The sequence below is a fragment of the Sorex fumeus genome, unplaced genomic scaffold (assembly GCF_029834395.1).
Source record: "Sorex fumeus unplaced genomic scaffold, SorFum_2.1 ptg000044l, whole genome shotgun sequence".
Taxonomy (NCBI): domain Eukaryota; kingdom Metazoa; phylum Chordata; class Mammalia; order Eulipotyphla; family Soricidae; genus Sorex; species Sorex fumeus.
This window is the reverse complement of record NW_026606101.1, coordinates 31,384,468-31,910,590: the sequence shown is the minus strand read 5'-3', so window position 1 is coordinate 31,910,590 and position 526,123 is coordinate 31,384,468. Positions and strand designations below refer to the sequence as shown.

At 40.4% G+C, this 526,123-nt stretch overlaps 1 protein-coding gene and 1 pseudogene across 3 annotated transcripts; one reads left to right on the top strand and one right to left on the bottom strand.

The window, feature by feature from the left end:
• The first annotated feature begins 89,276 nt into the window (after positions 1–89,276).
• TASP1 (taspase 1) lies at positions 89,277–415,528 on the top strand. Of its 3 annotated transcripts, none has more exons than XM_056121835.1 (14): positions 89,277–89,318; positions 102,779–102,995; positions 108,684–108,751; positions 112,342–112,410; positions 150,797–150,917; positions 163,255–163,339; positions 173,685–173,764; positions 198,071–198,177; positions 244,697–244,816; positions 258,610–258,688; positions 305,112–305,222; positions 352,547–352,657; positions 378,857–378,930; positions 414,539–415,528. In XM_056121835.1, the coding sequence occupies exons 2-14, from the start codon at positions 102,851–102,853 to the stop codon at positions 414,629–414,631; spliced, it is 1,263 nt and encodes a 420-aa protein (XP_055977810.1). In that variant the 5' UTR covers positions 89,277–89,318; positions 102,779–102,850; the 3' UTR covers positions 414,632–415,528. The 3 variants fall into 3 exon arrangements, 2 of the variants coding, with proteins under 2 accessions (XP_055977810.1, XP_055977809.1); XM_056121834.1 differs by having other exon boundaries at positions 352,532–352,657; XR_008793468.1 differs by lacking the exon at positions 414,539–415,528 and having other exon boundaries at positions 258,610–258,675.
• On the bottom strand, positions 219,493–219,573 carry LOC130030934 (uncharacterized; annotated as a pseudogene).
• Positions 415,529–526,123: the final 110,595 nt, after the last annotated feature.

Sequence of the window (526,123 nt, the reverse complement as noted above, 5' to 3'; positions counted from 1 at the left end):
GAAAGGGGGCCGGTACCGGCTCATCCTTCATGTCCTACTCAGGTCATGACTTGCCCCCCATGAGCGGCTCTCTGGCACTGCCATGTCTCCAGAGGCAAAAAGGACTTAGTCCAGAGCCCAGTATCTTGCGGCAGAAAAGTGAGTGGACCATGTGTTAAACTACTGCGCCATGCCTCCCCGGGACGGAAAGGGTGTTGCTCCCTTCCACCTTTTTCCCCCCCAGCAGCAAGGTGGCCGTCACCTCAGAGCTTATTGGAAAACCAGGTGTGAGTTGGCAGTGATGGGGCAACTGCAGCTTCATGGGAAGGGGGACAGTACCGACTCATCCTTGCCCCCCATGAGTGGCTCTCCAGCACAGCCATAACACCGGTTGCACAGAAACCAATCTCATAATTATCTGGCTTTTTGCAGAAATCCAAAATCACAGCCGCGTGACATGATTCTCATAACCAGCTATAGAAACAAAGTATTTCACAGTGCCTTTTCAGCAATTCTGATTGTTGGGGGGGGGGGGGGGGGGGGATTCTAAACAATAATGGTGCATCTTTTGTCGAAATAATGAATGTAATCAATGTAGAGAAGAGTTAAGTGGAAATCATCTGACTCACAGGCATTGGGAGGGATGGAAGGGGGATATATTGGGGGTTTTGGTGGTGAAAAATGAGTACTGGTGAAGGGAGAGGTGTTTGATCATTGTATGACTGAGACTTACACCTGAAAGCTTAGTAACTTTTCTCAGTGATTCAATAAATAAATATAGGAAAGAAAAAAAAAACCTCAAGTATTCCAACAGTTACCTCCCCCCTTCACCCAAACCCCCAGAATAAAAGATATAAAAATCTGGAACATCTATGTAGTGTGGGTATATAGAGTTTCTAACAGAGCAAGGAAAAATGAATATTTGGCTCATTATTACAAGGTACGAGGAATTGTGTTTATCATAAAGCATTGATGCCTTTATTTTTAAAAAAAAGTGTTTCTATGGATATGTCTATTAACTTCTCAGTATTTATATAATTAACAAAAAGATCATTAACTTCAACTACAATACTCCATTATTTCTACCCTGAATGAAAATTCTTGGCAACTACAAGAATATTCTTGGCAGCTACATGCGAGATCAGAAAAACCTGTCAACAGTTAGGGTTAGCCTTGTAAATGGTTTTATTAGATCAGTCAAGAGAAAAGTTAGCTGTGCTAAGGAATTGTAACTGAGTGAAACATGGTTGAGCCCTGTTTTCTGTTCTCTCGACCTTAGAGTAGAACTCTGGCTCAGAACAGGGCTTTCCACAGAAAGACCCAATCCAGTGTGGAAACAAAGGATTGTTTCTGGGAACCTTCCTTTGAAGCCATCAGAATTGTAAAAGTTGCCTTCTGCTTTCTTCCCTTCTTGAATTCTGCTGTCTGGAATGTAGATGTAACTTACAGCTCATGTTTCAGCAGCTGAGCCAGGGACATACCTCAAAGGGCTGGAGTACAGGCTTTGCATGTTAGAACCGCAGGTTAGATCCCTGGCACTACATGATTTCCTGAATGATCCCTAAACTGCCAGGTGTGGGCCCCCTTTCTTCCTCACCTTGCCCCCCCCCCCAAAAAAAAAAGTTTCAGCAGCTATCTTAAATTTTGAGAACAAAAGCCATCCCTATTATCTGGTGAGCTGGGAGTAGCAGTGATCCCCAAGGATTTAGGAGGATAACTCTTATCATTCCATGGGCTTCTGTGACATCTATATGACAGTAAAATAAAATACCACCTGTTTGAACCACTATCATCCCAGGTTTCTATTGTCTATATATCTTAATTACTGTATTACTGTATCACTGTCATCCCATTGATCATCGAATTACTCGAGCGGGCACCAGTAACCTCTGTCCTCCAAGCCGTAAAATTTTAGCAGCCTCTTACTCGTCTGTTCCCAACGATTGGAGGCTTTCAGGGTCAGGGGAATGAGACCTATTGTCGTTACTGTATTTGGCATATCAAATACGCCGGGGGGGGCTTACCAGACCCTGCCCATGCGGGCGGGATATTCTCAGTAGCTTGCCGGCCTCTCTGGGAGACATAAATGGGTAGGAAGTGTCTTATAATGTGTCCGGAAAGCATCCTGGAGCATGGCGGTAGTTGGACAGTGGAGGTCAGCTGCCAGGGCTGGGTCCCTTGGGGTGGGGAGGGCTCTCACCTCCCACACAGCCTGCCGCAGAGTCCTGGAGCCTCTTTTTATACTTCTGTCTGGGAGGACCATCCTGAGTTCTGGAGGGTGACGATGAGATTATCTGGTGCCAGCAGGGTGTGGCTTATGGGTGTGATCCCTGAGTCACCAGAGACTAGGGGAAGCAGGCAGAGGATCTCTGTTTCAGTCCCGTTGAGTCCAGAGTCCAAGGTCACAAAGTTCTGCATTATCTGGGTTCCGTGGGGCTTCATTCTTAAATAATACAAAGACAAATTGAATAGAATTGAGTTATAATCAGTATGGACGAAAAATAGTGAGGTTATTGCAGATGATATGTCTTTCTGATAAAGAAAGTGGTATTACATTATGGTCTGAATGCTGGCTGCTTGGCCAGCTGCCAATATAGGATGTTCAGTAATGGAAGGTTTGCAGATTTCTGGAAATGGACAAGAGAGAAGAGAAGTGAGATAACTCACTCTCCCCTTAGACGTCAACTAGAACCCTTTGTTCTATAAGCCCCATTGGCACTAGGGTTACAAACTATACTCAACATCTCTGGATTCATATTTTCACTTCCTCAAAAAGTTTATGAGATGCAGTTGCCAAAAGTAAGCCAGAATCAAGGAAAATGTGGGAAAATGAGAAGTGTGAATGAGATTCTGTCAGGCTTAGTATGGGTTCTACATCACCCAAATTTTGCCAAAATATGGGAATGAAAACTCCATGCTGTATGACAGCGCCAATACAAACACAGTCTTAACAAATTATATTGCGTTAAGGAAACTTGTAAGAAATGCCAGGTTCAGGGTTATGAGCTGTTTTTATGAATATTTTAAAAATTAAGATTGGTTCTTTATTCTTCATCATTACACTTTTTTTCCTTGAGAAGCCTGTCAGAAAATTTTAACTTTATTTACTTAACTCAGAAATTATTTAGTCGTATTCTTTAGGACCAGTAAAATATAAATTCCATTAGATTCAAAAAGCTCATCTGATGAGCAATGTATTAAAATTCTATTTTTAAAAATTGTTGAACTAAAGAAAGAAGAAGGATCTTTAAATTGGAAGGTGGTTGACCTTCCAAAAAGAGCTCAATCTAATAGCAGGTCATTCTCTGAAAACAATAACTTGATTTACATGTCCTTTTGGAGCTATTATCTTGACTTCTTCCAACTCAGTTTCAGGGTTCTTGGTGGACAACATCAAGCAGTATCAGAAGCCCCCAGGATTTGCGTGAAATCTTCAAATTTCTTTACATACAAATGAACCTCAATTCCTCTATAACTGTCTTAGGAATATTGCATGTAATACAGATTAGTTCAAACAAGCTTAACTATAAAATTTAAAAGACATAAGGGTGGATACTTACTGTAAGAGCCCATAGCCCAGATTTCAAATGCAAGAAAGTAACTAGTTTTCAGGAAGAAGCTGAAGCAAAAAGGAGAATGTCCTCAGAAGCTCTCCTTTGTTTATCTCTGTTTTCTTCTATTCATTTTGCTTTACTCACATACAACAAATAGGTCCCTCCCTGACCTAATAAGCAAGTGTTATAAGATGACCACATCAGATTTTCCAAATTTTAAGTTACAAGTTCCTTTTTCATATTATTTTTAAAAGAAGGTTTTTTTTTCCCTTCAGATTGAATTTTGAATATTCTGTTGTGGTGCTACTAAAATAAAGACAAATTGAGCATTTAAATGGCCATATAAAATGCAATGTTAATGACAGCCTAGAATTGTATGCTAGCATATATAATTTTTTAAAAGTTACCCTATTGTTTTTATGACGTTCATAGTAATTTTCTTTGAATGAACAATGACTTTGATGTTAATATGAGAAAATGGGGCCAGAGAAATGCTACAACAGGTAGGTGGGTAGGGCATTGGTCTGGCACACTGCTTAGTCAAGTTCAATATCCCTGGCACTCCATATGGCCCATATGGTCTCCTAAGCAGAGCAAGAATAAGTCCTTTTCCTTTTCTTTTTTCTCTTTTCCTTTTTCTTTTTTTTTCCCCTTTTTTTGTTTCTCCTTTCTTTGTTTCTTCCTTATTTTTTTTCAATAATTCCTGAGCACCACCAGGTGTGGGCCAAAACAAAAGACCAAGTCAGGTCAGCCATTTACTAAGAAAGTGTGTTAACCCCTGTACTAGTCAGCCCTTAAGTAAGGTGTTTTATAGTATGTTCTGCCTTCAACAGAGATTACTCTTAATAATGAAATGTGTTCAAATGTTACACAAATAAGAAGGTTGGGACTGGAGAGATAATGCATACTTGCTTTGCATGTGCTCCACCTGGGTTTGATCGCCAACATCCCATCCTGTATGACCTCCTGAGCACCACCAGGAGTAATTCCTGAGTACAGACTGGAGCAACTGCTGAGCAATGCCGGGTGGTGAGGTTCTGAATTGAATCCCTTGGCATCCCATTGTCCCTCCCCCAGTGATATTGGGGTCTCCATGGTCACTCACCAGTGCTCAAAAGACCATGTGGTGCTGGTCGTCAAACTGGGGGCTTGGTGCATGCAAGTCATCTGCTCTGAGCTATATTCCCAGCCACATCACTTCCTTCGGTCAATGAAATGTGGACAGACAAATAGATGTGTTACTACCAAACAGAAAAGTTAAGAACCAATCTGGAATGCACCGTTTTCTTCCTCCACCCTTTCCATGCTGCCTCTGGGAGCTAGAGGAATGACCAACTTTAATTATTTGTTTAGTATGAGTAAAAAAATCAACGTTGTCTTAATTGGAAGTTGTTTGTTTCTGAAGCACAATTTCACTTATTCTCATTTTCCCAACCTCACCATTCTGGGTTCAGTTTCCTGCATCCTCATCAACCGTATATATCTACAGAGGAAAGGTTCTCCCCCACCCCCAAGAATTTGATTCATGTTAAAAATTACAGTTTAACAATAACTCACATCCTTTGGACCAACTTCGGACCAACAAAAATTACATATTGCAGCACTATAGCACTGTCCTCCTGTTATTCATCGATTTGCTCAAGCAGGCACCAGTAACATCTCCATTGTGAGACTTGTTGTTACTGTTTTTGGCATATCAAATATGCCATGGAGAGTTTGCCACGCTCTCCTAGAAGGGCGGAGAAATCAAACCCAGGTCAGCCCCGTGCAAGGCAAATGCCTATCCACTGTGGTATTGCTCCAGTAATAAAATTACATATTATTATTCTTATTTATACATTTATTTACCTTGCAGGCTGGAGCAATAGCACAGCGGTTAGGGCATTCACCTTACACGCGGCCAAGTCGGCTGACCTGAGTTTGATTCCTCCACCCCTCTAGGAGAGCCCGTCAAGCTACCGAGAGTATCTCACCCACACAGCATAGCCTAACAAGATACCCATGATGTAATCGATATGTCAAACACAGTAACAAGTCTCACAATGTTACTGGACCCACTGGCAAATTGATGAACAATGGGAGGACAGTGCTGCAATGACAGTGATAATTGCCTATTTGTCTTATATCCAACACTATTGCCTCAGAAGTATCCCTCCTGTTAGTACAACTTTGCTTATAACTCGAAGGCTCCATTTATGATGAAAAGATATTGGGATATACTTCCTAGTGCTGTGTCATTGTCCGAAAATATCAAAAAGTGAGAGAAAAATAAGACATTGATCATGCCAACAGTCAGATTTTTTTTTGTTGTTTCTTTTTTTTTTTTTTACAGTTGTAGATTTACAATTTTTTGTGCTTGGGTTTTGATTATACAATGATCAGATACCCATCCCTCCACCAGTGCCCATTTTCCACCACCATGGATAATATCCCCCCACCCCCATGCCCCCATCCCCCCCTGCCTCTGTGGCAGGGCAATCCCCTGTGTTCTCTTTCTCCTTTTGGGTGTTGTGGTCTGCAAAAGAGGCATTGAGTGGCAAACATGTTCAGTCCATAGTCTACTTTCGACATGCATCTCCCCTCCTGGGAGGATCCTCCAAACACCCTTTATTTGGTGCTCCCTTCTCTATCTGAACTGCCCTTTCCTCTAGGATACCCGGCTGGCCTCTAAGTTATGGAGTAAACCTCCTGGTGCTGATCTCAGCTATTCTTGGGTATTAATCTCATGCTTTGTTACTTTATATCCCCCAGATGAATGCAATCTTTCTATGTCTATCCCTCTTTTTCTGACTCATTTCGCTTAGCATGATACTTTCCATATTGTACCACTTGTATGTAAATTTCATGACTTCATCTTTTCTAACAGCTACATAGTACTCCATTGTGTAGATGTACCAAAGTTTCTTTAACCAGTCATCTGTTCTTGGGCATTCAGGTTTCTTCCAGTTTCTGGCTATTGTAAAGAGTGCTGCAATGAACAAACAAGTGCAGATGTCACTTCGACTATACTTTTTTGCCTCTCTGGGATATATTCCCAGGAGTGGTATTGCTGGGTCAAATGGGAGCTCAATTTCTAATTTTTTGAGAATCGTCCATACTGTTTTCCAGAAGGGCTGAACCAGTCGACACTCCCACCAACAGTGAAGGAGTGTCCCTTTCTCGCCACATCCACGCCAGCATCGGTTGCTTTTGCTCTTTTGAATGTGGGCCAGTCTCTGAGGTGTGAGATGGTATCTCATTGTGGTTTTGATCTGCATCTCCCTGATGATTAATGATGTAGAGCATTTTCTCATGTGCTTTTTTGCCATTCGGATTTCTTCTTTGAGAAAGTTTCTGTTCATTTCATTGCCCCATTTTTGGATGGGGTTGGATGTTTTCTTCTTGTGGAGTTTAACCAGTATTTTGTATATCCTGGATATCAACCCCTTGTCAGATGTGTATTCGGTGAATATCCTTTCCCATTCTGTAGACTGTCTTTGTATTTTGGTCACTGTTTCTTTGGAGGTGCAGAAGCTTCTTAGTTTAAGATAGTCCCATTTATCTATCTCTGTTTTCACTTGCTTGGCCAGTGGTGTGGCATCTTTGAAGATACCATTAGCTTCAATGTCATGGAGGGTTTTGCCAACTTTATCTTCAATGTACCTTATGGTTTCTGGTCTGATGTTGAGGTCTTTAATCCATTTTGATCTTACTTTTGTACATGGTGTTAGGCAGAGTTCTGAGCCCATTTTTTTGCATGTAGCCATCCAGTGATGCCAACACAATTTATTAAAGAGGCTTTCCTTACTCCACTTCACATTACTTGCACCTTTATCAAAGATTAGATGATCATATGATTGAGGGGAGATGTCAGTGTATTCAACCCTGTTCCATTGGTCTGCAGTTCTGCCTTTGTTCCAGTACCATGCTGTTTTTTTTTTTGGGGGGGGGTTATTTTTTTTTTTATTTATTGAATCACTGTGGGAAAGGTTACAAAGCTTTCAGGTTTATGTCTCAGTCATGCAAATATCAAACACATTTCCCTTTACCAATACTTATTTTTTACCATGAAGAACCCCAATAAAATCCCACCCCCCCACCCCTCCCCGTCCCTGTGAGGCAGATGAATTCTAGTTAACACTCTATCTGCTTTGATTAGATTCATTGTTTCAATAAAAGATTCACCACTATTTTTTAGAGTTTACCCCCCCCCCAAATCAGACATGCTGAAAAAGCATTGTGAAGTGATTTGCTTTCTACAGCTGGGTTCCAGAATTAAATGTTGGTTTTGGATTTCTGCTATTTTACCTATTGACCCTGGAGGTATTTCTACTGAAAGTCAGATAGTTAAGAAATTGGTTTCTGTGTTCTGGAGTCGTGGCCGTGCTGGAGAGCCGCTCGCGGGGGGCAACCGGTGGCCTCGGTAGGGCGTGAAGGGCGGAGCGAAGCGCCCCCCCTTCCCATGAGGTTTTAGTCGCCCCCACACTCCCGGCTCATACCTGCTGTCCACAAGGCTACCATGTGGCCGCCATCTTTCTTTCCAGAGAGGAGAGGGCGAATGGGGCAACACCCTTTCCCCTCCGGCAGACTTGATGGCCTGGATCAACGCATAGTCCGTTCACTTTTCTGCTCCAAGCTGCTGGGTTCTGCGTTAAGTCCTTGTGCTTCTGGGGACCATGCTGTTTTAATTATTACTGCTTTGTAGTACAGTTTGAAGTTAGGGAGGTTGATTCCTCCCATTTTCTTTTTCGCAAGAATTGCTTTAGATATTCGTGGGGGCTTATTGTTCCATATAAATTTCAGGAGTGTTTGCTCCATTTCTTTGAAGAATGTCATGGGTATACTTATAGGGATTGCATTTAATTTATACAATGCTTTCGGTAGTATTGCCATTTTGACAATATTAAGTCTCCCAACCCCTGAGCAGAGGATATCTTTCCATTTCCTCATGTCCTCTTTTATTTCCTGAAGTAGCGTTTTGTAGTTTTCTTTGTACAGGTCCTTTACTTCCTTAGTTAAGCTGATTCCTAGGTACTTGATTTTCTGGGGCACAATTGTGAACGGGATTGTTTTTTTCATGTTGCTTTCTTCTCTCTCTCTGTTTGCGTATAGGAAAGCCATGGACTTTTGGGTATTGATTTTATAACCTGCAACTTTACTATAAGAGTCTATTGTTTCTAGGAGTTTTTTGGTGGAGGTTATTGAGTTCTCTAAGTAGAGTATCATATCATCTGCGAATAGTGAGAGCTTGATTTCTTCCTTTCCTACCTGAATGCCCTTAATATCTTTTTCTTGCCTAATCGCTATTGCAAGTACTTCCAGTACTATATTGAACAGCAGTGGAGAGAGTGGGCATCCCTATCTCATCCCTGATCTTAGAGGGAAGGCTCTCAGTTTTTCCCCATTGAGGATGATGCTTGCTGTAGGCTTGTGGTAGATGGCTTTAATTATGTTGAGGAAGGTCCCCTCTATACCCATTTTGGCTAGGGTTTTCATCATAAAGGGGTGCTGGATCTTGTCAAATGCTTTCTCTGCATCTACTGATATAATCATATGCTTTTTATCTTTTCTTTTGTTGATATGATGGATTATGTTGATTGATTTTCGAATGTTAAACCATCCTTGCATCCCTGGGATGAATCCTACTTGGTCATGGTGTATGATCTTTTTGATGAGTAGTTGGATTCTATTTGCTAGTAGTTTGTTGAGGATCTTTGCATCTGTGTTCATCAGGGATATCGATCTGTAATTCTCTTTCTTTGTGGTATCTCTGTCTGCTTTTGGTATCAGTGTGATATTTGCTTCGTAGAAACTGTTTGGAAGTGTTTTTGATATTTCAATTTCGTGGAAAAGCTTAAAGAGCATTGGGAGTAAGTCCTCTTTAAAGATTTGGAAGAATTCACTAGTGAATCCATCCGGGCCAGGACTTTTGTGCTTGGGGAGCCTTTTATTACCATTTCAATTTCCTTGATGGTGATAGGTCTGTTCAGGTGTTCCAGGTCTTCTTGGTTCAGTCTTGGGAGTCTGTAGGAGTCTAGGAATTTATCCATTTCCTCGAGGTTTTGATGTTCCGTGGCATAAAGCTTCTCAAAGTACTCCCTGAGGATCCTCTGAATTTCTGTAGTTTCTGTCGTAATGACCCCCTTTTCATTTCTGATTCGGTTTATTAGGGTTTTCTCTCTCCCTTTCTTTGTGAGTTTTGCTAAAGGCTTATCGATCTTGTTAATTTTCTCAAAGAACCAGCTCTTGGTTTCATTGATCTTTCGGATTGTTTTTTGGGTTTCCATCTCGTTAATCTCTGCTCTGAGTTTTATTATTTCCTTTCTCCTGTTCAACAGTCAGATTTAAGATCCAAAACAAATAGATGGCATTGCTACAGCCCGGCAAGCTACCGAGAGTATTTGATATGCCAGACACAGTAACAACAAAGTCTCCAATGGAGACGTTACTGGGCCTGCTCAAGCAAATCGACGATCAACGGGAGGGCCTTCTTCTTCTTATATAGAAGAAATTATCATAGTGTTTAAGAATTTGGAATTTGGAGTGAGGCCATCTGATTTCAAATCTCAGCTACAACTTACCACTAACAAATGATTTAAGGGCAGTTATTTCACCTATTCAGATCTGATTTTTCACCTTTAAGATGGTGTTACTCCTAAAAACAGTAGAGGTGTGGAGAATTGCACCACAGCTTGCAAGCAGGCCTCACATGTTGGAGAAAAAGGCAGCTGGGATAGAGAAGGGACCACTAAGTAAATAATGGTTGGAGGGATCACTCAGGATGGGAGATGTGTGCTGAAAGTAGACTGTGGACTAAATAGAACAGCCTCTTATTACCCGTATTGCAAACCATAACACCTGAGAGGAGAGAGAGAGAGTAAGAGGGAATGTACCTGCCACAGAGGTGGGGGGGGAAGGGGGGTGGAGGGAGGAATACTGGGAACATTGGTGGTGAAGAATAGGCACTGGTGGAGGGATGGGTACTCAATCACTGTATGACCGAACTGTAATCGTGGATGTTTGTAAGTCTGTACCTATCTCACAGTGACTCAATAAAAAACGTTTTAATTTAAAAAATGTTTAAAAGATGGTGTTACCCACTGGCCAAGCAAGTGAAAACAGAGATAGACAAATGAGACTATCTTAAACTAAGAAGCTTCTGCACCTCAAAAGAAATAGTGACCAAAGTACAAAGACAGTCTACAGAATGGGAAAGGATATTCACCCAATACATATCTGACAAGGGGTTGATATCATGGATATATAAAGTACTGGTTGAACTCCACAAGAAGAAAACATCTAACCCCATCAAAAAATGGGGCAACAAAATGAACAGAAACTTTCCCAAAGAAGAAATCCGAATGGCAAAAAGGCACATGAGAAAATACTCTACATCATTAATCATCAGGGAGATACAGATCAAAACCACAATGAGATATCATCTCACACCACAGAGACTGGCCCACATCCAAAAGAACAAAAGCAACTGGTGCTGGCGCGGATGTGACGAGAAAGGGACCCTCCTTCACTGCTGGTGGGAATGCCGACTGGTTCAGCCCTTTTAGAAAACAGTATGGATGATTCTCAAAAAATTAGAAATTGAGCTCCCATTTGACCCAACAATACCACTCCTGGGAATATATCCCAGAGAGGCAAAAAAGTATAGTCGAAGTGACATCTGCACTTGTTTGTTCATTACAGCACTCTTTACAATAGCCAGAATCTGGAAAAAGCCTGAGTGCCCTAGAACAGATGACTGTTCTACATCTACACAATGGAGTACTATGTAGCAGTTAGAAAAGATGAAGTCATGAAATTTACAGACAAGTGGTGCTACATGGAAAATATCATGCTAAGTGAAATGAGTCAGAAAGAGAGAGACAGACATAGAAAGATTGCATTCATCTGGGAAACACAAAGTAACAAAATAGGAGACTAACACCCAAGAATAGCCGAGATAAGTACCCGGAGGTTTACACCATGGTTTGGAGGCCAGCCACACATGCTAGGGAAAAAAGGCAGCTCAGATAGAGAAGGGAGCACCAAATAAACGGTGTTGGGAGGATCCTCCCAGGATGGGAGAAGCATGCTGAAAGTAGACTATATACAGAACATGATTGCCACTCAATGCCTCTTTTGCAAACCACAGCACCCAAAGGAGAGAGAGAACATAAGGGAATGCCCTGCCACAGAGGCAGGGTGGGACGGGGGACAGGGGGAGGGATACTGGGATCTGTGGAGGTGGGAAATGGGCACTGGTGGAGGGATGGTAGCTTGATCATTGTACAGCTGAAACCCAAGCACAAAAATTTGTAAGTCTATAACTGCACCTCATGGTGTTTCACTAATAAAAATTTTTAAAAAAGATGGTGTTACTAATAATACCTTGGTTTTGAGGACTAAATGAAATAATGCTTAAAAATTCCTTTGAACATTGCCCGACATAAAGTGATTGTTCAGGAAGCCTTAACTGTTATTCATCTTATTATTACTATCACATTTCAGAAATAATCCCCACCATAACTCATTCCATTTTGACATAAATTTGGCAAATCCTCTATTGAAGTTGCCTTTGACTTGGATCATGGTTTTTCCATTCCATTGTTCAATTTTTTGAAGTTAATTTTACATAAATCCAAATATAAAATGGTTGCTTAAACTTGTTTTAAGATTCAGTTCAATATTGTTGAATGGTCCAGAATAGAAAAAGATACTTTGTTTATAGTATAGACCTAAAATCTAGTAATTTAGATTAGATAATCACCAAGATCTTCACTGTTATAAAAGTTAATATTTTTTTAAATTTATTTATTTATTTATTGAATCACCATGGGAAAGGTTACAAAACTTTCAGGTTTAGGTCTCAGTCATGCAAATATCAAGCACATTTCCCTTTACCAAAACTTATTTTTTACCATGAAGAACCCCAATAAAACCCCACCCCCCACCCCTCCCAGTCCCTGTGGGGCAGATGAATTCTAGTTAACACTCTATCTACTCTGATTAGATTCATTGTTTCAATAAAAGATTCACCACTATTATTTAGAGTTTACCACCCCCCCCCCGCCCAAAATCAGACATGCTGACATAGCATTGTGAAGTGATTTGCTTTCTACAGCTGGGTTCAAGAATTATATGTTGGTTTTGGATTTCTGCTATTTTACTTATTGACCCTGGAAGTATTTCTACTGAGAGTCAGATAGTTAAGAAATTGGTTTCTGTGCTCTGGAGTCGTGGCCGTGCTGGAGAGCCGCTCGTGGGGGGCAACTGGTGGCCTCGGTAGGGCGTGAAGGGCGGACCGAAATGCCCCCCTTCCCATGAGGTTTTAGTCGCCCCCAGTCCCCCGGCTCATACCTGCTGTCTACAAGGCTCCCATGCGGCCGCCATCTTTCTTTCCAGAGAGGAGAAGGCGACTGGGGCAACACCCTTTCCCCTTCGGACAGACCTGATGGCCTGGATTAACGCATAGTCCATTCACTTTTCTGCTCCAAGCTGTCAGGTTCTGCATTAAGTCCTTGTGCTTCTGGGGCCGTGGCTGTGCTGGAGAGCCACTCGCGGGGGGCAACTGGTGACCTCGGTAGGGCATGAAGGACGGACCGGAACGCCCCCCTTCCCATGAGGCTTTAGTCGCCCCCACACCCCCGGCTCATACCTGCTGTCCACAAGGCTCCCATGCGGCCGCCATCTTTCTTTCCAGAGAGATAAAAGTTAATATTTTGGAAATTTGTCAAAAGCAGATTTCCTAGATCCTTTGTAGTCACACTTGACTGGTGAGATCTGGGGGGTCAGAAAAATATATTGCCATAACTGGAAGGTTCCAAAGACCTGATGGACTGTTCTGAATTCTGTTCTTTCTACTTTGTTTGCTTTGACAGAAGCACAGCTGTCTTGTTCCAGTCTTCAGATTATGCTTGATTCTAACTATCTCGACTTTGACCTCATTTCTGGGTTAGTTAAGGTTCGTGGTTTGCAAACAAATAAAAAGATTCATTGGTGACATAATGCAGAATTTATCACTTAATCACTTAATCACTTAACTTCCCGTTAGTCGTCGATTTGCTCAAGCGGGACCAGTAACTTCTCCATTTGTCCCTGTCGTGTGCTAGTGTAGCCCAATGGCATCTGTTCGCTCCGGGAACATGAAGGGCCTCAAACCAATCGTTCATGATCTACACGAAGAAGTCTGACCATCTGGTAGGTGGGCGGCCACGCGGTCTTTTGACATCCCGTGGAATCCAGTCAGTAACAGCTCTAGTCCAGCGGTCGTCTTTAAATCTCATTACGTGACCAGCCCATCTGATTTCGACACCTTGGTAAATGAGACAGCGTCCCTGATTCTTGATCGTCGACAGATGTCAGAACTCCAGATTCTTTCTCTCATTTGAGTGAAACGTGATATTCCAAGCATAGCTCTTTCTATTCTTCTTTGGGAGACCTAAATAGCGTTCTCATCTTGTTTGCGTAGGGCCCAGGTCTCTGAGGCATAAGTTAATGCAGGAAGAACAGTGGAATCAAAGAGATGTGCCCGGAGCCGGAGGTTCTTCGTCCTCTTAGCTATTTCTTCGACGTTCTTGAAGGCGTTCCAAGCCGCTCTCTTCCTCCTGCGCAGCTCGGGTGCCAGGTCATTTGTCATGTTGACCTCTCGACCTAGGTACACATAGCTGTTGCATTCGGAGATGGTTGTTCCATTGAGAGCGAATGGGGCGTCAGGAACGAGGCTGCTTCTCATAAACATTGTCTTCGTAAGATTCAGCTGTAGTCCTACCTTTCCACACTCACGGTCAAAGTCAGCCAGTATTTGTGCCCTTGGCTGATGTTTGGTGTTATTAAAACAATGTCATCAGCAAAGCAGAGGTGGTGTAGTTGCCGACCATCTATCTTCACTCCCATTCCTTCCCATTTCAGTCGTCGCATGATGTTCTCGAGGGTGGCACTGAAGAGTTTCGGTGAAATGGTATCACCCTGCCTCACCCCTCTCTTGACATCAGCGATCACTTCTTTGTAGAATGGTGAGATCCTGGTAGTGAATCCGCAATACAGCTCACAGAGGATCCTGATGTATTGGGCTTGAATGCCCTGATTGGCTAGGGCTTCAATGACCGCTTCCGTCTCAACAAAATCAAAGGCCTTCTTTAAATCAATGAACATTAAGCAGAGCGGCATCTTGAACTCCCGAGAAACCTCAATGAGCTTGGTTATCGTGTGGATGTGGTTGATGGTGCTGAATCCTTTGTGGAACCCAGCTTGCTCTCATGGTTGTCCTTCATCTAGTGTTCTGCCAATCCTATTTAGGATGACTCGAGTGAACAACTTGTAGATGACAGACCATAGGCAGATCAGGCGATAGTTGCCAATGTCATGGATGTCTCCCTTCTTGAACAGTAGTACGGTCCTGCTGGTTTTCCATTGGGACGGAACCTTGCATTCAGACAGGTAGCGAGTGAAGAGCCGAGCCAGTGTATTGATGAGTACTGACGGCAGGTTCTTCAGGCGTTCAGGTCTGACCTTGTCTGGGCTGGGTGCTGTTCGTTTCTTTACTGATGAAGTGGCGTGTCAGATATCGGAAGGGAGAATGTTGGGAACGACATATCCATCCTGTGGTATTTGGTTTGTCGGCAAGTGGACATTGCTATCGAAGAGATTTGAGTAGAAGTCATGGATAATCTTCTCCATTGCCGTTCTGGAGGATGTGATGGATCCATCAGGATGTTGGAGGGCAGTCATCTTGGTCTTGTAGTTGGCGAAGGACAGGAGGGCGTTACGAATACTTTTCCCGGCTTCTGCCGCATCTACCAGTACTTCTGCTCTTCTCTCTTTGAGGTCTTCCTTGATCAAATCTCTGCACTGCTTTGCGAGCTCGGACGTTAGCTTGCGGTTGCCTGAGGCATGCGCCAAACCACGCTGGCGAATTAGCTCAAGAGTTTTCGAAGATAGGCAATTTTTTGTGGCTATCTCTCTCTTGGCGTTCCTCGCACATTCATGGAGGTGCTGAACCAGTCGATCGTATTCCTTGTCAATGTTGTCAACAATGGCATCTTCCCAAGTTGCCGCAATAGTACCAAAGAGTTCCCAGTTGATGGTCATTCTGGGAGTTCTCTTTTTGAACTTTGCTGCCCTTTCTCCCCGCTCTGTGGAGTAGAATTTTGCACGAAGGAGACGGTGGTCCGATCCCGTTTGAAATTTTGGAACAACAGCAACATCCGTCAGGCAAAACCGTCGATTGAATATGATGTGGTCTATTTCATTGTGGAATCGTCCACCAGGAGACTCCCATGTCCATCGTTTAGATTCTGCCTTCTGGAACTGTGAGTTACCATGAATGGTCTTGGTCAACATGATGAACTCAGACAGTCTCTCACCGCCCCCTCACCCGTCACACAACGCACGTTCGTGGGGCACCTGGTGCTAAACCATTCGCAGAATTTATAGATTTAAATAAAAAGCGAGGGGATGGAGTTATAGTACAGTGGATAGGTTTGCCTTGCATGTGGCAGACCAGGGTTTGATCCTTGACATCCCATATGCCGCCCCGCCCCTGAGAATCTTCCCAGGAGTAATTCCTGAGTGCAGAGCCAGGAGTAACCCTGGAGCATCACTGGGTGTGACCAAAAAAGCCAAAAAAAAAAAAAAAGCTAAACAATTTGCCAAATGATAAAAATCTGGGTGCTTCTAGGAATTCCAAGCTACCATAGCTTGGGAAGTATGAGAAACAGTAGTTTCTGTCAAGACTGTGTTTCTATTTGTCTCAGAATCAACTGTCTTATGTACTAACACATATGTTCAAGGAATAATTTCCCGGAACAGAAAATATGGTTGGTCTAGGTTGGATTCGGTAACCGCACTTTTCTCCTTAAGTCCTACCTGCCACTGGTGGAGGAGGTTGGGTGGTTGAAGTTTGAATCTCTCCAGAAAAGAGCAGATGTATTGAGAAGACCAATCCCATAGCCACTGATTTTTTTTCCATATTTTCTTTAAGAAACAAAAAGGCCAGGGTGGTCAGCAAAGGCAAGTGAAAAAGAAAAGAAAGATGCTTCTCTTTTGTGTTTCACTGAGCCGTCTCAAAGCTATGTAATGTCTAGAGTTATTGATGCAACGCGGGAATCTTATCACAGGTGCTTGGGACAACTTGAAATACCCTCAAAATTCAGAGTTGTCATGTGACAATGAGTTCACAGGTTCTGCACAGTGTGCTTGTGCCAATAACAGACCCAGCTCTTGTCCTACAGATGTGTGGGAATATAAGACTACAGGTTAAAACCACAAGACATTTTAATGTTTTAACTGAAAGAGATGAGACAAACAGACAGGACTAGCCCCATGTGATTTCTATTACCCTTGCCTTCTAAAATTAAAAGTATTGTTTCCAATTAATTGAGACAGTTGACTTTTATATTTGCTTTATATATTTGTGGATTCCAAAAATAACTGTACTCAGCATCACTGACATATTTTAAATAATCAAGAGAACAGTAAACAAATTTACTGTAGTAATGTCCCTTTGGAGTGTCGTAGGAAATCTGTGCCTTTCCTGCTCTATATTTGGTGAAAAGAAGTGCATGAATAGTGAAGGAAAGAAGATGATCATCACGCAGTTTATTAGCTGCATATCCTGAAAATGAAAATTGGAAGTGGGAAATTGGAGAGGATTGGTCATCGAATCTTAGGTGAAAACAGGGGTAAGAGAGATTCCTAGGGGCCAGAGAAATAGCATAGCAGGTAGAGCACTTGCCTTGAACGTGGCCAACCCAGGTTCGGCCCCCAGCATATCATATGGTCTCCTGAGCACCACCAGCAGTAATTTCTGAGTATACAGCCAGGATTTACCCCTGAGCCTCGCTAGGTATGACCAAGAGACAGAGAGAGATACAGTGAGAGAAAGAGAGACCACTAATGTGAAAGGAGAAGGGAGGAGTGGGGTGGTGGGGAGGTGACACGGGAGTTACAGAAGCTCAGGAGAGATGAACCTTCCAGCATTTCCATTAGGAATGAGAGACCAAGGATAGAAGTAAGCTTGCTTCTCTGACACCTGAACAATCGTACATGGTAAATGTTGCATCAGGTATCCTGGAGGGAAAAATCAGAAACAGTCTTGATTTATAGGGCTTGCTAGTTTCCCCGGAGTATGTTTTTCCACCTACATATAAGGGGAGATGGAGAATCAGTATGACTGAATTTGCACACCACCATGCTGGAATAAAACTTCAAATGAAGACCCACAGACGATATACCTAAATATTAAGAGTTAGAAAGCAAGATTGCACGTTGTGTGCTCTGTCCTCTTGGATCACTTCTATTAGTCAAGGTTCTAATATTAGTTTTGTTTCTCAGGAAACAGCTAATAGGATGTGCAAAAATATGCAGAGAGATTTACTTCAAGAAATCAGTAGATGTGATTATGGGAGCATGTAAGTTCAAAATCTTTAGTACAGGATATCAGGTTGGAGATCCAGGGAAGAGCTAATGCTGCAGTTTCAGTCTAAAGAAATTGTGTTTCAACATACAATGTTTCCACACATCCCTTAACCATTGTCCATTTGCCTCCACCGATGCCTCCCAACCACCAGCAGGCCTGTATTGGAGGACTTTTTTCTTTTCTTTTCTTCTTTATATATGTGTGTGTGTGTGTGTGTGTGTGTGTGTGTGTGTGTGTGTGTGTGTTTTCACTGTGGTTTGCAGTTCTGTTGTTGGTAGGGTTTCATACTTAACACTTTACCACCTTTCAGTACTACCTCCTATTCTCAATTGAATGCTTTCCTCTACCATAGTCATAAGGGAGCTTACTTAGTCCAAGATCTCAATCCCCTTTTGCCCCCAGATCACATCTGGGTAGCAGCAGAGTCCAGTTCCATCCCAGCATGGAATCTAGTAGCCAAAGTACCTCTAAGGGACACTTACAGGCTCAGAACTCAGAATAGCGCCTTGGACACTGCCAGGTATGGCCCAAACCACACACCCTCTCCTGAAGATGGCAGTCCCTTTGCCTTGAATGGGGTTGACGTGACAATTCTAACTGACCCCCTCCCCCCCGACAAGGCTTAGTAATAGACTCCTGTAGTTAGCTGAGGCATTTTGGGGTTTTTGGTTTGGTTTGTAACTGTAATCTGCTACAATTTCTCTTTATAACCAATTATTCTCCACCTACAGTTGTCTTCTGAGATTGTAAGTGTCCTGCATGCAAATGTCCATTTCAGAGTCTATTCTACCTACATCACAGAGATCAGTAAATATAGCCTTTGAGTCAAAAATCCATTTCACTACTTAATTTTATAGGTAATGTTTTATTAAAACACAGCTATTTTCCACACACTGCGGGACCCTATGCTTGAAATATTTACAATCTGGCTATAATAATAATAATAATTATTATTATAAAGGCCCTCTAAAAGTTTGTTAATGCCTGTTCTACAACAACAAATATACCTTTATAAGTGCAAAGTTGAAAATATGTAAACTTTTATATAATAAAAAGCCAACTAACATTAAAGAAAACTAATTTGAAGTGATTTAAGAAACAGTAGTAATCTGATTTAATTATGCAAACTTGCCAAATTAGTCTGAGAATTTCTCAAGACTTTCTAGAAGTGTGCCTTGCCCACCTGAAAGTATTTGCTTTATCCTCTATGTGTGGAAAGCAGGGAAAGGAATATTGCCTAACCAACCACTATCAAATGAACATTCTTTTCTACTCAAATGTATTTTTTATGTCAAAAAGAAAATAAAATTGTTATTTATTTTCTCTACCAAATGATTTGTAAGTATTTATTTTTATTGAGTGTGTACCAAGTAAGTTAATATTTGTCTACAGAGTATCTCCTGAGAGAGAAAAATAATTAAGTTAATCAGTCTGACTGAAGGGTCATACAGACTCTGGCCAAAATCATTTTTGGGGATTAATTCTTAGCATGGACTGGAGCGATATCACAGCAGTAGGTCATTTGCCTTGCACCTGGCCAGCCCAGCCAAGCTGGGTTCGATTCCTCTGTTCCTCTCAGAGAGTCCAGCAAGCTACTGAGAGTATCTCGCCCACACGGCAAAGCCTGGCAAGCTACCAGAGGTGTATTGGATATGCCAAACACAGTAACAAGTCTCACAATGAAGATGTTACTGGACCCACTCCAGCAAATTGATGAACAATGAGAGGACAGTGCTACAGTACCACAGTGATTATTAGCATGGTGGCAAATAATAAGCTATTAGACAGAGACCAAAGAGAAATAAGAGGTGGAACACTCAAGGCTACAGAGATGAAGAGATAAGCCATGAGACAAATTCAGACACAGGAATAGAATGGTACCAAATTGTGTTTCCTACACAAATAGTATTATGTGAATCCACTTTCATAACAACTTTGGTGTGAATTTTACCCAAGACTTGAGATATGGAATTATTGACAGTTCTATGCTTTCACAGAAAAGATAAACAAATCATGGGTCCCAGAGATTGCTTGAGCAAACATAAGGCCACCAGCTCTATTCTGGTGCCACTATCAAACAGTCCCTGAAGCTTTGCTGTCTGGGGTTTCCCTCATGCTATTACAGAGGGTGTGTCTCTACTTAGCCTCACAACTGTGTATTTGAAACCTTCAGTCATAGCAAACAACAAAAACAAAGGGAGAAATGGCCATTCTAGAAACAGATAAAACTTTCGATTTAAGTTAATTGTCAATCTCAAACCTCCTTGGGTTGTGAAGCTAATCGAATATCCTACAACTATTTAATGCCAAAATAATAGAAAATAAAATTGAGGAATCAAATACTCTGGTTTTTACTTTGGAGCTATGACAAATAGGGCTTCTATAAACATCCTTGAATGTGACTGTGATGAACATACAGAACAGTTTCTGCTTCACACTTTCCAAGAAGGACATGCTAGGACATGGATTACATCATTAACTATATTTCTCAGAATAATGGGAGCTGATTAAGGCTGTCCCTTTAGTGTCTAGGGGCAGGTTTTTAGAGTCATACACCTTGTTCAACTCTTAAGAAAGAGGCACATGGCTACTAGAGAACAGAATTTAAACAACTTTCCCAGAAGAGGTTCAGCAATTCCAGATCTGAAATCTGTCTGCAACAACCTAAGTTCATTTCATTTCACTGGACCACATGTCAAGATTTCACCATGAGTATTTCCCATCATGTTTACTTTTTTGGCCTGGAAAATTTAGAGCTGCGTTGTTGGCTTCCAGCATTGCATTCAGTGTTTGATTTAGCCTGGGATTTTGCCCTGGAGAACAGAGACTGTTTTTTCATGATTTATACCCTTTCTGAGCTTTTTGGGTCAAGGTCCCATTAAAAACTGGGAGCTGGTAACAGAGTGTTAGACATACCTGCTCCATTAGTATTGTTGTGGGGTTCTGGAGAATCTGTGCTTCCTGTTGGCCTCCATTTTTGTCTTGATCTTTTCAAAATCCATGGGGGCATTAAGCAGTATGAATTATTCACTCCTGAATGATCTCAGAAGGCACTGATATTATTTCCATCTGAATATTTTTCCTTCAGTATGCAGCATTCATTTTGTTTTAAAAAGACTGAGAACTGTCTCAAGAGAGCACGGGCCACTGACTTTGAGTAACTCTGAAAAACAAGTAGAGGGGCCCAAGTATGTGACTCAGTGGGAAATCAATTGGCTTTTAAATGAAAGGCTATGAGTTTAGCCCCTGACACAAACCCACACCACCAAATGCAATCCAGAAGGCATTGTCATTGTGATCTCAGGCACAGCATCAAGTGTGTAACTTCTGGACACTGTTTCCTAAGGTGAGTAAGCACCACAACCAGGTCTGAGGCCCCAGAGAGCATGAAAACAGCAATTAAGGGAAGAAGGGGTGGGCGGTGGGGGGGGGGGGGTACGAAGAAAAAGGAAAAACAAGTAGAGAAAATACAAGGGTTTTCCACCCCCTTCTTATTCCCCAGGGGGAAATCTGAGACTCAGGAATTAAGTAACTTTCCCCAGGTCATGTAGAAAGTTTATAGCAGATGTGGTGTTCAAGTTAGGACACTTCTGTCTACTATATCATTGCAAAATGCTCAGCGTTTAAGCATGCTGGATCCAGAGTAGTTCACCAACTTACATAACTGAGCACAACCATTTGCCTTAAGCAATGCATTTTTGTCTACAATATTTATTAAGTTCGAACCATGGGCACCCCATTTTAATAACTGATCAAAATTTAAATCACCACAGAGTCCGTGTTCATAGTTAGAGTGTTCTTCTATCTCTCCCACTCACCAGCTGTTAGTTACGTGGGTCATAGTTTTCAGTCTAGTTCTGATGAGGTCCTATCTAGTGAATCAGAATAATTTTCCTCTAAAATATTTTAGAGGGGATCAGAGAAATAGTTCAAAGAGCTGGAATATATACATACCTGGTACACATAAGCCCCACATAGCACAAGGCCTCTAAGCACTATTAGATGTGTCTCTGATAGCTCACAGGCTGGGGGTTAGGGGTGGTGATGGAGGGTGGGTGCAGAAAATATTTTAAGGTCCTAGGTGATAGCTCAGAATTGAACTCATGTTTTGCATGTAGAATGCACAGCTTTGATCACAGGCACTGCTTGGTTCCCAAGCACCACAAGGAGCATCCCCAGATCACTGCTGGGTAGAGTCCCCAAACAGAACAAAACAAGTTTTAGAAAAATGTTCTTTAAGAGTCCTTTGGGAACGTTACTTTTGAAAGTCCTCCAGAAACATGCCACGTTTGAGATTGATGTACTCAGTATATGGATTGCAGGGCGAGTTCTTCTCCAGCCACTTCTGCTCCTTCTGTTGAGTACTACTGAAAGCAGTGACTGTTATAGGATCATATTACACAAATGTGAATTAAAATAATAGACTGTTTGTCAAGATGCTTTTCCCAAGGTAGTAAAAACAAACACCAAGAAGGGCAAGGGAAAAGGTGTTCACACTGGTGGGCAGAGCCAGCAAGCAAATCTAACCTCCCCTCTGAAACTAAGACCACTGTCAGTTTTTCTCTTTGCCATTCTAAGTGGATGTCTTAGTTAACACTCCTTAGCTATAAGTATCAGAAGTCAATGTAAGTTTAATAAGGGAAATTATAAAAGTATGTAGAGATCTGGTCAAACTAGCAAATGAACACAAAGAACATTTGTTCGTCCCCCTCCCAGCATACACTTCTTTTCTGCCCCTCACCAATAGTCAGAGTTTTCCACTTAGTGATCTGTATGGACCTAGGAGCACTGATTACAGACCTAAATCCGGGGAGACAGTGGTACAAATGACTTAACTGATCCAATAAAGATATCCCTTCCCAGTACTTACACAAATACCTTAGTGATTGATGCAGACAGGGGTCTGTGACCCAAGTTGATCTAATCATCATAGTTCATAGAAGTTTAGTGAGAGTTCTGGATCTCTTCACTTTTTCAAAAAATAAAGTAAGCAGATATTCCCGAGGGCTTGTGACAAACACTATGATGTCACAGAGAAGAAATGTTTTTAAAATAAATCTCTTTGTTTATCTCCCAGATTAAAAAAAAAAAGGACTATATTAACTAAGAAGCTTCTGTACCTCAAAGGGAATGATGACCAGAATACAAAGACAATCCACAGATTTGGTGAAAATACATATTTGATAAAAGGTTAATATGCAAGACATATAAAGCATTGGTAGAACTATACAAGAAAAAAATAAAACATACAGCCTTATCAAAAAATTGGCATAAAAGATGAACAGAAACTACCTCAAAGAAGAAATACAAATGGCCAAAAAGCTTATAAAAATTCCCTACATCACTAATAATCAGAGAAATGCAAATCAACACAATAAGATATCACCTCACACCACAAAGACTGGCACTTATCAGAAAGAATAACAACCTGTCAGTAAAAATGTGAGGGGAAAAGAAATTCTCATTCACTGCTACTGCTCATGTCAACTGGTCCAGCCTTAAATAGGTATTCCTCAGAAAAAACATAGGTATTTCTGTTGGAATGGGAACTCCTGTTGAGACAAAATAGGTATTCCTCAGAAAAAAAAACCCCTAGGAATTGAGTTTATATATAAACTAGCAATTCTACATCTGGAAATATACCCTAAGGGCCCAAAAGCACAATGCAGAAAAGACATCTTCACTTCTATGTTCATTTCAACTCTATATACAATAGCCAAAATATGGAAACAACCCAAATGTCCATGAACAGATGACTAAATAAAGAAATTATGGTACATACACACAATGGAAAAATACTTGTTTGTAAGAAAAAGTAAAGTCATGCAATTTGTTGCAATGGGATGGATCTGAAGAGTATCGTGTTGAGTGAAGTCAGTCAGAAGGCGAGAAACAGACTCAAAATCATATGCAAGATATAAAGAAACTCTTTAGGGGAATATCAAATGCTTGATGGCAATAGAAAGGAAGAGCAGGGAACTTATCTTCAGTAGGAAGTTTGCCACTAGGGGACCAGTAGGGGATTAAATTGGGGAAGGGAACACTAGAATAATGGGGAAAGAAAAAGTGCCTGCCACAGAAGCAAGCTAGAGGGCTGGAGGAAAACTGGGAAGATTGGTGGAGGGTAGTAGACACTGTTGAGGGGATTGATGTTGGAACAGTGTACACCTGAACCTTAATCAAAATTATCTTTAAAATTCACGTTGACTCAAATAAAATATGTCTCTGAAGGTACCATCGATCCCATTGGTCAAATTTCACCTGAAATGAGATTCCATAATCTTTTTGTGATCTAAGAAAATTTCTTCAGGCTGGAGCGATAGCACAGTGGGTAGGGCGTTGGCCTGCATGCAGCGGACCCAGGTTCAATTCCCAGCATCCCATATGGTCCCCTGAGCACCTCTAGGAGTAATTCCTGAGTGCACAGTCAGGAGTAAACCCTGTGCATTGCCATTATGACCCAAAAAAGCAAGAAAAAGAAAAAGAAAGAAAATTTCTTCTTCAACCATTTCTATTTCTTTTTTTTATCACCCTCTGTCCTTTCTTTTCTCTCTTCACTTTTTCCTTCTTTCTCTTTCTCTCCATCATGCCTCCCTCCCTTTTCGTTTCCCCCCTCACCTTTCTTCTCTCCTTTAACTCTTTAGATTTATGTTTATTACTCATTTAACCAACATAGTTCCTGCAAACAGCTGATAGTTCCTAAATCAGTGTAGTTCAAGTGAACACCTCAGATGGAATTTGAATGTCTTGCACCAACATCATATTTTTGATCATCAAGAATTTGATGGAGAGAAGAGTAATTGAGTGGAGTGATTTGAGAGGTAGAAGAAGATACAAACGCCCTAGTTGAGTCAGTGTCAGAGAAGAAAACTGGATAGACCTCAGATTGAATTTGTATCCTAAAAAATAGAGTTAGTCAAGAACCTCAAGACCTCAAAATGATTTGAAGGTGATAAAATCATGTTTAAATAGAAGGTAGGTTGTCAGCAGATAAATTCTCCAATTATTTGTTTTTTTCTTCACCAGAAATCAGATAAAACAATGTACTTTTGGTTAAGTGTATGTGGCGCAATATTTCACCAAGTAAACCAAAGTCATTCCTAGAAGCTTTTTGAAAATAAAATACTAAAATTCCTTTGACCACAAGAGACAAAAGACGGATGGCAGGAAGCAAATGGTGAAAGAAGAAATAAAGAGCTGCATTTGTGTTTGGGAACTCCTGTTGAGAATTGCTGCTAAAAATAATTACCCACTGACTTAGGAAAGATCTGGCCTTTAAACACGTACTTCTTCCACAAGTAAAGGGCTATGAATTTTTTTCAATCTGAAAGACTCAAAAGGCTTCTGCTTTAAGACCACATTATGATTAGCCTGTTGTGGTGGCTAACACAATTCAGGAATGTTCTGTACTTTTGTGGTACTCACCAGGGGTCCCTTCGGTGTCTGCTCACCAGGGAGCAGACTTCCCAGCCACAGCACTCACACATCCGGTTTAGCACTGGTGCTCACTGTGGGTCGTGTTCCTTTGTGGTGCCTTTTCACCCTTATTGTAGTGGAACTGGCAATTCCTTGCGACATGAAGGATCTCTGAGAACAAAGCTGTCAGGCTCTAACGGTGAGTTGCCAGGATTGTGCTCAGTGCATGTGACCAAACTGAGTATTTAAACTCATGAATTTATATCTGCAAAACATGCATTTCAATTCACTATGGTTCTTCAAGTTCCTCAAAAAATATTCCTTGGGGCCAAAGAGATAGTCAGACATGAAGACACTTCGCCTTGCACTCAGTTTGATTCCTGGCACCACGTAAGGTCCCCAGAGCTCTTCCAGGAGTGATCCCTGATCATAGAGTCAAGAGTAATTTGTGAATACTGCAGGAGATAGTCCAAAGCACCCTCCAAAATATTTCTTATGAGCAGTTTTCTCATAAATTCAAAAGTCTACATTTTGAAAGCTATATAAACTTTTGCCTTGATTTGTTTTTTTTGCAGAGTCACACACACAGTGGTGCTTGGAGGCTAATCTTAGCATGGTGGCATCCCTGGCATGGTGCTCAGGGGTCACTCCCAACAAATAGTGCTCTGGGGAGTATGTGGTGCCAGGAATGGAAGCCAGGGCTACCAAATGTATATGCCTCAGCCCTCTAAGTTATCTCCTTGGCCTGACAAAAGATATTAAAAGTTCTGTAGCAGTCAAAAATCTTTCAACTTAATAAAACCTTAATCCAGCTAATTATAAAAGGACGTTCACTTGTGTATAAGTTAGGCAAACTTCAAGCATATATTTATATTTTTAATTCATGCTCTTAATTTTTACTTTTAATTGATATTTTACCAATAGATATATGGATACATCAAGATTTGGGGTGTTATATAATACATATGCAACCACGTTCATAGCAGCTCTTCTAATACACAAAATGTGGAAAAAGGCTGAAGAGCCATTAATAGATGAATGAAGAAACAAATTGCCATGTATTTATGTAATGGAATAATATTTAGTCAAAAAAAGGGAATGAAGAAATTACACATGCCACAACTTGGATGAACCTTGAAAATAATTTGGTAAATGAAAAAAGTCAGACACAAAAGACAAGTATTAAGTGATTCCACTCTTATGAAATGTGCAGAATAGGAAAATTCATAGACAGATTGCCAAGGGACTAAAAGAAAGAGGAAATGAGGAACAACTGTAAAACTGGTATGAGGTTTCCTTTTGTGGTGATGAAATGTTTTGAAATAGATAAAGGTGGTGGTTGTACATTTTCAAAACACAAAATGCTACTAAATACCCTCACTTTAAAATGATTAGTTTTATGTGTTATGACTCTCACTTCAATAAAAATTAAAAGGAAACAAAATCCTTTTTAAAAGAATGTTAGGTGTTCTGCCCTTCAAAATAACTTTTGAGTAATTAAAAACTACTGCCAACTGTGGTAATAATTATAGTGCTCTTATAATTGTTTTATTATAGTCTTGAAATAGCATTCAGATTTAGTATAGGTTGCAAAAACAGTATAAAGAACTTTTATATATAATTTACCCACTTCCTTGATTGTTAAAAGTTTATGGGCTTTATGAACTCATGGAAAGAGAGAATAAAATGATAGTTGCTAAGAACTGGGGAGTGAATCAAACAGGAAACAGCTGTGCCAATTTCCATTTAGAAGAAGAATCACCTCTCGGTTTAGGGGTTGTCTCAGTGGCAAAAGGTTCAAGTTTCTGCTGTGAAGTGTGAGGCCCCAAGTGCAACCTCATGCGCCAGTCCCTGCAGCTCTGCTGTCTGGGAGCTCTGGTCCTGTAAGCCCAGGGCAATTTCTCTGCAATCCCTGGGACAGTTAGGATGTTTGAACATGCAACTAAAGAGTGTGACCCTGGCAAACATGGCAACAAAAGGTATGAGAGCAGCGCTGTCAGGTGTGTGAGCAGGAGTGAGAAGTCCAGTAATCTCTGGTGACTACTACAAGTAGATGGTGCAAGAGGACCTGACTCTAAATGAGTATGACCCCTGATGAGTCTGTATGCCAGTAACTCAGCTATAGCTGTAATGTGTGACCTCTAGCAAGCAGCACAATCAACTATGTGTCACTGCTAGTCATCAAGAAGAGCAACAAAGAGAAGGGGACAGGAGTGATAGTACAGGGTAGAGTGCTTGCCTTGCACATGGCTGACCCGGATTTGATCCCCAGCATCCCACATGGTGCCCCAAGCACTGCCATGAGCGATTCCTGAGGACAGAGCCAGGACTAATCCCTGAGCAACGCTGGGTGTGACCCGGACCCCACCCCTAAGAAAGGGAAGAGGGAACACAAGACTGACCTAGAGATCTAATGATTAGCACAGTGATATCATAATAATAAATACTGTCTAACCTAGTCTCAAGTTCCTAAAAGCATATCTTAAAAGTTCTCACCACAAAAAAGGAACAGTAATATGTGATGAGGCGGAGGTTTAGCCAATGTTCTGGTGGTAACCATTCTGCACATTTATATCAAATTGACGTGTTGTATAGATTAATTTATATAATGTTAAGTATCAAGATGTCTGAATCCTTTTCGGAATCCAGCTTGTTCACATGGTTGTCCTTCATCTAGTGTTCTGCTAATCCTATTCAGGATGACTCGAGTGAATAGTTTGTAGATGACAGACAATAGGCAGATTGGGCGATAGTTGCCAATGTCGTGGATGTCTCCTTTCTTGTATAGTAGTACAGTCTTGCTGGTTTTCCATTGGGATGGAACCTTGCATTCAGACAGGTAGCGTGTGACGAGTCGAGCCAATGTATTGATGAGTACTGATGGTAAGTTCTTCAGGTGTTCAGGTCTGATCTTGTCTGGGCCAGGTGCTCTTTGTTTCTTTACCGACGAGATGGCATGTTGGATTTCGGAAGGGAGAACATTGGGAACGACATATCCATCATGTGGTATGTGGTATGTGGGCAAGTGGATGTGGCTATTAAAGAGATCTGAGTAGAAGTCATGAATAATCTTCTCCATTGCCCTTCTGGAAGATGTGATAGATCCATCATGATGTCGGAGGGCAGTCATCTTGGTTTTGTAGTTGGTGAAGGACAGGCGGGCATTACGAATGTTTTTCCCAGCTTCTGCTGCATCTACCAGTACTGCTGCTCTCCTGTTTTTGAGGTCATCCTTGATGGCTTCTCTGCACTGTTTAGCCAGTTCGGACGTTTGCTTGTGGTTGCCTGAGGCACGTGCCAAGCCACATTGGTGAATAAGTTCAAGAGTGTTCGAAGAAAGACGGTTTTTTGTGGTTATCTCTCTCTTGGCATTCCTTGCACAATCATGGAGGTGCTGAATCATTCGATCGTATTCCTCATCAATGTTGTCAATGACGGCATCTTCCCATGTTGCCGCAACAGAGCCAAAGAGTTCCCAGTTGGTGGTTGTTCTGGGAGTCCTCTTCTTAAACCTTGCATTCTTTTCTCCTCGTTCTGTGAGGTAGAATTTTGCACGAAGAAGACGGTGGTCTGATCCCGTTTGGAATTTTGGGACAACAGCAACATCGGTTAGGCAAAACTGCCGATTTAATATGATGTGGTCTATTTCATTGTGGAACCGTCCATCGGGAGACTCCCATGTCCAACGTTTAGATTCAGCCTTTTGGAATTGTGAGTTACCATGGAAGGTTTTGGTTGACATGATGAACTCAGGCAGTCTGTCACCCTGTTCGTTCCATTCCAGGCCATGGGTTCCGATGTGGAGTTCATCGACTGATCTTCTTGGTCCTATCTTGGCATTAAAATCACCGACAATGATCTTGTAGAAGGTGTGATCTTTATAGAATTTCTCCAGCTCCATGTAGAATTTCTCAGTTTCTCTTTCACCATAACTGGATGTTGGTGCAGACAACAAAGATAGAAACTGCCGGTAGTGAGCCACATTTATTCAAGTGTAATCGTCCGATTCGGGTTGTTAGGCATTCAAATGAATCAATGCTCGTGACTAAGTTTGTGTTGACAAGGATACCGACACCACCGACGCCTCTTTTATCACATGTTCCAAGGAACAGTTCTTCTCCAGTGTCGAAAACAGCATGATGGGATTGATGTCTTCTCGTTTCGGTCAGACCAATGATGTCGTACTTGATCTTTCGTGCTTGTACCACAAGGTCTTCAATGGATGCAGCAGATGCCAGCGTACGAGCATTAAAAGTACAGACAATCATTTTTGTTTTTCTGCGTTTTGGTAGCCTATGTCTGCCTTGGTGTTTTATCAGCCTCTCCTTCCATATCCTTCTCGACTCTGCATATTCAGGGTTAGGGAAATGAGATCCATTTATTACTGGATTTGGCATATCAATTTGGTCTATTTGGCATAGACCACGGATAGCTTGCCAGGCTCTGCCGTGCGGGTTGGATATTTAAGGATATTTAAGGTACCCTGAAAATTTAGAGAAAAGTAAATAAATAGTCGCGCGGCCACAGGCCGCGCGCTCCCAGGAGCTTGTTATGATAATCTCTGGATCCTGGCCTTTGTTGGGGTTACACGGCAGTTGGAGGGTGTAACTGTCTAGCTACTGACAGGTCCAGTCCCAAACCGTGCAGGCTTGGAGATCTCAGCCCCGGGTCCCACACACCTGGATTCCTCTGCCAGGAACAGGATTCAGTACCATCGACCATATTCACACAGTAACCAAGCTCATTGAGGTATCTCGGGAGTTCAAGATGCCACTCTGTCTAACGTTCATTGATTTAAAGAAGGCCTTTGATTCTGTTGAGACGGAAGCGGTCATAGAAGCCCTAGCCAATCAGGGCGTACAGACTCAATACATCAGGATCCTTCGTGAGCTCTATTGCGGATTCACTACCAAGATCTCACCATTCTACAAAGAAGTGATCGTTGATGTCAAGAGAGGGGTTCGGCAGGGTGATACCATTTCACCAAAACTCTTCAGTGCCACCCTCGAGAACATCATGCGACGACTGGAATGGGAAAACATGGGAGTGAAGATAGATGGTCGGCAACTACACCACCTCCGCTTTGCTGATGACATCGTTCTAATAACACCAAACATCAACCAAGCGGCACAAATGCTGAACGACTTTGACCATGAATGTGGAAAGGTCGGACTACAGCTGAATCTTGCGAAGACAATGTTTATGAGAAACAGCCTTGTTCCTGACGCTCCATTCTCTCTCAACGGAACCACCATCTCCGAATGCAACAGTTATATATACCTAGGTCGAGAAATCAACATGATGAATGACCTGGTACCTGAGTTGCGCAGGAGGAAGAGAGCGGCTTGGAATGCCTTCAAGAGCATTGAAGAAATAACTAAAAGGACAAAGAACCTCCAGCTACGAGCACATCTCTTTGATTCCACTATTCTTCCTGCATTAACATATGCCTCAGAGACCTGGACCCTACGAAAACAGGATGAGAACACTATTCGGGTCTCTCAAAGAGGAATCAAAAGAACTATGCTTGGAATATCACGATTCACTCAAATGAGAGATAGAATCCGAAGTTCTGATCTTCGTCAACGCTCAAGAATCAGGGACGCTGTCTCATTTGCCAAGACATCAAAAATCAGATGGGCTGGACACGTAATGAGGTTTACAGACAACCGCTGGACTAGAGCCATTACTGATTGGATTCCACGAGACATCAAAAGATCACGTGGACGCCCACCTATAAGATGGTCAGACTTCTTCGTCAAGACCCTAAATGATCGGTTTGAGGCTCTACATGTTCCTAAAACGAACAGATACCATTGGGCTACGCTAGCACGCAACCGGGATGAATGGAGACGTTACTGGCACCCGCTCGAATAAATCGATGAATAACGGGGATTAAGTGATTAAGTGATCAAGATGTCAAGAAAAAGGTGGGGGCAAGTTTCATTGCATTTTCTTGATTATTATCAGTGTAGGTATCTATCATCTACTGATCTATTATGAGTCTATGTTTAAATAGATACATATTCATTTTGTTATTTTATTTCTAGAAAGACCTGTAATGCAGGGCTGGTGCAATAGCACAGCGGGTAGGGCATTTGCCTTGCACATGGCCGACCCGGGTTCAATTCTCAGCATCCTATATGGTCCCCCCCCCCCCCCCCCAAGCAGCACCAGGAGTAATTCCTGAGTGCAGAGCCTGAACATCCCTGGGTGTGACCCAACAAAACAAAACAAAACAAAAAGACCTGTAACTTAGATATTCTATGATTCTATAAATAATGGTAGTAATAGGGGAAGGAAAGCAAGTATGCATAAGGATAATCACCAATTAAACCCAGAGGCCTTTTTCTTATTATAGGTGAATCCCAGAGTCTGTGAGTTACAGCCCTGGGATGACATTGATTTGTCCTTCCTCCCTTGCCACAAGAAAATCAGGTTTATTACAGTGCTCCTGAGGCACTTCCATTCCATTGTGTTTATCTGTAAACTCTTCCCTCTCCTCCCCAACCAGTTAATCAGCTTTTTCCCCTAATCAGACTCTGTTAACTTGTAAGGTCAGATTCCTTAGAGATCTATGATTTTAAATGTATGAGAGAAATATTGCCTTTCTCCTCTCCTTATGTCTTATGAATCAGTTACTTTAATGCAATGTGCTTTTTGTACAGATACAGGAAGATGGTTAATATTATGCCTTGTAACTTAGGATTTAATTGGCTTTGAATATTATTCACTCCCAGGCATCTGCTTTCTCAACTTAAGCCTCAGTTGCCCTTAGTTCCTAGCACCCCACAAGCAGGGTCCCGATGAGGGACTGAATGGACCCAGGGCAAGCTGTGAGCTACCCTGGCATCGAAATGGGCCAGGCCAAAGTGCCATGATTCTTAACTATAAGTTAAGAGCTTGATCGTGGACAGATGCTGTCATGATCCAAAAGTAACTACGAAACTAGGACCCTGCTAGGGATAGGAAAGACTATCTGGCCTGAGCACTGTAATCTGAGATCAAGATGACCACAGGAGAGCAATTCTATCAGCTTAATGTATTTCTTACTGTGTCCATACAAAATGATTAATATTATTAATGCTTATATGTTTTTTTGGACAAGGAGAGGAGAAACACACCCATGGGATTCTGTCCTAGGGTGGGTCGACCTGCTAAATGAGAATCTGTCCCAGAAGTGGCTTTCTCCGAGGGAAAGAACTTTACCCCTACTGATTGTGACCACACCTATGTGTAAGCCCCAACCCATCTTGCTTTGGGATTTAACTAGACTGCAAGAGTGGGCTGGGGGATCAAGACTTCAGAAGGAGAAGGAGAAAGGGGATCCAGATACCAGAGCCAGAAGGAGAATGAAGGGGGATTCAGGAATAGAATGAAGTAGCATGGGGGAAGAAGAAGTAGAGGGGGAGGCAGAGGAGAGAAGGGAGAGAATGGAGAAAGGATTGGAATAAACTGAAACTGACACCAACCAGCCTGGCCCTTGTTTCCTTCCTTCACCTGCCCATCGCCATCAACCTCCCTGGGGTTGGGGAAACGGCGTGTGACTACCGAATGTGGGCAGTGGGAGAGATAGACCGCTGCTGTCTTTTTGAGTTTACAAAGAGGAGGGCTGAGAAGGTCGTGTGTGACCTTTGAAATGATTTATAATTCATGGATTATGCCAAGATGAATACAGGGACCACTAGCATGGGAAACAGCTTGATGGTATCATGGTCCCAGAGCAACACCCTAAGCTTAGAGGACCTGCTAATCAAGCCCTCAGTTCCATCTGCCCACATTTGTGGCTCATTTTTGGATTCTTTGCTGTTCTCAGCTTCTGAAGATGACACCATCAGTCATGTTCTCCAGATGAAAGAAAGAGTGTTACTGATAAAACCAGCAGGATTAATCTCCTTCTCACACTGTCGACATTTGGGGGCCATGGTTTCTACTCAAAGTCTTTATTCAAACGCAGTTTTCAGACCTATGGGTTGGCTCATAAAAAGGCATCTCATTCCTCACCCTCCCACATGCAGGAGTTTCTCTAAACCACACTAAACACTTTCACCAACAGAGTCATCATGTAGGAAAGAATTACAACTTCATTCACACTTATTTGTGCATGTAATTAATTCTATAAATGAGCACACATTTTCAGTTCTTTCTATTTATGTAGCCAGAACTGCTCAAGCTTGGTGGCACTTAGACATCACCAGGACCATTTCCAAGTAGAGCTGGGTGGGGGAACATGTGACATTGGGAATTAAACCCAGGGTCTAGCACATGCTATGCATGTGTTTTACCATTTGGGACATACCCTAGCACTCAGTAATTTATATAAATGGTCAGTGCACTTTGATATCATTTTTCAATCTGTACAGTTCCTCTAAGAGGATTTTTTTTATTAAAAAAATTTTTAATAGTGAGACATCATGAGGTACAGTTGCAGACTTACACATTTTTGTGCTTGGGTTTCAATTATACAATGATCAAATACCCATCCCTCCACCAGTGCCTATTTCCCACCACCACGGATCCCAGTATCCCTCCCACCCCCCATCCCCCCCCATCCCACCCTGTCTCTGTGGCAGGGCATTCTCCTCTGTTCTAAGAGGATATTTTCAGTCACCTTCAAAACAAATACAATTGTGCATAAATAAAAAGAGGAATATAGGGGCTGGAGCGATAGCACAGCGGGTAGGGCATTTGCCTTGTACACAGCCGACCTGGGTTCGATTCCCAGCATCCCATATAGTCCCCTGAGCACCGCCAGGGGTAATTCCTGAGCACAGAGCCAGAACTGATCCCTGTGCATTGCCAGGTGTGGCCCAAAAAGCAAAAAAAAAAAAAAAAGGAGGAAATATAAAATACTAATAATTGTTGTTTTGAGACTGGCACATAGCAAAAAAGAACAAAAACAACCAGTATTGTTGGAGATGAGGAAAAAAAGGAATCTCAACTACTGCTGTGGAACAATGTCATTTGGTCCAGTCTTTTGGGCAAACTCTAAAGTCATTCCGAAGAAACTAGAAATTGAGCTTACACATGGCCTAGAAATTTCACTTCTTGGCATCTATTTCAAGGGCCCCAAAACTCTATTTAGAAAAAACATTTGCACTTCTATGTTCATTGCAGAACTATTCACATAATCAAGAGCTGGCAATAACCTAAATGTCCAAGAACATACAATTGGATGATGAAAAGAAGGTATGTCTACACAAAGGAGTCCTACATGATTGTAAGAAAAGATAAAATCATGCAATTTGCTGCTCTGTGGATGGAATTAGAGCATATCATGCTGAGTGAAGCCAGAAAGAACAAGTCACAGAATGACCTCTTGCCTATGGGATATGAGAGAGATCAGAGTAAGGGAATAACAAATAGTCAAATGCAAAGAAGCCTGAGAACTGGTCCACAGAACTGAGCCTAGATGAGAGAAGAGCAGGAAGAGGGGCGGGATGTAAATGGAATGAGGGTCTTATTCCAGGTCCTTCAAGCACCGCCAGGAATGACTTTCAAGTACTGATCCCCAAGTACAGAGTCTTGGGGTCTGTACTTGAGAGACCCCTAACTTCTGAGCACCACCAGGTGTGGTCTCAAAACCAAAAAAAAAAAAAATATTAGTAAGAAAGTTAAATAGTGTCGGCTGAAATGTTAATATGAATAAGACTTGGTTCCAACTATTAGGTTTAAAGAACTTTAGACATAGAAAGTATGAGAGAGAGGGACAGAGAGATAGTTTAATGGGTAAGTGCTTGTGTTTTGCACATGACCAAGGCCCAGCATAGAGAGTGATTATGGGTGCTGGCCCACACCCAGTGGTGCCCAGGACTGACCATGGTGCCCATGTATACCATGATACAGTGATACATGAATAATAAAATAATGAGTGTATATATGTCTGCAAACCGTGACAAATCAGAAAATTTAATAAATTTATTCTGTGTTAAATTTAAAAATTGAATGAATGCACCTACTGAAAAAAGCAGCCAATTCAGCAGGAAATATGTTAATTCCTATTCAAGTTTTATCTAAAATATCACAATCTCTAATGTCTTTTCTTATATTTCAGCAGTAAACCAGCAGAATCTCATTCACATTCTATCTTGGTTTGTGGTTACCAAATGTCAGCAAACCCAAAGACTGTTGTTTTGCAACCATCATACTCTGTTTATTTATCCCAGACAGAAGTACTTTCCTCACACAATCCAAAAAATAGAGTTTAGGGGGGTGGAATTCAACAGGTAACTGGAAAGTGTTTCCTGAGCAAGTCTAACACAGAACAGCTAGAGTGTCCGGTTCTGGAAAATTCTGATCAAAAGAATAAGTTGTCAAATCAATTCTGGAGAAAGTGGGAGAAGCCAACAGATTGTTGGAAAATTGATGCTGTAGGAGAATAGCTGAAACAAGAATGAAAATAAGATGAAAATGGGTTCCCTCAGAAGCTGAGCCTTGAGGTTGGATTTAATGTGCTTGGTGTTCACTGGGGAATGTCCTTGGGCTCAATTCCTAAAGAGAGGAGGAATGGCAAGAAGCAAGAGTGTACAGAGGGAGACCTCAAGCTCAATGAGGAGCTGGACAGACCCAGCTAGTTCATTGATGGTCAGAAGCATAAATGAATTTTCAGAGATATTGTTCTTAGTCATGCAGAAATGGTTGAGTCTTTGGGATACAATATGGATTAGTGACTGGATGTGAGTTGCCTCTAAGTGGAATAGATGTAGAGTAAGTCATCTCCCTGTGTCTAAATGCAAATAACAGCTCCCCTACCCCCTTTCCAAAAAAAAAAATTGCAGTCTGCCACAACCAGGAAGGAATTGGTTAACAAGCTCAGTGAAGTGAGTCAGATGGAAAAGGACAAGTACTGAATGGTCTCACTCACATTTGGAGTACAAAGAAACAAAGGAAGGGATTAGCCAATCCCCAAAGGAAACCAAACCCAAGATAGGGCCAACAGAACTGCCAACTGAGCCTACAAATAGGTATATAGAGAAGAGATAATGGTGGGACAATGGTGGAGAGCCCGACTGCGGTGGTGAAGTAGCACTGCAAGTATAAAATAACATGGAAACTTTTGCAACATTACAAGAATGGAGGGAGAAATGCATCTTCTGAACTTCAGATCTCTGCCAGCAGCTGGCAACTTAACATCTTTTTCTTATCTCAGAACAGATGAAGAGAGAGACAAGAGTAGGAATTCAGAGAAAAAGATGATGATAGTGACTGCAAGAATGTCACAGGATAAAAAGGAAAGGGAAGGAGAGTTCATTAAACACCTTTTATGTTTAACCAAGCACTGAATTTTGCCCTAGAAATATCTCCATAAGAAGTAGATCCCAGGCAGAATCTCCTGACCCTGCACCAGGCTGTCTGCACCAGGGCCCCTTGGAGGGGGCAGGTTGAGTTTCCCTCCCTGCCCCAAGCAGAGCCCTGCAGCCGAAAACCTCCAGAACCCAGTCACGGTCATGCTCAAGGCCACTCTCCACATGCTTGGATGATCCTCACGCATGAAAGAACCGGCAGAGGAACCCAGGTATGCAGGACCAGTGACTGAGATCTCCAAGCCTGCTTGGATCAGGACTGGGCCTCCTACACCCAGATCCTCTATTTTCCAGTAGCTTGGCAATTGCACCCACAAACTTCCCCAGGCGCCATGTAATCTCATCAATGGCCAAGACCCAGAGACTATAAAACCAAGCTCCCGGAAGAGAGGGATACAGTATTTCCTGGAGCACACTGCCACGAAACCCCTTATACTCTAGCCCAGTGATATACCTAAAGTAGCACACATTTGTTTGGTTTTAACATCCTTGCTTGTATTCTCTTATGTACAGGTTTAAATGGCCCCAGAATGAAAAACAACAACCTTCACACACCTCCCTCTTATTGTGGTGGGAAGATGCTCACTGGTGGGGTAGGTGTTGGAAGATGCTCTCTGGTCGGGTGGGTGTTTGAATATTACATGTAATGAACTGTTGTGAACTACTTTATGAAAATAAAATGTATAAAAGAAAAGAAGTACACCCTAGGTCTTCCAACATGCCTGTGACTTTGCTCTTGCACCAACTGCCACCACCAATCACTCCCCTACCCAACAGTGCATTTTTCATACCTTGCACAGTTCTGTGAATGTTTTTTCTCTTTTGCTTTGAAAGTTGGTTTTTCTTTTATTACATAATTCATTGTTTATAAAAAGACCCTTAGGATTTAATACAAGACCACTGTAATTTAAAGATGTAAAAGCCAAAAGACTTTGGAAGAAAGAATTTCAGGCCTTCAAAATATAGATGACTGCCAACAGCTTTAGCTAGTGAGATTTTCTTGGACAGGAAAACTCTGAATTAGTGGAATGAGACTTCCTTTTCCTTCTGTCTGCGAATTGTCCCATAGGTCAAATATTGAAATAAAATAAACTTCAAATTTGATCCCCCAAACTATGATTTATCTTCAAAAATTAGAGGTAGGGAAAAACAAAGAGAAAATCTTCAGAAGAATGAAAGAGTACATTTGTGGTGTTGGAAAGAGTACAGGATAGAAAGCCAAGAGATTTGGGTTTTGTTCAGACTCTGCCACTGAAAATAGCTTTGTGACCTTGAACAAAACCTGGACGTTTTCTTGGCCTCTTCTATTAAAAAGAAGTGGTGTCTGGGCATGGTTATCTGTTAAGTATCTTTACTTTTCCTTTTGTTTCCTTTTTTAATTTTTAAAGCATTTTTTACTTGGTTCATCTTCATCCCACTAAGTTTACTCAGAGAATCTGGATTATTTCTTTTCACTGGATGAAAATTTGGGTAGCAAGAATGACTTTTCTGATGATTTAATTTCCCAGTTCTTATAATCTATGACTTTATTATTTATTTAAAGACTAGAGCAATAGTGTGCTGTTATCCATGCCAGCAATATATTTCCATATATGATTTAAAGTGTTTTAATTTAAAAACTAATCTGAGCCCCACAAATGTGAAAAGGCCTATGCTATATGCTGGGTAAATAAAGGTAGTTTTTCATTTTTGATGCATGGAAAGAAGTTTTCAGATATTTAGTTGCAGAGTATGAAGTTTCTTTCCCTCAAAAATTCTTTCCAAAATCTTAGTTCAAATTGGCACTATCAAAAATATGGGTTTGAGGGGCCAAATGTGTAGTTCAGTAGTAAAGGAAACGCAGTGCAACTGAATGCAATATTCTTTAAAAAAAAAAAAAGAGAAGGAAGGGAGTAAAAGGGAGGATGAGAAAGAGGAGAAGAAGGAGGTGGAGGAGGAGGAGAGTAAGAAGAAGAAGAAAATATGAGCTTAGGGGGCTAGGCAGATAGTTCAAGTAGAAGAACACGTTTTGTATCTGTGAGATTCTGAGTTTGACCACTGTCACCACATCTCCCCATCTCTGTCGAGAGTGGCTCATATTCAAAAGTAATTAAAAAAAAAAAAGACTCACAAATGAATCTCAGAACAGAGCAGCAGAGCAGCTCGCTACAGAGATGTCTCTGGATCTTGTACCAGGTTGATTCCACCAGGGTGCCTCAGACGGGAGCAGGCGCTGTTCCTCTGCCTGTTCCTAATGAACCCCAGTGTCCACAAACCTCCAGGACCCAATCGCCACCACTCTCATGGTTGATCTTCACAGGCTCATTTTGAGACCCCCACAAAAGAGAATGAATCCACTGAAAAACCTAGGTATACAGACAGGATCAGTGACTGAAGGTTCCAGGCCTCAAGGAGCCAGGAACAGGCTGCCCCTGCGTATCTCCCCACCCTTCCAGGGTCCAGATTGTCACATTACTAACTCCAGGTGCCATTTAAGCGCATTAATGGCCTTGATCCAGAGACTCAAAAATGAATCTCAGAACAGAGCAGCTCACTGCAGAGATGTTTCCTTACTCCAATTATTCAAAATTTTAGAATTCCAGGAGCATGTTGCCACTTTTGTGGCCAAGAAACATCACATACATTTTTTTTAACTTTTTTTGTTGAATCACTGTGAGATAGACCCTTACAGACATCTCATACTATTCATAACAAGCAATATAAAATAGTAATGGTGGTAGGAAGGTGTACTGACAGTAGGATTGGTGTTGAAATATTGAATGTAATTAATTATTGTGAACAACTTTCACTTGTAATCACTTGTCCTCCCATTGTTCATCGATTTGCTCTAGCAGGCACCAGTAATGTTTCCCTTCATCCCTGTTTTGTGCTAGGGTAGCCCAATGGCATCTGCTTACTCCAGGAACACGAAGAGCATCAAACCGATCATTCAGTCTGGAAAAAACCTGAGTGCTCGAGAACAGATGACTGGTTAAAGAAACTTTGGTACATTTACACAATGGAGTACTATGTAGCTGTTAGAAAAGATGAAGTCACGAAATTTACATACAAGTGGTACTACATGGAAAGTATCATGTTAAGCAAAATGACTCAGAAAGGGATAGACATAGAAAGATTTCATTCATCTGGGGAACATAAAGTAACAAAATAGGAGACTAACACCCAAGAATGGCTGAGATTAGTACCAGGAATTTTACTCCATGGCTTGGAGGCGAACCACACATACTAGGGGAAAAGGGAGCTCAGATAGAGAAGGGAACACCAAATAAAGGTGTTGGGAGGATCCTCCCAGGATGGGAGAAGTATGCAGAAAGTGGACTATAGACTAAACATGATTGTCACCCATTGCCTCTTTTGCAAACCACAACACCCAATAAGAGAGAGAGAACAAAAGGGAATGCCCTGCCATAGGGGCAGTGTGGGATGGGGGGTGGGAGGGATACTGGGATCCGTGGGGGTGGGAAATGGGCACTGGTGGAGGGATGGGCATTTGATCATTGTATAATTGAAACCCAAGCACAAAAATGTGTAAGTCTGCAACTGTACCTCATGATGTCTCACTATTAAAAAAAATTTTAATATAAAATAAAAACATTCATTCAGGGTTGAATTTTAATTTTTTTTAAAAAGTAATAAAAATAAAACTGAACCTCAGAGACTGAGCTGAATATTCAGGAGCTCAAATAAACACACACACACACACACACACAGGGGCCATAACATACACAGAGATCTGGGACCACCCCCTTCTCCTAGTAATATAGGCCTGATAATGTTTTGTCCAGGCTTGGGGTTACTGGGCTCCATGAGGAACATCCAGTACTGTTGTTATGGGGTAGGGGTGTGTGGTGCCAGGGACTGAACTCAGGACCTTGGCCACTTGAGCTACCTCCCATTTCAGGAAATAATTTTTTAAATGGCAACTGCCACTATTCCTTATCACCGATATCATTCGCCACATACTGAGGACTTATAGGACTAGGGACAATGTTGTAATCCAGCACTGAAAGACACTCCCTCAGCTCTCTGGCCTGCTTGCTCCCAGACTCTGTTCTTGCTGATATTTTGTATAGCTAATTTAGCACTTGAGCCTGGCTGTAACTGGATTCTGGAGGGTTTCAGCTGCAGGAGTTCTGCTTAGGGCAGGGAAGGAAACTCAACTCGCCCCCTCCGAGGGGCCCCGGTGAAGACAGCCTGGCGCAGGAGCAGCCAAAAACCTCCAGAACCCATCCACAGCCATGCTCAAGGCCACTATCCACATGCTCAGATGAGCCTCACGCATGAAGGAACTGGCAGAGGAACCCAGGTATGTGAAACCCATGGCTGAGATCTCCAGGCCTGTTTGGATCGGGACTGGGCCTCCTCCACCCAGACCCCCCATTTTCCAGTAGCTTGGAAGTCACACCCACAAACTGCCCCAGGAGCCATGTAATCTCATCAATGGCAAAGATCCAGAGACTATAAAACAAAGCTCCCAGAAGAGCACGGCCACATTTGTGGTTGTGCTACCTCTTATAGTCTAGTCCACTGATGTACCTAAAGCAGCACACATGTGTTTGGTTTTAACATACTTGCTTGTATTCTTTTATATACGAGCTTAACCTCCATCCTTCTCGGAGAGCCCAGCAAGCTACCAAGAGTATCCCACCTGCACAAGCAGAGCCTGGCAAGCTACCACTGGAGTATTCAAATGCTAAAAACATTAACAATAACAGGACTCATTCCCCTGATCCTGAAAGTGCCTCCAATATGGCAGCATTGGGAAAGATGAGTAAGGAGAGGCTGTTAAATCTCAGGATTGGCATGAATGGAGACAATATTGGCGCTGGATCTAGCAAATTGATGAACAATGGAACAACAGTGATACAGTGAATTTAGCACTTACTGAGGATCCTGTGGAATACACTCTAACGGATTCTTCTTTTCTCACACACACATATTCCCTACTCTTGTTCAGATTGTGGTGAACATAAATTAATAACTAGCTTAGTATCTATTTATCCTTATCCCATCCTAACAGCACGCAGTATGTAAGTTGGGTGACAATGGTCATACTCTTAACCCAAGAGATCTGTTACAGGCTGAGAGCAATAAGTATATAACAATATAACCATGATACCTAGGGTTAGTTATTGGGTTAATTATGACTGAGATTAGGGACTACTCAGTGATTTTCTGCATGTGGATGAGGAAGCATGTTACCCAGACATTGGTAATATTCTTACATTTTTTTTCTTTTTTGAGTCACACCCAACGATGCACATGTTCCTCCTGGCTCATGCTCTCAGGAATTACTCCTGGTGGTGCTTGGAGGACCATATGGGATGCTGGGAATTGAATCCAGGTCAGCCTCGTGCAAGGCAAACACCCTACCCGCTGTGCTATTGCTCCAGCCCCTACATCTTGTTTTTGTTTAAATTGTTTTTTGTCTTGTTTAATTGTCCTCATTTTTGGGGTAGCCATATTGTCCTCATTTTTGGGGTAGCCATATTTTGACTATAGAAAAGGGCAGCTTCCAATAAAGCCACACTGTGGGATGTAGAATTCAGGTAGGAAGATTCTGGAAGACCTAGATCAGGCCTTCCCTAAATTTCAACTTAGTTCTAAATTTCTCAGTTACTACACTGCACTATCCTCCCATTGTACATCGATTTGCTTGAGTGGGCCTTAAGTAATGTCTCCATTTTGAGACTTGTTGTTACTGTGTTTGGCATATTGAATACGTAAGAGGTAGCTTGCCAGGCTTTGCTGTGGGGGCGAGATACTCTCAGTATAAACTCTACATACATCTGTATCAAAGTGGAAATAAGGGAAGAAATAAAAAGATTCCTTGAGACTAATGATAATGAAGAAACAATTTACCAAAATATATGGAATACAGCAAAAGCAATATTTAGGGGTAAACTCACAGCAATTCAGGCCTGTATAAGGAATCAAAAATATAAAATCATATTGAATATATCACAGGTAGCTTGCCAGGCTTTGCCGTACATGCGATATACTCTCGGTAGCTTGCCGGGCTCTCCGAGAGGGGCGGAGGACTCGAAGCTGGCTCAGCCAGGCTGGCTGCACACAAGGCAAACTCCCTACTGCTGTGCTATCACTCCAGCTCTGTAACAATAAGTGTTTTCCATACTTTATATTAGTTTGAGTTTTGTTTTAGTTATTTGCAACTTATTAGACTCTACTAATTGTTTCCTTGGAAAAGATGATTGGCAGATTCAATTAACCATATCGAATTTATGGGATTACTTGCATGAGGTCTTGTTTTTCAGATTATGTCTAAACTGTAGAAGAATTTTATTGTAGAAAATTATTTTGTAGAAGAATTTTGTATATTGTATATATTGTAGAAGAATTTTATTATAGAAAGTTATTTATTTGGTATGATTTCACAATGTTTCCCCTCGAACATATGTATTCCCAAGAGTAGAATCTAAATATCCTTCTAGAATTTTGAAAAGAAAGGTGTGATAGGGGTAAGTCATTGTTTAATAACATATTCTTCAATCAGACAGACGGTAAATGTATAGTCCAGAAAAGTATTATTGTCCAAAATAATACTTTTAGGGGCTGGAATGATAGCACAGCACGTAGAGCGTTTGCCTTGCATGTGGCCGACCCGGGTTTGATTCCCAGCATCCCATATGGCCTCCTGAGCACCGCCAGGAGTAATTCCTGAGTGTATGAGCATGGAGTAACCCCTGTGCATTGCTGGGTGTGACCCCAAAAAGCAATAAAAAAAATAAATAAAAATAAAATAAAATAATACCTTTAAAAGTGTCAAGTAATACCTTTTAAACTGTCAAGAAACACAAAGAGGGGCTGGAGCAATAGCACAGCGGGTAGGGCGTTTGCCTTGCACGCAGCCAACATGACCGACACAGGTTCAATTCCCAGCACCCCATATGGTCCCCTGAGCACCGCCAGGGGCAATTCCTGAGTGCATGAGCCAGGAGTAACCCCTGAGCATCGCTGGGTGTGACCCAAAAAGCAAAAAAAAAAAAAAAAAAAGAAATACAAAGAAAGATTTAAAAAGTGTCCCATATTTAAGGAAACTAAAAAATACAATATTTGAAAGCAAAATGAGATTCTCAGGAGAAACCTAGTCCAGAAAAAGGAGATTATTGATAATTATTGTCACTGTCACTGTCCTCCCGTTGTTCATCGATTTGCTCGAGCAGGCCCAGTAACATCTCTATTGGAGACTTTGTTGTACTGTGTTTGGCATATAGAATACATCACGAGTAGCTTGCCAGGCTCTGCCCTGCGGGCGAGATACTCTCAGTAGCTTGCTGGACTCTCCGAGACGGGCGGAGGAATCGAACTCAGGTTGGCCATGTTGGCTGCGTGCAAGGCCCTACCGCTGTGCTATCGAGAATTATTATTATTGATAATAAGTGAAAGGTGAGTAAGGCCTCCAGATTAGTCCAAAGTATAGAATCAGTAATTTATTTTCTGATTCAAAACATGGTGCCAAAAAGTAATGGTGCTAAAAAAGTAAAAATCTCTCTGACTTGCTGTTACTTAAATTGACAGTATTTGGGAAAACTGGGTGAAGAATGCACAAGTATCTTCATATTATTTTTGCAATTTTTTAAAAAAATTAAAATTGTTTCAAAATGAGAGTTGAAAGTTTTTTTCATTAAAAAAGAACAAGTTTGGAGTTGTTATGAATTAGTACATTGATTAGAATGTCCACTGCAACATTTCATAAATACTGAGAGGGTAAGGGTCTGCAGAGTTTGGGTTTACAAAACTATCCAGAAATCTAGGCAGTTATGACTCAGTTCACTTTTCTGCTCTGGATGATGCCAAGCTGAAGGCAAATCTGTTTTCTTTCATGGTGCTTAATTAAAAGTTTCTGACCTGGTCTTGAAAGCATGTAAAAAATGTTTTGGTTTGAGAGTAAGACATATGTCAATCCAGAAAAATTTAAAAGCAGGCAAATGTTCAATAAGACTTTTGTTCTCAGAGTGGAAAGCAAAAGGATTTGACAGAGAAATGCAGAGGAGACTCATCTGAGAGGGTTGTTCTGGCACCCATGAATGAGCTGTAAGCCAGCCTTAGAATGGGTAAGCCTGGAAAATAGATTTGGAGGGAAAAGAAGGTGATTCACTCACCAATAATAATAATAATGATAAATACTGCTGACAAGGAACTTTTAATCAACCAATGGAAAATAAGCCCAAGACACATATGTAGAATCCCTTAGAAGTGAGGTCAGAATAAATTCTTTCAAATAACAAGAACATTTATAGTAGCTCCTGGCCCTGAAATCCATTGATCTTGTTTTTTATTTTGTTTTTCAATGTGGGAGACTTATTCCCCCCATCTCTCTCTCTTTCTCTCAGAGAAAATGTAATTACTTTCCCAATGAGTTGACATGAATATAACTCTGAAATGTATCAGAAATTTTGTGTGAGGTATATTTCTTTCTTTCTCTACCCACAAAGAATTAACTCAAGGCTTTGCAGAAAAAAAGACCAAGTTTTGACAAGTGAGTGCAATAAAAGGCCTTAGCTTGTTTGGATTGCCTGTCTTAGAACAAGCCCTTGACTGCAGTACAGGGGGCGCTCTCAGAACGCTCAGGGACGAGGGTATGGTTCTACTCGATGGATAGGCATCTACTTGAATGTCTCCCTCAGAGCAGATAATCCTGCATTAAAGAGAGAAGAGAGAGAGAGAGAGAGAGAGAGAGAGAGAGAGAGAGAGAGAGAGAGACAGAGAGACAGAGAGACAGAGAGAGAAGAAAAGAAAAGCGCATGCCATAGAGCATAGAGGCAGGCAGCAGGTCGGGGGTGAGGGTTAAGGGAAGGAACCTGCAGACACTGGTGCCGGGGAAATGAACACTGTGGAGGGATGGGTATGATTGGATAACACTGTATGATTGATGGGTATATATGGGTAACACTGTATGATTGAAACCTAATAAGAAAAAGCTTTGTAAGGGTCTATCTCACAGTGATTCAATAAAAGGTAAATATATAAATATATATTTATGTACATATATATATACTTTCAAATAAAAAAGGTAATGTTTACCAAAAAAAAAAAAAACCCCAAATAAATAAGAGGGCGGTATGTGATCTTATCTTTTCCCTACCTTCACACAGCAAATTCCTTACATTTTTTTATTCCATGAGTTCTCTCCCTCTTCCTCTTTTTTTTTTTCTGTACTTGAGGGTCCATGGCCACAATCCCCTTTGCATTTTAAGCACGAGACAAGGAATAAAATATTGGAAACGAGATCAAGTGAAAGAAAAGTATTGAATTTTCTTCCCAATAGGACTTTCCAGACCCTCCAGCTTCAAGTTCAGGTTTCAACGGGGTTTGGTGTAGCCACAGGAAATAACATTTAACTTGCTTCCATCCTCTGAGTGAGACCCCTGTGGCACATGTGTAAACATCTCAGCTAAAGGATGCCACAGCCAAAAGTGAAATTACAATAGCTGTGTCACCTCTGGTGAGCACCACAGCTAAAATGTGCCAACACTACAGAGCTGTGCATGTGTGCAGTCCCTGATCATGACAGCAGAATATCAACAACAATGAAAGGAACAGGGAGAAGGGAGACATTTAAAAAAAAAAAAAAGGAAGCTTAAATGCTAGAGATACGGGTCAGTGGAAGAGTCCATGCCTGGTATGTTGAAAACCTGGGTTAAATCTTCAGCATCACAAAACAAAACAAAAACCATTAATCCTTGAGGATTAATGCTTTTTTCCAACCCTTGGTAAGGACAAAGCCTTACTTCGCAACCTCTTTCATCCTTCTTCCCGATATTTATAATAGATTTATATATTGATGACTTTGCCAAGTGCCTTCAGTCACAAGAATAGACAGAGGCATATACACCATTCCATTGTCTTTGAACTTGATCATGTTCAAAATTTGTCATTGTGTACTTTGGCAAATGGAATGTTAATGAATATCATACAGGCAGAGATTTGAAATGTGCTTGGGTAGTTTGGCTTTGTCTCTTGTGCTTCTGCCATCTCCATGAGCTGAAGGTAACTAACTGTTGTTTCCAGAATGAGAGACATTGGAGCAGATCGAAATGAAGCAGTTCCTGGGGCTGCAGAGATAGCACAGCAGGTAGGGCGTTTGCCTTGCACGCAGCCGACCCAGGTTCGATTCCCAGCATCCCATATGGTCCCCTGAGAACCGCCAGGAGTAACTCCTGAGTGCAGAGCCAAAAAAGAAGCAAAAAAAAAAAAAAAGAAAAGAAAAGAAGCAGTTCCTAACCTGACCTGCAGTCTGCAAAGCCCAAGCGGAGCCAATCCTGACCTGAAGCAGAAGTTTACTAGCCGTTTGCATGCCAATCACAGTGAGAAGCACGTTTTGATTATTACAAACTACTTAATTTTTGTTCAATGTTTAGCATTATTTTAACACCAATTGAGGTATTCAGGGATTTCTTGTGCAAGAAGCAATTAGCATACTATCAACTTTTCCTCCAAGATGTGTCATTGTGGGGCTGGAGCAATAGCAATAGCTACCAAGAGTATCTCGCCCGCATGGCAAAGCCTGGCAATCTACCCGTGATATATTTGATATGCCAAAAACAATAACAACTCTCACAACTTGTTGTGAAATGTTACTGGTGTCCACTCGAGCAAATCAATGAACAACAAGAGGATAGCATTACAGTGCCACTTTATAAAATTTTAAGAATACATACACAAATGTTTATGGTAATTTTATTCATAATTACTAAAACTTGGACATAATGAAACCTGGTCCTTTACTGGGTTAATGGATAAAGAATCTTTGGTTATCCATATAATAAAATGGTGTTCTTTCATAATAATTAATTTATTATTAATCTACCAAAAAATTCAAGAAACTTAAAAATCACTTTGCTACAAAAAGGCTATAAAATGTATGTACTTTTTTTTTCTGTCTGTTTGGGTCACATCAGGGAATGCTCAGGAGTTATTCCTGGCTCACTGTTTCGGGTGATTGGAAGGTCATGTAGTTCCAGGGAGTAAACTTGTACCTCTCACATACAAAGCATGTGCTCTAGCCCTTAAAGACAGCTCCCTTATGTCACAGTGAAAAAAAAGATCAGTGGTTTTCCTAATATCCAAGGCCAGGGAAAACAGGGGCCAGGAGGACTGGTCAATGTTTGTAAGCTTGCCACAAGAATGTTTGGAGGGTGAAGAGCGGTTAAGATAAAGAAAGGACCAGTATGACAATAATAGTTGGAAATGACCAAATTTGGACAATGATTACTCAGGAACTGAGTGTTGGAAGTAGGTAAAGGAATATATCTGATAATATTTTCAGTATCTGTATTCAAACCCTAAGGCCAGAGAGAGAGAGAAAGAGAGAGAGAGAGAGAGAGAGAGAGAGAGAGAGAGAGGAAAAGTGCCTGCCATAAAGGAAGGTGTATGGGGGTAGGGAGGGAGGGAAACTAGGAGCATTGGTGGTGAGAAATGAACACTGGTGAAGTGAAGGGACAAGTGTTGGAACATTATATATAACTGAAGCCTAATCATGAACAAATTTGTAACTGTATCTCACTGTGATTCAATTTAAAAATAAAAATCACACACATACATACACACACACACACACACACACACACAAATCAGTGGTTTCCAGGATTTTGGTGGGGAGAGGGTAAAGAAACAAGTAAAATACATTTTCAAAGAATTATTATTATTATTTATTGAGTTACAGTGAAATACAGAGTTACAAATCTGATCATAGTCAAGTTTCAGTCATACAGTATTCCAACACCCATACCTTCACCAGTGTACATTTTCCACTAATGTTCCCAGTTTCCTTCATATCCTCCCCAACCCCCCATACACCTGTCTCTATGACAGGCACAGGCACTTTCCTTCTTCCTCTCTCTGTCTCTGTCTCTGTCTCTCTCTCTAAAATATACATATATATTTTTTATATCCATATCCACACGATAACCAAGCTCATTGAGGTTTCTCGGGAGTTCAAGATGCCGCTCTGTTTAACGTTCATTGATTTAAAGAAGGCCTTTGATTCTGTTGAGACAGAAGCGGTCATTGAAGCCCTAGCCAATCAGGGCATTCAAGCCCAATACATCAGGATCCTCCGTGAGCTGTATTGCAGATTCACTACCAGGATCTCACCATTCTACAAAGAAGTGATCGTTGATGTCAAGAGAGGGGTGCGGCAGGGTGATACCATTTCACCGAAACTCTTCAGTGCCACCCTTGAGAACATCATGTGATGACTGGAATGGGAAGGAATGGGAGTGAAGATAGATGGTTGGCAACTACACCACCTCTGCTTTGCTGATGACATTGTTTTAATAACACCAAACATTAGCCAAGCGGCACAAATGCTGGCACACTTTGACCGTGAGTGTGGAAAGGTAGGACTACAGCTGAATCTTATGAAGACAATGTTTATGAGAAACAGCCTCGTTCCTGACGCCCCATTCGCTCTCAACGGAACGACCATCTCTGAATGCAACAGCTATGTGTACCTAGGTCGAGAGGTCAACATGACAAATGAGCTGGCACCCGAGCTGCGCAGGAAGAAGATAGTGGCTTGGAACGCCTTCAAGAACGTTGAAGAAATAGCTAAGAGGACGAAGAACCTCCGGCTCCGGGCACATCTCTTTGATTCCACTGTTCTTCCTGCATTAACTTATGCCTCAGAGACCTGGGCCCTACGCAAACAAGATGAGAACGCTATTCAGGTCTCCCAAAGAAGAATAAAAAGAGCTATGCTTGGAATATCACATTTCACTCAAATGAGAGAAAGAATCCGGGTGAAGTTCTGACATCCGTCGACGATCAAGAATCAGGGACACTGTCTCATTTGCCAAGGTGTTGAAAATCAGATGGGCTGGTCACGTAATGAGATTTAGAGACGACCGCTGGACTAGAGCTGTTACTGACTGGATTCCACGGGATGTCAAAAGACCGCGTGGCCGCCCACCTACCAGATGGTCAGACTTCTTCGTCAAGATCATGAACGATCGGTTTGAGGCCCTTCATGTTCCCGGAGCGAACAGATGACATTGGGCTACACTAGCACGCGACAGGGACAAATGGAGACGTTACTGGCACCCGCTTGAGCAACTCAACGACTAACGGGAAGTTAAGTGATTAAGTGATTTTTTAAATAATTTATTTATTTATTGGATCACTGTGGGAAAAGTTACAGAGCTTTCAGGTTTAGGTCTCAGTCATGTAAATATCAAACACATTTCCCTTTACCAATACTTATTTTTTACCACAAACCCCAATAGAACCCCACCTCCCACCCCTCCCAATTCCTGTGAAGCAGATGAGTTCTAGTTAACACTCTATCTACTTTGACTAGATTCATTGTTTCGATAAAAGATGCCTCATTATTATTTGGAGTTTACCATCTGCACCCCCAATCAGACATGCTGCAAAAGCGTTGTGAAATGATTTGCTTTCTACAGCTGGGTTCAGGAATTAAATGTTGAATTAAAAGGTTTTGGATTTCTGCTATTTTACTTATTAACACTCGAAGTATTTCTATACCCCCGGCTCATACCTCCTGTCCACAAGGCTCCCATGCGGCCGCCATCTTTCTTTCCAGAGAGGAGAGGGTGAATGGGGCAACACCCTTTCCCCTCTGGGCAGGCATGATGGCACGTTTTAGTACATAGTCCATTCGCTTTTCTGCTCCAAGCTGCTGGTTTTCTGTGTTGAGTCCTTGTGCTTCTGGGGCCGTGGCCGTGCTGGAGAGTCGCTCGTGGGGGGCAACTGGTGACCTCGGTAGGGCATGAAGGACGGACCGGAACGCCCCCCTTCCCATGAGGTTTTTGTCGCCCCCGACCCCCGGCTCATACCTGCTGTCCAGAAGGCTCCCATGCGGCCGCCATCTTTCTTTCCAGAGAGGAGAGCTAAAATATATTTTTAAGGTAGTGAAAATGTTCTGTTTAGTATTGCAGTGCTGCGTATATAGCATATTATGTTTGTCAAATGTCATAGAATTTTTGACACAAAAAAATAATGTGAACTATTAATTTACTTAACAATAATGTTCAATATTCGTTCATCAATTGTAATGAACAAGAAGTAAATACTATGTTGCTTTTTTTTTATAATTGTATTTATTGAATCACCGTGAGAGCAGTTACAAAGCTTTCGGGTTTAAGTCTCGGTCATACAATGAAACACCCATACCTTCACCAGTGCCCATTCTCCACCACCAAAAACCCCAGTATACCCTCATCCCACACCCTACCCAACCTGTGGGGCAGATGATTTCCATATTAATTTATCTCTACTTTGATTACATTCAATATTTTGACACCAGACCCACCATTATTATTTGAGATTTTACCTCAACACTCAGATCTGCTGAAAAGGCAACAGTACACAAGTTGTTTTCTGTTGCTGGTTATGAACAACACACAATGGCATGTGGCTGCAGTAGTGGCCGTGCAATTTTGAAATTCCGAAATTTTAACAATTACATCTGGAAAACTTTCTGCCAAAACCTGCTGGGTTCCAAGATTTGTTCCTTAGTCTCTTGGATCATGGCTGTTAAGCAGTTTGGTCAGGAGCCAGAAAGGCCTTTCTCCTCTGGCAAAAGGCGGCCACCGAGCTGCCAAGGGGGAGCAGCAGAGGGACAGTACCTTTTCCCCCCTGGGGTGGCACGGCGACAGTATCCAAAAGCCGCTGGGTTTCGAGATTTGTTTCTGAGTCTTTGGGATCATGGCTGTTAAGCAGCTTGATCAGGAGCCAGAGAGGCCATTTGTGGGCAACAACTCAGGGTCTCGTTGGGACGGGGAGGAAAGGGCCGGTTCCATCCCCATCCTGTGAGGCCCCATGTGTCTCGTCGCTGAGGGCCCAAACCTGACTGTCCAATGGCCTCTGGAGGACGGTGGCTACCAGGCCGCCAGGAGGAACAGGTCAAGGTACAAAACCTATTCTCACCTGGGGTGGCCCAGCGCCAGTAACCTACTGCAGGGACTGTATACATTTCTGCCAAAAGCCATTGCATTTTGAGATTTGTTTCTGAGTCTCTGGGGTCATGGCCATTCAGCAGTTCAATCAGGAACTAGAGAGGCCATGCCTCCAATTATATAGCTGAGCCGGAGGTGGTTTGTGGGTGTGTTTCCCACATACCTAACTTTTGGTTGTTTACTTTCTTGGTAAACTTTTCCCCAAGTTGTTGGGGTCTGGCCAAAGTCACAGCAGCAATTTTGGGGTATCTGGAATTCTGAAGGTGCCATAAGGCTGCTGATGTACTCACCTCACAGGTACAGGTTGACCTGCTGGCGGCACCATATCCCCAAGAAGTAAATACTATGTTGAAAACTATTTGAAGTGAAGGAAAGTTGTCATGTGGGAACTCTCAGTACTTTCTAATTAATTTTTCTATGATCGTAAAACTCCTTCAAAACAATAAAATATTTTTTTAAGTCAAGACACAAACCTTATCTACATTTACTCAGGTTTTCAATATATGGCCTAGAGGAAATACTTTCATCGTTTCATCTGTCCACTGTCCACTGTCCTCTCATTGCTTATTGATTTGCTCGAGCAGGCACCAGTAACTTCTCCATTGTGAGACTTGTTGTTACTGTTTTTGTCATATCGAATATGCCACAGTAGTTTGCCAGGCTCTGCCATGTGGACAGGATACTCTTTGTAGCTTGCCAGTCTCTCCGAGAGGGATGGAGGAATCAAACCCAGGTTGGTTGCATGCAAGGCAAACTCCCTGCTCGCTGTGCTATCACTCCATCCCATCTGTTCCATAGAGTCCCTTATTAATCAAGATGAAGAAACCAGAGGCAATAATAATAGAGAAAAAGGGCTTGAAGGAGTCTGAGAGGAGAGCAATGGGCCAGTTCTTGCTGCCCACCCAAATTATTGCTGCCATAAGGCAGGGAGTTGGAAGAGCAGGGATTATTCAGTGGTATAGTACCTGCATTATAAGATGAGACCCACATGTCCTAGTGTGAGCCCAGCAGCTGTGCCCCAGGGACAATACAAAGTGAGATTTCCAGCACAACGCAACCAAATGTAGGTGAGCATCGAAATCAAGTGTGCAAACCCTTGTCATTGAAACAATAAAAAGAGAAGGGCAAGGGGAAAACTTAGTAACTAAGCTTAAAAAAAAAAAACAAACCCAACTAAGTGGTTGCTCTTCTCAAGCCTCTGTTCTCTCATGTGTAAAATAGGCATGCAAATTAGATCTGAAAAGGTTCTTAAGTCCAAGTTCTACAAATGAAAAAGAAGTGCCTGTCTGAATATATATTGACTTACCCATCTCCTCGATGAAGAAACAGGAAAAAACTCTTTATGGAAAGATTGGTGGCTACTGGCCATTTTTGGCAGAGATGAACACTGCAATAAGAGCACCAAAAAGAAATTACAAGAGTCAGGCTCCTTGAGGTTTTTGGCCTGGCCTCCAGCTAATCATGATTCCAATCACTGGCCGGCAAAACAACACAATCACATTTAGTTAGGCTTCTTTGCGATGTTATGGAACATGCGTTGGAAAGAGAAGGACGGGGATATGATGCTCCTGGGACTCCCAAGAGCGCTGCCAAAGCTCAGCCAGGAGAGACTGCTAGGGCCTTCCAATCATGTAAACTGAGTGATTATGTGAACCAAGTGTTTCTACTTGGCTGAACATCAGAACAATGGCTCAGCTCACATGGAGGTGTAAATAGTGTGCCTGCAAACTTCCACTTATCCTCAGTGACTTCTCCTGAGAAGCCCTGCCAGTCTCTTGGTAAATAATATTGTTTAAGACAGAGATTGGCTCTGCTAGCTGTTTTTGTCTTCTTGGCTGCATTCTTCCAAAATAAACCCTTCTGTATAACTACAGTAAGGAATGTTACTACAGATGAATAGATGGACTCTTAGCCCACAGTTCCCTTCTCCCGAGACTGCTGGGTTCCAGAGTAGACTCCAAGACCACAGCATCAGCATTTCCTGTCATTAGAAATGCAGACTTTCAGGTTCGATCCCAAACCCACTGAATTTGAATTTTTGGGGCCTAGCAAATCTGTTTTTTTCACAGACAGAGTTCTTTATTGAGGGGGAGGGGGCAGGTGCTGAACATCAAAGGGAGGCAGTCTAATATACAATTAACGTCTTGGGACCACTGTGGAAGACCATATCCTTTAGTATATTCAAGAAGATAACTTCAAGGCTGGGATAGAGCATTTTACATGCTTGTGTGAGCTCCTGGGTTTGATTAGTGGCACCATATTGTCCCCTGAACATAGCCAGGAGCAACCCTTAAATACCAAGCTGGGTGTAGTCCCCAAGAGCAGCCATGTGTGACCACCCACACACGCACACCCCAAAATTAAATAAAATAAATAACACACACAAAGAAGACAAGAAGACAATTTCAACAACATTTCCTTTTTCTGACACCATCAATATCTCCTTGGCTCATTCCTACCAGCACACTTACTCGTGCCACTTCTATTGTCATTGCAAAACATTCTCTTGAATTCATTTCTCTTGTTACAGCTTCATTCTTTGCTTCACTCCAATTTTGATAAACAAAACCACCCTTGAAAAGTACTGTTGGTGCTTCCCTCCCAGTTCTCTTTAAAATTTTCACAAATTGGGCTTTCCCAAAAACATCCCAAGAAAATGCTCTAATCAAAATAAAAACAATCATCTGCATGCGGCTAAATCTAATGGGCAGTTCCAGTCTGCATCTTTTTGATAACTAATTCTTCCTAAGAACACTTTCTCACTTAATTTTCAGGTCCTCATCTGCTGCCGGTTTCCCTTCTACTTTATTGATTCCTGTTCTTAGTCTTTGTGATCTTTGCCATATCACCTTGGCTTTTAATGCTATCACAGAACTGTTTTGAAACCACTTACTTATCTAAGGGCTGGAGCAATAGCACAGTGGGTAGGGTGTTTGCCTTGCACATGGCCGACCTGGGTTCAATTTCTCCATCCTTCTCGGAGAGCCTAGCAAGCTACCGAGAGTATCCTGCCTGCACAGCAGAGCCTGGCAAGTTCTCCATGCCATATTCGATATGCCAAAAACAGTAACAAGTCTCACAATGGAGACACTGGTGTCCACTTAAGCAAATCGATGAACAACGGGAGGACAGAGCTACAGTGCTACAGTGCTACTTATCTATACCTATTCTCTTCAGTGATCTCCTATTTATTCCTAAAGTATATTCCTAAAGTAAAGTAAAGTTTATTCCTTAAGTAAAAATGCATTTTTAAAAGTAAAAATGCATTTAAAATGCATCTCAAACATACATTTCCACCCAAAAATCTCACCTGAACGGTAGACTCATAGACCCCACTGCCGAGTTCATAACTCTATTTCAGTAGATGTTAGATACCTCAAAGCTTTAACATGTCCCAACTTGATCTCATCTTACCCTACTCCTAGTCTCCCACATTTAAATAATTTAAAATATTCCCCCTTCCATTTGCTAAAGCAATAAAGCTTGGAGTCATCTGGTATCTTTTCTTTTTTCCTCATATAACACACATGCAATTGAACATGAAATCATGTTGCCCTTTACTTCTAAACACGGCCAAAATCTGAACACTTCTTACCACACCCAGTACTAACATCAGTACCCACCTGCCAGCGTCTCTTACTTAAATTACTAAAATTACTTCATGAATGCTGTCTCTGTTCTCTCCATTGTTCTTCTATAGTAGATTCTCAATATCAGAACTACCCAATTTAAAACATATACCAGTGTCTGAGGACTACTGAATGATAGAGTGCGTATCTCGTAGGCATGAGTTCAATTATAGGCACTGCCCCACACGGAGAGCAATCCTGGCAACCCTGCCACTTGTGATTTCTAGAGCTGCAAAGTGCCATTTTCAGTGAACACTGCAACCACAGCATGTATAAGCACCACAGTACACGTGTGAGACATCATCTCTCCACCCTGTCGAGCAAATCTTAGTAACAGCAACAACAAAAAAGGAAGGGAAGGGGAAAAATCATCATCAAAATCATGATGTAAATTCATGTCATTTCTCCCATGATCATAAGGACACACAATGGCTCTCATGAAAAACTGACTCATAATAAATAGATACATATATATATGTGTGTGTATACATATACATGTATACATATGTTTTATACATATATGTATGTATATGTATACATTTGATCTTTATCCCCATGTCTGGCGTAGAACTCCTAACATTCTTAAAGGATAAGAGCTTTGAAATTGTCTTGTTATGTTATTGAGGTTACTTTGAGAAGAAAATACTTAAGGATTAGGAATCAGTTGCCGGGGGAAAAAGATTATTATTAGAGGGTTGGAATCATTAATTCACTCAGTTCCTAAATTCAGGAGAGGAGGAGGAGAATCAGAGATTGGGTTCAATCACAATGCTCCATGATTTAGCAATTCTTATATAATAAGTTTTGGACCAGAGAGTTTCTAGGTCAGTGCTCAAGCAGAGATTTGGAGGAAGTGGTATACTTAAAAAGGATATGAAAATTTTGTGCCATTCCCACACACTTATATATTCATTCTGAGTATTCCCAATGATATAATTTTATAATAAAATGGTGATATTGTAAGTAAAATGTTCTTCTAAGTTCTTTGAGACTTTCTACCAAGAATAAAGCCCCCAAAAGGGGTCATCAGACCTTCATTGTATGTAGCTAGTGAGGCAGAGCATAAATGAAAATCCAGATTTGTGACTGGGGTATTAGTCTTCTAGGACTAAGTCCTAAACCTGTAGGATCTGACACTATCTATAAGTAGACAGTGTTGTGACCAAGTGAAATATCCATTTAGTATTAGAAAATTGCTTGGGTGGGGTTTCCTTTTTAAAAAAATCTTTATAGCTTATTTATATTAAGACACTATGTTTTACAAAGTTGTTCATAATGGGATTATTTCAGAGGTTCTTTTTTTCTTTTAGAATTTTGAATTTCCCCTGTTGGAGAGCCTGACAAGCTACCGAGAGTATCCCGCGCACACAGAGCCGGGCAAGCTCCCCGTGGCGTATTCGATATGCCAAAAACAGTAACAACAAGTCTCACAATGGAGACGTTACTGGTGCCCGCTCGAGCAAATTGATGAACAACGGGAGGACAGTGCTACAGAGCTACAGTGCAGACAGAATTTCTGTTGAAGGTGGCCATATAATCCAGGAGATCAAACCAAGGACTTTGCATATACCCAAAAATAGCTGTTTGGTATGAGGCCTGAGAGATAGTACAGAAGTGAGGGTATTTACCTTTTTTGTCACTGGCCCTTGTTTGATCTCTGGCACTGCATGTGGTCTTCTGAACAACATTAGGGTAATCACTGAGCACACAGCCAGGAGTAGCCCCTTAATACCACCAGGTGTGGTCCAAAAACAAAACAAAATTTCTTGATATGGGGGAACCCCCCACATTATTATTTGAGTACAGTATCATAGTCCTTTAGTTCATTCAGACATAAAACTTCAGCTGTGTCTGCCTTACTTCCTAATTCACTCCCCACTTGCTCCTATTCCAGCTACTCTGATCTTGCTACTTCTTAAACCTTCAGCTTGCCCTTGATTCATAGCTATTGAACAGGGTTTTTTCTTCATAGGAAATGACCCAACCTTTCAAATTGTCTTTAAGTCTTTTTACAAAAGTCACTTTTGTAAATGAATTTTACAACTTGAATTGTAGCACTCCTACTCTGATATATTCTGCTCTTTTTTTCCTCATTATACATACGATTGGTTCATTTGTTATATTATTTGTCAATATAATTGATTGCCTGCAGTGGAGTGCTCCAGATTATAAATTGCACAAGGCCATATATCTTTGTTTACTATTATTATTGAATCACCGTGAGATACAGTTACAAAGCTTTCATGTTTGAGTTTCAGTCAGACAATGATCAAACACCCATCCCTCCACCAGTGCACATTCTCCACCATCAATGTCCCAGGTACACCCCTTTCCAACTCTCCCCCTGCCTCTATGGCAGACAATTTCCCTCATACTCTCTCTCTACTTTGGGATTTATGGTTTGCAACACAGATACTGAGAGGTTATCACATTTGGTCCTTATCTACTTTCAGCACACATCTCCCATCCCTAACAATTCCTCCAACCATCATTGTCTTTGTGATCCCTTCTCTACTCCAGTTGCCTTCTCCACACACACACACACACACTGCCCCCGTTCATGAGACAGGCTTCCAACTGTGAGGCAATATTCCTAAGACCAGATATCTTTGTTACAGATGAATTCCTAGCTCTTAGAGAAGTTCCTCACACATGGTTGGCACTCAGTAAATATTTGCTAATGTTGAACTGAATGAATAAATGAATATGAGTGTGTGAGTGCATGCATGTGGAATTATTTGGGGCCTTGGTGATACAGATGTCATCACTCTGGGGCTTTGATCTTAATGTATCTTGCCTGGGGAGTTGAAATTTTTCCTACAGATCTTCTAATTCCATATGGATTTCATTTTTTATTGCTACTATCACAGGACATCGTATCTCCAAAATCTTAAATTAAAGCTTAATAAATATGGAAGCAGTAAAGGAAGCTGAATATCCCAAACTGTGAATTGTAAGAGGTAGACAACACTCTGAAGTTTGAAAATATTCACTCTTATTGGAGTTAGTTTGTACTGAGGCCAGAAAAAAGTGATGGCATTTGAAATATGACTGCACTTGAGTTCAGTAAATGGAGAGGTGGAAAAAATACAGACTTTGGTGACAATCAAAAAGAATGAGAGGACATGTCAAATGCAGGCAGTTCACAGAGGAAGAACTGAGTAGAAACCATGAATTATGAACAAACACATCGGAAGATATTACCATTCCTCTGGCAACAGCAATGGAACTGAAAGATGTTATGTGAGCTTCCTATCACACTGTAACAAAATATCTTAGTGTGAAAATAGCTTAATAGCTGCAAACAGTACAGTTTCTTCTTAAAATTGTACAGTAAGGAAGGAGTGAGCCTCACAGGGCTAAAAGCCAAGGTATCAACAGGGTAATTCCTTTCTGGCATTGTAGAGAAAAATATTTCCCTTTATTGTTGTAAGGAAACATTTTTTTGTAAATTTTTATTAGTGAAACACCATGAGGTACAGTTGTAGACTTAAAAATTTTTGTGCTTGGGGTTCAATTATACAATGTTCGAGTACCCATCCCTCCACCAGTGCCCATTTTCCACCACCAATCATCCCAGTGTCTCTCCCACCCCCCACTCCCTTCATAAGGAAACATTTTTAATGTTCTTTTTGAGGCCGCAGCAGGCAGTGCTCAGGGCTTACTCCTGGCTCTTCACTCAGGGATCACTCCTGACAGGGCTCAAGGGACCATATGTGTTACTGGGGATTGAACCTAGGCTGGCAACATGCAAGGCAAGAGCCTTACCTCTGAAACTTAATCTCTCAGGCCCCCTCACACACTCGGTTTTGGTGCTTATACTCAGAGCTTGAGAAGTGTTGCGTACTTTTAGTTGCTGTTCTCTGAGGTTACAGTGCTCAGCAGGGATCACTGTGATAATCACCCATCACTAGTTGTGGTGCTTTCACACACCTACGCTCAGTGCTTGGAAGATAGTTTACCATCCCAGAGATTCTAAGCAGCAGGGTAACCAGGACTGAGATTGATGCCATGGAACTTGGGGACTCATGCTTGAAAGTAATTTTAGTATTCCCCAGTCTGTGGGGAAACTATTTTCTTGCTTCTTTTAGCTTTTGGAGACTGCCCCACTTTTTGACTCATGCTCCCCTTCCCCCATTCCTCCTTCAAAACCAGCTTTGGGGGGCTGGAGTAATAGCACAGCAGTTAGGGTGTTTGCCTTGCACAAGGCCGACCTGAGTTCAATTCCCAGCATCCCATATGGTCCCCTGAGCACCGCCAGGAGTAATTCCTGAGTGCAAAAGCCAGGAGTAACTCCTGAGCATCGCCAGGCGTGACCCAAAAAGAAAAAAAAAAAAACAGCTTTGGCCACTTCTCATATAGCATTAATCCAACACTTCAGATTTCCTCTTCTCCACTTAAGGACCCTTTTAGTGATAATGTGTTCACCTGGATGCAATTTTAAAGGTTTATCCTTCAAAAAATCTTTTATTTTTTTAAAATATAGCTGATTTTTAATTACATCTGCATCTTTATTTTATGGGCATCTTGGGGGGGTGGGAGTGGGCACAAAAAGTGTTATTCTACCTATCATAGATGATGTCTGTATCATAGCAGATTTTCATTTGCTCTTAAGAACTGTGTTTTAGGGGGTATGCCCCAAGTAGGTCAACCTGTACCTGAAGGGCAAGTGCATCAGCTGCAAGATGGTGACTTCAGGCTCCCTGGTACCCCAAAATTGCCTCTGTGCTTTTGGTTGGACCCCAACAACTTGGGACCAAGTTTACCAAGAAATCAAATGGCCAAATGTTAGGTATGTGGGAACCATGCCCACAAACCACCTCCAGCTCAGCTATACAAGCTCATTCACTGGCCTTATTTCAGACACCCATAAACACATCTCGAAAGAGATAAAAAGCCACAATTAATCCTAGCCCCATGCATAGCTGAACAGACTGGAGTAAATCAGAGAGGGGTGGGTTGGCCTGGAGCCCACCCAAGTAGAACTCCAGGAAGTTTTGCTCCTACAATCTAAAATCTGCACCATACCCCTGGCCTGAGATTCCACCATCTCAAGATGGACCTCACCAAGATATAATTTGCTGAAAATTTGGGTATGCATGTTTTGTGACTGAAATCTCCAGGATTTCTTGGGGTCGAGATGGGCTACCTCCCTGGACTTCCCAATACTCCTGGAAGCACTGATAGTCACCCCAAGAACCAAATCCAGAGCTACCATGTAAGCTCTACTATCGACCTTGCTTCAGAGACCCATAAATAAATCTCCAAAGAGATCACAATTAATCTCAAACCAGCACATGGCTGAACAGACTGGGGTAAATCGGAGTAAGGCAGAATGACCTGGCACCCACTCAAGAAGAGCCCCCTGCAGTTCTTGCTCCCACAACCCAAAATTGCCATCATGACCCTGGCCTGACTCCACCATTTCAGGATGGATCTCACCGAGACATAATCTTCTGAAAATTCTGGTATGAGGGATTTGTGACTGAAATCTCCAGTCAGAATGGGCTACCTTTCCCCACCTCCCTGTGCTTCTGGAAGCCTCAGCAGTCACATCCACACCCCAAAGCGGCCACCCAATTGAAAAGCTACCCAGTTTTACCATCCTGATAAAAATACTGAATGCCTGAACAAGCACCATGACCTCTTAGTATCTGTATTGCAAAGCATAATGCAAAAAAACAAGATGAGAGGGAGAGCAGGAAGGAAAGTGTCTCCCATAGAAGGAGGCGGGGATTGAAGGGTGGGGTATTGGGGGATGGTGGCAGGGAAACAGAGGACATTGGTGGTGAGAGATGTACACTGGTGAGGATGGATGCTGGATCATTAAATGACTTGAAACCCAATTATGAACAGCTTTGCACTCTATCTCACAGATAATTAAACTCTATCTCACAGATTCTTTAAAGTAATGTGGAGTTCATGCTCAATTCAATCAGCTCAATCAATGACTGAATAAATAACAGTACTCCTACTGCAGGGTCTGGAGCGATAGCACAGTGGTAGGATGTTTGCCTTGCGCACTGCCGGCCCAGCTGAGCTAGGTTCGATTCCTTCGCCCCTCTCGGAGAGCCTGGCAAGCTCTCAAGAGTATCTCACCCGCAGGGCAAAGCCTGGCAAGCTCCTCGGGATGTATTTCATATGCCAAACACAGTAACAACAAGTCTCAAAAATGGAGGCATTACTGGGCCCACTCGAGTAAATCAATGAACAATGGGAGGACAGTGCTACAGTGCTACTCCTATGTTTTTAATAAAAAAAAATGTGTTTTGGGGGCTGGAGAGACAGTACAGTGAATAGAGTGCTCGCCTTGTACACAGCCAACCAGGGATCAATTCTTGGCATCCCATATGGTCCCCTGAGCACTTTCAGGATTAATTCCTAAGTGCAGAGCCAGGAATAGCCCCTGAACATTGCTGGTTGTGACCCAAAAAGAAAAAAAAAGACATATCTCTTTATCCCTGTTTCTCACTGACAGTTAAAAGTGCTTAGTATGCAGGAGCTGTGCAAAAACAAATTGAATTTTAAATATTCATAAAATAGTAATAACAGGAATGATTAGAAACTAAAAAGAGTTTACAGCAGAGAGCAAACATTTATTTTATGTATGATTAGAAAATAGAATAGTGGGTGGTTGGAGCAATAGTACAGCTGGTAAGGTGCTTGCTTTGCACACAGCTGAACCGGGCTCCATCCCTGGCATCCCATATGGTTGGTTTCCCAAGCACTCAGGACTGATTCCTGGGTGCGAAGCTAGGAGTGACCCATGAGCATTGTTGGTTGTGCTCCCAAAAGAAGCAAACAAACAAAATAGAATGGTGGGAGGTTGAAGAGACAGTACAGCAGTTAGGGCTCTAATCTCACATGCAGCTGATCGGAGTTTGCCTCTCAGCATCTTAAATGATCCCCTGAGCCCTGCCTGGCGTGTTGCCTTATCACAGAGCCAGGTAGGTGGTCAAATATAAATAAGTGAATAAATAAATAAATACATCAATAAATAAAAATAGAATGGGTTCTGGGGAGATAACTCAAAAGATAGGAGCTCATGCTTTGCAGAGCATGGAGTTTCCCAATACTTAGCTGAGGGAAGCCTCTGAGCACCACTACACCACTATGTATGGCTCCTAAAGAAATCCCCCCTGCCAGAAAAAAATGTAGAATAGAATTAGAGGTGCTCTTACTGGCGATTTTCCATAAGAGTATTTAGAATCTCTTGGGAAAATATGAGCTATGCTTGGAGTATCACACTTCACTCAAGTGAGAGAAGGAATTCGGAGTTCCCATCTCTGTTAACAATCAAGAATCAGGGATGCTGTCTCGTTTGCCAAGGCATCAAAAATCAGATGGGCTGGACACTTAACTTTCTGATCCAATTTTGTAGGTTTTTCTCTTTCCCAATTTGATAGGTGAGAAAATATTGCTATAAATGACAAAAATTTATCACCCAAAATGATGTCTTTGCCCAAAGTTGAATTTTATGGGCTGGACCCTGAAAGTAGACTGGAGACTGAGCTTGAAAGCAGCACATATGTGAGGTTTATATTGTTATATAGGTTAATTTCTCCCTTCTTGGCTTCTCTTTCACTCTGTTCTAAGGGAAAAATAATCCCCTTAACTCCTTAATTAGAGGTGTCAGAATTAAGTCCTGTTATACTCATTTTACTGTGCTTTCTTCTATCTCCTCTCCTTTTCTCTCTCTCTCTCTCTCTCTCTCTCTCTCTCTCTCTCTCTCTCTCTCTCGACATACCCAGTGATGATCAGGACTTACTATTAGGGCGGAGCCAGGAAATGAACCTGAATAGGCCACATGCAAGGCTGTACTATCCCCAGCACCCCATATGGTCCCCAAAACACTGCCAGGAGGGATCCCTGAGTACATCACCGTGAGAAACCCCAGAGCACCACCAGTTGTGACCCAAAATGAAAAACAAAAGTAAAATTGAAGATAGGATAGAGCCAGTTAAAATAGAGCTTCTTGAAGTACCTGGCAACTGGAAACTAAGATTTCTCCTTTCCCTCCCTCCCTTCCTCCCTCCTTCCCTCTTTCCTTCCCTCCTTCCCTCCCTCCCTCCTTCCCTTCCTCCCTCCTTCCCTCCTTCCTTCCCTCCTTCCCTCCCTCCTTCCTTCCCTTCCTCCCTCCCTCCCTCCTTCCCTTCCTACCTTTCTCCTTTCTTTCCATTCCATCCGTCCTTCCCTTCCTTTCTCCCTTCTTCCCTTCCCTTCCCTTCCCTTCCCTTCCCTTCCCTTCCCTTCCCTTCCCTTCCCTTCCCTTCCCTTCCCTTCCCTTCCTTCTCTCCCACCCTTCCTTCCTTCCTTCCTTCCTTCCTTCCTTCCTTCCTTCCTTCCTTCCTTCTTTCCTTCCTTCCTTTTTATTTTGGGAGCCGTACCTGGCAACACTAAGGCCAGGCTGGAGGACTGCTTCTGGGTCAGTCCTGGAGGGGTTTAGGGTTTAGGATTTGATCCAGACTCCTGCATAGAAAGCATGAGATCTGGCCCTTTGAACCATCCCCTTGTCTCCCAGGTGCTATCTCCTGAGGGAAGGAAGCCACTCTCAGTGAAGTGAGCAAAGGGAATCCATATCCATGGGATGACCTCTGAGGAGATTCTTGGCTCTGATTGTTTCAAACAAAAACACAGAGCCAAGGCAAAAACACAGAAATGATCAAAGAAATCTGAAGGGATCCAGAAAAACCTCAACAGCACTCACCAGTTTTCTTCAATTTTAGAAATAGTGTTGTAAAATGCTCATGTGGATTGAAAAGATGTATTGTGCATTTGGAAATTTTGAGAGTCACCTTTGCTCTTGAGATTTATTTGTTTAATTATTTTTTGTTATAATTTGCTGTACTCAGGGACAACTCCTGGCTCTGTGCTCAGGTGTCATGCCAAACCCAAGGCATCTGGAATGCAAAGTATGTGCTCAGTCCTTTGAGCTATCTTTCTGGCCCACAGTTGCCTTTTACAACTATGGTTTTACTTCTAGGACATACATGAACTCTCCCCCACCACCAACCCCGCCCCCACCCTGCCAGTGGTAAATCTGATTTTAAATGACTATAGTATATGACATTTCTGCATGAAAAACCTCACTCATTTGTTCCTAGGGATATTTTGGACTCTTCTCATCCATTTCTTACCATACTTATAGTACTGGACTAGAAAGATGCAGTTGACCACATGCTAGATACGAATGTCCCCTCGATCAAACTGTATTAACTTAATATTGATATTTTGAACACTATTCATGGCATGATTAAAAAACCATAAAGAAAACTTGAACCATATGTTCTCTAACTCATTTCTGAACAAATATTTCAACAATTAAATGGGAAAAGTACTGACTATAAAAAAGCCAAAGAGGCTGATCACTTACTTCATGATCTTGGAACTACTAAGGGCAGAATCGTCCCTCGGAATATTAAGACATTTCACTTTTAAAGCTTTAAGTCAATCTGTTTTCCACTCAGGGCAGGTCAAAACGGCACTTGAAAGTAATGCAATGTGTTGGTTTTGGATTATTTTATTGCTAAAACACATATTTAAGTCATTTACACAAGATAAACTAACAATTTTTTTGGCTAAGGGCCTGTCAATTATGATGTTAAAAGAGCCGCATAAGAAGACATGAGCTGTTTGGGATATAATCTGAGCGGGTTCTTTGGACGAGCAAGATTGTGAAAGACCAACTTGTTACTGTTTAGGACCAGCTTGTTTCTTTAATTTATGGGGCTTCTGTGTGTCAGAACTACCCATGGAGGGGTGTTGTTTGTCTTTGTCTACAGAATGACAAGTAAGGTTAGTAAGACACCAATTGGCTGACAGAATTACAAATAAGAAATAATACCTAGAAACTTACAGTGGGCTTTTTATTAAGTGTATCACCTGAGCTCAGGTCACAGTGAGGATTTGTTAATAAAGGCAATGATGAGGAGGAGGAGGAGGAGGTGAGGAATAAGTTGCCAAGATGCTTTTCTGTTGCCAGAGCACCCTGGGCCTTTGTACCTGCTCCCTGTTCTACCTAAATATTGTTACTTTAATTCCTTATCTGATGTTGACATGGTTGGTTCCTTTCTTCCTTGAGTTTACAGTCTAAAAGTCACCACCTTTCTGAGGTTTTTCTAAAACTGAGCCAATGTCTAATATTTGTCTTTCTTGTATAATGACATCTTCTATGCCATTACTGTGCCTTCTTACCAGTTCTTCTCCTTATCACTCTTCACCAATAAAGCAAAGATATCCACTTCAGATTTTACTTATTTGCTGTGTGTCTTTTGTAGGCTCACTTTTCTTACATGTGACATACCCTTTAAAATAAATGGGTATCAAAATAGAGACCACTTCCTCTTTTAGTTTACAGTTCATTTCCTTTCCTGTCCCATATGTGACAGGCTGATCCTGTTCCCACACTACGAAGGGCTCTCATACATGCATGTGGACCAGCCAGCTTGCTCACTCAAATTCCACTCTACCTAGCAAGATGATTATAAAAATCAAAATATAGGAGCTGGAGGGATAGCACAGAGGGTAGGGCATTTGCCTTGCAAGCAACCAACCTGGGTTCGATTCCCAGCATCCCATATGATCCCCTGAGCACCGCCAGGAGTAACTCCTGAGTGCAGAGCCAGGAGTAACCCCTGTGCATCGCCAGGTGTGACCCCAAAAAAAGCAAAAAATAAAAAATAAAAATATAATACAGCATATAGAAAACAGGTCATAATTTATTTTAAAATTTATTTTGGGGGCTGACAACATAGTATAGGGGTTAATCTGCTTGCTGTGCATGTGGTTGACCCTAGTTTGGTCCCTAATACCACATATGGTCCCCTGAAAAGAATAACCTTGAGTGTGCATTGCTGGCTGTGGCCCCTTGAAAAACATCACAATCACGATCACGATCATCCTGTTGTTCGTTGATTGCCTCGAGCAGGCACCAGTAACGTCTCATTCTCCCTAGTCCTGAGATTTTAAAAGAGCCATAGTCAATGCTCTTTCAGGGATAGGAGAATGAGACCTATCATTGTTACTGGTATTTGGCATATTGAGTATGATACGGGAAGTTTGCCAGACTCTGCTGTGCGGGCAGGATACTTTCAGTAGCCTGCTGGGTTCTCCAAAGTAAAAACAAGAAAATAAGGCCACGCTTCTGGGAGCTGGGTTTTATAGTCTCTGGGTCTTTGCCATTGATGGGATCACCTGGCGCTGGCAGCAGCTGGTGGGTGTAACACCTACCTACTGGAAGATGGGGAATCTGGGTGGAGAGGGCCCAGACCCGGTCCGAGCAGACTTGGAGATCTCAGCCCCGGGACTCACATGCCTGGGTTCCTCTGCCGTTTCCTTCATGCATGAGCCTTGTCTGGATGTATGGAGGGTGGTCTCAACATGACTGTTGCTGGTCTGGAGGTCTTCGGCTGCTGGGGCTCTGTTCGCGGTGGAGGGAGGGAAACCCAACCCACCCCCCTCCTAGGAGCCCTGGTGAGGACAGCCAGGCGTGGGGGCAGGAGACTCTGCCCTTTAAAACATATTTTACTTTTTTGTTGCTCGCTTTGGGGGCCATACCAGTGACACTCAGAGGTTAGTCCTGACTCTGCACCAGAAATTGCTCCGGGTGGTGCTCGAGGAACCATGTGATATGATGGGGTTGAGCCCAGGTTTGACTGTGTGTAAGGCAAATATCCTACCCACTGTACTGTTTATTAAAAAAAAGTATTTTTAGGAATTTAGATGGGTTTGTGCCTGAATAGCAGACTGACTAGACGTGATAAATCTGGAGCAGTTAAATATAAGTGGTAGTGTCTAGATGGTAGCCACACAGCTGCTTTTTTATATTTTTCATTCTTTTCCCTGTGTATTTGAACTTTTTCATCATATAAAATTGGAAGAAACCCAAAGTAGTTGACAAACTAGAATGCCATAAACGATACCATTCTAGTACTTAATAGCCATGCAAACTTGTACAATTCACAAACACAGAACCAGTTTCCTAATATTAATTAAAACTAGTCTATGAATTAGTTTGACATCTTTTGGTTGGAAGTGTCAGAAAGCCATTTCAAACTAGCTGAGAGGTGGGGTAGGGTGAGGTGGAGGAGGGTGAGGAAAAGAAATTGATGCAAATAAAAGGAAGAAGGGGAACTTCAAGTCAAATCATTGGAACTTTATTTATTTATTTATTTATTTTTGGGGTGAGTGTGACCCCCACCTACTGGAAGATGGAGGATCTGGGTGGAGGATGCTCAGCCCCGATCCGAGCAGGCTTGGAGATCTCGGGACCTGCATGCCTTTGTTCCTCTGCCAGTACCTTCATGCATATGGAGAGTGGTCTCAGCATGTTTGTGGCTGGTTTTGGAGGTCTTCGGCTGCTGGAGCTCTGCTCAGGGCGGGGAGGGAAACTCAACCCGCCTCCACCCCCAAGGGGCCCAGGCAAGGACAACCAGGCGCGAGGGCAGGAGACTCTGCACTGTTCTCTTCCAGGAGCTGAGGTTTATAGTCTCTGGGTCTTGGCCATTTATGAGGTTACATAGCGCAGGGGGCAGTTGGTGGGTGTGACCCCCGTCTACTGGAAGATGGAGGATCTGGGTGGAGGATGCTCAGCCATGATCCAAGCAGGCTTGGAGATCTCAGCCCCGGGACCCACATGCCTTTGTTCCTCTGCCGGTACCTTCATGCGTGTGGAGAGTGGTCTCAGCTTGATTGTTGCTGGCTCCAACTGCCCCCCAGCACGGTGTAATCCCATCAATGGCCAAGACCCAGAAACTATAAAATCCAGCTCCCAGAACAGCGCAGAGAACAGTGCAGAGTCTCCTGCCCCCGTGCCTGGCTGTCCTTGCCAGAGCCCCTGGGAAGGAGGCGGGTTGAGTTTCCCTCCCCACCCTGAGCAGAGCTCTGGCAGCTGAAGAGCTCCAGAACCAGCCACAACCATGCTGAGACCACTTTCCACATGCATGAAGGCAGAGGAACAAAGGCATGCAGGTCCCGGGACTGAGATCTCCAAGCCTGCTCGAATCGGGGCTGAGCATCCTCCACCCAGATCCTCCATCTTCCAGTAGGCAGGGGTCATACCCACCAACTGACCCCCAGCGCTGTGTAATCTCATGAATGGCCAAGACCCAGAGACTATAAAACACAGCTCCCGGAAGTGCGCGGCCGCATTTGTGGCCGTGCAACTTCTTATTATCTCATTCTTGCTTTGAACAACCTGGTAGGCTACTGAATGTGACCTACCCACATGGCAGAGTCTGGCAAACTCCCCGTGGTCTACTAACATGCCAAATACCAGTAACAATGATGGGTCTCATTCTCCTAACCCTGAAAGAGCCTTGAATGTGGCACTGTTAAGATTCTCAGGGCTAGAACAAAGGAGATGTTACTGGTGCCTGCTCGAGGCAATCGATGAACAACAGGATGATCATGATTTTTGGGGAGGGTCACACCCAGCAATGTTCAAGGGTTACTCCTGTACTTACTGTACTCAGAAATTACTCCTGGAAGTGCTTGGGTGACCAAATGGATGCTGGGAATCGAACCCGGGTTGGTGTGGCAAACACCCTACCCACTGTGCTATTGCTCCAGCCCCAGGAACTTTATACCAATCTCTTCACAGTTTTTTTCTACTACAGGAGGACCTCTTCCAAGGCCAGAGAGTGAACTCTTGTCTAACACTCAGAAAATAAATTATTCAAGGAAATTTGAGTACTGACAAAGAAAAAGACTATTGGAAAGAGAATCTGAGCAGAAAGCAGGTAGGTAAGAGAATCCGGGGGTGCTGCTTTGCCGTGTGGCCTAACGAGTCTAGAATTTTTGAGAGGAACTTGCTTTACCCATTGCCACAGATCCAATTAACTTGTGTCCACACTTGACCTGATATGGGGTCCTTCCTGGTAGCCACAAGGAACCCTCTGGGAGAATGAATACCAGTGAGGTGACTGTTGGAGACTTTACAAGACTTATTACAGGATATTGTCTTTTTTCTAGGAAACCCCTTCTGACCAATACCCAAGCAGCTTTGGTGCTGATTGCTAGTTCAGTGTTTTCCAAATGTCCTGTTATGAGGCAACTATCTATCAGTGCTTCACTAACATTTATGTATTTACCTGACATTTTCCAACTTCAAATGGGCTTTCTCCATGAAACAGATTTTTTTACCTTTTATCAATTTAGCAGTTTCTCATATAAAAAGAGGTTAAGTTCTCCAAAAGTGTCATATAAGATTCTAGGAAGGGATTTGGATTGACTTAGAATGGGTCATAGATTTAAACTGAGTCTAACGCTGCAGGATGGCACACAGTTAACTGGGCCCGGACCAGTGCAGGAGCAGGCTGGGAGGCCTCTGTGCTCATCCACGGCTCGCAGGTTCTTCAATATCTTCAAAAGCAAAAATGCTGAGTAATAATGATGCTCAGACTCAGGAGTAAGAAAAGAGAAAAATTTATTAGGCAGTAGAAGAGAAAGAAACTCCCCAGCTGGGGAGGAACTTTGTATAGGAATATGGCTCATTTTGTGTGTGTGTGTGTGTGTGTGTGCGTGTGTGTGTGTATGTGTGTGTGTGTTTTAATAGGAAAACTGGGTCTTTGTGTTACTTGTCAAGTGAAAAGAATGTTGCAGAGAATGTAAGAATTATACAGGGTGGTCTGGCTAGTTTCGGGTTATTGATTTGGCCATGGGCCTTTAGGATTATTGATTTGGCCATGGGTCTTTGGATTATATATTGTTAGTCTTGATGCATGTAAGGTCTGGGACAGAATCTACAATCCTGGAGAATTTTTGACTTCCCATTTTCAGGAAGATGCCAGGAATTTGCAGGAATGTTTAAAATATGGAATTCCAGTAGCTTGTAAGGGGAAACTGAGGCATCCTATTTCATGATTACATGCTCATATTTACGCCAGGTTACCACGGTACTGTCACCGAAAACACAGCTGTCACTGTCACTGTCATCCTGTTATTCTTCAATTTACTCCAGCAGGCACCAATAACATCTCTATTCCTTACACCCTTGAGATTTTAGCAGGCTCTCCTTACTCATCTTTACCAATGATTGGAGGCTGTTTCAGGGTCAGGGGAATGAGACCTGTTATTGTTACTGTTTTGGGCATATTAAATATGCCACAGGGAGCTTGCCAATCTCTGCCCGTGGGGGCGGGATACTCTTGGTAGCTTGCTGGGATCTCCAAGAGGCATATATATATATATTTTTTTCTCTATGATTTGTTGCCTACTGTCTGAACCCCAACAAATATGGTGTGGTAATTCTGGAAAATGGGTAGGAAGTGTCTTATGATGTGTACGGAAAGTGTCCTGGAGCATGGCGGCAGTTGGGTAGTGGAGGTTGGCTGCCGGGGCTGGGTCTCTTGGGGTGGAAAGGGCTCTCGCTCACCCCACTCTGGGGCGCCCTGAGTGAAAACAGCCTGGCATGGAGTCTGGTGGCATGGTTATGGGTGCCTCATTTTATGCTCCCTTCCGGGGGAAGCATGAGTTCTGGAGGGTGGCCGATGAGGAGAGTATTTGGCACCAGCAGGGAGTGGCTTATAGGTGTGACTCCTGGGTTGCTGGAGACTGGGGGAAACAGGCAGAGGATCTCTGCTCCCGGGTCCTGTTGAGCCCAGAATCTAAGGTCACAAAGTTCTGCATTACCTGGGTTCCATGGGACTTCATTCATGTGTGAGTCTCAGCAAAGAAAACACAGAAAAGCCACATAAATTGGGGATGGGGATCAGTTTCCTAGTCCAAGGGAAACTGTAAGATGCTGGCAAGAGAAAAGAAAACAGATGCTGGGGCTGGAGTGATAGCACAGCAGGTAAGGCATTTGCTTTGCATATGGCCAACCCGGGTTTGATTCCCAGCATCCCATATGGTCCCCCAGCACTGCCAGGAGTAATTCCTGAGTGTGTGAGCCAGGAGTAACCCCTGTGATTTGCCGGGTGTGACCCCCCCCCAAAAAAAGAACAAAAAACAAAACAATAAAACAGCTGTCTACTATAATCTGGAATCTAAGGAGTCTTCTAATAATAATGCTCAAAAAATGTTTGCTGAAGGAAAGAATGTTTCTAAAGTCATGATGTTGTAAGAGAGTTTTGAGAGAAAGAAAAGACCATAAGCTGAGAGGCTGAATTGGGGGGTCTATTGCAGAAGCAGGTGACCAAGTGCAGGCTAGCATTCTGAAGAACTCACAGTTCTTTGTACAGCCAGAGATGTGTTTATAAAGGCAACAATCACACCCTACTCAGACAACAAATACAATGGGGAAGGGCCAGCAGAAGCTCAGACCATAAAGCAAGTTACAGAAGCAAAATAAGCTACTTAAAGGTTAAGCTGGCTTTTAGTCACAGAGAATAATTGGCATGTGGTTATGGGGGACAATCACAATTGAGTGGGGGTAATGATTCCAAGAACTGAGCAGTGTGTTTATGGGCTGTACTTGTTAATGGGTTACACCTGACCCTAAGAACAATGGATATGAATTCCCTTTCTGTTGACAGGCTGGAGGAGAAATAAAGTCCCATATGTCAGCAGTCTTTAGCTCAATGAAAGTGTCAAATTATTAGAAATATTAATAATAGAAAAGGGTTTTGGAGATTATGTAGTCTTATATTCTCATTTCACAGATAAAGGAAAATGAGAGCTGGAGAGGTTACGTGATACATTCAAGGACATCTGGTAACATCTAGAACTCAAGCATCCCAATGGCCTACACTGCCCTCTCACAAAAGGCTATCCGTTATCGAATTAATACCACCCAGGCATCCTGATAATAAAGAAAATGGAGGCTAAGTTTCACAAAGAAAAGGAAAAGAAGGAAGATTGACCCTTGTTTAAGTGTTGTTCTAATGAATTGAGTCCTGGATTCCACATGGACAGATTCTCCTAATAGGAAAGAAGACACATCTATTGGCTGCCCTTACAAGTCAGCTTGAGGATGAAAGTGTGTTTATACAGCTGGATCTGTACCCAGGGAGCCAGGACTAAACACAGGGAGTGAGCAGGCCGATGGCAGGTGACAGCTGGAAGCATCTGTTTTCTATCTGAGACACTAGGCTACAACATTACTGTCCTCTGACCCCTGCACACACTATTCCTGGAGGCCTGGGCGTATTCCCATGTCTCAAGGTGCTGACAGTCAATTCACTTGCTAATACATTCTAAGAGAAATTGTGGGTTAGAATGACTATAGCCTGTGATTTAGTGGGAGGCTGGGAGGGTGATCAGGATTCACAGGAGGTGGGTGAAGTTGTTTATGTTCAATTCCTAAAACACCATTTAATTTTGTAGCAAAATCTGTCAGAACTTGTGACTGACTCCCTTCCTATTCCTAAATCTCTCTTCCTCCCTTTCCCTTTCATAACTATTCTTTCCCTTTCATTTATTTCCTGCCTTTCCTTTTTTTTTTATAATCCCAAAGATCTGGTTCTGCTGCCACTGAAGTGTTAAGAGTTACAGCCACTAGAGAGATTTTTATTGACCACAGGCTAGCAGGATAGATGGTGGCAGACTCATGTCCTTAAAATAACCACCTTGTCTCTACAGTCACAGGAAGGGGTTTTTATAGAGAAAGAGAATAGGGAAGCATGTTTTTGAAAGTGTGGGTTGCAGATCAGTGGGCACCAGAATGAACAATAAATTTCTTCATGAGCTGGTCTTCTGCGGCACATTTCATTGCTTTTGGAAGAAGTCTACGGTAAGGACTACTGTCATCCTTAAGATTTTTTGGAAGAAATAAGATAAAGGTAGCTTTCCCTGCCTAAAGAAGTTTTCTTCTCTTTTTCTATTTTGGTGTTTGGGCCATATGCAGTAGTGCTTAGGGCTTACTACTGACTCTTTGCTAAGGGATTGCTTCCAACAGGGGTCTGGGGAATATATAAGGTGCTGCCAGGGACCAAACCTAGATTGGCCATGTGTAAAGCAAGCTCCTTACCTGCTGTAGTTGAGAACTTATCTCTCATGGTCCTGTTTTCTTGTATTAACAGATTTTTGCTCTTAATCACTGTAGGCTCCCTCCCTTCCCTTCCCCTCCCCTCCCGACACTTTCCCTCCCCTTCCCTTCCCTTGGCTCTGCACTCCTCCCCTTTCCTGTTTCTCTCCCATCTCCTCCTCTCCTTTCCCTTTCTCTACATAAAAATCCTAACATCAGGGTCTGGAAAGGAGAGATAGTACAGCAGGGAAGGCACTTGCCTTTCACATGCGGCTGACCCAGGTTTGATCCTGGGCATCCCATATGGTCCCTTAAGCACCTCCAGGACTAATTCCTGAGTGAAGAGCCTGGAGTAATCCCTGAGTATTGTGTGTGACCCAAAAAGAAAAAAAAAAGAAAAGAAACTCCCCCCAAAAGCCAACATCACTGGACTCATTTTAAAATATGGTCAGCAATGGAATAGAGTTGAATTTACTGACATCTCCTCCCAAACATATAATCATCTAATCTTCGATAAGGGGGCAAGAAAAGTGAAATGGAGCAGGGAAAGCCTCTTTAATAAATTGTGCTGGCAAAACTGGACGGCTACATGCAAAAAAGTGGGCTCAGATCTCTGCCTAACGCCATGCACATGTAAGATCCAAATGGATTTATGACCTCAACATCAGACCGGAATCCATAATGTTTATTGAAGACAAAGTTGGCAAAACTCTCCACGATATTGAAGTTAGTGGTATCTTCAAAGATGTCACGCCACTGGCCGAGCAAGTGAAAACAGAGATAGACAAATGGGACTATCTTAAACTAAGAAGCTTCTGCACCTCAAAAGAAACAGTGACCAAAATACAAAGACAGCCTACAGAATGGGAAAGAATATTCACCAAATACACATCCGACAAGGGGTTGATTTCAAGGATATACAAGGTACTGGTTAAACTACACAAGAAGAAATCACCCAACCCCATCAAAAAATGGGGCGAGGAAATGAACAGAAACTTTCGCAAAGAAGAAATCCGAATTGCAAAAAGGCACATGAGAAAATGCTCTACATCACTAATCATCAGAGAGATGCAGATCAAAACAACAATGAGATATCATTTCACACCACAGAGACTGGCCCACATCCACAAGAACAAAAGCAACAGGTGCTGGCGCGGATGTGGCGAGAAAGGGACCCTCCTTCACTGCTGGTGGGAATGCAGGCTGGTTCAACCCTTTTGGAAAACAGTATGGACGATTCTCAAAAAATTAGAATTCGATCTCCCATTTGACCCAGCTATAGTGTAAGGGACAGGCCCAAAAATGGACCACCACCAGAATTAATTTAGCTTAGCTTAATAGGAACCTGCATTGCAAAATAACTTGTTTTTCAAGGAACAGGTCTAGATAAGCTTTTTCAGATCCGCTTTATAGGAGCCTGCACTGCAAAATAGCTGGTTTTTCTGCCCCTGAGCAAGGAATTCAGATACAGGTACTCGAAGGGTGGGGGTCAGACCAGATAACCGGATGTCTCTCATAAGACCCATGTTGCAAGACCCAGGACTGCCTTAAAAACCTGTCAGTTCCTAAGCACCGACGCAAAATGCTGATCTTTAAACTATAGGCTAAGAAGTGATGTACCCTTAATTGGATTGGTTAAGAAAGCATATGTTGTTACAAATCTATTGGCTATGAAATGCGCGGGCTTTGCTGTAACGGCCAATAAAGGCCTATATAAGCGCCCCTTTGAAGAAGTTCGGGGTCTTGCCTCACCTAACTGACCTGCGTGTCTGTGTAGGCAGCTTGACCCTGGCTAGCCAGTCTTACAATAAACCTTGCTTGCTGTTTGCAGTCTCTGGAGTCTCTTTGTCGTTAAAGGGAGATCATGATCTGCGTCCTAACATTAGCACTCCTGGGAATATATCCCAGAGAGGCAAAAAGGTATATAGTCGAAGTGACATCTGCAATTGTTTGTTCATTGCAGCACTCTACAATAGCCAGAATCTGGAAAAAACCTGAGTGCCCGAGAACAGATGACTGGTTAAAGAAGCTTTGGTACATTTACACAATGGAGTACTATGTAGCTGTTAGAAAAGATGAAGTTATGAAATTTACATACAAGTGGTACTACATGGAAAGTATCATGTTAAGCGAAATGAGTCAGAAAGAGCGGGATAGACACAGAGAGATTGCATTCATCTGGGGAACATAAAGCAACAAAACGGGAGACTAACACCCAGGAAGGGCTCAGATCAGTACCAGGAATTTTGCTCCATGACTTGAAGGCCAGCCACATGTGCTAGGTGAGAAGGAAGCTCAGATAGAGAAGAGAGCACCAAATAAAGGGTGTTGTGAAGACCCTCCCAGGGTGGGAGAGACATGCTAAAAGTAGTCTATAGACCAAACATGATTGCCACTCAATGCCTCTCTGGCAAAACACAGTACCCAAAAGAAGAGAGAGAGAACAGAGGGGAATGCCCTGCCACAGCGGCAGTGTGGGACGGAGGGGGGGGTGATGGGAGGAGGGATGCTAGGACCCGTGGTGGGGGAGGATGGGCACTGGTGGAGGGATGGGTACTTGATCATTGTATAACTGAAACCCAAGCACAAAAATTTATAAGTCTATAAGTGTACTTCATGGTGTTTCACTAATAAAAAAAATGATAAAAAAAAATATGGTCAGACAATGCTCCAGGTTGCCACCTTCAAACGCCTCCTCTGGCTTCTGACCGACCATGCATACCAATCCCGGAACCCAGGGACTTCTGGCAGTAATCCCTCTAGGTTTATTACTAAGATATCAGAAATCCAAATTCAGGATTCTGGTTATCAGAAAAATGCAAATCAAACCATTGAGATTCATCACACATATGAGAACATCCTTTATAAAAAAGGCCAGAAGCAACAAGTGCTGAAGTTGATGTGGAGAAAATAGGAGTCCTCACAATTGGTGGGAATATAACCTAGGTCATCTCCATGGAAACAGAATAGAGACTTCTTTAACAATTAAAAATAGGGGCTGGTGCAATAGTACAGTGGGTATGGTGCTTTCCTTGCAGATGGCTGGCCCAAATTCGATTCCCACCACCCCACAGTGGTCCCCTGACTCAGGACAACAGAACTAAGTTTACCTAAACAGGGTAGATGGGAGTAGAAGAAAGGGTCTTTGATGATAACCAGAAAATATAACTGAATGGAGAATGCCAGTCTCATCCTGTAAACAGATCCTGAGTTCGAAGCTGAGGTGCAGGAAATTTTTGGAAGGTGGTTATAAGCAGCAGAAGTTAGAGTCTAAGAGTAATACTGATGTAGGCAGGCAGGTAGATAGGGAAGGACCCCACCCTCAAGGCAATGGCAGTGAATTTCCTGAGAAATAATAATATCAATAGGTCTGAAGTTGCAAAAAACTAACTTTGCAGAAAACAGGAACTAAGACTTGGTAAGACTTTCACCTGCCAGCAACAGACTCGAGAAGTCTGAGAAGTCTGTACCCCTCTACCACAGCTCTAACAAAAACAAAAGGCCAGGAAAGGAATTTCAAAGACCATCAACCACTCCCAATCCTACCCTCCTTGGCAACCTCCCTAGCAACAGTCAAGTGGTGGCAGGTTGGAAAAACCCTATTAAAAGCCACATTGAGCAAAACAAGGCACACATATGCTGCCCTAGCCCATGTGCTGCTTGCCTCATGTGGCTGAGCACGTGGTGCCTGAGCACATGTGTTGCCCTCATCTCCCCTCTTGAGATGTGGACTTTTCTATCTAATGCTGGGATGTGTGTAGGGGCTCATAACCCTTAGAGAAGCCCGTGCTCTCTCTTGAGCATGTTACTCTACTATCTCTTACTTTCTCTCTCTCTTCCTCTTCCTAAAAACCTCCAAACAAAATCTGTTTTTACTGCACTGCTAGTCTACTCCTGAAATTCTTTTCTGTTAGGCGAGACAAGGACCCAGTATCCCTGGGTGATCCTGGGTGGCAGAGGCGGATGAGGAGAAAATGAACATCTTTTCCCTCCCGGCCTCACATGAACTGCATGTGTCCCCCACCCACCCCCATCAATATTAAGGCAGGCAGGAAGGGAAAGACAGAGAAAGTTGCTTCCCCTACAGCTGCAGTAGGCAACCCAGGACTCAATAACTGGAAGTCTTGGGAAGTTGTCCTGGTGCCTTTCAGAATTTATCTGAAGAACAGAATGCTGAGTTGTTTAAACACCTTATACATTGAAAATTGCCACTGGAAAATTTTAATGCTCAAGGACTTCCAGCCACCACCATGCTGAGACCACTCTCCGCATGCATGAAGGTACCGGCAGGGGAACAAAGGCAAGCGGGTCCCGGGGCTGAGATCTCCAAGCCTACTAGGATCGGGGCTGAGCATCCTCCACCCAGATCCTCCGAATTCCAGTAGGCGGGGGTCACACCCACCAACTGGTCCCCTGGCCCGTGTAATCCCATCAACGGCCAAGACTCAGAGACTATAAAACCCAGCTCCGGAAGAGAACAGCGCAGTCTCCTGCCCCTGTGCCTGGCTGTCCTCGCCGGGACCCCTTGAAGGGGAGCGGGTTGAGCTTTCCTCCCCGCCCCGACCAGGGCTCCGGCAGCCGAAGACCTCCAGAACCAGCCATTCGTGGTCTCACGACATCTTATTATGACATCTTATTATCTCATTCCTACTTTGGACAAACTGGCAGGCTACCGAATGTAACCTGCCCACATGGCAGAGTCTGGCAAACTCCCCGTGGCATACCCAATATGCCAAATACCAGTAACAAAGATGGGTCTCATTCTCCTAAAGAGCCTTGAATATAGCACTTTCTTAAAAAATCTCAGGGCTATGATGAAGGAGACGTTACTGGGGCGCAATCGACGAATAACAGGATGGTTGTGATTCGTGATTCGTGAAGGACTTCCAAGCTATGCTGGGAGGGGGAATGGAATGTGGTGGGTGGGAGCTTGGGTCTAAGGCTGAGCAAGTCACTGCAGCACTGGGAATGATGGCCTTAGGCCAGGAAGTAAGGAGACAGGGTACTGACAGTGCAATTTAGAACTGCCTGCTAGGGCTGAAACCAGAGACAGCAAGGAGATGTGATAGGGACCCAAGGGGCATCTGCTCACAAAGCCAGCAGCCAGAACAAACCCAGATAAACTGTAAATCTATTAGTGAGTGAATATGATATGCCAGTATACTATCCTCTTTGTTTTACAGATCTTTGACATTTTCTGCAATATGAACTAAAAAAATATATAGCTTATATAAATTTCTCTCCTCTTTCCACACCATCCAATATGAGAAATATTGGATTAGAAATTCAAAATAGCCTCATTTTATTTTTGAATATATTATATATTATTTATGTATCAGGTACATTTAAAAAAAATTGTTTTATTAGTGAATCACTTTGAGGTACTGTTATATACTTACAAATGTTTGTGTTTGCATTTCAGTCATACAATGATCGGTTACCTATCCCTCCACCAGTGTCCATTCTCCATCACCATTGATCTCAGTATCACTCCCACCCTCCCAACCCTCTCCACTCCCCCTCCCCCACCCTCTGTGGCAGGACATTCCCTTTTGCTCTCTCTCTCCTTTTGTGTATTGTGGTTTGCAATAGAGGTATTGAGTGGCCATCCTGTTCGGTCTAATAATAGTCTATTTTCGGCAGCTCCAAATCTGAGCTGGTCCTTCCAGCACCCTTTACTTGGTGTTCTCTTCTCTGTCTGAGCTGCCTTTTTCTTCAGCATGTGAGGCTGGCTTCCAAGCTGTAGGGCAAACCTCCTGGTCCTTATCTCTACTATTCTTGGGTGTTTATCTTCTATTCTGTTACTTTATATTCCACAAATAAGTGTAATATTTCTATGTTTCTCCCTCACTTTCTGACTCATTTCACTTAACATGATACTTTCCATGTTGATCCACTTATATGCAAATTTCGGGTAGGGCATCTGCCTTGCACGCAGCCAATATGGCCGACCTGAGTTCGATTCCTCCGCCCCTCTCTGAGAGCCCGGCAAGCTACCGAGAGTATTCGATGTGCCAGACACAGTAACAACAAAGTCTCCAATGGAGACGTTACTGGGCCCGCTCGAGCAAATCAACGATCAACGGGAGGGCCTTTACTTTACATTTTTTCTAACAACTACATAATATTCCATTGTGTAGATGTACCAGAGTTTCCTTAACCAGTCATCTGTTCTTGGGCACTTTTCCAAAATCTGTTTTTTTTCCAGATTTTGCTATTGTAAATAATGGAGCAATGAACATACAAGTGCAGATGTCATTTCAACTATACATTTTTGCCTCTCCAGGGTATATTCCCAGGAGTGGTATTGCTGGGTCAAATGAGAGCTCAATTTATAATTTTTTGAGAAGTATACATACTAAACAGTCCTTTCTCCAAAAGGGCTGAACCAGTTGGTATTCCCAGAAGCAGTGAAGGAGAGTCACCTTCTCCCCACATCCACGCCAACACCAGTTGCTTTTGTTCTTTTGGATGTGGGCCAGTCTATGTGGTGTGAGATGGTATCTCATAGTTGTTTTGGTCTGCATCTCCCTGCTGATTAATGATATAGAGCATTTTCTCATGTACCTTTTAGCCATTCTGATTTCTTCTTTGAGAAAGTTTCTCTTCATTTCATTGCCTCATTTTCTGATGGGTTTGGATGTTTTCTTTTTGTGGAGTTCAACCAGTGCCTTGTATATCCTTGATATCAGTCCTTTATTAGATGGGTATTGGGTGAATAGCCTTTCCCATTCTGTGGATTGTATTTGTATTCTGGTTACAGTTTCTTTAGAGGTACAGAAACTTCTTATTTTAAGACAGACCCATTTGCTTATCACTTTTTCCACTTGTGGCAGTCTCTGCCCCCGCGCCTCGGTGTTCCTTCCCGGAGTCCCTTGGAGGGGAGCGGGTTGAGCTTTCCTCCCCGCCCCGGCCAGGGCTACGGCAGCCGGAGACCTCCAGGACCAGCCACCACCATGCTGAGACCACTCTCCGCACACCTGAAGGTACTGGCAGAGGGACAAAGCCACGCGGGTTCCGGGGCCGAGACCTCCAAGCCTACTCGAATTGGAGTCGAGCATCTTCCACCCAGATCCTCCAAATTCCAGTAGGCGGGGGTCACACCCACCACCTGGCCCCCTGGCGCCATGTAATCCCATCAGCGGCCAAGACTCAGAGACTATAAAATCCAGATCCCGGAACCGCGCGGCCGCATTTGCGGCCGCGCGACATCTTATCAAAACTTTTCTTTATGACATCTTATTATCTCATTCCTACTTTGGACAAACTTGCAGGCTATCGAATGTAGCCTGCCCACAGGGCAGAGTCTGGCAAACTCCCCGTGGCCTACCAAATATGCCAAATACCAGTAACAATGATGGGTCTCATTCTCCTAAAGAGCCGTGAATATAATCTCAGGGCTAGGATGAAAGAGACGTTACTGGGGCCTGCTCGAGGCAATCGACGATTAACAGGATGATGAAATGAAATGAAATTTTCCACTTGTCTGGTTAGTGGAGTCATCTTTGAAGATACCTGTAGCTTTGATATTGTGGAGGGTTTTGCCGACCTTGTCTTCAATGCATCTTATGGATTCTGGTCTGATGTTGAGGTCTTTAATCCATTTTGATCTGACTTTTGTGCATGGTATTAGGTAGAGGTCTGAGCCCTTTTTTTTTTTGCATGTAGCTCTCCAGTTTTGCCAACACCACGTTGAAGATTTGTTGAAGATTTCCTTGCTCCACTTCACATTTCTTGATCCCTTATCAAATATTAGATGATCATATATTTGAGGGTCATCATCCCTGGAATAAGATTAGGTCTCTGGAACGTAACTGTCAGGGAGATGGGCTGGATGTTGCAGGTCAAAACAACAACAAAAATATATATGTACTTTGTAGGTAATAGAAAATTGCTGAGTAATGCTTACTTGCCAAAATGAAAGTGTAAGAACTCTCTGAACCTAGTGCTAGGGGTCCTTGTTGAAGCCCGCTGCATTGCGCGGACACTTGGACCCCAGGTAGCTGGAACAATAAACCTCCCTACGTGATTTGCATTATCAGCTCTGTTCTCTGTCCTTGAGGGGTGGTTGACTGCAGTCTGTATGTGAACTAGCTCCCCAACTCTTGTTTTTGTCTTGTTTGTTCATTTTCCACATAGAATTTAAATTATGAGGTATTTGAAAGGTCTGGGGAGGGACAGGATGCAGAAAGGAAGAAACAGAATCCAAGAGGAGAATCAGGCCAAAATGGGTTTATTGGAAACATGCTTCTGGTTGGATCTCACAACTCCCTAGAGGCTAATGGAGATCCTGCCCTCCAGTGCTTTAGGGTGGGTTTTTATTGAAGTAAAGGAGGCCTGGGGCAGGGGAGTGGGGGTTTGGGGAGGAGGAGTTGGTTAGCTAGCACCAAGGCCAGATATGTAGTCTTTTGTGTGGGTTTCAGAGATTCTGGAGGAGTGAGCCCCCCAGCCTACCCCCCAACCCTGGTCCAGTGGCAGAACTGCATATGCAGACTTCAAAGTATCTATCGCCGGGCTGACCCAACAGTATTTATCTTTTTGAATTTGCTCAGTATTGCATGATTTCATATATTATAAAGATGAAATATCTGATCATGATTCCATTGTTTATATAAACTACATGCAAAAAGGGAACTAAATTTTAGGGAGGTGCTAAGTCCTGACCTTATATAAATTTGATATTTTATGTTCTGTGGGAGAGTACCTGTGTCACACACATGCGTGATGTTTATACTCTGCAAGCCAGGGTTAGAGACCACACTGTATCTGTGACTTTCTCTTCCCATACCTTCCACCCCTTTATCTCTCTCATCTTTGTTCTGGGTAATTTCTTTTTATATCCTTTTCAGTTTGTTTAATTTTGTCTGAAGGAGCATATAATCGATATTTAACCACTCACTGTGTGCTTTTCTCCAAATGGTTAATTATATCACTATCATTATCACACCGTTGTTCTTCAATTCGCTCAAGCGAGCCCAGTAATGTCTCCATTCAACCCTGTCACGTGCAAGTGTAGCCCGATGACATATTGGGGGCTCCTTCAGGGTCAGGGGAATGAGGACCATTCATTATTACTGTTTTTGACATATCAAGTATGCCACGGATAGCTTGTCAGGCTCTGCCGGGTTAAATATATATATATATGTATAATTAATTAAAAATATACCAAAACATTTCATGTCAGTGAGAATGGCACATATCAAAAAGTCAGGAAACAGTGTTGGCGAGATTTCAGTGAGAAAAGAACTCTCTTCCACCTTTTGCAGGAATTTCATCTAGTTCTGCCTCTAGAGAAATGGATAAATATATCCCAAAATAGGAATTGTACTCCAAAACAAGGCAGCTATGTAATTTATTCACACCTGTTCCTCAAACACAAAAACATTAATTCAAAAGGATATATGCACATCTTCATTCCTTCATTGCTGCACTTAGTACAATAGCCAAGCTATGGAAATAACACAAATGACAAAATAAGGGTGAATGGTACAAGAAGTTGTATAACACACACACACACACACACACATACACACTGGAATACTATGCAGCTCTAAAACAAAATCATTGCCACTAAATTCCTCTTTTGTAAACCACAGCACCCAAAGGGAGAGAGAGAACAAAAGGGAGTACCCTGCCACAGAGGCAGGGTGGGATGGGGGGATAGGGGGTGGGAGGAATACTGGGATTAGTGGTGGTGGAGAATGGGCACTGGTGGAGGGATGGGTATTTGATCATTGTATAACTGAAACCCAAGCAAAAAATTTGTAAGTCTACAACTGTACCTCATGGTGTTTCACTAATCACTTGATCACTTGATCCCCCGTTATTCATCGAGCGGGTGCCAGTAACGTCTCCATTCATCCCTGTTGCGTGCTAGCGTAGCCCAATGGCATCTGTTCATTCTAGGAACATGCAGAGCCTCAAACCGATCATTCAGGGTCTTGATGAAGAAGTCTGACCATCTTGTAGGTGGGCGTCCACACGATCTTTTGATGTCCCGTTGAATCCAGTCAGAAATGGCTCTAGTCCAGCGGTTGTCTGTAAACCTCATTACATGTCCAGCCCATCTGATTTTTGATGCCTTGGCAAATGAGACAGTTTCCCTGATTCTTGAGCGTTGACGAAGATCAGAACTCCGGATTCTATCTCTCATTTGAGTGAAGCGTGATATTCCAAGCATAGCTCTTTTGATTGCTCTTTGAGAGACCCGAATAGTGTTCTCATCCTGTTTTCTTAGGGCCCAGGTCTCTGAGGCATATGTTAATGCAGGAAGAATAGTGGAATCAAAGAGATGTTCTCGTAGCTGGAGGTTCTTTGTCCTCTTAGTTATTTCTTCAACGCTCTTGAAGGCATTCCAAGCCGCTCTCTTCCTCCTGAGCAACTCAGGTGCCAGGTCATTCATCATGTTGATTTCTCGACCTAGGTATATATAACTGCTGCATTCGGAGTTGGTGGTTCTGTTGAGAGTGAATGGAGCATCAGGAACGAGTCTGTTTCTCATAAACACTGTCTTCGTAAGATTCAGCTGTAGTCCGACCTTTCCACACTCACGGTCGAAGTCGGTCAGCATTTGTGCTGCTTGGCTGATGTTTGGTGTTATTAGAACGATGTCATCAGCAAAGCAGAGGTGGTGTAGTTGCTGATCATCTATCTTCACTCCCATTTCTTCCCATTCCAGTCGTCGCATGATGTTCTCGAGGGTGGCACTGAAGAGTTTTGGTGAAATGGTATCACCCTGCCAAATCGCTCTCTTGACATGAATGATTACTTCTTTGTAGGATGGTGAGATCCTGGTAGTGAATCCGTAATAGAGCTCATGGAGGATCCTGATGTATTGAGTTTGTACACCCTGATTGGCTAGGGCTTCAATGACCGCTTCAGTCTCAACAGAATCAAAGGCCTTCTTTAAATCAATGAACGTTAGACAGAGTGGCATCTTGAACTCCTGAGAAACCATCGTGTGGAGCTTAGTAATCGTGTGGATATGGTCGATGGTACTAAATCCTTTTTGGAACCTGGCTTGTTCACATGGTTGTCCTTCATCTAGTGTTCTGCTAATCCTATTCAGGATGACTCGAGTGAACAGTTTGTAGATGACAGACAATAGGCAGATTGGGCGATAGTTGCCAATGTTGTGGATGTCTCCCTTCTTGTATAGTAGTACAGACTTGCTGGTTTTCCATTGGGATGGAACCTTGCATTCAGACAGGTAGCGTGTGAATAGCTGAGCCAGTGTATTCATGAGTACTGATGGTAAGTTCTTCAGGTGTTCAGGTCCGATCTTGTCTGGGCCAGGTGCTCTTTGTTTCTTTACTGACGAGATGGCGTGTTGAATTTCGGAAGGGAGAACATTGGGAATGATATATCCATCGTGTGGAATGTGGTATGTGGGCAAGTGGACGTGGCTATTAAAGAGATCTGAGTAGAAGTCATGAATAATCTTCTCCATTGCTCTTCTGGAAGATGTGATAGATCCATCAGGATGTCGGAGAGCAGTCATCTTGGTCTTGTAGTTGGTGAAGGACAGGTGGGCATTACAAATGTTTTTCCCGGCTTCTACCGCATCTACCAGCACCGCTGTTCTCCTGTTTTTGAGATCATCCTTGATGGCTTCTCTGCATTGTTTTGCCAACTCATACGTTTGCTTGCGGTTGCCTGAGGCATGTGTCAAGCCACGTTGGCGAATAAGTTCAAGAGTGTTCGAAGAAAGGCATTTTTTTGTGGTTATCTCTCTCTTGGCATTCCTCGCACAATCATGGAAGTGCTGAATCATTCGATCGTATTCCTCATCAATGTTGTCAATGACGGCATCTTCCCATGTTGCCGCAACAGAGCCAAAGAGCTCCCAGTTGGTGGTCGTTCTGGGAGTTCTCTTCTTAAACTTTGCATTCTTTTCTCCCCATTCTATGAGGTAGAATTTTGCACGAAGGAGATGGTGGTCCAATCCTGTTTGGAATTTTGGGACAACAGCAACATCGGTTAGGCAAAACTGCCGATTGAATATGTAAGGTAAAGGTAAAGGTAAAGCCCTCCCGTTGATCGTCGATTTGCTTGAGCGGGCCCAGTAACGTCTCCATTGGAGACTTTGTTGTTACTGTGTTTGGCATATTGAATACTCTCGGTAGCTTGCTGGGCTCTCCGAGAGGGGCGGAGGAATCGAACTCGGGTCGGCCATGTTGGCCGCTTGTAAGGTGAACGCCCTATCGCTGTGCTATGTGGTCTATTTCATTGTGGAACCGTCCACCGGGAGACTCCCATGTCCAACTTTTAGATTCAGCCTTTTGGAACTGTGAGTTACCATGGAAGGTCTTGGTTGACATGATGAACTCAGACAGTCTGTCACCCTGTTCATTTCATTCTAGGCCATGGGTCCCGATGTGGAGTTCATCGGCTGATCTTCTTGGTCCTCTCTTGGCATTAAAATCACCAACAATGATCTTGTAGAAGGTGTGATCTTCTTTATTGAAATTCTCCAGCTCCATGTAGAACTTCTCAATTTCTCTTTCACCATAGTTGGATGTTGGTGCATAGACAACAATGATAGAAATTGCGGGCAGTGAGCCACATCTATTCAAGTGTAATCATCTTATTCGGGTTGTTATGCATTCGAATGAATCAATGCTCATGGCTAAGTTTGTGTTGACAAGGACACCGACACCACCGAAGCCTCTTTTGTCACATGTTCCAAGGAACAGTTCTGCTCCAGTGTCGAAAACGGCGTGATGTGATTGATGTTGTCTCGTTTCGGTCAGACCAATGATGTCGTATCTGATCTTTTGCGCTTGTACCATCAGTCATTGATGGATGCATCAGATGCCAGCATACATGCATTGAAAGTACAGACAATCATTTTTGTCTTTCTTCATTTTGGCAGCCTATTTCTGCCTTGGGATTTTATCAGCTTCTCCTTCCACATCCTTCTCGACTCTGCCGTATTCAGGGTCAGGGGAATGAGATCCATTTTTTTTTTTTTTACTGGATTTAGCATATCAAATAGACCACGGATAGCTTGCCAGGATCTGCCATGTGGGTGGGATATTTAAAGTACCCTGAAAAATTAAATAAATGCAAATAAAAAGTCGCGCGGCCGCGACTAATTCACTAATAAATATTAAAAAAAAAAAACCCCAAATCATGCAATTTGCAGCAACATGGATGGAACTAGAGGGGATCATGCTGAGTGAAGTCAGTCAGAAGGGAAGAGACAGACAGAATAATCTCTCTCATACATGGGAGTAAAGATACACAGCAAGGTAGCAACAAAGGGCTAATGGCACCACAAAGGAAGGACTAATCCACACAACTGAGTTGGTGGGAGAGGGAGTTGATAGGGAAAAGGCCTTGGAGTCCTTGTGGGAAGGAAATGTGTACTGGTGATTGGTGTGGTGTTTGAATTATGTGAGAAATCAATAACAGTAAACATAGAACCTCCATCAATAAAGATGAAAATTAAAATATTTAACAGATTTTATTTTGCGTATCTTGCTATTTTTCAGGATTCTTATTTCCTCATTTATTTAAAAATATTTAAGAAATATTTATTTCATATTATTTATCCAGTATTTCATTTATCATAATTTTATTTTAAAATAGTTTTCACTGAATGAAACTTACTGAGGAAAATGTGAGTGGGGGGAGAAAAAGAGGAAGTACAAGTTCAAGAGAGAACATGGACTTCTCAGAGAAAAAAAAGCAAGCAAATAGACAGAGATAAGTGTTGGAGGGAAAACATGGACTTGAAGAGCGGTCTCTGAGAAGTCTCAGTTTGCCAGTTATTGTTTATGGTCTACCTGAAGGTGGTTTATAATCTTCGGGCTATAAGAACTTAACCCCTAGCCTCCAGCTATCTGTAAATAGCTCAGGAGAGCTGGGCCCTTCTTAGCATTGATGTTCTACTTTACATTCTCCTTTGTTCTTTGATCTCTGGAGATAATTCTTGCCACCCCTCCATGCCTCTCAGGCTTTTTGGGTCATGCCTACTGATGCTCAGAGTTTACTCCTGGCTTTACACTCAGGAATTACTTCTGGTGGTGCTCAGAGATCAAACCTGGGTGGGTGGTGTGCAAGGCAAATGCTCTACCTGCCAGTGTATCTCTCAAGCCTCTGGTTATGTCTTTTAGATTTCAAGTCATGAATAAGAAATGTCACATCAACTTATTGGAAAAGTCTGCCCAGTCATTACTGTTCAAAATAAAATAGTAGCTGCCAAAGGTTACAGACTTAAATCCAGAGTTCACAGATTGACACAGAGCCTCCTTGATTCATTATATCACAGTCAGGTTTCTGTTCATTTATTTGTCCTATCAGTTTAGTTATTTTAGTTCCTAGAATTCAGTCTTTTTTTTAAAATTAAATAACTGTTCTTTAAAAAGTAATTGGAAGTTGCATTTTAGGCATATAGTGTTTCAACACCAATTCCACCACCTATGTCAACTTCCCTCCACCAGTGTTCCTATATTCCCTCCCCACTCCAAGCTCCCCCTCCCCATCTTTACAGGCACATTACAAAGTTTGAATGGATGCAATATAGATTTCATGTTTCAGTTGGGTTGAGTCTGTGTTTTGGATATATGACTATACTACTCACCCATATCACCAGTATAAATGAAGTCTCGATGCCTATTCACCCATTATTTCTCATCCTCTTCTTTCACCCTTTGATAACATTTTAGTCTTTTACATTTGTGTGTGTGTGATTCGCAATGCATATAATGCTTGTTTCTTCTTTCCTGCCCTTCTGTTACTTGTTCTTGTGCTTTCTCATTCTTTCATATTACCTCTTCTATATTTTCAGTTGTAAACTTGTTCTTATTGCATTTACTATAATGCCAGGATATAAATATTTATAGATAGTATGTCTATCACTCTCAAATATATACGGTCACGGCAAATGGGCTGGAGTGATACCACAGCGGTAGGGCGTTTGCCTTACAAGCGGCCAACATGGCTGACCTGAGTTCGATTCCTCTGCCCATCTCGGAGAGCCCGGCAAGCTACCGAGAGTATCTCACCCGCACGGCAGAACCTGGCAAGCTACCCGTGACATATTCGATATGCCAAACACAGTAACAAGTCTCATGATGGAGATGTTACTGGGCCCGCTCGAGCAAATCAATGAACAACGGGAGGACCGTGCTCACCGTGCTCACTCTCAAATAATACATTGATCTAAATATTACCCAGATAGGTGAAGTTAGAAAAGATTAAATAAGATGCTTGGTATTAGGTATCCAGTTCAAGAGAAGAACCTACATTTATTTCATTTTAAAGTTTTTCTAAATAGGTCAGTAGAGCAGTGCAAGGCACTTGCCTTGCACGAGGCTGACCTGGATTCCATTCCCATCACCACCCTATCTCTACAAAAGGCTGAGTAAATCCTCTTTAATCTGAAAAATCTCTTTAAATCAGTTTTGTTTTTCAAATCTAAAGTGTATTAGAAACAAGTGTTGGTTAGAATTTGCATTTGTAGTAAAAGATGAGGTGATGCTAACCTGAGAACCACATTGGGAGGAACTACTTAGTGCTCTATTCTTTCCATCTCTACTCCCACGAGAATTTGGGGTTGGGGTGGTGGGGCAGGGGGGAGAACCCAGCACTTCCCACTGGATTCATTCCCTGCAAATCAGTGCTCTACCAGCGAGTTACATCACAGGTCTCTCAAAATAGGATTGAAGGTGGAAGAAGTGAAAGGATTCATGTTAGTAGTTATAAGGAAACATAAATGGATGCTACATTAAAAATGAAAAGTCACTGGCTCTTAGATGTTAGTTTTCTTTCTTTTCTTTTCTTTTTTTAAAGGCCACCCACACCTTCCTTCTCCGGAGCCTAAGCATGTCTCTACCCTCCAGTGGAAACTGCAACGATGAAACGAAATGAAGCTGCTCTTATATGACAGCTCCGTAAATGCCGGCGACTTCCATCTCATTCCGCGTCGCTTCGCGGGTCAGCAACCTTTCCGATTGGTCCCATTCTGCAAGGTAAGAAGAGGCGGACACGTTGCTCCCGGGAACCTGGGACCCCGCCGCCAGGTGCGCCGCCCCGGGCCGAGGGCGGGGCGAGAGCGCGCGGGGGGCAGCTGCTTCCGCTTACGTCACCACACCGAGGCCCAATGGGAGAGCGCGACGTCGGCGCCGCTTTCTCACCGTGGCAACGGGTGGGCGACGACTTCCGGTGTTGTGAGGGCTCCGGGCTGACGCGGGTGAGTGTCCCTCTCTCTCACGCTGTCCGAGCGGCTGCCGGCCGCCGCCGGTGTCCTTGCCCACTCCCACCACCCCCGGCGCTGGCGGGGACGCCGCGTCCGGCAGGGGCGGGTGGCGCGCGGCACGCGCCGTGGCGGCCCTGAGGGGAGCCGGGGTGGGGTGTGCCTGCGCCCCGCGTCGCCGGTGGGGCTCGTGCCTCAGTGCCCAGCCCTGGCTCCAGCGTGGCGGCTGCGTGCCCGCCCGGCGAAGTGTGTGTGTGCGCGTGTGTTTGTGTGTGTGCGCGCGCATGTGGACGCGTACGCGCGCGTGTACATGCGTGTGTGTATATGTGTGCATATATGCGCGCGCGTATGTGCGTGCATGTGTATGTGTGCATGTGTGCGGGTGTGTGTGTGTGTGTGTGTGTGTGTGGGCGCGCGCGCGTGTGTATTAGGGGACCGCGGGAGTGCCCTGGTCGGAGCTTAGAGACCCGAGGGTCCCGCTGGGGACCGGGGCCGCCCTTCCCGGTCTGGGAGGCCGGCGGGACTTATGCATTTATTCCGGTGGCGGGAGGAGGGAGGGATGGAGAGCACCTTGGAGACCGGGAAGCTGCACCTGGAGCGGAGGTGGGAGGGAGAAGGAGCTGGGGGCGGCGCTGGGGTGGGGATGCCCTGCACAGAGAGACATTCTTATTTCCGGAAGGAAGGCGTGCGGTTTGACTCACCGGCCTGGGAGGGAAAGAAAAGGTATTTTGCGGCCCTTGGTGGCACATCCTTGAATAATGAGCCGTGGAATTGTTATACCCTTGGGCGTCTAATCATTTCCATGTTTGTTTTTAAATAAAACTTCAACCCCCCCCCCCCCCCCCCCCACACACACACTTTAAGAGCTATGTGTCATTATTAAATAGTATCAGGGAAACACAGAAATACTAAAAAAGAGAAAAAAGATATCCGTGCTGCAGTTCCACTGACCAGGCATTTCCAGTACTCACAAGTTTCCTCGCATATGCCTAGCCTCCTGGAGGCCATAGGGTATGTGTGAGACCTGATTATAAGTAATCCTGCCCTGGTAATTGTATCCGAGGTGACACTGTATCCTTGGATATTCTGTAACAGACCTCTGTAGCAGACCCTAAATACCCTGTAATATTTAAATTCCATGCAAGTCACCATCTTCACATCTTTGTTGTTATTGTTGCAATGACAGTAGTAGTTCACAAGCTGGCTTTTGAACAATGTTGCTGGCACCCGGTCTGTTAGAACTCAAGGTTTACATTTTTGGGGGGGGGGGCGAGGGGGGAGCACACCCTGCATGAGCTCCGAGGTTACTCCTGGCTCCACAGGGATCGCTCGTGGCTGGCTCGGATGCCAGGGATCAAACCTTCGTTGGCTTTGTGGAAGGCACATCTTTCCCTCTGTTGTACCTTTCCAGCCCCTAAAGCCCTTTTTTAAGTGAAGGATGAGACACAGTGCTGTTGGACATCTGTTTCAGTCTCTGGTGCTTTGCATGAATGCTCTCCTTGTAAAACACAGATTTTATATACTGCATGGAGTGGGGGAGGAAGGGGTATATTTCACATACCTTAAAGTACATTTTTGTTTTGTTTTGGGGCCATACCCTCCTGTGCTTAAGGTTTATTCCTGGCTCTGGATGTAGGGATCACTCCTAGTGGTGCTGAGGGACCATATGTGATTCTGGGAATTGAATGGGGTTGACTGCATGCAAGGCAAGCTCCTGTGCTATCTTTTTGGTCCCAAACCTATCTTCAACACCAGATGCCCGTGGTATATCCTGTGGTATATAGTCATTATGCCAAACTGTATTAGTGAAGTCACAAAGTTGCATTCCCAGGAGCATAATATATTTACAGGATGATTTATCAGAAGAAGTACTCAATTATAGTTACTTCTAAATCATCTCAATCCCTAACAGCCAATCTGATTTTTGTTTCTGGATTTTTCTATTTTGGACATTTTATGTAACCACAGTTATATAATAATGACCTTTTTTTGCATCTGCCATCTTCACTAAGCATGTCTGCAAAGTTCATCCATGTTTTATTAGGTACCAGGATTTCCTTTTTATGACCAAATGAACAAAATGACATTCTGTTGTGTAAATATGCTGTCATTCTTTTATCTTCATTATCAGTGTTTGGGTTGTTTCCTCTTTTTGATGATTATGAATAATTCTGTAAATGTCATTGTATCAGGGTTCTTTTTTTGTGGTGTATGTGTAGACTCTGTCAGTTCTCTTTGGGAATACAGATAGAAATGGAATTATTGGTTAATATGACAAAGTAACAAATCTTGTTTTTCTCTTTTTGGGTGACACCTGCTTGTGCTCAGGCTTACTCGGACTGCGCTCAGGGATCATTCCTGGCGTGGCTCTGGGGACTCTTTATAGTGCTGGGGGTCGAACCTGGGTCAGCCATCTACAAGGCAAGTATATGGCTAATCTTGAGAAACTGCCAGATTTTTTTAAAGTGACCTGCACCAGCAGGATATGAGGGTTTTGATTTCTCCATATACTTACTAACACATTATCTTTTTAATTTTAGTCATCCTAGTGCATCCTTCCCTCTTGCCTTTTTTATTTTTATGTTTTGTGTTTCTGGGGATTCAGTCCCGCCCAGCTAGGGTTTCTGATTGCTCTTTACAAGCCAGGCAAGTGCTCTACTTCTGAGCTGCACTCATGACCTCTTTAATAATTTTAATTTTATTTTTTGGGGGGGATTTGTTGGCACTCAGGGGCTTTTTGTGGCTCTGTGCTCAGGGATTTCTCCTGGTGGTACTCTGGGGACCAAAGGTGGTACAGGTATGAAACCTGGGTCAACAGCATTCAAGGCAAGCACCTTACCTTTTGTACTATATCTCCAGCCCCTTTGGTTTTATTTTATTAGAATTGACTTTTGTTTTAAAATTGTATGAGTTCTTTCTATATTATGAATACAAATCATTACAGATATGTGACATAACAGTTTTCTCAGAGTAAACTTGTAAAAGTTTCACATTTTGAGAGTTTAAATTTTTTTTTCCAGTGTTGTTTTTTGAAGTGTAAAAAGTTAGTTTTGTTGACTTCCTTTTTATATATTCTTTTGGTACATGTGCTTTAGTGTCATCTAAGTTAGGACTTAAAAACTTTTCCTGACTCTAATGATAGTTGGTAGGTAGGGTGCTTCCCTTACACATGGTATCCTGGGTCCTATCCCTGGCACCCCGTACCATTCCTTGAACACTGCCAGGAGTGATCCTTGAGTGTGGAGCTGGGAGAAAGCCCTGAACACTTGCTAGGTGTGGCCCCAAACCAAAACCAAACTGAAATAAATACCCTCCCCTCCTCAAGACATTTTCTCTTGCATTCTCTTCTCCCCTGAGAAATGCAACATAGGTGAGGATTGAAAATTCAGATTCGTTATGTTTGATTTAGAATTAAGTTGTAGTCATTGCACATTCAGAAGCCTTTTACTGTTGCCAAATAGTTCATGATCTCCCTCAAAACACGTTCAGTTACATGATCCCAGTTTAAGAAGCTAGGATCTAAAATTCTGGTGTAAGGGTCTGGAGTGCTCAGAGAGAGTACAGTGGGTAGGGTGCTTGCTTTGCACCAGTCAACATGGGTTCCATTCCCTGGCACCACATATGGTGCCCTGGGCCCTACCAGGAGTGATCCCTGGGCACATTGCCAGGAATAAGCCATGAGCACAACCAGGCATAGTCCCTAAAAAAAAAACCACTCCCTCCCCCCCACCCCCAAAAAGCAAGACTCACTGGACTAATTAAATCACTGCCAAATGCAAGATTATGAATTTTTTTTTTGAAGGGGAGAGTCAACCCAGTGCTGCTCAGGTATTACTCCTGGCTCTGCACTCAGGAATTACTGCTGGTGGTATTCTGTGGACCATATGGGATGCTAGGGATCAAGCCTGGGTTGGCTGTGTGCAATGCAAATGCCCTGCCCCCTGTACTGTTGCCCTGGCTCCCCCAAGGTGATGAATATTTATCCCCATGTTTTTGTCTGAGAGTTTTATAGTCAAACTCTGTTAAGGTCTTGATATATATTCTTTATATATTTATATATAATTTTCAAAATGTAATTTTCATATCAAGTGAGATAGGAGTCCAAGTTCTTATTTATTTATTTATTTATTTATTTGTTCTCTGGATCAAATTCAGAGTGTCAGCACATGCAAGGTAAGTGCTCTGCTGCTGAGCTATTGAGCTACATGTCTGGCCCTATCAACTTCGTTTATTTGATGTGACTATCCACTTTTTCCAGCATTGTTTGTAAGACTGTCCTTTGCCCCAGTAGAGGGTCTTTTCATTTCTGAATGAGATGACAAACCAATTGAATATAAGTGTCACTGTCAGTGTCACTGTCCTCCCGTTGTTCATCGATTTGCTCGAGTGGGCCCAGTAATGTCTCCATCGTGAGACTTGTTGTTACTGTGTTTGTCATGTTGAATACATCATGGGTAGCTTGCCAGGCTTTGCCATGTGGGCTAGATACTCTCAGTAGGTTGCTGGGCTCTCCGAGAGGGGCGGAGGAATCAAACCAGGCTCGGCCAGGCCGGCTGTGCACAAGGCAAACACCCTACCTCTGTGCTATCGCTCTTTATCTATGTTGGACATTTAGGTTGCTCTTAGATTTTATTTTTTCTAAATTATACCATTTTAAACACAGAAGACATAAAACCTTTTTAGTATTTAAAATTCAATACTAAATTTAGTATAATGGTGAAAAGTGTTCTCTATAGAGGAATTACTGGGTCAAAGATGAAATAAATAGGTCTTGGAGCTCATTTAATAAGGCATTAAACCTTTAAGATCTTAGTGTTAAGAGCAGCAAAAATACTTCTTTCTTCATCCAGTTGCTATAGCTTAAGGGCTGGATTTCTATAAAAATCTTTCTGCTTTGATCCAAGATGGATAGAGTCCATGGCTTCCTCCTTCAATTTCTAAAATAACCCAGAAAAAAAAAAACCATTAAAACTAGAGTGAAAAATGTCAGCACCAGGGGCAAACAGGGTATACGTTTTCTAAATACGTGGCAAAGAAAAAATGTGTCATCAGAAGCAGTAGAAATATAACACTTTTGGAGAGAAATGAATGTTGTCAGGTTTTGACTTTACATTTATGCTATAAAAGTCCCCTGGAGCAAACCAGCCTTTGATTCTGAGTTTCTCTTCTGGCCTAGATAATCATGATGTAATAGAAGATGACTGACTTAAGTCTTTTTACTAGATACTATTGAGTACAGAGGGCTGGAGCGATAGCACAGCGGGTAGGGCGTTTGCCTTACAAGCGGCCAACATAGCCGACCCGAGTTCGATTCCTCTGCCCCTCTCGGAGAGCCCGGCAAGCTACCGAGAGTATTGGATATGCCAAACACAGTAACAACAAAGTCTCCAATGGAGACGTTTCTGGGCCCGCTCGAGCAAATCGACGATCAACGGGAGGGCCTTTACCTTCTTATTGAGTACAGATAGAAAGCTACAAGAGAGCTCAAGGGACAGAGTGCATGCTGTGCACGCAGGAGGCTTGGATTTGATCCTGGCTCAACTGTTCCCTGAACGCCAGTGGCAGTCATCTCTTAGCACCACTTGGGTATGGCCTCAAAACTGTATGTTAGTTAATTAGGTAAATATATGATTTTGGTTTTACCTTGACCCTCAGTCTCATAGTTCCCAGATATACTGTGGTTTTGTTATTTGTAAGTCTTTAGTCAGTGGTTTTAACCAGTGCACTGGTTCAAGGACTGGTGCCAATCTGTAGGCATAAAGAGTTAGAAACTCTCTAGGGGTTAGAGAGATAGTACTGCAGGTAGGGTGCTTGCTTTGCATGCTGCCAATCAGGGTTCAGTCCCCTCCCTCCCTCCCTCCCTCCCTCCCTCCCTCCCTCCCTCCCTCCCTTCCTTCCTTCCTTCCTTTTTTTCTTTCTGAATTAAAGTCCAGGGCTTCATGCATGCGAGGTGTTATGTACGCATTACTGCTGAGCATATTTCCTTCCTGCATCCCTAATAGAGTTGTCCTTTAGGAAGTTTATTTTGGCAGACTTATGCTGAGGGTTGTTTTATGATGGTTTAGATTTGGGGAGAATAATTTTTTGGGGGTAATATTTACAGCAGGGCTGGAGCAACAGCACAGTGGGTAGGGCGTTTGCCTTGCATGCAGCCGACCCAGGTTCAATTTCTCTGTCCCTCTCAGAGAGACTGGCAAGCTTCCGAGAGTATCCCATCTGCATGGCAGAGCCTGGCAACCTCCCCGTGGCATATTTAATAGGCCAAGAACAGTAACAAGTCTCACAGTGGAGATGTTACTGGTGCCCGCTTGAGCAAATTGGTGAACAACGGGAGAACAGTGCTTCAGTGCAATATTTACAGCAAAGTCTCTTCTAGTGGTGTAGGTCCAGTGGTGTAGGGAAAAGAAAGTTAGCTTTTTTTTTTTCCTTTTTTGGGTCACACCCAGCGATGCACAGGGGTCACTCCTGGCTCTGCGCTCAGGAATTACTCCTGGCAGTGCTCAGGGGACCATATGGGATGCTGGGATTCGAACCTGGGTTGGCCGCGTGCAAGGCAAACGCCCTACCTGCTGTGCTATTGCTCCAGCCCCGAAAGTTAAATTTTTAAAAAAATTTTTTAAATTTTTTATTTTTGGGTCACACCTGGTGATGCACAGGGATTACTCCTGGTTTATGCACTCAGGAATTACTCCTGGCGGTGCTCTGGAACCATATGGAATGTTGGGAATCAAACCTGGATCGGCTGCATGCAAGGCAAGCCCTACCTGCTGTGCTATCACTCCAGCCCCAGAAAGTTAAATATTTGAGAGAGAAATTGGTCAGATTTGAAAATTGGTCCTGTCCAAGATGTCTTCAAGGCAGTTTAGGAAGGGGTGGTGTGGTTAAGAAAAATAACTAATGTGGAAACAACTAGATTTCTGGGAAATAATGAATTTGCTTTGGGCATGCTGAGGTTGAGGAGGATCCAGGTTGGGCTAACCGGGGGACTTCTGGCTAGACCACAAGAAACACAAGGTAAGAGTGAGAAATGATTTACAAAAAGGATCATTTTGAAAGATTAGCAATGGCTGAAACTCTGAAGTAGAGAATTTGAGAGAAAATGGTAATTATTTGAGAATAGGCCTATGTATGGGCGTTATTGGAGTTATATAAAATGACAAAGTTGGGCGAGATCTGAGGGGGCCATGAAGACCTAGGATAGAAGATTGACATGCTTGTAAGGAAAGCAGTGATCTAAGGCTTCGTTTCTTAAACTGGGCATTGGGTCACAGAGTTGAATGTTGGGCATCATGAAAGATGTTCAGAAATTTTTTTCCAATAAGTTTTATTATGGTTGGAACTAGTGAGTGAGAGAGCTCGAGAGCTTGAGTACATGTTTTGCATGTGGGAACTGTGGGTTCAGTCCCCAGCTCAGCATAATACCCTGAGCTCCATTGGAAACGATTTTCTAGTACTCAGCCAGGAGTAGCCTCTGAGCACTCTCTGGTATGGCCTGAAAGTAAAAGATAATTTTGCTGTATGATTTATTTTTAGTAAATATTTGATGTCTATGTCTGTTTTTATCCACCTATGTATCTGGAGTGATGAAAAAATTTCTTGGATGAAAAAGGGTCACTAACTGGAAAAGTTCAAGAAGCTCAGAATTCTAGAGCATCAGCGGTTCACAATAGGTTAAGGAAAAGCTGTTAGGCTTGGCACCTTGCAAACTATGTATCTTAAGGTAAAGGATAAAGCTTATGGAGTATAAGACTTCTTCATTCCTAACAGTTTTATTAAGATATTATTTGTCATATAATTTTCACACTAAAAGTATAAAGTGCCACTCAGTATATTGGGTGTTGGGAAGCTATCACCACAATGAATTTTAGAACTTTTTTTTTTTTGTTCCTAAAAGAAACCCTGCTTCCACTAATAATTACTCTCCATTTCCCCTCCATTCTTTCAGCCCTCAGTAACCACAGATTTATTTTCTATTTCTCTAATTTTACCTTCTCTAGATGTTTTTTTTACATATGTGGCCTTTTGTGTCTGACTTTGTTTTCAAGTTTATTCATGCATAGCATGTATCAGCATTTCATTTCTTTTTAGTACTTTAACTTATGTTTCATCATAGGGATAAGCTCCTTTGTATGTAATCATTGTCACTTCATGGAATTCTCATTGTTTCTACTTTTTGACTATTATGATTTTTTTTTTTTGACTTTTTGGGTCATACCTGGTAAGGCTGAGGGGTTGTTTCTGGCTCTGCACTCAGGAATTACTCCTGGTGGTGCTCAGGGAACCATGTGGGATACTGGGATAGAACCTGGGTTGGCCGTTTGCAAGGTAAGTGCCCTACCCACTGTAGTATCATTCTGGCTCCTATTATAACTCTGTGATAAACATTCATGTGCAAGTTTTTGTGTGGACATGTTTCCAGTTCTCTTGTGCATCTTCATACTAGCAGACATACTTGGTCATATGCTGTTTGTATAGCTATTCAAGTAACTGTTGGAGAGGATGGACTAATACTACTGCTGGAATCAAATTGCAAAATATTTATATTCAAACATATTCAGAAATAAAGGGAAGGTGATTTATAAACAACTGGGGGTTTGACTCATAGGCCTACCTTGCACATGTATATCATGTATTAAATTCTGGATTCTTTCCTTCATATTGCAAAGAACAAAACAAAATAGTTTTCTGTTGTGTAAAATTATGACATGTATCTTCTTTCATTGGAACCCAAAGTGTTGAGTATTATAAAAAAGTTTAGCTTAGTGTAAGATTTTTTTTTTTTGGGTGAATCAGTATGATGATGTAGTTAGGCCTTCTCAATTTCATATGAGGTTTATATTACAAATGTGACAAAATATTAGAGGAATTGATAATTATTTGTGGTCATGATTTGTTATTTACTGTCACAGCTGTAGGAGTCAAATATAATGATTTAGAAAATTTGGGATTATCTATCAGTTGTGTCGCAGGAGTTCATGATCAGGAAAACAAAAACAAAGCAAGAGGGGCCGGAGCAATAGTTCAGCGGGTTGGGCATTTGCCTTGTACCTGGTCAGGACCAGGAGGAAGCCTTGAGCATTGCTGGGTGTAGCCCCTAAAAGCCAATAAATAAAATTAAAAAAAAAGCAAGATACCTTGTCAGGTCAGTGTGTGTGTGTGTGTGTGTGCACATATGTGTGTGTTAATGTGCGTAAAGTAAAAGTCTTTTATAGAGAAATATAGGAGGAGAAAGAGAGAATGATAATAATAGGAACAACAAAACACTTAGATTGTGGGCTGTGATGTGAGCGACAGTCAAGGCTCCTTGGGACAGTTTTATTAGCTGTTTTTGTCTCTTTGTTTTTGTTTCTTGGCTTGGCAGGAAGGGCGTTGAGAAGGTTCAGAATGTGGTTAAAAAGCACTGGGGATGTGGGTTAGGTGGTAGAGCACTTGCCTTGCCTGTGTGAGGCCCTAGACAAAACGAAAACATCAAAAAACAAACAGAATGTGGTGCAAACCTGCCTGAACATGGACTTAACTAGTTTTCTTGTGTTTCTATAAAGAGTTAATACCAGCAGTTTTGGAGAGCGATGCATTCATATTTGTTCATCCATCATTCTGATGCTCTGGTTACATTATTTTGGTACATCCTTCCAGATTAGTTTATGCATTCGACTCTATTGTTTCTGCCTCTTTTTTTAAAACAGAATAACTTTGTTAGTCATTTTATGTTTGCATGTCAAGAACTTATTTTTTCAATGTGTGTTTTAATTTTTACTGTTTTTGGCATATGAATACATAATTGGGTAGCTTGCCGGGTTCTCCGAGAGGGATGGAGGAATCGAACCTGGGTTGGCTGCATGCAAGTCAAACGCCCTACCTGCTGTACTATGCTAAAAACAGTAACAACAGTTTTGAGGCTTGGGATTTACTCCTGGCTTTGCACTCAGGGATCCCTTCTGCTAGGACTCGGGATCATATGTGGTGCAGGGATCAAATCTGACTTGCCCACATGCAAGGCAATCCCCCTAACATGTTTTCCTTTTGATGCTTCACAAACCACAAACTTGAAACATTACATTTTAGTGTTGTTTTATGGGGGGGGGTGGGTAGGTTTGAGCCCAAACAGTTCTCAGGGGACCCTCTCCTGGTAACACTTGGCCAACTCCACTGGGTGGCTCATTCCCTGTAAGGTCCTTGCCAGTGCTGGGTCCATCTGTAATGCTCAGGGAATCCCAGGTCCTGGGCATTAGCAGAACCTATTGCAATCTTCATTCTTGATCCCACTGCTGTTTCCCTAGCCCTGTGTCTTTGGAGTAAGGTTTATCATCTTCTGATTTTTTTTAAGCTGTTATGTATTTTTTTCTGTAAACTAGGATTTGTTCCCCTTCCTTTATTTCTAGTTGTTTGTTGGAACGCTTTTTGGACAGGCCAGATTTTTAGTGGGTTTTGAATTTAACAAAAACTTATGTTGGAATAGAAGGTGCCTCATTTCTAATTGAATATAAACATTCTAATATTCTTGGGAGCTGGAGAAGATAGTTTTATATTGAATAGCATGTCTACTTAAGTTTCTCTCTCAGGCCAGCATAACTTTTAGGCCAGCATAATTTTTGGAGTGGCACTTTGGAGGAATTCACTGAGATGACATGGTTTTCTAAGTAAATATATTTCTGATACTAGTTGAGGGATGGTGAATAGCACATTCATTTTCTACATTTTATTTATTGACAGGGCTAGAGTGAGAGCACAGCGGGAAGGGCGTTTGCCTTGTACGCTGCCAACCTGGCTGGCCCGAGTTCGATTCCTCTGCCCCTCTCGGAGAGCCCGGCAAGCTACCGAGAGTATCTCGCTCGCACGACAAAGCCTGGCAAGCTACCTGTGGCGTATTCGATATGCCAAACACAGTAACAAGTCTCACAATGTTACTGGGCCTGCTCGAGCAAATCGATGAACAATGGGAGGACAGTGACAGTGATTTATTGACGGGCATATGAAACAAGTTTTAAAATCTCTTCTACATTAAAATCTTATTGTATCAAACATCCATGATGTTGGGGCTGGAGCTATAGCACGGTGGGTAGGATGTTTGCCTTGCACACAGCCGACCTGGGTTTAATTCCCAGCATCCCATATGGTCCCTTGAGCACTGCCAGGAGTAATTCCTGAGTGAAGAGCCCTGTGCATCGCTGGGAGTGACCCAAAAGCAAAAAAAATAAAATTCATGATGTTTATCAATCATATAGATACCACAATTTTTTGTTAAGAAAAGTTGCATCTAATGAAAGTGAGTCAGAATAGTTTGAAGTTTATAAACTCATATGGCTTGGATACGTATTCATTTTACTAAAGTTCTTAATTTTCCAAAATCTAAGTCTTCAGTCTACTTGCTTAGCATAGTAGAGCCAGTTCATTAAATGGCAGGACCAAATAGAATCTTTATAGGCTGGCAGATGAAAGTGCTAACCATTACAATGGACACTAGCATAAATAGTGGCCTATCTCAGGGAAATAACCAAAGTGAAGTAAATATAATTGAGGCATATCTATGTGAAGTCTCTGGAGGGAAAAATAAAGTCATATTTAGAAAAACAACCGCTACCACAAATCAAACCCTCAAACAGGCACATGATTCTAGTCCACACCTCATTCTAAACTGAGGACCATTGAGGGGAATATCTTTTTTTCCCAATATGAAAAGTAAACAGTAAAATCGGGGCCTAGCTGCATAGTTGAAGACAGCAGAATAGTAGTGTAATTTAACGTATTATCTGCAGACAGTTTTTTTATTTTGCTTTTTGGGTCACACCCAGCGATGCACAGGGGTTACTCCTGGCCCTTCACTCAGGAATTACTCCTGGCGGTGCTCGGGGGACCATATGGGGTTCTGGAAATCGAACCCGGGTTGGCCACATGCAAGGCAAACGCTCTACCCGCTGTGCTATCGCTCCAGCCCCAGACAGTTTTTCTTAAGAGATTATTGTGACACACTAATTCTTCAATTACATTTTCTTTTCTTTTTCTTTTGGTGGGTTGTGGGTACCCAGGGCTTTTATTTCTGAATCTCTTATAAAGGAATTTCTGGTGGGGACCGGTAATTGAACCCAGGCCCTCTCCCTGCAAGGTGAGCACTCTACTCATTTAGCTACAGCCCTTTAATTGCATTTTTAATAAACAATGTGTCCAACCTTTGTAATTAATTTTTATTTCCTTGTATTGCATTTTAAATTTATGAACCTTTTGTGTTTTTTGTTTGTTTGAACCTTACCTGGTGGTACTCAGGGCTTATTTCTGGCTCTGCATGCAGAGGTCAGAGGTTATTCTTAGCAGGACACAGGAGACCATGTATGATGCTGGGTTGAGCCAGAGCTGCATGCCTGAACTTTATTTTCAATCTGTGGTTCAGAGTTCTTCAGTTTTGCCTTTCTTTACATTTAAAAAAAAATGTGGCCAGTGATTGAAAAAAAAAAAAATTAGAAGATGTTCCTTTGGGGCTGGAGAGATAGGGCCATGCATGCGGTCAACCTGAGTTCAATTCCTGGATACCCCATATGATTCCCTGAGCACTGCCATGGAGTGTCCCTGGGGCCATTCCCGGTGGTACCCCTAAGTACCACTGGGGGTGGCCCCCCAAACAAAACAAACAAAAAAGATGTTTCTTTAAAGGCCAGGGCTATAACTCGTGGTAGAGTACATGCTTCATGTTTGAAGTCCTTTGTTCAGTTTCCAGCACCACTAAAAATAGTCCTTTACAACAGAGATGGTCTGAGAAACTTTACAAGTTGTATCTTAGTCTCTATTAATTCCTGGTTATAAAACTCATTTAAGCTTTATTACATAGCATTTCATTAAATAACTTAAAATTAAATAACAGCTTAATAAGCTGTTACACTGAAACATTTACATGTTTCCAGAAACCAGGAAAATTATCACAAAGGAATGCTGATGCTAATTAAATAAGAATTCACTAAGTGTCTGTCTGGGGGCCAGGAATGTAGCTCAGTAGTAGAGAACTTGCTTGCATTAAACTTACCCAGTGTCATATGTAATTATATCTCAAGGCTAGAAAAAAGTAGTAAGAAACAATATAGGCTTTATATGAAAGTTCAGTAATGGCCAGCATGCCATCACTGTAATTCTAGAATCCCAGAGATTATTAGCATTTGGTTAGAAGGGAGTAGAAATATATTTAAATTGAGGGTTTTTTTTTTTTAAAAAAATGTAGATATGTAGATATAAGAAAGATAGAGTATCTTTGGACTCATTATGAAGTCTTTTTGCAGCAGTTCTTTGTTTATTTGAGTGTAAGTAAGCACTGTCAGTGGACGGAGAGATTTAAATTTTAACTTTTTTCATATCACATTGCTCAATTAAATAACTTTAAAATCAGATTTTTGAACTTAATCTTTTTGTGAACTTACATGTCATGTGTGTTAGTGGAAAAAAAATGCATACAATCTTTGCCTGTTTTCCTTTAGGGTAATTCCTCCTGCAGTTACTTTTGGATGGAAGTATGCTCTTTTCCCAATAGAAGATGGTAATCTTGGAGAATGACCATGGAGAAGGGGATGAGTTCTGGAGAAGGGCTGCCATCCAGATCATCTCAGATTTCGGCTGTTAAAATAACAGCCAAGGACTTGGAAGCAAACCAGTCACATAAAGAGAAGCGAGGGGGCTTTGTGTTGGTGCATGCAGGTAAGCTTTGAGCGAGTTTATTGGAAGACGAAAATAATGACTATTTTTTTTGTATGTTAAAGTACACTGAATTAAATTTCACATCTGGCAGATGCAAAGGCAGAGAGGAGTTATAACCAAACAGATTAGCTTCACAGACTGAAGTTGCCTACTGAACTCCTGATCCATTCAAAGGTCTTATATTTGATTTTTGTTTTGTTTTCTTTTGGGATCACTTCCAGTGGTTCTTGAGGACTGCTTAGGAGTAGCTCCTAGCAGTGCTCAGTGGGTTCAGGGATCAAACCCAGGGTCTCCAGATGAGAAGCCTGGGCTCCAACACATTGAACTATCTCCTCATCCTGAAAGATTTTATATGGAGAACTCTTCCTATGTTATCTTCATTACTTTCCCTCAATATTTACCTTTATCTCATATATCTTATTTCATATAATAGATTTAGTATTAAAACCAAAGTAATTTTTCTTTTTTTAGAACTCTGATTTGTATTTTTAGAAGTTATGCTGCTGTTTAGGTGGAATATAGATCTGTGAGTGTGTGTGTATATATATATGTGTGTATATATGTATATATACATATATATATATATATATATAGCGCCATGTATTTAAGACACTGTATGAAGTATATAGTAGAGGCATCTGAGTATTTGTTTTAGGTGAATCTGACATGTGGCCTCCCTTCTTGAGCTTTCTGTTGGATTGTCTTCTGGCCTACCCCTTGGGCTTGGGGCAGCAACCCCAGCACAGTTCCTGTTTAGTATGTGCTCAGAGGTTTGTTGGTGTAAACCCATCTCCTGCCAGCCTATGACAATTTGAAAGTTGAGTGAGTCTTCCCGTCATTTTTTTTCTTTTCAATTTTTATTTATTTATTTATTTATTGAATCATCATGAGATACAATTACAAAGCTTTTATGTTTGAGTTCTAGTCATACAATGATTGAACACCCGCCCCTCCACCAGTACACATTTTTCACCACCTATGTCCCCAGTATCCCCCCACCCGTTCCCATACAACCTGTCCCCCTGCATCTGTGACAATTTCCCTATTTTTCTCTACTTTTGGTCTTCCCATAATTTTAGTATTGGCAGAGGTAATGAAGCTCTCTCTGTTGGGAACACAATGCTACTGAAAAAACATTAGCACTGTAATACTGTCCTCCCATTGTTCATCGATTTGCTCGAGCAGGTCCAGTAACGTCTCCATTTGGCATATGAAATACGTCACGGGTAGCTTGCCAGGCTTTGCCATGTGGGCGAGATACTCTCGGTAGCTTTTCACCCTTCTCGGAGAAATCGAACCCAGCTCCGCCAAGCTGAGCCTACCATGAGCAAGCAAACGCCCTTCCACTGTGCTATCACTCCAGCCCATTGAAAAAGCATGTTTATGTAAATTTCATGACTTCATCTTTTCTGACAGCTACATAGTGCTCCATTGTGTAGATGTACCAAAGTTTCTTTAACCAGTCATCTCATGGAAAGTATCATGCTAAGCGAAATGAGTCAGAAACAGAGGGACAGACATAGAAAGATTGCATTCATCTGGGGAACATAAAGGAACAAAGTAGGAGACCCAAGAATAGCCGAAATTAGTACCAGGAATTTTACTCCACGGCTTGGAGGCCAGCCTCACATGCTAGGGGAAAAGGCAGCTCAGATAGAGAAGGGAGCACCAAATAAAGGGTGTTAGGAGGATCCTCTCAGGATGGGAGATACATGCTGCAAGTAGACTATAGTCTGAATGTGATTTCCAATCAGTGCCTCAAGTAGACTATAGACTGAACATGATTTCCACTCAATGCCTCTTTTGCAAACCACAACACCCAAAAGGAGAGAGAGAACAAAAGTGAATGCCCTGCCACAGAGGCAGGGTAGGATGGGGGGAAAAGGGGGGTGGAGGGATACTGGGATCAGTGGTGGTGGAAAATGGGCACTGGTGGAGGTATGGGTACTCGAACATTGTATAATTGAAACCCAAGCACAAAAATTTTTAAGTCTACAACTGTACCTCATGGTGTTTCACTAATAAAAATTAAAAAAAAAGAAAAAACATTATTGATGCCTTTATTTGAATAGACCCATATTAGGATCTAACTAAGATTATAATCAGTGAGCTAGATTGCTTTTTTATTTGGTGGGGGTGTGTGTGTGTGTGTCAGACCACACTCAGGTGTTGCTCAAGGACTGTTCCTTGCTTTGTATTCAGGAGTGACTCCTGTGGTGCTTGGGATCCATACATAATGTCAGATTAGATGGATGCAAGGGCAAGCCCCTAACCCACTGTACTCTCTCTTTGGCCTTAGTTTGCCTTCTTAATATTATAATGATTAATTTAAAACCAGTATGAGGAAGAGAATTTAGCATATGACCTTGTTGGTATTAGTGCTACAACCAGGTTGAGAACCCCTTAAATGGGCTCTTCAGTCCTAGTCTAGTACTATTGCAGTGCCTCAGTTGATAATACCTACCTCAGAGGACGTGGACAGACACAGCAAGGGTTCAACCCCTGGATTCCACATCATGGAAGAGTGTTGGGTTTTATAGCACTGCAGCATCTAGGGCTATTCAGCAAGGTTTTCTTTAGTAATTTTATTACTTAAATTCAGAGTCTAAAGTTTATGCACTTTGTGGACGGAGAATGGCTGAGACTTTTTAGCTTTCCTCAGACAGCCAAGCAGGAGCAAGGGAGCAAAACTGATTTTGATTAGGGTTATGGAATGGAGTTCTTTCTGTTTGTTTATTTATTAGTGGTAGAAAGTGAATGCAGGCCTTCACACATGCAAGGCACAGTCTTGACCACTGAGTTATGTCCCCAGGAGTTGTTTCTGAAAACAAAACAACACTACAAAATCCTCAGTGGTAGAATACATACCTTGCTTGTGTGATGACTCTTGCTTTGATCCCTGGCACCAGATCACCAAACCAAAACCAGGTTTAATTTTCTTTTTCTCAAGTGATTTTCTTTTTCTTCTTTTTTCCTTTTATTTATTTATTTATTTTTTATTAGTGAAACACCATGAGGTACAGTTGTAGACTTAAAAATTTTTGTGCTTGGGTTTCAGTTATACAATGATCAAGTACCCATCCCTCCACCAGTGCCCATTCTCCACCCCCACCAATCCCAGTATCCCTCCTACCCCCTCAAGTGATTTTCAAAGAATTTAGGTAAATTGTAGACATAACCAAATTAGAAGACCTTTAGAACCTTCAGTTTCCTCACCGAGTTTCTACTCAGTGTATTGGAGGCATATCTTTTATAATAGCAAATAAGTTATACACCCCCCTCTTACTTTCTTTTTCTTCTTGGTTTTGGGATATACCTAACAAGAGTACAGGATTTACTGCTAGCTGTGTGCTCAGGGATCATTCGTGGTAGTTTGGGGGACTGTATGGGATGCTAGTCATCAGACTGGCAGAAGCATGCAAGTCAAATGCCCTACCTGCTGTACTATTACTCCGGTTTTTCCAAATGAGTTCTTTTATTCAGGATGAGTATTTTTAAAATTTATAAGAAAGGCCTAACATTTTTGACAAGCAACAACACAGAGCTTTGGATTAATTGGAAAGTTGCTTTCTGTGGTGAATAAGGTTGTACGTGACTCTCAGATATAGACTGGATGATAATGCTTTGTAGATTGAGCTGGTGCTTGTGGCTGGCAGTGTTAGGAGAAATCTGAGTTACGGTGTGAAGTTACATGAATAAAGGATGACCTCCCCCTGCTAAATTATACACTTCCAGATAAAAGGGTTGATTATAGAGAAGTATCTTTTAAGGGGCCCTTTTTTGTGTGTTCAAGGACAAAAATTCATTTCCTTTTTCAGCTTAAAGATCTTAAATCTGTGTGCTTTTGTTTTCAAGCCCTAGAGAACTAGAGCTTGAAATTTTAGTTATTTGAATAGTATGTTCTTGATATTTTCCCTCAGATCTGTTGACTGAATATATTGGTTACCTAATGTTAGATAAACTAAAGATTTTAAAAACTTGACTGTTTTTAAAAGAAACCTACTGTAACAACATATACAGAATGCTAATATAATTTGCATGAAGAGAAAGTAACTGAAGACACAGCGTAAAGAAAGTGGTATACAACACCCAAAAGGAGAGAGAGAACACAGGGGATTGCCCTGCCACAGAGACGGGGGGATGGGGGGATGGGGGTGGGAGGGATATTATCCATGGTGGTGGAAAATGGGCACTGGTGGAGGGATGTGTATCTGATCATTGTATAATTGAAACCAAAGCACAAAAAATTGTAAATCTACAACTTTAAAAAAAATAAAATAAAATAAAGGGGGAAAAAAAAAAAAAAAAAAGAAAGTGGTATAATAAAAATTTAGCTAGATCCTGTGCATATCAGTTGGTAGGTCCTGAGCCTACATTTTCTTTGTAAATTAGTGCTAACCAAAGTTAAAAACATATTGAAGCCATGCTAAGATTCTTTAAGTCTCATTCTAAGAATGATTTCTATGTTAATCCATTAATACTATTATGCATAAAGTTACCTGTTTGATAATGGTGTCCCATGTTTCCAAATTCCTACGCAAATATTAATCTATTTTAGACAGACACATTTCACAGTAATTTTCTTGAGGTTACTGCTGGGTTTTCGATTAAGAGTAGAAATAACCAGACTTTCTAATAGGCAATGGTGAGGATGTGATCACTGAGTTTTTTAAAATTATTATTATTAATTATTATTTTTATTGAATCACCATGAGCAACACTTACAAAGCTTTCATGTTTGAGTTTCAGTTGTACAATGATTGAACATCTGTCCCTCCACCAGTGTACATTTTTCACCACCAGTGTCCCCAGTATCCCCCCATCCCACCCCTTCCCTTGCCTCTATGGCAGACAGTTTCCTTCTTACTCTTGCTCTTCTTTTGGGCATTATGTTTTGCAATAAAGATATTGAGAGGCCATCATGTTTGGTCCTTTATCTACTTTCAGCACACCTCTCCCATCCCAATTAATTCCTTTAAACATCATTGACTTAGTGATCCCTTCTCTATCCCAGCTGCCTTCTTCCCCAGCTCATAAGGCAGGTTACCAACCATGGAGCAATCATCCTGGCCCTATCTCTACTGCCCTTGGGTGTTACTCTCATATTATGACATTTTATATTCCACAGATGAGTTGAGTCATTCTATGTCTGTCCCTCTCTTTCTGACTCTTTTCACTTAGCGTGATACTCTTCATGACCATGCACTTACAAGCAAATTTCATGACGTCTTTTTTCCTAACAGCTGCATAGTATTCTATTGTGTAGATTTTAAAGTTTCTTTAACCAGTCATCTGTTCTTGTGCACTTGGGTTGTTTTCAGATTGTGGCTATTGTGAACAGTGCTGCAATGAATGAACAAGTGCAGGTGTCATTTCTTCTGTTCTTTTTTTACACTCTCAGGATATATTCCCAGAAGTGGTATTGCTGGGTTAAATGGGAGCTCAGTTTCTAGTTTTTTTGAGAAACATCCATATTGTTTTCCAAAAGACTGGACCAGTCAGCATTTCCACCACCAGTGAAGGAGAATCCCTTTCCCCCACATTTTCAGGACTCCTTACGGTAAAGTCAGGGATTTTACATTCAATAGGAGAACATTAGTTTGTATGAACTATTTACAAGCATTTATAAACAAGGTTTCTGATAGTTTTCAAATAACTAACAAGTGGGTGCTTTTTTTTCTACTACAGGTGCAGGTTATCATTCTGAATCCAAAGCCAAGGAGTATAAACATGTGTGCAAACGAGCTTGTCAGAAGGTATGCACTGAATGCACATGATCGAAACATTTCTCCCAGAAAGCAGTTTATCTTGAAATTCAAAGGTTTAAGATTTGTTTCATGCTGTGACATTTGGTTTGGGCCACAGAATTTTTTTCCTCATTGTTGTGGAAAAATTTGTTTTGTTTTACTTTGTGTATTTTGCTTTTCAAATGATGCTTAAGTCTCCCCCCCTTCCAGATTTAAGTATGTAGTTTTGAAATTGTGAACACAATCATGTATCTTTTAATTTTTGCAAAGTCCTTGAACTCAATAAAATGGAGAGGGAAAAAATCTCAAAGGCAACCAATATCTTCCTGTGAAGAAAAATATAATAAAGTTAAAATGGGTTCTTAGGCAGATTATTCTGTACTGTTTCCTTCTGTTTTTCATCATATAATTTGTATCATAGCAACTTCATTGTCATTTCTGAGTTTAACTTTATCCTTACATGCATTTGTGATTTTCTTTATTTTTGGATTTTGAGGTTTTGTTAAATTGTTGAATAACTAACATGGTGGCAGAAATGGGGTCTGAACAAGTATTGTTTGTTTTAATTTTGATCCTATGTACTCTTGTAACAAGTCTTTCATTACATTTTATAAAAATAGATGCTAATTGGATATTGTATATCTAGTACATATGGACCTCTGTCCATTCTTTTATATTTCCATACCATTTATAAGAATTATGCTTTATTAGAGATCCAGACTCTTTCTTACAAATGAAATTCTATAGATAAATAAGAATATTTTGTTGTAGGGGTTTTGTTGTTTTCTTTTTGATATTTGAGTCATTTTAATATTCTAGTGCTATGCATAACATTAGCAATATTCATTGAAACCTATTACTGAAGCTGAAAATGTAATATAACAATATAATATAAAATAAAAAGTATTTGTCAATTTACTATAATAAATTTCTCCGAATAAAGTCTTATTAAGCTATTATAATGATTCTCTATTATATTTCTAACATTTCTATGTGCTTTTAACAAAATTAAAGTCTAATGTTACATAAGTGTTTATTTATTTGTTTATTTTTGCTTTTTTTTTCACACCCAAATACTTAGAGGTTACTCCTAGCTCTGCACTCAGGAATCTCTCCTGGCGGTGCTCATGGAACCATATGGGATGTCAGGGATTGAACCTTTGTTGGCAACATGTAAAGCAAACACCCTGCCCTCTTTAGTATCACCCTAGCCCCTACATAAATGTTTAGTGATTAAAAAATAAAATGGTTTAATAATAGTAGTAATCAGCATTCATACCTCAGTGATAATATTGTGATAAAAATTTAGGATTTTGTTTTAAGAAAATTATACTGTTCTTTAAGCTATTTTAAACTGTTTAAGAGAAATACTTACTTTTATGGAGTCCTTGAAATCCAGGGCATTTAAAGTATCAGTCCTTGCAGTTTATACAGTAAATGAACTATTTAAACATTTAAAGAGGAATACAGGTGTTAGTTTTTGAGTTTGTTGTTGTTTGCTAGGTTGGAGTTTTTTTTTTAAGTTGGGGATTCAGTAGTTGACTTAAAAACCACTTTCCCTGCAAGCCAATAATAAATCAGAATTCCCAAAGTGGGAAATGAATTCATCTGCTTTTTTCTCTTAATTTGTACCAAGGAAGCAATATTACTTTATAGACCTTTAGTTCTTTAGTTTATAATATAATGGAATCATTTGTTAATCTAAGTTATACCTAGACATGATACTATCAAAAATGCTTTTTAAAAAAAGTGCTTTTTAAAAGAATAAATACAGATGGCCAGAAGGCACATGAAAAAATGCTCTGTACCAATAATCATCAGGGAGATGCAAATTAAAACAACAATGAGATATCATCTCACACTACAAGACTGGCCCACATCAAACAGAAAGAGAGGAGAGTGCTGGCACGGATACAGGGAGAAAGGGACTCTTACTGATTGTTGGTGGGAATGTCAACTTACAAAAAGTCCAGTCCTTTTGGAAAACAATATGGATATTCCTCAAAAAACTAGAAATCGAGCTTTCATACGACTCAGCAATACCACTTATGGGAATAAACCCCAGGACTCCCAAAACATACTGTAGAAGAACTACCTGCATCTTTATCTTCATTACAGCACTATTCACAATAGCTAGAATCTGGAGCCAGCCAGAGTGGCTGAGAACAGATGACTGGATAAAGAAACTGTGGTACATTTACACAGTGGAATACTATGCAGCCACCAGGAAAAAATAAAGCTGTGAAATTTGCTTATAAATGGATGGACATGGAGAGTATCGTACTGAGTGAAATGAATCAGAAGGAGAGGGACAGACATAGAATGATTACACTCATTTTTGGGATATAAAAAAGATGTATGAGACTAAATACTTAAAGGACAGTAGAAAAAATGATACAGGAATATTGGCCTGTGGTTGGAAGCTAGTTGCAAGTGATGGAGGTGGGAGGGCAGTTAGGATAGAGAAGTTCACTATGACTGATAGTTGGAAATGATCACTCTGGACAAGAACTGAGTGTTGAAAGTAGGTAAAGGGATAAACACAATAACCTTTCAGTACCTGTATTGCAAATCATAATGCCCAAAAGGAAAGGGAGAAAGAGAGAGAGAGAAAGAAAATGCCTGCCACAGAGGCAGACTAGGTAGGAGGGAAACTGGGCATGTTGTTGGTGGGAAAGGTAGGCTGGTGAAGGAAAGGATGTTGGAACATTGTATGACTGAAATCCATGCAACTTTGTAAACCTGTGAACAACTTTGTAACTGTGTATCTCACAGCAGCGATTCAGTTAAAAAAAAAGTGCTTTTATCTAAGGGTTCTGAAATAACACTGTGACTTAGAGTCACTGATTTTTATAATTATAGTAACTGGAGATAAATATTCAATATTCAATTACCAATTACCTTTTTGAAATATAGATTGTCAGACTATTTATACCAGATTGCATTTTTATAACATCAACAGCTCTTTTAAATTGTCCTATGATGATGAAGCTGTTTCACCTAATACATTCCTTGCATGTTGAAGTTAGTAACTAGATATTATTCAGTTTTATTTAAAAAAAAATTAACTGAGCTATACCAGAAGTTATCCTTGCATCATTTTATTTTATTTTTTATTTATCTTTTATTTTAAGGGTAGATGCAGATTATTAAGGATTCAAAACAGCTGTTTACATCTTCTTTCTCCTCTTTTTTTTAAACTTTTTATTAGTGAGACACCATGAGGTCCTTGCATCATTTTAAACATAAAATTATACACTTACTTATTTGAAACAAGTTTCAAAATTTTATTTTAAAGTATGGAATGAAAGATCAGTTTCCTATTTCTTTTTTGATTTTTGGGCCATACTTTTTGGAGCTTTTCCTGACTTTGTGCTTGGGGATTACTCTTGGCAGTGCTTACGGGACCACGCAGTTCTAGGGATCAAACTCAGGCCTTCTGCATGCAAAGCATGTACTCAGAACTTGAGCTATTTTATTTTCCTAAAGAGCAATTTTTATTAACTCTGAGTGTCACTGACACTTTAAATCTTTGGGAAATTAATGGTATGTTTGAAAACTTGTAGTTTTTCAATGAATAATCTTCCTTGATTTCATAGGCAATTGAAAAGCTACAGGCTGGTGCTCTTGCGACAGATGCTGTGACTGCAGCTTTGGTGGAGCTTGAGGTATTTCTTTTCTTTGTTTATGCTATAGTTTAAAATATATATATATATATTTAAAAATATATATATAACCTTACAATATATATAAATTTATATATATTTGCATTTCTGTTCACTGTTCTTTAATGACATGAACTGGTTGAGTTAACCATTAGTTATATGATCCATGTGAACAAACTTATGCAGATGACAATGTTATTGTTAGGTCATTTTCACTGTAGACCTCTCTGAGCAATATAAAAATTGCTTTATTTATCTCCCCCAATTGTTTCGTTAGATTGATGACTACAAATATTCTTGGTGATTGGAAACCTACATTTTCTCAGTATTCCTGAAGTCATCACTTCCCCCAAAGTAATATATTTTCCTAACAGATATGTTTCCTGGAGCGATTCTCTCTCAAACGTGCCTTGTCCATTGTGATTGTTAGGTTGGTCTACAATTGGCTGCAGACATTGAGAAATTGAGAGAAAAGACTGTTTGCTGTAATATCTTTGTACTCCAGAGTAAAGATCTCTGGGGACTCTCAATCAAGAACCTTGAGAATATGTTTGATGCCTTGAGACTTTTGCTGCACAAAATTAAAGATGGGTTTATATTAGTCAGATTAAAAGATATTTGTATTTGTGTGTGTGGAGCAAGGTAATTTTTTTTTTTTTAAATTTGTTTAGAAAGATGTGAAGGGAGAAAAAGAGAGAAGTACCTGTTTGAGAGAGAACACAGGCTTCTCCAGAATGGAAATGAGATACTTGTGCAAGGGAGAACATGGACTTGAAGAACAAGGCATATTTGTAATTATGTTAATATCCTCTGAACAGGCTAGTAGATGACTAGCTGAGATGACTCTTGGGGAATCCTGATGTGAGGCTAACATACATTAGAACTCGAGGGAGGAGTTGATAGAATAGAACTTCCTAAAATTCACTGACTGTGGCTCTTACAGTTTTGTTCTTGTGTCATGGCTTCTCCACTTAGTTATGCAAATCCTTGCTTTTCTCTGTGAAAATTGCCCAGGCATTTCTTTAAAAGCCTAGTCATGTCTTTTTGTGTAATTCTGCTGCAGTTCTGATCATGCATTATAGATTGAAACCATACCTGTTGCCTTCAACTTGATCCTCGTGTTGTCAGGGAAGGTGAACATACACGGTGGGCGCCAGTTATATTGTAGTTTGATTCTTTTTTTTTGGGATGACGGTGGCACACATGTGATGCTCAAGGCTTACTCTTGGCTCTGAATTCAGGGATCACTCCTTGTGGGGCCTGTGAAACCGTATTGGGTGCCAGGGATCAAATGTGCAAGGCAACTGCCATACCTGCTACACTGTCCCTTTTGAGGCTTCAGATGTGGATATATGCTCCCCTTTTATTGTGACGATTACATCTTATACTTGTTTAATACCTCTGTGTGTCTCAGGGTACTTCACAACCACTTGTTGGCTTAGTCTTCTTGTTTATATGGAAATAATCATTCCTATTTCATACATTGTGATGATTAGTTGTGCTTTTTTCATATGAGAATTTCTTAGAGCAGTATGTGAAAGATAGTAACTATCCCTAATTGTTAGAAAATATTAGTACTATGAGGTCCTTTGGAGATCATGTGTATTACAAAAATATTAATGGCATAATGATAACTTATAATATTAATTATATATTGTGGGTTACAGAAGAAAGCTGATAAAAGAAGAGACTAATGAATATACTTACCACTCAGTTTTACCATTACTCAAGCGCGCTTACATAAGAAACTTCATAGAGCTTACTTCTGTTAACTGGCAATCACTGTCCTTTATGTAGAAGATGTTATTGTGAGGTTACCAATGTGTGGTATCAGTGTGGGTTTGGGGAACGAAGGTAAATGAGTAGCTGGGGGATATGGCAACTATGAATACAAAATAAAGTAAGCTTTGTTCTTTCATCTCAAAATATTTCTTTCTAGTCATTTTTTACCTTGTGTATTTAATTATGTATTTTTCCCAGATGAATTAATCCTACTTTAAATATTGATCTGTATACTTAAAATTTATTGAAAATACATTTTATAATAATAAATTATACATGAGTAAGCAAACTTTATAGTTTTAAATGGTAATCTGAGTTTTTTAAGAGTGTGGATATATGAAATAGCTTTTATTCTTTTAAATCACTGAACATTTTTTTTTTTTCTGTGTGTATTCTAGGGATCAAACCTAGGGCATCACACATACAAAGTGAGGCTCTTACACTGACCTATATGAAGTATTGTTGTTTTTTTCTTTGCTTTTTAGGTTACACCTGGCGATGCACAGGGGTTACTCCTGGCTTTGCAGTCAGGAATTACCCCTGGCAGTGCTCAGGGGACCATATGGGATGCTGGGAATTGAACCCGGGTTGGCTGCATGCAAGGCAAATTTCCTACCCGCTGTGCTATCACTCCAGCCCCTATGAAGTGGTTTTTAAACGAACTAGATGGCTCTGTGTGCAATGTAGTGCATTGGATTTCTAAACAAATTTGTTTAATTTTTGGATCACATCTAGCAGTTCTCAGGGCTTACTCCTGGATTGGCACTCAGGAATCACTTCTGGTGAGACTTGGGGGACCATATACAGTTGGATGAAGTTGGTTCTGCTGCATGCAAGCAAAGTGCCTTACCCATTGTACTATTTCTAGCTCCCCCTTTTTTTGGGGGGGGGGGAGATAATGTTATGTAGGAAATAGCATTGGATAATGTGAGTGAGTTCCCTTTTTTTTTACTAAGTCTCGGTAAGAATTTCAGTTATTAAGAATTATTTTTTATGTAGAGTCTGAAATCTGTTTTAGTAGTTTAAAGACTCAGGTACATTATCTGGAAGGATTTTCCTGAATCTTTGTTCTAAGTTATGTTTACACTGCCTCTCCATTTTCAGTTGACTTGTGTGGTTGTGAATCATTGCCTTTCAGGGAAGGTAGAAAACAGTACCCTTACTACTGCAAGGCTTTCAAATGGTGTTTTGCTCAAGTATTATAGTAGTTTGAGCCAATGGAAAGATATAAGAAAACCAGAATATTATATTCTCTGTGCTAAGTAAGTAACAATATTATACTCTTTTAGCCTACTAAAAATTTTAGAGTCTGATTTATTCTGTTATATTTAATTTTATAACATCTGTATTTAATTTGGATCAGTCTTTCTTTCAAGTTGAGCTAACTCTTATCCTTTTTATTGTATAGATATAGACAGTAATACCTTTGTATTTTGATTTTTAAAAAATGTGTACTTAAAAACAACCATCCGTTTAAAATTTGCCCGTTATATTATTTCATAGAAAGATAAAATTGGTTTGAATTCCTTGAACACTTTATTAACTGTGAACTGAAATCTATCCTTTCCCCCAACCCCCACACCTGTGCTGTGTGGTTCCTTCTGTATGGGACTCGAGGGTCAATCCTGCAGATACTAAGGGTACCAGGTTGTATTAAGGACTGAATACTGGGGCACTCATATGCAAAGCATACACTTCAGACAATTTTAATGTCCTTAACTGGCTGGAAGAGGTGCCTGACTTTTTATTTTAAAAAGTATGTGCATTTTCACTTATTTTAAATATTGAAAGAAACAGAGATCTTAACTTTATACCAAGAGAAGGAAGAGACATGGTGAAAGGGAAGGTAGAAAACAGTACCCTTACTACTGTAAGCCATATATTTATATACACATACATTGTGTGATAATATACACATAGCACTCATGCAGACCACAAATACACTTACATTTCTTCAGTTTTTTTTCTTGGGAACCAATCACTTTGTACTGTTGCATTATTCTTGTTTTCCAGACAAATGATGAGTGATATTATTGGAAGGCTTCACTTCTGTGCACAAGCAGGGGTATTTATGAAAAAAAAAGCAGGGGACATTTCCTTCACTTCGATGATGTGGAGTCTGAGTGCATAAGCTACTGCTTCTTAAACTGATCTGCCCCTCCCTTCAGGGTCTTGGGAGGGTAGGTCACCATTTAAGTGTTCTGCTCTTGTAAATAATAATGATAAGACTCCAAAGTGCAGCTTGTTTATCTCCAAAATGATGGGGAGAAAGATAGAGCTACTTATACAATATACTTTAATAATTTATTTTTAAATATTGATTTGGTCTCATTGCTTCATTAGGTATTTATAGCTTTTTATCATAGCTGAGATTATAAGTGTTGGGAAAGCATCTTCTATTTATTGGGTAACTGATTTTACTTACGTAAAGAAGATAAATGTTGGGAAGCAGTTTGATCTGTACTCCTGGGGCTATAAGGTTATTAGACAGTTTATTTTATCACTTTTTTTGAAATAATTTTGGTCTGAGTAGTGATTGTGATTGCAGATTTTCATTCGAGACCATATTGTCTGCATTGCACTTAGGATAGTCCTGGTATGAATTTTTTATAGGATATTGCATATAAATCTAGGTGAGTCAGGATGCCATTGCTAAACTACAATGTGTTTCAGGAATTCTGATAGAAAATGAACTAATTATGAAAGAGTTGTTAACACTCCTTTCATACGTTGGTATTTAAGAAAAATATGAGACCTGGTTTACAAATTATCTAATGAGAATGATAGGTACAGTATGAATAATAGACATTTTAGGGGTTATTGTGTAGTGCTGAGAGAATTGATTAATTTTAAAGATTTTGCTGAGATTCAAATTTTTTTTTAGATTTTGGTCTTTTAAAAACTGGTTGTTTGCCACCAGCAGGTCAGTCTGTACCTGTGAGGTGAGTCCATCAGCAGCCTGATGGCGCCTTCAGACTTTCAGATACCCCAAAATTGCTGCTGTGCCTTTGGCCAGATCCCAAAAACTTGGGGCAAAGTTTACCAAGAAAATAAACAGCCAAAAGTTAGATATGTGGGAAACACACCCACAAACCACCTCCGGCTCAGCTATATAATTGGAGGCATAGCCTCTTTGGTTCCTGATTAAACTGCTTAATGGCCATGATCCCAGAGACTCAGAAAGAAATCTCGAAACCCAGTGGCTTTGGGCAGAAATGCGTCTGTTCCCTGCAGTAGGTTACTGGGGCTGGGCCACTTTAGGTGGGAATAGGTTTCGTGCCTTGGCCTGTTCCCCTTGACTGCCTGGCGACTGTTATCCTTCAGAGGCCACTGGACAGTCAGGTTTGGGCCCTCAGTGACGAGACACGCAGGGCCTCATGGGATGGGGGTGGAGCTGGTCCTGTCCTCCCTGCCCCAATGAGACCCCAAGTCATTGCCCACAAATGGCCTCTCTGGCTCCTGATCAAGCTGCTTAATGGCCATGATCCCAGAGACTCAGAAAAAAAATCTAGAAATCCAGTGGCTTTTGGCAGAAATGTGTCTGAACCCCACAGTAGATTACTATCGCTGGGCCACCCCAGGAGGGGAAAGGGTGCTGTCCCTCTGCCTGCTTCCTCTTGGTGGCTCGGTGGACGCCATCCTCCAGAGGCCACTGGATAGTCAAGTTTGGGCCCGCAGTGATGAAACTTGTTGGACCTCACAGGATGGGGGTGGAGCCAGTTCTGTCCTCCCTGCCCCAATGAGACCCCAAGTCATCGCCCACGAATGGCCTCTCTGGCTCCTGATCAAGCTGCTTAACGGCCATGATCCCAGAGACTTCGAAACAAATCTCGAAACCCAGTGGCTTTTGGCAGAAATGCGTCTGGAACACACAGTAGGTTACTGTCGCTGTGCCACCGCAGGGGGGAAAGGGGGTTGTCCCTCCACCTGCTTCCCCCAGCGGCTCGGTGGCTGTCATCCTCCAGAGGCCATTGGACAGTCTGGTTTGGGCCTGCAGTGATGAAACATTTTGGGCCTCACGGGATTGGGGTGGAGTCGGTCCTATCCTCCCCACCCCAACGACACCCCAAGTCATTGTCCATGAATGCCCTTTCTGGCTCCTGATCAAGCTGCTAACGGCTATGATCCCAGAGACTCAGGAGCAAATCTCGGAACCCAGCAGGTTTTGGCATAAATCCCTGCTGATATAAGTGTTAAAATTTTGGAATTTCAAAATCGCGTGGCCACTACTGCAGCCATGCAACATCATATGTTATTCATAACCAGCAATAGAAAACAAATTGTCTACTGTTGCCTTTTCAGCAGATCTGAGTGTTGGGGTAAAATCTCAAATCATAATGGTGGGTCTGGTGTCAAAATATTGAATGTGATCAAAGTACAGAGAGAGTAATGTGGAAATCATCTGCCCCACAGGTAATGGGAGGGTGTGGGATGGGGGTATACTGGGGTTGTTGGGGGTGGAGAATGGGCACTGGTGAAGGTATGGGTGTTTCATTGTATTACCGAGATTTAGACCGGAAAGCTTTGTAACTGCTTTCATGGTGATTCAATAAATACAATTTTAAAAAATAAAAAAAAGTGAGGTGAAGTTCATGAATAATTCAATCAGCTAATCAGTGGCTGAATAAATAGCAGTACTCCTACATAAAGAAAAATAAAAACTGGTTGTTTCATTACGTAGTATATTGTGCATTGAAATATTAATAACCACAGCTTTTAAATATCATGTAGGGCAGGGCTGAGATGAAATGAGTCTTTTCTTCTTTGTTAAAAAGGTTTTATGGAGTTTGTGCTATTTGAAATGGACCCAGTCGTTCTTTCCTTTGTTGTTTGATTCATCTTCTGAGGCTCATATAGTCAGGGGAGATGTATTTTATGGTTGAAGCAGTGTGCTTTTGTCCAAATAGATTCATAAGGTTTTTTTTTTTTTCTTTCTGGGTCACACCCAGCAATGCACAGGGGTTACTCCTGGCTCATGCACTCAGGAATTACCCCTGGCAGTGCTAAGGGGACCATATGAGATGCTGGGAATCGAACCTGGGTCGACTGCGTGCAAAGCAAACACCCTACCCGCTGTGCTATCACTCCAGCCCTGTAGTTTGATAAGTTTTTATAACTACTAAAAACAGTTTGTTGTTTGAGAATTTCTATATAATTCACTGTGATGTTTATCATTTTTAGAATTACTTGAAGTAGTGATTTCTTATTCAGATGGCTATGAGTTTGGATTTTGGAGGAAAAACTAGTTACTATTATATACTTATTATCCATAATACTGCTACATATTTATCTGTATTTCTCCCTCCCTCCCTCCCTCCCTCCCTCCCTTCCTTCCTTCCTTCCTTCCTTCCTTCCTTCCTTCCTTCCTTCCTTCCTTCCTTCCTTCCCACTTTATCCTCTTTCTCTTTGTTTCTTTCCCTTTTCTTCTTCTTTCCTTTATTTTTTGAAATATGGTGCTAAGATGCAAGTGCTCCACCACTGAACTACATCCCCACCCACTAGCGTTTATTTTTTATTTGTAAAAGAATAGGAGCATCTATTCTATAACCATTTCTGTTTATTTGGGAGAGTGAATAAAGTTAAGTAAATGAACATCTTCTCACATTCCCCACCCAGAAATAATCTTTAAGCTGAGGGTGACTGAGAACTTCAGTGATCCCTGGACTCTTCCCCACCTCTCTCCCATGGGATTGAACATGTTGGAAAGACAGCTTGATACATTTAGCTCACATGTACACAAGGCCCATTAATCAGAATGTGACTGAAAAGTCTAATTTTAGACTTGCCACCCTTGAAAAGTCTCATTTTTCTCTTCCACTGGTACATCTTTTATTTTCTGTAGTTTGGGGAAAGTCCTGTTTTCATGTATGTAAAACAAGGAGTTCTGTCTTTTTCCCTTTGTAGTAGTTAAAATGTTTTCATTGCATGAGATTTGAGTTTTGGCTTTAAATACTCTACTCCCTCCCCCCCCCCAGTGAATTATCATTGTTTATTTCAATCAGAGAACCTATTTTGCCTGTTTAGCAGTATTCCCAGTGGTGCTTCAGAATTTCTGTATATTGCAGCTGTATATAGAGTCTTTATGTTTCTCTGCATTTTTTTTTGTTTTATTTTTTTGAGGTGTACACACACAGTTACACTTCATGGAGTTGCATCCTGCCAAGTCTCCATGTTCTTCTTGTGAAGAGGCAGAGAAAAGCACCTCTCCCAAGAATTTCTACCTTCTGACCAAGGGAAATGTGTCCTGAAGAGCTGTATGCAGATGGGAGGCAACTTGTTTGCATGTACTGCTGCTAGAGCATTGATTTAATTAGAAGACAGGCTGTGGGTGGCCATGTGCAGACAAAGAAGCACCAGACAACCCAGTTAGCCTGGGAGAGTCAAAGTAAGTTGCGTTTTTTAAAACACGCTTTTTGAGTACTGATGCTGATTCATGCCGTTAGTACTAAGCGGCAACTGTTAATGTTTGTATTTACACATTAGTACATCTGTTCTTTTTCTATGACCTTAGACATTAAATTAAGTATTTAACACAAAGACCCGCCTAATAGAAAAGCAGTGAATTTTTTCCTCATATATATGTATACGTGTGTGTGTGTGTGTGTGTGTGTGTGTGTGTGTGTGTGTATATATATATATATATTTATTTTAGACAAAAAGAAAAAATTCAATGATTACATTGTAGATTTATTTTACATTACATCAAAACTGTTTGATAGCTTTGGACCGGGTCAAAGCAATATAGAGCTGGTTTTTGTTTTACTTTGTATTGTTAGGAACTTAAGAATTATTTCAGATTTTTTTGCCAATTTTTTGATGAGTTATATGGACCTTATTTGTCAGATGTATTCATCATGGTGAATCTGGTAGAAGATGAGGTCCAAGAAGATAGGACTTAGCAGTTTCTTAGGAGTATGTAACATTAAGTCTGAGCCCTATTTTTGCTCTCCAAGTTGTTATTTTCTTCCAATTTAGAACTCAACTTTGAGTCAGTTAGAGCTACATTTTGTAGTGTGGTAGTATAGGTAGTAATTCTATGTTTTGTTTTTGTGACAGCAATTAAAATTTTTGTCAGTGCAAAATGTTTATTATATAATAGAGATATTACATAACAAGTATTTAATCAAATTCATCAGCTCTGAATATATAGTGTTGATTATTAAATCTGTGTGTGTGTGTGTGTGTGTGTGTGTGGTGGGGGGTGGTATGTGTATGTATGTGTGTATGTGTTTGGTTCTATATCATTTGGACATCAATTTTGTAATCTAACATCTTTTTTGTTTTTGTTTTTTTTTTCTTTTTGGGTCACACCCGGTGATGCACAGGGCTTTCTCCTGGCTCATGCACTCAGAAATTACTCCTGGCGGTGCTTGGGGGACCATATGGGATGCTGGGAATCGAACCTGGGTTGGCTGCGTACAAGGCAAATGCCCTACCCGCTGTGCTATCCCTTCAGCCCCCATCTGCTGTTTTTTGTTGTTATTTTTGGTAATGAAGAAGCCAAGCAAAGGTATTTTTGTGTTCACCAGAATCACAGGTTGATATCACAGTGATCAATCTAAAAGACTGCTTTTTTGATTTTAAGTTTTTGTAGTCTCTCAAACTCAGGTCTTTATGGAGAATCTGGAAAGGAATGAGGAAGAAACCTAAATTATGTAATTTTTAAGAATTTCATGAAGATCATATCCAAAATCCTGTTCTAAAGTAAAACAAAGCATTATTTTTTTTTAAATCATACAATTACTGAATTTATGCTTGTAGATGTAAGTTAGACCAGTGAAGCAATGCATTTCAGTATAGCAAAGCAAACATTTAAAATTGAAGCTTGGCATTCTAGTCCAAGGATGTTGTTTGTCTATTCCCATCGCCAGGACATTTTACTGGCAGTCATTCTCACTCAGGGTCTGCTTCCTGTGTGGTATATATATTTTCTGACAGTTCATGATGTGCTCATACTGTAACACAGGACTTCAGGAGGCTCAGAAAATTCATAGTGAGGAATTTTCTTAGGTCCACCCCCACTAGAGTTAGTGTAGAGGTTAACGTTTTCTAATGGTTTCTAAGTCTTTTCAGTCACCAGAGGCTTTGTTACATGTTGTATGTTAGTAAAATTTTAGTAAAGTCCCCAGCCCTCCCACTTCCAAGGATGTCCTCACCTCACATTTAATAGAAGGGTGGTTCAAGTTATAATTTTGTGGTCTGTTAGGTTGTTTTCAGCAGTACTTTCTTAGTATTTGTAAACATTGTTAAAAGGTGTAATTGTTTTGGCTGAAGAGGAGGATAAATGGATGCCCAATTTTTCTTTACGAGACAAATAGCTCTGTTTGTCTTTTCTGTTGTAGTTCATGTGGAAAGAACAATTTCAGGTACTGTGTGTGCTAACCTCTTCCTGGACATAACAAAGAATCCAACTAAAATAAAACTTAAAGCTATTTCAGATGTGCACTTCTACTGAAGCCCATATATATATTTTTTAGAGATTTTTGGTTTGACAAGTAGTTCTTTGTACTGAAGCTCTGTGACTTTGAATTAAAAAACCATGAAAATAAACTGTGGTGATGTCATTTTTCTGCATAATTATATTATGTGTTTAATAGCAAATTTGATAAATTAATATTAGGAGGTGAGTACAGACATGTAGTGCTATTGTATTTTTTTTCACTATTTTAATGAGATCACACATCTTTCTGCTACATCAGAAATAATGTGATGTAGATATTGCTCTGTTGATGCATTGAAAGTCATGATAATTTGTTATTTGCTGTTAGTTGAGTGTATTAATCTCTTCCTGTGGTGTTATTTTATAAGGAGTGCCCCCATTATTTTACTGTTATTGAGGTTATAGTAATGCTAATGTTTATGCTTTGGTGAAAAAAATTACTGTATCTCTACCAATTCCAAAGTGTCAGACATTAGGGTTCTTATGTTACTTCTTATTTTTATTAAATAAAAATTTCAATAAAATAATTTAGAGAAATGGGTCCATATTTTTTGGACAGAGCAAGATCAACAAATGTTAATGAGCAAATATTGACATGGTTATATTGGATGTAGCAAGAGATCATAAAATGTCATAGTTTCTAACGCCTGTGCTGTTCTTTGTTTTTTTAAAAAATGTTGTCTTTTGTATAATTGAACAGTTAGAAATCTGTCAGAGATATTAAAACTGGATTTTCAATATGCTGTATTTGACTTAAGTGGTTACAGAGTGTGATGCAAACAAATGTTCTCTCAACTTACATTCAGGATAGCTAAAATATTACTTTAACACATGTTAAAAGTAGAGCATTGTAACTATTTGGCTAGATATAATTCCGGGCTGTCTAAGTTGAGTAATTTCCTCAGGCATTCCAACTTTGATCAACCACAGCAAGAACTTTTAGCATGTCTGTAAAGCAGCCAGTGCATCTGTAAATATGTCCCGAGGTAGAGAGAAAAAGAAAATGCCAAAAATGAAAGAATACTTTGTCCTTAAGGAGCAGTTGCAGAATGAAAATGGAAGGCTTTTTGTTTCTCTAGGAACTCTTTTTAGATAATTGAGCCTCTGATGGCCAAGTATACCCTGTGGTTCTATTTTAATGAATGAAAAATAACTTTATTTGGACCCATTAAAATGTTTCTGGCTAATTTTACTGAAATTTATTGGATAAAGTTCAGCAATTCTTAAACTTTTCTGTTTTTATTAATTTACTATTAATTGGCTAAAAATGGAAACTTCAGTAATATATATCTCAGTAAAGCAGGTCCTAATTGATTGTAATTGAATAGTATTTGGACAGAAATATTCATTCCCTCTTTGGGGCTGGCGTGATAGTATAGCTAGTAGGGTACCTATTTTCCATGCTGTCTACCCAGCTTTGATCCCCAACATCCCAGGTGGCCTCTGGACCTGTTAGGAGTGATCCCTGAGTGAGTGCAGAGCCAGGATTAAGTCCTGGCACAGACAGGAGTGCTCCCCTCCCTCTCCTCTTCCTGACCCCCTCCCCCCCCAAAAAAAAAGAGATGAGGCATTTGCTACCACTGAGCTTTATCCCCAAGCTCTTATCCAGAGAACTTTAAAGTTTTACTGAATTACTACATGCAAACTGAATATTACAGTGACCTAGCTATGTTCTTTTCACTTTTTTTTTTTGTTGTTGTTTCATGATAAACCCCCAGTTAGTTCTAGATGTGAAAATTCTTCCTTTTGGGTTGAAGTTATACCAGTTATTTGGGAGTAGTCATCATTTTTTATGTTGTAGATCTAGTTTTTCGTATTCTCCAGTTATCATTGAAAGCAAGATTAAATAAAATTACTAGCAAATAATAAATTTATCAATTTCATCCATTTTTTTTTCAGAAATAAAAATCTTTCATTTCTTTCCAGAACTAGACAAAGAGCAGTGTAATTGATGCATACCCCTTAAGCTCAAACTTTATACCCTAAAAGAAGGTGCAGAGAATTGCAAAAGGGCAAGTTGGTTAGGAAGATGAAAGTGCAAAGCAATTGATAACCTAGTTGTTTTGTACAGAGATGGAGACTTGAGTTGATTTCTGAATTGGTTATCTTGTTGCTCTTTGTTTGCTCAGTAAACATTGGTTTTCTGAATGCCTTGACTTCTTCGACATTTAGTACTTACTTAATTTTCTGATGGGTTTCTTCGATCATGAAATTATCAAACTTCATACTCAGAACATACCCATCTTCTTATAAAAACTGGGAGTTGGGGGTAGCCAGAGACAGTACAGGAAGTGAAGTGCTTGCCTAGTATGCAGTTGATTACAGTTTAATTCCAAGCACTTTATATGGTTCGGTGAGCACCGCCAGGCATCACTTCTGAGCATAGAGCCAGGAGTTACCCCTAAGCATTGCTTGGGTGGGGCCCCCCAAGTCAGAAAGCACACACCTGTTTTAAACCATGTGGATCTGGGGAGTAATTTATGGATTGTTACTATTCTTTGTGTGATTATATCTTTATTTTTTCACATCATTTGAATACTGCCATTCCCCCTCATATGTGACTGGGTTTTTGTTTGTTTTTTTGGGTCACACCCGGCAATGCTCAGGGGTTACTCCTGGTTCATGCATTCAGGAATTACTCCTGGCGGTGCTCAGGGGACCATATGGGATGGATGCTGGGAATCGAACCTGGGTCGACCTCGTGCAAGGCAAACGCCCTACCCACTGTGCTATTGCTATCGCTCCAGCCCCAGTTACTGGGTTTTTAAAAATAAGTTCTCTAAACTACTAGCTTCAAGGAGAATACTTCATTCTCTCAGCAACTTTTTCATAATGGCAGATCACCAGTAGATAAAAGTTGTCACTACAAAGTTCAAGGGAGCTTTGGTGAAAATACATATTATTGTTCTTATAGATTCTGGGTAGAAAACTCTTATGATCAATTTCTAGAAGCCTTGAGATACAAATTTTAATTGCTTTAATTAGAATATTGACTAACAACCTGGATCTCCTTAGTATAGATAGATTGACACATGGTTTTTAGATTAATGCAGGTTACATTACCTTTTTTTGTATGTGGGCCACACCCGGTGGTGCTCAGGGCTTACTCCTGGCGTTGTGCTCCGGGATCACTCCTGGTGGGTTTGGAGTTTCAATGTGTTATGCTGTGGATTGATCCCAGGTTCGCCACTGCTTGCAAGGCAAGTACCCTGCCTGCTGTACTGTCTCTCTAGTCCCAAATGACTAATTTATTATTGTTTTTGTTTAATTTGAAGGAATTGAGAATATTTAGTATTTTAAGTAATAAACTAAGTATGACAATAAAAATCACTATCTGCTCTTAAAAACTCATGTGTTAAAGAGCTAGTTTGATTGAAATCTGTATTTTGTAGAAAACTGAAGACTTATCAAAGCTCAGACTTTGTGTTCAGAGAACTAATATACTTTTACAGGGTAACATAGGCCAGAGTTTGCAAAAAAATTTGTATGTCAGTTGGCCCACAAACTAATTCTTAAAAATGGAAATTTTTTTCCTAAGTTTTGCCAACATTCAGAAACCAGGATACTAATAAAAATCTGGTTTCCTAACATCTAGAGAAAAATGAAATCTGGCAACATGCATAATGTTTTCTCTCTGGGTTGCAGTCTTTTTGAGTATAGAAAACTGTAACTAAGACTATATTTCAATTTAAGGTCCAGCTGAAAGTAAGACTTGGGCAGAGATGCAAACTTTGACTTATTGTAAGGGTTAAGAAAGATGCATTGATAGCTTAATTGGCATTTACTTTAGTGGTTGTAAATTGTTGCAACAGGGATTTCAACTGGAATAAGCTTTTGATTTAGTTTTATAAAATTGGACTTGGACTTAAGTATTAACTTAGTATTTGGAAATGAACTTCAAATCAAACTAAAGACTTCTCAAAAAAATTTCTCATTGAAGCAATTTGAATGGGAACCAAAGTATATCACTCCAGAAAGTTTTTAGTTGGAGTTGAAGCAAATCAAAATACTCTGTGACCCAACTAAGCTTAAGCCAAGTTGTTTATTTATTTCTAGTCCCAGGAGTAAAATGTCATTTTTAGCATTTGTGGTGAGGTATGTACCAGAATGACCAGTAATAGCATATTGAACCAATTTCTAAACTTTGCCCTGCAAATCTTTTGAAGGATATTTGGCTTCCTGTGTCATTTATCTAATCTTGATTATACTACTACTTAATGCAGAACATACTGAGAAAGATTATTGATTTGCATAATATTTGTGATTGCATCTGAGATGATTACCTGGAAAACTTTTATCAGTCCTTTTACCAGTGACTCACAGTTTACTAATTTCTGTAAGTCATTCAATTTTTCTTTTTCTCTAGTTAAAACTGAATCCTGACTAGAGTGGTTACTTTTGTTTGTTAGTTTTTTAGGACTTCTCAGTCAGTGCTCTGGGGGCCTTCGGGCCATCTCTGCTGATACTCCAATGATCAGGTGAACTTTCATAGCCTCACTCTAGCACTTTGAGCTATCCCCTCAGGTCCTGAAGATTGGTTAGCTTTTGTAGCATCTCAGGGCTCATTTTTACTTTCTTATTTTACAATTTTTCCATGTTATTGTTGATGTCTTTAGAAGCCTCTCCAAGATGAGGTTTCTGGAGAAAATTTATGCATTTTTCAGGGTTGAGGGCCATACTCCAGTTGGATCATAATCACTTGGGATAGTTTATTTAAAAATATTCATGTTCTCCATTTTAATCCCGTATAACTTAAATGAGAATATCAGGACACAGGAATAATAATTTCCCCATTTTTTTCCTAACTTTATTTAAAGACTGGTTTACAAAGTTGTTCATTATGTAGTTGTTCTAATAGGCATTCAGTGTTCCAACACTTATCTCACCACTGGTAGTGACCTTCCCTCCATCATTATCTCCGGATTTCTACCCACTGCCCCAAGGCTTCCCCCCTTAGCAGGCACCTAATAATTTATTTATGTTGCTTGTCACTAAGGTAAATGGAATTATCAAAAGATAGTTCAGTGAGAGAAAATTTGTGGAAATTATTATACCTCACAATGGTGTTATTAAAGTCATTGAGGATTTTACTGAGCTGTTCGTTGCTAGTTGGGTCTTCTGTGTTACTGTTTTTGCTTAGTGGGCTTCTATGCTAATTTCCCGTCTAATTTGCTGTGCTCCTACAGGACTCTCAGGAATTGTGGAATTTGGAGGTGTCACAAGGCTGCATGTGCAGCTGCATACTCCAGGAGCTATAGACCTGGGATGATTCTTTGACTTGGCATCTCTTGAGATGAGTTGTGAAGCTGTGAAGCCTTTTATACGCTGGAGCTGTGGGGTGGAGGTGTGGTTGCTGAGACTTCCACAGGGTGGGGACCCAACCCACCCCCCCTCCTGGGAAGGCCCCCAAATTGTCATCCCAAAGACCAGTGTACCTGGGAGTTTTATTGGCTTGGCATCTTTTCTGAGATTCTCTGAGGGTTTTCTTTCTGTTACAGTTAATCTTTTCTTCCAAAACAATCCTGAAAGGCAGGTGGTTCATGAATATTTATTAAAAGTAAATGTTCACTTAAGACCTTCAGGATGCAGACTGTGGCACTCCCCTGGCCCTCTTGCCTTTGAGCAGTGGTTTGCTGGGTTATAATAAAATTTTATTTATGAGTCTTTATAGAAAACTTTTGGAGATAATTATCAAATTCACATGCAGGTATAAGAAATGTATAGAAAACCTTTGTGTCCTTTATATAGTAGAGTTAATGAAACTTGAGAGATAGTATCATGGACAGGGTGCTTGCCTTGCATGTGGTTGATCTGGGTCTGATTCCCGATACCACATATGGTTCCCCAAGCCCTGTCAGATGATCCCTGAGCACAGAGCTGAGAGAAAGCTCTGAGCATTACCAGGTTTGGCCCAATACCGCCACCTCCCCCGCCCCCCAAAGCAATGTTGAAACACATTGTAGTTAATCTTTAAAGAAGTTTACATTGCTATTTCAAAATTTATAATTAAAGTATAATAACCACATGGAAAAGAATTTTATTATTGAGACAGTTCCTTGAAATTTTTAGTGAACATAGCTTGGTATCATCAAGATCAGTTCTGCACAAGGCCCCTCATTTCATCATTCCCCATTCCAGTCACTTCAGGATAATTCCTGTTCTGAATTAGAATCATGATGATGAATTCTCTTCTGAATTTTTTTTGGTTGCTAATTTAGGTGAAATTCATGGAACCACAGATCAGTGATTTTCAACTAAACAATTCAGTGGCATTTATTTTTTTGGCCCCTCTTTTACATTTTTGAAATCTTTATATATTTTTAAAAATTTGTGGTGAATTGCTAATCTCATGGAATTTCCCATCTTAACCATTTTTTCCATTGTCTCTCTCCTCCCTTTTATTGTAGTATATCATTGTATTATAATATTAGACAGGTTTTAGTTAGGCATCATTGAGAGTCAATTATATGTGTGCTCTTTGTCCTAAATGAGGTCTTTCTCCCTGTCTCTTGCAGTAATTACTGCAAGGCAGTTCTGATGCATGCTACAACATGGAGGAACTTGGAAGATGTTATGCTAAATGAAACAAAACAGTCACAAAAGAACAAGTATTGTGGCAATTATGTGACTGCAGTCATATCCCAAAGATAGAAATAAAAAGAAGGTTGCAGGGGTTGGAGAGTGGTGGTGTTACTGTATAATGGGTACAGAGTTTCAGTTTAGTAAGAAGAAATGGGCACCGGTGGAGGGATGGATATTTGATCATTGTATAATTGAAACCCAAGCATAAAAATTTGTAAGTCTACAACTGTACCTCATGGTGTCTCACTAATAAAAATAAAAAGAAAGAAAAGTTCTACAGTTGATTACACAGGAACCTGAATGTAGCTGATGTCAGCACATTTAAACATTCACATGTAGTACTATCACCTCTGTCTCGTTCCAGAACATTTTGATTTGCCCAGAGAAAACCTTATAGCCATTATACAGCTCCCTGCCAATCCCCTTTCCCCAACCACTGAGAGCCACATTTTACTTTCTGTCTCTCTGAGTTTTTTTATTTTGTTTATTTCATACAAATGGACTCATATAATGTGGGACCTTTTGTGACTTGCATTTTGCTTGATGTTTTCAAGGTTTATTCACACTATTGCCTGTATCAGTACTTCATTTTTTTGTGAAGTATTATTTAACATTTTCACGTATTTACCACTTTTTTATACCCCTTTAATCTTTAATAAACATTTGGATTGTTTCCACTTTTAGCTACTGTGAATAGTTTTGCTCTGTACATTCTTGTACAGTAACTTTTAAAAAATTATTTTTATTTAGTGGGCTGTAAAGTTATCGAAAGATGAGTCTTAGGCACAGAATATTCTAGTACCAATCCACTAATCTCACCAAGATTGTCAGCTTCCTTCCACCCGTGATGCCATGCTCTCTTCTGCTTTCACCTCCACTCTCCCCAAACACACACACACACACACACACACACACACACACACACACACACACCAGGCACCCTCAGAAGCACATACAAATAACTTTGACAAGAATGACTCAGTTGCTGAGTAATACTGTGTTTAATATATTTTTTTTCCTCTTTGGGTCACACCTGGTGATGCACCGGGGTCACTCCTGGCTCTGCACTCAGGAATTACTACTGGCAGTGCTGGGGGACCATATGGGATGCTGGGAATCAAACTCAGTCGGCCTTGTGCAAGGCAAACGCCCTACCCGCTGTGCTAAGGCTCCAGCCCCTGTGTGTAATTTTTTAAACCACCAAACTTTCTACAACAGCTGAACCATTTTATATTACTAACAGTAGTTGTAGAATGGGTTGCAATTTTTCTTATTTTCTTGACAGGACTTCTTGTTTTTGTGATTGTAAGTGTGATGTAGGTGTAAAGGGGTTCCTCACTTTGGTTATGATTTTCATTTAGCCAAAGACTAAATGATGTTAAAATTCTTTTTATTTGTTGGTAAGTTGTTTATCTTCTTTGGTGAATTATCTTTTGTCTTTTGAAAAGTTTTAATTTTGGAGTCACACTTGAAACTGCTTAGGGCTTACTTTTGGCTTTTTGCTTAGGGATCATTCTTGGTGGATCTCAAGGGGACATGTGGGGGTGCCATGGATTGAACCCTGGTTGTCTTCATGCAAAGGAAGTGGCCTCCCTACTGTACTCTCTCTCTAGCTCCCCCCCCCCCGCCCCAGTTAATTTTGTGTGTCGCTTGTTAGTGAACATTGTAGAGATTATATATCCTGGATACTATACTACTATAGGATTTCTTTGCAAATTTGAAGTTATATCAGAATAGACACTTTTTTTTTGTGGTCTCATCTCCCCTTTCTGGCTCACTACCCAGGCCAGCTACTACTCCTGTCTCCTGCCCTGTTGCATTTTTCTCCATTTTCCTTGCTAATATGTCATCACTTGATCACTTGACTTTCTGTTAATCATCGATTTGCTTGAGCAGGCACCAGTAATGTCTCCAACCCATTGTAATTACTGGCTTTGGCATATCGAATACACAACAGATAGCTTGCCAGGTTCTGCTGTGCGGGTGGAATACTCTCAGTAGCTTGCCAGGTTCTCCAAGAGGGATAGAGACTTTTGGGGCGACCTCTAATTGCCCTTGTAGGTGTTCCCATGGTTCAAACCATATTTGAACCCTATCAAATATGGTGCGGCAATTCTGGAAGATGGGTATTAAGTGTCTTATAATGTGTCACCGGCCATGCGGTCCGGAAAGCATCCTGGAGAGTGGCGGCGGCTGGGTAGTGGAGGTAGTGGAGGTCTGCTGGTGAGGTATTTATCTGGTACTGGTAGGGGTAGGGTGAGTCTTCTGTGCGTGGTCCAATCCCTGGGTCTCTGGCGGTTGGTGGAAGCAGACAGGGCAGGGTAGGGTGGGGCTCCTGGTTTTAATCCCTTCATCACCTGTGGTTGGTGGGAGCAAGCAGAGAATCTCTTTCCCCGGGTCTGTTGAGCCTGGAGTCCAAGGTCTCAGAGTTCTGCTTATCTTGTTCTGTGGGGCTTCAGTCGTGCGTGAGTCTTGGCCTGAGTGTCCGGAAAGCATCCTGGAGCATGGCGGCGGCTGGGTAGTGGAGGTAATGGAGGTCATCTAATTCGTTTCTTGTATATCTTCCTTAGCTAAAAATGAAGCTTTCTGCAGGCAAGAATGTTTTCCTGTTTTGTTTATTGAGTGTATCCCTGTAGTTTAGGTTAAGGGTTAGTGAACTGCATGTCAAATCTGAACTGCTGCTTGTTATCAAATGACTTGCATACTAAGGATGGGCTTTACTTTATTCATTGATAGGACAAAAATTCAAAGAACAGGTGTATTTCATGGCCCCAGAAAATTTTATAAACTGAAGTGGGAGCGATAGCACAGCGGTAGGGCGTTCGCCTTACATGCGGCCAACATGGCCTACCCGAGTTCGATTCCTCCGCCCCTCTCGAAGAGCCCGGCAAGCTACCGAGAGTATTCGATATGCCAAACACAGTAACAACAAAGTCTCCAATGGAGACGTTACTGGGCCCGCTCGAGCAAATCGACGATCAGCAGGAGGGCCTTTACTTACTTTACTGAAGTGTCAAATATTTGTAAATGAAGTTCAAGCAAATTAATTAAAAAGATATTTTTTCTAATTGAGGCAACATGGTTTACAGTAACATTAACACTGCTTTATGCTTCCTGATTCAATGAACTTCTCCCACCCAGAACTGCAAGAATTACAAGTATCATCTAGCTTAATGGATTATAGTTTATAAAGACCAATTCTATCTTTATTTAGTTGTTATTAACTTTAGTCATCCTGTAAATATTGATTGCTGTGTGTCAACTTTTATTTTAGACACTGGGTTACAATACTAAAAAGACAAATTTTTGTACTTGTGGGACTAACATTCCATGGGGAAAATTAGACAAAAGTAATGTTAAGTCATAGAGAATGGTACAAACAATAATAAAGTAACATGAAGGAAATGGGTGGAAAAGATTGGGGAGGGAAGGAAAAAGAGAAAGTCATGTAAAGATTTTGGGGAAAGGATTTTTTTTTTTGTAGGAATACTGCTATTTATTTAGCCACTGATTCATGGGCCCTCCCATTGATCATCGATTTGCTTGAGCGGGCCCAGTAACGTCTCCATTGGAGACTTTGTTGTTACTGTGCTTGGCATATCGAATACGTCATGGAGAGCTTGCCAGGCTCTGCCATGCAGGCGAGATACTCTCGGTAGCTTGTCGGGCTCTCCGAGAGGGGCGGAGGAATCGAACTTGGGTCGGCCATGTTGACTGCGTGCAAGGCAAACGCCCTACCGCTGTGCTATCACTCCAGCCACTGATTAGCTGATTGAATTGGGCGTGAACTCCACCTTAATTTTTAAAAAAATTTTATTTATATTTTTTCTTTTTATATTTATTTATTGAATCACTGTGGGAAAAGTTACTAAGCTTTCAGGTTTAAGTCTCGGTCATACAATGATCAAACACCTTTCCCTTTACCAGTACTCATTTTTCACCCCCAAGAACCCCAGTATGCCCCCTCTCCCCCCCCTCCAAATGCCTGTGAGGCAGATGATTTCTACTTAACTCTTCTCTACATTGATTACATTCATTATTTCGACAAAAGATGCACCATTATTGTTTAGAATTTTCCCCCAAACAATCAGAATTGCTGAAAAGGCATTGTGAGATATTTTGTTTCTATAGCTGGTTATAAGAATCATATAATGTCACACAGCCACGATTTTGGATTTCTGCAAAGAGCCAGATAATTACGAGATTGGTTTCTGTGTGTCTGGTGTTATGGCCATGCCGGAGAGCCGCTTGTGGGGGGTAACTCGTGACCTTGGTAGGGCGTGAAGGACGTGCCAGTACCGCCGCCCCTTCCCATGAAACTGCAGTTGCCCCGTCACGGCTGGCTCATACCAGGCTTTCCTATAAGGTCTGAGGCTTCGACCACCTTGCTGCCAGGGTGGAAAAAGGTGGAAGGGAGCAACACCCTTTCCCTCCCGGGGAGGCATGCCATTGTAGTTTGGTCCATTCACGCATGGTCCATTCACTTTTCTTCTGCAAGCTGCTGGGCTCTGGACTAAGTCCTTTTGCCTCTGGAGCTATGGCCATTCCAGAGAGCCATACCTAGTTCATACCTGGCTTTCCAATAAGCTCTGAGGTGGCGGCCACCTTGCTGCCAGGGGGGAAAATGCGGAAGGGAGCAAACACCCTTTCCCTCCCGGGCAGTAATGGCGCCATAGTTTAACGCATGGTCCATTCACTTTTCTGCCGCAAGCTTCCAGGCTCTGGATTAAGTCCTTTTGCCTCTGAAGCCATAGGTGTGCCAGAGAGGCGCTTGTGGGGGCAACTCATGACCTCGGTAGGGCATAAAGGACGAGCCAGTACCGCCTTCTTCCCATGAAACTGCAGTTGCCCCGTCACCGCCGGCTCATACCTGGCTTTCCAATAAGCTCTGAGCCGGTGGCCACCTTGTATGCAGTCCAGATGCATTTCTGCGAAAAGCCGCTGGGTTTCAAGATTTGTTTCTGAGTCTCTGGTATCATGGCCATTAATCAGCTTGATCAGAAGCGAGAGAGCCTATTTGTAGGCGGCGACTGGGGATCTCATTGGGATTGGGAGAAAGAGTCAACTCCACCCCCATGTGGTGAGGCCCCGTGTGTCTCGTCAACGCAGGCCCAAACCTGTCTGTCCAGTGACCTCTGGAAGATGGTGGTCAGCAGGCCACCAGGGGGAACAGGCCAAGGCATAAAACCTATTCCCACCTGGAGTGGCCCAGCGCCAGTAACCTACTGCAGGAACAGAACGCATTTCTGCCAAAAGCCTTTGGGTTCCGAGATTCGCTTCTGAGTCTCTGGGATCATGGCCATTAAGCAGTTCGATCAGGAACCAGAGAGGCCGTGCCTCAAATTATATCGCTGAGCCGGAGGTGGTTTGTGGGTGTGTCTCCCACATACCTAACTTTTGGCCGTTTAGTTTCTTGGTAAACTTTGCCCCAAGTTTTTGGGGTCTGGCCAAAGGCACAGCAGCAATGTTGGGGTATCTGCAAGTCTGACATTGCCATCAGGCTGCTGATGCACTCACCTCACAGGTACAGATTGACCTGCTGGCGGCACCATACCCCCCAGGGAAAGGAATTTTTAATTAACAGGAAAAGTACTACATTGTTCTTTCTTACCTCATTTTCTTCTTTTCAATACTTAGAACATATCAATATTTGTACATGTGTATTTGTGTAGCAGCCTTTATTAAGCCTTTTCCCATTTCAGAATTTTGGCATTGCAGAATAATAAGTGACGTATAAAGATTCTGAAGTGGGATTTTCATCTACGTCCAGGAAATTGCAAGGGGATTAGTGTGACTGGTGCATTTTAGGGAGAGAGGGAAATGTCAGATATGTAGGGTCTCAAACCTTGAAAATTAGGCTTTTGAGTTTTTTTTTCTTTTTTCTTTTTGGTTCACACCCAGCGATGCTCAGGGGTTACTCCTGGCTCTGCACTCAGAAATCCTGGTGGTGCTTGGGGGACCACATGGGATGCTGGGGGTTGAACCTGGATCAGCTGTGTGCAAGGCAAATACCCTACCCACTGTAGTATCACTCCGGCCCAGACTTTTGAGTTCTAAGAGTGAGGGGTAAAAATCTTGTAGTTTTTTTGCATGGGTGAGTGGGTGGGGCAGGTAATAGGATATCTCAGATCTTATAAGAATTGCTGGTTGATGGCTATACATAATAGTTGCTAGTAAGAAGTTTTAGAAAAAAACTTGGGTCAGGGCCAGAGCGATAGTACTACAGTTAGTTGCCTATCTTGCACATGACCAACCAGAGTTTAATCCCCAGTACCCCATATGGTCCGTCAAGCCCACCAGAAGTGGTCCCTGAGCACAGAACCAGGAGTAAATCCTGAGCACCATCTGTGCATCTCTAACAAACAGAAAAGTTAAGGGTAAATTGGGGGATGGAGCAGTAGTATAGTATAGCAACTAGGGTACTTGCCTTGCACGCAGCCAAACTGGTTCGACTCCTGACACTCCATGTGGTTCCCTAAGCCTTTCCAGGAGTGATCCTTGAGCACAGAACCAGGAATAAGCCCCGAGTACAACTGGATGTGCCCCCAAAACTAAATAATCAAAAAAATTCAACTGGGTTAATTGGGGCATGGAGAGATAGTGCTGAAGGTAGGGCACTTGCCTTGTATGCTGCTGACACAGTTTGACCTCTGGTGCCCCATATTTTCCCCGAACCCTGCCAGAGTGATCTCTGAATTCAGAGCCAGGAGTAAGCCCTGAGCACGGATGGGTGTGCCCCCCTCCCCCGTGCCATTACCCACTCAAAACCAGAAGCCCCAAAATGAGAATCCAAAACCAGAAAAAAAAAAAGGTCAAAAATTCATGTCAAATGACCATTAAAAAAAGTTTATGTAGGGGCTGGTTCTTTCCTTGGACACGGCTGACCTGGGTTCAATCCCTGACATCCTATATTCCCCTAAACCTTGCCAGGAGTAATTCCTGAGTAGAGTCAGGACTGCTGGATGTGACCCCCAAACTCCTCCACCCCCCCAAATAAATATGTAGAGAGTAAAGAGAGGTTTCGACATTTGCCTTGCACTTTGTCCACATGGGTTCAATCCCTCTGCACTGAATATGATCCCCTGAGCATCACTAGGAGAGATTCCTGAACACAGCCAGGAGTAAGCTCTGAGCACGTGGGGTATGGCACCCAAATAAAAAAGTTAATGTAGGGATTTGAGAGAGAGCTGTGGTCATGGATGGGTGGAACTAAGTTTGGGCCAGGCAGCCACCAGCCTCCACCCCTAAAGTACTTCGTTGGAGACCCCTGAGCACTACTGGCTGAGACTCTTTTTTGGTCCCTGGCAAGACCATAAAACCAGAGCATCTTTGTATCTTTGAGCCTTTAGCACTGAACTGCCTAGACAGCTTTGTTTCACGCCCTTTCCCGCCCTCCAAAAAAAAAAGCCTACACATATATGTATGTTACTTAGAAAAGGTTATCAGGTGATCAAGTGACAATTACGCCTTCTTGTTTGTCAGTTTTTTAAAAATATAATTGATCTGCAAATGAATCGACCTCTTTTAAATGTACAATTTGTTGAATTTTGACCAATGTGTACAATCATGTGACCACCATATCAATTCAGTTATAGAACATCTGCCGTACTCCCTGAATATCTGGTTGCAGCCTATTCTCTCTTCTCAGTGACTGTTTGCTTTTTAGCATAATAAAGATTTTTCTAGAATTTGGTATTTCTAGAATCCAAAAGATTGTGGTCTTTTTGTGACTGGCTTCTTTCACTTAGTGTAATGCATTTGAGATTTGTATTGTCAGATATATCAGGAATTGGTTTCTTTTATTGCTATTTAGTATTTCATTGTATTGATAAATCACAATTTGTTTACCCATTTACTAGTTGATGGTAATTGGGATAATTTCCAGTTTCTGCCTGTTTTGATTAAAATTGATATGAGTCTTTGAATGCAAATCTTTATGTGGACATAAGTTTCCATTTTCCTTGGATACTTAGTAGGATTGCTGCGTCTGTAAGTATATGCTTAATTTTAAAGTAAATTGCCAAATTGCCATTTTTATTCTCACTGGCCCTGTTTGAGGGCTGCAGTTGTTCCACATTCTTGTCAATATTTAGTACTGTAAGCTTTTTAACTTCAGCTCTTTTTATGGTGATATCTTGTTATCTTGTGGTTTTAACTTTAATTTCCATAATGATGATACATATATTTTTATTTGTATTTGCAGATCAACACATAAAATTATTTGCTAAACACTGTGGAGTCTTTGTTTTACTAAATTTAATGGATTTTATATGCAATCTGGATCTAAATCCTTTACTTTTTTTCAGTAGTGCTTTTCTCCTAGTCTGTGACTTGAAATTTTAAATTAATTAAACTTTCAGTTTTAGAACAGTTTCAGATTTACAGAAATAAAGATAATGCTGTGAACATAATGCTGAGTTTTCCCAGATGCTCAACCCCCGATTTCTCCATTTATCAATATCTTACATAAGTATGATATAATTTTCTTCATTATGAATACATAAACATTATTAATCAAAAATCTGTATTTCACCAAAATTTCCTTTACATTTTTAAATGCAGTGTAGCAAGCTTTTCTGTTTCAAAGTGTTTTTGCCTTGGATTATTAGACCTTTTAGTTCTGGAAGTTCAATCTACTTATTTTTTTTTCTTCTTTACAAAATTTTATTTTATTTTATTTATTTATTGAATCATTGTAGGAAAAGTTACAAAGCTTTCAGGTTTAAGTCTCGGTCTGCAAATATCAAACACATTTCCCTTTACCAATACTTATTTTTCACCATGAAGAACTCCAATAAACCTCCCCCCCCACCCCAATCCTCCCAATGCCTGTGAGGCAGATGAATTCTGGTTAATACTCTATCTACTTTGATTAGATTCATTGTTTCGACAAAAGATGCACCCTTATTATTTAGAGTTTACACCCCCAAATCAGACATGCTGAAAAGGCATTGTGAAATAGTTTGTTTTCTACAGTTGGTCACAAGAATCAAATGGTGTCGCGCGGCTGCAATTGCAATAGCGGCTGCGCGATTTTGGATTTCTGGTATTTTACTTATTAAGCCTGGACGTAATTCTGCTGAGAGTCAGATAATTATGAGATTGGTTTCATAGTCCATTCGCTTTTCTGCTGCAAGCTGCCGGGCTCTGCATTAAGTCCTTGTGCTTCTGGAGCCATGACTGTGACAGAGATCTGCTCGTGGGGGACAACTCCTGACCTTGGTAGGACGTGAAGGACGAGACGGGAACGCCCCCCTTCCCATGAGGTTTCAGTTGCCCCATCACGACCGGCTCATACCTGGCTTTCCATAAAGCTCCGAAGTGGCTGCCATCTTTCTTTAATCTACTTATTTTTTGCTTCTTTTTTAAAATTAATGTAGGAGTATTGCTAGTTATTCAGCTATTGATTAAGCTGATTTAATTGGGAATGAATTCCACATTACTTTTTAAAAAATATTTTTAAATTAAGTATCTATGAGATAGACCATTACAAAGCTGTTCATAATTGGGTGTCAGTCATATAAAGATCCCACACCCGTCCCTCCACCAGTGTACATCTTCCACCACCTATGTCCCTTTTTTTCCTCCCACCACCCCACAACACCCCATCACCCACTTCCAGCCTTCCTCTATGGGAGGCATTTTTACTTATTTATTAACTGTGGCTTTTGATCTCTTGGGAGATTTATTTATGGGTCTCTGAAGCAAGGTCGGTAGTAGAGCTTATATGGTAGCTTTGGAGTTGGTTTGTGGGAGTGACTGACAGTGCTTCCAGGACTATTGGGAAATGGGGGGAGATAGCCCATCCCAACCGCTGAAAAACAGGGAGGTTTCAGTCCCAAAACCTGCATACCAGAATTCAGCAGATTATATCTTGGTGAGGTCCGTCCTGAAATGGTGGAGTTAGGCCGGGGGTGTGGCAGCAATTTCGGTTTATGGAATCAAGTGGTTGCCTGGGGCTCTGTTTGGGTGGGCACCAGACTAACCCATCCCCATCTGGTTTATCCTACTGGTCAGTCATGTGCGCAGGTCTGAGATTAACTGTGGCTTTTGACTTCTTGGGAGATTTATTTATGGGTCTCTGAAATAAGGCCAATATTTATTGAACTTGTATAGATGAGCCAGAGGTGGTTTGTGGGCATGGCTCCCACATACCTAACTTTTGACCATTTAATTTCTGGGTTTTTTTTTTTTTTTTTGCTTTTTCGGGTCACACCCAGTGATGCACAGGAGTTACTCCTGGTCCATGCACTCAGGAATCTCTCCTGGCGTTGCTCAGGGGACCATACTGGATGCTGGGAATCTAACCTGGGTTGGCCGCATGCAAGGCAAATGCCTTACCCACTGTGCTATTGCTCCAGCCCCTGGTCATTTCATTTCCAGGTTGTTAGGCTTTGGCCAAAGGCAATTTTGGGGTATCAGGAAGCCTGAAGGCACTATCAAGCTGCTAATGCACTCACCCCGTAGGTACAGGTTGACCTGCAGGTGGCACCATACCCCCTTCATTTTTCTTTTTAATCCTCATGTTTTTGTTGGCTTTTATATAGCATGTTTATGAACGCTAGTTTATCATTGTTAGCTAATAATTGTTTGTTAACTCCGCAATTTTTATTTGCTTTTATAGTGTGAGGGTGGGCTGGAGCAATAGCACAGCCAGTCCGGCCGAGCTGGGTTCGATTCTTCTGTCCCTCTTGGAGAGCCCGGCGAGCTACCGAGAGTATCTCGCCCGCACGGCAAAGCCTGGCAAGCTACCCATGATGTATTCAGTATGCCAAACACAGTAGCAACAAGTCTCAAAATGGAGCAAATTGATGAACAATGGGAGGACCGTGTGAGGGTATCTTAACTTTCTTGTATGCTTTTTGTGTATTCTTTTTTCTTTTTCTTTTGTTTTGGGGTGGAAGGCACACCTGGCTGTACTCAGGTTTTGCTCCTGGCTGTTCATTCAGGGATCACTTCTGGTGGACTCAGGGACCATATGTGGTATTGGGAATCAGACGTGGGTCAGCTGTGTGCAAGGAAAGTACCTTAGTTGCTGAATTATTTCTCTGGTCCCCTTTGTTGTGTATTTTTATGTCAAAATTAATTAACTATTTAAAACTAGTTAATTATGACTGTTGTACTGCTCAGGTCCTTAGGTGCTCGGTAGTTACCTGAATCATTCCAGTATATCCGGCAGCCTTGGAAGCTTGCACCTGGAAGTGCTAGAGGAACCTGTGGTGTCAGGGTTCAAACTGGGTTTGGCTCCATGTGAGGCAAGTGCTTTAAAACCTGTACTATATCTCCAGCTGCTAAAATGTTAGATTATGCAAGAATCATTTTCAGAATAATTTTGTTGGGTTTGTGAATTATAATTAAACTGAGAAAATTCATTTTGTACAGTTGATCACTGGATATGCTGCATTTCAAGATTCTCAAGATAGTGTTTAGGGGCTGGATTTATAGTACTGAGGGTAGGGTATTTGCCTTGCATGCAGCTAATCCAGTTTTGATCCCTGGCATCTATATGGTCCCCCAAAAGTAATTCCTGAGTGCAGAGCCAGGAGTAACTACTGGGCATTGCTGGGCATGACCCCAAAAGCCAAAAAGCCCCCCCCCAAAAAAAAAAACAGAAAGAAAGAAAAAAGAAAAGTGTATATACTGGCCAGTATTGTAATCGTATTTGGGGGAATTGCTAAATATGGATGCTATTAATGTTTTAAATATTTAATGTAGGGAAAAGTGGCATCTATTGCTACAATTCAAGGATTAAAATTAATTAGATAACAAAGTTGCGATATTAAAATCAATAGACCTAGAAAATAATGTGAACATTGTCATGTCTGATTGCAGGGTTGGTAAGCCCTTGTCTAAGAATTTATTAAGCTTTTTGTTGCTTCAGGAGGGATAGCACGCAGCGTATGTGGCAGTAAGGTTGACACTCCCAGATCTGTGGTCTGGGCCCGAGTCCACAAGGTGGCAGAGTGGGTGCTGGGTGGGCTCCTGGGGCATCCAAAGTGTGGGGAATTGATGTGGCTGGAGAGATAGCACAGGGGGTAGGTCGTTTGCCTTGCAAGCAGCCGACCTGGGTTCGATTCCCAGTATCCCATATGGTCCCCTGAGCACCGCCAGCAGTAATTCTGAGTGCAGAGCCAGGAGTAACCCCTGTGCATTGCCGGTTGTGATGCCAACCCCCCCCCCCCCCCAAAAAAAAAAACAAAAACTGTGGGAAGTTGAGGAGAGACTAGCCACACCCACCCTGAATACAACCCAGAGTTCTCAGCTGCAGCATTTGAGCCTGAAATTATTTGGAGATTGGTGTCTGCAGAGAATATGGGTGAGGCAGTGGTGTTGAGCCCTCTTGTCGCTGCAGTGGTGGGGTGGGTGTTGCTGCCCAAGCCTTGGTTGGACACCCTGTGGGTGTCCTGGGTTCTCAGCCACGGGGGCGGCAGTTCCATTAGGTTTAGTGGCTTGGTGTGCACCTCCTGGGAGATTTAGTCAGGATTTGGCGGAGTGGGACCGGTGTGTCACATGGTGGCAGACATGGGAGGTGGGGCTGCTTTTCATTTTTTATTACTTTTTGGTTTCGTTAACACATATGTTGAAGCATATAAGTAATCAGGGAGTGGAGGGTCCATAGGATTAGAAACCTTGAACGAAGGTGTTAATTTGCTGATTTGCTTATGCTTTGAGCTGGAGTGATAGCAGAGCGGGTAGAGCATTTGCCTTGTGCTGAGCCCATTCGGGTTCGATTCCTCCACTCCTCTCAGAGCCTGGCAAAGCCTGGCAAGCTCCCCGTGGCATATTTGATATGCTGAACACAGTAACAACAAGTCTTACAATGGAGACATTACTGGTGCCAGCTCAAGCAAATTGATGAACAACGGGGAAGACAGTGCTACTTATGCTTTAGAGACTTCTGACATTTTTTTTTCTTTTTGGGTTACACCCAGTGATACTCAGGTGTTACTACTGGCTTGCACTCAGGAATCACTCCTGGCAGTGCCAGGGGACCATATGGAATGCTGGGGATCGAACCCTGATTAGGCGTGTGCAAGGCAAACGCCCTACCTGCTGTACTATCGCTCTATCCCAACTTCTGACTTTTTGTTTTTGGTACTTTTCAAATTATGAGAAAATCCAGGCTGTGAATGCAAGTCTACATCTCTTTTAAGCTACAGTCTTTCTTTGGTTGTGATTTTTTTTTCTTACATATTTAGCTGTAAACTGTCTTGACAACCTTTGGATATACATATTGAAATTTAGCACTGTAGCACTGTAGCACTGTCGTCCCGTTGTTCATTGATTTGCTCGAGCAGGCCCAATAACATCTCTATTGTGAGACTTGTTGTTACTGTGTTTGGCATATCAAATATGTCATGGGTAGCTTGCCAGGTTTTGCCATGCGGTGAGATCCTCTCTCTCTGAGAGGGATGGAGGAATCAAACCCGGGTTGCCCTGGTTGGCAGTGTGTAAGGCAATCGCCCTACCCACTGTGCTATTGCTCCAGCCCAATTCCTAAATATGTAACAATTAATACAATTGTATAACACAGACTTTCTTCAAAATTGCTAAATAATAAACTTGAAGTTGGAGGAATTTCAAAACTTAGAAACTTAAAAGCTTTACAGTTTATAAAATGTTGCCTCAACATTTCATTTTGCTTTTAGTTTCCTTGCCCCAAAATGATGGGATCTTATAGAAAAGTGCTAATGATAGTTGACATTATCAAAAAATAATTTATTCAAACAATGTTGTGGCAGAAAACATAACGCAAGACAAAGTTTCTTCACCCAAGGCAAATACAAGAGTTCCTACTTGGGTGCTGGATAGTGCCAATCCCTAACAAAGGTTAGAAAAACAGGATTGCAGAAAAGGTTAGCTTAGTTAGGCCCTGTGAGATTTTAAATGTCTAAGGAGGTATCCAGAAAAGCAGATCTATGACAAAGGAGAAATTCTGGTAGTCATCAGTTATATGTAGTAGTGCCATAAGTGAAAATGCATACTCTTTCTATTACAAAATACCTTTGTTAAATGAGATTTTGCTTATCTTCTAAATTTGGATGTCCTGAGTTTTGGTACTTTCCTATCTATTTTTTTTATTTCTGTTATCATTCTATATTGTACAGTTACTATTTTAATATACTTTGTAAACTTGTACATGAGGTACTTTCTGGTTTTTGGGCCATACTTTGTGGTCCTTGAGGCTTACTCTTGGTTCTGAGCTCAGGGATCTCCCCTGGCAGACTCTGGGCCCAAAAGGGTGCCAGGGATCTGGCTGGAGATGGCTGTGTGCAGTGTAAATGCCCTACCCACTGCAGTATCGCTCCGATCCCACATAGAATGTACATTGTAAAATAGCCTCTGTCTGATCTCTGATTTCTGTTTCCTCTTTCTTTTCTTGCAATATGTGGATATCAGGGTTTGTTTCTTCAACCAATAAATGTTGTTTTAATCCTTCCTTCCTTCCTTCCTTCCTTCCTTCCTTCCTTCCTTCCTTCCTTCTTTTATTTTTTTTTTTTCTTATTGGGCCACCCAGGGTGCTCTGGCTTTGCATTTAGGAATTACTCCGAGAGTCACTCTGGTGACCATATGGAATGCCAGGGATTAAAGCAGGGTCAGCCATGTGCAAGGCCAGTGACTTACCCACTCTAACACCCCTGAAGTTTTCTTTTTTTTTTTTAATAATTTATTTCTTTATTGAATCACTGTGGGAAAAGTTACAGAGCTTTCGGGTTTAGGTCTCAGTCATGTAAGTATCAAACACATTTCCCTTTACCAATACTTATTTTTAACAGCGAACCCCAATAGAACCCCACCTCCCACCCCTCCCAATTCCTGTGAGGCAGATGAGTTCTAGTTAATACTCTATCTACTTTGACTAGATATATTGTTTCGATAGAAGATGCACAATTATTGTTTAGAGTTTACGCCCCCCCTTCCCCCCAATCAGATATGCTGAAACAGCGTTGTGAAAAGATTTGCTTTCTACAGCTGGGTTTAAGAATAAAATGATGTCGCGTGGCCGCAATAGCAGCCGCACGGTTTTGGATTTCTGCTGTTTTACTTATTAACCCTGGAAGTATTTCTATTAAAAGTTAGATAGTTAAGAGATTGGTTTCTGTGCTCCGGGCAGGCATGCTGGCGTGGTTTAACACATAGTCCATTTGCTTTTCTGTTCCAAGCGGGTGGCGTTCTGTGCTAAGTCCTTGTGCTTCCGGGGCCGTGGCCGTGCCGGAGAGCTGCTCGTGGGGGGCATCTGGCGACCTCGATCGGGCGTGAAGGACGGCCCATTACGCCCTCCTTCCTATGAGGTCCCTGCCGATCCCACCCCCGGCTCAAACCTGCTGTCCACAAGGCTCCCGTGCGGCCGCCATCTTTCTTTCCAGAGAGGAGCGGGCAAGTGGGTCAACACCCTTTCCCCTCCGGGCAGGCATGCTGGCATGGTTTAACACATAGTCCATTTGCTTTTCTGCTCCAAGTGGGTGGTGTTCTGTGCTAAGTCCTTGTGCTTCCGGGGCCGAGGCTGTGCCGGAGAGCCGCTCATGGGGGGCAGCTGGTGACCCCAGTCGGGCGTGAAGGATGGCCTAGAACGCCCCCCTTCCCATGAGGCCCCTGCACCCCCCACCCCCGGCTCAGACCTGCTGTCCACAAGGCTCCCGTGCGGCCGCCATCTTTCTTTCCAGAGAGGATTGGGCGAATGGAGCAACACCCTTTCCCCTCTGGGCAGGCATGCTGGCGCGGTTTAACACATAGTCCATTTGCTTTTCTGCTCCAAGCGGGTGGCGTTCTGTGCTAAGTCCTTGTGCTTCCGGGGCCGTGGCTGTGCCGGAGAGCCGCTCGTGGGGGGCAGCTGGTGACCTCGGTCGGGCGTGAAGGATGGCCCAGAACGCCTCCCTTCCCATGAGGCCCTGAAGTTTTCTTATACAGAAAACTTGGTTGACTTTTCACTGTCAGTCAAATCTAGATTCTGCTGAGTGATAGTAGACCATCTTCGTATTTGGTTTCTGCCAATACTTTTTTTTTTTTTTGCTTTTTGGGTCACACCCAGAAATGCTCAAAGGTTACTCCTGGCTTTGCACTCAGGAATTACTTCTGGTGGTGCTTGGGGGACCATATGGGATGCCGGGGATCAAACCCGGGTCGGCCGCGTGCAAGGCAAAAGTCCTACCTGCTGTGCTATTGCTCCAGTCCCCTCCCAACACTTTTTGCTCAATACATTTCCTGTGCCTTTCCCACAGCCTCTATTTTACTCACATCTCATCCCTTTCCCACCATTTCAGCCTCTTTGCAAATCTTTTCTGGAATTCATCCATATGACATTTTGCTTTTGTCTAATTTTTCAGGAAGCTGGCTGTTAATATCTCAATTTCATTGTTGGCCATATTCTTTTACAGAAATCAAAGTTTTTATGATCTGCTTTATATAGTTTGTTTTTAATTATACAGACATTATACAGATCTATTTTCTTATTTTCTATCTTGTGTTCTTATTTAAACATTTTTGTTGATAATTGGGTGGTCTATCTGCATTAATACAAAACTCCTACTCTACAATTCTTGGCCTCTTTGCTCAGGATATAGGTACTTATTAGGAAGGTACCTAATAAATGTAATAAATAGTCAATAAATATTATGACTGTTTATAGATCTGGCAGACATTTAGGAAATGGGATATTTATAGATGATTTGGGGCATTTAGGAAACTTTAGGTTGATTCGGAATTCCTCTAGTTTCTTAGGTAATAATTGTTTTACCTCCAAAGTTAGGTTAATGAATTCACTCAGATTTCTGGAATGTGAGTAAGAATTGTTCAAATTTTATGGTCCTCATTTTATTTTATTTTTATTTTAATTCTTATAAGTGAGTCACCATGAGGTACAGTTGTAGACTTACAAATTTTTGTGCTTGGGTTTCAATTATACAATAATCAAATACCCATCACTCCACCAGTGCCCATTTCCCACCACCACGGATCCCAGTATCCCTCCCACCCCCTATCCCCCCATCCCACCTGCCTCTGTGGCAGGGCATTCCCTTTTGTTCTCTCTCTCTCCTATTGGGTGTTGTGGTTTGCAAAAGAGGCAATGGGTGGCAATCATGTTTGGTCTGTAGTCTACTTTCGGCATGCTTCTTCCATCCTGGGATGATCCTCCGAACACCCTTTACTTGCTGTTCCCTTCTCTATCTGAGCTCCCTTTCCCCCTAGCATGTGTGACTGACCTCCAAGCCATGGAGTAAAATTCCTGGTACTAATCTCGGCCATTCTTGGGTGTTAGTCTCCTATTTTGTTACTTTATGTTCCCCAGATGAATGCAATCTTTCTATGTCTATTCCTCTCTTTCTGAGTCATTTCACTTAACATGATACTTTTCATGTAGTACCGCTTGTATGTAAATTTCATGTCTACATCTTTTCTAACTGCTACATAGTACTCCATTGTGTAAATCTACCAAAGTTTCTTTAACCAGTCATCTGTTCTCGGGCACTCAGGTTTTTTCTAGATTAGGGCTATTGTAAAGAGTGCTGCAATGAACAAACAAGTGCAGATGTCACTTCGACTATACTTTTTTGCCTCTCTGGGATATATTCCCAGGAGTGGTATTGCTGGGTCAAATGGGAGCTCAATTTCTAATTTTCTGAGAATCGTCCATACTATTTTCCAAAAGGGCTGAACCAGTTGGCATTCCCACCAGCGGTAAAGGAGTGTCCCTTTCTTGCCACATCCACGCCAGTACCGGTTGCTTTTGTTCTTGTGGATATGGGCCAGTTTCTGTGGTGTGAAATGATATCTCATTGTGGTTTTGATCTGCATCTCCCTGATGATTAATGATGTGGAGCATTTTCTCATGTGCCTTTTAGCCATTCGGTCCTCAATTATTTTAGAGTGGACTCTTTATGCAGTGACCCTAAAGAATATCGTTATAACATCATCCTGCCCATCTCTTTTCCTCACTCTCCCTCACCATTCTTTGCCCCCTCCCCATTTAAAAGAGGAGTATTTCTGGAATTTGTCCATATGGCATTTATTTTTATTATATATACTGTCTTTCATATTGTATGATCTTGATTTAAGAAAATTAATGAACTTTTTTTTTTTTTGACTTTTTGGATTACATCCGACAATGCTCAAGGGTTACTCCTGACTCTTTAGTGAGGAATCCCTCCTGGCAGTGCTTGGGGCACCATATGCTGGGGATCAAATCTGGGTTGGTCACATGCAAGGCAAATCCCCTACTTGTTGTACCGTCTCTCCCGTCCCAGATTAATGAACTTCATACACAATCTTTATTAATAAAGAAAATAAGACAGAGGTCAAAGAGACAGTACAGGGTTTTTAGGTGCATTTACAGTTCAGTCTCTAGCACTACATATAGCTCCCCAACCACTGCAAGGAATGATCCCTGAAAACAGAACTAGGAGTAATCCCTGAGCATTACTGGGTATAGCCTCCCCCGCCCCCCCCCCCAAAAAAAAATGGAAAAGTATTTTTCTTAGATTTCAGACACGTTGTTGACCTCTGGTTCTAGGCTCTCTTAATGTGTAATTTGTTAACTTGATGCATTTTTTTCTTTATGTCATTTTTGTTTTTGTTTGGGTCCATATTTGGCAGTGCTCAGAGCTTAGTCCTGACTCTATGCTCATACTTGACAGTGCTAAGGGAACCATGCAGGGTGCCAAGAATTGAACCCCAGTTGGCCACATGCTAGGCAAATACCCTACTTGTTGTATTTCTCTGGTCCCTCTATTGTCATTTTTAAGATATAAATTCATGCTTTATGGTACAACTATATGCATCGACACTTGTTTTTATTGACTGTCTTGGCTATTGTAATTATTTTTAATTTATAAAGTCATGAGATGTGAACTCTAATTTATTTTTTCTGTGAAGCAAGTTAGTTTCTATTAAAACTTATTTAGAAAGCTATGAAGGGGAGAGAGGGAATAAATGTTCAAGAGAGAGCACAGACTTCTCTCCCTTGCATACATGTAAAGATGCATAGAGATAAGCAAGTCTTGCTGAAGGGAGGACAGGTGCTTGAAGAGCAATCCTAATTTTTATTTTCAAGATCATTTTTGTGGTATTGGGTCCACTTCATTTTCATATAATTTAGAAATAGCTTGTCAGTTTCTACAAACAGGGAGCTAGACTTCGATAAGGGATTGTGGGAGTATATTCACATCTTAAAGATATTTAGTCTTCTGATCTGTACAAATTTATCTTTTCATTTATTTAGATTGTTAATATTTTTCAATATGTTGCTTTTTTTAAAAAGTATGACTCATATTCCTTGTTACTTTTCTTTGTTTTGTTTTTGGACCACACCTGATGATGCTCAGGGCTTAAGTCTGGCTTTGCACTCAGGAATTACTCCTGGTGGTGCTTGGAGGACCATATGGGATGCTAGGAATCAAACTGGGTTGGGCAAAGCAAGTGCCCTAGATGCTATGCTATTGCTCCTGTACTATCACTCAGACCCCCTTTAACACTTCTTTTGTTCATTTCTAATTTTTCCCCATGTTGCTATGGGCGGAATTGTTTCCTTTAGTTTTCCAATTCTTTATTGTTAATATATGGATACACAGTTGATTTGTATGTATCTTAACAGTTTTGTTGAGCTTGCCAATTTTCATATTTTTCAGTGGATTTTTTAGTATTTTTGTATGCAATAAGTCATCTTCAAATAGACTTTCGACTTTTCCACTTCCAACTTAGATGCTACTATTACTAATGTTGGTGAGGCTCCCAAGTGATGCTTAGGGGACTTGGGGGCCACTCCCAGGCGTTTTTTGCCCACTGTGCTGGATGGTTGTGTACTAGGCCCCAAACATGTAGTGCCCTTGGGGCCTGCATTGCCAGTAATTTTAGTGTCATATCCAGTGGTGCTTGTGTATTGCTGGAACCAGGATTTGGGTCTTTTTATTTTGCACCCCACCCCTTTCTACTATCTCCCCAGCCCTGTAAATACTTTGTCATTTGAATTTACTAAAAAAAATCTTGGTGGGATCACACCTTTTGGGACCATGTATGGTCACAGGTGAAGGTGCTCAGCGCTACAAGGGCTACATCTGGCAGTCTTTTGGGGACCATGTAGTGCCAGGGATAAACCCAGGACTTAACTCTTAAAAAACATGTTCTTTATTACTTGAAAAGCATCTTGGATGCTTGGAGATTTTTGGAAAAATATTTCTTTTGTATAATTGTGTTGTCCAGATGAGTAAAATATAGAATTAGTACATGCAAACACTACCCTGTTTATATTTGGTGAAAGCATTCTATCAGTAGTAATTATGATGCTAGATCTGGACTTTTTTGTAGATAAGCTGCTTAACAGCTTTCTTTTTTTAAAAAAATTTTGCTTTTTTTTATTTAAGGGAATTGATTTTGTCAAATGCTTTTTCTTTAGTGGTCTCTTCTGATAATATTCATCTTTTGTTCCATTATCTTAATAACATGGTCTAGTACAGTGAATTTCAGATAGTCAATCAAACTTGGTCTCCTGGAATTTGTTTTATTCTTGGTATATAATTATTTTATATTTTGCTGCATTTTTTGTCTTTTATATTATTGAGGATATATGTCAAAAATTCATCACTTGTATCACTTGTTGTCCCATTGTTCATCAATTTGCTCGAGCAGGTGCCAGTAACGTCTCCACTCATCCCTGTTGAGTACTAGCATAGCCCAATGGCAAACTGGGGGCTCTTTCAGGGTTAGGGGAATGAGGCCCATTATTGTTTCTGTTTTTGACATACTGAATACATCATGGGTAGCTTGCCAGGCTCTGCTGTGTGGGCAGGATACTCTCGGTGGCTTGCTGGGCTCTCTGAGAGGAAGAAACTGCATCCGGGAAGAAACAAATCAAGAAACTGATTTGTTTTATAGTCTCTGACTCTTGGCCGTTGATGGGATTAAATGGCGCCAGGGCAGTTTGTGGGTGTGACTGCCAAGCTGCTGGAAAATTGGGGAGTTGGGTGGATGAAGCCCGATCTGAGCAGACTTGGAGATCTCAGACCCGGGTCCCACATTCCTGGGTTCCTCTGTTGGTTCCCTCATGGGTGGCTCATCTGAGTGTGTGGAGAGTGAATTTGAGCATGGCTGTGGCTGGATTCTGGAGGTTTTCTGCTGCCGGGGTTCTGCTTGGAGCAGGGAGGGAGACTCAAGCCCCCTCCCCCCCGGGGCCCTGGTGAAGACAGCCTGGCACAGGGACAGGAGATTCTGCTAAAATTCATAAGGTATATTATTCTGTTTCCTTTCCTACTAATTTGTGTGTGTGTGTGTGTGTGTGTGTGTGTGTGTGTGTGTGCGTGCACATAATTTGAAATTATGGTACCCTAATATAACATTGAATTGAGAAGTGTACTTCACCCTCATTTTTTGTAAGAGTTATCAGGGATTAAGTTAATTATTTTAGAAAAACTAATTGTATTTCAGGGCCTGAAAGTTAGTATACTGGGTAAGGCCATTGCCTTATATGCAGCCTACCCAGGTTTGATCCTTGGCAGCATACGTGATCTCCATATCCTGTCAGGATTGATCCTTCTCCTCTCCCTCCACAAGAAACAAAAACCTAATTGTATTTTAATTTTTGTTTTTATCTTTTAGGATTCTCCTTTTACAAATGCAGGAATGGGATCTAATCTAAATCTCTTGGGTGAAATTGAATGTGATGCCAGCATAATGGATGGAAAATCTTTAAATTTTGGAGCTGTTGGAGCACTGAGTGGTATGTGAGCATTATAACACACTAACTCTTTTCTTCCTACCCTCTCACCCCTTCTTTTTTGTAGTCACTGTGTTTTATAATTCTGCATTGCTTTATGCCAATCCAAAACAAGACCCTCCACTGAGGTGCCCATTTTGCTCCACCATTGTCCTAGGTGCTCTCCCTCCCAGTCCACCTTGCCTTTGCCTCATCATACTCACCCCACTCCCCTCATCTCACTATGCTGATGAGCTATACTTGTAGACCAATTCTTTTCTTTTTCTTTTTTCTTTTTGGGTCACACCCAGTGATGCTCAGGTGTTACTCCTGACTTTGCACTCAGGAATTACTCCTGGCAGTGCATAGGGAACCCTATGGGATACCAGGTATTGAACCTGGGTTGGCCGCATTGGAAGGCAAACACCATCCCCACTGTACTATCATTCTGGCCCCTGTAGACCAATTCTTAAATTCTTAAATTAAATTGTTTTTGGCCATTTTTCAACTCTGTTCTTTAAAAAAACTATGAATATTACCATTCCATGATTCTTATTAAAGACTTAGTTCAATCTTTTTCAGCATTCTTGCTTAGAAATAGAGTTGAAATTCTTTTCTTCTATTGGATTTAAAACATGATATCTTATTTACAAATAAATTTTTAGAATTTATTTTTAAGTTTAAATTTATTTAAATTTTTTTTTTTTGGTTTTTTTTTAACTCATCATTTTTATTTATTTATTTATTTATTTTTTAAATTTATTTCTTTATTGAATCACCGTGGGAAAGGTTACAAAGATTTCAGGTTTAGGTCTCAGTCATGCAAATATCAAACACATTTCCCTTTACCAATACTTATTTTTTACCATGAAGAACCCCAATAAAACCCCACCCCCCACCCCTCCCAGTCCCTGTGGGGCAGATGAATTCTAGTTAACACTCTATCTACTCTGATTAGATTCATTGTTTCAATAAAAGATTCACCACTATTATTTAGAGTTTACCCCCCCCCCCCCCCAAATCAGACATGCTGAAAAAGCATTGTGAAGTGATTTGCTTTCTACAGCTGGGTTCAAGAATTAAATGTTGGTTTTGGATTTCTGCTATTTTACTTATTGACCCTGGAAGTATTTCTACTGAAAGTCAGATAGTTAAGAAATTGCTTTCTGTGCTCTGGAGTCGTGGCTGTGCTGAAGAGCCGCTCGTGGGGGGCAACTGGTGGCCTCAGTAGGGCATGAAGGGCGGACCGAAACGCCCCCCTTCCCATGAGGTTTTAGTCGCCCCCACTCCCCCGGCTCATACCTGCTGTCCACAAGGCTCCCATGCGGCCGCCATCCTTCTTTCCAGAGAAGAGAGGGCAAATGGGGCAACACCCTTTCCCCTCTGGCAGACTTGATGGCCTGGATTAACGCATAGTCCTTTCACTTTTCTGCTCCAAGCTGCTGGGTTCTGCATTAAGTCCTTGTGCTTCTGGGGCTGTGGCCGTGCTGGAGAGCCGCTCGCGGGGGGCAACTGGTGACCTCGGTAGGGCGTGAAGGACGGACCAGAACGCCCCCCTTCCCATGAGGTTTTTTTCGCCCCCACACCCCCGGCTCATACCTGCTGTCCACAAGGCTCCCATGTAGCCACCATCTTTCTTTCCAGAGGGAGGAGGGCGGAAGGGACCAACACCCTTTCCCCTCCGGGCAGACATGATGGCCTGGATTAACGCATAGTCCTTTCACTTTTCTGCTCCAAGCTGCTGGGTTCTGCATTAAGTCCTTGTGCTTCTGGGGCTGTGGCCGTGCTGGAGAGCCGCTCATGGGGGGCAACTGGTGACCTCAGTAGGGCGTGAAGGGCGGACCGAAACGCCCCCCCTTCCCATGAGGTTTTAGTCACCCCCACTCCCCCGGCTCATACCTGCTGTCCACAAGGCTCCCATGCGGCTGCCATCTTTCTTTCCAGAGAGGAGAAGGCGACTGGGGCAACACCCTTTCCATTCCGGACAGACCTGATGGCCTGGATTAACGCATAGTCCTTTCATTTTTCTGCTCCAAGATGCCGGGTTCTGCATTAAGTCCTTGTGCTTCTGGGGCTGTGGCCGTGCTGGAGAGCCGCTCACGGGGGGCAACTGGTGACCTTGGTAGGGCGTGAAGGATGGACCGGAACGCCCCCCTTCCCATGAGGTTTTAGTCGCCACCACTCCCCCGGCTCATACCTGCTGTCCACAAGGCTCCCATGCGGCCGCCATCCTTCTTTCCAGAGAAGAGAGGGCAAATGGGGCAACACCCTTTCCCCTCTGGCAGACTTGATGGCCTGGATTAACGCATAGTCCGTTCACTTTTCTGCTCCAAGCTGCTGGGTTCTGCATTAAATCCTTGTGTTTCTGGGGCTGTGGCCGTGCTGGAGAGCCGCTCGTGGGGGGCAACTGGTGACCTCGGTAGGGCGTGAAGGATGGACCAGAACACCCCCCTTCCCATGAGGTTTTAGTCGCCCCCACACCCCTGGCTCATACCTGCTGTCCACAAGGCCCCCATGCGGCCGCCATCCTTCTTTCCAGAGAAGAGAGGGCGAATGGGGCAACACCCTTTCCCCTCCGGACAGACATGATGGCCTGGATTAACGAATAGCCCGTTCACTTTTCTGCTCCAAGTTGCTGGGTTCTGCATTAAGTCCTTGTGTTTCTGGGGCTGTGGCCGTGCTCCAAACTTAACTCTGATTTTCACAGAGAAACGTTGGGTGGTTTACTTCCCATGGATCACTTTGTATATAGAGTCCTAGTTCCCGCATACTCGAGCTGTGCTTGTAGAGACTTCTGGTCACCGGGGTTCCATCTGGGGGAGACGGGATGGGGTACCTACCTCATCTGGGACTTCCCGATGATCTCGGCTCTTTTTGGAACCTGTTGTTTTTTTTTTTTTTTCCTTCGGGATCTGTGGATCCCGCCCTCCATGTTGTCCTTCTCTACAGCTGAATCTTTTTTGGTTTTTTGGATCACACCCAGTCGTGCTTAGAGGTTACTCCTGGCTTTGCACTCAAGATTTATTCCTAACTTTACTTGACGGACCATATCAGATGCCAGGAATCGAACCCAGGTTGGCAAACATCCTACCTACTGTACTATTGCTCCAGCCTCTTAATTTTTCTTTTTTTTTTTTTTTCCTTTTTGTGTCACACCCAGTGATGCTCAGGGGTTACTCCTGGTTTTGCACTCAGGAATCACTCCGGGCGGTGCTCCGGGGCCCATATGGGATGCTGGAAATCAAACCCAGGTCGGCTGCATGCAAGGCAAATGCCCTACCTGCTGTGCTAACGCTCCAGCCCCGATCTCTTAATTTTTAATTTAATGTAGATAAAAGCCACATTAATTGATACAATTCTGAAGTTGAAATTGATTAGATAGAAAAGCTTCAATGTTAAAATTAATGAGTATTAAATGAGCCGGGCAAGCTGCCGAGAGTATCCCGTCCGCATGACACAGGCTGGCAAGCTCCCCGTGACGTATTTGGTATGCCAAACATAGTACACAGTAACAAGTCTCACAAGGAAGACGTTACTGGGCCCGCTTGAGCAAATTGATAAACAATGGGAGGATAGTGCTATAGTGCATTAAAAATCATTTTTTATGTGAAAAGTTTTATATCTGATCACAGGATTATTAAGTCCTTGTCTAAGAATTTTTTTTTTTCTTTTTGGTTCACACACAGTGATCCACAGGGGTCACTCCTGGCTCTGTACTCAGGAATTACCCCTGGCGGTGCTCAGGGGACCTTATGGGATGCTGGGAATCGAATTAAATGCTCTACCCGCTGTGCTATTGCTCCAGCCCCTCTAAGAATTTATTAAGCTGTTTGTTACTAAGTTGAGCCTTCTGTGTTGTTATATTTGTTTGTTGAGTTAGTTAGCTTTTTATACGTTTTTAAATAAACTGTGAAAGAGCTATAATAACTTTCCTCTCTCACCTTCAGAGATTGTTTTTGTTTTATTTTGGGGCAACAACCAGTGGTGCTCAGAGATCATTCCTGGTGGGCTCCGGGGCCATATAGGGTGTAGGGGGTTGAGCCCAGGGGACTCACCTGCTGTACTATCTCTCCAGTTCCCACCTTCAAAAATTGCATTTAAAATATGAGTTAGCATATTCTATTAATGTCATAAGAATTTAAAATACAGAAATAGCACAATTCTTATTAATAAGCAATTTATATGATGTAAATTTTATCTTGGAGCTTCTAAATCTTTCCATCACTCTGGGGTGGAAACATTGGGGTGTTTCACAGACCCAATGCCCATATATATATATATATATATATTTTATTATTAGTGAGGCATATGAGGTACAGTTGTAGACTTACAAATTTCTGTGCTTGGGTTTCAATTATACAATGATCAAATGCCTATCCCTCCACCAGTGCCCATTTCCCACTACCACGGATCCCAGTATCCCTCCCACCCCCCATCCCCCCCATCCCACCCTGCCTCTGTGGCAGAGCATTCCCTTTTATTCTCTCTTATTGGGTGTTGTGGTTTGCAAAAGAGGCAATGGGTGACAATAATGTTTGGTCTATAGTCTACTTTCAGCATGCTTTTCCCATCCTGGGAGGATCCTCCCAACACCTTTATTTGGTGTTCCCTTCTCTATCTGAGCTCGCTTTTCCCCTAGCATGTGTGGTTGGCCTCCAAGCCATGGAGTAAAAATCCTGGTACTAATCTCGGCCATTCTTAAGTGTTAGTCTCCTATTTTGTTACTTTATATCCCCCAGATGAATGCAATCTTTCTATGTCTATCCCTCTCTTTCTGACTCATTTCGCTTAGCATGATACTTTCCATGTTGTAGCACTTGTATGTAAATTTCATTACTTCATCTTTTCTAACAGCTACATAGTACTCCATTGTGTAGATGTACCAAAGTTTCTTTAACCAGTCATCTGTTCTTGGGCATTCAGGTTTCTTCCAGTTTCTGGCTATTGTAAAGAGTGCTGCAATGAACAAACAAGTGCAGATGTCATTTCGACTATACTTTTTTGCCTCTCTGGAATATATTCCCAGGAGTGGTATTGCTGGGTCAAATGGGAGCTCAATTTCTAATTTTTTGAGAATCGTCCATACTGTTTTCCAAAAGGGCTGAACCAGTCAGCATTCCCATCAGCAGTGAAGGAGGGACCCTTTCTCACCACATCGGCACCAGCACCGGTTGCTTTTGTTCTTGTGGATATGAATGCCCTTATATTTTTAAGTAGTAGAAACATAAGTTAGTGTGGTTTTTGTTTATTTGTTTTGGAGCCTCTTAAGTGATGCTAGGAGGTCCTGGGTCAGCCAGGTCGGATGTTCAGTGCAAGACTCCTAGTGCTGCTTGCACTGGGCAGTGCTGAAGACTACCCAGGGCTGCCCCCTGTGATGCTCGGGGGGACCCTAGTCTCCCAGGATTGAGCCTGGGTTAGGTGCTCGCCTTAATCGCTCTATTTCCAATCCCCTAGCATGTTAATTGATTTTTATTTTTTCTTGAAGTAACTTTGCTTTATAACATATAAACTTTCTAGTGGCATGAAAATGCGGTTTTTAATTTTTTTTTTTCTTTTTTGGGCCACAACTGGCTAGTTGTGTTCAGGGACTAGTCCCAGCTAGTTGGTCAGGGTACGAGGCTGCACCAGTGGTTGGATCCTGTCCTCCCATATGGAAAATGTACATACTGCTTCCCCCCTTTTCTTTTTTCGCTTTTTGGGGTACACCTGGAAATGGTCAAGGTTTCTGACTCTGCACTCATGGATCGCTCCTTGTAGCTTAGGAGACCGTATATGGTGCTGGGTCAGACGAGTGCAAGGCAAGTGCCTTACCTACTGTATGCTGATCTACAGCTCTCAGATTAGCCCTTTTGGCCTGCTCCTCATCTCGGAGACTGCCTTTTTCCTTTAAATAGGATATGCTAGGGATTTCCACATTAATACATAAAAAATATAATTGATATTTTAAAATTTCAAGTAGAGGGGCTGGAGCAATAGCACAGCGGTAGGGCGTTTGCCTTGCACGTGGCCGACCCGAGTTCGATTCCCAGCATCCCATATTCCCAGATCCCAGCTTCCCCTGAGCAATGCCAGGGGTAATTCCTGAGTGCAGAGCCAGAAGTAACCCCTGTTCATTGCCAGGTGTGACCCAAAAAGCAAAAAAGCAAAAAATAAAAAATAAAATAAAATTTCAAGTAGAGTATAAATGAAATTCACAGATTCTTGAGCCATACCCTGATGATGTTCAGGGATTACTCCTGGGTTTGTACTCAGGTATCACTTATGGTGGGCTCTGGGGTGCTGAAGAAAGAACCCATGACAGCTGCATGCAAGGCAAGCTCCATACTTGCCGTACTATTCTTCCAGTTGCAAGCTTTATTAATTTTTAAGTGTAAAGTAGCCACCAGGACAAAACATTAAACATTTCCATGCAAAGTTTAATTTACAGTTTCATTAATTATGGATACTTATTTATGTCCACTGTACCTCACTTTCCCCCTTTACCATAGGTTGATTTTCCTGTTCCTGAATTTTGTATAAATGTACTCACATACTTAATATGTGTGCTTTCTTTTGCTTACTATTATGCCTATGAGATTAGTCTGTTTTGTTACAGTATTTAGGCAAAATTTAAAAAATTCAGTGCAATTTTGCTGCCTGAATATATCATCTTGTTTATTCTCTCAGTAGATATTCTAACGGTTTTCAGTTTTGACTGATAAATCTTTGCATACCTAAACTTAAAAGGTAGCTTTAATCTTTTTTTAACCGTCAACATTTAGCTTTGTTATCAAGCTTAGTTTAACTTTAGTATATGTGGAATAGGTATCAATCTTAATTTTTTTCACTTACGGTTTTCTAAATGGTTTATTGTAATTGTCAGTGGAAAGAACAACCCTCTCCTCACATAACTGTATTATAGCATCAAGGGGTTCTATGTGTCAAATGTTTTGTCCCTGTATGGTTGAATCTGTGTAATAGATCTGTTTATTGTGAATGCGACACTTTTGCTTTAGCTTTCTTTACATTGTTCTTCACATCTGTGAAGTATAAGACTTTCTCCTCCTCCTCTTCTTTCTCCTCCTCCATTTCCTCCTCCTCCACATCCCCTCCTCTTCTTCCTCTTCCACTCCTGCCCCCCTCTCTCCCCTCCTTTCTTTTTTACTTAAAGGTGATGTTGGCTATTTTAGGTCTTTGGCTTCATGAAATGCTTAGAATTTGTTAATGTTCATAATTAACCCTGATGGATTTTGATTGGTATTAAAGGTAAAGAATAATTTGTATTCAGCTGATATCTTAAATTGAGTCTTCCATCTTCCATCCCATGAACATGAAATATTTGCATTTATATGTGTTGTTCACTTTTAACATTTTATGGTTTTCTCTGTAATTATCTTGTACTTTCAAAAAATTTATAGTCTAAAAATTGCATTTTTGATGCTATCACTAGGTACATATATTTAAAAAATCAATATTCAGGTATTTTTGGTTGTACTTTTTAAAAAGAGGAACTATATTCCCCCCTTCCCTCTCTTGATATGTTGCAGTGACTGGGGTTTGCACAGATGTTTAACTGAGGTGCTCACAGATGCATGTACTTTTTTCAGTTGCATTGTTTGCACTTGTGCTCATCAGGGATCACACTCTTTATTTTTTATTTTTATTATTACTATGTTTTGGGTTTTTGGGTCACACCCCATGATACTCAGGGGTTACTCATGCCTCTGCACTTAGGAATTACTCCGGGTGATGCTCAGGGAACCATATGGGATGCTGGGGATTGAACCCCAAGGCAAACACCCAACCCAATGTACTTTAGCTCTGGCCTCGGATCACACTCTTTAGTTGTAGTGCACATACATATTGTAGTTTTATTGCTTGCCAGCAGTCACTCACTTTCACTTTAGTTGTTATGCTTACATACATGCTTGTTTATGTGTGCGTGTATGTGTGTGGGGGGCACACTTCTTGCCGTTCACCCATAATACATCTAGTTGGGATGCTTGCTAGAGATTGTACCATTTACTTTGGTGCTCACACATGCAATGAGACCAGATATTGCCATTGGTGCTGGCAGTTTCAGACAAGTTTTCAGTCCTAAAATGCAGAGTGCCAGGATCACACTTGGTGCATGTGGCACATCAGGGATCAAATAGGACGTCTCACACTAGCAAACCATTCTTTCCTGGTCCACAGTTTTTATATTTATTATATTTTTACCTCTATTATAAAAAGATAGTGGGTTCACCTATTGACTTTGACTGGATAGTGATTTTTGTTTGTTTGTTTTGACTTTGGGACCGCACCCAGTGGTGCTTGGAGGATCATGCAGTGCTGAGGATGGAACTTTTTTGCCTTTTGCATGCAAGCCCAGTGTGAAGTCTGCCAAGCTTTCTCTCTAGTCTGGTGTCAACGTGATGAATTTACTTATTTCAAAAATTGAAAAAGTAGGTCATTTCTAGGCTTTGTCTGGATAGGGCACATGCAGGGCAAATGCCCTACCTGCTATACTATTGCTTCAATGGCTATGATTGAAACATTTTATTTTACCTATTTTTATGTTTTATTTTGTCTTCTTTTCCATTACCATTTGTTGTTGCTGTTTCAGTGAATGAGAGTAGTTACACACTGGTTGTGGTGCTCACTGGTGGTGACATTCTTTTTTTTTTTTTTAGGCTTAACACATTAATAGTTGTGATGTTTATTAATGGTAATGTAGTTTAATTGTGTGTTTGCACATAGTTTTGATGTTCTCATTGTCAATTGTGATACAAGCCAGGGACTACATATTTTAGTGGCAGTGCTCACACTTAGTTAATTGCAGTGAATATGAGACTGCATATTTATTTATTTTTTTAGTGGTCAAGCAGAAGTCCAAAAGGTAATGCCACCTGAATTGTACTTGTCATGTTGGACTTTTCTGGAGATGAAACTCATGATCTCCTGCATGCAGAGCAGACACTAACACTAATCTATATCCCCAAACCCTCTTGGTCATGATTTTTAAATCTCTCTATATTATGCTGGACTTGATTGGTGATGTGTAATATTTTGACATTCACAGTCATGTAATAAATGGTATCTCATGTTTTTTATAAAATTATTTTCAGATTTGGGAATCGTTTCATAAAATGAGTTTGGAGGGTTCTTTGTTTCTTCTGCTCTATCCACTGAACTTGGTAAGGGTGTCAGAGCTCACTGGGAATGGTGTAGTTGTATTCTCTACCTGTGGGGTAGAGAAGTTTCTGAGTTAACTGTTGAAGTGAGAGAAGGTCGTTGTCCCTGTGTGAGCAGGAATAATCCTATGGGTCACAGATGGGTGCAGAGATCCAGAGACTGTAGGAATCAAATGTTTGAGGTGTAGCATCACCCTACAAGATGGGGTTTTGGTTCCCAGAGAGCCTCCCTATGAGACACTTGTATATATGCCTATGGGACTGAAGAGAAATTATGTGCATTTGTGACATGGGCTGGGCACAATCTAGTTCTTCCTAGGTTGTCAGTGATGCTGCTGTAGCCTGAATCAGGGGATAAACTGTATCCTGTGCGCACATAGTGCTGGAGAATATAGTGCAAGCCAAATAATGGAGAAAAACTTGGTGTTCCCCTGAAAACTGCTAGCAAGTCACCCATTCCTCCTATAGCGTGCCTCCAGTGCCCTCTGCTGACAAAACTCACCACAATGCCAGCTGGCACAGAAAGCATTTAAAGGGCCTGTATCCATTTTCAGAGCTCAGGCAAGGAAGGGTGAATTTGTAGCTGAATAGTAAGTAGTAAGCTGAGAGCTGATAGAATTTTGCCTTTTCTTATTTTTTTGAAGTATCTGTATCATGTGTTGACTATCCAAATTTGTGGGGTTTTTTTTTGTGTGTCTGAACTTTAACTTTATTCTGTTCCATTCACATATTTGGCTTATTTTTTTCCCCAAAACCAAACTCTTCTAATTACATTAGCTTTTATAAGAAGTGCGTCTTATTGATAGCTCTCTCATATCTCTTATATCTTGGGAAAACTTTTGAAGTTTAGAGGCTGTATAGATTAAATTGTTGTTAATTTGGGAGTTATTGGTGTTTTTACAATATTGAATCCTCATTTAAAAATTTTATTTACTTTTGTTATTTTGGGCCACACCTGGTGGTGCTCAGGGGTTTCTCCTGGCTTTGCATTCAGGAATTACTCCTCGCCAGTTCAGGGACCATATGGTCCCTTACTCACAGCACTCTCTCTCTAGCCCCTGAATCTTCATTTAAAAAATATATTATTTCTGGGGCTAGAGCTATAGCACAGTGGGTAAGGCATTTGCCTTACACATGGCTGACCCAGGTTTGATTCCCAGCATCCCATATGGTCCCCTGAGCACCTCCAAGAGTAATTCCTCAGTGCAGAGCCAGGAGTAACCCCTGTGCAATGCTGCGTGTGACCCAAAAAGCTATATATATATATATATATATATATATATATATATATAATTTCCTTAAAAATACAAAGATTTTTGGATTTCTTTGTTATATGAATCTGTGTATATGTGTGACAACTTTTTAGAATTTATGTTTCTAGATTTTTTTTTAAAAAAAGTCAATCAGCTGATCTTGATCTGAGTTTTTGTTTTCTCTTTATACCCCACAATTGAATTTTTAAAACTTTTTGAAAAATTGACAGTGTCTTATGAGGGTCTCTAGGTTTTTCAGAAACTAATTAGAATGGCACCTTCAACCTCTGTCAGTTGCAGAGAATGAAACAAACATGTAATGAGACAAACACAAGCTGTCTTAGGTTTAGGGTCCCCTGGGCAACCATAAGTGAGCACACGGGCTCACTGTTTATTCGATACAGTATCACTCCTCTCCCTTGGTTCCCAGCACATGAATTATTGTTTAAATTGACAGAGGCATTAAGAACACTTGGTAAGCACATCAAGCATCAGTGGGTCCATTAGAAGCCGAGACTGGAATAGTTCTCAAAGCCAGTCAGCAGGCACCTTAAAGTGTAAAGTCATGACAGTTTCCTGTTCTATTTTTGTCTATATTCTCCTCTACATCTAGAAAACCCTAAACCGTTTTATTCTTTTCTCTCCTGGGTCCATTTTTGCTGCCTGTTTATATTCTAAGACGAAGGCTGTTCTGCCCAGAATACTATACAGATCTTGGCTTATTTTTTTCCCAAAACCAAACTCTTATATCTCTTACATCTTAGAAAAGATATGGAGGAATGATCTTCCACAAGATTAATGATTAGGGAAATAGTCTCTAGATTTAGCTGCTTCTGTTAAAATATCAGTGCTCTGAAATACCTTAACTGTCTGCATGTTTTCTGACTAATCAGACAGTATTCATAAGTGTACCTGATTGAACTGAGTAATTAAAATAATCTGATATATCTAATGGATTGGTGTACACAGTATGTACTCAGTTACTCTCGCTGTTTTCTGTTATCATTGGCATCATATTTCTCAGTGTCATTCAAGCACTGATTTTCATACTTGTTATCCTGCTGGCTCTTTTTCTTCTCACTTTTTGTATAATGTTTTTCCTTCTAGAAGCAATCTGAAACTCACTTTAGGTTACAACCCTGCACACAGGTGACCTTATCTTTTTCCTTACCCAATTTGTAGGACTTCCTCTAACTTGCAGGTGATGTTTAAACATTTTTTTTTCTTTTTTTTATTAGTGAAAAACCATGAGGTACAGTTATAGGCTTACAAATTTTGTGCTTGGGTTTCATTTTGACCATTAATATTTCTTTTCAAAATACATTTGAAGCTGTTTGTAATTGTGTTTATTCATTAGAAGAATTTAATGATCTTATGATTGGTAATGCTTGAAACATTTAGAATGTAAGAGATGCTACATTTTTTTTTTCTTTTTGGGTCACATCTGGCGATACAAACGGGTTACTCCTGGCTCTACACTCAGGAATTACTCCTGGTGGTGCTCGGGGGACCATATGGGATGCTGGGAATTGAACCCGGGTCGGCCATATGCAAGGCAAACGCCTTAGCTGCTGTACTATCCAGCCCTGAGAAGCTATATTTTTAGTTAATTTCTTTTCTATTCTGAGAAGAATTAAAAAGAAACCTAATTTAAATATATATATATATATAGAGAGAGAGAGAGAGAGTTCCAGTTCAATCTGCTGCTGCAGCACATGACAAACATGCAAACATGCATTTTAATATTTTGCTTTTCTTACATTATATGTCCATGTAGTTGCTGATTTAACCCTTATTGTTTATGTGGGTAAGGGATTTCAAAGAAGAGTTTTCAATATTTTAATTTAATTTTATTTTTGGTTACATATTTAATGTAATATTTGTTTCAGTTACAAAACTGAGACGCAAACTTGTGATTTTCTGACTTCATTTTCTTCCTATTTAATCTTGCAGGAATCAAGAATCCTGTCTCAGTTGCAAACAGACTCTTGTGTGAAGGACAGAAAGGAAAGCTTTCGGCTGGCAGAATTCCTCCCTGGTAACCCCTTTGTTCTACCTGTTTTGCCCTGGGTCTTTGGTCTGTAGTGCATGCAGTGTCTGAAGCCTGTTTTATTCACAGAAGGTCGATGCTCTTGGTTACACACCAGCAATAGTTTACACACCTCTCAATTTGCTTTTGAGAGGAAGACATAATTTGTTCTTTGATTCCTTTGAACGTTTTGCACACTTGCTAGAGTTCAAGATGGAAAAGAAAATTATGGATTAAAGCAGAAAAAAGTTCAGAGTTAATTTTTGGTTTCATCCTTGATTATAGAAATGTTTTTTGCTGTTACTTTGTGCTAAACTGTCTATTGCAACTTTCAAAATGTTATGTGTTCAAAAAAAGTATCTAAATTATTAATTTTGAGAAACCCATATAATAAAAACACTTATTTTTTATCCTTTGAAAAAAATGCATTGAGATGTTACATCTTTTCCTTTCTAGCATGGCATATGATTCTTTATTAAAAACCTGAGATTTCCAGATATTTACAAGACCATAAAGAACATTGTAAAAACTTTCATGAATCTGTCATCAACTCTAATAAATAAGTGTATTTGCTCTTTATCACACATCTTAATTTTTTACTGGAATATATTAAAGCAAATACCTGACATTATATTTTAGCCATAGATTTGTAAATATGTTTGTAAAGCAAAACCATTCTGTTAAAATGCTTAAAATATCAACAAATACCCTTTAATACTCAATATGTGTTCACCATAACTGTCTGTGAAGGTTACATTAGTGTTCTGTGTTGAAAGTTGTGACAATAACATGTAGGAATTATTTTGTTATAATCTAATGTTATAGAAAATAAATATCTGTAGATTTGAAAACTCTTGAAATCTTTTATCCAATTATATATACATACATATATACATACTCTGAACATTCCCAGGAGTAATTCCTGAGTACAGAGCCAGGAGTAACCCCTGAGCATTGCCAGATATGACCCAAAAAGCCAAAAAAAAAATTATTCTTAACAATTGAAGTAGGAAAAGTGATAAAAATTCTTGCATATATGTATGTATATACCATACACATATATATGTATATCATCTACTTCTCATGTGTTTAGTTGTGGTACCAGAAACATCATTTATAAAATCTTTTTCAAAGACATAATTTTAAATTTTATGTGTTTTCAATAAAACAAGAATTAAAAAAATGGAAATCCGACTTCTTGACATTATTTTAAACAAAGTGTTTGGTTTGGGGCCAGAGCGATAGTGCATTCGGTAGGGCTAGCACATAACCAACCCGGGTTTGATCCCTGTTATTTTGTATGGTCCCCTGAGCACTGCCAGGAGTAATTCCAGAGTACAGAGCCAAGAGTAATTCCTGAGAATCATTTGGTGTGACCCAAAAAATAAAAAAAAATATTATTAGCAGTTAAAGTAAGAAAAGTGATAATAATTCTTACATATTATTTTCTCAAAAATTGTGTTAAACCCATGCTATTTTTAAGAACTGGTAAGAAATCTACGAACTCATGATTTCCTAAGTGTTTAGTATATTCAGAGTCTTACTATATCTACCTTTGAGGGAAGAAGGTACACAGAGTGTCTCAGGATTTATATTTTTTTAGTGTTGATGTAAACATGACTTTTCTTTCACCATATTTACTATAGAGCTGAATTAACCCTTCTTAAATCAATTTACTAGAGATGTACTTGGGGTAGAGCTAGCAGCAGGTAGGAAATTGTTTCATTTTGGTTGACAATAAAAATGACATAAACTCTAGAAAAAGATATCAACTTCATCTATAACTGTTTCGCAATTTCATTTGCATCACAACTCTTCACGACACATAACAAACTGATTGTTAAATTTATATAAAGGGAGAATAATAAATAAAAGCCAAGTCAGTTTTGAAATAGAACAAAGTTGATCTTAGCTAACAATGCCATGGTATACTACACTGTAAGGGGTAGAAAATATGATCAGAAGCACAGAACTGGAGATCTAGAAGCAGATTAGATACAAGGGAATTTTGTTGATTATACTTGTGTCCTGTCAAAGCATTGTGTGGAAAAATATGATGTATGAAATAAATTCTGTTGTGACAGTTTGACTTGGTGGAAAAAAGTTAAGTGAAGTTTCTATGTCGCACTACTTCAAAAAAAAAAAAAGCTTAGGGGTGGGGGAATGTGCTTTGGAATGTGTAGCCCATTCTGATACCGATACCCTGGACTTAATTCCTAGCTCTGCAAATAAATTAAATTAAAATTAATAAATAATGCTCAGTGAAGAAAAACCTTATGGCAGAGTTGGGGCTATGGGCTTGGGGTGGTGAATAGGTATGGTGTGATAATACTGTATCCCTAAAATTTACAAACATTTATATTCTTGTAAAGCATTATTATCTTAGGGGAAAAATGAAGTTCAGATGTGAAGGTGAAAAAGTATAAATATACACAAATTTTTTTGATAGTTTATATAGTATCTATAACTGACCTAAATCTGGCTGTAGTATCAAAACCTTACTTAAACTTATGAGAAGCTATTTCCAATCTTTATTTGTGCTAAGCTTTTTCATATCTTTTGGATTTGGAATTGAAAATAAGATGTTGAGGATGATAGAAACAATAAATAGCAGGAGCTTCCATAAATTTAGATTTATTATTAAGGATCAGATGAAGCATGCTCTCTCTCTCTGTCTCTCTCTCTCTCTCTCACAAGGCAAGCGTCTTGCATGCTGTCCTATCACTCTGTTCCCTCCCCCCATGACACTCTCTCAATGTATTTTTCTTATTCTTTCTTTAAATAGCATTTAGAATACATAATTTAGAATACATATTGTTTGTTCCCATTTTATAGATAAAATATTTTTAAAAATATGAGAGATTATGTTTATGACTGTGGGTTTTACAAAGCACAAATGAAGTTCTCGAGCCATTGTGTCAACTGAAGATACCATGATCAAATATTTAAAGACAGATGTCCTTTGAAATTGAGAAAATTACTTGCAGTATTGATAGAAACAAAAGATTAGTGTCCATAGTGCTTAGTAATTATAAAATCGTTGGACAGAAAGAGAGCACATTGGTTAGTGTGCTTCACTTGTCTGTGGTACAGCCATAAATTACTTTTGACTTTGGAAATGCTTAATAGCAGAACTGTCAGCCTTAAATGAGCAGAGCTGTTAATATAGTGCCTTGCGCATGTGATGTCACCGGGAGTTGAACTCTTAGCAGTACCTTTGCAGTGCAGGCACTTTAAGCCACAGCTTATTTCCTGACCTTTTGTGCTGAGGATTTTTAGTTGGAATCAGTGTTTATAATTTTAAATGCTCCTCTTCCATTGTTTTTAGAGATGATCTTACACTATTCCTTATGTAGTCAATTGATATGTGATTATTTAATTTTTGGCTACTTTTCAAATTCTATTCTGTGTCTAAAGAGACACTAACCTAATACAGTGTTGATTTTTTTTCATTTTTTTCTTTTGGTGCCTCTGGGGATCAAATGTAGGACTTTATGCATGCAAGATAAGTGCTCTATCACTGAATTACATACTCAGTAGTGTGTAGTTTTCTTGGGGGAGGGGAGAGTGTAATTTTAGAGAAATATGAGGAGGTATCAGGGGGTAGAGAGATAGAGGGAGAGAGACAGACATTGACATGTTCAAGAGAGAAAGGGGCTTTGTCAGAGGCGAGAGAGCTGAGAGTTCACATCTCAGCTTGAAATGCTGGTGCTTCCTCCAACTGGAGAATGCACCCAGCTGGTTGATTTTTGACTCTTAAAGCAACAATTGCATTTCTGTCGAATAAATCCCACTTGGTCATAATTATCCTTTTTATGCATTGATGGACCGGTTGCTAATATTTTGTATTTACATCAATATATGTTTGTGAGAAATACTGGTTTCTGTTCTTTCTTTGTTTTGGGGTTGCATCCAGCAGTACTCAGGGCTTACTCCTGACTCTGTGCTCCTGGATCACTTCTGGGGGCGCTCAGGGGACTATATGGGTTGTTTGAGATCAAACCTGGATCAGCCACATGCAAGACAAATGCCCTAGTTGCTGTTCTATTGCTCTGGCCCTCTAGATTTCTTATAATGTCTTTGGTTTGGGTTCATTTTACTTCTTGGATGTGTTAAATATACATTTAATTAAATTGGAAAATATTGACTTCAGATTTTTTTTTGATGTTTTCCTTTGTGTCTCCAGTTACATATATATCTGATCTCATGCCTACAGATCATTGATAATGTGTTACTTTTTTCTACTCATTGATAATTGTTTCATTTGGAATGGTCATAGATTTTTAAAAGTTTTCTGTGGACCGGAGCAATAGTACAGTGGGTAGGGCATTTGCCTTGCACACGGCTGACCCGGGTTCAATCCCTGCATTCAGTATGGTCCCTCTGAGCACTGCCAGGAGTAATTCCTGAGTGCAGAGTCAGGAATAACTCTTTGACCATCTCTGGGTGTGACCCACAAAAGCCAAATAATAATAAAAAATGAAACAAAAGGTTTTGTACTTTTCCGATATGAAAAATACACTAGATTAAGAAGTGAATTCCTTCTAGTTTATTTTTATATCTAACATTATAAGTTTTATTTTCAGAAGTTAATTTGTATATTAAGGTAGTCTTCCATGTTTTATTTTCAGAAGTTGATTTATATAATAAGGTAGTCCAAATACTTCCCCAATCAATAAAGTTATAATATAACTTATTAATTCTTTCATCTTGTCATTCGATGGAATAATTTCTATCTTTACTCAAGGTTACATTTTCATGTTTCTTTGCATGCTAGGTCATCTTTTATTGTGTTCAGGTTTTGAGAATTTTATCCTATTTTGTGCTCTATATTTTTGTATTTTGGTAAATGTTCTTTTGTTGTTGCTAATTTTGGGCTACACCTGGCAGCAGTGCTCAGGGATCATTAGTGGCTCTGCACTTAGGGATCACTCCTGGCAGGACTCTGGAACCAATGGGACAACAGGGATTGAACCTGGGTTGGCTGCATGCAGGGCAAACACCCTACCTGCTCAAGACCGTGATACATATCCTTGAGCCTTTTTACTAGGATGCTATTGTTTGGTTAGATTCATTCTTTTAAGCTGTGCTTTTTACTCTGTATCTTGCAATTTAATAAACATTTTCTTTTGCAGTTAGTGCAAAATCTTTCTGTATAGTAAAATAGATGCACCTAGAATAATGCATTCTTATTTTAGTGGGAGCTAGTACTGTTTCTGGCCCTCTGTGAACTTGGAGATTGTTTTCTCTAAAGATTTCCTATATCATTCTTCCCCAGACTTTAATTGATTTCTTCTTTACCTGTACACTGATATCTACTGGCTGTTAGAGTGAGAACCCTTTAGGATCTCTGGATTCCTTTCTCTGTGCAGTTTTGTCTTTGTAAACAGTGTGTATTTTGGTTTTTCTCCCTGCTTCCTCTGTCTCTTTTGCTCATGGACTTGACACAGACCCATTCCATATCCCCCAGTGCTCTTGTTGGAAAACTTTTCAGGCAGTACTAAGGTGGAGGAACTATAGGGTTTGCTGTTTCCTTTCTCTTAAGGATCACTGTCCTCTGTTACCTGTTGTCTAACATCTGAAAACTGTTCATGTGTCTGTTTTTCCACTCTCCCCTCCCTCTCCTCCCTCTTGCTTTGGCAAGAGTTTACATTTGTTCCCTATTACTTTGTCTTCAGAATCAGAAAACTCTTAGATGCCTGGAAGTGTTTCTGTGGTAGTTAAAAAAGAGTCAGTAACCAGGTTCTGTGGGTTTCCTAAATAAATATAAACAAATTGATTGTTTTAAAACTTGAATTTATAGGCTGGAGATTGTACAGCAGGTAGGGTACTTGCACCTAGGTTTAATTTTTGGCATCCTATATGGCACCCCCCCAACCCCAGTCCCTGAGCCAGGAATAAGCCCTGAGCACTTCTGGAGTGGCCGCAAAACATTGTGTAGCCTTTTTGCGTCTTCTCATAAAAAGTGTACAGTGGTTTATGAGGGTAACATCCATTGTTCACATAGTGAAGCCAAGTCCCATAGTTGATTACTCTATCTGAGAAATTTAGTTGTTCAGTGTCACATTAGAAGTGGCAAATTACAAATTAGGGAGAATAAAATTTCTTTTTGCTGTAGTAAGAAGTACATTTTCACAGCCACTTAGTGTTAAGCATTCATTTATCTATTCTCATTCATCAGGAAATATTAAGAGTAAGGTGTTACATATAAGGCGTGTTTTCTAAGAAATCTTTAAATTTAAAAAGTTTGTTTATCTGTTTAACTCATTGAAGAAATTTGGGGGAGCATATCTGTTTTTTTAACTGTATCAAAAGTTATTAGTACTTTATAAGCTCAGTGCCTTTTTTTTTTTTTAAATAACCTTCGGGAGAACCTTTGGTAGAACTGTGCTTCTATAAGCTGAAGTTAGTATATATAAAAATTTTCCAATTGTATCTTTTTTTTTTTTTTTTTTTGCTTTTTGGATCATACCTGGTGATGCACAGGGGTTACTCCTGGCTGTGCATGCAGGAGTTACTCCTGGCGGTGCTCAGGGAACCATATGGGATGCTGGGAATCGAACCTGGGTCGGCTGCATGCAAGGCAAATGCCCTACCCGCTATGCTATCTCTCCAGCCCCATCATGTTTTTTCCTAAGTAATGGAGTTTGATTAGGCTAGAAAGAGTATTTGATAATTTCAAAAACTTGGTGGTACTGCCATCTTGTAATATCACATTTCTCCAAGTTTGTAGCTTGAATCATTGTCTTTCATTTTAAGTACAACTTTGATAGCCTTACCAGCTAGAAATAAGGTTGGCAAACTATAATCTGTGATACAAACCCAGTTTATTGGTCAGTTTTGTTTTGTAAATAAAGTTTTATTCTCACAAAGCCAAACTCATTTGTATTTTTTTCTGTGACTGCTTGTGCAGTGTAAAGGGTGAACTAAGTTGTTGCAACAGACATTTTACTCAAGAGACTTAATCTATTTTTCCCTTTATAGGAAAAATTTTGCTAATTCTTAGTATTGAAGTTATAATTTTCAGAATTATGTTTTTTATGATAAGAAAGGAAAATTGTTTTTCTATTTTATGTATTGTGTAAATAAAATATAAAAAGTGCTTAGTAGGCCCTTGAAGTAAAATTAATTTTTGGTACAGTGTTTATCTTTGAATCTATTGTATTTTGTAAATTTACAAATTTTACTACTTTTACATGTGAGTGGGAAAAGAAAATGAAAAAATATGATGAATAAAGGAAATAGAAAATACTAAGCAGAAGGTATGAATTTAGTTGGACTTTTTTTATTCAAATGAGTCTAAAAAGAAAAATAATACAACAGAAAATATAGGTTACTGTTCATATTCAATATATTTGATATATTGATATATATATTTGATCTTAAAGATTTATTAATTTTTTAGATGTCATCTTGTTATATTTTCTAAAAAGTCATTTTATGAGATACTGTTCATGTGTTTACATTTAAATTATGTGATAACCTGGATTTGCTTAAAGTAATCTGGGTTTAGATATAAATAAGTTATATCAGTAATTTATTAGTTTATTAGTAATCGAAGCATGTAATACATTGGGTTCACTATACTTTTCTGTACTTTGCATGTTTAAACATTTTTGTTTTAAACTTAAAAGAAAAAGAGCTAATTTATTATTTAATTTGGTTGCTACATAGGTTATTTCCAAACATAGCACTTTCTCTATTTGTACTTTATGGTTTGTGAGCTTTAACTAACCAATTGTTCTTTTTTTCAGTTTTATGTACTTACAATGAACAGAGAAGTGATAGGTCAAATAAAAATAAGTTTTTAAACTGTTAATAAATAGCTATCAATTTCTTCTTTCTGAGCCACAATAATATATTTTGACTATTGGTGCTTTGAATGTTCTTGATAACTTAGAGCTATAAAATTATACATTTTTATAGTGATTATAGAGTCTGTTCTTTGAAAATAGGCAATTATAATTTGCATCTTTGTGTAGTCATGTATTGATCATGGGATTACTTCTGAGGAAAGTTATCGGGTCATTTTGTCAGTGTGCAGATGTCATGGAGTATAAGTAAAGAAGCTGAGGTAGTATATACTACTACTAACAACCCACCTAGGTTATGTGGAATAAGCTATTGGCTCCACAGTTATATGTGTAATTCATCGTTGACTTAAACATAGCTAAGCATCAATAAGACTGTCCAGTTAATCCTTTTGGCACCACACACAGCTCAGTTCATTGAAGAGCGTCATCACCACCTCACAGTGCCAATTACAGTAAAGTTGCTTTTGTGTTGAAACAATATAGATCTACTTTAGTATAGACGAAGGCAGTATAACACTAAGGAAAATTTGATACCCTAATTTCTTCTTCTTTTTATTTGCTTTTTTGGGTCCCTCTTGGCATTGCTTAAGACTAATTCCTGGCTCCACTTAGGTCATTCCTGGCAGTGCTCAGGTGATCATATGTGTACTGAATGAGAGTCAACCCCATGCAAGGCAAATACCTTACCCACCCCCCACTGTACTCTGTCTCTTTAACTTAATGTTTTGTGTAATATCCTACTTATGTTTATTTTTTGCTTTATAAAGGCAGGAACTATCCTAAATGCTTGGGAAATGAAAAATACAGGTCTATACACTTGCAAACTTTATAGTTTATGTGGGAGAAAAAAAGCCCAATAGATGTAATGTGTAAATAAGGTATATAACATATAAGAAAGTGGGAAAAATGTGAAAAAAAAGTAGAATGAGGAACTGACTTTACCAGGAGAGAACTGTAGTATTTTGGGTATAGTTTTAAATAGGTCTTATCAAAGAGAGAGATTTGAGATGAGAAAATTTGTCATTATGCAAGCGAGGAAGAATTTAAGAGAGAGAATAGTTAGGGGTTATGGTCCTGAGGCAGGAGTGTCTTTCTCATGCTTTGTTTATGTAAGAGGTGAGAGGAATGAGAGGTGAGGTGATGAAGTGAAAAAGATTTGGGATAGATTTGGGAGCAGATAGAGCAGATAGATTCTTATGAAGACTCTAGCTTTTACAATAGAGTTATATAAGTTTTTACAGGGCATTGAGACCAAAACTTGCATGAATTGGCTTGTATTTTATAAGGATTTCAGTGCAGATATGTGGAGAATACACTGGGTTATGGCACAAGACAAGGCAAGCCTGGAAGTGCAGAGGCTAGTGTGACAGCCCAGGTACGTTAGAATTTCTCAGGCCATGTAATGGCAGTGAAGGTGCTATGAAGTGGCCAGGTTCCAGATATAAATACAGAATCAGTGGGGATTTTGAGTTGATTAAGGTAAAATTTTTCTCTAAAGTTTTATTCTTGAAGAATCAAAAGAAAGTTTGGGAAAAATTTGTGCTCCAGACCTGTGTACAGTGCTGGGGATCAAACTAGAGTACAAAGCATGTGAGATAGCACTTAGCCCCTGAACTGTTTCTCCAGTCCCTACTTTAGGGTTTTAAAAATTTGGGGCTGGAGTAGAGCATTTGCCTTGCACGCAGCCAACCCGGATTCGATTCCCAGCATCCCATATGGTCCCCTGAGCATCGCCAGGAGTAATACCTGAGTGCATGAACCAGGAGTAACCCCTGTGCATCGCCGGGTGTGACCCCCCCCCCCCCAAAAAATATACACCATAGTGCTTTAGTCACATAAATGACTCTAAGAGTTATAAATGTATTTTTGTTTCATCCTCATGTAGAATTATAAGTACTTATAATTGTGTTTTGATATTTCTAAACATACCTACTAGTTTTGAGTAGATCTAGGTGTTATACTGGCAAAAATGACAAATGTGAAGACATTCACCTACATTTTTATGATTTTTTTTTTGAACCTGATTGTGCTCAGGGTTACTCTTTGCTCTGTTCAGAGGTCACCCTGGTGGGGCTCAGGGAACCATGTTGGGTGCTGGTGTTCTAACCCAACTTGACCAAATGCAAGGCAAGTTCCCTACTTGCTATACTATCTTTCTGGTCCCGAGGCTTTTATTCTTAGTCCTATTAGGAGATCTTACTATGATAAATCAGAACCATATAGATGCAAAATAAACCTTAAATATTTTTCTAATGAGAAATCAACTATTTTTAATACTCCTGATGTTGAAATTTATGAATTTTTGTTAGATATTGCAAATGAAATTGTATCATGTCCAATTTTGAATTTTTTAGCTTGGGGGAAAATTGAAAAATAAGTTTTCAGGTACATAATATATTATGTAGAATTAATATATTATTTTGTGATAAATCTAGAATTTTACATATATGTCAGAGTTTTTCATTAGTTGCCTTAATTACCTTATTGAATATGTACAAGGTGACACTGAATTTTTAAAAGAATACTTTTTCTGTTGTTAGCTTTTTAGTTGGAGAAGGAGCCTACAGATGGGCAGTAGATCATGGAATACCCTCTTGCCCTCCTAACATCATGACCACGAGTGAGTAAAAACTTTTCAAAATGAAGCTTCTTTGGCATATACACCTGCAAATGTTATATTGCTTTTGATTCAACAGGGCCAACATTTTAAGAAGAAAATTTGTATGTTGAATGAAGTATTTATAGTGCAACCAAATCTAGAAAGTTATCTTATTTTTAAGTCACCTTTCTTTTCTGAGATTTCTTAGTTGTTTTCCTTTTTTTACAAAAGTAGTGCTAAAAGATCCCCTTTAGATTACTTGAAGGGATTATTACTAATAAAATCACAAGAGCACTCCAAGTGAAAAAGAAACAAAAAATGAAGCATCTATTTATTTTGTCATTTTTGTTTTTGGTGCCACACCCAGGGGTGCTGGGACTTACTCCTCTCTTTGTGCTTAGGGACCACAACTGACAGACTTGTAGGATCTTGTGGGATGCTGGGGATTTAAACTGGATCAGCCGTGTGCAGGGCAAGCTACCCTACCGCTATACTATCACTCTGGCCCTTAGCCTTTGCTTGTTTTGTTTTGAGCTGAGTAGTATTTGTGTGTGTGTGTGTGTGTGTGTGTGTGTGTGTGTGTGTGTGTATGTGCTATATCTTATTAATCTACTCATCTGTTGTTAGATGTTTGGGTCGCTTTCAGATATTGGCTATTGTGAATAGTATTGCAAAGATCATACATGTGCTTCTCCCTTTTCAATGAGTGTTTTTGCTTCTTGAGTTATATATTGGAATTGTTCATCATATGGTAGTTCTATTCCTAATTTATTTTGGAAGTCTTTATACTGTTTTCTATAGAGACTGGCTAATTTATGTTTTCCACAGTAGTAAACAAGGATTTTCTTTTTTCTATATTCCTTTTTTTGTGTGTGTATGTGTATATTGGACCACACTGGGCAGTGCTTGGGGGATACTCCTGGCTCTGCACTTAGGAGTTACTTCCAGTGGTGCTCTGGGACTGTATGGGATGTCAGGAATAGAACCTGGGTTGGCTGCGTGCAAGGCAAGAGTCTTACCCACTGTGTTATCTTTCTAGCCTTCTTTTCTCTATATTCCTACTGACACTTGTTATTTCTCACGTTTTTGCTTTCAGCTATTCTAATTTTTTGTTGTTGTTGTTGTTAACTCTTAATAGACCTTTAATGACAGTGGTTTTGTGCTTTAGAACATAAAGACCGAGAGACTGAGCCTTGGAGACAAGTGACACAATCAATAAACAGGAAAGATAGTACTGGCTATAGCCACGTGGGTGCATGTAGCCCTTGTTTTTTCAGTAGTCATCCTTTTGGTCTTGGAAGTAGCCACTATATGTACCCTGATTGTGGTCAAATGCCTGCGTAACGATTATCAACCCTCATTAACGATTGTCTTGCTGATGATGGAGTGTGTGATGGGCGGGTCCAGCTGAAACTGTCAAACAGTGTCTCCATGCTGATAGAGTAGGAGCCACTGCTTTATATGAGAGATGTGTTCGCAGTGATTATTCTTGGAATTTCCTAACAAGCATAGTCTGGACTTTGTTTGCCTCAGGGAAGGGGTCCTGCTCCTTGCCATTCTTCTTTCACTGATGAAGCCGTGGCAGGTCTTCCAGTCATCCATCTTCATAGCCTTGGAAGTAGCAACCACGTGTTCCCTCATTGACTCGTGATGATATTTTCATTGTCTTGTAGTGCCAGGAATGCCATAAAACAGTGCCACCTGAATTTCAGTTGGCATTTAGGGTAGTTATGGGGATTACATTTGTTGTCTCATGTCAGCAAAGCAAAAGCTCTACAAATTACAAATTTATTAATTATTTTGTTCATTTATTTTGGGCCATACTTGACTGTGCTAAGGCTTACTCTGTGTTCAGGGATCACTTCTTTTTTTTTTTTTTTCAAATTTTATTTTCATAAGGTTGCTCACAGTAATTGATTACATTTAATATTTCAACACCAATCCCACCACCATTACACCTTCCCACCACCATTATTTCAAATTTTACTATCACCATGCCTGCCTGCCAGGGGCAGATGCTAGATAATTTTTTTTCTCTTGCTTATTATGAATATCAGAGAGGTTGTGTGGCTGCAAAAGTGGCTGCATGCTTCTGGAATTCTAAAATTGTAAATGGTTGGAGTCCAGAGACATCTCTGTAGGAAGCTAATCCATTTTGAGATTCATTTGTGAATCTTTGGATCAAGGCTGTTGATGTGCTGGGATGGTGCCTGGAGGCAGTTCGTGAGCATGACATCCAGGACCCCACGTGGTTGGACCGCCTGCTGCTGCCATGTGGCCTGGAGTCTTAGTCCCTGACCAAGTACCTGGATTTTTCTTTTGGAAGCTCGTGGGTACCAGGGTTTCATCTGGAGCGGGTGGATCGGGGATCACTTCTGGCAAGCTTGGGGACCATATGCCGTGCTGGGGATTGAATCTGGGTCATCCAAGTGCAAGGCAAGTGCCCTACCTGTTGTACTATCTCTCTAGCCCCCAAATCAGTTAATTTATTGATGGACATTCTGATTGCTTCTAGGTTTTGCCATTAACAGTAATAATTTCATTAATGTTTCTGTACATATCAGTTTAAACATCCTTTTTATTAGAATAGGTTGTGGGAAATAGAATTGCTGGCTCATACCAAATGTGGATTTGCTATTTTGCCGGCTACTGTCTGATCTCACTAATAAGAAATATTATTTCTGTCTACTTTGGAAAAGTTTTCTTTTCTAAAGTTGTTGCCTTTGATAGTCACATTGTGGTTCAGAGCATAAGTTTTTTTTTTTTTGTCTTGGGAAGTTTTCCTATTTTACACTTTGCTCAGATAGATTATGATTACCTGGTATAATATAAATGATTCTTACTCAGTTTCTAGCACATAGAAATACTCAAATGTTAACTGTTAATATTGTTCTTACTACTGTTAATGTGTTGGCTATAAAATATGATCCTCATGATATGATTTCATTAGGTATTAATTAGGTCATCTTTTTTTTGGAGGGGAAAGGGATTTTGCCCACAGGGCTTACTCCTGGTTCTGTGCTCAGGGTTCCCTCCTTGTATGTGCAGGGGACCATATCAAGTGCTGGGGATTGAATTGTTTCAGCCATATGCAAGGCAAGTGAGATAAGGTACTGAGATTAGGTACTTAGAATTAGTTTTTTTGCACAGATAAGAGGTCATTTTAGTCAGATGTACTGTTAAGTGTAATTATATGGGACATGGTTCTCAGCAATGATTCCATGTGAAAACCACTGCAAAGTTTTAAAAAAATTGAAAGCCTCACTACATTCAAAATCTGTTAAACCAGCAACCTTGTACATGTTATCTAGACATTGGTGACCTTTAAAGTTTTGTCATTTTATTTATTTTTTTTCTTTTTGGGTCACACCCAGCGATGCACAGCAGTTACTCCTGGCTCATGCACTCAGGAATTATTCCTGGCGGTGTTCGGGGGACCATATGGGATGCTGGGAATCGAACCTGGGTCAGCTGCGTGCAAGGCAAGCACCCTACCCGCTGTGCTATCGCTCCAGCCCCTAAAGTTTTGTCATTTTAAAGCTCATTTAATTTATAAGAATGCCTGTGGCTGAATTTGTACATTAAAAAATTCTTTTTTTTTTCCCTTATGTAGGAGTACTGCTATTTATTCAGCCACTGATTAGCTCATTGAATTGGGCAGGAACTCCACCTTACTGTTTTTTTCATTTTTTTATAATTTTATTTATTGAATCACCATGATAGCAGTTACAAAGCTTTCGGGTTTAAGTCTTGGTCATACAATGAAACACCCATACCTTCGCCAGTTCCCATTCTCCACCACCAAAAACCCCAGTATACCCCCATCACACACCCTCCCCCTACCTGTGGGGCTGATGATTTCCACATTACTCTCTCTCTCTACTTTGATTACATTCAATATTTTGACATGAGACCCATCATTATTATTTGGGATTTTACCCCAACACTCAGATCTGCTGAAAAGGTAACAGTAGACAATTTGTTTTCTATTGCTGGTTATGAATAACATATGATGTCACGTGGCTGCAGTAGTGACCGCACAATTTTGAAATTCTGAAATTTTAACACTTAAATCTGGGGGGATTTCTGCCAAAAGCCACTGGGTTCCGAGATTTGTTCCTCAGTCTCAGGAGTCATGGCCGTTTAACAGCTTGATCAGTCGCCAGAGAGGCCGTTTGTGGGCGGTGACTCGGGGTCTCGTTGGGACAGGAGGAAAGGGCTGGCTCCACCCCCATCCTGTGAGGCCCCACGTGTCTCATCATTGAGGGCCCAAACCTGACTGTTCAGTGGTCTCCGGAGGATTGCAGCCACCGAGCCTCTAAGGGGGAGCAGGTGGAGGGACAGCACCCTTTCCCCCTGGGGTAGCCTGGTGACAGTAACCTACTGTGGGTCCAGACGTATTTCTGCCAAAAGCCACTGGGTTCCGAGATTTGTTTCTGAGTCTCTGGGATCATGGCCATTAAGCAGCTTGATCAGGAGCCACAGAGGCCGTTTGTGGGCAGCGACTTGGGGTCTTGTTGGGATGGGGAGGAAAGGGCCGGCTCCACTCCCATCCCGTGTGACCCCACGTGTCTTGTCACTGTGGGCCCACTGACTGTCCAGTGGCCTCTGGAGGATGACGGCCACCGGGCCACCAGGGGGAACAGGCCAAGACACAAAACCAATTCCCACCTGGGGTGTCCTGGCGCCTGTAACCTTCTGCAGGGACTGTACACATTTCTGCCAAAAGCCTTTGGATTTTGAGATTTGTTTCTGAGTCTCTGGGATCATGGCCATTAAGCAGTTCAATCAGGAACCAAAGAGGCCATGCCTCCAATTATGTAGCTGAGCCGGAGGTGGTTTGTGGGTGTATTTCCCACATACCTTACTTTTGGCTTTTTACTTTCTTGGTAAACTTTGCCCCAAGTTTTTGGGGTCCGGCCCAAAGGCACAGCAGCAATTTTGGGGTATCTGAAAGTCTGAAGGTGCCATCAGGCTGCTGATGCACTCGCCTCACAGGTACAGATTGACCTGCTGGCGGCACCATACCCCTTGTACATTAAAAAATTCTTTTAGAAGATTCTATGAGTTGAAATAGAAAATAATTTTGTTACCCCTTGGTAAAGGATAACCATAAAAGATTCGTGAAAGCTTAGTATTTATTTCTTTGAATCAAGTTTTACTTATTTATCTTTTGGTTTTCAGTACTACAAACTTTTTGTAGTACAGTTTCATAGCTCTAGATATGTAGAAGACTCATTGCAACAATCACCCAAATCTCTGTGCCATCACACTAACCGATAGCTCCTGTTGCCCGTTCCTTCCACCTTTCTTCTCTTTTCCTCTTAAATCATCATATTTTTAAATAGTCTTTTTAAAATTTTTTATTTTTTATTGAATCACCTTGAGATACATTCACAAAGCTTTCATGTTTGAGTTTCAGTCATAGAATGATCAAACACCTGTCCTTCCACCAGTATATATTTTCCACCACCAATGTCCTCAGGATCCCTCCCCGCTCCTCCCACCCCACCCCCCATCCCTGCCTCTGTGGCAGACAGTTTCCCTCTTTCTCTCTCTACTTTTTGGCACTATGTTTTGCAATACAGATACTGAGAAGCCATCATGTTTGGTCCTTTATCTACTTTCAGCAGATTATCTCCCATCCCGATATATCCCTCCAACCATCATTGACTTCTCTATTCCAGCTGCCTTCTCTCCCAGCTCATGAAGCAGGCTTCCAACTGTGGAGCAGTCTTCCTGGCCCTTGTGTCTACTATCTTTGGGTGTCAGTCTCATATTATATTATTTTATATTCCACAAATGAGTGCAGTCATTCTATGTCTTCCCCCCTCTTTCTGACTCATTTCACTTAACATGATACTTTCCATGTTCATCTACTTACAAGCAAGTTTCCTGACTTCATCTTTCTTAACAGCTGCATAATATTTCATTGTGTAGATGTATCAAAGTTTCTTTAACCAGTAGTTTGTTCTTGGGCATTCAGATTGTTTCCAGATTGTGGCTATTTTGAGCAGTGCTGCAATGAACATACAGGTGCAGATGTCATTTCTACTGTGCTTTTTTGCACTCTCAGGATTTATTCCCAGAAGTGATATTGTTGGGTCATATGGAAGCTCAATTTCTAGTTTTTGAAGGAATGCCCATATTGTTTTCCAAAATGGTGGAGCAGTCGACATTTCCACCAAACAGTGAAAGAGAGTCCCTTTCTCCCCACATCCGCGCCAACACTGGTTGTTCTTGTTCTTCTTGATGTGTGCCAATCTCTGTGGTGTGAGATGATATCTCATTGTTTTGATTTGAATCTCTGTGATGATTAGCAACGTAGAGCATTTTTTACATGCCTTTTTGGCCATGGAATACTATTGAGTTATTTTTCTTGGGGCTGAGGCAATAGTACATTGGTTAGGGCATTTTCCTTGCTCTTGGCCATCTTGAGTTTGATCTCTCACACCTCATATGATCCCTCAAGGCTGCCAGCAGTGATATCTGAATGCAGAGCCAGGAGTTACCTCTCAGTGCCACCAGTGTGTCCCTCAAAGAAAAATAAAAGCCAAACATAATGTAAAAAGAGAGTAATTCTTTTGTCATCTAGTGATCTAGTTTGATTAGTTTGTTTTTGGGTCATATCTGACAGTGTTCAGGGCCTACTCCTGGCTCTGTGCTCACTTCTGGTGGTGCTTAGGTGGTGCCAGAAACCCAAGCACCCCCACATCGTCACCACTGTTCTGTCTGTCTAACCCCTACCTTCTTCCCTTATTTCACATCATGAAGGAGCTAACATTTGTCCTTCACATATTTTACTGATATTAATAGCCTTGTGACAAGAGATAGGCTAAATTTTGAGGTCCTAGGAAATAGTATGTGAGAGTAGCACATCAATCCCTGGATAGCTTTGGTGTAACAGTTACTCAGTGGTTTAAGCGAGGACACTTCTTTTGTGAGCTGCAGCAGGTGGAGCCAGTTTCCAGGGAGCTCGTATGCTAGGTGTCCAATGTGTGCTGTTCGGGACAGCCAATGCTCAGAGGCCCACTGCTTGGCTCTTGGCTCTTTGACATGTGTGCTCCCAGCAGTACTCATTGCTCCACCGATTTCTGCTTTGTTCTCTGTCCATGCATGTGTGTAAGAACTGCCCTTGATTTCTGCCAACTGTTTGCGTGGGAGTGCAGGCCAAGAAGAGGACTAGAACTGGGGAGAGATCAGCTGTATGTCTTGTTTTCCCAACTCTTAGATATTTGCATTATCTGACTGGCTACAGCCCAGACAGGTGAGATTTAAAATGACCCAGTGGATCAGGATCATCTTGAATATCTAGAGCCACCTGCAATACCCTCGACTTCTGCTGTAATAGCCTCAAAAAAGTCTTCGGTTAATTGACTTTCATTTTAAAGTATTAATACTCTAGTAATGTCTGCTACCTTAAAGCCTAGTTGATATTAATATAAAAGCTTCCATTTGTTTTGTTTAGTGTTTCCATACATTTTCCATCTTTTTCTTTTCTTCCTTTTTTTTTCTTGCTTTTTTAAGTTACACCCGGTGATGTTCAGGGATTACTTGTGGCTCTGCATTCCAAATTTACTCCTAACAGTGCTCTGGGGACCATATGGAATGCTGCGGATTGAACCAAGGTTGGCCACATGCAAGGCAACTCCCTACCTGCTGTATGTTTTTGACTTTTTGGATCACACCCGGGTCAATTCTCAGTGGTTAGTCCTGGCTCTGTACTCAGAAATTACTCCTGGCGGTGCTGAGGGGACCATATGGGATGCAGGGGGTCAAATCCGAGTCAGCCACATGCAAGTCAAATGCCCTACTGGCTGTAATATCACTCTGGCCCCCATCATTTTATTTTCAACATCTCATATTTTTATATTTAAGATATGCCTCTAAGAGACAACACACATAAAAATTGGTGAAAAGACCTATCTGTACTTTTGGTGTAGTAAATTAACTTACTTTTAATATAATTATGTATTTGGATAGGATTGTATCTTTTTGGAGGTACATGTAATAATGGAATCTATATTTCATTTTCTGTTTATCTCATGTGTTCTGCATCTCCTTCTATCCCACTTTCTATCCCATTTAGAAAGGATTATTTCTTATTTTATACTTTCCCTTCAAAGAATATTTACTTTTATCTTCTCTTACCATTTCTAGGAATTAACCTAGAGATTTAAAATGCATACTTATGAAAATCTGTGAACAGAAAACTATTTCTTTTGACAAGTTCTTAGACATTGTCAAGGTTAGAGGATACTTTAATAAGTTCCATTTAATATCTTCCTAAATTTTGGTTTTAGTATTTTAAGTACTATATATATTTAAAACACTATGAGATACTGTTTTATTATAGACATCATCTATAATGTTTATTATAGATTTACCTATATACCCTTTCCTTTCATTTAATTTACCCCCTTCTGTTTGTTTTTGAGCTTTCTCTATTATTTTCTGTTTCTAGAGAAAATCCTTTAGTGTTTTTATTTGTGCAGATCTTGCTGACGATTAATTATTCTTACTTAAACATTTTTTAACCTTTATCTTTGAAGTCATTTTTCATTGAAGTAGCATTCTCATTAATATATCTTCTGAGCATACTGCACGTAATCAGCTTACCCTCTTTTTTTCCCTCCTGTGGGAATATACCATTTTTTAAAAAATTTTCATAAAGTTGTTCACAATAATGGGTTACATTCAGTATTTCAACACCAATTCCACCACCATTACTCCTTCCCACCACCATTATTTCTAATTTTTTGACCACCGCTGAAGCCTGCCCCAGAGGTGATGCTGGATAATTTATTTTGTAATGCTTATGAATAGTATGAGATGTCGTTTGGTCACAAATGCAGGAATTCTATAATTTTAGATAATTGGGGTCTGGGGACATCTCTGCAGCCAGCTGCTCAGTTCCAAGATTCATTTTTGTGTCTCAGGATCATGGCCATTAGAGGCAGTTTGTGGGTGTGGCATCCAGGGTCCCATGGGGTGGGGTATAGATAGGAAGGAGCAGCCCATTCCCAACTCCTTGCAGCCCACCCTCTTTATTTTTTATTTATTTATTGAATCACCGTGAAAACAGTCACAAAGCCTTTCAGTTCAAGTCTCGGTCAGTCATACAGTGATCAAACACCCATCCCTTCACTAGTGCACATTTTCCACCACTAAGAACCCCAGTATACCCCCCCTTCCACCCACCCCCTGCCTGTGTGGCAGATTTCCACTTTATTTCTCTCTCTTACATTGATCACATTCAGTATTACCACAAAAGACCCAACATAGTTAATTTGGAATTTTCCCCAACATTCAGACCTGCCCCAGAGACATCATTAGATAATTAGTTTTCTATTGCTGATTATGAAAGCATATGATGTCATGTGGACACAATAACAGCCACGCAAATTTGGATTTCTGATATTCTAGTAATAAACCTAGAGTGATTACTGCCAGAAGCCCCTGGGTTCCGAGATTGGTATGTGTGCCTCTCGGTTCATGGTCAGTTAGAAGCTGGAGGAGGCATTTGAGGGTGGCAACCTGGAGCATTGTCATGGCGGGGAGCATGACTGATTCCACCCCCCATCCCATAAAGCCCCACGTGGCTTGTCAGTGCAGTCTCATACCTGGCTGTTCATTAGGCTCTAAAAGATGCAGGCCACCATGCCGCTGCCTCAAAGGGGGACAGGCGGAGGGACAGACACCCTTCCCCTCCCAGAGTGGCATAGCACCATAGTTAAATACACAGACCAGGTGCATTTTGGTTGGGCATTTTATTTTGCTCAGATTTTCCCAACACCATTCAAGCCTGTTTTTCAGGCACAAATGCTAGATCATTTACTTTCCATTGATCATTTGCATATCAGGAAATGCAAATAGTTCGGAAAATAGTCCTGGTACCCGCATGCCAGAGCCATGCTTGTAGAAGATCATGGTTCCCAGGATTCCATCTGGAGAATTCAGGGAGACAGCACCTACCCCATCTAGGACCTCCTGGTGATATCAGCTCTGAATGGAGCCTGGAGAATTCTCCAGGAGTTGTAGAGCCTTCCAGCTATTTTTTTTCTTTGCTGCTGTGTGCTGTAAGATGGCGCTGGGGATGGGTTGTGGGTGTGACTTTTGGAATCAGATGTTGCCTGGGAGCCATGGGAAGCCCACCCTCTTGAGTTTTTATTTTGCTGTTGAAAATACTGGTATCATTCTAACTGCTTACTTTTTTTTAAAAAATTTTTTTTTTATTAGTGAAACACCTTGAGGTACAGTTGTAGACTTACAAACTTTCGTGCTTGGGTTTCAGTTATGCAATGATCGAGTACCCATTCCTTCACCAGTGCCCATTCTCCACCACCACCATTGAACCCAGTAACCTTCCCTGCCCAAGCCCCCCCTCCCCCCCCCCCCCCATCACCTTTGTGGCAGGGCATTCCCTTTTGCTCTCTCTTTCCTTTAGGGAGTTGTGGTTTGCAATAGAGGTTTTGAGTGGTTCAGTCTATAGTCTACTTTCAGCATGCATCTCGCATCCTGAGTGAGTCCTCCAAACACCCTTTATTTGGTGTTTCCTTCTCTATCTGAGCTACCTTTTCCCCAGCATCTGCTGCCGGCTTAAAAGCTGTGTAGTGGACCTCCTGGTACTTATCTCAACTATTCTTGGGTATTCGTCTCCCATTCTGTTACTTTATATTCCCCAGATGAGTGCAGACTTTCTACTTCTGTCCCTCTCTTTCTGACTCATTTCACTGAGCATGATATTTTCCATGTAGAACCACTTGTATGTAAATTTTATGACTTCATCTTTTCTAACTGCTATATAGTATTCCATTGTGTAGATGTACCAAAGTTTCTTTAACCAGTCATCTGTTCTCGGGCACTCGGGTTTTTTCCAGATTTTGGCTATTGTGAACAGTGCAGCAATGAATGTACAAGTGCAGATGTCATTTCGACTATACTTTTTTGCCTCTCTGGGATATATTCCCAGGAGTGGTATTGCTGGTTCAAATGGGAGCTCAATTTCTAATTTTTTGAGAATCGTCCATACTGTTTTCCAAAAGGGCTGAACTAGTCAGCATTCTCAGCAGAAGTGAAGGAGAGTCCCTTTGTCCCCACATTCATGCCAACACCGGTTGTTTTTGTTCTTTTGGATGTGGGCCAGTCTCTGTGGTGTGAGATGATGTCTCGTTATTGTTTTGGTCTGCATCTCCTTGATGATTAGTGATGTAGAGCATTTTCTCACGTGCCTTTTAGCCATTTGGATTTCTTCTTTGACAGAGTTTCTGTTCATTTCTTCACCCCATTTTTGATGGGGTTGGATGCTTTCTTCTTGTGAAGTTCAAGCAGTGCTTCGTATGTCCATATCAACTCCTTATTGGATGGGTATTGAGTGAATATCCTTTCCCGTTCTGTAGATTGTCTTCGTATTTCGGTCACTGTATCTTTTGCAGTGTGCAGAAACTTCTTAGTTTAGTATACTCCCATTTGTTTATCTCTGTTTCCACTTGGCTGGTCAGTGTCATGTCATCTTTGAAGATACCATTAGCCTCAATATTGTGGAGGGTTTTGCCAACCTTGTCTTCAGTGTACCCATATGGATTCTGGTCTAATGTTGAGGTCTTTAATCCATTTTGATCTGACTTTTGTGCATGGTGTTAAGTTGAGGTCTAGGCCCATTTTTTTGCGTGTGGTTGTTCAGTTATGCAAGCACCATTTGTTAAAGAGGCTTTCCTTGCTCCATTTCACATTTATTGCTCTTTTATCAAAGATTAGATGTTTATACATTTGGGGTTGTGTGTAGGGATATTCCACCCTGTTCGATTGGTTTGCAGCTCTGCCTTTGTTCCAGTACCATACTGTTTTAATTGTTACCGCTTTGTAGTAGAGTTTGTGGTTGGAGAGGGTGATCCCTCCCATCGTCTTTTTCCCAAGAATTGCTTTAACTATTCGTGGACGTTTGTTGTTCCAAATGAATTTTAGAAGTACTTGATTCATTTCTTTGAAGAATTTCATTTTATAGGGATCACATTGAATCTATATAGTGCCTTGGGGTGTATTGCCATTTTGACAATATTTTTCCTTCCTATCCATGAGCATGGGATATTTTTTCCATTTCCTCATGTCCTCTTTTATTTCGTGGAGTAGCATTTTGTACTTTTCATTGTAGACGTTCTTTACCTCCTTAGTTAAGCTGATTCCGAGGTACTTGATTTTCTGGGGCATGATTTTGAACGGGATTGCTTTTTGCATGTCTCTTTCCTCTGTCTCATTTGCGTATAGTAAAGCCATGAATTTTTGGGTACTGATTTTATAACCTGTGACTTTACTGTAAAAGTCTATTGTTTCTAGGAGTTTCTTAGTAGAGGCTTTAGGATTCTCTAGATACAGTATCATATCATCTGCAGATATTGATATCTTATTTCTTCTTTCCTATCTGAATGCCCTTACTATCTTTTTTCTTGCCTAACTGCTATTGCAAGTACTTCTCTTACTATATTGAACAGAAGTGTTTAGAGTGGGCATCCTTGTCTTGTTCCTGATCTTAGAAGGAAGGTTCTTAGTTTTATGATGAGTTTATGATGAGTTTAGTTTTATGATGAGTTTTCATCATAAACGATGTTGGATTTTTTAAAAATTTATTATTTATTGAATCACTGTGGGAAAAGCTACAAAGCTTTCAGGTTTAGGTCTCAGTCATGTAAATATCAAACACATTTCTCTTTACCAATACTTATTTTTTACCACGAAGAACCCCAATAAACCCCCCCCCCCCAATGGCTGTGAGGCAGATGAATTCTAGTTAACACTCTATCTACTTTGACTAGATTTATTGTTTCGATAAAAGATGCACCATTATTATTTAGACTCCCCTCCCCCCCCAAATCAGCCATGCTGAAAAAGCATGTGAAATGAATTGCTTTCTTCAGCTGGGTTCAAGAATTAAATGATGTTGCGGCTGCGCAATTTTAGATTTCTGCTGTTCTACTTTTTAACCCTGAAAGTATTTCTACTGAAAGTCAGATAATTAAGAGATTGGTTTTTGTGCTCTGGGGCCGTGGCCGTGCCGGAGAGCCGCTCCTGGGGGGCAACTGGTGACCTCAGTAGGGCATGAGGAACCGGCCGGAACACCCCCCTTCCCATGAGGTTTTAGTCGCCCCTGTACCTCCGGCTCAGACCTGCTCTCCACAAGGCTCCCATGCAGCCGCCATCTTTCTTTCCAGAGGGGGGAGGGCGGAGGGGAGTAACACCCTTTCCCCTCTGGGCAGGCATGATGGTGTGGATTAACACATAGTCCGTTCACTTTTCTGCTCCAAACTGCTGGTTTCTACATTAAGTCCTTGTACTTCTGGGGCCGTGGCCGTGCCGGAGAGCCGCTTGTGGGGGGCAACTGGTGACCTCGGTAGGGCATGAGGAACTGGCCAGAACGCCCCCCTTCCCATGAGGTTTTAGTCGCCCCCGCACCCCCGGCTCAGACCTGCTCTCCACAGGGCTCCCATGCGGCCGCCATCTTTCTTTCCAGAGGGGGGAGGGCGGAGGGGGGATGTTGGATTTTGACAAATGCTTTCTCTGCATCTATTGATATTATCATATGGTTTTTATCTTCACTTTTGTTGATATGATGGATTATGTTGATTGATATCCAATTGTTAAACCATCCTTGCATCCCAGGGATGAATCCCACTTGGTCGTAGTGTATGATATTTTTGATGAGTTGTTGATTTTATTTACTAATATTATGTTGAGGATCTTCACATCTGTGTTCATCAGAGATACTGGCCTGTAATTTTCTTTGTTAGTGGTGTCTTTGTTTGCTTTTGGTGTTAGGGAGGTATGTGCCTCAGTGGAACTGTTTGGGAGAGTTCCTGTTTTTTCAATTTCCTGGAAAAGCTTGAGAAGAACTGGCAACAGGTCTTCTTTAAATGTTTGGAAGAATTCTCTAGTGAATCCATCTGGTTTGGGTTTTGTTTGTGGGAAGACTTTTGATTACGGGTTCAATTTCTTTGAATTAATGAGTCTATTCAGGTATTCCAAGTCTTCTTGCCTCAGTCTTGGGAGATTATAGGAATCCAGGAATTTATCCTTCTCTTCTTGGTTCTCTAGTTTAGTGGCATACAGACTCTCAAAGTAGTCTCTGATGATATTTGAATTTCATTGGTTTCTGTTGTGATTTTTTCATTTCTGATTCAGTTTACTAGCGTTTTATGTCTCTCTTTCTTTGTGAGTCTTGCTAGTGTTTTATCAATCTTGTTTATTTTCTCAAAGAACCAGCTCTTGGTTTCATTGACCTTTCAGATTGTTTTTGGGGCTTCAATGTCCTTAATTTCTGCTCTAAGTTTTATTATTTCTTTCCTTCGGCCGGGTTTGAGTTCCTTTTGTTGATCTTTACCTAGGATCTTGAGCTATGTAGTCAAGTTATCTATGTGGGCCCTTTCTTCATTCCTGAGGAATGCTTGCAAAGCTATAAATTTTCCTCTTAGCATGGCTTTAGCTGTGCCCCATAGGTTCTGGTAGCTCGTGTCTTCATTCTCATTTGTTTCCAGGTATCTTATGATTTCTTTCTTGACTTCCTTCCTGACCCACTCATAGTTCAACATTGAGTTGTTTAATTTCCAGGTGTTTGATTTGTTTCTTCGTGTTTGTGTGTGATTCGCTTATATCTTCAGTGTATTGTGGTCTGAAAATATTGTTAATACAATTTCTATCTTCTTAATTCTATTGAGGTATGTTTTTTTTTTTACAGTTAGCCTCTGATTATCTTTTTTTTTAAAATTTTTTTTAATTAATTAATTTATTTATTGAATCACCATGGGAAAGGTTACAAAGCTTTCAGGTTTAGGTCTCAGTCATGCAAATATCAAGCACATTTCCCTTTACCAAAACTTATTTTTTACCATGAAGAACCCCAATAAAACCCCACCCCCCACCCCTCCCAGTCCCTGTGGGGCAGATGAATTCTAGTTAACACTCTATCTGCTTTGATTAGATTCATTGTTTCAATAAAAGATTCACCACTATTATTTAGAGTTTACCCCCCCCCCCCCCCCCGAATCAGACATGCTGACAAAGCATTGTGAAGTGATTTGCTTTCTACAGCTGGGTTCAAGAATTAAATGTTGGTTTTGGATTTCTGCTATTTTACTTATTGACCCTGGAAGTATTTCTACTGAAAGTCAGATAGTTAAGAAATTGGTTTCTGTGCTCTGGAGTCGTGGCCGTGCTGGAGAGCCGCTAGTGGGGGGCAACTGGTGGCCTCGGTAGGGCGTGAAGGGCAGACCGAAACGCCCCCCTTCCCATGAGGTTTTAGTCGCCCCCAGTCCCCCGGCTCATACCTGCTGTCCACAAGGCTCCCATGCGGCCGCCATCTTTCTTTCCAGAGAGGAGAAGGCGACCGGGGCAACACCCTTTCCCCTCCGGACAGACCTGATGGCCTGGATTAACGCATAGTCCGTTCACTTTTCTGCTCCAAGCTGTCGGGTTCTGCATTAAGTCCTTGTGCTTCTGGGGCCGTGGCCATGCTGGAGAGCCGCTCGTGGGGGGCAACTGGTGACCTCGGTAGGGCGTGAAGGACGGACCGGAACGCCCCCCTTCCCATGAGGTTTTAGTTGCCCCCACATCCCCGGCTCATACCTGCTGTCCACAAGGCTCCCATGCGGCCGCCATCTTTCTTTCCAGAGAGGAGAAGGCGACTGGGGCAACACCCTTTCCCCTCCGGACAGACCTGATGGCCTAGATTAACGCAGTCGTTCACTTTTCTGCTCCAAGCTGCCGGGTTCTGCATTAAGTCCTTGTGCTTCTGGGGCCGTGGCCGTGCTGGAGAGCCGCTCGCGGGAGGCACCTGGTGACCTCGGTAGGGCGTGAAGGACGGACCGGAACGCCCCCCTTCCCATGAGGTTTTAGTCGCCCCCTCACCCCCGGCTCATACCTGCTGTCCACAAGGCTCCCATGTGGCCACCATCTTTCTTTCCAGAGGGAGGAGGGCGGAAGGGACCAACACCCTTTCGCCTCCGGGCAGACCTGATGGCCTGGATTAACGCATAGTCCGTTCACTTTTCTGCTCCAAGCTGTCGGGTTCTGCATTAAGTCCTTGTGCTTCTGGGGCCGTGGTCGTGCTGGAGAGCCGCTCGCGGGGGGTAAGTGGTGACCTCGGTAGGGCATGAAGGACGGACCTGAACACTCCCCTTCCCATGAGGTTTTAGTTGCCCCCACACCCCCGGCTCATTCCTGCTGTCCACAAGGCTCCCATGTGGCCGCCATCTTTCTTTCCAGAGAGGAGAGGGCAAATGGGGCAACACCCTTTCCCCTCCGGACAGTCATGATGGCCTGGATTAACGCATAGCCCGTTCACTTTTCTGCTCCAAGCTGCTGGGTTATGCATTAAGTCCTTGTGTTTCTGGAACTGTGGCCGTGCTCCAAACTTAACTATGATTTTCAGAGAGAAACGTTGGGTCATTTACTTCCCATGGATCACTTTGTATATAGAGAGATGTCGCGCGGCCGCGTGAGGGGCCGCGCGGTTTTGAGGAAAAGTCCAAGTTCCCGCATACTCGAGCTGTGGTTGTAGAGGCTTCTGGTCACCGGGGTTCCATCTGGGGGAGGCGGGATGCGGTACCTACCCCATCTGGGGCTTCCCGATGATCTCGGCTCTTTTTGGAACCTGTTTGTTTTTTTTTTTTTCCTTCGGGATCTGTGGATCCCGCCCTCCATGTTGTTCTTCTCTTCAGCTGAATGCTGTAAATATGGTGCTGGGGGGCGGGCTGTGGGCGTGACTTCCGGAATCTGAGGTTACCTGGGAGTTGCAGTCCCGGCAGATTTGAGGAAAAGTCCAAGTTCCCGCATACTCGAGCTGTGGTTGTAGAGGCTTCTGGTCACCGGGGTTCCATCTGGGGGAGGCGGGATGCAGTACCTACCCCATCTGGGGCTTCCTGATGATCTCGGCTCTTTTTGGAACCTGTTTTTTTTTTTTTTTTCTCCTTCGGGATCTGTGGATCCCACCCTCCATGTTGTTCTTCTCTTCGGCTGAATGCTGTCAATATGGCGCTGGGGGGCGGGCTGTGGGCGTGACTTCCGGAATCTGAGGTTACCTGGGAGTTGCAGTCCCGGCAGATTTGAGGAAAAGTCCAAGTTCCCGCATACTCGAGCTGTGGTTGTAGAGGCTTCTGGTCACCGGGGTTCCATCTGGGGGAGGCGGGATGCGGTACCTACCCCATCTGGGGCTTCCCGATGATCTCGGCTCTTTTTGGAACCTGTTTGTTTTTTTTTTTTTCCTTCGGGATCTGTGGATCCCGCCCTCCATGTTGTTCTTCTCTTCAGCTGAATGCTGTAAATATGGTGCTGGGGGGCGGGCTGTGGGCGTGACTTCCGGAATCTGAGGTTACCTGGGAGTTGCAGTCCCGGCAGATTTGAGGAAAAGTCCAAGTTCCCGCATACTCGAGCTGTGGTTGTAGAGGCTTCTGGTCACCGGGGTTCCATCTGGGGGAGGCGGGATGCGGTACCTACCCCATCTGGGGCTTCCCGATGATCTCGGCTCTTTTTGGAACCTGGTTTTTTTTTTTTTTTTCCCTTTGGGATCTGTGGATCCTGCCCTCCATGTTGTTCTTCTCTTCAGCTGAATGCTGTAAATATGGCGCTGGGGGGCGGGCTGTGGGCGTGACTTCCGGAATCTGAGGTTACCTGGGAGTTGCAGTCCCGGCAGATTTGAGGAAAAGTCCAAGTTCCCGCATACTCGAGCTGTGGTTGTAGAGGCTTCTGGTCACCGGGGTTCCATCTGGGGGAGGCGGGATGTGGTACCTACCCCATCTGGGGCTTCCCGATGATCTCGGCTCTTTTTCGAACCTGTTTTTTTTTTTTTCCTTCGGGATCTGTGGATCCCGCCCTCCATGTTGTTCTTCTCTTCAGCTGAATGCTGTAAATATGGCGCTGGGGGGCGGGCTGTGGGCGTGACTTCCGGAATCTGAGGTTACCTGGGAGTTGCAGTCCCGGCAGATTTGAGGAAAAGTCCAAGTTCCCGCATACTCGAGCTGTGGTTGTAGAGGCTTCTGGTCACCGGGGTTCCATCTGGGGGAGGCGGGATGCGGTACCTACCCCATCTGGGGCTTCCCGATGATCTCGGCTCTTTTTGGAACCTGTTTTTTTTTTTTCTTTTTCCTTCGGGATCTGCGGATCCCGCCCTCCATGTTGTTCTTCTCTTCAGCTGAATCTTGAGGTATGTTTTGTGACCTAGCACGTGGTCTATTTTGGAGAATGTTCCATGTGCACTGGAAAAGAATGTGTATTCTTTCTTTTTGGGGTGTAAAGCCCTGTATAGGTCTGTTAGCTATCTCTCTTCTATTTCTTCCTTCAAAGCCAATGTTTCCTTGCTGAGATTTGTTCTTGTTGATCTATTCAGAGGTGATAAGGCGATGTTGAAGTCTCTGACTACTATTGTATTGCTGGCAATGTCCTCCTTAAAATCTGTTAGCAGTTGTTTTAAGTATTTAGCTGGTCCCTTGTTAGATGCATATATATTTAAGAGTGTGATTTCTTCCTGTTTTACATATCCCTTGATAAATAGAAAATGGCCTTCACTCTCCCTTCTAATATTTTTCAACTTGAAATCTATGTTGTCGGATACTAGTATGGCCACCTCAGGTTTTTTGAGGGAGTTGTTTGCTTGCAGGATTGTTTTCCATCATTTAACTTTGAGTCTGTGTTTGTTCTGACTGTTCAGATGAGTTTCTGAATGTTGGCAGCAGAATGTGGGTTTCAGTTTCTGGATTCATTTTGCTACTCTATGTTTCTTGATTGGTGTATTTAGACCATTGACATTGAGAGAGATTATTGTCATGGGGTTTTGTGCCATCTTTCTGTAAGGGTTTGTTGTGCTTATAGGTGTTTTCCTTCTTGAATTACAGGAACTGTTTTAGTCCTTCTTTTAGGTTTGGTTTTGTGTCTGTGAAGTTCCTGAGTTGTTCATCTATAAAACGGTGTATCATTCTATCAAGGTTGAGTGAGAGTTTAGCTGGATTCTTGGTGAGGCGTTCAGTTCATTGAGTTCTTTCACTATATCCCCCATTGTCTTCGGGCTTGGAGGGTTTTCTCTGATAGGTCTGCTGTTAATCTAAGGGGTGCTCCTTTGTGATTTCCTTCTTTGACCTTGCTGCTTGCAGTATTGTGTCTCTATCCACGGCATCCATCATTCTGACCATGGCATGCCTTGGAGTGTTTTTATAAGGGTCTCTTTTAGCTGATACCCTTCTGCTCCTTGGATCTGGTTCCCTGCATTCTCTAACTTTGGGAACTTTTCAGCAATGATTTCTTTAATTGTGGCTTTTTCACTGGAGTTGCCACCCTGTTCTTTTGGTACTGTTATGATTCTAATGTTTTTCCTTTTCGAGTCATCCCCTAGCTTTCTGATTCGCCTTAGAGCTATTTTGAGGACTTTTCCCATTTTTTGTTGTTGCCTCTAAGATTTCTGCTGCTCATCTTCAAGATGAGTTTTTAATTTAATCTATCAGATCCTTTATTTATTACACTTCTTTTTGTAGCTTTCTTATTTCTGCTCTCATTTCTTCCTTTATTTTCTCGGCTCTCCCATTCTACTGTTTCTTTCATTTCTTCCTTTAATTTTCTGGATGTCTGCTCCATTGATTCTTTGAGTTCCTTGAACATCCTCAGAATTTCATCTGGAATTATTTATCAGTGAGTCATATTTGTGGGTAACTCCTGTTGAGGATTCAGGACTTTTTCTCCGTTCTCTCCTCGTAGTGGAGATTTGGGCTGTTTCCTCATGCTGTTGTGGTTGTATAGAAACCTTCAAGTTCACCAGTACTGTTCCCTGTTATTGTGGGAAAGGATTCTGAATAAGGTTGGATGATGTTGGTCACCCTTCTCCCCTTCTAGAATATGTCCTTCCTCTCAGACACTATTCTGTGGCTTATTGTAGGCATCTAGTGAAGTCTTGGAGAAGGTGGTCTTTTATATTGGTCTTGTACCGCTTTTTGGGTACACTGGTCTTTTGTTGGAATGGGAGTAGCCCCTTGGTTTATTGTCGTATTGTGTTTCAGGCATCCAGGACGTTTGCCACAGAATTAGGTGATGAAGTTTGGGATGTGATTCCAGAGTGCTAGGAGTTGGAAATTTAACTGTGGCCTCACTCGGGGCCACACCTACTTTTGAGGAGACCACGCCCCCTACAGTGGAGGCCACACCCCCAGCCAGTTGGATGCTAGTCCACAGACCTGTTGGGAGGGTCGACGGCTAGTTGAGCTGGTGCTCGCAGAGGAAGTGAAGGCAGATGCCCCTTGCCTGGGTCCGGGAGGCTGGTGTTTAGGGGCGAGGTTCTGGGTGGGTAGGGGGCATGCAGAAGCAGGTATAGACCTGTTTGGAGGGATGGTGGTTAGATGGGCTTTCGCTCACCTCTAACTGCTTACTTGAAAGATAACCTGGGCTGTAATTTTTTTCCTCTGGTTCTTTTTAGGTTCTATAACATTGCCCTTACTGTTTTCATTTAATTTCACGTAGTGAGGTTGGAGTGATAGTACAGCCAGTAGGGAGTTTGCCTTGCATGTGCCCAACCTGTGTTTGATCGCCAGCATCTCATATGCTCCTCTCAATCACTTCCAGGAGTAATTCCTGAGTGCATAGCCAGGAGTGAACCTTGGGCATTGCTGCGTGGCCCAATCTCCACCCCATCTCAAAAAAATTACATTTAGGGCTTTCATGATTTTAATTTATAAGAGTAATTTGTAGTTGTTAATGCTGCTTAAATTCTTTTGTAGAATTTTTTTTTCTTTTTTGGGTCACACCTGGCGATGCACAGGGATTACTCCTAGCTCTACACTCAGGAATTACCCCTGGTGATGCTCAAGGAACCTTATGGGATGTTGGGAATTGAACCTGGGTCGGCTGCATGCAAGGCAAACGCTCTACCACTGTGCTATTGCTCCAACCCCTGGGAGAATTCTTATCCAGTTAAAGTATATTGATTCATTTATTTTAGTCACCATGAATTACAATGCTGTTAATGATAGAGTTTCATGCTTACAATGTTCCAACAACACACCCTCTACCCGAATATCTTCTTCCACCAACTGTCCCCATTCTGACCCCCTCCGTTGCCCCTCTCTTGCCTTCCTTGGTAAGGTCAGTTCTATAGATCAACTCTTGGGTTCTGTTGCCTCTGGTTGTTATCCCTTTAATTTATTTCTTTATATCTTGCATATGATGAGAGTTATTCTGTAGCTGACAACACAGCTAACTTCACTCGACATGATACTCTACGAATCTATCCATGTAGCAGCAGACTGTATAGTTTTGTCTTTTCTCATAGCTTATTGTTTGTGTGTGTGTGTGTGTGTGTGAGAGAGAGAGAGAGAGAGAGAGAGAGAGAGAGAGAGAGAGAGAGAGAGAGAGAGAGAGAGAGATTCTTTATCCAGTCATCTGTTCTTGGACACCTGGGTTGTTCCCAGATTTGGCTATTGTGAATAATGCTTCAATGAACATAAGAGTGTGAAGTCTTTTCTGAATAAGTTTTGGGTCCTTGTGGTAGGTGCCAAGAAGTGGAATTTCTGGGCACATGAATATTCAATTCTTAGTTTTTGAGACTTGTTTCCAAAAAAGGATGGACTGATGGACTCATAGTTGACATTCCTATCCTCAGTAGATGAGGGTCACTCATAGTATAAATCTGAAAATCGAACACATACTTGATTGTGGTGCTTGTGTACTTAGTTGTGTTGTTTGGTGAAGTTGCACACCTCAGTGTACATGTAGTGCTTGCACATGTGCTTGTCAGGGTTAACCCTCCCACATTTCATGTTTGCAAATCTAATTGAGTATACCTTCAATCAATGCAGAACTTGTCAGGGATGACTTTCTCTGTCTCTCTGTCTCTGTCTCTCTTTTATTTCTGACTTTACCCATCCCTCTTTATCCTTCTTGTTCAACTTTTAATTATTATTATTATTTTTTGCTATGATCTATGACAGAAGTTCCCAAATTCCCAAACTTGTTGGCCTATAACTCCCTTTTCAGAAAAAAAAAAAGATCTCTTGTTCTCTTTCCTAGAAATTTGCCTTTTCTAAATTTTGTTGCCAGGGTTTACCCTTGACTCTGCATTTAGGGATCACTCTTGAAAGTGCTTGGGGAGCCATTGCAGTATCAGGGACTGAACTGGAGCTGACGGTATGCATGCAAGTGCCTTAGCTAACCTCCTTTTTAAGCCAACAAGTAGAAAGTATCTCCTAATTCCATCAAAGAATGCTACAACCCTCCTAGATAATTTCTGTGCCTCTTGGGTGGTGGTTGTCACACACTTTGGGGGAATACTAATTTAAGACATTCTTGCCTGAATGCACTTGGTTTTGCATAGAGAATAGAGGCGGGCCTGTTTACTTCCGAGTTGACTTACTATTTGGGTATGCCCATTCAGTCCCCAGTTTATTATGGAAAGTGTCTTCTGTAAAATTCTCACCTGTAATTAATGGTCTTGAGCTTGATATACTTTTCCTTTGAAATCACTGAACCAAATTCAAGTGGATATGTGTTGGCAAATGCTCATATTAGATTAAGAATAACTTTCATACTCCTTTTCTGGAGATAGAATCCAAGGTTTCACATACACAGAGATACTTTGTTTGTCTTAATGATAACTTCAGTTAATCTTTTGGGCTGGAGAAATAGTTTAGTGGTTAAGGGTTTTCTTATATGCAAATGACCCCTGCTTCACTTTATGGACCCCTAAGCTCTGTCAACAGTGTCCCCTAAATACATAGCTCATAATAATTTCTGAGCATATTTGGGCATAGTCTTACTCTCTGACCCTCAATATGAAGTTATTGTTCAGATCAATACTTTCAACAAAATTTTAATGATGTCAAGGTAATATTTTCCATATTCTTCAGCATTTTTGGAAATATTCAGTGGGAGAATTACTATGACTAATTTGGTCTACATATGAAAAAATTTTGGTAACATTTTCATTTTCATTGTTATATTCCAGTCTGTAATTTCTGCTTATGGGTCAAATCTGATGTGCATGAAGTTTAAAACTTTTAGTTAATCATGTTTTAAAATCATCTGTATTTTAGCAGCTATGTTTCTTTTAATCAGCCTGTGCTTCTATGTTTTATAGCTTACTTTTATTACTATGAGCTTGAGCATGCATTATATTTTCTATCTGATTATTCCCATGTTATGATCTTTCAAATCTGATTATACTTTCTGATCTTTGACTTTTATATTTTATTCTTGGTGGTGTGTTATATGGTTTAATAACTTTTTAAAAGACTGCGGATTTACATCAATTTAAGCTTGGAAATTCTTTGAGGTATTGATAAGCAAATTGTATTTTTTCAGAGACTATCTGTATTTATTTGTACTCTCTCTCTCTACATATATGCGTATATATATATGTATATATATATATTTTTTTATATTTATATGCTACTCCCGGTGGTGCACAGGGCTTATTCCTGTCTCTGTGCTAAGGGATCACTCCTGGTGTTTGGGGGAATATGGTGCCTGGGATTGAATCTGGGTCAGCCTCATGCAAGGCAAGTGCCTTACCTGCTATACTATCTCACCAGCCCTTTTGTTTAAAATTTTTTGGGGAGGCATGAGTGTATCGTGCAGTGCTTGGGCCTGTGTTGTTCTGTGACTGTTAGGGCTACCCCTGATAGTGTTCTCTACCCACAGTACTGGTGGTGGTTAGGTGGAGAGGCATGCAGTGCCAGAGTGAGCCCCAGGCTGATCACATACCACTGAGTGACGTCTGCGCTTCTATGGGTTTGGGAAGTACAGCTAGATGCAGATAAGTTTTGCATTTTTTCCTTCTCAAGAGTCAGATAATAGGAATTCACTTCTAAACTTGCTTGAATGACATTCTTATTCTTGAGTTTTCTAGAGAGAGATTTCCCTCCCTTACATTTACAATCCAGGCTAAGACTTACAGGTTTCCTGTTTCGTGGATGCTGGGCTCCAACTTTCCCTTTTACTGGGGTTATAATCCTCTGAGTGTCCTTCCATTTTACATAGCTAAACTTCAACATCTGTTTCTTAATTCTGCATTTCCCCCAGGTTTCATCCTTGTTTTTTATGCAGTGTCCTTCAGAACCAAAGCTAGCAGCAGCATGTATATTCCTCACTAGTTCTCTAAATTCCACCTTTTTCTTAATTTTTTTTCTTTTTTTTATCTTTCAGTTATTTCTCTTACTCTCCTCTTACCCCAGGGCATGTTAGAAAGACTTTTAAACCTTTTGCTGATTATTCGTAAGGACTTTGCCCTGAGATTGCTCTTTAGAATTTCTTGTCTGCCCCATGCCCTTAATGTTTTTCAAATGTTATTTATTAATGTTTCTTTTATAGGATTCAGTTTAGCTGCGTTTAAAAGGAACAAGAGGAAACTAGAGCTGGCAGAAAGGGTGGAAACAGATTTCATTCAACTAAAGAAAAGAAGACAATCAAGTGAAAAGGTCAGGAGGTGTTTGAAATATTAATAGTTAAAGTGTCATAATGATATCTTTAATCTGCTTTTAGATATATAAGCTGTAGGATAGCACTGTCCAGTGGAAATCCAACATGCACTTTGAAGTTTCTCAGAAGTTACCTTCAAAAAAGTGAAAAACAGGTGAAATTAATTCTGGTAATTATTTTATTTGAACTAATAAGTCCACAAAGTTGCTTTAAAAAATGCAATCAATGTAAATGCCATGTGTGCGAATTCTTTTCTTTTCTTTCTTTTTTTGGTATTAAACCTTTTAAACTAGCACATAATAATACTTTTATCTCAATTATGGTACTTAATTTTTATTTGAAATATTTTTACCTTAAAAATTTAACAGATTGACTGCCAGGAGTAATTTCTGAGTCCAGACCAGGAGTAACCCCTGAGCATCGCCAGGTGTGGCCCAAAAAGCTAAAGAAAAAAAACTTCAGCAGTTTGAAAATGTGGTTTTGAATAAAAATTATTGACACATACTTCAAGCTTGCAATAATGGATTTGAAAAACATTGACAATATTAATTAAAGATTAAAAATTACAAACTTATTAGACCTTGCCATATTTCAAATGCTCAAAAGCTCCATGTAGCTTTGGCCTACTCTTTTGGTTTTTGAATCCCCAGACATTGATTCATTTTTCTATTTTATGGTGGTGGCAGGTGGTGCTGGGAGCATGTTGGGAACCTTTAGCAGTCCCCAGTGATGCAGCTGCTCCAAGTATTTGTTCTGTTTGGGGCCTTACCCAGTGATGCTTAAGGCTTACTCCTGACTCTGTGCTCAGGGATCACTCCTGGCAAGGTTTGGGCGCTGGGGAGACCATATATAGTGCAACCCTGGTTGGCCTCATGCAAGGCAAGTGCTCTATCCACTGTATTATCTCTAGCCCCTGAATTTCTTGAATGATTAGTTCTTCTATAATCTTATATACTGATTCATGTTTTCTATCATAGTCTTGCATGATTTAGTCATACATAAATGCAGAGTAAATTATCTTTCATTATATATTTTTTCATGTTGCCATGAGATAGACATTATTTATTTATTAAATAAAATTTTAAGTTAAAGAATTGTGATTCACAAAGTTATTGAGAGTCGAGTTTTAGGTATCTAATACTTCAACACTAATCCCATCACCATGAGTAAGCGTCCCTTCACCAGTGTTCCTATACTCGATCCCCATGATCCCGCCCACACAGGCTCACTACAGAGTTTGGTAGTTGCAGCTTAGAGCACATGTAACTGAGTCTGTGCTTTTGGATGTATAGTTATACCACTCTCCTGCAGTACCTAAGTAAAACTGAATCTCCGACCCCTGTTCCCCCTATCACCTCGTTTTCTCGTCTTTTTTCCTTTCCTTTTTAATTCCTTTCCTTCTCTGTCCTGACAATTAGACATTTTAATCCAAGTAATTTTTATTTTTTTTCCAATCGGATAGCAGTAGGAATTTAGGAAGCAAATGAACTAATTAATGTGCACATATTGCTGAAAGTGTACTGCAGTGTATGGTTTTCTTTCTGCATTCATTGTGAATAAGGGTTTTTTAATTTTAATTTTTATTTATTTATTAAATTTTTATTAGTGAAATGCCATGAGGTATAGTTGCAGACTTACAAACTTTTGTGCTTGGGTTTCAGTTATACAATGATCAAATACCCATCCCTCCACTAGTGCTCATTCTCCACCACCACTAGTCCCAGTATCCCTCCATTCGCGACTGCGTGACATCTTATCAGAGCTTTTTTTTTTTTATGACATCTTATTGTCTCATTCCTACTTTGGACAAACTTGCAGGCTATCGAATGTAGCCTGCCCACAGGGCAGAGTCTGGCAAACTCCCCGTGGCATACCAAATATGCCAAATACCAGTAACAATGATGGGTCTCATTCTCCTAAAGAGCCTTGAATATAATCTCAGGGCTAGGATGAAAGAGACGTTACTGGGGCCTGCTCGAGGCAATCGATGAATAACAGGATGATGAATGAATGAATGAATATATATATATATATATATATATATATATATATATATATATATCCCCCTAAGATTGGTTACCTTCTACTTTAAACCTCATCAAATGTGGTGTCCTACCCTTGGTACATTAGTGGTATAAATGGTGGGATATTGCTTCAGGAATTCTAAGATTGAAAATATGGTTTTATACAGCAGATTCACTCATGGATGAGGCTCGACCCCAAGCATGTGGAGAATGGCCATGAGCATGGCAGCAATTCAGTTCTGTAGGTTTTTGGCTGCTGGGGCTGGCTCTGTTGGGGTGGGGAGGGAAATTTACCCGCCCTCCTCCAGCTTGCCCTTTATGAGACAGCCTTGTGTGGGGTCTGGAGGCATCTCTATGGGGTATCATTCTGTGCTCTCTTTCAAGAGATTTATTGCTAAGTCTCTGGATCATGGCTGTTAATGAGATTATATGGCATCAGAGGCAGTTTGTGGGTGTGACTGCCAGGTTGCCAGAAACACAGGCAGATGGGGGGGGGAGGTTGCCCATTCCTGACTCTGTTGAGCCTGGAGTTTTCAGTCACAAGTACCACATATCTGGTTTTTCTGCAGATTCACTCATGGGTGAGGCTTGTTCAAGCCTGTGGAAAGCAGCCATGAGCATGGCGGTGATTAAGTTCTGGAGTTTTTTTTTTTTTTAGGATTTTATTTATTTATTTATTTATTTACAGTTGTAGATTTACAAGTTCTGGAGTTTTTTGACTGCTGGTGCTCCGTTGGGGCGGGAGTGGCCTCATCCGCCCCACTCCAGGTTGCCCTGGATGAGGCAGCCTGGTGCATGGTCTGGAGGCATCTCTATGGCATATCCAATACAGAACATATTCTTTTGGGTATGTTTTATTTCAGAAAATGTTTTTGAAATAGTGTGTATCACTTGGTCTCAATCCATTTTGTTACTGAGTAATGTTATTTAATGGACTGTGTTTAAAACTGGATCCAGCAGACAATACTATATATATATATAGCACTGTCCTCCTGTTGTTCATCAATTTAGTCAAGTGGGCCCAGTAACGTCTCCATTGTGACAATTGTTACTTTGTTTGGCACATCGAATACACCACAGGTAGCTTGCCAGGCTAGCTTGCCAGCTCTCCGACTGGGGCAGAGGAATCGAACTCAGGTCGGCCATGTTGGCTACATGCAAGGCAAACGCCCTACCCGCTGTGCTATCGCTGCAGCCCATATATATATATATATATATAGATATATATAGATAGATATATCTATATATATATATAAAAATATGTTTCCCATCCAGGTTTGTGTTGTGACTGTGTGTACAGTTTATTTGCATAGTGACAGATGCATTTTTCAGAATGTATCCTTGCAGTTAATCAATGCATGCACATATACTATAATTTCTTTATTCATTTTCTTGTTCATGGTTATTCGGTGTGTTACTACTGTACTATTTGCCTTTTACTATTATAAATAAAAATTCTAGAAACATGCCTATAGAAATATTCTTTTCGTGACTATCAGTTCAAAATGTGTATACAGGTATCAGTTTATCTCATGGAGAATCTCTTTAGTTCGCCTTATTTAGAAGATTTTTATTCATAAAATATTTATGAAGCAGCTACTCTATACTAGGTAAGCCAGGTAGTGGATAGAGACAGAAGCATATACTGAAGTAATTTAGATAGTTGACATGATTGGTAACTTAAAGTAAAGGGAAAACACAAGATGATGTGCTATAAGAAAGAGGACTTCTTTAATTAGTGATCAACAGAGACCTCTCTGAGGGCAGAACATATTCAGCGACATCTGAAATATAAGCAGTGAATTTTATGAAGAATCTGTGGATGGGTGTTGCAGACTAAATGAACAGTGGAGAGGATGTGATATATTGGAGAGATGGAGAAGAGGGTCAGTGCTACCAAAGCTGCGAGGACGAAAGGAGAATGGATGGGATCAAATAAAGCCAGAGAGGTAGGTAGGTGGGAAATGCTAGTTTCTCTGAGATCTGGTTTTTCACAGGAAGAAATTTTAGTTTTACTTCTCTGAGAAAGACCAATGGATGAATAACAAACACATAGAAAAATGCTTATTATTAGGGAAATCCAAATCAAGATGAGAATGAAATATCATCTTATACTAGTGAGAATGGCACATATTGGCACAAAAATACAGGGAACAATCGCTTGGTGGGGACATGGTGAAAAAGGAGCCCTCCTCCTCCTCGATGGTAAGAATGTTGTCTGGCTCAACTCTTATGGAAAACAGTATGGAGGGGACTCAGTAAACTCAGAATTGAGGTCCCACATGACCCAGCAACTCCACTTTTGGTATCCATCCCCAAGACAGAAAAACGTTAATTCAAAAGAATGTATGGACACCACTGTTCATTGCAGCACTCAGTACAATAGCTAAGATTCGAAACCAACCTATATGTCCAACAACAATAAGTAGGTCATGAAGATGTGATATATAGACACAGTGGAGTACTATACAGCTACCTGTAAGGAATAATAAAATCATGTAATTTGTGCCAGCATGGATGGAACTGGAAAACATCATGTTAAATGATGTGAATTGGTTTAAGAATATAACTTAAATAAATAGATTTGTTAAATTTTGGGGGCCTCCTGGGGAGAATGTGGACTCTATGGCAGGGATTACCCATGGTTGAGGCATGATATTTACCACATAGGTGCGTCCTGGGCCCTGTCCACATTTTTTGTTACTTAGTGTGGAAGACAGTAAATGCTGTTTTGGAAGGATTGTGTAGTAGCATAAGTCAGTATCTGAAAGCTTTAAAAAATTATATATTTTACGGATATTAGCACAGTCCTCATAGAAATAAAAACAAAAGCAAGAAAATAGCTGCCTCATTTAATTAGACTATTTTTGTTTTTATCAGTCTTGACCATTTGAGTATACATTTTACTTAGTTTAAAATAAGATTTTATCTAAAGAAGTCATTTAACTGCAAACAGAAAACTGGCTTTGGCTTAGAAACTGTATGCTTGTTCTTTTTCTCCCTGACCCTTTGCCATACAATAAAAAGTTTGAAGCTGGTTAGTTGCTCTTGAATTAGCACAGATTGCCGTGTATTCTCCTGAGTTGTTTTTATGTATAATGGAGAAGAGACATAAGTGAGTAGTCCTCATTACTCTGTTACAGCTCATGGAGAAACTATTTTGCTAGTCTTTTAAGATATATGAGAGTATGAATTAAGATATAATATTAAAAGTTTAGAATATTAATTCTAGTAATGACCCACCTAAAGTTATTGGATCTCTTCTTAATGCCAGCTTATTTTTTGTAACATGGAATGACGTAATAGAGAAGAAGAAGATTACTATTTAACAGTAATAATGTTATACAAAAAATAGTTACTTTTTTTTCTGTTTCACTCCCTTCTCTGTAGATCCAACTCTTCTGTATTTTTAAAAAACACCTCCCCTATTATATACTGAAAGTCTGTACTTTGTATCATAGTGTTGGACCTTAAAAATTGAAGTTATAGCTGGGAAATGTACACTGGTGGAGGGTTGGGTGTTGGAATTCTGTATGATTGAAACCAATCATGAGCAGCTTTGTAAAGGTCTATCTCACAGTGATTCAATAAAAATTTGTAAAAAATTGAAGTTATAGCACTAGAGAGATAGTTTTCCATTTAATGTACTTGCCTTGCATTTGGAGGGCCCTGGTTCAGTCAGCATTGCCTGGTGACCTAAACACCGCTGGGAGGGACACCTGACCATAGAACAATCCTTGAGCACTGCCAGAACCAAAACCGTAAAAATTTAAAGCTGTGCTTCCTGTGTGCACTGCACCTCTATTCACAATAACAAGTTCTAGAAACAACCTTAGTGTCCAAAAAACAGATGAGTAGATTAAGAAATTGTAGTATATATAGGCAATGTAATACTACTCAACTGTAATGAAAGACAAAATCATTTAATTTGCAGCTACATGGATGGAACTAGAGGATATTCTGCTGAGTGAAGCCAGTCAGAAGGAGAGGAACAAATAAAGAATGATCTCTCTTTGTCTGGAGCGATATACAGTGGGTTGGGTAGTTTACCTTGCACGTGGCTGACCCGGGTTAGATTCTTGGCATCCCATGCCGTTCACCAAGCACTGCTAGAAGTGATTCCTGAGTAACTCCTGAGCATTGCTGGGAGGGACCAAAAGTAAAAAAAAAAAAAATAAGGTCTCAACGTTGGGCTATAAAGAAACTTAGTTAAGTTAGGCAATAAAAAATGATCAAAACCAAGAGAATCTGAGAATTAGTCTAAAGAAAAGTGCACACTCTGGTGGTAGGTGAGGTGTTAGAATACTGTATGCATAAAATTCTATTATAAATCATGGTCCTGTAATACAAATTGGAAAAAATTAAAGCTATACAATACCTCTGCAAGCTGAAACTGTGCAAAGGGCTTTTAATAGGAAAAATTTATACTTTATCATCTTTAGACGTTTTTATAAAATCATTGCAAACTGTTTTACTGTTCATAATAAATGCATACAGGAAGGGAAAAAGTAAAAAGTTAACATTTAGTACATTAAATGGTAGAAACATCAATAACTAAGTGGGGTTTCTTTTGCTTTCTATTTTGCCTTTGTTTTTGGGCTACATCCATCTTTGTTCTGGGCTTTTGACTCTGTTCAGGGATCACTCCTGGCTGTTCTTGGGGGTATTGTACGTGGTGCTGGGATTCAAATAAGAATAAAAAGAAAGACAAGCATCTGAATTCCTGTTCTGTCTCTCTAGCTCGTCAAGCATGACTTGAACGCTTTTGTCTTTGACATAATTTATATGCAGAGAGAGCATATTTTTATATTGTGATGTACTGTCAAACTCCTATTTAATTTTAGATCATCTTGAATATTTTAGCCATTGTTCTTTTCATGGTATAAAATATCTTCCAGAGTTTCATTCATGTCAGGATTTTTTTTCCTCCTATCACTTCCTCTGGATCTCTTCATCCTTTTTGTTACAACTGTATTTCTCATTTATGTTGATCAGTTTGTTTCCATTAAGTTTTATAATTGTAAGTAATTGAGTCTCAGGTCAGTGATGGCTTGCAAAGATTCTCATTGTCAGCTGTTTTCTTTCTAACTCCATTATTTTTCATTTGAATTTTACTTCCAGTATGAACCACTTTGCTTTGCTTCAGTTTTGTCTTTGTTGACCAGGTCCTTCTTCATGTTTGTATTCATGTTACTTATAAATATCATGTGGAGTTACCACTGAGAGACAAGGAGACTACATAGGTATGTACTTTGCTGTACACAGTGACCCATGAGTGACAAACTCTGAAAGAAATGACCATTAGACACTGATCATAATGGACACTTGAAGTTTGCATCATCTGCTTTCTAAAGAGTTAGCAGTGACTTTTCTATATTAAGAAGTTACTCATTCAGGGGTATGGTGCCACCAACAGGTCAACTTCTACCTGTGGGGCAAGTGCATCAGCATCCTGATGGTGCCTTCAGGCTTCCTGATAAACCAAAATTGCTGCTGTGCTTTTGGCCAGACCCCAACAACTTGGGACCAAGTTTACCAAGAAATTAAATGGCCAAAAGCTAGGTATGTGGGAGCTCTGCCCACAAACAACCTCCGGGTCAGCTATACAAGCTCATTTATTGGTCTTATTTCAGAAGTCCATAGATAAATCTTGAACGAGATCAAAAGCCGCAGTTAAGCTCGGATCCGTGCATGGCTGAACAGACTGGGGTAAATTGGAGGGCGGGGGGCGGGGGGGGGGGGCGTTGGCCTGATGGCCCGCCCAAGCAGAGGCCCCAGCAGCCACTTGCTTCTACAATCCAAAATTGCCGCCATACCCCTGGCCTGACTCCACCATCTCAGGACCGACCTCACCGACATATAATCTGCTGAAAATTCTGGCCTGTGGGTTTGGTGACTGAAATCTCCAGGGTTTCTTAGAGTTGGGGTTGGCTACCTCCCCCCACTTCCCAATACACATGGAAGCACTGGCAGTCACCCCACGAACCAACTCCAGCGCCACCCTGTAAGCTCTACTATCAGCCTTTCTTCAGAGACCCCTAAATAAATTTCAAAAGAGATCAAGAGCCGCAGTTAAGCTTGGACCCATGCATGGCTGAACAGCCCGGGGTAAATTGGAGGGGTATGGGTTGGCCTGTGTTTGCCCAAGCAAAGCCCCCAGCAGCCACTTGCTTCCACAATCCAAAATTACTACCATACCCCAGCCTCACTCCACTGTCTCAGGGTGGACCTCACCATGATATATTTTGTATATATATCTGCTGAAAATTTTGTAATGTGGATCTTATTAGCACACCAACAGCCCTGGCTTGAGACACAGCAGCAAGTCCTGAAAGATACCACAGCACTGGAGATTTCTTTGGGCCCCATACCGAGCCAGTTTCACCAGGGCACCCCAGGTGGGTGGAACAGGTGCAGTCTCCCCACCTGCTCTAGGTGGAATCCCTATGACCAAGAGCTTCCACAAGCAAGGCCCGGGTATGTGGGTTCCAGGATTATTTGCCTCTGGGCACCATCTTAGTGCACCAACAGCCCTGGCCCAGAGACACAGCAGTAAGTCTCTGAAGACACAGCAGCACCAGAGATCTCTCCAGGCCCTATACTGAGTCAGTATCACTGGGGCACCCCAGATGAAGCAGGTGCCGTCTACCTACCTACTCTGGATTAAATCCTAGTTACCAAGAGCTTCCACAAGCAAGGTCCAGGTATGCGAGTTCCAGGACTGAATCTCCAGGTCACATGATGGCAGAGGACCTGGGCTGTCCCTCCACAGTTCCCAGCAGACTGACTGTCATGCCCAGTTTGGCTCTGGGTGCCATCTTGGCGCACCAACAGTCCTAGCCCAGAGACTCCCAATTGAATCCCAAAATGGATTAGTGCCATACAGAGATCTCTCTGGCACCCAACCATTTACCCGTGCATGGCTGAACATTGTAAATTTACAATCAAGAAATTTACATTTATAATCGTGGCCACGCGAGCTCTCATGATATTCAAAATGAGCAATGGGAAATAAAATATCTAGCATCTGCCCCTGGCAGGTAGACTTGAATGGTGGTGGGAAAATTTGAGCAAAACATAATGCCCAAAATAAGAGAGAGTATTGGGGAAATTGTCTGCCATAGAAGCAGGGTGAGGACTGGGATGGGGGTGGATCCTGGGAACATTGGTGGTGGAAAATGTGCATTAGTGGAGGGATGGGTGTTCCATCATTATATGGCTGAATCTCAAACATGAAAGCTTTGTAACTCTATCTCATGGTGATACAATAAAATTAAAAAAAAAGTAATGTGGAGTTTATGCCCAATTCAATCAGCTTAATCAACGCTAAGCAAATAGCAGTACTCCTACATTATTTGAAAAAAAGTACTCATGGTAAATATTCCGGGGCAACTAAAATTTGAACCTGATAAGTAGGCAAAGTGAGGACTATTTCTTTGAAAGAATCTGAACTGTTTCCCTGTGGCAGTGTTTTTTTTTTATCCAGTGTAAATTTGGATGAACTTCTGTGACTTCATGAGTTCAGTGGGCTTCTCTGTCCTTATCAGTCTGACAGAGTCTCATTTCTTTAGCTCTTCCCAGAGAGTTGGGCCGTAGACTCCTAATGTTGTAAGAATCCTTGGTAATTTTTGTGGTATGTGTGATTGACGTATTTTAAATTTAGTTTTTACCTTGTTTTTGTATCAAAAGTCAGTTGTGTTGGTATTAATGTGTCACATATGAAAAATGGAAATTTTTCTTCCGGAATAAAGTGGTTATTCACCCACTGATCAATTGCTTGTTCTTAGCTTATGCCATAGGACTCCCTGTGTTTCTCGGTGACAGAAGGATTTGTTACAGAGAAGAGACGCTTGCACTGGGAAAGCAAACAGACTAAACTCACCCCCATGATCTCGATTTCATAAATATCACTTTCAAACCGTGAGCCCTGGATATTACTAGAAGGGACTCTTTTATTCTTACAGTATTAAAAGAGGTTGGGGGGTATTTGTTTGATCTCCACATTTTTGATGTTTCAAGCCTTTTTTTCTCTTCATTTTTTCACAAGCATATTGTTGAAATAGTTTCCATGTTCTTTTCTTTAATAACGGATTTTACAGTTGAATATACATAGAAATTCTTTGCCTCTTCCCACTGCTTTTACAAAGTAATTTAAGTTTTCAATTAATTTCATTGGCTTTTAGGTAAAGCATTACTTGTATAGGGTGGTGAAACAAAAGATAACCAGACTTATTTTTTTTTCTCATTTTATGAATCTCTTTTACTCTTTACTTTATAATGAACAAGTTTAGAAAAATTTTCAGTGCTTTATCCTATATAGTTGTTCAAAACCACTCTAAAGAGATGCTACAACTTTTAATTTTGTGTTCTTTAGCCACCACATAGGGACATCAAATTGGCCACATGTTTCAAAAAGGAAATGTTGGGCCTTGCTTTGTGCACTTCATATAAATATATTCTATTCTTTTGAAGTATATTGTGGGTAACATTTTTCCCTTTTATCCACCATCTTGAAATTATTATGTAAACGCTTAACTGTATCATACTAAATCACTGTATTTTTTGGGTGAGAGGTAGGTTAAGATCAAAGAAAATAAATGCATAGAAAAACAACATGTTTTCTTCATATTGTTCTATTTGGACTTGTGTATCTGACTGTGCATTATGTGCTCAGGGAAAGGAATAATTAGTCTTTCCTAGAAATTTACTTCATCTCGAATTTTGTTTTCTTTCTTAAGACGATAGTTCAAGGATATAGTGAAAAAAGAAATTTCCTTAACTTTATATAAAGTAAAAAAAGTGAAGTCTTTTTGTAAAATCAAAAATTTCTCATGAAAAAACATCTTCGTATAAACTGTTTCTTTGAATTCTAATATATTAAAAATTGCACTTGTCTTACCTAAGACCATCTTGATTGCAGAATCAGCCTGTAGAATTTGTGTGTAAGTTAGGGGGTATGTGGAAAAATAATTATATATAAGTAGATTATTACCAGTTTGTCCATTTGTGTATTATGGAGAGCGATGATGGAGATTCTTTAAATGTCTTTAACTTGTAATGTTTTGTGTCAACTCATAAATTTTCTGTGTTTAGAAATTTCAACTCAACATTTAGATAATTGTAGTATTTTCCTGTTTCGAGAAAACCTCTCATATTCTTTTATATTTAGTAGCTAATAGGTTGGGTTTCTTACTAGGTGTTTCTTAAGTTAATACCAAACTGTGCCTTAAATTTATAATAAATATTATTTTGTTTCATTTTGTCGGGGGGGGGGGTGGTTATTCCAAAATGGTACCTGGGAGACTTGGAGGCTCTTCTTGGTGATTCCCAGCCATTGGGGCCTTGGATGATTTGCTAACTTGGGCCCAAAGGTATATAGTCAGGAAGAGGTAATGGGGGCTTGAGGGTGTAGTATAATGCCAGTGATGGAATTGTGTTTAACTATATGCAAGTCAAGTGCTTTAACCACTGTATTATTTCTACAGCCCCTATATTGAATATTAAGATGAGGCAAGAAGTCAGGGTTAACAAACCTTAACAGCCGTTTTTGTTTTATATTGGGAGTAGTCTCTGATTTTCCAGGATAGTTGTTTATAAGTTAGCATGAACACATAAGATTTATAAATCTTCCTTCAACTTTTAGTATTCATTGTGTTTAACAGGATCTATGGAGGAAGAAAACATTCCTTCATCATCATTGAAATAGTCCCAGCTGGGGTTGTGTAGACAGTTGAAATCACTCATGTAGCTTTCCTCACAGGAATGCCTTCCAGCAAATTAAATCTCACTGGGACAGCAGGTAGAGTTTTCCTGCTTTGGAATCAGTTTGGATGATAGTGTTAAAAACATTTTAAAAAAAGATTTAAAAACTTGTTTGCATATGATATTACAGTGTACAAGTGACCTGAGTTGATTTCTCACAGATATAATTATGTTGGGCTGGAGCAATAGCACAGTGGGTAGGGCGTTTGCCTTGCACGTGTCTGACCCAGCTGGCCTGACTTTGATTCCTCTGCCCCTCTTGGAGAGCCCGGCAAGGTACCGAGAGTATCTCGCCCCCATGGCAAAGCCTGGCAAACTACCCGTGACGTATTCGATATGCCAAACACAGTAACAGTTGTCACAATGGAGACGTTACTCGGCCTGCCCGAGCAAATCGATGAACAATGGGAGGACAGTGACAGTGATAATTATGTTGTCACATGTATGACTGATAAGACCAAAAGAATAAATCAGTACATGAAAAGAAGTGTGTGTGTGTGTGTGTGTGTGTGTGTGTGTGTGTACCTGCACATGCATGCATGCTTACCTACAGAGATCAATAATAGGGATTAGGAGATAAGGACTACTACTTAATTAGGTTGAATGATTTCTGAAGTTTAAAATATTGACTGTGGGGCCAAAGAGATAGTATAGCAGGCAGGGAGCTTACATTGCATAATGTCTGACCAGGATTTGATTCCAGCACCACATATGGTCCCCTTAGCCACGCCAAGAGTTATCCCTGGGCTGGGCCTGGGACAGCAGGTTAGGCGCTTGCCTTGCACGTGAATGACCTGGGTTTGATTCCTCAGCTTCCCATGTTGTACCCTGAGAATCGTGAGAAATAATTCTTGAGCGCAAAACCAGAAGTAATTACTGAACATCGTAATGTGTGGGCTGGAGTGATAGCACAGCGGTAGGGCATTTGCCTTGCACGCAACCAATATGGCCGACCCGAGTTCGATTCCTCCGCCCCTCTCGGAGAGCCCGGCAAGCTACCGAGGGTATCTCGCTCGCACGGCAAAGCCTGGCGAGCTCCCCGTGATGTATTCGATATGCCAAACACAGTAACACGTGTCACAATGGAGATGTTACTGGGCCCGCTTGAGCAAACGATGAACAACGGGAGGACCGTGACTGTGACTGTAATGTGTAGTCTCAAACAATCAAAAAGAGTGATCTCTGAGCACAGAGGCAGAAGTAAGCCATGAGCACAGCTGCGTATGGCCTCAGAACAAAAACAAAAGATGTGAAGAGAGACTTGACTAGGCCATCTCTTTTTTAATCAACCTATAACTTTTGAACAAATCACCAGATGCCAGAAACTATTTTGAATTTAAGAACAAAGGCTGTGGTCAGAGCAATAATACAACATGTAAGGTATTTACCTTGCACATAGCAGCACACCTTGGCTCTATCTCCAGCAACCCATGGGGTTCTCTGAGCACTTACAGGAGTTATTCCAGAGTGCAAAGCCAGGAGTAACCTTTTGGCATCACTAGGTATAACTCAAAAAGAAGAACAAATAAAAAAAAAAAGGATAAAGTCTGGTCTGTCTTGAGTGAGGCAGGCAGACAGAATATTAAAATCAGAAATTCTAGACTAGGTCTGCCATTAACTAGGCCAAAAACGTGCGGCAAACACAGAACCTCTCTAGATGTGCTCAACGAGAATGTCAGCATGCTGCAGAAGAAAATTATGACTGTCTCTCTTCAGCGTAATCATTCTCCGATATGTTTTCACTGCTAATATGGAGCGTGTCCAAAACTCTTTTACTGTGTCCTTAAAAGACTAAAAAAACAAACCCTTGCATATCTTAAACCTAGCTTGCTACTAGCTTCCTCTGGTGAGTTTGAAAACTGTAGATTATGACTATTTTTAATATACTGGATCAAAATTTGCAGAGATGGATAAGGTATTGAGCTAGCATTTGAGAATCATTACTTTGCCTAAGGTTACAGTTGGCCAAGAAGAGCAGTTGCATTTTAATCATTGTTTCAACAAACAGAAAGTTCTAGAACAGTTGGAAATGAGTTGATTGTGTTTCTTTAATTTCATGTCTGCTCTTGCTCATTGAGCTCTCTTCCAGATACAATAAAACTTCTTTCCATTGGCTCCAGGTGTTGTCTTCTGGGTGCTGTCATTGTTCATCAGAGTCAGCTTCCTAGTCAGGCCCTTTGCTCTGTGTTTCCCTTGCTGAGCTTGGAATGGGTTGACAAAAACTTCCTTCCTCTTCCTTCCTTCCTCTTAGCTTTTCATGCCCCAAAGCCATTCAGTTCCTAATCACACATTTTTCACTTCTTCCACCCATCATACCCCAACTCTATATGTGGTTTTAGAATCTACCTTTACCACACTTGGATGACTGCAGTAGCATTCTGATTGATCTGTTCACAACTGCTATTGGCACTTCCAGTCTGATTTATACACAATATTATTTTAGTCATTAAAAAAATTGTAACTGGAGGGACCAGCAAGCTTTGTATAGCAGGTAGGTGCTTGTCTTGCACGTGGCCTACGTGGTTTTGATCCCTGGCACCACAGAAGATCTTCTGAGCCCTGCCAGCAAGTGATTCCTGAGTGCTGAGCCAGGAGTAAGCCCTGAGTACTGCTGGGTGTGGCCCTCAAGCCGACAAACAAAAAACATGTTACTTGATTTGTCATGCTTCTGCTCAAACTCTTTCTTCACTCTTGCATCTAGCTGATCTCAAGAATAAAGTGTAAAAGGAGAGAGAGAGAGGGAGAGAGAGAGAGAGAGAGAGAGAGAGAGAGAGAGAGAGAGAGAGAGAGAGAGAGAGAGAGAGAGAACAGGGGTGGGGAGTGACGGGAGGGAAAAGGACACTGGTGAAGGGAGTCTCTCGGAGCATTGTCACTGGAACCCAGTCATGAACAACTTTTTAACTGTTTATCTCATGGTGATTTAATTAAAAAAAAATTTAAAATGTGCAGTTTCTGTAATGGAGTTCACAGTACTATTTTAGGGTCAGGCTTCTCTCCTTGACAGTCTTTCGTTCTCTTAGCTCTGTGCTTCTCCCAGTCAGTCTGCCTCCTTGTGTTCCGGACACTAGGAATGTCGCCTCCACCCTGCTCCCCTCTGACTGTAAACCATCATATTCCTTCAACTAAAACTCTATATATATATGTGTTATTTTTAAAAATAATTTCTTTTAGAGTAAAAGTTTGAGCGCAGGTTCTAGGAAGACAAATGTATTTGTTTTAGTTACTTACCATGTCTGGTTCCCCCCTTTGGCTTGTCACATAGTGCTTGAAAAACATTTGTTAAATTAACAGTCTCATTGCTTTTTTTCCCCTTATTTTTTAATGTATTTAACAATATCAAGCTAATCTTTTCATGTTTGCTTTCTGATTAATTGCAACCTCTTCTTAATAACCCCCTCTTACTTAGACTTTCCTTGTCTTGCTTTTGTATAGTCTCAAAAGTTATATTTTGTTTTTCATTGTCAAAATGGCAATACTTCCCAAAGCACTGTATAAATTCAACGCAATCCCTATTAGGATACCCATGACATTCTTCAAAGAATTGGAGCAAACACTCCTGAAATTCATATGGAACAATAAGCCCCCACGAATAGCTAAAGCAATTCTTGGGAAAAAGAAAATGGGAGGAATCAACCTCCCTAACTTCAAACTCTACTACAAGGCAGTAATAATTAAAAAAGCATGGTACTGGAGCAAAGGCAGAGCTATAGACCAAGGGAACAGGGTTGAATATACTGACACCCCCCCCCCCCCCCAAGCATACGAGCATCTAATCTACGATAAGGGGGCAAGAAAAGTGAAGTGGAGCAGGGAAAGCCTCTTTAACAAATTATGCTGGCAAAACTGGACGGCTATATGCAAAAAAATGGGCTCAGATCTCTGCCTAACTCCATGTACAAAAGTAAGATCTAAGTGGATTAAAGACCTCAACATCAGACCGGAATCTATAAGATACATTGAGGAAAATGTTGGCAAAACCCTTCATGACATAGAAGCTAATAGTGTCTTCAAAGATGTCACACCGCTGGCCAAGCAAGTGAAAACAGAGATAGACAAATGGGACTATCTTAAACTAAGAAGCTTCTGCACCTCAAAAGAAACAGTGACCAAAATACAAAGACAGTCAACTGAATGGGAAAGGATATTCACCAACTACACATCTGATAAGGGGTTAATTTCAAGGATATACAAAATACTGGTTCAACTCCACAAAAAGAAAACATTCAACCCCATCAAAAAATGGGGAGATGAAATGAATAGAAACTTTGACAAAGAAGAAATCCGAATTGCTAAAAGACACATGAGAAAATGTTCCACATCATTAATCATCAGGGAGATGCAGATCAAAACCACAATGAGATATCACCTCACACCACAGAGACTGGCCCATATCCACAAGAACAAAAGCAACCGGTGCTGGCGCGGATGTGGTGAGAAAGGGACACTCCTTCACTGTTGGTGGGAATGCCGACTAGTTCAGCCCTTCTGGAAAACAGTATGGATGATTCTCAAAAAACTAGAAATTGAGCTCCCATTTGACCCAGCAATACCACTCCTGGGAATATATCCCAGAGAGGCAAAAAAGTATAGCCGAAGTGACATCTGCAATTGTCTGTTTATTGCAGCACTCTTTATAATAGCCAGAATCTGGAAAAAACCTGAGTGCCCGAGAACAGATGACTAGTTGAAGAAACTCTGGCACATTTACACAATGGAGTACTATGTAGTTGTTAGAAAAGACGAAGTCATGAAGTTTACATACAAGTGGTACTACATGGAAAGTATCGCGTTAAGCGAAATGACTCAGAAAGAAAGGGATAGACATAGAAAGATTGCATTCATCTGGGGAACATAAAGTAACAAAATAGGAAACTAACACCAAAGTATGGCAGAGATTAGTACCAGGAATTTTATTCAATGACCCGGAGGACAACCACACATGTTAGGGGAAGGGGGAGCTCAGAAAGAGAAGGGAACACCAAATAAAGGGTGTTGGGAGGATCCGCCCATGATGGGAGAGCATGCTGAGGGTAGACTGTCGACCAAGCATGATTGCCACTCAATGCCTCTTTTCCAGACCATGGCACTCAAAAGGAGAGAGAGGGAAATGCCCTGCCACAGAGGCAGGGTGGGATGGGGGCTGGGGGGGGAGGGGATGCTGGGATCCGTGGTGGTGGGAAATGCGCACTGGTGGAGGGATGGGTGTTTGATCATTGTATAATCGAAACCCAAGCACAAAAATGTGTAAGTCTACAACTGTACCTCATGGTGCCTCACTATTAAAATATAAATTAAAAAGAGTTATATTTTGTTTTAAAAAAGTCTAGATTGTTCTTTTTGTTGCTCTCCTAGGGAAAATTTTGATTGAATCTTTAGATTAAAACTTAAACTTTTTAGACTATGGACTGAACATGTTTGCCACTCAAAGCCTCTTTTGCAGACCACAACACCCAAAAGGAGAGAGAGAACACAGGGGATTGCCCTGCCACAGAGGCAGGGTCAGATGGGAGGGATGGGGGTGGGAGGGATATTATCCATGGTGGTGGAAAATGGGCACTGGTGGAGGGATGGGTATTTGATCATTGTATAATCGAAACCCAAGCACAAAAAATTTAAAAAAAAAAAGAATAAATCAACAGATAAGCAGGAAAAAAAAAACTTAAACTTTTTTACCCTTACTTTACAAATCTTCCTGAAACTAGGATCCAACCTACTTTTTCATTACTTTTCTTTTGCACTAATTTTTTTCTTTTGCCAAATATATTTCTCTTTCCAGTATGTCATGAATTTGCTTGTGATTCTTTGTTCATGCCTCCCCCATCAGATAAAGAGTAGTTATTTATGTAATACCAGCCACATTTCTGTCTATTGAAATTTAACATAAGTTCTTTAAGGGTTAGCTCAAATGCCACCCAGATCCTATTTATTTCTTAGAAAATAAATAAATGCTTGTTAAGTTGAGGGCGTTTTTTTTGTTTTGTTTTGTTTTGCTTTTTGGGTCACACCCAGCAATGCACAGGGGTTACTTCTGGCTCATGCACTCAGGAATTACTCCTGGCGGTGCTTGGGGGACCATCGGGGATGCTGGGAATCGAACCCAGGTTGACTGTATGCAGGGCCAATGTGCTATTGCTCCAGCCCAGTTAAGGGCCTGTTTCTTTCTGGGCTACATGTGGCTATGCTTAGGTTCTGGCGGTGTGTGGGGGACCATATGGGATGCTGAGGTTCGAACCTGGGCCATCCGCATGCAAGGAAGTGCCTTTCCAGCTGTACCATTGCTCCAACCCCAAAGGCTTGTTAAATTGAACGATCTACTTTATACAGTTGTCATTTTTATAATGGTGTATTATTGTACAATATTTGTGCTCATTGATTTCTATACTGTTGCTAGCAATGTCCTCCTTAAAATTGGTTAGCAGTTGTTTTAAATATTTAGCTGTTCCCTTATTAGGTACGTATACATTTAAGAGTGTGATTTCTTCCTGTTGTACATATCCCTTGATGAAGAGAAAATAGCCTTCACTGTCCCTTCTAACCATTTTCAACCTGAAATTTATGTTGTCGGATACTGGTATGGCCACCCCAGCTTTTTTGAGGGAGTTGTTTGCTTGCAGGATTGTTTTCCATCCTTTAACTTTGAGTCTATGTTTGCTCTGACTGTTGATGAGTTTCTTGTAGGCAGCCGAATATGGGTTCTGTCTCTGAATCCATTTTGCCATTCTCTGTCTCTTGATTGGTGAATTTAGACCATTGACGTTGAGAGAGATTATTGTTATGGGGTTTTGTGTCATCTTTCTGTAAGGGTCTTTTGTGCTTGTAGGGTTTGTCTTGTCTTATAGAAGCCCCTTTAGTCCTTCTTTTAGGTTTGGTTTTGAGTCTATGAAGTTCCTGACTGCTGTTTATCTAGAAAATAGTGTACTGTTCCTTAGAGTTTGAGTGAGAGTTTAGCCAGATAGAGTAATTTTGGTGAAGCATTCATTTCAATGATTTTTTTTCACTATATCCCACCATTGCCTTCGGGCTTGGAGGGTTTTCTCTGATAGGTCTGCTGCGAATCTAAGGGGTGCTCCTTTGTATGTGATTTCCTTCTTTGACCTTGCTGCTTGCAGTATTGTGTGTCTATTGGCGGCATCGATCATTCTAACTATGATATGTCTTGGAGTGTTTTTTGTTAGGGTCTCTTTTAGCCAGTACCCTTTGGGCTCCTTGAATCTGAATGGCTGCATTGTCGAGCTCTGGGAATTTTTCAGCAATGATTTGATTTGTTTAACCGTGACTTTTTCATTGGGATTGTTTCCCTGAGCTTCTGGTAGTCCAATGATTCTTATGTTGTTCCTCTTGGAATCATCTTCTAGGATTCTGATTCACTCTCGAGCTATTTTGAGGTCTCTTGCCATTGTTTGTTGTTGTCTGTTGGCTTGGTACAGCTGATATTCCAGCTCACTGATTCTGTCCTCAGCTGTGGTCATTCTACTGTTGAGGTCACAGACTGAGTTTTTTTTATTTCATCTACGGAATCTTATGCGTGACATTTCCGCTCTCATTTCTTCCCGTAATTTCTCGATTGTTTCTGTCATATTACTGGATATGTCTTACTGTTTCATTGAGTTCATTGAACATCTTCATGACTTCATATCTGAATTCTTTCTCAGAGAGGTCCTTTAGGTGAGTAGCACCTACTGAAGCTTCTGGCCTCTTTTCATCTTCATCCCCAGGTGGTGGGGATTTGCGTTGTTTCTTCATGTTGGTGTGTAGGTATGGGAACTGAGATGTCACACTAGATTTCTTGGTACAAGTAAACTATGTGCGGCCACATGAGCGGCCAGCTGCAGGAAATAAGGCCACGCCCACTTCTAAAGATGCTGCCGCCGCCCCCCCCGGAACCTGCTGTGTGAGGAGTACTAGCTGGGAGGGAAAGAAGACCAGCACTGTGTTGGGGACGAAGAGGAAGAGACTCAGGACTGCTTTTTTCCTAGGGTCCTAGAGGACGCCCGGGGAGCCTGCACAGCAAAAGCCAAATCCCAGGTTCGAATACTGCCGGCTTAACTGACCTGGGAGGGAAAGAAGACCAGCACTGCGTTGCGGAAGAACAGGAAGAAGCTTAGGGCTGCTTTTGTCCCAGAGTCCTAGAGGACGCCCGGGGCGCCTGCATGGTGAAAGCCAAGCCCCGGGTTCGAATACTGGCGGCTTAACTCTCTGCTCATTGATTTCTGAATTTTTTTAAATCTCTATGGTCGTGCCCAGAAACAGTGCCTTTTCACAGATAGCATTACTATTTTAAACATCTATAATGGCATTTATTTTTTTTTGCATTTTGGGTCACACCTGGCTATGCACAGGGATTACTCCTGGCTCTGCACTCAGGAATTACACCTGGCGGCGCCCAGGGAACCATATGGGTTGCTGGGAATCGAACCCGGGTCAGCCATGCGCAAGGCAAACGCCCTACCCGCTGTGCTATCACTCCAGCCCCCTATAATGGCATTTCTAATATTAATTTTGTAAAAGAGAAACTTATTTTAATTTATTGTTAATTTAATTTATTTTGATCCTTTGAGACAGCTTTGAATCTTATTTATGTGCTTTGATTATACATTAATCTAAAACAGTACTTCAGTTTTAACAATGTTTGTATTGGTGATATAATTAAATATATTATTTGAAATATACTGGATTATATAATTGTACTTACTCAATATTTTAGAGTTCTAAAGATAGCATATGAATAAGTGAGAAAATGATTGTTAGGAAATATCTTAGAAATAGCCCACAATCTTACAGAGCTATTTACAAAAAAGGCGACTCATAAAGTCCCCACAAGGGGGCGAGCTTGACCGAGTGCCTTTCCTGATAGGCAGGTAATGCAACATTTTATAATGTACTTCTTGGTTATGTCTTCCCCCATCCCTAACTGTCAACTGAAAGGAATAGACCCTAAACAAACACACACCAAAAAACCCCTACCCATTTTGTGTCACCTGTTTAGTTTTGAATGTATGATTTTCTAAGGTGGGGTAGGGGTCTTACAAAATGGACATGAGGATTGCCTTATAAGCTGACAAGTTTAACAAGAGTAAGGCTGTGCTTCTCCTAGTATTGAGAGTATTTTTATTTCTTTTTCAATTTGTACATAAGCACTGTGCTTTCCATTAGTGTCTTGATAATAGTTTCAGGAGTACGGTGTTCCAACCACACCCCTTGTCAGAGTGTCACTGTCTGTCACTCAAGGTCCCCTCCCAACTCTCCACACTATCTCTTTGGCAGACTCAATTGACGAGTATTTTTATTTTGCAAAGTGTTGTTATCTCATTGGTGATCACTTTGGTTATTCTCCCAAGGGATAGTAGTTGCCATTTCATAGATCCATTGACCTGTAGAGTACAAATTATGAGAAAAAGACCTTTGGCCACTTGAGGAGCTAACTTTGAGGATTGTGTCCACCAGAGGTCCTGGCCTTCTAGTCATGGTGAATCTCAGCGCCTCTCCTTGACCTGTTTTGTCTTGACTTCAGCATTCTTGCCACTGGACAATTATTGACAAAAGTTTACAATTAGCTAATCACGCCTCGGATAAACCTCATTGGCTACGATACTGCCACTGCACAAAGCTGGGACAGTTATTGAATGCTCTATATGTTACTTTAGGGAATAAATAGAGCTAAGTCCTGATCATTATGTAATTGGGCCAGAAGAATTAATAAAAGGAAGTCACACCATTTGTATGTGCTGTGTCACTGTATCACTGTCATCCCGTTGTTCATTGATATCCTTGAGCAGGCACCAGGAATGTCTCCATTCGTCCTAGCCATGAGATTTTAGCAAGTGCCACATTGGAGGCTCTTTCCGGATCAGGGGAATGAGACCTATCATTGTTACTGGGTTTTGGCATATCGAATATGTCACAGGGAGCTTGCCAGACTCTGCCATGCAGGCAGGATACACTCAGTAGCCTGCCGGGATCTCCAAGAGTGAGAACTAGACAATAAGAGGTTGCACAGCTGCAAATGCGGCCGTGCGTATGGGAACTGGGTTTCATTGTCTCTGTATGTGTTAGAAGAATAAAATTATTCTTTAGAAGGATGAGAAATTACTCTGTGCTTGGTAAATTTCTTATGGTAGTCTTTAATTTTTTTCATATTATTATTGAGTCACAGCGTGATGCACAATTACAAAGTTATTCATGATTGGGTTTCAATCATATAATTTTCCAACACCTGTCCTTCACCAGTGTACATTTCCCACCACCAATTAGTGTCCCCAGTTTCTCTACCCTCCACCCCACCTGCTCTATAGCACTCTCTCTCTCTCTCTCTCTCTCTCTCTCTCTCTCTCTCTCTCTCTCTCTCACTCTCTGTCTGTCTCTGTCTGTCTCTCCCCCTTTACCCCATCTCTCCTTTTGGGCATTATGGTAGTCCTAATGGAAGAAAAGTAGGTCTTGGATAAAGGGTAGAATTTAGAGTTAGGGACTAACTGGAGAAAAATAGAAAGGTTAGAAGTTTGCTAGTGAATAAACTTAGTTGTGTTGCAGAGTTTGAAGGTCCAAGGCAGATGATTTAAATGTGAGACAAAAGTGGTATATTTTAAGGTATTCAAAATCAATATGTGAAGTATCAAAAATAAACTTTACTGTTCAAACCAAACTTTGGCAGTTTCAACCTCTGATTGGGAACATGACTGTGTTAAAATCAAACTGTCCACAGATTCAGTAAACTAGAATAAGCTATTAGGAATTAAGACCATGGCAGTAGTCCTCCCTGAATATCTGTTTTTCTTGATCTCTTTCTCTGAATGAGCATTATCCACAACTTTTCCTGCTCTTTGGAGGCACTTTCTGTTTGCTTGCTTAAAGAAGGTATATATCTAGCAGGGTAATATCTTTTATGAGAAGGTGAGGATAGGCGAAATAAATATGGAACCCTTTGATTACCTGTATTTCTCTAATAAGAATTTAATCTATTATGGAAACAAAAGGTTAGATATTAAATATTTAATATTTTATTTTTATATTCTAGTTATGTGCTTAAAGTTAATAAGTACTTAAGTTAGAACTTTAAATAATAGTTTCGGTTTTTTGGATCTACTTATTATATGGTCAAATAGATGTTTCTTGTCAAATTAATTACTGTGTTTTTAAGGTCAGTATCTAATAGTTTTCTTCAACTTGAGAAGGTTGTCATTTTTTTTTAGCTTTTTATCTCTTATTCCCCACTGCTTTATGACTCAGTTCAAAGGCCAGTGGAGCTCTGGCATTTAAAAAGAAAAAGTGTAATTTTATCCAGAGAAGGTGAATGCATGCCCTGAAATGAAAGAAAGACCAGAAGCCCAGATCATCACCAGGTGTTTCGGGCCAAATTGGACAACAAAATTGAAAAAGGTTCTTGCTCTTATTAAAAAGACTGGTTGCTGTCTATGTAATTAGCAGATTCTTAACCACTTTTTGTGTTTCTGAAAATTTGTCTAGGTAATGAAGTTCATAGCTGGTATGCAATTTGTCACTGAAGCACTATGATATATGTGCTTCAGAAGTAAAACTACCAAATAAATTTGATTCTCTCTTCCCTTGGGCACGTTTTCTACCAATAGGGATTATCAGATTAAAGATGGTACAGGAGAACCTGCTCTTCAGTGGAAAAAAGCAAAGTGAAAGCTTAAATATTAGTTAAACTCTTAGCAAAGTGGTTCAGAATTGAACGAAAATTGGCTAGTCAGAAATGCGAAGAGTACATTCAGCTGTCAGATGACCTGAGAGGATAAGGGGTCAAAAAAGAAGTGTCAGGTCAAGAAAATGTTGAATGGAGGAGACTGAGCAAGATCAAGACATGTAATTCCTTTATAGATAAAGTGAGAGGTTAATGCTTGATGGCAAAAGCCTCAGAAGTTTGTTTTGAACTGTAGAACAAAGGGCGTGCAAAGCCTCCTGAACTGAAGGTCTCTTCTATATTCTGAGAAAGGCGCCTGTCTGAAGGCCAAGGAACTGGAAAGACAGTATTTTGATTGGGGCGGGGTTGATGGGTGGATTGCTGCATTAGCATTGGATGGAGTGCAAGTGCAGCCAAAACGCCCACCCTGTGTACTACTCCGTAGAGCCAAGGCAGGCCTATGCTGGAATTTAAGGCCTATGCTGGAATTTAAGTAATATACAGAGAAGACGATTTGAAACCAGTTCATCTGGCTCATCTATTGAAGTCGTTTTTATGTTTTAATCACAGCCTACTTTGTCTTTTGTGCTCTTCAATATCTCTTGCATTGGTTTTTCTTCTTGGCTACCTTCTTCTTACTCATGTTTACCTTAATCTCTTTTTAATTTTAGTTGAATATTTAGTTTCATGTTGTGGGCTTTTTTTTTCAATATCAATATTTTTTCCCTGTACCACTTTTGCTCTGTTCCATATGTTTTCAAATGTAATATTTTCATTATCCTTTTTACTTAGCAATTTTTGTTCAGAATACTTTTTTTGATCCATAAGTTAACATCTTTTTGAATTTTGAAAAATGTATGCACTTTTATTAATTCATAACTTCAGTTTATGATAGCATATTTCTTTTTTCCCCCTTTGTTTTCTTTGTGAAGAAGGCTTTCAGCCAGGTCAGTGCTTGATCAAAAATACATGGTGTGGGGCTGGAGCGATAGCACAGCGGGTAGGGAATTTGCTTTGCACACGGCCAACCCGGGTTCAATTCCCAGCATCCCATACGGTTCCCCAAGCACTGCCAGGAGAAATTCCTCAGTGCATGACCCAGGAATAACCCCTGTGCAACTCCAGGTGTGACCCAAAAAGCAAAAAAAACAAAAAACAAAATACATGCTGTGCTGCTTAGGCCTTGGGGCACCAGGGACCACCTGGCTCCCCTAACAGTGCTTGGGGGCCTTTTGGCCATATCTGGTGATGCTCTGGAGACTGTGTGGTACAGGGGATGGGACTGTCATTGCCTTGTATATGCCCCAGCCCCTGTGTTATTTCTTTGGCTCCTTCAATGGCAGGATATCACAGCAGGAAAGCTCTTGCCTTGCATGTGTCTCCCTGGAACTCCATGTGGTCCCCTGCCAGGAGCTCTGTGAACCCTGAGCACAGAGCCAAGAAGAATCCCCAAACAGTACCGGCTGGGGGACCACCTCAAAATAAAAACAAGAAAAGAAAGTTGTCTTTTGAAATCTTAACATTTACTTTACAACTTAGTATATAGTCAGTTTTTATACTTCTTCTAGGTGCTTGCAACAAATATACAGATTCTCTAATGGGAATGCAATTCTATGAATGTTAAAATATATACTTTAGTTAATTCATTAGTGTTTTCTACTTTTACAAAAATTTGGGCCACACTCTGCACTGCCCAGGGGTCCCCCCCCCAGCACCCTCCGTGCTTGGGGATTGTGCCTGGAGGTACTTGGGACACCCAAACCTCAGACCTGCAAAGTGTAGCCTCTGGTCCTATGTTTAGTTTTATCCTCCTTGTCCTCTGGCCTCTTGGTTGTCCTTGGTACTGTTGCAGTGACCAGGGAGGGGTGGGGGTGTCACACTTATGTTCAGCTGTGGGAGAGCCCCCAGTGCTCGCTGCGGCTCTCGTATCAGGCTGCAGTGCGCGTGGGCTTGACTACGGAGCTCGTTGGGAGTCGTCGTCCTTGAGTTGCAGTGGGTGCAGTGCATTTGGGGCACACATGTTCTGCTCATTATACTCACTGAGGCTTGCTGCCCTGCACACACGCGTGCTTCTCTAGGTGTTTCCTTCCTGGTAATGCTGATCAGATGTCTTCTTCATCCAACCTCTGTATGACTGGAACTCTCCTCTGGCGCTGGGACTCGCAGACACTTAACTGCTAGGGTCAAACAGCAGAGTTTAAAGGTCAAGCCTGGTGCATATAGTGCCCTGGGGATTAAGCAAGTGACCGCAGCTTGCGAGGCATGTTTTCCAAGTCACTCAGCTTATCCTTCAGGATTTAAAAAATTGTATATTTTACTAAAGAATGTTATAGGACTTCACTCAGAAGTCTTGGGGTGATACTGGGGATTGGACTCAGGGACTTTGCATTTGCTAGGCATGTGCTGTATGTAACATGTCAGCTGTTTTCCTGTCCTTCAAGGTTTTTTCTTTTAATCGATTTATTATTAGTTACCAGCATTATGAAATGTATGTGGTCTTTTTTTGGGATTGGTGGTGGTGGTGGTAAGCCAGCCTTCGTATATATAAAGCCACAGCTATCCCACTGAGTCACATCTATGGCCCCTAATTCATGGTCATAGTTTCACACCTTTTTAAAATTTTTTTTTCATTTTTGCTTTTTGGGTCACACCTGGCAATGCACAGGGGTTACTCCTGGCTCATGCACTCAGAAATTATGCCTGGCAGTGCTCGGGGGACCATATGGGATGTTGGGAATTGAACCCGGATTGACTGCATGCAAGGCAAATGCTCTACCCCCAGTTTTACACTTTTTTATATACACAGTTTATATACAGTATATGACCAACAAAGGGATCAATTTACAAAGCTCAACAATAAAACAAAGCAAAATCAATACAAGGAAAAAAGAGAAAATCTGGGGCTTGAGTGATAGCACAGTGGGTAGGGCGTTTGCCTTACACATTGCCATCCCGAGTCGATTCCCAGCATCCCATATGGTCCCCCTGAGCACTGCCAGGAGCAATTCCTGAGTGCAAAGCCAGGAGTAACCCCTGTGCATTGCTGGGTGTAACCCAAAAGGCAAAAAAAAAAAAAAGAGACGATATGATCAGCAGACACCTTGCAAAGATGACATATAGATGGGTAACATGTGTATGAAAAAAATGCTCAACTGTCATTGATTATCAAGTAACAAATCAGAATGTAATGAGAAGTTACCTCACATCATTGAGAATTGTTGGCAACCATTAAGTATTGGCAGGAATTAGAAGCAAAAGGAATCCCCATTTTCTGTTTGGTGGGAATGTAAATTCTAACTTCTATGGAAAACAGTATGGAGATTTCACAGAAAAATTTTAAATGGGCCAGAGAAATGGCTCAGCTGGCTGAGTACTTGCTTGTATGGTGGAGTACAGGGTTTGACCCCCAGCACTTGATGATCCCCTCAGTACCCGCAAAGATCCAGGATCATCATCTGAGCCTGCTGGGTATACCTCAAAAGTAAAAATAAAAATTGAATTAAAAAATAGAAAATTATCTACCATATGATTAGTCATTCCATTTCTAGGTAACTCTTTCCTTCCCCCACCTCCTGCAAAGAAACTATTTATTTATTATTTTATCCTCCCCTCCCTTCCATTTTATTTAAACACTGTGCTTTACAACTTTGTTTATGATGATTTGTTACAGGCATTCAGTATTCCAACACCAATCCCACCATGACTATCACCTTCCCTCCACCATTGTCTCTTTTTCCCATCCACCCCTCAAGCCTGCCTCCATGGCAGGCCCACAGCAATTTACTTTAGATTGCTTGTTACCATTGAATGGCTAATGGAATGATCAAAAATATTTCCATAGAAGAAAATGTGTGAAAATTATTGTTATCACAGCATGGGGATATTAAGTCCTTGTCTGAGGGTTTATTAAGATGTTGTAATAGTGAAGATAGAGAAGCCACTTAAGTGCCCAATGATAGATAAGTGAATAAGAAAGTAGATAAAGGACCAAACATGATAACCTCTCAGTATCTGTATTGCAGACCATAGTGCCCAAAAGTAGAGAGAGAGGATGGGGGAAATTGTCTGCCATGGAGGCAGGGGGAAGGTTGGAGAGGAGGTGGGTGTATATTGGGGACATTGGTGGTGGAGAACGTGCACTTGTGGAAGGATGGGTGTTTGATTATTGTATGACTGAAGCTCAAACATGAAAGCTTGTAGCTGATCTCATAGTGATTCAATAATAACAATAAAAAAGGATTTCTAGTAACAAATGATTAAAAATAAACTCCTTCATTTTGAGTAAAAAAAAAAGAAATTTTGATATATTATACACAATAGAATAGCACCCAGCTATAAGAAAATATAACGTTTTGCTTTTTCTCACAACTTGGAGAAATTATGCTAAGTGAAATAAGTGGGCCCGAGAAAGACAAATACAAGGTTATTTCACTTATGTATGGCTTCATATGAAAAACAGGACAAAATAACAGACAAAGCCAATTAAGAACAAAGCCTAGAATTCTGATTGTAGTACTGATATTGTGATTGTGTATTGCTGATTTGTATCCATAAAACAGTCTTATAACTCAACACCACCTTAATCACTTTTATCACTTGTCATCCCTTTAATCTTTGATTTGCTCGAGCAGGTGCCAGTAATGTCTCCATTCGTCCCTCTTGCATGCTAGTGTATCCCAATGGCATCTGCTCACTCCAGGAACATGAAAAGCCTCAAACCATTTGTTCAGGGTTTTGATGAAGAAGTTTGACCATCTTGTAGGTGGGTGGCCATGTGTCCTTTTGATGTCCTATGGAATCCAGTCGGCGACAGTTCTAGTCCAATGGTTGTCTCTAAATTGCATTACATGTCTGGCCCATCTGATTTTCAACGCCTTGGCAAATGAGACAGCGTCCCTGATCAGTGACAGAGGTTGGAACTCCGGATTTCTTCTCTCCCTTGAGTGAAATGTGATATTCCAAGCATAGCTCTTCCGATTCCTCTTTGGGATACCCGAAAAGCATTCTTGTCCTGTTTTCGTAGGGCCCAGGTCTCTGAGGCGTATGTTATTGCAGGAAGAACGGTGGAGTCAAAAAGATGTGCCCAGAGCTGGAAGTTCTTCGTCCTCTTAACAGCTTTTTTGACGCTCTTGAAGGCATTCCACGTCGCTCTCTCCTGCGCATTTCTGGCGCCAAGTTGTTCGTCATGTTGAATTCTCAACCCAGGTACATGTAGCTGCTGTATTTGGAGATATTCGTTCTATTGGGAGCAAATGGAACGTCAAGGACTAGTCCGTTTTTCATGAACATTGTCTTCGTGAGATTCAGCTGCAGTCCAACCTTTCCACACTCACGGGTGAAGTCAGCTGCATTTGTACTGCTTGGCTAATGTTTGGTGTTATTAGAACGATGTCTTCAGCGAAGCAGAGGTGGTGTAGTTGCTGACCGTCTATCTTCACTCCCATTTCTTCCCATTCCACTTGTCTCATGACGTTCTTGAGGGTGGCACTGAAGAGTTTTGGTGAAATGGTATCACCCTGCCGAACCCCTCTCTTTACATCGATGATCACTTCCTTGTAGAATGGTGATATTCTGGTGGTGAATCTGTAATACAGCGTGCAGAGAATCCTGATGTATTGAGTTTGAATGCCCTGTTTGGCTAGGGCTTTGATGACCGCTTCAGACTCAACAGAATCAAAGGCCTTCTTTAAATTGATGAATGTTAGACAGAGCAGCACCTTGAACTCTTGGGAAACCTCAATGAGCTTGGTCACTGTGTGGATATGGTCGATAATGCTGAATCCTTTTTGGAACTGGATGCTCGAGCCATGCCTCATGCTGAGTGAAGCCCCACAGAACCAGGTAAAGCAGGAATCCAGGTTCAACGGGACCCACAGACAGAGATCCTCTACCTGCTTCCACCAATCCCCAGTGACCCAGGGATCACATCCAGAAGACCCACCCTGCTGGTACCAAACAAATACCTCATCAGCCGACGTTCACTACTCAGCTGCCATCACACTCCAGGCTGCTTTCTAGACTGCGTGGCTGCGAAGCTATCATAAGATACTTAATACCCATTTTGATGATTACCGCACCATATTTGATGGGGTTCAAATATGGTGTGAACCATGGGAACACCTGGAAGGGCTATTGGAGGCTGCCGTAAAAGCCTCCATTTTTCTCGGAGAGCCTGGCAAGCTACTGAGAGTATCCCGTCTGCACGGCAGAGCCTGGCATTCTACCCGTGGTATATTCGATATGCCAAAAATAGTAAAAATAATGTACCTCATTCCCCTGATTCTGAAAGAGCCCCCAATATGACAGCATTAAGAAGTATGAGCAAGGAGAGGCTGATAAAATCTCAGGGCTGATCTAGGCTGCCAAAATGAAGAAGGACTAAAATGACTGTCTGTACTTTCAGTACATGTAAGCTGGCATCGGAAGCATCCATTGAGGACCTGATTGTGTAAGCTCAGAAGATCAAGTGCAATATCATTTGTCTGACCGAGACAAGAAGGCATCAACCACATCACACCATTTTCAACACTGGAGAAGAACTGTTCCTCGGAACATGTGACAGTAGAGGTGTTGGTGGTGTTGGTGTCCTCGCCAACACGAACTTTGCCATGAGCATTGACTCATTTGAATGCCTAACATCTGAATCAGACGATTACACTTGAATAGATGTGTCTCACTGCTGGCAGTTTCTATCTTCGTTGTCTACTCACCAACATCCAACTACAATGAAGAAGAAATTGAGAAGTTCTACATGGAGCTGGAGAAGGTTGTCTATGCACCAACATCCAACTAAAATGAAGAAGAAATTGAGAAGTTCTACATGGAGCTGGAGAAGTTCTATAAAGAAGACCACACCTTCTACAAGATCATTGTTGGTGATTTTAATGCCAAGATAGGATCGAGAAGGTTGCCCGAAGAACTCCACATTGGGACTCATGGCCTAGAATGGAACAAACAGGTTGAGAGACTGAGTTCATCATGTTGACCAAGACCATTCATGGTAACTCAGAGTTCCAGAAGATCAAATCTAAACTTAGTACATGGGAGTCTCCTGGTGGAAAATTCCACAATGAAATTGACCACATCATATTCAGTCGATGGTTTTGCCTAACCAGTGTTGCTGTAGTCCCAAAATTCCAAATGGGATTGTCTCCTTCGTGCAAAATTCTACTTCACAGAGCAGGGAGAAAGGGCTGCAAAGTTTAAAAAGAGGACTCCCAGAACAGCCACCAACTGGGAGCTCTTTGGCATTATTGTGGCAACATGGGAAGATGCCATCATTGACAACATTAATGAGGAATACTATCGAGTGGTTCAGCACCTCCATGACTGTGCGAAGAATGCCGAGTGGGAAAGACACAATATGACGCCTGTCTTCGGAAACTCTCGAGCTCGTTCACCAACATGGTTCAGCATGAGCCTCAAGCAATGACAAGCTAACATCTGAGCTTGCAAAGCTGTGCAGAGAAGTGATAAATGAAGACCTCAAAGAGAGAAAAGCAGTAGTGTTGGCCTATGCAGCAGAAGCTGGGAAAAGTATTCTCAGTGCTTGCCTGTCCTTCACCAACTACAAGACCAAGATGACTGCACTCCGACGTCCTGATGGATCTCTCACATCTTCCAGAAGGGCAATGGATAAGATTATCCATGACTTCTACTCGGATCTTTTTGATAGCCATGTCCACTTGCCCACATACCAAATTCCGCAGAATGGATATGTCATTCCCAACGTTCTTCCTTCCAAAATCTGACATGCCATTTCATCAGTAAAGAAGCATACAGTGGAATAGTGAAAGAGAAGAAAGTGACATGAAGAAAACAATCCAGTTCATAATTGTGCCCCAGAAAATCAAGTACCTATGAATCAGCTTAACCAAGGAAGTAAAGGACCTGTACGAAGAAAACTACAAAATTCTACTTCAGGAAATAAAAGAGGACACGAGGAAATGGAAAAATATCCCCTGTTCATGGATCGGGAGAATTAACATTGTCAAAATGGCAATACTTCCCAAAGCACTGTACAAATTCAACGCGATCCCTATTAGGATACCCATGACATTCTTCAAAGAAATGGAGCAAACACTCCTGAAATTTATATGGAACAATAAGCCCTCACGAATAGCTAAAGCAATTCTTGGGAAAAAGAAAATGGGAGGAATCAACCTCCCTAACATCATACTCTACTACAAAGCAGTAATAATTAAAACAGCATGATACTGGAATAAAGGCTGAGCTGTAAACCAATGGAACAGGGTTGAATATACTGACATCTCCCCCCAAGCATACGACCATCTAATCTTTGAGTGAAGTGGAGCAAGGAAAGCCTCTTTCACAAATTGTGCTGGCAAAACTGGACAGCTACATATAAAAAAGTGGGCTCAGATCTCTGCCTAACGCCATGTACAAACGTAGGATCAAAGTGGATTAAAGACCTCAGCGTCAGACCGGAATCCATAAGGTACACTGAAGACAAAGTTAGCAAAACCCTCCATGACATTAAAGCTAATGGTATCTTCAAAGATGTCACACCACTGGCCGAGCAAGTGAAAACAGAGATAGATAAATGGGACTATCTTCAACTAAGAAGCTTCTGCACCTCCAAAGAAACAGTGACCAAAATACAAAGACAGTCTACAGAATGGGAAAGGATATTCGCTGAATACATATCTGACAAGGGGTTGATATCAAGGATATACAAAGTACTGGTTGAACTCCACAAGAAGAAAACATCCAACCCGTTTTGGGGTGATGAAATGAACAGAAACTTTCTCAAAGAAGAAATCCAAATGGCTAAAAGGCACATGAGAAAAATGCTCTACATCATTAATCATCAGGGAGATGCAGATCAAAACCACAATGAGATATCATTTCATTCCACAGAGACTGGCCCAATCAAAAAGAACAAAAGCAACCAGCGCTGGCACGGATGTGGGGAGAAAGGGACCCTCCTTCACTGCTGGTGGGAATGCTAACTGGTTCAGCCCTTTTGGAAAACAGCATGGACGATTCTCAGAAAATTAGAAATTGAGCTCCCATTTGACCCAGCAATACCACTCCTGGGAATATATCCCAGAGAGGCAAAAACGTATAGTCGAAGTGACATCTGCACTTGTTTGTTCATTGCAGCACTCTTTACAATAGCCAGAATCTGGAAAAAAAACTTGAGTGCCCGAGAACAGATGACTGGTTAAAGAAACTTTGGTATATTTACACAATGGAGTACTATGTAGCTGTTAGAAAAGATGAAATCATGAAATTTACATACAGGTGGTACTACATGAAAAGTATCATGTTAAGTGAAATGAGTCAGAAAGAGAGGGATAGACATAGAAAGATTGCATCCATCTGGGGAACATAAAGTAACAAAATAGGAGACTAACACCCAAGAATGGCTGAGATTAGTACCAGGAATTTTACTCCATGGCTTGGAGGCCAGCCACACATTCTAGGGGAAAAGGGAGCTCAGATAGAGAAGGGAATTCCAAATAAAGGGTTTTGGGAGGATCCTCCCAGGTTTGGAGAAGCATGCTGAAAGTAGACTATAGACCAAACATGATTGGCACTCATCGCCTCTTGCAAACCACAACACCCAAAAGGAGAGAGAGAACAAAAGGGAATGCCCTGCCACAGAGGCAGGGTGGGATTGGGGGGGGGGGGATGGTGGATGGGAGGTATACTGGTATCCGTAGTGGTGGGAAATGGGCACTGGTGGAGGGATGGGTATTTGATCATTGTATAATTGTAACCCAAGCACAAAAATTTTTAAGTCTACAACTGTACCTCATGGTGTCTCACTAAAAATTAAAAAAATAAAAGCGTACAGCACCTGCTCCAGACAAGGTCAGACCCAAACACCTGAAGAATCTGCTGCCAGTACACTGGCTCGGCTCTTCACACGCTACGTGTCTGTATGCAAGGTTCCATCCCAATGGAAAATTAGCAGGACAAGAAGGGAGACATCCACGACATTGGCAACTATCACCCGATCTGCCTGTTGTCTACAAGTTGTTCACTCCAGTCATCATGAATAGAACAGGCAGAACACTAGACAAAGGACAACCATGCGAGTAAGCTGGGTTCCAAAAAGGATTCAGCACAATCACCTTAATAAGAAATAAAAATAAATTTTAAAAGATTTAGTTTTCTTGGTGGAAATTTTGTTTATTTGTAGTTGCCCCTAGTTTTGTTTCCAGAAGATGGTTTTCTTCGTAGGTTTATAGTTCCTTTTTTCCTGAGTACCCTGAAGATATATCACCATCTTCTGGCACCCAGTGAACTTTTGGAATTGTCAGTCATACTTGTATAGGTGATCTTTCTTTTCCTCTGACTTCCTTCAACCCTGATTCCCTCCCTCCCATTTTCCCTCCCTTTCTTTCTGTATCAGAACTACAATATAGTTAACAATCATGGTTTTGATATACAAATTTATTGCATCTTCATCACCACCAAGTGCCTCATATGCTTTTCTGATGTCACTTCTAACTCACCTCTTCTTTTCCCATCTCCACTGTGCACCCTACTTCTTGGTAATCTCAGTTTTCAATCAGACACCAAGAGTGTGTCCTATACTGAATGGTATAATCCATTCCTTTGTTTTGTTTCTCTGTATTCTACAGATGAGTGAGATGCAATATTTTTTCCTCTCTGGCTTACTTCACTTATTACGAGCTTTTCCAGTTCCAGCAAAGTTGCATAATATTTTTCTGAGAGCTGCATAGGAGACAATTGTGTACATATACTGTGACTTTCATTGGGCATTTGGGTTATTTTCATATTATGGATTATTATTTTCATATTATGAATGTGTGAGGAACGCCAAGAGAGAGATAGCCACAAAAAGTCGCCTATCTTCGAAAACTCTTGAGCTAATTCGCCAGCGTGGTTTGGCGCATGCCTCAGGCAACCGCAAGCTAACGTCCGAGCTTGCAAAGCAGTGCAGAGATGCGATCAAGGAAGACCTCAAAGAGAGAAGAGCAGAAGTACTGATAAATGCGGCAGAAGCCGGGAAAAGTATTCGTAACGCCCGCCTGTCCTTCGCCAACTATAAGACCAAGATGACTGCCCTCCGACGTCCTGATGGATCCATCACATCCTCCAGAACGGCAATGGAGAAGATTATCCATGACTTCTACTCAAATCTCTTCGATAGCCATGTCCACTTGCCGACATACCAAATTCCACAGGATGGGTATGTCGTTCCTAACGTTCTCCCTTCCGAAATCCGACACGCCATTTCATTGGTAAAGAAGCAAACAGCACCCGGCCCAGACAAGGTCAGACCTGAACACCTGAAGAACCTGCCGTCAGTACTCATCAATACACTGGCTCGGCTCTTCACTCGCTACCTGTCTGAATGCAAGGTTCCGTCCCAATGGAAAACCAGCAGGACCGTACTACTGTTCAAGAAGGGAGACATCCATGACATTGGCAACTATCGCCCGATCTGCCTATTGTCTGTCATCTACAAGCTGTTCACTCGAGTCATCCTGAATAGGATTGGCAGAACACTAGATGAAGGACAACCATGCGAGCAAGCAGGGTTCCGCAAAGGATTCAGCACCATCGACCATATCCACACGGTAACCAAGCTCATTGAGGTTTCTCGGGAGTTCAAGATGCCGCTCTGCTTAACGTTCATTGATTTAAAGAAGGCCTTTGATTCTGTTGAGACGGAAGCGGTCATTGAAGCCCTAGCCAATCAGGGCATTCAAGCCCAATACATCAGGATCCTCCGTGAGCTGTATTGCGGATTCACTACCAGGATCTCACCATTCTACAAAGAAGTGATCGTTGATGTCAAGAGAGGGGTGCGGCAGGGTGATACCATTTCACCGAAACTCTTCAGTGCCACCCTCGAGAACATCATGCGACGACTGGAATGGGAAGGAATGGGAGTGAAGATAGATGGTCGGCAACTACACCACCTCCGCTTTGCTGATGACATTGTTTTAATAGCACCAAACATCAGCCAAGCGGCACAAATGCTGGCCGACTTTGACCGTGAGTGTGGAAAGGTAGGACTACAGCTGAATCTTATGAAGACAATGTTTATGAGAAACAGCCTTGTTCCTGACGCCCCATTCGCTCTCAATGGAACGACCATCTCCGAATGCAACAGCTATGTGTACCTAGGTCGAGAGGTCAACATGAGAAATGACCTGGCACCCGAGCTGCGCAGGAGGAAGAGAGCGGCTTGGAACGCCTTCAAGAACATCGAAGAAATAGCTAAGAGGACGAAGAACCTCCGGCTCCGGGCACATCTCTTTGATTCCACTGTTCTTCCTGCATTAACATATGCCTCAGAGACCTGGGCCCTACGCAAACAAGATGAGAACGCCATTCAGGTCTCCCAAAGAAGAATAGAAAGAGCTATGCTTGGAATAACACGTTTCACTCAAATGAGAGAAGGAATCCGGAGTTCTGACATCCGTCGACGATCAAGGATCAGGGACGCTGTCTCATATGCCAAGGTGTCGAAAATCAGATGGGCTGGTCACGTAATGAGATTTAAAGACGACCGTTGGACTAGAGCTGTTACTGATTGGATTCCACGGGATGTCAAGAGACCGCGTGGCCGCCCACCTACCAGATGGTCAGACTTCTTTGTCAAGATCATGAACGATCGGTTTGAGGCCCTCCATGTTCCCGGAGCGAAGAGATGCCATTGGGCTACACTAGCACGCGACAGGGACAAATGGAGACGTTACTGGCGCCCGCTCGAGCAAATCGACGACTAACGGGAAGTTAAGTGATTAAGTGATTAAGTGGATTTGTACTTAGAATTGCAGTGCTCATAGATGTGATTTTATCTTTTCAAATTAAAGTTTTTGTGTTCATGAGATAGATTCCAGGAAGTGGGATTTATGGGTCTATGGAAGCTCTATTCTTAGTTTATTTTAAGAAACCTCTGGATTATTTTCTATGGAGATAGAACCAGATGACATTCCACCAATAATTCCACCACATTCCTGCCAATAGTGATTGTTTCCAGTCTTATCAGTATATGCCATTTGCTTGATGTGAGGTGTTATCTATTTCATTGTCATTTTGATTTGCAGTTATTTAATAACAAGTGACAACACTTTTTGTTTCCTGCTAGTTGACCACCTATCCTCTTTGGGGAAATGTCTTTTTATCTCCTGTCCTCACTTTTGGATAAGATTTTGGATGGGAAACCCCACATATGAGAGAGATCATTCTGAGTCTGTTCCTCTTCCTCTCACTTAACATGATACTTTCCAGATACACCTATGTAGCAGCATGACTTAATCTACCTAAGTAGTATTCCATTGTGTATATGTACCATAGCCCCTTTTAAATTTTTTTTTTTAAATTGAATCATTGTGAGATACAGTGTACCATAAGTTCTTTATCAGTCATCTGTTCTTGGACATTTGGGTTGTTTCTAGATTTAGGCTATTGTGAATAAGTGAATAAGTGCAGTGAACATAGCAATGCAGATATCTTTTTTGCATAGTGTTTTGGGGTCCTTGGGGTCTATTTCCAGGAGTGGAATTGCTGGATCAAATGGATGCTCATTTCTTAAGATTTTGAGGAATGGGTTGGAGCTATAGCACAGCGGGTAGGGTGTTTGCCTTGCACGTGGCGACTTGGCCGACCAAGGCTTGATTCTTCCGCCCCTCTTGGAGAGCCCGGCAAGCTACTGAGAGTATCTCACCTGCACGGCAAAGCCTGGCAAGTTACCCATGACGTATTCGATATGCCAAACACAGTATTATTAGTGTCACAATGGAGATGTTACTGGGCTCGCTCAAGCAAATTGATGAACAATGGGAGGACAGTGACAGTGACAGTCCATATGGTTTTACAAAAGGGGTGGACCAGTTGACATTCCCACTAGCAGTGAATGAGGGCTCCTTATCCCCCCACTCCTATCCCCCTCATCCATTCTTTTTTTTGATGAATGTGAGTCTCTGTTGTGAGATGATGTCCCATTGTTGTTTTGATTTGCATTTACCTGATGGTTAGTGATATAGAGCAATTTTAATATGCCCCTTTGATATTTGTATTACTTTTTTGAGAAAGTTTCAGTTCATTTCTTTTCCCCATTTTTTTTTTTGAACGGGATTGGATTTTTTTCTTGTAAAGTTTTGCCAGTACTTTATATATCTTGAATATTAACAGATGAGTGGTGGGCAAATAATTTCTCCCACCAAAGTTTGTCAACTCTCTTTGTATTCTGGTATCATTTGTATCATTTCCTTTGAAATTCAGATGTTTCTTAATTTAATGTACTATTAGTTTATCTTTGCTTCCACTTGTCTGACTTTCCACTTGTGTTTCATCCTTAAAAATGTCTCTACCTTTAATATCATAGAAAGTTCTACATATGTTTTCCTTTGTGTACCTTATTAAGATATGTTATTGAGGTTTTTTAATCCACTTGGTTTTAACTTTTGTGAATAGTGTTAAAAAGAGATGTAGGTTCATTGATTTTGCTGATTCCATATGTCCTAATAATTTGTATCTTCACTGTAATTTATGTTGAGGAATATTTTTCTAAATTGGTTTCTTCTTTTACCCAGTGGTTGTTAAAAGTATGGTCTCCAGTTCCTAAATAGCACCTTTTCTGGCCTTTAATTTTTTTTTATTGTTGACTTTCAGGTATATAATTTTCAACTCTTGTCCCATCTCTAGTGTCAGCTTCTGTCCACCAATGCCCCTCTTTTCCCAACCACCCACAGCCTGCCTCCTTGGCAGGCACATTTTAAAGTTTAGTTAACTGTATTTTGAATCTCTTTCAGTTTTGTTGGTTTTATGGCTCAGATAAAGTCATGAAACACTTAGACAGTGCCAGTTTGTCTGGGGCTCTACTCCTGCCTGTTTCCCTCTGTCTGCCTCTTCTTTCTCCCACTTCGGTTTCTTTTCTTCCTTATACTCAGTTCTGTAGCCTGGGCTCCGGGATAATCTGGGCAGACCCCTTTGGTGCTCTGCTTTCCTTTGGCCCGTTATTCTCTATACCACAGACAAATGAGTTCATTTGATATTTTTTTTCCTTCTGACTTCACTCAACATGATATCCTTCAGGCTTTCTTTTTATTGTTCATTTTTACCTTCATGGTATTGCGGTCTGAAAAAAGTATTGATGTGATTTATATTTTCATGGCTTTGTGGACACTCAAATTGTGCCCCAGCATGTGGTCTGTCCTGGAGAATGTTTCATGTGCAATGAAGAAAAAAAAATATATATATATATATTTGAGAGTGAAGTATTATGTGCATGTTTATTATGTACATGTAGCTTTTGGAGCATGAAGTATTATGTCCTTGTTTATTAAACCCAGTTTTTCCAGGTCTGATGTTCTGACTGGTTTATGTGCCCAATGAGAGTGGGGTGTTAAAGTCTCCTGTCACCATTTTATTACCTTCCTGTATATCCTCAGATCTATCAGTTGCTGTATAAACTTTGCTGTCCCTTTATTTGGTGCTTACTTATTAATCTTTCAGGTTCTCTGGATGTATTGATCCCTTAAGCAGTATGGAATGCCTGTCTCTCTTATGACTTTCTTTAGCTTGACCATTGTTTGGTCTACAAGTATTTACACACCAGAGTTTGCCCGTATGATATGTTTTACACACTACTGTTTGCCCATATGATTGTTTTCCTACATTCACTCTGAGCACGTGTTTATTCTGAGAATTTAGTGTTTGTAATAAGCAACAGAAACTTGGATTTTGTTTCCTGATCCATATCACCACTCCGTGTGTTTTATGGGAGAGTTCAGTTCTGAATTCTTATTTTTTGTCAACATAGGGGATATTTGAAATATTTTCTCTTTAAATATTATTTCTTCCTTTTTACCTGCTCATGTAGTTGACTATTCATTAGACTTTGTCTTACCCACAGTTCTACCATATTTTAATAATAATTTTTATTATTTCCCCTTGCTTATTTACACTGGAGTGTGTTAATATTATATATTTGAGTATTATCTGAATAGAAATATTTTTTGCTACTAGGAAATAGTTGTAAAATTTGCTCATGAACTTATGTTTTGAATTCTTGATTGTATGCTCTTGCACAAATATATGAACTATTCTGTTTTTAAAGGTATATTTATGTATAATTAGAGGTATAAATGTTTTATACTTGAATTAGAGGTATTTAAAGTTATATTTAGGTATAATTGGAGGCATAGATGTTATTTATACCTGTATAAGAGCTATATGTATATAGTAGATATAATTTATACAGTTAAATGTATATATTTTATGTATAATTCAGTAATTTTACATATAATCATGTAACCAGTACTCTTATCAAGACATAAAACAATTCTGTTTCTCCAGAAAATTTTCACATGTGCCTCATTGTCAACATTCCACTTCCTTTCCAAGACAACCACTTGTCTGGTACTTTATCCTAGTTTTATCCCTTCTGAAAACATAACGTAAATGGAATCATATATTATATTGTCTATTGTGTACAGAATTTTTTATTTAGCACACATCTAAAAAATTACCCAGATCTTTATAAATATCACTAGTTCATTTTTGTTGCTGAGAAATCCTTACTTTTAACATTTATTATAATTTTTTGTATGTCCTACTGTTAGATTGCTACATATTAAAGTTATTTCCAGTTTTGACTATTTCATTAAAGGTACCGTGAATATATATATATATATGTATATTTATATATGCTTGTTTTTTGTTGTTTCGACCATACCCAATAGTGCTTTGGTCTACTCTCCCTTGAAGCTTGACTGATGTTCTTGACAAGTCTTTTGTCATATGTATCATGATTTTCTCTTTGTTAGATACTTTGTATACTTTGGTAGATACTTCGTATTTTTTGTAGTACTTACCAAAGAGAAAATCATGGTAGTATGTTTGGTAGATACTTCAGGGATTTAATTTTTATGTCATAGCTTATTATATATTTAGTTAGAATTCTTGAAGTTTGGTGTGAAACTATTTATATTTATTTATTTATTGAATTTTGGATGGAATTTGGGTGACTGCAGTGTTGTTCAGATATATGCTCAAGGATCACTCGGAGTCATCTGTGGTCTCTGGAATTGAACCTGGAATTAGCTGCATAATGACAAGCACCTTCCCTGCTGTGCCATCTCTTCAGCTCTCATGTGGAATTTAAAAACGGATTAATATTTATTATAGCAAAAAAGCAAGATAGGATATATTCATTGTTACCTTTTTAACTGAGTTTTGCTTAATTGAAATTTTAGTTGAATGAGATTTAATTATTTAATATTATCCTTTTTTTTTTTTTTGGTTTTATTGAGGGGGTCATACCCAGCGATGCACAGGAGTACCTTCTGGCTCTGCACTCAGGAATTACTCCTGGCGGTGGGTGCTTGGGGGGCCATATGGGATGCCGGGGATCAGACCTGTGTCAGCCATGTGCAAGGCAAATGCCCTACCCGCTGTACTATTGCTCTGGCCCAATTTAATATTATTTTAAAGAATTTATCAGGCACTATGACAATGGTAGTAGGAAATTATCACTCTGGACAAAAACTGAGTGATGAAAGGAAGTAGAGTAAAATGCATGATACCCTAACAATATTGCAGACCACAGTGCCTGAAAGGGAAATAAGGGCAGGGGAAGATGAGAAGCAAAGTTTCTACCATAAAGGCAGGCTGCAGGAAGGGGCGTGGGGGGCTGGGGAGAGGAAAACTGGGGGCATTGTATAACTGAATCATGAACAATTTTGCTATTGCTTTTGTTGGATGATACAGAGAAAGCATGACAGGACACATTGTTAGACTCTTCCTACCCATTTTTCATAATTACCACACAATACTTGAAGGGGTTCAGACAGGAAGCAACAAATCATAGAGAGAAATATATAAATGTGTGCCTCTCGGAGAGCCCGGCAAGCTACCAAGAGTATCACACCTGCGCAGGCAGAGCCTGACAAGCTCCCTGTGGCATATTCGATGTGCCAAAACCAGTAACAATAACAGGTCTCATTCCCCTGATCCTGGAAGAGCCTCCAGTTGTTGGGGAAAGATGAGTAAGGAGGCTGCTAAAATCTTAGGGCTGGGAGGAATAGAGATGTTACTAGCGCCCGCTTGAGTAAATCAATGAACAACGGGATGACAGTGATACAATGATACAGTGAGTTATCGTTGTGGTGGGATATGTACCTTGCTATGCTTCAGGTAGCGAGGACCATTTCGGGCAGAGCCTTCTGGGGGTGCACATGGTACTGGAGCTTAAGCTTTTGCTCTACTACTTTAAATCACATCTTGGCATGGATATTTATTTCATGCATATTAAATATAGAAAATGGAGTATTTTACAAGAATAAATACCCTGGGCCAGAAAGATAGTACAGAGGGTACTTGCCTTGCACACAGTTGATCCGAATACTATCCCTGGCACCACTTATGTTCCCCTGGGCTCTAACCAGGGGTAAGCCCTGAATACAGTTGAGTAATATCTAAAGAGGAACCATACCAAACCAAAACAAACACCAAAAAACAAAAAAGAGCAAAACAAAAAAGCATAGATTCTTGACATTAGTTTGCTAGAAACAAACGAGAATCTGGGGCATCATAAGAGATTTTCTGAAGAGAATAGAGAAAAACTGTTGGATATTCAGATTTTTTTTTTAAGCTTAGGGCCTTGGGCCAAACCCTGCAGTACTGGGTCTATCCCCAGCCCTGTATTTGGGAGTTACTCCTAGAGGTGCTCAGGGGACCATGCAGTGCAGGAGTGGAGGGCCATTGAAACCAGGGTGGCAAATATAAGGAAGGCCTCTTCTGTACTAACTCTTGGCTCCATATCTCGCTTTTCCTTAGATATAGCCAGGCAGAATGTATGAGAGTAGATAGTTCTTGCTACACCATACTGTATTTACACTTCCTGATAGGTTGCAAGCGTTCATGGGTCTCACACAAAGGATTGGTTTGTGAGAAGATGAAGCATGATCTGAATTTATGACATCTGTAGCTTTATGTCTATATCGATGTAGATAAATATTGTAAATATTCTATGTGTAAGATATTCAAAGACGGCAAAACCTTATGCTGGCCTTCCTAAACTCATGAATGACAAAAATTTGCTTTTCTCAAGTGGAAGTTCATGCTAGATATATTGCAACTCACAAACTTGACGAAGGTCTATTATGATGGCTTGGCACATTTTCATACAAACATTTGTCATTATTGTGGTATTAGGATAATCCATCATACATTTTATATATGTATTTCAGTTACTCTGTGCAGAAGAAAGTAAAAATTAATGAGACATATAATTAAGAGATGGTATTACTTGGCACGCTTCAGAGTCAAAGTGGAAGTTAGAGGTTAGGTTTACTGATGCAAAGTCCAACACTAAATTTTGTTTTAAGATACATGTTACTTTGAGTTACTTAATTTAATTCTTTCAATGAATGTGTTATACCCAGCAGTGGTAGAGAAACAACCAAACAATGATTAATAGTTTATTGGTAACTTCAAGAAAGTTTCATTTGGGGGCTGGAGTGATAGCACAGCAGGTAGGGCATTTGCCTTGCATGTGGCCGACCCAGGTTCGATTCCCAGCATCCCATATGGTACTCTGAGCACCACCAGGAGTAATTACTGAGTGCATGAGCCAGGAGTAACTCCTGTGCTTCACCAGGTGTGACCCAAAAAGCAAAAAAAGGAGAAAGTTTCATTTCAATATATTTTATAACAAAGGCAGTCTCTTTGCTTACTTTTGATAATGTGTTTATTTTGAGGGGGAGTATGGTTTATTTTATATATATATATGTAGTTAAAGTTTTTTTTTTTAAGTACCGCAAGTAGCATGTTTCAGTTAAGGACAACGGATATGTGTAACTATGGTGCATATACTTTTGAGTATTTATGGAGTGTAAGAATATAATAGTAGTTTTGTATAGTAACAGTGTAACAGTTATTGTGTGCTTTTAAACCTTTCTAAGATTTCATTTCTGCACAAATGAGCTCTGTGAAATTATTATGTCCTAAATACTAATGTTTGTCTTTCACCCAATTTATCTGCACTTCATAAAAAACGCTTAAATATTATTCCTTAAATTTGCTTTTCACTATGTAAAAAATCTATGAACTTCTCAGATAGAGAAGGGAGCACCAAATAAAGGATGTTTGGAGGATCCTCCCAGGAGGGGAGATGCATGTCGAAAGTAGACTATGGACTGAACATGTTTGCCACTCAATGCCTCTTTTGCAGACCACAACACCCAAAAGGAGAGAGAGAACACAGGGGATTGCCCTGCCACAGAGGCAGGGGGAGAAGAGGGGGATGGGGGTGGGAGGGATATTATCCATGGTGGTGGAAAATGGGCACTGGTGGAGGGATGGGTATCTGATCATTGTATAATTGAAACCAAAGCACAAAAAATTGTAAATTTACAACTGTAAAAAAAAAATAAAATAAAATAAAGGGAAAAAAAATCTATGAACTTCTGGGGAACATAAAGTAACAAAATAGGAAACTAACACCCAAGTATGGCAGAGATTAGTACCAGGAATTTTACTCAATGACCCGGAGGACAACCACACATGTTAGGGGAAGGGGGAGCTCAGAAAGAGAAGGGAACACCAGGTGAAGGGTGTTGGGAGGATCCGCCCATGATGGGAGAGCATGCTGAGGGTAGACTGTCGACCAAGCATGGTTGCCACTCAATGCCTCTTTTGACGACCATGGCACCCAAAAGGAGAGAGAGGGAAATGCCCTGCCACAGAGGCAGGGTGGGATAGGGACTGGGGGGGGGGGATGCTGGGATTCGAGGTGGTGGGAAATGCGCACTGGTGGAGGGATGGGTGTTTGATCATTGTATAATCGAAACCCAAGCACAAAAATGTGTAAGTCTACAACTGTACCTCATGGTGCCTCACTATTAAAAAATAAATAAATATAAAAAAAAGTAAGACAAACCCCCAATCATGCATAACTCCTACAAAATAGAGACAATAAATTAAAAAAATTAATAAAAAAATCTATGAACTAATTCTTAATATTTATGAAGTAGTTCTGATTTTTGCAGGTGTTACAAGCCCCAAGGAATTTTAGTTTAATTTGGAACAGAATTCTCTATTTTTTTCTTGATTTTTTTTCACTTTTGAAAATCGAGTTACAGTAAATTTGTTTATGAGTAATACTTTTGTATAATTCTATATTTGTTTGATGAGGTGTAAATTTTCTTACAAGTTATGATAACTGAAATCTTATGAGAATTGTTTTATCAATCATGTCGACATTGTGTGTATGTTATATATTATGTAACATTAAAACTATATAGGATTCTTGGTAGGGTGATCTGTTGCACCTAATTAAAAAAAACCTATTAAAAAGTAATACTATTTCTTGCATTCTTTGTAATGTTAGTGGGGAAAGTTATTTTATAATGTCTAGTTGTATGAGGTTGTTTTGAAAAGATCAGTATAATATCAATACTTTATTTTAAATATACCTGGTTGTATGGTCATGGTAGTAGAATAGTTTGTTGCCAATTGTTATTTAAAAAAACTAGAGCTTTAAATGTATTATGGCCATGTTAGGCTTAGGTAGTTTAAATTTTTCTTAACTGATATGAACCTATGAAATTATTTGCCTCAAAAGTGGCAGCCATTTGGCTGATAATGATCCGGTGAAAAGCTGTATTTGAATCAGTTATACAACAACATTACTGGGAGCTTGATAAGTGCACAGTCAAAAAAAATTAAAGTACTCTAATTTATAATATTGTTAATGGTAAAGTTTCCTGCATTTGATGTTCCAGCACCACAGTGTCCACTTTTCTCCACCACTGTCTCAGGGACACCTCCTGTCTACCTCTGCTACCTCCCCATCCTTGACAAATTCAATTCTGTAAACTCCTTCTCAGGTTCTCCTGTTATTGCCCATTTGTGATTCCATATTGTGCTTCTTTATATCCCACATATAAAGATCCCACACAGAAAGACCGTTCTGCACTTGTCCCTCTGCGTCTGGCTGAGTTCATTCAGCATGATATCCTGTAATTCCACCCACATAGTGGTACAATCTTACCTATTGTCAAATTGCTGTCAAAATAAACATTCAGACAGATTCTCCAGATGATTTGTGTGCACGTTAAATAAAGCTTGGAAAGTCCTTCCGTAGAAGATACAGGATAACACATGGATAAGGAGGAATACTTTATCTGAGGTTATAAGGTTATCAAGATTTAGGAGTTGTTAGAATAATCAAAAAACTGTTTACTATAAAAGCATATTCTCTCTAGGTTTATTCATCTTTGCTGGAATTAAGTATGTTTAATTTATACCTTTACCTTGGTATTTTCAGCTCATCTACTCAAGAAGATAAATTTTTTTCCTCACTGAATGAACCAGTTTGTTTTTAAGTCTTTTTATGATAATTGTGTTATCTGTATTTGCATGAAATTGAATCTTAAAAAAGGAGATGTAAGACAGAAGCCTTACTATTGTATCACCACAACATGTTTCATTTTGTTTGTGTGTGAGAGAGATACAGAGAGAGAGAGAGAGATAGACATCAGCTATATAGACACACATAATTTCTTCCTAATTAATGAATATCCTCAATGTTTGTGCAAAGTGAAAAAAAGTGGGTCACAGATTTATTTTCAGGTTAGGAAATTATCTGCTACTTAGTAGCTTGATAACTGTTAGTCAGTGAGCTGTTAGTCTACTAGCAGCTATGGGTTTGATGGATATAGTCATGTGGCTTCATTGGCCAGACTACCCCCATCTGTGGTTAAAAAGGAGTGTAGGACATATAGCTTTTCTATCAAAATTACTACTGTCATAATGTATCAATATATTTTAGAGCTTTTAGAATTTAGAGCAAGAAGTAAAGAAATACAAATGTCTAGACGGACATTCTTCTTACATAATGTAGAGAAAAGTAATCCGACATTTTTTATTCAGGATTTTTTAAGAATACGTTTTTGATTTGAACAGGATTTAAGTGGCAACTTGATAACAGATCATTTTAGGTAATTGCTGCATTTTCTCTTCAAGTTTTAGCTTCGATTTTGTTATGTCATGATTGTACTGAAAAAATGCCATGTAATGATATCACATTGCCATACCCCACACTCAGTAAATCCTTCTGATCCTTTGGCTCCACAGGAGAATGACTCAGGCACTTTGGACACAGTCGGCGCTGTGGTTGTGGACCAGGAGGGGAATGTCGCTGCTGCTGTCTCCAGTGGAGGTTTGGCTTTGAAACATCCAGGGAGAGTTGGGCAAGTGAGTACTTAACAGGGTTTTTCAAACTTGCTTTACAAATTGAAACATGGGAATATCTGGTTCACAATTTATTAAACCACTGGAAACTTTTTTTTTTCCTTTTTGGGTCACACCCGGCGATGCACAGGGGTTACTCCTGGCTCATGCACTCAGGAATTACCCCTGGCAGTGCTGAGGGGACCATACAGGATGCTGGGAATCAAACCTGGGTCTGCCACGTGCAAGGCAAATGTCCTACCCTAGCTGTGCTATTGCTCCAGCCCCGCCACTGGAAACTTTTTATTCTTTTCTTCTCCTTTACTTTCTGGGGTCCTCCCAAGCAGTACTCAGAAATATTGAGGGCCCCATCCCTCGATGGGGCTCAGCTAGTTGGGCTAGCAGCTGAATGCAGTGACCTGAGGATATGGCACTGCTCCAGTCTTGTTGATGCCAGAGTTTACCATAATCTCCGCTGTGGTGCTAGGTGGGGGGACCCAGAGCCACACTCTGCAGTGCTCAGAGGTTTTCAGGGTTACAGGTAGTGAGTGCTCAGGGGATCATGAAGTACCAGGGATTGAACTGCATTAATGATATATATGCTTTGCATTGACCCATATACTATCTTTCTAGGTGGAAACTCAGTTTTCTTTAGGAAAAAAAATAACAGTTCTTTAAATGTTTGTGTTATATAATTCATCAAATATCTTTTCCCAATTCTTTTTAAAGAAATCCTATTTCATTACAGTTGGTAATCCTATGTTTTGCTGCTTTTTGTGTGTAAGACTTGGTGCTCCTCTTCAGCGGAGGTAAAAATTGGCGCCACCAAGAGATCAGCAGCTTCATTTCCGCGAGTCATAGGTCCAGGAAGACCAGAATGAGATCTGACATGAGTAATAAAAACAGGCTCAGAGCGCTTTTGTAAAAGTGCTTGTAGCTGCTGAAGCAATTGTTGGACAATAGGACTGGGGACATTTAGAGAAGCAGACACGATACCAGGGAAGAGGCCAACCACATAAGCTGAGTCGGAGACTTTATTAGCAGGCCATGGCACATGGGAGAGAAGATAAATCAAAGTGGCAAGTTCCACTTGCTGGGCAGAAGTATAGGTGTGTTTACTGTTGTGTTTACAGAGGATCCAGAAATTCTGCCCTTCCCTGAGGAAGAGCCGTCAATCTAGTATACTGGAGCATCAGGAATAGGTGAGGAGCGAATGATGGAGGAAATGACAAATGGAGTTCTTTTGAAAAAAATCCCAAGTTTTTCCTGCTGGGTAATGGGAGGAAAGTTCTCCCAAAAAATCAGCTAAAGTTCTTTGCAAAGCATCACTGAGGGGCAGGATAGAGGCAGTTTCTTTCACAGGAACAGGGAGAACAATGATATTAGGATCAAATCCCAGCATGGCAAGGACTCTCAGTCTTCCTTTAATTATACGTTTAGCCATTAACTCGAGATAAGGCACCAGAGTGTGAGACTCCTTGTTGTTCAAATGGAGCCATTCTATTGGGCCTGAAAGCTTTGCCAGTGCAGCTGCGGGCGATTGTGGGGTATCGAAAGGCAGGAGCCACAGTTTTTCTCCAGGAGCAAACTGGGAAAGATGGGATTTCTGGAGTCGGTCTAGAAAAATAATTCAATTCTTTCTGAGCTTCAGGGGTTAACTGCCTAGGACTGTTCAGGGTGGAGTCACCTTCAAGGGTCAGGAATAGATTATGGAGGTCTAAGTTGGGAATGCATAGAGAGGGGTGAACCCAGTTAATGTTTCCTAGCTGTTTTTGAAAGTCATTAAGGGTTTTGAGTTTATCATGGCGAATAGAAATTTTTTGAGGTCGTACAGTAGTACGCTCAAGAACATAACCTAAATACTCATATGGAGACAGCATCTGAAATTTTCTGTGGCTATTTGTAATCCAGCTGCGGGTAGACCAGTTATAACATCCTCCTACAATCTTTGGAGCTCTCCATCATGAGAACAAGCCCACCCAGTGACGCCAGCTGTATAATCTTAGCACACCGAAGGTTGTGTGTTCACGGGCTCTCTGGATGGCTCTGTCTCACCACTGTGTGTGGCCTGGATCTGGACGGCTGTTGGCCTAGGGCAGACAAAGGAAGAAACGAGGGCCAGGCTGGTTGATATCAATTGTAGTTTATTCCAATCCTCTTCACTCCTGTCTCTCCTCTGCCTCCTTCTCTCCTGGGCCCCAATCTGGAACTTTTCTCCTTCTGGTTCTGACTCTGGATCTCTGGAGCCCAAGCCCTCTCACTTCTGACTCTGCTTCCAAGCTTACATTCTTAGTTTATATAGCAATCACATAAGGCGGTTACACAAAGGTGGGTTGAACATCAACAAATCAACAATGAGAGGTAAGACCACTCCTCCAGGAGATTAACTCAAGGATAAAATCTCATCTAAAGAGATTACTCCATATTACTAGGAGATCCGCTCAAGGGTGGGATCCCAACAAGGGTGTGTTCTTTCCTCAGCTAGTAATCTACTTAAATAATTGTAGTAAATCTACTTCTAATATTTCTATCAATGTCATTCTGTGTGAGACACAGAGACAGACAGAGGTAGGGCTGTAGGACTGGAGTGACAGCAGAGCAGTAGGGCATTTACCTTGTGCACAGCCAGCCCAGGTGAGTCAGATTCAATTCCTCCACTCCTCTTGGAGAGCCCGGCAAGCTACTGAGAGTATCTCGCCTGCACGGCAAACCCTGGCAAGCTCCCCGTGATGTATTCGATATGCCAGACACAGTAACAACAAGTCTCATGATGGAAACATTACTGGGCCCACTCGAGCAAATCAATGAATAACGGGAGGACCGTGACCATGACTTTGACTGTCATTCTGTGTGATCACAGTAAGAGATATAAATTTATAGTTTGGTTCTTCCTGAGAACATCTCACTATACATTCCGCAGTCCTCAGGCCATGTTAGTCTTCCTAGCCCCAGCAGGGTCCTTGTCTTATTGTTACTTACTTTTGGATCATGACAGCATTTGTCCATGATCATGCCCTCAACTTATAGTTGAGTATCGTGGCACTTTGGCCTGGCCCATTTCCATGCCGGGGTAGCTCACAGCTTGCTCTGGGTACATTCAGTCCCTTGTTGGGACCCTGCTTTTGGGGTGCTAGGAACTAAGGGCAACTGAGTCAAGAAAGCAGGTGCCCAGGAGTAAATATTATTTGGAGTCAATCAACTCCCAAGGTACAAAGCATAATATTAACTTTCTTCCTGTGTTCATACAGAAAGGACATTGCTTACAATACAAGTTCAGTGTCCTTAGAAAGATATTATTTTACAAGCTAACAATCTGATTAGGGAGAAAAGGTGATTAACTGGCTGGGGAGGAGAGCATAGTTATCAATAAACAAAAGAGTGGGAATTACAAGCACTGGGATGGGTGTGACCTGATAAACCTAAACTACCTGAGGAAGGACAAAACAGTGTTATCCTACATATTGGTACTGGCCACCTGGACCTTTCGTAGATACTAATGAACATTTGTTGATTTCCATGTTCTTTCTTTGTAAAATTCATTTTTATTACTTCCTGACTATATTAAAGTTTGCCTTTATAGATAGGAAAATGTTAGTTACATTTTATCTCGTCTTTCAAGGAGCACTAGTATTTTAAGCCTCTAAATCTCAACTTTGAGGAGTTATTTGGCTAGTTTGTAGACTAACCAGTATTTCAAATCTCCAATACATGATACTACTTAAGGAATCTAGATTATAAGGAAAATTTTATAGATCTGTGATTGGTTTATTCCCAATTCACTTGGACTCATTACTCACCCTTTCTCAATTGTTTAGTTAATATCTTTAGTTAGAACTGAGAATAAAATTTAACAATCCATTTAAATCTAGTATGCTTTCTGAGTATAAACTCATTTGACACATTGCTTAATGACTTAATATATATTTGTTGAGTGAACAAATGAATTGGACATCCTCATGGAGTCCTTGAAAGAAATTGCAAAGGGTGTGTTTCAGCTCAGCGTTTGGCTCTCATCTTACACATGGAACACTGCCTGACAGGCTCTGCATTTTGCTTCTTCATGTTGGAGAAGGGTTAGTGTCACAGTTACTTTGGAAGCAGTGGTTATTGAATGGCTGAAGAAGAGTGATCTGATTCATGGAGGACATCTTTGGAAGGCTCCAGTGATATTTCCTCATGTACCCTTTATTGTGGTCAACCTGCTTACAGTCATATAGGAAGAAGGGAAAAGAAGAATAATTAATTTTGTGCTACTCTTTGCCTACCGTACAAAGGGATATATGGGAAATGATTACTCAACCGCTGTACAATACTTTGAACTCATTATAAGAAGCCTTTGTCTGGTCTTGATATTTTTCCACATTATAAAGCCCTGTGTATTTATTTGTCAAGTTGGGAATAAGAAAACCAAGCTTGGCATATCAGATTTGGATGCCTTGATGGAGAAGGAGTGAAAGAAGCCTACAGAGGTGCCTTTATTGCATTGCAATTCCCATGACTGTCTCACTTTATTGGTTTGTTTTGGTTAGCAAAATAGCAACAACAGAACCAAGCATAGTTCTGGACTGTGTTAGCAGGATTCTCATCAAGTAATCCTGAATATTGTCCCATTGCACATGGTTATATCCTGTAATAAAGAAATACTTCTATAAAATCTACATGTTGACTTGCCTCACTTGAATAGTTTGTGTTTATAGTTTGTAAGAGCCAGGTGTTCACAAAAAGACTGTGGAGGTTAGGAGTAAAGACTCTGATAGCAAAATGCAATTTGATAGTTGTATTATTTAGATAGCACTGTCCTCCCATTGTTCATCAATTTGCTCGAGCGGGCACCAGCAGTGTCTCCATTGTGAGACTTCTTGTTACTGTGTTTGGCATATTGAATACATCATGGGTAGCTTGCCAGGCTTTGCCGTGAGGGCAAGATACTCTCGGTAGCTTGCCAGGCTCTCCAGGAGGGGCGGAGGAATCGAACTTGGGTTGGCCATGTTGGCCGCATGCAAGGCCAAGGCAAATGTGCTACCCGCTGGGCTATCGCTCCATTGTTTAAATAGAGGAGATGTAATAAAGCTGGAAACATGGAAGCTTCAGATGAGAAATCAAGAACTGTTCTTTTTGATAATCAGGGAAGAATGAAATAGAATTCACAAGCCATTTATTTAAAAATGTAAAGTGGGGCTGGAGCAATAGCACAGCGGGTAGGACATTTGCCTTGCACGTGGCCGGCCCGGGTTTGATTCCCAGCATCCCATATGGTCCCCTGAGCATGCCAGGAGTAATTCCTGAGTGCAAAGTCAGGAGTAACCTCTGAGCATTGCCAGGTGTGACCCAAAAAGCATACACACACAAAAAAAGTAAAGTAAATATTTTTAATATATTCAAATGAAATATTTTAAGATGAGTATATAATAATAATCATAGTTATGTTTTGCTACTTGCGATCAAACCTAGGCTCTAACACATATAAGGAATGTTCTATACTCCTAAGTCAATGTCCTATCCCTTTAAGTATGTTTAAATATAAAAATAAATTATTTAAACATTTTAGGTAGATTCTAACTTCTTAAACTGAGTTGTAACCCGTGTAGAACCTATAATTCTGAAAAAATATGCTTAAAAATAAATTTCTTTGTTTTATTATCAGCAAATGTTTGATTTATATACCCAGGGTTACATAAAAATTTCTAGAGTTAAAAAGGATTGAAAATGAAAAAAGTGTTAAGAATCCCTACTTTAGATGTATCTATCAGTTCAGATGGTAAAATGGAAATTTGAATTAAAATTCACTTGCCTCTTTAGCTTTCTAAAATAATCAAAATTTATAGCTGGGATGAAAAAATGTATTATTATATTCTGCTACTCTCTTTCCCCCATTTCTGACTCTCATTGTTTACTCAAATAAACAGTTGATTTTAAGGTTGACTATAGATTTTTGAATTCAGATATGCCTTTATCTAATGCCTGTAATGCTATAGCACTCTGAAGTGGGTGTTTTTTGTTTTATTGTTCTCATTTTATAGAAGTTAAGGTTATAGTAGACTAATAAGAGTAAATAATAATATAATTTATATGACCTATTTATTTTTATTGAATCACCTTGTCACCATGAGATACAGTTACAAAGCTTTCATGATTGAGTTTCAGTCATACAATGTTCCAACACCCATCCCTCCTCCAATATACATTTTACTCCACTGATATCTCCCATATTCTTTCTGCCACCACCCCTCCTTTCCCCCAGCCAGTCATTATGGCAGGCAATTTCTCTCATTTCTCTCTCTCTCTCTCTCTCTCTCTCTCTCTCTCTCTGCATGATTGTTTGCAATACAGATACTGAGAGACCATCATGTTTGGTCGTTTGCCCACTTTCAGCACACATCTCCAATCTGGAGCAATCCCTTCCAACCATTATTGTATATGACCTATTTTTATTGTATGACAGTGTTAAAGATTTTTTTAATACTTAAAAGAAGGAATCTTTTGTTTTTAAAAATCCTGCTTGAGGCTATTAGAAATATATATAAGAAAGATATTTCTTCTTTCATAGAAAGACATGACCTACTAGGATTCTAAGAGATATCTCATGGCCTTATTTATTATATTTTGCATTGTGGGCTCCTGTTCAAGAAAAATATAAGGAGTGCAAAAAAAAGGCAATCAAAACCCCCAAAACAACCCAGTGAGTTCATGTCCCATGTTTTTAGTGAAGAAAGTATGACCTCTTTTGCTGGGTTATATATTCTCTGAGATTTTCACTGTCCTCCACCTTTCCCAGTAGTATGGGTTGAACCTGTTAGCCCATAAATTTTCCAGCTTCATTATGCTGATTTCCACACTGATTTAGTACTTGTTTGTGTTCAGAAGCATGGGAGTTCCAAAGACAATAATAGATTCTCTTATGCCATCTTGGAATTTTATGTCCAGTTCTTGGTTCTGCCTTTAAGGAGACTGTTGCCAGTGGTGAGTGGGCCTGCCACAGTGGTTCCACAAACACGGGAAACTTCATTTTAAATTGTCCTGGATTTTGGATTATTTTTCAGAGATGGTGATTAGTGGAATGCATCTGAGTCTTAAAGTATTGATAAGTTTATGAATCTGTGATTCTTTGAATAAGAGTGATCAGGGAATTAGGATAGATTTTTATTTTGGTGTTGGGGATGGTGTTTGGGGCCACAACCATTGGTGCTCAGGACTTACTCCTGACTCTGTGCTCAGGTATCACTCTTGTCAGTGCTTGAATGACTGTATGTGGTACCAGGAATAGGATTAGGTTAGGGGACCAGAGCAGTAGTACAAAGGGTAGGCAAAGGGTAGGGCATTTTCCTTGCATGTGATTGGGTTCAATACCAGACACCCCATATGATAACCTGAGCACTGGCAGGAGTAAGCCCAGAGCACTGCCGAGTGTGACCCAAAAACAAAATGAAAGGTGAGAGGAAGGAGGGAGGGGAAGGGAGGAGAAAGAGAGAGAGAGAGAGGAGATAGGAGAGAGAGAGAGGAGATAAGAGAGAGAGAGAGAGAGAGAGAGAGAGAGAGAGAGATATTAGCCATGTGCAGTGCAAACACCATGCCCTCTGTACTGTCTCTCTGCTTCTGGTGTAGCTGTGTAAAAATTTTGAAGAATTTTGGGTGGAGGATAAAACATTTAAAAGAGTAGAGCAAGGAATAAAGTGGGCAAAAATTAGGATAAAGAAAGTATTTCCCACTTCCCTATCCCCTTGTTCTCTTCCCTATCCTATTCTATCTTCTTTCTATTTTTAAATAACTATATGTCTTGGATCTATTTCTGTATTAATTTATAGAAATGTTGTTTTAAATTTAATATTTTAAACCCTTGCAATGAACATCATATATTGCTATGTCAATGTTTATAACTGATCTTTGTAAATCTTGAGATTTGTGTTTTTCAAGCTTTCATTCCTATAAAACTAGTGGTAATGGATATTCTTTTTTTTTTTTAATTTTTATTATTTTCTTATTAGTGAGACACCAGGAGGTACAGTTGTAGACTTACAAACTTTCGTGTTTGGGTTTCAGTTATACAATGATCAAGTACCCATCCCTCCACCAGTGCCCATTCTCCACCACCAATGAACCCAGTTGCCCTCCTATCCCTCAATCCCCCCCCACCCCCCCCACCCCCCCCCCCCCCAGCGCACCCCACCTCTATGGCAGGGCATTCTGTTTTGCTCTCTCTTTCCTTTAGGGTGTTGTGGTTTGCAATAGAGGTATTGAGTGGCCATAGTGTTCGGTTTATAGTCTACTTTCAGCACACGTCCCTAGAGAGTCCTCCAAATACGCTTTACTTGGTGTTCCCTTCTCTATCTGAGCTGCATTTCCCCCTAGCATATGCTGCCAGCTTCCAAGTGTGGAGCAGACATCCTGGTACTTAATCTCAACTACTCTTGGAAGTTTATTTTTCATTCTTTAACTTTATATTCCCCAGATGAGTGCAGTCTTTCGTATCTGTCCCTCTCTCTCTGACTCATTTAGCATGATACTTTCCATGTAGAACGACATGTTTGCAAATTTCATGATTTTATCCTTTCTAACTGCTGCATAATATTCTATTGTAGATGTACCAGAGTTTCTTTAACTAGTCATCTGTGATCGGGCACTAGGTTTTTTTTCCAGACTTTGGCTATTGTGAACAGTGCAGCAATGAACGTACAAGTGCAGATGTCATTTAGACTATCCTTTTTTGCCTCTCTGGGATATATTCCCAGGAGTGGTATTGCTGGGTCAAATGAAAGCTCAATTTCTAATTTTTTGAGAATTGTCCATACTGTTTTCCAAAAGGGCTGGAACAGACTGCATTCCCACCAGCAATGAAGGAGGGTCCCTTTCTTGCCACATGTGTGCCAACACCAGTTGCTTTTGTTCTTTTGGATGTGGGCCAGTCTCTGTGGTGTGAGATGATATCTCATTGTTATTTTGATCTGCATCTCTCTGATGACTAGTGATGTAGAGCATTTTCTTATGTGCCATTTAGCCATTTGTATTTCTTCTTTGAGAAAGTTTGTGTTCATTTCATCACCGCTTTTTTCAATGGGGTTGGATGTTTTCTTCTTGTGGAGCTCAATCAGTGCTTTCTATATCCTTGATATCTACCCCTTATCGGATGGATATTGGGTGAATATCCTTTCGTATTCTGTAGACTATCTTTGTATTTTGATCACTGTATCTTTTATGGTGAAGAAGCTTCTCAGTTTAATATAGTCCCATTTGTTTATACTCATTTCAAATTGGTTGGTCAGTCGCATTTCATCTTTGAAAATACCGTTAGCCTCAATATTCTGGAGAGTTTTGCCAACTTTGTCTTCAGTGTACCCATATGGATTCTGGTCTAATGTTGAGGTCTTTAATCCATTTTGATCTGACTTTTGTGCATGGTATTAATTTGAGGTCTAGCCCCATTTTTTTGCATGTGGTTTTCCAGTTATGCTAGTACCATTTGTTAAAGAGGCTTTCCTTGCTCCACTTCACAGGTCTTGCTCCCTTATCAATGATTAGATGTTCCTACATTTGGGTATGTGTGTAGGGATATTCCACCCTGTTCCATTGGCCTACAGTTCTGCCTTTGTTCCAATACCATGCTGTTTTAATTATTACCGCTTTGTAGTAGAGTTTTGGGTTGGGGAGGGTGATGCTTCCCATTGTCTTTTTCCCAAGAATTGCCTTAGCTATTTATGAGAGTTTGTTGTTCCAAATGAATTTTAGGAGTGCTTGATCCATTTCTTTGAAGGATTTTTTGGGTATCCTTATAGGTTTCACATTGAATCTGTATAGTGCCTTGGGGAGTATTGCCATTTTGACAATGTTAATTCTTCTGATCCGTGAGTAGGGCATATGTTTCCATTTCCTCATGTCCTCTTTTATTTTGTGGAGTAGTGTTATGTAGTTTTCTTTGTAGAGGTTCTTTACCTCCTTAGTTAGGTTGATCCAAGGTACTTGATTTTCTGGAGCATGATTGTGAATGGGATTGCTTTTTTCATGTCTCTTTCCTCTGTCTCATTATTTGTGTATAGGAAGGCCAGGGATTTTTGGGTGTTGATTTTATAGCCTGCAACTTTACAAGTCTTTATTTCTAGGAGTTTCTTGGTAGAGGCTTTAGGATTCTCTAGATATAGTATCATATCATCTGCGAATAGTGAGAGCTTGATTTCTTCCTTTCCTATCTGGATGCCCTTAATATCTTTTTTTCTTGCCTAACTGCTATTGCAAGTACTTCCAGTGCTATATTGAACAGAAGTGGCAAGAGTGGGCATCCTTGTCTTGTTCCTGATCTTAATGGGAAGGCCCTTAATTTTTTCCCAGTGAGGATAATGCTTGTAGAGGATAATGCTTGTAGGTTTGTTGTAGGTGGCTTTGACTATCTTGAGGAAAGTTCCTTCTAATCCCATTTTGATGAGATTTTTCATCATAAACGAATGGTGGATCTTGACAAATGCTTTCTCTGCATCTATTGATATGATAATATGGTTTTTATCTTTACTTTTGTTGATATGGATTATGTTGATTGATTTTCGAATGTTCAACCATCCTTGCATTCCCGGGATGAATCCTACTTGGTCGTGGGGTATGATCTTTTTGTTGAATTATAAAATTCTATTTGCTAATATTTTGTTGAGGATCTTAGCATCTGTGTTCATCAGAGATATTGGCCTATAGTTTTCATTGTTAGTGGTGTCTTTGTTTGCTTTTGGTATTATGGAGGTATGTGTCTCAAAGAAAATGTTTGGGAGAGTTCCTATTTTTTTTCAATTTCCTGGGAATGGTTGAGGTGAACTGGCAACAGCTCTTCTTTAAATGTTTGAAAGAATTCACTAGTGAATCTATCTGGCCTGGGTTTTGTTTTGGGAAGACTTTTGATTACGGTTTCGATTTCTTTGATATGAATGGGTCTATTCAGGTATTCCAAGTCTTCTTGGCTCAGTCTTGGGAGATTATAGGAATTCAGGAATTTATCCATTTCTTCTAGGTTCTCTTGTTCCGAGGCATACAGACTCTCAAAGATGATCTTTTGAATTTTATTGGTTTCTGTTGTGATGTCCCCTTTTTCATTTCTGATTTAGTTTATTAGGGTTTTCTCTCACTCTTTCTTTTTGAGTCTTGCTAGTGGTTTATCAATCTTGTTTATCTTCTCAAAGAACCAGCTCTTGGTTTCATTGACCTTTTGGATTGTTTTTTGGGTTTTCATGTTGTTAATTTCTTCTCTAAGTTTTATTATTTCTTTCCTTCGGGTTCCCTCTGTTGGTCTTTTTCTAAGATCTTGAGCTGTGAAATCAAGTTATCTCTGTAGGCCCTTTCTTCTTTCCTGAGGAATACTTGCAGAACTATAAATTTTCCTCTTAACATGGCAGCAGAATGTTCATTTCAGTTTCTGGATCCATTTCGCCACTCAGTATCTCTTGATTGGTGCATTTAGACCATTGACATTGAGAGAGATTATTGTTATGGGGTTTTGTGCCATATTTCTGTAAGGGTTTATTGTACTTATGGGTGTTTTACTTCTTGAATTACAGGAGCCCTTTTAGTCCTTCTTTTAGGTTTGGTTTTGATTCTGTGAAGTTCCTGAGTTGTTCATCTATAAAATGGTGTATAGTTCCATCAAATTTGAGTGAGATAAAGTATTCTCGGTGAGGCGTTCAGTTCATTGAGTTTTTTCACTATATCCCACCATTGTCTTTGGGCTTGGAGGGTTTCCTCTGATAGGTCTGCTGTGAATTTAAGAGGTGCTCCTTTGTATGTGATTTCCTTCTTTACCTTGCTGCTTGCAGTATTGTGTTTCTCTCCACGGCATCCATCATTCTGACTATTGTATGCCCTGGAGTGTTTTTATTAGGATCTCTTTTAGCTGAAACCCTTCTGGCTCCTTGGATTTGGATGCCTGCATTCTTTTTTACTCTGGGAACTTTTCAGCAATGATGTCTTTCACTGTGGCTTTTTCATTTGGGTTGCCTCCCTGTCCTTCTGGTAGTCTGATGATTCTAATGTTGTTCTTGTTCTCTGATTCGCCTTAGAGCTATTTTGTGGTCTTTTCCCATTGATTGTGCTGCCTGTAGGATTTCTGTTGCTCTTCTTCAAGCTCACTAATTCTCTCTTCAGCTGTAGTCATTCTACTGCTGAGGGCACCCACTGAGTTTTTAATTTCATCTACCAAATCCTTTATTTTTTGTAGCTTTCTTATTTCTGTTCTCACATCTTCCTGTATTTTCTCGACTATGCATTCCACTGTTTCTTTCATTTCTTCCTTTAATTTTCTGGATGTCTCCTCCATTGAGGATACTTTCCCCTCTTATTGAGGGAAAAGATTCTGAATAAGATCGGTTGATGGTGGTCACCCTTGTCCCCTTCTAGAATCTGTCCTTTCTCTCAGACATTAATCTGTGGCTTATAATAGGCATCTAGTAAAGCATTCAAGGAGGTGCTTTTTTATATTGGGCTTGTACAGCTTCTTGAATACTGGTCTTTTTGGAGATGGGAATAGGCTGGTGGTTTATTGTCATACTGTGTTTGAGGCTGCCAGGACTTATTCCAAAGAATTAGGTGATAATGGCTGGGATGTGAGTCGAGAGGGCAGGGCATGGAAAATATAACAGCGGCCAGCCTTAGAGAAGGCCACCAGCCTCAGAGAAGGCCTCGCAGACTCTTGGGGAGGCCACACCTCTACAGTGGAGGCCACACCCCCAGCCGGTTCTGATGCTAGTCCACAGACCTGGGCCCAAGGGCTTGTGCAGAGGAAAGGCAGGGGCTGGGTGGGCTTGCGCACTGGGGCTTCGAACTCCAGAGTGTGCTCTCATAGGGCTATCCGGATGGCAGGCCAATGGGGAGCGCTGGCTAGACAGGACAGGAGGGGAATGCATAGAAGGATGCACCAGTGCAGAGGAAAGGCGGGGGCTGGGTGGGTGCGCAAGACGGAACTGGTGTTGGATATTCTTGAGCTTTCCTTTTTTAGTACAATTCTTTATGTTTTTCTATGACTACCTAAGGTTTTCTAACTCTACTTGTAAGTAAGAAGTAAAACAGTTATTAGTCATGATTTGTCTCTGAAAGGGAAAAGGGATCCTTGTTGATATTGAAGAAATGAAACTGGACATTCTGGGTAATTATTGGAAACCCAATAGGAATGACTATCATATATGTATATATTTATAAAACTATTATTATAGCACATTGTGTTCCTGATTATTTCAGACAGATAATCTGCTCCACCATCTCACAAAGTAATTAGCGTGAACAGGCATTTTTTCCTCCTTTACACCTGTTAGATTCTTGCACATTCCTAAAGCCTGGCAGGACAATTTTCAGCATGTCTGTCCCTAGGTCATGATCAATACTGCTAATTCCTGTGCCAACTCCCAGACTCTGAATTAGATTCTGAGGACCAAGTTTTCTTATCAGCGAGCTCCCTAGCAAGTTGACACACACGTAGGTGAAAGTATTTTAAGCTAACCACATTGTGATTTAACCCTGATGGGGCCAGCCCAGTAGTTAGCTGAAAAACTACAGCAGAATTTTTTCAAGAAAGAAAACAACTGCTGATGAGATGCTATAAAGCTTTCTTTTGCTGTTTCCTGAAAAAAATCTGTGATTTGTTTAAAGTTGAAAATAATAGTTTTTTTTCCCCAAAGTATACAACTATTGTTTAGACAAGTCTTTTACAATCTATGGGATTATTTATTGCCCCATTAACGTACATCTTTGTTAAATTGGGCTTTATGAGAAAGGCATGCTTTTGTCTTCTGTTGAAGTGATTTTGTCTTATTAAAGCTGTGTTTTGAAATGCTGTATTTATCTGTTTTTTTCTTTTCCAGGCTGCTCTTTATGGATGTGGCTGCTGGGCGGAAAACACTGGAGCTCATAACCCCTACTCCACAGCTGTGAGTACCTCAGGTATTTGCTGCTTTCATGACCATTTTTCATAACTTAGGCCTTGTTGGTCAGCTAATAATTGAACACCTATTTTTACGTAAATGTCAAACGTGCTAAGACATGAGCACTGCCTAGTGCTCATGAGCACTAATGCATGTAAGAACTTTGACATTTAGGGAGCTTTTTAGGATCGTTTCATGAATTAAGTTGCATAGTATAAATGCTTTTCTAACATTGTGTCAATATAACTCGAGTTAATTATGACTTAATTTTATTTTAATGAACTTTTTTTTCTCTACAATAGTGTCAAGTTTAGACTAAAAATATGTAGAAAAATCAAGGATTCCAAAAACAGTAATAATCTCTTGAGTAAAATCTCAACATAGTATTATTTATAATACATACTTAAAAATGTATCATTTTTCACACTCACTCTTAACTACACTTTTAATAAAATGCAGGTCTTTTTTGTAATGTATTTTAAAAATTCTTATTTAGAAATGAGTGTATTTGTGTGCAAGTGAATTTATGTGCATGTTAATGGTCTTCCTTCCTTCCTTCCTTCCTTCCTTCCTTCCTTCCTTCCTTCCTTCCTTCTTTTTGTTTCTTTTATTTGGAGGCCATACTGGGTATGGCCATACTGGGTAAGCTCAAAGCTTACTCCTGGCTCTGTGCTCAGGGATCACTCCTGTTGGTGCTCAAGGAACCATAGCACTGTAGCACTGTCCTCCCATTGTTCATCGATTTGTTCGAGCGGGCCCAGTAACATCTCCATTGTAAGACTTGTTGTTACTGTGCTTGGCATATTGAATACGTCACGGGGAGCTTGCCTCCCAATGAACTATATATGGAATCAAATCCAAGTTCACCACATCCAAGGCAAACTTCTTACCTACTGTACTCTCAGTACCCAATAAAGTGGATGTTGACAGGATGGTTGTTATTTAGATCCAAGTTTTCATATGCTTAAGCCAGATATACTTGAAGTCTTTTCCTTGAACATAGGAATGACTATCATTGGTAAAGTAATGTTGGTTTACCCTTTTCTCATGTTGGTTTCTCAAGTTGCATTTTTAGATTTTTCTCATGCAGTTCTTCAGGCTTTATGGGGTGTGTCACGGGGGGAGAGGGTGAATGAAAATGTCTCTTCTCTCTGCAGTTATTTGCTATGTTGGTCTCTTCAGTCATAATTACTAAGCCATCCAATCCAATAGTTCTTTTTTTCTACTTTTCAAAAAATGTCTTTTTCTTGGTCTGATATATTTATTTTTAATTAAGTTTTATTTTATTAAAGCTCCATAATTTACAATTATTCATAGTTGAGTTTTAGACATAGAGTGTTCTAGCACTGACCTTGCCACCAGTGTCAACTTCCTTTTATCAAAGTTCCCAGCTTCCCTCCCCTACTTTCCCAACCCCAGCCTTCCATCTTGACAGGAACCTTCTTAAATTTGATTGCTAAAATTTAAGTTTCATTATTTAAGTGTTTATTCTGTATTCTGTATTATTTAGCTTTGTCATTTCTTAACACCACCATTAGTACCTAAATTTTATTTTTAATTTGATTTTTGGCACTGTTAACTTTCAGTTAGCAATACTATTAATGGTACATTTTCTTGCACAAAACATTCTAGTACCATGCCTTCTACCAGTGTCCACTTCTCTTCACCATTGTTCCAGTGTCCCCACCCCATCCTGTTCTTATCCCAATTTCCCCATTGTGGTAAGCTTCCTGTTGAAGACCAGTTCTCAGTTTCTGTTGTCTTTGAGTGTTAATTATTCCCCTACTACAGTTACTTACTTCCCACATGTGAGAAATATCATTGTGTGTCTGTCTTTCTGACTAATTTCATTCAACATGATAGTTTTCAAATCTTTCCACACAGCAACAAATTGCATGATTTTATCTTTTCTTATTGCTGAATGGTACCCCTTTGTGTATATGTAGCATAGTTTCTTTGTCTAGTCATCTGTCCTTGGACACTAGGATTGTTTCTAGATTTCGGCTACTGTGAATAGTGCTACCATGAACACAGTCTTTTTTGAATAGAGTGTTTGGGCTTGTTTTTCAAAGAAGATGGACAGATGGCCAAAAGGTATTTAAAAAAAAGTCTCTGCACCAAATATTAGTAGGAAAATGCAAATCAAAGCAACAATGAAAAGTCACCTCATATCAGTGAGACTTTTCCCCATATCTCTGCCAGCACTGGTTGACTTTGTTCTTTGTAATATATGTTTCAGTCTCACTATATTCTTCCTTCCCTTCCCTTCCTTCTATGCAGTATCAGAGATTGAGCATAGTAGACATGGTCTTATGTACATTACACATATGCTCTATCACTTGAGATATATCCCCGAAGTTTGTTTTTTTTTTTTGTATTTGGGCCACACCCAATGATACTCAGGGGTTATTCTTGGCGCTGCACTCAGGAATTACTCCTGGTGGGGCTATGGGAACCATATTAGTATCAGGTATTGAACTTGGGTCATCCACATGCAAGGCAAGCACCCAAGCTGCTGTACTATCACTCTGGTCCATAAAGTTTTCTTTTTATCTGTAGCATAGGTCTGAGGCTCTTAGGTTGCTTGTTCTCCTGTCCCTCCTGCTTCATCTCAGTCGTCTTCACAGATTCCACATTCCTCCCAGCCCCAGGCTTGGGCCTCTTTTTTTTTAAATTTCACAGGATTTTCTCCTTGTGATTTGGTATTTCAATTATTGGTTTTGATATCTTTGATGTCTGTCTCTACTCTGAGCTTTAGAAGCTTCACACCTTCCTTTCCTACTTTCCTTTGTCCCTAGGGGTATCATGTATGCACATTGGATTTAGCAGACTAGACAGAACCATTTATTCTGCTCATTCTTCGCTCTACTTCTTATTGCTGTCACTAGTCTGTTTTTCCTCTCAAACCTAAAATCTTGGTGTTATTCTCAAAGTTGTTACTTTTCATTTCTGCTGACCCAACCCAATTATTTTATACCAACATTCTTCTACTAATTTTAGCAGAGTGCTGACCTAGATCCATTCATTGACTACCTGGAAAAATATCATTGTGAGCTGCTGGCTTAACATGAATGAATTCATGAAGTACAAACATAAATTAATATTTAATGTAAAACCCCATGATATAATGGGCAAGACATTATTTCTCAGTCTTTTATTTTTAATAGGTAAGCATAATAAAATATATGAATTAATTTTTAATATAGCATTGGCACATGAAAATATGCATGACTTTTGGGAATTAGCTTGTTCACATAATTAATATGGCTTACTGTATGGAAAATTATGCTCTTTGAACAAATTGAAATCCAGAACAAATAATTGATTATTTCATTTTTGTTTTTGCAAAGAACTACCAGTTGGTGTCACAAATTTTTTCTCTTTAATTTTGTCAATATGTTTTTTAGTGAGATGAGTTGTTGCTTAAATGTTACTCTTACATTTAGATGGATTGTGTTTTCAGTTGAAATCCTAGGAACTGGCCTGACTGGCACTTTAGAGAGGAAATTCAATATCCTTGGAATTGTATACCCCCCTCCTATTTTTCATTGTAGATGTGGAAATTGGAATAGGAGCATACTTCATGGATTTGATTCTGCCAAGTACAGTGCAGTGTGGGCAAAGCTAAAAGTATAAAAGTCAGGTCTTTTTTTTTTTTTTACCTTTTTTGGATATTTCCTCCTGTACCCACCTTGTCTTATTTGAGGCTAGTTTTATACGACTTAAGACAATGTTAGGACTCTAGTTCATGACACCCCATGTAACTTTCTTTTTCTTTTATCTCTCTCTTCTTCCTTCCTTCCTTCCTTCCTTCCTTCCTTCCTTCCTTTCTTTCTTTCTTCTTTCTTTCTGCTTTTTGGGTCATACCCAGCGATGCTCAGGGGTTACTTCTGGCTCTGCACTCAGAAATTACTCCTGGAGGTGCTCAGGGAACCATATGGGATGCTGGGGATCGAACCTGGGTTGGCCGTGTGTAAGGCAAATGCCCTACCCACTGTACTATCACTCCTGCCCCACCCCATGTAACTTTAATCTTGTTTAACACCTGACTTCTTGTTACCTCTATCCCAAAGTTGAGGACTAACCATCCTCAATCCCTAGGACCCAAAGGATCATAGACATGGTCTCTATCTAGACCACTTGTGTGATTGCTTCATATTATTTCTTCTGGAGCTTTTGCTCTGATCTTGCTCTGAAAACATGTGGCAGAACTGGATGATCAATTGGGGCCTGGGATATTGCAATCTTTCTGGAAAAAAATAAGAAAACCCCAAACAAACAATTGTTAGGCTGTTACAGAAAGTCCTGGCCTGTACTCTAGGTTTATCATTCTTAGAAGGTGATGATTGAAAGGCAGAGGGAAGATAATTATGCTCTGAAGGCCATACAGGTGAGTCGGTCATTAGCCTGAGGGGTAAACTTTTAGGTCTTGTTCTCATTACTGGGTAGGGGAGGAAAATGTGGGGAGAAGAAAGGGCTACCCTCTTTCTGACTGACTTTTTAAAACTCTGACTAATATTCTGGCATCATGGAAATTTGCTTAATTAGAAAGGAATAGAACAGATCAGACTCTTCCACTCACTGATTATAATCCTGGCCAAGGGATACTTTCATCAGAAATAGAAACTACGTTAGTATTTGTGGTATTGGATGAGTTGACATATAGAAGGCTCTTACCATAATGATTGTCCCAAAGAATTCAGTGAGAGTAAGTTAGTCTTATTGAGTAAAAAAGTAAATAAAAATAATCGTCTTTGATTATTTTTCACCATTATTTTAAAAAGTTTATTCATATTTTTATTATTATTGTGGTAAGAACAACTAATGTGAATCATATACATATACCCTAACAAACTTTTTAATGATTTAATACAATACTGTAACTATGGCAAAATATTATGTAATTCATAAATACTAAATAAGATCTCTAGAACTTATTTATTTTGTATTACTATAACTTGAGTTTTAAATGGCAGTGTTTCATCTTATTTCACTCTTCTTAGTTGTTGTAAATTCCCGTTCTATTCTCTTCTTACATAATTTGATTATTTTTAGTGCACCATATAAATTGTAATCATCATTGTCTGCCCTTCTATGACTGGCTTATTTCACTTAGCACATCTGCAATGTTCATTTGCATTCTCATATATGGCAGAATTTCCTTCTCTTCAACTAATAATTTATTTTCTGTACACATTTGTGTGTGTGTGTGTGTGTGTGTTTGCGCGCGCGCGCACGCGCATGCGTATGTGCACGCATTTGCCACATTTACTTTGTTCCTTTATTCATAGATGGACATCTAGATTGGTTCCATATCTTGTTTAATGTGAATACTGTAATGAACATGGAGGTACAGTTATTTCTTCAAAATCCTTATTTCAATTCTTTTATACAAACAAGTTCATTTGCTAAGTCATGGTAGTCATAGTTTTCACTTTTGAGGAATCTCTGTGCTGTTTTTCGTAACAGCCATCGCATTTTACATTTCCACCAACAGTACACAAGTTTTTCAGTATCTCCACATTTTCATTGAAATGTGTTATCTTGTCATTTTGATAATAGTCATTTTAATAGATATGAGGTAATCTCTTGGTTTTTGATTTGCATTTCTTTTGTGGCATTGATGGTAAGCACTTTATGTGCCCACTTGGCATTTGTATATATTCTTAGAAGAAATGTATATTTGAGACTTTAACCCATTTTGTAATTGTGCACATATACATTTTATCCCATTTGTTAGATTGCCTCTAGGTGACCCACTTTGGATGTTGGGAATTGAAATCCGGTTAGCCACATTGCAGGGCAAATGCCCTGTACCTTTTTCTCCAGCCCATTTGCTTTATTGATTACACTAGAACCTTCAATTGTTGTCATTCTTTTATATACAATGACTTTTCCCCCTATTTTCTATTATTCTGTAATCTTTTTGAATACAACTTGAATAATAATTAAACTCAACACTTGCATTTCAACTTGGCACTATAAACGAAGGGTCAGCAAATAAAAATAGAGGCACGGCCATAAGAAGATGTGTTAATTATAATGTACTTCATTTTTTAAGAAGTTCAAACTGAGATGAAGTGCATTTCAGAATTGATAAGCTGTAATAAAAGTTTTTTTTATTCTCAGTTTTTTGTTAAAAATTGTTTCAAGCTTTCTTTAACTGGTGACCTAAGCTCTTGAGGAAAGTAAAACTGGATATTTTTGTCTTCTGAGTGCCTGTCATAAGCTCATTTTTAGGAAAGCTCATGAGATCTATTTAAATGAAGAAATATGTATGCTCTAACAATAATATTTATTTTGATCTTCAAATTTTCTGAGACTAGATTTAATGATGTCAGAAAGGAAAAGATAATCATGTAATGTTACAGACTAATTGTTGTAACAGTATCAAGTCAACTAATTGAGTACCTTAACTTTGATCACTTGATCATGTGACACCCCGTTACTCATCTATTAGCTTGAGCGGACACCAGTAACATCGCCATTCATCCTAGTTGCATGTTGGTGTAGCCCAGTGGCATCTGTTCACTCTAGAAACAAGAAGAGCCTCACACCGTTTGTTCAGGGTCTTGACATAGAAGTCAGACCATCTCGTAGGTGGGCAACCAGGTGTTCTTTTGACATCCTGTGGAATCCAGTCAGTAATGGCTCTAGTCCAACAGTCGTCTTCAAATTGCATTACATGTCCGGCTCCTCTAATTTTTGACTCCTTGACAAACAAGATAGCGTCCCTGATTCTTGATCATCGATGGAGATCGGAACTTTGGTTTCCTTCTCTCACTTGAGTGAAGCGTAGTACTCCAAGCATAGCTCTTTCAATTCTTCTTCGGGAGACCCGAATAGCATTCTCATCCTGTTTCGTTAGGGCCCAGGTCTCTGAGGCATATGTTTAGTGGAGAAGGGTGGAGTCGAAGAGATGTGCCCAGAGCTGGATGTTCTTCATCCTCTTAGCTATTTCTTCGATGCTCTTGAAGGTGTTCTATGCCACTGTCATCCTCGTGTGTAGCTCAGGTGCCAGGTCATTCATCATGTTGAGTTCTTGACCTAGGTACACATAACTGCTGTATTTGGAGATGTTCATTCTGTTGAGAGCAAGTGGAGTGTCAGGAACTAGTTCGTTTTTCATGACCATTGTCTTCGTGAGATTCAGCTGCAGTCCAACCTTACCACACTCATGGTTGAAGTCGGTCAGCATTCGTGCTGCTTTGCTAATGTTTGGTGTTATTAGAACGATGTCATCAGCGAAGAGGAGGTGGTGTAGTTGCTGACCATCTATCTTCACTCCCATTTCTTCCCATTCCAGTTGTCGCATGATGTTCCCGAGGGTAGCCACTAAAGAGTTTAGGTGAACTCCTGGGAATATATCCCAGAGAGGCAAAAAAGTATAGTCGAAGTGACATCTGAACTTGTTTGTTCATTGCAGCACTGTTCACAATAGCCAAAATCTGGAAAAAACCTGAGTGCCCGAGAACAGATGACTGGTTAAGAAACATTGGTACATCTACACAATGGAGTACTGTGTAGCTGTTATAAAGGATGAAGTCATGAAATTTACATAAAAGTGGTACTACTTGGAAAGTATCATGCTAAGTGAAATAAGTCAGAAAGAGAGGGACAGACATAGGAAGATTGTATTCATCTGGGGAACATAAAGTAACAAAATAGGAGACTGACACCCAAGAATAGCTAAGATAAGTACCAGGAGGTTTACTCCATGACTTGGAGGCGAGCTGCACATTCTAGGGGTAAAGGCAGCTCAGATAGAGAAGGGGGCACCAAATAAAGGGTGTTGGGAAGATCCATCCAGGATGGGAGATGCATACTGAAAGTAGACTCTAGACCAAACATGATTGCCACTCAATGCCTCTTTTGCAAATCACAGCACCCAAAAGGAGAGAGAGAGAACAAAAGGTAAATGCCCTGCCAGAGAGGCAGGGTGCGATGGGGGGATGGGGGGTGGGAGGGATACTGGGATTAGTGGTGGTGGAGAATGGGCACTGGTGGAGGGATGGTACTTGATCATTGTATAACTGAAAACCAAGCACAAAAAAATTGTAAGTCTACAACTGTACTTCATGGTGTTTCACTAATAAAAATTAAAATAAATAAATGTATGAGATTTTCATTAAAAAAAGAGTTTTGGTGAAATGGTATCACCCAGCCGAACCCTTCTCTTAATTTTGATGATCACTTCCTTGTAGAATGGTGAGATCCTAGTGATGAATCCATAATACAGCTCATGGAAGATACTGATGTACTGAGTTTGAATGCCATGTTTGAGTAGGGCTTTGATGACTACTTCTGTCTCAACAGAGTCAAAGGCCTTCTTTAAATTGATGAGCGTTAGACAGAGAGCATCTTGAACTCTCGAGGAACTCCCAAGAAACCTCAATGAGCTTGTTCACTGTGTGGATATGCTCAATCATGCTGAATCCTTTTCGGAACCTGGCTTGCTGCATGGTTGTCCTTCATCTAGTGTTCTGCCAATCTTATTCAGGATGACTCGAGTAAACAGCTTGTAGACGATGGACAACAGGCAGATTGGTGATATTTGCCGATGTCGTGGATGTGTCCCTTCTTGTACAGCAGAATGCTGCTGGTTATCTATTGGAACAGAACCTTGCATTCAGACAGGTAGCGTGTGAAGAGCCGAGCCCGTGTGTTGATGAATACTGATGGCAGAATCTTCAGGTGTTCGGGTCTGACCTTATCTGGGCCAGGTGCTTGCATGGCGTGTCAGATTTCGGAAGGGAGACCGACCGTTGGGAATGACATATCCATCCTGCGGAATTTGGTATGTACGCAGGTGGACATGGCTATCAGAGAGATCTGAGTAGAAGTCGTGGATAAATTTCTTCATTACCCCTCTGGAAGATGTGATAGATCCATCAGGACGTTGGAGGGCAGTCATCTTGGTCTTGTAGTTGGCGAAGGATAGGCGAGTGTTGCGAGTACTTTTCCCAGCTTCTGCTGCATCGGCCAACACTGCTGCTCTTCTCTCTTTGAGATCTTCCTTTAACACTTCTCTGCACTGCTTTACAAGCTTGGACGTTTGCTTGTGATTGCCTGAGGCTTGTGCTGAACCACATTGGAGAATGAGCTTGAGAGTTTCCGAAGACAGGCGTCTTTTTGTGGCTTTCTCTTTCTTGGTGTTGTTCGCACAATGATGGAGGTGCTGAATCAGTTGATCGTATTCCTCATCGATGTTGTCAATGACAGCATCATCCCATGTTGCCGCAGTAGTGCCAAAGAGCTCCCAGTTGGTGGTTGTTCTTGGAGTTCTCTTTTTAAACTTTGCAGCCCTTTCTCCCCACTCCGTGAAGTAGAATTTTGCATGAAGGAGATGGTGGTCTGATCCTGTTTGGAATTTTGGGACAGTAGTGACATTGGTTAGGCAAAATTGTCGATTGAATATGATGCGGTAAGTTTTGTTGTGGAACTGTCCACTGGGAGACTCCCATGTCCAACATTTAGATTTGGCCTTCTGGAACTGTGAGTTACCATGGATAGTTTTGGGTGACATGAAGAACTTAGTCTCTCACCCTGTTCGTTCCATTCTAGCCATGGGTCCCGGCATGGAGTTCTTCAGGCAACCTTCTTGGTCCTATCTTGTCTCTAAAATCACTGACAATGATCTTGTAGAAGGTATGGTCTTCTTCATAGAACTTCTCCAGCACCACTGTAGAACTTCGCAGTTTCTTCTTCATCATAGTTGGATGTTGGTGCATAGACAATGACAATAGAAACTCTTGGCAATGAGCCACATCTATTCAAGTGTAAGAATCTGGTTCAGGTTGTTAGCCATTCAGATGACTCAATGCTCATTGCCAAGTTCGTGTTGACGAGGACACCGGCACAACAACGTCTCTATCTTCTCATGTTCTGAGGAACAATTCTTCTCCAGTGTCAAAAGTTGCATGATGTGTTTGATGCCTTCTTGTCTCGGTCAGACCAATGATGTCGTACTTAATCTCCTGAGCTTACACCATCAGGTCCTCAGTGAATGCATCTGATGCCAGCATACATGCATTGAAAGTGCAGACAGTCATTTTAGTCCTTCTTCATTTTGGCAGCCTAGTTCTTCCTGAGATTTTATCAGCTTCTCCTTGCTTGTCTTTCTTAACGCTGCCATATTGGGGGCTCTTTCAGGGTCAGTGGAATGAGGTCCATTATTGTTACTGTTTTTGGCATACCAAATATGCCACGGGTAGCTTTCCAGACTGCTGTGTGGGCAGGATACTCTGGGTAACTTGCCCAGCTCTACAAGAGGGATGGAGGCTTTTAGCGCAGCCTACAGTCACCCTTACTGGTGCTCCTAGTGTTCCAAATGCAAGTGTTTGGTCAACAGGCATGTTTTAATGATCTGAAGCACCTATTGGTTCACTCTTTGCCAGTTGGCACCATATTTGAAACCCATAGAGTACGGTATGGTAATTATTAAAAATGGATAGGAAGTGTTCGTGGCTGTGCAGTCTGGAAAACAGCCTGGAGCAAGGCAGCCGTTGGGTAGTGGAGGTCATCAGATGAGGAGATTATCTGGTGCCAGCAGGAAGTGTCTTATGGGTGTGATCCCTGGGTCTCCAGAGAATGGGAAGGGCGGGGGGCAGGCAAGGGGTCTCTGCTCCTGGGTCCCGTTGAGTCCAGAGTCCAAGGTCATAAAGTTTCGAATTACCTGGGTCTGTGGGACTTCAGTCATGTGTGAGTGAAGTTGGGACCCGGGAGCAGAGATTTCCGGATGCTCAGGCCGAGCCTCACGCATGAGTGAAGTCCCATGGAGCCCAGGTAATACGGAACCTTAACTTTATAAAATGTGAAATGTTAAATACACTTTAGCAAAAGGAAAAAAATGTATATGTTTTTATATGGTTCCTCTCTCTTCTAAGTGAATACTTATTAAAATTTCTCCAAAAAGATTACACACTACGGAACTTTTCAACATTTACTATTTTTTAATTTAATTTGATGAAATATGAATCACGTAATTTTTCAGTCGATCATCAGCTGCAAAGTATAAGATGCACCTGTGATCTGCTTCTGTCTGCAAGGGAAGGACAGATTGAGAATTAAAAGAGCAGGAGGAGGAAAAAAGCAGGAAATTAGGTTAATATCCTTCTTGACCATAATGTTGCTCCTCTGTTACTGGCTTGCACACTCTTTTTTTCCCCTAAAGAGAACAAGTTGGTGTAGTGTTGTGGGCCAGCTAACTTGAGACCAGGAGATCTGAGCTTCAGTATCCCTTCCTGAAAATGCTCTGGGGGGCTGGAACGATAGCACAGCAGGTAGGGCATTTGCCTTGTACTCGGCCAATCCGGGGATTATTCCCAGCATCCCATATGATTCCCTGAGCACTGCCAGAAGTGATTCCTGAGTGCAGAGCCAGGAGTGACACCTGAGCAAAGCTGAGTGTGACCCGGAAAATAAAAACAAAAACAAAAAACAAAACTAAAACAAACAAAACTGTTCTGCATAAAGATCTGCTACCTGGCCTTTGGTAGGGGGACCATGTTAGAAAATTTCTCATTTTTTAGGTTCTTAGATTTTTCTAGGTCATGGTTTTGGGTGGAAGTCTAGAATCTCCTAATTGGTGAAAGTATGGTCATGGCTTGCCAGGTGTCAGCTTCAAAGGTGAACAGAATGGAAAATGCAGAGTGAGATTGGGTATTTGCCTTACTCCCTTCCTTCCTTCCTTCCTTCCTTCCTTCCTTCCTTCCTTCCTCCCTCCCTCCCTCCCTCCCTCCCTCCCTCCCTCCCTCCCTCTTTTTCCTCCCATCTTAATTTCCTCCCTCCCTCCCTCCTTTCCTTCCATCTTACTTTCCTCCCTCCCTCTTTCCCTTCCTCCCGCCCTGCTTCCTTCATGCATGACAGTACTCTGGGCGACACCTGTAGTACTCAGGGTTTACTTCTGGAGGACTTGGGGGACCATATGGGGTTCCAGGGTTCTATCCAGGGTTGACTGAATGCAAGGCAAAGTGTCTCATCCACTGTACTATCTCTTCAGCATCCCACTCCCACCCTAGCAATGAATTTTAAATACAGACAAGTCCTTGAAGTTTCACCTTGAAAGGCCGCTATAACAGAGAAGAGAATTTAAAGGGAAATGACCAGCACAGAGTCCTGAATAAAGGAGGATTAATTCAAAACAGTAACCAAGACATTTAGCTCATGCCTGAGCATGTTTGTATCATATAGAGTGCTAATGAGAAATAATGGCTATTCTTAAAAGCTAAGAAGAATTTGTTTCTCTGTAAACCACGGATGTGTCGGATCATCCTATCTTTCTGCTTCAGGCTTTTTTCACTCAGCACAATACCCTCTAGTTCCATCCAAGGTGCTGTGGACTGCATGACTTTAGTTTTCCTAGTATCAAGGGTATGGAAAATAGTAATGACACATAAGCCTTAGAGATTGGAATAGTCAGACGTAAAAGAGTGCAGTGTTAGGGGGGAGAAGTGGATGAGAGCAAATGGGCTACTACGCAGTTACAGGGGATGTGGAAGGTAGGGAATGATTGCAGCGGAGTGGACATAAGGAGGTGGGAAGGGTCATGGGCTCTGCCGTGGCAGGAATACACAGTATATTTGTATATCAGTACCGAAAACTTGAATGCTACTGTAACCCTGCCATCTGAATAATAATTCAATAGATAAATGGATAAGAAGGAAGCAGTGTGGCTTCCTGTATGGCCACATGGCATCTGTCTTAGCAGGGGTCTCCCTGCGCTGTTGAGTCATGTGAGGGGAAGAACGCCTTGCGCCCACTTGACAAAGGTCCCGAGGATGGAGGTCTGCAGTATAACTTGACAATCTCCCAAAGAAGAGCAGAGGAAAACCAAAATGGTGCTAGATACTTCCCAGCCATTGACAAAGAGGCTCCAATTACTGTTACAGAATTGGGCCGGAGTGATAGGACAACAAAATAATTTATTGTTTTCCTGTTTCTCTTTCATTTGTTCTTGAATAAGTCTCAGTATCTTCTCTACCCCTCTACCAACCTGCTTTGGTCAAAATCAACAATCACTTTCAAAATTCCTGGTCATCGTTTAGTCTTTACTCTTTTGATGACTCTGTCCGCTGGGTAATACTCTGTCCTCCTGTCTCTTCCCGCTCACCACAGTCTTTGGTGCTGTGAGCCCAAGGATCCTCCCAAGAGAAGCATGTGCCCTCCACTGAGCAGGGTCCCCCACAATGATTACTGACCCTGCAGACCTCCAGGGCACCACACTTGCCCGATTTCCTTCCTATCTTGCTGACTGCTCCATCTTCATCTCATTTGATTGATGTGTCTTTTCTTTTTTACCTTCCAGTGTGGAGTGCAGGTTGGAGTACCCTGATGCCTAGTTTTCTAAAGTCTCTCTCTTTGCATGTTCACTGCTTCCTTCTCATCTAGTGTTGTGGTTCTGTACCATTCATAAACTCCTTACTCCCCACCCCTATCTCCAGTGGGGGTCCCTCCCTCCAGTTCAGTTGTATCTTCTAGGTGTCTCAAATTTAGCATATCCAAAGGTGATTTCTTGATGTCATTTCCTTTACCCAATTCCTACCTGCTTCAGTTTCCTAGTGACTCAGGTTAAAAATTTGGAGTTTTGGGGGCTGGAGTGATAGTACAATAGGTACGGCGTTTGCCTTGCAGGCGGCCAACCCGGGTTTGATTCCTAGCATCCCGTAGGGTCCTCTGAGCACTGCCAGAAGTAATTCTAAATTCAGGAATAACCCCATGTGCATCGCCAGGTGTGACCCCCCCCCCAAAAAAAACTTGGAGATTTGAACCTCTTTTTTTCCCCAGCAGTAGTTTTATTTTTACAATAATCTACTTAAAAAAATCAAGATATTGTGATTTACAAAGTTGTTCATAATAGAGTTGTTTCAAGCATATAATGTTTTAACACTAATCCCACCACCAATGTCCCCTTCTCTCCATTAATATACCCCAGGTTCCCTCCATCCCCCAGCCTGTCCCCTGGGCGGATATATACCAAATTTATTTAATATTGCTTGCTCCAACAAAACTTAAAGAAATGGCAAATGGAATTATCAAAAAATAAATCAACAGAAGTCAGTTTATAATGATTGATTGCTTATAATTTTAATCTATATAAATGAAGTAATTAAAATCATTTAATACAATATATAATACACTGGCTGTTCTCATTTACATAACTAAGTTTTCAGTTCTGGCATCTAAAATATCTTGCATTAAATTTTATTTTGTACCTGGATCTTGTTGTGGTAATCATCATATCTTCACTCTCATAATTGAAGCCCCCTCCTACCTTGGGAGACATATAACAAATTGATTTCATATTCTTATCCATAAAAATTATGGATCTCCCAAAGAGGAACGAAAGAGCTATGCTTGGAGTTAACACGCTTCACTCAAGTGAGAGAAAGAATCCAGAGTTCTGACCTCCATCGACAATCAAGAATCAGGGACGCTGTCTTATTTACCAAGGGCTGACACATAATGCAATTTGGAGATGACCATTGGACTAGAGCCATTACCAGCTGGATTCCACAGGACGTCAAAAGATCGCGTGGCTGCCCACCTACGAGATGGTCAGGCTTCTTCATCAAGACCCTGAATGATCGGTTTGAGGCTCTTTGTGTTCCTGGAGCGAGCAGACACCATTGGGCTACACTAGCACATGATGGATGAATAGAGACGTTACTGGTGCCTGCTCGAGCAAATTGATGAGTAATGGGATGTCAAGTGATCAAGTGATCCATAAAAATTAAAATAATGAAAAGTAGAATTATCAGAAAACAAAAAAAGTCAGTTTGTGATGATTAATTGCTCCACGTTTTTAACCTTTCTTAATTTAGTAGAAGACCACCATATGCACCATTAGTGAGTACCATACTAATGCCAAATGATGGGAGGTTTCCTCTGTCCTTAGAAGGAGCCTTTTTTAACATTCTGGCAAAACTGGTTTCAAGGCTACGAATTCCCTAAGCTGTTGCTTGTTCATGAAGCTCTGTACAGTTCCTTCAAGTCTGAACGATCATCATAGCATATTCTTCATTAGTTGTTCATTTCATTGAGTTTTTATGCTATATTCTTCCATGTTCTTCTTGTGTCTAGTCTCATTTGATAGATCTTTACATCGTATGAACTTTGCTTTGTATCTGAGTTCCTTTTTTTGGTCTTTCTGCTTTCAAAATTCTTTATCTATCTTTGTATTTTTTTTTCATTTTAGTATAATGTGTCATGCAGTTTACCTAATTGAATCTGTTTTCACTGGGACCCTTTGGGCCTCTTGGATCTTGATGCCTATAATTCTAAACTCTGAGAAATTCTTATCGATGATTTCTTTGACTATTATTTCTTCATCACATTTGCTCTCCTGCTCTTCAGAGACTCTGGTGATTCTTACATTGTTCCTCTTGAACTCACCTCAGTTCCTGGTATGTGATTCCTTTTCAGAAAAAGTTTCACTTTCTGCTGTTTCCTAGTGCCTTTTTATTTTCTTGCAGCTCCTTGATCTTTTGCTCAGCTTCTGTTATTCTGCTATTCAGAGCTCCTATTGAAACTTTTTTTATATCACTTGCCATATTCTTCATTTCTGACATTCCTAAATGTATAGTTTTTTTTTTCCTTTCTACTCTAATACTTTAGGGCTGGAGCGATAGCACAGTGGTAGGGCGTTTGCCTTACAAGCGGCCAACATGGCCGACCCAAGTTCGATTCCTCCGCCCCTCTCGGAGAGCCCGGCAAGCTACCCAGAGTATCTTGCCCACACGGCAGAGCCTGGCAAGCTCCCCATGACGTATTCGATATGCCAAACACAGTAACAACAAGTCTCATGATGGAGACGTTACTGGGCCCGCTCGAGCAAATTGATGAACAGGAGAACCGTGATATATACCGTGATATATATATATATATATATATATATATATATATATATACTCTAATACTTTATTGTGCTTCACTGACTGCTTGTGCTAAACGTTTTTTTGAACACATTGAACATCCTTATCATAGTGTCACTAAAGACACTTGACTGAAGACTAATTAGTGGCGTAGTTTGTCTTCAGTGATACTGTTTTTGCTCATTGAGCTTGGTGGGTTTCTATGTATTTTCTCATTGGTTTTCTGGTATTCTTGCTATGCTAGATGTGAGTCTTTGTAGTTGACTCCCTTGGAAGATGCTCAGGGATTAAGCTAGAGGTTGTTCTCTGTCTTCACCACCCATCCTCACAGAATGACAGAAAGAATAACTGAGCAGCATGAAATTTGTTGAGGGGCTGCAGCGATAGCACAGCAGGTAGGGTGTTTGCCTTGCATGCGGCTGACTTGGGTTCAATTCCCAACATCCCATATGGTCCTCCGAGCATAGTCAGGAGTAATTCCTGAGTGCATGAACCAGGAGTAACCTCAGTGCATCTCTAGGTGTGACCAAACAGAAAAAAAAAAGAAAAAGAAAAGAAATTTGTTGAGTAGATTTGTCACATATACTTTCACTTCAGGAGCTGAGGTGTGGTGTGCAGGTCAAGAGAGGAGGCGGCTGGGACCTCCCCCCTCCAGGAGGGAGTGGCTCTGCCTCCATTCAGGAATAGGCTTGATGGTATCAGCCAAAGGCAAACCTCACTTGGGATGGTGGAGTATCAAGCTGTAGATCAGGAAGGTGTTGTGGTGTAGGTCCTTAATGTGGAGCAGGTTGGGTATGGAGGCACTCACTTGGGAAGGTGGAGTACCACTTCTCATTCGAGATCTGCCTTCCATTTGAAACATGTCCCTCTTTTTAATCAGTTTTTTATTATGAATAGTGTTCATCAACTAGAGCCATCAATATTTATGAAATGAACTGATGTGAATGAATAACATGAACCAGTAAGTATTTTGGAGTTGTTTCTTAGTCAACTTAGACTGCTATTACAAAATGCCATAGACTGTATGACTTTAACAACAGACATTTGTTTTGCATTGATCTAGAGGCAAGAAGTCCAAGATTTGGTACCAGCATATTGCTTCTGGTTGAGGTCTCTTTTTCTGGCATGTAGAGGCCTACCATTTTTAGTGTTTTCACATGGAGGTGGAGCGATGGAGAGAAAGGAGGAAGAGAGAGGGGAGAGTGAGGAGGGAAGAGAGAGGGAGAGATATAGAGGGAGGGAAAGAGAGTAGGAGATAGAGATGTCAGACTGAAGAAGAGTAATCTCATCATGGGGCCTCTACCATCTGAACTTCATCTGTCACTTATTAACTCCATCAAAAATACTATCAAATGGGTATTAAAACTTCAGCTTATAAATCTGTAGGGGCCACAACATTCAATATATAGCAGGTGCAGTTATCTTGGTCAAGCCCAGTGAGTGAAAGTCAAGAGGACGATAAGTAAAAAGTTAGGAGTAGTATATTCTGGTGAGGACAGAACAGAGGAAATCTGAAGAAGGGGAAGTGCAAAATATGTGACCGGATCTGGGGTCTACCTGGTGCTTTCAGATAGCTTTAAGTATTTACGTGTGTGTGTGTGTGTGAGTGTGTGGTGTGGATGTGTATGTGTGGAGTAGGAATTGAGTAGGGAGATTCTCATACTTTTGAAAGGCAGATAAAGATAGATGAATCTTTTAATCTCTGAGATTATTCTGGATTGATGAACAGATTGATGAATAGCTCCTTTATCTGCCTCATTAGGAAAGCATTGGTTCTTACCTTAAGGACACTTGGATTCTCAGAATCTTATTGTCCTTTTGAAATGATAAGCCTTGATAATCTTGTCATAGTCAATAAGATTCTTCGAGGATCTGGGCAAAAGAGCAGTCACTTTAGATAAACTAATTTGGAATATAATAATGTAGGGTTGGGAATAAGTCCATAAGAATTTTTTTGGGGTAAATTATGACTTGTAGATGTCAGCCCTGATAAGAATTTAACATCTGTAAATATCATCATCTTACAAGTACTTGACTCTTTGGAGTGTTTGGGGGAGGGAAAGAAATACTGTTTATTTATAGATAACAGAATGTTTAAACTACCAGAACATTTCCAAGAATGAAAGTAATTATCTGGGATGGGAATTCTATTCTGAGATTGTTGCTTGATCTAATTAGGTCACTTCATATCTGATGAACTATTAATATATTATTTCCTGCTTTTTACATAACTAATGTCACTGATAGTTCAGAATAGGCTAGAATTCTGAAGTCTGCTATGTCATTTCCTAGGAGGTCAGCTTAGTGTGACAGTGTTAGTTATGATGTTTCTTAGAGCGGATTTTTAAGAGTCATTATTTAAGAATGGATTTTTCCAGATTATGAAACAACACATCTCATTGAAAATAATTTGGAAAATAAAACTGATAATTTTGCCTTCTTGAAATGATCGGTATTGATTTTTGGAGATATAACCCCCCCAACATAAAAGTAGTAATATGGTTTAACTTCCACCATGCATTGTTTATTTAATATCATACAATAACATTTTTTGGTATCATTAACTATGATTCGAAACATAGTTTTTTGAGCAGACATGTTTCTCTTTTGTTTGATGTTTTGGGGACCACATTCAGTGGTGTTCAGGGCTTACTCCTGGCTTTATGTTCAGGAATCAGTTATCATGGGGTTTGGAGGACCTTATAGGGTGCTGAGCATTGAACTTGGTTGACCTTATACAAAGCAAGTGCCCTACCAACTGTACAGTAGCTGTGACTCCTAGCTGTTTTGCTCAAGTGGGATGATTTGTAATTGTTTTCACACTATAAAACACCTATTTTTAAAAGTTGTATCCACTAGTTTTGGTATACTGCATGAGAAGTAAATACAATCCTTGTCCTCCAAAGGGTGTAGCATTTATGGCTCAGGGTGTGACCCGTGCCTTGTGGTTACTGTGCCCCAGGACTGATCCCTGCCCCCTCCTCCCAACCCCTGCCCACCATCCTGCACTGCTGGATGAGGCCCTTGTGGCTTCTGAGCTCTGCTGCGCGAGACTTAAGTGCTTCCAGCTTCAACACCACCAGGAGTGGTCCAAGCGCCTGAGCACTGTTGGGTGTTAAGGGAAAAAATGTGACATTCAGAGTCTTCCTCTGAACTATGGAGTTGCTTGCACCAATACAGAATATGTTGAAATATTGACTTGCTAGCCCTGGTGAAGCTCTGCTCATCTTTTTCACTTACAGAATGTGCCCTCAAAGTTGCTTCCCAAAGGTTCAGTTACATCATCTCCCTTCCTGCCACCCACCCTCAGTCCCGCCCAAATCAGTTAGCATCTCTACTATCACCACACTCGTACTCCCCCTGAAATATCCCCAGCATCCTGGAGAGCTCAGCACCACGTGGAGAAGAGTAAATTCTTCTCCAAAAGAGATGATAAATTTGGGTTAAGTGGGCTAAGTGAGCCCCAAGGTGTTCTTGTTGATGTTTGTAATTTTCTCAGATTTATTTTTTTGGCATTGATTTTGCATTGATTTGCTTTTGTCTTGTGAAAGGACAGCTGGCTAATTTTAAAACGTGAGGTGAAGAGGAAATGGGAGAAACAGAAGCACAACATTAAGTGACGGGTTAAAAATGCCAACACTGAAATCCTCAGTTCTCCCTTTGACTTTCTCGCATTGGAAAGAATGCCTCCTTCCCGCCTCTTGCCCAGCACTACCTGTCAGTTGGGGAAGGAGTGGGCAGAGCAGCTTGTCAAAGCCTCTCTAAGCGCCCTTCATATGGTTCGCAGAAACAGAGCTGGATTTTCATTTCTTCTTTCATTCAACAGGAGTCCCTTTCATGTTGGAAAATTGAAAACGCGTGTTTTTCAGTGCGGAGCGAGGATGTGTGTGCCCTCTGGCACACCTGTTTCTAATTTCCTGACTTGAAAGCATAACCCATCAAAAGGAGCAGAAAAACAATTTCTTTCTGACACGCTGCTTCGTGTTCCTTGCTGGACTGAAGGCCTTCATGGCTGTGCTGTCGCTGTCGCCCCCTCTGGAGAAGGTTTTGTTAGAGGCACAGTTCACTCCGTACAAGGGGAGCCTTTCACAGCTGGATGCTGTTTTTCGTACTAGTTTGCTGTGGGAGTCTAGTTCTTTTGAACTCAGGACTTTTATTTGAGAGGAAGACTTCTTTGCAAAAATATACAGACAGGTCTTGAGATTGCTCAAATATTAAATTTAGCTGGGCAGGGGATGTTGGAAGGGTACACATAAGCCGGATCAGTGAGCTGATTGGTTAGGAGTAGGGTTTGGTTAAGCATATGAATGTTTAAATTCCAGAGCTCTGTTTAACATAAATCAAATATTTCCAACGCATTACTTCAGATTTGTAGGTACTTTAATGTCTTGCCAGCTTAAATGACTGTGAGGCACAATATGTTGACTTTAAGTTTTGTAAATTGATAATTTGTAGCTATGAAAGTTGTACATGGTATAACTCATCACTTTTTGAAGGTGCATAGTATGTCTGATGTTGGCAAGCTGTTACGAAAAAATTGATGCCCAGGGAATTCAAGACTTTAGTTCTCAGCTGCTCCAAGCTTGGATCTTTGCTTCCTCCGAAGGTTTTCCTGGTTTTTCTTAGAATGCCTGGGTTTTCTGATACAAACATTGGTTTAGATTTTTTTTATGAGAGTTATTATGGTTATGAATCCTGATGGTGTATCTCCAAAAATAGTTTATTAGCCTATTTTAAAAATAATAACTCATTTTGACTACCCTTTAGTATATATAAATTACTAGGGGGTCTTGTTAAAAATACAGATTATAATTAAGTGGATTTGGCAGAGACCCGGGTTTGCATTTTTCACAGTCTGCCATGTGGCATCATGCTGCTGATACATAGATCACACTTTAAATCAAGATTTCTCCACTTTTCCCAGCCCTTCTTATGACCCCCATTTCTGACCTTGTTTCTTTCTTATCACCCCCCTTTTCTACCTTTTGACTAGACACTCCCTAGTTTTGTGGCATGTCCCCTTCACTCCCCATTTATGTGTTTTTTTTTTTTTTATTGAATCACCGTGAGAACAGTCACAATGCCTTTCAGTTCAAGTCTCGGTTGGTCATACAATGATCAAACACCCATCCCTTTACCAGTGTACATTTTCCACCACCAAGAACCCCAGTATAACCCCCCCCCCCACCCATCCCTGCCTGTGTGGCAGATTTTCACTTTACTCTCTCTCTATATTGATCACATTCACTATTATGACAAAAGACCCAACATTGTTATTTGGAATTTTCCCCAATATTCAGACCTGCCACGAAGACATCATTAGAAAATTTGTTTTCTATTGCTGATTATGAAGAGCATATGATGTCGTGTGGCCACAGTAGTGGCCACGCAAATTTGGATTTCTGATATTTTAGTAATAAATCTAAGAGGATTACTGCCAGAAGCCCCTGTATTCCGAGATTGGTGTGTGTGCCTCTGGGATCATGGTTGGTCAGAAGCTGGAGGAGGCGTTTGCGGATGGCAACCTGGAGCATTGTCATGGCAGGGAGCAGGGACAATTCCAGCCCCATCCCATGAAGCCCCACGTGCCTCGTCAGTGCAGTCTCATACCTGGCTGTTCATTAAGCTCTAAAAGATGCAGCTTTAAACCAGTTCATTAAGCTCTAAACCATGTCGATGCTGCAAAGGCAGACAGGCAGAGGGACAGACACCCTTCCCCTCCCAGGGCAGCATAGCACCATAGTTAAATACTCAGTCCAGATGTATTTTTGTTGGGCATTATCTTTTGCTCAGATTTTCCCACCACCACTCACGCCTAATTTTCAGGGGAAAATGCTAAATCATTTACTTTCCATTGATCACTTTGCATATCAGGAAATGGAAATGCTTACGCAGCGGCGTGGTTCAAAAAATAGTCCTGGTACCCGCATGCCAGAGCCATGCTTGTAGAAGCTCATGGTCACTGGGATTCCATCTGGAGAAGGCGGTGAGACAGCACCTACCCCATCTGGGACCTCCCAGTGATATTGGCTCTGGATGGGGCCTAGAGAATTCTCAGGGAGCTGTGGGGCCCTCCAGCCAGAATTTTTCCTCGCTGCTTTTGCTGTCGGAAGTGTATATATACTTTAAATGGAATGCAAATGTACTTTAGAGGCAGTATGGGATATAGAAAGTAGATCATGATCTTAAGAATCAGACTTGGATTTGAATTGTAATGGAGGGAGCAGGTAGAAAGGATATGCCCACTTATCCTTGTCCTAGAATTGGAATATTTTTATCAACACCTATTTTGGTTATCGTTAATAGACTCACTTTGTATCATTGAATCTTTTGTTAGTTGAGACTCTCTTGTTGGTATATCTTTTAATGCTGAGAAGTTCTGTTTTCACCTCTTTTCTATTTTAATTCTCTGAGAATGTTTTTATCATTCTTTTATGATATAGTATTAAATCTTATGATCTATCATATTAGTCACTGTTTACAAATATTAGTGATAGAATTTAACTCCTCTTGTATTCTGTGATGATGTGGTAGTATGTTCTCAGAGCTAGAAAAAAATCCATAAATATATTACTTAGCTATTTTTGTGTATATATGCATATATGTACATATATATATAAAATGACCAAGCCATATATATGACATATTATATGTCTGCATATATGACGTATGATATATGTATATATACATGTTGATATATTTACAGGTACATATATATGTATATATATGATGGTTACTATTTCTGTCAGAGAACAAATGTGTATTTGAAGGACTTGAGATTTATTTAGCATTTGTTTTATCTGAATTCTTCCTTGTCCTTAAAGTATTATATTTATCTTTTGTATTAAGCTTTATCTCTTATTCAAAAGTAAATTTAAGAGAATATAAAAGTGTATTTTGGGGTTTGGGGATCTAGTTTGGGGAGGAGAGCACTTGCTTTGCTTGTATGAGGCCCAGAGTTTGATTCCTATACTGCGTCATTGCTGGAGTAGTCCTGAACTCTACTGGAATGGCTCAAAAACAAGCTCAAACAAAAAAGTAGGAAGAATTGTTTCCTCAATTGAAATATTTTTCATAAACTTGTCTTGGGCTGGAGCGATAACACAGTGGGTAGATCATTTGCCTTGCACATATTATATGTCTGCGTATATGACGTATGATATATGTATATATACATGTTCATATATTTACAGGTACATATGTATGTATATATATATATGATGGTTACCATTTCTGTCAGAGAACAAATGCAGCCAATCCGAGTTCGATTCCTCCAGTCCTCTCGGAGAGCCTGGCAAGCTACTAGGAGTATTCCGCCTGTACTGCAGAACCTGACAAGCTCCCCGTGGTGTATTTGATATGCCAAAAATGGTAACAACAAGTCTCACAATGAAGATGTTACTAGTGCCCACTTGAGCAAAACTATGAACAACAGATGACAGTGCTGCAGTGTCATACTTGGCTTACATATATTCCTTTGTTTGAATTGTCTTATCTACTTAGATTTCACCTTCTTTTCTGGTAGTACTTTATTGTTTTCACATTGATCTTGTAGATTTTTTGGTATCTGAATAAGCAATTATAATCAATACAGACTTGGATTTGTATATAGCCCCGGGATTTCCTCTCAAAAATTTTTATTTTTATTTATATTTTTTTATGTAAGAGTACTGCTATTTATTCAGTCACTGATTAGCTGATTGAATTGAACTTCACCTTACTTTTTTTTCCCCATTTTTAAATTTTATTTATTGAATCACCATGAGAGCAGTCACAAAGCTTTCGGGTTTAAGTCTCGGTCATGCAATGAAACACCTGTACCTTCACCAGTGCCCATTCTCCACCCTCTAAAGCCTCAGTATACCACCATCCTGCACCTTCCCTCTACCTGTTGGGCAGATGATTTCCACATTACTCTCTCTCTACTTTGATTACATTCAATATTTTGACACCAGACCCATCATTATTATTTGGGATTTTACCCCAACACTCAGATCTGCTGAAAAGGCAACAGTAGATAATTTGTTTTCTATTGCTGGTTATGAATAACATATGATGTCACATGGCTGCAGTAGTGGCCATACGATTTTGAAATTCCAAAATTTTAACACTTAAATCTGGAGGGATTTCTGCCAAAATCTGCTGGGTTCTGATATTTGTTATTGAGTCTCTTGTATCATGGCCGTTAAGCAGCTTGATCAGGAGTCAGAAAGGCCATTTGTGGGCAGCGACTTGGGGTGGAAAGGGCCGGCTCCACACCCATCTTTGAGGCCCCATGTTTCTCATCACTGAGGGACCAAACCTGACTGTCCAATGGCCTCTGGAGGATGGCGGCCACTGAGCCTCCTAGGGGGAGCAGGCGGAGGGATAGCACACTTTCCCCACTGGGGTGACCCAGCGACAGTGACATACTGCACGGTCCGGATGCATTTCTGCTAAGAGCTGCTGGGTTTCAAGATTTTTGTCTGAGTCTCTGGGATCATGGCCGTTATGCAGCTTGATCAGGAGCCAGAGAGGCCATTTGTGGGTGATGACTCGGGGTCTTGTTGGGATGGGGAGGAAAGGGTCAGCTCCACCCCATCTTGTGAGGCCCCGTGTGTCTCGTCACTGTGGGCCCAAAACCTGACTGTCCAGTGGCCTCTGGAGGATGGCGGCCAACGGGCCGCCAGGGGGAACAGGCCAAGGCACGAAACCTATTCTCATTTGGGTTGGCCCAGTGCCAGTAATGTATTGCAGGGACTTTTCTGCCAAAAGCCATTGGGTTTCGAGATTTGTTTCTGAGTCTCTGGGATCATGGCCGTTAAGCGGTTCAATTGGGAATCAGAGAGGCCATGCCTCCAATTATATAGCTGAGCTGGAGGTGGTTTGTGGGTGTGTCTCCCACATACCTAACTTTTTGCCATTTACTTTCTTTTTTTTCATTTTTTATAATTTTATTTATTGAATCACCATGAGAGCAGTTATAAAGCTTTCGGGTCTAAGTCTTGGTCATACAATGAAACACCCGTACCTTCACCAGTGCCCATTCTCCACCCCCAACAACCCCAGTATACCCCCCGTCCCACACCCTCCCATTACCTGTGGGGCAGATGATTTCCACATTACTCTCTCTGTACTTTGATCACATTCAATATTTTGACACCAGACCCACCATTGTTATTTGAGATTTTACCCCAATACTCAGATCTGCTGAAAAGGCAACAGTAGACAATTTGTTTTCTATTGCTGGTTATGAATAACATATGATGTCACGTGGGCATGGCTGTAGTAGTGGCCATATGATTTTGAAATTCCAAAATTTTAACACTTAAATCTGGAGGGATTTCTGCCAAAACATGCTGGGTTCCCAGATTTGCTCCTGAGTCTCTGGGATCATGGTGACAGTAACCTACTGCGTGGTCTGGACGCATTTCTGCCAAAAGCCTCTGGGTTTCGAGATTTGTTTCTGAGTCTCTGGGATCATGGCTGTTTAGCAGCTTGATCAGGAGCCAGAGAGGCCATTTGTGGGCAGTGACTTGGAGTCTCATTGGGACGGGGAGGACAGGACTGGCTCCACTCCCATCCTATGAGGCCCAACAAGTTTCATCACTGCAAGCCCAAGCCTGACTGTCCAGTGGCCTCTGGAGGATGGCGGCCACCGAGCCACCAAGGGGGAACAGGCGGAAGGACAGCACCCTTTCCCCCATGGGGTGACCCGGCGACAGTAACCTACTACGGGGTCCGGACACATTTCTGCCAAAAAACCACTGGGTTTCGAGATTTGTTTCTGAGTCTCTGGGATCATGGCCATTAAGCAGTTCAATCAGGAACCAGAGAGGCCATTCCTCCAATTATATAGCTGAGCTGGAGGTGGTTTGTGGGTGTGTTTCCCACATATCTAACTTTTGGCCATTTATTTTCTTGGTAAACTTTGCTCCAATTTTTTGGGGTCTGCCAAAGGCACAGCAGCAATTTTGGGGTATCTGGAAGTCTGAAGGCGCCATCAGGCTGCTGATGCTCTCGCCTCACAGGTACAGATTGATCTGCTGGCAGCACCATACCCCCGTCAACAGTTTTTAAACTCTTGCCCATATCATCAAGTTCATGGATAATTTTTAGCAACTACAAATTGCTTGATTTTATTTTAATCTGCAGATCTGGACAACTCTTATTAGTATGCCCTTTTATTAGTTCCTTTATTTCATTGTCAGTATAAGTAGTGTAATAGTGCTTCTCAAGGAAGGAGCTCAAGGAAGGAGCTTTATTCCATCCCTCAGTTTCACAAATGTGTTCCTTCTATGGTCAGTAGTGCCATGATGTGACAGTGAAACCACTTTGCATGGTTGGTCTTCTTCCAAAGCCTCGGAGCTGTTTGAGGAAGAAACTGGTATCTTAAAGGCATAGTTGGTACTCAGTGAAGAGCTGTTGATGGGAATTTTAAAATTCTTTGCATGTTTTGAAAAACTCTTAATCAGATTCTGATTGTCCAAGTGACTTACTTGTTTCTCAGTGGTGAACTGGAGTTAGTGCCCCTGATTGTTTAAGAGTTTAAGTTATTCATAATACTCTGTTATATTGAAGAGAAACATTGCTTGACTTTAGTTTAATTCATTTTTTTTATAAAATCCTAGATCATTGGCACATCATTTAGTTATTATAGTAATTAAGATATCAAGATACTTTGGAACCAACAGAAAGAGAGGGTTAAGTACAGAATGATTTTTCTCATCTATGTGCCATAATGGAACATTGTGAGGGAAAAACAAGGCCAAAAGCAGCAGAATGTGGAATTGGTCTACAGACCTGAATTTACAAGAGTCCAGTAGAGGATGGAAGTGTGGGGCAGATGAATAAAGATAGGGAAGGAAGGTTGATGGGTAGGAAATTCTAAAACATTGTTGGAGAAAAGTAGACACTCTGGAGGATGTGATATTGGAAACTTATATTCATAAAAATTCTATTGTAACCCACAATGCTAAACAACAACAAAAGATTATAGATGTGGATGAAACTTGAGTTTATGTAAATGAATTATATTCAGAAGAAAAAATTGTACATTGTGCAAAAGATAACAGAAATTACAATTAAAACTGGCTTCAATAATAAGGAATGATAGAGTATCTCGCCCACACGGCAGAGTTTGGCAAGCTCCCTATGGCGTATTCGATATGCCAAACACAGTAACAAGTCTCATAATGTTACTGGGCCTGCTGGAGCAAATCGATGAACAATGGGAGGACAGTGACAGTGACAGAGATAGGATTTTATGAATAAGAAAGTTCAGAGATAGGTGGGCCACTGGGTGGGTTGTTTGGCTCAGGAGTTTCATCAATGACAGCAAGGATCCAGTTTTATACTCCTTACTTGTTCTGTTGTAATTCTTTTGAATTCTTCCTCAGGCTGATAGCAGAATGACTGCTCTGTTGACTGAAAAAATACCTAGTCTCTTTTGGTAGCTCTTTTCTAGGAATAAGGAACACTTTCCTTTCAAGTTCCCAAGTAGATGTATCACATATTGATTGCATACCCATTATTGAGCTAATTGTCTACACACCATGTACTATGCACACCTCGTGGGGGGAGTGGAAAGTGAGCTCTGTATTCTATTAGAAAGGAAAAGGAAATAGATGTTGAGTGCATATACATCAGTTATCTACTAGACATTTGCCACAATTCTGTGATCAACAGAAGAATGATAATAGCAGTTACCATTTATAAGAATTTCTCACAAATCAAATCACAAATCATCCTGTTAATCGTCGATTGCCTCGAGCAGGCCCCAGTAACGTCTCCTTCATCCTAGCCCTGAGATTATATTCAAGGCTCTTTAGGAGAATGAGACCCATCATTGTTACTGGTATTTGTCATATTGGGTACGCCACGGGGAGTTTGCCAGACTCTGCCCTGTGGGCAGGCTACATTAGGTAGCCTGCCAGTTTGTCCAAAGTAGGAATGAGATAATAAAGGTGTTATAATAAGATGTCGCACGGCCGTTACCACGGCCCGCGTGGTTCCGGGAGCTGGTTTTTATAGTCTCTGAGTCTTGATTGTTGATGGGATTACACGGCGCCAGGGAGCCAGTTGGTGGGTGTGACCCCCGCCTACTGGAATTTGGAGGATCTGGGTGGAGGATGCTCGGCCCAAATTCGAGTAGGCTTGGAGATCTTGGCCCCGGAACCTGCGTGACTTTGTCCCTCTGCCAGTACCTTCATGTGTGCGGAGAGTGGTCTCAGCATGGTGGTGGCTGGTCCTGGAGGTCTTTGGCTGCCGGAGCCCTGGTTGGGGTGGGGAGAAAAGCTCAACCCGCTCCCCTCCAAGGGGCCCCGGCGAGGACAGCCAGGCGCAGGGGCAGGAGACTGCACTGTTCTCTTCCGGGAACTGAGCATCCGAGCATAAGCATTTCTAACAATGATTATTTTCAAATGAGAGGTTCGGAATGGCCCAATGATGTCTGAGTGCTTAATGAATCTATACTGTGGCAGTTGATATGTGGAAAGGAGATGCTAAATTGTAATTTAATCTGCTATTTTTCTAGTAGAAAAGTCATAGGTTGGATATTTGGCGAGTTAGGGACATGTCATTTAAATCTGTCGTTACCAAAGCCAGGCCTTTTGCCATTATTTTTGGCGAACAGGGAACTAGCTGTGGAAAATGAATGTTTTGTTCTGAAAAATCAAATGTAGTAGATTAAAAAAAAACATGCCACCACAAAGTTTGTTTATATCTTCGTTTCACTCAAATTGAATAGATGAAATGGGATCTGGCCTTTTTCATATTGTTTATGTTCTGCTTTGCTTCTTGGTTCTGTGGGCAGGATTCCTGGTTCTTTTTGAATTTGTTTTCCTCTCAAGTATCATTTCAAAATTATTGTGGAAATTAATAAAGAGTAAATATTTCTATTCAGTAAGTATTGATTAGGATATGATATAAAACAATTTCATATATCATATGAACATATCATATATTATATATGCAATTTCTCCGCCCCCCTTTATTGATTCCCCGTGAGATACAGTTACAAAGCTTTCATGTTTGAGCTTCGGTCATACAATCATCAAACACCCATCCCTTCACCAGTGCACATTTTCCACCACCAAAATCCCCAGTATTTCTCCCCACCCCCCTCCATTCCAACCCTTCACCTGCCTGTATAGCAGACAATTTCCCCCATACTCTCTCTCTACTTTGGTTACACTCGATATTTTGACACCAGTCCCACCACCACTCAAACCTGCCAAAAAGGCAATGCTAGACGATTTGTTTTGTATTACTTGTTATGAATAGAATATAGTGTTGCACTCTAGGAATTCTAAAATTTTAATAATTAGGGTCTAGAGAGATCTCTGCAGTGAGCTAGCTGCTTGGTTCCAAGATTCGTGTGTGTGTGTGTGTGTGTGTGTGTGTGTGTGTGTGTGTATCTGGATCATGGCCATGTAGGGGGCTTAAGTGACCGGTGGAAGTTTGTGGGCATCATCTCAGAGTCCCATTGGGGCGGGGGAAAGGAGAGGGACCGGCTCCTCTCCTGTCCAATGAGGCCTGGCATTTGCTGCCACTGCTACTACATTTTGTGGGCCTTTCATTGAGTTCTAGAAGATGGGGCCACCGGGATTCCTAGTAGGCAGGCGGAGGGATGGCACCTGCTCCTTTCTGGAGTGGCCCGGTGAAAGTGGCCTATTGCAAACTCCGGAGGCATCTCTACAGCAAGCTTCTTGGTTCTGAGATTTGTGTGTGTCTGCAATTTCTTCATCTTAGAAGATGCATTTCAAATACTTGTTCCCTTAACCTCAATGTATTTCCCACCCCTGCTCATGCTACATTTTAAAGCATGGAAGGAAGGCAGGCACTTTACATAAGTTTAATATTGAAGATGAGGGGTCTTGGTCCTTTTTGTCTATTTAAGTGCAAAGTTTGATGCTTCTGCTATGTTTTATGTATGTTCCATTAAAGTCCATAAAATCAAAGTGACTAAAGTTTCTGCTCAATGAAACTTTCATGAACTGCTTTATTTTGGATGAGTGCCCCAGTGTATGTGGTTACACAAAGGACTGAGCAATAATGGATGGCTTCTAAATTTTGTTGGTAGCTGCTGTATTGTAGTTCTTAATGAAGTTTACAATTTCTCAATCCAAACTTGATGCCTGTAACTTTTTAGCTACCTATTTGTTTGCGTATTTATTTATTTAATTATTCACTACCAGTTTATAGAAAAATGCCCCTACATTTTGTGGCTTAACGTTACTATCATTTTAAAATTTTTTCATCTTTGATGTGCTAATTGGATATTAGTGGTTAGTTTATAAATGTGCTAACTCCTCCACTGGTGTATTAAATAGTAACCTTATTACCTTAAATAGCTACATGAAATTCCATTCTGTGGTGGTTTTAGAATGGAATGACCTTTAAATTGCTATTGAATTTTGCTGCTTATTTTTTTCTACCTATTTTTGCAATTGTGATTTTCTTTTATACATAGCTTTTGAATTATCATTACTTAACATTAATTCCTGGTAATACAATGTCTAATTAAAGAACAAAGAACATTCTGTTTTGTTTTGGGGCCATACCCAGCAGTGCTTAGGGCATAGTCTTAGCTCTGTGCTCAGGATCACTCCTGGAGGTGTGTGGTTTACCATATGTGCTGTTGGGGAGTGAATCTGAGTCAGCTACATGTAAGGCCTTAACCTCTGTAGTATCTCTCTCCAAATGTTCTAAAAAGAACAATTTAAAGGCCTTTGGTAGCTATTGACTATATCTCAATTTTGTAACTGAAAACTGAGTGTTTTTAAATTTCATTATTGGTCACATAAAGAATATATTCATAAAAGTTAAAAAAATATATAAACAAATTCTTTGAATCTATAGCTTAACATGAACATTGCTAATACTTTTTTTTTTTAAATTTTTTATTAGTGAAACACCATGAGGTACAGTTGTAGATTTACAAATTTTTGTGCTTGGATTTCGGTCATACCATGATCAAATACCCATCCCTCCATCAGTGCCCATTTTCCACCACCAGGATAATATCCCTTCCCTCCCCCATCCCCCCATTTCCCCCAACCCCCCCTGCCACTGTGGCAGGGCATTATGAACATTGCTAATACTTTTATATCTACTATTATGACTCAAGCTCCTGCTTCTCTGGAGATAACTGTTTAACTGTTACAATGAATTTTGCTTAGCCTTCCTTTTTTTTTCTTTTTGGTGTCATAGTTTTTTTTTTCTTCTTTCTTTTCCAAATTGAATCACCATGAGATACAGTTACAAAGCGTTCACGTCTGAGATTCAGCCATACAATGATCGGACACCCATCCCTCCACCAGTGCAAATTTTTGACCACCAATGTCCCCATTGTTCCCCTTCCCCCCCGCCCCGCCCCCCACACACGCATAGTCCTCACCCTGCCTACATGACAGACAATTTCTCCGATACTCTCTACTTTGGGGCATTATATTTTGCTGGAATTTTCTCACCACCATTCAAGCCTGCTTGCCAGGGGCAGACACTAGATAATTTATTTTCCATTGCTCATTTTGAATATATATATATATATATATATATATATATATATATATATATATAATGAGAGAGTGAGAAAGCAGCCAAGTGCTTCTGGAATTCTAAGATTGTGAATGGTTGGGTTCCAGGGACATCTCTGTAGGGCACTTACCCATTTTGGATTCAACTGGGAGTTTCTGAACCAGGGCTGTTAGTGTGCTAAGATGGTGCCCAGAGGCAATTTTTGGGCATGACATCAGGAATCAAGAGTGGCCAGTCAGGGACCCGGAAAGGGACAGCCTTGCAGGTGGAAGCTCTTGGTGACCAGGATTCTATCTGGAGTGGGCAGGGAGTAGTTTCCTTTTTTAAATCTGTTAAATTAGGGTCCAAGAATATGCCTTAGTGGAGGAGAATAAACCTTGTATGCATGAGAATTTGGATTAATCCCTGACCTTCAAACAGTGCTTAGGGAACTGGGGGTGATATAAGCCCAGCTCTGTTGGCCTCATAGTTTCATGCTTGGGACTGGTGCTGATGCCCAGCACTATGCTGGGGCCACTAAGGCCATACTTGGCAGTAAGGGGGTGCATATAATACCAGAAATCCAACTCAGGACCTTATGCTTGCAAGGCATGGGCTCTAGCCTTTTAGGCTATCTTCCTGCCTGCACCTGAGAATTTAATTGCACATACACACACATACATGCACACATATTTAATCCTAATATTTAGTTTTATGGTTTTCATTGAGCTAAAGAAATATATTATATGGTATATAATCCTGTGACTTGCTTCCTTCATAAAATTATTCTTTTCATAGTTCTTTTTTTCCTTATAGTTTCCCTGTAACTTTAGTGCATTCATTTTAATTAAAAAAATACTAATACCCCATTTGGGGGTGAGGAATAGAGTAGTACTAGGAGTAAGGAGCTTGTCTTGCATGTAGCCAGCCCTAGTTCAGTCACAGGCCCTGGACATGGACCCAGGCATGCCAGGAGTGACTTCTGAGCACAGAGCCAGGAATAGCCCCTGAACACCCCCACAAGAAAAAAAAAAGATAATCCAATAATAACTTTGAAAATAACCCAATCGTGTTCTATGACTTCTTCTGAATTTATTTGCTATAATTCTAAAATAAACCTTTTCTTTGTTAAGTCTTTGTCCATCCTAAGTTCAGTTTATACTGGAAAAGTAGGAAAAGTGTGGAAGTCTTTTTAAATGTACTTTTTTTTTCTCTAACCTCCTTCTTCTGCCCTTTTTCCTAGCCTCCTTTTTTCTTAGCCTCCTCTTCTTAGCTTCTTCTCTCTTTGTCGTTAGCCTCTGTTTAAATGTACTTTTAAAAATGATGAGTTTATCTGTTTTGAAATAGTCTACATCTATTTATATGTTCATATGTGAAGCTGATTTATATATGGAACTTTTCATATTTGATTTGTCTTAGTTTTTTGCATCTAATAATGTTTTCTTGGACGGGTAATTCATTTCAAAGGTCTGAGGATATTGTGTTGCTTGGGTACTGCAGTGGCCAGGAATTACTTGGACCACCCTGGCAGTGGTTCAGGGCCTTCAGGGCTCACCTGGTGGTGCTTGGGAGGAGTCTATAGCAATGCAGCTGGTGATTCTCAGGCTATCGTGCAGTGCCCCAGATCAACTCCAGGTTGATTGTGTGCAAAGTATGTATCTAAGCCTTTGTACTATCTTTCCAGTACCCATATGGAAGCATTCTAACACAGTGTTCTTTGAACGTTATTAGATACATGTACCTTTAGAAATGTTGTGATTGACTTCTTGAGAACTTTATACTTTTGTGATTATAAAATATTCTTTAATTTTTAGATAACCCTCTGATTTGACATCTGTTTTAATAATGTAGTCAGATATATTGGTTTTCTTATGTCTAGCACTTAAAATTTTCTGCTCATTTTTCTTTTAGCCTATTTGTTGTTACATTAAAATGTGTTTCTTACAACAGAAAATTAGATCTGGGCTGGAGTGATAATACAGCGGGGCAAAGAGTTTGTCTTGCATGTGACTGACCTGGGTTCAACCTCAAACATCCTATAGTCTCCTATGCACCGTAATTCTGAGTGCAGAGCCAGTAGTAAACCCTGAGGACTGCCAGCTGTGGTCCAAAAAGAAAAACAAATTGGATCCTTTCCCTTTTACTTTTAAACCAAATTGATAATCTGAGCCTTTTACTTGAAGTGTTTAGTCCATTTACATTTAATATAATTATTGTAATAATTGAGCTAAATATATTGCCTTTTTTTCTTATTATTTGTCTCTGTGTTTGTTTGGTTGGACTTATTTTGCTTTACTTTATTAATTTGTAATGGGGATCATCTCAGTGGTTCTTTGGGCTTTGTAATAACTCCCTGTGATGATCAGCCAGGTTTTGAGCTTGCTTGGTCTGGTGATTCAGTACTGTGTGGGGACTGTCTGGTCTACTTTGCCAGGCAGTTTTGGAAATCAGACTCAGGACCTCACACATGTTAGATATGTACTCTACCATTTAAACTATCTCACTGTCCTGTGTTCTGCTTTATTTTTATAGCCATTGAGAATTGAACTGAGGACATCATAGTATGAGGCATACATTCTAACTTTGAGCTACATCCCTGTTCCTCATTGGGTATTTTTTAATTATTAAATCATTATCTTTCTATTAATGCTTTGCTATATTTCTGTATATCTTTTTAAAATTAATTTATTGATTGATTGATTTTGAATACCCATCCCTCCACCAGTGACCATTTCCCACCACCATGGATCCCGGTATCCCTCCCACCCTCCATCCCCCCCATCCCACCCTGCCTCTGTGGCAGGGCATTCCCTTTTGTTCTCTCTCTCCTATTGGGTGTTGTGGTTTGTAAAAGAGCTAAGCCTGATTTTCAGGGAGAAACGTTGGATGATTTACTTTCCATTGATCATTTTGTATATAAGGAGATGTCACGTGGCCACGTAAGCGGCCGCACAATTTGGAATAAAAGTCCTGATTCCCGCATGCCTGACCTATGTTTGTAGAGGCTCATGGTCACTGGGGTTCCATCTGGAGAAGGCAAGATGCGGCACCTACCCCATCTGGGACTTCCCTGTGATCTCGGCTCTGTTTGGGACCCGGAGCATTCTCTGGGAGCTGTGGGGCCTCCCAGCGGCCTTTCTTCTCTGCTGCTGTGTGCTGTAAAGATGGCGCTGGGGGGCAGGTTGTGGGCATGACTTGCAGAATCAGAGGTTACCTGTGAGCCGGGGCAGTCCTGGCAGTTTGGAATAAAAGTCCTGGTTCCCGCATGCCTGAGCTATGCTTGTAGAGGCTCATGGTCACCGGGGTTCCATCTGGAGAAGTTGGGATGAGGCACCTACCCCATCTAGACTTCCGGTGATCTCGGCTCTGTTTGGGCCCTGGAGCATTCTCTGGGAGCTGTGGAGCCTCTCAGCAGCCTTTCTTCTCCGCTCTATATTTCTGTATATCTTTTGTTTTTTAAATATAATTTGTCAAGTTTGGAAAGTTTTCAGCCACTGTATCTTCAGACGTTTCTTCTGTTCTAGTATTATACAGATCTGGGTGCTTGGTTACATTTTTCATCATCTTTTTACTCTTTGTGTTTTGGTTTGGATAATTTCTCATGACTATTGTTAAGTTCAGTGAATTTTTCTTTTGCTATTTCTTAATTATTCATAAGCCTGTTAATATCCATATTCATTTTAGGTTTTTTGAGGCACAGCCTATGACCAGGGACTCTTCATGCCTCTGTCCTGGAGTTGCTCCTGGGAGTGCTCAGGGGATTATGTGGTGCCAGGATCAGACCCAGGCCTCCTGCATGCAGAGCACATGCTCCAGATCAATGGACTATCTTTCAGGTTCCATTTTTCACTTTCAATGTGATATTTTTATTTAAAATATTTCATTTGGTTTATATCTGAAGATTTTCTCTCCTGGGATTTTTCATATTTCATGAACATTCCCTACTTTCCTTACTCATCACAGAAAATAATTATTCTAGTTATTTTAAGTTTGTTGCCTGATAAATCCAACTCCTGAGCTATTAATGATATACCTCTGTTGAGCAACTCCCAGGAGCAACTCCAGGACAGAGGCATGAAGAGTCCCTGGTCATAGGCTGTGCCTCAAAAAACCTAAAATGAATATGGATATTCCTTTGTTACAGGTAATGTTTCATATATATTATATATATATGTCTGATAATTATTGATCATATGCTAAAGTATATATCTGGAGCACAGATAAACTGAAGAAAAAATCATGTCTAAAAAAAAGGTACATTACTGCACTGGAGAGATAGTACAGATAAGGGCACTAGCCTTGCATGTAGCCAGCCCGGGTTTGATCCCTGGCACCTCATGTAATCCCTGTAGACCCACCAGGAGTGATCCTTGAGTGCAGAGCCAAGACCAAGCCCTTAACAGTGTTGCATGTGGCCTCCAAACCAAACAAACCAAACCAAACCAAACCTCTCCCCAAATTTAAAAGGTTATATTCCTTTTTATATGTATCTTATGTAGAAGATTGAGTTTCATCTCATTTGGAGCTGAGTTGGGGCTGGGTGCTCATGTAGCTGTAGATATGGTTCACTCCTGACTTTGATAATATCAGAATTTTGCAGTAATATCAGGAAGTACTATTTAGCAGAAGTTGATTATCTGAACCTCAGCCGAACTCTAGATATTTAATGCCTGTCAACTTCTGCCGCCTGTCATGGCATTGCCGTTGCTTATTGTGTGGCTCATCTCTTTGTCTCCACCATCTCTGTCTTTCTCTTCCTTTTACAAGCTAGCTTCCATATTATTGGTTCACTAGGGAGGTTTTAATACCTATCTATACCTTTCTGCACCTGTGAGATACTCCTGTTTTGCCCTGCCCTCATGCTTTTGAGAATTACTGCAGTACCTTTAGAGAAGACCCAGTATACCACTGAAGCATTCCTCTTAACAGGGGCACCTCTGTTAAACCGGGCTCAAGATAGAAGTAAGAGACCACTTTGTGGTGCAGAAGCAAGGAATTTTATTGCTACCTCGAGCTAGGGTCCACTTTCTCACTGACGCAGTGGCCTAGGGACAAGGACCCTGACTCTGGTTTCATATGACATCATATAGCATATGGTTCCATAAGCTACTCATTCTTTGCAGTTAACAAAAGACAATTTCTGGCACTAATCGTTGCTGATACAGCACATGGTGACTGATAGAGCCCATCTGCTGGGCCCAAGGACTTCCCAAGTGGGGTCTTGGCTGGCTAGTTTTGCATTGTTTCATTTCTGAGAAACCGAAACTGTTTCACTCCAGGAACTGAACATGAAGCCTAGTTTGTTTTTCTCATTTCTGCTGCCTGTCATGGCGTTGCTATTGCTTCTTGTGTAGCTCATCTCTTTACCTCCACCATCTCTGTCTTTCTCTTACCTCTACAAGCTGGCTTCCAGATTATTGGTCCAGTAGGGAGGTTTTAATACCTACGGATACCTTCTGCACCTGTGAGATACTCCTCTGTCTTGCTGCCCTGCTCTCATGCTTTGAAGAATTAACTGCAGTACCTTTAGAGAAGACCCATTATGCCACTGAAGCATTCCTCTTAGCAATCCTAATCGTTTCCTGTTGTTTGGTAGCTGGACCTTACAGTAGCTGGTTTTGTGTTCAGGTTGCCAGAAGAGGCTCTTCTGCTTTCCTGTTCTGTGTCCCAACCTTCAGAATGCTGTTGCTTTGCACCTAGGCACTTGGCTGCTTGGCAGCTTGCCTCAGAGATGGATTCTTTTAGGTCCCTTGGTCTCGTGCCCCACTGCAGTTCTTTGGGCTACAGAATGAACTGATGAATGGAATCAAACTTAACCAGTGACTGTGGCATTTCTCTGGATTCTTGTTCATAGTGTCCTCTCATTTGTATTATTTAAGGTTTCATTTAGTTCACTTAATTTCTCCTTGTTTCATGAACAGCATTTCTCTTTACTCATTGCTTCTTCTGGGATAAGGTGTACACCATAGGCTTCTTCTTCTTCAGGAAAGGTTTGCTCTTTTGGGAAATTGGCTCTTGCAGATGTCTTAGAATCAACATCTCTTTGGATCTTTTTCCCCATGTTGTTGTTTTGTCTTTGTCTTAGAAAACAAGACTACATAATGGTGAGCTCTAATTATCTTGTTAGGGTACAAGTGGTAGACTTTTACAGTTTTTTCAATGAAATGGTCTGTTTTGGTGGCTTGCAAACATATGAAAGAGTCTGGAACAATTATTCTTTTTTGCAGATAGAATTATTGTTACCTTTTTTTGGTTAATAAGGGCCATTTTACGTTGAATTTTATGGTCTCTTGGCATTACTATCTTTGATATTTTTCTTGCTTTTAGATAGAACAAAATGTTTCAGACTTCTCTCGGAGAATTCTTTAGCTAGAACAAAACCAGTTGTTCATCCAGGGATCCCTGTTTTGTTTTTTAACAGGAATGCAATGATTCTAATGTGATAATCTAATTTTGTTATTTTTATTACAATTTCCATATTAGCCTCTAGGAAATGATAGTGCCCATGTTGCCTGTATCATATAAAGTTCACGATCACTACAGATATTTTTATTGGAGATCAAAATGGAAATTTAACCTGCTGGTTTATATTCGTGTGTGCATGTATATTTTTAAATAAAATGATAGTTGTGTGGATACTTAATTTGAGGCTTGTGAACCCCGTGGGATCTATACTTAGATTTAATGAAGAATTTTGAGAACTTCCTGAACTCTGCTTTTAGGCAAAGATATATCTTCTTTACTCATGACCTAGGAGAAATTAGGAAGCACAACCTTAGGTGACTTTGAATAAAATTATAAATAAATTTATTGGCTTAAATAAAATATCATATATTTTATTTAAAATTCTGTGTTTTTGACTCGTTTAAGGTAGCCCAATTTTATTTTACTGTGCTTTCTTTTTGGCTTATATGACAGTTCTACTAGTTGGTGTTAAGGTAACTTTTGGAATCTTTTTAAAAAATTATTTCTTGGGCCAGAGCAATACTACAATGGGTAGGGTGCTTGCCCTGCATACAGCCAACCTGGGTTTGAGCCCCAACAGCCCACATAGTGCTCTGAACCCTGCCAGCATTTAGAACCCTCCTAAAGTATGCTAGAAAAAAAATCATCATAGAATAAGTGTAGACTTTATAAACAACTTGAATTTTAGAGTATTGGTTCTTCCCATTCACTTCTCATGTCTCAAATGGGAACATTATTATCTTCCTTAAAATTACTTACAGAGTTTTAATGAGATAATATTTGTGGGAGGTCCATCTATGTAGTTGTTGACCAGTTAATGGCAAATGGATGAATTAGTTACCTTCTCTCCACCACCCTTGAAAAATAAAACTCTCTAAATAAAAGCAAAAGTAACCCTTTAGACTATGAAACAGAATTAGGCATTTTGAGATGAAAGGAAAATAAACCAGTCAAAAGGTCACTTGTATAGTGATGAATTTGAGCTTTTTATTTTATTTATTTATTTTTTTTGTATTTGAGGAACAAACTCAGGGCTTCTCACATGCACAGTAAATCATCTACTGCTGAGCTTTTGTTTATTTGGTTTTGAGGCTACACCTGGTGGTGCTCAGGGCTTACTCCTGGCTCTGTGCTCAGGGATCAGGTATCACTCCTGGAGGTGAAGAGGGGCAATTGTAGGGTGCTGGGTTATCAAACCTGTGCTGACTTCATGCCAGGCTGGTGGCCTACTTGTATGATTCCTGAACTAATTATACTCACCTGTAAATTATATAATGTCGCTTTCAATGATTTTTTTAAGCTCTCCATAGTTTTATTTTACCTAAGTAAATAAACATTGTTTCTTTAACTAAGTGTTTTTTAAGAGGGGTTTTTCATAAGTGATCACCTTTTTGCAAACTGCTAGCTAAATTTTAGTCATAAAGTTTAAAGTCTTAAAAGTACTTTAAGCTATATAGTTTTGTCTAGGAATTAAAAAGTATTTTAACTAAGCCATTTATTATTATTTTTTCCAGTTAGGATGTTGAGCATGGGGTGAGGCACGGAGATCTTAAGTGATTTAGATTAAATTCCACCACTGCCGGTGATCCCTCTTCTAAGTTCACCTCTCTGATAGAATAGGAATTTAAATAGAAGATTGATAAGAACTTTATTTTCCAAAGTGGCCAATACTGTCTCCCAGGGGATGCTGAAAATATGGGCAGGCAATAGTAGTCTCAGGAGCAATTATGGGGTGCTTTCTGTTTGTTCACTTAAAGATGATGTATTAGCAGCATGACATGATAATTTGTTTTTTTGTAAAGGGGATATGTGGTCTGGGACATGAAGTGAACATTTCAAACAATGCGATTCTTTTCATGACTTTTTCCCTAATGAAGTATCAAATGTGAATCAGTCTAAATACTGACACATATAATATGTTTCCAGACAAATGCAATAGTGATGATAGGATTTTAGGAACTCTGTCATAGTGAAGAACACCAGTTTACTGTGGGTAATTTTCTCTGTTACTTTTTTTCTGCTTGGGACCATTTGTCCCTGGAGCCCTAATTAGGTAAGTATAATTTAGATAACTAAATTTAGATAATTTAGAGCAAAAGTACGATTATATTAAGTAGTCAGTAGTCACACTCAAAATTCTTAATGGGAAAATTCCCACAATGAGAATGTGACCTGGATAGAGGACTAAGGAAAAGAAGGAATGGTTTATTTTTTGACAAGTATCTCTGTGTTAACCATGGAATGATGGAATAAAGGATTTTCACTATTCATTTTTGTTGAATCTATTTTTTATTTGTATTTTTTAGTTTCTTTGATATAGGTTTTAATCTACGAAAGTATTTTCTTCACAAAGCTAAAACTTCTCCCATTTATGTAACTATTTCTTGCTCAGATAAATCTTTTGTTGTTTGATTATACCTTCTCAATAAAAATGATAAAAATAGCAATAATAACTGATAAAAATTGTAATCATTTGTTCTATGTCACTAATGCTTCTTACTGTAAGCAGATGAACTAGATGCATCAGTGACATCCTAGTATAGAAGAGATGAAATCTTTAGGAGATAACTGTAAAACTGTTTTTTCCTTTGCAGTTTTTTTTGTTAATTCCAGAAAGAGAAAAAATATGAATTGTGTTTGATAGATTAAATGCCCAAAATGTGCTGGATATTATGGAATAGAGAGAACTGAATATTGGAGAAACACCAAATAAGTGTTGATGACTGTGACCTTTTGACTTGACTAGATTAGATATCTTTACTACTTATTTCATTTCTTTATAAGACTCCTGTGTTTTCTTCTTTTATGTAATAGGTTCCAAGTTTAATAACCAAGGGTACATGATGAAGACTGAAATCATGTGTGTTCTATCACTTTTAAGGCAGTCTTCTCTTTAATTTCACAAGACAGGTTTCAAAACCAGCAGTAACCCAAGTCCAAAATTGGCATTAAATCCTCAGACAGGGAAAAGGTGACGTACTATGTAATAAATTCCTTTGTTGAAAAAGAGATGTTGCAATACTGGAAACTGAAGTACCAAATGTTTCCTTTTAAATTTGGAAAGGCCTTTTCTCATTACTTATCTGTCCCTGTGGACTTCTAACAGGAGATGTGTTGAAAGATTTTTCAGATGCCCACTAGCAGCAGTGAGAGTGAATGGCAGCATTTATAAGATGACATAAATACTTCAAAATCATCGGTAATCCTTGGAGATGTGTGGTGTGCCAGTGGTACTGAATGTGAGCTTTTGTTGCTGCTGATATTGCATTTTTGTATGGAGGTTGCCTAGGAATGTGGTTGTCTCTCCTTTGAATGCAACTCTCCTTTTTTCCTCTGGTGGCTCTTTGTGTCAGAACTGGGCTTAGAAGGTACAGAAGACATAAAGCCTCAAAGGAGAGAAAGGTTTTTGAGGTTCAGAGTTGCACTTCAAACTTCAAATTTTGTTTTTAGGTCTTCTGGAGGAAGAAATTATACTAATGATCCTTTACACTTTTAAAAATGACATTTCAGTGCTACCTGAAAATTTGATGCACAGGGTCTTTTCATTTTGATTTTCTGAACTTTGGGTAATTTCTATCACTTTAGCCATCATTAAGTGAGACAATCACAGATTAAAAATTATTTTCAAATGCAGTGAAGATCAGTCAAGAATCGTTAAATTTCAGTGCTTATAATTGTTACAAAAATTTGTCAGCTTGTTTTGTAAATTAAGATGAGATTTGACAACATGATTTTATTGGAAATTACATTAAAATATATGTGGTACTGATCTTAACTATCCTTGGGTGTTCGTCTCCCATTCTGTTACCTCATATTTCCCAGATGAGTGCAGTCTTTCTATGTCTGTCCCTGTCTTTTGGTCTCATTTCACTTAGCATGATACTTTCCATGTAGATCCACTTGTATGCAAATTTCATGACTTCATCTTTTCTAACAGTTGCATAGTACTCCATTGTGTAGATGTAAAAAGTTTCTTTAACCAGTCATCTGTTCTCAGGCACTCAGGTTTTTTCCGGATCCTGGCTATTATAAACAGTGCTGCAATGAACATAGAAGAACAGATGTCATTTCGACTGTACGTTTTTGCTTCTCTGGGATATATTCCTAGGAGTGGTATTGCTGGGTCAAATGGGAGCTCAATTCTGAATTTTTGAGAGTTCTCTATACTGTTTTCCAAAAGGGCTGGACCAGTCGGCATTCCCACCAGCAGTGCAGGAGAGTCCCTTTCTCCCCACATCCATGCCAACACTGGTTGCTTTTGTTCTTTTGGATGTGGGCCAGTCTCTGTGGTGTGAGATGATATCTCATTGTTGTTTTGATCTGCATCTCCCTGATGATTAATGATGTAGAGCATTCAGATTTCTTCTTTGAGAAAGTTTGTGTTCATTTCATCACCCCATTTTTTGATGGGGTTGGATGTTTTCTTCTTATGGAGTTCAACCAGTGCTTTGTAAATCCTTGATATCAACCCCTTACTGGATGGGTATTGAGTGAATACCTTTCCCATTCTGTAAACTGTCTTTGTATTTTGGTCACTGTTTCTTTTGAGGTACAGAAACTTCTTGGTTTAAAATAGTCCCATTTGTCTATCTCTGTTTTCACTTGCTTGGCCAGTGGCCTGTCATCTTTGAAGATACCGTTAGCTTCAATGTCGTGGAGGGTTTTGCCGACCTTGTCTTCAATATACCTTCTGGATTCCCGTCTGATGTTGAGGTCTTTAATCCATTTTGATCTTACTTTTGTACATGGTGTTAGGTAGAGATCTGAGCCCATTTTTTCCTACGGCTTAGAAGCCAGCACATGCTGGGGGGAAAGGCAGCTCAGATAGAGAAGGGAACATCAAATAAAGGGTGTTTGGAGGATTCGCTCAGGATAGGGGATTCGTGCTGAGACTATTTCTGTGCTATTTCTCTGCCCCTCACTGTCTTTGGCTTTTTGTCATTTTGAGCACAGTTTGTCTTGGAATTTCCCTGGTTGAATCCAATTTCACTGAGACCCTTTGAGTCTGGGTCTCTTGGATCTCAGTTCCTATATTCCTCAATTCTGGAATAATATGGACCGAACACGATGGCCACTTAATACCTCTATTGCAAACCACAACACCCTCGGGCTGGAGTGATAGCACAGCGGGTAGGGCGTTTGCCTTGCACGCAGCCAACATGGCCGACCCGAGTTCGATTCCTCCGCCCCTCTAGGAGTACCCGGCAAGCTACCGAGAGTATTCGATATGCCAGACACAGTAACAACAAAGTCTCCAATGGAGATGTTACTGGGCCCACTCGGGTTGGAGCAAGTAATATGAAATAAACTTGCTATATGCCTGCCAAGATAGCAGACTGGGAGGAGGAAGGGAACCTGGGAACACTGGTCTTGCGATTGGTGTTGGAACATTGTATGCCTGAAACAACTCTATTAGGAATTATTTTGTAAATTACAGTGTCTTAATAAAAATTTAAAAAAACTCCCTTCCCCAAACTTTTCTTTCATTAGAACTTAAAGGAGAGACAGCTTTTTTGTGTCATGGCTCTGATGTTATGGTGCTACATGCTAGAATAAGAAGTTGTAATTTTAAGTTTCTTATTAAAAATATCAATCATTTAAAAATCCTGAATATTCTTGTGTAACAAAGGAAAAAGTGTAGCTGACATGTGTATTTTTGATGTAATGTTAACTCATGTGGTTTAGCTGTTTGACTAGTGACTGTGTACCTAACCTTCTGAAAGCTCACTTAGCTTATAGTATGCCAATTTCCTAAAAATTATTTTTTCTAAGGTATAGTATTTCACTGTTTTACTTCAAATAATTCCCAAAAAAGAATTAAAACTTACTGAGTTTTATGAGCTTAGCACTATAGCTCCATGTAATGTCAGAAATGTTTTCCCCCAATATTATTATCATTTCCGCTGCTAATTATTAAAATAATGTTGTAAAAATTCAACAAAATGCTCAATTTTGACAACCAAATTATATATTAATTTTACATATAACATATCTAGATCTTTTTCTAAGTCAGGCCACTTACAGAGATTTAAATCTTGAAGTATAGTTACAGTTTTTCTTTATCCACCCCCCCAACCCCCCAAAATGCAGGAGATTTATTTCTTGCAAAGCATCCATTGGAGGTTTTTTTTTTTTAAATGTTGACATGTTGTACTAGTTTATATTTGAATCTAGGCTTCAGTCAGTTTCTATTTTGGGCAGTGAGCATATGTTGTGTGTGTAGGCATAGTATGCACGTATATATGTATGCATTTATGCATGTATTTAGTGAATGATGGAGATGGAAGGAGGGAAAGAAGTTATGGTAGAAGGGAGATACTATACGTAGAGGTTTTGAAATGAGGGTTCCTAGTATGGTGTAATAATTATAAATGATATTTGTAAGGGAAATTTGTGTTTAATGCCCACCATGTGTCATACTACATATCAACTAACCAGGGAATTGGGTGTCAAATCAGTTTGTGTTGATTCAAGTTTCATGAATTCTTAAAAGGTTATTTTAATTTCCTTAGTTCACCTTTTTTTTTCTTTTGATTGCTTAGAACTTCTCTCACCATTTGCCAACATCAACTGTGTGTCTATGTGTATCTACACACATATACTAGCATAAAGATTAATCAAATGAAAAATCATCTTGTTGTCTAATACATACAAGGACTGGGAATCAGAGTGGAGTATGGAGATGTTTTTTGGTCATGATTTTAAATATTTTTTAGATTTTTTGTTTTTTGGGTCACACCTTGATGCTCAGGGGTTACTCCTGGTTCTTTACTCAGAAATTACTCCTGACCGTGCTCAGAGGACCATATGGGATGCTGGGAATTGAACTCAGGTCGGCCATGTGCAAGGCCAATATCCTACCCACTGTACTGTTGCTCCGGCCCCTGTCAGCAGTTTTTAACTGATGGGTTCAGTCTCAGTAGATGCATTGCTTGCTTGGTACATTTTACATGTTATATAAAACCAGTGGAGGATTTTCTAGTACTAAAGGAAATCTTTGGCAGTAATTTTTTTTTCAAGATACTGTCACTGTCACTGTCACTGTCACTGTCCTCCCTTTGTTCATCGACTTGCTCAAGCGGGCCCAGTAATGTCTCCATTGTGAGACTTGTTACTGTGTTTGGCATATCGAATACGTCACGGGTAGCTTGCCAGGCTTTGCTTTGTGGGCGAGATATTCTTGGTAGCTTGCCGGGCTTTCCAAGGGGGGCGGAGGAATTGAACCTGGGTCGGTTGAGTCGGCTGCGTGCAAGGCAAAGGCCCTACCAGCTGTGCTATCGAAAGCAGAAATTCAGCAAATTCAGTTAGGAATTTTTATTTTCTTTTTAATTTGTTGTAGTTTATTGTTAATGGAAAAATATGTAAAATAAGAGATATGTTTTAAAATTCTTGTGTATCCACCATTCTCATTTGAATAAGAGGACACTGATAATTCGAATTAGTGAAACTGATTTCATATATAAGAAACATTTCAAGTGACATTTATTATTAGAATTTTGTAATATTTTTAAACATTTGCTTAAACTGCCCCCCTCCCCAATATTTATCAGAGTAGCTTTTTGTTTTGTTTTTAATTTTTTAAATTTTCATTAGTGAGACACCATGAGGTACAGTTGTAGACTTACAAATTCTTGTGCTTGGGTTTCAGTTATACAGTGATCAAATACCCATCCCTCCACCAGTGCCCATTTCCCACCACCACGGATCCCAGCATCCCTCCCACCTGCCATCCCCCCCATCCCACCCTGCCTCTGTGGCAGGGCATTCCCTTTTGTTCTCTATCAGAGTAGCTTTTAAAATTAGCTTTTATTTCTAGGAAATAGGCCCTTTCTTCAGAAAAATATGTTATCATTTGTAAATTAAAATTTCTTAGTCTTTTTTTGTAGGTAGTTTCTATATTTGACAGATCAAAGAAGTTAATAGAATTTTAGGTACTGTCTCTCCCCATCACCATGCCAGTCCATTTTCAGTAATCTGAATGTTTGAGATTCATTTATGAGATTAAAATACACTTAAAAAATAACAACACAGTTCATTCAGCTCTGAAAGCAATGGGAATTTCTCTAATAAAGTGAGAAGGATGCTGTTGTATTGTTTCCACTTTACAACTCTTAATTTATGATGAACATTTCACTGAAAAATAGATTTGGCTTGCCCTGCCACCCAAATTTTTTGTTGTTGTTGTTGGAAGACTATAGGTGTTAGTGGAAAATGAGATGTTTAGATCAATTGTTTGTGAAAAAAGAAAAAGTTCTTTAAAAGTGTTTTATAATTAACTGAAAAATGGAAATGAGAGAATCTTAGGCGATTCCCTAGAGAATCTACATTCCTGTAATTCCTGCAAATCATGCCTATGGGGGAAAATGTTTTCCTCTTTTTTTTTTTTTGCTCCCTTTTGATATTAGTCAATGTGTTTCTTTTATTTCAGCAGATTGCATTACTAAAAATCACTAGATTGCCCACAGAAATCATTTCATCCAACATAAAATTATGATCCAACACAACTAATTGTTATGTGATATACAGGTTTTTTTTTAAAATGCTAAAACAAGAAGAATGTTGAGTGCTGCTGTTCCTTAATTGTTCTTGGTTTCCTTGGATTTCTAGGATGTGGGGAGCATCTTGTGCGCACTATATTGGCAAGAGAATGTTCACATGCTTTACAAGCTGAAGATGCTCACCAAGCTCTGTTGGAGACTATGCAAAACAAGTTTATCAGTAAGTATAACACTGTGAAAATTGCATCCTTTACTTGTTGTTCATGTCAGTGAGCTGTAAGCTCAGGGGACCATGAGGTGCTGGCGATTGGATCAGGCCTCCCACAATCAAAGCATACACTCTAGTAATTTGACCTAATTCTCTAGACCCTCTACAAAGATTTTATATAGGCTAGCAGTTGCCCTGTACTTTACCATTACTTTGGGTTAAAATTGTTTGTCTTTTAAAAATTTTTTTTTTGTTATTGAGTCACAATGAGATACACAGTGACAAGGTTGTTCATGATTGGGTTTCAGTCGTATTATGTTCCAACACTCATCCCTTCATCAGTGTACATCTCCCACCACCAGTTTCCCTCCCTCCTGCCTGCCCCTATGGCAAACACTTTTCCTTTCTCTCTCTCTCTCTCTCTCTCTCTCTCTCTCTCTCTCTCTCTCTAAACTCATTACAGTGGTTTGTCTTAGTCTAATTATTTAACATTGAACTTTAACGCTGTGCTAAAACTTAGGTTCTATAAGAAATATAAAGCAAAGTTAAGAATAAGAGTAATAAACCAACACATTAGACTGTCACTGTGTGAATCTGAGGACATTTCCACTTAGAGACTTAAGACAGGATATCTTCATGTACATATAAAAAGGTAAGGTAAAGGCCCTCCCGTTGATCGTCGATTTGCTCGAGCGGGCCCAGTAACGTCTCCATTGGAGACTTTGTTGTTACTGTGTCTGGCATATCGAATACTCTCGGTAGCTTGCCGGGCTCTCCGAGAGGGGCGGAGGAATCGAACTCCGGTCGGCCATGTTGGCCGCGTGTAAGGCGAATGCCCTACCCTCTGTGCTATTGCTCCAGCCCACACGGCAAAGCCTGGCAAGCTCCGCATGATGTATTTGATATGCCAAACACAGTAACAACAAAGTCTCACGATGGAGACATTACTGGGCCTGCTCGAGAAAATCGATGAGCAATGTACATATAGACAACATAGATAAGATATGGGAAGAATTTTCCCTAAAGGAACTCAGATGTTTAAGGACTCTTAACCCTGTAATAAGTGGGAAAAGAAGCGATGGACACAGACCTGACAGCAAAGTTAGGCATGATGAGGACTATTGTCTTGTATGGCTCAGAAACAGATTTAGGCCTTACTGTTCCTGTTGTTCCTTTCGTTAGGACAGTTACCATTTTTGAGTGTTATTTTTAAGAGAAGTCAAAATTCCTGGCCTTAACAGCATGTGTAATTTATATTGCTTGTTATTATTTGTCCAATTATGCTAGATACATTCTCTTACTACTACAACTTTAGTAGCAAGGAATACTGAGAGATGAAAAACAGATGTTTGAGAGAAGTTAACTTCTTGACAACTCTGGTGTGTGTGTATGTCTGTCTTTCTGTGTGTCTGTGTATCTGTCTGTGTCTGTGTATCTATGTGTGTGTGTGTTTGTGTGTGTGTGTCTGTGTCTGTGTGAGGTTCTCATACGTGGTAATCTGAGTTGAGAGTGACCTGAGGAGCACTGTACTAACTTCTAAACCATAGATGTACTATTTAGTTTGACCTCTCCAGAATGGTCCATGGTATGGAGTTACTGAACTTTCTTCCTTTCTCTTATGTTGCTTTTCTATACTTTCATTTTGTGTGACTCTTTAAAACTATTTGAGAATTGGACTGGAATGTTTATCATTGATCCTATGATTGAATGCACATTGAATCCCATCTTGAAACTTCTAGATTCTTGGCTTTCCTTCTGAACTTTGGTCATTTAATGTTAAAACTTGGTTTGCAACAGTGATGTGATTTGTCTGAAGTCACCTAGACAATGGTCTTTATTCTGTAAGATCACACTGCAGATCATGCTTGCCCCGCCCTCCCTCCCTCCCTCCTTGCTCTTTCCTTCCTTCCTTCCTTCCTTCCTTCCTTCCTTCCTTCCTTCCTTCCTTCCTTCTTCCTTTCTCCTTCCCTCCCTCCTGCCCCCCTCAAGTTAGGTCAAATGAATGTCCTCTATGTAAAAAAACAATGTCTGAGAATTAAGAGCAATGGGTTCTTTTAAACTCTGTATATGTGTCTGACTTGATATAGCAAGTTAATTGAGTTATGTTGTTTTTTTTTAAACCCAAAATAGAGTATTATCAAGAGATAGTTTCTAAATCCCTTCATCATGCTGAGTTATGTGAAATATTTTCTGGATTCAACCTGTAAATATCAAGTTCTTTTTCATCTGATCTGGAAATGGAATTAGAAAAGGAAAAGTTTCCAGACCCACATTTAGGAATTTTAAGGAACCACAGATGATATTTACAAAGTGCTTAGACTGAAATAAATTTACAGGAGTGGATTTTTTTCCTCTTTGAACAACTGATACCATTTCTTTATGACAAGATCTTGATGCTCCCTGAAATTTCTCCTGCCTCCAGAATCCTGTTTGTTCCCTAGTTTGATTCACATGTTAGTTTGTGTGAACCTTAGGCATAAACCTGCTTAGTTCTTTTTGAAATTGTAAGCTGAAAACTGTTAATTGTGAGTCTTAAGTTATTGTTTGTAGTGATTTGGCTGAAATTATTTTTGGTAGTGACTAAAGGGTACCAGCAACTACTTTTTTGGTTGTGTAGATAATATTTTTCCTTTTATGCTTTCTTTGCTTTTTCTTTTTTAAATGTTTAACTATGTATCTAGAGACTCTCAATAAAATTTATATGTAATAAACAAGAAAGATGCCCCCCTTCCTACCATTATTCTAAATCCCATTTCTCTTGCAAAAAAGAACCACTGCTGATGATTTGGTATGTCTCTTTTTTATTTAGTTTTATTTTTTATTGCGATAATTTTAGTTTATATAGCTATATATGTTTTAGGGGTACAGTTTCATGCCTCTTCAAAGTAAACGTTACTACACCACAAAGAACCACTAAATTACCAATATCCTTTATGGCAGCCCATAGGGCCTCCCTCTGGTAACCTCAGCTCAGTGGCCTCAGTCCACTGGTTTGTTTTTGTTTGGTTATATCTGTTCCCTTGCTTTGCTTCTCAGTATCACACATATGTGTGAGATCACCTAGTACTTAATCTTCTGACTTCTGCTCATTTTCCACCGGTTTATGCCTGTGTTTTGGGCACCAAAAGACACATTGCACCAAACATTAATGTGCATTTATCTTTCAGAATTGGTGTTTTTTGTTTTTTGGGTAGAAGATGTGTGTCTTGTCTTTGTAGTCTCATTCTTGCCCTTATCTTTCAACAGTCCTGTAGGAGATATTTTTAATATGTTGTAACACAATTTTTATTTAACATTTTTAATATGTTAAAATACATAGATTTAATAGCTGTATATTCTGTGGTTACATCATTTATTTTTTTGCTGTGAGAGATTGTCTAGTCTGTGACTTTCACTTATTTTATCATGTGAGGAAGTCTATATATCTGTGACTTAATATATCATTATTTTTGGAGCCAAGGATGAAACACGGGGCCTAAGACATAAGTGGACATGTTCAACCGTTGAGACAAATCCCTGGTCCCTAAATCTCGGTACATTTATTGAGAATTTTATATGATGGTATTTTTCCTCTTTTGTAGCTTATCAGTGATAAGCTTTTTTAAAAGGTTATTTTAGTGGTTACCCTAAAGTTTGCATTATTATAAACTTAGAAGTCATTTAAGTTCCCTTTCAAATAATATGGCACTTTATTATTAAACAAATGTTTACTCTTTATTCAAACACCATGGTGTACAAAATTGTTCATGTTGCATTTGTTACAGGCTTTCAATATTCTGACACCAATCCCACCACCAGTATCACTTTCCCTCCACCATTGTCCTCATTTTCTCCCAAACCCCCACCCCGTGCCTACCCCCTTAGCAGGCCCAAAGTAATTTATATTGTTTGTTACAACTAAGTGGCTAATGGAATTAACAGAATATACTTTAGTAAGAGAAAATTTGTAAAAATTGTTGTGTCTCATCATGGGGGCATTAAGTCCTTATCTGAGGGTTTACTAAGCTGTTGAGCCTTTCGCGTTAATAGTTTTGTTTAATGAGCTTTGTTGGATTCTGTGTTCCTCTCTTCTAATTTGGTGTATTCCTACTATGATGTCAGTACTGTGGAGTTTGGCGATGTTGTGCGTTCATCGATGCAGTGATGCGCTTTAGAAACTTCAGAATATTTAACTAGGCATTGAGCTTACATGGTGGTGGTTGTGGGATGTGGGTGTGATTACTAGGGTTTCCGGAAGTACACCAGGTTGGGGGAAGGCTTCCCACCTCCACTCTGAGAAGACCCTGAAGTGCCCCGCCAAAGAACCAATGTACCTGCAACTTTTGGCAGTTTGTGGTCACTGCAGAGTTGGTTGTGAAAGGGTGGAGTCTAGCTGTTGACATAGTGGCTGCTGTTGGATGTGAGTGCAGCTGCTGGGACATTGGCCAGGGTGGGGGCTCGGCCCACGCCCATCCTGAGGGCACCCCAAATTTTTCAACCTGAGTCTGGTGTATCGTTAAATTTTTGTAGCTAGTTGATTTCTCCCGAATTTAGACATGAGTCTATAAGCTGGGCAGGTAGATGAGCTTCTGCGATGATCGTTGTGGGCTGTGGATATGGCTATCAGAGCTTCAAAAAGTAAGGGCGACTGGGGGGACGCTGCCCACACCCACTCCGAGAGGACCTCAGAGTTCTCAAAATATGGTATTTATATGCAGTGCAAACACTTTATAACAGAGGTCTGCAAACTTATTTGGCCTGCTGCTCCCTTTTCAGAAAAAAAAATTCACATCACTTTACAGTGCTTTCCCAGAAAAGAAAATCTACTCCCTAGTATTGTTCCAATACTCTGTGGCAGGGTGAGATTGGGGCTATTGACCACTTTAGGAAAAATCAGTCTTATTCCTAATTACTCTTTATCCTCATCCTTTATGTATCATTAATTTTAGTGTATTGTCTATAAATACATAATAGAAGGCCTTATTAGCTATTATTTTTAGTTTTTTTTTTCAGACATACCTGGTGGTAATAAGGGCTTACTTTTGGCTCTGCACTCAGGGATCACTCCTGGTGGGCTTCGAGGGTCACATATGGGGTTCCAGAAATCAAACCTGAGTTGACTACCTGCAAGGCGAATGCCCTACCCACTTAACTATTGCACCAATCCATGCTGTTATTATTTTGAACAAATTATTATGGTATGTCAGTTATAAGAAAGGTAAAAGCTAATTTATTCACGTATTCCTCCTTTTTCTCTTCATTTCTTCCTTTTCTTCATATAAGTCCACATTTCTGGCTTATCTCAATTTCATTCTTTCAGAATATTAAAACATTTTTTTGCAAGGCAGGTCTGCTGGCAACAAATTCCCTCACATTTGATTGTCTGAGAAAGTCTTATTTCGCCTTCATGTTTGAAAAGCAGTTTTGCAGGCTAAAGAATTCAAGTTTCATCTTTTTCTCCTGACACCTTAAAGATTTCATTTCACTCTTCGTTTTCACAATTTCTAAGCAGCCAGACGTAATCCCCCTCCTCCTCTTGTCCAGATGTCTTATCTTTGCTCCCTGTGGATCGTCTCATGTCTTTTTCAATAGTTTTTTTTTTTTTTTAAATCTTTGATGTCCTACACTTTGAGTATTCTTTGCTTGGGTGAGTTTTGGTTCATTTATCTTGCCTATCATTCCCTAAATAGTTGAGATCAGTGGCGAGATATCTGACACTAATTCGAGAAAATCTTCAGTCATTACTACCTTACATATTTCATCTTTTCCTTTCTCTTTTTTTTTATGTTGCACAGCTCTTGGATATTCTTTCCTGTTTTTTTTTCCCTTTATTTTATTTTATTTTTTTTTACAGTTGTAGATTTACAATTTTTTGTGCTTTGGTTTCAATTATACAATGATCAGATACCCATCCCTCCACCAGTGCCCATTTTCCACCACCATGGATAATATCCCTCCCACCCCCTTCCCCCCATCCCCCCTGTCTCTGTGGCAGGGCAATCCCCTGTGTTCTCTCTCTCCTTTTGGGTGTTGTGGTCTGCAAAAGAGGCATTGAGTGGCAAACATGTTCAGTCCATAGTCTACTTTCGACATGCATCTCCCCTCCTGGGAGGATCCTCCAAACATCCTTTATTTGGTGTTCCCTTCTCTATCTGAACTGCCCTTTCCTCTAGGATACCCGGCTGGCCTCTAAGTTATGGAATAATCGTCCTGGTGCTGATCTCAGCTATTCTTGGGTATTAATCTCATACTTTGTTACTTTATATCCCCCAGATGAATGCGATCTTTCTATGTCTATCCCTCTCTTTCTGACTCATTTCGCTTAGCATGATACTTTCCATATTGTACCACATGTATGTAAATTTCATGGCTTCATCTTTTCTAACAGCTACATAGTACTCCATTGTGGTTTCCTGTTTTTTAAGTCTTTTTTTCTCCTAGTTTTTTAAATTTGTTTACTATCTTGCTCATTTTTGTTTTTGTGTTTGTTTTGGGGATACACCCAGCTGTGCTCGGTGCTTGCTCCTGGCTCTGTGCTCAGGGGTCACTTCAGGTAGTATATGGGGTACTGTACATGATGCAGGGGCTCAAATTGGGGTTGGCCATGTGCAAGGCAAGTACCATATTCTCTGGACTATTTCTTCAGCCCTGATTTTTCATTTAAAAAAAATCTCTAGTGAGATATCTTCAAGCTCAGAGATTCTTCAGTCTTGTTCAGATGGGCCCATTGAGGCATTCTTCATTACTGGCACAGGGTTTTTATTCTCTGGCATTTTTCTTAAGGAAAATTTTAAATTAGGGCTTAATAAATTTGTTTTTCAGAATTTCCAAATCTTTCTTCTAGCTTCTTTCAGTTTGTCTGCTGTCTTCATTAGAGCCTTTATTGTTTTAATGGTTGGTGTTTCAAATTCCATTCTTGATAATCCAAACATCCCTGTCACGTATCCTAATGTTCTGTAGTCATATGAGAGGGCCTTGGAGTTTTAGTGAAAATGTCACTCTGGAACTATAAACTTCACAGGTGCTTCTTCAATCATTCATTCTCAATCTCTTTCCATATGTGTGAGTTAGAGCTGGCAGGAGTTGAGTACTTACCAAAGAGGGTAGACTTTGCTCATGTCTTTGCAGGCCTGTCTTTGGTAAAATGGTTTCTTTTGAGGAGCGAGAGAGATAGTACTGCAGGCAGGGTGCTTTCCTTGCACATGGCTGACCTGGGCTTCATCCTACTACATGTGTTCCCTGTTCCCTTGAGCCTCACCAGGAGTGCTCCCTGAGTGCAGAGCCAGAAATAAGCACCATTTTGAGCACCATCAGGTGTAGACAACTCCCCCATCCCCTACCCCACAAAAATTTTTCTTGAGGGTGCTTTTTTTTAATAAGAACAGAAACACTGGTTCCTTTGCTCTGTCCTGCTGAGAGCAGAAGGGATGTTTTCTCCAGTCCTCTCTGTGAGTGTTGAGTCTTTGCTCTGAGATCTTCAGGAGATGAAACTAGGAAAGCGGTCCTCCTTTGTCCCTTACTCCCATATCCCACTAGCAGATTCCCCCTGCCCTCTGCCCCCAACCCCCAAAGGAGTCACTCCCAGTGGTGCAAAGTATATTGGTTCAGTTCATTAAGCAATCTCCCTAGACCCATCAGCAGTTTCAAAAAAATTTTTAAGCCATTTTTATTGAGGTACTGAGATTCACAATACTACGAAACTTTTCATGCCTGTCAGCAGTTTTTAACTCAGAGACTTGTCTTGAGACTTCAGCATGTCATCAGTTACAGTTGTGGCTTTCCTACCTGAGCTCTGGTTTGAGGGGTAAGTTTCATGCATTTCTGTTCCAGTACATTTTGATTCTTGTATCAGAGATTGAGTCTCCAATTTGCACCAAGTGACCTCTCTTCTCAGTGGTATAAGAAGACATATTTGTTATCTTTTAAAAACCTGTAAAGATTTGTTGTTACGATGGAGTACTGGCTTCTTAATTTCTTAAATGTTCAGTTGGAATTCAGTTGTCCCCTCCAGATTCTTTTGCAGTGGTTATTTAAATATGCAGAATTATGAATGACTTTTTCCACAGGATGCGAATAGCATCTTTGGGAGGCTTGGCAGCCTGAACTTTGATTCCTTATATCTTTCCACTGCCACTCCACCTGTATTCTATGATCGCATACCAAAAGATAAAATGTTTGGGGGAAGAAAGCAAAAAGCTCTTGTACTGAGAATAGATATCAGAGAATATACTCTCCTCAATTTTTTACACAGACACACACACCGTTTTCATTATATACAGGTAACATATTATACTTATAGAGGGGTACATAAAACATTTAGATTCTGTTTCCTTTCTATTTCTGTTTCATTTCCATTAAGTTACAGAATATCTCACCTGCAGGGCAAAGCTTGGCAAGCTACCCATGATGTATTCCATATGCCAAACAAAAACAGTAACAAGTCTCACAGTTTGTTGTGAGATGTTACTGGTGTCTGCTCAAGCAAATCAATGAACAACAGGAGGACAGTGCTACAGTGCTATGAATGAAGGGCCAGAAAGACTGCGGTGGCTCAGATGCTTGGCCTGCAGGCAACTGGGCCAGGGTTCATTCCCCGAATTCCTTTTGGCCCCTAGCACTTCCAGGAGGGACTCCCAGAGTCAGGCAGAGACCTGAAATAGAAACAACAAAACCCAAAATTATGGATTTAAATGATTTTCAGTTTTATTTCCTTGATTTGGGAGAGTGAGGAAATTTTCACATGTAACTTGGTTTTCTGTAATTATCTGTCAATCATCTGCATATAACTTTTAGTCACTTTCTTTTTGTAATATTGGTTGATTTTCTTTTAGTTGACAATTAACTTGAACTAATGAAAACTTAAGTGAACAATTCTGCATTGACATAACAATCACCACCTGTGCTGAATTTTAAAATAATCCCCGCTTTTTTTTTTGCGGTGGTAGTTTCAATATCTATTACAATCCACTATTTTTAAAGGCTAATTTTATACTTATGTTAAATTATATTTATGGATTTTTTTTCTGAAGTAGTGACATGAAAACAGATATGTCCTCCTATTTTTGAAATTTGAAACAAACTGAAATTATCTTAAATATAAATTATATCTATTTTTGAAAAATAAAGCTTCAACATTATAGAATGAATAAGTAAAATTGAAAGATGTTTTGAAGATTGAAATGCTTTAGTTTCCACTTGCATTGCCATTATATAAGCCAAGATCCAGGGCTTTGGTTTTACTTAATATAAGAAGCATGAAAGAGAATAACCAATTCGTGCATTAAAAAAAAAAAAAAACCACCGATCTTGTGTAACATACACAACCCATAAAAATGGGTACTGTAAAAATAGTGCCTTAATAATACTTCATGTTAACCAGCTGATTATAGATGATGCTTAGTTAAGTAGAGAAAAGAAATAAATAGATTTCCTTTTTAGTTGTGCTTTTTAAATGAACACACATACTCATATAAAAGTCTTTACAATGATTCAGCGCTAACTTTTCCTAGTCATGGTTATTTTTGAACAAATTTAGTTGCATGAATTATTCTTTTTTTCATACAAACTGACTGCACGTGTTGTAGATGAAGTTAAAGGGAATATTTTAGCTTCTTTGCCTAGTTCTCAGTAATATTTAAATGCATTTTTAGTTATCACTAAATATAATCGCTAAAATATTATCTGTAAAAATAGAATTTCTTTGTTTCTCCTTAAGTTTCTAATCTTCTCTTTAAAACTCTAGTCTGAGTACTACTGAAAAATTCTATGCAGTTTTTTATTATTATGATTTTTAAAAAGTGATTTTTATTCTGTGCTCTTTTGTTTTACTCCCTTGGAATTGTTCTAAATTATTTCTTTCTCTTACTATGTTTTTAATTTTAGTGTTTTTAAAATTATCTTTGACTTTCCTTATTATTAGAAGCTTGACTTTTTTTTCCTTTAATTGAATCATTGTAAGAAACAGAGTTACAAAGCTGTCCATGCTGAGCTTTCAGTCACACAGTGTTCCAACACCCATCCCTCTACCGGTGCACATTTCCCAACACAGTCTCCCCAGTTTCCCTCCTGCCACACTTCCCCCAGCCTCTCTGGCACTTTCCTACTCCTCTCTCTGTCTCTGTCTCTGTATGTCTCTGTCTCTGTCTCTGTCTGTCTCTATCTCTGTCTCTCTCTCTTTCTCTCTTTGTCCCATCTCTGTCTCTCTCTGTCTCTTTCTGCTTCCCACCCTCCTTCCCCTTTTGACCATTTTGGTTTGCAGTACAGATACAAACCAGGTTATCATGTTTGTAGAAGCTTAACTTCACACAGTTCTACAGCCAGAGTTCCAGTACTATCCCACTGCCAGTAAAAACCCTTCGCCCATTCTTCCCACTTACCTCTGCTTTCCCTCTGGTAGCTAACATTATTTTCACTGGCTCTAGAGGTTACTTTTGTTTCTTTCCAGTTTGCTTGATTTATCCATTCAGACTCCATGAGTGAAACTCATCCAATAATTTTTCCTTATTTAATTTAGCACACCTAAGGATGCTTTCATCCAGTTGGTTTCAGAGAACCAACTTTGTTCTCTGTTTTAAAAAGCAAAATTTTTGTTTTAAAAAAACAAAATTAAAAGAATTATCTTTTTTGACATCATTGTAGTATCCCACTGGATATATATGTGCTAAAGCTTTTAGTCTGCAGTCGTCTGTTGATGGGCATTTAAGTTGATTCTCTATCTTGACTGTAATGAGCAATGCTACTTCGAGAAATTGATGCAAATAGCTTTTCAAATTATTGTCTCCATATCCTTTGAGTAAATGCCTAGGGATGTTATTGCTGGATTGTATAAAATTTTGCTTTTAGGCTGGAAGAGAAGGTTAAGTGAATAGGGTACTTGCCTTGCATGCAGCCAACGCGTGTTTGATCCCCGGCATCCCACATGGTTCCTGGAGTACTGCCAGGAGTAATTCCTGATTGCAGAGCCAGGAATAACACCTGTCTTTGGTGTGTCCCCCAAACAAAAGAAAACGGTAAAGGAATTTTATTTTTAAAATTTCAGTTAAAAGTTTATTTACATTTATTACCCTCTCTTTGTTGCATTGACTAGAGGTTGTGCATTTATGGTTGTGGTGCTCACTGGAGTGTTGCATATTTGATTGCAGTACTTGTACACATGCTTACCAGGGATTGTACTTTTTTTATACTAATTTTTTTTAAATCACTGTGAGATAGAGTATTACAAGGCTGTTCATGATTGGGTTTCAGTCATACAATGTTCCAATACCCATCACTCCACCCCCTGTATCTCCAGTTTCCCTCCCACCTCTCCAAACCTTCCCTACTCCTCAAACCATCTCCACCCCAGCCTGCCTCTATGTGTCTATGGTAGGCACCTTTCCTCTCTCTCTTTCTTTCTCATTTTCAGCATTATGGTGCAATAAAGATGCTGAAAGGTTATCATGTATATCCCATAACCTACTTTCAACACTCAATTCTTTGTTTTGTTTCGTTTTTTTAATTAGTGAATCACCATGAGGTACAATTATAGACTTACAAACTTCTGTGTTTGCATTTCAGTCATACAATGGTTGAATATCCATCCTTCACCAGTGCCCATCAATGGTCCCAGCATCCCTCCCACAATCCCCACCCCCTCCTCCATCCCCCACCCTGCCTCTGTGGTAGGGCATTCCCTTTTGCTCTCTTTCTCCTTTTGGGTCAACACTCAATTCTTGTCCAGAGTGATCATTTCCAACTAAAGTTGTCATAGTGGACAGGGACTGCATTCTCTAGTTATGGTGCTGATTGTGCTTTTGTTGTTATTTCAGTTCTCATCAATGGCAGATGGGAAAGATGTATTCTATAATTGTGGTGCGTGCATGCACACACACACACACACACACACCACACATATACACACTTGCAGTGTCCTGGAGATTACACATTTTGCTGGGGTGCTAAGAATTCCAAACAACAAAACCTCTGGGGTCTTGCGGTGGTGCCAGGGTTTGAACATCAAACCTCACTAGACTCTAGTTTTCAAGGCCATGAGTTTTTTGCTAGTGAACCATTCCCATGTCTCCTTTTTACTATTTTTTTAGGGGGGGGGGCTTTGGGTCATAGTCAACAATGCTCCCAGCTTACTCCTGACTCTGTTCGAGAATCTTTCTTGGCAGTGCTCAGAGGACGATACATAGTGCTGGGGATTGAATCAGGCTTAACTATTTACAAGTAAGCACCTTAATCCCTATACTGTCTCTTCCATCCCCATTTTTCCATTTCAGTAAGGCTCTGTATCATATCCCAGAGAGACCACATCAACAACAATGTACCTGAATTGTTTTTATCTCTATAATCCACTTCAGTACTTGTTTCCAGTCTTTTTGATATATGCCAGTCTCACCTGTGTGTGATGATGGTTTTTTGTGGTTTCGATTTGCATTTTCCAAATAATAATGTTGATACTGAACATTCCCCCCCCCCCCCCCATTTATCTGTGGTCTGTCTGTATAGCTTATTTGGAGAAACATCTATTCATACTGTTCCTTCTTTTTTTTTTTTTGGTTATATTGCTTGCTTTTTTGTTGTTGATTTGTATGAGTTGAGTCTGGCGCCTTAGACCACTCGGCCATCCTGACAATTACATATTTTGGATGTTACTTCTTTGTCAGATATATGATGTGTAAATATTTTCTCCAAGTTGCTGAGTTCCTTTTTCTTTTTTCTATAGTTTCTTTTGATGATAACATTATTATTGAAATTGTAGTCTTATTATCAAGTGCATAGTGCCATAGAAATTGAAGGGGGAGTCCCCATTTGTGATTTCTAGCATCACTGGGTGTGACCCAAAAAGCAAATAAATAAATAAATAAATAAAACCAAAATGTTATGAGGAAAACAATGAATTTTGCATACCCAAAAATTTATTTCTCACTAGTTCTTGGCTCTAGGCCTTTTCTTTCTTTTTTTCTTTCTTTCTTTTTTTTTTTTTTTTTTTTTGCGTCACACCTAATGATGCACAGGAGTTACTCCTGGCTTTGCACTCAGGAATTACTCCTGGTGGTGCTCGGGGACCATATGGGATGCTGGGAATCAAACCCGGGTAGGCCGTGTGCACTGTAACGCCTTACGCTCTGTACTATCACTCCAGCCCCGGCTGTAGGCTTTTTTTATGTTCAGAATGTTTAGTGTTTTTTTAATTTAACAAATATTAATTTTAATTGAAGATCAGGTATGTACAAAGGACTTTGTTAGGTTCTTGAGAAGTCACTCATGAAACAACTGGACTTTTCATGGTAGACTGTAATTTACATAAATATTAATTCTTATTGATGAACACCTGCGATAGATGTCCTAAATCATATACGTCAATGTTTATATGTACACCTGAGATAGCGCATACATCATATGCATCAATATTTAATTTAAAAGTTTAAATAGAATATCTTTGTTGTCAAGAAACTTACAAACTCAGAGAAGAAAAGATCTTATCATACAAAAGTTGCAATGCTTTTCATACTAAAATATAGAAAATAACTTCAGCGCTTGCAGCCTCATGAAATGAAGATTCTGAAACCCTTTTACTATAAATAATCTAATAATTCAACATAAAATAGTAATTACAGAATTCACTTTTAAATGAATGGTTGAGAATTTTTATTCAGGATATCACTAAATATGTGAATGTCTCAGAGATTTGACATAACTAAATGGAAATCCTTGCCCAAAGAGCACTTTTTCTGTTCAAATTCCTAAGTCCCAACTATGAGCCAAAATGAAGCTTAAAATCAAACCAAGACACCTAACGGAGACTTACCATAAAAAGTTGTATGTGTGTGAACAGAAATTCAACTAAAATTTAAAACTTATTGGAATCTTTAGGAAATATGTAAATATATATATATTAGTCACTAATATTTTTAAAGAAGTATTATGATTTTGGAAAAAACATTTGTCTTTACCAGGAAAATTGAATTCTTACATTTTCCATAACCCAGAAATTTTAGTACTATATATTTATAAGTATAGATGATATGCCCAAGTGTCTGTTCAACAAAAATATGTCAAGAAAAAATATATTTATGGACAGAAAAAAATAGAAACAACTCTTAGGTCCACTGGCAGGAGATTCCAGTGTAGCAGTATAAATGAGTGCATTACAATGACAGAGAAGGAATAAATCTTAAATTCATGCATAATGCTAGGTTAAAAAAAAGTTTACAAAGAACTGTAATCAGTAAGTCGAACTGTAATCAGTAAGTCGGCATGAACATGACTTTAAAAAAATACAATAACTTTTCAAAACCAAACTGTTTAATTATGTATTCACATAGATAAAAGTATAGGAGAGCTAGTCATTATTGAATAGTAATTCAGAATAATGTTTCTTTCTGGGAAAGAAGACCTCAGAATTCTCAACGGTGTTGGTTGTGTTAGATCTCTTTTACTGGTTAGTGGATGTGTGGACATTTGCCTTCTAAATATGCTTGATGAATTATGCTACCTACATTATGTGTTTTGTATGAATCATAGAAATATGAAAATTAGAATATATGAAATATCAAAATGCCATATTGTAACCTTTAATATGATAAAGTACAGACGAAGCTAAGAGGAGATGTTATATCTTATAGACCAGAAAAAATGGCATAAATGACGAGGTATCTTCAGGAGGAAAAATCGTAGACATGTTTCACTTGAATAGAACATATTAAGTATAATGAAGTAATTAGAAGTGAAATGTTATATTTTGTGAAGGAAAATCTTATAATGCTTTTTGCAGTAGGGGGGGGCAATGGATTGGAAGGTGACATAGGAAGTGAAGCTACTAATTTGAAGACCATGGCAATAAGAGAATTCAATTTAATATTGAATTAAAAGGAGAGTCACACTCACATATTTGGGGATGGGTGACTTCCCCCCAGGCCCCTGTTTTTTTCTGGGAGCCTGACAGTCATACCCATGAACTGCCTCTGGGCCATATATGCTCATTAGCTACTATATAAGCAGGACATAAATTCTATAAGGTCAGCTACCCATGACACATTCAATATGCCAAACACAGTAACAACAAGTCTCAAAATGGAGATGTTACTGGGCCTTCTCGAACAAATCGATGAACAACAGGAGGACAGTGTGGACAGTGTTGTTCTCCCATTACATTATTCCCAGAAAGTAGATTAGTCTAGAAAATAAGCTATGGGATGAATGAATGAATGAATGAATGAGAGAGAATAGAGATGACAGTTTAGAACCTGAGAGGATATCAGACTTTGGCATGTGTGGAAATAGAATATCCTAAGATGGAGTGAGAGAAGGAGGAGAGAATAGAAGCAACAAGGAAGACACAGACCTGAAAAGCAGAGGCAAAGGAAGTTTGTTTTTGTTGTTATGAACAAAATGAAGGAATTCTCAGATGTAAGTGGAACTGTGAAATTCAAGGATCTCTTTCAAGATTATTTTGAGATTGAAATAATTTTGAAATTGATTCCAAGATTAAGCAGTTCCAGACTATGCATCAACTTTCAAGCTTGTTGGGATACGAAAAGAAAGACACACACTGAGCACTTAAGAGTAAAAGACCAGAACTGGTGAAAAGATTCTTAGAGCCAAGATCTTTGTCGACAAATTTAATAGCTTAAGGAAATTAATGGTAGAATTGACTGCTTTTTGCTTTCTCTTTCTGATGAATTATATTGAGCTTTGAAATATTCCTTAGAATGACCTTTATTTAAAATATAGATATCTGAAAAATAATCATGTTATTTGAAACAAGATGAAGCAAGTTCTTGTGGGAAAGGCCAAGAGGCAAAAAAATAAAAGACATGTGAGTAGACAGGAAATTATTGAGACACACAAAAGAATCTCAGAACCGAACAAGTCATTGCAGAGATGCTTTCGGACTTTGCATGAGATCAGCTTCATCAGGGTGCCTTAGATGAGAGCAGGTGTTGTCCCTCCACTTGCCCCCTAGGAATCCCTGTGGCCACCATCCTCCAGAACCCAATGAAAAGCCCAGGTACATGGGATTGGTGATGGAAAACCCCAGGCCTCATGGGATAGGGGATGCTGCTCCTTCCTATCTCCCTACCCCGATGGGACCCTGATGTCACGCTCAGGAGCTGCTTCCAGCAACTGTTTAAGTTCATTAACAACCATGATCCAAAGACACACAAAAGAATCTCTGAATTGAGCAGCTCACTGCAGAGATTTCTGAAGATCCTAATCATCTGAAATTTTAGATCTCTAGAAGCCCACTCTCATGGCCATGCAACATGTTCATAGCAGACAATACAAATAAATTATCTAGTATCTCTCTTTTTGGCAGGTTTGAGTGGTGGTGGGAAATTTGAAATAATAGTGGTGGAAAGTGTGATGGTGGTGGGACTGGTGTCAAAATATTGAAAGTAATCCATTATTGTGAATAACTATGAAAATAAAAAATATATAAAAAAGGAAAGAAATAGAGGGAAAAAAGATAGGAAATTATCAGTAGAATTGTCAGTAGAATTGTTGAAAATAGTAAAAATTTGAAGGCCCTAACCTCCAGTTTGGCTAGAATAAATGTGAAAAAAATCATTTTTATTTTGTTTCCATATTTTGCTCGAGCGGGCCCAGTAACGTCTCCATTGGAGACTTTGTTGTTACTGTGTTTGGCATATCGAATACTCTCGGTAGCTTGCCGGGCTCCGAGAGGGGCGGAGGAATCGAACTCCGGTCGGCCATGTTGGCTGTGTGCAAGGCGAACGCCCTACTGCTGTGCTATCGCTGGAGCAATAGCACAGTGGTAGGGCATTCACCTTACAAGCGGCCAACATGGCCGACCCGAGTTCGATTCCTCCGCCCCTCTCGGAGAGCCCGGCAAGCTACCGAGAGTATCTCGCCCACATGGCAGAGCCTGGCAAGCCACCCGTGATGTATTCGATATGCCAAACACAGTAACAACAAAATCTCCAATGGAGATGTTACTGGGCCCGCTTGAGCAAATTGATGAACAACGGGAGGGCCTTTACTTTACTTTACTTCCATATTTTATTTTGCTTCCATATTAACATAATCTAAAAATAAATTTTAATTAACTTTTTGGGCTGGAGCGATAGCACAGTGGTAGGGCGTTTGCCTTGCACGCAGCCAACATGGCCGACCTGAGTTCGATTCCTCCGCCCCTCTCGGAGAGCCCGGCAAGCTACCGAGAGTATCTCGCCCGTATGGCAGAGCCTGGCAAGCTCCCCGTGAGGTATTTGATATGCCAGACACAGTAACAACAAAGTCTCCAATGGAGACGTTACTGGGCCCGCTCAAGCAAATCGATGATCAACGGGAGGACTTTTATTTATTTATTTATTTATTTTAACATAAATGTATGCTTTTTCAGTATATGTAAAGAAATATAAGAAATAGAGTCACAATTTCTCTAAGAAACCTAGTAGTTACTTCAATAATTTGTTGTTCTTTAAATGGAATCTTTGAATAAATCCGGGTCAGCCTGTTTTGTCAACCTTAATCTTACTTTCGGTTTTCCTCCTCTTATAAATAAGAAACAAGAGAAAACTTGTAATTGTATTAAATTGCTAAAAATGTTGACCAGCAGACGAACAAGATGCTCTTATCAGAGTTAGGGGAAATGGGTAGTAGGCAGCAGAAGTGTAATATTAAAGAATATTGTGTAGACACAGTAACAACAAGTCTCACAATGGAGATGTTACTGGACCCGCTCGAGCAAATTGATGAACAACGGGAGGACAGTGCTACAGTGCTACAGCTAAAAATGGTTTTCTTTTCCAGTGGCCCAGATTTTCTATTTATACAAAAGCTCTTACCTCCTAGAGACTGAAAATCAAGTATACTTTGGACACTTGGAGCTTTTTGAGTAGCAGAAATTATGTCCATAGCATATATGTTCTTCTTGGGCGTTTTGGAAACCAAAGATAAGACCACTTAAGTAGGCAACAAATTTTAATGACTAGGAATAATTTCTTAATATTACTTGGTCAGGGACCAAGTAATACACACTGCTTACAAAAGCAGAACACCCAAAACAAGACTTAAGGGTGTTATGTTACTTTCAAAAGAAGCATACCTTTCTTACTGATCAATTTGATTTCCAAGGTGGTTAGATGCAAGGATTTGATTATTAAAGGTTAGTATCATGGAATTGAGAGCTGCTGAACTATTTATAATACTTTATTTTGAATTGTATGTTAAACAGTATTTAAGAAGTATTAGGATGCAATTAAAACCACATAAGGAATTTTTTTCATCCCATGCAAAAAAATTTTTTTGTTTCCATATTAACATTTTTTTTTCTCCTAAGGGTAATGATTAGGTGATCAAAGGATTTTTTTTTTTGTCTGTTTCTTTAGTTTGTAAGCATGGGGAGAAAACCACTAATATTAGTTACAGTAAACTCAGAGTACATAATTATAAGGTTGTAAGAACGAAAGGAAAATTAAATCATATGAAGTTGAAGTTGAGTTTTACAGTATATTGACTGATTAGTTTGAATACGGTTTAAGTTACTTTTGGTGGATGTGGGTAAATAAATAAGTCTGTAATTATTATAATGCTTATAATAGATTTTAGAATTGTTTTTATGGTTGCAAAGTTGTTTCCCAACATTTTAACCTAATTTTTAAAAAGGCATTAGATATTTTAGAGTAACCATGATTTTTGAGCCTGCATAAACCACACATTCATGAGAGAAAAAAATTGAGTGTGTGTAAACAACATTACTATTGACATTTTATGGATGTGGTAAAAGCCAGTCCATTATTAGTATTAATCAGGGTCAGCTATGCTAAAAGCTTCTGACATAGGCTGTCTGAAGTTCAATGTCACTGATTAATTTTCTGCTATTTTACTTTGTTTTTGTGCTGATTTTTAATTTCAAATTGGGTAAGCTCTGTATCATCTTTGCTTTAAGTAGATTTATCTTTATTTAATATACTTAAACTGAATTAAATAGCTGAGCTTTTAAAATATAAGTGATTAATGTGTATTCAAAAAACAAATATGAAAGCCGGGGTGCTCTCTAGTCGCCTGCGTTTGGTGGTCTTGGCCCACTTCCCCCACCCAGGGGCGGCCGCTGGCAATGGGCAGATGAAGGAGGGAACAAGGGCCAGCTTGGTTGGTGATCAGTTGAAGTTTATTCCCCTCTCATCTACTTTCTCTCCTGATTCTCCTTCTCCTGATCCTCCTTCATTCCTACCCTCCAGATCCTGCTCCTGCAGTCTTCTCCATCCTCCTCCCATTTATCTTTGATTCTCCCTTTGTCCACTCTTATGGCCTTGGTTATATCTCAATCATGAGGGGTTGGGGATTACACATCATACATTCAACATGTGTAAAGTCCTTCCCTCAGGGGAAACTTCTAGGACAGATTCTCATTCAGCAGGAGGACCCCGCCTGAGGGCAAAATGCAATCTCTGGATGCATTTCTCCTTCCCCTAGTCCAACAGTCATATAAACATTCATCTTCATTCTAATTCTTAATAATATTAGTCATTTTGTATGGATACAGAAAGAGATACATAAAGCTTATAGCTTATGAGATCTACAAATCCTATAGATCTCAGACTACAGTACTCAGACCAGATTAGTCTTTCCTAACCCTAGCAGGGTCCCTATCTAGTTGTTACTTTTTAGACCATGACAGAATTTGTCCATGACCACGCTTTTAACATATAGTTAATTATTATGGCTCTTTGGCCTGGCCCTTTTCGATGCCAGGGTAGCTCACAGCTTGCCCTGGGTCTATCCAGTCCCTCATCAGGACCCTGCTTTTGGGGTGCTAGGAACTAAGAAAAACTAAGGCTTAAATCGAGAAAATAGATGCCCAGGAAGGAGTGAATATTATTCGGAGTGAGTTAACTCCCAAGTTACAAAAGCATAGCATTAACTGTCTTCCTGTGTCTATACAGAAAAGATATTGCTCTGAAGTAACTATGCAAAGGATATAAGGAGAAGAGAAAAGCAATATTTACAAAATCAGAGATTTCTGAGGAATTTGACTTTACAAGTCACGGTACTGCTTAGGGGGAAATGGTGATTAACTGGTTGGGGAAAAGAGCACAGAGAAGACATAACAGATAAACACAGAGGAATAATAATATATAATAATAATAATAATAATAATAATAATAAGCCTCAGGAGCACTGTGATGGGTATAATCCAATAAACCTAAGCTCCCTGTGGCAAGGAATACAGGACATACCAATGTTATCCTACAATTAAGATATCCTTAATTGTATTTATTATAAAACTTTGTGTTTGTGTTTAGGATACTATTTGTGATTACGTTTGTTGGGTAAATTATTTTCTAATAATCTGTGTAAATGCACACATACATGCAGTTTAGAGTTTTTAAAATGAAGGTTAAAAATAATCTTGTTTGTGTAACTACATTGATTAAAAGATAAAACAAGTGACTATTATATAAGAAACCTATGTTTATTTTTTATTTAATTTTTTTCTAAATTTTATTTTTATAAAGATGTACCGTAGCACTGTAGCAGTATCCTCCTATTGTTCATTGATTTTCTTGAGCGGGCACCAGTAATGTCTCCATTGTGAGACTATGTTGTTAACTGTTTTTGGCATATCAAATATGCCACGGGGAGCTTGCCAGGCTCTGCCATTTGGGTGGGATACTCTCGGCAGCTTAACCAGGCTCTCTGAGAGGGATGGAGGAATCGAACAAGGGTTGGCCCTGTGCAAGGAAAACACCCTACCCGCTGTGCTATTGCTCTGCCCATTACATTTAATATTCAAACACCAATCCCACCACCATTGCATGTTCTCACCCCATATTTTGAATGTTTCCACCCCAAATCCCAAACCGTGCCCCCAAAGCAAAACAGAACAATTAATTTTATATTGCTTGTAATGAATAATCTGCTAAAAATCATCCAGTAAAGTTTTCTTAGAGGAAATTTTGTGAAGATTGTTGTGTTTTATCCTCCAGCCATTAAGCCCTTGTATAAGAGATTACCAACATGCCTTGTTAAACCCAATCAAAGGTTGTGTGCTACTCTTGGTACATCAGTGCTGTAAAGTAAGCGAGATCACTTCAGGAATTCTAAAATTTAGAATATGATTATAGAGCAGATTCATTCATGCGTGAGGCCTAATTTGCTATCTTCAGGAGCTTTGTTTCTGAGTCTCTGGATCATGGTGGTTGATGAGATTATATGGCACCAGGGGCAGTTTGTGGGTGTGACTGCATCTGGTAAACTTGGGAAATAGGGGTCATTGGTCATATGCCCATTTCTGCTCTGAGGGAGCTTAGAGATTTCAGTCAGTGGTCCACATCCCTGGGTATTTCAGCAGATTCACTCATGGGTGAGGCTCATCCAAGCCTGTGAAGAGAGTCTTTTGTCATGGCGGCAGATGGGTTCTTGAGATGTTCAGCTCCCAGGGCTTCGTTAGGACAGGGAGGGAAATTCAACTTGCCCCTCTCTGAGTTGCTCCAATTACGACACCCTGGCCCAGGGTCTGGACATCAAGAAGCCCGTCTTTAAAGAATCCAAATACCGGTCCAGAGAGATAAGGCTCTTGGCTTGATTTTAACTGACCTTGGTTTGATTCTTAATATCACATATCATCCCCTCAGCACAGCTGAGAGAAACCCTGAAAAATAGCTAGGAGTATCCCTTGAGCACTGCCTGATGGGACCCCAAAACCTATGGAGAAAAAAAAATCAGAGTCCAAACAGCAGATGGCTAACAAAAATGATAAAGGTGAAATTTTACTCTGGCTGAATGGTTTTTACAGGGATTTTTTTTTTTTTTTTTAGTATTTAAAATGGATTAACCTTAGATTAAAAAATAAACTGGCATAGAGATGGGATTAGCTTCTAAGAAGTGCCACGTTCAAGGCTCTTTCAGGGTTAGGAGAATGAGACCCATCATTGTTACTGGTATTTGGCATATTGGGTACACCATGTGGAGTTTGCCAGACTCTGCTGTGTGGGCAGGTTACATTCGGTAGCCTGCCGGGTTTGTCCAAAGTAAGAATGAGATAATAAGATGTCGCGTGGCCGCATTTGCTTCCAGGAGCTGGGTTTTATAGTCTCTAGGTCTTGACCATTGATGGGATTACACGGCGCCAGGGGGCCCATTGCCTACTGGAAGATGAAGGATCTGGGTGGAGGATGCTCAGCCCCTATCCATGCAGGCTTGGAGATCTCAGCCCTGGGACCCGCATGCCTTTGTTCCTCTGCCAGTACCTTCATGCATGTGGAGAGTGGTCTCAGCATGGTTGTGGCTGGTTCTGGAGGTCTTCGGCTGCCAGAGCTCTGCTGGGGTGGGGAGGGAAACTCTGCCCGCCCCCTGCAAGGGGCCCCAGCGAGGACAGCCAGGCGCCGAGGCAGGAGACTGCGCTGCTCTCTTCTGGAAGCTGGGTTTTATAGTCTCTGCATCTTGGCCGTTGATGGGATTACACCGCACCAGGGGGCCAGTTGGTGGGTGTGACCCCTGTGTTTAGGATACTATTTGTGATTACGTTTGTTGGGTAAATTATTTTAACCCTAACCCTAACCCTAACCCTAACCCTAACCCTAACCTACAATCAACATCTGTAAAGAGCAGAGACTATTAATTTGACAATGTAGGTTACTTTAATGTACTTCTTGTTAATCTTTCCTGATAATCTGAAACTGTTAAAACTAAAATTCCAAGGAATAATTGACTTGGAAAAGTAGTACTAATGAATTTTGAACGTTGTTTTCTCTTGAATTATGGGACTTCAGTTAGTACAAAGAAATCTCTTGTCTATCCCAGAAAGATACTATTATTAATAGTGTCTAATTATATAAAAGTTAGGAAAATCATATATACATGTGAGTGCTGCCAGTGTTATTTTTCTTGTGATAGTTAGGCCCACATTATAATACTATGATGTCCTAATTTCTGTTTCTCACTACTCAGGAAGTGTATTTTTAAATTTTATTTTAAAAATTAATTTGTAAAGCCACATTCCCTAGTTAGTGGCAGGGAATGCTGTATTAGGAGATAGAACCCAGGGCCTGGAACATGCAAGCATGTGACCAACTATTTGAGCCATGTATTTGGCCTCATATTTCTTTATTAATTAATTTTTTTTCTTGTTTTGTGCCACATCTGGAATTGCTCATGACTTACCCCTGGATTTGGGCTTAGGAATCACTACTGACAGTGTTTCGGGACTGTGTGCAGTGCTGTGGTTCGAATCAGGGTCAACCATTTGCAAGGCAAGAATTTTAACCCTTGTACCATCTCTCCTGCCATGAACTGTTAAAATTTATTGTTACTTTTTTAAAAAATTTATTTTAGTTGCTGTGATTTACAATACTGTCAATGAAGGGGTTTAATGAATATAACATTTCAACACCCTTACCCCCCCCCCCACACACACACACCAGAGTGTTCTTTTCCTTCCACTATTGTCTCAGCATCCTTTCCCCAATTATAAAAGGCTCCCTCTTCTCTTAGCCTCTGGTTTTGTTGTTTCTGGGATATTTGCTCTTCTCTTGCTATGCTTTTTTATATACTACATAGAGAGAGACCTCAGCATGATACCCTTCAGTTCTGTCCACATAGTGACAGATTACATGATTTTGTCTTTTCTTGGAGCAGGGGTAGGAGGGCAGATATATATGTGTATGTGTGTGTACACACACCTATATCTGTATATAATGTTTCTTTATCCATTCTTTTGTTTTCAGACACTTTGTTTCCAGATTTTGGCTACTGTAAATAGTGCTGCAATGAACACACTTTTTTTTTTTAAATAGAGTTCTGGGGTTCTTGGGATAAAGACCAAGAAAGAAGTGGAATTGCTGTTATATGGCAGCTCAGTACAAACCTTTTATGAGCATGTCGATATTATTTTCCAAAATAGTTGAACTGATCTATGTTCCCTCCAGGTGGATGAGAGTTCCTTTTCTCTGTATCACCAAAATAAACTGGTTATTTTTGTTGTTTTTGATGTGTATGAATCTCACTCATGTGAGATGATTTCTAATTGTTTTGATTTTCATTTCCCACATGATAAGTGATGCAGGAAATTTTCTCATATACCTATTAGCTGTCAGGGCATCATGACAGGTAGGAATTTTAGATGAAAAGTCAGAAATGCACACATTTCCTCGGGGGGCAGCAATCATTTTGTTTGCTCCAATCCAGGCACCCTCAGAGGCAGGGCATATCCAGAAACATGCATCCAGGTTGATGAGGGTTTGGGATCACTGCATCACTGTCATCCCGTTGATCTTCGACTTACTTGAGCACTCACCAGTAACATCTCTATTCCTCCCCGCCCTGAGATTTTTAAAATTTATTTATTTTATTAGTGAAACACCATGAGGTACAGTTGTAGACTTACAACCGTTTGTGCTTGGGTTTCAGTTATTCAATGATCGAGTATCCATCCCTCCACCAGTGCCCATTCTTCACCACCAATGATCCCAGTAGACCTCCCACCCCCCACCCCATTTCCCCACTCCACCCTGCTTCTGTGGCAGGGCATTCCCTTTAGCTCACTCTTTTCTTTAGGATGTTGTAGTTTGCAATATAGGTATTGAGTGGCCATCATGTTCAGTCTATAGTCTACTTTCAGCACGCATCTCGCATCCTGAGCGAGTGCTCCAAATATCCTTTACTTGGTGTTTTCTTCTCTATCTGAGCTGCCTTTTCCCCCCAGGTGTGAGGCCGGCTTCCAAGCCATGGAGCAGACCTCCTGGTACTTAACTATTCTTTGGTGTTTGACTCCCATTTTGTTACTTTATATTCCCCAGATGAGTGTAGTCTTTCTATGTCTGTTCCACTCTTTCTGGCTCGTTTCACTTAGCATGATACTTTCAATGTAGAACCACGTGTTTGCAAATTTCATGACTTCATCTTTTCTAACAGCTACATAGTTCTCCACTGTGTAGATGTACCAAAGTTTCTTTAACCAGTCATCTGTTCTGGGGCACTCGAGTTTTTTCCAGATTTTGGCTATTGTGAACAGTGCAGCAATGAACATAGAAGTGTAGATATCATTTCGACTATACTTTTTTGCCTCTCTGGGATATATTCCCAGGAGTGGTGTTGCTGGGTCAAATGGGAGCTCAATTTCTAATTTTTTGAGTATCGTCCATACTGTTTTCCAAAAGGGATGAACCTGTCAGCATTCCCACCAGAAGTGAAGGAGGGTCTCTTTTTCGCCACATCCGTGCCAACACCAGTTGCTTTTGTTCTTTGGATGTGGGCCAATCTCTGTGGTGTGAGATTAATATCTCATTGTTGTTTTCATCTGTATCTCCCTGATGATTAATGATATAGAGCATTTTCTCATGTTCCTTTTACCCATTCAGACTTCTTCTTTGAGAAAGTTTGTGTTCATTTCATCACCTCATTTTTTGATGGGGTTGGATGTTTTCTTCTTGTGGAGTTCAACCAGTGTTTTGTATATCCTTGATATCAACCCCTTATTGGATGGGTATTGGGTGAATATCCTTTCCCATTCTTCAGACTGTCTTTGTATTTTAGTCACTGTTTTTTTTGAGGTGCAGAAGTTTCTTAGTTTAAGATAGTACCATTTGTCTATCTCTGTTTTCACTTGCTTGGCCAGTACCAGCCCTGAGATTTTAGCAACCTCTTTTTACTCGTTTTTTCCCAACGATTGAAGGTTCTTTCAGGGTCAGGGGAATGAGGCCTATTGTCGTTACTGAATTTAGTGTATTGAATACGCCACAGGGAGCTCACCAGGCTCTGCCTGTGTGGGCACCATACTATCAGTAGCTTGCCGGGCTCTCCGAGAGGCATAAATGGGTAGGAAGTGACTTATAATGTGTCACTTATAAAGTGTTGCAACCACGTGGTCCGGAAAGCAGCCTGGAGCATGGTGGTGGTTGGGCCGTGGAGGTCTGCTGCTGGGGTTGGGTCCCTTGGGTTGGGGAGGGCTCTCACCCACCCCACAGCCTGTCGCGGGGTCCCTGTCTATTGATTGTTTTTTCAAATTCCAGTTTATCTACTTTAACTTTTTTTGATGTTATAGCTAGTTTATGTTTTTAAAATTTTTTTATTTTAATGAATCATTGTGAGATACATTTACAGACTTACAGAATTTCATGATTGCGTTTCAGTCAAACAATGTTCAAGTCATACAGTGATCGAGTACCCATCCCTCAACCAGTGCCCATTCTCCACCACCATTGTTCCCAGTATCCCTCCTCCCACCCCACCCTTTCCCACCTTCTGCCTCTGTGGCAGGCACAATCCCTCCTACTCTCTCTGTCCTTTTGGGTGCTATGGTTTGCAATACAGGTAACAAGCAGCCATCATGTTGGGTCCATAGTTTACTTTCAACATGCATCTACTATCCTGAGCTATCCTTCCAACCATCATTTAGTGCTCCTCTCTCCATCCCAGCTACCTCTCCCCACAATGCATGAAATTGGCTATCAAGCTGTGGGTATAGCCAGTTTCAGTGTTATTAAACACTCCAGTTTGGTTTTTTTTGTAGAAGTTTATAGAGTTTGCTTTTCTGTTAAGGTTTTTAATCTGTTTGAAGTTGATTTAGGATAAGGATATTGCATGGTATACTAAGGGCAATATTTTAAGGATAAAAGGTGATAGAAAGTAAGGATACAGACTAATTATCTTGCATATGAATCGCTAGCTATCTTTGTTATGTTTGTTAGAAAAATACTGTTCTTTTTTCTTATTGAATAATCTTGGCACCCTTATGAAAAATCATTTGACTTTTAATTTGAGAGATCAATCTGAGCTTCTTCTCCCCTAGTCTATTGATCTTTAGGCCTTTACTTCACTAATCTGATGACTGTAGTTTTATAGTAAAATTTGAAAGTAGTGTGATTCCTCCAGCTTTGTTCTTTTTAAAGATTGTTTTGACTCTTTTACATCTCTTGATATTCCATATAGGTTGTTCTAATGAAGAGTGAAAAAAATCAAATGGAATGTGTCATCTCTTAACAGATGACATAAAAATGTACTTCTTTTTTTGTTTGTTTGTTTGTTTTTTTGCTTTTTGGGTCACACCTGGCAATGCACAGGGGTTACTCCTGGCAGTGTTCAGGGGACCATATGGGATCCTGGGAATCGAACCCAGGTTGGCTGCGTGTAAGGCAGCTGAGAAGCAAGCCCCAGTAATGTACTTTATAATGAAATATTAATGTTCTCTCCACAGAATTCCCCTTATACTGAGAAAGAAAAGAGAATGAATATTAGATAAGCATCTATTGTCTGTTGCAGGGTTGGGCTAGGTCAGTGATTTTCAACCTTTCTATACCTGTAGGCTGGCAGTAGTTTGTAAGCTGGTCCATGGACTGGGCACTTGAATTTCACTGGATTGGATGATTGATCTGGTGATCATTTCTAGTTCTACAAGTTATGAACTATGCTTAATATCAGGAGAATTAACTAAGGCTCAACGCTCAATGTAGTAGAATAACCTAGATCTGGCAAAAGTGCAATTCAAGTTTGTCTAGTTTCCTGAGTTGGTGATTAAAGTTTAATTAAAACACAGCCTTAGTCATTCGCATAGTGTCTACTATGACTGCATAGAAAACCATGTAAAACCAGGTCAGAATTGAATAGGTATGATATAGACCACTGAATAGCCTGAAAAAATGAAAATACTTACATTTTGGCCCTTTATAGAGAAGTTTTCTAATCCTCTGGGTGATCCAGAATCTAGGTGATTCATCTTGGTGTTTCCAAATACATGTATCTATTCAGTCAGTAAATATTGAGTATCATTACATGCCAGGCAATGGAACATGCACTGGGAATTTAACAGTGGACAAAACAACATCCTAATAAAATGTGGAGCTTTTTAACTTAATTCAATCTGTCAGACAATAGATCATACATAGTGTATCATGCATTAATAGCATTAATAAGTGCTACAGAGAAAGTGAAGTAGGAAAACTGAATAATGTACTTTCAGAGGAAAAACTTACATATTATGCATATTTATAAACGTACATATTTAACATGGTCAGGGAATGCATTTCTTAGAAAGTGACACTTGAATTAAAATCCAAGGGTGAGGAATGGAGACCTTTGGACTTTGGAGGGAATTACATTCCAGAACAGTATGTGCAAAGGAGGTAGCATATTTTTGGTAGCAATATTTTTTGGAGAGATTGAGGAATAGTAGGAAGGTCAGTGTAACTGGAATAGGGTGATGAGCAAGGGGGAGAATATTTAGGGGTGAACTCAAAGAGGGATAAGGACCATCCTGTGGCAACATAAAGGCCATTGTAAGTACTCACAAATCTTGTAGAGTTTTTTCCAGAGTAATAACATGATGATTGGACTTGCATTTTCACATGGCTATTCTGATTACAATGCTACCATCGCACTATGCGAAGCAGTACACTGGGAGAAAAGGTCATTGGTATCAGACTATCAGGAGAGGAGAGAAGTGATGTTGGACTAAGAATGATGTTGGTGGGAGGGAAAGAAGTGGTTAGATTCTGACTGGTTTTCTAAAGTAAAACTAACACGGTTTGTTAATCAGTTGATTAAAGGTGAAGACTATAGTCAGAGATGACTTGATTTGTGGCCTGGCAAACTGAAAGAATGAAATTTCTGTTTATTACTATGGGGAAGCCTTCCTCTAAGAAGATTAAGACTTGAGGGGAAAAAGCAGGAGTTCCAGGTGGTGACTATTAAATGCATGAGTGGAAATGTTAATTAGGAAGTTGCATATTCAGGACTCTGACCCTGGATGGGGGAGAAGGTCTGGGCTAAAACAAGTTGGGAGTGTACAGATGGTATTTTAAAGTGATGGACTGTATGTTATCACTAGAGGAATGTGTATCAGTAAGTACAGATGATACGGTGCTCCAGAGCATTGAAAAGTTTGAGGAAATGAAGAAGAACCCAGAGTGAGATTAAGGAGGAGTAGCAGTAGTCTTCTTGTAGAAAATCTAGGAGCTTGTGAAGTCTTGGGAGCCAAGTAAAGCAGGTGCTTTAGCCATCAACAAGGGGCTAAGGACTAGGAAATTGATACCTTTGACTTTGGGACCCTTAGAAATTGTGGGTAATCTTGGAAAGAGGGTTTGAATGAAGTAGCACTGTCTGTAGCACTGTCCTCCTGTTGGTTATCGATTTGCCCTAGCGGGCACCAATAACGTCTCCATTGTGAGACTTGTTACTGTATTTTGGCATATTGAATATGCCATAGGGAGCTTGCCAGGCTCTGCTGTGTGGGCGGGATACTCTCGGTGGCTTGCTGGGCTCTCCAAGAGGGACTGAGGAATTGAACCCGGGTCGGCCTCGTGCAAAGCAAATGTTCTACCTGCTGTGCTGTTGTTATGCCCACATTGAATGAAGTATTGATGATTAAAATTCCATTTGAGGTAGGCAAAGGAAGGGAATGAAAGAGAAAAAAGAAAGAGACATAAATTACTAGAAACTCATATTTGGGGAAGGGTTGGCGGGTAGCTCTAAGAAAGAGGAAGGAAGATACTGCACTACCCCAGGCATGGCATAAATAGTTTATTTTTTCAATTAGGATTCCTATTTATTCAAATTAGCATACATTTCTTACTTTGTATGCTCCTACTAATGTAGAAATGCCAACTATTTAAAATAGAAAACACGTTCTCTCTGTCCATACTCCATGAACTTTGTTGACAAAGTTGACTTGCAAATCTCTAAATCTGTTGTTGATTGTTGAACTGTGGCATTAACTGACATGAACTTGAAATAGCCACAGGGCCCAGAAACTTTTGTGATGGAGTCCACCCAGATGGGTAACAAAAAGTCAGCAATGTTCCTTTTCTTTAGCCCAGAAATTGATGCATAATCTTAAGTATGAAAATGAAAATTTGAAATGGTGGCACCTCTTGCTTTCCTTTGGGATGTTCTCCAGCAAAACAACATTGTTAACTGTCTGTATAGCTCTTGCTCCTTTAAAAAGTGTTTCTAAAATATGTGTGCTGTTTTGCAACGTTTTGGAGTGACCACTGTTTCTAACGTTAACTTTTTTGGTTGCACACTAGATTAAGGTTTTGTGTGCCACCACTGACCAGGCTATATTTAGTTGTCTCTCTGGGTGGAAATGCATAATTGAAAACGTGCAAATGAAAACATCCCTCTATTCCCTCTTTAAATTTAGAGTTTTATTTATTTATTTTTTGAGTCTTAGTGCAGTACTTCACTTGATTTCTATGTTGTTGAACAATTTTGTGGGTGAAGAATCTTTAATTATCCCCATCTAGAAGACAGGTCCAAAATAGAACTTACTTATATGGAATCCCCCAAATCCTTAGAATGACATTTCAGCTTTCATGCCAACTTATTAACAAAATGTCTCTGTGTAGTACTGTGGGTGTGTACATTTGTGTATCTTGATAAATTTGCTAATCTTTTGTTGTTGTTGTTGTTGTTGTTTTTTCTTTTGGTCACACCCGATAGTGTTCAGGGCTTACTCCTGGCTCTACTCTCAGGGATCACTCCTGGTGGGCTCAGGGCCGCATAAAGGGGTGATGGAGATTGAACTGTTTCAGATGCATGCAGTTACTAAAATTCTTGAGTGACCTTTCAGCTTTATTCATATTTATTGACTATGAAGTTGTGATAGTTTTACTCATCTGTATATATTAAATTTAAAAAATTATTTTTTTCTTTTCTTTAAATTTTTTTAATTAAGGCATAATATTTACAAAGTTATTAATAATTGAGTTTTAGCCATTCAGTGTTCCAACACCAATCCCTTGTCAACTTCCCTCCACCGATGCTCCCTTCTGTCCCTGCCAACTTGACAGTTTTTAATTTAATTCTCACAGTGTCTGTCTCATGATTTCAGTTTTGTTGGCTCAACAGATTAAATCCTGTATTGGAGATTTATGATACAGTTTTGAGGTTTTATTTTGTCTTACAGGATTTCTATAAAATTGTGGGTTTTTTTTTAAATCATATAGCATTGTTTATTGGTTTGTAATTTCCTAAAGTTATCTCGTCATCTATATGTACCTTCCTATTTTTCAAATTTTATTTACCCAAATGTTGTTATTTCCAAATATACATAACTCAGGTCACAGGTCACAGTCCTCCCGTTGTTCATCGATTTGCTCGAGCAGGCCCAGTAACATCTCCATCGTGAGTCTTGTTGTTACTGTGTTTGGCATATCAAATACGTCACGGGTAGCTTGCCAGGCTCTGCCGTACGTAACTCACAAAAATCTAATTTCTAATCTTTATCCCTCGTCTCTTGTTAATGAAAATGTGTTTTCTTTGTGGGTTATATTGTTTATTTTTCCTACCTTTGTTTTTAATCTTTTTCTCACTTTGAAGTTTTAACTTCAACTTTTGTGTTTTCTTATATTTTATTTAGAAATTTTTTCTTAGTTACGTGACTTTGGTGGTCTACTGCATGTCATTTGTCAATTAAAATGAAAGTAACTGACAAATTACTTTGGTTTTTCATACCACTTATGCCATATTAGTAGAATATTAATAGAGTGATAAATGAAGAAAAGAAGTTGGAATTCTTTTGGTTACTATTGTTTTCTTTGTAACTGTTGTATAATGACAAGATCTCATCTTCAGTATTGTTTACAGAATTGAAAAATTCATGGCTCTCTCTCATTCTTTCTCTCTTTCCCTCTCTGTTCCATGAGCCTGTCTTTAAGACGTGTATGATTTACTTCTGCTATTTCAGCTTACGTTTTATTTATTAGACATAGTAAAAGGTTACCCACAGCACAAGACTTCTGGATGTGTGTAGACTATAAAAATCCACAATGAAATCAAACAGGGCAGCTAAAATTCCACAGCAAAGATGAAAAAAAGTTCAGGGCTTTATATAGTAAAGAATGACAAGCTGAAAAATAGGTCCTGCCCAGCATCTGAAGGTAAACAAATTAGACCTCTGCTGAATTTGGACTGGGAAGGAATTCCAGAGATGAATAAGGCTATGATAGAGCAACAAAGGGAAACAATTCAGAGCCTTGGACTGGGGAAAGAATTTCACAGCAAATTGTAAACCTCACAGTGGCCCAGGATTCTCTAACAACAGTCTCCTCAGGGCACTGCTCTTGAAATGTAAATACCTGATTGATATGACTGGTTGAGGTCAGTGACCCTTGTACACCTTCCCTTGTGGTCCCTGGGCCTCCTGTTGGAAAAAGAGTTTGCTGCTCTCTTGGGTAGAATACCTGGCTTCAGTATGCAGTGGAATTTCTTCTTGTCCTTCTATGTCATGCAACGTCTGCTTTGTACCTGGAAGGGATGAAGGAGGTATATGGTTTACTCAGCCACTGGGGAAGAGAGGAAGCTGAAATTTCTCTCCATACTCATTGAGAAGTCAGGTAACTCATGGAGAACTTGGGTAACTGAGCCATAGCAGTAGAGTTTTCAAACATCTTCCTCTCTCTCTCTCTCTCTCTCTCTCTCTCTCTCTCTCTCTCTCTCTCCCCCCCTCCCTCCCTCCCTCCCTCCCTCCCCCCCGCCCCCCCCCCCCATTTTCTTCCTTTCTTTTGAAACTTTCCCAGAATGCTGACTATTCTCCAATAGTCACCTAACTCATTTTCTTATCTATCTCTGAGCACAGAGCAAGGAGTAGCCACCAACACAACAGAAACCCACAGCTTCCATATTCTCTTTCCCTGTTCTCTCTTCCATATTCTCTCTCATGTTCACTTACCTGAAAGCTCCCTTTTGGGGGGTTATTATGGCTTTAATTAGCTAGGCATGATAGTTATCTGATTGCCGTTGGTAATTAGTTTTACTTCCAACACCCCTTCTCTGAGATCGAAGGAGTCAGACTGATAGTTCAGCTAGCTGCTTACCAGCTGGTTAGCTGACAGCCCGTTTCCAGGTGACTCGGGATTCTGCAGTGCATCCATCATTGTAAATTCAGGTGAAAGGGTTTTGTTACAAATCACTCATTTCACTTTTCCTCTGGAGCTATTTCAAACTTAAAATAAAACTAAATAAAACTATATCAAAAGATTCCCTTCTGTATCTAAGAAATTAGAAAGATTTTGAGGAGCTGCGAGCCAAGAACTTGGGAAAAATATCAGAAGACATATTTCTTAGAATTTCACAGCATGACACCATTTTCACAGGCTTTGACATAAATTTCCGAAGCCTTTCTGTTGGTTTGTTGTTGGGGGCTTTGCTTGGCAGTGCTCAGGGCTTATTCCCAGAAGGCTTAGGGGACCATTTGATGTGGCAGGATTGAACCTGGGTCAGCCACATGCACGGCAAACACCTTGTCTTCTGTATCATCACTCCAACCCCTGGGGGCTTCAAAAAATCATACTAAGGTAGATTGATTCATTTACTCAAATGCAGAGTTCATGAGCACTTACAGAATAGTTGAGACATTTGCCTAACTCTAACTTTGAATTAAAAGCATAATGGGAAGCCTCTGTGACTCATGCTCAGTGCGATTAGTTGGGAAGGTCTGACTTTCTAGAGGAAAGGAAATAATGTGTGTTCATAGGGGGCGTGGCATGAAGACACCTTACAAGGAGGGGCATGAGGATCTGATGTTCTTCAAGGCTGACGTTCTTGGAGGCCATTGTGCAGTGATTGGTGGGCAGTCCTGTGGCCTTTCTATATGCTTATCACTATTATTTGATTAGATCTTCAATTGCCACATTCCAAAGCAAATGACATATAGCTCCTGAAAATGGTCCCTGGAATACTGAAAACACTATTATGTCTTTTTCACAAATGGAATCTAGAATTCAGTAACCAATAACTTGATTCCCTGCCACAACCCCCCCCCCCCCGCCAATTTTTGCATATTTGCAAAATGAGAAGTATTGACCAAGAAAAAAAATGTTGGTTTTTAAAATTTAAGCACTGTGATTTACAAAGTTGTTTACAATACAGTTGTTTCAAACATTCAGTGTTCCAACACCAATCCCACCACCAGCGTCATCAATGTCCCCAGTTTCCCACTCTAATGGCAAATGGAATATCAAAATAGATCACTAAAAGTCAATTTATGATAATTGCAATATCTCACAAAAGTGTTACTAAAGTCATTGTCTGAGAGTTTACTGAGCTGGTTGGTTCTGGCTGAACCTTCTGTGTTACTGTTTTTGCTTATTGAACTTGATGGGCTTCCCATCAAATTTGCTCTTATTGGGCTATTAGTCCTATCAACTTTAGAGAAGACATGCCCCTGAGCTATGGAACAATTTCGTTTGTATGTCAGAGGATATTGAGTGTGGTGACTCCTGGGCCCATCCCGGAGGGAGGGAAATCTGAAAACCTCCATTCCTAGAAGTCTGCAGAGTTTTCGCCCCAGAGGTTGATCTACCAGGGATGATTTGGCAGCTAGGTGGCTTGTTCAGAATGTTTTTTTCTAAGTTCATATCTCAGAAGCTATTCTATAAAAGTATGTATTTGAGGAGTTGGAGAGATAAAACAGCAGGTAAAGTTGAGCCGGGATCCATCCCTGCACTGCCTAATCCCTGGGTGTGGCCCATAAAAAGTCTGAAAGCAAGCCAGTGTATAGAACTGAACTTGCTGTGGGAGGGAGGTAGGTGGATGGAATGAGGGGTTGAACAGGCATTGACACTGGTGGTATGTGCAGTGTAGTAACTTTATGTGCCTGGAACATTGCTGTGAACAGTATTGTAGTTCCTGGTGCCTAAATTAAAATAACTTTTTCTTTTTAAATTTAGCATCACGTCCAAAGTGGGTGGCTTTATTCTTTATGGCCAAAGATGGCTGTTTCTCCTCTTGGTGCTGTATCTATGGCAAATGGCAGTAGCTAATAAGATGAATCCTAGTTAAGTCTGGACTTGAATATGCTCTCTAGAAACTGCAACACTTGGCCAGCTGCAAGGAGATGGGGAAGCTATGCACGTTTTGCCTGCAAGCAGAATGGATGCGGGGGTGGGTGAATTGGGTAAACAGGATCAATTAAATGATAAAGGATGAAATTGGACTGTTAGTGGTGAACATGAAATATTATATACAGATGTTGATTTATGATGATTCACACTGGAGAACTATATATTGTTATGATGCAACATTAGTTCAGTAAATTTTCCCTACCACCAGCCCCTGTTCACAATGAGAGGTTTGTCCATAAGAAAGGGAGAATGCATAATGGTAGGCAGCCAGTTGTAAATGGCACAAATAAGAAAACAGCTCAGAAAATGAAATGCAAATGGCTTTCAAGCATACAGTTTTCTAAATTAAGTCACAGTTAAATAAATGTGTATCAGAACAGTGGATGCCATATTATGTATCATATTAGTAATAATAGACAAGTACGTTAATATCATGGTAAGGTTGTAAAGAAATCAGCACTATCAAACTGCTGAGTATAAATATTTTTGGTAGACAGTTTGGGAATATGTAGTAAATAAATAAGTGTGCTGATTTATATACCAAATATACACTTATAAATACCTCCATTATATATATTTATATATGTATAAGAGGCAAATATATCCAGATGTTTTATCATTTTATTTATAAAAAATTACTAGTTTGTTTCTTATAATGAAAGCAAACAAAACTAGAAACAACCTACAATGCCCACCTAGGGAGCTAGTTAAGGAAGTGTTGGCATGTATTCCTGAGTATATTTTGTGTTGAAATGGCCGAGGTAAATGTGTGTGTGCTGACATGGAAGGATCTCTTAGTTCAATATTATTCAACTTCAAATAATATTGAATTTCAGAATTCAATATTATTAAATTTTTGAAAGCCAGATTCAGAACGTTGATTAGTCCCACTAAGTACAAATTGAAAAGGGATGTGTGCATAAGTAGATAATTTCAAAAGGGATGTGCGAGGAACTCTGGGTGGAATGAAACTAGAGTAAGAAATGTGTTCATTGTATATTATTTTGTTCCTTTGAATATTTAAGATCTGCATATGTGGCTTTTATAGTATATTTTTAAGAAATACTGTAATGGGTTGGAGATGTTCCTGTGTCAGAGTATAGTCAAAAAATTTTACAATTAGTTGTAACATCAGCCATTAACAGTCCACTGAATACTCCTCCACTTTATATAAAATAGAATAGCTGGACTGGGAATGGGGTTCAGTGGTGGTGAAGTTTATGCCTTGTATGTATGAGGCCCTGGATTTGGTGCCAAGCCCTGCAAAGAAAAATAATGTTCTTGTAAAATAGGCAGTATCCCTGAACATTAGGTACACTGATATATGGGCATATATTTCTCCACAACACCTGAGACACTGTTGCCCTAAGTCATGATACCTAACTGTTGTTCTCTCTGTTGCTTGGACTTCTCTCTTCAAATGGCACTCCTTTAGGTACACTGCCCTTGAACATTTTGATTAAAATTCTATCTTCCTCACTACCCATCATTCTACTGTATCTCCTGTATGTTCTTTCATTTCCTAGCACTTTTGCACTATAGCACTGTTGTCCCATTGTTCATCGATTTGCTTGAGCAGGCACCGGTAACATCTCCATTGTGAGACTTCTTGCCTGGCTCTCCAAGATGAAAGGAGGAATCGAACCCAGGTTGGCCTTATGCAAGGCAAATGCCCTACCCACTGTGCTATCGCTCCAACCCTATTGAACACTAATTAGATTTATCGTGTCAAACTATAGATAAAGAGAAGTCTTTGTCCATTTGGGCTGCTATCTCAAAATGCCACAGACTATGGCTTATAAATGCAGATGTCTATTTCTCACAGTTCTGGAGAAAGCAATGGTCATGGTGCCAGTGTAGCCAGGTGTAGACCCTGTTCAGTGCTGCGTGTTTCATACGTTAGCCTCGCATGGTCAGAAAAATAACAGGGTTTTTTTTTTTTTCAGCTCTCATGTTTAAGAGTTCTAATCCCATTCATGAGTGTTTTACCTTCATGACCTGATAATGTCTAAAGCTCTTGCCTCTAATATGATCACGGTAATTATTAGGTTTCTTTCCATCTATGATTTTTTTGGGGGGATGGGGGGGAATAGCGAGGTCACACTCTGCAATGCTCAGCGGTTATTTCTGGCTCTGCACTTAGAACTACTCCTGGCAGTCCTCAGGGGACAATATGAGATGCCGGGGATCGAACCCAGGTTGGACTACTGCAAGGCAAGTGCCCTGTCCACTGTACTTTCTCTCCAGTCCCATCCACCTATGATTTTTTAATAGATGTCACACTGGACAGTCTTCAGATGCCCAGATCACATACTAAGCAGGCGCTCTGCTTCTTAAACCATAACTCCCATCCTACATACGATTTTTGATGGAATATAAATATTTAGATAATAGAACTTGGAGACACAAATTTTCCCTTACTCATTACAGAAACAGTTCTTGATACACATTGATTCTTTAAACATTTTAAAATATTTATAAAATTTGATATATTGAATTAATGCATATTAAAACTCAAATTGATGGGCTTTGGTGTGGTGTTAGTAAGGGATTGTGTGTGCTACCCCTTCTTCTACCAGCGATACAAGTTCGCCTGGTCTGTTTTCCACATCCCCAGCAGCTTTAAAGGTATCAGGCAGAGGATTCTCTTCCTACTTATTGAGTTCATTTAGAAATAGCCACCACCGGGGCTGAAGTGGGCCTGTAGGCTGCTCTCATTTGCTCCCTCTTCTCGCTACATAAGGGTTGTAGAATTTTGCATCGCTTCACTTGTGGAAAGACCTCTAAAAAGTTTTTCTAAACTTTCTGAGTTTAAAAAGAAGGTACCTCCTGACCCTTTTGTGGAACTGCCTTATGGTTTTTGAAGTGTATTGTCTTTTCTCCTCACCTGAAGTTTTTGCTTAAGGTCAGGGACTCTATCATTATATGCAGATACGGACCTCAAAGGTGTATTAAATGTTTGGATTCCATTAGCAAAGATAAGAAAAACAAAAGAGACTATCAAACTGAAAAATGTTTTCTTGGCAAAAGAAATCTGGGCTTAAATAAAAATACACTGGTCTGAATGGAGAAACTATTTGTATACCGTACTACATTCTAAGATATAGCAAGCTAATATCCAAGCTATATTAAGCACTCACAAAGATTAGTAGCGACAATAAACTAATAGGCCTACCAAAAAAATGCGGAAAGCTATTAATAGACATTTTCCCAAAGAGTACATAAAAGTTTATAAGGTTTATGAGAAAATGCTCATTGTCACCTATTTTTAAGGAAATAAAAGTCAAAAATAGTGAGAATGGCATAAGTTTGGAAAGATTGGAGACAGTCTGAGTAGGAATGTGTTAAAAATAGAATCCTCTTTCACTGTTAGAATATTGTTTCATTCAGCCTCCATAGAAAACAGTTTAGACACTTACTGAAAAACTGGTATCTGTCCCAAGAACATGGTAACTTTAATTTGTAAAAATTATGCACACCTATGTTCATTTCAGCATGAGGTATAATAGCAGGTTATGGCACTAACCCAAATGCTCGAAAGCAGATGATTGGATAAAGTAGTAGTAATATTAAGAAAAGATGAAATCCTGAAGTTTGCTGCAACATGGATGGGATTGGAGGACATCATCTTATGTGGAATAAGTCGGGTGGAAAAATTCAGATAATATCACTCATTTATGGTATAAAGAGAAACAAAGAAATAAACAATATTGAATAAGGTCAAATCCTTGGCCTTTGATTAAAGAAAACGAGATTACCAAGCAGTGGTGGAAGAGGAGGGAGAGGAAGAGGCAGAGTAGAAAGGATGTGGAGAGAGTGGTGTGGAGGGTCTTGGACACTGTGGTGATGGTAAAATCACAGTAACTTTTTATATCAAAATCATGCTAGTTAACTATTTTAACTGTACTACCTATACCAGTGTACCAGTGTACTTTTTTTAAACTGTGGTCCTTCCAATCTTGTTTTCTTCCTGTAGCCCTCAGTCCTACCTGTTTGATAATGTCACGCCATGACTCCCCATGTACACAATTTTCATTCTGACCCCCTAGGAATATCCTGGGGGCACATCTGAGGTAGAGAAACACTGACCTAAACTATAGTAAAATAATAACCATAACCACCACCACCCCCCCACAATGTGGCAGAATCATTACATATATTGAATGTCTGGGTGACATCTTGAGATTCTGGCTATAGTTTGAAATTGTTCTGAAGAGGTTGATTTTTCCTATCTTTTGAATTTGGGTGTTTTTAAAAGGCTCATTCACCGCACTCAGTTCAGCTCAGCTGAACTCAAGTTTTTTCTCCTTATGTAATTCAGTTGGAGGTTTAAACTGTTATCTGTTACCAGGAAGCTAGTCAGTGATGACCAAGAGCTGTGGTAGGAGTGGACTCTTGAGGAGGAAGAATGATTGTTGTTTTATTTGCATTTCCCCGTATCCATTCTATGAACAACCCTCTAATTCTACTTACAGAATGTATCTTGAAGATTCAGCATCTGCTGACAAACTCCTTGCCACCAAGCACACCAAGTCATGGTCATATCTTAACAATTCTGCCATACCCTGTTCTTTAGTGGTTTGTGGCTTCCACACGTCCTCTTGGTTTGTATTGAGAGTATTTAGATCAGTGATTTAGTTTTCTAATTCACCATTTCTTCATGTCTCTGTCAGCCTGTCATTTATCTTCTTCAGCCTCTGTTCTTTTGTTGCTTGCCTCTCAGATGAGTGTATTATAAGCATTCCATTGGGATTTTTGTGGAGTAGGAGAGAACAGAATGTAGTTAATATGAATCTTAAAGAAGGTTGGTGGCAATCTTATGTGATCCTGCTTATACTTCACATATGAAGCATATGTTAACTAACTTCTTTCTTTAGAGAAAAGATTCTTTGTCTTCCAGGAAGTACAGTTATCCTGCTCATGTGTTTTAAGAAAATTAAAAAACCTCTCTTAGAGTTAGAGACCTTTCATTCTTATTCTCCAGAACTTTATTATTATTTCTGCTTATATTACCCAGACTACCTTATTTGTTTTTCTCTGTTAGTGTATCTCTTTTTCCCAATTGAAAAAAAATAATTCCTCTAAGAGAAAATGGCATTTGAGTGTTTTGATAATACAGACATTAAGAAGAAAAAAGCAGACCTTCGAAAATGTATTTTTAAAAGACAGCAGTTCTTTGTCAATTGTAATGGGAAATGGAAAATTATTTTCTTGATAAGTCCTCACTTATTGAACAGAAAGCACTGCATCAGGTTTTGCAAAAGGGCTCTTTAAGTTTTGACTTGCTAACATTAGGTAATGACTGCTTGCTGCTTTGGGAAGACACAAATCTCAAAACCTGAAACTGTTAAGAACTATGCCTATTAGAACTAGTCTTCCTGACTAGACAGGAATTTAATTCAGTCTCTTAATTTTTCAGATAGGAAAGAAAGCAAGGTTCAGAGAGGTAAAGTAGCTTGATCAAAATCTAGTACCTTACCAAATCTTGAAATTTCCATTTGTAATTGTGGATATCTTTGATTTGCTCATTCGTGGTCTCACTTAGCGTCTTGGTCACAGTTGATTGTTTTAGATTTAACCCCCGAGTAAAGCCAGTCCAGTGAGTTTTTCCCATCTTCCTCATCTCACTGATGGTACCTGTTAAAAGCATAGTTCTGGGGCTTTGAATGAACACTAACAGCTGTGGACAGGAAGCTATATTCAGTGGCCTGAATGTCATCACAACCCTACTAAGACGGGTGTATTTTTTTCCCCTACCCAGTTCTTGGATTTATGAGCCAGCAAATCTTCCATTGTACTTCAGATAATTCTAACTTCTGGCACTAGAAATCAAAAGAATAAAAGTAAACATTTCCATTCTCAATAAGAGAACATTCTCTTTCCGCTGATGCTGAATTTAGGTTATTTAGGACATAAACAAGTGTGAGCCATAATAGTATATGCTAGCCAAAGTATAAATACCTATATTTTCCTTTAAAATTTCTTCAAATTCTCCTTTTAAATTTTCTTCAAATTATTATTGAAAATTATAGCATATCAAATTGCAGGCTGGAGTGATAGCACAACGGTAGGGCATTTGCCTTGCACGCAACCAACATGGCCGACTCGAGTTCGATTCCTCCGCCCCTCTCGGAGAGCCTGGCAAGGTACCGAGAGTATCTCACCTGCATGGCAGAGCCTGGCAAACTACCCGTGAGGTACTCGATATGCCAAACACAGTAACAACAAGTCTCATGATGGAGACCTTACTGGGCCTGTTCGAGCAAATCAATGAACAACGGGAAGACCGTGACCATGTGACCATGATCAAATATAGTAAAAAGTGTGGTTTGTTAGCAGTCCTGATTTGCAACCTAAATTAATATATATGTTGTACACATTTGATCACACAAATGTGTCTCTTGCCACCTCTATTCGCAGTTTTATTCCACTGCCTTTACATACTTGGGCAGTCACAGAATCTATTTGAAATAGTTTATTGTGGAAAATGAAGCTTGTTTTTTATAAATTGTTTTATTTATTATTTTGGGGGGCATACTGGGATGTATGGGCTAGAGCGATAGAACAGCGGTAAGGCGTTTGCTTTGCGCGCAGCCAGCCCGGCTGAGCGGCATTTGATTCCTCTGCCCTTCTCAGAGAGCCCAGCAAGCTGCCGAGAGTATCTCGCCCGCAGGGCCAAGCCTGGCAAGCTCCCCGTGACGTATTCAATATGCCAAATACAGTAACAACAAGTCTCAAAAATGGAGACGTTACTGGTACCACTCAAGCAAATCGATGAACAAGGGGAGGTCAGTGACAGTGACTGGGATGTATATGTTATAAATATCTTCTTATAAAAAAATATGGAGATAATATTGGGAAGGCACAAGAGTGGCTAAGGTGTTTGGTCATTATTTTATAGACATTGGGAAGCCATTGAAAATATTTATTTTGTTTGTTTTGGCGCCACAACGAACAGTGCTCAGAACTTCTTTCTGGCTATGTACCCAGGAATAAAACCTACATTGTCTGCATGCTGTATTACCTTTCTGACCCAAAGTTTTTAAATGATTTGATTATGTGATCATTGTGGTAGTATATTTTTTATTAGAGTAAACTTTTATTGTTCTGCTTGTCATTCCCCCATATCCATTCTATGAACAACCCTTTAGTTCTACTTGCAGAATTTATCTTGCTGATTCAGTATTGGCTGACAGGCTCCACTGCCACGAGGCTCACCAAGCCATGGTCACCTCTTAACAATGCTGCCATGGACAGTTCTTTTTATTTTATTTTATTTTTATAAGGTGTTCACAGTAATTCATTACATTTAATATTCAAATACCAATCCCACCACCATGCACCTTCCCACCATCATAAGAGGAAAGTGTGTGAAGATTGTTGAATTTCATCCTGGAGCCATTAAGCCCTTGTATAAGAGAATAGAAACATGTTAAACCCAAATAAATGTGTGCTACTTTTATATGTCAGTGGGGTACAGCATGAGAGCATTTGCAGCCCTAGTGCTCCAGGAATTCTGAAATTCAGAATCCGGTTATAGAGAATATGGGATATAGGCCAAACTAAACTCATGGGTAAGGCCTATGTTGATGAGATTTTATGGTGCTGGCGGTTTGTGGATGTGACTGCCAAGCTACTGGAAAATTTAGGAGCTGAGGGGAGGAGACCTAGTCCCACTCCGAGCATGCTTGGAGATTTCAGTCATGGTCCTACATACCTGTGTTTTTTTGCAGATTCCCTTGTGAGTGAGGCTCATCCGAGCCTGTGGAGAACAGCCTTGAGCATCCATGGCCAGTTCTTTAGGGGTTTATGGCTTCCACACATGTCCTGGCAATATATTCTGTAATTCAGAATAATAGCCTTTTTAAAGTGCAGATAAAAACTGTCCTTGTCTTGGTTTAAACCCTTCACTGTCATTCAACACATTTGGAGTAGAATCCAAACTCCTTGCAGAATTCCTTGGAGTAAAATCTAAAATCCAAATGAGGACCCCAGGTAACTGCTGCTTATCTCTGAACTCTGGTTTCTCTTTCTCCTCTATCTTGCTGTCCCCTCCCTTGTTCTTCTCTTGCCTCTATTTCCTTCTCTGCATTTTCTGATTACCTAAGCTCCTTCTCACCAGTAAGATTTAACACAAAGTATTATGTCTAATAGAGAGGGAAGAGTGAGCTAGAGAGTACTGAGCGTGGCTGAGCTCTAAGGAACCTAGAAGTCCCTAGATTTGGGGCAGAGGGGAAGGAATAGTTCTAGAGGTTCTAAATTTAAATGCTTTGGGGGCTATAGATAGCAATTGGAATGTGAGCTTATCCCAAATTTTCCATTTTCAAGAGTTGTTGCTGCATCTTTTGTGGTTCATTATTTCATAGCTTGCAATAAAGATGTTCTGCAGCTCCAAGAAAAAAAGAGAAAGAGTTGTTGCTGCAAAGCAATCAAGAACAATGGGCCCAGAGAGATGAAAAGGGAAAGAAACACATTCGCTGCTCAGATGATATGGCTGTGGCTAGTTATTGGGCCTCTTAGAATTTCAAGTCCCTAACTAAAATATAATTCAATACTTTATGATGAAGGTTCTAAAAATTGCACTGTAGATTATCAAAGTGTGGAACCTGCATTGGCAGGCCTGTATTTAAGAACATTAATTTGGTTCTGTATTTTAAAGTTGCAGTTATTTTTTTCTCTTTGCAAATTAGTGTACCTGGTTTAAAAAGACAAATGTGCCTCAGCTGATATTGAAAATTGGTTGTTCCCTGTCCTAGTTTCTTCTCCTCTGAGGCTATCACTTTCAACTCTGAATTGTTTCTTCCAGGATTTATATCAATCATTTAATATAATGTGCTTTTCTACAACTTTTTGTTAAAATGTAAGCTTATTTCATTAAAGAACTGTGATTGACAAAGATATTGATAGTTGAGTTTTGAGCATGTAATGTTTCAACGTCAATCCCATCACCAGCGCCAACTTTCCTCTCCAGTGTCCCCAGGTTCCATCCGTCCCCACCTGCCACCTTGACAGGCACATTGCAGGGTCTGGTCGTTACAGTTTAGATCTCATATTTCAGTGTAGTTGAGTCTGTGATTTGGATCACAGCCATGTCACTCCCCACATCACCAGGACAGCTGAAATCAAGTGGGGAAGGAAGAAGGTGAGAAAGGGAGTAAAAGGGGGGGGGGGGGGGCAGGAGTTGAGGTTAGAAAATTCGTACAAAATTTAAACATGTTTTTCAACTTTAGATGGTATTTAGACATCAGATTTAGGCATTTTCAAATATTCTGCTTCGAGAGATTAGAATTTTATTTCGTTATTCTTTTAAACCCAAACCTATACCTACCCACGCATTCCTCTCCTCTTGTTTTATATTCTTCCCCCCAGTTCATCAGTGTTACAAGTTTATATCTTTGACTATTGACATCTGGGTTGCATAGTGTAATATGCGCATGATAATTTGCGCATGATAATTTAGATAGTGATTCAATTTTCCTGTACAAATTTATTATTTTCTGCAGTCAATATTTGTCTCTTTTTTTTTTTTAGCATTAGGCAGGGAGGAGGGGACTGTACCCACCTTTTTTCATTCTTAGACTGAAAACATGAACATGCCTTCTTTTTTTTTTAATTTTATTGAATCACTGTGAAATAGTTACAAGCTTTCATGTTCGGGTTACAATCACACAATGGTGAAACACCCATCCCTCCACCAGTGCATATTCCCCACCACCAGTATCACTGGTATAACCCCTCTTTCCCACCCCCGCCCCCTCCACCTCCACCTCCATGGCAGACGATATTCCTCATAGGCCCGCTCAAGCAAATCAATGAACAATGGGAGGACAGTGCTACAGTGCTGTCTCTCTCTACTTTTGGGCAATATGGTTTGCAATGCAGATATTGAGAAGTTATCATATTTGGTCCATTATCTATTTTCAGCACACATCTCCCATCCTGACTGATTCCTCCAGACATCATTTTCTTAGTGATCCCTTCTCTATTCAGCTGTCTTCTCCCCTCCACTCATGAGGTAGGCTTCCAGCTATGGAGCAGTCTTTCTGGCCCTTGTATCTACTGTCCTTGGGTGTCAGCCTCATGTTATGTTATTTTATACTCCACAAATGAGTGCAGTCCTTCTATATCTGTCCCTCTCTTTCTGACTCATTTCTCTTAGCATGATACTTTCCATGTTTACCCATTTGTAAGCAAATTTCATGACTTCATCTCTCCTAACAGCTGCATAGTATTCCATTGTGTAGCTGTACCAGTGTCTTTAGAACATTCTGTCTCAAGATTTTCAAATCTAATATCTGTGCTGTAAATTTAGGCCCACCCCCAACCCCTACCCCTTTCCTTTTTTAGAAAATCCTCTTTTACCTCCTCTGTCTTCTTCTTCTGATTTGTACTATTGGCTTTGTTTGTTTGTTTGGGGACATATCCAGTGGTACTCAGAGTTTACTACTGGCACTGCACCCAAGGATCACTCCTGGCAGTGCCTGAAGGACCACTGGGGATGCCAAGCATAGAACCCTGGTTGGTCATGTGCAAAACAAGCACCCTACTTGCTGTACTGTTGCTCCAGCCCCAGGGTCTTTATTCTTGAATGGGTTGAAAGACTGGGAAGAAACTTTCCAGTCTCTTAGCTTCCTGTGTTCTTGCATTCTGAGGGTCTCTGGAGAAAGGATGTGTTTCTGTTTGTTTGTTTGTTTGTTTGTTTGTTTGTTTTTCTCACTGTTTAACTTAAAAGACTTCCATCTACTTCATGGTCAATCGGGATGTGGATGGGATGCTGAAAAGCAAAAGTATTATTTGTAAAGCCCTATCAATAACAGTACTGGAAGCCACAGTGCCAAAGGTTATCTAAAAAATGCCCGTCATAGTGGCAGGCAGGTGGGTAGAAGGGAAATGGGGGACAGTTAGGAGGGGGGTATGTTGGAGGGAGTGGGTCCTGGTGAAGGCATTGGTGTTGAAACATTGTATCCCTGAAAACCAATCATGAATAAGTTTGTAATCCATGGGGACTAAATAAAATCTAGGGTGATGGGAATATTTCCTCTTCTGCTCCTATTATCAGTGTGGAAACTTCCCTCTCCCTTGGTTGAATCTGAAGCCCCTCAGTCTAAAGTCCCTCTGGTTCATTTTTCAGCTTTTCTAAGTAAATATATTTTCTGTTTTCCAGGATTAGGAGACTCCCTAACTTCTTAGCTTGGATCTAGGCCTTTAGATATGGGGATTGACAAGCTTATTTATTTATTTATTTATTTATTATTTTGTAAAGGACTAGAGAGCAAAGATTTCAGAGTTTGCAGACCACTATCATGGTTTCTATTATATATTTTATTCTCTTCCTCTTCCTTTATAAAAAATAGCTCTTTAAAGTGTTTTTCTTTTTAAATCCTAAAGTGGCACATAGTTCAAAACACAGGCTTCGTTGAAGATTGTTTTAGACGCTTTCAACCATCTTTATTTCAGGCTCAATCTGCACCCCGGCCTTGAGAAGTCTTTGAAGCCTCCAACTTCTGATCTTTCGGGGCTTTGTGACAAAACGGAGTGTTTTCTTCTAGGTGCTCCTCCCCACAATACTGGAAAACTTCAACCAGGCTCCACCCTCACCCCACAGATCCTTAGATTTCTGCTCTGTTCTCATAGAGTTGCCGGGAAAGCAACTCCTAGTACATATTCTTTCCATTTTAAAGCATCAGTGTTGCTTCTTTGCTTTGTTTGTTTTGCCTGTTTTTTAAAACTACAATTTGGCCACCCCCCCCCCCCCCCCAGTTTACTGGGGTTTTTGGAGATAAAAACATGTATTTAATCTACTAAATTTAACCAGAAGCAACCCCCAACCCCCCACCCTACCCTCAATCCAATTTGGTTGGTTTTTATTTTTACTGCTTTCTTTGATAGTTCTTGGTTAGTTTGCATTTGTTCTCCACGTGCTCGCTTGCTCTGCCAGATGTTTGAAGATGTCCTTGGGGAGAGAAATGAAGGGGTTCTGAAATGCTCACAGTAGTTCAGCGTGTGAGAGCTCAGAGAGCCTCAGATGTTTCTAACCACCAGCCTCTCATGATAGAAATTGTTTCACCCTTATTTGCGTAAAGCATCAGGAGCATTTTTAAATGTTTGTAATAAAGCTTGTGGCTTATTGTTTAAAGTTGAATTTAAGGTAGTTAATCAAAGCTTTTGGTGGGCTGCTCCTGACAGCAGGGAGAACCCGGTAAGTGATCCCCAAGAGCTGATCAAAGGGAGTTGTGGAGCAGTTTTTCCTACGTTTGTGTTTTGGTCCTTTAATCTGGTAGTGTTTCCAATTCCATTCCGAATACAGTAATGTGCACCCTCCCCACCCACACCCCCCAGGCTTCCTGGCAGCCTCTGGCACTGTCCTTGCCAAATGGCCCCTGTTCAGGCAGAAGGTTGCCTTCGCTCTCACGCCTGTGGAAGGTGGGAACAATGGCAATTGTCAGAAGATGGACAGCTTTCAAGGATCTCATTCATGCTGTCATTTGCATTCCTAGTAACCAGGTGAACATTGAAGATCACAAAAGTAATATTTACTAAAACATAAAGTTCATTTCTGTCTAGGCTCCCCTTTCTTGGCCAGCGAAGATGGTGTGCTTGGAGGAGTGATTGTTCTCCGGTCTTGCAGATGTTCTGAGGAGCCTGACTCCACCCAGAATAAGCATACCCTTTTAGGTAAGTTGGGAAAAATATATATATACATATATATGGGTATGTATATATATATATATATATATATATACACAAAAAAATGTGTGTGTTTCTTTATCTTTGCTATTTTTTTTTTAAGACATGGAGAGATTTATGTCCCAAGTTAACCAGTTTAAGTACTTTAAGTTATGGAGGGCTAGAATTTTTTAAAAAATTAATTATTTATATGTTTTCTAGTCTAATTATTTAGATTTCTATCATCTTTATGTTACTCTATGCACATAAGGATATAGAGGATATTTCTGAGTACTGCATGCTTGGAGCATATTTTTTCAAATGGGCTTAGAACTAGAGACCTTTTTACTGAAACTCACTATTAAGAACATTGCCCTGTACTTATCTCTTCCTTGGTTTGTTTCATGAAGACTTTGAGGTCACCTATGCCAATATATGCAGTAACACAGAACAAAACTTCTGCCTGTGCAGCCTGCCCAAGAGGGATCGACAGCCATGATAAAGACCAGGTCTAGATGTCCACCCTGGCTCTGTTGCTTATTAGGTATTACATCTTCACACTGTGCTTTGACTGTTCTATGCCGGTTCCCTCATCTATATAGTAATGATGTCTACCTGACCCTTCTCACAAATCGAGGGAAGGAGCAGTCAGTGAACAGTCTGCAGTTTGTAGAACCAGATCCATGGGTTTGTGTCTCTCTTGATACACCAATGGAGATGAGGTCTAGTCAGTCCCATTTGCCTCACACTGAGTTTGCAGGGCAGCCTCTGTACACAGGATGCCTTTCCCACTTTTTTCATCCAGGACTTGTAGTACTGTCTTCCCGTTGTTCATCGATTTGCTTGAGCAGGCACCAGTAACGTCTCCATTGTGAAACTTGCTGTTACTGTTTCTGGCATATCTAATATGCCACGGGGAGCTTGCCAGGCTCTGCCGTCCAGGTGGGATACTCTCAGTAGCTTGCCCGGCTCTCCGAGAGGGGTGGAGGAATCGAACCCCCGGCTGACCCTGTGCAAGACAAAATCCCTGCCTGCTGTACTATTGCTCCAGCCCAGGAAGATTTTTTTTTCGTATGTTTGGTTATTTTTTGGGCCACACACGATGATGATCAGGAGCTATTTCCAATCTGTTTCTGGGGAATTGCTCCTGGCAGTGCTTACTAGTAGAACCATGTGGTATGGGGGATTAAACCCAGGTCTTTGACATGCAGTGATTGCACTCAAACCCCTAGAGCTAACTCCCCCATCCCTGAAAGAATCATTTTTTTAAAAAATCTGCATAAATGTGCCACATAAGCTAACAGGGACCTTGGTATAATTTTTAATGGAGCTTTGTAATTGAAGTGTGCATATCTTCAGAAAAATATAAGTTGTAACTGAGATTTCTTCAGACTTATTAAAAACTGAACTAATCCATGTAACCTGTGCCCAATAAAAATTATAATTTTACCATAGCCCCACAAAATAAAAATAAACAAGGGAAGAGGGAAGGGTGCACTAGGATGACTAAAATAAAAAAAGATAATGTGTTAGTAAATATGTGGAGAAATCAAAACCCTCATATCCTGCTGGTGCAGATCACTTTGAAAAATATCTGGCAGTTTCTCAAGATTTGCCATATACTTGCCTTGTAGATGGCTGACCCAAGTTCGACCCCCAGCACTATGACAGAGTCCCCAGAGCCACACCAGGAATGATCCCTGAGCGCAGAGTCAGAGTAAGCCTGAGCACAAGCAGGTGTCACCCAAAAAGACAAAAACAAGATTTGTTACTTTGTCATATTAACCAATAATTCCATTTCTATCTACATTCCCAAAGAGAACTGACAGAATCTACACATACACCACAAAAAAGAACCCTGATACAATGACATTTACAGAATTATTCATAATAATTCAAAAGAGGAAACCACCCAAACACTGATAATGAAGATAAAAGAATGATAGCATATTTACACAACAGAATGTCATTTTGTTCATTTGGTCATAAAAAGGAAATCCTGGTACCTAATAAAACATGGATGAACTTTGCAGACATGCTTAGTGAAGATGGCAGATGCATAAGGGTCATTATTATATAACTGCGGTTACATAAAATATCCAAAATAGAAAAATCCAGGAACAAAAATCAGTTTGGCTGTTAGGGGTTGAGACAATTTAGAAGTAACTATAATTGAGTACTTGTTCTGATAAATCATCCTGTAAATATATTATGCTCCTGGGAATGCAACTTTGTGACTTCACTTATATAGTTTGGCATAACGACTATATACCACAGGATATACCACGGGCATCTGGTGTTGAAGATAGGGTTGGGACCAAAAAGATAGCACAGGAGCTTGCCTTGCATGCAGTCAACCCCATTCAATTCCCAGAATCACATATTGTCCCTCAGCACCACCAGGAGTGATCCCTACGTCTGGAGCCAGAAATAAACCTTGAGCATAGGAGGGTGTGACCCCAAACCCAAAACAAAACAAAAATGTATTTTAAGGTATGTGAAATATACCCCTCCCTCCCCCACCCCATGCAGTATATAAAAGCTGTGTTTTACAAAGGAGAGCATTCATGCAAAGCACCAGAGACTAAAACAAATGTCCAAACAGTACTGTAAACCCACCCCAGTACTACAGGGAGAATCTCCGTGTCTCATCCTTCACTTAAAAAAGGCTGTAGGGTTTGGAGAGGTATAACAGAGGGAAAGATGTGCCTTGCACAAAGCCAACCAAGGTTTTATCCCTGGCATTCAAACCAGCCACGCGTGATCCCTGTAGAGCCAGGAGTAAGCTCAGAGATGGTGACTGCATGGAATTTAAATATTATAGGGTATTTAGGGTCTGCTACAGAGTTCTGTCACAGAATATCCAAGGATACAGTGTCACCTCGGATATAATTACCAGGGCAGGATTACTTATAATCAGGTCTCACACATACCCTATGGCCTCCAGGAGGCTAAGCATATGCGAGGAAATTTATAGAACCGGAAATGCCTGTTCAGTGGAACTGTAGCACAGATATCTTTTTTCTCTTTTTTAGTATTTCTGTGTTTCCTGGGGCTGGAGTGATAGCATAGGGGCAGGGCATTTGCCTTGCACACGGCCGAGCCGGGTTTGATTCCTCCGCCCCTCTCGGAGAGCCCAGCAAGTTACCGAGAGTATCTCGCCCACACAGCAAAGCCTGGCAAGCTACCCGTGACATATTCAATATGCCAAACACAGTAACAAAAAGTCTCACAATGGAGACATTACTGGCCCACTCGAGCAAATCAGTGAACAATGGGAGGACAGTGCTACAGTGCTACCATAACCCCAAAAGCCCCTTTGTAAGTTGTCCCACTCTTTACTAGCCTCCAGAGTTGACTACTGTACTGTCTTAGGACACGATGATTAGATTTACTTGGTTTCATATTTTGTTTAGAGAAATCCGTAAAACAGATCCTCTTTGAATCAGCGTTCAGCCTATTAGATTCATTCATTCTCCCTGGAGCAGTTGTCTATTGAATTCTATTGCTGTGTAATATTCTTTTTTTTTTTTAATAGAATCACTGTGGGAAAAGTTACAAAGCTTTCAGGTTTAAGTCTCGGCCATGCAATCATCAAACACATTTCCCTTCACCAGTACTTATTTTTCATCACCAAGAACCCCAATAAACCCCACCTCCCAATCCTCCCAATGCCTGTGAGGCAGATGAAGTCTAGTTAACACTCTACTTTGATAACATTCATTGTTTCAACAAAAGATGCACCTGCTGTGTAATATTCTTATACTGAATACTTATTCAAGATTGTATAGCTATATGGTTATATATAATTAACATTATATAATGACTTATATGTGTATATCTATGTGCATACACAAAAGAAATTCCTCAACTACTTTGGATTCCCTATTGTATGTGTATCTTTGTTTGTATCTATATATTTCTATGTATCTATATATATAGACACACACAAACAGTAGGCATCATAGAAGCTGAGGTAGTTCCTTTGTGTATGTTTTACTTGATATGTTACATAGTTAAATACCAATAGTTTTCAGGCCATTATTTGTAAACTGGAGCAATAGCACAGCGGGTAGGGTGTTCGCCTTACACACGGCCAACATGGCCGACCCGAGTTCGAGTCCTCCACCCCTCTCGGAGAGCCCGGCAAGCTACCGAGAGTATTCGATATGCCAGACACAGTAACAACAAAGTCTCCAATGGAGACGTTACTGGGCCCGCTTGAGCAAATCGACGATCAATGGGAGGGCCTTTGTAAACTGATCCTAATCTTTCTCTCAAGAATAAAAAAGGCAATTTGTTAATTTATGAAATAAGTAAAATCTGGTTTGTTGAACAGAACTAGAAAGATTTATATTTGTAAAATATAGCTACTGAAATCCAGTGAACATAAAGGATAGTATCAGAAAAAGGGGAAAAAAATACCTTTGCTCTGTAGAATGTCTATTTCTTGATTAATAATGTGTGACTACTTAGAAGGAAATAAAGAAGATAGCTCAGATTATTCTCCTTTACTAGCCCTCCTTTTGCTCCTAAATTTATTTGGAAATTTACTCTCACTTAAAATTTTGTTTATTTATTTTTGTTTTTTGGGCCACACTTGGTGGTATTCGGGGCTTACTCCTAGCTTTGTGCTCAGGGATCACTCTTGATGATACCCAGGGGACCAAATGGGGTGCCAGGAATTGAGCCAGGATTGGCTGTATAAAAGGCAAGTGTCCTACCTACTGTACTATTGCTGCAGCTCCTAAAAATATTTTACATTTCTTCCAAGTTTAACCATTATTTCTGGATGCATCCTATTTTCATAATTTCTGCCAACCTTTTCTCATCCCTTTAACTGTGAAAGTTTAAGGAAGTCTTCATATTCTTTTCCTTTTCTCTTCATCAGAGTTGCGACTTCACCCACTAGCACTAAAACAGGTTCTTAGAGTTATTATCATGGTAACTGACATTTGCATTCTTTCCTGTAATTATATTTGTCTTATATGCTTTTCACTTAATCACTTAATCACTTAATCCCCGTTATTCATCGATTTATTCGAGCGGGTGCCAGTAACGTCTCCATTCATCCCGGTTGCGTGCTAGCGTAGCCCAATGGTATCTGTTCGTTTTAGGAACATGTAGAGCCTCAAACCGATCATTTAGGGTCTTGACGAAGAAGTCTGACCATCTTATAGGTGGGCGTCCACGTGATCTTTTGATGTCTCGTGGAATCCAATCAGTAATGGCTCTAGTCCAGCGGTTGTCTGTAAACCTCATTACATGTCCAGCCCATCTGATTTTTGATGTCTTGGCAAATGAGACAGCGTCTCTGATTCTTGAGCGTTGACGAAGATCAGAACTCCGGATTCTATCTCTCATTTGAGTGAATCGTGATATTCCAAGCATAGTTCTTTCGATTCCTCTTTGAGAGACCCGAATAGTGTTCTCATCCTGTTTTCGTAGGGTCCAGGTCTCTGAGGCATATGTTAATGCAGGAAGAATAGTGAAATCAAAGAGATGTGCTCGTAGTTGGAGGTTCTTTGTCCTTTTAGTTATTTCTTCAATGCTCTTGAAGGCATTCCAAGCCGCTCTCTTCCTCCTGCGTAACTCAGGTGCCAGGTCATTCATCATGTTGATTTCTCGACCTAAGTATATATAACTGTTGCATTCGGAGATGGTGGTTCCGTTGAGAGCGAATGGAGCGTCAGGAACAAGGCTGTTTCTCATAAACATTGTCTTTGTAAGATTCAGCTGTAGTCCAACCTTTCCACACTCACGGTCAAAGTCCGCAAGCATTTGTGCCGCTTGGCTGATGTTTGGTGTTATTAGAACGATGTCATCAGCAAAGCGGAGGTGGTGTAGTTGCCGACCATCTATCTTCACTCCCATGTTTTCCCATTCTAGTCGTCGCATGATGTTCTCGAGGGTGGCACTGAAGAGTTTTGGTGAAATGGTATCACCCTGCCGAACCCCTCTCTTGATATGGATGATTACTTCTTTGTAGAATGGTGAGATCTTGGTAGTGAATCCGCAATAGAGCTCACGAAGGATCCTGATGTATTGAGTTTGTACGCCCTGATTGGCTAGGGCTTCCATGACCGCTTCCGTCTCAACAGAATCAAAGGCCTTCTTTAAATCAATGAACGTTAGACAGAGCGGCATCTTGAACTCCCGAGATACCTCAATGAGCTTGGTTATTGTGTGGATATGGTCGATGGTACTGAATCCTTTTCGGAATCCAGCTTGTTCACATGGTTGTCCTTCATCTAGTGTTCTGCTAATCCTATTCAGGATGACTCGAGTGAATAGTTTGTAGATGACAGACAATAGGCAGATTGGGCGATAGTTGCCAATGTCGTGGATGTCTCCTTTCTTGTATAGTAGTACAGTCTTGCTGGTTTTCCATTGGGATGGAACCTTGCATTCAGACAGGTAGCGTGTGAAGAGTCGAGCTAATGTATTGATGAGTACTGATGGTAAGTTCTTCAGGTGTTCAGGTCTGATCTTGTCTGGGCCAGGTGCTTTTTGTTTCTTTACCGACGAGATGGCATGTTGGATTTCGGAAGGGAGAACATTGGGAACGACATATCCATCATGTGGTATGTGGTATGTGGGCAAGTGGATGTGGCTATTAAAGAGATCTGAGTAGAATTCATGAATAATCTTCTCCATTGCCCTTCTGGAAGATGTGATAGATCCATCATGATGTCGGAGGGCAGTCATCTTGGTTTTGTAGTTGGTGAAGGACAGGCGGGCATTACGAATGTTTTTCCCAGCTTCTGCTGCATCTACCAGTACTGCTGCTCTCCTGTTTTTGAGGTCATCCTTGATGGCTTTTCTGCACTGTTTTGCCAGTTCGGACGTTTGCTTGTGGTTGCCTGAGGCACGTGCCACGCCACGTTGGCGAATAAGTTCAAGAGTGTTCGAAGAAAGACGGTTTTTTGTGGTTATCTCTCTCTTGGCATTCCTTGCACAATCATGGAGGTGCTGAATCATTCGATCGTATTCCTCATCAATGTTGTCAATGACGGCATCTTCCCATGTTGCTGCAACAGAGCCAAAGAGTTCCCAGTTGGTGGTTGTTCTGGGAGTCTTCTTCTTAAACCTTGCATTCTTTTCTCCTCGTTCTGTGAGGTAGAATTTTGCACGAAGAAGACGGTGGTCTGATCCCGTTTGGAATTTTGGGACAACAGCAACATCGGTTAGGCAAAACCGCCGATTGAATATGATGTGGTCTATTTCATTGTGGAACCGTCCATCGGGTAATAAATGGATCTCATTTCCCTTATATGCTTTTATTAGAGATTAATTTTAAACAGTAGCAATTACTATGGTTTTGTCACTATTACCTACTACAGATCTTATTAGTGGAAAATAGACTCATAAGAAGGGAAGCTTTGTAATAAATATCAAGCCCAAATGTATCAAATGCTCTATTGGCTACTCCAAATAGACTACAACATAATTTAATTCATGTTTGAACCATGACTTCTCATGCTTTTGTAATAATCTCATGAGTATCACTTAATAAACTCATAGCTCTTTGATATTTAGTAAAACCTAATAATCAGGAATGTTCCAAAGTCTTACAGCTGAAAAAAAAAAGCTCAAATTAGACACAGACTAATCTGGTATATATTTTCTTCCCCCAAGTGATAGTCAACACAGTTTAAAACACCAGCCTTTTCTAGGTCCACTCTTGTGTGAAAAGCCAGTGTTTTCATTATACAACAAATGTCATTTCAGTCAAATCCTGTTACCACTTGACAGATTTTCTGGAATAACGTTACTGAGATTCGAACCAAATATTTCAGTTTCAAGACTTCTGGTAGGTTCATTTCAGCATGGGATGTTGACTTGATTATAAGCATATCAGTGCCTGCCCTTGGGTTACTGATTCGTGGTTAGACTAGAGAATTTCTGATATGGAGGAGCTCTTGAAGTCTCTTGTGTGACTTTGTGGTGTTTTTTTGTCCATAAATTGTGAAGGTATCGGGTGGTATTTCTCAACTGTGGGCATCTATGGGTCCCCAGGATATTCCAGAGCCTAAATGGGGGTGGGAGTGGGTGGGGAAGAGAAGGTATGGAATGAGACCAACCAATAGGACTCAGTGCCCACAGGAAGGAAATGAGGTAGCAAGAGGGGAAGGGTTGAGAAATACTAATGTAGAGCATGTCTTCTCTCTGCTTGAGACTCTCTTGATGGTTAGGAATGATAGAGTGATACTGTATGACTTCAGAGTTTCGCTCACAAAAGGCATTATTATTCCTCCTTGTCAGGTCACTCACTCTGGGGAGACCAGCACTAAAGCAGCACTATGGGAAAACCCGACTGGCAAAAACCTGGGATGTCCTTCCAGAAGCCAGGGAGGCATATATATATATATATATATATATATATATATATATATATACATATATATATATACATATATATATATACACACACACACACACACACACAATCAAAATTAAGAAAAACCCTATAATTTTACGTTATAATGTTTCTAGAGCCCGGTGTCATTCATCATTTTTAGCATTCAGAACTTGGATTTTTAATGCACTGTCACAGCTAAAAACTTATGAAAATGGCTGATTCTAGTTTGAGGCAGCGAAAGTACAAGAAGTAGCTAGCATACTTTGTTATACTTGGAAAAGCAAGAAAGCACCCAAAAGCTAATGATGGGGTCATGTCAGAAAAGCCCCAAATTCTGCTTGAAAGGCTCCAGGCTGGTCAAACATGATACAGTTTGTGGTCAAAAGAAAAATGACTGTGACTGATCCCCACTTTCAATTTTTCAGTGAGAGCATACTCTCTCTCTCTCCCTCTCCCTCTCCCTCCCCCTCCCCCTTTTCTCTCCCCCTTTCTTCCTTTCTCTTTCTCCCTCTCCTTTTCCCTTCCCCTCCCTTTCTCTCTCCCCCCCCTCTCAGCCCCCCTTCCTCTCCTCTCCCTCACACTTACTCTCTCTGCTGCTCCCCTCAGTCATTTCCTAGAAATCAGTTGGGGTCTACTTCACTTGCTGGGAGGTGCCCTCCTCCATCAGATCTCAGCACATAGTCTCAGTGTGGCTTCTCACTAGTCCTTCTCTTCCATTCATCCACCTCAACTTTTTCTCAGCACTCCACGTTGCTTGGTTTTCTTCCAAAGGATCGTGTTTTTTTTCTCAATAACTTTCACATGTTGTTAACCTGCTCTTGGAATGCCCTGGGCCAATAAATTCTTTCTTTATGACACAGATCAGATAGGGATCTTTTTGGAATCTTCTGGGATCCCTTTCTCTAGGTGATTTGTTACTTCCTAATGCCCTTTCTTGCAAGATGCCATTGACAATCTTATAACTTTCACTGTGACACCTTCTAGACTTGCACTTAAGTGTCTGCCTGTAATCCAGCACTTCTTAATCTTCGATTGCCTTGAGCAGGCCCCAGTAACGTCTCCTTCATCCTAGCCCTGAGATTATATTCAAGGCTCTTTAGGAGAATGAGACCCATCATTGTTACTGGTATTTGGCATATTGGGTACGCCACAGGGAGTTTGCCAGACTCTACTGTGTGGGCAGGCTACATTCGGTAGCCTGTCAGTTTGTCCAAAGTAGGAATGAGATAATAAGATGTCATAATAAGATGTCTTGGCCGCTGATGGGATTACACGGCGCCAGGGGGCCAGTTGGTGGGTGTGACCCCCACCTACTGGAATTTGGAGGATCTGGGTGGAGGATGCTCGGCCCAAATCCGAGTAGGCTTGGAGATCTCGGCCCCGGAACCCGTGTGACTTTGTCCCTCTGCCAGTACCTTCATGTGTGTGGAGAGTGGTCTCAGCATAGTGGTGGCTGGTCCTGGAGGTCTTTGGCTGCCGGAGCTCTGGTCGGGGCAGGGAGGAAAGCTCAACCCGCTCCCCTCCAAGGGGCCCCGGCGGCGAGGACAGTCAGGCGCGGGGGGGGGGGGGGGGGGGGCAGGAGACTGCACTGTTCTCTTCTGGGAGCTGGTTTTTATAGTCTCTGAGTCTTCTTAATGTTTTTAAATTCCCCCCCCCCCCCATCCCTTCTCTGCCCTGCCTTTTTGTTGTGGTGATGACTTGGGAACACAGCTTTGTTTGTTGGTGGCAGATGGGAGGGTTCACATACTCTGTTGCAATGCTTGCACATCCTTGACTGTGGTCAGTTGGAGATGCACACTTTGGGTTTTTGTTTTGTTGGATTTTGTTTTTGTTTTGATTTTGTTTGGGGGGTAAAATCAGTAATACTTACTCCTGTCATTGCACTCAGGAATTACTCCTGGAAGTGCTTGGAGGACCATATGGAATGCCAGGGATTAAATCTTTGTTGGTTGCATGCAAAGCAAGATCCTTACCTGCTCTACAGATCTAAGAGATTGCATTTTGTTGTGCTTTTAGGATAACACTTAACATGTTGGGCAGTGCCAGGTTTTGTCTATAAGGAACTGCGCTACTACTAAGTCCATCCTTAAAAACTCTAAGTTAACATGTCCTAGCCTATTTTTTTTTCTGAACCCAATCACAGGTATTTGACGTGGAGGATTGAAATATCTGTCTAGTTATTAGATGATTCCACTGCCTCTGAAAATCCTCCCACCCACCAGATTGTGAATCAGCTGAGGACAAGGACTCTGTCATATCCAACTTTATACCCACTCTCCAGTGGGGGTTCCCAGTAATTAATGTGAAAATGCATTAGGTACTAAGTGGAACTTCCCCACTGATTCTTTAGCAGAAAGTTTAGAAGAATGTGACCACCTTTTCAGAATATTCCTAAATGCTCTTTAAAAAAGCAACAATATGGGTTGGAAATATTGGATAATGGCAAGTGCCCAGGAGTAAGGCCACCTGAACACAGTTTAAATGGGTCACAGAAAATAGCATGTGGACCAGAGAAATAGTACAACCAATTAGATACTCGCCGTGTGCACTTCTGACCTTCTGACCTGGGTTTTGTTCTTGGCAACATATACCCTGTGCACTACCAGCAGTGATTCCTGAGCTAACCAAAAATAAATAAGTAAATAACAGAAATAAAAGAACAGTTTGGCTGTGAATGAGTCTGTAACTCCCATCCCTTTATTTCCCCTTCCTCCAGAGCATGAGATGCCTGTAAAACCCAGCTTGCAAATCACTACTTTCACATAAAGCAAATGGTTGTCTCTGGAATGAAACAGCTCAAAGGAATTAATGTTCTCTCTGCTTTTAGAGGGAAAAATGTTATTTTTACCTGCTAAGGTATAATGGCTTTTGCTTTCAGGGCCTCTACAGAAGTGCTTTATTGTGATTGTAACTTTGTAAGCAAAGGTACATCAAGTCTTTCAGTAAAAACAAATGAAATCTTTTCCATTTTAAGCTTGTGGTTTCAAACAGGCGATTAGTATATATGCAAATTTGAGCCATAAGCAGTCAGCCTCACATTTTGGGTACATATCTTCTCATATAGCTTGCCCTCACTTTGGCCTTGTCAAACACAGGATTCCTGCCTCACAATATGAGGAAGCAGTGAACAAGGGGGATCAATGAGAAACAGACTCCATATATTTGAGGGAAACCTTAAGTCATTCAGAAGGGAAGCACGAAGCGCTTAGGAGTACAAAAGACTGTTTGGTCTCAAGCCTTTGTACTTAAGCCTATGTTGGAACTACTTACTTCATGGTAAGTAGCACTGAGGCCCACAGTTTATTCAAAGCCTGCTCATCTGATGAGCATTCATGGATAATTGTTATTTTCTCATTAAGTTGCCTTCACTGTACTCAGGATAACTCAGGTTCTTTGTGATCAAGGAATATATATATTCATGATGCTCTTAATTATGTTTTGTGCATGAGAGTACCTCCAATTGTTAGGCACCCCTTTTTCTCCATTTAAAAATGCTTATTATAAAATATTTTGCATTGAAAAATAAGAATGCAGTAAAATTGTAATTATGAAATGAGCATCTGTGTACCTTCCACGATTTTTATTTTCTTTTTTTAAAATTTAATTACTGTGAAATACAGTTACAAAGCTTTCATGTTGGAGTTTCAGTCATATAATGATCAAAACCCATCCCTCCACCAGTGCACATTCTCCACCACCAATGTCCCAGTAACCCCCCACCCCCACCCCATCACACCTTCCCCCTGTCTCTCTGACAGAAAATTTCCCTCTTACTCTCTCTCTACTTTTGGGCATTATGGTTTGCAATACAGATACTGAGAGGCTATCATGCTTGGTCTTTTGTCTACTTTTAGTACATCTCCCATCCCAAGCGATCCCTCCAACCATCATTGACTTAGTGATCCCTTCTCTATCCCAGCTGCCTTCTCCTTCAGCTCTTGAGGCAGGCTTCCAATTGTGTCGCAGTCTTACTGGCCCTTGCCTCTACAGTCCTTGGGTGTTAGTTTCATATTATTTTATAGTCCACAAAGGAGTGCACATATTCTATGTCTGTCCCTCTCTTTCTGGTTCATTTCATTTAGCATGATACTCTCCATTTCTATCCACTTATAAGAAAATTTCATGACCTCAACTTTCCTAACAGCTGCATAGAATTCCATTGTGTAGATGTACCAAATTTTCTTTAACCAGTTGTCTGTTCTGGGGCACTTGAGTCGTTTCCAGATTCTGGCTATTGTGAACAGCGCTGCAGTGAACATACAGATGCAGATGTCATTTCTACTGTGCCTTTTTGCACCCTCAGGATATATTCCCAGAAGTGGCATTGTTTCTGTTCATTTTTCTCCCCATTTTTTGGTTGGGTTGGAGGTTTTTTCTTGTACAGTTCTCCTAATGTCTGGTATATCCTGGATATTAACCCCTGTCTGATGGGTTTTGGGTAAATAATTTTTCCTATTCCATGGGTTCTCTATGTTTTTTTGGACCTGCCACTATTATACATAAAAAATTGCTCATTACCCAAATCTTTAAAGCCTCCATGTGCCCTGATCTAAACTCCATAAAAAATGGCATATAATGTAATTTTTTTCAGCAAGAATTTTTAGTTTCTTATATGATTGCTTGAAAGGATAATGAATTTTTTTTAAATTAGTCACTTTAGACTTATCTTTATTCAATCAAACTGCTCTTAGGTTGCTAATTAGATCTTAAATGTGATGGAATTACCCCTTCTTCCAGTATCCACTCCCTTTCTTCTAAGAGCAGGCTAAGTTCTTTGTTAAATAGTCTTGACACAGGCTAAGTTCTTTGTTAAATAGTCTTGATACTGTTACCAAAACATGCAATCACTTAAAAATTTTTAAAAATTAAAGAATCGGTGCTTTCTGAGACCATTAAAATATTAATAGGTAAGTTAAGTACTGTAAGTTAAAATTCAAAATGGTCTTTTGGTTTTACTAGTATTAAGAAATATTGGCAAGCCATGTATAAACATATGCACTTCAAAGTTCCCCCATTCTTTGGATCCCAGCAGTATCATTTATTTCTATTTCTTGACATGTGTCACCATGAGCACTTGTGATGAGGCATTCTGCTGGGCTCACTTCCTAAAAATAATCCTCAAACAGAAGGCAAACTCACTACTAGGCTGGTGGTAGGATATTTTCCTCTGGTTCATATGGAAGTTGTCTAATGTTAATACTGCTCTTAAAATGTTTTAAGTTTGTTCATAAAGGGTTTCAGTGTCATGATTTGGAGCTTATTTCTTTAGTGGAATCACTGTATCACTGTCATCCCATTGTTCATTGATTTCCTCGAGCAGGTGCCACTAAAGTCTCCATTTGTCCTAGCCCTGAGATTTTATCAAGTGCCACATTGGAGGCTCTTTTAGGGTCAGGGGGATGAGACCCATCATTGTTACTGGGTTTTGGCATATTGAATACACCATGGGGAGCTTGCTAGACTCTGCTGTGCAGGCAGGATACTCTCTGTCGCCTGCCCGGTTTTCCGAGAACAAGAACTAGACAATAAAGGTTGCACAGCCGCAAATGTGGCCGCACGCTTCTGGGATCTTGGTTTTATAGTCTCTGGTCTTGGCTGTTGATGGGATTACACAATGTCAGAGGCAGTTGGTGGGTATAACACCTATCTACTGGAAGATGGGGGATCTGGGTAGAGGAGGCCCAGTCCCAATCCCAAGCAGGCTTGGAGATCTCAGCCCCAGGTCCCGCATACCTGGGTTCCTCTGCTGGTTCCTGTGTGAGGATCATCTGAACATGTGAGAGTGGTCTTAGCATGGCTGTTGCTGGATTAAAGAGGTCTTCAGCTTCCGGGGCTCTGCTCGGGGCGGAGAGGGAAACTCAACCTGCCCCCTCCAACGGGTTCCAGTGAGTACAGCTAGGCACGGGGACAGAAGATTCTGCGTTGTTAGTGGGATAGTGAACAGCAGTGATTTAGGATTGTTGCATCTACACTATAGTCCTGATGGCATTTTGTTTTTTGCTTTAAGGATTAGGTGAAAGGAAGCAAAGGAAGCAGTCTTGGATATAACATGAATAAGGCAAAAGGAATATCTAGTCCTTTGAGCAACAAAGTTGTTAATTGATTAATGATGAAACATTAATCAGTTTAGTCTGATTTGTTTCTTGAACAACAAAGTTGCATTAATCAATGTGTTGAACTCGTGCTCCAAGATACATATTTCTGCATTTTTAAAACACAGAATTGTTGATTACAAGTGGTTCTAATCTTTATGACAGAAATGTTTTTCCCTTAAATATCACTAATCCACAGTCAAAGATTATAAATAGATTCTTTCTTAATTTTCTTCTCTATCATAAGAAGCATAGCTCTAGCTATATTTTAACTATGTGGTATGTTACAGGGGGGCAATACAGATTTCCATTTGAAATAAATAAAATATATTTTAAGTTAGGGAGCTAGTAGAGGGTTGGTCAGGCAGTCTTGCCTTGGTTAAATCCCCACACCACATGTATGGGGATATTTAGCATTTCTGGGGTGAGCCAGATAAACCCTAGCACCACAGTCCCAAATAGTATCTCACACTCTGAGCAGTTACATCCTTGCCCAAGGAGCACAGCATTCTCCAGCCGCACAGTGAATCACTACCTTGGCTGGCCATGCAGTGTCAGGAATGGCTCCAGGGCCCCCTGCGGCACCACTTGGGAGGCCAGAAAAAAAAAAAGCTTGTATTTATGACTAGAATTGTCATGATTATGTAATTCTGATTATTGTCGCTCCAAAACTCTCAGGAAACATTTTAACATATTTTACAGGCAATTTTCATCTGCCTGAAGGGTAATAGAGATCACCCTAGCATGAAATAAATCCTAAAAAAATATTTGCTGAATGAATGAAATCATGTTTCAATAAAACTTGTTTTACTGAATGCTTTTCTGTTCGGCAGAGAACTGCCAAACCCCAGCCAGTTTCCGGCAGTTTCTAATACAATAAAATGATAAAACAGAAAGAGAACTGAAATGTCCTTCAGGGCTTGTATTACTAACTGAACCACATCCTCTGTCTTCCTCTTCAGTCAGCATCCTTCTCTAGCTTTGAACAAATTGGAGTGAGTTTTGGTAGGAGAGAATAATTATTTTCTTGGCTACATATAACTAGGGTTCTATTGAACTCTAGTCCCATTGCTCCCAAGACATTTCAGTGGTGAAAGTTTTTCAGGGAAGCCAGCCAACTCAGAGCTACTTCATGGCCATAATGGGATATGCATTATATGAATGAATCTTAAGAATTTCATGGCAGAACAGTAAAAGCATCCTCTTATGAAACCCCCACTGGATTATAAAGAACTAAACAGTTTGAGGTGGGGGTGGAATTTCAAGATAAGAGGAGACGGTTCTATTTATGGTTCTTCATTCTTCCCATTTTAAAAATAAATTATCCTTATTTAATAAGGAATAACTTAAACACTGTGCAGAATGTCCTAGGGTAAACCATTTGACCTAAGGCTAAGGAGTGGCAGCTGACTTGGCAACTGCCCAGCTTTGGACGGTTCTGATTTTAGAGATCTGTTTTCCTTGTAAGAAAGTCTGGGATGTGAAGCCAGGCAGAGAGGTTTTAAATGGGTGTGGGAGCCAGTGCAGCTGGGTGTTGTTAAAGACAATTGAGGAACAACATTAAAGAAAAACGGGCTGGGGGTGCAGAAGGGTTCCTTTTTGGTCAGAAAAGAGAATCCCTTTGGATAAAAAAAAAAAGTAGTTTGCAACATGTTACGGACACTTTGACTTGATTTAAACAGGATAGCATCAATCACATTGAAAAAGAAAGTGTCCTGGAGGAATCTCAAGGGGTACCAAGCACCCAAAAGGAGAGAGAGAACAAAAGGGAATGCCCTACCACAGAGGCAGTGTGGGATGGGAGGTTGAGGGGTGGGAGGGATATTGGGATTGGTGATGATGGAGAATGGGCACTGGTGGAGGGATGGGTATAAGTCTACAACTGTATCTCATGGTGTTTCACTAATAAAAATTAAAAAAAAAATAGCTTGAAGCTCTAACATTGAACTAGTGAGCATGGGGATTTGCATGTTACGAGAGATAAGAGCTTTGCACAGTTGTTGAGTCTGCCTCATATAATGAGGGATACTAAACCTGAAACACTCCAGGACATTTTTACCTGCAGGGAAGCTTTAAATATAGACTTTCCGGAAGATTGGACTCAAAGATTGTGTATCTGTCTGCTCTGAATGTCTTTATAGTGCCATTAACCTGTCACTCTCAAGGAGCCATGGGTAGATCACCCCCAGGTAACCCAGGCTCTGGCACTAGAATAGGATCAGCCGCTGACTGTATTTCATTTCACATTTGTGTGTTGCATTGTTATGAAGTCCTTAGGCGGGGAAGAATTCTGCTGGGTCCCTGTGTCCATCTTTCACACATTAAAGCATTCAGGAATTTGTTTTCGGTGTTCTTGAAATTTTCTGAGGGAATCCTTTTCTCAGTTTCTTCACAACCCCCTCGACTTTAATTTTCTAAAAGAAAACAGAAATTTTTCAAATCAGTAATTGATTTTTAAATAGTGAATGGCTATGACCCAAGGAATGTGGTCATTAGTGAGGGACCAGGAGCTTCTCTGTAGACTGTGCTTTCACAGACTCAGATATCACACCTTAGGGCACTCTTTTACCTTGAATGGAATAATTTTTAAAATACTGTTTAAACTTTAATTTTTATTGTAGGAAACAGTTATTGATACAGTTCCTGAAATTATGAAATAAATTCTAGGCTTATCAATATCACTGATGTTAAGTAACGCTACTCTTTTGCTGAAGTTTTATTATTTCTTTAGATATTATATTTGAGTAAATCTTGTATTATCTTTAGTGGGTTTTAATTATAAATAAGGACTTAAAATGTTTCAAAGGCTATTTTCTTTTGTGGAATAAACTATCCTTGAGAAAAATATCTTCTATTAGGTAAAAAAAAAAGCTGGTTCTAGAATTTTGACTTCTAATAAGTATGAATTTTTAATATTGTGTTGTGTTGCTGGAGTGATAGCACAGTGGGTAAGGCGTTTGCCTTGTATGCAGCCTACCCGGGTTCGATTCCTCTGTCCCTCTCGGAGAGCCCAGCAAGCTGCCAAGACTATCTTGCCCGCACGGCAAAGCCTGGCAAGCTACCCATGACGTGTTCGATATTCCAGAAACAGTAACAACAGGTCTCACAATGGAGATGTTACTGGTGCCCGCTTGAGCAACTCGATGAACAATGGGAGGACAGTGCTACAGACAGTGCTAAAGTTGCTCTTTGTACAAATAAAATTTTACCACAAATATTTGTACCCAGTATAAATTTAAGTATGCATTTATTCATGCCCTTTCATAAATATTGATTTTTAGGTAGGTAATTGACATGGAACAGTTTGGGAACATTTGATCACTTCAATTAAACAGTCTCATGAAAGACAGTGAAAATATATGGTATATTTCATTATAGTAGATCAGATTTCATTAGTTCAAAATGTCATAATCTAAACAAAAATAATTCTTCATCGATAATTTAGGCTAACAAAGCCATTGAGATTCCAAAGGGCACTTAAAAAGTAGAAAATATATGAAACAGGGCCAAATTTATAATGTATAGAAAGAATATCTGGTAAAGAAAATGTTTTACATTAAGTGCCCTTCGTAAGCCTGCAGAATAACAACTGCTGTTGCTGATTCCAGAAAGATACCATGTACTTGCAGACAGGTTTATTCATGGTCTCCTTTCATTTTCTTTCACAAAAGTAATAGCGCCATATTTATATATCATTTTTTGCTATGACTTGTTTTTAGAAAAACTGTACATCTTGCATATTAATGTGTTTTCAAACTGTAGCATATAACATTAATGAGGTTTGAAGTCAATTCACTGAGTCACAAGCAGAATCTTTTTAATGTATTAGAGAATATAAAGAATCCAAGAAAATAATGTGATGGAGTAAAAGGGCATGATTTCATTACATTTTATTTGTTAAGAATAAATGATAGGGGGGCTGGAGTCATAGTACAGCAGGTAGGGCATTTGCCTTGCAAGCCGCCGACCCAGGTTCGATTCCCAGCATCCTGTATGGTCCCCTGAGCACTGCCAGTAGGGATTCCTGAATGCAAAGCCAGGAGTAACCCCTGAGCATCACCAGGTGTGACCCGAAAAGCAAAATAAATAAATAAATAAATAAGACTATATAATAGGGCCTGGAGCGATAGCACAACAGGTAGGGTGTTTGCCTTGCACACAGCTGACCTGGGTTCCATTCCCAGCATCCCATATGGTCCCCTGAGCACCACCAGGAGTAATTCCTGAGTGCAGAGCCAGAAGTAACCCCTGTGCATCGCCGGGTGTGATACAAAAAGCAAAAAAAAAAAAAAAGACAGAATAAATGATAAAATTTTTGCTCTTTTGTATGTGGATGTGTGTTATATGGTTAAAAAAAATTGAAAAATACTTAGTGTTGCTGATTATACATCACCCATGTATAAGCCCAGGTTGGCCTTTTCTAGTTGTTTGGTTTTTGGATTATGCCTGCTTACAGGCTGCCTTGCATGTTGTTCAGGGGGTCCTTGTGGTGCCAGGAACTGAACCTGCACCTCCAGCATGCAAAACACATGCTCTAATCCTCTGAGATATTTTCCTGGCTCTCTTCTTTGTTTTTAATTCCAGACCCATTGAATAGAGTTCATTGTTTTGCAGTAGACAAACTGTTCCTATTTTGTTGTTGTTGTTGTTTGTATTTTTTAATTATAAAATGATCTCAGTAAATATCTTTTTAAAGACATTATGTCATACACAGAATCATATCTGTAGAATAAATACCATGAAATAGAATTGACAGGTCCAAAGGTATGTCATATTGACGATTACATTCAGTCCTCATCTGTGGATTCTGTTTCTGTTTTCTTGCTTGATGAAATTTATTTGTAATCTAAAAAAAATAAGTAACTGCTCTCAGATGTTCACAGTCATTCCTGGGTAAGCACAGAGTAATTTAAAAATTTAGAATCACCTGAAGTGTATTTCTAGATGAACTAAATAAGGCAGCTGTCTTCCTGCTTCAGTTATGAATCCTTTGGAGTTACATGAGTGCCACATTATTCACATTTGTGCTTCTTGTTGATTACTTTGCTGTTTAATATAACTTCCAATCATAGTGCTGAGGTGCTGTCTGGTATTTCAATGTGCCATGTGGAGAAAATGTGCCTGCATAATTTCATTCAGAAAAAAATTAGAGTTAATCGATAGTTCTGGACATCCAGGAAAAGAGAAAATGTGCCTGCATAATTTCATTCAGAAAAAAATTAGAGTTAATTGATAGTTCTGGACATCCAGGAAAAGAAATAGGAAATGAACTAAATCCCTGTGACATTACTAGAAACCTCTAATATGTCATCTGTGATGCACAGTGAAACTAAGGGAAAGCTAGAAATATAGCCAAATCTGTAGATTCCTAAGATGGCACCCAATAAAGAAGATTTTTTAGAGGATTGTTGCGAGGATTACAACCAAAGAGATTCATGACAGATGGTCAAGGATCAAATCTTATGAACTTTTCTCTGGTAGTGTTCCCTTGTTAAAAGAAATAATGCTTTATGGAAATAATGCTTTTAATAAGGAATGTACATTAATTAAAACATTACTATTCAGAATGGGCTGGAGCGATAGCATAGCAGTAGGGCATTCGCCTTACACACGGCCAACATGGCCGACCCGAGTTCGATTCCTCCGCCCCTCTCAGAGAGCCCGGCAAGCTACCGAGAGTATTCGATATGCCAAACACAGTAACAACAAAGTCTCCAATGGAGACGTTACTGGGCCCGTTCCAGCAAATCGACCATCAAAGGGAGGGCCTTTACCTTTACCTTACTATTCAGAATTATGCATAAAATACTGTTGCTTATTGATTGAAAGTGTTGTGACCAGAAGTTCAAAGAAAAGTAGCCCTGTATTTTATGTCCCTTAGGAGCAATGGTGATCTCTATTTGCTATTCAATATTCATGACAACCTTATAGAACAGTACTAAAGACTGCAAAAATATTTTTCAGAGGACCTTACTCACATTTATTTATTTATTTATTTATTTATTTTTGCCTTTTGGGTCACACCTAGCGATGCTCAGGGGTTAGTCCTGACTCTGCACTCGGGAATCACTCCTGGCACTACTCAGGGAACCATATGGGATGCCGGGTATTGAACCAGAGTCGGCTTCATGCAAAGCAAACTCCTACCCAGTAACTATTGCTCCAGCCCCAGGGCCTTACTCTTTTCATATTGTATGAGAGGACCCTTTTCTCTTTTGCCAGCTAACATGAATTGTTTGTAACTTTTTATTGAATCTGATTACTGATAGATATTGTTCCTTGGAATATTTTTAAATAGTTTATCTTTTTTACTTAAAGGACCTTGATTTACCACATTATTGATAGATGAATCTTAGGCATACAATATTTCAACATCAATCCTATCACCAGTGTCAACTTCCCTCCACCAGTATTCCCATGCTCTGCTTACAACCCCCTTCCTCTCACCTCCTCGGTGTTCCCCCCCCCACACACACACACGTATGTGTGCACACATATACACACACACATCCCTTGAAAGGTACATGTCAATGTTTCAAAGTTTGGTGGTTGGAGTTTAGATCTCGTCTTTCAATATCGTTGAGCCTGAGCTTTAGTTCTATAGCTATTGTGGTTTTAATGTGCATTTCTTTTAGTATGAGAAATGTAGAACATTTTTTGTGTGTATTTTAGAGCCATGCATATTGTTTTTGATCATGTCCTTTTTGCTTTCTCTTTTTTCCATTTTCTATTTGAATTGTGTAGATCTTTATATATTGCAGAGTTATCGCATTTCTCATGCTGTAAATTATAAACATTTCTGTTTTTTAAATCATCTCAGTGTTTGTTCTTTCAGGTCAAAAGAAAATGCTGTAAATAATGTAACCAAAATGTGTCTATCATGTCATTTATGGCTGCAGCTTTTTTTGAGGGGTGGCTTCCAAGTGGTATTCAGGAAGCCCGGGGAGCCCTTGCTTTTGATGATTTTCAGTAAACCAGGCCAGCAGCTCAATGCAAGGGCCAATGCTCAGGCAAGTATTTGGCTGTGCTCAGGAAACATGTTACGCTGGAGATGGAACAGGGATCAGCCAAATACAAGGTGTTTGCCTTAATCCCTGTACCATCTCTACAGCTCCTGGGGTCTTAAAAAACAATTAAATTTTTTTTTATTTAGCATGTTTGTGTGTGCGTGTTTCTAATAGTTTAGGTAACATGGTTACAATAGTGACTGCATCTCATCACCATTCCCAAAGTGCCCAAGACCTTTTTGGCTGTTCTTATACCACTCTAATCTGCTTCTTCCAAACTACCCCTCCCATCACTTGATAATTGTTCTGCAATAAGAACAAGAGTGTGTCATTATTAATACTGTCTGTTCCCTTGTTTTGTTACCCTATATACCACAGATGAATGACATCATTTAAAAAAAGTTGTCCTCCCTCTGACTCATTTTACTTAACAATTTGCTGTAAACTGCATGATTTAATCTTTTTGGCCGGACCAGAGAGATAGTGCATTTGCCTTACGTGCAGTCCATTGAGGTTCCATCTACAGTGTCCTATATAGTATATTCCAACTTAGATTTCTGAGTTCAGTCAGGAGTAACCCCTGAGCACTGCTGGGTATAGCCCAAAAACCAACCAAACAAATCAGTCTTTTCTTGTAGTTGCATAGTAGTGTGTGTATGTGTGTGTGTGTGTCTTTGTATGTTTGTGTGTGTTTGTGGGTGTGTATAAAGAAGTCTACCACACTTCTTTATCCATTAATCTGTCCTTGGGCATTTGAGATGTTTCCATATGTGGGGCTATTGTTTTTAGTGCTGTAATGAATGTAGGTGAGAATATATCTTTTTGAATTAATGTTTCTTTATATTTTGAGGGTAAGAGTTGTGTTTGTGTTTGCAATTTTGTGGCCCGTTAGAATTGTTAAGAAATTCAGTCCTATAAATGTAGCATTATCTGTAGCACTGTCCTCCCGTTGTTCATCGATTTGCTGGAGCGGGCACCAGTAACATCTTCATTGTGAGACTTGTTACTGTTTTTGGCATATCAAATACACCATGGGAGCTTGCCAGGCTCTGCCATGCAGGCAAGATACGCTCAGTAGCTTGCCAGGGTCTGCAAGAGGCTCTGGGCGGAGGAATCAAACCTGGGTCAGCTGCGTGCAATGCAAACACCCTACCAGCTGTGCTATGATAAATCATTCTCTTCAAGTTTAGTGTTAGAATAATACAACAGTGGAATATCACAGGTTTTGAAATCCAAAAATTCAGTTTAAATTCTAGTTATTTATTGAAGTAACTTACTAAAATTAGTAACTTACTAAGATGATAATAAATAGTTTCACTTAAATATTAGCTTAGTAAAATGAGATAATGAAGCAGTGGACATGGGTTTTATCCCTGACATCACATATGGTCCCCTGAACACTACCAGGAGTGATCTCCAAGAATAGAGCCAGGAGCAAACCCTGAGCACCGCTAGGTGTGGCTCAAAAACAAAACAAAGAATTAAAAATAAAAAATAAGATAAATAACCAAAGTTATATTACCTCCCTTCTCTGAACCTCAGTTTCCTCATCAAGACTTCATTGAATTCTGCTACAAAAGACAGTAATTGGTCTATGAGATTCTTGTTTTTAATTTCTTCCACTTCTATGTTGAAATCCCATAAAAAATAACTTGTTCCATTAAGCTTAAGAGATATACTTAAAGTAAAACTGCTTTTCAGATCACTGTCACTGTCACTGTCCTCCCTTGTTCATCAATTTGCTCGAGCGAGCCCAATAACATTGTGAGACTTGTTACTGTGTTTGGCATATCGAATATGTCATGGGTAGCTTGCCAGGCTTTGCAGTGTGAGCAGGATATATTCTATAATTTAGCTTGTTAATAATTACTGATTTTGTCAAGTTAACCTAGTCACTACATGATTAAGTGTAGGTATCAAAACGTATCAATATAATGTTGCTGTTGTTTTTGGTTATGTTTGTGAAGCGTGACAATTTTCTTTGTAGATATTGAGTTGCTTTCTTTAGAATATATAAATTCTGAATTGAGAACTTCATTTAAACCATTCAGTATAGGCGCATATTTCCCCATCTCCTCTCTGAGTGGTACACTGTTAAACTCTAGGGCACATTTCCTTATTCTGGGAAAATGGACCTCCCTTCTTGGGAGGTATATATACTTTGCCTGTTTTTCCACTCTGGAGACACCCATCTTCTCTCTGGAGCACATTTCACTCTCTCCTTTTATTTCCTAAAAAAATAGTTTTATTTCACACACACACAAAATCACTCAGTATAAAAACTTAATGATGTCTAATCAGTGTACCCAGTTTATCCTAATTATTTAAGCCTAAATATTTAAAATGTATTTCCTTCAGGTACTCTGTATTTTTCAAAGAAAATAATGTAATTTTAAATTCTAATTTTGTTTCCTTAAAAATAAAACACAATGTTTTTATTCACTTTTGTGATTAAATTGGATATATTTCCATATGTTTTCCTGGCCAATTTCTGAACAATTGTCACATTAAAAGGACATAAGGAGCACTTGCGATTTTATAAATGCTTTGATTTTCTGTATAATACCATTGCATTGCCACTACTCTAGGGAATTGAGTAAGACTTGAATGCCTTTGCTCTCTTAGGCAATTTAGAATGTCCCAGACCTTGCTCTAGATGTCAAGATTGTTGAAGTTCAAAGCAGATGTGTGGGGAAGAAAAACATCTGGTGAAGAGAACTTGCTTCATCGTGTGATGCTATTTTCCTGCACTCTTTAGCGGAGAGTCTGTTGAGCAGGTTGGCAGGTCTGAAAATTAATTAAATGATATGGGAATGAGCCATGTATCTGAAGAACACGCTTTCCACCCTCACTGTTTCATTCTTATCCTCGTGACTGGCAAAGCCGTCACAGTCTAAGGTCATTGATCCCACAGTTGTATCTCAACTCAAACACTTGTCTTCAGGCTTAATTAGTTCAGAGCTATAAACAGACAGATGATCTGGGACCCAGAGGGCTCAGTGTTGAGCAATGCAATTTACGATCAGAGACATTTGAATTTTTTTGTAGAGAAATTGTATCAAAATTTTTATAAATGCCTTTTTTATGTATATCTCTGTGTGAGTATGAATTTTGGGGGAGGGTAACTTTTTAGTTAGATGTTACATCAAACTAGAGGAAAAGAAAAGTGGAAAAAATTATGTAAGGGACATCTATGATTTCTTAACTCAGATACACTTGTTTTATATTTTCCTTCACTTGCTTTTCCATTGGCACTCCCTCCTCATCTCCTCCTCTTTATACACACACAGTATACACTGCCTCCTTGAGCTATTTGAAAACAGAATGGTGGGCTGGAGTGATAGCACAGCAGGTAGGACATTTGTCCTGCACGCAGCTGACCTAGGTTCGATTCCCAGCATCCCATGTGGTCCCCCACGCACCACCAGGAGTAGTTCCTGAGTGCAGAGCCAGGAGCAACCCCTGAACATCACTGGGTATGACCCAAAAGAAAAAAAGAAAAAAAAAACAGAATGGCAAAATCAGGCACCTTTATGCCTAATACATTTAAATTTTTTTAGGGACCAAGGCAGCCTTCCAATAATGGTAGTAAAGCTATAGTTAAAATGATAAAAATTTAATGCTGATGCAATGCTATTTTCTAATATAGTCCCGTTCAAAATTCCATCAGTTATTGTAGTGCATCTGTCTGCTGCTGGTTGCAGACTCCCTACCAGGATGTTGCCCTCAGTGTCTCTTAAATGGGAGTCTGAGTATTGGGGGTTCTCTTGAATATCGTGTTGATTAAGCCCTTATTTGGGAATGTTTGTTTCAATCTTTTGGGTAAGGTAATAGTAATAAAGTAATAGTGAACTTTACTTTTCCACAGATTTCTTATTAAAGTATAAGTTCAGTGTTAAAAAATATAACAGGCCCTACCTTACTCAAATGAGTTGATACTATATAAATAATTTGTTCCATTTTCAAATTTTCACCCCCTGTGTTTTTCCCACTGTACTGGTTTCCGGTTTCTTCTATATTTGTTGATTGGCTTTGTGCTGCAGGGCACAGCTTTCTCTTGTTCCCTGTTTATTCCTTCCTTTGATTAGTGCAGACTCATCAATTCTTATTTTGTTCACTAGTAGTAGTTCACTACAATCGTTTTTTAAATTTTCTGCTTAGACTGGCACAGAGTTAACCTGAAGGGACTCTCTTCAGTCTGATCTCTGGGTCTTTTGGATACATTTTCATCATGCTTTGAGTACTTCCTTACTTTCTGGTATGATAAGGTATTACAGGTATATTTTATATTTTTGTGTGAGTCCTAGCCCTAGGATAGACATTTCTCCAAGACATTCTATTTCCTTTTTACAAATAACAGTGCTAAGAAACCAAGGTATGTGTGTGTTTTATAAAGGAAACTTAAGTTATGGAATATTGCATTTACTAAATCATTGTGTTCTATGTGCATTAGCATATGTGCATACATGTCTGAGTTTAATGTTACAAAGTTTCAAGTAGAAGAGCATTCACTTTATATGTAATAATCATAAGTTTTGACAAGAAAAATACATTTTTCATTACACAGTAAATGGCATTACACAGTTTTGAGTACTAAATCATCTTGACATTTATGAAGGAGCAAATGGAAAATAGGGAACGGAGTCTGTAAAATATAAAGCTATCTTTAACTGTTCTACTAAAAAAGCAAAGATTTATTTTCCATCTGTGATCTGAATGCACCTATTTGTGTTCTCTTCCACTGCAGTGGAATTTCTCTGGAGCCATACAACAGAGAGCATGTGTGTTGGATATATGTCAGCCCAGGACGGGAAGGCCAAGGTAAGCGGGAAGACTGGAGTAGAACCTGAAAACTTTGCAGCTATCACACGAGACTCAGACTGTCCAGGTTAACAAGAATGAATATTTTTAGCCTCACAGGCAGTAACTCAATGATCTTTATGAGACTCTAATTAAGAACAGTTAATGATCTCAAAGAAAAACAGATTTCTTTTGTTTGTTTTGATGATAGAGTAGGGGAGGACTCGAGGAAGGGGGGAAACCTTTTATTTTGTTTTTCATCTTGTTCCATTTTTTTTCTATTGTGAATAATTGGAAAGGAAACTGGAAGTTGGGAAAAGAACATGGGAAGAAGTTCATGGGCTGACAAGTCTGGGTGACTTTGCAAAAGTGTCCAAATAGTAGGGTGGAGCCATAGTACAGCGGGTAGGGCATTTGCCTTGCACACAGCCGACCTGGGTTCAATCCCCAGCATCCCATATGGTTCCCCAAGCCAGGAGTATTCCTGAGTGCAAAGCCAGGAGTAATCCCTGAGCATTGCTGGGTGTGACCCAAAAAGCAAAAAAAAAAAAAGAAAGAAAGAAAAAAAAAGTGTCCAAATTAAAAAGGGAAAACAAGGGCAATAATACTGAATGCCTGGACTGCATCCTGCACCGAGGGGGGAGGGGTGACCAGCATGCTAGTAAGGTAGTAAGGATGGCTTGACGTGTTCAGCATGGAGTCCTCATGAGCAGTGTCTGGATGTGACAAGCATCCCTACGTGAGTCACAGAAATCACATAGGCATCAGCACAGCTCCTCCTGAGCTGCCTGACTTCCCTGGGCTTTCAGTGGTTGAGCTGAGAAATAAGGAACGTAGTTTCTGGATTTTATTTTTTACTGGCCTCATGTTCTTTTTGTTCATAAAATTTTTAAATAGCTGTGGAATATGTTGTTTACTTGGTATTAAAGCACCTCCATTGCAAAGCAGTGAAGTTGGACAGCCAGCCTCTTTTTTGAAGGAGATGATTTATTTTCACACACACAATCACAAATCATCCTGTTAATCGTCGATTGCCTCGAGCAGGCCCCAGTAACATCTCCTTCATCCTAGCCCTGAGATTATATTTAAGGCTCTTTAGGAGAATGAGACCCATCATTTTTACTGGTATTTGGCATATTGGGTACGCCACGGAGAGTTTGCCAGACTCTGCTGTGTGGGCAGGCTACATTAGGTAGCCTGCCAGTTTGTCCAAAGTAGGAATGAGATAATAAGGTGTCATAATAAGATGTCGCACAGCCGCGATCGCGGCCGCGTGGTTCCGGGAGCTGGTTTTTATAGTCTCTGAGTCTTGGCCGTTGATGGGATTACACGGCGCCAGGGGGCCAGTTGGTGGGTGTTACACACTGGGAAATAGAAGTAAGGCAACTTCTGATATAAGCTGTCTGATATGGATTGAATCTTTAACCAATTAAGAATACCTGTGAGCAAGAGTAGTTTATTGCTATTTATCACTTAACATCTTTCTAGGCTGATCTGTGTTATCTGGAAAATTAGTAGCATCTTGGGACTCCTGTGAGTGTAGTGAATGGGAACAAGAAGAATAACTACTTAATCAGACAAGAAGTAGTTTGCATTCATGAAAATATTACTGCATCCCTCTCCCGTTTGTCTCACTCTCACCTAACACTGTATTCATACTGTATTGGTAGACTTAAAAGAGAATGCATAAAGCATGCTATCTTTTAGAGTTTTTCTTAAAGAGAAGAGAATTATAATTATCCATTTTAGTGGTGTGTTAGGAGTGGAGCGATAACACAGCAGGTAGGGCGTTTGCCTTGCATGCGACCTACCTGGATTCGATTCCTCCACCCGTCCCGGAGAGCCCGGCAAGCTACCCAGAGTATCCCACCCACACGGCAGAGCCTGGCAAGCTCCCTGTGATGTATACAATATGCCAAAAAACAGTAACAAGTCTCAAAATGGATACGTTACTGGTGCCCGCTCGAGCAAATAGATGAACAATTGGAGGACAGTGCTAAAGTGGTGAGTTAAGGATTTAGAGCAAGACTAATAGAATTTTTTGTGATGATGGAAATGTTTTTTATTTGTTCGTGTTCTGTTGTCCAGTAGGATAACACCAGCTACATGTTGAACTCTTAAATTATGACTAGTAGGCCTGATGAAAGAATTTTATTTGTCTTCTTAGTTTAAATTTAAACAGCTGCATGTGGCCAGTGGTTACTGTATTAAATAGAAAATTTTTAAATAATAAATGGAGAATGATTGTTCAAATAATTATTTTTAGAGCATTATTTCCAAAGGCAAATGGTTCTCACTCATAAAATAAGCCTGATAAGCCATAAGAAGCCATTCTTGCACAAGAATGGCTTGAAGCCACTAAATTTCTCTCACCTCTTACATATTGACTGTGAGCTACAATTTCTTTTTAACAAAAGAATTTCTGTGAGGTGGACTTTAGTATCTAAGTCAATCTGGTGGAGTAAGGTCTTGTTATTAAAACCATTTTGTGGAAATGTTCTTGTTATCCCTGCTGGTAGCCTGTGGAAGATACCATGCTATTAAACATGAAATAAGGGTCATAAGCAGCATAGAAAGTCCTGCATTGAGCCCAGAAATTTGCCTCCAATTGTGTTACTTGACATCTGGTGGACATGGTTTTCATATTCTTGGTAAATTCTCCAGCTGGTAGTCTTGATTGGGCCAACTGATACAGCTGCTCCACTTGCCACACTTGTAAATTATGTTTTTGACCTTCCTTGCAGAGTTAATCCCTCTCTCTTTCTTTCTCCTTTGAGCTTGTAGCTACAAATGCTTTAAGAAAGAAAGAAAGAAAGAAAGAAAGAAAGAAAGAAAGAAAGAAAGAAAGAAAGAAAGAGAGCCTCAAATACTAATGCTTTGGCTTCTGAATTCTATTGATCTAAAAAAAAAACCCCATCTCTTCAGTCATGAAGTCTTGAATTTTATTGTATTGCAAGTAAGGCAATGGTCAGAGATGAGAAGTTATGCTTAAAAAAGTAAAAGGCCTATGACAAAATTTGTTGTCTTTATTAAAGAGTAAGTCTTTGATCTATTTTCATGGTTTACTTACTTCTGTGAAAGAGTTGAGTTAGTGACATATCCATCCAGCATGATGACTGGTTTTTAAAACATCTTTTCAAATAAAACTGAACACCATATAGCAAAAGTGATTAAGAAAAGAATTTAATTTCTTAAAAATAATTAAGAAATTTAAAACTAATTTTTTTCTTAATTAAGAAACTTCTAAATTTAAAAAAATTCAAATATTTCCTTCTTCCTGCTTGTTACCAAACTAGAAACTAAAGCTAGCTGACCATCTGAAAATTTCATGTAGTCTGGCTGTGTTTAACCCAAGTTAAAGTCTTGAATTAAAAGTCCCCCAAAGTCACACTACTTAGAAAACAATGGATAATAATTATCGTTGTAAGCAGAATTCACATGTACTTTGGCTAAAGATATTTTTTTCTTACAAGTTTCTTTTTTGTTTCTGAAAGTATGTTCTTATAATTATATTATTTATTTTCTAATTCCCTTCTGTAGCATAAGTTCGAGAGATTCATTTTTATTGAATCAAATTGGATTTTTTTTAGTTCGGTTTAAAGTTAGATTGCCTATAACCTATAACCTAGGTAGAAGATAGTTAATGAACAGTTTTTACTAATCTACCTGTAACCTAGGTAGACGATAGTTAATGAACAGTTTTTAATAAACATCATTGATAAATGGATAAACACAGATTACTATAATAAAATCAGATGTTAAAACTGAAATGGAACTTATTCAAGTAATAAGCAAAACCTAGGTCTTTTTATATGTGGAAGAAGTCACTTTTGTAGCAATAGTGAAAAAATAACTGTTATAAGAACTCATCCTTGAGGAAAAGAAGACCATTTTATGATCTTAAAGTTTCTTGCTACAGATTTCCTATTAGTTTTAGGGAAAAATAAATTTAAGTATAAGGTATAGGCCCTCCCGTTGATCGTCGATTTGCTCGAGCGGGCCCAGTAACGTCTCCATTGGAGACTTTGTTGTTACTGTGTCTGGCATATCGAATACTCTCGGTAGCTTGCCGGGCTCTCCGAGAGGGGCGGAGGAATCGAACTCGGGTCGGCCATGTTGGCCGCATGTAAGGCAAACGCCCTACCCACTGTGCTATCACTCCAGCCCTCGATTTGCTCGAGCGGGCCCAGTAACGTCTCCATTGGAGACTTTGTTGTTACTGTGTCTGGCATATCGAATACTCTCGGTAGCTTGCCGGGCTCTCCGAGAGGGGCGGAGGAATCGAACTCGGGTCGGCCATGTTGGCCGCTTGTAAGGCGAACGCCCTACCCGCTGTGCTATGATGGAGAAACCAGGAAACAATTTGACCAGGTGATCAAAATTAATATCGCCATGAAGTGATATTAATGAACATCACATGCCTTTAGATGTGATAAACTGAGAAAGACACAACATCATATTTGTAGGATTGCATCTGGAAGTGTGTAGGTTAACTATGAGCATAAGGAAACACCAGATGGATCTAAAATCAGGGGCATTCTGTAAAAACAAAAAAAAGAGCAATAATCTTTAAAAAATATTTAATGTCATAAAAGACAAAGTATATAAAAATATTTCAAACCAAACAATAATAAGGAGTTGTGACAAATAAATGCAATCTTTAATTCTTTACTGGATGCTATATATAAGATGGAAGCAAATGTTAAATATGTTACTAAGCCATTTTATAAAACTAGACTATGAGTAGCAAAATTTCATCATTGTTAATTTTACTTGTTATAACTGTATTGTGTCATTTAAGTAGATATCCCTATTTTTAGAAACCACACTGAAATATCTGCTGATAGAGGGTCATAATATAATATCTTCTCAGTGGTTCATAAAAAAATATGTGAATGGTTGGAGAGATGTATGCAGAGAGGAAGGGTTAGATGGACAGATGACAATTTACTGAGCAAATTGGTGGGTCAAAGAGATAGTAAAAAAGTAAATCAATCAAAATGTTAACAGAAAATAAACTTGAGTAAAGAATTTAGAACTGTTTCTTGAGTTACCCTGCAATTCTGAAATTATTTTCAGGTGAGAATCTTTGAAATTTTGGTATTTTAGCACATTTGTTTGGTTCTTTTGCTCTCACACGTGAAATGTATTGGAATGGATGTGACACCAGGAAGTTGTAACCCAAATTTCTCCCCACTGCCCACACACCATGACACTTGGTCTTGATCACTTTATCTCTGTGCAGAGGTCTCATTTGTAAAATCAAGAATCAGGAAACCTTGTGTTGCTTTAAGCCTTCCCTGTGATAAAAAAAAATCATAGGGAACAAAGGAAACAAAACATTTTGCCTGAATACAAATGAATATATATTTTTTTAAGTTATTGATGTTGCTACCAGGCTGCAAAATTCTGTATTCTAAATCCCAGATTATGTATAAGCAGATGTGCTGACATAGAATTTCCTTTAGGATTTTTGTGCTCCCCATGGAGTGTTTGTCATGGTTTGTTTTTATACTTGTTTATGGGATTAATCTCAATAATGGGATTGGAGCAGTAGCACAGCAGGTAGGGTGCTAATTGCACAGGACTTGCACAGGACTGAGCTGGGTTCAACCCCTGCATCCCCTACAGTCCTGCAAGTCTAGCAGGAGTGAGCCCGTAGCACAGAGCTAGAAGTTCCTGAGCACTGCTAGGTGCCCCCCTCTCTCTGCCCAAATGACAGTAAATTGTCTATTTAGAAGGGCTTGCACAGGTGAAAGTTTTGAGATTTTTTCAATATACTTAGCTTAGAATTAAATATAAAATGTGAGGTAAATTAAGTACCTATTTAAAAGATGAATTTTGTTACTACATAGTATTTTTTGAGCTGGTAAAAATATTCTGAAATTGGACTTTCATGATTTTTTCAGATATAACAAAAGTTCTAAATTGAATACATATTTACAAGGTAAATTTTATAGCATATAAATGATCTCTCATTAAATCTGTTAAATAGATCACTGACTTTTGTGACATAAAATAAAATAAAGAGGAATGACATAGTTATTACCTTGGTATCATATGCTCATCTCAACTCCATTTGTGCTTTTTAAAATCCCTTGAAAAAACTGAAATTTGATAAATACCTCAGTTTACTAAAGGGGTATTTACCAAAAACATATAGCAAAAAGGTGTTAACTGGCAAAACACTGAACATTTTCTAACACTGAAAACAGGAAAAGACGTTACTTCTATTTAGTATTTAGTTAAAATTCCTAACTAGCGCAATATAGCAAATTAAAAACTTTATTATATTGGAAAATAGGATGTAAAAAATGAGGTTATTCTCAGACAACATGGGCTGAACCCAACAGATGATACAGAAGAGCAGTACTCTGAAAATCTATAAAACCTTGATGAGAGAAGTAAAAGAAAATCTAAGTAAATGGAAAAATATGCTGTGTTCACTAATTTGATGATTTTGAGAAAACCACTCTCCAAATTCATGCATAGCAATTAAAAAATTCCAATCAAAATTCCAACAGATACTTCTAATAAAATCTGAAAATCTTATGTGCAGGTTGGGGCCAGAGATATATAATACAGTGAGTATGGCTCTTGCCTTACACCTATCTGATCTGGGTTCAATTTCCAGCATCCTGTATGGTCCTTTAAACCCTGTCAGGAGTGATTCCTGAGCCAGGAATAAGTGATGAGTGTGGCCAACCACTGAGTGTGGCCCCCTCCAAAATTTATGTGAAAAAGCCTAAAAAGATAGTACAGGAACTAAGGCACATGATGTGTATGTGACTTAATCCTGTTGGAACCCTGGCACCACGTGGCCACTACCAAGTATGACCCTGAAGACCCCAGCACCATAGGGGTGGCCCAGGTGGTCACTCCCAGCACCACAGGACCTGAGCAGCACCATATCTGTACACTGAGCTGCTGAACTCTTTTGGCTGAAAATCTCTGGGAGATGGTCTGGGTTCCATGAGTACCAGTTGGATTCCCCACCCTCCCACCAAAAAGACTGTGGAAATCACAAAATGTCAACTTTATTTATTAATTTTTAAATTTTTTATTGAGTTTCTATGAGATAGATCATTACAAAACTGTTCATACAATGATCCAGCACCCATCTCTCCACCAGTGTAAATTTCCCATCACCAATGTCCCCTATTTCCTTCTCACCATCCCCCAACACCCCACTCCCCACCCCAGCCTCCTTCTGTGGATGGCACATTCCTTCTTGCTCTCTCCTCTTCCTTTTGTGTGTTATGGTTTGCAATACAGGTGCTAAGAGGTCATGGTATTTGTTCAGGGCATTCAGTATTTTTATCAGGACGGTAAGGCTGAAGTAGCTTTTCAACTGGGTGGCAGCTTTGGGGTGTGGAAGTTACTGCTGAGGCTTCCTGAAGTACAGAAAGGTGGGGGTAGGTAGCCCATCTTGACCCTGAGAAAGCCTGGAGATTTCAGTCACAAAACCCATATACCAGGATTTTCAGCAGATTATGTCTTGGTGAGATCCATAGTGAGACGGTGGAGTCAGGCCAGGGGTATGGTGGCTATTTTGGATTGTGGGAGCAAGCAGCTGCCAGGCGCTCTGCATGGGCAGGCACCAGTCTGACCCACCCCTCTCAGATTTACCCCATTGTTCAGCCATGTGTGGGTCTAAGATTAACTAGCTTTTGATCTCTTTTGAGATTTATTTATGGGTCTCTGAAATAATACCAATAATGAGCTTTTATAGCTGAGCTGGATGTGGTTTGTGAGTGTGGCTCCCACAAACCTAACTTTTGGCAGTTTAATTTTTTGGTAAACTTGGTCCCAAATTGTTGGGGTCTGGCCAGCAGCAATTTTGCAGTATCAGGAAGCCTGAAGGCACCATCAGGCTGCTTATGCACTCACCCTGCAGGTACAGGTTGACCTGCTGAGTGCACCATACCCCCAACATTTCAACTTTAAAAGGAGATCAAAGCTAGAGAACTTAATTTTTTTTTTACTTTGAGATCACAGAGTTGTTTTTACCAAGAAGGTGTACTCTATTTAAAGAGACACCCCTTAAAAACCAGTATATCAGGCACTGTAAGGAATATCTTCTCACTCTTTTGCAATATCACAGCATTCTACAGAAAGTAAACCATCAGATTTGCTGTTGTAGTTATATCCACCAGAGACTAGAGTTTATAAAAACTTTGATGCAGAAATACCTATGAAACCCTCTATAGGCAAAACACTCATGAAATTCATATGGAATAATAAACCCCCATGAATAGCTAAAACAATCCTTGAGAAAAAGAAGATGGGAGGCATCATCCTCCCCGACTTCAAACTGTGCTACAAAGCAGTAGTAATTAAGACAGCATGGTACTGGGCTAGAAACAGACCTGCAGACCAATGGAACAGAGTCGAATATTCTGTCACAGACCCCCAGATATTTGACCACATAATCTTTGACAAAGGAGCAAGAAATGTGATATGGAACAAGGAAAGCCTCTTCAACAAGTGGTGCTGGGAAAACTGAATAGCAAAAAAATGAACTCTGACCTCTGTCTAATGCCAAGCACAAAAGTCAGATCAAAGTGGATTAAAGACCTCAATATCAGACATGAATCCATAAGGTACATAGAGGAAAATGTAAGCAGAACTCTCTACGACATTGACGCTAAAAACATCTTTAAGGATGAAATAGCACTGACCATTCAAGTGGAAGCAAACATAAACAAATGGGACTACATCAAACTAAGAAGCTTCTGCACTTCAAAAGAAATAGTGACCAAAATACAAAAAGAGCCTACAGAATGAGAAAGAATATTTACCTAATACCCATCTAATAAGGGATTGATATCCAGGATATACAAGATACTAGTAGAATTGCACAAGAAAAAACCTCCAACCCCATCAAAACATGGGGAGAAGAAATGAACAGAAGTTTCCTCAAAAAAGAAATACAAATGGCCAAAAGGCACATGAAAAAGTGCTCCACATTGTTAATCATCAGGGAGATGCAAATCAAAACAACAATGAGATATCTCACACCACAGAGACTGGCACACATTCAAAAGAACAAAAGCAACCAGTGCTGGCATGGATGTAAGGAAAAAGGGACACTCTTTCACTGTTGGTGGGAATGCCCACTAGTCCAGCCTTTCTGGAAAACAATATGAACAGTCCTTCAAACACTAGAGATTGAGCTTCCATATGACCCTGCAATACCACTTCTGGGAATATATCCCGAGGATGCAAAAAAGCACAGTAGAAATGACATCTGTACCTATATGTTCATTGCAGCACTGTTCACAGTAGCCAAAATCTGGAAACAACCCAAGTGCCCCAGAATGGATGACTTGTTAAAGAAACTTTGGTACATCTACACAGTGGAATACTATGCAGCTCTCAGGAGAGATGAAGTCACGAACTTTGCTTATAAATGGATAGACATGAAGAGTATCATGCCAAGTGAAATAAGTCAGAAAGAGAAGGACAGACATAGAAGGACTGCACCCATTTGTGGAATATAAAAGAATATAACATGAGGCTAACACCTAAGGGCAGTAGATACATGGGACAGATCGATTGCTCCATAGCTGGAAGCCTGCCTCATGAGCAAAGGGGAGAAGGCAGCTGGAAGAGAGAAGGGATCACTAAGAAAATGATGGCTGGAGGAATCAGTCGGGATGGGAGATGTGTGCAGAAAGTAGATAAAAGACCAAACATGATAACCTCTCAGGGTCTGTATTGCAAACCATAATGCCCAAAAGTAGAGAGAGATTATGGGGAATCGTATCTGCCATGGAGACAGAGGAAGGGTGGGAAAGGGAGATTATACTGGGGATATTGGTGGTGGGGAATGTGCACTGGTAGAGGGATGGGTGTTTGATCATTGTGTGATTCTAACCCAAACATGAAAGCTTATAACTATCTCACAGTGATTCAATATAGCACAGCGGGTAGGGCGTTTGCCTTACAAGCGGCTAACATGGCCGCCCCGAGTTCGATTCCTCCGCCCCTCTCGGAGAGCCCGGCAAGCTACCGAGAGTATTCGATATGCCAGACACAGTAACAACAAAGTCTCCAATGGAGACGTTACTGGGCCCGCTCGAGCAAATCGACGATCAACGGGAGGGCCTTTACCTTTACCTTTACCTAATTTTAAAAAAAGAAAAGAAACCCTCTATTCAGGAGGAAATCTTAAATGATCAAGATCTTTATTCATGCATTACAAAACTTATTAGTAGAATCATAAGTGGAAGGCAGGATGGGGAAAGAGAAGATCAGAACAGAACAGACATAAAACAGTGGTGGAAGGACAGCTACTTTGGATAGCAGTGCTATAAATTTTAACACTGTTTTAATGATATTTCCTCAATTATCATTTAAAAAAATGTTACAAAAAAGATTTAACATGAAGTTCCAGAATAAGCATTGGCAATGTGAATGTTCTTTGTCATCAGATAAAAAATATTGTCTTTACAAGAAAGGGCTTTCAAAATCATAAAGAAAAAGTGTCTACAAACTTTTATAAAATAGTTTGTAAATTGTGTAAGACTAAAAATGTAGATGAGGGGCTGGAGCGATAGCACAGCAGTAGGGCATTTGCCTTACAAGCGGCCAACATAGCCGACCCGAGTTTGATTCCTCCGCCCCTCTCGGAGAGCCCGGCAAGCTACCAAGAGTATCTCGCCCGCACGGCAGAGCCTGGCAAGCTACCCGTGAAGTATTCAATATGCCAAACACAGTAACAACAAGTCTCACAATGGAGACGTTACTGGACCCGCTCGAGCAAATCGGTGAACAACGGAAGGACCGTGATACCGTGAAATATTACTAAGTAATGTGTCTTCTAAAAAGTTAACAATATAACCAAGATAAGGTAGGTGACTTTGTGATACTGAGAATGGAAGAAAACAAAAAGATTATTTGTAGCTGGCATTCAGAAGAAATGTGAGCAATGGAAAACAAATCAGGAGGAACAAGTTGATATATCATATGCAGTTTGATATATTTTGAGCGGTATTTATTGTTCTCTTTGGTTGTGCTGTACATGTAAATCCTGCCGATTATTAGCTTTTAGAATTTAATATTTGAAAGACTTAATAGGACCAACCTAGTACTTCAGCCAGTTTATAAAACTTTAGTTTTTCTTTTCTCAAGAGTTTGTATCATCTTGAAAGTAAAGACTTACACATCTAAATCAATTCCTTCTTATAATGTAAATAAAAACTGAAAGAATTATGTTGAATGAGCAAAGACAGACCCAAAAGACTACTCAGTAGATTATTCACTTATAGAAGGTATAAAAGAAATGTTCTACAGAGAAAATTTTCTTGTCGCTGTCTTGGGGCTGTGCCCCATGGTGTGGCAATGCACTAGGCTTACTCCTGACATTTACTCCTGGCAGTGTTTGGGGGACCCTATGCACTGCTAGAGATCAAACTGGGTTGGTTGTATGCAAAGCAAGAGCTCTACCTGCTGTACTATCTTTTTCAGCCCCAACATGGAAATTGTTATATTTAGCTTTTGGTTTCATGGCCACAAATCACCAAACTTTTTTGCTTAAAGTCTTTACCATCTATGCATTTTATTTTATCTGAGTCATATTTGTCTTCTTAAAGTAACCCTTTGAAAAAGATAACAGTAGGGCCCTCTATAAAGATTCCTTTGAAAAAGATAACAATAGGGCCCTCTATAAAGATCCAGTGTGGGATAATAATTAAGAGAATAGGCTACAGTGTTAGTGAATCTTGATTTTTGGTCCTAGAGCCTCTACTTTATAACCTGGAACAGGTTGCATCCCTGATCCTTAGTTTACTTATCTGTACAGTGGGAGAGCCACTTTAGTGGTGGTGATTCTTTAATAACATTATGAAAATTAAATAACACAACTGAGCTATATATCATAGATGCTGTATTAATTATGATATTGGTATGGTGGTGGGATGGGTGAAGGTAGAAGACTCATCTCATTGTACAGCTCCACAACCTCATTTCCACTATGTTTGTGCTCCCTCACGTGCTATTGTATGGACTATGACAGGAAAATACCTCTTGGATTTTCATAATGCTCTTCTTTTGGAGATTGTAATAATAATTACATTTAGTAAAGAGCTGAATTTGTAAATATAAACCAATTGTTGTCAAAAGAAAAAATATTATTTTGAAGTTGTTAAGAACAGGTCAGAGCCCACTAAACCTTCAATCCGTTCTGATGTTGTAGTAATGGAGCCCTTTCAAAAACCATCTGATTAAATTACAGATCTACCACTTAACAGCATCATGAACTTAGTTTTTGTTTTTTTTTTTTAAATGAAAAAGGATTGCCTGAAGCCTTTCTGATAAGCTCATCTAACTCAACTTTTCTTTTTAAGTTTGAGGGAAAATACTGCTTAGTAACTAGTAAATGAATGAATTTTTTTTATTTTCCTTTTTGGTTTTTGTGTCTCGTGAGGGGGCTGTATCTGTCAATTTTCAAAGCTTAATCCTGGTCTGTACTCAGGGATCACTTCTAGTAGGGATTGGGGGGACTATATGGGGTGCCAGGGATCAAACCTGGGTCAGTTTCAGGCAAGATAAAATCCTTAACCACTGTACTATCTCTCTATTCCCAAATGATGGAATTCTTAAGGACAGTGGTGGAAGATTTTTGGCAGTATGGAGGGGTGGAGGTTCAATAACATTGTATACAGAAAACATAAACATTAAAACTATTATAAATCATGTTACCACAATCATAACTTAAAATGACCAAATAAATTGTGTGTGTGTGTGTGTGTGTGTGTGTGTGTGTGTGTGTGTGTGGTACTGGTTGTTGAATTCAGAGCCTCTCACATGCAAGGCAAGTGCTCCAGTAATGAGTTAGTCACACAGTCTAGATATATTTTTAATTTTATAAATAAATTTCTCTAGTCTGAGACTTAAGCATGTAGAAAGTGTTCGTGAACTCCACTGAGCATGGCATTGTGGAGTTCTGTTTGGTTGTGTTGACCATGCATTTCTTCAAAGAATTCTGTCAGAATTGCAATAGTATCTAGTGACATTCAGTCACTGAATGAATTTATTTGACCACTTTGGATTTATCAAGAATCACAGAATTACAAGTAGATCTTAAACAAGACCAGATTTTATCTCTTTTTGATAATCTTGTCCCCATGTTACCCAACAGCTAAGAGAGTGTGATCCTTGGCAAGAAGTCAACTATCTTCGGATGGTAGATTAGGCAATGCCAACAAGATATGTCCTAAGAAAACATCCCAGACAGTTAAATTTGGCAAATGTACTTATGGAACACAAGGAAGAATCAGTAATTGGCTTTTCAAGTTTGCTCAGAATTTCAAATTTAGAAAATTACATTTTTTCCCATGCTCTCAGGACAGCTACGAGGATTCCACTGGTTCTATTTAGAACTCCTTTAAACAAACAGGAGACTGTAGAAGACTGAATATGTGAAAAACAAACTTTAAATCCAAATTTCAACAACAAGTTTATTTCTAAAAGTAGTTAACAGTTTAATTTTTTTGCACAATAAGTTTTATGTCCTCAGTTTCTCCTTATGATTCATTTGACATTGCTCCAAAGCAATAAATAGAATAAGCACCAGGATGGAATTTACCACATATGAAAAAGCATAAATCTTCTCGGGAGTGTTAATTATATTTGCTTAAATAAATCTTATTTTAAGCATAGTATAGTATATGGTATAGATCTTTGTGAACATAAACATATCTATTACTTGGAGTTGTAACCTCTTTTTGGGGGGGGCTAGAGAATATGAAAAATGATTAAAAAAACATTAGTTCCTGTACTTCTAGTTACACAGTCATTGGTCTGCACTGTTCATATGAGGTATAAATGTAATATTAGTCTATCACTTTATTAGCTGTATTACCTAACATTTTAGTCAAACATGTACTTCTTAAGGAAGACAAGTACTTGCTATTTCCCACAGAACACTTAAGCAATAGAACACTCAGTTACCTCAGGTAACTGAGGTAAGTGTCCTTGAAAATTATTGACCTAATTACCCACAGTGAGTAAGTGATGATTTAACAGTTGTATTTTTGATTTTTTGGTAAGTGCACCATGACCCCTCATATTGGTTGCTTTTAGCTAGGGGACTCCTGTGCCTGGATTGAATTCAGGTCTCCCACTTCCGCCTTTTGAAAATTCTCCCCAGCTCTGAAATGGTGTTTTCTTTTGGTCAGAAAGTCGTAGACAAAGAATAAAAGGAAACAGAAAATGTTTTCAATCTCAAAACAGAAAAGACTGATCTTGATTATGTTATTCTTATTTTGTGTCAATTTTCTTAAAAGAAATGCTTATGATTATAAATAGGATTGCACACTGCTTTTATAGTATAAAAACTTTTATGACACTGTTTTATTAAATAGCTGAATAATAGAGGCTGAATCTACTATGTATTCACTCAATCTAGAGTTGCTAATGGCTTCTTCAGGTCTAGCATATGTAGCTTTCCACTGAGATCTTTAATGAGTGCCTCCATGTGAATTTGATTACACTTGAAATTGAATTTAAATAGTTGTTTGAACACAATACTTTGTCCCACTGACCCTTCTCTTCAGTAATCTCAAGGTTTAAAAATAAAAGCTGGAGTCATCGGAACAGTTTTTAAAAGTGTTTTGTATTTTTACATAAAAATTAAATTTTCCTGACATGCAAGTTCTCTGTAACAATTTTACACAATATTAAAACATTATAAATTTTACACAAAATACATATTTCAGCCTTGTAAGAGCAGAGGATTTGGCAACATGGGAATCCACATTGCACATGTGTAATTGGTTGGAACCAAACAGTCGCCATTTTGTTTGGTAGAACCTGGGCATTCCCCAGGGATATGCCTGGTTTGCTTCACTCACTGGCATTTCAGACCAGAGCTTGTAGATTTTGAACTCTAAGCAGAGTCTGTCTGCTGAAATATATTTTCATTTCTGTGCCTTTCATTTAATACTTCAGTTTTTATTATTTTAAGATTTTTGTCTTGGAGTGTCTATTCTGTCTAATCCTAGAGTTTTAAATTATTTAATGGCAGTTCCAATGTATGCTTTTTATGTCCTATATATAAAAAAGTACTGTAAACTGTTGAAAATGTAACATTTTAGTAATAACTAATTGAGACATTTGGATATGGTTGAGTTACCCTCTGTATTTACATTCTTTTCAAATACTTCTGGATGCAATAAGTGGTAGGTACTGACAATTTACTTTTATGCTTTTGGGCTGTCATCACTATACTACACATATTTGAACTGAACTGTCTACTACAGTGTTGAAAGGGTAAAGAGAATTTAGGATGAGGCTTATATCAACACTGCTATTAGAAGATTCTCAGAGTACTTGGAATTGATTTTTTCTTCACTTAAAATAGAAAAAATTACTTTAAGTAACTCTTACAACATGGAAAAAAATCTAATTCTGATTTCCTGCTTTGATAGCTCTTGTAAATAGTATGCTGAAATTTTGAACAATTAGAATTTGCCAACTCTAGTGCTCCATTAAAAATGTTTAGGATGTGTACTTTTAGTAGAAGAATGAAGGATCTTGACAAAACACATTCTTAATAAGCAGTTAGTAATGAGCCCCAGTTGCCCTTGTATAAAATATACTGACATTCCAAAGTTCTACAGATTTCTAAAGCCGCATAGCCAGAATGGAAGACCTGGTCTTCAAGGTAAGTTGGTCTTTATGTATAGCAAGTTCCTAAATATAGCAACTTGTGCAGTTATTCTGTAGACAGTCTCTGGGGTTAAAAAGAAAAAAAAAACAATTTCTAATATTTTACAAGTAAAGGTGAAAAAATGCATTTCTTCTTAACCTCGTTTAGCCAGTAGTAGGATAATCAGGATTTTATTGCAGCAACTAATTGTGATTAGAATAGAAGCCTTAATTCTTTGCCTTTGAGATTTTAGTTCTTTTAAAACTTGGTTTACCCAGTAATGTAATTTTGCTGAAACACAGTCACTTATTTTTTTAATGAATTACTTATTAAACAATTACTTAAGTGCTATTTAGATACTTTCTTGGGAAGATAACAGAGAACAAAGGAGACAGAAGTTACCATACTTGTGTACCTACATGTACACAAGAAATAAGTGAGGCAATATGGAATATTTCTGGTAAGTAAATTTTTTAAAATACCCTGACGCTTGTGGGGGGCAGTGTTTAGAAAATACAATGTTTCCAATGTTAAGCTTCACTAAGGCTCACTCTTCGAGCCACGGTCTCCCTCCAACACATACTGGAAGGTTTGAGAACACTCCAGAAATAGACTGGTGTGATAGTCCTCAAGTCGGAATGTTCCTGTTGTATTGAAGGCCAGTCTTAGTGGGTTAGAGTAAATGATTGGGACCAGATTACGTAGTTCTTATCATTTTCAGAATTTGTGCTTTTCTTTAGAGATAGGAACTATTAGAGGGTAAACAGAGAGATTGGTCATTGCCACTGATGTAACAATAATGACATGGGCTGGAGTATTGCCTAATGAAGCAATAAAAGCAAGTTATTTCTCCATGTTTTAAGATAGAACTAATGTCATTTGCTGATGGATTATAGAAAAATATGAGAGAAATAGAGAAGGCAACAATGAGTCCTAATATTTTAGCCTGAACAGTTATAAGAATGGAGTTGTCATTTACTGGCGTGAGAAAGGTGAACAGAAAGTAAGAATGCTTGAGGCAGAAGTAAAAAGAGCACAATTTTGGATGTGTTCATTTTGAGATGACTATTAAAAATTGAATACCGGTACCCTGTAGATAGTAGAATATTTGTATCATGTGAGAGGATTGACCCTATGTATTAAGGAATAAACTAGATATATAATTAGAAGTATCAGGATATAACTGCTTCTTAAAGCTTTGATGATAGGTAGGATTCCCAAGAGAGTGAACAGAAGAATGCTAAGGAATGTCTTATGTTTATAATGGGAAATGAGAAAGTAGGGCAAAACAGACAGAAATAGCCACAAAGGTTAGTAGAAGATTGGCTGGGTAAGTGTGGTGTCTTATGAAACAGGATAGTATTTCAAAGTAAAGAGAATATCATTGCAGATGTTATCAGCTGCAATACTTTGGGCCCATGAAATGAGGGGTCTGAGGACAGACAATTAGACTTGGTTTTGGAGGTCAGTGCTCACCTTGGTAAGATTTGTTTCAGTAGAATTAAAAAGTCAAAAACATACCTGTAGAGGATTTTTAGGAGAGATTAAAAGGGAAGATTTGAAAAATGAGATTAGGCAATGGTTCTTTTCAAGAACATTAAACAAAAAAGAATGGAGTAGACATTGATGTAAAAGGTGAATCTGGAGAGTTATTGTTACTTTTTTTTCTTTTTGGGTCACACATAACAATGCACAGGGTTACTCCTGGCTCTGCACTCAGGAATTACCCCTGGCGGTGCTCAGAGGACCATATGGGATGCTGGAAATCAAACCCGGGTCAGCCACATGGAAGACAAATGCCCTACCCACTGTGCTATTGCTCCAGCCCTGAGTTATTGTTCTTATGTCTTTATCCAGTACATCTACTTCTCTTGATGTTCAAAATACGTCACAGATTTTTTTTTCTGTATAAAATAAGCAGAGGAAAAGTGGGCCAGTTATTGAATCTTGGGAGTACCCTGGCATATTTTGGTTGTGTTAATGTGGAAAATCTGATAAGGAAAGCTGGTTTTCATGTTAAAGTAGAAGATAGGAAGTGTGCCAGCACTCTTTTTAGTAGTTTTGAGTATAGTTGGAATCACAGGAGAGCATTTGTTGACATTTAGGTTGGGTTGATTTAAGACTTGCTTAGTTTCCTTCTGAATCTTTATGTGTTCACCGTCCTACCATAACCCTCAGAAAAGTGAACTGGGACTGAGCAGTAAGGTCGCCACATTTCCCTGACATTTGACAATGCTTCTTTTCTAAAAGCTCATCTTCTGGGAACCCCACAGAAGTCATTTAGGGGAATGCTACTATCTAGATATTGATGCTTTAGCTGGGTCAAGTAGAACTTTCTTCCAAGAACATGGTGGTATTGTTTGGTTTTTCTTGCTTGCTTTTACCCCTATCAAATTCCTCACTGAATGAACCACTAAAATTCTCAGGAAGTGTTTCATTATATGAATAGCGGTTTCATGCATTATGATCATTTGAACGTGAGACTCTTATTTCTTTTCAAATACAAGCTCTTTTGAAGTTATAATAAAATTCATATCATTTGCAGCTTACAAACCAGGAGATTCTGAATGATATTTTGGATTCTCACTCAATACAAATCATCAGAATGTTGAGACTTTCTGAGTTCATTAAGAAGATGGCATTTAACTGTCTCTACCAGGACAATGATGGCCCAGAGCCTCATCTTACAGAATTCAGAGTAGTCTTTATATGGGACTTGGGGGTAACTGCATCATAACCTACAGGTCTCTGCTAGATTTTTCCTTTAGCCCAGCATTGTTTCCCACCATTATTTAATCATAGAAGAAATATCTTTGATATTAAGTTAGTTATGCTCACAGAGATAGAAGGGGGTGTAGTTGAGATTTAGGCCCCATAATATGAACTCCAGAGCGAAGATAGTTGTTAGGAAAGTCCTGCATTGGAGGGCAGAGGTGCATTTGGGAATCTAAGTGTTTGGGAAGATAACTACTTTTTTAAAACAGTTAGGGAAGCAACACAGAAAACAGTCTTAAGTCCCAGGAAAGTCCCCTGTATATTAGTTGGGAAAATGAAGATGACCCCTCAGTGGACTGAAAAATGTGATTATAAAGGTTGAGGAGAATAGGGTATGTGGTGTTTTGGACCACAAGAATAGGTGTTTCCAAGAGTAGAGGGTTATCAATTCGATCAGGTGATGGTTTCTTTGTGATCACTATAATCACCTTATTCATTCCATTTTTAGTAGTGATAGGAGATTGGAGAGACAACTTATACCCTCCATAGTAGGTCTACATTACTAAGAAAAGGACATAGATTAAATTCTCAGTAGATTATATTAATGCACTGAACATTGACCAAATCACTCTGATATATAATTTTTAAAATGCAAAAAATAAAATAACAAGAAAGGAAATAAAAAATCTATGTTGGCCCTAAATGAATTCTTTGGAAATCTAGTGAGTTAACTACAGTTAGCTACTGTTAACATTATGGTATGTTTCCTTCTGTTTTGTGCCTCTATTATCTCAGGATATGCTCTCAGCATAGTGTCAGATATGTCTTTTCATGTATTCAGATATGTATGCTCTTCCTGCCTATTTATCTAGGCAATAACCTAGGGACAAGTTTCATTTCTGCTAAGATGGTAATATGGGGGGAGTGAGGTGGGGAATAAGTGTGACTTCCTTGATTCCACCTGTAGATGCTTTGCTCTCATGGGTCTCAGTGAGTGGCCTAAAAAACTAAGAGCACCATTTCAGGCTAGATTCGATATAAGAAGAGGATAATTCAAAGCCCAAAATTCAAACTAGGTTTGCAGGGGGCTGTATTAAAAATATGCAACATGAATCCTAGACAAGCTTAGATTGGAAAAAAAAATCTTAGGGGAGCTCTCTTAGCAAAGCTCTACCTGGCCGTATAAGCCTGATAATTCATGCATGGTGTCTGGCCTGGGATGCTTTGCAGCACCAGGACCACCCTAGCTTAGTGCTCAGGAGTCATTGACCACATCTATGGTGCTAAGTTTGGGGGTTAGAGGAGCATAAGTACTTGGGAGTGCATGATGAACTCAGGATTGAACTGGGGACCTTGCACATGATAGATATGTGCTTTATTACTTGGAGTCTTTCTCTACGGGGATGTAAAAAGAAAAAGACTACTAGAGGTTACATAGGGACAATGGTGGAGGGTGTGGGGTATGGGGGAGTACAGTAAGTTTATAAATCAATACCATAAATTTTTTACACTAACACACAAAAAGCCTTTATCTAAATAACATTTGGAGGGGACGTATCTTTGTTGATAAAGTTGGTTGTAACAACAGCTTTTTTGAGGAAGCCCCAATTCATTCTGAAATGACTTTGTCCTAGATGAAAGATGTGTCTCTTAACAGAACTAGATTTAGAATCCTTCAGGGTTAAGACTTTGTAGGAGTAAAGAGAGCCCTAAATTTAGAGTCCGAAGGTTTTCATTCAAGCTGTTTTTCCACTTCCTCTCTGACCGTAAACGAACCTCATAATCATTCTGAATCTTGCTTTTTTTTTTTTAACCTGAAAAATAGATGAGCATACATTTTTTTACCTGGCAGGATATTTTGAAATATTGTTGATCTTTCTAACTTTCAGGATATTTGGGGATCTTGTTGATACAAAAATACTACAGAAATGAAGGCATTATGCAAATATAGGAATTTGGTATTTTTATTCAGATGCCACTGGAGTGACTCTGGATTCACAAGTGGTTCATTTCTGCATACTGCAAGACCTAATTGCCTTTACTGCAAGACCCAGGTGTGTTTCATTCTTCTGTTCCTTCACTATAAGTGCAGCATAAATGTTTGCTCAACAGAGGAGAGATTTTTTTTATCATCTTCAGCAAAGTGAAATATTCATATTTCCCCCAAGCAAGTGGTGGTCTAATAGGTGCTGTGGGATTCATCACATTTATATAGATGCGTTAATGGGGCTTTTAAGCAAAAAAAAAAAAAATAGGACAACTGGCATGTCTGATATTGCTTCAATAGTTTGCATCGCTTGCATGGTAGAAGTAACCAAGTTTGCCCTGAGCCTGGAATGGCATGTTGTTCTCATTAAGAGTGCATTTTAATTTTATTTTAAGACTCCTTGAACATTATATTTATATGTGAGAACAATGGAACTTTTTCCTTTATGTGGCCTTATTTCAGTCCTAACCATGCAAATCGCCTTAATACGGCCTTTGTGTCTTATCCACATTTGCCAGCACATCTTTTACAACATCCTAGTTTTAAATGTGGGAAAGGAGATAGGGTAACAGACTGAAATTACTAATCTGTGGCATGCTCATATCTCTTATTTGTTAAGATTACATCTTCATGCTCTGATATGTGTCTTTTTAGTTGAAGGCAATGAAGGAACAGAGGTTTAAAAAAGAACTTGGTTTTTGATTCTTCAACAATGACTCTAGCAGTGACTAAATGAAATCAGCATCAGAGAATGTTAACCTTTTGAGCCGGTACTCTAAGAACCAGCTAACTAAGAGAGCGAAGTCTCCTTTTCACATCCCTGCTACATTCACTGAGGTGCTTTTGAATGAGCAGCTAGATCTTTTGACCTGTAGTTAAATAATATTTTATCCTGTAAAGCATGCATATTATTCTGGACTGGGATAAGCAGGTTCATGTGAAGCTGTCAACTAGTTGGGCACATCTGCTTTCAGGATGAAGTCTGAAGACCAAACTATTTTTAGAGCAGTAAACTGCATTCCAAGGTTTAATACTGCACACAAAGAAGGCTCAGAGTATACTTATTCACAACTTGTGTCCCCTTGAAAGTCAGCTCTTGAAAGCAATGGGCAGGGTACTTTGGGCAAAGGAAAAGAGTGGGTAATGACTCAACTCATTAAGGGGGTGGGAGAAACCTATAATAGAAACAAAGCAATAAAAACCAACCAGACACACTTCTCTAGCTCTTCACTTTGAAATCGGTCATTTAAGGTCTGACACATTTGTGCCAGTAAAAGAAACTGGAGAGTGACTATTATCATGCTAGGTACAAATTCACTATGTAAGGAAGTAAGATGTGCTCTGTTCACAGGGCCTTGCCACAGTAGCGAGTTTACATGCCCTGAGTAGCACCGTGATAAATACAGAGGACAAATAAAGTCTGTAACTAAAATGGTTCTTTAGTCTATAAGACATATGTGTTATTGTTTATTCTGTAAAACACATTCTGTATTAAGAATGTTTGCGACACTATTAGTAGATGACAGAAAAAAATCAACATTTTCTAAGATTCCACAATTGGGAGAGCGAGGCACACTTACAGGAGAAAGTAGAAAATGGTAGAAAGGGAAGTATCTTTCTCTTCAAATGTTCTTGATAATGTAAAAATGAGCCAGAGGCACTTATTTGGCTGAAATTCTGCTTTTCGGAAGGAAGAATACACATGTAAACAAGATCATTCTGGACTTATCCATATTCCTCCTGGATATAGTTCTAAAACTATAATATTAACCTAGCATAATGCAGAAGACTAAAAGTATATAGCTCCTTCTTGACCACTCTCTAGGTTATTGACTGCTCACTTGATCTCAGAGGAGAATATGTGTGATGAAGTATAATTGTTTGTAAAATGAACAAATGTAAGGTAAAAGGTAAAGGCCCTCCCGTTGATCGTCGATTTGCTCGAGCGGGCCCAGTAACGTCTCCATTGGAGACTTTGTTGTTACTGTGTTTGGCATATCGAATACTCTCGGTAGCTTGCCGGCCTTTACGAACAAATGTAATATTAAAATATACTATTTCAGTCTTGGGAAATATGTAAGCTTTCATTTTCAGAGTTTTAGCTCCACAAATTCATGATTATCTTTAATTGTTTAATTTATAAAAAATCTCCCTCAAATTTTATAGCAAACTTGTAAACTATAATTAAAAGACTGAAAATTAAATATGAAATATAGAACTTGCAGTTCTCTTTTATTTTCTAATCTGTCTTAGAAAATTCTTTTAGGAACTCAACAAACAGACTGAGGCCCTACCATATACAGTCTTGTCTTTTAGGAACTGAGAATAAAAGCAATGAACAAACAAATATGAAACTTTCTACCTTCTTGTAGCCCTTGTGGTAGAGAGAGACAATGAAAAGATAAAGAATAAAATGATAGATGGTGAGATAGCAGGAAGGATGTATGAAATACTGAGCCAGATGGGTGGTGCTAGGGAAAATTCAGGAATGGCCAGTATAAACTTTCCAGGAAGTGACTTTTTAATACCAATTTTACAGAAGTAAGCAAATGAGCCATGTAGATTTATAACTATACAGATAATTGCTTGTACAACTGTGTATCTTTGGGAGTATATTTCATACCTCTTCATTGTCACATTGCACCCATACCAAAATACCAGTATCCGACCACAGTCATTCACATCTCCTTCCCTTTCCCATGCAGACCTTAGGTAGAAAAGCTGTCTAAGCAGAGAGACCATATATATAATATGTATATATATATAAAAAATATATATATAATGACCTTGAGGGAGACATGGAATGCATGATCAATGAACCACAAGGAGGCAAATGATTAGGAGCAAAGAGGAGAGGTGAAGAATAATAGCACACAAAACAGAGCACAGAATAAATGGGACTTTGATTTTACCTTGTGTCCCTGTCAGATCTGTATCTGTTTTGGGCAAAATTGTGCCTCTCCCCATATATTTATAGTTTAAAACCCCAACCTGTGTGACTGCCAGGCATTTACAAAGGTAATTCGGCTTGTAAAGTATTAAGGGTAGGGTTCTAGTGCAATAGAAGTAATGTGCGTGTAAGAGAAATAGACATCTGGAGTGACTCCCATTGAGAAGATGAACATTATTGAGCCAAGGAGAGAGGGCTTCAAAGAAAACCTCTTGAAATCTTCAGTTTGGACTTCCAGTCTTTAGTACTCTGACAAAATTAATTTATATTTAATTTATGTAGACTCTGAAACTAAATTTTTGAAGTGCCAGTGGAACCATCACACATAATAAGAATATTAACCTTGGTGGTTATTATTAAACCATGCGAAGTTTTTTCTATTCAAATGAAGAATTTTGTTATGGAAATCCTAGCAAACTAAGACAGTATCTTCAGACCCAATTGTCTTTGACTAGAGAACTTTCTGCTAAATAATCAGATTTATTCTTGAGAAAATTTATAGAAGAAGCTGACTCATTCTACAGATACTGTATTTAAAGTGTTCTATAGCTTCAGATAGCTTTATATGTAAATATAAGGGACAGTCAGCAGATCAATCCAGCCACGTGCAAACGTGCAAACTTTCTTTCCCACTGGCAGTTTAAAAGTAGCCTGTAAATTTTGTTTATTTGTGTGTGTGTGTGTGTGTGTGTGTGTGTGTGTGTGTGTGTGTGTTTGGGTATTGGAATGGGGTGATGGGTTGGGCTTACTCCAGGCTGTGTGCTCAGGGATCACTCCTGGTATTGCTTAGGGAACCATAGGAAATGCCAGGGATTGAACCAGAGTCAATCACATACAAGGCCTTATCTACTGTACTGTCTCTCTGGCCCAACATTCATTTATTTCTTGTCTTTTATGCTTTATTTGGGTTAAAAAATAAAATGTAGAGTATTTATTTTGCCTTGGGCTACTTTTAAATGAAAAATATTACCTTTACCTTTCCTTTTGCCTTTATCTTTCCTTTTCACCTTCCTTTCTCCATTTTTAATTGGAATTTAATTTTTATTTTAAAATTTATTTTGTTTTAAAATTTAATTTTAAATTAATTTAATTTAATTTTTTTAAAGAGAAAAACATTCTCCATTTTTTAATTCTCTTTGAAAACAATTACTTTCTGGACAAAAAACATGGGGAATGAAAGAGGAAATTGACTGCTTTGGGATACTCATTATCTGAACAATAGAAAGCAAGCAAAAAAATGAGTTTTTATCCTTCCTTCCTTCTATGAACTTTATTTTAAAATATCAAAAGCTTGATAAGAAAGATCTTCATAGAGGTTTCCAGTAAGAAGAAGAATATGAGGAAACTATATTTTCTCTCTGGTGCAACTGGGAGGTGCTTTTATTTGTTCACTTAAATAAGGAATTTTTCCAGGGAGGTACTAATTTTTTTGTTGTTGTTTTTTGTTTTTCTGGAAAGAGGTTGGTAGGATAAATAAGTTTGCCAGTGTCTGAGCTAGACAAAGATAATCAATGACTGCTCTCGAATCATCAAGTGAAAGGTCGGTGCCCTGGGGAGCCCTATACAGAAGCTCAGATTGCCACTCTCTGACCCAGTGGCTCACTGAGTGGTCTTGCTAACAGGGGATGAGCAGATGTTGTATGCCTTCTAAAACACATTTTTTTCTAACACATGCCACAGGAGGAATGTAGTTGCTTCCATGGAAAATTCTGTCAAAATTCCCCTTCAGAAAAAGATAGCAGCTGTTTTGCTCTGGTGAAGGAGTATAGTGGTTGCCAAGCTTTTAGGAAGTTAGAAATCAAGATGCTTGTGTGTGACTTGCCCATCTAAAAATATTTTCAGTTAATTTTTAGGAAGTTGGAAACTGTGTGGCCCAAATAAACTTGTCAGCTTTCCCTTGCTTGGGCCTGACATGTTCGTATCCCACTGCCGTTTGAATGTCATGGCCTGTGCAAAGTCTTCTTAACTTCCTGATGCAGAATTTTTAGCATTTGTGATTTAAAATCTAAAGTTTTGCGATTTATAATAAGACAAAATAATAATCAGATTGTGTTTAGATTTTATTATTCTGACCCAACAAAAAAGAAGAAAAATAACTTGCTGAAGAGAATCTTTTCTTGACTTATATGGAAGATCTTAAACCACTCTCTTAAGAGTAGAAGGATGGATTAAAATATAACCACTAAATAACGGCTTTGAGACTTTTGAAATTAAATTGTGTGCTTGTAGTTTTCCCAGAAACCACAAAAGAGCAGTCACTAAGGTGGTCTTAAAAGTTTCAAATACATGAGTATGAATGATAGGAAGTCTCAGCTCTAACTTAGATTGTGATTAGGACATAGGGAAATTATATGATTTCTGTATTGCTTTTTTCTTTACAGTTTTATATTCAGCTTAAATAAGTTGCATGCAGTGAATCTGGTTTACTTTTTTTAAAAAAAGATACAGCCCTAAAAATATTTATTAACTTTGAATAATCAGTTTAAGTTAGAAGATCTTCAGGGAATGTTAGAGTTAAGACTCTGTCTCTGCCACCCAAGATAGAGAAAAAAACAGTGACAACAGGGTTCTTGGATTCCTTTAATTTTTTTTAAATTTTTTTAATGAATTGCTGTGAGGTACAGTTACAGACTTACAAACTTTCGTGCTTATGTTTCAGTCATACAATGATCGAGTACCCATCCCTCCACCAGTGCCCATTCTCCACCACCAATGTAGCAATGTTCCCAGTATCCCTCCCACCACCCCAATCCCACCTACCAGCCCAATCCCACCCCCGCCTCTGTGGCAGGCACATTCCCTTTTACTCTCTTTCTCTTTTAGGGTATTGTGGTTTGCAATGCAGGTACTAAGTGGCCATCATATTCGGTCTATAGTCTACTTTCAATACACATCTCCCATCCCGGGTAGGCCAGGCATCCTTTACTTGGTGGTCCCTTCTCTATCTGAGCTGCCTTTTCCCCCAGAATATGAGGTCGGCTTCTAAGCCATGGAGCAATCCTCCTGGTCCTTATCTCTACTATCCTTGGATGTTAGTCTCCCATTCTGTTATTTTATATTCCACAAAAGAGTGTTTCCGTCTCTCTGACTCATTTCACTTAGCATGATACTCTCCATGTTGATCCACTTATATGCAAATTTCATGACTTCATCTTTTCTAACAGCTGCATAATTGTGTAGATGTACCAAAGTTTCTTTAACCAGTCATTTGTTCTTGGGCACTCAGATTTTTTCCAGATCCTGGCTATTGTAAACAGTGCTGCAGTGAACATACAAGTGCACATGTCATTTCTATTATACTGTTTTGCATATCTGGGATATATTCTCAGAAGTGGTATTGCTGGATCAAATGGGAACTCAATTTCTAATTTTTTTGAGAAGTGTCCGTACTGTTCTCCAAAAGGGTTGAACCAGTTGGCATTCCCACCAGCAGTGAAGGAGAGTCCCTTTCTCCCCACATCCTTGTCAACACCAGTTGCTTTTGTTCTTTTGGATGTGGGCCAGTCTCTGTGGTGTGAGATGATATCTCATGTTGTTTTGATCTGCATCTTCCTGATGATTAGTGATGAAGAGCATTTTTGTGTGTGTGTCTTTTGGCCATTGTAATTTCTTCTTTGAGAAAGTTTCTGTTCATCTCATTGCCACATTTTCTGATAGGGCTGGATGTTTTCTTCTTGTGGAGTCTTATATATCCTTGATATCAACTCCATATCAGATGGTTGTTGGGTGAATATCCTTTCCCATTATGTAGATTGTCTTTGTATTCTGGTCACTATATCTTTTGAGGTGCAGAAGCTTCTTAGTTTGAGATAGTCCCATTTACTTATCTCTGTTTCCACTTGCTTGGTTGGCATGTCATCTTTGAAGATACCTTTGCTTGGTGAAGATACCTTTAGCTTCAGTGCTGTGGCGGGTTTTGCCAACCTTGTCTTCAATGTACCTTATGGGTTCTGGTCTGGTGTTGAGGTCTTTAATCCATTTTGATCTGATTTTTGTACATCATGTTAGGTAGAAGCTGGAGCCCATTTTTTTGCATGTAGCAGTGCAGTTTTGCCAGCACCATTTGTAAAAGAGACCTTCCTTGCTTGGATTTCTTTATTGTGAAATCTGTAGGTCTATCTCTTTACTAATAGAGCACAGCCACTATTTAGTTCCTTTATACTTAGAAGTCTAATTTGAAAGGATCCTTGAGCTAGGGAGATAGTTCCAGTGGTAGAGTGCATGCTATCTTGTACAAGGCTCTGAGATCAAACCTCCTGCACTGAATGGCACCCTGAGCTCTGCTTTATGTGGCCTCTATAAAAGAATGACCAATACGTGTCTTCTGTGGGAAGCACATTGACAAGTGCAGAGAATAGAGAAGGATTGTTTAAGGGAGGTTTCAGCCTCATGCAACATTCTATTACAGACCGAAAAACATAAACCAAATCAAAACCATGTTATAAATGGTACAAGAAATGCTTAAAGTGGTGCCAAAGGACCTAAATGTCATCTTCTAGGTTGAATAGCTAAGGAAGTGTTCTTTGAGGAAGAAACAGGTAAGGATATTAGAGAAATGGCACTTTGGTTAAAGAATAATCTGAATGAGAATATGCAGTAATAAGTGGAGGACAATAACCTAAAATGGATCACTCTACTATTCTGTATCTGTCATTTTCATGAGTTATTTTCATCAGTTCCAAATTCTGATGAAGGAACTTTATTTATTAAAGGAACCTCATTAAGTTCCTTTTGCATATAGCATACTCTAGATTCTGCACAGTACTAAGACATTCTATATAAAATACTTTATTGTACTTTTAAATACTGACTGACATTCAAATTTACTACAAAGGTGGTCTATATTTAGACTTAAGAGGAATTCTAACCAACTTTTCTAAAAGAAATGTTTAGAGAAAAACTCTTGTACAACTTTGTCCCATTTATCTCCCTCTGTTAATATAATTTGAAGAGATTTTCATTGAAATCTCCACAGAAAATTTAAGATGTATTTTGGTTGTATTCAGATACAACCTGTATTCAGATGTATTTTGCTTCATACTTTTTCAGACTACAGTCACTAGTTTTCTAATGAGTCAGAAGATCGTTCTTACTGATAGATTAAACTGATTAACCATTGACACCAGTGATTAAAAATCTTTAATCATTTTATTCTTGGCACTATCATCATGCCAGTTTGTTTTATAATTGTAAGAGTCCCCTCTTGACTGACGATTCAAGTAAAAAGTAATCCTTAAAACTCAATCTAACAGCTAGTTTGTCTAGTTGAATATTTTTTGCCTTGTGAAAACATCTCCATTTATGAAATTTCAATGTGCTTTAAAAGTATTTTGTCTATATCCTATTAATAAGTATCTCAAGCTCCCGGAACCATCACTCTGGTCCACACAAAGATTTACAACCTAGTTCCCGGAAGCGTGCGGCCGCATCTTATTATCTCGTTCTTACACTGGAAAACCTGGCAGGCTACCAAAAGTATCCTGCCCACACGGCAGAGTCTGGCAAACTCCCCATGGTATATTCAATATGCCAAAAACCAGTAACAATGATGGGTCTCATTCTCCTGACCCTGAAAGAGCCTCAAATGTGGCACTTTCTAAACTCTCAGGGCTAGGACAAAAGAGACGTTACTTGTGCCTGCTGGAGGAAATTGATGAACAACAGGATGACAGTGATACAGTGAAGTATCTCAAGACCATTAATATCTTTTTCGGTTCTTTTTATTTTCCCTCCAAACTCCCCTTGCCACTTTGTGGTTTATAAAGCTCAGTTTATTTAGATGTTCTGCTGCCACACTTTCATGGGTGTTAGAGATAAGTTTGAATTAAATGTCAGTGTTTTTGTAAATCTTAGGGATTAATATACAGTCCCTAGTCCAAGGGATAGGGATTTTTTTCCTTCTTGTTTTTAGGTCATTTCTTGGCTTGCAGGAAACACATTACTCTAAAACTCATAGGGCCCTAATCAAATTGTAAGCATCTGCTTGGACATGTAGTCACTCTTTGATCTTTTAACAATTAATTTATTTTTTTAAGCTTCTGGTGCCTGGACCACAAGGCCTACCACAGGGTCTCGTTTGTTTCTTCTGTATCACTGGGAAACTTTAGGATGTCCTTTCAATAACAGATGTTTTTAAGTCACTTGATCAGAAAATTCTAACCAATAAACTAACCAAACGCATTCTTGTTAGTGTTTTCTGTACCATGGGTTTATTCCTAATTCTACTAACCATCTTATGGAGAACTATTCTGAACCTGGTAGGAAATTCTCGTTTCTTTTTTTATCCCTTAAAAAAAAACTTCGTGTGGACCAGAGTGATGGTACAGTGGATAGGGTGTTTGCCTTGCACATGGCCAACCTGGGTTCAATCACCGGCATCCCATATGGTTCCCCAAGCACTGCCTGGAGTAATTCCTGAGTGATTCCTGAGTGTAGAGCCAGGAGTAACCCCTGAGCAGGTATGACTCCCCCCTCAAAAGAAAAGAACTTTGTCCATCAAAACCATAAACATTAACACTATTATAACATTGTTACCTAAACTAAAATCAAAGTGAACATTTTTTAAAATTTTATGGCAAAAATATAGTTAACATGAAATTTTACTGGTTTTGAGTATAAAGTTTAGTATAGAGTACTTTTATATTGTTGTGCAACATCACCACCATCCATATCCAGAACTTTTTTATGTTCACAAATTGAAACTCTGATTCCATTAAGTGAGAATTCTCTATTCCCACCTTTTCTGAAGTCCTGAAAACTACCATTCCAGTTTCTGTGTCTATGAATTTGAATCTGTGTACAATACATACTATAAATAAAACATATTTTTGCCATTGTGTCTGGATTATTTAACAAAATATCATCAGATTATGCCCATGTTATAACACATTTCAGAATATCATTATTTTAAAATCTTGAACAATATTCCTTTGTACATATAGCACATTTTTCTCATCAATTGTTTGTTCATTTTGTTTGTTTATAAATTGTTTGTTGATTTTGTTTATTCATCAATTGTTGGATATTTGGCTTGCTTCCACTTTGCCACTATTATGAGTAATGCTGCCAAGTACATGACCTTGGACATTTTTGAGTGCTGCTACCACCTGTTTGGGGGCATATCCCCAAAAGTAGAATTGTTGCATCATAAGATAACTCTATGGTTTTGTGCTTTTGTTTTGTTTTGGTTTTCCGTTTTTGACCATACCCAGTAGTGCTCAGGGGTTATCCCTGACTCTGCACTCAGGAATCACTCCTGGTAGTGCTCAGGGAACCATATGATCCATATGATAGTATACTAGGGATTAAACCTAGGTTAGTTGCTTACAAGGAAAGTGCTGTACAGGCTGTCCTATTACTATGACCCAGATTCTGTGTTTAATTTCTTGAGGAGTTAGCAGAGTATTTTCCATTGCCTTTCTGTTTGTCTTTGATCCTAGACTTGGCTTTAGGACTGTGCTCATGACTGAAGAGTGTAATGTTAAGGATGGAATTGACTGAGTTTCTGGGGTTTTTTTGAAATCTTTTGTTTGCTTAAAATAACTGACTTTTTTTTTAAAAGGTAGTGATGCCTGAGTAAAATCTCTGTTTTGTTTAATGTTAATGTATTCCTGACAGAGTACTGAAATGGTCTCATTAACATAGTTCAGAAAAGTGTGATATTTGAGCTTTTTGTGCTTGATGCGATAAGGACCATTAGAGAACTGAACCAATATGCTCTCTTCTGACTCTCCCACAAAGTTGATGAGACAAATAAGAAATGGGACATCCAGAAATCAGCCTAATTATGGAGTTCTCAGGTGTAATATTTTCGTATTCGGAGACCCAAGTTGCCTTTACATGCAGTCTTTAGACCTGACTCTGGGACATTTTTTCCGGGAGCAAGACTCTAATGAGTGATACTCAAATACCAGGAGAACACTTAAAGCCTACCTCTCCCATCTCTGCTCTGTCAGTAGACCTTGCTGTACCTAGATTCTGGGTTTCCCATTTGCAGAAAGACCAGTTCCACATGTGAGAATGCAAAAGCAAAGGAACCTTCATTGCTAGCTAAAACTAGGGTACAAGCCTTATCCAGCGCAGTGGAATCTTGACAAAGACGCTGACCCAAGTTCCAGGGAACATTATATGGTATATCATTACATAAGCATCATTGGCAGTTTTCCCAAGAATTGTGATGAAGCAGTCACAAGTCTGTGAGCTAATTGGTCATGTCCAACTGCTGTGCCCAGAGATATCCTACTTATCATAGGACTGGTTAGAGGTGTCTAGGGGATTTCCAGTTTCAGCCAAGGACAGGCTCAGAGAATTCTTTGGAGGTGAAATAGAAACTTAGGTCTACTCCTTGTTTTGCTGAAGTGCAGCCTGTCATATAAAGTTCTTTCTCAGCCTCACAGCCTCACCCATGTAAGGTTATATAGAATACTTGCTGCCTTCAGAAAGGGGGCAGGTTGTTTCCCTCCCCACACCAACAGAGCCCTGGCAGCCAAAACCTTCCAGAACCCAACCATCACCATGCCCACGACTGCTCTCCACAGGCTTGGATGAGCCTTACCCATGAGTGAATCTGCTAAAAAACCTAGGATTGCAGGACCAGTGACTGAAATCTCCAAGTTCACTCAGAGTGGGAATGGGCCTCCTCCCCACAGCTCCGAAGTTTACCAAGAGCTTGGCAATCACACCCACAAACTGCCCCTGGCACCTTATGATCTCATCAATGGCCATAAACCAGAGACTCAGAAATAAAGCTCTCAGAAGGGAGCAACATAGGCCTCACCCATGAGTGAATCTGTTTCTATTATTGTGGCTACACGACACATCATAAGATACTTCCTACCCATTTTCCATAATTACCACACCATATTTGATGGGGTTCACACAGTAGGCAACAAAACCATAGAGAGAAATATATATATTTAAAAATATATATATATATATATGCCTTTCGGAGAGCCTGGCAAGCTACCAAGAATATCCCGCCTGCACGGGCAGAGTCTGGCTAGCTCTCTGTGGCGTATTCAATATGCCAAAAACAGTAACGATAACAGATCCCATTCCCCTGACCCTGAAAGAGCGTGCAATCATTGGGAAAGACGAGTAAGGAGAGGCTGCTAAAATCTTAGGCTGGGAGGAATAGAAATGTTACTGGCGCCCGCTCAAGTAAATCAAGGAACAACAGGATGACAGTGATATAGTGATACAGTGATCATATTCTAAATTTTAGAATTCCTGGACTACTTATACTCTACACCACTGATGTATAAGTAGCACATAACATTTGATTGGGTTTAACAAATAAGTAATCTCTTATACAAGGACTTAATGGCTCCAGAATGAAATACAACAATCTTAACACACTTTCCTCTAAGGAAACTTTATCCATTTTTAGCAGATCATTCATAACAAGCAGTGCAAATTTAATTGTTTCAGTTCTGCTTTGGGGGCATGGTTTGGGATTTGGGATGGAAATATTTGAAATGTGGTGGTGGGAAAGTGCAGTGGTGGTGGGACTGGTGTTTGAATATTAAATGTAATGAATTACCATGAACAACTTTATAAAATTAAAATTGAGCTAAAAAAATGCTTGTTGCCTTTCATACAGAATAAGTACCCAGAGAACATTTCCTTTTTCTTCTTAACTGCAAATTGTTCACTTTTGTCAACTATTCCAATAGGAGGTGTGCAGCTAGATTCAGGAATTGTGTCGACTCTCAAATAAACCAAGGAGCTTACATGTTATTCTGCTTCAAACATAAACTTGCATGAGAGGATATCAGATCTACAGTAGGCTTGGATGCCTAATCAACTTGCATCTCACAACTTCCTCTGGGACTTGAACTCACTTCACTACAGTCTTTAGGAAAAGCTTGTTTAAAGAAACGGACTTAGAGAGGATTATCTGAAGAGTATGCAGTCCCTCTGTTTTTAAGAACTTGTGACAAATAAATAATGGAATTCATGGCTGACAATATCCTCATCTTGTTTGGAAAATTTTTTGCTCTCTCCGACCCAGGGTCAATCTCAAAAGTATGTTGTAATACTCTCAGTCCTATAACTGATGTCTTCACTAACTTAACATACATAGTGTATTCTGAGAGGATGAATGACTCTTTTTGATGTCATTGCAGGAACAGTTCTCTCCTGAGCAACTGGTTTGTTACAATCCTATATACCACATTAATTATGTATTTAAACTAGGTCACAAGGGGAAATGGAAACACAAAGCAAATTGCCTGTAACATCGGTACAAAACTCAGACTAGATTTTTTATGTTTACCTCATGCCTGTTTTTCCCATATCTTTTAAGTTGTTATTTTTCATTGCCCCTCTTTAGGTTGCTGAATTACCTGAATCTTTATAAGCATTCAAATCCTTTGGTGAATAAATTAGGGATATAACATGAATTAGGCATTTTCTCATTCATGTGTATGAATCAAATCCCTAACTTCATTGGATAAAAAATAAAAATCATTAGTTTTCAGAGAACTGTAATATGCTCACTGCAGTAGGCATTAAATTCATTACTGTTCATGGTATTGGACTAGAAAGAGACCTGCAGACCAGTGGAACAGAATTGAATATTCTTTCACAGACTCTCAAATATATGACCACTTAATCTTTGCTAAAGGAGTAAGAAATGTGAAGTGGAACAAGGAAAGCCTCTTCAACAAGTGGTGCTGGGAAAACTGGATATCTGCCTGCAAAAAAAATGAACTCTGACCGCTGTCTAATGCCAGGCACAAAAGTCAGATCAAAGTGGATTAAAGACCTCAGTATAAGGCCTGAATCCATAAGGTACCTGGAAGAAAATATAGGCAAAAGCATCTTTAAGGATGAAACACCACTTACCAAGCAAGTGGAAACAAACATAAACAAATGGGACTACATCAAGCTAAGAAGCTTCTGCACTTCAAAAGAAACATTGACCAAAATACAGAGAGAGCCCACAAAATGGGAAAGAATATTTACCCAATACCCATCTCATAAGGGATTAATATCCAGGATATACAAGACACTAGTAGAATTGTTCAAGAAAAAACCCCCAACCCCATCAAAACATGGGGAGAGAAATGAACAGAAGCTTCCTCAAAAAGAAATACAGATGGCCAAAAGGCACATGAAAAAATGCTCCACATTGTTAATCATCAGGGAGATGAAAATCAAAACAACAATGAGTTATCATCTCACAACACAGAGACTGACACACATTCAAAAGAAAAAAAAAACCGGTGCTGGCATGGATGTGGGGAAAAGGGGACTGTTGGTGGGAATGCCGACTGGTCCAGCCGTTTTTGGAAAACAATATAGACATTCCTTCAAAAACTAGAAATTGAGCTTCCATATGACCCTGCCATAGCACTTCTGGTAATATATCCCGAGGGTACAAAAAAGCACAGTAGAAATGACATCTGCACCTATATGTTCATTGCAGCACCGTTCACAATAGCCACAATCTGGAAAGAACCCAAACAGACAACTAGTTAAAGAAATTTTGGTACATCTACACAATGAAATACTACGCAGCTGTTAGGAGAGATATAGTCATGAAATTTGCTTATAAGTGGATGGACATGGAGAGTATGCTAAGTGAAATGAGTCAGAAAGGGACAAACATAGAAGGACTACACTCATTTGTGGAATATAAAATAACAAAATATGAGACAGACACCCAAGGACAGTAGACGCAAGGTCCAGGAAGTAGCCTTCCTCATGAGCTGGGGAAGAAGGCAGCTGGAATAAAGAAGGGATCACTAAGTCATTGATGGTTGGAGGAATCGTTAAGGATGAGGGATATGTGCTGAAAGTAGATAAAGGACCAAATGTGATAACCTCTCAGCATCTGTATTGCAAACCATAATTCCTAAAAGTAGAGAGACAGTATGGGGGAACTTGTCCACCATAGAGGCAGGGGGAGGGTTGTGATGGGAGGGATACTGGGGACATTGGTGGTGGAAAATGTGCAGTGGTGGAGAGTATTTGATCATTGTATGATTGAAACTCAAACATGAAAGCTTTGTCATATCTCACAGTGATTCAATTAAAAAAGTTTAAAAATTCATTGCTGTTCTGAATATAATTAAATTTCCAGTTTTGTGCTCTTCAGGGCCTTGGCTATCTGGTAACTTCTAACTCTCCACTAACTAGTGCTATGCTTGACCTATAGAAGAGATTTAACAAATATGACCAGATCTCTGCACCTAAAAACCTCCTGTTTTCACAGTCCATGCTCAAAAGTATGACCTTCTGGTATTTCCTTCGTCTTCGTCACAAGTTGGGAGATTTAACTGGCACTGTTAACATTTTGCTGTTTCCTTCTCTGCAGACTCACATTTCAAGACTCCCTCCTGGTGCAGTGGCTGGACAGTCCGTGGCAATTGAAGGTGGGGTTTGCCGCCTGGAGAGCCCGGGGAATTGACCCTCCAGGCTCAGCCCGAAGCATCTGAGAGGCGTTTCAGAAGCAGTCTTTCAGGGTTTTAACCGAAGTTGGGTATTTTATCTTCCTCATTTTATAAATACAATTGTAGCCTCGCTCACTACTTGCAACACTGGTGCTGCTGTAGCTGGTGCTTGGTGGCACACGGGCCTTTCTGTGACTGAGCGGGATGGAGTATGTGTGGGTGTGTGTGGTTTCAGAGTCAGAGTGTGTGCTTGCTTCTCCCTTGATGAAATAGAAACCCTCCTTATTATATAACCCGAGATCTAGAATGATTAAATCATCTTTACAAAATGTGTGCTTTAACTGTTTACAAGGAAAACCTGAAAAGTTGCCGGAAACATTTATTTTAATTTCTTTAAGAGTTACCAACTGTCGTTGATGTAATGTGTTTGAACTGAAGGCTTGTTTCATGATTGACAGTGGTAGTGCTCTGTTTAATAACAATAATAAGTAATAAGAATTGTTTTTATTTGTTAACCAGTTTAAGTGGATCCTGTGGCAACTTAAACTGTAGTTCTCAACCCTCATATGGGGCATTTTTTCTTTAACAAAGAATGGTTTCAGTGAAACAATCTAGCAGAGAATTAAGGTCAGAACCTTTTTAAAAATAGTCTTATTGATAAAGTTTGTACTTTCTTCAAGCTTTTCAAAGCTTAAATACTGCATAGCTTCGAGCTGTATGTAACTATATTATGAAAGAATATGTAAAGAAAACATACAGTGGTGCAAACTTCTTAATTTGTGTATAATGGAATGTTATTTACAATGTAACACTGTACATAAGAAAGCAAAATTTATGGGAAAATTCAATATTATCTTTGTTTCTTGTTTAAATATATTTTTAAGATAAAGGCACAAAAATAAAAGAAACATATTACTGGGAATTATGTGTGACTCCTCTTCTTGAAACTATCTTTTGAATCTACGATTGAAGAGATTTTTAATGTTTTGTTTGTGTACTGTTACTTCTTTTAAAAATCATCTCTGTTCTCATCGTTCCGATTGTTCAAATTTTAGTATTAACTAGGTATGGTTAGGGTGGATTAGCAAAATGAAAGCTACATTTATGCTAGATTGAATAGTAAATATCAAAATCCCTAAAGTTTCCAATTGCAACTTGATAAAAAATAACAAAGCCGAGGAATATGAAAAATTTGAAAAATCACAGTCACAACTGAAAAGCCATTGGCTCTCATTAATAAAATGCTTCTAAATGTTATATTTAGTGATTCTGGAGTCAAATAAGAAAATAAGAACTTTCCTTTGGATTTTGTATGTAAAAAGTGAGTATCAAATAGATACTAAAGATAGACTAGCTGGTGGGAGTGGGGGGGTGGAGGGGTGGCGAGGAAGTTCCCTGTACCATATAATCAAGGCTCAGGGCTCAGGACCGTAACTGATAAAGCCCCAAATGAAATTATACACTCGACATTGATATATAGCCAAATTATAAAGGAAAGACAACCAAAATGGAGTGGGTATAAATATGAATGATTTGGGAGTTACTGATTTATATTTGTCTTACAGGCAATTACATTTGTCTCGCTGTGTTCTCATAGACAGGTTGGTGCCGTGGTATCTGTTTCTCATTCTTAATGAGCCTGAGAATTTAGCAAAAGATGGACAAGCTAGTGGGGAGTGTTTGGCTTCAAAAGCTTTCAGAGACGTGTTACCTGTTGGCAGGATTTTTTAAGGAATTGGACTGAATCACATAAAACTAACAGAACATTTTAGAGTCTGAAAATCATCTAACCTATTTCACTATAAATGCCATTTCTTTCATCTCTTTTTAAAGAAATGTATTCATTCATATTTACATTTGAACTTGTTAAAGACTCTTTTATGAAGAACTTAAAATTGCTCAGTATAAAAATGCAAAGCTTACCCCTTCTTCAGATCAGTTTAAGAACTTTGTCTCCGATCTCTATAACTTACTTTTTTAATTTAAGAGATTCCGTGACATACTATAGATCATTGTATAATTGAAACTCAAGCACAAAAATTTGTAAGTCTACAACTGTACCTCATGGTGTCTCACTAATGAAAAAAAAAAAAAGAAATTCTGTGAAACCAGAAGGAAAAAAATAAAAATGACTCTTATAATTATGCAAACAGAAATGATGTAAAGTGTAGTCTAAGTTTTTCAATTAAAATTTCAGATGTTAGGGGCCAAAGAGACGGTGCAGCACAATACTTGCCTTGTTACTTGGCCAACCTGAGTTTAATCCTTGGGACCCTATATAGTCCCCCAAGCACCACCAGGAGTGGTCCCTGAATATAGAGTTGGGAATAAGCCCTGGCCCCCAAACCAAAAACAAATTAGAATTAAAATTATTGAATGTTAAAAAAAGAGGAACTGGTCCAAAAGATGTTGACAGATTAAAAAAATCAACCATTACACAAAATCCTGAAAGGTAGAAATAGATAGCTTGTGTAACACACAACATTTTAGCTTGTGTTCATAATCTAGTACTTTTTTTTTTTCGGGGGCGGTGCATACCAGGCACTGCTTTGAGCTACTTCCATACTCATGTGGCTTATATAACTGACATTCTGATGCTGAATTTAAAGGTGGATAATTCAGTTTTAACATAGATGGTCTGAACTATGTACCTATCTGTGTTCTTTCTTAAGATTCAAGATGGATTTTTTTTCTCTTGAGTATAGTTGAATCTTGTCTGAATACCTCAGAACTGAAACTGAACTATACCTCGGAGTTTGGAAACAGGGGTATTACCCAGACAGCCGCCGGTCAGGCAGTTGTGGGCATGTTCTCTGCCTTAAAGAGCCTGGAGTGCCTGGGTGTACTGACTCGTGCAGACTTGTCAAGACTTTATCCTCTTCCCTTGCCAACTGTGGATCTGCCTTTTGTGTGCCTTTTCTCATCTTCCAACTGCCCTCTGAAATGTGAACCTGAACTCGGATACCCATGTCTGTTAGAACAATGAGGAAAGTATCTAATGAGCCCTCTAAGTATTGGGATGATATGCCTGTCTGTGAGCACAGTGGATGAGGTTTAACTTATGGAGATGAAGGGAGCACTCTCTTTTGACTACTAAAGTGCCTCCCCCATCCCCTAATTCCTTGATTCTCCTAAGGTTAAGAGTGGGGATACTGCAGTCTGTTACCTGCAGAATGAGCAAAGCTTAATCTCTTTGGAAGAACTCAGTGGAGGAGGAGGAAGTTCTGAAATTATTCTTTTTTTTTTTTTTTTGGCTTTTTGGGTCACACCTGGCGATACTCAGGGATTACTCCTGGCTCTGCACTCAGGGGACCATATGGAGTGCTGGGCGTCAAACCTGGGTTGGCCGCATGCAAGGCAAATGCCCTACCTGCTGTACTATCACTCCAGCCCCAAAGTTCTGAAATTATTCTTAATCTTGAGATTGCTTTTGATTATTGTGGAATCGTTAAGAAATTTACTTGTTATTATAAGTGCAATCCATACTTACTGCAAAAAGTTAATAAATAGATAAGGAAAAGTGAACTTCAAGTCCCAGTTTCCAAGATAAAATAATTAGCTTGTGTAACAAGCAACATTTTAGCTTGTGTTCATAGTCTAGTACTTTTTTTTTCGGGGGCGGTGCATACCAGACACTGCTTTGAGCTACTCCCAGCCAATTACTTTGGGAATTGGTCAGGGAAACATACAGTGATGGGTATTGAACCCAGACCTCCTAGATGCAAAGCATGTACTGAATCTATTAAGCTATATTACTATCCCTATAAATTAACTTTATGCTTTCATGTTCTGTGTTGTAAAGAAAATGGACTTATATTGAGTCTCAAAATAAGGTTATACAATCTGAACTTTTCCCTTAATTATATTATGGAGAGAGAGAAAGACCCATAGAGTTTTACATTACCTCATTTGTTGATTCTTCCATATAATGCTAATTCAGGTGTCCTATTTACAATGTATTTGTTATCTAGTGGGTAAGGCACTTGCTTTGCATGTGGCCGTCCCAAGTTCAATCCCAACCACCAGAGTGGTCCCTTAAACCTCTCCAGGAGTGATCCCTGAGAACAGAGCCAGAAGTAAGCCCTGAACACAGCTGAGTGTGGTCAGTCCCCCCCTCCCAAAATTTATTGATTATACTAAAACTCCTTTAGAAATCCCTTTCAGTGCCATATAGCTAGCATCCATTTTCTTGAGATCAGGAATCTTATTCAGTAAACACTGTGGTAAGGTCTTAGCTAATGAAAAATAGCTCACTAGACAGAGCAGGCACTGTCTTTGCCCATGGAGAAGATGTCTGCCTCTATGCATGAGAACTTGTTCAAAAAGTATGAAAAGCTGCTCTGTTTTTGCACACAGTGGGGAAGATGTGCACAGGAACCAGCAATTAGCAGGTTTCAAGAAGTAATGGACAAAGTCAGTGTAGAAATACACTAACTCTGTTCTTCTCAGATAGTGTAATTCCATACATATTGTTTACACCATTTATTAAGAGTGTGCTCTGAAAATTAAGCTTTTGTTGTTCCTTCTTCTAAGCAATTTATATACATTGCTTTGAATTTCTTCCCTTCTCTGTACACATCTCCAATGACCTCCCCATATTTCTAGAATTATCTGCCAGGTGAGCTACTTGCACTGTACTCTTTATTTCAGGTTATTTGGGGTGGAGTGGGGGTACAGGGACTTGAATCTAACAATTATGTTTCTCTCCTCCATAAAAGGGTCAGGGATGGAACTCAGTGGTGAAAACTTGCCTTGCCTATGTGAGGCCCTGGGTTTAATCCCTGACAAAACACACACAGGCATACATGTGTACACACACACACACATACACACACACATATAAACAAACAAATCAAAAATAAAAGAATAGTGATAGGAGAAGCAGGAGAAGAAAGAGAAAGGAAATATTATATTGCATGTACTTTTGCCTGAATTTATTCCTTTTCCCACTGAGGATGGATTTACTAGTCTGTCTGTGCAATCCCACGGGGGTCTTTCTTCCTGCTTGTGTTCCTCAAGAATCATTTAATCTGTAACATTTGTCACATAAGGGTAGACGTGCACAAATGTAGAAGGGAATTTATAAATGTAGAAGGGAATTTATAACTATGTTCACACACAAAGGACTGATGAAGGTGAAGACAGGTGAATGGTTTTAGGAGGTAGTGGATAAACAACTGAAGAGCAGAAATCTTCCAAGGATTAATGGGCACCTTCAAGAAAACAAACTGGAAATGGTAGGTGGAAGGAACTATAGACAAAGCATGTGTTATGTCTTCGGAACCTGAAGAGACTAGAAAAATTGTGTCATAAAAACATCTCTACAATGACAATGCTGTAGCAACCTCACATACACCCAGTTTTGGATTGCCATCTCTCATGCCTGGCATATTTTTAATTGCCTGCCAACATTTTTCTTAAAATCATAAGTCAAAAGCATCAACTTTGTTCTGTCATAAACTCTCTAATTGCTTATTCATTCCTTTATTCTCTATATCCTTGTCAACTCACAGTCACTGTAGTCATGGTGAGTGGCAGCAGATAAAGTCATTGCTTTCTTCCAGAGCCTCTGGGCCAAGAAAATGTTTAGTCCAAAAGAAATGAGCCTGTGAGAATATAATTGAATTTGTTTTACTTTAGCTCAATTTTAAACCTTAGCTGTATTCTAAACAAAGCTAACTAAGCAAGGAGCAATGTAGATGGGTGAACTCCTCCATTGGATCTGAGTGGATGATCAGGTTATTGGCAACATAAAAACAATCCTTTTACATTAATATTTGTCTTGAGGCCTTAAAATTTTTTTCTTTTGTTCATGCTTATTTGGGGGTCACACCCAGCAATACTCAGGGCTTACACCAGCTCTGCACTCAGGAATAACCCCGGCAGTGTTCAGGGAACCGTATGGAAGACGGGATCGAATTAGAGCCAGCTGCGTGCAACGCAAGAGTCCTACTAGATGTACTATTGCTCTTCCCTGAGACCTTTAAAAAATCTTAAGGAATACACATCTTTCCTTAGCACTTACTTTGGGTTCAAGTTCATTCACAAAGTATTAGCCCAAATGTCTGTCATCAGACCTACATACAGCTTGATCAAGTTGCCCAGGCAGTTTTTCCTTTCCCTCATGCTGCTGTCTCTGAAGTGTATGGCCACAGGAAGGATTAAATCTAAAACTGGCAAGGGCTCCCTCCAAGACTCTGCACTCAGCTTCCAGAAGTTCTTCCCGCCAAGCCTTATGGTGGTTCATGGTGACCAGTTGTGGAAAGTGGGAGGGAAAGCAAGCACGGTGGTTTCTACTGTACACGTAGAGCTGCTGAAGCCCTGAAACCACAGTGCAAAAGCCAGAGAATCTGGGGAGAGTTCCTTTGCCTTGAACTGAGATGAGATTTCTTAGGTTTCCTGACAGAACATCAAAAACTAGATAATAATAATTTTTAAAAAATGCAACAACTCGGGGCTGGAGTGATAGTACAGTGGGTAGGGCATTTGCCTTGCACACAGCTGACCCAGGTTCGATTCCCAGCATCCCATATGGTCCCTTGGGCAGCACCAGGAGTAATTCCTGAGTGCAAAGCCAGGAGTAACCCCTGTGCATTGCCGGGTAAAGGTAAAAGGTAAAGGCCCTCCCGTTGATCATCGATTTGCTCGAGCGGGCCCAGTAACGTCTCCATTGGAGACTTTGTTGTTACTGTGTCTGGCATATCAAATACTCTCGGTAGCTTGCCGGGCTCTCCGGGAGGGGCGGAGGAATCGAACTCGGGTCGGCCATGTTGGCTGCATGCAAGGCAAACGCCCTACCCACTGTGCTATCGCTCCAGCCCTGAATGTCAAAGTGAAGAAATTCAATGAAGCATTGCCGGGTGTGACCAAAAAAAAAAATGCAACAACTCTTTAACCTCCATTGCTCTTTCAGTGAGATCTAAGGAGTTTCTCCTAAATTGGCCTTTCCTGGCCTTGGGGAAAAATAGAACTGTTCAAGAGATGGGAATTCTTGAATTTTTTTTGTGATACTGCAAAGTAAGTGTTCTTTTCCATGTAGAAATAGTACTATTTTAATAAGTCTACCCCATATTTCCCCTCGAGTCTGTTAATTACCATCTGGTTGATATGTTCTCTGGATGGCCAGGACAGAATTCTTGGGGGTCTTTTTATCATGTATATTGATATATAATCCCCACTCCAAATCTTAAGATTTTGCACACCTTTGTAAAAGATGAATTCTCTCCTTTGCTCTAGAAACCTCCTTCCATATTTTTTGTTCTCTCTTTTTTGAAGTATGAACAATTTTTTTTTTTGCAAAAATAAAGGTAGGTAAAGAGAGGTAAAATATGGCTCAAGAGAGAAGATGAACTTTTCCTGATGGAGAGAGCCATACTCATCCGGGGCTTCTTGGGGTGGAGAGGGCCTTGTGCACCCACAGCCTTTTATTCCCCAGTTCTCTTGCTGAGTCACTGAAGTGCTGCATTTGGCTGGAGGATGCGGGAGGCTGAGTTGCTCATTTCTCCTCGCAGGCTCTGGCCTCTCTATAGGTGACGTCTGCGTGACCTCGCTACACCACCTCATCTCTTCACAGATACCAAGGAGCGCAGAAGCAAAAGCTACTGGACCTTTTTTATGGTTTTGGTCCGGAATCAGTCCTGAATCACTTTTGTCACCTTCATTATTTCATTACTTCATTAAATCATGTCCTGGTGGTCAGCCCGAATATAAGAAAGAAGACTACGTAAGGACGTGACTACAAAGGCAAGGTTCATGGAGATAACAGACTGACATCCTTGACTCCTAACTTTCTCTCCTATTTTAAAGCCAATCCATCAATGCATGCTATTGGATTTCCTTTATAGTGTATTCTAATTACTGTCTTCAGGTTCTGCCATCCAGACCCTCTTTTCCCCCAGCTATTATAACAAGGTCCTCACTGGTAACCCTGTGTCTTTCCTTGCCTTGTGGTTCCTGTTTACCTGACAACCAGTAGGATTCTGATTATGTTAAAACCTTCCTGAATACCTTTCCCCAGAGTCCTTAGAAGACCTCTGAATCTGTTCCCTGCCATTCTTCTAACAACCTCCTATTCTCCATTCATCATATCTGAGAAATGATTGCACATGATTTTACCTTTTATTGGAAAAAAATGACTTTCCAGATGATTTCATATGGCTTATTTCTCTCTTAGGTTGGAGTGGTAGCACAGCAGGTAGGGCGTTTGCCCTGTGTGTGGTCGACCTGGCTGACCCAGGTTCGATTCCTCCACCCCTCTCCGAGAGCCTGGCAAGCTATCGAGTATCTTGCCTGCATGGCAAAGCCTAGTAAGCTACCCGTGACATATTTGACATGCCAGACACAGTAACAAGTGTCACAATGGAGACATTACTGGGCCCGCTCAAACAAAATGATTAACAAAGGAAGGACCGTGACAGTGATTTCTCTCTTATCTCCTATTTTGCATATATGCTACTTTCTCAACAAGCACCCATCCACCATGTTTTTCGTTTCCTTTCAGCTTTGTTTCACCCCTCTCCCCATATTTACCATTTTTATATATTACTGACATATTTGTTTGGCTTATCTGTCTACCTCCCTTTGAAAGTAATCTCCCTGGAAATAAGTATTTATGGATCATTTGCATTATGCCACCAGTGACTAGGTCAGTGCCTAGATCCTCAAGAAATATTTGTAAATGAATAAGCAAAGGTTTTTCATGGCAACATGGAACATGTATTTGTTTTCTGACTGCCATCACACAAATAACTACATAATTAGTTTCCCAAATTAGACAAAGGAAATTATATATCTTTGTTCCATTTCCAGCATGGTCAAAATTAAAATGTCAACAGGGCTCAATCCCTTTGGGGAGACTGTAGGATGCAATTTATTTACATTTCTATGAGATTTATTGCAGATTTTTCTATAACAAATATTAAAAGAATTTCTCCATGAGAAAAGAAAATTTTTGAAAATAAAAGAATGCAAAAAGGAACCAGAGTGATAGTATAGTGGGTAGGGTGTTTGCCTTGCACGCAGTTGACCCCAGCATCCCATGTAATCCCCCAAGCACTGCCAGGAGAAATTCAGGAGTAACACGTGAGAATCACTTATGGGACCAAAACATTCAAATTAAAAAAATTTTTAAGAAAGCACCCTTAACTTAAAAGAATGCAAAAAAAAAGATGTATCTATCACACTAACCACAATCATTTTAAACCTATTAATTTCAGACAGAATAGGCTTTATTTATTTATTTATTTATTTATTTTTATGAATCACCGTGAGATAAAGTTACAGACTTTCAAACAAAGGCATGCAAGTCCCGGGGCTGAGATCTCCAAGCCTGCTCGGATCAGGGCTGAGCATCCTCCACCAAGATCCTCCATCTTCCAGTAGGCAGGAGTCACACCCACCAGCTGACCCCCCAGCACCGTGTAATCCCATCAATGGCCAAGAACCAGAGACTATAAAACCCAGCTCTCCGAAGAAACAATGCAGAGTCTCCTGCCCCCCCCCCCCCCCGCCTGGTTGTCCTCACCAGGACCCCTTGGAGGGGGGCGGATTGAGTTTCCCTCCCTGCCCCGAGCAGAGCTCTGGCAGCCAAGGACCTCCAGAGCAAGCCACCACCATGCTAAGACTACTCTCCACATGCATGAAGGTACCGGCAGAGGAATAAATGCATATGGGTCCTGGGGCTGAGATCTCCAAGCCTGCTCGGATCAGGGCTGAGCATCCACCCAGATCCTCCATCTTCCAGTAGGCAGGTGTCACACCCACCAACTGACTCCCGGTGCTGTGTAATCCCATCAACAGCCAGGACCCAGAGACTATAAAACCCAGCTTCTGGAAGCGTGCAGCCGCATTTGTGGCCACGCAACATCTTATCTCATTCTTACTTTGGACAACCTGGCAGGCTACCAAATGTAAACTGCCCACATGGCAGAATCTGGCAAACTCTCTATGGTGTACCCAATATGCCAAATACCAGTAACAATGATGGGTCTTATTCTCCTAACCCTGAAAGAGCCTTGAATATGGCACTTTTTAAAATCTCAGGGCTAGGATGAAGGAGACATTACTGGTGCCTGCTTGAGGCAATCAACGAACAATGGCATGATCGTGATCGTGATACTACTGTAGATAAAGAGTAAAGTTTTTTAATGACAAAAAAATCAATAATACAAAAATTATTAACATTTATGCATTTTACAAGTCCTGAAATAGATAAAAATGAAGCCTGAATTAACTGAGGGGGGAAAAAAAGATAAGACAATAATAGTCCAAGACTTCTCTATTCCAAGCCTGAGAAATGGTACAGCTGGCATGAATGCTGCTGATCTGAGTTTCACCCCCAGCATCACATATGGTTCCCAGAGCTCCACCAGAATCCCTAAACATCGAGGCAGGAGTCAGATATGAATTGTTAGGTATTCCCCCCCAACAATCTTTTTTTAAATATTTTTTAAACTTAAAGAACCATGGTTTACAAAGATCTTGATAGTTGAGTTTTAGGCTTACACTATGTCAATACAAATCCATCGCCAGTGTCAACTTCCCATATTATGTGCTCCCTGTGCCCCCGTCATCTTGACAGGCATATTTACAAAGGTCCAATGGTTGCAGCTTAGATCTCATGTCTTCAGTGTTGTTAAGTTTGTGTATTGGATATTTGGTCATATGATAGCACAGAAGGTAGGGCATTTGCCTTGCACGTGGCCAATCTGGCCTACCCGAGTTCTATTTCTCCGCCTGTCTCGGAGAGCCCGGCAAGCTACCAAGAGTATCTCACCCACACGGCAAAGCCTGGCAAGCTACCCGTGGTGTACTTGATATGCCAAACACAGTAACAACAAGTCTCACAATGAAAACGTTACCTGGCCTGTTCAAGCAAATAGACGAATGGGAGGACAGTGCTACAGTGCTCCCAAAAAAACCTTTCTTCTGGGAAATAAGAATTAAAAAATCATCTAACAATGTGTTCTATACCCTGATAACTTTTAAAGCAGTTCTGGGCCAGGGTGATAACTCTAAATGCTGAAAAACAGGCTCTACATGAGGGATCTCTGGGGTTAATCCCCAGCACCAAGAGGTCCCTTAGCACCTCCAGGGGCGAACCTGGAGTATTATGTAGGAAATTACCTCCAAACACCATTGGATGTGGCTCACTCAAAACACTCAGACCAGGAAGATCCTGAAACAAGAACATTGGTCTGGAATGATAGTAAGTGGATAGGGTGCTTGCCTTGCATACTGCCAACCTAGGTTCAGTCCATATGGCTCTCTGTATCTGCCAGGAGTGATCTCTGAGCAGCAAACTCCGATGAGCAAAGGCCCTCCCGTTGTTCATCGATTTGCTCGAGCGGGCCCAGTAACGTTTCCATTGGAGACTTTGTTGTTACTGTGTCTGGCATATCAAATATGTCACGGGGAGCTTGCCAGGCCCTGCCGTGCGGGCGAGATACTCTCGGTAGCTTGCCGGGCTCTCCGAGAGGGGCGGAGGAATCGAACTCGGGTCGGCCATGTTGGCTGCGTGCAAGGCAAATGCCCTACCGCTGTGCTATCGCTCCAGCCCCTGATGAGCAATGTGGCCCAAAAATGTAAAGAGAATGAGAGAGACCGAGAAAGACAGACAGACAAACACACATACACACACACACAGAATACATTGAGTTTTTCCCTCCTAGGGTAATACCCAGGAGAAATAAAGTCAACATTTGTTGAAGAGCATTTCCGTGCTCATCGTTGTTGAAATCAATATATCCAGATCATTTGCTGAAGATTAGCTATCTATATACCTAAAGGTCTGCCCTAGCCTCTGAACTCTATTCCATTAGTCTGAAAGTCTGATTTATTATGGTATCACAGTCTTGATTACTATAACTTTATAGTATAATGTTGGGGGAAAGAAAATCTCCTATCTTCTTTTTCCCAGGATTGCTTTTGCTATTCTGAGAGTTTTATTACTCCCTATAAATGTTAACATTTGTTCTATGTCCTATTGGCCAAGCAAATAAGCAAAACTAACAAACGTGACTACATAAAATTAAGAAGTTTCAGCACTGCAAAAGAAACAATGCTTATAATAAAAAGACATGCCACAGATAATATATTTGCTCATAGGGAATTTTATAAAAAGCTAATATCTAATTTTACAAAAGCTAATAAATAATGCACTTGCAAAACTTAATATCAAAAAGTAAACAACCCCAGCACAAATGGGGAAATGAGCTGGACAGACTTCCTTGAAGAATATGTATAGGTAGCCGATACGCATGTAATAAAATACTTACAATCACTTATCATCAGAGAAATTCAAATCAAAACAACAATGAGATGTTGCACAGCAGTGAGAATGACACACATCAAAAAGAGTAGAAACTACCGGTGCTGACAGGGATGTGGAGAAAAAAAGCTATTTGTAGAAATGTTGTGTGGTTAACCCTTTGTGGCAAACAGTGTGGACACTTCTCCAAAATTAATCATTGAACTTATGTATGGCCCAGCAATTCCACTTCTTGTCATCTATCTCCAAGAGCCCAAAACTGTAGAAATTTAGCCTAATGCAGCCAATTGGATTGGCCGCTTTGTCCTCCATTCAGTGGGGTTTGGTCACAGACAATGAGTCAAACACACACATAGGATTCCCAAGCTTTAGAGTTACCTGAGCAACCTTCAGCGAACTCACAGGCTGGCTGGCCATTTATTCAATACAACATGACACCCTCAGCCTGGTTCCCATCATGTGAGTCATTGTTAAAGTTGACAGAGGTGTTAAGGACAATTCATAAATACATTAAAATTCAGTGGGTATGTTAAGAGCAGAATCTGGAACACAGCCAATCAACAGGCACCCAAAAATATTGTTATGACAGTATCATGCTCTATTTTTGCCTACGTTGCCCTCTCCATCTAAAAAAACATAAATTGTTTTACTCTATCTTTCCTGGTCTCACATCTGCTGCTCATCATCTATGTTGGTTTCATGGTTGCTGCCCTAGAAAACCTACTCTGTTTTGTTCAGGGGACTATTCTGACCTTGGGATTTTTGTTAGGGGGACAATTTCCAACAAAACAGTATTATCTTAAAGATATACTTGCACTCCTATGTTTATTGCAGTACTATTCACAGTTGTCAAGATTTGGAAACAACTCAAGTATCCAAGAACAAATGAATAGATGAAAAAAACAGGCATATATACAGGAACCACGGAACCACGGTCCTCCCATTGTTCATCGATTTTCTCGAGCGGGCCCAGTAATGTCTCCATCGTGAGACTTGTTACTGTGTTTGGCATATTGAATACATCACAGGTAGCTTGCCAGGCTCTGCCGTGAGGGCAAGATACTCTCGGTAGCTTGCTGGGCTCTCCGAGAGGGGCGGAGGAATTGAACTTGGGTCGGCCATGTTGGCTGCATGCAAGGCAAACACCCTACCGCTGTGCTATCGCTTCAGCCCAGGCACATATACGTAATGGAATATACTAAGCCATAAGAAAAGATGAAACCATGCCGTTTCTGCAATGTGGATGAAACTCCAGGGTATCACACTAAGTGAAGTCAGAGGGTGAGGGATACATACAGAATGATGTATCTCAAATGTTGGATGTAAAGAAACATAGCAACCAAAGAGCAATTGGACAATAGACTCTGAGAATTGGATAACAGACTCTGAGAACTCAACTACAGAACAGTAGTCCTGCGATGGGAAAAGACCTTGAGATATTGATGGACATCTGGATATTGACACATTAATGGTGGATGTGGTGTTGAAACATTGTATGTCTAAAACTTTATCATCAATAGCACTGTAAATCACCATACATAAGTAAAAAATTTAATAAAATAAGAAGATAAAAATGCATGAACATGGGGCTGGAGAGACAGCTCAATGGATTGCAGCAGGTACTTTCATACTGAAGGCGTCTGCAACACAAGACAATTGGGTATCCTCTTGAAACTAGGGGCCCCAAGAATTTTTGCATTTTTATTCTCATGTACACCCAGGGTGATTCTCTCCATTTCTTTATTTTTCTTCTAAATGTCTGTATTGTAGATTTTTGTTTTGTAGTTAACACAGGGTGTATCCAACTTACCATTTTAAAATAGTATTTTTGTGCCAATATTGACTTTTATTATTTTACTATACATATTGCATCTTTTTTACCCTCTTTATTTTGTTATTTTCTGATCTTACAGCTTGTTTTTGCTCCTGTTTTTTTGTTACCTGTTTCTTCATCTATATGTTTGTTCTTGGATAATTGAGTTGTGGATTGCAGTTCAGGGAAGAGTAGACTCTGCAAGTTCAATTACTAATAGCCTAAATCACTGTTTTGCTTTTCATCTTAGTCTAGTTTCTGCCAACAGTGCAATCTTTCACCCCAAACTGGAAGGTCACTGATTTTATAGAGTATTATTTCTCTCCCTCCAGCAGGGTTAGGTCATTAATTGGAGTTGCAGCTTTTGTGTGCTATGCAGCATTGCAGATCTCTTCACCAGTCAATACCCTTCCATCTACCCCTGCCCGTTCCATCTCCATCACCCACTTTCAGATAAAGGGATGCATATGACTCCTAGAAAAATAAGTGAATGAAGGAGTTTCTTTTCTGTGATGTGTAGTTGATTTCTGGTTCCTCTTTAATTGGAGCTTTATTTGCCTATGCCCCTGTAGCCATTTTCCTAATGATTACCTTTCATCGTTCACATTGAGATCTTCTTGATTCTTGAAACAAATGATATTTGTGATTGAAACGTGGATATTTCATTTATAACATTATAGTTATCTGGATACTATTGAGATGTGCTTAAATAGGACATACTGATACTGCTCTGGTGTGAAGTTCTGCCCGATTATTTGCCAGATGGAAGTGAAAACAGTCCAGGGTCTGCACTCAGATGTGCTGATACCTGTCAGGAAGTGAGTTATACCTGCTTGGTCAGTGCAGCAGTTCAGGTTCTCACTGTGCCTTTGCTAACACTATTTCAGGTTTCTTTTTTTTAGTCTTCAGAAGAGATGAAAGTTCGTATTTGGTCTTCTCCGACTTTAGTCAATAGAAGTGGTGTTATATAGATAAGCCTGATGTGGATGGAAGTCTTGGCTCTCCTTTGAGCTTCAGTGGAAAGGATGAGTAGGAGTTACTGACTTTTCCTCTCTCTCTATTTTTTCCTCTTAGGATTAAAGCAGCTTATGTCAGAAACTTTCCTATGTTGATAGATTGTGCCTTTTGTGGTCCATTTGCCAGACAGAGCAGACTTTTCATAGGGATATTTTTGTCCGTGCCCATTGGCATTTTTGGATGGCTGGATTCTCAACACCCAGTCTGACATACATTAGGTAAATTAGAAGCTCAGGGAACTCATCATCTGTACTCTGTCTCTCTGTACTCAAGTTCTATAACTGTTAGTCTGATTTTCCCCCACCTTCCCAGCTTTTCTCATTTGTTTTATATATAAGTCCCATGTTTTTAACTGCACTCATGGGAAGCATAGAGGAAAGCATCTCTACTCGTTATTTCCAGAAGCAGAAGACATTTTTTTCTTTTGGTTTTCGGGCCACACCTGGTGGTGCTCAGGACTTACTTATGGCTCTACACTCAGGGATCATTCCTGGTGGGGATTGAAGGACCACATGATATGGGGTTCTGGAGATCAAACCTGTGTCAGCTGTGTACAAGGCAGACACCCTACTCACTGTACTATCTCTCAGTGCCAAGAAGTCATTTTTGTTTTAGAAGTGTTTAAAATAACTTTATTTGTTAATCTGCCTTCTCTTGACTTTGAATTTATGGCCATCATCTGAGCTATTGACATGCTTAGTATCGTATTTCTTTTTGGATCATAAACTTGTTTTGCAGGTAGTGATCCAGGTGTCAAACCCAGTGCCCAATACATGCAAAACATTTGATTTAACATTAAACTACATCCCTGGCCATGAAAATAAACTTGTTTCAACTACCTTTTCATTAATTTTCTCTGCCAACTTTAATACCCAACCTGGAAAATTGAGATTTGACCATTTAATGTAAAATTTATGTTGAGAGTTGACTACTACATGTACTGCTGACAAATACTGTTATATAGTAGACTGATCCATGTACCATCTCTCCTTAACCCAGATCATAAAGAAAATACCAGAAGGTATTTTTACAGTCAACATGCCTTGTTGGTCGTCACTCATTTCTCTCACTTTCTCTTTCCTAGATACCTGAAAAAATCATTTGGCATCTACATTGCTGTAATCTCAAATATACATGCAAATAAAATCTCCAAGCATGAATTAGATACAAGTAATTCTGTCTATATTTACACTGTTTTACTTTGTATTTGAAATACAAATTTTTGGTAAAATTTTCAAACTTGCCATTGAATTTGTTCATGACTCTGTGAGCTACACTTTTACACTTTCAAGAAAATGACAATCTGTTCGTTTTCTGCATGTCTGTATAACTCATTGAGCACCTCCTTGCATATACTTAGCACAATTTATAGTGTGATCCAGATGATTTTCATCCACCAGTATTTGCATCTTTATAACTGACGGTTTTCTCTAAAGACCCTGAGAGAAACCCTAGAAAATTAATAACTTCCTGTGCAGTCCTTAATTTATTAATCTATTCATAACTCAGTTCTCCATAAACTAGAATGTTGCTCAGGTTTCTTGTAACATTTCTCAGAATCTTCCTTTGGTATGTCCAGTTTCCCACTGTGTTTACTTCTTTGTTCAAATATCCTTTTTTGACGCTTTCTTTTCTCTCCTCATGTCACCACTATCAACATATTTTGTACCTACCAAATGATCGCGTTGTACTCAAATTCTTATTCTCAGAGTTTATTTTTTTCATTTGATCTATGCAGTAATTTTGGAAGTGAAAATTTTATTAAAATCTATGATGGATTACAAGGCATATAAGACAGCAACTAGCACATCATAGGTACTCAATAAATAACTGATGTGAAGGTAATTTCCTATGCACCTGCAAGTAATTTGGTTAAGCTTCCATTGATATAAATGCTGACCTTTGACTCCAAGTATAGTTCTTTTTCACTATATACTTAGGTATTTTTTCCTAATTCTGACGTCTCAGATCATAGCTTGTGGAGGTACTTAACAATGATTTAGTGGTGTTGAAACATTGTATTCCTGAAACTCAATCATAAAAAACTTTGTAGCTTGGTAATTCACAGTGATTCAATAAAATGGGGGACAGCGGGGGAGGGGGGAGGGTGGTGAGTCGAGATCATTTAAATATGCTAATATTATCAGGTAGCTCTAAGCCATAATGATGTCAGTATTTTCAACATCAGTGGAATAAAAACATATGTAAAAATAATAAAAATGTTTATGACATAAATTTCCAAGTCTTCTTGATTATATCACATACATACTTGGATGCCACATTATTTCTGTGTTGGGATTTGAGCTGTAGTGCCCATAAAATAGAGGTAAATAGTTTTTCTCAGCTCTACAGTAGTCAAATAATTCCTAGATTACTTTTGTTTTTATTTTATTCTTATCAGTGATACCAACATGTGAGTCACTTTGCTTGGAGGAAACTCAGTATTTAACATTCTAACATAAATTGAAAAGATAAATTTATATCTCCTTTAAGGGCCCTCATAAGTTCTATAACAAATGCACACTTGTAGACAAAATTATATTTAGGAATCTTAACAAAAATAATTTTTTCATTAAATGCAGCTAGTAGAAGTTAGATTAGATACTAACTCATTAATCAAGTTTTGGTGAAATCATGTATGTTTCCCTACATGAACAGTTATTCTCTGAAGCCATTTTGATTCCCAAGTACTGCTTTCCCAAAACTCCTTAAAGTCATCAGGCACATTAAAGGATATCCAATTTCATTGTTCCAAGCTGAGTGATCGCAATTCATCAAGGCATGAAAAGTCTGTCCAGTCTTGTGGAATATCATTAAATGGTTCAAGGATATTTCTAATCTTAATGATGGCCAAGGGGGAACAACTATTATGATGATGAATGGGAATGAATATCTGGAGAAAGTTCAAGGCATGTTGTGCTCACAAAGACTAATACACGTTGTTTATCTAAATCATCCAACTGATTAAAGAAACACACAAAGCCCAAGACAGTTAAAAGCAGACAACCAAATAGGGTTTGACCTACCCGGTATATTTATCGCTGACCATGTCATGCGTGTAAAATATATTGCTCTACCAAGATGCTGTGTATATAAATCGGGAGGGTCTTTTGAGGCTGATGTTGAGTAATATAGGCTGTCCAGTTTATTGCCTGGCTAAATATTTATATAAAATGAGTTCACTGATGGTGGGGAAGCCTCCATAAAAGGAGTCTTTCAATGTTACTAAATGATTAGCTATAATACCCAAGGATTAGCGAGAGCTGGGTGGTGGTAGTTTTGGTGCTTCTGCTCCTAAAATCAATGTTTTTAATACCTGACCTGAGTTAGATATTTTTTGGTGCATTGTCAAGTAAGACAATACCTCATTGTTGTCAAAAGCAATGCAGAGTCTGTAAGGAAGGGGTAATGATTTTTGATATATAACTAAAATAATATTCTTTGGAAACATCTCTTTTGGGGAGAATATGTTTATTAAATGGATGGTCGTCTTCTCAGGTACCAATTCTGAATCAAATAAGGAAGGCTCACTCAGATCATAAAGTTCGGAGAATAAATTATGCAGAATTGTTTTTTCACTTTTTCTAATCATGAGGAGGAATTGAAAATCCTAGTTACATTATTATTATTAATTTATTATGGTTAAGATGTATAGTTATGATAGTGTTTAAGATTATAATATTAATATACAAAGTTTGGGAACACTGCTACCACCAAAGTTCCCTGGGCCATGTCTTACATCACCTTTGGTTTGACATTCCTTTCCTGCTTCTCCTTATTGTTTGTTGATTCTTATTTATGGTTTTTGAGCATACTGTTACCTCACTTTACACTATCAATATGCCCCAGACTGTCCACCTATGACTTTGTGTTACTCTCAGTCCTCCTCATCGCTTCCTTCACCCTTCCCGCCCCTGCAAACCTGGTATTCTCAGGTCTGTAACCAGTTCCCAGGCTTTATTATATATACCATTGATTTGTTTCTCTGTATACCACAAATGAGCCAAATTACCTGGTATTTGTTCATAATAGAATAAGCTTCTGGCTTATTTTGCTTAACACAATACAGGAGGAGGAAAAATTAACCACATAGGTGACTGGGAAGATGTTGAGTCATATAGTCCAAGGGTTTAATCATAGCAAATACCTTTTCAGTATGATAGGAATGGTAGTGTATGGGGTTGAATTAGTACAGTTATTACAAAAAACACTGTTTAAAGATAAGAAATGAGTAATAGAAGACAGAATTAAAACTTGCTTCATTTGGATTTTGAGATTAGACATACTTCTGGTTTTCCTCATACTTCCCAAATTTCTCTTTCTCAATTTCCCCTTATAATTTCTCTTCCCAATCTCTGAACACTGGTGGTTCTTACCTATATAGATGATCTTACCAATTCTGAATACTTTTAATTTTTTAAAAATTTGTATCTTTATTTAGGTATTGTGAAACTTACCTCACAATACCCATCTTGTGAGGTATTGGGCTGTCTTGTGAGGTATTGGGCTGGAACGATAGCACAGCAGGTAGGGCGTTTGCCTTGCATGTAGTCAACCCGGGTTCGATTCCTCCATCCCTCTCAGAGAGTCCGGAAAGCTACCGAGACTATCCCACCCGCATCGCAGAGAGTAGCAAGCTACCTGTGGCATATTCGATATGCCAAAAACAGTAACAAGTTTCACAATGAAGCCGTTACTAGTGCCCGCTCAAGCAAATGATGAACAGTGGGAGGACAGTGCTACAGTGTTACTATTCAAATATAAAAACTAAGGTATACAGTTTCTGTAACAGTTGCAAGGTTGAATAATAGCTGAGACAGAATCTGAAAGCAGCTACTTGAATTCCACTAATCATACTCATCTATATAACACAGACCAAGAGATTTGCATTCTTGTTCTACTTTCATTCTTCTTCTGATTAGCTGTAGACTCTTGAATATACCATTCACCTATTTATTCCATTAATGAATAAATGAGCAATGAACAAATCAATGAACAACAGGAGGGCAGTGCTAAAGTGCTATTGAGGTATTGTGATTTACAATTCTGTGACTGGTAGGTTCATTCCAACACTACGCCCACCACCAGGTTACACTTTCCTCCACCAGGGTTCGAAAGCCCCCTCCTGTTCTATCTCCTCCAGACCCATAAGCTAAGTTCCATGAACCAATTCTCCAGTTCCACTCCTTTTTGTCACTTGTTTCTCCTTTACTGTGTGTGTTTAGGAACCACATATGAGAGAGACCATTCTGTGTCTCTTTACTTCTTACTGACTTCACGCAACATGACATCCTCTGGTTCTATCCATGTCACAACAAATTGCATAATCTTGTCCTTTCTTGCAGCTTCACAGTACTTTGTCACATATACAGTTTGGTCCATTCATCCATATCTGTATATTTGGGTTGTTTTCAGATCTCTACTATTGTAGTAAGCACTGCAGTGAACACCAGTGTGCATAGGTTCATTCAAATTAATGTTTTATTTGCCAAGAAGTGATTATATTTGGATCATATAGGAGTTCTATTCCTACTTTTTAAGAGAAACCTCCATATTTTTTTCTACAAGTTGAGTCATACAACAAGCCCACCAACAGTGATTAAGGATTTCTTTCTTATCATAACCCCACCAATACTGGCTGCTTCTATAATTATTTATTTATTTAATAAACTTTTTTACTGAATCACTGTGAGATAGGCCATTACAAAGCTGTTCACTATTGGATTTCAGTCATACAGTATTCCAACACCCATCCCTCCACCAGTATACATTTCCCAACACCAGTTGAAAACTTTAAATTTTGTGCCTTTCAAATCTCTAGTCTGAAAGGCCTCTGAACTTTAAATTACTGATTTGGCATCTCTGATATGACTTCTAAGAAACTAGTTTTATAATATGGCTAAAATAGAACTCTCCCCAGTTTCTGTTCTTGGTCTGTTCCTCCTGCATAATTTACTATTTCAATTGATGATGTTATCATTTACCCAGTTAGTTTATCATGAAAAAATATCTGGAAATTATTTTGAAGTTTCTATTTTTTATCTCCACAATTTATGCCCTGAATCCCAGTACGAAGAGTAGAATAGCTTAGAAAGATGTATTTAAATTTGTTAACTTTGGAGAGGCAGTATGTAGGACATCTGATGAATAACAAACTAATCCTGACTACTTCATGCTCTGTTTGCTTTTGATGTGCACTGCTGCCCCAGTGGACATACCAAACTGGCTCATCTTAGGTGTCAGATATGAAGACTTCAGATTCTGCATAGAGTTTTTCCAAAATTGTGAATGTCAGTTAAGAGAGCTTAGGGCCATGGGGAGGAGCGCAGGAAAAAAGTCTTGTATGTCTTTCATGAGGAGTTGCAGTGGAATCGGCTTGGCACAGGGTTCAGAGACATCCCTGGTGTATTTTTTCTCCTTTTTAAGTACATTTCTGTATTGTAGGAAAATCTTTCCTAGATCATCCCTGGAATTGAAACTTTATATGAGTAATTATATACTAATCACTTTATAGAAGCAAATAAGCACTTCTAATTAATTAAACAATTTCCTCCTCAATTGTAATGGCACTGAAACCATTTTCAATAAGCCACTAATCCTCCCACTTGACGCTTAGGACAAGAATCAGTAAAGAATCTAGAAGTTTCTAGATTTACAAAAGTCTGAATGTCTATAGAAATACCATGGATAGATCTTATGCTGAGTCCACAAAATATTTACTGGAAATGGTGTGACTAACATTCACCAGAATACATACACCAGCATCCGGCTATGTTGTAATTTAACCCTGGGAAATAGCTTAATTCCTGATGCCAGGTCAGTAAGTATAAGTGATCACGATCACGATCATGATCATCCTGTTGTTCGTCAATTGCCTTGAGCAGGTCCCAGTAACGTCTCCTTCGTCCTAGCCCTGAGATTTTAAAAAGTGCCATATTCAAGGCTCTTTCAGGGTTAGGAGAATGAGACCCATCATTGTTACTGGTATTTGGCACTTTGGGTACGCCACAGGGAGTTTGCCAGACTCTGCCGTGTGGGCAGGTAACTCGGTAACCTGCCAGTTGTCCAAAGTAAGAATAAGATAATAAGATATAGCGTGGTCGGTCGCAAATGCGGCCGTGCACTTCCGGGAGCTGGGTTTTATAGTCTCTGGATCTTGGCCATTGATGGGATTACACAGCACTGGGAGTCAGATGGTGGGTGTGACCCCTGCCTACTAGAAGATGGAGGATCTGGGTGGAGGATGCTCAGCCCTGATCCAAGCAGGCTTGGAGATTTCAGTCCCAGGACCCGCATGCCTTTGTTCCTCTGCCAGTACCTTCATCAATGTGGAGAGTGGTCTCAGCATGGTGGTGGCTGGTTCTGGAGGTCCTTGGCTGCCGGAGCTCTGCTCGGGGCGGGGAGGGAAACTCAACCCGCCCCCCACCAAGGGGCCCCAGCGAGGACAGCCAGGCACGGGGGCAGGAGACTCTGTGCTGTTCTCTTCCGGGAGCTGGGTTTTATAGTCTCTGGATCTTTGCCATTGATGGGATTACACGGCGCTGGGGGTCAGATGGTGGGTGTGACCCCTGCCTACTGGAAGATTGAGGATCTGGGTGGAGGATGCTCAGCCCCAATCTGAGCAGGCTTGGAGATCTCAGCCCCGGAACCCACATGCCTTTGTTCCTGTGCCGGTACCTTCATGCGTGTGGAGAGTGGCCTCAGCATGGTGGTGGCTGGTTCTGGAGGTCTTCGGCTGCTGGAGCTCTCTTCAGGGCGGGGAGGGAAACTCAACCCGTCCCCCTCTAAGGCACCACAGCGAGGACAGCCAGGTTGCAGGGGCAGGAAACTCTAAGTATAAGCATTGAAGATTATTAATCATAGCATCATTTGAGGCATCATAACCAAATTGGTAAAATGCTCATAGGCAACCCATCACTCTTAGTATGTGCTAACATGCCTAATTCATTTGAACTAGCTTTAAAATAAAAATTATAATTGGAGGCAAGATGGTGCCGATGCTGCTCAAACCCCTCACACTCTCACGAACCCAGCTCACCATCTTGCCTTAGGGAGCAAGTGGCTCAGCACGCCAGGCATGGAACTCTATGGTGATCCCTGCTAGAACTCTACACGTAATTCCTGCTGGACATCCCCGGCTGTTTTGCAAGATTGGTACAGAATGCCTGAGTCTGGGGGCGATGCTGGTTGTGCAAATTGGAGGCAAGATGGTGCCCACGCTTGCCCAAACCCCTCCCACTCTCCTGATCCCGGCTCACCACCTCGCCTTAGGCAGCGCACAGCTCAGCACACCAGGCATGGAACTCTACGTATGATCCCTGCTGGACATCACTGGCTGTTTTGCCAGATTCAGACAGAAAGGTGTCAGCAAGGCACTGAGAAACTGCAGCAGCAGCTTCCTGCCCTGACCAGACTGAGTCGCAGCGCTGTCGGACATAGAGTCTTCATTGCAGTGTGCACAGTGGCTCATCCGTTGCAGAGTGCTCTCAGCCAACCACCAGGTGACCTAGGACTCGGTGCAGGTGCTCAACCTGGCACAGACCCTCCGCGATAGGGTCTTGCTCTGCCAGCTGCACAATAACCTCCGGGCGCACTCCATCCACCTCAAGGAGATCAACCTGAGGCCATAGATGTCCCAGGTGCTGCCTGGAGACGCAGGCAGGTGCATGTTCCTTAGTGTGTATATCATTACAACATGCCAGTCGACCGAAAGCTTGCATTCAGTAGACTGGGAACACCTGTAAAGATGTTTAGAGGCCGCCCCAAAAGCCTCCATCCCTCTGGGAGAGCCTGGCAAGCTACTAAGAGTATCCTGCCGGAATGGCAGAGCCTGGCAAGCTTCCCGCAGCATACTCGATATTCCAAAAACAGTATCAATGATGGTCTTCATTCTCCTGACCCTGAAAGAGCCACCCAATACACCAGTGGGATAAACTAGCATGTGACAGGGACAAATGGAGATGTTACTGGTGCCCACTCGAACAAATCCATGAACAACAGGGTGACAGTGATACAGTGATAATTCATACTGTTCAAATATAAAAACTAAGGTATACAGTTTCTGTAATGATTGAAAGGTTGAATAATAGCAGAGGCAGAATTTGAATGCAGCTATTTGAATTCCACTAATCATACTCCTCTATATAACACAGAACAAGAGATTTGCATTCTTGTTCTGTTTTCATTCTTTTTCTGACTGGCTGTAGACCCTTGAATATAACATTCACCTGTTTATTCCATTAATGTCTATTGAGTATCCATGCAATAGATTTTTTTCAATAATGGCTGTCATCAATTTTTCTAAGTTTGCAAATGCTACTTTCATTTCTTTCCACTTTCAACTTTGACTAGCCTTGTACTACTTCTTTGATCAAAAGACTGTAGGAGTCAGATTATGGGTCCACTGAGCAGATACATTTGGAGGATTGAGAGCTTCTGTTTCCTTTTTCTTGGCACATTCCTTTTGAAAGTCAGCTGTCATACTTGAGGAAACACAGCCAGCCACATGGTGATGCCACATGGATATATATACATATATTTGTATATATATATATATCCTCAGGATAAAATCAATAGCCAGTGTCAATAGCTATTTTGATTTTATTTATTTTATTAAAGTGCAGTGATTTACAAAGTTATTCATAGTTGAGTTCTCAACATACATGTTCCGTCACTGATCCCACCACAAGTGCCAACTTCTCTTCACCAATGTTCCCATGTTCCCCTCCCATCTCCCTACTATCATCCCAGCTTATCCTCTTGACAGGTAACTTTTTAAGTTGTTAAAATTTGGGTCTCAGGATTTCAGTTCTGTTAACTCTGATAGTTGGTAAAATGCTCATAGGCAACACATGTGCTAAAGTGCCTTAGCACTACTAACATCACCAATGTACCTGAGTCCCTTGACCCCTGCCCCTTGTAGCTTCTCGTCTGTCTCTAATCCCCCTTCCCTCCACTCTGTTTTTTCCCTTTTTCTCCCTATACTTTGGAGCAAGAGTGATCTGGGTACCTTCCATCCCCCTTTAAAATATTGCATTCCCTCATCCAATTATTCTTAATATCACATAAATTATACCACTCTGTGTTTATCCTTACTTCATTTGGCTTACTTCATTTAATACAAAACCTTCAGGTTCAATCCATGATGCAGAAAATTGCATGATTTTATCGTTCCTTATAGCTTTGTAGCATTCCATTGTGTATATGTGTATATATATCTCATCTTAATGTTCCTGTATCACACTGGACATTGGTCCCCTTAGATATCATTGGACATCTAGGTTGATTCCTAAGCTTATTAGCTTTGTTCTTGGTGCTTCAGTCAATAATGGTGTGGAATACATCATTTTTTCCCTTGCTGGAGCAATAGCATAGAAGGTAGGGCATTTGCCTTTTACATGGCCTACCCGGGTCCGATTCCTCTGCCCTTCTCGGAGAGCCCAGCAAGCTACCAAGAGTATCTCGCCCACATGGCAAAGCCTGGCAAGCTACCTGTGATGTATTCAGTATGCCAAAAACAGTAACAACAAGTCTCACAATTTGTTGTGAGATGTTACTGGTGCCCGCTCGAGCAAATCTATGAACAATGGGAGGACAGTGCTACAGTGCTACCATGATAATAGTTTCAGTAATAACAGCTTCAGGTAAAGTTTCCACTTTGATCCCCCTACCACTGTCAGTGTCTCATATCCAATGACCCAGGATTCCTTCCCCGTCCTCCCTCCTTATCAAACTAATTTTTAAAGTTTAACTCTTATACTCTGGTAACCCATTTTTACAACAGTTTGTAGTCTTTAGCGTTTTGATGTACGTAGCTACCTCATTTCTACATCATAAAGTGTCCAAAGATCAACACCACCAGAACTGATTCTCCCACCTGCCCTTGCCCCCGCAATTCCCACCAATTCTCTTCTTCCTTGACATTCACATTTCTGTAGTCCAGGGCTAAGCCTTTTTCTACATTGATAACTTTCATTTCTTTGTCTTGCTAGTCTACATGTCACAGATCAGTGAGAAGATTGGCATTTGTCCTTGCTCTGACTTACTTTGTTTAATATGGCACCCTCCAGTTCCATTTACTTCACAACAAACTGCATGGGCTCATTTTTCCTAGTGAATACATAATTTTCCATTGTGTATACACACCACAACTTTATCTACTCATCTGTCTTTGGATATTTGAGATGTTTCCATGTCTTAACTATTGGACTAAATGCCACAATGAACATAATGGTGCATATATTTTTCAGATTAGTGTTTTGTGTTTGAGGGCTAAATGCCAAGAAGGAAATATCTAGGTCAAATAGAAGCTTTATTCTTAAGTTTTTGAGAAAGCTACATTCTCTATATATGTATATTTTTTAATGAATCAACATGAGGTACAGTTACAGACTTACAAACTTTTGTGATTACGTTTCAGTCATACAATGATCAAGTACTCATCCCTCCACCAGCGCCCATTCTCCACCACCAGCGTTCCCAGGACCTCTTCCGCTACCCCCTCCCACCCCCTGCCTCTGTGGCATGCACAATCCCTTTTAGTCTCTCTCTCCTTTTGGGTGTTATGGTTTGCAATACAGGTAGTAAGTTTGGTCCATAGTCTACTTTCAGCACGCATCTCCCCACCCAAGCGAGTCCCGCAAGGATCATTCATTTAGTGTCTCTTCTCTATCCCAGCTGCCTTTTCCCCCAGCATGTAAGGCCAGATCCCAAACCATGGAGCAATCCTCCTGGTCCCTATCTCTATTATCCTTGGGTGTTAACTGGCTCCCATTCTGTTACTTTATATTCCACAAATTGGTGTAGTGGTTCTATCTCTTATCCATATAGGCTAAACCAGGAAACATTTCCACAGTAGTAAATGAGAGTTGCTTTTGACTATATTCCTGCCAATACTGGTTGTTTCTAATATTTTTGGTGTATAGTATTCTCAATGGTGTGAGATGATATCTCATTGTTATTTTGATTTGTATTTCCTGCATAGTTAGTGATGATGAACACCTTTTCAGATACTTGTTGGTTACCCATACGTCTTCTTCATGTTTCTGATCATCTTCACTTACCATTTGTTGATGAGATTATTGGTTACTTTGTGTTGAATTTTGTGAGAGTTTTATGTATCTTAGATATTAGTTCTTTATCTGATATTGAGTACAAATATCTTCTGACATTCAGTAGGGTGTCTTTTAATTTTAGTTTAGTTTTATTTTGCCATCCAAACTTTTAAAATTTGATGTAATCCCCTTGTTTATTTCCTTTTGTTTCTGTTACTTTTGCGAATGGAATCATATCATGCTAGCCATTTTAATGAGGTCATTTTCGACCTACTGGTTATCCCGTTGTCCCAGTTAGTAACAGGAGAAATGAAACAACTAAATAGTGAGCCCATAAGATTACGAGTCTAGACTGTGAACTATGTGTATATGAAATCACCTGATCTTTACAAGAAGAATGTGAAAATATAAAACTTCCAGATTTGGGGGCCAAAACAATATTACAGCAGGTAAGGCATTTATTTGCCTTTCATACAGCTGACCAAGGCACTCCATATGGGTCCGCCAGCTTGCCAGGAGTGTTTTCTGAGCTCAGAGCCAGGAGTAAGCCCTAAGCACTGCTGGGGGTAGGCCCAAAACAAAACACAAAGAAACCCAGCTTCCAGATTTTTCCCCAAAGTGATTGCGATAGCACAGTAGGTAGGGCGTTTGCCTTGCACGCGGCCAACATGGCCGACCCGAGTTCGATTCCTCCACCCCTCTCGGAGAGCCTGGCAAGCTACCGAGAGTATTTGATATACCAGACACAGTAACAACAAAGTCTCCAATGGAGATGTTACTGGGCCTGCTTGAGCAAATCGATGATCAACGGAAGGAAAAAAAAAAACCATAACTGCTTCTTATTAGAATTTATACTTATGTCATTTTAAATCAATAAATCTTCTGGGGAGTCTACCAATGGTATGCCTGTTCCCCAGCAATTATTCAGCCAACCAAGCCTTGATGATTCAATGAGAGAGCCTGAGGATGCAATACTCTTTTTTAAAAAAAAAAAAACTTTTTAATTGAATCATTGTGACATAAGCCATTACAAAGCTGTTCATGATTGGATTTGTAATACAGTATTCCAACACCCATCCCTCCACCAGTGTACATTTTCCAGCACCAGTGTCACCAGATTCCCTCCCATCACCTCCCAGCCCCACCCCTGCCTGCCTCTATGGCTGGTGCTTTTCTTTTATTTCTCTCTCTCTCTCTCTCTCTCTCTCTCTTTCTTTTTATCTCTCTCTCTTTTTTTGGCATTGTGGTTTGCAATATTGATACTGAAAGGTGAATGCAATACTCTTATTCCTGTTTACTGTGAGGGACAGGCCCAAAATGGACCACCACCAGAATTAATTTAGCTTAGCTTAATAGAAACCTGCATTGCAAAATAACTGATTTTTCTGCCCCTGAGCAAGGAATTCAGACACAGGTGCCCCTAGTTGCAAGTCACGAGAAGGAGGGGGGTCAGACCAGATAACCAGATGTCTCTCACAAGACCCATGTCACAAGATCCAAGACTGCCCTAAAAAAACAGGACGTTCCTAAGCACTGACGCAAATGCTGATCTTTAAACTATAGGCTAAGAAGTGATTGGTTAGGAAAGTATTTGTTATTACAAATCTATTGGCTATGAAATGCGTGGGCTCTGCTGTAAGGGTCGGTAAAGGCCTATATAAGATCTTCTTTGGAGAAGCTCGGGGTCTTTACCCAACCTGCCAGACCTGCGTGTCTGTGTAGGCGGTTGGACCCTGGCTAGCCAGTCTTACAATAAACCCTGCTTGCTGTTTGCAGTCTCTGGAGTCTCTTTGTCGTTAAAGGGAGATTTCCATCCATGTCCTAACATTTACCAGAAACTTAAAGGATAACAAGGAAGAATGTAACAATAAGAAACAGATATGTTTTCCTTTCTCATTGGTTTCCTTCTTACTTGAAACTTTTTTTTTATTTCTGTGAAAAGGAAATAGCCTGAAGAAACAAAATATCTATCTGGCCTGAAGATAATAGAACTGAAGAGTATAAGAATGAATTCCTTAAAGGGGTGACTTTTTTTTTTTGCCTTGGAAAATCTTCCTTTTCCATTTTCAGAGTCATTTAAAAATTTATTTTATTTTATACACTGTGATTTACATCATAGTTAACAGTAAGATTTCATACATAAAATACTTCAGCACCACACCCTCCACCAGAGTGCTTCCCCCATCATTGTCCTAGACTTTTACAGCAAATAATGAATGAAATAAGAGACCGAAATTTTTAAAAATCCATCAACAAATGTGCCTCAGAAAAATCAAGTACCTGGGAGTCAGCTTAACAAAAGACTTATACAAAGAAAACTTCAAATCACTAATAAAAGAAATTTTAAAAAGACATTAGGAAATTAAAACATATCCTCTATTCATACTCTGGAAGTATGAACATTGTCAAAATGACAATCTTGCCCAAAGCATTGTATAGATTCAGTGCAGTCCCCATAAAAAGATCCATGATATATTTAAAGGCAGATCAAATGCTGTTAAAATTTATATGGAGTAATAAACCACCCCCTGCATATCCTAAGAAAAAAGAAGATGGAGGATTTTATTGACACAACTTCAAACTATACTATAAAGGTGTACTAATTCAAGATATCTAAAGAACTGGTAGAACTTTGCAAGAAAAAGCAATCAACCCCATCAAAAAATGGATAAGACATGAACAGAAACTTCCTCAAAGAAAAACACAGATGGTCAAAGGTATGTGAAAAAACTTTGCACTACTTGCCGGAAAAATGCAAATCAAAACAACATGAGATACCACCTCACACCACTGAGACTGGCACACATCACAAAGAACAGAGACAATTTTCGCATGAATGTGGGAGAAAGGGACCCTTATTCACTGTTGGTGGCAATGTTGATTGCTCCAACCCTTTGGGAAAATGTGTAAACACAAAAGGATTACAGTTGTCTATCTCTCCCGCCACCCATTCCGTAGTCTCAGGCCGTTTTCACCACCCCAGAGAGGTCGATGGCAATGGGCAGCAAAGGAAGGAAAAAAGGGCCAGGCTGATTGGTCTTAGTTGCAGTTTATTACAAGGAAGTTTATCCCATAAAAGAAATTTATATTATGGAGGGCCCAGGTTCTTTCAGACTGTCACTTCCAGGTTCTCTCAAGCATGTGTTTTCCGGGTTCTCTCAAACCTGCCTCCCAGATTCTCTCAGACTGTCCCACTGTAGAGAGTTCCTAAATCTCCTTATATAGATCATGGTATCTCTAAAGGGCACAATGCAGTGATGTCATCAAAAGGAGTTACAGAAAGAACATTGAGGCAGCAAAACATACATTGTTTCTTTACATCTGCAGGCCAGTAATTTTGGCCTCCAGAAAGAAGATACAAAACCAAAATTGAAACCTTTCTTGGGCTACAAGCACTTGGATTTACATCCCAAAGACTAGTCTGCTAGAGTTTGGAATCTACAAGTCAAAGATCAGGCCTGGCCAGCACCTGAGATCTGCATGTCAAAGACCAGTCAGATTTCTGTGAGAAAAGGAAAGCTGCCTCTACAATATACTGAAATTATTTACTGAAGGCAATTTGAAGGGGGAAAATGTTAAGCCTCATCCAAACTAGTCAGGACACATGGGAAAACCACTTCTAGGACAGATTCTCATTTAGCAGATCAACCCACCCTAGAACGGAATCCCCTGGGTGTGTTTCTCCTCTCCTTGTCCAACAAACATATAAGCATAGATAATATAAATCATTTTGTATGGACACAGTAAGAAATACCTTACGCTTATAGAATTGCTCTCCTAGGGCCATCTCGATCTCAGACTACAGTGCTCAGGCCAGATAGTTTTTCCTATCCCTAGCAAGATCCTAGTCTTGTCATTACTTTTGGATCATGACAGCATTTGTCTATGATAAAACTCCTAACTTATAGTTAAGAATCGTGGCACATTGGCCTGGCCCGTCTCGATGCCAGAGTAGCACATAGCTTACCGCTTGCCCTGGTTCCATCCAGTCCCTCGTCAGGACCCTGCTTTTGGGGGCGCTAGGAAGTGAGGGTAATTGAGGCTAAATTGAGAAAACAGATGCCTGGGAGTGAATAATATTCAAAGCCAATTAAATCCTAAGTTACAAAGCATAATATTAACTGTCTTCCTGTATCTGTACAAAAAGGACATTGCATTAAAGTAAACTGTTCAAAAGATTATTCATATGGAGAGAAGAAAGGCAATATTAGCTTACAATACAAGTTCAGTGTCTTAGAAGGATCTCACCTTACAAATTAACAGATTCTGATAAGGGGAAAAGCTGATTAACTTTTTTGGGGATGGAGAGCATAGAAGTGGTTACAGACAAATAAAGCAATGGGAGTGACTCAGGAGCACTGTGATGGGTGTAACCTGATAAACCTAAGCTCCTTGTGGCAAGGGAGAAAGGAAAAATTAATTGTTATCCTACAGAAAAACAATACGAAAACTTCTCAAAGAAACCTAGGAATTGAGCATTTATATTGCCTAGCAATACAAATTATTGCCTAGGCTAAACACTTTTTGGCTTAATACATCTACTCCCAAACTCAGAAAAGACATTTGCACTTCTATGTACACTGCATCACTATTCACAAAACCAAAACCTGGAAACAACCCTTGTACAAGAAAACAACCCATGTAAATAAATTATAGTACTGAAACTCAGGGGCACACCAGTCTTCAGGCTGAAAATTCTGAGGCCCCCTCAGAAGGGGGGCTGGCTAAGAATTGTACCAGTTCCTGGAGCAACTAGAGCATGACACCTCCAAATTCCACAATACTGACAGCCCAGAAGGAGCACACCAAATTAGATGGGAAAGTAGCATAGAAGCCAACTAAGCTCAATAAAGAAAAAGAATAACAGAGAAGGGAAAAGTTGCAACAAACAGCTCTGTAAACCCTCAGACAATGATCCTAATGACCCAGATGTCAGATATAACAATTTTCACAACTTTTCTTTTACTGGAGTATTTTCTCCATAATTCCATTAGCTATTTTGTTGTAGTAAGAAATGTACACTATTTTGTGCCTCCTAAGGGGAAAGAATTGGGCAGTGGGTGGGAAATTGCGACAATGTTAGAGGAAAGGTCCCACTGGTGGTGGGATTGGTATTTGAATACTGAATGCCCAAGGCAGCTTTGTGAACAGCTTTGTAAACCACTCTGTTTAAGACCATTAAAAAGAAATTATGGTACATTTACACAATGGAATACTACTTGTCTATATGAAATTAAAAAAAACATTTAATTCTCAAGTATGTAGATGGATAGCATAATACTGAGTGAAATTAATAAGGAGGAGAGGGACAGACACAAAATCATCCTTATCATAAGTGGGATATAAAGAAAAATAGTATGGAAATAACAACTTCCCAAAGGCAAAATAATGTGAGAACCTGTCTTTAGTAGAATCTTACCAAGACAGGGAAACTGGAGGAGGGGGGCTAGAATTAGAGAGGGGGAACTGGAACAATGGTGGAGAGAAGCGAAGATTCTAGTGGAAGGCATGGTGCTGGAATGCTTGAAATTCTACCATTAACAGTATTGTAAATCATGGTGCCTAAAGTAAAAACATTTTCAGCATGTTAACTGTAAATTGCTCATTACTCTTAGCCAGGATAGCAAAACTCTTTGCAGAGTTCTCCCCATAGGACTATTAAATGCCTGTTACTGAAAACCTCTCCATTGTAGTTTTTATAAGCATATAACCACAGTATTGTTTAGACATTTATACTTGTGGAATCCATTGACTAATATTTTCCTTTCCTATTCCATACAATGGGAAACCATGACTCTGTATATCACCTGGTTCCTAATAGATCTCAAAAAAAAATTATATTTGAATGGACTTGTAAATGTATGTCCAAACCCTGGGAGGGGTGGCCATTTAATAGGTCCAGGGAGTCGGGAAAGAGCCAATTTCCACTGTCCCTTATGCATATTCTACTTAAACATCCATAATTCCGTTTACTCTTGGCTAGAGGAAACCCTGTACAGACAAACCCAGTCACAAGTCGCAGGTGATTCATGACAGTGTATACGCCCCTCTGGGAGAGCCCGGCAAGCTACCGAGAGTTTCCCGCCACTTGGCAAAGCCTGGCAAGCTACCCCTGGCGTATTTGATATGCCAAAAACAGTAACAAGTCTCACAATGAGTACATTACTGGTGCTCACTCGAGCAAATCGATGAACTATGGGAGGACAGTGTTACAGTGAAGTAAATGAATGAAAGAACAAGAAAGGACAACAACAACAACAACAACAACAGCAACAGCAACAACAAAAAGCTGCCAAGCCAACAGTCATGATATGACAAATACAATCGAAAATTACAATAAAGAAAACCATCACATTGTTAGTCTTAGCTGAGGAAGGAAAAGTCAAGGGCTGGAATGATAATACAGGAGATTAGGCTCTTGCTTTACCTACAGGTAACCCCTGTTTGGTTTCCAACACTTCATACAGACCCCTGAGCACTACTGGGAGTGATCCCTGAGCACAGCCAGGTATGACTCTCTCCCCTAAAACACACAAAATAAAAAGAATAGGAAGACCAAAGGCCTATCTGTGCAGGTTTTACATCTATTTTTTAATTATTTAAGATAGATCTTTTAATATGACATTCATAATTTAATAGTTTGAACATAGAAAGGTAAAGTTTCTAGAGAAAGTTATGTTTTGATAAGAAGATCTGCCCCGTGGGACAATTTGCTTTAGTGAACAACCTGTTGACCACAGATAGATGCCTGGGAGAGCAGTCCATTGTTTGAAAATAAATAGATTTTCAGTAAACTTCTGGAGCAAATACTGAAGTAATTTGCTAGGCAAAAATTTTCCAGAATGGAGCGTGGACCCCAGCCCCCAGTGCGCGTCCAGCTCCGGGACTGGTGCGCCCAGCAGCCCACCGCCCCCCCATCCAGGTGGGTTGGAGGAGCCCAGTGAAGCCCCGCCCCTGACCCCAGACACGCCGCCTACCCAGTGAGCCCCGTCGGAGAACAGCGCAGACCCCAGCCCCCAGCGTGCGTCCAGCTCCGGGACTGGTGCGCCCAGCAGCCCACTGGCGCCCCCCCATCCAGGATCCTGGGAGGGAGTGGCCTGGGACTGGCTAGGGGCGTGGCTTCTAAGAAGGGGGCGTGGCCTCCTAAAAGTGGGCGTGGCCTGCTTCCCGGCGGGCGGACGCTTATGCGGCCGCAGGTATATTACTCACTCCAAGCAATTTGGACCTTCATCCTTTCATCCTTTTCATCAACTTGTTACCTAATACCAACCAAAAATTTCTCACCTCTTCTACTACAATTCAACAAAATCCCACTCGCCTACTCCATTTCCAACAAAAGTCCTGTTTGAAAATAGCTATGCAAGCTCAGTAGTAAATAGCACCACCTCCAAAAGTTTCACTCAATGTCAGTTATAAAACAAAGAATAACGCCTGATTGAGAAGAAGGTCAGACTCACAAAGGTAGAAGAGGCGCATCTAGCAACAACAAAGCTGAACGGCTCCTGGCAGTCTCTCCTCACTCAACCAGAACAGTAACAGCGAGTGTGAAGGACCAAACCACACTGGTCACAATGGTAAAGCAATGCAAAAGCCCACCAAAACTTTCTTATTCACGAGGCTAGCCCAGACGACACCAACAGTACTATAGCGTTAGACAACCTCTCTGGCAAGGATTTCAGAATGGAGCTACTCAGGATGCTTAGGGAACTAAAAGAAACAATGGAAACCAATGCCAATAAAAGACAAGAGGATTTGAAGGCAGAAATGAGGAAAATGCAATCGGAAATGTCGGACCTGAAAAACCTGGTAGCCGAATTGAAAACCTCAGTGGAAGGCCTCAGCAGCAGAGTAACAGCGGCTGAGAACAGAATCAGTGAGCTCGAAGATGAAGTTCAGAGACTTGTCAGAAAAGAGCAGAAAATGGAAAAGAGACTCACAGTTCGAGAACAGATGGCAAGAGAAGATCGTGATGAAGCCAAGAGGGGTAACATAAGAATTATTGGAGTCCCAGAGGGACAGGAAGAAAACCTTGATGAAGAAGAAACTGTCAAAGAAATCATTGCTACAATGTTTCCAGAGCTGAAGAAAACTTGTGACCACATCCAGGAGGCCCGAAGGGTACCGGCTAGAAGAAATCCGAATAAAAATACCCCAAGACACATCCGGATCAAAAGATCCTCAACAAACTACTAGCAAATAGAATCCAACTACTCATCAAAAAGATCATACACCATGACCAAGTAGGATTCATCCCAGGGATGCAAGGATGGTTTAACATTCGGAAATCAATCAACATAATCCATCATATCAACAAAAGAAAAGATAAAAAGCATATGATCATATCAATAGATCCAGAGAAAGCATTTGACAAGATCCAGTACCCCTTTATGATGAAAACCCTAGCCAAAATGGGTATAGAGGGGACTTTCCTCAGCATAGTTAAAGCCATCTACCACAAGCCTACAGCAAGCATCATCCTCAATGGGGAAAAACTGAGAGCCTTTCCTCTAAGATCAGGGACAAGACAAGGATGCCCACTCTCTCCATTGCTGTTCAATATAGTACTGGAAGTACTTGCAAAGCAATTAGGCAAGAAAAAGATATTAAGGGCATTCAGGTAGGAAAGGAAGAAATCAAGCTCTCACTATTCGCAGATGATATGATACTATGCTTAGAGAACCCAATAACCTCCACCAAAAAACTCCTAGAAACAATAGACTTGTATAGTAAAGTTGCAAGCTATAAAATCAATACCCAAAAGTCCATGGCTTTCCTATACGCAAACAGTGAGAGAGAGGAAAGCTATATGAAAAAATCAATCCCGTTCACAATTGTGCCCCAGAAAATCAAGTACCTAGGAATCAGCTTAACTAAGGAAGTAAAGGACCTGTACAAAGAAAACTACAAAACGCTACTTCAGGAAATAAAAGAGGACATGAGGAAATGGAAAGACATCCCCTGCTCATGGGTCAGGAGACTTAACATTGTCAAAATGGCAATACTACCGAAAGCACTGTATAAATTCAATGCAATTCCTATAAGGATACCCATGACATTCTTCAAAGAAATGGAGCAAACACTCCTGAAATTTATATGGAACAATAAGCCCCCACGAATAGCTAAAGCAATTCTTGGGAAAAAGAAAATGGGAGGAATCAACCTCCCTAACTTCAAACTTCACTACAAAGCGGTAATAATCAAAACAGCATGGTACTGGAACAAAGGCAGAACTGCAGACCAATGGAACAGAGTTGAATACACTGACATCTCCCCTCAATCATATGTTCATCTAATCTTTGATAAAGGTGCAAGAAATGTGAAGTGGAGTAAGAAAAGCCTCTTTAACAAATTGTGCTGGCATCACTGGATGGCTACATGCAAAAAAATGGGCTCAGAACTCTGCCTAACACCATGTACAAAAGTAAGATCAAAATGGATTAAAGACCTCAACATCAGACCAGAAACCATAAGATACATTGAAGACAAAGTTTGCAAAATCCTCCATGACATTGAGGCTAGTGGTATTTTCAAAGATGACACGCCACTGGCTGAGCAAGTGAAAACAGAGATAGATAAATGGGACTATCTTAAACTAAGAAGCTTCTGTATCTCCAAAGAAACAGTGACCAAAATACAAAGACAGTCTACAGAATGGGAAAGAACATTCGCCGAATACACATCTGACAAGGGGTTGATATCAAGGATATACAAAATACTGGTTGAACTCCACAAGAAGAAAACATCCAACCCCATCAAAAAATGGGGCAATGAAATGAACAGAAACTTTCTCAAAGAAGAAATCCAAATGGCAAAAAAGCACATGAGAAAATGCTCCACATCATTAATCATCAGGGAGATGCAGATCAAAACCACAATGAGATGCCATCTCACACCTCAGAGACTGGCCCACATTCAAAAGAACAAAAGCAACCGTTGCTGGTGTGGATGTGGCGAGAAAGGGACACTCCTTCACTGTTGGTGGGAATGCCAACTGGTTCAGCCCTTTTGGAAAACAGTATGGACGTTCCTCAAAAAATTAGAAATTGAGCTCCCATTTGACCCAGCAATACCACTCCTGGGAATATATCCCAGAGAGGTAAAAATGTGTAGCCAAAGTGACATCTGCACTTGTTTGTTCATTGCAGCACTCTTTACAGTAGCCAGAAACTGGAAGAGACCTGAGTGCCCAAGAACAGATGACTGGTTAAAGAAACTTTGGTACATCTACACAATGGAGTACTATGTAGCTCTTAGAAAAGATGAAGTCATGAACTTTACATACAAGTGGTACAATATGGAAAGTATCATGCTAAGCGAAATGAGTCAGAAAGAGAGGGATAGACATAGAAAGATTGCATTCATCTGGGGGATATAAAATAACAAAATATGAGATTAATACCCAAGAATAGCTGAGATCAACACCAGGAGGATTACTCCATAGCTTAGAAGCCAGCCGGGTATTCTAGGGGAAAGGACAGTTCAGATAGAAAAGGGAACACCAAATGGAGGGTGTTTGGAGGATCCTCCCAGGAGGGGAGATGCAGGTTGAAAGTAGACTGGACTGAACATGTTCGCCACTCAATGCCTCTTTTGCTGATCACAACACCCAAAAGGAGAGAGCGAACAAAAGGGAATGCCCTGCCACAGTGGCAGGGGGGGATGGGGGGGTGGGGAGGATGGGGGTGGAGGGATATTATCCTGGTGGTGGAAAATGGGCACTGGTGGAGGGATGGGTATTTGATCGTGGTATGACCAAGATCCAAGCACAAAAATTTGTAAATCTACAACTGTACCTCATGGTGTTTCACTAATAATTAAAAAATTTAAAAAAAAAAGAATTTTCCAGAATGAACAGAAAGACCATGTCAATAAAAATTTAATACTGTAAAAAAATAAAATAAATTTAATACTCATAGGGCTGGAGCGATAGCACAGCGGTAGGGCATTTGCCTTGCACGCAGCCAACATGGCCAACCAAGTTCAATTCCTCCGCCCCTCTCGGAGAGCCCGGCAAGCTACCGAGAGTATCTTGCCTGCACGGCAGAGCCTGGCAAGCTACCTGTGACGTATTCGATATGCCAAACACAGTAACAACAAAGTCTCCAATGGAGACGCTACTGGGCCCGCTCGAGCAAATCTATGAACAACGGAAGGACAGTGATACAGTGATACTCATAGCTATGAGCATTCTGGAAGCTCTTTATTCCTAAATCTCAGTTCCTTAAGAATGTATAGAAAGGCAGATTACTTCTCTGATCACAAAAATACTGAATAAAGATACTGTGCTTTTTTCAATAGTAAATATTGTAATTATTGTTGATCGTTATTTTTGGGAAACCTGTAAGCATAAATTGGAATCTACCTTCATATCCTGTAGGTAAATACTAATTTGTGATATTTCTCTCGATTTTTTCTTTTCTTTTTTTTTTTGTTTTTTTGAGGTGATGTTCAGAGGTTACTCCTGGACTTACACTCAGAGATTTCTCTGGGTGGTGCTTGGGGAAACTTATCGGATTCTGGGGATCAAATACCTTGTTTGTACAAGGCAAACACCCTATCTGCTTTACTATCACTTTGTCCCCACTTCTCTGACTTTTTAAATACTTTTTAAATTTGACTGCTTCACAAGACAAAACTTTAGCTTCCCTATAAAAAGAAAAAAACCAAGGAGAGTGCTTCTAAGATATTATAGGAGTAAGTCATTTGCCCTGTACATGGCCCACCCTGGTTCAATACCCAGTATGATATAATATAGTCCCTTGGAGAAACACAGGAGTGATCCCTGAGCACCAAATCAGGAGCAAGCCCTGGAGAAGTGGAAATGAAAAGTGAGCAAACTAACAGAATGTTAGAATAGTGAGTGGCTCAGATTTATTTCTCATCATTTAGAATGTCGATCACGATCATGACCATCCTGTTATTCGTCCATTGCCTCGAGCAGGCCCCAGTAACGTCTTCTTCATCCTAGCCCTGAGATTTTCTAAAAAGAAACTGCCACATTCAAGACTCTTTCAGAGTTAGGAGAATGAGACCCATCATTGTTATTGGTATTTGGCATATTGGGTACGCCACAGGGAGTTTGCCAGACTCTGCCATGTGGGCAGGTTACATTCGGTAACCTGCCAGTTTGTCCAAAAATAAAGTAGTAGTGGATAAATTACGAGCAAGTTTGCACATGTTATCAACAAGGCTAGCTTTTTGCTAATGTGAAGAACAATGTGATATACACAGTGCTTTTTTGGGGATAGGATTTCTCCTTAATTAAGTTTTCTGAAACTGGAGCTTAGGAGAAAAAAAGAACAGAAAGTACTGTACAGAGAGACTTAAATGCAGCTAAGTCAATTTGCCATTTTCCTACAAACCAGATCTCTAACTATATCATAGACCAGAGATGGAGCCATTCCGTAAAGCATTCCAAAGTCACCATCACATTGCACATAATTTGTGGTGAAGAGCCTACACAGCAATGTAAGAGAAAGCATGCTAGGAGTTATGCTATTCCTAAGCCATATGTATGGCAGATAGGGATATAGGAAACTTTCAGGCCATGGAAAGTAAACATCTCACCTCTGAAAGGGAGCAGAGCTAAAAACACCTTTGAACAAAGACTCAGTTTTATGAGCCAAGTCAAGAATTTCCTCAAAGGGAGGGTGGCTCTTGGAAACTATGTTCCTTCTCTTCCCTTGTGTAATATCATCACATCATTTGGGGGTAGAGTATGCAGAAGGGGCCTTCAGAAAGTTTGTTCTACTACAATTCATTGCTCCGTTCAGCAACTAAATCTTTTCTCTCTAATATACAGACCAGCAACCTTAAATCCTATCTCCCTTAATTTTTTTCTTAAAATATGTGGACATAATTTAAAAAATTAAACAATAGAATACCAAATAACTGGATGTCTTACCCTTTTTATTGTAGTCCATGATTTTCTTTTTTTCCCCAACAATTTCTTCTTATATTTATCACACTTTCTAGATTTAGTTCATATAGACACTGTGTGTTGATTTATTTATTTTTGTTTTGGAGAAGGGGCACATCCAGTGGTGTTCATGACTTACTCCAGCTTCTGAGCTCAGGGTCATTCTTGGCTATGTTTGGGGGACCATATGCAGTGCCAGAGATCAAATCAGGATTTACTATGTCTAATATATGCTCCATTCCCACAGCACTCTCTCTCTGGTCGCTGTATTTTTACTTCTTTTTTTGTTAATGGGCTGGAGCGATAGCACAGCGAGTAGGGCGTTCGCCTTACAAGCGGCCAACATGGCCGACCCGAGTTCGATTCCTCCGCCCCTCTCAGAGAGCCCGGCAAGCTACCGAGAGTATTCGATATGCCAGACACAGTAACAACAAAGTCTCCAGTGGAGACGTTACTGGGCCCGCTCGAGCAAAATCGACGATCAACGGGAGGTCCTTTACCTTTGTTAAATAAGGGCATAATACCATTACATACTCTTTTACACATTTACACTTTGTTTGTATCCTCATAATTATAACAAAATTTTAAACTAAATCCATTGTTTAAAAGTTTATATTATCATGGTTGTTAAATACTGTGGAACCAAGTAGAGAATTTTGACCATCTTTCCTTTACAATGCTTAATTGCATTGTTTTTTTTGTTTGCAGAGTTTTCTGGGTCCTTCACTGTTTTTAGTATATGTGCTGCTGAAGCGAGCACAGTGGTAGCAATAGGGCTGGAGCGATATAGCACAGCAGTAGGGCGTTTGCCTTGCGCGCAGCCAGCCTGGCCGAGCCGGGTTCAATTCCTCCGCCCCTCTCAGAGAGCCTGGCAAGCTACCGAGAGTATTCAATATGCCGAACACAGTCACAAGAGGTGTCACAATGGAGACGTTACTGGGCCCGCTCGACCAAATCGATGAACAACGGGAGGACAGTGTTTGTTTTGTTTGTTTTCACTGTTTTATGAATTCCCTTTACAGGATTATCTCTAGTGGCTTTCTGGATGCTTGAAGACAAATATTTTTCACTTCAGCCAAGTTTCTGAAATGTCTTTATTCTTCTTGTAATTATAACTTGGCTGTCTATAGATTCATGATCAAAACTCAATTGCTTCATTGTCTTCCAGCACACATAATCCTGTGAGTAGTCCAATATAAACCATTTTTTCTTCTGGTTTTTGGACCACACTTTGTTGTGCTCAGGACTTACTCCTTGCTCTACACTCAGGGATCACTTCTGGTGGGTTCAAGGGACCAGATGGCTTGCTGGTGGTAGAATTTAGGTCAATTTAGCACACAATTGACCGTGCGGCATTCACGGACGCACAACATCTTATTATCTCATTCTTACTTTGGACAACCTGGCAGGCTACCGAATGTAACCTGCCCACACGGCAGAGTCTGGCAAACTCCCCATGTTGTACCCAATATGCCAAATACCAGCAATAGTGAAGGGTCTCATTCTCCTAACCCTGATAGAGCCTTGAATATGGCACTTTTTAAAATCTCAGGGCTAGGGCGAAGGAGACGTTACTGGTGCCTGCTCAAGGCAATCAACGAACAACAGGATGATCGTGATCGTGATCATGTGTGCAAGGCAAGCTCCCTACCCACTGCACTATCTCTCTGGCCCCCCAAATGCAAATCTTATTTTCAATCCCTTTCAAGTAATTCCCCCACCACATTATTTTCTGTTTCACCATTGAAAACATCTCCTGATTGAAAAGTTAGCCATATTATTTAATATTCCTTAGGGTTTTTCTTATTATTTTATCCATCTTTTGGGGGGCCAGGCAAAAGGAGTGGTGCCAGAGGCTATTCCTGACTCTTTGTTCAGAATTGGTGCTTAGGTGACCATATGTGCTGCCAGATATTGAACTGGGGTCAGCCATATGCAAGGGAATACCTTAACCCCTCTATTGTTTCTCCACTCTATCAATTATTTTTCCAGTACTTTGTTATTTTCTTATGAATGCAGAATTTATAGTTAAATCTAAGCATTTAATTTTAGCAGAACTTTGTGTATTTTCTTCTTATCGATTCCTATAACGTGTTATTCTCTGTATTTTCCAGATTTACCCTTCTCCCTTATTTTTTCACTTTGTTTGTTGTTGTTGTTGTTTTTAGAAGACATAACTTTTATGTTAGAAGATATTCCTAAAATATTTGGTAGTGTTTGACTACTTTTTATAAGAGTTTTGCAGGAAAGAGGAACTTCAGTGTGAATCAAGCAATGGGCTGTTTTGTGGGTGGGCTCCCAAATGTCAATATATGGAACTTTGATTATTTTATTGAAGTTTCTTATTTTTTCCTGTGACTAATGGCTAACTGCTGAAACTTTGGGGAGTATATAACTCACTTTTTGAAGGTGTGGATGCTTGAGCTGACTGTGAAAATTTTATCAGCCACACGGCTGAGTATATGCAATATACTGATACATGAATTGATTTTGGCACATGAATGTATAAACATTTTTCCTTGTAGGTATATGTTTTAATATGAGTTGGAAAAATTCAAATTCAAAGTTTCATGATGCCGTTATATATTGCTGTGTATGATAAATTAAGAAGAGAAAGTGAGAGAGCGAGCGAGAGAGAGAGAGAGAGAGAGAGAGAGAGAGAGAGAGAGAGAGAGGGCACAGCACATCCTTGCATTAAAGATCTTTATGTTTACTGCCCTGTTCATCTGTTCCTCCAAGAATATGGTGTTGAGGTCATCCCCCAGCAATGCCAGGTGTGATCCCTAAGTCAAATAAAATGCCACGACAATTATAACAAAGACAAACTAAATAAGTGAGAGTGAGTGGAAAAGGTTAAAAGTGATAAGGTAAAAAACAGTACAAAAGGTATATAGACATAGCAAAAAAAAATCACAGAAGAGGTACTCAAGTGATATTTGGAAGACTTATCAAAAAAAGCTCTTTTATTTTATTTTTTAAATTTTTAAAAATATTTTTATTAGTGAAACACCACAAGGTACAGTTGTAGACTATAAGTTTTTGTGCTTGGGTTTCAGCTATACAATGATCGAGTATCCATCACTCCACCAGTGCCCATTCTCTACCACCAATGCTCCCAGTATCCCTCCCACGCCCCAGTCGCCCCCCCTCATCCCACCCCACCTCTGTGGCAGGGCATTTCCTTTTGTTGTCTCTCTCCTTTTGGGTACTGTGGTTTGCAAAAGAGGCATTGAGTGGCAATCATGTTTGGTCTATAGTCTACTTTCAGTATGCATCTCCCATCCTGGGAGGATTCTCCCAACACCCTTTACTTGGTGCTCCCTTTTTTATCTGAGCTGCCTTTTCCCCTAGCATGTGCGGCTGGCCTCTAAGCCATGGAGTGAAACTCCTGGTACTTATCTCGGCTATTTTTGGGTGTTAGTCTCCTATTTTGTTACTAAAAAAAAAACTCTTTTATTACAAAAAAAATGGGCAGAATGGGAATTCCATTGGGAATTGACAAACAAAGCAAGAAGTCAGAGAGGTATGGGAGGGAAACTTCAATCCCTCTGTTAGTCTGAGATGTGGTTAGGGGCTGGATTATAAGGAAGCTTGTATTTCCTCAAGAACAATTTAAAATGGTTCAATGGTTCTATAGTTTGAATCTGAGAGACAGTGTGGTTACTCATTGTGGATGACCCAGGTTAAGTCAACATACCCTTGAATTATTAAACAATTTTAAAATGACACAGACTGGTTTTCTGCAGCAACATGGGAAGTGACTGTTGTTTCTCCCACTATCCCTTCTCCCCACACCACATAAATTATCATCATGATAAATTATCATCAGCTAATTTAGAGGTATTATCCTGAGACAGTATAAATTTATTTATACCGTTTTGAAATTTTGAGAACCTTAACCAAGAATGTAAATCTTCCATAAGCTCATTGTAATAAAATTTGAATTTCTTACCAATATAAATATTCCTGTTTTATGGATATGCGTAGGTTGTATAAGCTTTGGATTATATATTCCAGTGTTCTGTAACCACACTGTCCAGTACAGTAGCTACTGGGCATATCATCTACTTAAGATTAAAACAATTTAATAAAAATAAAAGCTATTTATATTCCTAGTTCCCTGAGCCACATTTTAAGAGCTCTTGGTTACATGTGATTAATGTGATTAGATATCACTGATATAAAACATTTTTGTCACCCTATTGTTTTATTAGCACTGTTCTGTGGTTACTCAAGTCCTTTTCAATTAAAAATGCACATACAAGAACACTGACTTTTATGTGTGTGTACAGATTTGAATTTTAATACAAGTAAAAAGAATACTAATCCCGTGTTAATAATGATATAAATCAGTTCAATACCCCCAATCCCTTTATTCCTCTAGACACAAGCCCTCTCATCAACACAGCCATCTAGTAGCTACTCCCTGTTCCTAAGTTTTATCTTGATCACAAACAGCTTTGTAATGCTCTATCTTGAGGTGATTCAATATTTTAAAAATCAAAAAAAGTGGAAAGGGAAGAGAGATAGTTCATTGGGCTGAGCACATGCTTCGTGAGAGGGAAGTAAGGATGAATATCAAGTATTGCATGGTCCCCTGAGCACTGCCAGTAGGAATGACCCCTGACCACCAAATCAGGAATTCTCACTGTGCACTGCAAGATATGAACCCCAAACAAAAATAAATAAATAAAAAGAGAGAAAAAAGAAATTAGACCCCTATTGTATACCATATACACAGTTTAATTTCCAAAGAATTAAAGACCTTCATATCATAACCTGTACCCATAAAGTACATTGAGAAAAACATAGGCAAAAATATCCATCATACTTATCCAGAGTATAATTAATGGCTGACCCTGTTGGTGAAGAAGACAAAAGCTAAATTAAACATATGAGACTACCTCAAACTAAAAAACTTCTTAAGGGGCTCGAATGATAGACCTGGGTTCTATTCCAAGCATCCCATATGATCCCCGAGCACTGCCAGGAGTAATTCCTGAGTGCAAGGCCAGGAGTAACCCCTGTGCATTGCCGGGTGTGACCCAAGAAGCAAATAATAATAATAAGATTTAGGGCTAGAGCGATAGCACAGCGGTAGGGCGTTTGCCTTGCACGCAGTCAACATGGCCTACTTGAGTTCGATTCCTCCGCCCCTCTCGGAGAGCCCGGCAAGCTACCGAGAGTATCTCGCCCGCACGGCAGGGCCTGGCAAGCTCCCCGTGAGGTATTCGATATGCCAAACACAGTAACAACAAAGTCTCCAATGGAGACGTGACTGGGCCCGCTCGAGCAAATCCATGATCAACAGGAGGGCCTTTACTTTACTTTATAAAGAAGACACAGAGTTTCTGCCAATAATTTGTCCTATGTTTTCTGTATCTTCTCATTTTGTTACAGTATCTATATGTTGCTTAAGTAATAAAGTTGCTTTAAATTTTAAGACAATGTGATTCCTATTATATTTAGGAAGAAGGGAAAGCCACAAGCAAGCATAGCATGACTTTTCAGTAAAAGGCCAGGTGAGGCTATGGACTTCTTGATGCAGAGATGTCTATATCTTTCATAACTATATTCTCAGCATCTAGATCAAAAATTGGCACATGGTAGATGCTGGGATAAATGGATGGAGGAATACATGCGTAAACAGATGGGAGTGGCTTCAATATCATTAAAACACTTAATGTCTTATGACGATCATTTTGCAACATATATGCATATATATATCAAATCATCATGCTGTTACCTTAAACTTAAACAATAGTGTATGTCAGTTATATCTCAATAGAATTGAAATAAAAGGGGAAAAAGTCACTGAAGCACTTAAAATTTTGTTATTGGCATATGTTGGTGATAATGTAGCACTTCACTGTAACACTGTCCTCCCGTTGTTTATTGATTTACTCTAGCAAGCACCAGTAACGTCTCACAACAAATTGTGAGACTTGTTACTGTTTTTGGCATATCAAATATGTCATGGGGAGCTTGGGGCCAGATACTCTGGATAGTTTGCCTGGCTCTCTGAGAAGGGCGAAGGAATTGAACCCTGGTCAACCGCCACGTGCAAGGCAAACACCCTACCCTCGGTGCTATGGCCCCAGCCCTAGTGATAATGTATTAAAGAAAAATAATATTCTGGTTCCTAATAACAGCTCCAGGCACTCCTTAGAGTCTCCTTAGCAAGGAAATGGTACCTGAAAGACAGACGATTGATCTAAAATAGTCCAAGCAAAACTAGGTGCCACTAGTGAAGAATCTTGGCAATTCAGCCACTCCCTTGAGACCGCATGGAGTTATGTTAGCTTTTTCTCCTCTCAAATTACGTGGATTTTTAGCTCCTGATACCACCACATGGGTGTGTCATCCATGTGAGTGAGCATGTAGTTCTATCTCCATAGGATAATTGTGATTGGTCAGTCCTAACTAAAAGACTCCCTTCATCTTGTATTTAGGACTTCCGGACATGGCTTCTGGTTTTTATATTTGGCACTTGAGCCTTCATGGTGCTTCCTGTTTTGCTGCTAAATTAATGATAAACAGCAATTGAGCTAAGACAGCCCAGGAAGAATGTGTCTCTCACCTTCCTTCTTATTCCGTAGAACAATTCTGGACCCACAGCAGATCAAGAGCACCAGACAAGAGTCAGCAACTCTGACATGCAAAACACCCATGTCCTGCCACCTTCCATGTGCTGGTATTTTTGACAGTCCTCAATTAGAGCAGTGCAGTTAACTTCAGCCTGTCATTTGTGTGGGCTATGCTGTTTGAAAAATCCTCAAAGGGTCAGCCAGTGGTGGGAGGACTGCTTCTCTTATAAACAAATGATGGAACCTCTGTCTGAAAGACACCAGCTGTGGTTTGATAGGTGGAGCGACTGAGGAGGTGGGGCTTTGGATGAGGCACAAATGTTAGCCCCTTTTCCACAAAGCTCCACAGGCCGGTTCATTCCTGCAACTGATACCTTTCTAGTCCATTATCAGAAGCCTCTGACCACTAGGATTCCATTTTATCATTACTAGTGATAAAGCTGAAACTTTTGGGATGGCTATGTGGTTTGGTGGTAGACTGCCTGCCTAGGTAGGAGGCAATCAACTTGATCCCAGTACCTAAAACTAAGTAAATAGGAAAAGGAATTTTAAAAATCAACTTTTAATCTTAGTAACCATATGAAATGAATTATTGGAACGGGTGGCTAGTTATGAATTTTTACTCCCCTGAGAACACCTATAAAGGTTGATTTCCAGTTAGAAGAGTTATTTTTAACTCTTTAGTTAAACAAAAAGTTTAGTTATGGGGTATGGTGGTGCCAGCAGGTCAAACTGTTCTTGTGAGGCCACTGCATCAGCAGCCTGATGGTGCCTTTAGACTTCTAGATACCCCAAAATTGCTGCTGTGCCTTTGGCCAGACCCCAATAACTTGGGGCCAAGTTAACCAAGAAAGTAAATGGCCAAACATTAGGTATGTGGGAGAAACACCCACAAACCACTTCCGGCTTAGCTATGTAACTAGAGGCAAGACCTCTCTGGATCCTGATCAAACTACTTAATGGCCATGATCCCAGAGACTCAAACAAATCTCAGAACCCAGCGGCTTTTGGAAGAAATCTGTCTGGTCCCTGTAGTAGGTTACCAGCGCTGGGCCACCCCAGGGGGGAATAGGTTTCGTGTCTTTGCCTGTTCCCCCGGCAGCTCGGTGGCCACCATCCTCCAGAGGCCATTGGACTGTTAAGTTTGGGCCCACAATGATGAGACATGCGGGGACTCAGGGGATGGGGGTGGAGCTGGTCCTTTCTTCCCTGCCCCAATGAGACCCCAAGTCACCACCCACGAATGGCCTCTGTGACTCCTGATCAAGCTGCTTAATGGCCATGATCCCAGAGACTCAGGAACAAATCTTGGAACCCAGCAAGTTTTTGCAGAAATCCCTCCTGATTTAATTGTTGAAATTTTGAAATTCCAAAATTGCATGGTCACTACTTCGGCCACGTGACATCATATGTTATTAATAATCAACAATAGAAAACAAATTGTCCACAGTTGCCTTTTTGGCAGATCTGAGTGTTGGGGTAAAATTCCTAATAATAATGGTGGGTCTGGTGTTGACATATTGAATGTGATCAAAGTAGAGAGAGAGAGTAATGTGGAAGTCATCTGCTCCACACACAGTTAGAGGGAAGGTGTGGTATTGGGGGTATACTGGGGGGGTTTTGTGGTGGAAAATGGGCACTGGTGAAGGGATTGGTGTTTCATCATTGTATGACTGAGACTTAAACCCGAAAGCTTTGTAACTGCTCTCACAGTGATTCAATAAGTAAATTTATAAAAAGGGAAAAAAAACTGTTTAGTTATTTACTAATATTCACTTATTTACTAGTTATAATAAAATACCACATCATCCAGACAAAGAACACTCTTTCCACAGACCCTCTTTTTTTATTGAATCACTGTGAATTACAAAGAAACATAGATATTCATTCATGCTTAAGTTTCAGGCAAACGATGTTCCAAAACCAATTCCTTCACCAGTGTCCGCTCTCCTCTACCTCTGTTGCAGGTGTTCCTCCATCATTCATCTCCCATCCCCACCCAGTGGCAAGCTTCTGACTGAAGATCATTTTTTATGTTTTTCCTATCGATTGCATCTGGGCATTTGATAGTCCCCTAGGATGTATCTTATATCTTTATATCCCACATATGAGAGAGACTATTCTGAGTGACTGTCAGAATAATCTACCCTATGACTGTCTTCACTCAACACGATATTCCAGGTCCTTTCACATAGCAGGAAATTGCACTACTTCATCTTTTCTTATGACTGAGTAGTATTCCATCTGTATATGTACCATAGCTTCTTTATCCAACCATCAGTTCTTAGTCATTGATTGTATCCAATTTTTAGCTATTGTGAATAGTGCTGTAATGAACACAGGAGGTCAGATGTCTTTTTTGCTGTGCTTTTGAACCCTTGGGGTATATTCCCAGGATTGGAATTGTTGAGTCACATGAAAGCTAAATTCCTAGGTTTATTTAAGAATGTCCATATTTTTTCCCAAAATGACTGGACTAGTCCAAATTTTCACCAGTAGCAAACAAGAGTCACCTTTCCCGCACATCCTCACTAACCCTGATTGTTTTGGGGTTTTTGTGAGGTTTTTTGATGAGTGCCAATCTCGCTGATCTGAAATGATATCTCATTGTTTTGATTTGCATTTTCCTGATGATTAAGTGATGTAAAGAATATTTTTATATGTCTTTTGACCCTTGTATCTCTATTTTGAGGAAGGTTCAGTTCATCTCTTCTCCCCATTTTCTGATAGGTTTGGTTGTCTTTTTCTTATAGAGTTTTACCAGTCCTTTATGTATCTTGGAATTAGCACTTTATAAGATGATTGCTTGGCAAATGATTTCTCCCAGTCTCCACAGGTTCTTTCACTGGGAGGGTGAGAGGGAAAGCATGAAGGAATTCATTAGAAGAGATTACTAAATATATATGTACATATATATTGTGATTTTCATGACAAAATTTTAATCTAATGTCTCAACAGAAGATTGTAATCAAAACCCAGATATTTGAAAGAAGGTTCTGCCTATTCATACATAACATGATAGTCTATATAGAAATTTGTAAGAATCTATGACCAAAACTCATAGAATAAATAAATTTATTATAGTCAAACATACAAGGTGAACATTTAAAACATCATTTTTTATATTTCTACGTACTAGTGATAGACAATCAGAAATGTAAAGTATGTCTTTAAAATGGCAATTTTATAGAAATCTATGATATATATGCAAAGGGGCTAGGGAGATGGGACATAATTTACCTGCATTAACCACAACACTATATAAGATCCTACATATCTCAGCGTGTAGCTTTGAGAATTTCTGGCATTTCTAGGCCCAGAAAAAGACAGGATAGAGGCTTGAGAGATAATACAGCAAGAAAGGCATTTGCCTTGCATGCACTGAACCCGGTTCAATCCCCAATACCCTACATGGTCCTCTGAGCAACACCGGAAGTAATTCCTGAGTCCAGATCCAAAAGTAATCCCCTGACCATCACCAAGTATGACCCAAAAACTAAAGTTAAAATTATTTTTTAAAATACTAAGAACCTGCTGGGAATGCTTTGGTGGTTTGCAGCACTGCAGGGTATAATATCACTGCTTCCTTGGGCACTAGCACTAAACTGCCAGACTGGTTTGCCAAGTATGAGAGATACTCCTAAAAATGTGCACATTCTATATGGTAAATATTCTTTTTATTTAAAATTTTTTTAAAAGAAAAAAATTTAATTTTTTATTCATATTTTAAAAAATTTTCAACCTTGAGGCCAGAAAGGAAGGGCACTTGCCTTGCATGATGTTGACCAGAGTACCATCACCAGTGTCTCATTTGTTCCCCCAAGACCTATGAGGAGTGGTCCCTGAGCAGAGAGCCAGGAGTCAACTCTGTGCATGGCTGGGTGTGACCAAAAAAACAAATCATTATTTTAAATTCTTAATGGAAGAACCCCATTTTCTGGATTCAACATTCCTGATGAAGCAAGATTCATTTTCATGGACTTTGAACTAAATTGGAGTAGGCTCTATGAATTATAAAAATGTGTACTTTTTTTTGCTTACTATGAAGTTTTGACATCTGAGAACAATCTTTCTGAACATGCCTTCCTGGGCCAGCCAGTTCTTAGAGATGGCAAAGGATCCAGTGAGGCATGGACCCTGGATGTGCAAACTAGTGTGAGTTCTAACACCACCAGGCACCAAGAACACAGTGTTCCTCTGCCCTAAATATTAGGGCCAGGGTGGGGAGACTAGAAAAAGTGTCAGGCAACAGGGACCTCTTTAAGTCCCCAACTTGCTACAATTACTCAAGTAGCCATCCTAAGCTGTTTACTTGCACTGCATGCTTTGATCCCAGAAATCCCAATAAAGGCTGCGATCCCAAAGTTCTCCTCACTCCTGTCTTAGGTCTCCTGATCACCCTGGCTTCTTAACAATGTGACTTTTCATCCCATACTGTCTTCCGTCCCTACATCTGTGAGAACAAACCTTGTTCTTTCCCAGGTCTATCACTCCTCTGTCTCCTCAGGTGGCTGAGAGAACATCAAATAATGTGATATAGAACAGATCTTCAGGCTTTATAAAAATCACTCCCAAAGTACCCCGTATTGAGTTGTGGGGATTCATTGTTAATTGAGTGATTTTTCAATCTTTACCAAGAACCCATGCAATTTCATTTTAAAATTTCTAGCCAGATCTCCCAGGCCCATAGAAGAAAAGCTGCTTGGATTAACCCACACTATTCCTTCTGCTCTAGAAATTCCTAGAAAAGTTGCTGTTCACCAGGGAGCATTTTAAACACTAGTCCTAGTGAAATACTGTCTAGAAATCAAGAGCTCACTTTGTTCCAGGAGACTTTATGTCTTTTTTCATCTGTCTCTTCCCCAACTTAAACATGACCCTAAAAAGGCGCTGTCTAAGTTGCGAGTCAGGAGACAGCAAGATTGCCAAGGTTAATATTTGTGTTTGGAAGCACAGCCCCTGTCGAATGGGCAGTAGCCCTTGAGCTGCCTCCAAGGTTTCTCTTAGCCAATGCGTTGGCCAAACTGTTCTGCTCGTCATTCGTTTTTTATGGTTTGAGAGGTAGCTAAGTGTTTTCATGGGAAGCGAATGAGGAGGCTGTGGCAGTGGTGGGGGTCAGTTCTCTGGAGTCCCGCTCAGCATCCCTGGCTGTCCACTCCAAACACTGGCAGAGGTAGGTAAACTAACTAGGTTTGGGGAAGCAGTGGAATCAATAGCATTGGCCGGCTTAACAAATGTCCACTGTTCTACCCACTCTGAATCCAGAGCCAACGTCCATCCTCCAGAGACACTGACAGCTCTGTTCTATGAGGCACCAGCCTTGCGTCACTCAGCCGGGAAAAGGTGCGTGCAAGACCTCCCTCTTGCAATATGTAGACCTGCCAGGGACCAGGGCCAGAGCCATGACATTGGATATATGCAGGGGTATTCGGCTCTGGGAGGCAACTCCTTTTTCTCTTGGCATCTTGTGCAGCTCTTGGGAACGAGGGAGAACAGTGTCAGTGCTTCAGTATGCTTGCTGAGTCCCTCCGTGGGCCCTGCCCACTGGTGGATTCTAGGACCTGAAAGCCTAATGGTCAGAAAGCATAACTGCAGTGAGGAAAAATCTAGTTACCAACATTTCCTCCCTTCTGGCCATTACTATTTAAATTTTTTTTAAATTTAAACTAGAATTCCTTAACTTTCAACAATGCAGTTATACTACCTTTACAATAAAATACTTGGAAAGGAAACATCTCTGAAATTTTCAACAGTTTTTCAAGGGTCAAACCAGGCCAGGTGAATGTTTCTAGGCGTCCAGCCTGGAGGCTGTGTAGAAGCAGCCTGAGTCCAGTGGGGGCTGTCATAGGAGGTGGCGCAGCTGACCTGGATGTGCTTGTCTCGGTGGAACCTGGTGTCCTTACATGCAAACAGCAATAGTAGAATTCTTGGGGCCTCAGATATACTCTAAAACAAAGAAATCTTGGAGGCTACTGGGGCTGCTTTTTAGGCCTGCTAAGGTCCATGAATCAAGGTCCAGATTCTGAATAAACCTAGAGGGGAGTAAACACAGGTATAACATAGTAGCTGGGGGAGTGGTCTAGACAGGGTTCAAGAAGACAAGAGGAAACAAGCACGCAGGAGAACTTCACCTCAAAAGATGTTCTCTTCCATACTTCATTTCAACCTCATATATTTTTTAATTAATTTATTTATTGAATCACTGTGGGTAAAGTTTTAAAGTTACAAAGTTACAAAGCTTTCAGGTTTAAGTCTCAGTCATGCAATCATCAAACACATTTCCCTTCACCAGTACTTATTTTTCACCACCAAGAACCCCAATATACCCCCCCTCCCAACCCTCCCGATGACTGTGAGGCAGATGAATTCTAGTTAACACTCTATCTACTTTGATTAGATTCATTGTTTTGACAAAAGATGCACCATTATTATTTAGAGTTTACACCCAAAAATGAGGGCTGGAGCGATAGCACAGCGGGTAGGGTGTTCGCCTTACAAGCGGCCAACATGGCCGACCCGAGTTCGATTCCTCCGCCCCTCTCGGAGAGCCCGGCAAGCTACCGAGAGTATTCGATATGCCAGACACAGTAACAACAAAGTCTCCAATGGAGATGTTACTGGGCCCGCTCGAGCAAATCGACGATCAACGGGAGGGCCTTTTACACCCCAAAATCAGACCTGCTGAAAAGGCATTGTGAAATAATTTGTTTTCTGCACCTGGTTACAAGAACCAAATGATGTTTGGATTTCTGATATTTTACTTGGAAGTATTTCTGCCGAGAGTCAGATAATTATAAGATTGGTTTCCGTGGCTCTAGAGCCATGGCTGTGCCGGAGAGCTGCTCGTGGGGAGGCAACTCGTGACCTCAGTAGGGTGTGAAGGATGAGTTGGGAATGCCCCCCTTCCTATGAGGTTTCAGTTGCCCCGTCACGACCGGCTCACACCTGGCTTTCCAAAAAGCTCTGAGGTGGCCGCCATCTTGCTGTCCAGAGGGAAAAAGGTGGAAGGGAGCAACACCCTTTCCCTTCCGGGCAGGTATAGTGGTGTGGATTAACATATAGTCCATTCACTTTTCTGCCACAAGCTGCCGGGCTCTGCATTAAGTCCTTGTGCTTCTGGATCCAAGGCCGTGCCGGAGAGCCGCTCGTGGGGGGCAACTCGTGACCTCGATAAGGCGTGAAGGACGAGCCGGGAACACCCCCCCCCCCCCCTTCCCATGAGTTAACCTCATATATTAACCTTACTTTTTCTTCCCAGGAGATCAAATGTTGCTGATGTTGAATTATAGTTCTAAACATTTTAGGTTTAACATGGGTTCATCCTTTCTCCTCCATTCCTGCTGCAAGGAGTTTAGGTTTATTGGGTCACACCCATCACAGTGCTTTCGAGACACTTTCATTCCTCTGTGTTTGTCTTTAACTTCTTCTCTGTGTTCTGTATCCCGTATCTGTTCATCACTTATATCCCTAAATCAGAACCTGTGATTTGTAAGGTCAGATCCTTCTAAAGACTCTGAATTTTGTATTTGTAAGTTAAATTTCACTTTTCTCTTTCCCTTATGTCCTTTGCATAGTTTACTTTAGAGCAATGTCCTTTTTGTATAGACACAGGAAGACAGTTAATGCTATGCTTTTGTAACTTAGGAGTTAATTGACTCCAAATATATTTACTCCTGAGCATCTGTCATATTTACTTGAGTTAAGCCTCAGTTGCTCCTGGTTCCTAGAACCCCCAAAGGAGGGTCCTGATGAAGGGATTGGATGGACCCAGAACAAGTTTCAAGCTACCCTGGCATCAAAATGGAACAGACAAAGCATCATAAAACTTATCAATAAGTTAAGAGAATGGTCATGGACAAATTCTGTCATGACTCAAAGAGATAGCACACTGGGTAGGGCGTTTGCCTTGCCAAACATAGTAACAAGTATCACAATGGTGAGACATTACTGGGCCCGCTCGAGCAAATTGATGAACAATGGGAGGACAGTGACAGGACAGTGGCCCAAAGAGAAACAACTGGATAAGGACCCTGCTGGGTTTAGGTTAGGAAGGACTAATCTGACCTGAGGACTGTAGTCTGGGATGTATATTGAGATGTCCCCAGGAGAGCCACTCTATAAGCTTAATATATCTCTTGCTGGTAACCTAAAAAATGGCTAGCTTTATTAAGAAGTAGGATTAAGATGATTTTGGGGGGTCACACTCAGCAATGCACAGGGGTTACTCCTGACTTTGCACTCAGGAATTACTCCTGGAGGTGCTCAGGGGACCATATGGGATGCTGGAATTGAACCTGGGTCAGCCGTGTGAACCCGGTCGATCCATCCACTGTACTATCAGTCCAGCCTCCAAGATGATTGTTTAAATGGTTATTGGACTAAAGAAAGGAGAAATACACCTCTAGTTGATATTTTGCCCTTAGGTGGATCACTTTGCTGGATGAGAATTTGTCCTAGAAGAAGCTTCCCCTGAGGGAAGGACTTTACATCTGTTGACTATACAACCACACCTCTGTGTAATTGCTACCCCCAACCCTTCATGATTTGCTCTATAACTAAGGCTGTGAGAATGGGCATGGAGAGGAGGAATACAGGAGTGGGTGAGAACGGAAGGAAGTAGAGGGAGACTAGATTGGAATAAACTGCAATTGATCACCAACCAGCCTGGTCCTCATTTCCTTCTTTGTCAGCCCACTGCCATCACCTGTCTGGATTGAGAGAAGTGCACACACTTTTTTGAACACACACAGCTACATGTATGGGAATTTGTTAAAAGAGTAAAGCTTTCATTCCAGAAAACTTACCAGGACATGGGTACCTCCTTTGGTAGCTCTTTCTACTAAATCCCACTAAGCTGTTATTTTAATGGCAGCATCTCTCAGCTCATCTCTTCCAGCTCTCCATCCCATTTTGTGAAGAGCCACCCTATTGCCTTTATTTACTTAAGTAATTACATTCTTTTATAAGAAACTGCAGAAGTCTGATTCTAAATGCTGTGTTGAAGGAAACTTTGGACTTAGAGTCAGTCTGGTAGGTGTGTGTGGTGTGTGTGTGTCCTTTATAATATTGAGGTTCTCTCCAATACTTGTGCTACTCAATACTAAAGGAACTTCCTGGTCCTCATAACCATGCTTCTCCTACTCAGGATGAGACTCCTACTAGAGTCAAAAGTCTGTTAAGTACCTGAAAAAAAGAACATTCCTTAAAAAACAGAGTAAGGTTAAATCATTTGGGAGTGGAGGCATTAAGAAATGCCAAGAGTGGAACATCCTCAAATGAGACAGTGAACAGTGAGAACTTTGCTTCATAAGGAAGCAGGCAGAAGTTAATGGACAAGGAAGTTAATGGACAGAGGCTCCAGGTTCCTTTCTTTTTCTTTCTTTCTTTCTTTCTTTCTTTCTTTCTTTCTTTCTTTCTTTCCTTCCTTCCTTCCTTCCTTCCTTCCTTCCTTCCTTCCTTCCTTCCTTTCTCTTTCTTTTCTTTTCATTTCTTTTCTTTTCTTTTCTTTTCTTTTCTTTTCTTTTTTTTTGCATGGCTATGGCATATTGTTCTGTGCTCTCTTCTGAGAGATTTATTATTGAGTCTCTGGATCATGGCCATTAATTAGATTATATGGTACCAGCAGCAGCTTGTGGGTGCGACTGCCAAATTACTGAAAAGGGGGGGCAAATGGGAGGAGGTCACCCATCCCCAGTTCTCTTGGGCCTGGAGTTTTCAGTCACAAGTCCTGTATACCTGGGTTTTTCTGCAGATTCACTCATGAGTGAGGCTTATTAATAAAAAAAAACAGAGTCAAGGAGCCGGAGAGATAGTACAGCAAGCATTGCATTTGCCTTGCACGCTGACCCAAGTTTGATCCCCAGCAACCCATAGGGTTCCCTGAGAACCGCTAGGACTAATTCCTGAGTACAGAGCAAGTATAACCTCTGAGCATCATCAGGTGTGAACCAGAAAGACAACAAAAAAGTTGATTCAATTTGTTGTGGTACCTAATGTCTTTCTTCTTCTAGGCTGACTGCAACCCTGTGCTGCAGAGTTGGAGTTGGAGCTGGAGTTGGAGCTGCTCTTCAAACAGGACTCATGAGTGAAAGGAAAGGGTATGAATTGAAAGGAGGTAGAATTGTATTTCACTTGGGCTTAGAGGAGAAAGAAAGTCCACTAGGGGAAGCCCTGCATCTAAGGACCTCGGTGAGCCATTTTTAGAGCAGGAGGCTTTTTCAGTAAGTAGGGCAGGAACTATGGTTGTTGTCTGGCTCTGGTCCGTTGCCCCCAGGCATTTGTGCTGGAAACCATCAGAGGAAAAAATATAGAAAGAAAGTAGATGAATTTTTTTTCATTTCTTTTGTTTATCCCCTAGTCCAGGTCCAGTTTGAAGAGTCCCTTTGGCTTTTGGAATCGGAAACTTTCACATGGGTGAAGACTGAACTCAGCATTGTCTCCTGGGCCAGAAAGCAAGTACCTGCGGAATGAAACCCAACAGGGCTATTATCCAAGAGCCAAGTCAGGCTGCCCTCAGGCGTGCTGAGTGACTCTGCTCTCCTGAGAGGGTGGGTGAGCGTTTTGGTTTGTTTTGGTGAGGATTCTTTCTGGCTTCCCCATTCCTGCCTCCAAGCACTTCTGAGACTGGCCTCATTAAGTGAGTGGGTGGAAAGGACTGGAAATGGATTTGTTCCTTTTGCCCCCTCATGCAGGAATGCCCTGAGCAGGACTTTGTCCGAGGTAAGAAAGGCCAGTGAAGGGACATCTGGTCCCACTAGCTGGGACTCTTCTCTGACCCCTCAGAATCTCAGTTGTGTTGCAATATTTATAAGGTTTCATTCTCAGAGGTTCTGCCAGCAAAGTGCATGAGAGCAGTTTTTCACTTTTCCTGAGACATTCCTTCCTTTCTCCCTGCCAGGCACGTCCTCTAGTTTCTCTGTTGCCCAAGTCCCAGAATTGACCTGACCTGGGCAGATATCCACTACCCCAACACTTAAACGCCATCAGAATGCATTCTGTGGGGGAAGTATGTGACCCTTCCTCCTGCCTTTCAAAGTGCATCCCCCACTGACCCCCACCCTGTGCATGGTTTCATCAAAAAGAACATTCCAAGGCCCTCTGCAACCTATCACATTGCTTGTGCAATATCCAAACTTGAAAGCAGGGTAAGTGTGAGCCAGATATTGTCATCTGGGGTGGGGGTGGGGGTGGGGGTACAGCTCTGCAAATTCATGAGTCAGTGATGTCTCTGATTAGCTGCTGGGGTGAACTTGTTTGCCACCTTGGCTGGGTTAGGTAACAATGTTCCTGCTTTTGACCTGCACAACAGCGGCTATTGGGCAGCTTTTCACACCTCAGAAGGAAGACTGTCTACTTACCTTGGACCGGGAAGCCCCTCATCCTCCAAGGGCTTGTCATAGTCTCACTCAGGCAGCTGTCCTTACAGTTCTGACCACAAAGCAGTGCTGTCATAGCTTTTCTGTGTACATGGAACAGAATTGAGCCATTCTTCTCTCTAAAACAAGCAGCCCAGAAATAGCCAAAAGTCCAAACAAACACAAAAACAAATAACCCATCTAGACTGGCAATCTGTGCCCCGCTAGAAAAACAAATTTTGTCTGGGTATTTGGGCAGAGAAATAGGAAAGGCCAGCCCACATATGGAGTTCTGAAAAGCTGTTTGGGTGTTATAATTTATTGCTAAAATGGTCACGTATCCTTTCTAATTTTGTAGTTCTTCTCATTAAGGGTCAGAGTTTCGTTCTTACTGGATGAATTTCAACTGGCTTGTGATTCCTCTCACAGAATATAAACATATACCAGTTCTACTTCATGGCCTCATGGCACACTTTCTTTCACCCCTTTTGACTGTCATCTGATTAGCACTGCTCAAGGAGAGACATGTGGCTGGTCACCCCATTGTCTGGACAATAGCCATACAACCATGGGGCTTGTGATTGTGATCATTGTACAACGGCCCCATTTGATGACAGGCACATGAAAAAGTTTAACTATGCCAGCCCAGATGAGAACCACCCAGCCCAGTTAAAGAGCTCTTGGTATTTATACTCTGGTGTTTGTTCCCCTCCAGCACTGATTTTATTTATTTATTTTGATTTATAGCAGGTGCTTTTATTTATTTATTTTTAAACCTTTTAAAAATTTTTTTATTAGTGAAACACCATCAGGTACAGTTATAGACTTACAAATTTTTGTGCTTGGGTTTCAGTTATACAATGATCGAATACCCATCCCTCCATCCCTCCACCAGTGCCCATTATCCACCACCACTGATCCCAGTATCCCTCCCACCTCCCATTCCCCCCATCCCACCCTGCCTCTGTGGCAGGGCATTCCCCCTTGTTCTCTCTCTCTTCTTTTGGGTCCTGTGTTTTGCAAGAAAGACATTGAGTGGCAATCATGTTCAGTCTATAGTCTACTCTCATCATGCATCTCCCTTCCTGGGAGGAACCTCCCAACACCCTTTATTTGGTGCTCTCTTCTCTGAGCTGCCTTTTCCCCTAGCATGAGCGGCTGACCACAAAGCCATGGAGTAATCCTCCTGGTATTTATCTGGGCTATTCTTGGGTGTTAGTCTCCTATATTGTTACTTTATGTTCCCCAAATGAATGCAATCTTTCTATGTCTGTCCCTCTGTTTCTGACTCATTTCGCTTAGCATGATACTTTCCATGTAGTACCACTTGTATGTAAATGTCATGACTTAATCTTTTCTAACAGCTGCCTAGTACTCCATTGTGTGGATATACCATAGTTTCTTTAACCAGTCATCTGTTTTCAGACACTCAGTTTTTTTTCCAGATTTTGGCTATTGTGAATAGTGCATCAAGAACAAACAAATGCAGATGTCACTTCGACTATACTTTTTTGCCTCTCTGGGATATATTCTCAGGAGTGGTATTGCTAGGTCAAATGGGAGCTCAATTTCTAATTTTTTGAGAATCGTCCATACTGTTTTCCAAAAGGGCTGAACCAGTTGGCATTCCCACCAGCAGTGAAGGAGGGTCCCTTTCTCGCTACATCTGCACCAACACCAGTTGCTTTTGGTCTTTTGGATGTGGGCCAATCTCTGTGATGTGAAATGATATCTCATTGTGGTTTTGATCTGCATCTCCCTGATGATTAATGATGTAGAGCATTTTCTCATGTGCCTTTTAGCCATTCGGATTTCTTCTTTGAAAAAGTTTCTGTTCATCGCCCCATTTTTTGATGGGGTTGGATGTTTTCTTCTTGTGGAGTTCAACCAGCACTTTATATACCCTTGATATCAACCTCTTGTCAGATGTGTATTCGGCGAATATCCTTTCCCATTCTGTAGACTGTCTTTGTATTTTGGTCACTGTTTCTTTTGTGGTGTAGAAGCTTCTTAGTTTAAGATAGTCCCATTTGTCTATGTCTGTTTTTACTTGCTTGGCCAGTGGCGTGACATTTTTGAAGATACCATTAGCTTCAATGTCATGGAGGGCTTTGCCAACTTTGTCTTCAATATACCTTATGGATTCCGGTCTGATGTTGATGTCATAAATCCATTTTGATCTTACTTTTTTACATGGTGTTAGGCAGAGATCTGAGACCACTTTTTTGCATGTAGCTGTGCAGTTTTGCCAGCACAATTTGTGAAAGAGGCTTTCCTTGCTCCACTTCGCATTTCTTGCCCCCTTATCAAAGATTAGATGATTATATGCTTGGGGGGAGATGTCAGTATATTCAACCCTGTTCCATTGGTCTGCAGCTCTGCCTTTGTTCCAGTACCATGCTATTTTAATTATTACTGCTTTGTTAATATAACAGTTTGAAGTTAGGGAGGTTGATTCCTCCCATTTACTTTTTCCCAAGAATTGCTTTAGCTCTTCATGGATACTTATTGTTCCATATGAATTTCAGGAGTTTTTGCTCCATTTCTTTGAAGAATGTCATGGGTATCGTTATAGGGATCACATTGAATTTGAATAGTGCTTCGGGATGTATTGTCATTTTGACAATATTAATTCTCCCAATCCATGAGCAGGGGATATCTTTCCATTTCCTCGTGTCCTATTTTATTTCCTGAAGTAGCGTTTTGTAGTTTTCTTTGTACAGGTCCTTTACTTCCTTAGTTAAGCTGATTCCTAGGTACTTGATTTTCTGGCGCACAATTGTGAACGGGATTGTTTCTTTCATGTCACTTTCTTCTCTTTCACTATGTGCGTATAGGAAAGCCATGGACTTTTGGGTATTGATTTTATAGCCTGCCACTTTACTATACAAGTCTATTGTTTCTAGGAGTTTCTTGGTAGAGGCTTTAGGGTTCTCTAAGTATAGTATCATATCATCTGCAAATAGTGAAAGCGTGATTTCTTCCTTTCTACCTGGATGCCCTTAATATCTTCTTCTTGCCTAATCGCTATTGCAAGTACTTCCAGTACTATATTGAACAGCAATGGAGAGAGTGGACATCCTTATCTCGTCCCTGATCTTAGGAGGAAGGCTCTCAGGTTTTCCCCATTGAGGATGATGCTTGCTGTAGGCTTGTAGTAGATGGCTTTATCCATATTGAGGAAAGTTACCTCTATCCCCATTTTGGCCAGGGTTGTCATCATAAACGGGTCAGCACTGATTTTAGTCTTGGCTATAGAACTTGCTTTAACTTCAGGAATGTCCTAAGCACAGGGTAAGATTGATGAGTGCTTAATGGAAGAAATCTCAGAAAGTTTCCTCCTGAGCTCTGATCATATTGTGAGGAAGACCAAACTGACCACATGAAGACAGTAGATAGGGAAAATAAAAGAAGCCATGCAGTAGGCAGATTCTAGACCATAAATATGAGACCCGGCCACATTGTTCTAGACAGTGATAACTTCTCAAAGCGCTACATTTTAAGCAGACATGAGCTGTCTTTTCTGTGATTTGATTCACAGAGCTATCAGGAAATAGATTGGGTCTAGTTTAAACCTGTAAGTTTGAAGGGGTTGCTTGTTGTACATCAAAAGCTTTGCAGTACAGCTTTTTATGTTTATGATCTAAACCTTAGATTGAGATTCAGTGGCTTATAGAGTAAGATAACCAGCCAGGACTCAGTTATTATTTTATGTTAGTGACCCCAGATCCAAATCAGATCCAACTGACCGTTTGATATCTGTGTTTGTGACATTATTAGAATGATACTTTCAGATAATATCCATAGCCTCATGTTATTGCATAGTCTTACTCTTTTTTTTGTCATGAGAACTTTTAAGACATATTCTCAGAAAATTCAACAATATAATACAGTAATGTTAATTTTAGTAAGTTTTATTTCAAAATAGTGACAAAAGTAATGCGATAATTAAAGCTAAGGTATCTAAGAATAGGAATTATAGTCAATCAAGATTAAAGTAATTACTGGAACTGATTTGAATGATAAATTTGAAATTTGGGGGCAGTGATAAGTATAAAAACATTTTTAAACCCTTTTAGGAACAAAGTTCTTAGGATGGTATATAATGGTATGGTGAAGTTTTTCTTTATGATTGGATGTAGCAGTTAAGAACTATGCATTTAAAAACATCAGAAATAAACATATGGGTTGTATCAAGCTAAAAATTTCTGCACTGCAACATAAATGAGGTATATAATAAAAAAGATGCACTTCTCATTGGAAGAAAACATTTTCACATCATGCATCAGACAAAAGGCAATATCCAGGATATATAAGACACTCTCAAAGCTCAACAAAAGGTAGAACCATCTCCCCTCAAAAATGGGTAGCGGAGATAAGCAGACACTTTCTCAAAGAAGACACAGAGATGGCCAACATATACATGAAAAAATGATCATCATCACTGATTATCAGGGAAAAGAAAATTAAAATGATAATGCTGTATCACCTCACACCAGTGAGAATGGCCAATAAGAAAAATAACAGAAACCATAAGTGCTGATAGCAGGGGTGTGGTGAAAAAGAAACTCTCATTCACTGCTGACGGGATCATTACATAGATTAGTTTCCTTGGAAGATGGTTTAAAGGCTTCTCAAAACATTATGAATAGAGACTTCTATTCATATTCATGTTCCCAGATGCCCAGCACTCTTGAGAATCTATCCCAAGAACACAAATCATGACTCTGAAAAGGCATGTCTGTAATTATGTTCATTGCAGCATTATTTGCAATAGCCAAGATCTGGAAATGACCTAAGTGCTCAACAATAGATAAGTGGATAAATAAATGTGGTCTATAAATAAATATATATACCACATTTTATATAGTGAAATATATATAATTGAATACTACCCAATCACATATATATGTATATATAACAGAATACTACTCATCTATGAGAAAAGATAAAATTTTGCAATTCACCCATGATTTTTATGTTTATGCATTTGGAATTGGAGGATATAATGGATGATATACTCATTACATTCACTAATTGAAGTGAGTCAGAAAGTACAAAGAAACAAGAAAGGTATTAGACAATCCCCAAAGCAAATAAAATCTAAGATATGATAATTAGAACTGGGAACTGAGGAGGTTGGAAAAGGAGTGGAGAGAAGAAGGTAGGTCCCTGCAGGGAAATTTGGAGTAGAATTTTTTGGGTAATTTTTTTTCTTGCCTGTACTTCCTAATATATACATATATATTATCATAGTCATTTTGTGTTTTATAATAAAAGAACTTACTGAGGACAATTGTTTTGAAAGTTATCAAAGACCTTGCTCTACTGCTTTCATATTGGGCATGACTGGGGAACAGCTTGATTACACACATGTTGCCTGACTTCAGCATCTCCTCTTCTCTTCGCCCAACCCAGAAGATCAATGTTATTCTCTAAGAGTAACTCTTGTAAAGGATGAACAAACTGCCACTTTTGACTCTGGGGAAACGAGGACCAGGTCTAACTGAGTTACTCTCTATAGCACCATCACAAATTACTTTTTGAACTGATATTCTCTATCAAAGATCTCTACCATGAAGAACAAAGTGCCGACACACATGAAAACAAGTTCAGAAGCAGAAATAGCCAAATGTCAAATGTTTATAGTAATGAGATCTACAGGCAGAGTCTATAATCAAACTGCTGCTGTCTGAATCCAGAGGGAAATGACAATTGTTATTGGCAAAGGGAATGATAAGCAAATAAAGAAGGTGAAAAATGACAGCACCCCAAGATGTTGCAATATGTAAGATGTTACACATTAACTGATGTCCTCGCCAATGAGACCAATTTTAGGCATAGGGGAAATATGGCTTGATTTAGAACTGATGATATCATGTGTCTAGTTGCTGAGATCAAAAGAAAGCTTGTCTGTAAAACATTGCTAATGAAATCAGAGCAAAGGATAGGTTCTTCTATTGGGTGTGTCAAAAGGATGCTTTGCTCTGTACAAGGTCAGTGGGCTGTGAGTCTATGGGATGTGCTTATGGTTGTGTGACCTCACTTTCAACCCAACCACTCCTGAACTCTGCAGATTTATCAACGTGTGTAATCAGTTCTTTTAATATCTATCATTTGGGTATCAACTGGTTCTTGTCTTTTCCTATGATGCATGATGCATGACTAAAGATAGTATGTGTGTGTGTGTGTGTGTGTGTTGGTGATACTGATGTGTGTGAGGATAATGTGAAGAAAAAAATTAACTTTCACAGTCTCACTTTTTAAAGCATATCTTGAACAATTGGCATAGTATTCTCATTGTGACCCTACCCCTCCTTTCCTGCCCCCCCAAAAAATACACCAGAAAAAAAACCAACCTAGAGTTGAGTATGTTGAAATGAACTGTATTACATTTTCTATGGATAACTGAGGACATTCTAAGAGCACAATAGTAAATGTAGGCAAGTCCAAAGAGAGACTGTCACACTCTTTTTGTTTTATTTTTTTGTTTTGCTTTTTGGGTCATACACGGCGATGTACAGGGGTTACTCCTGGCTCTGCACTCAGGAATTACTCCTGGAAGTGCTCAGGAAACCATATGGGATGCTGGGAATTGAACCAGGTTGCCTGCGTACAAGGCAAACATCCTACCTGCTGTGCTATCGCTCCAGCCCGAAACTGTCATGCTCTGCAGAGTGGCAATAGTGTGAAGGAGAACCAAATATATTTGACCCAAATGCCATCGAAAGAAAATTCTGCTGTATTCTAGAGTGCATCATGATAGTGCTGACTATCCTCCGGAAGAGCAAATTCTTTCTTAAATATAGTGAAAACCATTGGCCTTACGGAGTTCTTTCTGCTATACTTCAACTGCCTGAATTCCACAGAATTCCTACTCATAAAAGCCCAGAGGTGCTGAAGAGCTGTCAGAATTCTATTCAAAGTTTCCTTTCCTTATGGCCTCTGGTTACTAAAAACATTCTCTGAAAATTGCTGTCCCGCTCAAGAACTGTCAAAGGTAATTGTATTGCATCCTAGTTACCGAGAAGCATGAAATAATATGGTTGCCACCTGGTGAACCAAGCTAATAGAACCTGTATGATGAGCCGCAAACCTACCGCATGTGTACTCGTCTGAAAACCATGACAGGATACATTTGTGAAGAAGATGTGTATCAGAGGCCTCAGTGGCAATTTATACTACAAATCCCTATATAAAGGGCGGTTGTTAGGTCACCAAATCTGGTGAAGTAAGATGTGCTAGGAGTGGTAGCAAGAAGGAAGATGGAGGAAGACAAAAACTTGGAGGAAGGAGTATCTATATGAGGTAAGTCACAGTACTCCAAGAAGCAGAAGCTAGCTATGGCTATTACTGAAATGACCTCAGTGTCTAAGAAACTGAAAATCAGAGTCTCAGGAAGTGAGAGGAACCTAAAGAGTTGGAGTCACTCATAGCCCAAATCCCATGCCTTCCTGCTCTAATGCTCTGACCAACTGTGTCCTTTCAGACAAGCAGAAATTTTCTTTTTTCTTAGAACTTCTCCATGGAGAAGAAACCTCTCTTCATTATTGGTTAGATTCAGAATTGTGCAACCTCCATGAGCTGTTTTTCCTTAACCTGAACTTCAAGGATGTCAAGAAACTTTCCAAACACAGGCATCTCTAGATACAAGTCAAATACTCCACCAGGCCTCCATAGCCACTTGTGGATTTCCCTGAGAGCATATAATTCTACTTGAAACCTTTTCTTATACCATAAGTTGGGGTTCTCTCTGTGTGTATCCAATGCAGTCTCAGCACTCGAGTAAAGCATTCAGATGCTTTCTAAATAAAGTGCAATAGGTTGAGGGTACATACAGTTTTGTCACCCCCTAACCTCCCTGGCATAGGCTGTAAACTACCTGCTTCTTCCCACTGTCTACCAAGAAACCACTGCTTCCTGATGACTCCGGTGATCCTGATGTGGGGGAATGGATTCAGCAGCCAGTCTAAACTAGGTGTGTCTCCCAATACTTAAACTCACCCTCAAGAGTTATAAAGATTAAAAAAAAGAGTAATAAAGAGTTATACTTTCTGGGGCCAGTGTGATAGTACAATACGTAGGGCCCTTGTCTTGCATACAGACAACCTGAGTTCAACCCTGCATTCCATATTGTCCCCTAAACCCAACAAATGGCAGGAAATCATTTTATTTTTTGGTGATACTTTTCTGTTTGTGAGGTATTTAAAAAATTTGATTCTCAAGTAATTTCTAAAGCAAAACCATGGTTGTCTATATATTCATGGAGAAAATGAAAATGTGGGACTTTATTTTTCCAAACAAGCAGAAAATTTTTTTCCTCTCTCTCTTTTCAACCCCTTCTGATATTTTTCACTTGCTATTTATTTTTATTTATTTATTTATTTATTGAATCACCGTGGGAAAGGTTACAAAGCTTTCAGGTTTAGGTCTCAGTCATGCAAATATCAAACACATTTCCCTTTACCAAAACTTATTTTTTACCATGAAGAACCCCAATAAAACCCCACCCCCCACCCCTCCCAGTCACTGTGGGGCAGATGAATTCTAGTTAACACTCTATCTGCTTTGATTAGATTCATTGTTTCAATAAAAGATTCACCACTATTATTTAGAGTTTCCCCCCCCCCCCCAAATCAGACATGCTGAAAAAGCATTGTGAAGTGATTTGCTTTCTACAGCTGGGTTCAAGAATTATATGTTGGTTTTGGATTTCTGCTATTTTACTTATTGACCCTGGAAGTATTTCTACTGAAAGTCAGATAGTTAAGAAATTGGTTTCTGTGCTCTGGAGACGTGGCCGTGCTGGAGAGCCGCTAGTGGGGGGCAACTGGTGGCCTCGGTAGGGCGTGAAGGGCGGACCGAAACGCCCCCCTTCCCATGAGGTTTTAGTCACCCCCAGTCCCCCGGCTCATACCTGCTGTCCACAAGGCTCCCATGCGGCCGCCATCTTTCTTTCCAGAGAGGAGAAGGCGACTGGGGCAACAACCTTTCCCCTCCGGACAGACCTGATGGCCTGGATTAACGCATAGTCCTTTCACTTTTCTTCTCCAAGCTGTTGGGTTCTGCATTAAGTCCTTGTGCTTCTGGGGCCGTGGCCATGCTGGAGAGCCGCTCGCGGGGGGCAACTGATGACCTCGGTAGGGCGTGAAGGACGGACTGGAACGCCCCCCTTCCCATGAGGTTTTAGTCGCCCCCACACCCCCGGCTCATACCTGCTGTCCACAAGGCTCCCATGTGGCCGCCATCTTTCTTTCCAGAGGGAGGAGGGCGGAAGGGACCAACATCCTTTCCCCTCTGGGCAGACATGATGGCCTGGATTAACGCATAGTCCATTCACTTTTCTGCTCCAAGCTGCTGGGTTCTGCATTAAGTCCTTGTGCTTCTGGGGCCGTGGCCGTGCTGGAGAGCCGCTCATGGGGGGCAACTGGTGATCTCGGTAGGGCATGAAGGACGGACCGGAACGCCCCCCTTCCCATGAGGTTTTAGTCGCCCCCACACCCCCGGCTCATACCTGCTGTCCACAAGGGTCCCATGTGGCCGCCATCCTTCTTTCCAGAGAAGAGAGGGCGAATGGGGCAACACCCTTTCCCCTCCAGACAGTCATGATGGCCTGGATTAACGCATAGCCCGTTCACTTTTCTGCTTCAAGCTGCTGGGTTATGCATTAAGTCCTTGTGTTTCTGGGGCTGTGGCCGTGCTCCAAACTTAACTATGATTTTTAGAGAGAAACATTGGGTCATTTACTTCCCATGGATCACTTTGTTTATAGAGAGGTTTTGAGGAAAAGTCCTAGTTCCCGCATACTCGAGCTGTGGTTGTAGAGGCTTCTGGTCACCGGGGTTCCATCTGGGGGAGGCGGGATGCGGTACCTACCCCATCTGGGGCTTCCCGATGATCTCGGCTCTTTTTGGAACCTGTTTTTTTTTTTTTCCTTCGGGATCTGTGGATCCCGCCCTCCATGTTGTCCTTCTCTTCGGCTGAATGCTGTAAATCTTCACTTGCTATTTAAATGTCACACTTCTTCAGGCACAGGGAAGTTTAACTGTGTGGGGTTTTATTTATTTGTTTGCTTTTGGCAGGGCTCAGAGCTTACTCCTGGCTCTGTATTCAGGGATCCCTCCTGATGGGTTCAGGGGACCATATGGAATGCAGCGTCAGACTCAGGATGTCTGCATGCAAAACAAGAGCCCTACATACTATCACTCTGGCCCCCAAAAACATAACTTTCGAGGTTGAGTGTAAGTATTGGGAGGCATGTCTAGTTTAGACTGAAAACTGAGTCCATTCTTCCACATCAGGACCACTGTAGTCATCAGGCATAGTGGTTTCTTGGTAGACAGTGGGAGGAAGCAGGTAGTTTACAGCCTATGCCAGGGAGGTTTGGGAGTGACAACACTGTATGTACTCTCAACCTCTTGCACTTTATTTAGAAAATATGAATCTGAAGTTAACATTATTGAAATGAAATGAATGGTGATGACAGCATGAAACTCAAGTGTGAAGCCTTTTTCTGAGTTCACACAAGAGTCCTTTGTGACGTCACTGGGACCAAATCCCAAAGCCTGTACTGGTTCTCCCGGGGAATTTCTTCTCCCCGGGATTGTGACAGCAATAGAACAACTCATGCTTAACGAAATCTTGCTGAAATAATCTTGTGTAATGACTTTTCTGAGTTCCAATTTGTTCCAGGTAATATGTTTTTAATTCCCGAAAGCTTTTAGGATCTTTTTTTTTTCCAAAGAAATTTCTCAGTTGTGCACCTTGGTGCAATTTGGTCCTCATTTATTTTTTAGAATCTTCAGAGAAATGCTTTGGTCTTGGAACTCTTTATGTTCTGAAGATTTGTCTTACATTGTTTCTTTGATAGTTTTCTCTCTTTTCTCTTACTTTGTTCTCATGAAAGCAAGGGGAAAATGGTCTTTTGTCAATCCTCTAAATTGTTCTCTTCATTTCTATCTCTATTTGTCTTGGCTCTCTGGGAATTTTCCTCAGGGTTGTCAACTTCCTATCAATTTTTTTAAAACATTTTTTTATTAGTGAAACACCATGAGGTACAGTTGTAGATTTACAAATTTTTGTGCTTGGGTTTTGATTATACAATGATGAAATAACCATCCCTCCACAAGTGCCCATTTTCCACCACCATGGATCCCAGTATGCTTCCCACACCCATCCCCCCATCCTACCCTGCCTCTGTGGCAGGGCATTTCTTTTTGTTCTCTCTCTCCTTTTGGGTGTTGTGGTCTGCAAAAGAGGCATTGAGTGGCAAACGTGTTCAGTCCATAGTCTACTTTCAACATGCATCTCCCCTCCTGGGAAGATCCTCCAAACACCATTTATTTGGTGCTCCCTTTTCTATCTGAGCTGCCCTTTCCCCTAGAATGCCCAGCTGGCCTCTAAGCTATGGAGTAATCCTCCTGGTACTGATCTCGGCTATTCTTGGGTATTAATCTCCTATTTTGTTACTTTATATCACCCAGATGAATGCAATCTTTCTATGTCTATCTCTCTCTTTCTGATTCATTTCGCTTAGCATGATACTTTCCATGTAGTACCACTTGTATGTAAATTTCATGACTTCATCTTTTCTAACAGCTACATAGTACTCCATTGTGTAGATGTACCAAGTTTCTTTAACCAGTCATCTGTTCTTGGGCACTCAGGTTTTTTCCAGATTCTGGCTATTGTAAAGAGTGCTGCAATGAACAAACAAGTGCAGATATCACTTCGACTATACATGTTTGCCTCTCTGGGATATATTACAAGGAGTGGTATTGCTGGGTCAAATGGGAGCTCAATTTCTAATTTTTTGAGAATCGTCCATACTGTTTTCCAAAAGGGCTGAACTAGTCAGCATTCCCACCAACAGTAAAGGAGTGTCCCTTTCTCGCCACATCTGCGCCAGCATCAGTTGCTTTTGTTCTTTTGGATGTGGGTCAGTCTCTGAGGTGTGAGATGGTATCTCATTGTGGTTTTGATCTGCATCTCCCTGATGATTAATGATGTAGAGCATTTTCTCATGTGCTTTTTTGCCATTTGGATTTCTTCTTTGAGAAAGTTTTTGTTCATTTCATTGCCCCATTTTTGATGGGGTTGGATGTTTTCTTCTTGTGGAGTTCAACCAGTACTTTATATATCCTTGATATCAACCCCTTGTCAGATGTGTATTCGACGAATTTCCTTTCCCATTCTGTAGACTGTCTTTGTATTTTGGTCACTGTTTCTTTGGAGGTGCAAAAGCTTCTTAGTTTAAGATAGTCCCATTTATCCATCTCTGTTATCAATTGCTCGGCCAGTGGCATGGCATCTTTGAAAATACCATTAGCTTCAATGTCATGGAGGGTTTTGCCAACTTTGTCTTCAATGTACCTTATGGTTTCCGTTCTGATGTTGAGGTCTTTAATCCATTTTGACCGTACTTTTGTACATGGTGTTAGTCAGAGGTCAAAGCCCATTTTTTTTGCATGTAGCCGTCCAGTTTTGCCAGCACCATTTGTTAAAGAGGCTTTCCTTACTCCACTTCACATTTCTTGCGCCTTTATCAAAGATTAGATGATCATTTGAATGAGGGGAGATGTCAGTGTGTTCAACGCTGTTCCATTGGTCTGCAGTTCTGCCTTTGTTCCAGTATCATGCTGTTTTAATTATTACTGCTTTGTAGTACAGTTTGAAGTTAGGGAGGTTGATTCCTCCCATTTTCGTTTTTCCCAAGAATTGCTTTAGCTATTCGTGGGGGCTTATTGTTTCATATAAATTTCAGGAGTGTTTGCTCCATTTCTTTGAAGAATGTCATGGGTATCCTTATAGGGATTGCATTGAATTTGTACAATGCTTTGGAAAGCATTGACATTTTGACAATGTTAAGTCTCCCAACCCATGAGCAGGGGATATATTTCCATTTTCTAATGCCCTCTTTTATTTCCTGAAGTAGCGTTTTGTAGTTTTCTTTGTACAGGTCCTTTACTTCCTTAGTTAAGCTGATTCCTAGGTACTTGATTTTCTGGGGCACAATTGTGAATAGGATTGTTTTTTTCTTGTCGCTTTCTTCTCTCTCACTGTTTGCGTATAAGAAAGCCATGGACTTTTGGGTATTGATGTTATAGCCTGCAACTTTACTATATAAGTCTATTGTTTAGTAGTGAGAGCTTGATTTCTTCCTTTCCTACCTGAATGCCCTTAATATCTTTTTCTTGCCTAATCGCTATTAAAGTACTTCCAGTACTATTTTGAACAGCAGTAGAGAAAGTGGGCATCCTCGTCTCATCCCTGATCTTAGAGGCAAGGCTCTCAGTTTTTCTCCATTGAGGATGATGCTTGCTGTAGGCTTGTGGTAGATGGCTTTACCTATGTTGAGGAAAGTCCCCTCTATTCCCATTTTGGCTAGGGTTTTCATCATAAAGGGGTGCTGGATCTTGTCAAATGCTTTCTCTGCATCTATTGATATGATCCTATGGTTTTTATCTTTTCTTTTGTTAATATGATGGATTATGTTGATTGATTTCCGAAAGTTAAACCATCCTTGCATCCCTGGGATGAATCCTACTTGGTCATGGTGTATGGTCTTTTTGATGAGTAATTGGATTCTATTTGCTAGTAGTTTGTTGAGGATCTTAGCATCTGTGTTCATCAGGGATATCAGCCTGTAATTCTCTTTCTTTGTGGTATCTCTGTCTGCTTTTGGTATCAGGATAATATTTGCTTCATAGATGTTTGGAAGTGTTTTTGATATTTCAATTTCATGGAAAAGCTTAAAGAGGATTGGGAGTAAGTCCTCTTTAAAGATTTGGAAGAATTCACTAGTGAATCCATCCGGACCAGGACTTTTGTGCTTGGGGAGACTTTTTATTACCATTTCAATTTCCTTGATGGTGATTGGTCTGTTCAGGTATTCCAGGTCTTCTTGGTTCAGCCTTGGGAGTCTGTAAGAGTCTAGAAATTTATCCATTTCCTCGAGGTATTCATGTTCCGTGGCATAAAGCTTCTCAAAGTACTTCCTGAGGATCCTTTGAATTTCTGTAGTTTCTGTTGTAATGACCCCCTTTTCATTTCTGATTCGGTTTATTAGGGTTTTCTCTCTCCCTTTCTTTGTGAGTTTTGCTAGAGGCTTATCGATCTTGTTAATTTTCTCGAAGAATCAGCTCTTGGTTTCATTGATCTTTTGGGATGTTTTTTTGGTTTTTCCATCTCATTAATCTCTGCTCTGAGTTTTATTATTTCCTTCCTCCTGTTTGGGTTGTTCTCCTTTTGTTGGTCCTTCTCCAAGCTCTTAAGCTGTGAGGTTAGGCTATTTATGTGGGCTTGCTCCTCCTTCCTGAGGAATGCTTGTAGAGCTATAAACTTTCCTCTTAACACAGCTTTTCCTGTGTCCCATAAGTTTTGGTAACTCATGTCCTCATTTTCATTCATTTCTAGGAATCTTTTGATTTCCTCTTTGATTTCCTTTCTAAGCCACTCGTTGTTCAATAGTGCAGTGTTTAATTTCCAGGTGTTTGATTTAGTTTTCTGTTTTTGTGTGTGATTTACTTCTAATTTCAGCACATTATGGTCTGAGAAGATTGTTGATACAATCTCTATCTTCTTAATTTTATGGAGGTATGTTATGTGGCTCAGCATGTGGTCTATCTTGGAGAATGTCCCATGTACGCTTGAGAAGAATGTGTATTCAGCTTTTTGAGGATGAAGTGTCCTATATATATCTACTAAGTCCCTTTCTTCCACTGTTTCCCTTAGATGAAGTATGTCCTTGCTAAGCTTGAGTCTGGTTGATCTATCAAGAGGTGATAAAGTGGTGTTGAAGTCTCCCACTAGTATTGTGTTGCTATTGATGTCTTTCTCCAAATCTATGAGTAGTTGTTTTAAGTACTTTGCTGGACTCTCATTAGGTGCATATACATTTAGTATTGTAAGTTCTTCCTGTTGTACAGATCCTTTGATCAATAAGAAATGGCCTTCACTGTCTCTTGTGACCTTCTTCACTCTGAAATCGATGTGGTCTGATATTAGGATAGCTATCCCAGCTTTTTTATGGGAGCTGTTTGCTTGTAGGATTGTTTACCAGCCTTTGACTCTGAGTCTGTTTTCGCTTTGACTATTTAGATGTGTTTCTTGCAGGCAGCAGAATGTTGGGTTCAATTTTTTAATCCATCCTCCCACTCTGTGTCTTTTAATTGGTGAGTTTAGCCCATTGACATTGAGAGAGATTATTGTTATGGGGTTTTGTCCCATTTTTCTGTTGAAATTTGGTTTATTTGAGGGGCCTGTCTTGCCTTAATGTATCCCATTTAGTTGTTCTTGTAACCATGATTTTGAGTCTATGAAGTTCCTGAGCTGTTGTTTGTCTGTGAAACTGTGTGTTGTTCCTTCTGTTATGAATGAGATTCTCGCTGGGTAAAGTATCTTTGGTGAGGCATTTAATTCATTGAGTTTTTTCACTATATCCCACCACTGTTTTCGGGCCATGAGGGTTTCATCAGACAAATCAGCTGTAAATTTTAAGAATGCTCCTTTGTAGAAGATTTCTTTCTTCGATCTTGCTGCTTTCAGAATTTTGTCTCTATCTAAGGTTTTAGTCATTTTGATCAGGATGTGTCTTGGGGTATTTTTATTCGGATTTCTTCTAGCTGGTACCCTTCGGGCCTCCTCAATGTGGTCACAAGTTTTCTTCAGCTCTGGAAACGTTGTAGCAATGATGTCTTTCATTTTCTTCTTCATCAAGATTTTCTTCCTGTCGCTCTCGGACTCCCATAACTCTTATGTTACCCCTCTTGGCTTCATCACGATCTTCTCTTGCCATCTGTTCCCGAATTGTGAATCTCTTTTCCATTTTCTGCTCTTCACTGAAGAGTCTCTGAACTTCATTCTCGAGCTCACTGATTCTGTTCTCAGCAGCTGTTACTCTGCTGCTGAGGCCTTCCACTGAGTTTTTCAATTCACCTACCATGTTTTTCAGGTCTGACATTTACATTTACATTTTCCTCATTTCTGCCTTCAAATCCTCTTGTCTTTTATTGGCATTGCTTTCCATTGTTTCTTTTAGCTCCCTAATCATCCTCAGTAGCTCCCTTCTAAATTCCTTGTCAGAGAGGTTGTCTAACACTACAGTACTGTTGGTATCTTCTGGGACAGTCTCTTCAATAAGAAAGTTTGGTGGGCTTTTGCGTTGCTTTACCATTGTGACCAGTTTGGTTTAGACCTTCACGGTCACTGTTACTATTCTGCTTGATATACAGAATGAATTGAGATAGGCTTAATGAGCTATTGGCTAATGTGTTTCTAGTGATTGAACTAACCTAGAGAAGATTCCATGTAAGAGGGTAACTTATGGTTCCTATGGGATATGTAGTGGGAGAATACTTTGCGGCCGCATTAGTGGCCGTGGCTCCGGAAAGGGTCCCTGGCGCTGGGTGCTGGGCAGTACCTGTTTGAATGAGGAGAGAGTGCCCAGAGCCATTCAGCTTTGTTTCCACGAGATATGTCTCAGCTCCCGTCCCATGAAGATCAAGGGGGAAAACCGGCTGTTCTAGGGGATCACGCTAGCTGCGCATACCCAGAGAGAGTCCCAAGCCCTGGGTGCCGGTCAATTTTTTTTAAAGACTGAAATTACATATCTTTTAGTTACATGGGGAGTATTTTTCTCTTTGTTTATTTTATTTTATTTTTTAATTGAATCACCATGAGACAGTTATAAAGTTGTTCCATGATTAGAATTAGTCATTCAATGTTCCTACACTCATCCCTTCACCAGTGTATATTTCCTGCCACAAATTTCTCCAAATTCCCTCCCACCATCTCCACTACATTCCCAGACAGCCTGTATAACAGATATTTTCCTCTCTCTCTCTCTCTATCTCTCTCTTTCTCTCTCTCTCTCTCCCGTCTCTCCCCCACCCACCTCCCCCTATAGGCACTGTGGTTTGCAATTTTGCAATTACTGTTACTGAATTACTGTTATGTTACAATTACTATTACTGAAAATTTATCACTTTACCTTCTTTCTCCACTCAGCTCTCTGTCCTAACTGTTCTCCTCCATAACTTGTGGCAACCTACCAACCATGGACCAGCCCTCCTCACCCTTTCTTCTACTGTATTTGCATATTATTCTTATACTATGCTTTTAAAAAATTATATCTCACAAATAAGTATGATCGTTCTTTCTGCACCTCTCATCTGACTCACTTTACTCAGCTTGATACTCTCCATGTCCATCCATGGATAAACAAATTTCATGATTTCTTTTTTCCTAACAAGTGCATAGTATTCCATTGTGTAGATGTACCATAGTTCCCTTATCCAGTCATCTGTTCTTGGTCACTTGGGTTCATTCCAGATTTCGGAAATCGTGAATAGTAGGATTAATTATTTATTTTTATAGCAATCTATTTTTATTTGGCTATAATGTCTGTCAGCGGTAGGGCATTCGCCTTACAAGCGGCCAACATGGCCGATCCGAGTTCGATTCCTCCGCCCCTCTCGGAGAGCCCGGCAAGCTACTGAGAGTATTCGATATGCCAAACACAGTAACAACAAAGTCTCCAATGGAGACGTTACTGGGCCCATTCGAGCAAATCAACGATCAACGGGAGGGCCTTTACCTTTACCTTTATAATGTCTGTCATAGCTATTTGAGAACAGTATTTTAATGCTTTTTAAATTCTTAAATTAATTATGTTTCTCCCCTTCCCACATCATTTGATCTTTTTCTCTGTTACTGGAGATTTTGTGCAAATGTCTTTTTTATGCTAAAAACTTTTGGCTAAAGAGCTCCAAGATTGCCTTGAGTTCATAGCTAATCACCAGCATGCCATGATTAAAACATTAGGAGTCTCAGTTTATCTTCTTGACCTTTGAGGAAGGGAGAGAAGTAGGAGTTTGAGTTTGAATACAATAGTCAATTGTAGTTATGCAATTATGTCTATGCAATTAAAAATTCATAAAAACCCATAAACAATAGTGCTTGAAAAACTTCTGCAGAGATGAATACATGGGAAGTACTTGGAGGGGGCTACACTTAGAGAGAAAGAATATGAAACCCTTAGAAAGAATATGTGACATATACACCCCATAGCTATTCACCTGTCCTGTGAATAGCTTCCATTTGACTATACTTCACTTATAGCCTTTATAGTAAATTAGTAACAATAAAGCACTTTTCTGGGTTCTATTAGTTATTCCTACAAAATACTGAACTTGGAGAGCAGTCATAAGAGCTTCAATTTGTAGTCGATGGCTCTGAAGTATAAGAGGACTGAAAATTGTGATTGGCATTTATCATGTGTAGTATTGAGGGATTGTGAGCCCTTTAATTTTGAGATTTGACCCTAACTACAAGTAAACTGTCAGAACTAAATTGAACGATAGAACGGAATCGAATGATAAACATCCAGCTGGTGACAAATATTTGGAGAAGTTGATGTTCTGTTGGAATGTAAGGAAGGAACTATTTCATGGGTAAACACAATGGGAGAAGAAAATTGGTGCCTTGCCTACCAAACTTCCAACAAGTGTCTTTCCCCTCAGTGAGCTTTACTTTCAACTTCCTGTCAGGATTTTCATTTCACTGCTTAGAGACACTGAGAATTTCTCATGATCTGCAGGGGAAAGCAGCTGTTTCTTTCTACTTGTCTGTGAGCTATTGACTTTCTCCTTTTTGTGCTCTGCACAGTAATTACCATTTCTCCATCTGTTTTCTCTCCTTCCAAAAATTTGTTGAAAGAATTTACGGCAACTTGTCTCTTTTTCTCTTTGAATTAATGATTCATTAAAAACAAAACGTTGGCTGTCATTTTAATCAGATTTTGAGTAGAAAAAGCAGATAGTCATGGTCAATTCTATTTTAAATCAGAAATTTCCTTTAGAAATAGTAATCTTTTTTTCCTTTAGTCTAAGCCAAAACTCTTATTCTTAAGCAAATTCACACTGTTTATTAAGTAAAACTATAAACAATTTGGAGATATAGTAAATTTCAGTCTATTTCTCATAGCATGTGTATGTATGCTTGTTTCAATACAATTTCATCAAAACTTTTTTTTAGGTTTCTAGCTCTTAGTGTTGAATCCTTTGCAGAACCCGGTTTGCTGGTATGGTTGTCCTTCATCTAGTGTTCTGCCAATCCTATTTAGGATGACTAGAGTGAACAACTTGTAGATGACAGACAATAGGCAGATCGGGCGATAGTTGCCAATGTCATGGATGTCTCCCTTCTTGAACAGTAGTACAGTACTGCTGGTTTTCCATTGGGATGGAACCTTGCATTCAGACAGGTAGCGTGTGAAGAGCCGAGCCAGTGCATTGATGAGTACTGACGGCAGGTTCTTCAGGTGTTTAGGTCTGAACTTGTCTGGGCCGGGTGCTGTTTGTTTCTTTACTGACGAAATGGCGTGTCAGATTTCGGAAGGGAGAACATTGGGAACGACATATCCATCCTGTGGAATTTGGTATGTTGGCAAGTGAACTTGGCTATTGAAGAGATTTGAGTAGAAGTCATGGATAATCTTCTCCTTTGCCATTCTGGAGGATGTGATAAATCCATCAGGATGTCGGAGGGAAGTCATCTTGGTCTTGTAGTTGGTGAAGGACAGGCGGGTGTTACGAATACTTTTCCCGGCTTCTGCCGCATCTACCAGCACTTCTGCTCTTCTCTCTTTGAGGTCTTCCTTGACCTTCCAGTTGGTGGTCGTTCTGGGAGTTCTCTTTTTAAACTTTGCAGCCCTTTCTCCCCGCTCTGCGGAGTAGAATTTTGCATGAAGGAGATGGTGGTTCGATCCCGTTTGGAATTTTGGGACAACAGCGACATCAGTCAGGCAAAACCGTCGATTGAATATGGTAAGGTAAAGGTAAAGGCCCTCCCGTTGATCGTCGATTTGCTCGAGCGGGCCCAGTAACGTCTCCATTGGAGACTTTGTTGTTACTGTGTCTGGCATATCGAATACTCTCGGTAGCTTGCCGGGCTCTCCGAGAGGGGCGGAGGAATTGAACTCGGGTCGGCCATGTTGGCCGCTTGTAAGGCGAACGCCCTACCCGCTGTGCTATCGCTCCAGATGTGCTCTATTTCGTTGTGGAATGGTCCACCGGGAGACTCCCATGTCCAACGTTTAGAATCAGCCTTCTGGAACTGTGAGTTACCATGGATGGTTTTGGTTGACATGATGAACTCAGACAGTCTCTCACCCTGTTCGTTCCATTCTAGGCCATGGGTCCTGATGTGAAGTTCTTCAGCTGATCTTCTCAGTCCTATCTTGGCATTAAAATCACCCACAATGATCTTGTAGAAGGTGTGGTCTTCTTTATAGAACTTCTCTAGCTCCATGTAGAACTTCTCGATTTCTCCTTTATCATAATTAGATGTTGGTGTGTAGACAACGAAGATAGAAACTACAGGCAGTGAGCCACATCTATTCAAATGTAAATGACCAATTCAGGTTGTTAGGCATTCGAATGAATCAATGCTCATGGCCAAGTTTGTGTTGACAAGGACACCGACGACTCCGACATCTCTTTTATCGCATGTTCTGAGGATCAATTCTTCTCCAGTGTCGAAAACGGCATGGTGAGATTCGTGCCTTCTTGTCTCAGTCAGACCAATGATGTCATACTTGATCTTTCACGCTTGTACCATCAGGTCCTCGATGTATGCATCTGATGCTAGCATACGTGCATTAAAAGTACAGATGATCATTTTTGTCTTTCTTCATTGTGGCAGCCTAGTTCGGTCTTGAGATTTTATTGGCCTCTCCTTTCTCATCTTTCTCAGTGCTGCCATGTTGGTGAAGCCTTCAGGATCAGGTGAATGAGACCCATTGTAATTACTAGTTTTGGCATATCGAATACACAATGGATAGCTTGCCAGGCTCTGCCATGTGGGCGGAATACTCTCGGTAGCTTGCCAGTCTTTCCGAGAGGGATAGAGGCTTTTGGGGCGACCTCTAAACGCCCTCGTAGGTGTTAACATATTTGAACCCTATCAAATATGGTACGGCAATTTCGGAAGATGGGTATTTAATGTCTTATGATGTGTCACGCGGGTCTGGAAAGCGTCCTGGGGTGTGGCGGCGGCTGGGTAGTGGAGGTAGTGTCGATAGTGGAGGTGTGCCAGTGGGGTATTTATCTGGTTCCGGTAGGGGTAGGGTGGGTCTTCTGTGCGCAATCCGATCCCTGGGTCTCTGGTGGTTGGTGGAAGCAGACAGGGCAGGGTAGGGTGGGGCTCCTGATTATAATCCCTTTGTCACCTGTGGTTGGTGGGAGCAAGCAGAGAATCTCTGTCCCTGGGTCCATTGAGCTGGAGTCCAAGGTCTCAGAGAGTTCTGCTTATCTTGTTCTGTGGGTCTTCAGTCATTCATCAGTCTCGGATAGAGCTGCCACGCGGGTCCGGAAAGCATCCTGGAGTGTGGCGGCGGCTGGATAGTGGAGGTAGTGTCTGTCCGCAAAGGATTCAGCACCATCGACCATATCCACATGATAACCAAGCTCATTGAGGTTTCTCAGGAGTTCAAGATGCCGCTCTGTCTAATGTTCATTGATTTAAAGAAAGCCTTTGATTCTGTTGAGATGGAAGCGGTCATTGAAGCCCTAGCCATTCATGGCTTTCAAGCTCAATACATTAAGATACCCTGTGAGCTGTATTGTGGATTCACTACCAGGATCTCACCATTCTACAAAGAAGTGATCATAGATGTCAAGAGAGGGGTTCGGCAGGGTGATACCATTTCACTGAAACTCTTCGGTGCCACCCTATAGAACATCATGTGACAACTGGAATGGGAAGGAATGGGAGTGAAGATAGATGGAAAGCAACTAGACCACCTCCACTTTGCTGACGACATTGTTTTAATAACACCAAACATCAGCCAAGTGGCACAAATGCTGGCCGACTTCGACCGTGAGTGTGGAAAGGTCGGACTACAGCTGAATCTTACGAAGACAATATTCATGAGAAACAGCCTTGTTCCTGATGCCCCATTCGCTCTCAATGGAATGACCATCTCTGAACGCAACAGCTCTGTGTACCTAGGTCAAGAAGTCAACATGACAAATGACCTGGCACCCAAGCTGCGCAGGAGGAAGAGAGCGGCTTGGAACGCCTTCAAGAGCAACGAAGAAACAGCTAAGAGGACAAAGAACCTCTGGCTCTGGGCACATCTCTTTGATTCCACTGCATTAACATATGCCTCAGAGACCTGGGCCCTACGCAAACAGGATGAGAACTCTATTCGGGTCTCCCAAAGAGGAATTGAAAGAGCTATGCTTGGAATATCACGTTTCACTCAAATGAGAGAAAGAATCCGGAGTTCTGACATCCGTTGACGATCAAGAATCAGGGACGCTGTCTCATTTGCCAAGGTGTCAAAAATCAGATGGGCTGGTCATGTAATGAGATTTAAAGATGACCACTGGACTAGAGCTGTTACCGACTGGATTCCACGGGATGTCAAAAGACTGCGTGGCCGCCCACCTACCAGATGGTCAGACTTCTTCATCAAGATCATGAACGATCGGTTTGAGGCTCCTCATGTTCCTAGAGTGAACAGACACCATTGGGCTACACTAGCACGCGGCGGGGACAAATGAAGACGTTACTGGCACCCGCTCGAGCAAATCGACGATTAACGGGAAGTCAAGTGATCAAGTGATCAAGCTCTTAGTAGATTAGAGGAAGAATTACAGTAGAAGGTTAGAGTCATGTATCCTTACAGTGTCTAGAACACTATTTGACAGACCAAAAGATGATAGAAGACTTTCAATAAGCAGTTAAAAGAGTGATAATAGTACAATAGATTATATAGGTACAAATAGTTTTACATATTACAAAATGCATTTCTTCTCATTGCCTGTGAATAGAATAATAATAATTATAATTATTATTATTATCATCAATATTATTCCATCTGTGCTGGAGTGATAGCACAGTGAGTAGGGTGTCTGCCTTGCACATGGTCGACCCGGGTTCAATTCTTCCGCCCCTCTCAAGAGAGCCTGGCAAGTTACCGAGAGTATCCCACCCACATGGCAAAGCCTGGCAAGCTACCTGTAACACTAGTCGATATGCCAAAAACAGTAACAAGTCTCACAATGGAGACATTACTGGTGCCTGCTCGAGCAAATTGATGAACATTGGGAGGACAGTGCTACAGTGCTATTATGCCATCTAGTGCTAAATATATGACCCATGGTTTCCATGAAATACTCTAATTTGTTTCATACCTATGAATGTTTAGTTCAGTACTAAAGTTTTCTTAGTATGATACACAAGTCATCCTTCAAGACGCATTATAAATTCCCACATTTTTCTCTCCTTCACTTCTCTTCGTGTTCTTTTGGTACTTGTTTAGATTTATAGGAAGGCATCTTTTCCTTGCCTTTCAAGTAACTTTGAACTAGCATATCCACCTTACTTTTCCAATTAAACCATAAAAACTAATATAAAAGGCCATTGTAATAAAGGGAACGTCACCCTTCCCCCATTCATATGTTGAAATGTGTGTGATAAAATACTGTGTATTTGGCGGTGCATGGCCTTTGGCAGGTAATTATATAATGGGATGGAGTCCTCATAAAAGGTATTGGTACACTTATAAGAAAAGACGGAGAGCTAACAAGTCATCTCTTCCCATGTGAAGATACAAGGGAACATTGGCAGTCTGCAAACCACCAGTAGAGAACTCTCTCCAGGAATTAAACTATACAACAATCTTAAAAATACTGAAAAATAAATTTCTGATGTTAGTTAGTCATATAGACTCTGCTATATTGAAAACGGACTAAAACAGACATTTATTCTTGCCATAATACCTTGCCTATAAAGACTTCAAATTGCAAGTATAATCACTGATTTTGATCATATGATCTCTTCTGCTCACATACATGATAAGGAAAAGCATTTTTTAAAAATTTCTAATGAAACCACTTTATTTATTTTTTTCACCCCCCATCCCCCCCATTCCACCCACCTCTGTGGCAGGACATTCCCTTTTATTCTCTCTCTCCTTTTGGGTGCTGTGGTTTGCAAAAGAGGCATTGAGTGTCAATCATGTTCGGTCTATAGTCTACTTTCAGTAGTAACTTTGAACTAGCATATCCACCTCCCATCCTGGTAGGATCCTCCCAACACCCTTTACTTGGTGCTCCATTCTCTATCTGAGCTGCCTTTTCCCCTAGCATGTGTGGCTGGCCTCCAAGCCATGGAGTGAAACTCCTGGTACTTGTCTCAGCTATTCTTGGTGTTAGTCTGCTATTTTGTTACTTTATATACCCCAGATGAATGCAATCTTTCCATGTCTGTCCCTCTGTCCCTCTCTTTCTTTTCTTTTTTTTTTCTTTTTTGGGTCACACCCAGCAATACTCAGGGGTTACTCCTGGCTCAGCACTCATGAATTATTCCTGGTTGTGCTCAGGTGCCCATATGGGATGCTGGGATTTGAACACGGGTCAGCCGCATGCAAGACAAACGCCCTACCCTCTGTGCTATCGCTCCAGCCCCTGTACCTCTCTTTCTGACTCATTTCACTTAGCATGATACTTTCCATATAGTACCACTTGTGATATATATATCATGATTTCATCTTTTCTAACAGCTGCAGAGTATTCAATTTTGTAGATGTACCAAAGTTTCTTTAACCAGTCATCTGTTCTCGGACACTCAGGTTTTTTCCAGATTTTGGCTATTGTGAACAGTGCAGCAATGAACATAGAAGTGCAGATGTCATTTCTACTCTACTTTTTTGCCTCTCTGGGATATATTCCCAGGAGTGGTATTGCTGGGTCAAATGAGAGCTCAAGTTCTAATTTTTGGAGAATCGTCCATACCATTTTCCAAAAGGGTTGAACCAGTTGGCATTCCCACCAGCAGTGAAGGAGGGTCCCTTTCTCTCCACATCCACGCCAACACCAGTTGCTTTTGTTCTTTTGGGTGTGGGCCAGTCTCTGTGGTGTGAGATGATATCTCATTGTTGTTTTGATCTTCATCTCCCTGATTAATAATGTAGGGCATTTTCTCATGTGCCTTTTTGCCATTCGAATTTCTTCTTTGGGAAAGTTTCTGTTCATTTCATTACCCCATTTTTTGATAGGATTGAATATTTTCATGGGCATTCTTGTCTCAACCCTGATCTTAGAGGGAAGGCTCTCAGTTTTTCTCCATTGATAATGATGCTTTCTGTAGGCTTGTGGTAGATGGCCTTAATTTTATTGAGGAAATTCACTTCAATACCCATTTTGGAGAGGGTTTTTATCATAAATGGGTGCTGGACCTTGTCAAATGCTTTCTCTGCATCTATTGATATGATCATATGGTTTTTATCTTTTCTTTTGTTGATATGATGGATTATTTTGATTGATTTCCGAATGTTAAACCATCCCTGCATCCCCAGGATGAATCCCACTTGGTCATGATGTATGATCTTTTTGATGAGTTGTTGAATTCTATTTGCTACTATATTTTTGAGAATCTTTGCATCCGTGTTCATCAGGGATATCAGCCTGTAGTTTCCTTTTCTTGTGTCTTTGTTTCTTTTTGGTATTAGAGAGATATGGGCTTCAGAGAAACTGTTTGGGAGAGTTTCTGTTTCTTCAGTTTCCTGGAAAAGCTTGAGAAGAACTGGCAATAGGTCCTCTTTAAATGTTTGGAAAAATTCTCTAGTGAATCGATCTGGATGTGGGCTTTTGTTTTTTGGATAACTTTTGATTACAGTTTCGATCTTAATAGGATCTTAATAGGACTATTCAGGTACTCTAGATCGTCTTGATTCAGCCTTGGGAGATTACAGGAATCCAGGAATTTATCCATTTCTCCTAGGTTCTCTTGTTTCGTGGCATACAGACTTTCAACGTAGTCTCTGATGATGTTTGGATTTCTTTGATTTCTGTTGTGATACCCCCCTTCTCATTTGTGATTCAGTTGATTAAGGTTCTCTCTCTCTCTTTCTTTGTAAATATTGCTAGTGGTTTATCTATATTGTTTATTTTCTCAAAGAACCAGCTCTTGGTTTCACTGATCTTTCAGATTGTTTTTTGGGTTTCCATGTTGTTGATTTCTGCTCTAAGTTTTATGATCTCTTTTCTTCTGCCTGTTTTGGGCTCCTTTTGTTGGTCCTTTTCTAAGATCTTGAGCTGTGAAGTCAAGTTGCTTATGTAGGCCCTTTCTTCCTGAGAAATGCCTACAGTGCTATAAATTTTCCCCTTAACACGGCTTTAGCTGCGTCCCATAGGTTCTGGCAGCTCATGTCTTCATTCTCATTTGTTTCCAGGTATCTCGATTTCGTCCTTGACTTCCTTCCTGACCCATTCGTTGTTCAACATTGAGTTGTTTAATTTCCAGGTGTTAGATTTGGTTCTCTGTGTCTGTTGTGATTCACTCCTATCTTCAGTGGATTGTGGTCTGAAAAGATTGTTGATACTATTTCTATCTTCCTGATTCTATTGAGGTATCTTTTATGTCCGAGCACATGATCTATTTTGGAAAATGTTATGTGTGCACTGGAGAAGAATGTGTATTCTTTATTTGGGGGATTTAAGGCCTTTACAGGTCTATCAGCCCTCTCTCTTCTATTGCTTCCTTCAAAGCCACTGTTTCCTTGCTGAGTTTTGTTCTTATTGATCTATCCAGAAGTGATAAGGCGATGTTGAAGTCTCCGGCTACTATTGTGTTGCTAGCAATGTCCTTCTTAAAATCTGTTAGCAGTTGTATATATTTAGTTGTTCATACATTTATGAGTGTGATTTCTTCCTGTTGTACACATCCCTTGATAAATAGAAAATGGCCTTCGCTGCCCCTTCTAATCTTTTTCAACCTGAAATTTATGTTGTCGAATACTAGTATGGCCACCCCAGCTTTTTTAAGGGAGCTGTTTGCTTGCAGGATTGTTTTCCATCCTTTAACTTTGAGTCTGTGTTTGCTCTCACTGTTTAGATGAGTTTCTTGTAGGCAGCAGGATGTTGGGTTCTGTCTCTGAATCCATTTTGCCACTCTATGTTTCTTAATTGGTGAATTTAGACCATTGACATTAAGAGAGATTATTGTTATGGGGTTTTGTGTCATCTTTCTGTAAGGGTTTGTTGTGCTTGTAGGGTTTGTCTTGTCTAATAATAGCCCCTTTAGCCCTTCTTTAAGGTTTTGGTTTTGAGTCTATGAAGTTCCTGAGTTGCTGTTTATCCACAAAATAGTGTACTGTTCCTTTGAGCTTGAGTGAGAGTTTAGCCGGATAGAGTATTGTTGGTGAAGAGTTCATTTCAGTGAGTTTTTTCACTATATCCCACCATTGCTTTCGGGCTTGGAGGGTTTCCTCTGATAGGTCTTCTGTGAATCTAAGGGATGCTCCTTTGTATGTGATTTCCTTCTTTGACCTTACTGCTTGCAGTATTGTGTCTCTATCCATGGCATCCATCATTCTAACTATGATATGTCTTGGAGTGTTTTTGTTAGGGTCTCTTTTAGCTGGCACCCTTTGGGCTCCTTGAATCTGAATGGCTGCACTGTCCATCTCTGGGAACTTTTCAGCAATGATTTTTTCAACCGTGGCTTTTCATTGAGATTGTTTCCCGGAGCTTCTGGTACTTCAATGATTCTAATGTTGTTCCTCTTAAAATCATCTCCTAGGACTCTGATTCGCTCTAGAGTTATTTTGAGGTCTTTTGCCATTGTTTGTTGTTGCCTGTAGGCTTCGTGCAGCTGATTTTCCAGCTCACTGATTTTGTTTTCAGCTGTGGCCATTCTACTTTTGAGGGCACACTGAGTTTTTTATTCATCCACGGAATCTTTTATTCATGACATTTCTGTGTGTAGCTTTCCAATTTCTGCTCTCATTTCTTCCTGGATTTTCTTGATTGTCCAATCCATTATTTCTTTCATGTCCTCCTTCAATTTGCTGGATATCTGTCTCACTCTTTCATTGAGTTCATTGAACATTTTCAATACTTCATATCTGAATTCTTTCTCAGTAAGATCCCTTAGGTGAGCAGCACCTACTGAGGCTTCTGGACTCTTTTCTTCATGCTCCCCTTGTGGTAGGGATTTGCGTTGTTTCTTTATGATGGTGTAGAGGTATGGAGACTGAGATGTTACACGAGATTGGTGGATATGAGTAAACTACCTGTGGCCCAAAATTAGGCCATGCCCCCTTTAAAGAGGCCACACCCCTCTGAAGAGGCCACACCCACTTCTGAAGAGGCCACGCCCCCTATGGCTACATGGTGTGTGTGTGTGGGGGTACAACCTGAGGGATGAAGAAGACCAGACACAGCGTTGGGTAAGAATAGGAAGAGGCTCAGGGATTGTGATCATCCCAGGGTCCTAGAGGATGCCTGGGGCACAGATGTGGGGAAATCCAAGTCCCGGGTTCGAGTAAACACTGACCTAGGAAAGATTTTTTTTTTTAAAGCAAAGGTTCAAAAGATTTTGAGACATTTCAAAAATAATAAAAATGAAACCAAAACAAGTATATATAATGTTTAAAAGGCAAGTTACTGTTCTTTAATTTATCATAAAATGTAATACTTGTCTACAGGACAATCAATGAAGCATGATTTTTCATGAAGACAATAATTCTATTAGACCACCAAGATGTTTAATTTTTACATTATGGCTAACATATGGAACATCAAAATTATTTCTTTTTAAAAGGTGACTGTTCAGGGATTGAGGCAGGTGGAAAAAATGTGAATTGTTATTTCACTGTATTTTAGAGAACAGCTATATGTTCTCTGACATAAGTGATCTGTTCTCAAAATATTTGGGATCAAATCCTATCTTGATGTTGACTCATGCTGTAATTTCCAGCTTGCTTTTATCTTCACTTGGGATTGATCTTTGATTAGGTGTGACTCCTGACACATTTGCTTTAAATTTCTCTTTCCTCCCCTGTCAAGTGGTTAATGATCTCAAAATGTCATGCTGGATTCTGCAGATTTCCCAAGGGGTCACGTGTGGGAGACCAATAAAATAAATTAAAAAGTGTAGACTCAACTTACAGGCAATTTCTACAAGACCGTGCCAGGCCAGCCTTTATGCGTATGTGACTTGAAAAATTAGATAAGATCCCATCTTTTATGGACCTTGAGCTTGGTTGAGTCCTCATCTTTTGTTATCTTAACATTCTTTATGATTTTATTTTCTTAATATGTGTTGAATAAGTGAAGAATAACATGGCAATGGGACTTGTATGTGAACAGAAAAAATATACATGTACTATCTATGTGTCTATTGTTTGCTTTTTATATTTGCTTTGCCATAGTCATAAGCACACAACTCTAGTAACCCATAAAACCTGTGAGTTAATTGTGTTTATACCATACAAAGCAAGCTATAGCACGGACTGCCACACTTCCTATTCAAATCAGAACTTGTTTTGCAGGAAAAAGAAAATGCTGTAGAAAACATGAATGATGCTATAGAAAATATGAATAATCCCTCCACTTTACCATATCTTAAATGAGCATAGTTTAAGAATGACTCCACTGTTAGGTCAGTCCTCTGGTATCTGTTGTTCTTTATGCAGCAATAAGCCTATGAAAGAAAAGGTTGTACGATGTGAATAAATGAAGAAGAAAAAAAAATTAAATCAAGTTAGTTTTTGTATAGTAGTTATGCCAGTCTGATAGGAACTAGTACAAAGTATATAATATAAATATATTTTTTAGAATAATACATCAAAATAGAAATACAAAATTCATGGCAAAAATCATACTAATAGTTTATATTTTGTATTTAATTTTAATTTGTGTTAATTTAAGAGTATTTCCCAAAGTGGACAATATTTTCCAAAGGAGCAATACCACCTCTGGGGAATACTGGAATCATCCAAGTGGGTAGTTATAATTTCAGTGCAATTGGGGAGCACTTTCTGTTTGTTTGCGTAAAGGAGGTAGACTTTCAGGAAGGTGCTGAATGGTCTTTTTTTTTTTTTTCTGAAAAGGACATGGTAGGCCAAATAAGCTTGTAATCCTCTGACTTAGAACAGCATTAAAAAGCAAAAAAAAAAAAAGCCAAACAAACAAACAAACAACTACAAACCAATCATGACAAGTCAAGAAAAAAAATTATGGAAGGTATTTTAGATTTTCAAGGGCACTTCCCCCCCCCCCCCCCCCCCCCGCCGCCGGCTTTTTGGAGCAAGCATTCTCTTTTTCATTTTGTATAGGTCTGTACAACGTACAAAGTAGGCTCTGCATGCATTTATGCCTGTGACAAAACCACTACTTACAATTCTGAAGTAACATAAAAAAAACTATTGTTAGGACTTGTCCAGGGTGAGGTGAGGCTTCATGTGGTCTTCAGGGAAATAGTCAGTGAGTGTTCAAAGATGACAAGAACACAGGGCAGATAGTCATGTTGTTATGGTGGAGATGGAGGGCAAAGAAGAGGGGTGCCAGCTATCCAGTCAAGACAATTGGTCATTTTAGATCTCCCCAACATGAGAGATCATGAGAATGGCTAAGAGACTAGAATAAGAGAATTTAAAAGCTCAAGTAACTTCCTCTTTAACTCACCACCTGTGCCTGTGCAGATGGCAGAAAAGCAGCAGTTCTCACCCACATGACCTGAGAATAAAGGAAAGCCAAAGGGACAAAAAGTCTCAGGGGTATGGACCTTAAATGGAGGCCCAGTGTATCAGTCACAGAACAGGAGGACAGTGATGGACATGATAGAACCAGAGACCAGTGTGGACTTTGAGGAAAAAAACCCCAGCAAGATACCAGCATAGATCATGGATGGAACTAGCTGGTTTCATGGTAATATCAAGAATCACCTGTGGTTGGGAGATTTGTGCTGAATGTAGACCAAGGACCAAACACAATGACCTCTTAGTGTCTGTATCACAAATCACAGTGCCGAAAATTAGAGTGAGAGTAAGGACTGTACCTCCCACAGAGGCAGGGTATGGGGTAGGATGGGGATGGTGGGTGGGGCACTGGGAACAATGGTGGTGGAAAATGTGCACTGGTGGAGGGAATGGGTGCTCAAGCATTGTTCAAATGAAATGCAATCATGCAAGTTTGTAACTGTACCTCATGGTGATCCAATAAAACTTGTTTTAAAAAAATTTAAAAAGTTATCAAAACAACAATGAGATATCATTTCACACCACAGATACTGGCCCACATCCACAAGAACAAAAGCAACAGTTGCTTGCGCGGATGTGGCGAGAAAGGGACCCTCCTTCACTGCTGGTGGGAATGCAGGCTGGTCCAACCCTTTTGGAAAACAGTATGGACGATTCTCAAAAAATTAGAATTTGATCTCCCATTTGACCCAGCTATAGCACTCCTGGGAATATATCCCAGAGAGGCAAAAAGGTATAGTCGAAGTGACATCTGCAATTGTTTGTTCATTGCAGCACTCTTTACAATAGCCAGAATCTGGAAAAAACCTGAGTGCCCGAGAACAGATGACTGGTTAAAGAAACTTTGGTACATTTACACAATGGAGTACTATGTAGCTGTTAGAAAAGATGAAGTTATGAAATTTACATACAAGTGGTACTACATGGAAAGTATCATGTTAAGCGAAATGAGTCAGAAAGAGCGGGATAGACACAGAAAGATTGCATTCATCTGGGGAACATAAAGCAACAAAACGGGAGACTAACACCCAGGAAGGGCTCAGATTAGTACCAGGAATTTTGCTCCATGACTTGAAGGCCAGCCACATGTGCTAGGTGAAAAGGAAGCTCAGATAGAGAAGAGAGCACCAAATAAAGGGTGTTGTGAAGACCCTCCCAGGGTGGGAGAGACATGCTAAAAGTAGTCTATAGACCAAACATGATTGCCACTCAATGCCTCGCTGGCAAAACACAGTACCCAAAAGAAGAGAGAGAGAACAAGTGGGAATGCCCTGCCACAGAGGCAGGGTGGGACGGGGGGGGGGATTGGGGATGGGAGGGATGCTAGGACCCGTGGTGGGGGAGGATGGGCACTGGTGGAGGGATGGTACTTGATCATTGTATAACTGAAACCCAAGCACAAAAATTTATAAGTCTATAAATATACTTCATGGTGTTTCACTAATAAAAAAAATGATAAAAAAAATTTAAAAAGTTAAAAAAAAAAGAATCACCTGAGGGAAGCCAACCAATCTTGACTACCAAAAAAAAATTACCACCAAAAGCTTAACTTGCAATAATAGCTTAGTAAACCCTCAGCACAGCGGTAGGGCGTTTGCCTTACAAGCGGCCAACATGGCCGACTCGAGTTTGATTCTTCCACCCCTCTCAGAGAGCCTGGCAAGCTACGGAGAGTATCTCGCCCGCACAGAAGAGCCTGGCAAGCTACCTGTGACGTATTCGATATGCCAAACACAGTAACAACAAGTCTCATGATGGAGACGTTACTGGACCCGCTCGAGCAAATGGATGAACAATGGGAGGACCGTGACCGTAAACCCTCAGATAAGGGCTTAATGTCCCCATGGTGATATACAACAATTTTCACAATTTTTCTTCTATAGAAATATTTTTGATCATTCCTAGCCATTTAATGGTAACAAGCAGTATAAAATAAATTATTGTAGACCTGCTACGGGGTCAGACTTTGGGGATTGTTGGGGAAAATGAAGACAATGGTGGAGGGAAGGTGACAGTGATGGTGGGACTGGAATATTGAATGCCTGCAACAAATCATCATGAACAACTTTGTAAACCAGTGTCTAAATAAATTAGGGGTGGGGGGGAAGAATCACCTGTGGATCAGTCCAATTTAACTGGTTGGCCATTTCTTTAGAGGATCCAGGTCATGGAAACATGTTTCACCTTCATTACATTCATGGATGCCCCAGGTGGTATGACACATACAACCCCCTGTCAAAGATCAGGATCCCTTCATTAATTATATAAACACAGCATATTAATCTTAGAATGCTGTATGGTGAATAGGCTAATCAGAACCTTTCTTGTTTTGGCATTTACATTCATACTAGATTTGGCACTTGTCTCAAAAATCCCAGATTCCATGCTTCTGAGCTAATGTGTCTGAGTCTGCCATAGTTATTGTCTTGAATTGCTTTGGCTAGTTATGTCCCAGAGTTGCAGTTTGATCTTCATTCCATTTATAGCTACAATACATATCTCAAAATCAATTCTGATGGTGAAGATATGTGTTGTTGAAATTTTTCTCTTGGCAAAGTAGAATAATCAGAAAAGGTCTTACCCTTCACAAGTAACCAATCAGCAGCAACTTAAAGAAGTGGTCATAGGTTTTGTCCATGAGCAGACTATAATGGCTCTTCTTAAAGAGATCCTCCTGAGCATTCCCATTATTTGGGGCTGTGTTTTGAATCAGGAAGGCACATCTAATTGTCTGTTGAAAATGTCTATCTGAGACTTGGGGAAAATACTTTGAAATTGTTTTAAAAAATTCAATAACCCCAAAGACAAGGAAGTGGATATGGGGGTTGGAGAAAGCATTAAATGCAAAGTTTCAAATAAGCCTAAGCTCTGTCTTAAAAAGATAGAAACAACACAAACTCAAAAACATGTAAAGGAATTCAATAAATGAGAGTCAAAAGTGGTGAAATTGAAAACAAAAAGATATTAAACCATTGGATAACATTGGGTTCTCCTTGGTCCTCCCACAGGGAGATTAGGGTTTATTGAACCACTCCCACAACAGTGCAACTGAGGCACATCCAGCTCCATCAATCCTAATAATTCTATACTGCTTTTCTCTTTCTTTTATATCATTTGCAAGATATACTTAGCAATGACCTTTTTATATAGACACTGGAAGACAATTGATGCTATGCTTGTAACATAGGAGTTAACTGACTCCAAAGTAATATTTACTCCTGGGCATCCATATTTACTTGAGTTAAGCCTCAGTTGACCTTAGTTCCCAAACTCTAAGACCAGTGAGGAACTTGATGGCCCCACGGCAAGCTGTGAGATACCCTGGCATCAAAATGGGGGAAGCCAAGGGCCATAATGCTTAACCATAAGTTAAGAGCACAGTCATGGACAAACTCTTTGTCCAATGGGTCATGGCCTAAGAAGAAGTAACTGAATAAAGACCCTGCTGGGGTCAGGAAAGAATAACCTGGCCTGGGGAGTCCTCAGGAAAAGCCAAACTTGAAGCTTAAAATATAAGCTTAAAGCCAACCTTTAACCTTAATATATCTCTTACTGTGTTCATACAAAATGCCATTTCTAAAATATTATAAAAAGTAAATTTACGTTGATTGTTTAAATGGCTTACTAGCTGAGGGAAGGAAAAAGCAATACACACTGGATGGAATCCCACCCTTGAGCAGATCTCCTAGTAATCTGGAGTAATCTCCTCAAATGAGATTTTGTCCTGGAGTTAATCCCCTTGTAGAGTGGAATTACCTTTCTTTGTTGCTATGGCAATGTTTAACTCCACCTTTGTATCCCCACTCTTCATGATATCTATATAATTATGCTGTAAGGGGCAAAAGGGGACTAGGTGTTAAAGATGCTGAGGACGGGATGTTGAAGACCTTGGGGACCAGATGCTGAGATTAGACGCTGAAGACTAGAGTTGAGGATGAGAAGGTCAATGATGAGACATTGAAGACGAGGAGGAGAATTGAGACTTTGGAGACTTTGAGACTAGAAGGAGAACCAGATGATGACAATGACTGGATGCAGAGGACTATGAGACTACATCAAGATAAGGAAGAGGATATAACGAAAGAGAGGATTTTGAGGGCTAAGAGGAAACTAGGATGATGGAACTCTGATGACTGAGACTATGACCAAAACTACAACTGGAACTGCGCAGTAAAGGGAGAGATTGTACTATGCTAAGGAAGAGAGAGAAATAAACCAACAACCAACCGGCCTTGGGCCTGGTTCCTGTTTCTCCATTTCCTCTGGTCCTTCACCCATTGCCTGCCCTGGGGAGGCATCTCTCGGCCACTGAATGCTTGAGTCCCGTCTGTGTGTGCCCACCGCACCCTTTTCTTTTGGAAACTTAGATTAAATGAAGAAAATATTAAACTAAATTCAAGTTCCTTAAATAGATCAATAAATTTTGTCCAGAGAGAGTGTAGCGAGTAAGGCATTTGCCTTGCACATGGCTGACCTGGGCTCCATCTCTGTTTTCTGAGTACCACCAGGGCTGATCTCTGGACATAGGGCTAGGAGGCAAGGAAAAGTAAGCTCCAAGCACTGCAGGGAGTGTTCCACTCCCCTCGCCCCAAATGATAAAGTTTATAAGCTATAATAAGAAAAAAAAGAGAAAACAAAAATTATCAGTGTCAGGAATTTTAAAAAGATGTTTATAGACATCCCACAAACATTAAAATAATCATAAGGGAACATTAGAGACAATTTAATTAACATAAATTTAAAACCTAGATAAAGTAAAACATTTTTTTCAATTAGCAATCTACGAAACTCTCTCAAGATAAAGTAGACAGGGCCAGTGCTATAGTATAGCAGATAGTTGCTTGCCTTGCGATCATATGACCTGGGTTGAATCCTTGGTACCCTATGGTTCCCTGAGTCATGCCAGAAGTGAACCCTGCATGCACTGCCAGGAGTAAGCCCTCAGCACTGCTAGGGGGCCCCCAAATTTAAAAAAGTATATAAACAAAACAAACACTTGACTAGTCCTGTGTCAAAAAAAAAAAAAGAAACTGGATCCATAGTCTAAAAGTTTCCACAACAGAAAATTCTAAGTTCTATTTTTTTATTATTATTTATTTATTGAATCACTGTGAGAAAAGTTACAACGCTTTCAGGTTTAAGTCTCGGTCACACAATGATTAAACACCTATCCCTTCACCAGTGCACATTTCCCACCACCAAGAACTCCAAATACCTCCCATATCACCCCTCCCCCTGCCTGTGAGGTAGATGATTTCCACTTAACTCTCTCTCTACTTTGATTATATTCATTATTTTGACAAAAGATGCACCATTATTATTTGGAATTTTCCTACAACAATCAGACCTGCTGAAAAGGCACCGTTAAATAATTTGTTTTCTATTGCTGGTCAGGCTGGAGCGATAGCACAGTGAGTAGGGTGTTTGCCTTGCACATAGCCAACATGGCCGACCCAAATTTGATTCCTCCGCCCCTCTCGGAGAGCACGGCAAGCTACCGAGTGTATCTCGCCCGCATGGCAAAGCCTGGCAAGCTCCCTGTGATGTATTCAATGTGCCAAACACAGTAACAACAAGTTTCATGATGGGGAAGTTACTGGGCCTGCTCGAGCAAAATCAATGAACAACGGGAGGACAGTGATACAGTGATTGCTGGTTATAAAGAGCATATGATGTTGCACGATTTTGGATTTCTGATATTTTACTAATCAAGTCTGGAGGGTTTTCTGCTCAAAGCCGCTGGGTTCTAAGATTGGTTTGTGTGCCTCTGGGGCCATGGCCATGCTGGAAAGCTGCTTGTGGGGGACAACTCATGGTCTTGGCCGGGTGGAAAGGACAGGCCATATCCACCCCTCATCCCATGAGGCCGTTGGGTGCTCTGTCACTGCTGGCTCATACCTCATTGATCAGTAGGCTCAAAGTGAGGCAGTGGCCACCATGCCCCTGGAGGGGGGGGAGGCGGGAGGGACAAACACCCTTTCCCACCCGGGGGGGGGCACTGCATCATAGCTTAATGCATAGTCCAGACACATTTCTGCCAAAAGCTGCTGGGTTCTGAATTTGGTCCATGTGCCTCTGGTACCATGCCTATGCTGGAGAGCCACTCGTTGGGGGGGGGGGGGGGGGAAATTGTGGTCTCGGAAAGGCAGGAAGGACGGGTCTAAGTTCTATTTAATTTGCATATTCTATTAGTCACTTCATGAGAGCATAACCCCAATTCTAAAGTCTCCTCCATTTTATAAAAGAACAAAACCATAATTCTCAATTTATGTTATGAAGCAAAACTATAGTGCCCCAAGGGTGATAGGATGGAAGATGGAGAATATGAATATAATAGGTAGTAAAAGATTTTAGGTGGTTAATCAAACTTTTTTGAGTCCATTAAATAGCCTCTATTTTAATGTCTAATCTGCTGAGATGGAAGAATAATGCTCTCTTTTTCTCAAAGTGAGCATTAAATTGGTAAAAATTTTCTTTGAATAATCAGCTCTATGTGCAGTTGTTAGCCTGAGTAAGAAAAACCAGACCCAATAAATGAACCAGTTCATTAAGTGAGAACTATAAATGAAAATGTAGTTTCCACATTTCAGGCTTTTGATGAAGGTGATAGTCACTGATCATTTTGGACTTAGCTTTCTCCTGAAAGGAGTTTTGTCTTCTACTAAAGTTTTGACAGGGATTCTGAGCATGGTTAAATCTCTGGGGACCACCAGATGCCTCTCCCAGGAAATATTCGGTAATAGGTCACCTTTCCTGGAGCAAAAATTGTGAACCTTCTCATGGCACCTAATTACAGCTCTCTCTGTCTTCTTTGGGAATCAAAGTGAGAGGTTTCTCCCCATTTTATTTATAGAAACATATCAAAAGAACTAGCAAGGAACAGCTCTAAGCAAATATGTTTCAGGCACGAGGTTTGCACATGCGGCAGATTTTCTTTTCCCAGTACAGATGTTCAACCTTTCCTTTTAGAAGAGACCTGAGACCTCTAACCCTTGACTAAAAACAAAAGATAATAGTCTCAATTGTGGTATCACATGTGTTTCCCATGAGGAGGGAGACTCCGGGGTCACCCTCCCCCCATTTGTTGGGCTGTCCTATAGGCACCCCCTGGTGGTCAGCTAAGTGGAAAGGATGCTCTTTGCTGGAACTCTCAGTGAAATACAAAGAGAAATATTCAGATTTGTTTCTTTAGAACAGCAAGAAAGAAAGTGCGACCACCAAGGGAAAAAAGATGCAGATAAAGAATGAACTGACCAAATAGTGTCAACAGAAGGTTATCATAACTAGAGTCCTTTTGTTTTTAATCAGCAAAGTGAGTGTGTTTGATCCCCTTGGGCCTTATTTTCTCATCTGGCAGATAAGAAACTCAGAGTAGATTACTTATGAGGGTGCACCATGCTTTAAATTCACCTACTATAGAATGTCTTTATGTTGAGTGTCATCTGCAGAGGTCTGGCCATTTCTGCCACCCAACTTAGATCTAATCCTGAGGAGAAGATGTCAGTGTCCCAGAAATGGAAGAAAATGTAAAGACCTCTTGTAATTGTCTCTGATCGCTACCATTCAGCCTTTTCTACTGATGGTATCATGGAGAGATAGTATAATAGCAGGGCACTTGCATGTGCTGACTTCTACCCGCAGCACCCCACATGGTCCCCTAAGTCCCATGAGGAGTGATCCCTGAGCACAAAACCAGGAGTAAATCCTAAGCATTGCTGGGTATTCCAAAAGTCAAAAAAATTTTGAATAGATTATTGCCATTAGGGCATAGTTAAAATTAATCAAAACTTAGCTTAGTTTCTTCCAAAAGGCATTTATCCAATCATGATTAAAAAAAAAAAAGACACTCATTTTCAGTGAGATATAATCATAAATTCTTTACTCCTTAAAATGTGGAAAAGATCATCATCCTTCTCCTTTGGGTCATGGTCATCATTTGGAGGCTTTCTAAGACCTGTGTCTAGCATTTATAGTTAAAGAATACTCACTCTCTCTCTCTCTCTCTCTCTCTCTCTCTCTCTGTGTCTCTCTCTCTCTCTTACACACACACACACACACACACACACACACACACACACACACACACTGCTTATATCCTACAGAGATTAAGATAGTCCTATGCAATTGTAAGGAATAATTCAAAAATCACTTAATTGCTCTCACTTTCCATTTACCCGTCTGTAAACTGTGAGTTGGGGCTATGAAAGTCAAAGGTAGCCTGTTGAGACATTCTGAAGAGAGTGACAAAAGCATTAATGTTATTAAAGTTGATTTCCAAACTCATGAGATTGTGCCTTAAAGTTACAGGGGTTTTTGTTTTCTTTTCTTTTTTTTTTTTACAAAGCATAAATTGCTTCAAATGTTTCTTGCCTTGAGGTTGTACTTCCTTTATAGTGTATGTACACTGTTCTTACTAGAAGCCATAATATTTCTTGACAACTGTGTGTCCTAAAAGTGATAAACTACATAGACCTGCCTGAAAATTACGTGACTACATAGATCTATCAGAAACCATGCCTTTTTGGCTATTTAAAATATATTTTGACTATTTAAAGTATATTTTGTTCAGAACAGTGAAGAGACAATAATTTGTCTTCTTTCCACTAAGGAAGTGTCTAACTCATGCTTGTGGGGTTGAAGAGCACTTTTCCTTTCTCTTCCTAGGGCCATGGAAATAGCTCAAAATTCCGGAGTACATACAGAACAGGTACAAGTTTAATCTTTTAATTGCATGGTCTTTTTTTTTAATTAATTAATTTATTTCTTTTTCTTTTTTTTTATTAGTGAAACACCATGAGGTACAGTTGTAGATTTACAATTTTTTGTGCTTGGGTTTCGATTATACAATGATCAAATACCTATCCCTCCACCAGTTCCCATTTTCCACCACCATGGATAATATCCCTCCCACCCCCATCCCCCCCCATCCCACCCTGCCTCTGTGGCAGGGCAATCCCTTGTGTTCTCTCTCTCCTTTTGGGTGTTGTGGTCTGCAAAAGAGGCATTGAGTGGCAAACATGTTCAGTCCATAGTCTACTTTAGACATGCATCTCCCCTTCTGGGAAGATCCTCCAAACACCCTTTATTTGGTGCTACCTTCTCTATCTGAGCTGCCCTGTCCCCTAGAATGCCCGGCCTCTAAGCTATGGAGTAATCCTCCTGGTGCTGATCTCAGCTATTCTTGGGTATTAATCTCATATTTTGTTACTTTATATCCCCCAGATGAATGCAATCTTTCTATGGCTGTCCCTCTCTTTCTGACTCATTTCACTTTAGCATGATACTTTCCATGTTGTACCACTTGTATGTAAATTTCATGACTTCATCTTTTCTAACAGCTACATAGTACTCCATTGTGTAGATGTACCAATGAACCAGTCCTCTGTTCTTGGGCACTCAGGTTTCTTCCAGTTTCTGGCTATTGTAAAGAGTGCTGCAAAGAACAAACAAGTGCAGATGTCACTTCGACTATACATTTTTGCCTCTCTGGGCTGTATGGTCTTTTAAGCATTGAAAGGTGTATCCCTGGTGGCCCTGAGCACACTTGGAAAAGTCCCCCCAAATTATCTTTTTAAAAATTTCTTGATTATTAACATCAACTACAGGCCATGCATAGCTAAGAAAAAATTGTGTCCAAATTGATAAACCCAGTTCATCAAATGGAAATCATCATCATAAGATAGGTACAACAATTGTAGCACTGTCTGTAGCACTGTCCTCTCCTTGTTCATTGATTTTGCTCGAGCGGGAACCAGTAACATCTTACAACAAATTGTGAGACGTGTTGTTACTGGTTTTGCCATATTGAATACATCACGGGGAGCTTGCCAGGCTTTGAAGTGCAGGCAAGATACTCTCGGTAGCTTGCAGGGCTCTCTGAGAAGGGCGGAGGAATTGAACCCAGGTCAGCCATGTCAGTTGCATGTAAGGCAAATGCCTTACCCCCTGTGCTATCAGCTGGAGCGATAGCACAGCGGGTAGGGTGTTTGCCTTACACGCGGCCGACCCGGGTTCGATTCCCAGCATGCCATATTGTTCCCTGAGCACCGCCAGGGATAATTCCTGAGTGCAGAGCCAGAACTAACCTCTGTGCATCGCCGGGTATGACCCAAAAAGCAAAATAAATAAATAAATAAATAACAATTAGATAATTGCTTAATGAAGTATGACCAGAAAGTCTTAGTTTTACAAACAGTACCATACTGAAGGATATATTTTCTCTTCTATATAAATTTGAAAGCAAAGGCTACCAAGGTTTCAGCTGCACTGAGAAATGAATGGAGCTGATCTTTATGTTAACCTTGGGCTGGATGTTGGGAAGAGGCAACTCAATAGTCTTTTGTGAAGATAAGCTCTTTCTACCCTTGTAATGTGATTCCAAGGTGGGTTTTTTTTTTTTTTGGTCTTTTTTTCCTTGAGCCATTGTATTTCTCAGAAGAGACCCCTCCCAGCCCCACCCCGTTTGAATCAGTCCCCAGTTTCCTCAACACCTGTCTTTTCTTTAACAGGTCAGTCTTTGTGTTTCTCTTGATAAATGAACTTACCCTATTCTGACTTGCCCACCACCTGAACTTTTGGACCAGTGAATATTTGGTGGCTGTGCTCCTGGCCTCTTTCCCAATGTCATGGTTCTGTGGCTTTTTCTTAATGCCTGCTTTTCCTCCAGCTTGCCCTGATACAATGCTTGGCATGCAGAGGAAAATGCTTAGAACAAGTGGGCTGTTTGCTTTGTAGATCTTGTTTGATCTTAGGGAATGGTGAATGCTTGGAGAATCTACCTTGCTCTGGGAAGCTGGGAAAGACTGTGGTTTCATCAAGTGCTTTCTTCCTTGCCCAATGCTGTCTCTTCTTACAGTAACCCCAGGGACTCTTTTCATCCTAAGGTTTTATTCCAAATGGAATGTTAAGAGGGTTCAGATGCAGAGAGATAGGTCAGGTCAGTGGGGGTAGAGAGAGGTGTGAGTTTGTCCAGATCTGTGGCTTTGCCAGAACTGTTTTAAAGTTGACAAAGGGCTAAATGAAAAAGCCCCTTGCTTTGATCTCAGGGACTTCCTGGGTAGACTGTCTGATTAGATAAAGATCACATACCCCCCCACCCCCACCCCCATCCTTGAGGAAGTAATCTAAGCTTTGCAACCATTCCTTGTTCTGTGCTCCTGTCTCCTCAGTCTGTCTCTGCCTCATTGGGTCCCTCCTTAGTCCTTTTTTTTTTCTATTTAGCAAGAAAAGGAGACTGAGAAAATAGAGCATGTCTTCCTTTCCTCCCCTGCCCCCACCGCTTTAATTCTTAAGTTGTTTAGCAACAAAGCAAAAGCTTTGTTTGAGACTCATATGGACTTCGTCTGGTCCTGGGCATCAAAGGGAATTGGTTTCTGTTTGCAACATGGTCAGCTGCTAGGATTCTAGGAAGCATACAAGTTGGCAGGTGGTCTAGAGGGAGAAAGGCACTTTGTCCCCACACTGGGTTTATCAGCCAAGACAACATGGTGTTAGGCATATGGCATCTCTGAGATCTGGAGACCTAGGACTGCCCAGATGCACCTTCAAATTGTCTTGAATAATGATGAATTGAGTTCCTCTTGGAAAGAGAGTAATTTAAAATACACTTGAATCAAAAGAGTCACCAAATTGACAATTATTTAGGCCACATCACAGTTTTCCAGCTTTGTTTATGAGGAGAATCTCTTTAAGGCACTGGGCAGTGACTCTTTGCAAAAGGTAATTGCACTGGTAGTAATCTAAAATATGTGGGTCTTGGGGCTGGAGTGATAGTATGGGGTGGGAGGGTAGGGTGTTTGCCTTGCATGCAGCTGACTAGGGTTCGATTCCCAGCATGCCATATGGTCCCCTGAGCACCACTAGGATTAATTCCTGAGTGCAGAGCCAGGACTAACCCCTGTGCATCGCCGGGTGTGAACCAAAAAAAAAATGCAAAAAAAGTGGGCATGATGGTTTAGTACCTAAGCCTGGCAATGATCAGGTTGTGGTGTTGGGGGAGGGGAATATTGCACCAAGACCACTTGGCACTGGGGATTAAACTAAGAGTCTCAGGTATCCAAGGCATGTACTCCATTTCCTTTGAACTATCTTTATGGCCCCTAATATTTTAATATCTCTGTACAGATCTCTAATACAGATGATACATACATACACAGTAAAGGTAAAGGTAAAGGTAAAGGCCCTCCCGTTGTTCGTCGATTTGCTCGAGCGGGCCCAGTAACGTCTCCATTGGAGAGTTTGTTGTTACTGTGTCTGGCATATCGAATACGCCACGGCGAGCTTGCCAGGCTCTGCCGCGGGCGAGATGCTCTCGGTAGCTTGCCGGGCTCTCCGAGAGGGGCAGAGGAATCGAACTCGGGTCGGCCATGTTGGCTGCGTGCAAGGCAAATGCCCTACCACTGTGCTATGTGACATAAATTGCGTCTTTGTGACAAGTTCTATAAGTAATAATAGTAACAATTCCTTTGCTAACTGTATTTTACAAATGAGGCAATGAAGGTAATGATCTTATCTGGAGTAAGGTTAAGGATCTTGCTCAATATCACACAACTCAAATATGGCAGATTGAAAATTCAAGCCCATGAAGTTCAGCCCAAGAATCTCACTCTGCTGTCCCCACCCTAATAAAACCTTAGAAATTCACTAAGAAAACATGCACAAAGAGGAAAGCAATGTGATTTTATGAATTCAACAATATCTGAAACTATACATGAACAATCACCTAACATTTACGAGGGAGGCAATTGAATATAGAGGTTCATTTATCAGCTCTACAAGTTTTTTGAAAGTTGACTGTGTGCTTGCCCTGAGCTAGGACTGGGGCCCAGACAGTCACTGACACATGGCAGGTCCCTGTATTTGAACTCATGGAAACTGATCTGGGCAGGAACATCAAAAATCACATTTCACTGGCAATATGACTAGAATTTTACATGCGGTGGAACCAGAATTCTGGAACTTCCTAGAACAGAGCATTTCCCTCCTTGAAACCAAACATTCATCATCACTTCTATAGAAACTAAAAGGCCCAACTGGAGCAGCATGCAGCAGGGGTCTGTCCACACTTGACAAAGAACTGGGACTTTAACAGCCACAGCCAGAAGTCATGTGATTTATCTTTCTGTGCCAGAAAGTGGTAATTTTCAATTTAGCACTGACTTTATTTGTCATACAATCCTTCTCCGTCAACTGGGACACATGGCTACTCCAGATAAGGATAATGGGCCTCAGCATCTCTTGCTTCTAGCTTGGCCTGATGATGGAATACTGGTCAATGAGATGCAAAGAGAAATGTGTCTACAACTAATGATAAGTCTCATTTTATTTTTTTTTATGCTTCTGGAATTTTCTGTCTCTAAGCCCATTGACTGGAGCTTAGGCAGTCATCTTAGACTGGGAACTGAGAATTGCTTGAAGAAGAAAGTGGAACAATATTAATCAGGATCTCATACCTATGTATAATTAACTACTTTTAGATTTATTTTCAGGAACAAGCAATGTACTTCAAAGCCATGTTTACCTCAGCTGATGTCACCACTCTTAAAAAGCATGACTTTTCTGTATCTGATTCACTTGACTTTTCTAAAGTTACTATTTATTCAATGTTTTCTTTTTCTTTAAAATGATCAGAGTTTACTTGCTTTTGTTTACAGCCTTAAACTTGATTGGCATCATGCCCTTGAGTTGGAAAAATTATGCCTTTTGAGGGAGTTGTTGTTTCCTTTTCCAGGTTGGGGGGATGAATACCCGGCTGTGCTTAGGGCTCTTAGCTCTGCACTCAGGGATCACTCCTGGTAGGCATGGGGGACCATATGAGGTGCCAGGGATAAAATGTGGGTTCACCCTCATGCAAAACAAGTGCCTTATCTGCTATACTATATCTCCAGCCCCAAATTATACCATTTTTAAGGTCAAAATATCTCTTCAAATACAAAGCTAGTAACTTTGTAAGTCTGCTAATGAAATACTCTGCTATGAACACTCTAGGGAATTTGAGAAGTATTTTTTTGCTTAAGCTATACTCTCCCATATTTGCATGGATTCCTTATAGTTCCAGAAAAAAGGACAACTTTGAGTGCTTGTGTAGGACCCACCAGAATCATTTATGCTTTTTTCCTGCTGGGTGTGGTCAGCAGGTTGACCATATCCCTACTCACTAGGAGAATTATAAACAATCTCTCTGGGATCATTCTGGTCAGAAAATCCCTTTCTGTTAACCGGGTCCCAGCTGCTTCCTCCCTGTGTCAGCATTGTGCTGAGGGCCCAGTCTCAGAGACGACCCCCAATGCCATGCGAACTTCTCATATCTGCAGTGTGTGTGTGTGGAGGGGGGGTGGGGGTTGGGGATTGAGGATTTAACTTGCACTAATCTTTTACTGTAGTCAACACTTAAAGCCCTTGGGACTGGAGAGATACATGTGGCCAACACAGGTTCTATCCTTGGCATCCTATATAGTTCTCTGAGCACTGCTTTTAGAAGCAGAGCCAGAAGTTACCCCTGAACATCACCCAATGTGGCCAAAGACAAAAACAAAAACACCTTAAATCCCTTCATATCTCCAGGCACCAGAGCAACTTTAGATCTTTGTAAATCATAATCCTTTCTCTTTTGCTTGCATGCTCTCATCTCTCTCTCTCTCTCTCTCTCTCTCTCTCTATATATATATATATATATATATATGTACACAAATGAGATGGCACGTGAGATTAATTTTCCAGCTGCCACCATGCCTTTATTTTTTAGGGGAAGGGGCTGTCAAGTGGTGCTCCAGAGGCCTGGAGCCCCTCCTGATGATTCTGGACCAACCAAGCCAGGCAGTTTGAGTGTTAGGGCTTGAACATGACATGTTATTTAAACTCCACCATGGCACTTAGCCATGCCAACAGTGTTTTGGGACACTGGCCTCATCTGGTGATACAGGGGGTGGGGAAGAAGCAGAGCCCCACCCACATAGGGCATGAGCCCTAACAGATGTCCATCATCCTGGTCCAGTGCTTTGCTTTTTTGCCTTTATTTGGTTGTAGGGCCACACCTGGCAGTGCTCAAGTTTACTCCTGGTTCCACACTCTGGAATTACTCAAAGGGATGGTATGGGATACTGGGGATCAAACCCTGCTTGGCCATGTGCAAGGCAAACGCCCTACCTGCAGTACCTATAGTATGTGCTGTACTGTCTCTCCACTCCCTCTCTTTTTACTTTTAATCTTCTTTTCTCTGTGTCTTGTCTAGGTCTCTTCTCCAACTCTGTAAGTGGATCTTCCCTGTTAGCATTAAATGAGGCTCCTTCCTCAGTCCTCAGCCTCTGGGAGACCCACACATGATGAGGAGTTAGCAGCCTGGGGTTGCCTGAGCTCTGTCTTCCATAACTTCCAGTTTCTGACTAGAAGCAAAAACACCTGGAGTGCGGGGCTTACATCTGGTTTGTCCTGTGGAAGCCAGATGTCGCTTTGGGTCTAGCTGTTTTCGCTCTTTGGTTTTTCAGGGGAAAGACTTCGAAAGAAATCTGTGGGGAGACTTGTATGCTGAGTCCTTAGTTATGGAGGGAGGACAACTGGGCATCCATTTGATTTCATGGGCCTGTGTATGTGGGATCTACTAGAATCTGGAAGTTGCACAGATGTTACTCAACTCTCTCACACAAACCCATATGCTGGCTTGGCGCAGGAGGATCAGAGGACTCGCAAGTGAGCTGCTTCCCCATTTTAGTTCAAACAGTGCTCTGAACAGAAGTAGCACTGCACTGTCTTTCCGTCGTTTATCGATTTGCTAGAATGGGCACCAGTAATGTCTTACAACAAATTATGAGACTTGTTGTTACTGTTTTTGGCATATCAAATACGTCACGGATGGATTGCCAGGCTTTGCCGTGTGGGCGAGATACTCTCGGTAGTTTGCCGGGGTCTCCAAGAGGGTCTGGACAAAAGTAAGAAAAAATATTGATTGGAGCTCAGAGTTAAGCATAGGCCTACACATGTGATTGTAGTGGGTCTTTCCATTCCTTGAGCCTGTGGATTTTCACCTGTGACACATTTATTTTTATTTGCGGCAGGGGTGGGGGTGGTGATTTGTCTGGGGACTCTCTCAAGCAGTGCTCAGGTGATCTGGGGAAACTCGACTTGGTCAACTGGGACAGATGGTCCAATGCCAAGTCTGGCAGGGGTCACTGCTAGGGCCCAGAAGCTTTGGGCGGGGGGGGGGGGTGCACTTTGTTGACTTAAATATAAATATACTGGTACTTTGGTGGTTGTTGTGGCATGGTAGCTTTGCACTCTGCAACATAAACATTTACATGCTTGGAAATTGATGTCACTTTAATAAATTAAAAATTAAAAATCAAAGTTGTAAAACCACTACTAAAAAAAGGGAAAAGAGCTAAAAGAATGGAAGAATTACTTAGGGTTTAGTGAAAATGGTAAAACCAAAACTGGTCAATGAACTGGACCTTTCAAGCATAGAGTATCAGCCAATTTGAAAAACCTGTAGGCTACATGTGCTGGCAAGCATGTATGCTTTCTTCTTAGCCAGCTCAATTCCTACTAGAAAGTTGTTAACTGATCCATAAAAGCCATACTCTGGACTGTTCTCAGTCACCTTGTTTATAAGCATCCCATATTAGAAACCACTAAAGCATGTATCATTGGTAGAATAGTGAATATAAATGTTGACCCCTAGACTGTGATAAGAAGGAATGATTGCAAGCAGAAATACAGGAGCGGGGAACCTCATAATATGTGTTGACCACAATATGGCAAACCTTAGGGGCATATATGCATACTTTAATTTAAAATCAGAGCGCACTAACTTAGTAATCATTATACTGATTAGTTTTGGTGGTAAGTGAGTACTGACTGGAAGGAGACACGGGAGGGCTGGCAGTATTTTATTTCGAAGTAAAATTTACATAAAATGAACTTACATATTTTGTTTTGGGGCCATACCCAGAGCTGCCAAAGTTTACTCCTGTTTCTGTGCTCAGGGCTTATTCCCGGTAAAGCTGGAGGACCATATACAATGTGAGTAATTGAATTGTGCCTTAACTCCTCTCAGACATGAAACTCAGTTTTTTAAGTGTACAGTTTAATGTGCTTTTAGAAATAGCACAGCAGTAGGGTGTTTGCCGTGCATGCAGCCAACCCAACTGACCTGGGTTCAATTCCTCTGCCGCTCTTGGAGAGCCCAGCAAGCTACTGAGAGTATCTTGCCCGCATGGCAAAACCTGATCTATTTATAAAGGGGAATTTCAAAGGGGCCAAGTACATCAGTGATAGGGTTTCTCCAGTCTCTCCATTGTACAAGACCTCAGTTAAGTTTTGTTAACAACAGGGTCAGTGAGTTACAATGAGAGAAGTGAACCTCCATGCCTACTGGTATAAATTTTTAAAGTGACGTACTGGGCCCACTCGAGTAAATCAATGAACAATGGGAGGACAGTGACAGTGACAGTGAGAAATACTCATAGCTATGTAGTCATCACCATAATCAAGATCTAGAACATTCTGTCACCCTGAAGGTCATTCCTTGACTTTAGCCCTGGGAGTTGACTACATAGTTGGGTTCATTTGAAAAATTTATTGACTTGTAATAGCGCTGTATTTTTCTGAGATTATGTCATGTGTCAATAAAACGTTTGAAGAGCATTTTAAACAAAAGATTGATCAGAAAACAGCAATTAGCTACAAGATGGTGGATTGGATGACAGAGGGGAATGGGAGAGGAAATCAGGAAAGGTGACTGGAAGAATGCATTGTAAAGATAGCAGAAAAGAAGGAATGAAGTGAGTCTTCGGTTTTTTCCTCATATTTTTATTTTCTCCATTTGCTGCTTTTTCGGGTTGGAGCGATAGCACAGCGGTAGGGCGTTTGCCTTGCATGCAGCCAACATGGCCGATTGGAGTTCGATTCCTCTGCCCCTCTCGGAGAGCCCGGCAAGCTGCCGAGAGTATCTCGCCCGCACAGCAGAGCCTGGCAAGCTCCCCGTGACGTGTTCCATATGCCAAACACAGTAACAACAAAGTCTCCAATGGAGACGTTACTGGGCCCGCTTGAGCAAATCTACGAACAACGGGAGGGCCTTTACCTTTACCTTTACCATTTGCTGCTTTTGATGTGGATTTGTCTTCTCATCACTGGATCCTTACTTCCTTCTCTCCCTCACTCCCAACTTCTCATTTATCCTTTATAGAAGGAGAGATCACTCAAGAGTGCCTCAATTGCCAATTTTCCCGAGATGTGAAGCTTGCCTTGACTTTCATTGAGTCAAGGCCTTTAATGAGGAATGTGAGATATTCTTGCCATAGAGTGCTGAAATATTGTCATTGAGTCAGCATAGAAGATCTTACTTTCTTAGACTTAGAGAAATGGTCATCATATGGCTCTAAGGTGTGAAACCTTTGCAAATCTCTTCCTGATCTATTTATAAAGGGGAATTTCAAAGGGGCCAAGTACATCAGTGATAGGGTTTCTCCAGTCTCTCCATTGTACAAGACCTCAGTTAAGTTTTGTTAACAACAGGGTCAGTGAGTTACAATGAGAGAAGTGAACCTCCATGCCTACTGGTATAAATTTTTAAAGTGACGCTTGTTCAGGTCCGTTACCATTTCCTTTCACTAAGGAATTAAAGGCAGATTCATTTAGACCATTCTTGTTCATAGCAAACAAACCAAAGATTTAGTTATGACCTTTGTGAAAAATAAACTTAGCTCATAGAAAAAATTCCTTTTTCTTTTATAAAAGTCAGGCTTGAAATTTTTATATCCTTTGAGTCATATTCTTGAAGCAATTGGCTGATTAATTCAAGAAATGTTACTTTCCCAATTCAAACATGACATTTTGAAAATCATCCATGAATTACATGCCTCAAGAATAAAAGGCTTTTCTGTGGCTATTTAATATGTTTTTTTTCCTTTTTATTTGGAGGGCAATCATGAATATCTGTAAGGGCACATTTATTACTCCCAGAACAGATAGAAAATTAGCAAAGTCATAAAATTCTTACCCAGTTTTGCTATTTCAGCTGTGTCTCCTCATAGTCTCTTGCCAATTACCCTGCCACTAAAATGGTTAAGGATGATGTTATTTTTGCCATTATAGACAAGGAACTGGTCTTTGTATGTGAGCTTCGCAAATCTCTACATGTAATTTAAAAAATGCATCAAACCTTTGTTCTTCTGGGGGATTCTGCAAAGACTTGTTAGTCCCATAAATTTATTTTTGAAAAATCTTCCTTCTAATCCCAGGAAACATCCAATTTCTTCTAATTCTGTATAGTAAATCAATACAAAACCTCAGAAAAGCAACTGGTTGTAAGCTTTCTGCCCTCCTTAGTTTATACTACTGTGCTTGGGATCTGTACTCATGGATATATGTTTCTGTATATACCCACCCAGTAATTACTGAAGCAAGTCTTTAATTTATCTGAAATCATGCAGGAGTAATGGTGGCGACCCACACAGTTTTCCACTGGAAATTGTAAATGGACGACAAAGAGAGAATGCTGTCCCATTCCTTCCCCACACACATTTCCTGGGAAAGCTTTTCATGACTTTTACATGCGATTAGAATTGTGCTGCTGTTGGGAAAGTGTTGGAGCAATTACTCAAAGTGTGGTCCTCAGAGCAGGAGTGAATATAGTCAGCAATGAGATCAATTCAAGAGTTAAGAAATGTTTAGATGTGGGGATGGAGTGAGATAGCACAGTGGCTAGGGTGTTTGCCTTGCACGAGGCTGACCTGGGTTCAATTCCCAGCATCCCATATCATCTCCTGAGCACTGCCAGGAGTAATTCCTGAGTTCAGAGCCAGGAGTAACCCCTGTGCATTGCCAGGTGTGACCCAAAAAGCAAAAAAAAAAAAGCAGAAATGTTTAGATGCATTTGGCAGCATCATTTTCTGTATGTTTAATCTAATCACAAGACCTGGGGGAGTTATTTTTATTTTATAAAAACTCAATGGTATTGAAATCTGGTAGGACTCCTATCACTGCCAGGTGAGATTAAATTTTCTTTTTTGATCTATGAAAAATAAAGACCCATGATGTCATATGAACATGGTGTCACAATAATAGAACATGGTTGACGTCACAATAATAAACTTCCATTTGAATAGCGCTTGTGAAACTGATGTGGGTTTAACCTCACCTGGGTTTCGGATCCCCTACAGAAGCAAATATTAACAGGATCTAAGAAAACAGCTTTTTTTTGGAGGAGGATTCTAGTGAGCAACAATAGGGAAGCAGGGAAAAAAACAAATGGGAAAGAGACTGATAAATATTAGCAAGTATGTTGTCACCCCAGGTGCTAGAGTTCAACTCACCAGGAACTGCAGGAATAATCTCAGTTAACTGTTAAGTGTTCCTGGGAGCACTCTTAACTCCCTGTCACTTCATTCTGCTTCTGAGCAAGTGGTGTGGGTCCCAGTGGATAAAGACTATTGCCAGGAAAAGACTTGCAAGAGCTGCCAGTTAAAAGCTGAATTGTTCTGAACAGATATGGAAAGTGCCAAGCTCTGTGAAGAACATTTAAAGCATCTGCTGAGAAGATGCCTGATGACAAGTGGCCTTATCCCAATTACATAGAGTAAACTGAGGTACAGCATAGCCTCATAATAAAATGTAGATAGCTTTGGTGTGAAAAGGATCTTTCCTTTGGGCCTATCCATAGCCCCTTTTTCTAGTTTGCATAATCAACATCTGCTGGCAGTTCATGTCTATGTTTGTGCAGAGACTGACTGTGTGCTCACAGGGCCCAAACTGTACTCCATTTCCCAGTCTCCCTTAAAGTTGTGGAGTTTGATTGGACATGATGCATATAATTTAATACCTATTTTATCTACAAAAATCTTTATCAATATTTTCTCCGCTCTTTACTATGAGTTAGAATAGAAATGACCCTTGGGGCATCCTAAAGACTCATGCCTTGAAGACATCAGATCTACAGTCAATGATCCTTGGCCATCACTTGACTAGTTAGCCAGAAACATACTCCACACTTTAACTGTGTTAACTATGATTTGGTGTTATTATAGCAACATAAAACGTTTATATGACTAAATAATTTATTTCCACCACTTACCAATATCAGATTATTCATATACTCATTTATTCATCAACTACCTTCAATAGGAAGATCTGTATACCATGGTATCCCTGGCTTCTGAAACAATGCCTGGCAAGTGGTATATATTCAAGAAATATTTATTCCATGACTAAATATCCATACTCAACTTTATCGTACATGGTGCATGACACACTGTATGCTAAGAACTTAATATTTCCTACCTTGACTTGCACAACAGCTTTATGAGGAAATTGGAATGTATCAAGCTGATTAACTTATCCACTAATCCCCAGAAGGCAAGTGAGTGAGCCAGCATCAAGATTCAGGCAGTTTCATTCAAGTCTCAAACTCCTAAGCCTTCTACATGTTCCCCGGTGTTGTCTGCCAGGAGTCGTTGCCTGCAGTGCTGGAAGCTGTGGTGTAGTAAAGTAAGAGTTATGACTTTGCTGTAATCATCTACCTAACTGGGTTGGTGTGTGATGGGGAAAACAGACCAGTTTCTTTTTGTGTCATGGAGCAGACTATCTTCTAGAAGATGTAGCACTCACCCAATCCAAGCAAGTGCTTAGTTATGGTCTCAAAATCTTGCAGAATACGAGAGACATGAGCATAGTACAGAGTAAAGATGTCAGATGCTCTGTCATTAAATGTGAGATAACATACATGTTCGTGCAGAAATTTTTGACAGCCTTGGGCAATTTGAACAAAAATGGAGTGAGTTGGAAAACCATGAAATAGTGAGTGATGAGAAGAATTAAGAAGAGAATAGAGCAAAGGGTTAAAGTTAAGAGCATGGTCATGGAAGACAACTGGTTCCAAAAAGCTTTGTAACTTTTTTTCTTTTTTGACATTTTGGGTCACACCTGGTGATGTTCAGGGGTTACTTCTGGCTCTGAACTCAGGAACTTACACCTCGTGGTGCTCGGGAGACCATGTGAGATACCGAGGCTTCAACCTGGCTCAGTCATGTGCAAGGCAAGTGCCCTATGTGCAGTAGTATTGCTCAGATCCTACTTTGTCATTTTTGGTATAGTGTTATAATCTTGGTCAATTTAGATAATCTTGTTGGACTTTCCCCCCACTCATCTGTGAAATGAATGGCAGTGTCCCATGGTAAAGTGATTAGCTAGCTCCAGGCACAGTCTGTGTTCAGCAAAGAGCAGTTGGAATAGTGCCCATCCTTCGATCCCAAATTCATGGACTTAGGAGGAGAAATCTACCCCCTTGAATACTGAGCACAACAGTAGAAATACTTTTAAAAGAATCATCATGGTGCTTGTTCAGAAAGAGCTAAAGAAAGAACTAGGTGCTTTCCTGGCCCTTTAGGCCCTCTTCCTCTGCATGGCCACTAGAGGGCCTTGGCTCTCTCTGTCACTGTTGGTGCCACAGAGACCAGGTGTATTACTAGGAAAACATGCGGTACAGGTAAGGGCCAGACTACCTGCTCATAAGCAAAGGTGTTGAACCTGGAGCAGTTTCTACTTGACCTGGAGTTGGATTTGCACCGTGAGTAGAGGAGGTAAGGACTCCTTGTCTTGGTTGTTGTCGGAACAGAGCAGTCTCATTTGTTATAAGAATCACTCATTGTTCCCCTGTAACTGCGGGCCTGAACATCAGTTTTTTTTTTCTTGATCTAATTTCAGGGCTGCGGCTTTGCCCTGAATATTTGGAAGATTAAGTGTTTCTCACAGGCAAAGCGTTCAGAAGTTATCGTCAGCTCTTCCAACTCTTGGTTTATTAGGTCTGGTAGGTACATTTTTAGTTTTTTTGGGGAGTGAGGTGCATACCTAGTAACACTCCGGGCTTACTCCTGGCTCTGTGTGTGAACTCCTGATGGGTTCAGTGGACCATATGTGGTGTTAAGGATTGAACCAGGATTGAATGCATGCAAGG

What these genes read in the sequence shown, in the direction of transcription:
- TASP1 (XM_056121834.1), top strand. Translation starts at nt 102,851, where the DNA reads ATGACCATGGAGAAGGGGATGAGTTCTGGAGAAGGGCTGCCATCCAGA. An exon ending in AGCTGTTGGAGCACTGAGTG is followed by an intron (nt 150,918 to 163,254) that starts GTATGTGAGCAT and finishes TTAATCTTGCAG; the next exon opens with GAATCAAGAATCCTGTCTCA. An exon ending in CCCAGGACGGGAAGGCCAAG is followed by an intron (nt 378,931 to 414,538) that starts GTAAGCGGGAAG and finishes CCTTCTCTGCAG; the next exon opens with ACTCACATTTCAAGACTCCC.